Source organism: Balaenoptera musculus, chromosome 19 (genome assembly GCF_009873245.2).
Source record: "Balaenoptera musculus isolate JJ_BM4_2016_0621 chromosome 19, mBalMus1.pri.v3, whole genome shotgun sequence".
Classification (NCBI taxonomy): domain Eukaryota; kingdom Metazoa; phylum Chordata; class Mammalia; order Artiodactyla; family Balaenopteridae; genus Balaenoptera; species Balaenoptera musculus.
The window spans coordinates 10,512,092-11,071,249 of record NC_045803.1 but is presented as its reverse complement, the minus strand read 5'-3'; the positions used below and the strand labels follow the sequence as shown (position 1 = coordinate 11,071,249).

General features: G+C 52.0%; 23 protein-coding genes, 2 long non-coding RNA genes, 2 other non-coding genes and 1 pseudogene across 55 annotated transcripts in view; 20 read left to right on the top strand and 8 right to left on the bottom strand.

Moving 5' to 3' along the window:
• The window catches only part of ZNF180 (zinc finger protein 180), a 25,848-nt gene extending 11,323 nt beyond the window's left edge, over positions 1–14,525 (bottom strand). For 2 of the 3 annotated variants that reach the window (XM_036834252.1, XM_036834254.1), the window contains exons 1-2: positions 14,292–14,525; positions 11,272–11,361 (exon numbers count right to left, since the gene is read on the bottom strand). In XM_036834252.1, the coding sequence (XP_036690147.1) occupies positions 11,272–11,322 (51 nt within the window). In that variant the 5' untranslated portion in view covers positions 11,323–11,361; positions 14,292–14,525. Of the gene's footprint in view, positions 1–11,271; positions 11,362–13,381; positions 13,483–14,291 lie in introns of those variants that run through there. The other variant, XM_036834253.1, reaches the window with a different exon arrangement.
• LOC118885547 lies at positions 1,089–2,846 on the top strand (annotated as a pseudogene).
• On the bottom strand, positions 14,441–36,421 carry CEACAM20 (CEA cell adhesion molecule 20). Its single transcript, XM_036834078.1, is given in 9 exon segments — positions 14,441–14,937; positions 23,130–23,215; positions 23,424–23,538; positions 25,748–26,026; positions 29,327–29,605; positions 31,045–31,338; positions 32,132–32,406; positions 32,950–33,097; positions 36,370–36,421. Coding segments are annotated over 9 exon segments (2,025 nt in total).
• Positions 36,422–134,961: 98,540 nt separating this feature from the next.
• On the bottom strand, positions 134,962–151,728 carry LOC118884557. Its single transcript, XR_005017333.1, has 4 exons — positions 151,656–151,728; positions 151,268–151,510; positions 150,885–151,015; positions 134,962–135,537 (listed from the first exon to the last, which is right to left on the bottom strand). It is a non-coding gene; the product is annotated as an uncharacterized LOC118884557 (long non-coding RNA).
• IGSF23 (immunoglobulin superfamily member 23) lies at positions 147,704–157,052 on the top strand. 4 transcript variants are annotated; one of them, XM_036832200.1, is made up of 4 exons: positions 147,704–147,807; positions 152,119–152,389; positions 154,437–154,518; positions 156,977–157,052. In XM_036832200.1, the coding sequence occupies exons 1-4, from the start codon at positions 147,733–147,735 to the stop codon at positions 156,984–156,986; spliced, it is 438 nt and encodes a 145-aa protein (XP_036688095.1). In that variant the 5' UTR covers positions 147,704–147,732; the 3' UTR covers positions 156,987–157,052. The 4 variants fall into 4 exon arrangements, with proteins under 4 accessions (XP_036688095.1, XP_036688094.1, XP_036688093.1 ...); XM_036832199.1 differs by having other exon boundaries at positions 154,395–154,518; XM_036832198.1 differs by having other exon boundaries at positions 154,374–154,518.
• An 8,889-nt stretch (positions 157,053–165,941) lies between these two features.
• PVR (PVR cell adhesion molecule) lies at positions 165,942–180,588 on the top strand. Of its 4 annotated transcripts, XM_036834267.1 has the most exons (10): positions 165,949–166,271; positions 167,329–167,414; positions 167,917–167,970; positions 169,067–169,426; positions 171,073–171,378; positions 172,809–172,926; positions 175,963–176,111; positions 177,380–177,505; positions 179,263–179,294; positions 179,913–180,588. In XM_036834267.1, exons 2-10 carry the CDS (start codon positions 167,387–167,389, stop codon positions 179,982–179,984), a joined length of 1,245 nt encoding a protein of 414 aa, XP_036690162.1. In that variant the 5' UTR covers positions 165,949–166,271; positions 167,329–167,386; the 3' UTR covers positions 179,985–180,588. The 4 variants fall into 4 exon arrangements, with proteins under 4 accessions (XP_036690164.1, XP_036690162.1, XP_036690165.1 ...); XM_036834270.1 differs by lacking the exon at positions 167,917–167,970; XM_036834269.1 differs by lacking the exons at positions 167,329–167,414; positions 167,917–167,970 and having other exon boundaries at positions 165,942–166,271.
• A 25,017-nt stretch (positions 180,589–205,605) lies between these two features.
• CEACAM16 (CEA cell adhesion molecule 16, tectorial membrane component) lies at positions 205,606–214,522 on the top strand. The gene is made up of 8 exons (XM_036834077.1): positions 205,606–205,645; positions 206,308–206,445; positions 207,287–207,382; positions 207,697–208,041; positions 208,368–208,643; positions 209,586–209,864; positions 211,938–212,264; positions 214,117–214,522. Exons 1-8 carry the CDS (start codon positions 205,606–205,608, stop codon positions 214,179–214,181), a joined length of 1,566 nt encoding a protein of 521 aa, XP_036689972.1. The 3' UTR covers positions 214,182–214,522.
• Positions 214,523–235,426: 20,904 nt separating this feature from the next.
• LOC118885748 (putative RNA-binding protein 15B) lies at positions 235,427–238,411 on the top strand. Its single transcript, XM_036834693.1, has 3 exons — positions 235,427–235,481; positions 236,511–236,568; positions 238,095–238,411. Exons 1-3 carry the CDS (start codon positions 235,465–235,467, stop codon positions 238,320–238,322), a joined length of 303 nt encoding a protein of 100 aa, XP_036690588.1. The 5' UTR covers positions 235,427–235,464; the 3' UTR covers positions 238,323–238,411.
• Positions 238,412–239,263: 852 nt separating this feature from the next.
• BCL3 (BCL3 transcription coactivator) lies at positions 239,264–249,044 on the top strand. The gene is made up of 9 exons (XM_036834691.1): positions 239,264–239,778; positions 241,499–241,652; positions 245,983–246,091; positions 246,330–246,534; positions 246,642–246,730; positions 246,941–247,018; positions 247,631–247,798; positions 248,164–248,281; positions 248,419–249,044. Exons 1-9 carry the CDS (start codon positions 239,523–239,525, stop codon positions 248,604–248,606), a joined length of 1,365 nt encoding a protein of 454 aa, XP_036690586.1. The 5' UTR covers positions 239,264–239,522; the 3' UTR covers positions 248,607–249,044.
• A 9,143-nt stretch (positions 249,045–258,187) lies between these two features.
• Positions 258,188–271,751, top strand: CBLC (Cbl proto-oncogene C). Of its 3 annotated transcripts, none has more exons than XM_036834114.1 (12): positions 258,188–258,563; positions 261,160–261,273; positions 261,499–261,655; positions 261,933–262,054; positions 263,170–263,307; positions 265,912–265,999; positions 266,688–266,819; positions 268,082–268,228; positions 268,553–268,633; positions 271,260–271,375; positions 271,497–271,562; positions 271,668–271,751. In XM_036834114.1, exons 1-11 carry the CDS (start codon positions 258,214–258,216, stop codon positions 271,504–271,506), a joined length of 1,455 nt encoding a protein of 484 aa, XP_036690009.1. In that variant the 5' UTR covers positions 258,188–258,213; the 3' UTR covers positions 271,507–271,562; positions 271,668–271,751. The 3 variants fall into 3 exon arrangements, with proteins under 3 accessions (XP_036690009.1, XP_036690008.1, XP_036690010.1); XM_036834113.1 differs by having other exon boundaries at positions 261,127–261,273; XM_036834115.1 differs by lacking the exon at positions 261,160–261,273.
• Positions 271,752–277,338: 5,587 nt separating this feature from the next.
• Positions 277,339–286,917, top strand: BCAM (basal cell adhesion molecule (Lutheran blood group)). Its single transcript, XM_036834479.1, has 15 exons — positions 277,339–277,494; positions 279,395–279,516; positions 280,091–280,319; positions 280,417–280,487; positions 280,717–280,813; positions 280,914–281,096; positions 281,596–281,732; positions 282,001–282,157; positions 284,128–284,243; positions 284,345–284,486; positions 284,658–284,794; positions 284,974–285,118; positions 285,209–285,353; positions 286,253–286,370; positions 286,464–286,917. Exons 1-15 carry the CDS (start codon positions 277,413–277,415, stop codon positions 286,467–286,469), a joined length of 1,887 nt encoding a protein of 628 aa, XP_036690374.1. The 5' UTR covers positions 277,339–277,412; the 3' UTR covers positions 286,470–286,917.
• Positions 286,918–295,010: 8,093 nt separating this feature from the next.
• NECTIN2 (nectin cell adhesion molecule 2) lies at positions 295,011–324,321 on the top strand. 3 transcript variants are annotated; one of them, XM_036834553.1, is made up of 9 exons: positions 295,011–295,317; positions 307,460–307,855; positions 310,974–311,270; positions 312,541–312,658; positions 313,691–313,839; positions 320,208–320,361; positions 322,256–322,319; positions 322,467–322,553; positions 323,216–324,321. In XM_036834553.1, the coding sequence occupies exons 1-9, from the start codon at positions 295,227–295,229 to the stop codon at positions 323,477–323,479; spliced, it is 1,620 nt and encodes a 539-aa protein (XP_036690448.1). In that variant the 5' UTR covers positions 295,011–295,226; the 3' UTR covers positions 323,480–324,321. The 3 variants fall into 3 exon arrangements, with proteins under 3 accessions (XP_036690448.1, XP_036690450.1, XP_036690449.1); XM_036834555.1 differs by lacking the exon at positions 322,256–322,319 and having other exon boundaries at positions 295,012–295,317; positions 323,216–323,435; XM_036834554.1 differs by lacking the exons at positions 320,208–320,361; positions 322,256–322,319; positions 322,467–322,553; positions 323,216–324,321 and adding an exon at positions 317,498–318,193 and having other exon boundaries at positions 295,014–295,317.
• A 1,765-nt stretch (positions 324,322–326,086) lies between these two features.
• TOMM40 (translocase of outer mitochondrial membrane 40) lies at positions 326,087–337,785 on the top strand. The gene is made up of 10 exons (XM_036834198.1): positions 326,087–326,166; positions 326,262–326,541; positions 327,260–327,327; positions 327,799–327,891; positions 328,766–328,867; positions 329,489–329,594; positions 334,916–335,038; positions 335,189–335,265; positions 335,387–335,489; positions 337,122–337,785. The coding sequence occupies exons 2-10, from the start codon at positions 326,268–326,270 to the stop codon at positions 337,259–337,261; spliced, it is 1,086 nt and encodes a 361-aa protein (XP_036690093.1). The 5' UTR covers positions 326,087–326,166; positions 326,262–326,267; the 3' UTR covers positions 337,262–337,785.
• A 1,914-nt stretch (positions 337,786–339,699) lies between these two features.
• APOE (apolipoprotein E) lies at positions 339,700–342,484 on the top strand. The gene is made up of 4 exons (XM_036834197.1): positions 339,700–339,804; positions 340,606–340,671; positions 341,153–341,342; positions 341,637–342,484. The coding sequence occupies exons 2-4, from the start codon at positions 340,629–340,631 to the stop codon at positions 342,352–342,354; spliced, it is 951 nt and encodes a 316-aa protein (XP_036690092.1). The 5' UTR covers positions 339,700–339,804; positions 340,606–340,628; the 3' UTR covers positions 342,355–342,484.
• Positions 342,485–353,674: 11,190 nt separating this feature from the next.
• TRNAR-UCU lies at positions 353,675–353,747 on the top strand. Its single transcript has one exon. It is a non-coding gene; the product is annotated as a tRNA-Arg (tRNA).
• A 1,157-nt stretch (positions 353,748–354,904) lies between these two features.
• Positions 354,905–356,685, top strand: APOC4 (apolipoprotein C4). Its single transcript, XM_036833850.1, has 3 exons — positions 354,905–355,023; positions 356,104–356,245; positions 356,480–356,685. Exons 1-3 carry the CDS (start codon positions 354,948–354,950, stop codon positions 356,637–356,639), a joined length of 378 nt encoding a protein of 125 aa, XP_036689745.1. The 5' UTR covers positions 354,905–354,947; the 3' UTR covers positions 356,640–356,685.
• Positions 356,686–357,186: 501 nt separating this feature from the next.
• On the top strand, positions 357,187–358,700 carry APOC2 (apolipoprotein C2). The gene is made up of 4 exons (XM_036833849.1): positions 357,187–357,314; positions 357,732–357,807; positions 357,980–358,139; positions 358,458–358,700. Exons 2-4 carry the CDS (start codon positions 357,753–357,755, stop codon positions 358,546–358,548), a joined length of 306 nt encoding a protein of 101 aa, XP_036689744.1. The 5' UTR covers positions 357,187–357,314; positions 357,732–357,752; the 3' UTR covers positions 358,549–358,700.
• Positions 358,701–363,075: 4,375 nt separating this feature from the next.
• Positions 363,076–393,651, top strand: CLPTM1 (CLPTM1 regulator of GABA type A receptor forward trafficking). Its single transcript, XM_036833848.1, has 14 exons — positions 363,076–363,172; positions 368,647–368,759; positions 377,797–377,920; positions 378,792–378,950; positions 381,337–381,454; positions 385,753–385,838; positions 386,659–386,779; positions 387,369–387,613; positions 388,727–388,820; positions 390,976–391,166; positions 391,434–391,529; positions 391,836–391,971; positions 392,636–392,803; positions 393,010–393,651. The coding sequence occupies exons 1-14, from the start codon at positions 363,101–363,103 to the stop codon at positions 393,267–393,269; spliced, it is 1,983 nt and encodes a 660-aa protein (XP_036689743.1). The 5' UTR covers positions 363,076–363,100; the 3' UTR covers positions 393,270–393,651.
• Positions 393,652–398,368: 4,717 nt separating this feature from the next.
• On the top strand, positions 398,369–427,478 carry RELB (RELB proto-oncogene, NF-kB subunit). The gene is made up of 12 exons (XM_036834076.1): positions 398,369–398,675; positions 399,679–399,726; positions 403,157–403,165; positions 404,668–405,014; positions 413,980–414,137; positions 415,484–415,575; positions 415,757–415,888; positions 417,444–417,548; positions 422,235–422,450; positions 423,267–423,335; positions 423,474–423,551; positions 426,669–427,478. The coding sequence occupies exons 1-12, from the start codon at positions 398,369–398,371 to the stop codon at positions 427,052–427,054; spliced, it is 1,947 nt and encodes a 648-aa protein (XP_036689971.1). The 3' UTR covers positions 427,055–427,478.
• A 212-nt stretch (positions 427,479–427,690) lies between these two features.
• Positions 427,691–450,252, top strand: LOC118885310 (CLK4 associating serine/arginine rich protein). 4 transcript variants are annotated; one of them, XM_036833931.1, is made up of 21 exons: positions 427,691–427,952; positions 428,748–428,875; positions 435,952–436,049; positions 436,620–436,721; positions 436,950–437,029; positions 439,197–439,281; positions 440,455–440,603; positions 441,407–441,503; positions 442,441–442,519; positions 442,604–442,677; positions 444,259–444,300; positions 445,211–445,426; positions 445,542–445,829; positions 447,258–447,521; positions 447,842–447,881; positions 448,180–448,240; positions 448,491–448,549; positions 448,644–448,690; positions 449,340–449,422; positions 449,799–449,823; positions 450,107–450,252. In XM_036833931.1, exons 2-21 carry the CDS (start codon positions 428,777–428,779, stop codon positions 450,147–450,149), a joined length of 2,031 nt encoding a protein of 676 aa, XP_036689826.1. In that variant the 5' UTR covers positions 427,691–427,952; positions 428,748–428,776; the 3' UTR covers positions 450,150–450,252. The 4 variants fall into 4 exon arrangements, 2 of the variants coding, with proteins under 2 accessions (XP_036689826.1, XP_036689827.1); XM_036833932.1 differs by lacking the exons at positions 427,691–427,952; positions 428,748–428,875 and adding an exon at positions 434,785–434,803; XR_005017484.1 differs by lacking the exons at positions 449,799–449,823; positions 450,107–450,252 and having other exon boundaries at positions 447,842–447,885; positions 449,340–449,417.
• Positions 450,253–450,779: 527 nt separating this feature from the next.
• Positions 450,780–454,559, bottom strand: ZNF296 (zinc finger protein 296). The gene is made up of 3 exons (XM_036834609.1): positions 454,228–454,559; positions 453,835–453,984; positions 450,780–451,841 (listed from the first exon to the last, which is right to left on the bottom strand). Exons 1-3 carry the CDS (start codon positions 454,523–454,525, stop codon positions 450,865–450,867), a joined length of 1,425 nt encoding a protein of 474 aa, XP_036690504.1. The 5' UTR covers positions 454,526–454,559; the 3' UTR covers positions 450,780–450,864.
• GEMIN7 (gem nuclear organelle associated protein 7) lies at positions 453,845–465,582 on the top strand. Of its 5 annotated transcripts, none has more exons than XM_036834618.1 (2): positions 453,845–453,944; positions 464,820–465,582. In XM_036834618.1, exon 2 carries the CDS (start codon positions 464,828–464,830, stop codon positions 465,212–465,214), a length of 387 nt encoding a protein of 128 aa, XP_036690513.1. In that variant the 5' UTR covers positions 453,845–453,944; positions 464,820–464,827; the 3' UTR covers positions 465,215–465,582. The 5 variants fall into 5 exon arrangements, with proteins under 5 accessions (XP_036690513.1, XP_036690509.1, XP_036690510.1 ...); XM_036834614.1 differs by lacking the exon at positions 453,845–453,944 and adding an exon at positions 454,470–454,594; XM_036834615.1 differs by lacking the exon at positions 453,845–453,944 and adding an exon at positions 456,744–456,835.
• A 1,731-nt stretch (positions 465,583–467,313) lies between these two features.
• Positions 467,314–509,744, top strand: PPP1R37 (protein phosphatase 1 regulatory subunit 37). Its single transcript, XM_036834598.1, has 13 exons — positions 467,314–467,818; positions 502,286–502,383; positions 503,195–503,240; positions 503,483–503,583; positions 504,282–504,401; positions 504,866–505,016; positions 505,108–505,263; positions 506,438–506,550; positions 507,215–507,356; positions 507,455–507,621; positions 507,739–508,480; positions 508,817–508,907; positions 509,001–509,744. Exons 1-12 carry the CDS (start codon positions 467,617–467,619, stop codon positions 508,897–508,899), a joined length of 2,121 nt encoding a protein of 706 aa, XP_036690493.1. The 5' UTR covers positions 467,314–467,616; the 3' UTR covers positions 508,900–508,907; positions 509,001–509,744.
• Positions 493,367–498,738, bottom strand: LOC118885707. The gene is made up of 3 exons (XR_005017533.1): positions 498,611–498,738; positions 495,725–495,915; positions 493,367–493,664 (listed from the first exon to the last, which is right to left on the bottom strand). It is a non-coding gene; the product is annotated as an uncharacterized LOC118885707 (long non-coding RNA).
• Positions 509,745–513,433: 3,689 nt separating the features above from the next.
• NKPD1 (NTPase KAP family P-loop domain containing 1) lies at positions 513,434–523,451 on the bottom strand. 9 transcript variants are annotated; one of them, XM_036834603.1, is made up of 5 exons: positions 523,330–523,451; positions 522,409–522,468; positions 519,607–519,723; positions 516,818–516,949; positions 513,434–515,533 (listed from the first exon to the last, which is right to left on the bottom strand). In XM_036834603.1, the coding sequence occupies exons 3-5, from the start codon at positions 519,704–519,706 to the stop codon at positions 513,744–513,746; spliced, it is 2,022 nt and encodes a 673-aa protein (XP_036690498.1). In that variant the 5' UTR covers positions 519,707–519,723; positions 522,409–522,468; positions 523,330–523,451; the 3' UTR covers positions 513,434–513,743. The 9 variants fall into 9 exon arrangements, with proteins under 9 accessions (XP_036690498.1, XP_036690496.1, XP_036690500.1 ...); XM_036834601.1 differs by lacking the exons at positions 522,409–522,468; positions 523,330–523,451 and adding an exon at positions 520,500–521,299; XM_036834605.1 differs by lacking the exons at positions 519,607–519,723; positions 522,409–522,468; positions 523,330–523,451 and adding exons at positions 517,112–517,220; positions 517,452–518,182.
• Positions 523,026–532,994, bottom strand: TRAPPC6A (trafficking protein particle complex 6A). Its single transcript, XM_036834610.1, has 6 exons — positions 532,581–532,994; positions 525,390–525,457; positions 525,091–525,208; positions 524,404–524,487; positions 524,163–524,256; positions 523,026–523,329 (listed from the first exon to the last, which is right to left on the bottom strand). Exons 1-6 carry the CDS (start codon positions 532,941–532,943, stop codon positions 523,298–523,300), a joined length of 759 nt encoding a protein of 252 aa, XP_036690505.1. The 5' UTR covers positions 532,944–532,994; the 3' UTR covers positions 523,026–523,297.
• Positions 532,995–533,060: 66 nt separating this feature from the next.
• Positions 533,061–535,561, top strand: BLOC1S3 (biogenesis of lysosomal organelles complex 1 subunit 3). 2 transcript variants are annotated; one of them, XM_036834613.1, is made up of 2 exons: positions 533,061–533,190; positions 533,728–535,561. In XM_036834613.1, the coding sequence occupies exon 2, from the start codon at positions 533,736–533,738 to the stop codon at positions 534,336–534,338; it is 603 nt and encodes a 200-aa protein (XP_036690508.1). In that variant the 5' UTR covers positions 533,061–533,190; positions 533,728–533,735; the 3' UTR covers positions 534,339–535,561. The 2 variants fall into 2 exon arrangements, with proteins under 2 accessions (XP_036690508.1, XP_036690507.1); XM_036834612.1 differs by having other exon boundaries at positions 533,061–533,251.
• Positions 535,562–556,734: 21,173 nt separating this feature from the next.
• Positions 556,735–556,838, bottom strand: LOC118885999. Its single transcript, XR_005017631.1, has one exon. It is a non-coding gene; the product is annotated as a U6 spliceosomal RNA (small nuclear RNA).
• Between the last annotated feature and the right edge of the window lie 2,320 nt (positions 556,839–559,158).

Here is a 559,158-nt window from a genome sequence, read left to right as displayed (position 1 = left end):
AAGAAATCTCATTAAAGAGTTACATTATCATAGCAAAAATGGGGGGGGGGGTGGATTAAGTGTCCATCAGTAAGTGCCTGGTTAAATAAATTATGCTTCATCCAGATAACTGAATATTATTTAGCAGCCAAGAGAAGAAAAGATAGATTTGCATGGATTGATGCATATAAAGGACAGAAAGATGTCTATAATATATTGTGAAGTGAAAAAATTAAGAACTGTATATAGACCATGAATACATTTTTATAAATTATAAACATGCCCAGAAAAGTCCGGAAGGGCAGTCTCAAAAGCATTAAAAGCAGTTATATTTTGGAAAAGCAGAATTGAGGTGCAGGTTCACAGTCTGTGTTTCAACATGGTATCCATTTTTTAATGACATTTCTTTTCCTTAATTCAATATTTACCAAACAGCAAAAAATGTTTCCTTCTTGAAAAAATCACTCTGAAACAAGACAATTCCTTTGTGGCTTCCTGAAGTTTTTACTACCGAGTACAATGACTCATCCTGTCAAATGACACTCTGTTCAAGGACAGGCATACCTCTTTTTTTTTTTTTTTTTTTTTTGGCCTCACCACGGCTTGCAGGACCTTAGTTCCCCAACCAGGGATTGAACCCACACCCTCAGCAGTGAAGGTACAGTCCTAAACACTGGACTGCCAGGGAATTCCCCCAGCATACCTCATTTTATTGCACTTTACTGCGCTTCACAGATACGCATTTTACAAATTGAACGTTTGTGGCAACCCTACATCAAGCAAGTCTATTGGTGCCATGTTCCCAATAGCATTTGCCCACTTCATGTCTATGTGTCACAGTTTGCTAATTCTCAAAATATTTCAAACTTCTGCATTATTATTGTATTTGTCATGGTGATCTGTGATCAGTGATCTTTGATGTTACTATTGTAATTGTTTTGAGGTGTCACAAACTGTGTTCAAATAAGAGGGCAAATTTAACCCATAAATGTTGTGTATATTCTGACTGCTCCACTGACCGGCCCTTCCTCCGTCTCTCTCCCTCTCCTCAGGACTCCTTATTCCCTGAGACACAACAATATTTAATTAGGCCAGTTAATAACCCTACAATGGCCTCTAAGTGGTCAAGTGAAAGGAAGAGTCATACATCTCTCACTTTAAATCAAAAGCTAGAAAGGATTAAGCTTAGTGAGGAAGGCATGTCGAAAGCTGAGATAGGCTGAAAGCTAGGCCTCTTGCGTCAAACAGTCAGCCAAGGTGTGAATGCAAAGGAGAAGTTCTTGAAGGAAATGAAAGGTGCTACTCCAGTGAACACTCGAATGACAAGAAACAGAAACATTTCTATTGCTGATATGGATAAAGTGTGAGTGAACTGGACAGAAGATCAAACCAACCACAACATTCCCTTAAGCCAAAGCCTCCACCAGAGCAAGGTCCTAACCCTTCAATTCTGTGAAGGCTGAGAGAGGTGAGGAAGCTGCAGAAGAGAATTCTGAAGCCAGAAGAGGTTGGTTCATGAGGTTTAAGGAAAGAAGCTGCCTCCGTAACATAAAAGTGCAAAGTGAAGCATCAAGTGCTGATGGAGAAGATGCAGCAAGTTACCCAGAAGATCTAGCTAAGTAATGAATGAAGGAGGCTACACTAAACAAGAAATTTTCATTGTAGACAAAACAGCCTTAGGTTGGAAGAAGATGCCATTGAGGACTTTCATAGCTAGAGAGGAGAAGTCAACGCCTGGCTTCAAAGCTTCAAAGGACAGGCTGACTCTCTGGTTAGGGGCTAATGCAGCTGGTGACTAAGTTAAAGCCAATGCTCATTTACCATTCTGGAAATCGTAGGGCCCTTAAGAATTATGTTAAATCTACTCTACTTGTGCTCTATAAATGGAAAAACAAAGCTTGGATGACAGCACATCTCTTTACAACATGGTTTACCAAATATTTTAAGCCTGCTGTTGAGACCTATTGCTCAGAAGAAAAGATTCTTTTCAAAATATTACTGCTCTGATATTAGAGCTCTAAAATATTAGAGCTCTGATGGAGAGGTACAATGAGATTAATGTTTTGATGCCTGCTGGCACAACATCCATTCTGCAGCCCATGAAGCAAGGAATCATTTCAACTGTCAAGTCTTATTATTTGAGAAATGCATTGCATAAGGTTATAGCTGCCATAGATAGTGATTCCTCTGGTGGATCTGGAGAAAGTCAATTGAAAACCTCCTGGGAAGGATTCACCATTCCAGATGCCATTAAGAACATTTGTGATTCATGGGAAGAGGTCAAAATACCAACATTAACAGGAGTTTGGATGAAGCTGATTCCAACCCTCATGGATGACTTTGAGGGGTTCAAGATTTCAGTGGAAGAAGTAACCGCAGATGAAGTGAAAACAGCAAGAGAACTAGAATTAGAAGTGGAGCCGGAAGACGTGACTGCATTGCTGCAATCTCATGGAAAAACTTTAATGAATGAGGAGTTGTTTCTTATGGATGAGCAGAGGAAGTGGTTTCCTGAGTTGGAATCTATTCCCGGTGAAGATGCTGAGAAGATTGTTGAAATGACAACAAAGGATTTAGAATATGACATAAACGTAGCTGATAAAGCAGCAGCAGGGTTTGAGAGGATTGACTCCAATTTTGAAGGAAGTTCTACTGTGGGTGAATGCTACAAAACAGCACTCCATGCTACGGAAATATTGTTCGAGAAAGAAAGTGTCAATGGATGAGGCAAACTTCATCGTTGTCTTATTTTTTAAAAATTGCCACAGCTCCCCAAACCTTCAGCATCCACCACCCTGATCAGTCAGCAGCCACCAGCGGTGAGGCAGGACCCTCCAGCAGCAACAGGACTATGACTTGCTGAAGGCTCAGATGATGGTTAGCATTTTTTTAGCAGTAGGTATTTTTAAATTAAGGTATGTACACTTTTTAGACATAATGCTCTGGCACACTTAAGAGACAACAGTATAGTGTAAACATAACTTTTATATGCACTGAGAAACCAAAAAATTCACATGACTCGCTTTATTTCGATATTCACTTTACTGTGGTGGTCTGGAACTGAACCCGAAGTATCTCCAGCGTATGCCTGTGTACTTTGTTCCTTCTTAAATCTTCAAACACTGAGAAATAAGTACAGTTGACCCATGAACAACATGGGTTTGAACTGCCCGGGTCCACTTACATGTGAATTTCTTTCAATAAGTACGAACAGTACTACACAACCCTTGGTTGGTTGAATCCATGAACGTGTAACCACAGATGTGGAGGGCCAACTACGGGACTTGAGCATCCGAGGATGTTGGTATACATGGGGACTCCTGGAACCAATCCCTCTCGGATACCGAGGGATGATTGATTCTTACTTGACTGAATCAATCAATACTGTTGATTCTTGATTATAACTCAGTTATCATTCAGTCTCAATCATAAACTAAAAGGAGATAAACTAATGTACTTTTCACAGGTGTGCCAACTTCCCTCCCTTATCAACCTAGATAAAATTTCACCATTGCATTGGGAAGGGTCATGAAAAGTGGCTAGCTTAAAGTCAGAAAAGGATTTCTCCAAGCCTAAAAACACCTCTCTATAATTCCTGGGCAGGTACTGAGGGTAAGGCTGAGTATTTAATGAACTGGAGTTGTCGCAATGTAAAGGTGGCCCAATGTGAAAGCTTAACCGCTAGTTGCCTGCATTACTGTTGAGTACAAATGCCAGGATGGTTAAACTGCCTTAACATGGCTGCCTGGGCATTACAGAATAGCTCCAAGGCCAAGGAACAAAAACATACAAATCTGGGGCTTCCCTGGTGGCACAGTGGTTGAGAATCTGCCTGCCAATGCAGGGGACACGGGTTCGAGCCCTGGTCTGGGAAGATCCCACATGCCGCAGAGCAGCTGGGCCCGTGAGCCACAACTACTGAGCCTGCGCGTCTGGAGCCTGTGCTGCGCAACAAGAGAGGCCGCGATAGTGAGAGGCCCGCGCACTGCAATGAAGAGTGGCCCCCGCTTGCCACAACTAGAGAAAGCCCTCGCACAGAAACGAAGACCCAACACAGACAAAAATAAATTAATTAATTAATTAATTAAAAAAAAAAACCCACATACAAATCTAACTCACAAGGCTAAAATAACAACAACCAAACTACAGATAGCCCCAAGGAGCCACAAGTTTTGACCCCAAACTGCTAATGGACTCAAATATCATGGAAACTCGGCTACTAAGAGAAATCGCATTCTTAATGTGTGACAACACCAAAGGTGTCTTTTCTTGCTACAAAAGTGGCAGACGTTGAATTCTAACAACTTAAGGGCCAGAAGTTAACTCATCCTATAATCTAAAACTACCTGGGAAATGAGAAGTTTCTCAAGAAAGGAAAACCTAGAAACACTGGACTGTATTTTAAGTTATTACATAATCTTTCACTCTTTTTTGCTTGTTTTTAACATTTAAGACCAGTTAAGAAACAATGCCAAGAACTGAAAAACTTCATGTTTCTATCTAACTCAGCAGGTACTAGGAAAGACAAAACCCCAAAATGCTCCGTATCTGCCACAACTGCTAAAACAGTTTTACTTGGGGAATATGGATGCACCTTCTCTTTAATCAAAACTGTTTTCAACATCTTTTGATTTAAAAGTTTTCACAAGGAAAACAGAAGGGAGATCACTTCTGCTCACGGTCATCTCTGCACCAAATGTCCTTCCCTGCCACCAGCCCAGCAGTCAATTCCGCCCCTTTGCTTTCATTTCTTTGCATCACACGTATATTTATACCTTTTTTAAAAAATCCAACTTCCACTAGAGTGGGTTCCATAAGAGCTGAGCTCTCCTCTCTCCTATTTACCACGGTTTCACTGTGCTTCAATCAGTACAGTCATCACTCAGTGTCCTCGGGGGGGGTGGTTCCAGGACCCCCACTGATACCAAAATCCACTGATGTTCAAGTCCCTTGTATAAAAATGGCGCAGTACTTGCATATAACCGACATACAACCTCCCGTCTACTTTAAATCATCTCTAGACTACTTGTAATACCCCATTCAATGTCAGTGCCATGTAAGTGCCATGCAAATGTGATGGAAGGAGTTGCCAGGCAAGCAGCAAATTCAAGTTTTGTTTTTTGGAACTTTTTGGAATTAAAAAAAAATTTTTTTTGATCCCGGGTTGGTTGAATCTGCAGAACCCTAGGATACGGAGGACCAACTGTACTGACACACAGCAGGCACTTCATAAACGTGTGTTGACAGTAAAACAACCACACGGAATGTGCTACCTGAGCCTTCACATTGTCCTTTGGTCCCCAAAGGCACCAAGTCTTTGCTGAGTTCAAGTCCCTCCTCTGGTTAGAAGAAACCTCTGTTGGGCGCCCTTTCTTCTCAGAAAATTCAAAGCATCAGCCTCCAGAACCTACCCCCAACTTCCTCTCTCAAACTAAATGCTCAAAAACCATGTTGTCGGGACTTCGTTGGCAGCCCAGTGGCTAAGACTCCAACGCTCCCAATGCAGGAGGCCTGGGTTCGATCCCTGGTCGGGGAACTAGGATCCTGCGTGCTGCACAGCGCGGCCAAAGAAACAAAACAAAACAACCGTGTTGTCACAAAAGTATGTGAACACATACACACACACACACACACACACACACACACACACACCCCTACACCCACCCACTCCTTCTATCCACTTCGGATTACCAACCATTTTAGGAATGTATCCTGTATTTACATCTTAACTCCAGCGGCTTCCTTAAGATAATACCTATCATTTGCTAGTGTGTTTAACAACACACAGAGTACTTCAACACAGACTATCTCACACAATTATCTAAACTCTTTTGAAGAAGGGAGTGACATGTCAATTTTACCCACACAGAAATAAATGGTAATAAAGTTTCGTAAACTCATTGAAGTCCACGGAGTTCACCAGAGATGGTCCAAACACTGATTGCCTGATGTGAACTCCTCCCTTTTCCATGGCCCCATCGCTCAAAGTCTGATCATTCAAGCTCCGGAGCAAATGCCACCTCTTCCTTGAAGCGTTCCCAGATAGCACAAAGTCTTGTCTTTTCTTCCCTTAGTTTCTTAGCTGTTTTTATTGGACCCTAACTGTACCAGTAAAATCATTCTCCTCGAATTACTTCCATGTCTATATATCTGGGTCATGAACCCTAAACTGTAAAGAACTGTATATTTTTCACCTTTGTATTCTCCTCAGTACTGACCAGGAGCACAATGTGAGTTGTCTGAATGTGACAAGGCTAGAGATAAGTGCACAGTTTTGGATATATAACTGGAATGAAAAGCCTTTACCCCCACTTCTGTGTGCTCTGGAGCATTTTTATTTTTATTCTTTTTCACTATTTACAATTTATTTTATTCTACAACTTTATTGAGGTATACTTGACAAATAAAAATTGTACAAAGTTACGATTTTTTTCATATGGTCAGAACACTTTAAGATCAACTCTCAGCAAATTTCGAGGACACAATACAATATTGTTAACTTTAGTCACCATGCTGTAAATTAGATTCCCCAGGACTTACCCATCCCACATAACTGACCCTTTGCAACATCTAACCAACATCTTCCCATTTCCCCCACTCCCTGGCAACCACCCCTGTACTCTCTGCTTTTACGAGTTGGACTCTTTTAGGTTCCACACATAAGTGAGATCATGCAGTATTTGCCTTTCTGTGCCTGGCTTATTTCACTTAGTGTAATGTCCTTCTGGAGCATTTTTAAAAGTATCCCTTTTGTTCAAAAATCACCTCTCCATATAATGAAGGAACGGTTGCCTTTTTCTTTGTGTACTTTACAGAATTGGAATAGGAATTAGACTGTTGACTTCCACGTGGAGAAGAGTTACAGGCAAAAGATAATAACTGTTCTCTCTGAGACATGAATGGAACCATGTGTGACCCAGGGCCGAGGAAGAGAGACAAGCAGAGCCCTCATGGAGTGGCCTGTCCCCTTCACAGTGAACCCTTGCTCAAATCAGTCCTAGGACTATTTGCTACTTGCTCTCCTGTAAACAGAGTTGACCAAACATACCTAACTCAGGGGGCGGGGGGTGGTTCTTGGGGGAAAAAAACAAAGCTTCCGGTCAAATCACAGAATGATAACTGAACTCAATTCTCCAAGCTTTGTATTTGAGAAACTCCTCCATCTGTGAGGAGGTCCAGGATATTAACTCTAATAGGCATGCAGGAGGAGAATTTCCCTCCTTGGTGTGTTAATTTCTCTTATCGCCCAGAGGAGATGTAGGGCAGAGTTCACATTTCAGCTCAAGGGAAGTGATGTACAGGGTCCATTTGGAGGGCACAGAGTTTCTTAATTACTAATTTGAGAGGGAGGAAAAGCAACCCCTACTCAAACCAAAAGCTGAAGGCTCCCCTGCCTGATTTTCTCAGAGATCCTCCTGACCAGAGGGTCTCGCTAGTTCTCATGCACAAGAAAATTCTCTCTCCCATCCCACACCATTATCTATGAAAACTTCTCAACTTTCCTCAAATGGACAGAACAGACCCTCCAGCACGGGGTCACCAACTCATCAACAACCTGCCCAGCTCTGATGTTGAAACTGACAGGGAACAGGCGAGGCTCCACCACCACCTTGGCAGGATGTTTTGGTCTCACTCCCTGAAGGCAGGCAGGGTTTAGAGTCGCCTCAAGGCCGAGTTACTTCCAGGTATGTAAGTCACTGAAACCTCTCAGGTGATGTCCCAATACAGTCTCTTCTTGAGTGTCCCTCATTCAAAGCCAAGACTTGGGCTCCCTGGTTGTCTCTCCCTGCCAGGGCTCTGCTTACCATCTCCAGGCCCAAAGCACCCGTGCATCTTCTGATAACGATTAAAATGAACTACAGACCATTCAGAGTTGAGAAGTGTGGAAACCAGCCTCCAAGGTGGCCCCCAGGGACCCCCGCGCCTCCTGGTATTCACACCCTTATGTAGTCCTTGCCCACCTGGTACCAGGGTGGGTCTGTGCGACCAACAGACTACAGAGGAAGTGATGGTGTGTCATTCTGAGATCAAATGATAAAAGACACAGTGGCTTCCATCTTGGTTGTGTGCAATTAAGCAAGCAAGCTCCCGCTCCCCCTCCGTCCCTTCCTCTCTCTCTCTCTAATGTCTCTCAGATCATTTGCTCTGGGAGAAACCAGCTGCTGTGTTGTGAGCAGCCCTGGGGAGAGGTCTACGTGGTGTGGGACTGAAGCCTCTCACCAACAGCCACATGAGTGAGTTTGCAAGTGGATCCCCTACCCAGGCAAGCCTTCCAAAGGCAGCAGCCCCAGCCAACAACTTACTGCAGCCTCATCAGGGACCCCAAGTGCCAGAAACATCCCGATAAGCTGCTCCCAGATTCCTGAGCCTCAGATACTGTGTGAGATACAAAACGTTGGTTGCTTTAAGCTGCTGAGTTTGAGAGATGTAGCCAGAGATAACTAATACAAGAAGGAAAATGTTTTTGCTTTTTCTATCTACGTAGCCTTTCTGTCTGTGAGAACTAAGTCATCTTTCTCCCCAGCACCTCACACAGGGCCTTACATTGGTTAGTCCATCAATAAATATTTGATGAAAGTAAAAATCATAATGAGTAGATTGCTAATTCAGTTGTATAGCATAGGAGAAGATGGTGAAAGGACCATTAGGATTCCCAGAAAACACCTGAAGTTACTAGCTTAAAGTACAATACCAATGGTCACATCAAAACTCATTTTACCTGTACTTTTGATAAAGATGTGAATGCAAATGTATGTAAATTTGTATTTGCATAACTTCTCTCTCTGAAACTCTTGTGTACGTGTACAAGGAATCATTTATATAATCAAAAACATTTATAGCAGTGCTGTCTATAACAGCAAAAAACTGAACACTAAATATCCATCAACAGTAAACTCATAAAACCTGTGGCATATTTAGAAGTTGAGATCTGGACACCAGGGGTGCACACTGGTATCAGAATGTCACTGCTCTCAGCCCCTCACAGCGGACAGAGACAGGGAAAATATATGTGTATATTTGTGTGTACACACACACACACACACACACACACACACAGAGGCACACAACATCTGTATGTATTTCTACATCTACATATACTGAAGACCAGGAGCCACACCAGTACCTCCAATTCCACTGATCACCACCAAGTTCATTCCAAAGTCCTCTCTTTCCACAGCTGACGGCGAGAACCCTGCCTCCCATTGATTGATAGGGACAGAGTAAAGGGACAAAGTAGGTAATTAAATAGTTAATGCCACTAGGGGATTGTAAGTAAAGAAAGAAGTATGGGAGACTCCTGTAAGTTAATGATCACTCAAGAAAACAGGTCTGCTTAACCACAAAACCAAGCGGGCTTGCTCAGCAACAAAGCCATGTGACAGAAGCGTGAGACACGCCCCCAAACAATAAAACAATGGTGGCATGAGACCCACATCCTGCCCAGTGAGCTCAGTGAGTTAATGATGCCTAGCACATGCTCCTCTGTGTGCACTGAAAACAAAAATATGAGGAAAAGGTGGCATTATACTAAAACCTGAGATGATTTACCATTTTTTTAGCAAACGTTACCGCCTTTTTGCTCATTTCCACTGCGCCATGACAGTCCCAGCTTGACCATGTAGGGACAAGAAAACTCCCCTGCCCGACATGGAGGAAGAACTGATGATGGAAGCGTGAGGTCTACTTAAGAATGAGGAAGAAGGTGGTCTTTTCCCCCCTCCCCACTTTTCCTTTGACTATAAAACTGTAGCCCACTAAATTTGGGGGGCACGGCACCCTCTTGCCTGCCCACCTGTAAGCCTCACAAGCGTCCTGTTCTAATAAATCACTCATCTCTTACTTGGCCTCATGCTGAATTCTTTCTGCGCTGAGACATAAAGAACTGGAGCTCCAAGAAGCCCCCGCGAAACGCCACCTAGTGGTTTCACCATGACCCTTGTTTGATTTGTTTATCTGACTGACCCCCCTGTAAGTAACTAATCTCCCATTTCCACCGCCACTGCCTCTCCTACACGGTTCTCCTCGGCCCACCCGGGCTCTGCTGCCCCACATGGGGCCGGCCTCTGCCAAGGGGCCCTCGTCACCCTGCCTGGGCTCTGACTCTGCAGGCCAGGTGGCCTCTTCTCAGGGACTCACTCTCGAGTCACTTGGCCTTGGACTCCGTGTGGATGCCCTCAACACCCTGCCTGAGCTGATACTCCACGTCGAGTCACCCTCACGTGTAGATGCCCTCAACCTGCTCAGGCTGTGATACGCCACACCAGGATGCACCCCACCTCCAACACGGGTGCCTGTCTCACCCGGCTCTGGCTCGGACACCCTAAGCTGAACCACCCCTTGCGTGGACACCCTCACTGCACTTGGGCTGCCCACACCGGGGCATCCCCTCTCTGGGTGCTCTTCTCACCTGCTCTGACCGTGTCACCCCAAACCAGAACTCCTCCTCCATGTGGACACTTACCTCACCCCGATGGGTCACTGATGCCCTCACACATGGATGCCCTTGTCACCCTGACCAGGCTGTGCCACCCCACAGCAGGCAGCCCTCCCTCAACTGCAGACGTCTACCTAGCTCTGCCCCACCTAATAGCTTCAGGATTGAACTGTCCAGGAAGGGAAAGGTGAAATTCTAATTTAACATCTTTAAGAAATGAAATGTTCTCAAAGAAAATGCTTTAAATCATTAATTTCCTAACCTTAAAATGCGTTGTACAGGAGTACAAAAGTATAGATAAGTAAATAAAAACATTAAGTCACTGGGAACATAACTTACAGATAATCTTTGTTAACTGATATATTATAACGTATTTTCTATGCACACGCAAACTACGTCCTTTTTTTAATCATTTCAAAATGCTATTTACTTAACGTAGATCACAAATATCTTTTTATCCTATCAATGGCTACAGTGAATTCCATTTCATGGTCTTACTAGAACTCAATTAACTCTCCTCTTGCATTGCACGTTCTCAAACATTCTTTCCAACTGCTTATTCTTAAGCAAAGCTGTGAGTCGCTGGCCAAGGGGTAAACAGTACCCTAAGGGCTTTGGATACAGGATGCCAAATTCCTTCCAGAAAGAGTTATTTGGGTTAAGAGGGTGAGGAAATGCAGGGAGCCCCATAAAACGTATAGTGTGTAAGTGTTAGAAGCCTGCTTATCGGGAGGGACCAGAAGCCCCCAAAACACTGCAAAGGGAGCTGGATAGTGTCCCAAACCCAGGGGATCAGGCTGTGGGGCATGGGTGGGGACAAGCTCTGGGTCTCCCAAGGGAAGGGAAGCTCCGCTCACCTGCGCGCTGGCCTTCAGGGGTCCCGGGGGCTTCTCATCCCGCTCTTCCATGCTCTCCTCCAGGCACGGGCAGGGGCCTGAGGTCCTGAGCTGCAAGGGGAGAAGCCCTGAGTACAGCATCTTCGTGCAGGTCCCCTGTGGTTCCCCCCTCCCTGGATTAGTCTCTGCTTCCAGGATGCAGTACCCATGGCAACTGTGCTTCTAGAGGCTCCTGCCCAGATAGATTCCTGCCTGAATAGCTGTGCTTGCACCTAGAGTCCCTCAGTCCCTCTCCCAGGCCAAGGCTCTGCAGCTCTAGCCTGTAGCTCCTCCACTGTCTGGGGCCTCTGGACCACCTACCTGGAAGCCCACCACATGGCCAAGTGCGGCCTTCCGTCCATCACCAAAACCTGCAGCACGAATCAGTCCCTCTCTATCCCACCGGATCCTGGGACCCCTACAAACACCCAGCACATCAAGGACCCCTGGTGTGCACCCGCTACCCCCAACCTGAATCTGCAGCCCCAAATCAGCACCTCTTCCTAAGGCAAACAGTAGGGCTCTGGGCTTGATGGTTCAAACTCCGTGCGTGACTAACTGCAGGAAGTTCATGACGTAGCCCCGCCCCTCTCAGGATCCACTGACAAGCCTGACCCTCCAGCACCTGTCGGGTGGATTGCCTCTCACCTCCTGCTCAAACAGCCAAGTGTAAAGCACAGAGCTCAGCTGCACCCAGAACCTGGTCCCTCAACCATTCTAGGGTGGGCGGGCTCCTACCAGAAGAGCGCCAGTCCAGATTCTCCCCCACCCCAAATCTTCCTGGGCCCCGAATCTGTAATTCTGACCTGGCCCCTCCACCAACTTGGGTGTCCTCAGGCCTGAGTCGGAAACAAAGCCGGCATGGGACCAGGGGCTGCCCGACAAACACCAGCACCTGCCAGCCCCTCCTAGGCCCCGAATGTGGACCTCAGTTGTCTTTGTACCAACTCGATGTTTCTGGGTCAGAGACTAGAACAGCCCCTGGCAAATCCCCCCCTCCGCACGCCATCCCTACCCCATCTCTCCCTCTTACCCACCCCTCAGCCCCACTGGATTCTCACTCAAACAGTATAGGGTGAGTTCACAATGCAGCTGTACCCTGAACCTGCACCCAAACTGCTTCCCCTACCAACCTCCCCAGGCCCCTACTTGAGTCGCACCTGCCCAGATTCCTCCCAAACATCTTCCTGGGCACCTGCAGCTCAGGGAGATCCTGTCTCTCCACCAACCTGGGCATCATCAGGCTGTGAGCGGGGCGCCAGGGGCACAAAGACCTCAGCGCCCTCTAATACCCACCTCCAGCTCCTCTTTTCTCACCCAAGTACCTACGCATGTGCACAGAGGGCACCTGGCACAGCCCTACCCCTCTGCAGCCCAGAATCTGCAGCTGCTCCCTCCACCCACCTGGACATCCTCAGGCAGTACCAGGGTCCTAGGACTGCCTATGCGCCCATTCTGCCCAAATGCCAGTGCATGTGCAGAGCGCGGCCTTGGCCCTCCCAAGTTCAGAACCCAAAGCTCCAAACTGGGGCCCTCAGGCCTCTACTCCAGCAGCCACCGCATAGGGGCCACCCATCGAGGTTCCCTCCTCCTGCTGGCACACCCACGCACGCAGAGCAGGCTCACACCCAGAATCTGCATCCAGGACCTGAGCCCTCGGCCAGCCTGGGGCACTGTGCAAGTTCCCGCTCCTGAGACGAGAAGCTGCATTTCCCAAGCTGTTCCTCAACCTCCCTGGGATACCTCAAGTACCCACCAGCCCCTGTGAGGGTTCTCAGGTCCCCAGCCTCACTGCCTGCTTACCGCCATAACTTCAGAACACCCAAACAGTAACTGGAGCAGAGAATTCCAGAATCAGGCCTAGGACCTGGGCACTCACCAGCCTGGGGGTTCTCAAGCTCACGACAGAGCAGCTCCCATGGGAACCGGGGCCTTTTGCTTCCTCCAACCCAACCGTCAACCCCTGGGTGCCACCTAGCATACAGCCCCTTCCAGGTCCTAATCTGCAGCCCAGACTCTGTTCCTCTACCACCTGGAGCATTCTCACGCCTGCAAGCTAGGCAGCCCGAGCAAAGGTCCTGGGAACACCTACTTCATAATCGTGCTGGCAGCATCCTGCTTCCTGCCCAAACAGCTGTCAATCTGATGGCGGCTGTTGCAGCTTGTCACTCCTGGGCTCCGATTCTGTACCTGCCACCCAGTGTCTTCACGAAACTTGAATGTCCTAGGACTCTGCACTATCCTACGTGGGTCCCAGGATCACTGGTCCAAGTTCCTGCTTCCCATTCAGACATTTCCAACATGTGTAGTAAGCCCTCTGCTTAGAACCTGCTTCTAGGCTCTGGTCTCTCCGTCAACCTAGGAGTCTGCAGTCCATCAGCCAATCTCACGGCGGGGGGAGGGGGGGAGGGTTGGGGGGGGCGGTCGCTGAAGTAGCGCTGCCTCTCCTAAAACAAGAAACTGCAACTCCCGCTTAGTCTGTCCACTACCCAGGGCGCCCCCAGGTCTGCAAAGAGTGGTGTCTGCTCCAGGGTCCTAGAGTCAACTACCCAGAATCTCACCTCCCATCTAGTGTTTCCTGCTCAAACACCTGCTCAAGAGTACAGGAATAATGACAGAGCCCCTCTCCTCCGAGAACCAGAATCTGCAACTGGGCACTTCATCAACCCAGTCGTTCTCAGCTCCTCCAGCCTTGGATGAGGGGGAGGCGGGGTTCTCAGGATCTTCCCCCACACCCATGCATATAGCCTGTCTTCCACCAACCTGGGCATCCCCAGAGCATCCTAAGAGCAACACCCGACCAGGTACCCGCGCACGTGCGCAGAGCACAGTCCCGTGATCTGCAGCTGCCCTAGTATCACCACCAACTGCTGTGACCCGAGGCTGAAGCACCGCCCACGCAGGTTCCCAGATCGCCCACCCACACACGCCGTCCCAGCGGACCGCCTAGACCCTGCGCATGCGCGCACGGGACACCCGGAGCTGCCCCGCCCCTCACCAACCTGGGCGTCCACCGGGTCGACGGCCAGGCAGGGCCTGTCCCAGCCTTAGTACCCAGCACGGCTCTGCGGCAAGACGAGCTCGGTTAAGCAACTCTCTGCCCCGATTCTGCACACGACAGACTCGGGTTAAGCTACTTCTGTCCCCTCCCCTAGTCGGCATCCGCAGGGCCACTCGACTTAACCTCCGAAGGACCGAGGTGCACGGAGACAAAAACGTCCGCGCGCGGGACAATGGCTGCGCTTCTGGCCGAACCCGGAAGTACGTTTGGGCTCGGCGAGCCTGGACTACAATTCCCAGAAGGCTCGGCGGCGCGGGCGGTGATTGGGCGGGGTTCCAGCTCCTGAGGGAAGGTGGACACCCGGACGCGGCAACACAGGAAGAGAGCGCTAGGGTTGGGGTTCCCGCTGGGGGCTGAGAGTGTGCGTGTCCGAGTTTTTGCGGGGCGCCGAGACGAGGAGCCAGATCGGAGGCCGAGGCCAAGACACCGATGCGTGGGGAGTGGCTGGCTTGGGAAAGGCCGGCCCTGGGCTCGGCTTGACGTCCAGGAGTGACAGTGAAAACGGGATCCGGAGGGGAACGGCGGGGACCCCTCCTGGGCGCCTGCTGCCTTTGTCAGGCGCTTTGCGCTCAGCATCTCCTTTGGTCCTCGTGGGCAAAGATAGTTGCTACAAACCCGTTATACAGTCCAGGGAGCTCCTGTCAAGCCCTTCAGGAGTCTGAAATGTTTTTGTAGTCAAAATAGTAAGAATCCTTTTTTTTTTTTTGAGGGTTTTTTTCCCCCTACCTATAAGGACTTAAGGATCTGTTCCCCACCCCTCCTCTTTTCTCTTTGCCTTCATCTCCTGAGCGCTTTCCTGGCTCAGTTCCAGACACGCTGGCCTTTACACTTTCTCCAACAACTCCAGCAGGCTCCCACTTCAGGACCTTAGCCTGTGCTGTTCATGCTGCCTGGCAGGCTCTTCCTCTGAGGATTCCCTCACCGTCTGGTCGTTAGGCGAATGTCACCTTCTCTTGAGGCATTTCCCCCACCAACCATTGTAATCTTGCAAACCCACTCTTCACTCCCCACGTACTCCTTCCTCCCCCCACCGTTATTTTTTTCCCTAAAGAACTTTTCACTAACGTAGAATATATTTTAGGTGTATTTTTGTTGTTGTTTTTGGTTTTGTTTTGTTTTTGGTCTATTGTCTATCTGCCTTCACCACGAGACCGTGCGCTCCGTAAGGGAAAGGATTTATATCTATTTTGATCGCTGCTGTACCCCCAGCACCTAAGGTATCTGGCACATAATAGCTGCTCAACAAATATTTTGTTTTGAAAAAAGGTTCCTGGCCCTCCGTTAAACACTTTAACATCTTATCATCGCGTTAACCAGCACAATCACCCTGTGAGGAAATTGTGATGGTTATTTCCACCCCATCAGGGAGGAGGCTAAAAACTGGAGCCCTGCTATATGAAAATAAGGTATTTTTAAGCTTTTTCTTTTAATGCTGTCAAAGAACTCCTGTAGTTTTCCTCACGTGAATCTGACTTTTAACAACAAAAAATTATTGCTGTTTGAAATGTAATCTCTACCCCCAAAGCTCCTTATAATTGGTTATTGTGGTTGATTTTTTTTAAAAAAATATTTATTTTGTATCTGGTTAACCTACTGAAATGTTGTGAATTCTTATAGTATTCCATTTGATTCTCCTGGCTTCTTTAGTGAGACAGTCATCTACAGATAATACTTTCATCTCTTCCTTAACAGTATTTTAAACCAGATATTCCCTTTTACAGAAGATGAAACTGAAGCCCAATAATATTAAGTACCTTACCTTAGATTGTATGGTAAGGGCAGAGCTGGTATTTGAGTTCAGGAAGTCTGACTCTGGAGTCCATGCTCTTAACTTTTACATTATTTTGCCCCTTGCCTACACATCAATATCTTTCCTCTACACAAGCAATGCTAAGTTTGCAAACAAGACAGAGAAAGGTTCACATTTATTCATAACAGAAGCAAAAAAAAAGTCTTACAAATAAATTTAGTAAGGTGTATAGAGACATTAGAAGAAACCTTCAGAACCCTACTGAGAGAGATAAAAGATGTGCAAATGCCACATTACAATGGTTGTGTTGTAAAGGTGTCAAATTTTGCAGAATGATCTACAGATTCAGTACAAATAGGACAAAATCACGATGGGGTGCTTTGAGTGTTAGCTCATCTTCCTTCTTTCCTGTTCACTTGTTTGTGTGTGTGTGTTTACTTCAAGATATTCAGACATTAAAGCATTAGTAATATATAACTTAAAACTGACTTTGTCTTTTGTGTGGTCATTTTTTTATTCTTTCAAAATGAACAAATGGTAATGTTTACTTCCAGGAGCACCCAAATCCCTGACCTAACCTGAATATTATAGGGACTTTGGAACAGCCACTACTGTGGAACAGGAACTCCTTCTACAAAGATGCCCAACTAACACAGAGATTTCTCTCTCCTTTGTTTGGGGATTGGCTGAGACCCAAGTTTCATACTGAGGTTCTACTGGCAAGGAGTTGGATGAGGACTCAACATCTACTGAAGAGCAAGGGGGTTGTAAATTCATTTGCTTTAAAGATAAAGATAAGGGAGAGGGAGAGTGTGACCTGTCCTTAGGATATTCGGGAGGAAAGCTGGGAAGAAGTTCTCGGCAGGTAAAAAAAAAAAAGGACAGTCCTTTTCCTTTGCTTGATCCTCTACCTCAAACTATAAATGTTGGAGGCACCAGTGCTTAGTTTGTCAGCCCCTACTCTTCTCTGTGTTATCTAGTCTCTTTGGGATCTGTAGGGGGAAGGGTTAACTCAGCCGGCCTGAGTTGCTCAAACCCTGCACATTCCCCCAAAAAGGCCTATTTCAAAGCACTAGTTCTTGGTCAGCTTCTGGGAACTGAGCTTTTATAATGTTCTATCTGGTAGAAGTGTATTTGCATGCCCGTACCAGTTTGTCCAGATAGTTATACAATGTGATCTATAGTGAACACACCTACTTTCCTTCTGGGGGTCGGAAGCTTCAGTGACTGACCCTCTGTAAAAACCGTGGACATTTAAATTCAGGGTGAGCCTTCCTGGTTGGCAACACTTCACATGTGTTGTCACATATCGTGGGAATCCCCATGTGACTCCACAGAGAAAGGACCCTTGGAAGCTTATGCATGGTTTCCTCCAGACTCCACTTCATTTGTACCTTTTCCCTTTGCTGATTTTACCCTCTGTCCTTTTGCTGTAATAAGCCATAACAACGAGTATGACAACTTCTAGGTCCTCTGAATCCTTTTAGCAAATCATTGAGCCTGAGGGTGGTCCTGGGGACCCCCGACACAAGATCTCATCTAGCCCCATAACTTCAAATCCCAGTGACAAGCCCTGCTCTATCTAGACTTTTATGAACGTTTACCTGCTTGATTCGCCAACTGATCCTTGACATGTCAAATTCTTGATTTCCCCTCTCTATCCCAAATTTGCTCCTCCCCCATTGTTGCTTCAGAAAGTGGTCTGCCAGCCATCCAGTTGCTCTGGCCAGAAACCTGGGGATCATCCTTGACTCCTCTTTACCTTTAGCAAATCTCATTCTCACATCTCCATCCTTGAGCCCCTCAGGATTCTAAGCATCTCACGTCTACGCCTCCCCAGGTGCCTCATTCCCATGCTTCATTCTATGTTTTCTCTTGTCATCTCTTAATAGCTCCTTGTTCCTTATCCTCTACCACGATTTGAAAAGACACTGCTCGTCTGACCCGTGCATACATCCCATGCTCTACTCTGGCTGACTCAGACTCACACTTCTCCCTTGGTTGCTGTGTCCATCAATAGTCTTTGCCCATGTTTGGGATGCAGCGAATACTATGGCATCCCCTGCTTCTGGGTATCAGAACTTGGCCCTCTAATTCTAGGCCGCTTTTGCCTTGTTTCTATTGCTTTTAAAGAAACATGAGCCAAAAGCTTAAGATTTGGTGGGAGCTAAGGTCCAGAGCCTGAAAAACACATTGAAATAGAATGTCACAAGGTTTACAAAGAGAATGGCTGGAATATAATATGTATGCAATAAATGTCGTTGAATGTATGATTAAGCATGGCTTCTCTAGGATTTCTGGAGAAAAGATCTCTGCTTCTGTTAGATGAAGGGGTTGATTTGGCAGTACATGTTGTGTTCTGGATTCACAAGCACCTATTACACAAAGAGAAAAGGTAAGTTCCATTTCTAGGTGGGCTTTCCTGGGCTACTTGCTGTAGGAACCCAAACTTTCTGGCATTCTCCTTCCCCATCCTTGAAAATTCTGAAGGTCTTCCTCCTTTCTCATTGTATTTCAGTCACGCTGGCACCTCTCCATTCCTGGAATGGCCCATGCTTCCCCACTGTGGAGGACAGACTCTAAGGTGACCCCCATTATACTCACCTTCTGGTATTCATGCCCTTATGTAATCTTCCCCTTGAAGGCAAGACCTGTGACTTGCATCTAACCATTGGAATACGGCAAAGGTGACAGGATGTACATGCTTACATGTATGTGATTCTGTTCTATAAGAGCATGACATCTGTCGTGGCTTTGAAGAAGCAAGATGCAATGTTGTGAGCTGCCTATGGAGAGGGCTACATGGCAAAGTGCAGCCTCCAGCTGACAGCCAGTAAGAAACTGAGGCCCTCTTTATGACAACCTGCAAGGAACTGAATGCTTCCAATAACCATATGAGCTTGGACGTGGATCCTTCCCCAGTCAAGCCTCAGATGAGACCTGAAACTTGGCCAACACCTTTATTGCAGCCTTGCAGAAGACCCATCTAAGCAGTGCCTAGACTCCTGACCCAGGAAACTGTGAGATAATAAATGCGTGTTATTTTAAGCCACTAAGTCTGTGGTAATCTGTTATACAGCAACAGATAACAAAGACATTCTCTTCAGGGCCTTTTCACTTGATGCCCGTCAACTCAGAATGTTCTACTCCAGACGCTTTGCATTGTTTGCTCCTTCTCATCCCTTCAGAATGTAGCAGACACTGAGGGGGCTGACCTGACACTCTTCCCCATATCTTCTCCCTTGCCTGCTTCTATTGAAGAGACTGGGAAGGATAACATCTCATTTTCTCAGCCTTCCTTGCAAGAAGAAATACCATGTGACAGCATTCTGACCCAAGGAGATACAAGAGGAAGTGCACTGGGTGAGATTTCCAGGAAGAGCTTTTGTTCTACTGATAAAAGGAAACAAATGCGACTCCTTTCCCCAGACCCTGATGAAGAGAGGGACCTAGAAGGCTATGTTTGTACCAGTTCACAGCTAATTGGAGAGCTGACAAATGTCAGCACAATCCATACAATGGCTGGAGTAAGTGTGCTTCTCCTCTGAAGAATCTGAACCTAGAAACCTTTAAATAGTAGTAGAGGATGTTGTCATACGTAATCTGAAATTATAGAGGAGTAGTGACCAGGAAGCTTGCATAGGAATTAAATCTGGACCAAAGAGAATGGAACAAATTCATTGATCAGCAAAAATGAGCAAACATAAGAGAGAGAAACTTCCTGATTCCAGTCCCCATGAGGCCCCCAAGTAATTTCTGACATTGAGTTATCTGAGATTCCCCACTGTTCTCTCAATTAATCCACACTTTAATTAATCCGAACTACTTTCAAGGGGTTTGTCTTTCTTATTTAAAAAAACCCTAAGATATATAGACATTCACATCTTTTGAGAATGGTTCATCTGACAGGTAATAGAGCAGAATGGAATGTGATACAACAGAGTGAGATGGATTAAAGAGGAATGAACAAGAAATAGAAGGGTGGGGGGGGGTGGATTGGGAGTTTGGGATTAGCAGATGCAAACTATTATATATATGTATAACTGAATCACTTTGCTGTACACCAGAAACTAACACAACATTGTAAATCAACTATACTTCAGTAATAGAATTTTTTCTAAAAAGTAGAAATAGAAGGGAAGAGAGTGCAATGACAGGAAATAGAAAACAATGAAACAGAATTGAATGGAAAGGGAAGGGATGAGGAAGGGGAAATGAAGAGAAAAGAAAGAAGGAAATGGAAAGACAATGAAGTGAATGGAAAAGAAATATACAGAATGAGAAGAAATGGAAGGTGGTGGGATGAAACAAAAGCCAATCACATGGAAATGCATATAAGTAGGGTACTGACTAGAAAGGAGTGGAATAGTAGGAAATAGAATGAATGGAGTGGATTAAATATGTGGCTGGAAAGAACAGGAATGAAATGGGATGGGAAGGAAAAGAATGGAAATGAAATAAAGTGATGGTATGGAAATGGAAAGTGATAGGAATAAAATAGACAGTAATGGAATGTGGAAGAAATGAATGGGGTGGGAATAAAAGGAAAAAATAGAAATGAATAAAATGTAATAGGGAGGAGTGGGAAAGAATGGAAAGGAATGAAAGAAGCAAGAGATGAACAGAACACAGTGAGATAAAGCAGAGTGGAGTGGGATGGAATGCAAAGGAATGGCATTGAGTGGGGTGGGTGGGAAGTGATGACAAGGAATGGAATGGGAAGAAATAAGAGGAATAAAAGAAATGAAAAGGAAGTAAGAGGAATTTTATGGAAAGACGGGGAGGAGTGGAGTGGAATGGAATGGAAAAATAAAACTAACTGGAATGGAGAGGAAATAGCTGGAATTAAGTGAGAAGGAAATGAAGTTAAATGGATAGAAAGGAAATGCATGGAGTGAAAATAAATATGATGGAACTGTGGGATGGAGTAAAATGGAGTGGATTGGAAGGGAATGGAATGAAATGAACCAGAAAGTGATAGGATGGAAATGGGTGGAATGGGATTGAAAAGATTTTTGAAAGGAAATCTCTTGATAGTTTATCCTACAGATTCTTTAGCAAGGAGGAAAAAGCAGATTAGTGGCAGCTCTCCATCTGTCCAGAGACTCAGTGTGGCATAAAAGTACCTCATATTTTGACTCTGTGTTTTCTTTTGGTAGAGTTGGGACCAAGGGATGCAACGCAAGATTGGGCGATGGCTTCCTGGGGCCACGAGAATAGTCCCCATGGATTGTGGAAGGTGATTCCTTCTTGAAGTGAACAAAGAGATCAGTTAGGGACCACAGGCACAGTTTGCCTTAGAATCACAGCAACTGGAAAGTGCCAACTTTCACCCTTCAGAGATCCAGAGACAAAGAGATTTGACCCGGTTCTTACAAAGGATCAGAAGGAGAAATAGGTTTAGGACCCAGGGCCCTACCCCTGGCCCAGAACTCTTCCTTCTCACCTGGCAACCTCTGCAATCTCTACTCCAAAACTTCCTTTGCACCCATCACTTGTTAGGCCAGTGCCACTTCATTTGCAATCCAATTCCAAGCACTGGAAACGGAAGCAGCACAGTATAGGAGCCAGAGTCCTAGAATCTGACCCAGCTTCCTGTGAGGCTCTGAGCCACTTTCGCCTCATTCCTGGCCCTGCAACGCTCAATGAAGGATCTAGACAAGATGACTTCTCAGGCTTGTCAAATATAACATTCTCAGATTGTATTCGCTTGCAGCTTCTTTAATAAAATCAAGCTGGGCCAACCTACCTCATAGAACTGCTCTGGAGGGTCTAGTGTCCGCATCTGGGGGAAAAGAAAGTAGTGAAGAGGTCGTGGGGCTTGGGATAAAGGCCACCCCTGGAAGTTCTTGGAAATAGCTTAGGCCTCAGAGGCAGTTACATCCCTTCTGATTCCCAGAGCGGGTCCAGGTTAGGCATTGTCATGTTGAAGAGAAAGAAGACAAGGAGAAGAGATGAAAAAGCCATGGAAGGTCTTAAGATCCCCAGAGAAAGCAGAGGAGGAGATGCAGAGAGACCCAAGCTGTCACTGGGCATCCTCAAGGGCATATGCCTGAACCCCACCCAACCCCAAGAGGTAGGACTGTAACAGCCCTCCTGGGCTGGGAAAGGGCCCGACAGTTTGGGGAACAGAGAGGGCCCCTCTGGAGCATTACCCACCTTTATGACTTGGATCTGTCCTTGAGTGTCGGGTACATTGGCATACATAGGCATGCACCAGTCTAGAGAAAGTGAATGCCAGCCCAGGGCTGGAGTTAGGAAGAGATAGGAGGGAAGGGGCAATTTGCCCAGGTCACTTCTATCCCCAGGAAGGATGTGGCAGAAACCTTCCTTCCTTTCTCCCCAGGACCCCCCATCACATCTCCAGTGATCTTAACCCGGGAATGTCCTGGAAATCAAGTTCTGGGTTAGTTAAGGCTGTTTGATGACACAGATGAGGACAGAAGTCTAAGACTTAGCCCCAGTTGTACCAGGGTCCTCTATAGCCTGGGTTTATCGTATATCCTCCCTGGCCTTGGTTTTCTTCTCTGTAAAACTGAGCTGAATTGGAGAGTCTCCAGGGGACATCCACTTCATGAGCCCATCATACCAGAATCGTAGGCCAGACATGACAAAGATGTTTCATTTTGCCTTTGGTCAATTCCCATCCATTAGTAGAGGGTGACAGAGGCATTGTGTTGACATGGACTTTGAGACTGGTTTTGAGTTTAGCAGGGAGGAGTGTTGTGATTGATTCTCTCTGTTTATAGCAGTCAATTAACAAAGTGTTCTGAGAGTGGGGAAGAAAAGAATGGCAGCACGTTGCCCTATTTGTGTTATGGCTGTTGGAACGGGCAGAACTCCTCAGAGCTCTTACCTCCAATCTCATCCATTTTCCAGATGGGGACCCGGAGACTCTGAGAGTACAGGGCTTGCCCATGATGTCAGAGTGACTTGGGGGTAAGCTGGGGGCAGAGGCCTGGGCTCTCTGCACCAGCCTCTTCTCCAGACCTCACTGCTGCCCTGGGCATCAGCTATGGAGTCACTTACTGCGACCGAGCTCTGCAAGGTGACCCTCTTCAGAGGTGGGTGTCGTGGCCTCATAGATGGGTTCCTCTGTCGTTCTCCTTGAGGGCCTGAAAACCCAAGACCCTCGTTCTTCTGTGCCTCTAGACCTTGCCCATCTGCACAGGCTCCGCCTATATCCCATGTACATTTTGGGCAATGTGCCAAACCCTCTCAATTCCCCACGTGCCATGGATACCGCTCAGCACCAAGGTCAGCAACACTCCTGCCAGTCACGTCCCCTGTGGGCCACACCCCCTTTCCCGTTCCCAGGTTTACCCTTTGGCATTTCTGATGTAGAGGAAACAGCCCAGCCCTGTGGCCAGAGCAGTGACGGCCAGGATCCCGATGATAATGCCAGCGATGGCCCCTTCAGAGAGAGATGACCCGGGACCTGGGCAAGGAGAGAGAATCAGGACCTGGGCCTGACACCTGGGTTGGGAATCCCTGTCCCCAGCCCCATTCCCAAGTCTGTGGCTTTATCTCCACTTGATAATTTGATGAGCACTTGTCTTCCAGCCATTGGGAAGCTGAAGTTTGTGGTAGTAATAGAATCATTTCTGGAGTCAAACAGCCTAAGTTCACATCTCAGCTGTGTGACCTTGGCCATGCCATGCTACTTAACCACTCTGTAGGTCCATTGGCTCTTCTGTAAAGAGAGATAATATGAAGCCTACTCTATACGGTTGCTGAAAAGATTAAACATATACGTATTCATGTTCAGCATATGCAATGTTCAGTATGTTCAATGTAGGTGAAGTATTTAGACCTACAGTGATCAGTCAATGTTGCTGCGACGATGTTACTAATTAGGATGATGGATCAAACATGGCCTTCAGAGAGAGAAAAGGGCTTTGGCAACCAGAAACCTGGCTTTCCCCCGAGTGAGTCACCTTTGACTCTCTGGGGCCCTGTGGACACAGACAAAAGTAACTACTCTTCCTGAGTCTCATTTCCTCATCTGCAAAGTGGGGGAAATGGTACCCACTGCGTAAGGATGTTGCAAAGATGAAATGAGATCACGAGTGTTCATGCCTGGCACCCAGTGACTGATTAATAAATGGCAGTTGTTATCATGAGCATTGGCCTACTGTTTACCCATCCCACTTTTGCCCAGAACCTTTCTCAAAGGGGTGAAGTCCAGCCCCAGGAATTAAGAAGGCAGCCACACGAGGGTCAGGGGTATGAGGAAAAGATTCTGCTTTGGAGGGGCAGGAGGGGGCTTCCTAGATGCCTGAAGAGTTCTTGGTTTTATTCTCTGAGTATCCATTTCTTTAAATGTTAAACAAGCATAGTAGTCTGTAACCCTACAGGCTTTTGAGAAGATTAAATGAGATCACATGTAAAAGGACCAGCACAGTGCCCGACACTTAGGAGGTGCTTTATAAGAGGCAAAGATGATGACGATGATGATGATGATGATGACAGAAGCTGCCATCTACCAAGCTCTAAGCTCCAAGAGCCCTTCACACATGATCCAATTCAAACCCTACAACATCCCTGTGAGCATCAAGCAAACTCACTGCTTCCTCCTTTGAGCCTGTTTCTCATCCATCAAATGGTCTTAACAAGACCAGAGCGCTGTTCTGAAGACTGAATGAGGTAATTTGGAAAGCTGTATGGGGTCCTCTACTTTGCAGACAACTAAGAACACTGCTCTTGTGGGAATTCCCGGGTGGTCCAGTGGTTAGGACTCCTCGCTTCCACTGCAGGGGGCCCGGGTTCGATCCCTGGTCGGGGAACTAAGATCCTGCGGCCAAACAACAACAACAATAACACTGCTCTTGAGATGGCCAGCCGGTTTTTTAAACCCTAGTGATGGGGCTTTAGTCTCTAAGTCTCAATCTCTCCTGAACGGTGGAAATACCAACAGGCCTGCCTCATAGCTGACTGGCAAAGAGTACCCAAGAAATGTTTGCTGATAATATATATGGAAAGGCTTGCTTCAGGGTGTGACACAGGCGCGATAAAGAATAGTTTTATTTAGCAAACACAATATGCCAGGCACTGCCATAAGAACTTTACAAATGTTAATTAATCTTCAACAACGCTTTGATGTAAACACAATTATTATGTTTGTTTTACAGACAAGGAATCAGAGGCCCAGAGAGGTTAAGTAGCATGCCCAAGGTCACACAGCATTGGAGCCAGGATGTGAACAGCGACTGGCAAACAGCGACACTATGTTGTCCTCTCAAGAACTCAAGGCAGAAATACAGGGGCTCTCTGCCAGTCACACCCAGGTTGTTATTAATATAATTCCTGACCCCACCTATCAGCTCATTCCTTCTCTCATTGGTGATCTCCCTGACTCACTGTGCTTCTAAACAATTCTGAAAGGTAGGCATCATAAGCCCCATTTACAGATAGGAAAACTGAGGCTCACAGCAGCCTGGAGAGTTTACCAGGGCACATAGGTAGGAAGTAGAGGTTCTAGAGCCTGAGTGTTAGCAGTTGGGATTCAACAGCTCCGGATTAGGAACCTGCCCTTGCAGACAGTCATTGCCACACCCCAGCCCATGGTAAGGGAAGATCAGATTGCTGAGGCCAGCATCAGGAAAAGTCACCTGGACCCAAGGAGAAGGTGTACCTGAAAGACTTACCTATCACTCTGACCAGGACTGAGGCAGAGCGGGCCAGTTGGGTGAGAGAGTTAAAAGCTGTGCAGCTGTAAATCCCTTGGTGTTCCCAAGTCAGGGCCTCGATGACCAGCTGTTCCCCTGTACAGACACTCGTGGAGGGTTCAAGGGTCCAGTGAAACTCAGCATCCGGCTGGGATTCAGCCCAACACTGCAGGGTCAGGCTGGAGTTGAGCTCCGCCCTGATGGTGCTGACCACCTCGGACGTCGACCCCCTGGTGATGTCCACTCTATCAGGGCCATCTGTGTGCAGATCCAAATGTTATGCACCCATCCTCCACTGGCGAGATGTCCTATTTCATCCCATTCAATTCCACATTGGAAGTTCTGCCTTTTTTTTTTTTTCCTTCTCAATTCCAACTAAGGGAATTCCAGGCTGTAGCCTGGAAAACAAGGGCTCTTCAACTGCTGTTGAAAGGAATCCCAGCAAGAGAAGAAAGAGAAAATGCTCCCCTTTCCTCCTTAGCTGCCGAGCAAACAGATTGTAGTCCACAACATGGAGGGGGGAAAAATTCAAAACAAAACAAAATTAAAATCAAAAACAAAAACCTCTGCCATTGCAAAAGTGAATTCTAACAAAGGAGCCTTATAAGACATCCAGGCTTCAGAAATTGTTGCTGTGTCCTGTGAATGTAGCCCCTAACTTCCAAAATGTTTACAATTCTGATGGAATCTCTTAATAACAAACAGCCCGGTGACAATATCTAAATTTACATCTCTATGTATTCACAAAGGTAGAGATGCTTGTGGATTTTCTTTGTTAAGCCAGAAGGGGACCAATGGTACTTGGCTCTCCTCCCATAGACATGAAGGAAACAAAGGAAATGGCTGTTGGATTTCTCATGCAAACCAAGAGTTTGAGTCTTGTCTCATTGAAATTAATGTGAACTACTAAAAAGAAGGATGCAAAGAGGTTCTAGTTGGGACATTCCAGGAGATGAGGGAAATCTTGCCCTTGTCCCTAAATATCCTTTGAATCTGTTCATTTCTCTCCATCCTAACCCCATGGCCATCAGGATCCCTCATTTGCCCCCATCCTGGTCTCCCCGTCCTGCTCTCAAATCCTGCCCACAGCAGCTAGAAGTGTCTTCCTAAGTACAAACTTGACACTGTCCCTCCCCTGCTCAGAACCTTCCACGGCTCCCTAGGGTCCTTGGGACAAAGCCCAAGGCTGATGAACTCATTCACAGGGTCCCTGTAGACCCCTCCAGTCCCACCACTCACCTCTCCACACCTCCCACTTTCAATCCTGGAATAAGATCCTACTTGGATAGGGAGGGTGGGAGGGAGGGAGACGCAAGAGGGAGGAGATACGGGGATATATGTATATGTATAGCTGATCCACTTTGTTATAAAGCAGAAACTAACTCACCATTGTAAAGCAATTATACTCCAAGAAAGATGTTTTCAAAAAAAAAAAAAAAGATCCTACTTGGAGATTCCATTGCCTCAGTCATCGCATACTCTCTTCCTTCTCTGGAACGCTATTCTCCTGAGTCTGCTCTACCTAGCTAACTTACGTGTCCTTCGGGTCTTGCGGTAGACACCGCCTCTCACGGTGAGCCTTCCCACACCCCCCAGACTGGGTGGGGGCTCCCTTTGGGTTCCCCAAATCTCTGGTCCCATGGCAGGACCTATCACACCGTATTTTCTTTGCCTGATTATTGATCTCCCAACCCTGAGTAGGCTGTGAGCTCTGAAAGTCACGGCTATCATCAAGTGCCTTACTTGTTGCTCAGCATACAGAGAGAACAAAATAGACATTTTTGGTTTCATGACCAGAGTTGGAAGGACAGAGGAGAGAGCAAGAAAGGAAGGGAGGGGACTTCCCTGGTGGTCCCGTGGGAAAGAATCCGCCTTGCAATGCCGGTTCCATCCCTGATCGGGGAACTAGGATCCCACATGCCGCGGGGCAGCTGGGCCCACGCACCACAACTACCGAGCTCACGTGCCTCAACTAGAGAGCCCGCATGCTGCAACTTCAGAGCCCACGCGCCCTGGAGCCTGCGTGCAACACACCACAACTAGAGAGAGAAAACCCGCACAACACAACTAGAGAGAGGCCCGCGAGCCACAAGGAAAGATCCCACATGCTGCAACTAAGACCCAACATGGCCCCCCCCCAAAAAAAAAGGAAGGAAGGAGAAGCAATGTATTTAAGCCATGTCTCTCTATCCCCCTGCTGTTTAGTGTGCACATGTAAAGTGGACTCCTACTTTCTCTCCCTGCAGAGACCTCTTCTCCCCCAGTCTTCCCGAGCTCAGGTCATGGCTTCTTCATCCTTTGAGTAGCTCAGGCAAAAAAACCCTTGGAGTCATTCTTGACTCCTCCCTTCCTCTCTTGCTTCAGGTCAATGAGCAGCAAATCCTGTGAGTTTGATATTTAAAATATATTCATGGCTGACCACTTCTCATCACCCACAGTTGCCACTGGCTCAGCCCCATCATCTCTTGATGGATGACTGTGGCCAACACGAGAGGGTGCCTCACAGACCTCCAATGGTAAGAGTGTGATTGACCAAGAGCCCAGCTGCTGTACCCCCAGATTCACTCCCAGGCCTTTCCTGGGCTGCACCCTGCCAGTACCTGAGTGTGCTGGGGGAACTAAGGCAGACCCCTTCCTGGGAGACATGGGCTCCCCGAGAGTCTTGACGATGTTCCTTAGACTACATGGCAGTCCACACACTCCCATCCAACCCTCTCTCCCTTTCTTCCTCACTCGGAGTCACACTTAGATCTCAGTCTGATGGCCCTCCCAGCCTTTTGAGGTGCCCTCCCTGCCTTTTGAGGTGCCCTCCCTACTTTTTCTGCACAGGAGCATTCCCTTAATAAAATCCTTGCACGTATAATCTCATTTTGAGATCTGTCTCCATGGACCCAGACAAACACAACTCTTTCTACCCTTTCTATCACCTCGTCCCTCTCCCCTGCTTCCAGCCCCTAGACAAGGGCCAGAGAGACCCTGTGCAAACCCAAGTCTAATCCTCTCTCTCCTCTGCTCAGAGCCTTCTGTGGCTCCTAGTGTCCTCACCATGGCCCACAGGACCCTGTGCGGTCTACCCCACTCTCCCAGCTTCTTCTGTTCCCATAGTTGACCTCTCTGGTCACCTGGGCCTCCTTGCATTCCTCTGACATGCCAAGCACAGCCCCATCTCACGTGCTGTTCCCTTGCCTGGAACTCACTTCCCCTGGCTAGCTGTACGGCTCACTCCCGGCCTCCTCCTGCAGAAACACCCCCTCCTCTGGGAAGCCTCCCCTGACCACCCCAACTAGGACTGCAACACCTCCCCAGTGTCCCAGCCTCGCCTGTCTTTCGTGCCGCCTCTTGTGCCATCTGACACACCAGGAATCTCCCTTGCTTAGCTGTTTATGGTCTGTCTACCCCACTAGAACGTAAGCTCCATGAGGGTTGTCTTGTCCGGTGCCCAGACATGCCTGGCACAGAGCAGGTATTCAATAATTATGGAATGAGTGGCTGGAAGGAAGAACTGAAGCAGGGGAGGGAGAAGGGAGGGGGAGAAGGTCCCGGCTCGGGGCGACTCACAGCTGATGTTCAGCTTGAGGGGGTCACTCCGCACCCGGCTGCTCCAGTTCCAGACCTCACACTCATAGGGCCCTGTGTCATTGCGCTGAAGGCCATGGATGGCCAGGGTCCTGTTGTCAGCGGACAGCACCAGGTGCTTGCTGGGCAGAAGGAGCTGGCCCCGCAGGAACCACTGGGCTGCAGCTCTCTCATGGGCGGTCCGGCAGGTCAGGCCCACCAGGCTGGCGTTCTCTACGAGAGTCTGGTTCGGGGGCATGACGCAAGGCTTGGTCAGCCTTTCTGGAAACACACAGAGAGACAGGATGGGGTCCAGGGTCCCTCTGTCAGTCTCCTACCCATATGGGGCCCGCAGAATTTTCCAGGGCTGTGTGTGTATGTTGTGGGTGGTGTGTGTGTGTATATGTGTCTTGCATATGACTGTATTGTGTGGGTGGTACATCTAAGTCTTTTGTGTATGAGTGTGTGTTGTGTGACAATTATGTGAATGCGTTACGGGTTTTGTGTGTATGGAGAGTGTGTGGTATGTGGATGTGTTCTGTGTGTGAGTGTGTGCTTTGTGTCTATTTATATGTGTGTGTTGTGTGTATATGTTTTGTGACTGTGAGGTATGGTGGTGTATATATAGGTACTTTGTGTGCAAGTGAGTGTGTATTGTGTGTGTATATATTTTCTGTGCATGAGTATATGTTATGTGTCTGTGGTAGTGTATGTGGTATGTGTATATATTGTACTGTGTGCATATATGCTTTGTGTATCACTAAATTGTGTGTGTAGTACAGTTATGCATTGTGTGTGTGTTCTGTGTCATTGTGCATGTGTTGACGGTGTTGAATGTATGGTATGTGGGGTGTTTTCTGTGTTGTACATGAGGATGTTGAGTGTCTATGATGTGTGTGTGTGTCTATTGTGTGCATATTACATTTTGTGTGTATGTGTTTTACGGGAGAATATGTTGTGTGCCTGTGGTATTGTTTGCTCCATATGTGAGATATGTGCCTGTGTTTTGTGTGTGAGTATTGTGTATGTGCTGTGCATATGTGTGAGTGCGTGGCATGTACATGTTGTGGGTTTGTGTGTATGGTATGTGTATGTGTTGTGTGTCTGTGATGCGTTATGTACTGTGTGTTTCATGTATTGTGTATATCTGTTGGGTACGTGTTATATGTATCTTGTGTGAGTGTGTGTATTCTGTGCTTTTGTATGTTGTGTATGTGTTGTGTGTGAGTTGTATGTGTCTGTGGTGCACATGTGTGAGTGTGCTATGCATGTGTGATTGGTTTTTTTTTTGGCTGCACTGTGCAGCATGCGGGACCTTTGTTCCCTGACCAGGGATCGAACCTGTGCCCCCTACAGTGGAAGCGTGGAGTATTGACCATGGGACTGCCAGAGAAGTCCCCTGCATGTGTGATTGTTATTTGTGTGTGTGTCCCTATGTGTGTATGGGGTGTGTGAGTGTTGTGTCAGTGTTTGTATGTATAGAGAATCGCCTCCCCCACTTGCAGAGAATCAAGTGACAGACGCCCCACAGAAAGCCTACAAGGCCTTGGAGAGGATGTGTCAAGCCAGGACCCAGGTCCTTGCCTGTGGCCAGAGCCACGATCTGCCACCAGCCACATGGGAAGTCCCACTCCACTGGGTCCTCCTCAAACTCTAGGATATTGGTGTAGCTCTGATTCTCAGAGAAACAAAGGGGAGGAATATAGGGGAAAGAGACTCACCAAGGACGTGGAAGTTAAGAGTAGCCAGGTGGGACAGCTGGGTGGCACTGTTGGACACCAAGCAGCTGTACATGCCCTCGTGTTCCCTGGATACGGCATAGATGGTAAATGTGCTTGCGGTGAGAAACGAGCTCGTGATGGGCTTGGAGTCATTGGGGAAAACCCATAAATAGGCAGCGGGTGGGTGAGACTGAGTTTCCACCGAGAAGGTCACGTTGCTGCCCTCTATCACCTCAACTGCCTCCCCGTTGGGTACCCCGGGCTCCACCTTGATTCTGACAGGGTCAGGACCATCTGGGAGGAAGAGAACAATTGTAGTAGTAATAATAGCGTCAGTGACAGTTCTCTTAGGGGAACCTAGACAGTCAATAAACATTAATTTTTCTCTTCTCCCCACTCAAGCTCTGGAAACATTACAAAGGAGATGCAAGAGTCTGACAGTGATGACATGTCAGCTTCATCCCTGGATAAAGCGGGATTGGAAGAAATATCTAAAGCATGCCAGCAAATGCTCTTTCCTCACCACTACCTAGGCAATATTTTGGATCAAACATCCGAAAGTTAAGGAGCTCAGTTTTAGGTATGTCAAGCTGGACATTCCCAGGAGAATCCAAGTAGAGACATCAAACAGTTATACGTCTGGAGTTAAAGCGTGGACAAGTCCGCATTCGGATGGTATTTAAAGCTATGAGACTGGGGACTCCCCTGGTGGCACAGTGGTTGGGAATCCGCCTGCCAATGAGGGAGACACGGATTCCAGTCCTGGTCCGGGAAGATTCCATATGCTGCGGAGCAGCTAAGCCCGTGTGCCACAACTACTGAGCCCGCGCGCTGCAACTGCTAAAGCCCGCACGCCTAGAGCCCATGCTCTGCAACAGGAGAAGCCACCGCAATGAGAAGCCTGCGCACCGCAACAAAGAGTAGCCCCCGCTCACCGCAACTAGAGAAAGCCCGCACGCAGCAACGAAGACCCAACGCAGCCATAAATTATTTAAATAAAGAAATAAACAATAAAGCTGCGAGACTGAACGAGATCACCAAGGAAGTGGGTGCTGGGGAGGGGCTGGGAGAATGGAAAGGGACTCACAGTTCACAACCAGGAAGGTGGGGTCGCTGCTCATGACCTGGAGGACACCCCAAACTTCACATTGGTAAGTCCCGGTGTCTTCCCGCTGGACAGGGAAGATGGTGAGGGTCTTGCCATCTGTGGACAGCTGCATGCGCTCATGCAACACCAGGGGTTGATTGTTGGAGACCCAGTAGATGGTAATGTTGACATCTTTGGTGCCACAGTAGAAGGTCACATTTTCCTTGTGCTCTATGGCTGTGCCCTGGCTGACTGAAATGGTGGGCTTGGCCAGCAGTTCTACAGAGGGAGAAACAGAGAGAGGGAAACAAGAGGCAGAGACACAGATAAAGGAAGACCAAGCAAGATATAGTCACAGAGGGACCCAGAGAAACAGGGGTGGATTGGAATTGCATGCAGACACCCTGGAGCTCCATGAATGGGCTCAAATGCTGGATCTACTTCCCATTCTAGGTGTGATCTTGGGCCACTCACTTCCCCTCTCCAAGGCCCATTAAATGGGATGGTACAAATAAAATGGAGGGTATGGGATATGACAATGGGTCATGCAAAGAAGTCAAGCTTGTAACATGGATGACAGACAGGTCCCCCTAACCCACTTCTTAGCCAACCTTCCCCACCCACAGCCCTGATAGCCACAGCCCACATCTTTACCACGTCCCCCCACCCCCGCCAGCTTCGACACAAATGATCGGACCAGCTGTTGCCCAACCCTGAGTGAGCCAATCAGGTTTGTCATGTTGGGACTTTGGGCATGGAACCCTGATGGGCGCTTGAGGTGTGGAGACGGAGATCAGAATGACAGCCTTGTTTTCTGTGCCCTGAATCTACCATGAGTCTAGGGTGACCAAGGGGCCCCAAATATAGACGGAACAACATCCTTCTCACTTCGGGTGACTTTAAGCAGGTTGGCATCAGGGGTGAGCTGGGCTGCAGCTGGCAGGCTCCACATGGTCAAAAGTGAGGCTGGAGGGGAAAGAGGAGGCATTCAGGGAGGAAGAGGTGTGTTGGGGGTGCCCAGTTATGGTCTTCCTAAGTGGAGGGAGACCTGAGGTCACGGATGGGGCCCTCCACCCCTAGAGGCTTGACTTCTACCCATTACTTATTGGCTGTGTGACTTGAGGCATGTTTTTATCTTCTCTGAGCCTCAATGTCCCCAGCTGTAAAATAGGAATAATATCATCTGCCTCCTAGGATTGTTGTGGGTGGTAATGAACACTGTCAAGCTTTAACTGGGTCTCCTGAGGGTTACTGTGCTCTCTCCAACGATGCCCACTCCGTGGGAGATGCATGGTCAGCTTCCCCCTTCCACAGGGAGGTAAACGAATGCTCAGGTTGGTGAAGTCACTTTCCAAGACCAGATAGTAAGTGTCAAAAGCTAACTGGAACCTGGCCTGCCAGCCCTTAAAGACTGCGCTCTCAACACCGTGCAATTCCTCTGGTCCAGGGATGGGCACAGAGCCAACCCCTGATAAAGGGGAACTTCTTTTATTATCTTTGATGGGAGAAATTAACCTTTCGTACTTCCTCATACTTGCCCTCAGGCAGAGATTTCCCTTGCACAGGGGAAGAAAAGGGAACAAGGTAGTAGGAGTTTCCAGTTTTCCATTTGGCCATTTTGCACACGGTTTTGTGGCAACTTAAAGACTGTGGGCATAGATGGGGAGCCTCAACCCCAGCAGCCATGCCCATGTGCAGCTGACCTTGACATTCCCCCCTTGCCCTAACCATCAGCCCAATTAACAGAGGCTGGCAGCTATGCCCTTCTCTACCCCTCAAATGACCCCAGTTTAGCCCAAGCACTGCCCCATCCCCTGCTCAGTCAGGTTAAGGGCATGGGCTCTTAGTATATTTGGGAGCAAATATGGACTCTGCTGCTTACTTTCTCTATTATCATGGGCAAAGGGCTTTCTCTTTGTGAGCCTCAGCTTCTTCAACTGCAAAATGGGGAGAATAGTAGAACTTAGTTTATCAGGTTATTGTGAGGTCTGATATCAGATAATGACAGTTCATAGTAAGTGTCAGTCACTATTATTAGTACTACTGTTTGTTTGTTTTTTGGCTGCACTGTACAGCATGCAGGATCTTAGTTTCCCAACCAGGGATCAAACCCAAGCCCCCTGCAGTGGAGGTGCAGAGTCTTAACCACTGGACCACCAGGGAAGTCCCATAGTATTATACTATTGTTATTATCACTATTATCATCATTATTATTTCCTGTGCTTGTACTTCTCTATCTTCATTGCTATTAGAGGTAAAGCCCATAGGCTCAGAGCCTGACTCCCTGGGTTTTGAATCCCACCTTTGCTGTTTATTTGGGCAAGTGATGTCCTCTGTCTGAGTCTCAGTTTCCCCATTTGTAAAACAAGGGTAATAATAGTTCCCGCCTCATAACTGTCATAGGATAAATGAAAGAATGTGAGTGAAAGCATCAACAGTGGGCCTCATCATATCCATCTGAAAGAGGAAACTTCTCTCTCTGCAAATCCTCCACCTGGACCCTTTCCCCCTGCCCCCTCCCCAGAGGGCCCTGCCTTCTGTCTCTCCAGGAGGAGGCAAATTTCAAAGAAAAACCCACAGATGATGGGGCTGATAAATGTCAGACCCCCGTCCCCAGGAGGACTGCAAAGCCCCTGCAGCCTGCCGGGCTCAGCCAGGAAGCTCCGACCGGAGGGGAGAGCCGGTCTCAGGGCCACACAGCAAAGCCGGGCTGAGCCCTCACCTCTGCACGCCACACACTGCAAAATCACGTCTTTGCCTCCAAGACGCTTTTATAAAAGTTGAAGGATAGTTGATTTACAGTGTTGTGCTACTGTCTGGTGTACAGCAAAGTGATTCATACACACACACACATGCATATACATATTTATGTATAACATATATACACACGCATATACATATATGTATAATATATACACACGCATATACATATATATGTATTATATATATACACACGCATACACATATATATGTATAATATATACACATGCATATACATATTTATGTATAATATATATACACACGCATATACATATATGTATAATATATACACATGCATACACATATATATGTATAATATATATACACACGCATACACATATATATGTATAATATATATACACACGCATACACATATATATGTATAATATATATACACACGCATACACATATATATGTATAATATATATACACACGCATACACATATATATGTATAATATATATACACACGCATACACATATATATTTATAATATATATACACACGCATACACATATATATGTATAATATATATACACACGCATACACATATATATGTATAATATATATACACACGCATATACATATATATTATATATACACACGCATATACATATATATGTATAATATATATATACACACGCATATACATATATATGTATAATATATATATACACACGCATATACATATATATGTATAATATATATATACACACACATATCATACATATGTATTATACATTCTTTTTCAGATTCTTTTCCATTATAGGTTATTCCAAGATATTGAATATAGTTCCCTGTGCTGTACAGTAGGACCTTGTTGTTTTTCTCTTTTATACATAATAGTGTGCATCTGTTAATCCCAAGCTCCTAATTTATCCCTCTCCCCCTGCTTTCCCCTTTGGTAACCATAAATTTGTTTTCTACATCTGTGAATCTGTTTCTGTTTTTTAATCGAAATATTCTAGTTTCTCCCTTTTGCCTTAGATGCCCTTTAAGCAAAAATTTCACGTCCATCCCCCGTCCTGATGCGTGCCCTGGCCTCTCAGGGCTGGCACATCTTCTCTCTGCCTGTCTCACTCCTGTCTCTCTGTTATGCTCCGTTTCTGGGTCTGTGTCTCTGTCTCTCTCCACCTTGACTCTTCCTGAATCTATTTCTCTCTGTGTGTCTTTGAAGAGTTTTCTTGCTCTTTTTCCTTTGTCTCCCCCTCTCCTCTCTGCCTCTGTGTTTCCCTCTGGTGCAGTTTCTAGTGTTATTTTCACTCTATTTCTGTCTTTCTCTCTGATTCTCTCTGGTTCTGTGGTTCTGATTCCATCTCTCTGTACATACGTCATTGTCTCTGCCTCTGTCTCCCTTTGTCAATGTCTTTTGTATTTGTGTTTATTTCTGTCTCTATTTCTGTGTCTCTCTCTGTGTCTCTTTCGTGCACATGTACACACACACCCGCCGCGCCCCACCTGAAGGGAGCAGCGCACTCACCCGAGAGCAGGAGTTCTGCCCAGCGGTGGCCCCGTAGGTCAGCGGACCCCATGGGCTCACTTCACGGCACCAAGCTGACTGTCTCCCCGGCTTGTGCACGCAGATGCCGTCCTCACTCCAGCTGCGGCCCCTCCAGCTCCCCTCTCTTCCCCTCTGCCCTGCTGCAAACTCAAACTCAAAGGCACTTGGATGACAGTGGCTCCCCGGACAGACTTGGGCTCCGCCTCCGCCCTCCACCCAAGGGCTCACTTTCCTCCTCCCAGCACGGAGAGAACAGAAGCCCCGGGAAGCCTGGGGTTTCCCCCAAGGTGGGGGAGGAGAAAGAAAGCCCCGCCCTCTGGCCCTGGATCCCCTTGAGAATGATGCCCCTTGCCACCCCCAGCCCCCCTCCTCGCTGTTTTTGCCAGGATGAGGGAGCAGCCAGGGGGAGGTGGTGCCAGGGTGGGACAATTCAAGAATGTTAAAGGGACCAGGAACTAAGATTATCATTGTCAACAGCTCTAACAATAAAATCAATAATGGTGGTTCCTGGCTGTCAAGAGCTTAACAAAACAGTGCCAAGCTCACTATGAGCAGACTGGAAATATTAAATGAGCTGAAGTGATGCTTGTGAAATGGAATCCTGGTCATAAACAAAGGCTCTGGAGTCAGAAGGGCAGGATGGCACAGAGCAAGCTGGGCGGGGAGAGCCCCAAGGGGTGCCTGACTCAGCCTGTGGGGAGGGGGCAGGGAAGGCTTCCTGGAGGAGGAGGCATCTGAGATGAGACTTGGAGGACATAAAAAAGGCTCAGTATATGACAGTTAATTCTTCTTTTTTAGAAAAAAAAAAAAATCCCTTTGGGCCAGACAAGCTGTTGGGAGCATTAAAAAAACCAAGATTGAACGTAATCAACCAGGTCAGGGAACTACCTTTAATCCATGTTTTCTTTACCTTCATTCATTCATTCATTCATTCATATAACAGATATTCCCCGAACTCTTCCTCTGGGCTGATTCCTGTGCCTAGTAGTGTTGGGACACAGCAGTGACCAAGAAATCCCCAGCCCTGCCCTCACAAACTCAAGGTCCAGCAGGGGAGACAGACCTGTCCCCAGTCAGCGATGACTCAGAGTGGGCAGGGCTGGGGTGGGGGAAACCAGAGTGGGTGCCTGCCCCAGCCTGAGGATCAGAGATGGCTTTCCGGAGGAGGGGGCATCAGAGCTGAGACCTGGAGGATGCAGGGATGAGCCAGGGGGTAACTCTGGTAGGCAGAGGGAGCGGCATATGAGAAGGTGCTGAGTTGAAGGCACAGAAGGAAATTCAAGTGGCTCCAGAAGAAAGGAAGTCAGAGGGTAGGTGGTTCAAGATAAGGCTGAGAAAACTCTACAGTGATTACACAGGGCATGAGGGGCAGCTTGGCATGGAGGAAAAGAGATCTCGGCTTGCCCACCTGCCTTGAATTGCTGCCCCTGTTTGGATCTCATTCATGTCGCAGGCAGTCACCAAGTATCTGCTCCAACGAAGCACGAGGCTGAGCAAACCAGCTCTGGAGCCAAACTTCAGGGTTTGGAATCCTGGCTCCTCCACCTGCAAACCGTGTAGCCTTGGGTACCTCAGTTCCCCTGTCTGGTGGCCACTTTCCTCAGCTATAAGATGGAGATGGTAATGGTTTTGCCTCTTCGAAAGCTGTGGCCTGAGTTCTCCGTGCCCCAGCTGTGGTTTGTTTAGAAAGTTATGTCACCCCGTGTATGTCAATGTTCTCATCTGCAGACTGGACATAAACAACAATCTCCCCTCACAAGAAACTTGTGAGGATCAAAGGAGTTAACGCTGGGAAAGTACCGGGAACAGCGCCTGGCACAGAGTAAGCGCTCAGTACATGCGAATCCCCTCTAGGTGTTCTGACTGTTGCGTGGTGTAATACTCACAGCGGCCCCTGTGAGGAAGGTATACACTCAGGCATTCAGCACACACTTCCTGAGCACCAACGGCACCTGCTCTAGGCTCTGGGGAGAACGCAGGGGACAAAACAGACAGAAAATACTGCTCTAGTGGGTAAAGAGACAATAAACAATAAACATAACAAGTACGTAAATTATGTGGGATATTAGAATTTGATACATGCTGTGGAAAAATGAAAAGTAGAGTAGGGTAAGCGATAATATTATTCCATCTCATTTAAGAACACTGAAGCTTACAGAGTTGTGATCACTTGCCTGATTCAGGCCAGGGATTCTGCTCTACCTGCCTCTTAACCTCCGTGAGCACCGCCTTCCAAGGTCCCAATGTGGCTTCTGGAGACCTCCAGTCTCATCTCCTCTGTACACCCAGATCCATCAACACCTGTGACCACATTACCCCAGCACACTCCCAAACTCCATGGCTCCTGGGCTGAGGGCACCTGGTGTAGACAAGTCAGCATTCAAGGTCTCCACCATCCATCCTGTTCTTCCCGAAAAATCTGAGTCTTCTAATCACCCACCCACTCCTCAGCCAGGCTTCTCTCCTGACTACCTCTGCTCTGTCCCACCCGCCCTGGGGCCCCCTCTCCTCCTCCCCTCCGCCCCACCCAAGAGGACACAGCTGCCATTGGAGTGGGCTTCTCAAATCTGCCCCTTCATAAGGAACAAGGTTTTCTCTCCCTAAATCCCCACCTACCCACACCCCTCCCCATGGCAGGTTCTGTCTTTTCCTGCCCCTACAAGAAAGAAGGACTTTCTGTTTCCTTCCTGTAGCCCAACTTCCACTTTCTTTCTAACAGGTGAAAATAAACCCAGGTCTTTCCCGCCTCCACACCCTGACCTAACAGTCTCAGCCGGGCAGGCTGGCTCACAGCTGTGTCTTCCCATGCGTGGCTTCTGCTGACCTTCCAACCCATATTGCCGCCCTAGGGCTGCCCCCCACCATTCACTCAGCAAAGATTTATTTGTCTCTACTAGTGCCAGACACTATTTTAGGTGCTTACTGGGAGCTCAGCTCGGTGCTCTGTGATGACCTAGATGGGTGGGATGGCAGGGGAGGTTAGGAGAGAGGTCCAAGAGGGAGGTGATATATGTATACATATAGCTGATCACTTCGTTGTATAGCAGAAACTAACAACATTGTAAAGCAACTATACCCCAATAAAAAAATCATAAAAATAGATACAAATACTGTATCAAGTTCCCTGTTTCAGTATCACAATGTTTTAAAACCGATCCTTCACTAGGAAAAAAACAAGCCAATATTGGTTAAATTGAATAGAATGTGGGAACCTGCCAATTCTGAATAGCCACTCCGTGAAAACAGGTTAACACACGGTATTAGAAAGGGGAGGGATATTTACCGGTACAGCATTCTGCAATCTCTCAGTTTTGATTACAAAAGCAGGCCTTACAATACTGATTTCATATAATATGCATCATTTGCCCAATTTTAAGTTTGTCCTAATTAGATGATAACATGTACTGCTTTTAGCAATGAAATATAGACCTCAGCTTTTAAAGAAATTACATTTTATGCAAGGATGGGGAGGGATGGAGGGAGACAAACAATAAGCAAGATACATAATAAATAACTGAATTATCTATGATGTTAGAAAGTGATGGGGATCAGGGCAAGGGAGTCAGAGTGCTGGGGTGGGCATGCCGGATGCAGGACTAAATCGGGTGGTCTGAGTCTCGATACAGTATCCAGAACAACTTGAAGGAGGTGAAAGGGTGAAACACACAGACATCTAGAGGTTCCTGGGAATTAATTAACTTCTGAAAAAATGGAGGCAGGGTCCCAAGGAGCCACCCCCTGCTTCCTGCATTTAAATAACCATATGAGTTTCTTACTGCTGAGGTAACAAATGATTACAAACTTCGTGGCTGGAAACAACACAAATTCATGATCTCACAGTTTTGAAGGTCAGAAGTCCAGGTTGGCACAGCTGGTTTCTCAGCTGAAATCAAGCCGTCGCCGGCTGGTCTCTTTTGCAGAGGCTGTGGGAAGAATCTGCTCCCAAACTCACTCAGGTTGTTGGCAGAATCCAACTCCTTGGAGTTGAGAGACCAAGGTCCCCATTTCGCCAGCTGTGGGCCACTCTTAGCCCCTGAGGCTTTTCCCCTGTCCTTGCACATGAAGCCTGCGTCTCAGAGCCAGCAACACGCAACAAATCTCTCCCACGCTTGGAATCTCTCCACTTCCCTTTCTGCCACACCTCTCCACTGTTTTCAGCTAGAGAAAATTCTCTGCTTTGAAGGGCTCGTGTCATTCAACTGGGCCCACCTGGGTAATCCAGGCTACTCTTCTCCCTAACTTGAAGTCTGTAACCTCAATTACATCAGCAAAGTCCCTTTTGCTATGTAACAGGTTCATAACATATTCACAGACTGGGGCATGGGCATCTCTTCTGCCTACCACAATGATGTGGTGTGAGGGCAGGATATCTACAGTTGAGGCAGCCATATTGAGACCATGAGGTAGCAAGCTGGGGAGGATATTCAACAAACTGAGGATGGAGGGATGAATGGAAGGATTTCACTGAGGCCTGGGACACCTTGTAAAGTAACAGTTATGGGTTTTGCCACTGTGAGCCAGGTTATCTTTTGTTTGCAGTGGAATGCATCCTAACTGGTACCCTGTCCAGTCACCATTGGAAATGTTTATTGGAATTGCTTACCTTGTGATGAAAACCCTGATCATTTAGAAGCCTAGAGTTTATGGGGCTTGTGCCCTTTGTCCTAGAGGATAATAAAACTTGTAAAACTTACTGTGAGAAGAAGCCTACTCAAAATGATTACTCCGTTTAAAAAGAGATTCCTGTCTAGCTCTCATCTATTCTATATGAAGAAACTGAGGCCCAGAGGGGAGAGTGAAGTTTTTCTCCAGGGTCATATAGCTGAGTCTTCTTGGAGCACCTGGGAAATTCAGTTTTGTACCACTGACTTTTTGTGCCCACTGTGTAGGAAAAGCAGGAGCAGTATAAATGAGAAAAGGAAGGATGCAGTATAAAAGGACCCAGGGGATATACAAGAATTCATCCAAGGTGACAAAAGCCCAGAAATGGTGGAGCAGGGACTTGAACCCAGGTCTCTCTGCATGTGCGGCAGCTTGGCATATGAGGTCAAGTGCAGATCCTGGGTGACCCTGGGCAAGTCTCTGATTCTGTGAGCCTCCATTTCAACTGGAAAAAATAATATGCACAGCTTCTTCCTAAAGCTGTTGGAAGGCTTTCATGAGTAAACCCAGAACTATGACTGGTGCAGTTAGCTCTTTGTAATTTAGCAATATTAGTGATTAACAATGATGTAATATAATATTATAATAGCTAGAAGTTAGTGGGCACTATATAAGTGTTAGTTATAATTTGACATTTACTTTAACAATGTTATTAAAAATAATAGATTTCATGACCATTTACCAAATGCAGACACTGGCTAAGCCCCAGTGTTGCTAGTGAACTGTCAAGACAATCCTATGGATACATTTATCCCCATTTCACAGGTTAGGAAACTGAGGCAGGAGGAGTTGGGTCACTTTTCCAAGATCACCACTGCCAGAAGGCGATGTCAGAGGATTTGAGCTCACTTCTGCTAACTGGGGAGCCCAAGATCTAATCACTACACTAAACTTGGGACAAGTGAGAAGTGTCCCACCCCCAGCCCCAGTCCTGGTCTCCAGGTCCTGGGGCACACTCCTCCCCTGCAGACCAGCCCCAGTCGATACCTCAGCTCCCTGCCCACACGGCTCCCAGAACTGCAGCCCCCTCTGAACTCCCCAGACACTCAGTCCCAGCTCTGTGACCACTGAAGAGCCCAGAGCTGATACCTGGGACCTCAAGACCCCGATGAAGTAGCCGGCCGTCCCTGTGAGTGCCACGCCGATCAGGACACCCAATGTGATCCCCGCGATGCCCCCACCAGGAATGGCGGTCCTGAGCAAGGCCGGCTGCAGGTCATTCTCTGGAGCCTCTGCAGGAGAGAGAAACAGAGAGAGATAGAGAAAGACAGACAGAGAGACACACATAGAGAGAGAGACAGAGAGAAAGAGAGAGAGGGAGAGAGATTGAGAGATAGCAGGTACAAGGGTGAGTTTCAGGTCCTCTGAGCTGGTCATGCCCTTTGTGTGCCCTTTCCCCCCCCCGCCCCCATTTTACAGACTGGAAAACTGAGGCCCAGAGAAGGACCAGATAACAGTTATAATAGTCATGGCTAACAGTGATAATGACCAGTAAACTATATGATCTCATTTATTGCTCAACATAACTCTGTAAGATAGGCTTTGTTAATATCCCCATTTTTCAGAGGGAGAAACTGAGGCACATAGAGGTTAAACTACCTAAGCAAGATCGCACATGTGGTAGAGTTATAACTTGAAACATACTGATGCCAGAACCCATACTCTGAACCCCTCCAGTATTCAGCTTCTGGGGATTGTATTTATCTATTCCTCAATCAACAGACATTTATTAAGCACCTACTGTGTGCAAGGTACTTTTTTAGGTACTGGAGATATAGCAGGGAACAGAGCAGACAGAAGTCCCTGCCGTCCTGGAGCTTACACTTTAGGAGGGAAATGAGACAGAAAACACACAACGGGGCAAATAAGTATCATTAAACTCATGCCACTGTGATAAATGAGCAGAATGGGATGCTCTGTGAGGCTCTTACAGGAGGAGAGATCTAACCTGGGGTAATCAGGGAATGCTTCCTGGAGGTAATGACATTTAAGCTGAGATCCAAATGTCGAATCCAAGATCGGTTGGTCAAAGGGTGAGTCTCCTGGGCAGAGTGACTGGCATTCATTCATTCATTCATTCAGCAAACTGTTCTAGTCGCTGAGGACACAGCAGGCAACAAGACAAACATGGTCTTTGCCCTCATGGATCTGACCATCTAACAGGGAGACTGATGATAAAAAATATCAGTCTGACTGAGTGAAGTCAGAAAGAGGACAAATATCGTATGATACCGCTTATATGTGGAATCTTAAAAAATGGTACAAAAGGGGCTTCCCTGGTGGCACAGCGGTTAAGAATCCGCCTGCCAATGCAGGGGACACAGGTTCGAGCCCTGGTCTGGGAAGATCCCACATGCCGCAGAGCAACTAAGTCCGTGCGCCACAGCTACTGAGCCGGCGCTCTAGAGCCCATGAGTCACAACTACTGAAGCCGCGCACCTAGAGCCTGTGCTCCACAGCAAGAGAAGCCCACGCGCAGCAACGAAGACCCAATGCAGCCAAAAATAAAAATAAATAAATAAATTTATTTTAAAAAATGGTACAAATGAACTGAGTTACAAAACAGAAGTAGAGTTAAAGATGTAAAAACCAATCTTATGGTTACCAGGGGGGAGGGGAAGAGGGATAAATGGGAGATTGAGATCGACATATACATACTACTATATATAAAATAGATAAATAATAAGGATCTACTATATCGAGTTCCCTGTATAGCACAGGGAACTCTACTCAATACTCTGTAATGACCTATATGGGAAAAGAATCTAAAAAAGAGTGGATACATGTATGTGTATAACAGGTTCACTTTGCTGTACAGCAGAAACTAACACAACATTGTAAATCAACTATACGTCAATATAAATTTTTTTTAAAGAGTAAAATACTGAGAAAAAAATCAGTATGATAATTAAGTAAACCATCTATTGTGTTAGAAGGAGAGAAGAGCAGGGGTCAGGAAAAGGAACCACAGAGCAGAAGAGACAAGGAGGAGCAGGAGAGTGGGCTAGTTTAGAATCTGAAATAGGTTAGTGAAGGTAGACGCCACTAAAAAAGAACATCTGAGCAAAGACCTGAACACAGAGAGGGAACCATGCTGATGTCACCTAGGGGAAGAGAAATCCTGAGGCAAGAGTACGTCAGGCGTGTCTGAGGAACCACAAAGTGGCTGGTGTGGTTGAGAGCAAGTGAGAGGAGAGTCACAAGAGTTGAGTTTAGAGGTGTGAAGGGCAAACTATAGGAGGCGAGAGTGGAAACTGGGGGAACAATGAGGAGGTGACTGCCATGGGCCACGCAGCAGATGGTGGTGGCTTGACCAGGGTGGAGGCCACAGAGGAGGTGAGAAATGGTTCTGGATACATTTTCAAGGCAGAGCCAGTGGGATTGGACATGGGGAGGGAGAGAAGTTGGAGTCCATATATGACCTGAACATCTGCAAGGATGGAGTTTCCATCCGATGAGATGGAGAAGAAGTGGGTAGAGTGGGTTTTGAGGAGTGTGAGGGGTGCAGATTGGGCTGCGCTGAATTGGAGATTCCTATCAGACCTCCAAGTGGAGGCGTCAAGCAGACAACTGGAGATATGAGCCAGGAGTTCACCGAGAGGAACAGGCTGGATATATACATGGAGGACTCACTGGCATATGGGTGGTGTTTAAAGCCGTGAGCCTGGACCGGATCTATCAGCAGGGGAGCAATAGAGATGAGAAGTGACGTGATGAGGCAAGAGGAGAACACAGCGGGCTCCAACCAGAGGAGTTCGAGAGCAGAGGCCTGAGTGGAGTCACAGGCTGCCAAGGCCTGCAGAACCAGACCACATCAGGCTCTGGTGGTCACCTGAGTGTTCTGAATGTGTCCTAAGAGCAATGGGAACACATGTAAGGGCTCTAAGCAGGAGAGCAAGGCCACCGACTTGCACTTTCAAAAGCTCACTCTGTATAGGTGATTCACTTTGCTGTATAGCAGAAACTAGCGTAACACTGTAAAGCAACTACACTCCAATAAAAATTAATTTAAAAAAAGAAATTGAGAGAGAATTAAAGTTAAATAAAAATCAATTATTACCTAGAAAATAAAATAAAATAAAAAAATAAGAGCCCACTCTGGCTGCAGAGTTGATGTTGGGCAGGGCAGGACGATGGCACCATGGAAAAGGGAGACCAGTGAGGAAGAGGCTATTGTAGGTGTCCAGGTGACACATGTGACCTGTGTAGCTTGGACTGAGGTGGCCGCTGTGGGAAGGAGTGATGAGCATGGCTTCCCAAGAGCATGAAAGATAGAGTCTAGAGCCAGAATTCCAATCCCAGCCTCACCATTCATGGGCTCAGTGGCCTTGGCAGGTCACTTCACCTCTGTGAAGTCAGCTTTCTCCATCTGTAAAGTGGAGGTAACGATGGTACCCCCCTGACGGAGTGGTGAGGAGGAGTAAATGAGCTCATATGTACAAGGCATTTAGGAGGGAGCCTGGGACCTTTGTGCTTTTGTGATTCTTGTATGGATGACCAGGGCCAGGATGAATCTGGGGGATGTTAGAACAGTAGATACATCAAGAACAGAGAAGGAATACGTTGGGGAGAAGACCGGTTTGTACCACGTTGGTCTCATGGATGCCTGTGAGATGTCTTAGCAATGAGCGAACAGCCATTATCTTTGAATGACCTGGAGCTAATGACGTCTGGTGCAGGAAGCAGCAGCTTCCTTGAGGCAGGCTGGGGTGCAATCCCAGCTCCTCTGCTTCCCAGGGGCATCCTGTAAGACCAACACACCGTGCAGTCATTGTTCCCAGGACGGCCCTCTGGTGGGTTATGTGCAAAGGTGTCCCGATTAGGCTCTTCCCTGAATACATGCCCTTTGCAATGTGACTTTTCAGCTCCTCCTACCTCTTGAATGAGCTGGTCATGTGATTTACTTTGACCAATAGAATGGGAAGAAGGGATGTTATGCAAATTCTGAGCATAGACCTCAAAACTGGCAGCTTCTGCTTTCACCTTAGATTAGTATTATTCTCCTCCTCCTCCTCCTCCTTCTTTTCCCTCTTCCCTCCCTCCCCTCCTTCTTCTCCCTGCCCCTCCTTTTTCTTCTCCTTCTCCTTCTCCTCCACCTCCTCCTCCCTCCCTCCCCTTCTCCCTCCCTCCCTCCATACACCCCCACGCCCCGTCTCTCTGTCTGTCTCTCTCTCTCTCTTTCTCTCTCCAACCCCTGCCTATGCATGAGAATAAGCCCAGGCTAGCCTGCTGGAGGATGAGATACCAAGAGCCTAGGCCATCCTACACCAGCCAGCCCCCAAACATGTGAAAGAGCCCAGCCAAGATCAGCAGAGCCACCTACCCAACCCACGGCTGACCACAGATGCATGAGTGATCCAGTCAAGTCCAGGAGAATCACCCACAGGTTTGTGAGTCATAATCAATGTTTACTGTCTTGAGCCACTGAGTTTTAGGGGAGGGGTTATACAGCTTTATTGAGATAGTGTATGGCTGACACAAACCCCAACACCACCTGTATAAGGGCAAGAGAGCCTGAGCCATTGTCACCATGACATCTCCACACCCACCTGAGATCCGGATCTTTCCACTGGCTGAGCTGCAAAGGTGAGTGATGCTGTTGGAGGCTTCACAGGTATACCTGCCCTCCTGGTCCAGGGAGACCTCAGGGATGACCAGGTGCTGAGTGGCAGGGCCTGACTTCCCATCGACCTCCCAACGGTACTGGGCAGGGGGCTTTGAGTCAGCAAAGCAGGACAGGGTGAGGGCTGGCCAACCCTGTCCTCTGGGTCTGGAGGGTTGACCATGGGAGGGTCTGGGCCATCTGCAGAGAATTGAGAGGGTCAGGCCACCGGGAAGAGGAAGGTCTGTCTCATCAGAGCCTGTGGGGCCACTGACCCCCAGGACACTTTTTCATCCCCATCCAGTGGACAGCAGCATTTGAGACTTGATCGTCCCTCTTCTGCCTGCTTTCCTCTTGCTTTTCTGCACTCTATTCTCCCCCAAGCAGCCAGAGGGACCCTGTTCAGTCCCTACCCGGACCTAAGTCACATGTCATCCCTCCTCTGCACAAAGCCCTTCCTTGTCTCCCATCTCACACAGAGTAAAAGCCAAAGCCTTCACCAACGGCCCACAGGCCCTGTGCTATCTGCCCCTATTACCTCTTTTGTGGGAAGGCAGACCTCGTCTCTTTCACTCTCCCCCTTCACTCTACTTCATTCACCCTTGACCCCCTTGCTGCTCCTCAAACGGCACCAAGCACACGCCTACCTCCAGGCCTTGGAATTTGCAATCTCCTCTCCCCCAAAATATCCACGTGGCATGCTCCCTCATTTCCTCCGGGTCTTCTCTTCAAAAGACTTTTCTGACCACTCTCTGCCACTCTCTCTGCTCTCACTTTGGTTCGTCCTTGCACCAATCACCACCCGACATTGTATTTTTATTTGCTTATTTGTTTACTGTCTTCCTCCTCCCACTAGCATGTCAGTGCCATGGAGCATGGACTTCTGTCTGTTGTGGTCACTGCTGTGTCCCCAGCACCTAGCACAGTGCCTGCCACACTGTAGGTGCTCAACACATGTTGGTTAAATAACTCTCAAGCCCACCCCCTTGGCTGCTCAGATACTACTCTCCACTCCCTGCCCCTGACCACCCCCTGTCAATCCCTCTGTGGGCTCCTCTTCCTCCGCTGGAGCCCTGAGTCTGGTGGACCCCGGGACTCACTCCTTGGCTTTCTACCCTTCTCATTTTATACACCCCCGCTCAAGACAATCTCATGCACTCCTAAGGCTTAAATCACCACCCCCAGTGTGTTGAGTCCCAAACTGACTTCTCCAGTCAACTCCTCTTTCTAAGCTCCACACTCATCTACCTGCTGGATGCTGGATGTCTCCGTAACACCCCAAGCTCACCGGGTCCAACGCTGAACTTGGTGTCCGTATTAACCATGTCTTTTATTTGTTATATTCTGATGCTTTGACATCTTGGAGCTTGTGGGGGGTGGGGGAGGACTTGAATCCTGGGAGGACTGCCCCTCCCAGGGCTAGCCAATTCCTAGAGATATTAAATAACTTACTCACGAGCAAGTTTTGCAAATGCAAACCAACCAAACCAGAGCCCACACCTGAATCACCTCCTTTATCATCTGTCACACTCCAGGCTACTATCTATGTGCCCTAACCACCCTGGGGCAGGTCCCAGACAACGAGGGACAGCCTCTATGCCCCCAGAACCCACTGAGATTACTCAAACTAGCCAATCCTAAACCTGCTTACTCTGTCTCCCCCATTTCTTCCTACAGAAACCGCAATAAAGAATCTTGCTCACAGTTTCCTCTGCCTCCTGGCTGACCCTGGTGCTTCCCCATGTAGCCCTCGTGGTGTAGTGCGCCCCCTCCTCTTGTGAACTGTAACAAACTATCTTTTCAATGGCAATTGTCTCCAGATCTGTTGGCCTTACTGAACCTCAAATTTCCAAATGAACATACTATATTTTAAAACAGTGTCTTCCCTCAAAAGCTGCTTCTCCTTCTGGCTTCCCATCTCAGAAGGTGGCACCGCCCTCTATCCCATCACTAAGGCCAGAGATGGAGAAGTCTCATCAGTCCTCCCTCCCTTGTGCCTCAGGATGCATCCCCTCCATCCCCTCCCTGTGGTCCTCCCCCTGGTTCATTCTTTATCATCTATCCTCCTAATTGTTACTGAGCCTCCGGAATGGCCTTTTCATTTCCCCCAATCCGTCTTCAGCATGACAGGCTAGAGAATATTTAAATGCAAATATTAAAATGCAAATCTGACCATGTCACTCCTCTATTTAAAACCCTTCCAAAGCTCTCCGGTGCCTTTAGGGGTAAAGAACAAATCATTGGCAAGGACTTCAAGACCTTGCATGATACAACCCTGAGTCTCCAGACTCATCTTTCACTCTATTCACCTCTACTCCTATTTTTCTGCATTTCCATGATCTCTCTTGCTACTTTGTGCCTCTGGACCTTTGCACAAGCTGCTCTCTCCACCTAGAACATTATTATGCCTAACCTTGTCACCTGGTTCTTCCAGATTCATCTTTCAGGTCTTCTTTTCCAGGAAGCCTTCCTTGACCCCCAGGCTTGGTCAAGCACCCCTGCTGGGTTTCCTCCAGCCTCCTAGATTCCCCCATATCAGCCCTGCCCACTCTGGGCTGCCACTGTCTTGGGACAGGTCTGTCTCCTCCACTGGACTAGAAACCCCAGGAGGACAGGACCAGGGATCTGCTTTGTTTCCTGTTGCACACCCCAGACCTAACACAGTGCTTTGGTGCACAGTCAGCCTCTAAATATTTTCAATGTATTGAATAATTAAGAGTCAATCAAACATCATGCATTAATTAGCAATGACAACAGCTATCATTTACCATGCTCCTACAATGTGCCAGATACATTTTCAGGTACTGTAAATGCTTTCATTCATTTGACTCTCCACCAAATCCTACAGCGTAGGTTTTATCATTCCCATTTTAACAATGGGGAAACTGAGGCTCGGAGTACAAAAACCACTTCCCCAAGGCCACACGCTCATTAATTCATACATTTAACACATATTTACTGAGGACCTACTTGGGTGCTGAAAAGAGATCCATGAGTTAATCTCCCACCCAGTGGAGTTTGTTTATTGCTGGTGGAGCTAGGGTTTCACGTCCTTGCACATGGGGTTTGCAAGCTTTCCTAAATGCCCAGCTGGATCCGCTGCTGGGAAGTCGGTAACATGTCTCATAATGGGACAGGGTACCTCTGGCCTGGGGAGACTTAAACAGGACCCCCAACCAATATGAGGTCTTTATGCAAATAATAAAAGTCCCCTGCCTTAGGGCAGACACCACCAACTTGGCCACCAGAACCAGCTGGACTTCAGCCCCTGCTTCACTGCTCAGCCACAGCTCTGGGGTACCCCCACCCATTCTTTAGCAAGGCCCTCAACTCACAAACGACTCTGACGAGAATGGGGTTGCTGATATTGCTGGTGGCTCAGTTCCAGCTCTCACACTGGCAGAGCCCCATGCTGTTCCCCGTGATGTTCTGTAGAGTCGGTGTCCTATGGTCTGAGGACAGCTCCCTGCAGCCTCCAGGGAAGAGATTCTGGCCACTGACTTAGCACTGGAGGGCCACGGTGCTCCCCGGGGGGAAGCAGTGCAGGCTGCTGGATTCCACATGCTCCGCTGGGGCTAAGTTACTGGCTGTGACACTGGGCTGGGGAAGTGTCTCTGCAGGAAAATTAGGAAGAGGTAGAAATGTTGAGTCCTGACAGATCATGGGCTAATCTGTCCACCCAATCACCTGTCCATACACCTGTCCATAAATTCATCTATTTACCCGCCAGCTCAGCCATTCATACATCTATCCACCCAGTGGTTCACCCTCCCTTCCTCCCTCCCTCCCTTCCTTCCTTCCTTTCCTTCCTTCCTTCCTTCCTTCCTCCCTTCCTTCCTTCCTTCCTTCCTCCCTCCCTCCCTCCCTCCCTTCCATCCTACCCACAAATCCACCGTCCCACTGAGGCAAGAAAGATACGACTTGAAACCATGTACAAGCCCCACTGTCCTTGTCCTTTGAAGTAAAAGGCTGACTCAAGAGTTAATGATTGGGGGGACTTCCCTGGTGGCGCAGGGGTTAAGAATCTGCCTGCCAATGCAGGGGACACGGGTTCGATCCCTGGTCCGGGAAGATCCCACATGCCGTGGAGCAACTAAGCCCATGTGCAACAACTACGAAGGCTGCGCTATAGAGCCCGCAAGCCACAGCTACTGAGCCCATGCACCTCAACTACTGAAGCCCACGCGCCTAGAGCCCGTGCTCGGCTACAAGAGAAGCCACCGCAATGAGAAGCCCGCACACCACAACGAAGAGTAGCCCCCGCTCACCGCAACTAGAGAAAGCCCCATCAACGAAGACCCAACGCAGCTAAAAAAAAAAAAAAAAGTTAATGATTGAGAAATGTGAAGATGCAGAAACAAAGAATAGCTGTTGGCTGGGGAACTGGTAACAAATTAGACTCTAAACCAACCACACTGCAGAATCACCAAACTCCCAGTTCCCTGAAAGATAGAGATAAAGGCCTGACACATTCCTACGTTGTTGTTACAGGAAGCAGACCCCACCAGCTGAAAACTGCCGGCCACAGGCCCGTAGACCCCAGACTGGCTGAAACCAGAAGGTTGATGATGCTTGAAACTTCTCCTCGATGCCAACCAATCGGAGAATTGTCCACGAGCTGATCATGCCCTGCTCCTTGAACACTAGAAAACTCCTCACTACTGTTGCCGAAATCCCGGCTTCTCTGTGCATTGATGCCGGAAGTACGGAGACAGAGATTTTGGAGGAAGAAAGAGATGGCTTTATCTTTCTGCCAGGCAGAAGGGAAGACACAGCAGGCTAGCGCCTCAAGAACTGTGCCCCCCCCCCAACTCTGGGAATCGGAGAAGATTTTATACGGGGGGCTTGAAGTCAGGGGTGTATGATAAGGATCAAAGTAGTGAAGGTCTTGCATTCTTCTTCTTCTTGCATTATTTCAAAACAGTCACAGCTGGTGTCAGGCAGCCCGGTAACTGGGTCCGTTTGTCTCTGTGTTATAGGTCTGCGACCTTTTTTCTGAAATGCAAATGCTACAAGGGGTGATTTGCTACAAGGGAGTGCAGGATGTAATTCACATAGTGTTAAAGAGTAATAGGTTAGCTTTGTGAAGTACAAATCTAGTTGCAGACACTACAGATTAGTAACAGTTTAAAAAAACAACAACAAACTAGGAGTGATTAACTCTCTCAGGCCCGGTTATGTTTCTTCTCTAGCCTGTTCACTGTTCCCTTTATTTTCCTTGTTCTCAGGGGAGGGGAAACTTCATTTCTATTTTTGCTGCAACACTACCTCCTCCAGGGTGGGACACACAGTTTTGAGGGCATTAGCCTACTGTGGCCCCCTTTGCCTGGCAAAGCAATACAGCTACTCTTTTCTACTTCACCCAAAACTCTTGTCTCCTCATTTCTGTTCGGCACCAGTGAACAGGGCCAGGTTTTGGCAACAGGCTGGGCCCAAGGAGAGTCTCCTCATGTATAGGCATTAGACAAAAAAACCAAAAGCACCTACTTGTTTTGCACTGAACAAGATCATGAAGCATGGAGGGGATGGCGTCAGCAACAAGAACATAAATTAGACTTTGATTAAACTTTGTGACACCTGAATAGGGAACCCTGACCATAAAAACCTGCAGAGCATGGCCGAGCATGCGCAATAAAAATGCACAGGCTGCAAATGACCACTCTACAGCCTTCCACGTGCGGCGCTTGACTAGGAAGGAAAAATTTAAGGGTAAATGGCTCTTAGAGCTCACGTGCAGTGGCTTCAGGAGCCAGACCCGCAATAGTGGAAGCTGATGTAACCAGGTGCAATCAAGATCCCACCCCATCCTCCCAACAATGAATACCCCACCCCTAACTGAAAACACCTCCACCCATTCAAGGAACTAAAATGAAATTAAAAGGGGGGTCAGAAAGCCCCTCGGGTGCTCCCCACAAGCGAGGACGCCGGCATTCTTCTCTGAGTGCGTGCTTTCCTTTCCTAAGTAACTGCTTCTTTGTTTCTCTCTATGCCTCAGCCTCTAGGTGTTTTTCCTTTGTGCTCCTCAGCCAAATTCTTCTGGAAGAGTAGAACAAAAGCCTGGACATTTAATTCAGCCTGCCCAGCATCACCATCTATCTACCTGCTCAGCGATCCATACATGCTCCTATCCATCTGTTGCCAGAGTTGCCACCAGACCCTTGCTCAAAACCCACCTACCCCTCCCTTGAACAGGAACTAACATAATATCTTTAAGTCACTGGATCTGGACACAAAGAAAGGAAGTTATAGGAAGAGAAAACCAAAAACCAGATAGAACCAAATAAATTCATCTAAGCGATGTTATTATTTGCAAAGCAGAAATAAAGTGACAGATGTAGACAACAAACTTATGGTGACCAAGTGGGGAGGGGTTGGGATGAAGTGGGAGATTGGGATTGACGTATATACACTACTATGTATAAAATAGATAACTCATGAGAACCTACTTATAGCACAGGGAACTCTACTCAATGCTCTGGGGTGACCTAAATGGGAAGGAAATCTAAAAATGAGTGGATATATGTATATGTATAACTGATTGACTTTGCTGTATGGCAGAAACTAACACAGCACTGTAAAGCAACTATAATAAAAATTAAAAAAAACAAAAACAAAAACACAGAACCAGATGAAAGTAAGATGGTGAGGAGTCTGACCTCCAACAGACCCGAGCCTCATTCTATGCTGATTTTACTACATTAGCAAACTAAATGACACACCTACCCCAACGGCCATGACCAGAAGGCAGAGATCAAAAAGGGACAGTAAAGGGGTAACACCCCCGTTCCAGGAAAGCCCTGCCTCTTTCCCAGAAAACTACTGCCTATGCCTCCCCATCATTCGTCTCACTCCTCCCCGCCTTGTCCTTACTCCTTAAAAGCAAATTTACAAGCAGCTCATGCAGCTCAATAACAAAAAAACAAACAACCCAATCCAAAAATGGGCAGAAGACCTAAACAGACATTTCTCCAAAGAAGATATACAGATTGCCAACAAACACATGAAAGAATGCTCAACATCATTAATCATTAGAGAAATGCAAATCAAAACTACAATGAGATATCATCTCACACCAGTCAGAATGGCCATCATCAAAAAATCTAGAAACAATAAATGTTGGAGAGGGTGTGGAGAAAAGGGAACCCTCTTGCACTGTTGGTGGGAATGTAAATTGATACAGCCACTATGGAGAACAGTATGGAGGTTCCTTAAAAAACTAAAAATAGAACTACCATACGACCCAGCAATCCCACTACTGGGCATATACCCTGAGAAAACCATAATTCAAAAAGAGTCATGTACCACAATGTTCATTGCAGCTCTATTTACAACAGCCAGGACATGGAAGCAACCTAAGTGTCCATCATCGGAGGAATGGATAAAGAAGATGTGGCACATATATACAATGAAATATTACTCAGCCATAAAAAGAAACGAAATTGAGTTATTTGTAGTGAGGTGGATGGACCTAGAGTCTGTCATACAGAGTGAAGTAAGTCAGAAAGAGAAAAACAAATACAGTATGCTAACACATATATATGGAATCTAAGGGGAAAAAAAAAAGTCATGAAGAACCTAGTGGCAGGACGGGAATAAAGACACAGACCTACTAGAGAATGGATTTGAGGATATGGGGAGGGGGAAGGGTAAGCTGTGACAAAGTGAGAGAGTGGCATGGACATATATACACTACCAAATGTAAAATAGATAGCTAGTAGGAAGCAGCCGCATAGCACAGGGAGATCAGCTCTGTGCTTTGTGACCACCTAGAGGGGTGGGATAGGGAGGGTGGGAGGGAGGGAGATGCAAGAGGGAAGAGATATGGGAACATATGTATATGTATAACCGATTCACTTTGTTATAAAGCAGAAACTAACACTCCACTGTAAAGCAATTATACTCCAATAAAGATGTTAAAAAAATAAAATAAAATTCATTAAAAAAAAAAAAAAAGGCTAATCCCTCTCACCGTTAAGGTTAAGAAGTTGATTTGTGAACTAAGTTCTGGCTTCTCCAGTCTCTGGCTGTTGGATGAAGCTTGTGCTGCTTCAATCTCAGCTTCGGTTTCCTTTTTTGGCTGTGTAAACCCAAATGGAAAAAGAATCTTCCCCGCTGAGGCGGGGGTCTCAGCCTGGTTAGAGCCCAAGTGGGGGTCCATATGACCTTGTACAGTAACACATCTATTCATTCATTCATTTATTCATTCACCCACCAATCCATCCATTGATCATCCCTTCTATATACTTACTTAATAAATAAACACTTCTGGAATACCAGATATACCCCAGGCTCAGTGCTAAGTGCTTTACAGATATAATCTGATTTAATCCTCACACCTATACTTCAGGCGGGATGGGTTTTAACCCCATTTTACAGGTGATAAAACTGAGCAAGCAATAAGAAGACCTTTCATATATAGAGTAGATACTTTGTACTAAATACTTTATACGTGTGACCTTGTTTGACCCTCGTAACAACCCTATGAGATCAGGGCTATTAAAATCGCCTTTTCATTAATGAGGAAACTGAGGCTCAGAGATGCCCCTTTCCTTCCTCCGTGATCCACATCACGCCCAGGATGACTTTCCACACAGCTGAGATGCATCCTCTGTGTCTTCTCTGAACCACACGGATGCTGAGATGCGTTCTGAAATGACATCCTTTGACACTCCTAAGTCACAACCACGACATACAAATAAATGAAGGCTCTCAGAAGGTGAAAGTGCAACAAGTGAGAAAAAAAATTATTCATCCCCAAATGACTCTGATACCAACGTTTGTTTAAAATCTGGAAATAAGATAAATCTGCTCCTGGTAAATTCTGGTCTTCTCATGTGGTACAATGGTCAACCTCACCCCCAAAAGAAGGTGGAGGACAGATAACCTGATGTGATGCCTTCTTGATTTTATATAAATTTTATTTATTTAATTAATTTATTTTTGGCTGTGTTGGGTCTTCGTTTCTGTGCTAGGGCTTTCTCTAGTTGCGGCAAGCGGGGGCCACTCTTCATCGCGGTGTGCGGGCCTCTCACTTTCACGGCCTCTCCTGTTGCGGAGCACAGGCTCCAGACGTGCAGGCTCAGTAGTTGTGGCTCACGGGCCTAGTTGCTCTGCGGCATGTGGGATCTTCCCAGACCAGGGCTCGAACCCGTGTCCCCTGCATTGGCAGGCGGATTCCCAACCGCTGCGCCACCAGGGACGCCCATAAATATATTTTTAAGAGATCAGAGTGTGCTCTCTCAGAGATGAAACATTTCTGGAAATTTAAAAACACTGAATAAACATGAAATTGGAGGTTAAGTAGAGCAGCCTTGAACCTTAGGGCTGGAATGGCCCTTTCAGACTCTAGAGTTAGATGATTTTGTCGCACAAATGGGAAAAGAAAGACCAGACAGATCCCACAAGGGTGGCCTGCCTGGTCCATCGCTGGATGCTGCCCGAGCTGGTTGCCCCCTACCCATTACGAAAATACACATAGTATATAAAAGCTGCACTGTACATCATTATGTATTGTTCTAAAGCAACAATTGTTCTAAAGCAGCATTCATGAAATTTTGTTAAACTAAAAAAGCTGGTTGCAAAACAGTATGCATAGTACACTCTCCTTTTGTAGCAGAAAATACACGTGTCTTTATTAATTTATAGGAATAGGAACAGGGGAAGAATCTGTCAGATGATATACCAAAGTACCAGCAGTGGTCACCTCTGGAATAGTAGGGTTTTCCTCCATTTTCATTTCCTTTAAAAAAGTATCCCCATTGTCTAATTTTTTTTGCACTGAATATACAGTATGTGTTCAATAAAGAAACAGTCCAGAGAATTTCCTGGTGGTCCAGTGGTTAGGACTCCAAGCTTTCACTGCTGAGGACCCGGGTTCAATCCCTGGTTGGGGAACTAAGATCCCACAAGCTGCACAGTGTGGGCAAAAATAAAATAAAAGAAAGAGTTCAAATGTAGGATGTAATGTGGCTCTATATTAATTAACATAGATGGATATTGAAGATTAGAAGATTAAAGTTTAAAAACAAATTAAAATGGTAAGTAGAGTATGATACTATTTTTGTTTAAAACTACATATATTTGAGTGTAGATATGACAATAGGGGGATTATAGGAGCTATGTAGTTGTCTCTGGGAAGCTCCACTGCCTACTTTACCTTTTCTACAATTACTGTGCAATTTACTCGAAATATGAAAAGGTGGCATATGATATTTTAAAAAAGCAGCCCTGACCAATTACAAGTCGCTTTGTTGGATTAAGAATGTAAAAACGTATTTTGGGGCTTCCCTGGTGGCGCAGCGGTTAAGAATCCGCCTGCCAATGCAGGCGACATGGGTTCGAGCCCTGGTCCGGGAAGATCCCACATGCCACGGAGCAACTAAGCCCACGCGCCACAACCGCTGAGCCTGCGCTCTAGAGCCTGCGAGCCACAACTACTGAAGCTCGCACGCCTACAGCCCGAGCTCCGCAACAAGAGAAGCCACTGCAAGGAGAAGCCTGCGTACCGCAATGAAGAGTAGCCCCCGCTCGCCGCAACTACAGAAAGCCGCACGCAGCAACAAAGACCCAATACAGCCAAAAATAAATAATAAATAAATTTATAAAAATCAAAAAAAAACGTATTTTGTATAACATGGGTTAGAGAAATCTTGCTGAACATATTGATAAGTGGAACACCAAGAAAAGAATCCTAAAAACAAAAACAAAACAAACAAACAAACAAACACAAAACTCTATTAACAAAGTCCTGGGGCAAGGAATGACTTCTCTCTTGATTTCTTTTTCTTTTTTTAGTTTTGGAGATTTCACCTTTAACTAATAACCCTCAACCCTGGCTTCATACCTTAGTCCATTTGTGCTGTTATAACAAAAACTGGGTGGCTTATAAACAACAGAAATTTATATCTCACGGTTCCGGAGGCTGGAAGTCCAATATCAGAGGCCAACATGGTCAGGTTCCAGTGAAGACCTTCTCCCTGGTTCTCACTGGGTCCTCACATGGTGGAAGGGACTAGGGAGCTCTCTGGAGCCTCTTTTATAAATGCTCTAATCCCACTCATGAGGGTCCATCCTCACGACCTAATCACCTCCCAAAGGTCCCACCTCCTAATACCATCACCTTGTGGGTTAGGATTTCAACATAGGAAATATTTTTTGAGGTGTGGGACAGACATTCAGACCATAGCAATACCTGCGACAGTGATGTTGGTGTCCACACTGCAGTGCAAGCTGGACTTAGAGTCTGAAGCCTTGCAGGTACAGATGCCCGAGCATGCCCTGGAGAGACTGGAAATGAAAAGGGTCTGGCCCTCAGCCCTGGGGACCCCACTGACACTCCAAGTGTATTGTGCAGGGGCCTGGGAGATGGCCAGGCAGATCAGGGTGGGGTTAGAACCGGTCACAAAATCTGAGTCTGGAGAGGTCATGGTGGGGGTGGCAGGGCCATCTGTACCAAGAGAAAAGTGTCCTAATTGGGACACTTAGCTCAGAGCTGGAAGCCCCGCACGTTGAGGAGGGCACGCAGTGATACAACATAAAGGTTTGCCCAGTGAATGAATGAATGAATGAACGAACAAACTATTGCACTAGTCTCATCACTGTTGTGTCTTGTGTCTCTCATTGCCCCTTGTAGAATGTCAGCTCCATGAGGACAGGGATGCTTGTCTGTTCACCGCTTGGACTCAAATAACATTCAGCATACATGGCACACAGTAGGAGCTCGTAATATAGTTTTCAAGAGAAGGGGAGGGGAAAGAGAGAGAGAGAGGGAACTGGATTCAAGTTCCCATCTTTACTCCTGACACTATGAGATCTCGGGCAAGATCCTCCCCTTTCTTTTTTTTTGTTTTGTTTTGTTATTCACTACCCTTTCTTATCCTTGGTTTCCTTGTTTGTAAAATGAAGACTCTCTGAAAATTCTTTCAGTTCTGCAAATATTTATGGTTTGGGGTCTGGAATTTCTGGGAGATTGGAGTCCTGTGACCTCCACCTGACTTTGGACTTGAGATAGGGCTAGTCTGAAAGTCCCTAAATGGGTACATGGTAAAGGCTCGATAAACACCTGTTAAATACATAAATGATGAATGAACTTGTAGAATGTTAATAATAAGCACCTCATGAGCACTTAGGTGCCAGGCACTGTTCTAAGTTCTTAATATGAACTAACTCATTTAATCCTCACAATGACCCAAAGAGATAGATACTATTGTGATTCCCACTTTGCAGATGAGGAAACTGAGGCACACAGAGAGGTGAAGTAACTTGCCCAAAGTCACCCAGCTGAGAAATAGCAGAGCCAGGATTTGAACCCAGGCAGTCTGTAGAGCCCCTGCTCTAAGCTATTAACAGTGGATGAACCAGTGGACGGTTGAGCGGGAGGTACTGTGTGGGTCAGAGGTGGGTCTGTTATGGGGCAGGGAAACCCAGACTCAGGCCACGTCAACCATGAGGGTTTCACTGAGCCTGGATCCCAGGTGGTTCCTGGCCTCGCAGTGCTGGGTGCCAGAGTTATTTCGTGTGACTGTGGGGATGGTGAGGGCCCTGCCATCCCTGGAGATTGCTGGTCCATCTCCTTCCCGAATCACCTCGAGGTTTTGAAACCACCAGACTGTCACATCGTTGTTTGGGGAAACGCACGTCAAATTCAAGGAGTCCACATGCTCCACTGGGGCCAGGTTCTGGGCTGCCATCCAGGGCTGCTGCAGCTTCTCTGGGGAGGAGAAAAGAGAAACAGAGGGTGACAAGTCAGGAGGGGATCTGAAGCTCCAGGAATTATCAGGAGCAGAAAATACCCTGGGGCCTTGGAAACACCCCACTGCTGGCTTTGCTGGTCCCAAGATAAACATGCCGGGTGCCAGCCTCTAATGGAAGCACACACACACTCATAGACACATGACAAGGACTCACCCACTCCACTGCAGTGGTTCTTAAATGTCTGGGGATCCCAATCCTCTCCCCAGAAAACACGTGCACATGTATTTGCATCTAATTTCAGGTGTTGTGGGTCACCCTGAAGACCTGCTTCGGAGGTGAAGACTCTTAATACCTAGATTATAAATGAGTAAAAACCTCTCTCTGGCAATACAGATCAAAAACTTTAAAACATATGTACCTTTTGACCTGGTGGTTCCACTTTTGAAATGAAAACGTGTGCAAAGAATTAGCTATAAAGATATCCTGGGCAGCACTGTTTGTAAAAGGGAAAACTAAAAAGAGTCCATTTCCAATGAGGACTGGATTTTTAAAACGAGCCACTTCTATAATATCTATAAGAAACTCATTTCAAATATAATCAAATATAATCCTTTTGAAAATAAAAAGATGGGAAAAGATATAACATGAAAATGTTATTCAAAAGAAAGTAGGAGTAAGGTACAAACTTCCAATGGTAAAATAAGTAAGTGCTAGGGATGTAATGTACAACATGATAAATATAATTAACACTGTTGTATGTTACACATGAAAGTAGTAAAGAGAGTAAATCCTAAGAGCTCTCATCACAAGGGGGAAAAAAAGAAAGGAAGATTGGCTATATTAATATCAAATAAAGTTGACTTCAGAGTTAAGAACATTACCAGGGACAGAGAGGGACATCACAAAATAATAAAAGAGTTGACCCACCAAGAAGACATAGAAACTGTAACTGTGTACACACTAAACAGCAGAGCTGCAAAATATGTGAAGAAAAAGTTGATAGAATTGAAATGAGAAGTAGATAAATCCACAATTATAATTTGATATTTTAGCACCACTCCCAACAACTGACAGGACACCTAGACAGAAAAATCAGCAAGAATATGGAAGAACTCAATACCATAAGGATCGATATTTGCATATATTGTGAAATGATCACCACAATAGTTCCAAAGCTTTTTTTTTCTGGTGATGAGAACTTTTTTTTTTTAAGACTTTTTTTCTTTCTTTCTTTTTTTTTTAAATTTTATTTATTTATTTATTTATTTATGGCTGTGTTGGGTCTTCGTTTCTATGCGAGGGCTTTCTCTAGTTGTGGCAAGCGGGGGCCACTCTTCATCGCGGTGCGCGGGCCTCTCACTATCGCGGCCTCTCTTGTTGCGGAGCACAGGCTCCAGATGCGCAGGCTCAGTAATTGTGGCTCATGGGCCCAGCTGTTCTACCGCATGTGGGATCTTCCCAGACCAGGGCTCGAACCCGTGTTCCCTGCATTAGCAGGCAGATTCTCAACCACTGCGCCACGAGGGAAGCCCCAATGAGAACTTTTAAGATCTACTTTCTTAGCAACTTTCAAATATGCAATGCAGTATTATTAACTACAGTCATCATGCTGTACATTACATCCCCATGCCTTATTTATTTTTGGTTGGAAGTTTACACCTTTTGACCACCTTCACCCATTTCGCCCACCCCAAGCCTCACCTCTGGCAACCACCAGTCTGTTCTCTATATCTGTAGCTCAGCTTGAAAAAAATTTTTTTAGATTCTGTGGAGCCCTACATCAAGGACACCCTACATCAAGGACACCCTACATCAAGGACACCCTACATCAAGGACACAGGACAAAAACTCCGGAATTAACCAAGCCCCCATAGCAACTGTTGCCATGGGCTCTCCTAATCTAAACGGGACAGCCCCCGACTCCATAGTAGGTAAAATATTCACCATGTAGCAACCTTGTAGCATCCTGACCAACCACCTAATGCCATCCTGCCAGCAGGAATTGTCTTTGTCTTGAGGCTATAAAAGTTGGCTACTAGGCCCTGGTCTATCAGGAAGTTGGCCCGCTGTATTTGCAGCACCCCTCAGTAACTCTGTTCTTTGTTCTCAATAAACTCACTCTTTTCTAAAATACTTCGTGTTTGGAAATTCTTTTCCAACCCGCGCTCGGACCACAACAGATTCTACATATAGATGAGATCATATGGTATTTGTCTTTCTCTGTCTGATTTATTTCACTTAGCATAATGCCCTCAAGGTCTATCCACATTGTCACAAACGGCAAGATTTCCTTCTTTTTTATGGCTGAATAATATTCCATATATATCACATTTTCTTTACTCATTCATCCATCGATGGACACAGGTTGTTTCCATATCTCGGCTATTGTAAATAATGCTGCAATGAACATGGGGGTGCATATATCTTTTTGAGTTAGTGTTTTTGTTTTCTTTGGATAAATACCCAGAAGTGGAATTACTGGATCATATGGTAGTTCTATTTTTAATTTTTTTAGGCAACTCCATATTATTTTCCATAGCGGCTACACCAATTCACATTCCCACCAACAGTGCACAAGGGCTCCTTTTCTCCACATCCTCACCAATGCTTGTTATTTTGCATTAACTTTTCAAACCAGCAATCCTACTCCTAGGAGGTTAGCCTGAAGAAACACTTGCAACAATGTGAAAACACATGTGCAGAAGGTTATTTGTTACAACATTATCATTGCAAAATGTTGGAAACTACCTAAATGCCCAAGCATAGGACAGCAGTTGAATAAATTATGGTACCTCTACACAAGGGAGTACTATGCAGCTATTTAAAAAATGAGAAAAAAAAAATGAGGAAGAGCTCTATGAACTGACATGGGGTAATTTCCCAGAAATTCTGTAAAGTGAAAAAAAGCAAAATACAAAGAACATTTATAATACAAAGAACATTTATAGTATACTATCTGCTGTTTAAGAAAAATGAGACAATAAGAAACATACACATATCTGCTTATTTTTACAAAAAAAAAAATAGGAAAGATAAACCAGAAGACAATGAAGTTGGTTACCCATAAAGGTGGAAAAGGTTTGGGAGGGAGGGACAGTTCTCTGGGTACATCTTTATGTGTAGTGTTGACCTCTGGAATCATGTTACTATTCTATATATTCAAGATACTAAATCCATAAGAATTGGAAGAGGGAGAAATAAAACTGAAAAGCAAACTAAAACAAATAAACTTAGCTGTATTTCAAATGAATATCAAAATCATACTGAGGAGAAAGAAAGGGAGGAAGTGGGGGGAGAGACCACCCAAGTAATTTGTGAATATATTATTTGACTATATACACACACTTTTTGGCAGGAGAACTGCAAATAAATTCAGAACTCTTTTTAGTAGGACTTTTTTGTAGTGGTATAGGTGAAGCAATTCAAAAATATTTTAGATGTATTATAATGAGAAAATTATTATATTGAGCAAATAAGAAAATGTGTTAATATTGTTGGGAGCCAGCATTCTCACTGTGGAAGAAGAAACATACAAATATGGAATGGGGGAAGGTAAGAAGGAACCTGGAACTTGAGGTATTGTTGTAAACTCATGATTTTGAAAATATGCATAATTTTGTGTATATGTATGCATAAGTGCACTTGTATATAATGTATGCGTATAGGTGTGTATATGTGTATGTATGTGTGTGTACATGCATATATTTCCTAGCTCTGTTCTCCAAAATGTCCTAGAAAGAAAGACATCCCAGTAGTAATGAGTACACCCTGATGCCATTCTCCACTAAAAGGAACCAGGGCTCCTCCCCGCAAAACTGCTGATCCAGGACTGAAGCAGGATATGGACATGAGCCTGAAATATCTTATGCCAGAAACGAAAGAGGTGCTAAAACGGGTGGGGGGGTGGAGGGGGGCATGACACAAGAAATATTAAAGAGGCTCCTACTGGCCAAATCTAGAATATTTTAAGCACCAAAATATTAAATACAGTGATGAGTTATAAACTATTAAAAATAGAAATTCATGAGTCCATACTGATGATAGATAGAGATGATAGTAATAGAGAGAGATTAGACGGATGGATGGATAGATAGATAAAGATAGATGGATAGATAGATAGAATGGATAGATAGATAGATAGATAGATAGGATGGATAGATAGGTAGATAGATACATAGATAGATAGATGGATAGTTAGATAGATAGGATGGAAAGACAGGTAGATAGATAGATAGATAGATAGATAGATAGATAGATAGATAGATAGATAGATAGATAGATAGGATGGATAGATAGATAGCTACATAGATAGATGATAGATACATAGATAGGATGCATAGATAGATAGAATGGAGATAGATAGATAGATAGATAGATAGATAGATAGATAGATAGATAGATAGATAGATAGATAGATAGATAGGATGGATAGATACATAGATAGATGATAGATAGATAGGATGCATAGATAGGTAGGATGGAGACAGATAGATACAGAGAGATAGATAAGATAGATGGACAGATAGATTTAGATTGATGATACAAAGGTAGGTAGACACACAGATAGATGAGTAGGTAGGAAGGTAGGTAGATGTAAGATAAGGAGAGAGAGAGAAAGAGAGAGAGAGAGAGAGATGATAGATGATAGATAGGAAAGAGGGGGAGAGGGCTCTTGCTTACAGAAGAATTCCAAGTGCTGACTGGTCAATGTGGAGAGAGTGCTGGACTTAGAAAACCATCTTTGCAACCCTCCTAGTAAACACCTCCAAAGCAAGAATCATCAGTGGGGGCTTCCCTGGTGGTGCAGTGGTTGAGAATCTGCCTGCCAATGCAGGGGACACGGGTTCGAGCCCTGGTGTGGGAGGATCCCACATGCCGCGGAGCAACTAGGTCCGTGAGCCACAACTACTGAGCCTGCGCGTCTGGAGCCTGTGCTCCGCAACGAGAGAGGCCGCGATAGTGAGAGGCCCGCACACCGCGATGAAGAGTGGTCCCCGCTCGCCGCAACTAGAGAAAGCCCTTGAACGGAAACGAAGACCCAACACAGCCAAAAATAAATAAATTAATTAATTAATTAAAAAAAAAAAAAGAATCATCAGTGGATGATAAATCCTGGAGGGAATTTTGATTAGGGAGAGGATATGGTCTTAAAGTGTCTTTCCACAGAATGCTTTTTTGTGGCAAGGGAGGAAAAAGAAAACAATACTCATACAGTGGTGTAAGTGGGCAAAACCTTGACTGGGTGATCAAAATTACATCAACAATGATGGACAGATGGACATGCCCTGAGAAGAGCACAGAATCACTCATGCAGTATTCAAGATCAAGAATGCTCTGCCGCAATCTAATCACGAGGAAACACTGGACACACACAAAATGAGAAATTTTCTATTTTGTAAAGGGGGAGGTATGTTCTTCAAAAATGTCAATTAAAGATGAAGAGAGGCTGTGGGGCAGAAGACCTAAATAGAAATTTCTCCAAAGAAGACATACAGATGGCCAACAGGCACATGAAAAGATGCTCAACATCGCTAATTATTAGAGAAATGCTAATCAAAACTACAATGAGGTACCACCTCACACCAGTCAGAATGACCATCATTAAAAAGTGTACAAATAATAAATGCTGGAGAGGTGTGGAGAAAAGGGAACCCTGTAGCTTCTTGTTGTTCTCTCCCCGAGGAACCAGGGCACTGTCACTCTTCTGATAATGATGTGTGGAAATGTAAGCTGGTGCAGCCACTATGGAAAACAGTATGGAGGTTCCTCAAAACACTAAAAATAGAATTACCGTATGATCTAGCAATCCCACTCCTGGGCATATATCCAGACAAAACTATAATTCAAAAAGATACACGCACCCCTATGTTCAAAGCAGCACTATTCACAATGACCAAGACATGGAAACAACCTAAAAGTCCATCGACCTATGAATGGATAAAGAAGATGTAGTACATATATACAATGGAATATTACTCAGCCATAAAAAAAGAACAAATAATGCCATTTGCAGCAATATGGATGGAACTAGAGATTATCATACTAAATGCAGTAAGTCAGAAAGAGAAAGATAAATACCATAGGATATCACTTATACATAGAAGCTAAAATATGACACAAATGAACTTATGTACGAAAAAGAAACAGACTCACAGACATAGAGAATAGACTGTGGTTGTCAAGGGAGAGGGGGGTGGGGAAGGGATGGATTGGGAGTTTAGGGTTAGCAGATGCAAACTATTATATATAGAATGGACAAACAACAACGTCCTACTGTATAGCACAGGAAACTATATGCAATATCCTGTGATAAACAATAACGGAAAAGAATATGAAAAAGAATATATATATATACACACTTTGAATCACCTTGCTGTACAGCAGAAATTAACACAACATTGTAAATCACCTATACTTCAATTTTAAAATAAAGAGAGGCTGTGGAAAAGTTCCAGATTAACGGAGGCTAAAGAGAGGAGACACAAAATGCAGTACCTGACTGTAGACTGGGTCCTGTACTCCTGTACTGGATGGGGTGAAATATGCTAAAAAGGACTTTATTGTGTCAATGGACAAAGTTGGAATATGGATGGACTATTAGGTAAAAGTATTGCATCCCGGTAAAGTTATGAAGTCCATAAGTGTGCTTATGTAAGAGAATATCCCTGTTCTTAGGGAATACACACTGAAGTATTTAGAGGTGAAGGGTCATGATGTTTGTAACTTACTTTTAGATGGAGTCTGGGGAAGGGGAGAGACGGAGACAGAGAGACAGAGAGCACAAATGATAGAGTAAATGGGGGTAAGTATTAACAATAGGTGAGTCTAGGTGAAGGATATATGGACACTCTTTGTATTCTTTTTAATTTTTGCAATTTTTATAAGTTCCCCTACACCCTCATCAACCATGCCTGGGAGTGCTCACTTCCCACGCCCCTGACAACATTGATTGGTATCACACTTAAAATTTTTTTAAAATTGTATTTGAAGTATAGTTGATTTACAATGGTGTGCCAATCTCTGCTGTACAGCAAAGTGACTCAGTTATACATATATATACATTATTTTAAAATATTTTTTCCATTATGGTTTATCACAGGATCTTGAGTATAGTTCCCTGTGCTACACATTAGGACCTTGTTGTTTATCCATTCTAAATGTAATATTTTGCATCTACAAACCCCAAACTCCCAGTCCATCCCTCTCCCTCCCCCCACCCCTTGGCCTCTATGTCTATGAGTCTATTTCCACACCTTAAAATTTTTTAACAGCCCTTATTATCAAAAAGAAAAGAGATAAAAAGTGTCAGGGAGAGTGTGGATAAAAGGGGACCCGTGCACACTGTTGGTGAGAATGTAAATTGGTTCAACCATTATAGAAAATAGTATGGAGTCTCCCCAAAACATTTAAAATAGAACCACCATATGATCCAGCAATCCCACTTCTGGGTATCTAGCCAAAGAAAATGAAATCACAATCTTGAAGAGTTATCTGTGCCCATGTTCATTGCAGCATTATTCACAATAGCCTAGGTATGGAAAGGGATGGATGGATAAATAAAATGTGGGGTGTGTGTGTATATATATATATACATATATATATATATACACACACACACACACTGGGATATTCAACCATAAAAAGAAGGAAATCCTCACATTTGTGACAACATATATGAACCTGGGGGACATTATGTCAAGTGGAATAAGCCAGACACAGAAAGACAAATACTGTATGATCTCACTTATATGTGGAATTTAAAATAGACAAACTCATAGAACCAGGGAATAGCATGGTGGTTGTCAAGGGCTGAGGAAGTGGGGGAAATAGGGAGATGCTGGTCAAAGGGTACAAACTTTCAGTTTTAGGACGAATAATTTCCTGGGATTGAATTGCAGCATAGGGAATATAGTTAATAATATTGTATTGTATACTTGAAATTTGCTGAGAGAATAGATCTTAAATGTTTCATCACATACACACACACACACACAAGGCATCTATGTGTTAATGTGTTGTGATATGGATATGTTAATTAACTTGATTGTGGTAATCATCTCACAATGCCTCTGTCATATTGTCATATATGTCAATTATACCTCAATAAAGCTGGAAAAAAATTTTAACAGCCTTGTGGGTGAGGAATTGTATCTTGCTTTATTTTGTATTTCCTTTATTATTAGTGAAATTGAGCATCATTTCATAGCATCATTGACCATTTATATTTCTTCCTCTACAGACCATTTATCCAAATCTTACACTTCCTTTTTCTATTGAAGCGTTTTCCCTTTTGTTTACTTGTGGGAACTCTTTATATATTGTATATAAAGGATTTTATGTGATAATTATGTAAAATTAAGTATTAGTACAGGGAATGATACAAAATAATTCCTCAGAAAAAGAACATGTTAAGAGTGTGTTACCTTAATAAAGGAGAGGGTGTAATATTATATTACTTATGTGTAATAACACTTTGAGGCAGTACTCAAAAACACGGGCTTTAGGGTTAAGCAGAGACTGGGTTCAAATCCCAGCTCCACAGGTGCCACTGGCCATGTTGTTAAGCATCCTTGAACCTCAATTTCCCTGTTCATAATCTAGTCTAAAAGTTGTAGTGAGGGGCCATGACCTCCTACTTCCAGAGGGTATAGAATAGCATCAGGTACACAGAAAGCGCTTAATAAATGCTTACAATTGCCAGTTGTGCCACCAGAGAGCATTCCCACCCCCACTGCCACCGCCAGGAATGCCCTTACTAGAGACAAGTAGCATAGCATAATGGCCACTGGTCCCATCCACAGAGATGAGCTGCAGGGTGTAGATTCCGTCATCTGACACTCGCACATCAGTGATGGTCAGGGAACCACCAGCACTGCCCGTCTCCCGGCTGGTGTGGGCTGGTCCTGGAGTGTGGCCATGGTTGGTGAATTTAAAATTAAGGATCCGGGTATCCTGGGAAGTGGTTGCTCCTCAGAACCAGTTGTAGGAGATGTGATTCAAAGGGCGCCCCTGGACAGATAGGGTGATATTGTTCCTTTCCATGGCTTGGGGAGGGATGGAGGTGATGGTCATCTGGGCAGACATCTGCTTGCAGCAGGAGCTCAGAACGAAGGCTGAGAGAGGAGGGAGACTCTTAGCCACATTCAACACTAGAATCAGCCCCTCTTAGATTCTCACTCATAGGAGTTTGACATTTAGAGAGGGGAAAGCATGCGCCAGGGCCCCAAGGCAGAGTAAGATTGCTGTTTTGAGGGCACAGCAGAAAGATTAGTGGGCCTGGAACTGAGTGAAAGAGAAAGAGGGAAGTAGATAAGGTCAGAGGACGCTATTGGCATGTTTGGCAAGACAGTCATTCATCATGTAGGACTGTCCTGTGCATTGCGAGTAGTTCAGCACCTCTGACCCTCCCTCCAAGGCACTGAGACAACCAAAGAACATCCCCACACATTGCCAAATACCCACCAGTGGGGCGGTATTAGCTCTGGTTGGGAACAATTCATTTAGGCACTTGTAGACCATTTTAAGAATTGTGTTCCAAGAGAGTTAGGAAACCACTGGAGACTTTTGAGCTAAGGGGTAACATGATGTGCCTTCTGTTCTGAAATGATCCTTCTGGCTGCAGAGTGAATTGATCTTGGAGTCTGAGGGTAGAGTTGCTACATTACTCAGCTCCACAGAGTGAACTGCCATTCACATTACAGTTAACGCAAACAGTGCTGCCAGCACTTGTGCAGTGCACAACTCGTGCAGCTATATGTGGCAACTCCAGGCAAGGCAGAAGCAGGGGAGACCAGTTAGGAAGTATCTGCAACAATCCAGGCAAGAGACATCAGTGATTTGGACCACAGTGGTTGCAACAATAAAACTGTGAAATGGTGAGATTGGGAATCTGAAGCCGATAGGATTTGCTGGCAGATAGGATGTGGGGTGTGAGTGTGAGACTGAAGTCAGAGATGGCTCTGAGGTTTGGGGCACGAGCACCTGAAAGGATGGAGGTGCCGTACCCGAGGCATGAAGATGCAGGGGGACTTAGGAGCTTGGGGAAGAGAATCAGGAATTATGGTCTTGTAGATGTTACCTGTGAGACAGAGACATTTCCAAAGCCCACCACCTCTGCAGGGACCCTCCCAGGGGCCAGCCATGTTTTCCTGATGCCTCGATGGTCTAATGGCCTCATGATGTCCTTCTGTCTCTTCGGTCAAAGAGTCCAGGCCTAGAAGAAAAGCCAGAGTGTCTGAGAAGCCCCTCTCCCCTGCAGGGTCCTTGGTTTTCCCTCATCCCCAAAGAGAGCTCATCAGTCCTGCTCCCCGAGTTCCAGCCCTGTTCACCCCAGATCTCCCAGTAAGAGTTAGAAGTACCCCCAGGGCCTTGGGGGTTTGGGAACCTGGAAAGGGCAAGGCAGGGTCCACTTGCAACAGGCTGGGGTCTCATCAATTCTGCAGATTCCTCTAGGCTCTGCGACACCCCAGCTACCTAGGTCCAGCACTGCCGAGGTCAGAAAGAGCAGCTTGGCACTGCATTTGCTGACAAGGCATGTGGCCTTGTGCCCCCAGGGCAGGCGGGGTAGCCTCTGTTGTCCCAGAGGTCCTCTGTGTCCCAGAGGTACCACTGGTGTGGCTGGCAATGTCGTGTTGGCCCCGCATGGCGTTGTAGCGCTGTTGGCACAAGCCTGGTCTCAGGGTTAATTTTTCTTAGGCGCCTGCAGCCTGGTATAGAGGTGCTGACATTGGACAGCCTTGAAGGCCGTGCACAGGAGCTTACCAGAACAAGTGATAACAAGATAAAGGTAAAGGTGGCCTCTTCGCCTCAGATTCTGCCTGGCAGCAGTTTCCAGGTTCAAAGGCCTAGAGATGACAAGGGAAGCAACTTGCTTTCAAACTGGGACTTCCCTGGTGGTCCAGTGGATAAGGCTCCCCGCTCCCAATGCAGGGGTCAAAAGTTTGATCCCTGGTCAGGGAACTAGATCCCGCATGCATGCCGCAACTAAGAAGCCCACATGCTGCAACTAAAGATCCCATGTGCCGCAGCTAAGACCAGGCACAGCCAAAATAAATTAAAAACAAACACACAAACAAACAAAAAAACTTACTTTCAAATCACCTTGACCCTGGGTTTTCCAAGTATGCAGGCTGCTTGGGAAGCAAGGTGAAGCTGCAGAGAGGGTTGGCAAATATTATTACCTGATCAGTAGGGGAAAAAACAAAGGAAAAAATAAGTTTGAAAACCACTGATCTAGAATTTTTAAATGATAGTATCCAGTACTGGCAAGAATAAGGAGCGTGTACGTTGGGGCAAGCTTTCTGGAGAGCAATTAGGCAAGGTGTGTCCAAAGACAGGAAAATGTGCACACTCTTTGAACTCACAACGCCTCTTATAGTTATCTTAAGACGATCATTCAAGATATATGAAAATAGTTACTTCTGGGCTAATCATAAAAGTATTGTTTACATCAAGAAAAAAGTATGGAAACTACCTAAATAGGGTATTTGTGAAAATATACTGTGGTAAACCCATTCAATGGAATATTTTGCAAATCTGAGGAGTAAAATTAGAGCGGAACATTTATTTACGTTAAAATATGTTCACATATCAAAAAAACAAACAAGTCAATCCAAAAATGGGCAGAAGACCTAAATAGACATTTCTCCAAGGAAGATATACAGATTGCCAACAAACACATGAAAGAATGCTCAACATCACTAATCATTAGAGAAATGCAAATCAAAACTACACTGAGGTATCACCTCACACCAGTCAGAATGGCCATCATCAAAAAATCTACAAACCATAAATGCTGGAGAGGGTGTGGAGAAAAGGGAACTCTCTTGCACTGTTGGTGGGAATGTAAATTGATACAGCCACTATGGAGAACAGTATGGAGGTTCCTTAAAAAACTAAAAATAAAACTACCATATGACCTAGCAATCCCACTACTGGGCATATACCCTGAGAAAACCATAATTCAAAAAGAGTCACGTACCACAATGTTCACTGCAGCTCTATTTACAATAGCCAGGACATGGAAGCAACCTAAGTGTCCATCAACAGATGAATGGATAAAGAAGATGTGGCACATATATACAATGGCATATTACTCAGCCATAAAAAGAAATGAAATTGAGTTATTTGTAGTGAGGTGGATGGACCTAGAGACTGTCATACAGAGTGAAGTAAGTCAGAAAGAGAAAAACAAATACCGTATGCTAATACATATATATGGAATCTAAAAAAAAAAAATGGTCATGAAGAACCTAGGGGCAAGACAGGAATAAAGACGCAGACATAGAGAATGGACTTGAGGACACGGGAAGGGGGAAGGGTAAGCTGGGATGAAGTGAGAGAGTGGCATGGATTTATATATACCACCAAATGTAAAACAGATTGCTAGTCGGAAGCATAGCACAGGGAGATCAGCTCAGTGCTTTGTGACCACCTAGAGGCGTGGGATAGGGAGGGTGGGAGGGAGAAGCAAGAGGGAGGAGATATGGGGATATATGTATGTGTATAGCTGATTCACTTTGTTATAAAGCAGAAACTAACACACCGTTGTAAAGCAATTATACTCCAATAAAGATGTTAAAATAAATAAATAAATAAATAAATAAAAGATGTTCACAAGTGTGATTAAAGATGAGTAATAAAACAGACATGATAATAAATAAAAGAAAAAAAACCTGACATGGTACCTTTATCTATGTCATTAAGCATTGTTCAATAACTTCATTTTATGGCTTCAGAGTATGTTATTATATAGATGCAAAATAATTTATATAACCAACTTTAATGTTAGACTATTGGATGTTTTTGTTAGCTCTGATTATTTTTATATTAAGAAATAAAGATATACTATAGTTGACAATACTGTATTTTATATTTGGAAGTTGCTAAGAGACTAGATCTTCAAAGTTCATATCACAAGAAAAATATTGTAGTGTATATATGTCCATGCCACTCTCTCACTCTGTCCTAGCTTACCCTTCCTCCTCCCTGTATCCTCAAGTCCATTCTCTAGTAGGTCTGCGTCTTTATTCCCGTCTTGCCCCTAGGTTCTTCATCACCATTTTTTTTTTTTTAGATTCCATATATATGTGTTAGCATACGGTATTTGTTTTTCTCTTCTCTCTTACTCTGTATGACAGACTCTAGGTCCATCCACCTCACTACAAATAACTCAATTTCATTTCTTTTTATGGCTGAGTAATATTCCATTGTATATATGTTAGTGGGAAGCAGCCGCATAGCACAGGGACATCAGCTCGGTGCTTTGTGACCACCTAGAGGGGTGGGATAGGGAGGGCGGGAGGGAGGGAGACGCAAGAGGGAAGAGATATGGGGACATATGTATATGTATATCTGATTCACTTTGTTATAAAGCAGAAGCTAACACCACTGTAAAGCAATTATACTCCAATAAAGATGTTAAAAAATAAAAATAAAAAAATTTTTTTAATTAAAAAAAAAGAAAAATATTGTAACTCTTGAGGTGATGGATGTTAGCTAAACTTACTGCAAATTCACCCTGCAATATATACGTATATCAAATCTTTATGTTGTACACCGAAAACGAATACAATGTTATACGCCAATTATATCTCAATTTAGAAAAAAGAAATAAGGCTATGATGTCCACCCTTGTAGCTCTAGCTTTGTACACGTCTATGATTGGAAAATATTCCCGGAAGTAGAATGAACGGGTCACAGTGAATGTAAATTTCAAGGCGTTTTGATACACACGGCCAAGTTGCCTTCTATCAAGTTTACAACTCAGTGTTTGAAATGACGTCATACTCAACCACCCTGGGTATGATCTTTAAAAACAACAACAAGCAATGTTAACAGCTTAATAGGTGAAAAATGGGGACCTGTTTTTGTTCGTTTGTTTTTTAAATTGCTTTACTGAAGTACAATTGACATAACAAATTGCATGTCAAGTGTCTATGTTGATAGGTTGTGATGTATCTAAATACCAGTGAAACCATCATGACAATCAAGATGGTAAACATACCCATCACCCCAAAGCATGTCCTCATGCTCTGCGGTAATCCCTCCTTCCTGCCCTTCCCCACAGCCCCACCCCAGCCAACAACTGACCTGCTTTCTGTCCCTATAGATCCGTTTGCTCTTTTAGGGTTTTAGCTGAATGGAATCACACAGTATGTACTCTTTTATCTGGCTTCTTTTACTCAGCATAGTTATTTTGAGATTCACACATGTTATTGCACGTATCAGTAAATCATCCCTTTTCATTGCTTAGAAGTTTTCAACTGTATGGCTATAAGCACAGTTTTTTTAACCATGCATCTGCTGATGGATATTTGATTTATTTCCAGGTTTTGGCTGTTAACCCGTAAAGCTGCTATGAACATGCTTTATATGTCTTTTGTATGGAAACGTGATTTCATCTCTCCTGGGTAAATACCTAGGAGGGTAAAGAGGCTGCAAAACTCTTTTTCAAAGTGGTTGTAACATTTTACATTCCTACCAGCAGTGAAAAAGATTTCCAGTTGTTCCATAACCTCGCCAACACTTGGTATGGTTGGTCCTTTTAATTTTAGCCAGTGACATTCTAATAGGTGCTAGTGGGTATCCATTGTGGCTTTAATTTGCATTTCCCTAATGACTAATGATTGACGATCTTTTCATGTGCTTATTTGTCATCTGTATATCATCTTTAGTGAAGTAGCTGTTCAGATCTTTTGCCCATTTGTTAATTGGGAACCCCATGGTTTTTTGTGGTTTTTTAAAAAACTATTCATTGGTCCATATGAGTTTAATCCCCAGAGAGCCTAAAACATAATTTTCATTCAACAAATATTGGGTTCTTACTATGTTAGGGGGTCCACAGTGAGCGAACCCAGCACACACCTGGGGAGCTTGTAATCTGGCAGGACAAAATCAAGGATGTAATGACAAGGTGACAATGGCTCACTACCACAGATATGAGTCTGTGGGATACTAATGGTAGGGCCCCTAACTCAGCCCTGAGGGATCTGGGAGACTCCCAGAGGAAGTAATGTGTCTGATCCCAAACAGAATAGACACAAATCAGAAGGGGGTATCTCTTGATATCAGCACCACTGTTCTTGTTGTTTGCCAAGTGTCCTATGAGATCAATCACATTTCATCCTCAAGGAAGCTCTGTAGAGTTGGGGGATTTATACCCATTTTACAGGAAAGGAAACCAAGACTCAGTGAGGTGAGGCCCTGTTTCACCCCAGTCACTCCGTCCAAGCATGGTTGACACCTGTTAGGCAGGTGAGTGCCCTGGGTGGCCCTTTGATCAGAGGCTGTCTGATAGCCTCTCGGGAATGCCAGGTTACGCACACGTGTTGGCCTCCTGCCTGGAAGCCAAGTACAGGCCGGTGGGGACAGGCCAGGGCTCTGAGATAACTGTTGCCATAGCGATCAGTGATGTTGTGTTCATCGTCTGCAGGGGCCTTCTCTTCTCCTCCACAATCCAGTCGGTCCCCGATGGCGAGATCCTTAACAAACTGACTGTAACCTTGAGTAGCATCACCTGTTTCCTCAGCAGCTAATTAGCCTCATGGGTCTGTTGAAGTTCATAACGATAATATTTAGGAAATGCTTACCAAAGGCCAGATGCTGTCCTGTGACATGGTGAACACATTTCATCTTTATCACAGTCCTAGGAAGGAGATACTATTATCACCATCTCCATTTGACAGATGGGGAAATTGAGGCACAGAGAGCCACTGGCCCAAAGTTAAGAGGCAGAGCCAGGATTTGAACCCTCCCAGGCTGGCTCTCCTCCCCGCTGCACTATTCTACCTCTCAAGCTGGCAAAGAACATTCTCCCTGCCAGTTGGTCAGCACTTACTATTGCCAGATATGTACACCATGTATTATTTCATTTAATTCTCAATGTCCCCATTGTATAGATGGCAAAACTGAGGCTTGGCAAAGGAAAGTCATTTGCCCAAGTTATGCAAGTAGTAAGTGGCATAGCCAGGTGTGGAATGCAAGCCACTCTGGGGCCAGGGGTAAGTGGTATGAAAGAAAGGTACATGATCCAATGAGAGCGCATGGTCTAGGCATCAGAGTTGTTCTCCTGAGGAACTGATGTTTGATCTGGGATCAAAAAGGTGGGTCAGAATTATTCAGGCAAAGAGAGTAACAGGAGTGTAACAGCTGGAGCTCCAGCAGTCATTTTGAACAATGAGGAAACTTACAGAAGGAAGTTATGCATGGTACAACAGAGCAGGAACATAGAAGGAGCTTGGATCTCTGGTGACCATGAAGCCACAAGATCAGACTGGGATATGTTTATCAGTTAGCTATTGCTGTGTAACAAACATTCCCAAAGCTTAGTGGCTTCAAGAGAGAGACAGAGGAAGTGCACAAGTCCTCTTGAGGCCTGGGCTCAGAGCTGCCACTTTGTTATTTCTACTTCCTTCTTTTGGTCAAAGCAAGTCATGAGACCAGCCAAGATTCAAGGGGGCAGGAAAATAGACTCCACCTGTTGAGGGGAGAAGTTGTAAAGTCACATTACAAGGGGCATGGATATACGGAATGGAGAATTGGGGTCATTGTTGCAATCAAACTACCATAATTTATTTCACATAAGAGAGAACTACACTGCTATATTAATAAAACCAATGCTATTTTGAGTGTCTGTTTTATGCAGCTGAACCAAATCCTTCCTTACATAACAAGTGTTACAGACAGAGAGAAGAGTATAAGCAAAGGCCCTGTGTTGGAAGGTGTACAAAAAGTTCCAATAACTAAAATAAGTGAGGCTGGGTGTGCCAGGGATGAGAGGATCAGGTCAGGGAGCCACTGCCCACCAGCACAGGATTCCCAGTCCTCCTGTGAGAGACCACACATTTGATGATAGTCACACACTCCTGGGGGAAGGTTCTGGGTCAGCCTGCATTTATTAAGCCTGTGCTGGGTGCTGGATCTGATTCTGTAGGACTTAGGGATGAAGGCAGGGTCTTGATCTTTGAGAGTTTCCATCTACTCTCACCCTTTGAAAGCCACAAGGGCTGAGAGTAGGAATTGGGGGCATGGAGGATTTAAGAACCTGTGGCTTTTTAAAAAGTTGGGTCTTGGACTTCCCTAGTGGCACAGTGGTTAAGAATCTGCCTGCCAATGCAGGGACATGGGTTCGAGCCCTGGTCCGGGAAGATCCCACATGCCACAGAGCAACAAAGCCCGCGCACCACAACTACTGAGCCTGCGCTCTAGAGCCCGTGAGCCACAAATACTGAGCCCACGTGCTGCAACTACTGAAGCCCGCGCACCTAGAGCCCGTGCTCCACAACAAGAGAAGCCACTGCAATGAGAAGCCCGCACACCACAACGAAGAGTAGCCCCCACTTTCTGCAACTAGAGAAAGCCTGCGTGTAGCAACAAAGACCCAACGCAGCCAAAAAAAAAAAAAGTATGACAATGTTAATATACTAAGTACATTATAGAACATACAAAAATAAAAAAATAAAAAGTTGGATCTCAGGAAAAGAGGCCCAACTTACTCAGTCTTCTGTTTATGGCACATTGTCATCATCATATTTATATATTTATTTCAGTTTATCTCTTTTCCCAAATCCATTTTCTCTTCCCCTATAGCCAACCATTCTACTGGATTTAAAGTGTATATTCCTTCCACCTGCCAATGCAGGGGACGTGGGTTCAAGCCCTGCTCCAGGAAGATCCCACATGCCACGGAGCAGCTAGGCCCATGCGCCACAACTACTGAGCCTGCGCTCTAGAGCCTGTGCGCCACAACTACTGAGCCCACGTGCCTCAACCACTGAAACCAACGCATCTCAACCACTGAAACCCATGCACCTAGAGCCTGTGCCCTGCAACAAGACAAGCCACCACAATGAGAAGCCCGCGCACTGCAACGAAGAGTAGCCCCCGCTCGCCACAACTAGAGAAGGCCCGCGCGCAGCAACGAAGACCCAATGCAGCCATAAATTAATTAATTAATTAATTTAATTAAATTTATAAATAAATAAATAAATAAATAAAGTGTATATTCTTGTTTATTTGTGTTCTTTAAAAATGGGTATTGCTCTTTGGGGTTCATATATTTAAAATTTGTGACTATGGTATTGTGTCAAAATTTTCATCCTGTTTCTTACTGTGAGAGAGATGGTCAAGGACCACCAGTACTGTGTTCCCATTTTCCTCCTGGACTCACAGCTGGACTACATTTCCCAGCCTCCCTTGCAGTTAGGTGTGGCCATGTGACCAAGTTTTGCCCAGTGGAATCTGATGTGATGGAAGTGATGGGAGTTGCTTTCAGGCCTGACCCATAAAGTCCTCCCATCCTCCACCTCCATCCACTGGTTGACTGGAGAAGGCTCTAGAGGGGAATGAGGCCCCAAGATGCACAAAGCCTGGGGCACCAAAATGACTTGTGCAGCAGAGTGCCCCACCCACCCAAATTGAACTATTATTTTGTTAAGCCACTGAGATTTGGGGGCCTAACTGTTACAATAGATGATTCCATTATTTTATATGCTCAAAATTTAAATATAGTTTTTAATTTAAAATTTCAAACTAGAAAAATTTTAATTTAAAACAATTAAAAACTCACAAGAAATTGTAAAAATAATGTTCCCATGTACCCTTCATGCAGCTCTTCCTAACCTTAGGTGTTATCAAAACCAAGAAATTGACATTGGTACAATCTATTAACTAAACTACAGGTCTAATTCATATTTTGCCAGCTTTGACATGCACTTGTGTATGTGTGTGTTTGTGTGTGTATGTACTATGAAATTTTATCACATGTAGAGATTCATGTATTCACCACAACAGTCAGGATACAGAACTGTTCAATCAACACAAAGAAGATAACTCGGGGCTTCCCTGGTGGCACAGTGGTTAAGAATCTGCCTGCCAATGCAGGGGACACAGGTTCGAGCCCTGGTCCGGGAAGATCCCACATGCCACGGAGCAACTAAGCCCGTGCGCCACAACTACTGAGCCTGCACTCTAGAGCCCGTGCTCCGCAACAAGAGAAGCCACCACAATGAGAAGCCACCGCAATGAGAAGCCTGCGCACCGCAACGAAGAGTAGCCCCCGCTCTCCACAACTAGAGAAAGCCCGTGCACAGCAACGAAGACCCAATGCAGCCAAAAATAAATAAAATAAATAAATTTAAAAAAAAAAGAAGATACCTCAACAGCAGCTAGCTTTACTTACTCTAATGAATATACACTACTTTTTCCAGTCACCATCGTGTTTTTAGGATCCATCTGTGTGGCTACATGAACAAACAGTGCTTCTAATTGCTGCAAACACTCTCCAGTGTGAATCTACCATTTTGCCTGCCAACTCCCCCAGCCGTGGACATCCACAATGCACACCTTTTTCTACATTCCTTTGGACTGTGAGAACAATCCTTTGGGGTATTGTGTCCAGGAGGACAATTGCTGGGTCCTAGGCAGCTGCACATGCTTGATTTGCCCAAGTCTTGCCAGGTTGTCCTACAGAATCACCGTCCCCACCCATATTCCCACCAGCAGTGTCTGAGGTTCCTGTGACCCTATGTCCCCATGAACACCTGTCACCACCCAGCTTTCTCAGATTTCCAGGTTACCATGTGTATAATTATATCCTGTTGTTTCAATTAGCACTTCCGAGTTGGAGCATCTCTTCACATGTTGCTTGCGTTTGGGGTGCCGCCTTCTTTTCTTTGACAGGAGAAAAGTCCAAGTGGTGAATATCGGGGTGGTATCTGGCCTTCTGGACCATGACTCCACGTTGAATTGTCTGGATCTGCAAAGTACAAAAGCAGGATCAATGAGGGCTAAAGCTCAGCCACGTGTGGAGATGAAGGTAACCCCTCCCCGCATCGTAACCTTCACTGACTGAACCCAGGAAGCCCAAGGACTAGAGGAGGGAACAGCCACAGAGAGGTCTGGGAGAACTCTGCCTGATAGAGGCCCTTGATTTTAGATGGTGACGCATCTACTCAATCCAGTGCTTTTGCTTTGAAAGTCTGTGCACTGGTCCTCGCAGAATTTGCAGTCCCAGAAATTATCTATTCACTCACTCAGTCAGTCAACAAATATATACTGGGCACCTACTGTGTGCCAGGCACTATTCCAGGTACTGTGGGCACAACAGCGAACAAAACAGACAAGGCCCTGTCCCATGGAGCTGACATTCCAATGGAATCATGTTCACATTGTCCATGATGTGCATTCTGAGCTGGGAATGCCAGGACTGGGACCGGCTGAGAAGGAGCTGCCTCAACTTCTCTTGACTTCCTGCAATCACTCCCCACCCTTTCAAGCTCTCACTCTTCATACATCTTTTGAGGGTAATAAAGGGAAGGGGGGTTGGGGTAAACAGGAGTCCTTAGACCAGTCAGTGGGCCCCTCCTCATCCCCCCCAGAGGCCAAGAAGGTGCACATGGTTTATCTACAGAGGTATTTTAACAGCTTCCAAGCTCTTCACTCCCCCTCACCCCCCATACTCACTCCCACCGCCCCCAGCCCTGGTTCCAACGTATCTGGTGACCCCCTGTCAGCAATAATGACCTGACTTACAGGTGAGAAAACACAGCTGCCCTGATCTGGAGGGGAAGACAAAGGAGAGAGGATTTAGGTTCTGCCCCAGGGCTGGGGGTGGGGAAGGGGGGCGCAGTATAAGGGGCGTAGTTGTTCACTGCCTCCCCGGGACAAGGAATGAAATCCTTTGGTCTAGTGTTGGAGGCCCCCACGATACAACCCCTGCCAGCCTTCCCACCATGAGTGCACATCACCACCCCTCTCCCTCCACACTCCCCACCACACACACACACACACACACACACACGGGCACATGCACACACATGCACAGGGAACTCCATTCTCTCGTCCCTCACTCAACACCTTACCATCTCCACGCCCCAGGCCTACCTCAAGGGAGGGATGCTGAACATTTGCCTGAAGATGGCACTCACTAACTCCCCATGGGAGAAGTCAAGTCCTCAGCTTGGAGTTCAAGGTCTCTGCAAAGAGTCCCATGCCTCCCTTTTCACCATTAGCTTCCATACCTAGAAAGGAGCGCTCATCTCTTGCTCCCCACTCACTACCCTTGCACCCTCTCCTAGCCAGCCGTCCCACCAGGCCCAGAGGAGTGGAGGGGTGTCTCACGTGCAAGGAGCACTCTTTGACTCCCCAGGTCCAACAGGGTAAAGTCTGAGGCCTTCAGCTTGGCATTCAAGGCCTCTACAATCTGGGCTCTGCCAACTTGTCCACCATTAATTTCCATCAAAGCAGAAGGAAAACTCAGGAATCTGGTTCATCTCTCTCTATCCTCATCCTATCCAGGACTCCTGTTTACCTCAAGCTCCCTTCATAGACAGGTACCCAACCCTCCTTTAGGGAAAAGAGAATCACGGCTACCTGGTCCCTCATGAAGCCCAGGAAATAGGCCACAGTGGCCGTCAGAGCAATACCAACCACCATTCCAAGCACGATGTCAGTGATGCCCCCTCCAGGGATGTGTGGTCCATAGAATGCTGGGCCCTGGTCATTCTCAGATGTGGCATCTATGGAGCAGAAGAGAAGCAGAGTGGGGGAAGCTGTGGTAGGTGCCCAAAGATCTCCAGTTCCTAATCCCTGGAATCTGTGACTGTTCCCTTACATGGTAAAAAAGAGACCTTCCAGATGTGATGAAGTTAAAGATCTTGAAATAGGGATATTAGCCTGGATTATCCAGGTGGGTCCTTAAATACAGTTACAAGTTTCCTTATAAGAGGGAGGCAGAGGGAGATTTGACACAGAATAAAGAAGGCCACGTGACAGAAGCAGAAAGAAGTAGACAGAAGCAGACAGAAGCAGAGTAAAGAGAGAAGATGCTGTGATGCTGGCTTTAAAGATGAAGGAAGGGGCCATGAGCCACGGAATGCAAGGGATGCAGTTCTAGAAGCTGGAAAAGACAAGGAAATGGATTCTCCCCTAGAGCCTCCCAAGGAGCACAGCCCTGCCTACACCTTGACTTTGGTCCCATGAGACTGATTTTGGACTTCTGACCTCCAGAAGCAGAGGAGAATACATTTGTGTGTCGTTGTAAGCCACCAAGAGTGGAATCGTTACAGTGGCCATGTGGAACCAATACAGAGGCCCGACGCCACCGTGAACCACCCACCCACCCTGGATTTCAACTGCCCTCTCAGCTGAGCATCTTTAATCTACAGCCCTCCCAGTCATAAGACCCGAAGAGGGAGCTCCTTGATTCCAGTGTCTATTTTCACAAATGGAGAGGTTGGGGCTCAGAGAGGAGAATACTGGATTCCCCCAAGGCCCAAGACCCAAGAGTCCTGCCCCCACCCACTCTTCTTTCCCCGACACAGTACTTTACTAACGTCATTCACTTTCTCCCTTCACAATATTTTCCCCGCTTACATTATTGCCTTAATATGTTTCTTTATATCGACTCACAATTCTAATTAAATAAATTTAAGTAGAAAAAAATTAACTTCTAAAAGAAGTTCCATATAAACAAAGCGATGCCACTCAGTTCTAGCAAGATGCAGCAACGGACTCTTGCTCTCTCCTTGTTAGGCCAAGAAATTAGCAAGCGCTAAGGAGAGAGTTAAAGATAACTAGCTCAAATCAAGACTTTCTCTCAATGTAATCAGAAAGACTGAACTAAATTAAGAGGGACTGTCTTTCTATGTCATGATACCTCACACCATTTCCAGGTACCACCTGAGGACATTTCATCTATCACTTAAACTCATCCTGGGTTCTGGGGGAACCATGCTCACACTACGTTCCTGTCTCCCTGTGGCCTAACCCCATTCTAGGCACACGGTAGGTGCTTCATAAATGCTGTATTTTCTCAGTTGAAGATGTTGCCCATCACCCATTGCATCATTGTTTTAATGGTGGCTGTGGGTATGCTAATAACAAAGTGAAAAGGGGGGGGGGCGCATGGAATTTGAGTCTTATACTCAAGACACATGCAATCTGTTGAATAAGTGAATGCACGCAGGTGTAATTTGCTGAGTTTCCTTTCTAGGTTTCCATCCTGGCTTCCAACTAGACTGTAGACTGTATATTCCCTGAGGGCAAGAACCATGCCCACCCCATCTTCCTTCACCCCCAGGCCAAGCCAAGACCAGAAGATGCCTGATGCTGTTTGTGCCCCTAAATTGATCTTTAAGCCCCAAGGAAGTGGACACGGGGAGGGAAGGCACCTGTTCTATGGAAGCAGTTTCATCGTGAGACCTCGAAGTCTTTATGATAAGGGCTCTTCTATTTCTCAGAGAACCCAGGTGAACCAAACCCAGGCCTTCAAACTCTCCTTGCTCCATCCCATCACAGGGCCTTTGCACTCACTGTTTCCTCCGCCTGGAAGTCTCTGACCCTCCCTGCCCATACTGAGTTGACTATCTGGGTGGATGGATAGGTCGGTGGGTGAATGTTTATGTGAATGGGTGGCTGGGTGAGTATGTGGGTAGTTGGAAGGATGGGTGGAGGGATGGATGAGGGGTGGGTACGTGGATGGATAAGCAAGTGAATGGGTGGGTAGATAGGCTGGTATGTGTGTTGATGGAGGAACAGGTGGGTGGGTGGGTGGGTGGATAAGAAGAGGAGGCCCCTCACCTTTGACGTGGGCCGCCAGCTGGGCCATGCTCTGAAGGCCTGTGTCTGCACTGACAGCGTGGCAGCTGTACAGCCCTGAGCTGTGCAGCGTGATATCCAGGATGGAGGGGAGCTGCCCTGCTGCCCCTGGACTCCCATCCGCCCTCCATGCGTACTCAGCAGGGGGGCTGGAGTTGGCAAAGCAGGAGAGGGTGAGGTTGAAGCCAACCACAAAGGTAGAGTCCATGGGGTTTATCACCGGGACATCAGGACAATCTGGGGAAGACAGAACAGACATTTCAAAGGGAGGAGAACGCGCTATACTTTCTCTGCTTCTAGCCCAGGCCCACGGAGCCACAGTTCTGCCCGACTTCTATCACACTTCTGCCACAAATGGGACCGTGACCCACCCACCCCCAACCATGTTAGAGAGAGGAAGGGAAGGAGAGAGAAGGAAGAAGGTGGAGGGACCGCTGTTCCTTCTAAGTTATATTCCTTACACACCCATGAGAGGAGGTGCTATAGCACGAGGATTAAGAGTCCAGGTTCTGGAGTCTGACGGGCAGAAGTCCGATCCTAGCAATCGCATGTATTAGTGCTGAGCCTCGGTTTCCTCATTTGTGAAAATCAGGGAAGAGAGTGGCCACCTCACTGGATTGTGTGGACTCACTGGGACATGTGTCTGCTTGGCCTGTGGTCAGTACTAGACATGTGCCCGTAAGTGACTAATTAATCTGATTTATTAACATTAATATTTAATTCCTCTTAAGAGAAGAAGCTTGAATACAGAGAGCATGAAGCCTGATTGTCAACCAAAACACCCACCGATCCCCATGCCAGTGGCGAGAGGAAAGGAAGGTAGTGGCACAGGGTAAGCACTGCGCTAGGAATCCCAGCATTAAGCTGAGAGCAACCCCATAGGTGTAGGGGTGGTGCTGCCCCAGCCCATGACCCTTATCTAAAAAGAGAGACTGAACCCCACTCCTGCCCCAGGGTGGACCCAGCTGAGGGCCATATGCAGATTTTGCCTGACCAGCATCCAAACTCCTCAGCCCAGTAGTGAAGTCCTTTAGGGAACTATCCCTCCTCCAGCCTCAGTCTGCCTGTTCTGGTTCCACTGGGGTGGGTCCTCCTGCTTGCCCCTCATAGGCTGTGGGCAGACACATGACCCCTGACTGTCCAATGAGAGCACAGTATCTCCCTCCACAGTGATTGGTTCGTGGGGTGGGGGGGGGAACATGACCGAAAATGGGCCAATGAGAGTCAGCCTCGGGACTTTAGCTGGAACTGCAAAGGATTGAGGCACTTTCTTTCTCCTGTGGTGGCTAACGGGGTGGGTTGTGGGTGTGGACCTGCTGGGGCTGTCATTCAACCCCTGAGAATGAAAGCCCCACAGAAAAAAGAGAAGTCCAGAATTCCTTGGATTCCACACGGCACCTCTGTGATCTTCTTGTACATTCTCCTGTTTCTTTCAGCTTCGTGTGGTTTCTGTTCCTCTTAACCAAACAATTCCTACCTATCTTGGGTAACCTCTCCCTCTCTCTGTACCTCAGTTTTTCCAGTCATAAGAAAGGGACATTTGATGAGATGGCCTCTAAGTCTCATGGTTCAGGAAGCAAGGAGGAGACAATTTAGCAAGACAGCTAAGTGCGGGGCTCTGGAGCCAGATGTTGTGTTCAAATCTGACTACCACATATAAACTTCGGGAAACTGAATTAACCTCTCTAAGGGGCTTCCCTGGTGGCGCAGTGGTTGGGAGTCTGCCTGCTAATGAAGGGAACGCGAGTTCGAGCCCTGGTCTGGGAAGATCCCACATGCCACGGAGCAGCTGGGCCCATGAGCCACAACTGCTGAGCCTGCGCGTCTGGTGCCTGTGCCCCGCAACGGGAGGGGCCGCGATAGTGAAAGGCCCGCACACCGCGATGAAGAGCGGTCCCCGCACCGCGATGAGGAGTGGCCCCCGCTTGCCGCAACTAGAGAAAGCCCTCGCACGAACCGAAGACCCAACACAGCCAAAAATGAATAAATAAATAAATAAAGTAGCTATAAAACAATCGAATTCATGCTCTGCAATTCAGTTTAAAAAAAAAAAAAACCTCTCTAAGCCTTGATTTCCTCATCTGTGAAATGGGAATAATCATAGTATCTGCTTCACAGTTTGTGGGTGAGGATTAAAATAGTTCCAACATGAACAGTGCCTGGCACATGGTATGTGCTCAACAAATACTGGTAACTATTATTATTATTTGAACTTGCTCCATTCCCTCCGCAGGGTGCCCCCAAGGCATAAGGCAAAAGAGACTCACAATTCACATTTACAGGGAGGGGGTTGCTGAGGCTGGAAGTGGCAGAACTGCTGGCCTCACACTGGTAGAGCCCGGTGTCATTCCGTGTAACGTTCCGGAGGCTGAGGAGCCTGTGGTCTGGGGACAGCTCCCCTCGGCCCCCACCGGAAAAGACATCACTGTTTCTGAACCACCTGATAGCTATGACTCTCTTTGGGGAGGGACACACATCAGGGTGACAGAGCCCGCGTTCTCCACGGGGGCGACACTGTCAGCCACGATGCTGGGCTGAGGCATGTATTCTGTTCAGGGACACAGAGCACAGAGGGAACGGCAGTGAGATAAGGGGGATCCTCTTCACAGTTAATTTGATGACCTCTGCAATCCTTAACCTCCTCCCCTTAGACCTCTGTGCATCTCACCCCCTTTCCTGAAACCATCTCCTCCCAGGGCCTGGAAATTCACACACCCTCCTACGCAGTCTAGTTAGTATAATCTAGTCTAGGTCTGCACTGTCCAGTACGACGGCTGCCAGCCACGTGTGGTTATTGAGGACCTGAAAGGCGGCTGCTCCAAATTAAGATGTGCTATGAGCATAAAATAAACAATGGATTTCCAAAATGGGAAAAAAAAAAAAGAATGTAAGCTATCAACAAATTTTCTATTGATTGCATGTTGAAATGATATTTTGGATATATTGGGTTAACAAAATTATTAAAATTGATTTCACCTGTTATGCTTTACTCTTTTATTGTGGCTGCTAGAAAATTTTAAATCCTATATGTGCCTTGCATTATATTTCTGTTGGACAGCGTTACTCTAGTTGGATTTGTATACAGGATCTGGCATCAGACTGAGTTCACTAGCTGATGAGTTACCATGAAACCATGCCTCAGTGTCCTTCCAGTCAAATGATAATTGCACTGCCCCTCATAAAGATTAAAAGAGATAATATATACACAAATACTGTGATACATTTACAGTTTCCTAACTGTCCTTCTAATCTCCTGCCTTTGTCCAATCTGCTGCCCATGTGGCAGCAAAAAGATCTTTTCCTAAGATAAAGATTGGGGACTTTCCTGGTTCTCCCAATGCACAGGGCCCGGGTTCGATCCCTGGTCAGGGAACTAGATGCCGCACGCATGCTGCAACTAAGAGCCTCCATGCCGCAATTAAAAAAAAAAAAAGACCCTGGGACTTCCCTGGTGGCTCAGCGGTTAAGAATCCGTCTGCCAATGCGGGGAACACAGGTTTGAGCCCTGGTCCGGGAAGATCCCACATGCTGCAGAGCAGCTAAGCCCATGCGCCACAACTACTAAGCCTGCGCTCTAGAGCCTGCAAGCCACAACTACTGAAGCCCATGCGCCTAGAGCCCGTGCTCCTGCAACAAGAGAAGGCACCGCAATGAGAAGCCCGCGCACCGCAAGGAAAAGTAGCCCCCGCTCGCCGCAACTAGAGAAAGCCTGTGCACAGCAATGAAGATCCAACACAGCCAAAAATAAAATAAATTAATTAATTTTAAAAAAAAGACCCTGCATGCTGCAACGAAGATCCCGTACACAGCGATGAAGATCCCGTGTGCCACAACTAAGACCCAGCACAGCCAAATAAATAAATATTTAAATTTTTTTTTTTTAAAAAAGATTGGATTGTGTTTCTCTCCTGATTAAGGGCCATCCTTGGCTCCTGGTTCCTTAGGACAAAGGCTCTAAATGATCATTCCTTGCTAACTGTTCCAGCCCCACCCCCTACTACTCTTCTCCTTGTTTAATATGCCCCAGGCTAGTATTCTTTCTGTTCCTTCCACACACCAAAGTTCTTCTTGCCACAGGGCCCTTGCACATGCCAGTCCCTCTCCCACTCCCATTTACTCTTCAATAATTCACCTCCTGCTCGTCCTTCAGGTCTCCATTTAAATGCCACCACTTCTGAGAAGCCTCCTGTGGTAGACTAAATCATTGGCTGCAATTCTTTACCTCACTCCTCCCTACACTCTTCCCAGTATTCACACTCTTTACCAAGTAACTTTGCAGTCCTTTCCACAAAAGGCAGAATATGTTCCTTGCCTTTTTTTTTTTTTTTAAGATTTTCTTGATGTGGACCATTTTTCATATCTTTATTGAATTTGTTACAATACTGCTTCTGGTTTTTTATGTTTTAGTTTTTTGGCCACGAGGCATGTGGGATCTTAGCTCCCCGACCAGGTATCGAATCTGCACCCCCTGCACTGGAAGGTGAAGTCTTAACCACTGGACCACCAGGGAAGTCCCTGTCCCTGGCCTTTGACTGTAGGATGTTGGCAGACATGATGCAAGCAGGTGTTTGAAATGTGCTTGTGTCCTTGGGTGTGCCCCCTTGCACCTCTGCCATAATCATGAAGAAGAGTTCCCTCTTGGAAAGGTGCCATTGCTTTAACCTAAGCCTCAGAATGAACACAGGCGGAGCAGACCTGAGTCCAACCCAGAGTGAGGAGTCCAGCCCAGCCAGGCCCAGTCTGGAGAAGCAGACCTCCCAACCAAGCTGCATGTGTGTGAGTGAGCCCAGCTGAGAACAGCAGAGCAGTCCCAGGTGACCTGCAGACATGTGATAATTGTTTGTTATCATAGATAGATAGGCCACCTAGATTCTTGTGACTGTTTGTTATGCAGCAATGGCTAACTGATACACCTCCCCAATGACTCTATGTAAATCTGAACCCCCATTACCCCATTAGCCTCTCATTATATCTTCTGTTCCTTCAGAGCACTTAACACATTTTTCAATTATGTATTTATTTGTGTGACAATCTTTTAATGGCCTATCTCTCCTTTTAGACCTTAAGCTGCAGGAGGTCAGGGACCACATCTCTCTTTGCTTATCACTCTATCCCTGATGCCGAGAACAGTATTTGGAACATATTAGTTGCTTAATAAATATGTGAATGAATAAGTTAATAAGGCATTGATCAGGAGGTGATTTTAATCACCTCTGGGCTGCTGCTAAAACCTTAAAGGAACAGAAACTCAAGGGCCAGAGATTCTCAGAGATTCAGGGCATTTTCCTAAGACTACAATGATGAATTTCAGAAACTCAAGGGCTTAGGATAAAGCTCTGTGGTCTCATCCAATAACTTCCTCTGTGACCGTGAGAATTCCTGAATACCCTCCCACCAAATTTCTTCCTTCTCTGTGGAAGGGCGGCGATTGGCGTGGGTGGTCTCCCAGGGCTCCTCAAGCTCCATTTGGTCAACCAGAGTCCCCTCCAGACTCACCCACTCACCAGGGATGATAATCAGGGTGTCTGTGGCACCGCGGCTGCCTGACGCAGGGTTGGTGGCCTCACAGGTGTAGACTCCAACTGTGCCCAGGTGAACGGGAAGAGCTGCTGGCCAGAGGGCCCTGGGTTCCCAGTGATCGTCCACGAGTACTGGGCTGGAGGGTTGCACATGGTGGAGCAGGAGAGGGTGAGGTCGAACCCGACTATGAAGCTGAGGTCAGTGGCGGTTACTGGGGGCATGTTTGGACCATCTGTAGCAGCCAAAATAAATTCCCAGAGAGAGTCATAGCCGGGAACCTGGGGTCTCTGCCTGCTCCGGCCTTTTCCTCTCAACCTGGTCCCTTCCCTGGGCTCCCACTTGCTGTGTGACCCTGGGCAGCTCACCTCCCCTCTCTGAGTCAGTGGGCTCCGCACTGGTCTGTATACTCTTTGAGGGAAGGGGCTATGTCTGTGTCAGTGTCAGGCACATGTTCGATGCTCAGTAATTATATGTTGAGTGGACAAATGAACCAACGTTAACCAGGGCTTATTGTGTACGAGGATCTGGATGAGTTCTGCTGGGGCCACAGAGCTGTTTCCAGCACCGTCTCTACCCGTGAGAGAGGCAGACACATGTCTCACTGAGAGGGAGCATTTATCCATCTTTTCAATAAGTGTTTTTTGATCTCTTGCTTTGTGCCAGGCACTGTCCTGGGTTTGGGGACACACCAGAGGCTGAGACAGGCCTAGCCCTGCCCTCACAGGGCTCCCAGTCCAGTTGGGGAGACACACTTGTTCCTGACAGCAATGATCTAGAGTGAGCTGAGCAAGGATGGAGGAGCCCAGAGAGGGTGGCTGACCCAGGCTGGGGCGTCAGGGAAGGCTTCCTGGAGGAAAGGACACCTGAGCTGAAACCTGGAAGATGAGGAGGAATTATTCAGGCAAAGGATGAGAGCAGTGGTGGGAAGGGAGGCACCAAAAAAATGGCACAGTGTGTGGGGCTGGGGCTCAGCCAGACCGTGGTGTGTAAGGAGTACTGAGAAACGAGGTTTTGAGGGTCAACAGAGACTTGTGGCCTTGTAGCCCAGGCTAAGTGGGCTGGACTTCCTCCTGGGGGGCACTAGGGAGCCATGGAAGAGATGTGAGGATGGGAGGAACAGAGTCCAATTTATGCTTTAGAAAGACATGGGCAGGACTTCCCTGGTGGCACAGTTGTTAAGAATCCGCCTGCCAATGCAGGGGACACGGGTTTGATCCCTAGTCCGGGAAGATCCCACATGCCGCGGAGCAATGAAGTGCATGCGCCACAACTACAGAGCCTGCGATCTAGAGCCCATGTGCCACAAGTACTGAAGCCCATATGCTAGAGGGCCCGAGTGCCGCAACCACTGAGCCCGCATGCTGCAACTCCTGAAGTCTGCACACCTAGAGCCTGTGCTCCGCAACAAGAGAAGACACCGCAAATGAGAAGCCCGTGCACCACAACGAAGAGTAGACCCTGCTCACCGCAACTAGAGAAAGCCCATGCGCAGCCAAAAAATTTTTTTAATAAATAAATTAATTATTTTTTTAAAAAGGAAAGACATGGGCACCTGCAGCCGATCCTGCCTTTATAACCCTTCCATGTGCCCCGGGGTCCCGCCCCCCGCAGCCCAACCTGCCAGGCAAGGTAGGTTTCAGGGAGGTGACCCTAAAGGAGGCAGGGGGTGTGGGATGGGCACTCACAGGTGACGCAGAGGAGCAGGGGCTCACTGAGCCTGGTGATGGCAGGGTTCTTGACCTCACACTGGTAAGGTCCTGAACCATTCCGGGTCACCTGCTGGATAGTCGGTCTCTGCTGGTCCAGGGCAGCTCCAGCTGCCCGCTGCCCACCACAGCCTCCTTGCCAGTGTACCACTGGAAGGTGGCATCACTGCTTGGGGACTGGCAGCTCAGGGTCACAGAGTCCCGCAGCTCCAGGGCCGCCAAGGTGGAGGCTGTGATGGTGGGTGGGGCCAGCTTCTCTGTGAAGGGGGGATGGAGAGAGAAGGAGACTTGAACCCCAGCAAAACCACTGCCCATCTCAGTGAACGCGGCCACACTGACCTTCCCCCCCTCTGAGCCTCAGTCTCCTCCAAACATAGGCACCAGCCTCATGGGGCTGTTGTGAAGACGACATGAACTAACGTACGTGACACCCTTGGCCTGGGATCCTGCAGATAGTAACTGCCTAGCGTTGTACCCTTGGTCCCTGCCCTCGGACTAGGGATGGGGGAGGGCAAGGAGATATTGTATAGATGACCCCAGTAGACTAAGTCGTTTCAGATACATATGTGTGGCCTTTTTGCCGAATCTAGGCAGAGGCAGTGATGCTAGAAAATACCAAATGTTATGCAAAGTATTAGTCAATGTATAATGTTGATTATTCATTTAATCTTTCACCTAACAAACACTTACTGGGCATCTGTTCTGAGCCACATTCTGTGCTGGGCAGTGTTGGGGTCACAGTAGTGATCAAGTCAGTCCTAGCCCTGCCCTCCTGGGGCTTCCCAGTTCTAAAGGGCGTAGTAAGCACTCAAAATATGAGCTATTTTTAGAAAACGTTATCTAGGGGAAAGATGTCACTGGGAGCATAGAACAAGGAGATTTAGTGTAATCTGCTGCATCAGGGAACCACCATTAATTGATCCTTCCATCCATCCATCCATTCATTCAACCATTTGCTACTTCATTTAACTAGTGTTTTCTGTACAGCAGGGATCAAGCCATTCCAGTCTGTGCCCTCATGGGACTCATGGTCCAGTGAGGGAGACAGACTCAGCCCCACACAGTGATGGGTCCTAGTGGGAGGAGCTGGGATGTGGAATTCCAGGGGATTTCGATAAACCAGAGGGGACACCTTACCCAGTTAGAGGGTCAGAAAGGACTTCGGGAAGACGATGATAGTTACATGAAAAGCTCCATAGCTGGACAGGACCACTTCCAGGAGGGACTTGCCCCATGAATCAGCAGATGGCCTCCAGCTGTCATCTCCTCCAAGGTCATGTCCTTCCCAGGGTGGCCTATATCTGGAGATTGAGCAAGTCTTGGCCATTTCATCCTGATACAGAACAACCCTGAATGGGGCAATACTCTCTCCTGAGCTCCCGGCTAAATCAGCTGAAGTTTTGTCAGGCCTGCATCACTGATCAATTTCTCTCTCTCTGCCCAGTCTTGCCTCCCCCTCCTTCCTCCCACAGGTATTGATTTCTAATAAACATCCTGCACTTGTGTCAGTTAACTAGGGCTGCCATGACATAGTACCACAAACCGGGTGGCTTAAAACAACAGAAATTTATTGTCTCACAGTTCTGGGGGCCAGAAGTCCAAAATCAAGGTATGGGCAGAGCCGTGCTCGCTCAGAAACCTGTAGGGGAATTGTTTCTTGCCTCTTCCAACTTCTGGTGCTCTGCTAGCAACCTCTGGCGTTCCTTGCCTTGTCGGAGTGTCATTCCAGTCCTCTGTCTTCATATGGCTGTCTTCTCATAAGGACACCAAGCATGTTGGAGCAAGGGGCCCACTCTATTCCACTATGACCTCATCGTTTTTTAAAAATTTTTACTGGAGTTTGGCTGCTTTACAAGGTTGTGTTAGCCTCCACTGCACAACAAAACGAATCAGCCATATACATACGGATATCCCGTCCCTTCTGGACCTCCCTCCCATTTAGGTCACCACAGTGCATTAGGTAGAGGTCCCTGTGCTATACGGTACGTTCCCATCAGTTGTCTATTTTATACATAGTATCAGTAATATGTATGTGTCAATCAGGGTCTCCCAATTCCTCCCACCCCACCCCTTTCCCTTTGGTATCCGTACCTCTGTTCTCTACGTCTGCGCAGTATGACCTCATCTTAATTAATTACATCTGCAACAACTTTATTTCCAAATAAAGTCATATTCTGAGGTTCTAGGGGCTAGACCTTCAACATATCTTTTTTGGGGGGAAGGGCACTATTCGACTCATAACACCTCCCCCAACTCCATTTCAGAGTCTGCTTCTGAAAAACCCAACCTGTGACAATGACTTAGGACAGGTGGCTTCACTGAGCCTCTGAGCCTCTGTTTTCTTAAAATAGAAGCAACACTGCCTTGAGGGTTCATGAGGATAGACACGTAAAATGCCCAGGACAGAGTGAGAAACACAGCAGTTAAATAAATGGGAGCTTTCAACTGTTATTCAATCAACAGTCATACCACAAACATTTGATGAGCACCTACCATGTGCCAGGACCACAGCTGGGCAATGGGATAAGATAATGAACTGTAAAATCAAAACCCTACCCTCATGGAGCCTGTGGATGGTCCAATGGAAAAAATGGACATTAACAATCCATCCATCCATCCAAATAAATGTAAATTTACATACCGCATTATTAATGAAGAGGTGCAGGGTGCAATGGCAACATGAAGGTGTAAAGTTTAGACTGAGATCTGAAGAAGGAGTCATACAGATTGAGAAAAAAAAAATTGTAAGATGGGGGAAAGGCCATCCAGGCAGAGGGAACAGTATGTGCAAAGACTCAGAGGAGGGAAGGAGCACAGACTGTCTGAGGAAATAAAAGAAGCCTGCATGGCCAGTGAATAGTGAGGAATGCAGTTGTGTTTAGAAGATGATTTCCAATGATAAGAATGATGGTGCGGTGGTTTGAATGATGGTCCCCCAAAAGATACGTCCACCCGGAAACTATGGATGTGATTGTATTTGGAACAGGGTCTTTGCAGATGTAATTAAATTAAAGCTCTCAAGATGAGATCATCCTGCATTATCTGGGTGGGCCCTAAATCCAGTGACAAGTGTCCTTATAAGAGACAAAAGAGGAGAAGACATAGACACACAAAGGAGGAGGCCATGTGAAGATGGAGACAGAGATAAGAGTGATGCAGCCACAGGCCAAGGAACACCTGGAGCCACCAAAAGTTGGAAGAGGCAAGGAAGTCTCCTCCCCTGGAATCTTTAGAGGGAGTGCAGCCCTGCCAATACCTTGATTTCAACTTCTGCCCTCCAGAATTGTGAGAGATAAAATTCTGTTGTTTTAAGCCACCAAGTTTGTAGTGATTTGTTATGACAGCCCTAGGAAACTAATACAGATAGTAACAGAAAAGTGTCAGAGGAACCAGATAATGTAACAGGCTGTTCAGGAGGCAAGGTAGTGATTTCCCTGTCACTGAAGGGGAAAAGGATGGGGACCTCCTCAGGAGGTCTTGTTTTCCAACTGGGATTTCCCCCCCATCAGAAGCATCTCAAAACTAAAAGCCACTTGGTGTCATGTACTTGAACCTCTGTCCAGGTGTCAAACCCATGAACTGATCTCTCTCCCTCCTACCTTCCATCCTTCCCACCTGGCATCCATCCTACAAATCCCTCCAGGTCCCTCATCCTCAAACACCACTGTCCCCAGGACTTCAATGGAAATATTCTCCCCTTGGAAACTTTTAATGGCATAAAATCACCAAAACTTCTTAAAGCAATAATACCCAATGTGGGCAAAGATGTTCAGAAATGGGCACTCTCATACACACTTTGTGGCAGGCTACATTGACATAGTTATTTTGAAGGGCAATTTTACGTCATGTATCAAGGATTAAAATGTGACCCAACTATTCTACTTTCAGGAATTCAGCCTAAGAAAATAATCTGTGACATGCAAAACAGATTTATACATGCAGCTCTTCATGACATATTTCTTGTTCTCCTCCCTAGCTCCATCTCTTCATCTTTTGCTGATCACTCACTTGGGTTTCATATACCAGCCAGATTAAACCCACATCATGGGAATGTGTGTGCTTTTTCTTTTTTCCTTCCACTGGGCTTCTTTCTTTCTCTTTTCTTTTTTTTTTTCTTTTCTTGAGGGCGATGAGGGTTGGATTGGGGAGATACTATCCTCCCCTTGCCTGGTGAACTCCTGCTCATCCTTCAAGGATGAATTTAGACATCACCTCCACCAGTTTCCTGACCTCCTGGGAGCATGTTGGGTGCCTCCTCATGGTCTCCAAGTACCTCCCTTAGGGCTTGAAAAGCAACTACAAGTGATGAACAGGGAAGATGCTAGAGCCAGTCTCTGATTCTAGCACCCACTTCACATGGCTGTATGACTCCGGGCAAGTTACCCACACCTCTGGCAGTTTTCTTTCGAACATTTATTAAGGATGTGCTGTGTACCAGGGATTTTCTGTATACTTTACAAGTAGCAACCCACAGAATCTCAAAGCAACCTTATGAGGCAGGGATTATTACTACCCATTTTCCAGGTGAGGAGACCGAGGCACTGAAAGCTTAAATGGCTTGTTGAAGCTCACGCAGTGTATCTTGCAGAGCTGGGTCTGAATCCATGACGTCAGCAACTATGCTGTGCTGCTTCTAGGCCTCAGTCTCTTCATCTGGAAAATGGGGCTAATAGTAACAGTGCTCCCTCATAGAGGGACTGTGAGGACCAGATGAGCTGCTTATGAACACACCTGGGGCAGTAGTGTTTGGCCCATCTTCAGTACCTGGTGAGGATCAGAGAGTTGTTTTTTTTTTTAAACTTTTGGGTTTATTTATTTATTTATTTATGGCTCTGTTGGGTCTTCGTTTCTGTGTGAGGGCTTTCTCCAGTTGCGGCAAGCGGGGACCACTCTTCATCGTGGTGCGCGGGCCTCTCACTGTCGCAGCCTCTCTTGTTGTGGAGCACAGGCTCCAGACGCGCAGGCTCAGTAACTGTGGCTCACGGGCCTAGTTGCTCCGCGGCATGTGGGATCTTCCCAGACCAGGGCTCGAACCCGTGTCCCCTGCATTGGCAGGCAGACTCTTGACCACTGCGCCACCAGGGAAGCCCGATCGGAGAGTATCATCACTTACCGGACTGTAATCCTAGTCCCTGCCTTTTATCTTTTCATCATTCTCATTAATCACAGCCTAAAGCCCCCTGCCTACTATTTTCCAGGCACTCAAAACAGTGTTCATTTGGTCTTCACAGCGGCCCTAAGGGGGAGTCCAATCATTGCCCATTTCCCAAATAAGGAAATTGAGCGGATCAGAGAGGTTGAGTGACTTACCTCAGGTCACAGAGGTGACAGAGCTAAAGCAAGACATTAACTTGGCTGGTCCCACACAAAGCCACCCTGCCCCACAGCCTCCCTTTTAGACATGATCACTGAACAGAGAGAAACTCCGTCCCTGGATCTAGCACGATGAATATATGTCAAGTACATGGGCTATGGGGAGTCAAAAGTGGGACCAGCCAGGCCTTGAAGGCTGGCCAGACCCCTGAGAAACGCCCTCCCCCACCGCAGCCCTCAGTCACTCCTCACCTATGAGCAGGGTCCCCACCCAGGGCTCACCCCGGCCATGGGACACATCCAGATGCGGAGCCATGGGCCGTCAAAGTCCCCCGGAGTGCTTCCTCCTGAAGGGACCTTGGTCTGCAGAGAACATCCCGTGAAATCGCCAGGGCCTCTGGAGGCAGCCAAGTGGTGGATCCAGCCCAGAACCTCAGCTCTGAGGGGAGATGGCTTGGACTTCCATGCGCCTGACAAGGGCCGTGTGCAAGTGCTCTGGCAGCCAGCCCAGGGGGAGGCTGGCAGAGCCCCTCCTCAGTTTACTACTGTTCAACGTCCCATTATCTCCTCATCTTTGACCAGGTCCCCGGCCCAGAACTCATGCCCTTTGCTCGCCCTGGTTGCTCTCCTGGTAGGCAAACGTAGGCAGGGCCTGCTGGAAGTTCCCTGTCCTGCTGTAAAACTGGGGAAACAGAGGCCCAGAGAGAGCAAGCGACTTCCCTGGATGGCCCAGGGACTCTGAAGTCTGGCCCTGGCTGGGTTCCCACGTGTCCGGGCCAGTCTGAGGTCCCATGTGGAAACGGGAAGTGAAAACCTTCTTTGGGAGCCTTAGGTGGGCTGGTCAAAAAGGAAAGGAAACCCATATTTACTGGGAAACCAGCTTTGCCAATGCAACAGCAGAGTCTGTGGTTCAGCTTTCACGTCTCTCCAGAATCTGACTACTTCTTACCAGCTCCAGCAGCACTATCAACATCTCCCACTTGGACCACTGCGGTTGCCTGCCCACTGGGCTCCCTGCGCCTGCCCTCACCTTCCACCGTCTGTTCCCACACGACAGCCAGCCGGAGGGATCCTATGAGCACCTAAGTTGGTATTGTCCCTTCCCTGGTCAAAAGCTTCCTCCCATCTCACCCAGCAAAAATGCTAAAGTCCCTAGAGTGGCCCACAAGGCGCCACGAGATGTGGACCCATCACTGTTCTCACATCCTGCTTCTCCCCATCACTCCCGCCACTCCAGCCACTCAGTCTCTCCACTGCTTTGTAAACAGAGCGCAGTCCTGCCTCAGGGCCTTTGCACTTGTTTTTCTTTCTGCCCCAAACACTCTTCCCTAGATATCCACAGGCTTCCTCCCTCACCTCATTCAGGGTCTTGTTCAGATGTCACCTCTTCAGAGAGACCTTCCCTTGTAACCAAGCAGGACCCTATGGGGCCTTCCCAGGACAAACCCCCACCCCCGCATCCTCTTGCTTGTAGAAATGCTTTAGTCTTCCAGGCCTCCCCTCAAGTCTCAAAAGGCTGGCTCAAGAGTTAGAAAATGTGAGGATGTAGAAACAAAGAATCGCAGTTGGGTGGGGAAACTGGTAACAATTTGACTCTAAATCAGCCACAGAGCAGTCACCAAGCTCCCTGTTCCCTGAAAGCTACAGATAAAGGCCTGACACACATTCCTACGCTGTTGTTACAGGAAGCAGACCCCACCAGATGAAAGCTGCCGGCTGCAAGCACGTAGACCCCAGACTGGTTGAAACGAGATAGGTGATGCTCAAAACTGTATCTTGATGCCAAACAATCCGAGAATTGTACACAAGCTGATCATAAACCCTGCCACGCCCTCCCTAACTCGGCCTTTAAAACCAATGTCTCCGGGACTTCCCTGGTGGCACGGTGGTTAAGAATAAGCCTGCCAGGCTTCCCTGGTTGGCGCAGTGGTTGAGAGGCTGCCTGCTAGTGCAGGGGACGCGGGTTCGAGCCCTGGTCTGGGAAGATCCTACATGCTGTGGAGCAACTAGGCCCGTGAGCCACAACTACTGAGCCTGCGCGTCTGGAGCCTGTGCTCCGCAACAAGAGAGGCCGCAACAAGAGAGGCCGCGACAGTGAGAGGCCCGCGCACCGCGATGAAGAGTGGCCCCCACTTGCCGCAACTAGAGAAAGCCCTCGCACAGAAACGAAGACCCAACACAGCCAAAAATAAATAAATAAATAAATTTATTAAAAAAAAAAAAAAGAATAAGCCTGCCAGTGCAGCGGACATGGGTTCAAGCCCTGGTTGGGGAAGATCCCACATGCCGCAGAGCAACTAAGCCCATGCACCACAACTACTGAGCCTGCGCTCTAGAGCCCGCGAGCCACAACTACTGAGCCCACGTGCCTCAACTACTGAAGCCCACGTGCCTAGAGCCCATGCTCCGCAACAAGAGAACCTCCGCAATGAGAAGCCTGCGCACCACAAAGAAGAGTAGCCCCCGCTCGCCGCAACTAGAGAAAGCCTGTGCGCAGCAATGAAGACCCAACACAGCCAAAAAAAGGAAAAAAAAAAAAAAACCTTTGTCTCCTAACCGGCAACTTGGAGATGGTCTTAGGACATTAGTCCATCATTTTCCCAGATTGCTAGCCTCCTGAATAAAGCAACTTTTCCTTTTCCACCAACACTTGTCTCTTGAGTATTGGCCTTTCAAGCAGGGAGCTGCCGAACTTCGGTTTGGTACAAGTCTCGTCCCGTTACACCCTGACCACTCTGTGCACACCCCAGCTCTCTCTGTGTCCCGCCTCTCTGGTTGATTTCTCTCCGAAGCACTCATCACTGTCTGATACCCTCTCTCTGCCTTGTGTTTTTTTTGTGGATTATCTGCCTCCCCCTAAATCAGCTCCATGAGGCCAGAATTTCTGTCTGTTTTGTCATCCACCCGAAGTTAGGACAGTGCCTGGCATATAATAGGTGCTCAATACATATTTCATGACTGAATGTGTGAGATCCTGCCACCCAGCAGTTTATTTAATCCAAATTAAGTGAGGGTTTTCATTCCCATGGCACACAGACAGGAATGGACGCTCAGAGGCCAGGTCACTTTCCAGTCACACAAAGCTCAAAAGGGGACACTTTCCAGTCACACAAAGCTCAAAAGGGGAAGAGTTGGGAGTAGGATCCACATCTGTCTGATGCCAAAGCCCACATTCTTTTTTTTTTCTAATTTTATTATAGTTGATTTACAATGTTGTGTTTAATTTCTGCTGTACAGCAAAGTGATTCAGTTATATATATATATTATATATACACATATATATAAAAGGATATTCTTTTTCATACTTTTTCATTATGATTTATCACAGGATATTGAATATAGTTCCTTGTGCTATACAGTAGGACCTTGTTGTTTATCCATCCTATCTATAATAGCTTGCATCTGCTAACCCCAAGCTCCCAATCCTTCCCTCCCCCCACCACCCAAAGCCCATATTCTTAACTACCATTCTATACTGCCCCTAGACATGGGGGTGGTATTGCCAAGGCCCAGAGAAAATGCCAGTGGCTGTCCCCCTTGATATCCCCTTAGTTAACCAGGAAATCTCTCAAAGATAAGAAGCAAAGGATATAAGGAGTCAGAGCAAGCCCTTCCGCAAGGAGATCCCTTGAATATCCCTCCCAATGCCAAAAGGCAGTCTTTCATACCTGGCTGAGGGAAGCTCCGACCCCTGGTGGCCATTCACGGGCCCTGCCCCATTAGTGTCCCAGGACGTGAATGTTGACAAGGGTAACACTTAGAAAAGGCAAATGCTTAAAATCCCTGATATACAAAAAGCTCCTAAATAGCAATAGGAAAAAGAAAAACAGCACAATTTTTTAAATGGGTAAAATATGCACCTAGGCAATTCACAAAGCTTATCATCTTCAAAAGACCAACGCGCTTTGGAAAAGAGATGCAGCTTCACTAGTGAAAGAAATGCAATTTAAAACAATATTGAGGAATGAATGTTCACACAAAGATGGGCAATAAAATGTGAACTATTAATTATATCCAGGACTGGGAAAAGAGACCCTTCCAAACACTGTTAGAGAAAGTAAATTGATAAAATCTTTGGGATGTCAGTATCTATTAAAATGTATAATACGTGTACCCTTTTCATCCAGAAATTCCACTTCTGAGAGTCTTTCCTACAGAAATAGTCACACATGTGGACAAAGGTATAGGAACCAGGTTGTTCACTGAGGCTTTGTTCTTAATTGCAAAGGATTAGAAACAAGCTGAATGTTGATTGATAACAGAGTGATTAAATAAATGCTAGTAAATTTCTACTATGAGATATTAAAAAGTCATTACAAATAATGAGGTAAGTCTACTGATATGGAAAGATCCCCCCCAAAATACTATTAATTGGAAAGAAACCTACAAATAACAAAAAAAACAACCACCACGGGATTATGTACACATTTTTTGAGAGCTCTAGAAAGATCTACACCAAACTAATAAGCGATATGGTGTATATCTGCTGGAATTTTTAGCTGTCTGGCACCCCTTCCTGTGTTTGGAAAAACGCCGACCACGTGGGTCTTGGGAATAGGCTGAGCACATCCTTCCCAACTGAAGCCTCAAAGTTCAGATGTTTGTTTTCCCAGCCTCCCTTGAGATAGGAAACAGACACATGACCAGGAGTCAGGCAACCTGACCTGCCCTCCTTGGACTTTGAATTGAGAGCTAGTGACATAAAGAAGCAGGACAAGGGGGTTCCCTGGTGGTCTAGTGGTTAGGATTTGACACTTTCACTGCCGTGGCCCAGGTTCAGTCCCTGTTGGGGAACTGAGATCCCACAAGCCGCGAGGTGCGGCCAAAAGAAAAAAAAAATTTTAAAGCAGGACAATTAATTCTTCACACGGGGAGCAGAGACACAGGTAGCATGCTGGTTCCAGCCCCGGGACATAAGCTGTGGATGCCTGAGCTGAGGGTGCCCCGGGGCTGTGCTCTTGAATGCCGACCCACTTGATTACTGCAGCAGGCAGAGTTCTCGGTTGCAGACAACAGAGTCCATTCTAGTGAGTCCAAGCAGGGCTGGATTTATTCTGGGTTTTGAGCAGCTTATTGACAACTGGAAAGTTTGGGGGAACTGGCTGCAAGGTGGGCTTCCAGTTGAAGATCATAGGGGGCCCCGAACCGGGTCGCCTTTGTCATAAAATAATAGTGGGGTCCAGTTTGGGGGAGATGAGTCTGGTGGAGGGATGGTTTTGATCACCCCAAAGGTGAGTATGAAAGGCAGGAGGTTGCCCAGACCCCCCATCTTGTGGGCTCAGGGTAGGAACGAGGGAGGGAACCATTGGGAGACACATGATTACACTCGACTGAGCCGAGAGGGCTCAGAAGCCACGTCGAGGGTCTACATTTAATAAGCACAGTCCTGGAGCTTACTCTTTTCCCCTTACTCTACACCAATTTTTTTTTTTACATCGTGCATGATTTCCCTAACTTTTTAATGCTGCATGGTGTTCCACTGTAAGACTATATCATAGCTTATATAGCCAGGCCCCTATGTAGGGACATTTGTGTGGTTCCCAAGCTCATACCTGTGCAAGAGTATCTGTGGAATAAATGCCCAGAAACTGAGTCAACTGGTGAATGTATTGTAGTTACAGTTAAAACTTAGAGGGCAAGGTGACCCCAGCAAACTGGAGGCCTCGGGGATGGCCAGACAGGTGTGTCCTAAACACCTCGGACTGTGTTGTGTGCTGGTCTTGCCTATCGACAAGCAATGCTGTGGCCGGACTGGCCCTTGTGCTTCTTATGATGATTGCAAGATACCCTTCAGCAATATCCTTCAGGAAACTTAGGGGGAAAAGTTTTATTACAGGTCCTGGAAATTACACAGCACACCTGGGGTCACACAGTGAGGTCATGGGCAGAGAAAGAGAGAGGGAACCAGCACAGGCCTGGGGTTCTGCTTTCATTGGGGTCAAGGGTGGAGGCCTAAGGTTTTGTGGGTTCACTATTGGTGAATTTAGAGCGTAAGAGTGGGAATTTAAAGCATGGGAAGAGAAAAAACAAGTGGCCGGAATGGTCAGTTATGGAAACCAACCAAGATCTCTAAGACAAAGGAGCCTGGGGCAGGAGGTGGGGTGAGAGTGGTCGGGTGTGGAAGTAGTCTGGCTCTTTATCTACTGGGTTGACCAAAACATTCTGGACAACCCAATAGTTATGTGGCTGGTAACATTTTTAGTCCAGATAGCCAACTTTGAAGTGGATGCCTCAGCAATCAAAGCTTAAATCAGGCACTTGCGTTACAAAAAAGAGAAAACCCAACTGTCAGGCCTTAAGCTACAGACTCTCTGTCCCTCCCTGTCTCCAGTGCCCACAGCCTTGGTAGCCACCTCTCTCCACAACTTTGCATCCACCAGAACTAACTCTGACCTTCATTCCAATTTCTGGTAGTCACCACAAGGGGTTCCAGAAGCCTAGATCACCCTTCATCTTCTACACTTTAATCCCCTTATGACTCAGCAAGTTCTACTTTCCATCCCCAACTTTCCCACCTCTCATCACAACTCCTGAAACCTTTCCACTGAGCTCCCAGAAAGTCAGGTTCTGTACCAACCAGGTCAGAGAAGGCAACCTCTTCTGCCTTCTCTTTGCTCCAAGGGAAACCTGCTCTCCCCCGGGGAACATCTCTTCCCCGTAGCCTTCTCTAGGGGTGGTTATTTTCTTCTCTCCCACAGCTCTTTGCCAACGAGATTAGAGGCAGGTGGGCGGCCCTTTTGCTCCTCACTGCTGCTTCCAGACCACAAAAGTCCTCATGGAAGTTTCTCTGACCTGACAATTCAGCTCACTTATTCATCTTTAGCTGCCTGCATTCTATGATGCCCACGTATTGAGCTTTTCATTTCAGCTGTTATACCTTTCACAACGAATGCCTCTGGTTGCGTCGTCTCTATAATGTGCTCCTCTGGCTTCCCACTTCCAATACTCTTTCATCTACCAGAGGATATCAAGCTTATTTTCACTTCTTGTTCTGTCTGCTCCAGTTATTCTGCTGTCTGGAATAGTGATTCATCTTCTCTTTATTATATGACGTTAGCTCTCTTAAGTCTTAAGTGTTAGTTTTCCTAAAACACACGTGGAATTGAGGTTCGTCTGTCTGAACTGACATCAAAATCATGTGTGACCAGCACCTGGCCAGCTCCACTTAGGAGGGAAGGAATAAAGGAAGCGAGAGAGGAGAAGAACGAATTGGGAGCTTGGGGTTATCAGATGCAAACTATTATATATAGAATGGATAAACAACAAGGTCCTACTGTACAGCACAGGGAACTATATTCAATACCCTGTGACAAACCATAATGGAAAAGAACATGAAAAAGAATATATATATGTGTGTGTGTGTATAACTGAATCACTTTGCTCTACAGCAGAAATTAATACAACATTGTAAATCAACTACACTTCAATAAAATAAATTTTAAAAAAAGTGAGTGAGAGGTGTCAACATCCTGGCTTCCAGAAGCAAAGGGCTCTGAACACATTGATTTAGAAAGCAAATTGGAAATGCTTCCAAGTATGGGCTCTGGGTTTGAATTCTGACTCACTGCTTTCCAGCTGAGTGATCTTGGGCAAATTACTAGACCTCTCTGAGCCTCCATTTCCTCATCTGATAAATAGAGGTTACTATATACTTTTTTTTTTTTTTTTGGCTGCATCAGGTCTTTCTCTAGTTGCGGCGAGCGGGGGCTACTCTTCATTGCGGTGCGCGGGTTTCTCATTGCGGTGGCTTCTCTTTGTTGCGGAGCACCGGCTCTAGGCACGCGGGCTTCAGTAGTTGTGGCTCGCAGGCTCAGTAGTTGTGGCTCGCAGCCTCTAGAGCGTAGGCTCAGTGGTTGTGGCGCACGGGCTTAGTTGCTTCACGGCATGTGGGATCTTCCCGGACCAGGGCTCGAACCAGTGTCCCCTGCATTGGCAGGCGGATTTGTAACCACTGTGCCACCAGGGAAGTCCCGATATACATTTATCATGAGGTTGTTAAGATATTAAAATGGCTGCAAATTCTTTGTCACTCCTCCCACGAAGAGGTGGGGACCACAACCCCTCCCCTGGAATCTGGGCCAGCTTGGGACTTTTTCAACCAGTAGTGTAAGACAGAAGTGATGCTGCATGACTTTCCTGGTGAGGTCATAAAAGGCCATGGAGCTTCCATCTAGTTCTCTTGGTATATTAGCTTCCTGTGGCTGCTATAACAAACTGCCACAAGCATAGCGGTTTAAGAAAACATCAATGTATTATTTCACCGTTCTGGAAGTCAGAAATTTACGATGGCTTGGCAGTGCTGCATTCCTTTGGGTGCTAGGGCGGAATCCATTTCCTTGCCTTTCCCCTATTCTAGAGGCCATCTGCACTCCTTGGATTAGCTCATGGCTCCTTCCCCGCATCACTCCGACCTCTGTTTCCACCATCATGCCTCCTTCTCTGACTCAGATCCTCTGCTTCCCTCTTATAAGGACTCTTGTGATTACACTGGGTCCATCTACATAAGCCAGGATGATCTCTCCATCTCAAGATCACTAGCCTAATTACATCTGCAAAGTCCCTTTTGCCACGTGAAGTAACATATTCACAGGTTCAAGAGACTAAGACGTGGACATCTTTAGGGGACCATTACTCAGCCGACCACAGCTGGATAGACGTCTCCTCTCTGTGCCTCAGTTTCCTCATCCTTAAAATGGGGGTAACAACAGTACCCACCTCTGAGGTTGTGGTGAAGATTAAATGAAATCATAAGTGCTTGGAACCAGACCTGGCACCAAAAAGGGCTCAAAAGTATTAGCTATTGTCTTAGTTTAGAATCTCCCAGAAGATGACCCTGAAACTTCCTAGTTAGTCTGGGGAGTGCAGTGAACAGTGGTGGGAGGTGATACAGGGAAGGGAAATTAAATAATAAAGGGTGGCCACTAAGCCAGCTGCCACTTCAGGTAACCAGAGATCAAGCCAATAGGGAGAGTCTGGGAAGAGGGACAGAGTGCACACCTGAGGGGCGAGGGCACTGTTTTTGCTCCCGTTTCCCTCAGTTGTCACCTGACGGCTGCTCCCCCAGGGTGTTAATTTCCTGGCACTCCCAGTCTGGCCCATGCTGGCAGAGTGGCCTTCTGTGGTTCCAGAAAATAGCTCACAGGTACCAAGATGCACACTGGAAGTCCACTAGAGTGCCACGGAACATATGAGGGATGTGGGCAAGGCTCTGAGAGCATCTGCTGCAACTGTTGTTGTTTTTTTTTAATGTTGTATTTTTAATAATATACCACATTTTGAGATAAATAGCTTTTATGAGCATAAGTATATAAAGGAAAACCTTGAAATTATATTCAAACTATACCTTGTTAAATACACTATGATCTTCAAAATTTCCTATATCAAAGTTTGTAGTTCGCATTTTTACTCAAAGGATGGCAGCATATTTAAAATTATGTAAAATATGATTCCATGAGTCTGAGTAAAACATTACAGCATATACATGTGTATAAGATTGTGGGTGATTAGATCACATTTAACTCTAAGAATTAGCTGAATTGTTAGGGAATGCTTCCCATCAAAGATACATATAAATCAACTTTAAATCCTCTCTAAAAATAGTATTTTAAAAGAATTTTAAAAGAATAGCTCACATTTGCAATGTCATTTTCCTTATGAGCTAAGCCTTCCCTTGCTTTTTAAATTCTATCATTAGCCTGTGTTATTTGAGTGTTCAATTTACACTACTGAAAGCTGTATGGAGATATATTAGATATATCTTACATCTTAAATTTTACATTTAATTAAGTGATAAACACATGTTAAACCCCCATCGTTTTTAATATTATACCCAGCTAAATGGGATAAGAATTCATGCAAGGGCTTCCCTGGTGGCACAGTGGTTGAGAATCTGCCTGCCAATGCAGGGGACACGGGTTCGAGCCCGGGTCTGGGAAGATCCTACATGCCGCAGAGCAACTGGGCCCGTGAGCCACAATTACTGAGCCTGCGCGTCTGGAGCCTGTGCTCCGCAACAAGAGAAGCCACCACAATGAGAAGCCCGCACGCTCGCAGCAACTGGAGAAAGCCCGCATGCAGCAATGAAGACCCAACACAGCCAAAAAATAAATAAATAAATAAAATTTTTTAAAAAAAGAGTGGCCCCCGCTTGCCACAACTAGAGAAAGCCCTCGCACAGAAACGAAGACCCAACACAGCCATAAATAAATAAATTTTTAAAAACCAACAACTTGACCTTAAAAAAAAAAAAAGAATTCATGCAAGCTGTGTGAATTGATCCTGAAACTGAGTCCCCCTAAAACCGAGTCCCTCTGCCCAGTTTATAATTAACCTGTCTATCCACAACTTTATTCCCTTTCTTGTCCTGAACCTGCTTCCCATCAAGATTGAGGAGTATCAGAGAAAGGGGGGTTTTCACCAAGCAGGACCCCATGGGGCCTTCCTGGGACAGACAACCCCCCCCCCAAGTCCTCCGCCTGCCTCTTGTTTATAGAAAAGATTTAGCCTCCTAGGCCTTCCCCAAGTTTCAAAGAGCAATTTAATCAGAGAAGTGAGAAAAATGCAGAAACAAAGGAAAACAGTCAAACAAGACAAAACAACAATAGTTTAGCCATCAAACAAAGTCAAGGACCGTTAGTTCCTCCTCAAGGACTATAGATAATATCCTGAGCCATATCCTTGAAGAAGCTAACTGTATGCTGACCACAAGCACAGAGATTCCAAACTAGTTGGAACCAGAAGGCTGATGATATTGACTCCCAATTACCTCACCACCGACCAAGCAGAAGAATGTCCACAAGCTGATCACGCACCCCACAACACTCTCCCTCACCCTGTCTTTACAAACCTTTCCCTGAAAGCCACTGGAGAGTTTGGGTCTTTTGAGCATTAGATGCCCATACTCCTTGCTTGGTGCCCTGCAATAAACACCACACTTTCCTTCACCACAACCCAGTGTCAGGAGATTGGCTTTACGGCAAGCTGGTGAGCAGACCCAAGTTTGGTTCAGTGACAATCCTGAGGCTGTGGAAGAGAATGGTCACATCCAGCTGGGGTTGCTAAAGGCACAGCCCTCCAGCTCTTAGTGCCTGCCGAGGCTCCTTGAGCCTTCTGAGGGAAGGGACCCCCAAAGAAAGCTGTGAGCTTTTGTGTCGTGGGTCACCCCCACCTCATCCCCTTGGTCATGAGACATGAACTAGGTATCAATGGGCAGTGGACAAAGGAGGCCACACAAGAGGAAGGCAAACCACTCCCAAGAGGCTCAGCAGGAAACTGCCCCACTAGATGGACACCATATGCAATGAAGCAAACCACCCCCAAGAAGGGCACTCAAAGCAAGTCAGGGTTTGGGGCCCCTGAGGAGGCCCATGCACTGCCAACACACTGCTGGCCTCAAAGGGCAGGAAATCCCAACGTGAAATCATTCAAGTGTGAAGAGGTTTTTATCAAGAGATCAAAGGCTGCCTACAAATCAAAGACAGGATGGGGCTGGGTCTCATGGACCTGAGCATCCAGGGCCCCCGCACCCTCAGAGCAGCTTCTCTCCATTTCCCTGAACTCAGACGGAACAGGTTCAAATCCCACTTCATGCCCCACAAGCTGTGTGATCTCCAGTTGCGTGACCCCTCTGACCCTCAGTGTCCTCATCTTGTTCTCATGCACAAGAGGGAAAATATTAACTTTCCTTCCTGTGGGAACACTGCCTGGCCCACAGCGTGGCTTTGGGTTTGTTATCATATATGTATATATATTATGTGTGACTATAACATATAATTATATACATTACATATAATGTGCATTATTATTCTTAATATGAATTATCCTCTCGGGGACTTCCTTGGTGGTGCAGTGGTGAAGAATCCACCTGTAAATGCAGGGGACATGGGTTTGAGCCTTGGTCCAGGAAGATCCCACATGCCGCAGAGCAGCTAAGCCCGTGAGCCACAACTACTGAGCCTGCGCTCTAGAGCCCACAAGCCACAACTACTGAGCCTGCGAGCCACAACTACTGAAGCCCATGTACCTAGAGCCTGTGCTCCGCAACAAGAGAAGCCACTGCGATGAGAAGCCCACGCACCGCAACGAAGAGCAGCCCCCGCTCGCCGCAACTAGAGAAAGCCCACGCGCAGCAACGAAGACCCAACGCAGCCAACAAAAAATAAATAATTACAAAAAAAAAAAATCCTCTCACTGACAAGCTCTCTCCACCAAGGGGAGAAAGTGGCTGCAGCCGACCCCGACTTTGTCTCTGAAAGTCAGCCACCAGGGGGCGCATGACTCCCTGGTTTTAAGTCCCAGACACCACTTCTCCCTGAAGCCTGCTGGTGCCAGTCTCGGACATTCTGAGGCCTCTTTTCTAGACAGTTCGTGGAAATGGAATCAGGTGTCATGTGGTCTTTCGTGTCCAACCTCTTTTGCTCAGCATCACGCATCTGAGACACATCCAAGTTGTGTGGATCGAGAGCTCATTCCGTTTTATGTAAGTTGGTGCAGCCACTATGGAAAACAGTACGGAAGTTCCTCAAAACACTAAAAATACAGTTGCCATATGATCCAGCAATCCCACTCCTGGGCATATATCCAGACAAAACTATAATTCGAAAAGATACATGCACCCGTATGTTCATAGCAGCACTATTCGCAATAGCCAAGATGTGGAAGCAAACTAAATGTCCATTGACAGATGAATGGATAAAGAAGATGTGGTACATATATGCAATGGAATACTACTCAGCCATAAAAAAGAATGAAATAATGCCATTTGCAGCAACATGGATGGATCTAGAGATTATCAAGTGAAGTAAGCCAGACAAAGATAAATACCATATGATATCACTTATATGTGGAATGTAAAATATGACACAAATGAACTTATTTATGAAACAGAAACAGACTCACAGACATAGAGAACAGACTTGTGGTTTCCAAGGGCAGGGGGGTGGGGGAGGGAAGAATTGGGAGTTTGGGGTTAGCGGATGCAAACTATTATACATAGGATGGATAAACAACAAGGTCCTACTGTATAGCACAGGGAACTATATTCAATATCCTATAATAAACCATAATGGAAAAGAATATGAAAAAGAATATATATATATATATAACTGAATCACTTTGCTCTACAGCAGAAATTAACACAACACTGTAAATCAACTATACTTCAATAAAATAAAATTTTTTTTAAAAAGAGCTCATTCTGTTTTATTGCCAAGTGGTCTTCCACTGTATGGATGGTCCACAATTTGTTCCTCTGTTCTTCTGGTGATGGACATTTGGATTATTTCCAGTTGGGGCTGTTATGAATAATGCATGAACATACAGATAGTACTCTGGACATTCATGCCCAAGTCTTCGTGTGGAGGCTCTATCTCAGCTTTGAACTGCATTTATGCTATTTGGGGAATGGCCCCCTCAGTGATTGAACTTGGTGGGGCCACTGGAGCCTAGACATTTCTGCCACGTGCAGGACCTCTCCAAGGGGCCGTCATGGCTCCAGAGCTCCCCCCTGGGTGGCTGGGACTTTGTCAGGTCGGCACATGATCTGTGTCCCCCTCTCCTCTCCTGTCACAGGTGTGCCTTTCTAGCAAACCTCTTGCACCACTAACTCGGTCTCGGTGTCTGCTTTCCAGAGAACCCAGCCTGAGACACACTTGTAAAGCGCTCGGAAGAGTACCCGGCACACCGCTCATCATTGTGATCATCATGCAGAGGAAGTCACACGGATTCCGGTGCTGGATGCTGGGGTTCAGCTCCAACCCACAAAAGCCACCGCTGAGGGGAGAACAGCAGTGCCAGGGTCTGCCCCACCTGGGCCCACCCATGGAGAGCTTTCCAGGAGCCTCCACGGCTCAGCCCAAAAGAGGGAGAGGGTGAGGAGGGAGGGGGTCAGAATCCCAAGCAGAGAAAATAGAGGAGAATTTCCCACCCTCTTTGCTCTGTCCTCAGCTTCCCAGCCTGAAGCCGCCTTCACTGGAGGAAGCAAGAATCTCTGTAACATTCTGAATTTTCAAGATGAAGTGGTGTTGCACACTTTTATTACTGAACCGAGACAGCTCTTGGGACAAAAAGTGGCTTCAGGATCTCTTATAACTGAAGAGGATCTGATACATATGCGTCCTGCCTGATGTTGTATCCAAAGGGCATGGGAGGATTGGCCCTCATAGCAATCTACACGGACGGGGAAGGAAAGAAACAGATATGAGGTCGGCTTGTGCCCCTGGAATCCTGATACCTCCACTTGGGAGACGTGGTGATTCCACCATGGTGATTCCCTGCCCCTCCCTGAAGACTCTGGGGCAAAAACCATTAGGTGGGGCATCCAGTAGGCAGGGGTTGAGGGGGAGCTGTCTGGCCCAGAGCAGGGAGTCAGAGCCTGCCCGGGGTGAAGCGGACGTCTACACGTGGGGGCAGGGAGCAGGCATGGGAGAAGGTTACACATAACACTAAGAGGGTCCGTCAAGTAAGCAAATGAATTCACGATAACAGGAGCTGGGTATCTCAGTGTCAGAGGGGGGAGGCCCAAAAACAGGAAGGGAGAAAGCTAGCATGGCACTGTGGCAGTGGGTTGGAATTGAAGGCATCAGTGTGTACTTGAGGTTTTCCCCAGGTAGTCAGAGATACAGGTAGACATAAATGTGTGTGTGAACTAAATGGTACCGAGTACGCAGATTTTGGCTTCTAAGTACCATAAACCGCTAACAGGAACCAGGGCTCTTTGAAGATAGGGCTCATTCTGAGGACAGGGCAGCAAAAGTTCAAGGTGAGGCTGGCACATCTTGTTGTGCCAGAAAGTAAAGACATGCACAAGGAAGGATGGGGCCATGTTGGCAGGATGCAGAAGCCACCTGACATGTGATGGCCAAAAGAGGGATAATTGGGGCATCAAAATAAAAAATGATAACGTGTTTGTTTTCTACGGCTGAGGTAACCAAGTGCCACAGAGTGGCTCAAACAACAGAAATTGATTGTCTCACAGTCCTGGAGTCCAAGATCAAGGTGTCGGCAGGGTTGGTTCCTTCTGAGGTCTGTGAGGGTGCATTGTCTGTCCCCCTGCCTCTCTCTCAGCTTCTGATGGTTTGCAAGCAAACTTTGCTTTCCTTGGCTTGTAGAAGCATCACCCCGATCTCCACTTTCATTTTCACATGGCAGTCTCCCCATGAATCTGTGACTAAATCTCCCCTCTTTATAAGGACACCAATCATTTTGGAGTAGGGACCCAACCTACTTCAGTATGACCTCATCTTAAATAATTACATCTGCGATGACACTATTTCCAAATAACGTCACATTCTGAGGCCCTAGGGAGTTAGGACTTCAATAGATTTTGAATTTTGAGAGGGACACAACTCAACCCACGATACACAATAACATTATAATGCAATGAATAAATAGGAAGCCACGTGTCCATACTGACATATAAATACTGATTTATATAAATTAATTCATTCACAAAGTAAATGTATGATAAGGAACATGATATTTACATATTCTCAAAGTACCTCCCCACTAGTTAGTTATTCATTACAAAGGGGGAAAGAAGAACCTTTAAAGAGGCCCCATCTCCAAACACAGTCACATGGGGGTTAAGGACTTCAACCTATGAATTTCAGGGGCAGGGGACAAGATTTGGTCCACAACAACTGCCCTGCCCCCGAGGAGGGGAACGCTGAGGGGATGTTGTACAGTGATCCCCAGAGGTCCCCGGCAGTAACCTCCTCATCAATACCCCCAGGGTTGCCTCCTTCTCCTCCCACTTCCCCAGCCCTTATGGGTGCTTCCTGGGATCGTGCAACCAACCCAACCAACACATCCTTGAATCCTGGTCACAGGAGCTGCTTCTGGGGACCCTGACCTCACCCGGTGGCCCTACCTCCAGCCTTGGACCAGATGCCCAGCCTGGCAGTAGGGGAGGGGGGCGGCCAGATACCAGCGTCCCTTGGGGCAGGGGCGAGCACATCTCGTGCAACTTCAGAATCCCAGTCTGGACACCAGACTAGCGCTGGCTGACAAGAGTCTCTTTCCCAGGGAATGTGGGACCAAGACCAAGAGATTCTGGCTCAGCCTCTTAAAGGAAGGACGTGAAAACGGGAGCGGGAGGCAGCCTCCTTTCTCCATGCTGGGCACTGAGAGGCAGGGGAAGCAGAGCTGCAGGAGAGGAGAAGAAGGATGGACAGAGACACATAGAGGTGAGGTAGTGTGGGGCTTGGATGAGGCTGTGAGGCTGTCCACTTCTGCTTCCTTTCTCTTCTGAGACCCGGCTGAGCCCTCTCACAACATATGCTGTGTCCTAGGATACGCTCCTTCCTGTTTTAAGGTGTCCTGGGTTAGTGCTCCAGTTACTATTGCTGCAGAACAAATTACCCCAACATCAAGCAGCTTGAAACAACCACGTTATTGTCTCTCCCAACTTCTATGAGTCAGGAATGCAGGAAGGGCTCTGTGGGGTGGTGCTGGCTTGGGACCCCTCAGGCAGGTGCAATCAGCCACGCCACTCCTACAAGCAGTGAGACAATTCCTTCTTATTTAAGCCACTACGTTTGGGGATAATTTGTTTACACAGCAACTGATAACGAATACACCTAGAAAGTGGCAGAGCTGAGGCTTGGGCTGAGATCCGAGTCTAAGATTGGCGTTTTCCGCCTTAGAAAATATTGAAGCTCCAAGCCCAGGCAGGGCTGGGAAGACTTTTGGGGGACTGCAGGTGGTGATGATTGGGGAAGGGGGCAGATTTAATGATCTCCTGAAAGGGAAGGATAGAAGTTTTGTGAAAGAACCCTGAAACGAGACAGACAGACACACACAAGGGTATAGAAGGTAGTCTGACTCCTGCCTGTTTCTTTGGGAAATCTTTTCAGTTTTAGTTTCAGTGTAGTACGTGTTTGTTTCTTTGTGATTCTACCCAACTTTTTATGAGGAAAAATTTCAAGCCTACTCACAGGTAAGAGCAGTACAATGAACATCTATATCTCTTTGCGTAGATTTCACAAATCGTTAACATTTTGCCACATCCGTTTTACCACACTCCAAAATTTTTCTCCTGCACTTAGAGGACAAATATGCAGGACCTAAAGAGACAGCTCAAATTCTCACAAAGCTGACACCCACGTAAGCATGAGCTAGAGCCTGCCAGGGACAGAGGCTGCCCTTGTGTCTCACTCCAACTCACCACCTCCACCCTCCTCCCCAAAGGCACACCACATCATTGGGGCAGGCTTGAAATGAGATTGTTCATCTTCTGCGGAGGGTTAAAGATTCCTAGGAAAATCAGCAGAAAGCTCTCCAGGCCTCTCTCCGAGCTGAAAAGGCAGATACGCACAACAGTTGCCACTCAATTTGAAGAGATTTCCCAGCCCTGAAGTTCACCCGGGCATGAACTTCCTTCGGGGAAAGGGCGGAAGCAGGTACCTACAGCTGGCTCCAGGGGGCCCCTGGGAGACTCTGGGCTCAGGCAGCTCTGCAAGGACCAACAAGAGTTCTGGCCTTCCTCTTCCTCCCACAGGAATCTAGCTGCTCCCCCAGCTTCCCTCTGCAAGCGACCAGAGGACGCACTTCTGCACGGATGCTGGCTTTGTCAATGCGGGGCATCAGGGAGCAGATGTGAACAAGCAGATCCTGGGCCGGAGGGAAAATCGGAGCTCACCCAAAAGGAGTCAGGGCTGAACCGATGGGTTTGTGAGCACAGGTGGGACATTTTAAAATGTAGATGTTAATTTTATTCAGGCATGGTGAGGTCAAGAGGTCAGGAGACGACTGCCACTAGAAAGATAGTTTATGACTCACAGGTCCCAAGATGGGGGGGATAATCCAAGCATGAAGGGTCCCATGAGAGAACAGTGAGGTTGGTCTCAGGCCTGGGTGGGGAGGGGGGTAAGTGGGAGAGAGCCTTTATTGTGGTTTTTACAGGAAGGAACTGGGGGGAATAGGGTTAAGCACGTTTAAAATTGGCTACTTTGAATCATTTCAGTGGGCTCTGGGGCATAAGGGGCTGTCCCTAGTGGATTGATGCCTGGCCCTCGGGTAATTAGGACAGGGAGATAGTGGCCCAAAACTGGAAAGTCCCGGAAAAAGAAAGTAGCTGGGGTAGTGAGCTCTGGCTTGGTTAGTTTGCATGTGAAAGGCCCGCTGGCAGGCAAGTCATTTGCTATCTCTAGGAATCAGCCAACCCTGTAGCCCATCCAGGGTCAGCAAGGCCTCGGGTGCATCATAATACAGAAAACTTTTAAATGCAGTTAAAACAATCCATGAGCCAAGAAATCTGCTAAGCACTTTCTCCGCGTTAGCTCTTTTAGCCCTCACAGCAAAATATAAGGCATGATCAAGTTTATCTGAGGGACTTCCCTGTTGTTCTGGTGGTAAACAATCAGCCTTCCAATGCAGAGGACAAGGCTTCCATCCCTGGTCGGGAAACTAAGACCCCCCCCATGCCTCGGGGCAAGTAAGCCTGCATGCCACAACTACTGAGCTCACAGGCCTCAACTAGAGCCCACGTGCCACAACTAGAGAAAACCCACACGCCACAACTAGAGAAGCCCATGCGCCACAACTAGAGAAGCCCATGCACCGCAACGAAGACCCCGCGCACTGCAACTAAGACCCGATGCAGCCAAAAATAAAATAAAATAAATAAATAATAAATAAATCTTTTTTAAAAAATTTATCTTATAAAGACACTGGGAACATTTCCTGCAGTTTGACAGCTCAGATTTATTCATGCTGCAGCAAAGGAGTTCGAATCCCCATGGGCTGTCTCCCCAAACAGAAGACCCAGTGTTATATGAGACGTGGGGAAGGGGTAGTGTGTAGGTGAAATTTAAATGACACGGGGCTTTTTTTGTTTGTTTTGCCTCGCCCCAGTCTTGTGGGATCTTAGTTCCCCGACCAGAGATTGAACGCACGCCCTCAGCAGTGAAAGCACAGAGTCCTTACCACTGGACCACCAGGGAATTTCTGACAGTGTGTTGACTGACACAAAGAAGAGCAGGGCTGTGAGCAAGAGGGTTAATAAGGCCTGGCCTGTGAAGAGAACTCAGGGCCCCATTTCCTTGGAAGCTGCTAAATTAGACTAAATATGTAATACTGAGTCTGGAAATCCCTTATCTGAAGCTGTGAACCTGGCTTGGGAATGGAGGCTGTGTCTCCAGATCAGAGCTATTTAGATCCCCCAGGCAAGAGTGGGATGTCCCATTCTCATTAATTTGATTTCAAATAGTCAAGTCTCTGACAATTGATTTTAGAGAATGATGTTTCTCTGCCTTTTGTCCTTGGAAGTTGATTAACAGAAGCAATTTTACAGATTCACAGATAAGTACTATTCAATACCCATTTCACAGATGAGGAAACTGAGGCTCAGCAATATGGGTCACTTGCTCTAAGTCATGATTGAATCAGCAGCAAACCACACCTACTTGGCTCCAGAGCCTGGGGTCTAATACTTCCTAGACTGTAGTGTGGGCACTAAGAGGGGGGCACTCAGAATCCCCTCCCTCCCCGACCCCAAGGCTTCTAATCCATCCAAGTGGAAGGTGTTAGGCATAAATTTCTTAAATGAGTCTTGAGCGTGTGTCAAAGTCGATTTCTCGCCAGCAGGGGCAACCAGCAGACAGAGTGAGCCTGGTGGGCAGCAGGGCAGCCAGGCACAGTCTTGTTTATTTCCTGAGGATGTCAAAGCGCCACATTCTCATCAGTGGTAGTGTTAGATTTGGGAGGACATCTTTAGGCAGGAGACATTAATCAGAAATAATAAGCCACTTCTGAGAAACAAACCATAAGCCAATCAACCTGAGGCAATGGAGTTGATTCCCTAGCAGAAGCCAATTAGCACCCAGGCACCAACAGTCCATCTCCAGCAGGGTCAGGTGGGGGTCTGTCGGGCAAAGGGGCTCCGCTAGCAGTGATCTATACATTTCTCTAGTGGGCAGAGATACAGAACACACAGTGGGCTTCAGTCTCAGTTTGGGGACAAAATGTTTTCTTTCTCAGAAGCAAGTGAGGGTGGGATGGTGTTTTGTTTGGGGCAAATTGTGCTTAGAGCCTGAGATGGTCTTTACCAATATTTTATCTAACACAGGTTCACTGTGGGAATTATAATAATTTCACAAGGCAGTAGCATATAGGATAACGTCTCTTAAGAAGCCAATAAAGAAAGAACCTTCCCCAAATCAATGATAGATGAACTACACTATTGTTCCAGGCAAGGGGAGATGAAAGAAATAAAGTCCAAATTTAGTTGAGCTGTACCTTTATACAAGTTGGTTCTCGGGAGAGGCAACTTGACCATGAGCTGAGGTCCAGCTACCCACCAGTGAAAACGGAAGTCCCTCACTGCCAGAGCACGTTGCTAGGGAACAAAGGAGGCGTTGGCAGGCAGGACGATCTTCCTCCAGGCTGCTGATGGCTTTTTGCCCCTGTGGGGAAAAGAGTTGCCTTTACCATGGCAGGAGCTAATGACCCAAGGTCTTCAGAGAGCTATTTCTTTCTTTTTTTAAAATTTGTACTGGAATACAGTTGATTTACAATGTTGTGTTAGTTTCAGGTGTACAGCAAAGTGAATCAGTTATACATATACATATATCCACACTTTTTTCTTTTTCTTGATTCTTTTCCCATATAGGCCATTACAGAGTATTGAGTAGAGTTCCCTGTGCTATATAGCAGGTTCTTATTAGTTATCTATTTTATATATAGTAGGGTGTATATGTCAATCCCAATCTCCCAATTTATCCCTCCCCCCACCCTTATCCCCTGGTAACCATAAGTTTGTTTTCTACATCCGTGACTCTACTTCCACTCTGTAAATAAGTTCATTTGTACCCTTTCTTTTTTTTTTAAGATTCCACAGAGAGCTATTTAGATCAGCAAAGGGTAACTTTGCCCAGACTGGACACTCTTGGATGGTCCTCACAAACTCTGCTTATTCATACTCTAAACACCCCCTCCCCATAGTTGCTTTTTCACATATTCTTACTGACAAGCCCCCCAGCGGGGTCCTCGAGCAGCTGAGCTACTGAGGGCTTATCAGCAACCACAGATGTAGATGATGACATCCTGATACACGATTTCACTTTTACATCAAAACAATAACTTCATTCTTGAAAACAACTTCACTCTTAAAAACAACTTCATTTTTGTCATAAACAAATGGATCTGAAATCGTATCAAACCGCTACACGGCAGACAGACTGGCTGGCCCCAGGAATCTGGCAGTTCACAATCAAGCACTGCATCCATTTGGTGCTTTACACTTGGGTCTAGCAGCCGGCAGCTGCTGGGGAATTTACCTCAAACTGGCACCCAGAAGACGGTTTCCTCAAGATCCAACCCACTCTGCGTAGTTTACCTACAATTCGCCCCCTCTTGAAAGGGGTTTTTCATTCTTTCGTTTTTGTTTTTCTAAGTACTTTAAAGGCTTTTTAAAAAACAATGTGATACTGAATTAATAGCACTGTCTCAACATCAGTTTTCTGATTTTTGACAAGGTGCTATTGTTATATAAAATATGAGCATCGGTGGAAAGCTGGGTGTGATACAATAAAAACTAAACATTTGGTCTTTGACCTCAGTTCCTGACACACAGCTCCTGAAACCCTTGGAATCTCCAAAGTGAGAGTGTCTTGTGTATGCTAATGAGGTGGATGGTCACCAGGAGCCCCTAGATAGCTTCAGGATTGGGGCTGGTCACCAGAAAGACCAAGGCGTGATTAGAGGGTTGGAACTTTCAGCCTCATACCACCCTGGACCACTGGGGAGGAGAGTGGGACTGGAGGTTGAATTAATCACCAAGGGCCAATGATGTAATCAATCATGCCTGTGTAATGAAACTTCCATAAAGACCCTAAACGGCAGGGTTCAGAGAGCTTCCGGGTTGGGGAAGACATCAAGGTTCTAGGAGGGTGGTGCTCCGGAGAGGGTGTGGCAGTTCTGCGCGCGCGCACGCACGCGCACACACACACACACACACACACACACACACACACACACACACACACACACACACACACACACACACACACACACACACACACACACACACACACACACACACACACACACACACACACACACACACACACACACACACACACACACACACACACCCCCTAGCCTTGTGCATCTCTTCTATTTGGCTGTTCCTGAGTTGCATCCTTTATAATAAGCCAGAGGGACTTCCCTGGCTGTCCAGGTTAAGACTCCGAGCTTCCACTGCAGGGGGCGCGAGTTCGATCCCTGGTCGGGGAGCTAGGATCCTGCATGCCATGTGGCGTGGCCAAAAAATAAAAAATAAAAAAAAATAAACCACAAAATGCAAGTTAAGTGGCTCCCTGAGTTTTGTAAGCTGTTCTGGCACATGATTGAACCTGAAAGGGAGGGGGGTTGTAGAAACCCCCAACTTTGTAGCCAAGTCCAACAGAAGTTCTGGTAACTTGGGGACCCAGTGATTTGCTAGTGGCCTCTGAAGTGAGGGCCGACTTGTGGGACTGAGCCCTTAACCTATGGAGTCTGACACTGACTCTGGGCAGCTAGTGTCAAACTGAATTGCAGGACACACTGGTTAGTGTTAGAGAATCAGAGACAGTATAAGAAAAGCAAACCACACATTTGGTATTAGTGCTGTGAGTAAAAACACCACAGTAAGTGAAAGGTGTACACAGGGACTCTCGCTCCTATTTCTGCAAATTCTTTTGAGTCAAACTGTTTCAAAATGGAAAGTTATAATTAAAAAACAATGTGAAGGGCACTTGGATTTAATTTTGTATTTACAGTAAACTTTTTTCAAATTTGCAGCCTCTTGCAAAGGACTGGATTATTTTACACACCTGTGCCTCTAGTTTATCGACCTTGGTAAGACTTTGTGGACTTCTGAAGCAATTTGCCTAAGCACCTTTCCTTTCTAAAACAAAATTTAAATTTAGCCTTCATTGTCCATTAAATGTAATGTGAAATTTTACAACACTCTGACAGATGCAAATACATTGCAGAGGGGTTGGATTTAAGGTAAGCTAGTCATTCGGAGAAGTCACCAGAGACTTAGAAGCAGAAGATCAGGACCCAGAAGCCTGCCTCCTTTGGGTGTATGGAAGTGTTGTCTGCAGACCAGCTCAACCTAAACCTGGAAAATGCAAGTGAACATGTATTGAGTGCTTACTGCATGCTGGGCTTAGAGCTTTATTGGATTAACTCAACCCTCACATTAACCCTAGGAAGAAGGTATTAGTAATTTTACACGATCACACAGCCAACAAGTGGCAAGACTGAAATTTGAACCCTGGCCATCCAGTACGAGGTCTTCACCATACTTCTACAGAAGCAGGACATGGCACAGGCCTGGCTCCAGGTGGTGGTCACAATGTGTGGCCCCTTCAGAATCCATCATCAGCCTTCACTGTGAGCAAAGCTGATTCAGGGAGTTTCTGTGTCCCTGTGTTTGCCCCGGGGTCTCTGGAAACAGATTCTGAGACAGGAAGTTGCACGCGAGAGGTTTGCCTGGAGAGTATTCTCAGATCCAGCCTTGTGAGGTGGTGAGGAAGGCAGAGCTAGATGGAGAGATAAGCTGATCTACTGACAGATGGAAAGTGAGGCCTCGGTCCACTCTGAGACCCCATGGGGAGCTCTGAGATTGGGCTGGCCCAAAGTGAAACGAAAAGGTTATTGTGGGTTGACTTGTGTTCCCACAAAGAAGTTGAAGTTCCAGATTCCCAGGACCTGTGAATGTGACCTTATTTGGAAATAGGGTCTTTGCGTTCATCAAGCTAAGATGAGGTCATTAGGGTGGGCTCTCATCCAATAGGACTGTGTCCTTATAAAAGGGGAAATTTAGACACAGTGACAGACACCCGAAGAGGGAAGATGAAGTGAAAACACAGGGAGATCCCCATCTACGGCGCAGGGAACTCCTGAGGCTACCAGACGCTGGGAGAGGTGCCTAGAACCGATTCTCCCTCCCAGCCGTCAGAAGGAACCAACCCTGCCAACACACTGACTTCAGACCTCTAGACTCCAGAACTAGGAGCATATAAATGTCTGCTGCTTAAGCCACCCAGTTGGTGGTACTTCATTACGGCAGCCCCAGGAAATTAATACAAGGCTTGGCTTTGGCATCCCTGTATTGACCTGTGGATGCTGACCACCTGAGAGGGGCATGAGCTTGGGCGAGGCAGTTCCCTTCAGAGGGGGTAATTCCTAGGGAGGGGAGGGAGCAGGAGCCTTCAGCAGCTGGCATCCCTGGCAGCTGGGATGCTGTGCCAGCCCTGAAAGAGTGGTTCTGGGGAAAGCAGCCTAGCACCCACTACACAGGCACAAAATGAGTGGAAACTATGTGTGGTTGTGTTTTTGTCAAAGGTGAACCTCTAAGCACCCAGATTCATTTCTTTGGGTCCACATTGGCCCCTCTTCTCCACTGACACACTGGCACATCTGGGGCTATGAAGATGGCTAAGATCTAGCCCCACCCTCAGGACTCTCAAAGTCTAGTGGGTCCATGGTAAGAAAACTTGCCACCCAGAACACGCTCGTGAGAGCTGGGACAGGCATGAAAACAGAGGACGTGGCATCAGAGCGGATGCCCCAACCCACCTGGGGCGGAAGCCAAGCTTCGAGGTAGAAGTCACATTCAGGGGAGACCTGAAGGATGGCTGTGAACGGGGCCCAGTGGCAGGAAAGAATGGAGCATGTTTGAGAAAATGCCAGAAGCTCAGTCTGTCTGGTGCATGTGCCAGGATCGTATAGGATCTCAGGAGCCATGTGGGGACAGATGGACCTGATTCTGATTCAGTGGCAAAGATGAAGCCACTGAAGGGTTTCAAGCAGAAGAACAGGACGAGTTCTGTTTCGGCAGTGATAGAACTCATGGAGATCCATCTGATGCTGTCCGTTCACATAAGGCTCCACCCGCTCTGCCAGTGACACTTCCCCCCTCAGCTCCCTCCACCAAGATGCCTGTCCCTCCCATTCTCCACCTCCACCCCCTCCTGCCACTGGAAATTCAGCTGACACTTCAGGGCTGAATGGTGAATGAATGGATGGATGGATGAACGAATTAATGAAAGATTGAAGACCCACCTTTCTGCACCAAACAGGAGGCAACCCCCACCCCACCGCCCCAGGACTCCCAGAACACTGTTTTCCCCTCCCTTGTGGCCCGGAGAGCAACGGGAAGGCAGCTTTATAGTTTGCTTTTTTAGTGTGAAAATATGCTTTAATGAGAGTATTAACGAAACAACGTGGAACGCAGAGGAGGGAGCAGCTAGGTGCCCGGGAGCGCTTTTAGGAGAGGTGGCTGGAGCTGGGTGGTGATGGGAGAGGCGGCATCACCAGGAGAAGAGAGAGTGGACTGTCTTTGGGGAAGGCAAGGAAGATCTGGGTGGGGTTTCAGACTACTCAGAAGAACTGGGATGCCAGTAGGCCTATCCGCTTCCAGCTACCAACTGAGCAGCTACTATGTGCCAGGCACTGTGCTAGGTGCTGGGGCTGCAGCCGTGAACAAGGCAAAGTCCCTGCCCTTGGGGAGGTGACATGGGGGGGAGGGAGGCAGCCAATGAACACTGCAAATAAGTAAATGATAGGGTAGGTGAGTCGGTGATCACTGCGTGGAGAAAAGAAAGCAGAGAAGGGAGATGAGAAGTGTTGGGAGTGCTGGGAGTTCGGGAGGGGGGGGGGGCCCTCCCAGGAGGAGATGCTGGAGCAGGAACCCAATGGAAGCGAGAGGAGGAGCTGCATGCAGGTCTGGGGGAGGAGCATCCAGACGGAGGGAGCAGCCCAGGCAGAGGATAGGGGTCCACCCTGAGTTGGAGCATGGCAGGGCATGGTGAAGGAACAAACAGCCAGGAGAGGGGGCAGCCGGAGGACAATGGGTGGGGCAGCGGGGCAGGGAGAGTGCGAGATGAGGGCAGAAAGCCAACAGTGAACGGTGGAGTGAATATGTGAGTGAGTTGAGGACTTTGGCTTCTACTCTGCTTGAGACAGAGTAGAGCAAAGACACGATTTCTGTTTTAATGGAATCCCCATGGCTACGTGTGGGGGAAAGACGGCAGGGGCAGGGAGACCAGGGAGACTGCAATGACCCAGGCCACAGGGGACAGGGCTCAGACCAGGGTATTCCTCGTTTCTTGAAACTGGAATGACCCAGGGGTCCATCAGCAGGGGAGTGGATAAAACAAATGATGGGAAATCTATACAACGGACTACTACGCAGCCATGAACAGGAATAAGCTGTTGATAACCCAACAACATGGATAAATCTCCAAATAGTTATGCTGAGAAAAAAAAAAAGCCAGGTGGAAACAAAGAGTACCCGGTATGTGATTCCATTTACCTAAAAGATGAGAAAATGTAAACTAACCTATAGTGACAGAAAGCTGACCAGTGGATGGCTGGGGAAGAGGGTGGTGCACAGGGAAAGCAATGGGAGATTCGGGAGATATTCTGCAGGTAGAGTGAACAGGATTTGATGACCGATTGGATGGGGGGGTGTGATACAGGAGCTGGGGATGACTGCAAGGTGTGGGAGGGCTGAGGGTAACCACGGAGGTGCTGGGGGCAGGGCAGAGTGGAGGTGACAACGTCGAGTTCCCACATGGGGCTTGAGGGGCCAATGGGTCTGTACACGGCAACTTTCAGGAGACAGCTGAATGGACTGTTCTGGGTCTCAGCAAGGAGGTGGGCAAGAGAAGGATTTTGGGGAAACATGGAGCAGGGGGCAATGGTGTGTGCTAGTAAACTAGTTCTCTGAAAAAAAAGGTAAAAGCCCTGATTTGTCCTGCTTGTCAATTTCCATGGTGTGCATATTCCCACCATGGCCAGTTTCAAGCTACTAATGGCTGAACAACGAGCTGGCATTCCTGAATATTTAACAGCTCAACGAAGCTGGTGGGAGCAGGCTCCAGCAGCCACTGGAAGCGGTGGAGACAATAACAACCCTGATAATTAACATCTGGCAAGCACTGACCCTTGTCCCAACTGCATCGCACCCTGTCTCGTTCAATCCTGACAATGCACTCTGTGGAGACACAGAGAGGGGCTTTACTCAAAGCCCCAGCCACCAACCAGCAAGTGGAAAGACTGGGATTCGAACCCAGCAGACAGATGCGATGCTGCGTATGTGTTGTGTTGTGTTTTGTTGAGTATAGTTGATTTACAATGTTGTGTTAGTTTCTGCTGTACAGCAAAGTGAACCAGTTATACGCATTCATATAGCCACACTTTTTTAGATTCTTTTCCCATATATATCATTACAGAGTAGAGTTCCCTGTGCTACACAGTAGGTCCTTATTAGTTACCTATTTTATATATAGTAGTGTGTATACGTCAATCCCAATCTCCCAGTTTAACCCTCCCCCCTTCCCCCTTGGTAACCATAAGTTTGTTTTTTTACATCCGTGACTCTATTTCTGTTTTGTAAATAAGTTCATTTGTACCCTTTTTTTAGATTCCACATATAAACGATATCATATGATATTTGTCTTTCTCTGACTTACTTCACTCAGTATGACAATCTCTAGGTCCATCCATGTTGCTGCAAATGGCATTATTTCGTTCTTTTTTATGGCTGAGTAGTATTCCATTGTATATATGTACCACATTTTCTTTATCCATTCCTTTGTTGATGAACATTTAGGTTGCTTCCATGTCCTGGCTATTGTAAATAGTGCTGCAATGAACATTGGGGTGCATGTATCTTTTCGAATTAGAGTTTTTGTCTTTTTCAGCCCAGGAGTGGGATTGCTGGATCATAAGGTAGCTCTATTTTTAATTTTTTAAGGAACCTTCATACTGTTCTCCATAATGGCTGTACTAATTTACATTCCCACCAACAGTGTAGGAGGGTTCCCTTTTCTCCACACCCTCTCTCCAGCACTTGTTGTTTGTAGATTTTTTGATGATGGCCATTCTGACTGGTGTGAGGTGATACCTCATTGTAGTTTTGATTTGCATTTCTCTAATAATTAGTGATGTTGATCATCTTTTCATGTGCCTCTTGGCCATCTGTATGTCTTCTTTGGAGAAATGTCTATTTGGATCTTCCACCCATTTTTTGATGGGGTTGTTTGTTTTCTCGATATTGAGTTGCATGAGCTGTTTGTATATTTTGGAGATCAATCCCTTGTCAGTCAATTCGTTTGCAAATATTTTCTCCCGTTCTGTGAGTTGTCTTTTCGTTTTGTTTATGGTTTCCTTTGCTGTGCAAAAGCTTTTAAGTTTAATTAGGTCCCATTTATTTTTGTTTTTACTTTCATTACTCTAGGAGGTGGATCCAAAAAGATCTTGCTGCGATTTATGTCAGAGAGTGTTCTGCCTGTGTTTTCTTCTAAGAGTTTTATAGTATCCAACCTTACATTTAGATCTTTGATCCATTTTGAGTTTATTTTTGTGTATGGTGTTAGGCTGCATAAGTGTTGAGACTTTAATTGCTGTGCCCCAGAAGCTTCCCAAACTGAGCCACTCACCACCCAGCAGGCACTGTCCTTGAACTGTTATTCCTAACAACGCTACAAGGCAGATTCTATTATTATTCCCATTGTAGATAGGGAAGCTGTGGGTAGAATGAACAATAGCTTGCCTGATGGCTCACGGCTGGCTAGTGGTGAAGGCAGGACTGGTACCCAGGAAGGCTGGCTCCGAAGCTGTGCCCTCAACCTCTGGGCTATGCCACCCACAGGTTTTATCCTCCACCCTTAATTCAATTCAGATCATTGAATCCTATTGAGAAGCTGAGCTCAGGGGTTTCAGGAATAAGCAATTTTAACATGCTTTTATTCCAGTCCATATTATGTCACCAACATTTCCTCCCATCGCTCAATCTGTCTAGCAACCCCAGATTTTAGTGGCTGCGTGATTGTTCCAGTTGGCACAATCAGGACAACGGACATCAGTAAAAAGGAATGGGGGGGTGGGGGTGGGAAGACAGATACTGGAGGTGGAAGTGGGCATGGCTTGGTAGGCTGCGATGTGGGGAAGCTCAGACCCTCCCAGTGGTCCGTGCCTTCAGGTCAGCACACCACTGGCCCTGCTGAAACGAGGGGCTGCATCTGTGCCCACTCTGGATTCACAGCCAGGGGAGCTTGAGAGAATTTGTCTCCCTCTGGGCAGCCAAAAATGCAAGAGAGCTTACAGCTATGAGCAGCTATGTTCTTGCCTCCATGGAGAAAGCCAGCCTGTAAGAAGAGAGAAGAATGAATCCAGGGTACAGAGGGAGGCAGACATGAAAGAGAGAGAAAAAAAATCCCTGCAGGGGTTTGAGCCTCTGGTTCTGGGTGTCCTATCTTGGAGTTCCCTTACAACAAATTTCCCTTTTTCCTTAAACTACTTCCAGTTGGGTTCCTGCCATGGGGACCCAAAAGAATTTCAAGAGATACACCTGCCTTGACAGGATGTACCCTGAATTTCTCCTCCATGAGAGAGTATTTTGTCAACACTAGGTTCAGCTGCAAGTAACAGAAAAACCTAAAATCATATGACATAAACAAGTTGGAAGTTTAATTAACTTTTACATAAACAGAGTCTGGAGGTAGGGCATCCAGGGCTAATGTGGAAGCTTCATAATCATGAGGACCCAGCCTCCTTTCATATTATTGCTCTGTCATCTTCAGTATATAACTTGTGATCCAAGATGGCTGCTGGCGCTCCAGCCATGACATCCACATTCCAGTCAGTAATGCCAAGGAAGAAAGGGCTAGAAACATTCTCTTTGAGGCCAGTCCCTAGAAGTTCCACACAACACTTCTATACTTGTATCTACTGGCCAAAATGTAGTCACCTGGCCACACTTAGGTGAGGGGAACATAGACAATGTAATTTTTGCTGGTCTAATGTATCCATTTAAAAATCAAGGTTTGTATTACTAAGGGAGAAAGGGTCATGGATATCAGGGGAATCTCTTCCAAAATCTTATCCTTCCACAGAGATGGAGGGCAACCTGCATCTTCAGTCCAAGGCCCTCTAAACTGAGAAATTTCCTGACAGGCCTTTGGAGAACTGATTCCACCAAAAAGAAACTATCAACAGTGGGCCAGTGGATGTAGCTCACCGGGGGCAGGTGGCGGCCCAGGAAGCAGGCACAAGGCCAAGGGGCTGTTGATCTCCTGTTAGAACCCAGCTCTGTCCTTTCTTATCAAGAGAGGAAACCATCCTCCTCCACCCAGGGCAAGGTCCCTGCCTGCCAAGCTGGGAGCTGACACTAATCAATAATCCAGTCTTCCCATGAGGCAACCACAGCGAGGGCTTACCTGTGACTCCCAAGAGCTGTAAATGGGGGGGGGGGGGACCCTGGTCTCCTGCAACCCCCAGAGATAGAAGACCCAGCCCCCCACCACTGTCTGGACAAACACCCATCCTACCACTGTCATTCAAAATACACACCTCTACCACCAGGAGGCGCCATTCACAAGGAGTACATCCAACGGAATTATGCAAGGCAGTGGCACCTTGGTCCACATCCTCATGGGGTGGGAAGAGGGGGTAGAAGAACTAGATTGAGGGGGTATATTCCCCGCCCTCCCCCCCGTATCAGCTTCCAGAGAACAGCACGGTAAGGTGGAGCGGGATGGAGTGGCATAATAACAGTTCCTGTTACAGCCCAAATGACAGGGTCACAGCCAAGCAACAGGAAGAATTTGGTAGCAAGTGGATGACGGACTGGAGCTGAGGGGATAGGCAGACCAGTTGGAGGGGCCTCGGAGCCTCCAGGAGAAGAGCAGAGGGTGCCCTAACCCAGACAGCACATCCTAAACTCTCAGAACTAACCAGTCCCTTGGCCATACTTGTTAGGGTTCTGACCAGCTCTCTGGGGAGGAGGAATTGTGGGCTGAGAGCAGAAACCACTAGGCATCCTTTGGATACTTGGAGAAAATGGGAAGGGTGTTCCAGACAAAGGGAACAGCAGGGGCAAAGACATGGGTGTAGCCTTCTCACTGGTATCCCCAAACCACAAGGCAGGTACACGGCTGGGAGAGTTACCTTTTGGAAGGCACAGGCTTGATCCCATCACCCATCCCTGCCTTTCTCACACTCAATAGTTGAAGACGTCAGGATCATATTTAGGAGACCATAAATTTATAGGATTGTGGGTTTATAGATTAAAAGCCCCAAGCTCAGAGCAAGATTTCTCAACCTTGTTCATCCATTAGAAACACCGGAGGAGACTTTCAAATACTGATGGGTGTATAAGAGAACTGTGGTACATCCACACAATGGAATACGGTTGCCCCTCGAACAACGTGGGGATTAGGGGCACGGACCCCCTGTGCAGTCGAAAACCCACGTATAAGTTTTGGCTCCCCAAAAACTTAACTACTAATAGCCTACCACTGACCAGAAGACTTACTGATAACATAGACAGTTGATAAACACATATTCTATATGTTATATGTATTATATTAATATACTGTATTCTTACAATAAACTAAGCTAGAGAAAAGAAAATATTAAGAAAATCATAAGGAAGAGAAAATACATTTACAATACTGTACTATATTTATCGATAACACTGTCTGTTTACAAGATGAACCACCTGTCAGTACCTATATCAATACAGGATACAAAACACTGTAGATGTTATATGTATTACTGACACAACATCAAAAACGAAGATAGGAGACCGGGAGAAGATGGCGGAAAAGTAAGACGCAGAGATCACCTTCCTCCCCACAGATACATCAGAAATACATCTACACGTGGAACTGCTGCTATAGAACAACCACTGAACGCTGGCAGAAGACGTCAGACCTCCCAAAAGTGGCTACCAGAAAACTTGAAAAATAAAAAAATAAAAAAACAAACAAGTAAAAAAAAAACGAAAAGATAATGTGAAAAAGACATTCATATTTACTTACAGGCATAACAAATCATGCATTGATAATGAAGCAGCAGCAATATGATTGCTTTATGGTAGCCTAGCCTAACTGATATGGTTGCTTCCTGGTAGGCAAGTCAATAAATTTTTATGGCATACAAATATTACAGTCATATTCATAATACAGTCTTGGAAACATTGTCACATTTTTTAAAAAATCACTTACCTGACACACAGTTTCCCAACTATGAGGGGGAGGGAGGGACGGAGGGAGAAGGGCATACTGTGATGTAACTCTTTGAAAATCATAAAAACAGTACGAAAACACATTAATTTTATAATATATAAAATATATTTTATATTAAATATATAAATATATTCACCTTATGCCTATGTAAACAAGTCAAAACAAGTCTTGCACAGGATGTTCTACACATATATTCGTGTATATTTATTGAAAAAAATCTGCATATAAGTGGACCCATGCAGTTCAAACCCATGTTATTCAAGGGTCAACTGTACTCAGCAATAAAAAGGAATGAAATACTGGGACAGGCAACCACATAGTTGAATTTCAAAAACATTATGCTGAGTGAAATGACTGCTCAGAATGTACTCGATTCCACTGATAAGAAATGCTAAGAGAGGGGCTTCCCTGGTGGCGCAGTGGTTGAGAATCTGCCTGCCAGTGCAGGGGACACGGGTTCAAGCCCTGGTCTGGGAAGATCCCACATGCCGCGGAGCAGCTGGGCCCGTGAGCCACAATTACTGAGCCTGCACGTCTGGAGCCTGTGCTCCGCAACAAGAGAGGCCGCGATAGTGAGAGGCCCGCGCACCGCGATGAAGAGTGGCCCCCACTTGCCACAACTAGAGAAAGCCCTAGCACAGAAACGAAGACCCAACACAGCCAAAAATAAATAAATAAATAAAAATTAAAAAAAAAAATTGAGGTATAGTTGATTTACAATGTTGTGTTAGTTTCAGGTGTACAGCAAAGTGATTCAGATATATATATATATATATACACATATATGTGTGTATATATATATATTTATATATATTATTTTTCAGATTCTTCTCCCTTATAGATTATTACAAGATATTGAGTATAGTTCCCTGTGCTATATAGCAAGTCCTTGTTGGTTATCTATTTTATATATAGTAATGTGTATATGTTAATCTCAAACTTCTAATTTATCCCTGTCCCCACAAAGTTACACTTTAAATAGGTGCATCTTAATGGATGTAAGTTATACCTCAATAAAGTAGATTTTTAAAAGTAAATCGATATTCTGGTCCCCCTTTAGAGATTAGGTTGATCTGGGGTGCAGCCTGGGCACTGGAATTTTGATAAGCTCCCCAAACGATTCCAAAGTGTCTGGGAGCAGTGGTCCTCCAGGTGTGCCCTGCAGATGTGCATTGGAAACACAGGGAGTTGGTTAACGCAGATCCCTGGCTTCCACCTCTGGAGGTTCTGATGCTGTACATCTGGGGTGGGGCTGGGATCCTCATTTTAACAATTTTAACAAGCTCCCCAGGTGATTCTCCAATGCTCTAGAATTCCCTAGAACTTGAGAGCAATTGGCTTAGAGTGTGCTGTGGGTTGGGCCCCACTCCCAGGGAAAACCAGGGGCTGAGAAGAATGTTGAGCTGGGCCCTGCTGTGTGCCCTTGAGCTAGACTCCAAACCTCTCTGATCCTGCTTTATGGTGCATACTTCAGAACCCAGGGCTGTCCACTACCAGCTGTCCACATGTGGCTAGTGAGCACTTGAAACGCAGGTGGTCTGCTTTGAGATGCACTATAAGTGTAAAATACACACTGGATTTGGAAGACTTTGTATGAAGAAAAGAATGTAAAGCATCTCATTAGTAATTTATTATATTGAATACATGTTGAAATGACAACATTCTGGATATATTGGGTTAAATAAAATATACTATTAAAATTAATTTTACCTGCTTCTTTTTGCTTTTTTTTTTTAACACCTAAATTCATTTAACCATGGAACCATTCCTTTTTATCAAAGAGGAATTTGTTTTCTGTGGAATTCTACTCAAAGGCAAGGGATAAATATGTATTTTTAGTTCTAAAATTTTATGATTCTTTAATTGATAAATTTCTCAAGAAAGGTTTCAGAGAAATATTTTTTTATGGATGAGGGCTTCCTCATCCTTTTTCATAAACAAGTTACCCTCTTTCTGAAAACGTGCTGCCATGACAAGATTCAGCAATGCACCATCTCTAAGACTGTCAGCCTCTGTTGACTGCTGGAGTCTGCACAGATTTTCAAAGTCCCCCGCGATCTGGCCCTACCACGCTCATCCACAGTTAGCAGGTATCACTCTCACACAAACCATCTATTCAAAAATCTGGTCTCCTTACTGTCATCTTGACTTTCATGTCTGTCCTTTTGTCTTTTATTTTTAATTGACCTGGTATATCTTTCCCCAAAACTTCAAAGTTTGGTGCATGCCCCATCCTCCACAAACTTTCCCTGGCAGTTCTAGTCTATATTGACCTATCTCTTTACAAACTCCATTGTTCGCACATTAGAATCTGTGTGGAGCTTCTGCCCCAGATGCACAAACCCAGACCCACCCCTGTGAGATACTGACTTAGTGGCTCCGGTATGGAGCCCAGGGACCTGTATGTTCACAAAGCTCTGCTGATGATTCTGATAACACACAGGAGTGAAAAGTACCTCCCTGACATAGAGTGTGCACGCTGTACCAATCAATTGAACACATGTTCAGTGCTGCCTACGGGCCATTGCCTGGGGATACACAGAACACAGCAGTATCCTTACGCTCAGACAGCACAGAGTGTAGCTGCGGAGTTCCCTCAACTAAACGTGATGGGCACTATGAAGGAGGTATGAGTCCAGTGCTTTGGGAGCACAGAGAGTGGTGAACGGTTACCAAAGAGACCGTGGAGGAAGCTGAGGTGGCCCCTGAAGAAGAGTTGGATATTGCAGTAACCTAGGTGGACCTAGAGATGATCATACTAAGTGAAGTAAGTCAGAAAGAGAAAGACAAATACCATATGATATCACTTATACGTGGAATCTAAAATACCACACAAATGAACTTATCTACGAAACAGAAGCAGACTCACAGACACAGAGAACAGACTTGTGGTTGCCAAGGGGGAGGGGGCTGGGGGAGCGAAGTCGCAGGAGTTTGGGATTAGCAGATGCAAACTATTATATACAGAATGGATAAACAACAAGGTCCTACTGTATAGCACAGGGAACTATATTCAATATCCCGTGATCAACCCTAATGGAAAAGAATATGAAGGGCTTCCCTGGTGGCGCAGTGGTTGAGAATCTGCCTGCCAATGCAGGGGACACGGGTTCGAGCCCTGGTCTGGGAAGATCCCACATGCCGCGGAGCGACTAAGCCCGTGAGCCACAATTGCTGAGCCTGCGCGTCTGGAGCCTGTGCTCCGCAACGGGAGAGGCCACGATAGTGAGAGGCCTGCGCACCGCGATGAAGAGTGGCCCCCACTTGCCGCAACTAGAGAAAGCCCTCGCACAGAGATGAAGACCCAACACAGCCATAAATAAATAAATAAATAAATAAAATTTAAAAAAAAAAAAAAAAAAAGAAAAGAATATGAAAAAGAATGTATATATGTATAACTGAATCACTTTGCTGTACAGCAGAAATGAACACAACATTGTAAATCAGCTATACTTCAATAAAATAATTTTTTTAAAAAAAGAGCTGGATTTTACCAACTCTCAAATAATTGGGCTATTTTAGCTGTAGCCATATATGGAGTATACGCCTCCAGACGCTCTGGCAGAGAGTATATGGAGGGAATGGTAGGGAGTCAGAATGGAAATGTTGGTAGAGGTCAGAATATGAAGGACTTCAAATACCATGCTAAGAATGTCACTGTTTTCCTCTGGACAATAGAAAATAATTTAAGGAAGAAGCATCCAACTTTGTTGTTGTTACTGTTTTCTAGCATTGATTCACATGATAGAAATCTCTATGAGTATGGTGCCCATTCACTTTTATTAATGTGTCAAGACAACCCATTTTTTGTAAGAAACACTAAATCAGCAACTCTCTAAATGTATAAGAATACCATATTCTCATCTAGTTTTTCTTTAGCTGATAATTCATAATACCCAAGTTTCAAGTTATAATTTTCCATGGTTCTTAAAGCTTATATTAACCACATCTAGTTTCAGTTACAATTACTGATAAATTCAAATCCACCAGAATGACGACAACCTGAAACCAATTTTATGTAGGTAGTGGCAAACAGGTGAAAATAATTATCCTGTCTTTCTGCTTTTTTAATGTAACGCCTAGAAATTTTCAAAATACATCTGTGGCTTGCATTGTATTTCCATTGTTCAGTGCTGCTTCAGACTGTAATGATACCCACTTCCCAAGGACTGGTACGTGGCTCAGTTCAGCCTAACGTTACATGTAAAAGAGATAGGTTTGAAACCATTGGGGGGAAGTTTGATAAACTGCAGTAAAAATAAAAATAGTAATAGGTAGCCTTTAAACTGAGGCCAAGCACATGTGCTTAGATACTACTTCGTTGAATCCTATGAATCCACCTGGTGTCCCTGTGAAGGAGTGTATCTATTGCTGTGTAACAAATTACTCCAAAAATTCATGGCTTAAAAAAAACAACAACAACAGTTATTAAGCGCACAGTTTCTGTGCGTCAGGAATTCGGGAGCGGCTTACCTGGGTAGTTCTGGCTCAGAGTCTCTCGTGAGGTTTCGGTCAAGATGAGGGTCGAAGCTGCAGTGAACTAGAGGTTAGAAGATCCGCTTTCTAGATGGCTCATTCCCATGGCTGTTGGCTGGAAGCCTCAGATCCCCGCCAGGTGGACCTCTCTAGAGCGCTGCCTTTAAGTGTGAGGAAACGCAGAGAGAAAAGCCTGAGGCTGGAACTGGGGGAAGGGAGGGCTGTAAACTGGGCTTGGAGAGGAGGATGCCCGCCTCAAATGTAGCAGGTGTGGGAGACTGGTGGAGGCTGGTGGGGTACCTCCCCGTAGCATCCATTCCTCCCTGTGTTCCTTGCTGGAAGAGCCCCAGAGCTGAAAAAGGGCCACCTTCCTCCCTGCCCTCGGCGGTGAATTAAGGACAGGAGCCCGCCAGAAAAGGCAAGTCCTGATTGGTCAAAAGCTGAGCCAATCACGATGCTCCTACTCCCAGCAATAGACATGTGACCTGGTTCTGGCCAATACCAAATGAGAGGCTGTCTCCTGGGGGCTGATGGGAAAGATTTTATTGTATCTTAAAGAGAACTAGCAACAGGTGATCTTTTTTTCTGCCTTTGGAAGCTGTTGTTGGCCCAGGTGGTATCCATCTTGGACTGTGAAGGGATTCTGCCTGAGAGTTCAACCTGCTGAGGGCGGGGAAGGGAGATAAAGAACCTGGGTCTTTGGTGTTATCACCGAGCCACTGTGTTAACCAACCTAGAACTGCCCTCGTTGGAATTCCTGCTACACAGGATAATACATGTCGGATTTTCATATCATTTTGAGTTGGGTTATCCATTTTTTGCAACCAAAAGCATCTAAACTTATATTTTGGAGGCTGATTTTCTCACCTCATCATAGTCCCGGCTCAATTAACCATGAGATGGGGTGAGGAGCGGCAAGAAGGAATGTCTATTAAAAGGTTTTAAAATGTGAGATGAACATTAAGGGGAAGAGCCCCACCCACGACCCAAGTAAGACTTGAAGACTGGAATTGTCACCATTGTGGACTTCTTAAGTTTGCAAGAAGACAAGAGACTTTTCAAATGCAACTCTGAGAAGTGAGGCGATTGTGCTTTTTTCCCCAGGATTTGGGATAGTGGAATGTCACCATTAACATCCAAATGGGTTACAGCTTAAAGTGACAGGTTATTGAGTCCAGAAGATTGGCCTGGGTTCACAGCCATCCTGGAACGGCTCAAACTAAAAATTTTACTTTTCTCTCCTACTTCGTTTCTTCATTTTGATGGATGCAAAACGTTGCATGCCTCGCGTTTTATTTGTTAATAATCATATTTTTCCCATTTCCTTTTACATTGTAAGTTTTGACCATGTTGAAGCTGTTTCTTTGTTCTCTTAACACTAAAAAAAAAAAAAAAAAACCGGGGTGGGGGAGGGGCATTGCAAGACTGCCTTGAAACTCTAGGCTGTTCTAACTGGTAACAAAAATCTCAGCAACAAGGAGAAAATATTCCCTCTTCTGCAGCTTATGGAAAGCAGAGACTTTTTGCCTCGTGAAATTCTCCTTGTAAATGTATTTTGAATAAAGGAGTCTTATAAGAAACCCAGACTTCAAAAATTGATGTTTGCTGCATCCTTTGAAAGCCCTCATTAACCTGCTGTATTAGTTTGCTAGGGCTGCCTTAATAAACTACTACAGGCTAGGTGGCTTAAACAACGGAAAATTTTTTACTCGTTGTTCTGGTAGTCCAAAGTCAGGTGTTAGCAGAGTTGGCTTCTCCTGAGGCCTCTCTTTTTGGTTTGCAGATGGGTGACATCTTGCTGTGTCCTCAGATGACCTTTTCCCTGTGTGCACTCGCATCCCTGGCGTCTTTTCCTCTTCTTATGAGATCACTGGGCCTGTTGGATTAGGGCTCCGCCGTTATAACCTCATTAAGCTTAATTACCTCTTTAAAGAACTGTCTCCAATACAGTTACTTGGGGGTTTAGGACTTCAACATATGAATCTGGGGGGATACAATTTAGTTGCTAATACCTCCCAAATCTGGACTGGTTGTCTTAATAATAATCTGTTGCCCCTGGTAATAATATCTACATTGATACTCCCTTTTCCTGAAAAGTGCAAAGACCGGTTTTCATTGTCACTTCTCTCTTTTTCCACCCTCATGGAGCTAAAAAGAACACCCATAACTCTGCTAGGTCCTTTTATTTAAACAAATAGTGTTGTGTCATTTAAATTAATGTTTTACCTCCTATTGCTATATGGGCTGTGACTGAAAACAGCAAGGTAAGAAAAATTGCTTTCACTTAGGAGATGCTATTTCACTTGGGTTTTATATATGTTGGGAGGATAGATCTGGTGCTGTGACATTCTTGTGCATATGATTTGACTTAAGATTGGATTAATTTAAATTGGCTGAAAGGGACAGACCCATGCCAGAGAAAGACAGCTGGGTGCCCTCTGATGGAAAAGGTAAAGGAAGCTGATTCCATCTGACCCCACAACTGCGGAACTGAAACTGCAGAACTGACCCACCAAGGGAGCTGCTGCCTCCACCATCACAGAAAGGTGGGGAATCAAAAAGCTGTTACTACAGGCATACAGATATTACAGGTTCAGTTCCAGACCATTGCAATAAAGGGAATATCACACTAAAGCAAGTCACAGGAATTTCTTGGTTTCCCAGTGCATATAGAAGTTATGTTTACACTATATTGGAGTCTAGTAAGTGTGCAATAGCATTATGTCTAAAAAAAATGCACATACCTTAATTTAAAAATACATTATTGCTAAAAAATGCTAACCATCATCTGTGCCTTCAGCCAGTTGTAGTAGCAACATCAAAGATCACCGATCACAGATCTCCATAACAAATATAATAATGAGAAAGTTTGAGATATTGTGAGAATTACCAAAATGTGACACAAGAGACACGAAGTGTGCAAATACTGTTGGAAAATGGCGCCAATAGACTTGCTCAACACAGGGTTGTCAACCTTCAATTTGTGAAAAACGTAATATCTATGAAGCGCAGTAAAACGAGTAGGCCTGTACTGGAATTGTCAGCTCCAGAACCACATCACATTTGCTGGATTCACAGAGATGAGAGCCTCTCAAAACGCACAAAGCCAGTCACTTGTGGTACCTCAGAAAAAAACAGCAGCCTGTCCGTGACTGTGCTTGCCAAAATTCATGGCAGAAGCAACATTAGCAGAACCTCCATTTCAGTTTCACTTTCACTTTCCAAATCTCATGCAAGTACGTCAGATTGACAGAAATATGGCTTCAAGGGGAGTGAGGAAGTGTAGTTTTAGCTGTGGTACTGGAAGGCACATCAGAAGGGGGAAGGCTCCCATGGTGAGCAAACGAATCCACAATCTAAAACCCCTGGGACATTTTCTCTTCAGCTTCCTATATCCAGGGGGAAATCCACTTCTGGCCTTTCCCCTGCGTAGGTAGGGCCTGCTTTGCAGAAGAAGGTCCAGATGACTTCTGGTTTCTTCGCACCTATTTTTCTACCAGCAACCGGGTGGAGATTTAAGATCTCAGTAAATATCACCCCTTGTCCTCGTCTGCAGGCAGAAACAATTGAGAGAGAGAAAGAGATGCAGGAGTAAGCAAGAGAGAGGATAACATGATGGATTTATTACCTGAACGATAAGCAATAGCAGGGAACATGGCTGAGTCCTGAGACCCAGTGGGTTTGCCATCACCTCCCCCTCCTTTCTGCTGCTCCCAAACTGAACAGCTTAAAATTTAGCTGCGTGTGACAGATTCAAAATAACAATAGCTTAAATTACACAGAGATGTATTTCTCTCTCTTGCAACAGCCCAAGCTGGTGTGCAGCTCTGCTCTGTGAAGGTGCCAAGGAACCTGGGCTCTTCTATCCTGTTGCACTTGTCCCCTTGGCCCAGGATGCCAACGCACTATGTCCCCACTCTAGCCAGAAGAAAGGGAAAACGAGAAAGGGAGGCCCTCTTCCTTTAAGGGCATGACCTAAAAAGTGCACCTCTGCTCACATCTCATTGACCAGAATCTGGTCACATGGCCACACTTGCTGCAGGGGAAGCTGGGAAATGTAGTCCTTATTCCAAGCAATTAAGGGTCCAGCTAAAATTTCTTTAACTGAAATGAAATGAAAGAGGAGGCTAATAGATCAGCTGTGGGGGCACCACTAGTTTCTCTTCCTTATAAACTTACCTCCAATAGGCTCTTTATCACCTGGCAGGAGGCAACAGACCAAAATATGCAGATCCAAAAACAGAGAGGGACACAAAACAGGACAAAAAACAGAGAGCCACGCAAGCTTAGTTTCCTCTCCCAGACTCATCAATTTCATAACAGGAAGGTGGGGACAAAAGCCGGGAGCCTTACTCTAACTCCACCTTTCTAACTGGTGTGCTGTTGGCTTTTTAGGTGAGACAAGTCTCTGTTGTATGGGACAGTTCCACCTATTACTGCAGGATCTTTACCCCAATAAATGTCAGTACTGTTTCAACCTCAGGCATGTGACGACCAAAATGTAAGCAGATATTTCCAAAACCCCTGGAAGTGGCTGTGGATGCCTCTGACAGATGACAGGACATCCTTCCATGGAAATGTGAAACATGTGGGATAAGGCTTTCCCCACCCAAACTTAGCCCCTGGTGGGACAGGGAGTTCTTTTGGCTTTCAAGCTGCTTTTTTACAATTCTGTCCAGGACTGCCCAGCATTGGCTATTTGTCATGTTATTAATAAAATGATGCTTTACTGCTCCCCTCCAACACACCATCACACACACACATATTCACACGCACACACAGCACGAGAAATAAATGATGCTACAAGGACTCAAGGAGCCAAGGAAACAGGATCTGACCTTGTGCCTCATTGTCTTGAGGATGGGAGGAAGGAAGTGAGGCTGGCTTGGGGTGAATGTGACTTACATCTGTGTGACCTTGAACAATTTATTTAACCTCAACCATGTATCTCTGTTTGCTCATATGAAAAGATGAAAACAATAATAAGGATGTTAGAAGGCCCAAGTGACCTTATTTTAAAAAATTTTATTGGAGTATAGTTGATTTACAATGTGTTAGTTTCCCAAATGACTTTATTTCTTTTAACATTTATTTGTTTGTTTGTTTATTATTTATTTTTGGTTGCGTAGGGTCTTAGTTGTGGCACACAGGATCTTTCCTTGCGACACACAGGCTCTCTAGTTGTGGTACACAGGTTTAGTTGCCCCACAGCATGTGGGGTCTTAGTTCCCCGACCAGGGATCGAACCCTAGTCCCCTGCATTGGAAGGCAGATTCTTAGCCACTGGACCATCAGGGAAGTCCCCGCAGATGACTTTAAAAGATTGTTGTATATAATGTTTAAGATCACAGACTCCAGAATCTGACACCTGGATCTACCCAGCCATCCACCAGCTGCATAGCCTCGGGTAAGACACTTACCCTCTCTGTGCCTCAGTTTCTTCCTTTGTAGTAGGAGAATGGCAGCACCCGCCTCAGAGGGCTGTTGAAAGGATGAATGAACTAATAGACGTAAAGTGTTTAGAGCAGTGCCCAACTCAGAGTTGAGTTCTCTGTAAATGTTAGCAATTGTCATGCCACAGTTATTTCCTCCAAGTGGGACTCGTGTATTTTTTTAATTAAACTCTCGACTTTATTCTAATGTCACCAATATTTCTACTAACATCCTTCTTCTGTTCCAGGATGCAATCAAGATACCATATCACATGTCGTTTTCATGACTCCTGAGTCTCCTTTGTGACAGTTTCTTAGTCTTACCTTGTTTTTCATGGCTGTCATAGTTTTGAGGAATACTGGTCAGATATTTTGTAGAATGCCCCTCAGTTTGGGTTTGTCTGAGTTTTTCTCATACTTAGACAGGAGTTATGGGTTTGTTGGTGGGGGGGAAGGGTGGCAAGAAATACCGTAGAGGTGAAGTGCCCTTCTTATCACATCATATTAGGAGCTACATAGTACTCACATGACATCACTAGTGACGGTAGACTAAGCTATTTGACCCTAATGAAAGAGAAGTGACTTATTAGATATTACATCTGCCATTTGCATTCTTTCTTCCCACTTAAGCAGTCAGTCCCTTCCCCAAGTTAACTATGGACTTGATGATGGTTTGTTATGATTTCTACATAATTTAGCTATTTCTTGGAATATAAGCAAGGGTTTATTTTAGACTGTAAAGGCAAGCTATGTACATGACTGTTCCTGGTCTTCTTCTATTTTTTAAAAAAACAATTTTAAAAAATTTAATTGTGATTTTAAAAAACCCTCATGATACAAAATTTACCATCTTAACCATTCTTAAGGTACAGTTCAGTAGTGTTAAGTATCTTCACATCGTTATGCAACAAACGGGCTCGTGTTCTTTTTGTGACACACCAAAAATTTACACAGTTATGTGGACACATCTTTTATTTTCATCATTATGTTTTTATTTTCATCTGCATTAATGTACTTGGCATATAAGTATAAAATTTTGTGAATGTTACTGTTTAAAAACTGAGTTGAGCTTATTTTAGTTGAGTTGTTTTAAAGAAAAATATTGAGTAAATAAATTAAAATGTACGTGGGTGTGCATATGGAAGGAATTATGATGTGGTAGGAGAAAGACTGAGGTTTGTGAAACACTGACCTGCTAAATCCTCCTCCTCGCCCAGGGTCAGTTTAGCCATCTCCTCCACAGGGGGCTTCCCCTACCCATCCTCAGGCTCTGCTAGATCCCAAATCATATGTTCTCAAAACTTTATTTTTCACTTTTTCTTTCAATCAAAGTTCTTTTGGAGACAAGTAACTGAACCCCAAATCAAACTGTTCTCAGAAGATCAATGGGAATATATAGACTCACATAACACAAAATGTGAAGCATTATTACCAACTTCAGGCACAGCTGGATCTAGGTGTTTAAATGGTATCACCAGAAATTTCTGTCCATTCTGGCTATGCTTTCCTATATGTTGACCTCATTCTCTTACAGCCTCTCTACTCGTGGTAGAAAGAGGGCCCCCAGCAGCTCCACACTTAGATCCCTTCAGTTTAGCAAGCCCAGGAGAAAGAAGTGCTGTATTCCCCAGAATTCCAATAAAAGTCCTCATTTTGCTCCTCCTTGGCCTGCTTTGGGTCACATGCCCAAGTCTCAAGAAATCACTGAGGCATGGGGTTGAAATGCTCTGATTGGCCAGGCTTGGGTCACATGTCCAGCCCTCACCCAATCACTGTGGTTGAAGAGTGAAGTGCTCTGATTAGCCAGGCCTGGGCCCCTCAGCTCCCTGGAACCGGGAGGAAGTTGGTTTCTCAAAACAAGCTCCAGGTGCTGTTACCCGGATGAAAGAGAGTGAGTACTGGTGGAGCAGAAACCACAGGGTCCTCATCCATAGATGGTTATTAATCATGTTGCAAATACTTGTTTATTACCCATCAGTGGTCCCCTGGCCTGGCTAGTTGGTCTAGCAGAGGCCTTCAGAAAAATCATAAAAGAGGCAGTATGGCTAATACCAATAAAGACATAACCACATCACTTGATAATGACTACTTTTAGAGACTCACGGGGGAGACTTTGCCCCAGGGTGAGGTAGAACCTGGACATCTCTGGGAGAGAAAAGCATGAACTTCTGAGTCAGATCTGAATTCAAATTCCAACACTCTCATTATACTCACTCACTTACTGATTTTTTCATGCATTCGCTAAAGGAAATTAATTGGGCACCCATGATGTGCCAGGTACTGTTCTAGACCCTGGGGAAAACAGTCATGAGCCAAACAAAATCCTTACCCTCCTGGATCTGACATTCTAGCTAGGGAGGTGGATGTGAGGGATAAGAGACAAATAATAAACAAGTGGACAAAGAAATAAGTAATTTCAGATAGTAGTAAATATTGTAAAGAGAAGAAAGCAGTGTGTCTTGCTAGCAAGAAGCTAGGGGCCTGACTTGCAGTAGGCATTAGGGAAGGCCTTTGTGGAGAGTTGATATTTGATTTGAGACTGGAATAATGAGATGCAGTCAGCCATGAGATGATCTGTGAAAGCCTCCAAGAGGGAGTAGCAGTGCTAAGGCCCTGAGGTGGCTCGCTCCAAGAACTGACAAAAGTCATTGTGAATAGCTCTGTGACATTAGGTGAATTACTTAGCCTCTGTGCAGTGCTGGAAAATAAGGATGATCATACCAACCCCTCAAGGTTACAATGAGGATTCAATCAGACAACAATTGTAAAACGCAATAGCTAGGGCTGGCACACAACAGGTGTTCAGTAAACATCAACTATTATTTGGACAATACCATTATTAACTTAAGAAGGAAAGAATGGGCCTGGAGGGTAAAAAGGATGAGAGAAAGCTTTTGTGGCTTATCCTTCCAGAATCCAAAATTCAGGATACGGTATGAGCAAGGCTCTGAGAAGGGGCTTCTGATCATGACTCCAGGACATCCTAGATACCAGTATTAATAATAATTAGCATTATTGTAATAGCTACGGCCATTTATTGAGCACCTACGATATGCCAGGCACTCTGCTGGGCACCTGATGTCCATGGGCCCCTCTGCCCCTGGGATAGGCACTGTTATTAACACCTCCATTTTACAGAGGCTCAGAGCCAATAGTCACAAAGTCTGGAGAAAAGCCAGGAGGCCAGCATGAGGCCCAGCCACCGCCAACCTGATGACCTTTGGCCGGTCGTTGCCTCTGATGTGGGGTTACAGGGGCAGGACACTTCTGCCCCACTCTCCATCTTCACCATTCTCCCAGCCTGGAGGGGCTGGGAGGGGGAGGCAGAGAGGAGAGCCCCTTCTCCAGGGACCCTGCCCCAGCCTAGTCCCCACCCACACTGCCACCAACCCAGTGCTAGAGAAGAGTCACTGCACACCTGGCGGTGACTTCCCAGCCCACAGCTGGAGCCCGAGACTTGGGGAGGCGGAGGTGGGGCCGGGAATGGGCGGGGCCAGTGCGGGGGCGGGGCCAGGCTGCATACTTGACTGTGCGCTCTAGGGGACCCCACTCCCGACAGGGCGACTTCCCCTGAGCCGCCGCAGGACGGAAAGCGGCATGAGGTGTCCTCTGGGCGCCGCCGGCTCCGGCCACAGCCCCGCCTGGAGAAGGATGCTTCTAACAGGTGCGTGGGGGTTGCACCCACGGGTTGGAGACAAAGAGGGGACATCCCTGGGGAGAGCCTTTATTCAAATCAGAGACGCCCCCACTCTGAGCTCTGACTCTGGTCAGTTTAAAGCCCATGCAGCACGGGCGCCCGACGCACAGGAGCTCTTGAAATCCCCAAGAGGCCGTGCAATTGACCCCCTTCTACAAAGGAGGAAAGTGAGGCTCAAATAGGGGTGGGGTCATTCGCTCAAGAGCACGTGACTGGCAAAGGCAAAATCGGAATTCAGGACCCCATCCCAGTCCCTTTCCACCAGAGCACCGTCTCACCCTAGCTATCCCCATCTAATAATAATTTTAAAATAATAAGAACAACAATAATAAAATAACAATCATAATATAAAGAGGTCATTGTGACTGAGTACTGCTACATGTCAGCCTGTTCTAAGTGGCTTTCTTACAGTAAGATTTAATTCTTAACCCCATGAGGCAAGAGCTATCTGATCCCCATTTCATAGAGTGAAACTGAGACACAGAGAGGTTATGGGTCCTCCCCAGGCCACACAGCTTGAAAGTAACAGAAGGAGGACTTGAACCCAGATGGTCTGGCCACCAAGACCACACTTTCCAGAGACCACCCACATCTGCCTCTCAGAGAGTAAATGAATTGCCTCTTTTTCCAGGTCTTAAGAAGTCCAGTTCTGTGTAATTTCAAAACCCCACCCACAGTTTAAGGCTTCACCTCCTCCCCAGCTCTGGCCTGGGTCAGACAGCAGTGGAGACATGGTGGCACGTGGTGGGCCTCGTTCCTGTTTCTCTCTGTGCGCCCTTTCTCCCCACCCAGAGCTGAGGTCTGTGCCCAGCCCGCCCCCCAAGGCCATGCGCAGAGGAGAGGAAGGGCAAGGAAGGGGCCGGAAAGTTTCAACTTGGCTGCTGTAGTTGTAAGGTGGGGACATGGCCTTCTGTGTGGCTGAGGCATGATGGTTAGATCCTTCTGGGTGGGGAACCCACCCGGCAGGTCGTCTCCCACGGGGCTCTTTGCCAGGACAGGCTCCAGCCGGCTCCCTTCAGGGGCATCCACACTGGCTCAAGGAAAACTCGTGAACATCTTCGTTGTCCCACCAAACGCTGGAGGCGTGGGCCATTTCCACCCAGCCCACTCCCCCTCCATCCCTCACCTGGAGACTTAGAGGTCTAAGTTCCCACAGACTTGGGAGCACACATCTCCAGCTCTCCAAGAGGTTTCCTTGGGGCCTCCCTGACTTGGCAGGAGGTGGAGGAAAGCCCCAGCCCCCAGCCCCAGGGGGGACCCCCACTTCAGCCTCAGCTCTGCCCCAGGAAGCCTCACTCTGTGCCAACCCCTCCTCTCCATGAGCTCTCAGCCTCCCTTCCCAAGGCCTGGCGGGGGTAGGGCAGCTGGTGCTGGCAGAACTGGTGACGGGTAACCCCTGTTAGCTAGACCTTAGTTGGGAATGGGGAGCTCTTAGCATCTGTTAGTTTGTTCTCAGCCTCTGGAACCTCTGGGGAGATTTTGAGACAATGGGAGAGTCAAGTTTGACATTGTGGTGTATTTATATTTATATTTATATTTATATTTATATTTATATTTATATTTATATTTATATTTATATTTATACATAGTGATTCAGGGAGTGTCCTGGGCTCAAACAGGGAAAAATTGAATAGAGACTTTTTCTCATCTGATTGAAGATTAGAGATGAAATAAAATAACCATGCTCCTGGCAAGTAAGAGTTCTGGAACCATCTCTACGGTTCCAGCTCTGAAATTCCATATATATATATTTATATATACATATATATAGTATAGGTATTATATATAAGGTATTATTATGGTATATATTGTATATATAGTATATAGCATATAGTATAGTATTTATAGGTATATATATGGTATTATTATAGTATATATATATATTTTATAGGTATTATATATATAAGGTATTATTATAGTATATAAATCTTATATATAAGGTATATATAAGATATTTAGGTACTATATATATTTAATACCTAAGTTAGACTGTCCTGAGCCCTGAAAATTCATAATCTCATTGAATCTCAGGCACTCAGTTGGTTACTATCAACCACCCTCCTTGATGAGTGGGAAAACTGAGGCTCAGGGCCCTGAATAATGATCAGCCGAGTCAGGGTTATGAACCCAGGTCCAGCGGCCTCAGAGTCTATGAATGAAACCATGATTCTACATCAGCTGGAGTAAGGATTGCTAAAATGTGGGGTTTTCTTCTTAAGATGCCTTGAGGACACTCCCTGAATCACCAGGCACCTGCAGCTGTGTCAGAGTCAGAACTTGATAGCAGAACACGGACTGCGTGACCTGGGATCTTCCCCTTCCATCACGTATTCAACAAACACCCCTGGCGCCTACTCTGTGCCCAGCCTGTGCTGGGTGGTGCTGGGGACACAGCAGTGACCAAGACAGCCCCAGCCCTGCCCTCCTGGGGCTCACAGTACAGAGAGAAGACAGACCCATCCCCAGACAGTGATGACCCAGAATGGGTGGGGCAGGAATGGGTTGGGGGAGGGAGACCCAGAGGAAAGGGCTCAGGTCTGAAGCTGGGAAGGTGGTGGTCAGGGGAGGACCTTTCAAAGCTGTCAAAATCGAAATAGGACCTCAGAAAGATAAGATGTCAGCTATGCAAATTGCATCCCTGTGCTCTTTGTTTCATAAAAGCGTTAAGACAACAAACTTTTCTATCAAGATAGAAAAGCAAAACCTTGAGCAGGTTCTTGGGTATAACACTTTATTCCCGTCGCTTTGACAAGAACTTCCATTGCCCCATCAAGTCAATTAAGGTCCCTGCCCAAACACTGTATAATAGTTATCTATTACCAAGCACACCTGAGGGTCAGGGAAGATTTCAGTAGGCGGGATGCCTGAGCCAAAACTTGAATCACAGCTTGATAAAGAGTTGGTGCGGAACAGCATTCTAGGTAGGGAGAACAGCACGGGCAGGGGCCTGGAGGCTAGAGCAACTGCACGGCGTTCAGTCGGACTGATGCAGAGAATGAGGGAAGAGTGGAAAGAGGAGCGCAGAGATGTAGCAAGAGTGACAGGTGAAGGAGTCTGCACTATGTCCTGAGGGCACTGGGGAGCCATGGAAGGTTTATGAGCAAGGTCACACCAGCTGCCGACTCAGAGAGAAAAATCAGTGGAGGTGGGAGGTGGGCAGTGAGCCTGCCAGAAGACCCTGTGGTGAGATGACTCCTAACTCTCCACTTATGACCTTGGCTCTGAGACTCATGCTTGCTGTGCCTCAGTTTCCCTGCCTGGAAAATAGACTAGCGCCAACTTCTGAGTTGTTGAGAGGGATCAGTGGGATAACGGTTGGGAGAGTTTGGCGCAGTCCTCGGCACTAAGTCAGCATGCGGTGTCAGCTGATCACTGGAAGCTGCCTTCTAGGACCACACACACACACACACACACACACACACACACGCACACCCTCCCTGGGCACAGCACGTTTGTAGCTGATGATGCCGCCTGCCCTGGAAGATGTTCTCTCTGGCCATGGCTTGTCCTTCATTTACCCAGAAGACAGCTGAGGTTTTAACATTTGGTCTGTAAGTGGGTATTTCTGATCCTTAAGATGTAACAACTTATTATGTGTTTTTTATCTTAAAAGGCACATTTACGGTACACCCAGTACTTGCAAGTGTGGAGGCAAGGATGATAATAATGTTGATAATTATAATTAATGTCCAGCATTTATCTGGCAGTCACTTTGTTACTGCACTAGTCTAAGCACTTCACAAGCACTAGATCAGGGCTTCTGAACATCGGCACTACTGACATTTTGGACCCGATGATGCCTCGTTGTGCGGGCCCGTCCTGTACACTGTAGGATGTTTAGCAGTGTCTGTGGCCTCTACCCACCAGATGCCAACAGCACACCCTCCCAAGTCGTGACAACCAAAAAGATTTCCAGACATTGTCAATGTCCCCTGGCGGGGGGGTGGACTGGGGTTGGGGGGGGATCATCCCTACTGAGAATCATTAGAGACATTATTATTCTCATTTTATAGATAAGGAAACTGAGGCTCAGAGAGGTTAAGTAACTTTCCCAAAGTCACCAGAGCTAGTTAAGTTTTGGGACATGCATGCTGGCAATTCAGTTCTGCAGCCTGCAATCTGGGGTGTGTGCGTTTGTGTGTGCAAAACAATGAAGAACCTAGTTTATACGCTCTTATTTCATTTATTCAGATTTTTACTTAATTTTTGAATGGGTTATACATTCCCATGGTTCTAGTCTCAATGATATATAAAAAGGCCTTGAGTGAAGTCTCTGTCCTCCCCCACCCACCCAGTTCCCCACGTGCGCTCCCTCCCCACCTCCCGCATACAGATAACCACTATTTTTATATATCCTTCCAGAGATTCTTCATGTTTACAAAAAATGCAAATACATATTTATTTTTCTCCCATTTTTACACCGAAGATAGCACACCATATAAACTGTTCAGCAGCTTGCATTTGTATCTTAACTACTTACCTTGGTGATCTTTCTCTGAGTTCTTCCTCATCCTTTAGTAGAGCTGTATTGTTCCATTGTGTGAATGGACCATAATTTACTTAATCAGTTCCTTATGGATGGGCAGTTGGGTATTTTCAATCTTTTGCCATTATAAGCAAAGTGTGGCAAATAACCCTGTACCTTAGTCATTTCATACTGGGAAAGTGTATCTATAGAATACATTCCCTGATGTTTAATTACAGGGTCAATGGTTATGGGGATTTTTTCATCTCGAAAGACTTTGCCAGACTGCCCTCCACATGGGGTTGCACCAGCCCTGTGTTTCCTTTTGCCCTCAGCCTCAACACACATCATGAAACTTTTGGATTTCTGCCAACCTGACAGATGAAAAGTTTTATCTTGGTTTGTTTAATTTGCATTTCTCTTACTATGAGTACAACTGAACATTTTCCCTATGTCAAGAGACATTTGAATTTTCTTTTCTAAGAACCTCCAACCTATATCTTTTGTACATTTTTCTGTTAGGTTGCCCATACTTTTCTTCTTGATACCTAGGAGCTCTATATATAGTAGTGAAATGGGCTCTTCATCTGTGATATCAGTTGCAGATTATTTTTCGTAGTATGTCATTGTCCTTTTGACTTTGTGGGTGGTGGGTTGTTGTTTTTTTTAACTTTGCAAAAGTTTCTTTTAATCATTATGTCAAAATTTTCAGTCTTTTATGACTGGAGTTGATGTTCTTACTGCAATAGTCACCATTCTAGTGAGAGGCAGAAGAATGTGTTGGGCAAGTGCCTAAGGTCTGGAGCAAGACTCCAAGGGTTTGACCCATGCTTTATGCAATATGGAAAATTAGGGGAAATGAGAGAAACAGGGATGGGGGATACACTGGACAGTATCGTTTAGTGGCTAAGAATTTCAGCTGCCTGGGCGTGGATCACAACTCAAATGTTTATCACTTATGAAATTCTGGAAAAACATCTTAAATTCTCTGTACCTCCATTTCCTCATCTCTGATAGGGGTATAATAGCTGTATCAGTCAGAGTTGAGGCAAGACACAGATGGTCCACTCAAAAGGAGTAATGAGGAGAGTTTAATAGGGGGACTAGGCAGGGTATAGGTAAACTGACATGGGATTTTGAAGCACCCAGGGGCTAGCAACAGCAGGAAGCTGTAACCTCCCCTGGGCTAGAAGCTGTAAAAGGAAGAGCAGACCCCAAAACCCCAAAAGAGTGGTATATGGAGAGGGTCACCCAATAGGATCTCTAATAGAGGGACCTATTGAACCAATGCTGATGCAGCAGGGAGGGAGCTGTGGGACCAGTTACCTCAAGGTCACTCCCTTCTCCCCTCCTGTCTTCCACCAATGCTCCCATTGGCAGAAGCCAACCAGAAACAAAAGGCGAGGGATCCCCAGGGATGCAGCTCAGAGAAGTCAGCCTTTTGGGGAGCAGAGCAGAGCAAGATGGAGGGCGAATCTGCGTGGCACCCAGCATAATAAGTGCCTTGTGGGGCTGATGTAGGAATAAGTAAGATAATATCTGTTCAACACTTTAGACAGTGTCTGGCTTGTAGGAGGTTCTTAAGGAATGTTCCTTTTTATTTCTTTATTATTATTATCACCGTTGCCATCATCAGCTCTCGACGGCACTCATTCTCACCAGCACAGGAAGGGTTACTTGCGGGGCCAGCATCCTGCCTTTGATCCCATTGCTCCCCTGCTCTCTCTTCTCCCTCCCACCCGCTCCAAGGCAGCCTGCTCGCATTCTTCACCTGCTCTGCCTCCTCGGAGTTGCCCTCCTCTGCCTCTCTGGACCCCTTGACAGAAGGAGCCGATGCCCACCTGCCAGTCCCCAGAAGCCTCGATGGGGTTCTCTCCACTTCTTGGTTCCGAGGGCACGAGGCCCAGGCAGAAGCCATGAGCTCCTCCCCTGAGGGCCTCCCAGGGCCCGGCCACACTGGCCGGGAGACGCTGGATACCCAAGGTTAATACCCAGTTAATATTTATGTATTAACTAATTTTCATTTTAATTAATTTTAATAAGAGAAAAGTATCTTTCCACGACTAGGACTATCTCCCAAGGAAATAATAAGAAATTCAATGTAGAAAAAAATAAGAAACAGCCTGGTCATCAGAAATGTGACAACTCAAGATGCAGGCAGCTACACCGTGGTGCTGGAAACCAGCAGGGGACGCAGGAGTGCGACGGAGCAGATACAGGTCAACGGTGAGCGGGGCCCCGTGGCGGGAGGGATCCGGTTCTCAGTCAGCAGGGCCCATCGGGACCCGTCCTCCCTAGCAAACCACCGCAGAACTTAAAATAGCAACCGTATTTTTAGCTCAGGATTCTGCTGAACACTTCTTTTGGTCTCAGCTAATTTTAGTCGGGCTCACTCATGTTTCTGCAGCCAGCTGGGGAGGGAGTGCCTAGGCACTGGTCCAGGATGGCCTCCTTCCCATGTCTGGCAGTGGCCTGGCTGGCAGCTGGGGCAGTGGGGGTAATTGGGCCACGAGGCTTCTCATCCTCCAGCAGGAGAGAGAGCCTGGGCTTGTTCGCTCAGCAAAGGATGAGAAACAAGAGCAGAAGCTTCCCGAGGCCCAGGCTCAGAACGCGCAAGCCATCGCTTCTGCCATGTTTTATTGGCCAAAGCGAGTCACATGACCGGCTTTGCTCCAACGGGAGGGAAATAGGCTCCGCCTCTTGGTGAGAAAAGTTGCAAAGTCTCCTGGCTATTTTTTTGTCATCTATCACACTTTCCAACAGATATTCATTAAATATTTGTTCATTATCACTTGGGGAAGGACAAGGGTCTCTGGTGGTAGCCTTCAGAACTCACCTCTGTTTTTATGAGCTATTCAGCTCTGGACTTGCACTTTCACACCTGAACCAGAAAAACCAAGCCCTTAGGTTAACCAGACCCATCGTCCTTAGAAGGTAGTTTAGAGACGTATTAATCTACTAGGGCTGCCACACCAAAATACCACATGCTGGGAGGCTTAAAAAACAGAAATTTAGGGGCTTCCCTGGTGGCGCAGTGGTTAAGAATCTGCCTGCCAATGCAGGGGACACAGGTTCGAGCCCTGGTCTGGGAAGATCCCACATGCCGCGGAGCAACTAAGCCCGTGGGCCACAACTACACTGAGCCCGAGTGCCACAACCACTGAAGCCCGCGCGCCTAGAGCCCGTGCTCTGCAACAAGAGAAGCCACGCAATGAGAAGCCCGTGCACCGCAACGAAGAGTAGCCCCTGCTCGCCGCAACTAGAGAAAGCCCGTGCGCAGCAACAAAGACCCAACGCAGCCAAAAATAAAAATAACTAAATAAATTTATTAAAAAACCAGAAATTTATTTCTCACAGTTCTGGAGGCTGGAAGTCCAAGATCAAGGTGTGGGCGGGTGTGGTTTCTTCTGAGGCCTCTCTCCTTGGCTTCTAGATGGCTGCCTTCTCACTATGTCCTCACATGACACCCCTGGTGTCTCCCTGTGTGTCCTAGTCTCTCTTCTTATAAGGACGTCAGTCAGATTGTATTAGGGCCCACCCTCACTGCCCCATTAAAGGCCCTATCACCAAATACAGTCACATTCTGAGGTACTGGGCGTTAGCACTTCAACATATGAATTTGGAGTGGGGGTGCGGGGAGGGGAGGAACACAATTCAGTCCATAACAGAGACTACAATAGTTAAGATTCAGATTCTGGTGTGCTAATAAAGACCCAAAATAGGGCTTCCCTGGTGGTGCAGTGGTTGAGAATCCGCCTGCCGATGCAGGGGACACGGGTTCGAGCCCTGGTCTGGGAAGATCCCACATGCCGCGGAGCAACTAGGCCCGTGAGCCACAACTACTGAGCCTGCGCGTCTGGAGCCTGTGCTCCGCAACAAGAGAGGCCACGACAGTGAGAGGCCGGCGCACCGCGATGAAGAGTGGCCCCCGCTCGCCGCAACTAGAGAAAGCCCTCGCACAGAAACGAAGACCCAACACAGCCAAAAATAAATTAATTAATTAATTTAAATTTTTAAAAAAGCTCACCTTTAAAAAAAAAAAAGACCCAAAATAACAGTGTCTTAAATAAGATAGAAATTTCTCTCTCACATAGTAGTCTGGCAGGAACGGTGTAGGGATGATGTGGTGGCTTCAGGGTGGCAGGACCCAGGCTCCTTCTAATTGTTCTGTCCTCACGAGGTTCTGTCCTGCCTGTGGGACCCAAGACAGCTCCCATCACATCTGCATTCCAACCAATATAACAGGAGAGGCGAAGGGGAGTGAGGATGCCTGCCTTTTACGGCCCAACACAGAGGTTGCTCACATCCCATTGGCTGGGAACTAGTCACATGGTCATACTTAGCTATAAGAGAAGCTGAAAATGTAGTCTTTATCCTGGGCAACCATATACCTAGATAAAAATGTAGGATTCTGTGACTAAAGGAAGAAGGGCAGAAAAGATGGAGGGAGATCCCAGAGGCGGGGATATCTGAGCTGGGACCTGAAGCCTGAGCAGGGGTGTGCCAGGTGAAGAGTTGGGGCAAGCGCTCCTGCAGAGAGACCAGCCAGCGTAAACACGGGAAGCAAGAGTGAGTGGCTCCAAGTTACTGAGCCCTCACTATGGACCAAACACTGGGGGATTTCACAACAGCCTGAGAAACAAGATGCTCTAAGCACCACGCCCCTTGCACAAGTGGGGAGACTGAGGCTTGGAGAGGTGACGTCAACAGCCTGTGGTCACATAGAAGCAAAGGGCCAAGCTAGGATTCGCACCACTCTCTGTGATCCTGGAGCTTATCTCCTTCCACGCTGCCTCTCTAGCCCTGCAACATCTCTAAGGTACAAGCAAAGGTGGAGAGAGGCGGCTAGGAACTCCACTTCTGCACCGGGGTTTTTTTTACCTCCACCAGGACATGTAAGGGCTGCTGAGGTCCATCAGTCTACATATCTGTGATGTGAAGGCCAGTTCTTCTTCGAAAAGCCCACCTCCACACCTTTGCCTGTGCCGTTCTCTGCCTGGAGCTTGTGCAGGCTCTGAAACCAGAACCGCCTGCATTCAAATCCCTGCTCCTTCACTTACTAGCCATGTGCCTCTGCAAAGTGACTTCCCATTTGTGTGTTTCAGCGTCCTCCTCTGTAAATGGAGTCACTGTAGACCCTCCCTCGTAGGAGTGCTGTGAGGGGCAAATGAGTTAATCCACGCCAAGCGCCTAGAACAGTGCCTGGCACAGAGTAAGCAAATGCTCGCTATGAGTTTTTCGGGGGACTTGACCTCTTTGAGCTTTCGTTTTCCCATTAAAAGGGGGATAACAATAAGACCTACCTCATAGGGTTGTTGTGAGGATTAAATGAGTAAATCCAGTGGCTTCTGAGGTTTTAAAATCATGACCCACAGTAAGAATTGCATTTCATATCATGACCCAGTATGTCCGTATATCCACACACCACCAGTCACTGAAAGACAAGTGTCATAAAATAACAATTATTGCTATGAGTAATGCATTCTGATATTTTCTATTATATTTCATTTCATGTTTTAAATGCTGGTTACACCCTACTAAACGATTTCACCCAAGCATGGGTCTCATTCGCAATATAACAAGCCAGTAAGATAACAAGCTGTAGTTAACATGTGTTTAGAATGGTGCTTGGCTCATAGTAAGAGCCCAGTCTAGGTGGCTGTTACATTGATTCTTGTTTCCACACCTGGTGGGCTCTTTCTCCTCCCGCAAGGCTTAGCTCAGGCACCACCTCCTCCAGGAAGCCTTCTGTGAGCTCTCTGGTTGGACTGAAGTTTTTTTCACTTTTCATGTTGCACGGAAATTGGAAATCAGCTCCGTGTGGTGGTCCCCAGCACTCACCACGACATCACATTCAAATCCCAGCTATGCCTCTCTCTCTGACCATGAGGCCTGGCCCTAAGCACCCCCAGACCTCAGAGTCTTTCACCTGAATAAAAAAGAAAAAAAAACAACACGAAAAGAGAACTATGGTGAGGATTATATATGTTCTCTGTAAGGAGCCCTGCCAGCAGCCAGTAGCTGAGGCCCCACGCCTTGGAGGTCCCCTTGACCCCCCTCTCTCTCCCACCCACATCCAATCCATCGGCAAGTCCTATGGGCTCTGCCTGCAAAATGATCCAGAATCCAACTGCTCCTCCTAGCTCCTTGGCTTTTATCCTGGCCCAGCTGAGGGCAGGGGAGCTGGGGTATTTATATACCAGCCCGCGTCAGTCACTGTGGAAGGCTGCCCCCCCCCCAGTGTGCCCACCCTCCAGCACTCTGGCCTGTTGCCTCCATGGTCAGAGCAGGCTCTGGCAGCCAGCAAAAGCCCTGAAGCAACAGATGCAGTGTTGGCAGTTGGAAGGGCTGAGGGTGAGGGCACCAACAGCTCTGCTACATCCAGCGTCTGGGCACAGACCAGGCACTCCAAACACATTCGTTGGTGAATGAATGAGTGGATGAATTAATGAATGAATGCCTCTGTGGTGAACAGAAGAAGTGCTCAGCCTCTCTGAGTGGTCTCCACCCATGTGACCTTGCTCCCTGTTTGCACAGCCAACTCTGATGGGGTGCTGGCTGCTGACATTCCCAGAAAACACACAAGGTATCCTCCGGAGTGAACTCAACTACTCAGCGATCCTGCAGTGGGTGGCTTCCATCGAACCTGAACCTGCGCTACGATGGACCTTCAACGGGCATCCTCGCGGGATCGGGGAGAGGCTGATTATCCAGAGGTTGTCCTTGGAGGATCTGGGCATCTATGTATGCTTGGCCGAGAATAGCCAGGGAATGTATTTCTCCCAGCCTGTGACTATCATGCTGCCACGTGAGTACCCCACCGTCACCCTGGACCCTGTACCCTTGCTGGTCAGTGGCCAGCTTTCCTGATTCCACTGAGCTACATTCTATGCTCAGTCCCCTCTGATACCCTTTATAGCCAAGACGGTATCTCATTCTTTCATCCTCCTGGCAGAGTGGGGATTATTAGCCCATTTTACAGATGAGAGGCTGCAGGCCAAAGACATAAACTCTAATGAAAGCTCAGGGCAGGATCTGGAGCCAGCTGCCTGGGTCCTGGCTCCAACCATTTGCTGGCTGTGTGAATTTGGGAAGCCTCTTCACCTCTGAGTCTCAGCATATGCCGGAGAAAAAATTAAGGTGATAATATAATGAGTGGTTCCAAGCACGGGCTTTGGAATTTGAATTTTGGCTCCACCACTTCCTGGCTGTGTGACTTTGGACCAGTGCCTTGACTTCTCTGTCCCTCAGTTTCCTCATCTATAAAATTGGGGAAATAATTGTGCCCACCCCAAAGTGTAGCTGTGAGCATTCGATGAGATAAGCAGGTGAACAGCTTAAAATAAGAGTGCCTAGCACTACGGAACACTAGTGAGTGCTCAATAAACATGAACTAGTATCACTGTTATGATTAGTATTATCCATATTATTATTAATTTTGTGCCTGTTACTGTATGCAATAGTATGTACGAAGGCTCAGGCGGCAGTAAAAAGAACAGCCAGTTACTGGGATAAGAAAAGTGGTTTGGGAGCCCGTCAAAATGGGGCTCAATTCCTGTCCCTGTGCCTTCTTGGCTGGGTGACTTAGGGCAAGTGACGTCCCTTCTCTGAGCCTCAGTTTCCTCCTGTGTATAATCAGAGTGATCGTGTAGACCTCTGCAAGATTGCTATAAGGAACTGAAATGGTATGTGTGTGAGGCTAGCCGACACCAGTTAGCAGATGCTTTAAAAATAGCAGCGGTTATCATGCATATTATTTTTAGTATTTCTGTTCATGGCGTGAGCTGGAAAGATACAGAGAAGCTGCCAGTGGAGAAGCAGGGAGGCATGTAGGCAGCGGGGATCACATGAGCAAAGGTCCAGGGCATGGAAAGGGCAGGGATAATGGAAAGCCTGGCTTGGCTACGTTCCTGAGATCTGCCTCTCTCCCCAGCCAGGGTTCAGTGGGAGCTTCAGGATTTGGTTTTGAGGTGATTTCCTGGGAGAAAAAAAAGGTAAAAAATGTAAATCTTGGAGCACCTGTTGACCCTGACACATTCATTGAGAATGACAATACTTTCAAGACCCCCTTTCCTCACTCATCAACTGTTCAGGAAATGTTTATTGAGCACCTATTATGTGACTGGTCCATGCTGGGCAGTGCTGAGGGCATCTGGTGACAGAGACAGTCCTGGCCCTGCCCTCACAGGACTCCCATTCCAGTAAGGGACAGACCTTTCCACAAACAGTAATGACCAGAGTGGGCAGGGCTGGGGTGGGGGAGCTCAGAGGGCTGTGAGACCCAAGGAGGTGCCTGACCCAGCAAGGGGATCAGGGCGGGCTTCCTGGAAGAGGGGACATCTGAGCTGGTACTAGGATACATAGGAATTGTCCAGGCCAAGGGAGAGAAAATGGCATAAATGGCATTCCAGGGGCACAGACAAAGGCCTGGAAGTAGGAGACAGATGGGAGTGAGCTTAGAAAATTAAGTAGACTCCAACAGGGCTTGGTTATAAAGGTAGAGGGTGGAGAGAGAAGAGACTGGCCAGGTGGCAGGGCCTCGAAGGCCAAGGTGAAGTCCTGGGTAGCCACGGCAAGGTTCTGAGCAGGGGAGGAACAGGGTCAAGTGTGACCTTTAAAAAGACCCCTCTGGCTTCTGTGTGGTGGGAAGATGGGTCGGGGAGCGACTGGGACAGGAGAGCGGGGATGAGGCTGGGGTGGAGACCCGGAGGATGGGGAGGAGGTGGAATGGTGGGAGTGGGGGGTGTGGAGGGAGGGTGTCTCCTCCAGTCTCTCCCCTTCTTGGTTCCCAGAAGACATCGTGGATCCCACAGACCCTGTGCCCATCAAGCCGAACCCTACCCTCTCCCTGTCCGGAAACTCTGCCTTTGCCCTCATTGTGGCCGCACCTGTGGTACTGGTTGGAAGCACGGTCTTCACCATAATCTGGAAGCTAAGGTACCTGCCTTCCCTCCTTCCCATCCACTCAGCCCCCACAAGGCGCAGAGCTCACTCTGCAGCAAGACTGAAGTCAAACCAACTGCCTCATCCCAAGGAGCTTAAAGCTCATTTGGAGAGGATGACATTGACCCCTGATGTGCCCATCCAACTCGTCAGTTCCCAAAGTGGCCCCAGGGGAACAGAGAGACAGGAGAGGGCTCTGGAGCTGGGTTCAAATCCCAGCTCCGTCACTTACCCACAGTGAGGCCATGGCAAGTCACTTCCCCTCTCTGTGCCTCAGTTTGCCCATCTGCAAAATGGGGGTGGTATTAATAGCACCTGCCTCACAGGGCTGTCATTTGGATTAAACGAGGTAATATTTCTAAAGCCTTTTGGGAATTCCCTGGTGGTCTAGTGGTTAGGGCTCCATGCTTCCACTGCAGCTGGCCTGGGTTCAATCCCTGGTCAGGGAACTAAGAGCCCACAAGACGCACAGTGTGGCCAAAAAAAAAAAAACCCTTTAAAGCAGGGCCTGGGATATGGTCAGTGTTATATTCATCCCTTCCACACATAACTGTTGAGTACCTACTATGTGCCAGGCACTGATACCGTGGGAATAAACAGCGGAAAGTCCTTGCCCTCATGAACTTGCATCCTAGTCAGAGATACAATACACATGATGACCAAGTAAAACATAGATAGTATGTTGATAGATAGTACATACATAGATAGTATGAGAGCTAAGGAGAGGAGTAAGGCCAGGAAAGGGCACAGGGAGTGTGGGGATGGGGCACCTTTAACTAAGTTAGCGAACGCCTCCCTGAGAAAGTGACATCTGAGCAAAGACATAAAGCAAAGGAAAGGAGGGAGGGAGCCAGTGGATCTGGGGGAAGGGCATAGCTGGCAGAAGGAACAGCAAATGCAAAGGCCCTGAGGTGGGACTTGCCTGGCATGTTCAAGGAATAGCAAGGAGGCCAGTGTGGCTAGAGTGGCGTGAAAAATGGGGAGAGAAGTAGGACGTGGGATCAGAGAAGGAAGCAGGGGTCATTGGGGGAGGGGGGCACCAGACAGCTTAAGGTCTTGCGGGCCATGCAAGGACTTGGCTTTTGTTCTGAGTGAGATGGGAGCCATGGAGGATTTGGGGCAGAGGAGGGATGGGATCTGTCTTACATCTGACTTACATTTTCATCCTAGATGTGTTATCTATTATTATAATACTATAATATCTTACCATGGATGTGCTTGCTAAACATTATTCTATTTCATCTCCACAAGAGCTTGGCGGGGGTGGGGAATGGGGTAGGGATGAAGAGCTCGTTTTTGTCGAAGACGAAACTAAGGCTGAGAGAGAAGAGACCGGCCCCAGACCGCACAGTTGAAGAGGGATTCGAACCCAGAACACTGCCTCACTCTTAGTTCTAGCCCCTAACCTACACTGCCTCTTTTCCATCATTAACGATACAAGCCTTCGTAGCTGACGTACTGAGGAAGAGAAATCTGAATGCTGAAATGGTTTGGAAAGGCCCTGTGGACCAGCTGGGAGGGACTGGGGCCAGGTCTCCTGTCCATGAGTGCCGTGTGGAACCTTCTAGGGGTGGGGGAGGGCCAGGCTGCTGCTGAATCACCCACATCGTCTTCGTCCCTGTGGCTCCAATTTCCTGGGCCCTCAGTAAGTGCCAGGAGCCCTCAAGTCACGGCTCTCAGGATGGGTGCTGTTCTTGCCCTCATTTTCCACATGAGTAGAACTAAATCTCAGAGAAATCCATCAACTTTCCCAAAGGACATGCCACTGACAAAGAGCTGACCCTGAATCAAACCCAGGTCTAACTCCAAAGTCATGTTCTTAGAGGGGAAAGGTGAGAAATCAGGCTGGTGTGAAAAATCCTCACCCAGACCACGTGGAATCCCTCCCTCCATGAGGGGCAGGAGGGGTCACTTCTTCTCCTCCCCGCCATCTTGGCCAAGACCTATTATGGCAGACCAATGCTGACATCATCCAGAAGGAACCAGCCTTGTCCAATCAGCTGTGACCTTGGAGATGAGGTCATGGGGACAAGCATGGCTGTGTTGACTCTCCCGGTGGAGAGGGGCAATCTTCAGAAAAAAGGGGTCTGGGTTGGGAGGCACCCTACATACACATCTACGATACCCATCAAGGGCCAAGAGAGATCCCCGTGGTTTGCAGTGAAGGCCATGGACCCTGAAGCCAGGTCCCTTTGGTTCATCCCAGCTCTGCCATAGGCTAGCCTGTGGGACTTTGGGTGACTTGTTTAACTGCTCTGTGGCCCATCGGTAAAACAAGGATAACGGTAACATAATACCTGCCTCAAAGGGTAGGTGTGTGGATTACGTAAGATGGTGGGAGTAAAGAACTGTAAATAATGCCTGGCACACGGTGAGCCTTCAATGAATGTCAGCCACATGTATTATTATTATTGTTTTTGTTATTATTAATATTTCTCTCTCTTCACTGTAGGTGTGGCTGACAAAGAAGAAATGGGTGAACCACTTTGGGTTTTTTTTGTCAGTTTAAATAAATTGAATAAAAATTTAAAAAACAAATAAATGAATCTAGACAAAAGGAGATATTACAAGCAGATCTTAATCATGAATTTTTATGTGGTGCTCAAAAATACTAACAGCTATTTTACAATGTCCAGTTTCAAAGTATACATTTTGTGGAACACGTGTATATTTCTGTTCAGTATATAATTAGTAGTGGAACTTCACAGTTATAGAATATGTATATCTTCAGCTTTTATCACTGCTCCCAAATTGTTTTCCAGTCAAATTCATTGTATTTTCATACACTGGGTTCCACAGTGAAATACTACATAGTAATGGAACAAATTTAGATAAATCACAAAAACATGAAATCTCGTGAACACAGCTACAAGAGAGGGCAGAAGTTATAGTACCATTTTTAATAATACAAGCATTACCAGGAACTCACTGGCGGTCCAGTGGTTAGTACTCTGTGCTCTCACTGCTGAGGGCCCAGGTTGGATCCCTGGTTGGGGAACTAAGATCACACAAGCTTCATGGCATGGCCAAAAATAAACCCAAAAAAACCCTACTCTTTGCTATTAGAAGACAGGATATGTGGGGTGGCAAAGGAAAAAAAGGAGTACAAATGTGCATCTGAAGTGTGGGCATCTATCAGCCCAACAGGTGATACCAAGAAGGAGTGTGGGGAGGGGAGAATCCTGGGACTAGGGACAAGATGAAGGCCCTGGGAGCTCCATTTGAGACCTCCTCCCTCCAGGTTTTCTGGTCATTTTTCTGTGGGATGTTCCCATCTTGTTGAGAGCCCCAGGGACTGCTTTTGTCTCCTCTTGCCAGCTGCCATCCATCTCCCCATCTCACCAAATCCCTTGGAGCACATAATCAGTCTAGATTTCTTAAAACTCTTGTGCTGCAACCAAAAGAAGCTCACTGAAGTAGCTCAAGAAAAAACACAAGGAAGATTTAATATAAGGATCCAGGAAGAGTTCCAGGAATCCAAGGGTGTATCAGTTAGCACTTGCTATGTAACAAACTACCCGCCAAAACTTAGTGGCTTGAAACAACAGCGATTTATTTAGCATACAATTCTATGGGTTATTGATGTGGGTTGGGCACAGCTGGGCAGCTCTTCTGGTCTCTGCTGGGCTCACTTATGCATCTACGGTTGGTTGGCAGGTTGCCTAGGGGCTGTCTGGACTAGGATAGCCTCAGCTGTGGTAACTGGCCATGTAACTGACTCTTCCACGTCATCTCTCATTCTCTAGCAAGCAGACACAAGCATGCTCATGACAGAGGCAGGATTCCAAGAGTGAGGGCAGAAGATGCAATGCCTCTTAGGGCCAAGGTTAAGAACTGGCAAATTATCACTTCTGTCACATTCTATTGCCCAAAGCAAGTCACACGACCAGCTCAGATTCAATAGGTGGGGACATGACCTCACCTTTTGATGGGAGGGGAAGAATCTGTGGCCGTTCTTGCAATCTACCACAAATGGCAGGAGAGCATGGTCAGAAAGCAGGAAAGCTACTGGAACCAGGGTAGTTGCTTGCTGCCTCTCCCAGCCTCCGACCCCTCAGCCCTTGTAATCCTTTTCTCCAGGAACATGGAATTCACAGTTCTCTGTCTCGCTCTGCAGATGGACAGTCGATGCTTCTCCATCCATGTGGAGAAAGGCACCATCCCATAGCTTGTAAATCCCCAACACCCCTGTTCAAAGGAACTGCCCAACTTAGCCAGTATCCCTTTGCCTTATCTCTGACACCTCTGGAAAAGGTATCTGATTACCTTACTTGGGACAGTTGTCAATCTTGGTCCCATCACTGTGGCTGCGGTGCGGAGCAGAGGTGTTTTGTACAATCAGAGGTCCAGGGGCTCAGCCCCGTTTGTGAGGACTCAGTGCTCAGTAAAAAGCAGGGAGGTTTTGCCTTGTAAGCTGGGCAGACACCCCAAAATATGTCTTCTACACATGCAGCTTATTTTTGCTCCTTTTCAAAGAGAAAAAAAACCTTCCAAATGCAGAGAAGTGGGGGGACAGAAATCCATGGTACATTTGTAAATGAGATCAAACACTTTCTTTCACTGGAGAATCCTGACAGATGGCAGGCAAAGGGTGCTCACTGACCCTACGCAAGTCACTTACCCGCTCTGAGACTCACCTGCTTGAAACGAGTATGAATGAAACTCCTGTGCAGATATGTCTAACATTTGAGGAACATTCAGTGCTTCTGCGACACACTACCGTGTCAACAGAAAGGCACCTACCATATCATTACGATTAGCAATAATAGTAGCAGACCTGAGTTCAAATCTTGTCTGTTGAGGGCTGTCCACGTGCCAGCCACTGCACTCGATTCCTTATGTGATTCGTATGTTATATCATCCTCACTGCACCCACTGAGGAAAGGAGAACTACCCCCACTTTACAGACAAAGAAGGTGAGTCTCAGAGAGGCTAAGTGACTTGTCCCAGGGTCATACCATGGTGGGGCTGGTCTCCAAGCCAGACTCCCTGGCTCTGAAATCCCTGTTTCCAGTCATTCCACTGCCCCGTTGCTCCCTCCCTAGAGCTGGAGCCCCACTCCCATTCTCTCATGGGCCCCCTCATGTCCTATGCCAGGGAGGTGTCTTTGTGCTCATGTACATAAGATAAAAGTGAGGCAAAGAGAGGGCAAGTGACTTGCCCAAGGTCACACAGCCACATGTGATGCCAACTCAAGTCTGCCCAGTTCCAAAGCCTGTGCCTTAGACCAGCGCTGTCCAAGAGAACTCTCTATGGTGATGGAATTGTCTATATCTGCAATGTCCACTACAATATTATTCAACAAAAGTGGCTATTGAGCCCTTGAAATGGAGATAGTGTAACTGAGGAACTGAATTTTTATTTTATTTACTTTTAATCAATTTTAATTTTAATTTATACACCCACCTGTGGCTAGTGGCTATTATACCGGACAGTGCAACTCAAACTCCTAATTGTTAAAAAAAAAAAAAATAACAAATCCCCCAGCATCCATATGTGTACATTACTGACTCTGTGGTAGTTCTGGGGTCCTTGCCCTGGTCTATCCGAGGGTCCAGATTTGCTCAGAAGCCCCTTATATGGAACCAGCTCCTTTCCCACCTGAGACATCCTGCCCTACCACCTCCCTCCTCCCATTTCCCTCCACTGTAAAGAAGAGGTTAGTCGTTTCCTGCCTGGGTGGTGATGGAGGGAGCTGGTTCCTGCAGCTCCTAGTCTATCGGGGTCTCAGAGATGACACTGTAGCCACCACTTGGCCACCAGCTAGAGTCCAGCTGTCCTTTGGTCAAGGCTGCAGCAATACCCCTTGCCCTTTGGAATAGCTGAGAATCATTATGACGTTCCTCCCCCACTAAAAATAAACTGCGCAAATTTTCTCAAAGAGATCTCCTGACCACCCCGGTTATAAATTCAGTCCCCTGGTTGAATTTGCCCGTAGCACTGTTCTGCTTTATAGTACTTAGCACGTTGTGTCATTAAATATTTATTGGTGTGATTATTTAACATTTATCTCATCTATTAGACTGTCAGCTCCGTGGTAGCCAGACCTGTATCTGTTACACATTATGTACTCAATAAGTGTTTGTTGAATGAATGAATGAATGAATCAGAGGCTAAAACCACACCACTAGGAAAACTCAAAGGCTCAGAAATGAAAGCATCGATTGAGTCCCAAACACTCCCCCAAGTTGGAGTTTAACAGGAATAACCTGACTCACACACCTCTCATTCTCTCTGTGTGTCAGAAAAACAGGGTCGGGCATCCTGAGGCCCCTTCCCTAACCCGACATGGAGGGTAAATAATCATCTGGCTGCAGCAGAATAGCCCAATCTCGTCGGCAACTATGGTAGAGATTACCCTCAGAGACCCACACTCTCCTCCCTCCATAATAACGGAATCCTCAATTTTAACTGGGCACACGATGTCCAAGGGGAAAGAAAAACTACATGGGCAGTAAAATGTGAGAAGTGTTACGTGTGACTTGCAGAACATGTCCTGAAGGTGAGGGAGCATCCTTTCCTATTGTGAGGAATGGGAATGTGATGGCTGGAACCAAGCAGACATATTGGATCATGAGGCAACCGTCTTATGTGGAGGAGAACAGGTGGCAAGTGAGGGGTGTGCTGAACCCAGCTTGTGCCAGCTCACGAGAGCTCATTGTGTACATCTCTTCCTAACTCCACATTCAATGACGACACACTGGTAGCCTGAAATCAATTGTGGTAGTGGTATTTACACCGAGGAAATAGGAAAATACTACAAGTTGGATTTGTTTTTTTTTTCAGAGAGCTGATTTACCAACACACCACTGAAAAATGGATGCCTGGAGATTCTGTGAAGCCATCCAGCTAGCCCTGTCTTAAATACCTCTGGAATTCCTATTACATGAAAGAAGAAACAAATGTCTGTTTGCTGAAGCCACTCTTGTTTTAGTTCTATTGTTCCTTACAACCCAGTTGACTCCTAATGGATATACCTAACCCTGAAATTTAAGCCGTAAAGTCAAAGATCTAAACGCCACTTGGCAAAACAAAGGTTGAATGGCCAGGAGGGAGCCTGTGACCACATACAGTCTTGAATGAATTGGGCCACAGTGAAAGCGTGAGTAACAAGGAAAATAATATGCCAACATCCCACGGTGGGGGCAGCGGGGTAGGGACGCAGCTATCAGAAACATGAAAGAACTGAAAATCCCACAGCTGTTCTGGTTATTCTGTGACTATGTAGACATCACATGTTTTGTATCCAGATAAAAGAAAAACCGGAACTTTCCTTCTCTGTGCAGGCATTCTCTCCCTCCCAGGCACCCATATCTGCCATGATGTGCTTACTGACCACAGGCAGAAGCAAAGAAGGAAGAATAGTCCTGATGTGGGGTGGAAGGAGAGGGCAGAGAGAAAGCTGAACTGTCTTCAGATTAGGGGAGACTCAGGGAGGAGAGGATGCTGATGAGACAAGATGATCTCCAAGATGTGTCCCAAACTCAAAGCGCATCCTCTCAACCTGGTCCTCTCCCAGGTATTCCCCCATCTCAATGGAATATAAGCTTGGCAGGGACCCAAAATCACAGAGGCTTAAACAAGATAGAAGTTGGTTTCTCTCTTATGTAACAGTCTCAGTGGAAGCAGTCCAGGAACGGTACAGACGTTGCGCTTGGTGTGGTCATCTAGGGACCCAGGCTTCTCTACCCTGTGGTCTTGCCATCCTTAGAGCTTTACACGATCAAGATGGCGCACCACCAAGTCCCCATTCCAGCCAGCAGGGAGTAGCAATGAGGCCCTGCATGGTTTATTACCTGCTCACATCTCTAGTCTCACCTTACTCCATGCTCCCCCTCTCCAGCTGCACTGACTTTAGTCAGGGTTGGCTAACTGCTGTAAAAAATATCTCCAAAATGTCAGTGGTTTGACCCAGTAAAAGTGTATTACTCACTCATGTCGAAGTCCAGTGCAGGTCACTGGGGAGATTCCTCCCCATGCAGTCATGCAAGGACCCACGCTCCCTCTAGCCTGTGTCTTGGCCCTGCTCTGGGTCATGTGACCACATGTAATATGAGAGATTCTGAGAAATGTAATTTCACTGAGTTCCTAGAAATAAGAGGAAATGCGTTTAGGGAACAGCTAGCCAGTCTCCCTCACTCTTTTGTACTTAATGCAGTTGTCTCCTGCCCCAGGTCATTTGCACATGCTGTTTCCTCTGCCTGGAATACTTTACTCTCCTCTCGTTACCCAGTTAATTCCTAGTCATTTAAAAATCCCAACTCAGTCACCACCTGCCTGGATTTCACCCCCCCACCCTAGCTGCACACACCCAGGAAACCTCTCCTCAATAGTCATCAAAAGTTGCCAGGGCTTCCCTGGTGGCGCAGGGGTTGAGAATCTGCCTGCCAATGCAGGGGACACGGGTTCCAGCCCAGTCCGGGAAGATAAAACACAAGTGTGATCACATTAGCTCAAAACCCTCCAAGGTCTTCCCACCTCCGTAAAATATCAACATCTTACCATGGCCCACTAAGTCTAATAACATCTGACCTCTTCCTACCTCTCTGAACTGTTCCTCATACTTCCCATTACTCTTCCCACTCCAGCCACACTGGCCCCTTTGTCAAGTCAGCAAGCAGGTTTGTGCCTCAGGGCCTTTGCACTTGCTTCTTCCTGTGCCTGAAATACTTTATCCCCAGGGAATCATGGAGCTGACTTCATTTAGGTTTCAACATCCCATCTCAGAGATGATTTTTCTATCAGTCAGCTTTCACTGGATTTTGCTGCAATAACAAACAACCCCCAAATCTTGATGATTTGCTCATCAATTTCTGACTCATGTTACACATTGACAGCAGGTCAGCTGTGGCTCTTCTTCACACATCTTCTTTGTCCTGGGACCATGGCTGAAGGAGCAGCCCCATCTGGGACAGGCAGTTATGGGAACCAAAGAAGAAGAACTATGGATGAGCCAGGCCATAACTTTAAAACATCTGCTCAGAACTGGCTTGTGTTGTCCCCTCCAAATGCAAGTCAATTGGTGACACCTAGTTCACAGGCTTGTACCTGCTGAAAGAAACACTAAAGCTGTGAGGGTTTTTTGGTTTGTTTGTTTGTTTCTGCCTTGGGAAGGAGGGACACGCAGGGGAAGCTGGAGGGAGGAGAGTCAAAAGTGTTGGGCAGCCACAGAGGAGGAATATTGAAGAACTTCTTCCTTGTCTCCTTACCGCATCTTATTTTTCTTCATAGCTTTTACCATCCCCTGGTATATATAGTACCGTCTATTTTTTTATTATCTTTCTCTTCCCAACTCCCATCCAGCATGGTACCTCCTGGAAGACAGGAACTTTGTCTCTTGCTCACTACTGTATCTTCAGCACTTAGGACAGGGCCGAGCACATAGTAGGTGTTCAATAAATATGTATTCATTGAATGGATACAAAGAGCAAAGGGCCATGGTGGCAGAGCCCAGGGAGCTGTGGGAACCAGAGGAGGGTGGTTTCAGTGAGACCCCAGACCACCCCTCAGGGCTCAGAGGTGGAAAGGAGCCAGCAGAGGGGCTGTCAGGGGAACCAGACAACTCCTTAACTCAACCCACCCATTCCAGCTGGCACCCATCTCCCTCCATCACGTCCTCACCCAGCCTCATCCAGACCTGCAACAAGACTTTTTATTTAATTCAGCAATTTTGACAGCCTGGACCTTTTGGCCTTCCCAAGTATTTACTGACTCAAAGGGTTTTTTCCCAGGAATACCAGTCACCAAAGGCCCTCCCCCTCCTACTGACACTCACCACCTCTTAACCCTATCCCTGAGAATCTCCCTTTTCTTAACCCCAACTTTGAGTTCATCCCTAACCTTCACCCCATCCCTGACCCTCAGCCCTGCCTTGACCCCAATTTTGAGCTTCAGTAACGGAGCCTGTATCATCTGCATTGCATGGAATTGTTCAGGACCAAGGCTCTAATGATTTGATTTCAGACAGAGGCCCCACTCCTGTCACCGAGAGGTCAGATGTCCAGTGGGGAAGAGGCAGAATATGGGGTGAGGTGGGCCCCAAATCTGAAGTCCAAACATTGGCAGGGGGGGAAAGAGGGAAGCCTCTGACCACCCAGAGTCAGAGAGCAGGCTGCTGCAACCACAGTAAGCGTAGCCAGGAGCCCTGGGAGGAGGGGGAACCCCAGAGGTGACATCATGGCCCAGGGGAGAAACAGAGCAGCGGCCACAAGTTCCCGATTTGGAAATAACTCAGAGGCCCAGAACAAGAGTGCCAGAAAATTCAGAGATTTCCTAGAGACCAGCTCCCACATTTCCATTCAGAAATTCACCTACATACATGCAGAGTGAGAGACACCATGCATCAGAGCCACCCACCCACAGCTGGCTGCCAGGAGTGGGCTCTGGGGCCAAGTCAGAGAGGGCAGCAGGGAACGGAACCCTCCAAACTGGCCAAAGCCCAAAGGGGGAATTTTCTAGAAAGATATGGGGATGTCACAGAACAAGGGTCAGAGCTGCTAGTGGGCCAGGTGGGGATCACGGCTAGGATGAACAGGGCTGGGGACCAGGAAGTCTCCCAAGCTCCACATCTGAGCACAGAGCTCTCTGGGTCTCTCTGTCGCCTCTCGATTCTCTCCCACCTCACTATCTGTCTTGTGTCTCCATCTTTGTGTCTTTTCTCTCTTTCTCTCTCCCAATCTCCCAGTGGCCATCTCTGAGTGTTTATCTCCATTCCTCTCTCATTCCTCTGTCTCTATCTTGGTCTCTCTCATCTCTCTCCCTTCTATATGTTGCTCCCTAACCATCATCACCTCTAGACATGATGCTATTCTGTGGATTGATCTGTTAATGGTCTGTTTCCCTCTGATAGAAGGGGGGCTCCACGAAGGCAGGGATTTTTGTCTGTTTTATTTTCTGTTGCATCCCCTGTGCCTGGAATGCTGCCTGGTTCAATAAAATATCTATGGAATGAAAAATGAATGAGCCATCATTCTCACCAGCATTATTATTTGATGATAACTGTAAAGCAACAGTCGTTGTCATTGTGAGAGCTGTTTATTGAGTACAAACGACATACCAGGAATTGGGCTAAGCAGTTGCTTAAGTCTTACAAACCCTCCCGTGAGGTGAGCGCTGTTATCCTGTCCATTTTTCAGATGAGAAAACTGAGGCCTCAGGAGGAGAAGCAACTTGCCCAATATGAACCCAGGGGGTTTAAGCTCTTGAGCTTAGGAACTCAGGACCTGTCCCGATTATAGACTCGAATCTCTGCTCTGTCCCTCGCCAATCTTGAACTTTGGAAAGTCGCTGAACCTCTCTGCGTGCCTCAGTTTCCTCGCCTGTCACATGGGGACCCTTATATCGAAGCTTCCTCGCATCAGAACCCGCCTCCTAGTGATGTTGCCCTAGTGACGAGTGTCAGCGCAGGCGCGGAGGGAGGGGCAGTACCGGAGCCTCGGCGGGAACCCCGGGAGCGGGCGGGCACCCGGGAGCCCAGTTCTACTTCTTCTCTACTTCTTCCCCGCTGCAAGTCTGAGGAGGGAAGGAGTAGAACTTCCCCCTTCCCTCCCCTAGGCTTCGGCGGCTGAGTGACGCCAGGATTCCTGGCCAGGACCCGCGGCGGCCGCGCAACTGGCCGAGCGAGCGGAGGACTGGCCGAGCGAGCGGAGGAGGCGGCGGCGCGCCCAGCATGGCCGGAGCCACTCTCTTAGCTTGGCCGCTGCTGCTGCTGTCCCCGCTGTCGCTGTTCTGGGCGTCCTCGGGAGCCGGTGAGTGACCCCGCGCGGTCGGGCGGCCCCTGCTCCCCCTCTCCCTCCCCACCCGCCTGGGCCCGGCCCCCTGGGTTCCCCGAGGCAGAGCTCACCGCCCTTCGCGTTGGGCTCCCCTCCGCCCCCGGGATGGAGAAACGCCGGGCTGGGGCGAACTCTCCTGACAGCTTCCTTGAAAGCCGCGGGACCTCGGGAGATTTCTGAAGGGCAGGGCGGGCCAGCCTCCGGGAAAAAATAAGGTGGAAGGCGACTCACGCCCGGGCACCACACCTCTCGACCCCGCTCGCTAGAAGCGGACCGTTCTCCCCAGCCCCCAATAGCCCGCTGACAACGACAGAGGATGCTTGATGCGGGGGGGGGGGGGGGGGTGGAGCAGCGGCACATAACCCCGTTCCCGTTCGACCCCACATGTCTGACTCTAAGGACACGGCCATTCATTCATGCATGCGTTCATCCCACACACGTTTATTATAGAGTTCCTACTATGGGCAGCCTTCCAAGTTACTGGGGATACAGCACTGATGTCAGACGGCGGTGCGCTCAAAATAGCTTTTGGCGTTTAACACATGTGTGAGCTCAGGAAAGTGACCTAAGCTCTCTGTTTCCATAAAATGTGTGTGGGGGATGGGACAGGGGGTGGAACTCTACCTACCTAGTAAGACCGTGTCTTGGGAAGATGCTGAGCTAGGTCAGATGCACTGGAGAAGAACAATAATGATAACGATAATTCACGTCAACAATAACAACACTGAACGCAGGCTCGGGGAAACCAGAGTCTGGCCATGTCCCAAAAGGTCTCAACCCAGGCTCTGCCCCTCACCTGCTGGTTAGCTTAGGCAAGTAGCTTGAGCCCGCAAGGCTCACCTGCCCCCTCTGACCAATGGGGATGAAAATACTGGTGCTCCCAGTGTGGATCTCATGGGCCCTTGGAGAGGGTTGGAGGAGGCGTCACCTAAGGGAGCTGCCCAGTGCCTGGCACACAGTGGAGCTTGGGCCTGGCTATTACTCAGAGTACGAGGCCAGAGAAAGGCCACTTCATCCAGTTTCATCCTCATAGCGGTCTTGCCATCAAGAGAAGGAGAAGGAAACTCACTTGCCCAGAGCGGTCTTGCCTCATGGAGGGAGAAAAACCAAAGAAAAGAGGTGAGCCACATCAGGATGTCATTGCTAGAGCCAGGATTTTGGACCCAGCGCATGGAGGAAGCAGACAGAAGGCAGAGTGGAAGGCTTTCTGGAAGGGTGACATGTCATTCTCAGAGAGACAATTTGCCGAAAGCCTGGGTGTTTCCTTTTCACCCATGAAGCCTAAGTCGGCAGCTCATAAACAAGGGAGTTCCCAGGAGACTCATCAGAGAAGGAGACTCACTTGCCCAGAGCTGCACAGCACGTCCATGGTGGAGCTGGCATTCGAAGCCAGACTAGCACGCTCACCACTCCACAATCCCCTTGTGTCCAGACCGTGCCCTCCCTCGACACAGCACGCTCCCAGCACCCCAGTCCACTACCTCCCAGCCTCCTCTTCCTCATAACAATAATTATAATATTCACCTGTATAGGGTGCTTGGCATATCTAATCCCTTTACATAAATTTCCTCATTTAGTCCTCCCAACACCCTCTTAAGTTATAACCACCCCCATTTTACAGATGAGGAGACTGAGGCTCAGAGGAGTGAAACCAGCAGCACAAAGGCCACAGCTAGTGAGTAGCAGGACTGAGAGTCAAAGCACTTAACTCCTTCTCACCTTGTCCCTCATCCTTATTATTATTAATAAGGACGCATAGCATTGTGTTTCTTGATATCGATAAAAGCCAACACATATTGAGGACCTACTATGTGCAGGGTGCCCTGGGCAGAAAGATTTTCATCTGGAGCCTGGTGGCTGAGAGATCAGGAGTCTTAACTGTAGATGGCCCGGGTTCAAATCCACCTCTGCCACTTGTGCTCTGTGTGACCTGGAGCACAAGACTCTGCGCCTTGCTTTCCCTCTCTATAAAGTGGGGCTGACGGTAGTGCTTACCTCAAGGAGCTGTTTAAGGCCTGAATGCTGGGAGATGTGTAAAGTGCTCAGAACAGCCCCTGATCTTTGTAAGCAACCCGTGAATGTTAACTGTTCTCAGTCCCATTTTACAAACTAGGAAAAAGAATCAGAGAGGTTAAGGAAACTGCCTGAAGCCTCACAGCAGAGATCTGAGGGGATCCAAAACACTGGGGCCATGATCACCTCCCTTCTTGTGCTAGGATCCCCTACAAACATTTTCCCAACCCGAGTCCACATAGAGTAATAGCAGTAAGATTTTATTTCATGGATTCTAAGATCTAGAGTTTCTTCCCTTTCCACACCTCTAAATCCAGGATGCTCTAACCACTGAAGACGGGTCGTGCTGTAAATGACATCTTAAAATTGATGACTCAGGGGTGATGAAAAAGTTTGTGGTGGTTGCACAACACCGTGAATGTACTTACTGCCACTGAACTGTACATTTTAAAATGGTTTAAGTGGCAATTTTAATTTTTTAACCACAATATTGACCACAATTTTAAAAACTGATGATGCTGAGATAGAGGAAATACGGTAACAACAGTCCGACTGAAAGGGCGCGACCCGGTTGCAGACCCAATCCAGCCCCCCTCACCCTCACCCCTGGATCCGGACTGACCCTCCCCACCTCCGTCCCCCCTCCCCACACACTCCCAACTAAGGGGCTCCAAGGCCCAGGTGAGCGACCTCCCAGGCGCCTCTCCCCATCCAGATCAGGGACACCCGGGTGTGACCCACCCCGCGTTTCCCCGCAGGGATCAAGACAATCGGAGTGCTGGCCCCAGCCCAGGTGCGCGGCTTTCTGGGCGACACCACGGAGCTGCCGTGCAAACTGCAGCCGCTGGAGCACAATGTGACGGTGACGCAGGTGACCTGGACTCGGCAGAAGCTGGCGGAGGCCGCCCGCAGCGTGGCGGTCTTCCACCCCACCCAGGGCCCCAGCTTCCCGGAGCCCGGCCGGTTGGAGTTCGTGGCCGCCAGGCCAGGCGAGGAGCTGCGAGACGCATCGCTGGCCGTGCGGGGGTTGCGCGCCGAAGATGAAGGCAATTACACCTGCCAGTTCGCCACGTTCCCCAACGGCGACAGGAGCGCCCGAACCTGGCTCCGGGTGCTCGGTGAGCCGGGAGGAGGGGGGCCGAAAGGGAGGGGTGTGGGGTGGCGTAGGGAGGTAAGCAAAGAGAGGGAAGGGCCCGGGAGGGAGGGAGATTCCCTCCCGAGCAGAGATTCCGCGGGGACAAAAGAAGGAGGTCGGGCAATGATGGGGCGGGGATGCAGAAGGGGAGATTCGAGGGGGGAGGGGCTGGAGCACCAAAAGAGAGTACTAGAGATGCTGGGAAGTAAGATCTTGGAGATTGAGGGCCGAGGGGATGGAGGCGCTGGGGGTGCTGGGGAGGGGGGAGGGGGGGAGTGGCTGGTGCGAGAAGGCGGTGGGGACAGGAAAGGTCCTGGAAAGCGGAAAAGCCGCTACCAGCTTGGGAACCTCCTTTCCTCATCTGCAAAATAGGCTTAGTAACAACAGTGCTGCCTTCAGAAAGCTGTCCTGAGGGTCCCGGGAGTTTATCCAGGCGAACTGCTTAGAGCAGAGGCCTCTGTGAGCTGGTAATAGGGGGTCAGTTATTGTTACGCCCTTTGGTGAGGAAGGGAGAGTTGAAATAGACAGACTCGGAGGAGGGGATTCTGATACCCAGTAAGGTGGGGGGGGGGGTAGGGGGGACACCCTTGGCATTGTCATGGAACCATGTGTTCATTTTTATGAGCACCAGGGAAAATATGACAGGCCCTCCTCTTGGCAGCTGAGTACAAAGTCTCTGTGCCTCGTTTCCTCATCTGTGAAATGGAAACCCGCTATGAGGATGAATAAGAGCTGACGTTTCTTTTCTGCTTATGTGCCAGGAACTGTCCCGGGCCTTGCATGAATGACTCAGGAAAGATTAAGTGCTTGGAACAGTGCCTGGCACACAGTACCCAACCAAAGGCAACTGTCGTCATTTCAGAAAACTTGGGACTTCAGGTCTTATGATTTAGGATGAGGGTAAAACAGAACCAATGAGTCAAATTAAAGAGAAATCTTCAGTAACAAGAACACAGGTACTGAGGAGAAAGGAAGCAAGTGAAACCCCAGGTCATGGAATCACCAGAATGATTAAGAAATGGTCAAGGTAGTTTTGGAGTCAGACAGACCTTGTGGGGAGGTCCAGCTCTGTCGCTGACAACCGTGTAACCTTGAGCCAGTCACTCTCCCTCAGACCCTCCAGGGCACGGCTCATCCCTCCCTCTCCTCCATGAAGCCCTCTGTAACGCTCCCCCCACAGATTCAGGCACCCTTCTGGGCTCCCCCATCCCAGCCTTGCCCACTCTGAGTCATCACTGCCTGGGAAAGTCTGTCTTCCCCTTGGACAGTCCACCCCGTGAAGGCAGGGGTGGGGTTGTCTCGGTCGTTGCTGGGTCCTCAACACTGCCCATCACAGAGCCGGGCAATGTGTTCAATTACCAATAATAATAACATACATTGAGCACTTATTATACGCCAAGTACCATTTTAAGAGCTTTACCTGCAAATTCTCATCGCTGGTGATCCTCTCATTATACCCAGTTGACAGACAAGGAAACTGAGGCACGGACTTGCCCAAGGCCACCCTACTGCTCAGGGGCAGAGCTGGGATTTGAACCTGGCCACATCCCATCCCCTCAATGAGCCGCCCTCCTCTGCTGCTGAGATGTTTGTTGAATGACTGCAGGTGCTTTTGCTTCTTTCCCCCAGCCCAGCCCCAGAACAAGGCTGAGACCCAGGAGATCCCGCTCAGCCAGCTCAGCCTGGAGCCTGTGCCCGTGGCCCACTGCATCTCCAGGGGGGGTCGCCCGCCCGCCCGCATCTCCTGGTCCCCGCCCCTGGACAAGATGGCGAATACAAGCCAGGAGCCAGGGCCCCTGCCCGGCACTGTCACCGTCATCAGTCTCTTAACCTTGATGCCCTCCAGCCATGTGGATGGCAAGAATGTCACTTGCAGAGTGGAGCACGAGAGCTTCGAGGAGCCGGTGGCGCTGCCCATGACCCTCACCGTGCCCTGTGAGTGGACCCAAGTGTGAGCAAGGGCAGGAGGGGCTGCCAGACTGTCTCCACCCTCCCCCACCATTGTCTACACTGACCCCCCCCCACCCAGGCCACTCCCAACATCACCCCCATCATCCTCACTGGCTTCCCTGATTACTGCCTACCCCCGTCCGCACATCATCTACACCGGCTCCCCTGGGCCACAAACGGCACTGTCCTTCATTGTCTATACCAGCTTATTTTTTTTCTTTTGGCTGCACCACGTGGCATGCGGGATCTTAGTTCCCCAACCAGGGATTGAACCCGTGCCCCCTACAGTGGAGTCTTAACCACTGGACCGCCAGGAAAGGCCTATACCAGCTTCTTAGGCCACAGTCCACACTGCTCCCCGATTGTCTGCCCTGGCCACCGCCTACACTGACGTCCCGTATGGGCTCCTTTGAGCCCAATCTATACACAGTGCCTACACCTGCTTCCCTGGGCAGCCGTCCACACTGACCTTGTGCACACTGCTACACCACTTCCCCACCATCTACACCAACTCCTTTGTCCGTTTTCTACCCTGCCTTACCAACCATCTACACTGGCTCCTCTGGGCCCCATACAGCGCTGCCCTCACTGTCTACACCAGTCATGTAGGCCACCAGCTGTGGCGAGTTGGCACTGTTCCCTGTGTTGTCTAGAGAGGTGCCCGTGACCACTGCTGCACTGAAAACCTGAATTTTCTACACGGGTTCTCCCGGGCGCTCTCTCACACCGACCCACAACACTGTCTACACTGGATCCCCTGGAGAGAGGTCTACACTGGCTCCAGTGTAGTCTGCACTTCTCTCTAGCCCACTGTTGTCTACACTGGCTCGCCTGCAGGCTGTGTCCTCCCATCATTGTCTATACCGAATACTCCCTCCCCAGTAGGTGCTGTACTGATTCCCTCAGCACCCCCCACCTCACACACACAAAAACACCCTGTCTCATTGGCCTTCCCTCTGGGGACTTTGAAAACCTCCCGTCGATCGCATTTGAGTTGCATAAGCAGCAGGCTGAAACAGGCTCATCCAGGATTCTTTCCTGCCGGACTTACCAGAGCCTTGAATATGCTCCTGTGTATTATGAGCGCCCAGGAGGCCTCTTCTCACAGGACAGCCCAGGCACACCAGGATCTGGCTTTACCCAGGAAAACCAGTAGAGAGAAGCAGGTCCTGAGAAGCCCTCTCTGTGCCCCACCTCCTGGCACCCTGCTGAGGACTCCCAGACTTCCATTCTCAGAGCCGGGGTGGGGGGGGCGGGTAGAACCCATCGCCCCAGACCCCTCGGAGGCCTCTCTACCCTGAGCTTTTCCCCAAAACCCACCAAGGCCCTTTTCCTGTTGTGACATGAATCCCAATTATCTTTAGGCCCCTCTGAAGGCTCTCTTGTCTCTGAGCCTGTGTGTCTGTTTCCCCCAGACCCCCCCGAGGTCTCCATATCTGGCTATGATGGCAACTGGTACGTCGGCCGTAGCGAGGCCTCCCTGAACTGTGACGTCCGCAGCAAACCGGAGCCCACAGGTTATAACTGGAACACGTGAGTTCCTGGGTCAGAGGGAGGAGGGGCTGGGAACCCAGCTACCTGGGTCCTGAGAGATGAGGGGGTTGGGGACCTCGATTCCTGGCTCTGAGGGAGGAAGGGTGTAGGCAGGAAAGTAAAAAGAGAGCAAGCAGTCAACTGCAGGCCCCCAGGAAAATGTCTGTCTTGCGTGCGCACAATTTATGCGGTGGTTTAGTCCAGGTGTGCTGACACACCTGCTCTTTATGGTGTGCCTGCTGTACTTAGCTTGAACCCACAGGATCCCCACACTCCAGGCACAGTCTGCACTATGGCCAGGCCTGGATTAAAGATTAGCTGGGCCGCAGGAGCTGCCGTCATCTGCCCGGGCACACAGCCATGGGGCACAGAGGTGACCCTCCCATCGGCGTCTCGCTCCAAACCTGATCCCCTTAACCTCTGGGCTGTGCCACCTCCCCAGCCATCACGTGTTACCTGCTCAGTCACCTCTCACAGAGCAAATACTGTCCCGTCCCCGTTCTCTTGACTGAGGGGCAGAGCAATGAGAAAATCTCCTCAAATCCATACCGAGGCCGGGGTTACAAGTGGGGGAAGATAAAGGCAAAGGGGTAAATTGTTTTATGTAATTTTTAAAAATTTATTTATTTGCTTGCTCCAGGTCTTAGTTGTGGCACGCGGGCTCCTTAGTTGCGGCATGCGAACTCTTAGTTGCGGCATGTGGGATCTAGTACCCTGACCAGGGATCGAAACCGGGCTCCCTGCACTGGGAGTGCAGAGTCTTATCCAATGCAGCACCAAGGAAGTCCCATGTTTTATGTAATTTTTATTGGGCCTTTTTTTCTTATTTCAAAAATAACTTAGCATTGTAGGAACTTTAGACAATATGGTCATGAGTAAAAAGAAGAAAATAGCACCTGTAGTCAGGTACCCGGTCACCTCCAGAACACCTCCACTGTTACCCTTTGTTATACATCCTTCCCGTCTTTTCTTCCAATATTTCTAAACAAAAACTGTGCTGTATGTACAATTTTAAAATTTTTCCTCTATCTCATGAACACCTCTCCATGTCAAGGCACATAGATCTATTTTCCCCCAACACTTTATGAGGAAAATTTTCACACATACAGAAAAGCTGTAAGAATTTTCCAGTGAACACTCAAAAACCCCACCACGTGGATTCTCCCTCTGATATTTTCACGTACTTCTTTATCACATTCCTGCCCATCAGTCCATTCCTGTCTCCATCTAGCCAACAGTCCTTATCTTTTATGCTTTTCAAAATACCCACAGCCCCCTTCTTCATGGTGCTGCGATTCCATCATAGATGAGCCCTTCAGTGATTTAACCCATCCCAAATGGGGATACGGAGGTGCTCTCCTGTTTTCAACTCTGCAAATGCCATGGTGGTGAACATCCCCGTCTGTCCATCTCTGTGGACAGCCACAGTCGTGTCTCAGTGGTTGGCCGGAGGAACTGCCGGTCGAAGGTTTTCAACTAGTATTGATGGCTGGCCGTTACCTTCCTGCCCCAAAGCGCCACGATTCAGGCTCACGAGCCACACAGCCGGGTTTCCATGCCAGCTCTGCCGCCCAAATCCATGCCTGTGTCTCCTCCATCCATTAAACCAGTGCTTCTTGACTGCTTACTGTGTGCCAGATGCTGTTGACCCACAAACCTTGATAAATAAAACAGACCAAATTCCCTCCCCTCTCAGAGCTCCCATTCTGATGGGGGAGAGAAACAATTAAACAAGATAACATGGGAATTCCCTGGTGGTCTAGTGGTTTGGATTCTGCGCTTTCACTGCAGGGGCCCGGGGTTCAATCCCTGGTCGGGGAACTAAGATCCCACAAGCTGCAGGGCGTGGCCAAAATAAAATATTTTTTAAAAAATTTAAAAAGTAAACAAGATAACGTTGTCAAGAACAGAGTGTGTCAGGTGGTGATAAATGCCATGGAAAAGATAAAGCAGAGGAGGAGGGTGAGAAGGGGGTCACTGCAGTTGAAAGAGGGTGGCCAAGGAAGGCGTCACAAAGGTGACATCTGAACAGAGGCCTGAAGGAGGTGAGGGTGGGCGGTATGGGTACCGATGGGAAGGGCATTCCAGGCATAGGGAACAGCATATGTGAAGACCCTGAGGTGGGAACATAGCTGGAGTGTTCGAGGATCAACACATCGGCCACCATGGATATAGAGGCGAGAGCAAAGGGGTCAGTGGCATCAGGGAGCCAGCTTGTGTGGGACCTGTGCCCGTGCTAAGGACTTTTCCTTTACTGGAGGGCTCTGGACAGAGGAGGGACTTGGGCTGACTTAGTCCTTTTTTTATATATATAATTTTTTTTAATTTTATTTATTTTATTTATTTTTGGCTGCACTGGGTCTTCGTTGGTGCGCGCAGGCTTTCTCTAGTTGCGGCGAGCGGGGGCTGCTCTTAGTTGCGGTGCTCGGGCTTCTTTGAACCCGTGTCCCTTGCACTGGCAGGTGGATTCTTAACCACTGCGCCACCAGGGAAGTCCCCGAGCTGACTTAGTTCTAACAAGGTCTCTCAGATGCTGAGTGGGGGACAGAGCAGGGTGGGAGCGGGGGTGGAAATAGGGAGCCCAGTGAGAAGGTTCCCCCAGGAGTAGGGGGAACAGACCAGGGTGGTGGCCGTGGTCCTTTGCTCTCGCCTCTATATCCACAGTGGCCTCCTTGTAGATCCTCAAACACTACAGTTATGCCATCACCTCAGGGTCTTCGCATATGCTGTTCCCTATGCCTGGAATGCTCTTCCCATCGGTACCCACACGGCTCACCCTCACCTCCTTCAGGCCTCTGCTCAGGCCCTGAGGAGTCGTCAGACTCAGGCTAGATTTTGAAGGTGGGGCAGACAGGATCTGCCAATCGGCTGGATGGGAGTGTGAGAGGCAGAGCTGGGGGAACTCCAGGCTTGCTCTCAACTTGTACTGCAGATGGCGTGAGGGTTTCTGTATTCCTGGCATACAGTGAGTGCCCCATCACCTGTTATTCTAGGCCTCCAGCCGAGGCCACTTCCTCACCTATCTGTCTCTCCTAGGACCATGGGACCCTTGCCACCCTCTGCTGTGGCCCAGGGCGCCCGGCTCCTGATCCATACCGTGGACGAGTCCATCAACACGACTTTCATCTGCCTTGTCACCAACGCCCTAGGGACTGGCCAGGCAGAAGTGACCGTCCTGGTCACAGGTAAGAAGCCCCCTGGGTGGGGAGAACAGAAAGATCAAAAGAGGAAATCACAGTAGGCTTCCCTCTGAAGGAGGAGTTTAGAGGTGGTCCCTGGTTAAACGAGTCCCTCAGCCACAAGAATGCTCTCTAGCTCCCATCCTTCCCCTAAGCCCCCCTCATGGAAGGTTTACTCTCTGTTAACTCAACATCTGTACCATTGGAACCATTGTACAGCCACCTGGACACAACCCCTCTGGAAACCCAGGCTGGGGTAGTTGCGTGATGCCTTTTCCCAGTAGACTCAGGAAGGCCTTTCCAAGTGTATTAGACAGAACTCTATCCTTTGCAGTTGATAGAAGCACAACTCAAAATAGTCCAAGCAAAAATGGGACTTTATTGGAAAGGTACCTTCAGGTATGGTTAGATCCAGGTGCTCCAACTATGTAACCCAGGAACTTTTCTTGACCCCTCTTGTCTCTGCTTTTCTTGACCTCTCTTGTCTCTGCTTTTCTCTATGCTGGCTTTATTCCCTGGCAGGCTTTCCCCTCAGGAAGGTAAGATGGTCCTCAGCAGCTATAGGCTCACAGCCCACCAGTTTAGAAATCCCAAGGGAAAGAATACACCACTTTCAATAATCTAGCCAAAATCCCAGGGCTGGCTCTCATTGGCTCAACTTAAGTTACAGACCACCCCCAGCCCCATGAACCAATCACAGTAGCCAGGGAGAATGGAATGCTCTGATTGGCCAGGCCCAGGTCAAAGTCCCATCCTAGGAACCAGAGGGTGGGGTCAAGTCCACCTAAACCATATAGACTGAGGGAAGCAGAGTGGTAGCTTCCTTAAAAAACGAAGGGTAGGGCTTCCCTGGTGGCGCAGTGGTTGGGGGTCTGCCTGCCAATGCAGGGGACACGGGTTCAAGCCCTGGTCTGGGATGATCCCACATGCCGCGGAGCGGCTGGGCCCATGAGCCACAATTACTGAGCCTGCGCATCTGGAGCCTGTGCTCCGCAACAGGAGAGGCCGCGGCGGTGAGAGGCCCGCGCACCGCGATGAAGTGTGGCCCCCGCTCGCCGCAACTGGAGAAAGCCCTCGCGCAGAAACGAAGACCCAGCACAGCCATAAATAAATAAATAAAATATAAAGAAAAAAAAATACATTCAGAAAATCAATGTAAGGCATACTGTTTCACAAAAAACAAAAAACAAAAAAAACGAAGGGTAATATTTTGGGGGCAGGTAAAAAGCCCGAAGTCTCTCATCTTAAATCTCTACTTCCTTCTCTTCCTGCAGGACTTCCCAGAGAGCCGTCACATTCGGGCTTGTCCTCTAAGATCATTATCATCCTGACTTTCACTATCATGACGGTTGGTCTACTCCTGGGGCTCCTGATTTATTTCTGGAAATCCAGAAACTCCTGTGAGTCCCCTCTTTTTTGCGACATCCCCCGCCTGTCTGCCATAAATGAACATCACCACAGCCCACATAACTGAGCACCTACTATGTGCCAGGCTCTGCACTAAGCCTTCCACGTGGCAGCCTCTCACTGAATCCTCACCCCAATACCATGAGGTTCCCTCATTTGACAGACGAGGACACTGAGACCAGGCAGTTTTATTCATTGGATCATTGATTCATTTTACAAAGTGGGAGCAGCTCCTGTAGGTCCTCGAAGGCCACAGTAAGGATTTGGCTTTTAATCCAGGTGACACAGGAGCTCCTGCCGGATGGATGGAGGGTGGAATAACATTTAACCCCCACCCCAGCTTTCTTCCATCTGTCTTGCTAACGACTGGCTCCCTCCCTGCTCTCACGGAAAGGACGGGGGTGGCAGGAACTGGTGGCCTGATCCCGAGCTCTAAAAGGATCTGACATTCTCTCACCTCAAGGGCTTTGCAAGCCTGTTCTCCTGCCTGGAGCAGCCTCCCCACACCTCCCTCTGGCAAAGCCCTGCGGCTAATTCTGTAATCAAAAGAGCTACATTTTGCTGAGCACTTTCTCCATGCCAGGCACTTTCTGCGCACAGCCCCCTTGAATGCTCACAACCACCCTGCAAAGAGAGTCCTGCTATGAGCCCATTTTACAGATGAGGAAATGTTTGCTCAGAGAGGTGATGTCACCAGCCAGCTGGCACACAGCTGGAAAGTCAAGAGTAGAAGGCAGTTCTGATGGCTACAAAGCTTTGTTCCTTCAACCACTAAACAAAATGGCCTCCTCACATCCCAGTGGGAGGCCCCCTCCTCCAGGAAGCCCTCCCTGATCTTTCCTGAAATGAGCCAAGCACCTGCTTTGGGCTCCCCCACCCCAACCTTGCCCACTCAGGGACATCACTGTGTGGGGACTTGTCTGTCTCTCCAGTGGACTGGGAGCCCCAGGAGGGCAGAGCTAGAAGTGTCATGGTCATGGTTGTGTCCTCAGCACCACCTACCACAGGGTCGGGCACAAAAGAGGCATTTGAGTACGTGTTTGCTGAATGCATGACGTCCAGAGCCAGACTGCCTGTATCTGAGTCCACACTCCACCGCTTTATTGCATCACTATGGGAAAATACCTTACTCTCTATGACTCAGTTTCCTCCTCTGTGAAATGGGAGTGACTGTACCTTATAATATAGGTACAGTACTTAGTGCAGCATTTGGCACACTGTAAACCACACACTGGGTGTATATATAAGCTATGATTATTATCACTATTACTAATATGCCTGTTGTTATTAACATAGGCACCATGAGAAGAGGGATTTTTGTCTGTTTTGCTCACCACATCCATATCCCCGGCACCTAGAATGCACCTGGCACAAAGTAGACATTTTCTATTTGCTGAATAAATCCCTGTTTGATGGTTGAGGAAACTGAGGCACAGAGAGGTTAAGTCAATTACCCATGGTCACACAGCTGCTAAAGGACAGAGCTGGGATTTGAACCCTTCCATCTGGTTCCAGAGCCTGCGCTCAGTAAATATTTATGTATACTTAATAACTGAATGAATAACTAGATGAAGCCCATACCCCAGTTGTGTTTTATAAATGTAGAAACCATTTTGGGAAGTGATTCCCCCACATCAATAGCAGAGCCAGGCCTTAGAACTCAGGGGGCCTGGCCACCCACACGCGCCTTCTTCCCACACTTTCCAGCGTTGTCATTCACTTCTGACCACTTCTCCTCCTGTCTCCTCAGGTTGGAACCAGCACAGTTCGTCTGCTAATGGGGTAAGTGTGGTGATGGAGCTGAGGAGGGTATGGGGGAATTCTGCACCAACCACAGATTAATCACTGTGGGCTTTCCCAAGGAGGGGCCAGGCCTCTCTGGGCACCTGCAGCACTTAACCAAAAGCCAGCACAGCCTCAGGAGTCAGGTCCTGGATCTTTTCTTCAAAAGCCTCGAGCATCAGTTCCCAAACCCTTCCTGCTGGGCAGAATCCCCTGTAAGGTTTGCTGAAACACAGGTTCCGGGAACTCCCTGGCGGTCCAGTGGTTAGGACTCCGCGCTCTCATTGCCGAGGGCCCGGGTTCAATCCCTGGTCAGGGAACTAAGATCCCACAGGCCACACGGTGTGGCCTAAATAAATAAATATAAACTGTAGGTTCCTGGGTCCCACCCCCTGAGAGTGGTCTGTCTGGTGGGTCTGTGCTGGCGCCTGGGGACCTGAATTTTCATAGGCACCCTGTCCCTCCCCTCCCTACTCATGACCACACCTGGAGAAGTGCTGCCCTGGCTTCCAGGGGCGGGGACAGAAGCAGGCCTGCAGCTCTTTGCATGCTGGGCTTCAGCAGGAAGAATTGTTTTGGAAAGGCCTGAGGCTAAAGTTTGTGTATTCCCCCTTCCAGAATGTCATCTATTCAGCTGTTGGCTGCAATGCCAGCTCTCCCCGGGATCCACCGACAGAGGGCACCAGGTGACAGCATCGGGAATGAACAGAGAGAGTCGTCACTGGGGCTGGTGAGGAAGCGGGCCTCGCAGCTGGACAGCCACCCCACCTCAATGGATGACGTCTCCCTCCAAAGAGACTGGCCACCCTTCCCTTGCCAGACCTCAAGAATGTCCCCTCTGCCTCACAACACAGTGGGCGGGTGCAAGCTCAGGGGTCCTCAAGACCAACCCTCAGGTTGAGTCATTCACCATAAGGAGTCACAGAACTCAGGAAAGCTGTTTACACACGGTTACGGTTTACTACACTGCAAGTGGGACAGACAGAACTGTCTGTTGGAGAAAATACCTTAGGGAGATAGAGACCCTGGGCCAGAATGCAGGGCATGAGCCACTCTGCAAGAGAAAGTGAGAAGGATCTGGGCTTCTCTCTAGGCAGATGGGAGAATGCAGAACAGAGAAGGACGGGAAAGAGATGCGACCCAGCAGCACGGGAGTGGTAAGGGGGTGACAAGGCCAGTGGGGCTCCACAGTGTCAGGGACACAAAGGGAGATCAGTTGCCTTGCTGCCACATAAACCCCTTGTCCGTCCCCAGCCCCCAAACACCTCATTAAAGTTTATTTATTACACCTCGAGTGGCTGTGTGCAAGGGGATCTTTTGTGGGAATTGAGGAGGGACAGAGTTTTGCATGGACCATCACCATGTGAGACAGAACCAAAGGCATGGAGGGAAGACCTTGAATCAAGAGGGTCACAAGGACACGAATCCCCAGGATTCTCAGACACCAGGGGGAGAGCATGTCTTACTTCTCTCTCTCTCTCTCTCTTTTCAATTCTTTTAACTACAAAATACAGGCATACCTCGGAGATATCGCGGGGTCAGTTCCAGACTATCGCAATAAAGCAAGTCTTGCGGATTTTTTGGTTTCCCAGTGCATATAAAAGTTATGATGGGGCTTCCCTGGTGGCGCAGTGATTGAGAATCTGCCTGCCAATGCGGGGGACGCGGGTTCGAGCCCTGGTCTGGGAAGATCCTACATGCCGCGGAGCAACTGGGCCCGTGAGCCACAATTACTGAGCCTGCGCGTCTGGAGCCTGTGCTCGGCAACGAGAGGCCGCGATAGTGAGAGGCCCGCGCACCGCGATGAAGAGTGGCCCCCACTTGCCACAACTAGAGAAAGCCCTCGCACAGAAATGAAGACCCAACACAGCCATACATACATACATACATACATAAATAAAAAGAATGTAAGCAGACAAGAATAGCATTTAAAAAAAAAAAAAAAAGTTATGATGGGAATTCCCTGATGGTCTAGCGGTTAGGATTCAGCGCTTTCACCGCCATGGCCCGGGTTCAATCCCTGGTCAGGGAACTGAGATCCCACAAGCCATGCGGCACAGCTAAACAGAAAAAAAAAAAAAAAGTTATGTTTATACTGTAGTCTATTAAGTGTGCAATAGCATCATGTCTAAAAACAATGTACACACCTTAGTTTTAAAATGCTTTATGGCTAAAAAATGCTAACCATCATCTGAGCCTGCAATAAGTCGTAATCTTTTTGTAACAGTAACACCAAAGATCACTGATCACCATAACAGATATAATAATGAAAAAGTTTGAAATATTGTGAGAATTACCAAAATATGACACAGACACAAAGTGAGCAAATGCTATTGGAAAAATGGCACAGAGAGACTTGCTCGACACGGGGTTGGCACAAACCTTCAATCTGTAAAAAATGCACTATCTGCAAAGTGCAATAAGGCAAAGAGCAATAAAATGAAGTGGGCCTGTACATAAAATCCCCAAATCACAAGTTATAAAAAGATATCAGGGGACTTCCCAGCTGGCGCAGTGGATAAGACTCCACACCCCCAATGCAGAGGGCCTGGGTTCAATCCCTGGTCAGGGAACTAGATCCCACATGCATACTTCAACTAAGAGTTCGCATGCCACAACTAAGGAGCCTGTGAGACGCAACTAAGGAGCCCACCTGCCGCAGCTAAGACCCAGTGCAACCAAATAAATAAATAAATATTTTTTTTTTAAAAAAGATATCAGGGGTCCACTTTGAGTTAATTTGCACATAAGGTATAAAGTAAGGGTCCAGCTTCATTCTTTTGCATGTGGATCTTCAGTTTTGCGCATTTGAATGTAATTAATGCCACTCAACTGTACACTTCAAAATGGTTAAAATGGCAAATTTTTGTCATCTCTATGTTACCCCAACTTTTAAAAATTAATAACGTAATATATCCAAAAACCATTGAACTGTACCCTTTAGGCAGGGGAATTGTATTACCACAAACTTGGTGGCTTGAAAAAACACAAAATTATTTGTTTACAGTTCTGGAGGCCAGAATTCTGAAGTGAGTCTCAGGGGGCTAAGATCAAGGTGTCGGCAGGGCTGGTTCCTTCTGGAGGCTCCAGGGGAGAGGCCCTTTCCTTGCCTTTCCAGCTTCTAGAAGCGGCCGGCATTCCCTGGCTTACGGCCCTGCATCACATCACCATTTCTCTCCCTGCTACCCCATCACATTGCCCTCTTCCTTCTTTGACCTTCCTGCCTCCCTCTTTCCCCTATGAGGACCCTTGTGATGACATTTAGGGCCCACCTGGACAATCCAAGATTAACTCCCCATCTCAAGGTCCCTAACTTAATCACATCTGCAGAGTACCTTTTGCCATGTAAGGGGACATATTCACAGGTTCCAGGGATTAGGACCTGGATATCTCTGGGGACTCATTATTCTATCTGCCACTTCTACCCTGGGCCCCTGCTCCATCTCAGATAACCATGGAACTACTTCCTGGTAAGTTTATTGATGCACAAACATATACATATATATTCTCTTCCCCACGACAGGTAACATCTCGTACACACTGCTCTGACCTTGCTTTTATTACTGAAGTTTTCTGGAAATACAGAGAGAGCATCTGTAGCTTTTCTATAGCCACACAGCCCTCCTCCACAGGGGAACGTCCAGGACATTTTCAACCAGGCCCCTATGGGTGGATATTTGTGTTGTTTCCACCCTTTTACTATTAGTACCATGCTGCAGTGCATGACCTTGCATGTGTATTGGGACACACCCTGGAGGTGGAATTGCTGGATCAAAGAGCAGAGCCCCTGTCGTTGTGACAGACACTGACAAATGGTCCCCCACAGAAGTCATGGGTCTCTGTTCCTACCAGTGATGGACATGACTGTCTGGGGGTAAAGATGTGTGGATTTCACAGAGCCAAGAGTCAAGAGTGGACCCAGAATTTTGGTATGGATGTTGTGTAAACTTCACATTAGACTGAGAAAACCACACTTACCCACATTGGAGAATGGGGAGGAAAGGGTCTGATGAAGATCGTGGAGAGGCTTAAAGAGCCCCAAACCCTCCCCATCCCCAGCTGCTTCTGCACAGAGTAAGTGGAGCGGGGGCTCAAACCAATACCATCCTGCTTTGAGTTACTGCGAGATCCCCAGAAACCTCTGGACTGCAGATTTCTCAGGGTGAGAATGCCTGTGCTACTGAAATCTAACTTATTAAAAAATGATGAAATGACCCAGGAATTCCACTCCCAGGCAGATACCCAAAAGAACTGAAAACAGGTACTTAAATAAATATGTGTACACGAATGCTCATTGCAGCACTGTTCACAATAGCCAATAGTGGAGACAACGAAAATGTCCATCAATAGATGAACGGATAAACAAAATCTGGTCTATCCATGCAATCGAATATTATCCAGCCATGAAAAGGAATGGAGTACTGATCCACACTACAAACTTGGAAACATGATGCTAAATGAAAGAAGCCAGACACAAATGGTTACGTCTTGCATGATTCAGTTTATATGAAATATCCAATATAGGCAAATCCATAGAGACAGAAAAGAGATTAGTGTTTGCCAGGGCCTGGGACAATGGGGAGTGACTGCTTAACGGGTTCAAAGTTTCCTTTAGCACGATAAAAATGTTCTGGAAACAGATAGCGGCGATGATTGCACAACATCGTGAACGCACTAAATGTCGCTGAGTTGTACACTTTAAAACGGTAAACTGTATGTGGGTTTTATCACGATAAAAAAATAATTTAAAATTTTGATAGAAAAATTTTTTTTTCATTTCCCAGCGCTTGCTGGCAGAATTTTTAGGAACCAATTAAATTCACGAAGGATAGGTGAATCGTTAAAGAAAAAAATAATATTCTAACTGTTAAAGAAAAAAATTACTTAATGACACCAGTTAAAGCATAAGGCAGACTTTATTCAAGGGGAAGGGGTCATCGCCATAGGTGTAGGGAGCACCTGCCATAGGGAAAAGAGATTGAACCCAACTCTAAATACAGCATGTGCACGTGGGGATTTATAGCCAAGGAGCAGGCTGGGAGTCAGTGCATGGAAAACAACTAAGAGGTAGTGATACAGAGCAGGACCCTGCGGGGCTCCTAGACACAGGAGCCTTTCTGTGCCCCCCTGTTTCTTGATTACAGGAAATCGGCTTCATTCAGCCTCCATGACCTTCCCTGAGTTCCAACAGCAGGTTCAAACAGTAGCTGATAAGGCAAGGGAGGGGGTGCAGAGAAGAGGAAGGAACAGTCTAAAGAAACAATAGTGCAGCCTTGGGGCAGGGTCCTGGTTCCGCGTCAAGGGATACACATAACAAGATCTTTGAGCTGTTTTGCAGATACTGAAGCCCCCACCAGGTGGGAGAAGTTAACAGTATGCTGCCCACAAGCACGGAGACTCCAGACTGGCTGGAACCAGAAGGTTGATGATGCTGACTCCCAATTACCTCACCACCAACCGATCAGAAGAATGGCCGTGAACTGATCACGCCCTCTTTGAACCACTACTATAAAACTCCTCACAGCCCCCTCCAGGTTGGGACACACAGTTTTGAGGGCATTAGCCCACCGTGGCCCCCTTTGCCTGGCAAAGCAATAAAGCTATTCTTTTCTACTTCACCCAAAACTCTGTCTCCAAGATTTAATTCGGTGTCAGGGTACAGAGGCTGGATTCAGCTTCAGTAGCCTTAAGGGTAAGAAGGATTCTGGCTACACTGACCTAACGGGATTCTTGCTGGATGAGATGTCACCTGAGGGGCGGGGGGGGGGGGGACCCAAACAGATATCAAAGGTGATCAGATATCAAGGGTGGGCAGTTCCAGTTAAACTAACTTAGAAGGATTCTTGCTAAAACTGGACAAGGCAGAGATGAACATAGAAGTCAAAAGTCAACCCCAGTTGGAAAAAAGTTCAGGAGAGTCTGAGCAGAGTTCAGTCAATGAGAGAATCTCTGTCAGTATTTGAAAATGCAACAGTGTGGGTGCTTCAGGCGCCAACAGCAGAGAGGCCCCTTCCTCCCCCTGCCCCGGACTCCCCAGGCTGGGATTAAAAGCAAACAACTGGATTGTCTAGTTGGACTCCAGGTACTACATGTGGGGATCAGCTCTGCTTCTCTGCTGTTTACTCTGTTTTCCTCCACATATTGGCTGTCATGCTCAAGCTGGTGCCAAGATGGCTGCTGCATTCTGAGCATGGCAGCCAAACACCTAGCTGGAGAAGAAGCCCACCCCATTCTGGGGGAGTGTCCCCAGGAGCCTCCCCTCAGCTCTGATTGGCCAGCACTACCCACCGCTCAACCAATCCCTGGCCAGAAGAATGCGGGAGGCTTGGACCAACCGGGACCTGCTTGCTGGGGCTGGGGAGAAACCAGGACGAAGGCTGCAGGACACAGGATGGAATTAACATCTGGTATTAACAGTGGCTCTCTCTGGGCAGTTGGAAGATGGCTGAATTTTACTCTCTTCCTTTTGAGTTCATTCTGTCTAAATTTTCTATAATAAACTTTGACTTTTCTTTTAGTTATTTTAAGAGGAATCAAACTCATTATGTGAGAGGAAGGTGGGAAGGAAGGAGGGAGGGAGGGAGGAGAGAGAGAGAGAGAGAGAGAAGTTCAGGAACTAGAAACTCTAGAATAACTGGCTTTGCTTTATGCCCTGCCTCTCGATGCTCACAGAACCTTTGCTCCTGAGGTTTAACAGTGAAAATTCATCAGAATCCCTTTGGCCCCTAAACTCCACTTCTGCTGCACACCAAATTCCTACCAGAATAAGGCCGGTTTGGGCAATCTGGTTGCGGCCCAACACTGGGGCGGCTACACTTGAAAATAACAGCAGGGTTTTGCAACGACCCGTCTGAAGCAGACAGAAGGGAAATCTCGAAACTGCAGCAAAAAGAACTGAGGGTAGATCCTGGAAGGATTCTGACCCCAGGAACACCACCTCAAAACCTTCCAGGGACTTCCCTGGTGGCGCAGTGGTTAAGAATCCGCCTGCCAATGCAAGGGATGGGGGTTCGAGCCTGGTCGGGGAAGATCCCACATGCCGCGGAGCAACTAAGCCTGTGTGCCACAACTACTGAGCCTGTGCTCTAGAGCCCGCGAGCCACAACTACTGAGCCTGCGTGCCACAACTACTGAAGCCCACGCGCCTAGAGCCCGTGCTCCACAACAAGAGAAGCCACCGCAATGAGAAGCCCGCGCACCTCAATGAAGAGTAGCCCCCATTCGCCGCAACTAGAGAAAGCCCGCTCACAGGGACGAAGACCCAATGCAGCCAAAAAATAAATAAATGTTTAAAACAAGAAAAAAATTTTTTTAAATTGCTTATAAAGGGTAGCACGTCTTAAAAAACAATACAAATCAACTTGTTTACAAAACAGAAACAGACTTACAGACACAGAAAACAAACTATGGTTACCAAAGGGGAAAGGCAGGGGGAGAGATAAATTAGTATAGGATACACACCACTATACGTAAAACAGATAAACATCAAGGATTTACTGCATAGCACAAGGAACTATATTCAATATCTTGTAATAACTTATAAAAGAATCTGAAGCCGTACACCTGAAACTAACCCAATATTGTAAATCAATTATAGTTAAATTTTTTTAAAAACTATAAAAAATAAATTAAAAAAAAGAAAGAAAAGGTAAGGCGTGCTCACGGGACCTCCACGAGGCTGGGGACCAGGAACAAGGTATAAATGACTTGGTGGAACGGCTCCTGGGGCAGAGTAACCATTGTCCACAACATCAGCCTTGGCCCCAGAACCCCTGCCTGAGGGGCCCTGGAAGGCTGCATTCATTCATGCACCCATTCAACAAACATCTATTGAGCACCTACTGTGTGCCAGGCACGGAGTTTACAGACGGAAAGTACAAAGATCGCTGCCCTTGTGGAGTTTATATGTTGGTGGACGTGCCGGCTCTGTCCTCACCATCAAAGGCTCTATGTGGTGCCTGCATCTCTGGCTTCTGCATCCAAGCCTCACATGGTTACATCTGATCAGGGAGCCTGGGTCACATGACAGTGCCAACAGAAAAGGAGCTTAAGAAAGCAAGTCTCTGGCAGGACTCCTGGGGTGGATGATTCGCAGAAACATAACAAAAGGCACAGGACGTGTAGGTACTACGGCGGTCCCCAGTTTACAGATGACAACACCAAGGCTCAGAGAGGGCAAGTCAGTTGCCCAAGGTCACACAGCCCGAAAGGAGCAGAAACTGGGCTCAAAAGCACAGAGGGGAGTCACAGTCATTTAAATCTGGCCTCTGTTGTTCCATAAATCTAGTCATGAGGATTTGGGGCCTTCGAGCAACCCCTGCACAGGCTCCTCAAAGCCTCTGGGCGCTCTGACACCCGTGGCTGTTAACTGCAGAGACTGACTCCCCCAGATGACCATGTGCAGAGCGTTTCTCACACATTTATCCTCTGTGCCCTCCCAGCCATGGCGTGATGATCCCCATCATACAGATGGGAAAAGTGAGACACAGCTTAAGTAACTTGTCCAGGTCACCCATGCAGGGAGCAGCAGATGCAGGGCTGGAACCCAGGCCGGTTGGCCCCAGAGTCCACACTCCTACCTAGGACTTGGTTCTGCCTCAGCGTTAACAGCCACCAGCAAAAACTAACTATATGATGCCAAGGGTTTAGTATCAATACTTACCAGCAATGCTGTTACTGAATTAGACGCAAGGCCCGCCCTTGGAACCCTGGCTGAACCGACGCCCCCTGTGGCTCCGTCAGGGAGCTCTTTCCCGCTCAGGCTCAGGTTCTAGCTGCCAATAATAAAACTGAATTTGGTGCAAGCAAAACAGGCTTGAGAGTGGCTAGACAATGGAGAAGGGGAAAGCACCTTCTCCCCGAAGGGAGGAGAGTAAGGCGATTTTAAGGGTTAGGAAGCAGACAGATCACCAGGGCTCTACGAAAGGGGCGGAGATTTTAGGGCAGCCGTGGGCATGCGCAGTCATCCACGCTCCTTTCCGCGCAGTCACGCACGCTCCTTTCCACGCAGCTTGAATTGTGCCGAGCGAAGTATAAATGCCCTCTTTGCGCAGAGATCTTAGCGTGGTGATGAAGCAGGTGTAACTCTGGGACCCCTCCAGGTGTCATCTGCGGAGGCACATTCCTGTGGTCAAGTCAGATCCCGTATGGGGCGGGTGACCATTGTGCATCTCTTGAAGCACAGCTGCAAAGCATCTCTGTCAAATACTAAGTGCTCTTAAAACAAACACAGAGATAAATCGGGGCAAGTGTCCTTCAGCTCTCAGGGGCTAGTATGGAAACAGAGATAAATCAAGGCAAGGAAAGCCGGCCATCTTGGATCTAGCCGGTTCAGTCTGGTTTTGTCTTGGGCATTTGTGGCATCCTATTGATAAAACACAACTAGCCTGTACGGTTAAAAAACAAAAACAAAAAACAGTTTCTGCAACTGAGACCTGGGCTGCATAGCATGGGTGACAATACGACCTTTAGTCAAATGGCCAAACCTCTCAGAGCCTCTATTTTTATATCTGTAAAATGGGGGCAATGACACCACCACCCACAACAGGATCCTTTGGAGGACTGGCTTGGCAAATCCATGTAAAGCTGCTGCCTTTGAAGCTGTGGAAATAAACAAAGAACAACCAAAGGAGAAAAGCAAAGGCTATTAATTCAGAGCTTGCTATAGCAAGGGAATCTGCCACTATCACTTGCATTTTGGCAGAGACTTAAAGGCAGGCAGAGAGGTGTGAAAGCTTTATAATGGAAAACAGGAAAGGCTACAAGTGTGCCCTTGCTGGAGGCCGTTGGCACAGAAAAGCAGAAGTCGGGCTAATTAGAAGCAGGACATCCTAGGTGATTGATTAGGGTGCGTATTTGGCTTTCTCTGGCTGGTCCTAACTTAGAAGAAGGGACAAAAATTAGGGAGGCTGTTAGTTGTTAATCAAGTCCTGGCCATTCGGAACTGATTGTTACAGAAGTTATTGTTTAGCTTCCTGCATTGTCACTAGAGATAGTAATCTGGCTTCCTGTAAATCCGAATTAAGGCAAGCTGGCTTCCTGGGCTGTTTTTAAGAGGGTTGGTTTCCTAGGCAGCTTGCTGCACCTTGTGAGTCAGAATTCTATTTTTATAGATGGTCTGACAATTTTCAGTTTGTATACTGGTCTCTCAAAGCACTTTTTAGATGTGATTGTATCTAATCAAAGATCAACATGGGGGACTTCCCTGGTGGTCCAGTGGTTGAGAATCCATCTTGCAATGCAGGGGACGCTGGTTTGATCCCTGGTCGGGGAACTAAGATCCCACATGCCACAGGGCAACTAAGCCTGCGTGCCACAACTACTGAGCCCGCACACTCTAGAGCCTGCACGTCACAACTAGAGAGAAGCCCACGCACCACAACGAAGATCCTGCGTGCAGCAACTGAGACCCGATGCAGCCAATAAATAAATAAATATTTAAAAAAATATATATATATATATATCAGCATGGATAAATCTGCTCCACGGAAGACCCATATGATTCTTTGTTAGTAGAACTGAAAATAGATGGTCCCAGAGACCAGTAAAGGGAAAAGCCAAAAGAAAATTTTCAGTCCTGGAAGAAGAAACTGAATGCAGGGCTCTGTTTCAGTTACTTCTTGATGTGGAACAAACTCAGTGGTATAAAACAACAACCATTTTATTATGTTCACGATTTCTGGGATCAGGAATACACACAGCTCCGTGATATCAAGCCTCAGATGAAAAGATTCAAAAGGCTGAGCTTGCCTCAAATGCTGGAGGCTAGAATCACCCAGAGGTGTCTTCACTCACTCACTGTCAGCTGGGAGCTCAGCTGGGGTTATCAACCAGACCACCCAGATCATCATCACATGTCCTCGCCAGTGTGACTGCTTGGGCTTCCTCACAGCATGGTGGCCGGGTTCTGGGTTCATGGAGGGAAAGCATGTGGAGAGCAAGTGTTCCAAAAGACCAAGGCAGAAACTCTATGGCTTATTCTGACCTAGCCTTGGAAGTCACACATTGTCACGTACACTGCATTCTTTTGATTACAAGTGAACCACTGAGGTTGGTCCAGATTCAAGGGAGGGGGATTAGACCTTCTGCTGGATAGGAAAATGGCAAAATCCTATCACAGAAGAGCATTCAGCTGTAATCAACTTTGGAAAATACAGTGACTCACAGGCTCCCTCTTTACAAGTTCACGGTCTACGATAAAAAGCAGAAAATATAACAAGCTGCGAAAATCACGTGAATCAGGCAAGGTTTCTGCTGCAGCAACAGAAACTGCTTCTGGCTGATTTAAGCAGAAAAGGAACAAATTAAAGGATCCTGAGCTGTTCAAAGAGTCTCCAGGATGGCAGGGAACCAGGCTTGGGAGGTCGTTGTATGTTGAATTATGTCCCCTCAAAAAGAGATGCTGAGTCCTAACCCCCAGTACTTCAGAATGGGACCTTATTTGGAAATAGCATCTTTACCGAGGTAGTTAAGTTAAAATGAGGTCACTAGGGTGGGCCCTAATACAATATGACTGGTGTCCCTATCAAATGGGGAAATTTGGAGACAGAATTTTGTATGTGAAATTGCCCCGGGTTTGAACATCACAGCAATATCGCATCTTGTTTGGTCAATACAGTGCTTTAAGGCATGTTCCAATGAGCTGTGCAAGGGGAGGCTGCAATGGAGGCTGGAAAATGTCTTTATCTTGGGCAGGCTTCTGCCCAGCTAACGTTCAGGATTCTTTCCAAGGAAGAAGGAGACATGGATAGTGCCTTCATGGTACCAAAGGACTCCAGTCTTCATGTTCACAACTCCTCGAGAGAAAGAGCAAGGCCAGGCTGTGTCTGCTGACTCAGGGAGCCTCCTTGATTGGTTGCTTCCAGAACAAGGGATCTCTTGTTGCATAACTCTGAACCACCGTCCTTCACGTCACTCTGATTGGACCAATCTGAACCAATCCCTAAGGCCAAAGGAATGTGGCCCTCTGATTGGTTTAGGTCTGGATGGCTGCCCATCCCTGATCCAATCACGGTGACAAGGGGTGGGACTATACAATGGGAATAGCTAATGAGAAGCCCACCCAGAGCTGGGAGTGGGCTCAGTCCCGCCTAAACCCCTGGAGGCCTCCCACTGGCGGAGCAGTGGCAGGCGCTGGGGAGACACCCACATGTCCACTCTACCAACATTAATCAACTAATCACATAATTAAGTTAGTAAGCTATGAAGAAGTGTATCAGGAGTCTCCTTGGCCTGGGGTTGTCAGAGAAGGCTTCCAGAAGGAGCTGGGAACAGAAAAATGAGCCAGAGCAATAGCATGGGGACAAGAGCATGCCAGGCAGGGAGCCGTGGGTGATGAGACTGGGTGGTTATATGGGGCAGCAGCGGACACAGCAAGCAGATTCGGGGAGAAGGGGCTCCGGATGTTGCAAGAAGCCTGGGCAATTGGGGGGAAGGGGCAGACAGGGACTGAGAGGCTCCCTGAATCCACAGACGCAGCCTCCGCCTTGCCCCTCCTCCTGAGTCACTCACAGAAGCCACTGAATTTCCACTTGCTCTTGTGGGCATTCAATAAAGCAGAAGGTGCAGAAGTTGCTAGCACAGTGTCTGGAAGAGGGACAGCCTTCTATCCTCTGCCCAAATGCAGCCTCTCTTGGCCTCGGTTTGCACCTCTGCAAAATGGGCCTAATTTAGCCACCTCCCTGGGCTGTGGAGACAACTATCAAATATGGCCAAATATCAGATAAGTCTGAATATAGGCTATCCCCTTCCTCCTAGCGACAAGATTAAATTTCAAAATGGGCTTTGGACACTTTGAACAGGAAAACTTTTAGGGAGATGGGTGAAATAGGCAAAGGTCGACTTAAAATATTTATTAATGTGATTACACTATTATTTATATATATATAGAGAGAGAGAGAGAGAGAGACTGTAGTCCATTTAGAAATAACAGTCTTCACTACTCACACAGAGCCTGAAATAGCTCATTCCCACCATTCAAGGGCTCTCAGGACACAGGCACCTCTTTCAAAATCCACGTGCAGTGGTCATTAGGCTCTCCCCCTATGGTGTGACAAGATAGCTCCCAGTGGCTCCAGGCTTATATTCCACCAGCTCAGCCACCCCAGAGGAAAAATAGTACCTTGTTCCTGATAGTTCCAACAAAAGCCCCAGGGCTGCCTCTCATTGGCTTAACTTAAATCACGTGTTCTTACATGAACCAATCACCATGGCCAAGTGTTAGAATGCTCTGATGGGCCAAACTTGGGCTATTTGTGTAGCCTTGGAGCCAGAGACAGACCCAGCTCCACATGATCAAATGGATTGAGAGTGGGGAGGGGTTCCCCAAGGGAAAACCAGATGTAATTGCTAAAGAATGGGAGTGGATGGTGGGCAGGCAAAGGCATCAGATGGTACCTACCTTTGGGGGAGGGGGGTAGGCGGGAAGGAAAGGGGGAGGGGGCCTGTTTGCCCAGGGGACAGTCTATTCGTGAAAAATTCCTTCCTCATGAGATCAGTCTCTTCAGAACTTTGTCTCCTGACCTTGATTCTGAGCTGGTTGCAGGTAAGATGTCTAAATGAAAGCAACAATCTTGTCTCCTCCCTCAACTCTTCCTTATGTGTTAGTTTTTTGACCTTCATGATTCTATTTGTCTTTCTCCGAATACATTCTAATTTGGGGGGGTGGGGGGGCGACAGACAGCTTTCACCTCCCAGCCCAATTCCGATCAGTAAATCGACACATATATGTTGAGGGCCCACTATGGGCCAGGCACTGTTCTAGGCACTAGAGAGTTTGGTGGGAGAGGAGGTGGGGGACACATCTAAGTTCAGTGGGAAAGGATGCTGTGATTGATTAACAATGTCTGCCACAGTCATATCAAAGGTAGTGGAGGCACATAAGCCATCCCTGCTAGACATCCTTCTTAGCTCAAAGGTGATTCAAAAGGAGGTGATGGGACAGATTTGGCCCACAGGCCACAGTTTGCCATAGTCTCTAGAGCAAACTAAGCCTTAGAGGCTGCAAAATGGCATAGAACTGGGCTGTGAATGGCAAAAAGTTCCCACGATAGAATCCTACCTGAATATCTTGTAATCTCCAGAACCAAAACTAGACACCACGTATCCTGACCCTCTGACCAGCTTTCTTTCCAACAGAGCCAATGATTCTCTATAAGTCTGAAATATTTCCAAATTAAAAAATTGTTAATTTTGATGATTCTTTAAAGTTATAATATTTTTAAAGATTTTTTTTTCTTTTTTATTTATTTATTTTTGGCTGCATTGGGTCTTCGTTGCTGCGTGCAGGCTTTTCTCTAGTTGGGGTGAACGGGGGCTACTCTTCATTGTGGTTCAGGGGCTTCTCACTATGGTGTCTTCTCTTGTGTGGAGCACGGGCTTTAGGCACGAGGGCTTCAGTAGTTGTAGCACGTGGGTTCAGTAGTTGTGGCTCGCGGGCTCTAGAGCACAGGCTCAGTAGTTGTTGCGCACGGGCTCAGTTGCTCCGCGGCATGTGGGATCTTCCTGGACCAGGGCTTGAACCCGTGTCCCCTGCATTGGCAGGTGGGTTCTTAACCACTGTGCCACCAGGGAAGCCCTAAAGATTTTTTTAATTGATGTGGACCATTTTTAAAGTCTTTTATTGAATTTGTTACAATATTGCTTCTGTTTTATGTTTTTTGGTTCTTTGGGGCACAAGGCATGTGGGATCTTAGCTCCGTGACCGGGGATCGAACCTGCATCCCCTGCATTGGAAGGTGAAGTCTTAACCACTGGATAACCAGGGAAGTCCCTAAAGTTATGATATTTTTAAAGGCTTTGAATCACATGGTGAAAAGAATTCCTTTTTCTACTCTTTTTGCATGATTCTGATAGCGGCAAATGAAAGTCTGGATCAGGTTCTAGTCAGCCTTTAATGCCTTTCTAATACTTGCTAGCTTTTACAAAGAGAAAATCAGCAACCATATGGAGCTACAAGTCTAAACCACTGTTTCACTTTATTTTCCCACTTTCAACTTACCTTGGGCTGTACAGTTTTCTTTTCATTCACAATGTAACAGCTTCCGCCTGGTCTCTCTGCTTCCACTTCTGCCGCCATGGTCTGTTTCCCATTCAGCAGCCAGAGAGATCCTGTTAAAATCAGTCAACCCTCACTTCCAAGATGTCAATACTTTCAAGAGTAAGCTCTCTGAGCCTGACTGCATGCCTTCTAGCTCACTTGATACCAGCTTTGTTATACAATAAATTGTGTGCCCCCCAAATTCATGTTAAAGCCCTAACCCCCAATGTGACTCTATTTGGAGGTAGAGCCTTTAAAGAGGTAATTAAATTTAAATGAGGTCATAGGGTGGGAACCTAATCCAGTATGACTAGTGGCCTTACAGAAGAGGAGGAGGGAATTCCCTGGTGGTCCAGTGGTTAGGACTCAGTGCTATCACTACAGGGGACCCGGGTTTGATCTCTGGTCAGGGAACTAAAATCCCACAAGCCACATGGCGCAGCCAAAATAAATAAATAAATAAATAAATAAAAATACCATTAAAAGAAAAAAGAAGAGGACGAGGAGACACATGGGATGCATATGCATGGAGAAAAAAACAGGTGAAGTCATAACAAGGAGGCAGTCCTTTGCAAGCCGAGGAGAGAGACCTCAGGAGAAACCAAGCATGCTAACACCTTGATCTTGGACTGTCAGACTCCAGAACTGTGAGAAAATAACTGTTGTTTAAGCCATCAAGTCTGTGGTATTTTGTCATGGCCATTCTAGCAGACTAATATAGGATCTTACTACAGCCTAGGAAATGGCTACCATTCTTTCTTCCTTCACCACGACAAAACCAGATTTAAATATAATGATAATAACAATAGCTACAGTGAAGAGAGCCTGGCCTTTATGCCTCTCCATGTCTGAATTTCTTAAGTTCTCAGAATAGCTTTGGGAGGTGGGACTATTATATTCCCATTTTGCAGATGGAGAAATCGAGATTCAGAGAGGTGAAGTGACTGCCTCAAGATCACACACCAAGTATAGGAAGGGCCAGTGTTGCAGTCAGGATGAGCTGGGTTATGCTGCAGTAACAAGCAACCCCACACTCTCCATGGCTTAGAACATCAAAAGGTTCATTCCCTGCTCATGCTACGTGTTCATGTCAGGTAAGCAGGCGTGACAAAGGTCAGGAGAGCTCTGTGTCACATCTCCCTATTCAGGAACCAGGCTGACAGAGGGACTGTCCCCACTATGCAGGGAACGGGAGGGAACCTGGCAAAGCATGCACTGGTTTTTAAAGGCTTCCACCCAGAAGTGACACTCCTACTCGCATTTCATTGGCCAAAGCAAGTCACATGGCACAATCTAATGTCGAGAGGGCTGGGCAGGTGCAATTCAGCCACGTTCCCAGAATAGGGAGAACCAAAATTTGTATGAACAGCCCAGTCAATACACCATCAGGATTCACACCAGAGCCCACACTCAACCACTATGCTTTCCTGAGAGAAATTTCCAGGCAGGCCTGCTCTCCCCCATCTATTCCTTCAATGACTCATTCATTCATTCAGCAAGTGCTGGACCAGAGTGGTGAGGTTGGCTGGGGAAGAAGTGCACAGAGCTGAAAGACATTTAGAATGAAACATTGATAGAATTTTGTCCTGGATTAGATGTGTGGGGTGAGGGAGAAGGGTGTTGTCAATAATGTGTTCCTTCATCAGTTCAATATTTATTGACCACCTGCTGTGTGCAGCTGTTCTAGGCTCTGAGGAGATAGCCGTGAACAACACACACAGAGATCCCTACCCCCAGAGAGCTGACAACAAACAGCATCGAACGTAAGGTCCAGGGGGGAATGATGTTATGAGGAAGAATGGAACAGGTGCTGAGGAAGCCGGGGTACTAGAGCAGAGGAACCCCCAGGTGCCTGGTTTGCCAATGAGGGGTAGGAGACAGTGGTGGCGTTCAAACTGCAAGAGGACCGGGTTTGCAAGAAATGAAGACATACGTCCACACAAAAACTTGTTCACAGATGTTCATAGAAGCATTATTCATAATAGCTGAAAATTGGAAACAACCCAACTGTCCATCAGCAGATGAATGGATAAGCAAAAGTGGTCTATCCATACTGTGAAATATTACTCAGCCATAAAAAGGAATGAAATACTGATCCATGCTACAACATGGATGAACCTCGAGAATATTACGCTAAGTGAAAGAAGCCAGCACAAAAAACCACGTAGTGTATGATTCCACTCCTATGAAATGTCCAAAATAGGCAAATCCATTGAAACAGAAAGCCGATTCATGTTTGCCAGGGCCTGGGAGGGAGGGGGCATGGGGAGTGACTGCTAACGGGGACAAGGTTTCTTTTGGGGGTGATGGAAACGTTCTAAGATTGTGGTGATGGTTGCACAACCCTAGGAACATACTAAAAACATTGAGTTGTGCACCTGAAATGGGTGAATTGTATGGTATGTGAATTACATCTCAATAACACTGTTTTAAAAAAAAAGAAAAGAAAGAAAGAAAGAAAAGGGAAGGGTTTGGGAGGACAGTCTTGAATTCAGTTCAGTGTGTCAGCAGGGGAAGGCAGCTGGAGACCTGGGGTGTAGGACTGGGGACAGTGAACGTGAGTGTACCCTGAAGCATGGTCGCCCAGGAAATGTCTTCTTTTGTCACTGGTTGGGTTTGGGCTTTACTGGATCCGTCCTGGTTGCCAGACTTGCAGGCAAGACGCGACTCAAGGCGGAGCCAGCAGGGGGCAGCAGAGAGCCACGCAGACCCACGGACCAGGGCCTGGCCGCGTGGTGTCCCACATCCACCTGCCTCCAGCCTCTGCCCCTTTCTTTACCCTTCGGGGCTCCCAGAGAGTCCACACAGCTGCCCAGGCCCCGAAACATGGGCGCCTCCCTCCCTCGGTCTCACTGGGGCAGGCACCGGACCCTGCCCCCTAGTCGCCTGAGCTGGACCTTCCCCCCTCCTCTCTACAGCCCAGCCCTGGGCCAGGCTGCCGTTTTTTCTCCCTTTGCCTCCCCAGCCTCCTACCTGGTCTCCTGCCCTCTCCAATCCTCCCAACACAAGGCAGCCCGAGGGATCTTTCTAAAGCCCAAACTCGACACTGCTCCTCTCTGCTCAGAACCATCCATGGCTCCCCAGTGCCCTTAAAGTCCAGGATCCTCACCACAGCCTTCAACTGACTGCCAGGTCTGGCTCCTGGGGGGCCTCTCAGCCTTACCTCTCAGACCCCTGTCCCTCACCTCCACCCTGTGGTCTGTGATCTGAGGGACTGAAGTTCTTGGAGAATCTTGCATATTCCCTTCCATGCCCGAAGCCACATCACTTCACTCTACCTGCCCCATCCGTATTCATCCTCCAGTCTCCGCTCAGATGCCTCTTCCTCCAGGAAGTCCGCCCTGACTCCCAAGCTGGGTCAGATCCCCACCTCTGAGTTTATATCCACCCCAGCCCTGCCCACTCTGGGTCGTCACTGTCTGGAGATGGGCTTATCTCCCTGCTGGACTATGAGCCCCCAGAGGGGTCTGCCTCGGTCACCCAATGGGTCCCAGCACCACCCAGCACAGGGCAGGGGCTCCAGGAATGCGTGTGGAATAAGTGAACATGTGTGGATTCTCATTACCTATATCCTTCCCTTCCTGTGCCCAGCATCTCCATTCATTCATTGGCAAATGTTTATTGAGCAACTACTATACACCAAGCTCTGTCAAATGAACTCAACTGAGCACCAGACCAGGCCCCACTCTCAGGGAGCTCAGAGTCTAGTGGGGGAGGCAATATGGAAGCCAATGTAATAATAATTAATAATAAACATTTCTTGAGCATTTACCAAACGCCATGCACTGCGTTAAGTGCTTTACTTACTTATTTTATCCTCAAAACAGTTTCATGAGGCAAGTACCATGATTATCCCTATTTTACAGATGCAGAAACTGAGGCTAAGAAAGGTCAGGTAAGGGACTTACCTGGCGGTCCAGTGCTAAGGACTCTGCACTTCCACCGCAGGGGGCACGGGTTCGATCCCTGGTCCGGGAATTAAGGTCCCACATGCCACACGCAGCCGGGGGAAAAAAAAAAAAAAAAAGTCAGGTCACAGAGGCTGTCAAGGGACAAACCGGGAATGGAACCAAAGTCTTGCTAACATCCAAGCTTTATCCTGTGCACGTTTCCAGTCTGAAAGGAAGAGGGACCAAGATGTAACCCACACCCACGAAAATGTTGGGATCTGTGTGGCCAAGCAAAGGGCACCAAGGAGAGGGCAATGCTTAACCCAAAGGAGGTATCGCTGATGGTGGGTTCAGTGTTTGGCCCAATAAGGAAGAGACCAATGTCCTTGGCTGGGACTGGGAGCTTCCAGGCTCCTTGTCTCTCTCCGCCCCATCTCTACCCACCAGGGGTCACTGCCCACCACTACCTACTTCCCATGAGTCCACCGGCACGTCTAGATTCTCAGGGCCGTGGCTCCTTGTTTTACAAACGAGGAAGTGGCTGCGTGGGGAAGGAAGTGGGCTGGGCCATGACCAAGAGTGATTATGATTCATGGGGAAAACCCTTCTCTCCCAAATTCAACCCCTTTGTGTGCAAAAGGACATTGCACTCTGAAAGAGTCTGCCGGGGTCAGATGGTGTGGGTAGCTTGGCTTCAGAGGTGTAAACGCCCCCTCACCACCCTCCACACCTTTGATGAGAGTGCAGGCTTGTCTCTGTACCTGGGGGAGTGGGCTGTGTTGAGACCGAGGTATTTTTATCTGCTGGACACACTGGGGCTCCAAGGAAGATTTCGCTTGAGGAAAGCGTTCCACGGATGAAGCAAACATTTCAAAATATTGAACCATTTTTGGATTTCGGCACCAGGAAACCCTTGCGGGTGATGAAAGGGTTCTAAAACTAGATTTGGGGAATGGCTGCACAAGGTGAATATTATGGGATGAAAAGTATGCCTCAATGAAGCTGGTAAAGAGATTATGACATTTAGGAGATGACTGGAAATTTGGTCACTGGCTGGGTATTGAAGATACTAAGGAATTGTTCATTGTTGATTTTGTTTTCACATTTTAGGTGAAATAATGACATTGTGAGGGTTGGTTTTTGTTTTGTTTTTTGTGAGTCCTTACCTTTTAGAGATACAGGCTGAAGTATCTATGAATAAAAGGATACCATGAAAAAAAAAAAAAAAAAAAGGATACCATGGCTGGAATTTGCTTTCAAATAAATGAGAAAGGAGCATGGGTAGGGGAGAGGAAATAAGATCGGCTCAAGCTGGGTGATGGATGTGGGGAGAAGGACATTGTTCTGCCCTCTGCTTTTGATGAGTGTGTAAACTTTGGAAGTTTTCCAGAATAAAAAATGGCTTTTAAATTGCTTTTAACCATAACTCTAAACCCAAGTCTAACCCATCCCATATTCTTGATGGGAAAAATGAGGCCCAGAGAGGAAGGATACCTAGCCAGGTCACCCCTCCCAGGTCCTTCTGGCCCTCTTGGGGTCCCCAGAGAACCCTGGCACTCTCTCTGCTCCCCTCCACCTCCCTAATTCTGCCCTTCACTTCCTGCCCTCGACCGTCTTCCTGAAAAGCCCAGCCCCTCACATGTACCAACCTGCCCCCCTGCAGCCCCTCACCCCACACTTAGACCCTTCCCTTCTGTCCCTCACTGGCTCTCATACCACAAGCTGGACCTTACCATCACCTGACTCATCTATAATGGGCCACCTTGCGGCATCCAAAGCGCCCTGTTCTGGGTTCCCTGCTCCTTCTATAACCAGCTCCTCCCACTGTCCCCCTCCCTCACTCAGCTCCAGCCACACCCGCCTCTTGCCACCCTCACACTCATCCAAGACCTTCCTGCCCCAGGGCCTTTGCACTTGCCGAGACTTCTGCCAAAAACACTCTTCCCCCAGATCGTCACGGTCCCCCTCAGTCACCTCCTTCAGGTCTCAGCTCAAACATCTCCTCCTCAGAAAGACCCTCCCTGACCCCTCCCTACCGAAAGAGCAACCCCTGCCACTCCCGATCCTCTTGCCCTATTTCATATTTTTATAGCACTCATCTCCACCTGACATGATACGCTCTATCAGTTTCTTGATTATGGCCATCTCCCTCCAATAGGATTTAGCCCCACAAGGAAAGGGATGTTGCCTGTCTGCCCAACACAGCCTGGCAGATAGTCAGTGTTCAATAAATATTTGTTAAACGATCGAATGACTTGGAAAAACCCAGGTGAATGAGGTGAGACGGGGACAAGGAGTGGGGGAGGGGGGAAGGGACGGGTATCCCGCTAAAAGGAACAGCCCGTGCGAAGGTCTGAGACTTGCCCCTCCAATCCCCTGTTCCCTCTGGCACAGTAGCCTGGGTGTTCTTTCGAGGGTGAGGAATTGAGGGGACATAACAGCCTCCCCAGGACCAAGGCCAGACCTTGCCAGGCCGGCACAGGAAGCCACACCCTGAAGTCAGATCCACGAGTAAATATTACATCTCCCTCAGCCTCGCTCTGAAGAGATAAGGGGAACAGAAAAGGGGGGTCCAGAAACCCGCTTCAGCTTCGCCCGGGAGGACAGGACAAAGGTCCTGCCACGGGAGCCCAGGCCATCTTACAAAAATTAAGTCAGTAGTGGGGGGGGTCTCAGCAGGGAGACAGAATGAGGAGGTCCCAGGTCACCTCCGGCTCCCTAGGGCATTAATGATGTGGCTGGTAAGAAAAGAGAGCAGGGGTTGGGGGGAGAGAGCTGACAAAACAAGGTCAGAGAAACTTGTCCCCAGCTGCGGAGAAGATAACGACTTACCCACTCTAACCTCCTGAAGCTAAGGCCTGAGCCTCAGTTTCCTTGTCTGCAAAATGGGTTCTCAGGGAGGGAGGGTGATGCTGGCTAACAGGGAAAGCCAACAATGTCCACATGGATAATGTGTCATTAGTAAGATATATCAACAATCTGGTTACTTCTCCTCTCTCTGGTCCACCACCTCCTGCCTGGTCCCGGGCCGTGCAGTAGATACGTTGTGAGCCACATATACACTTTAAGATGTCCTAGTATCACATGGAGAAAAGTAAAAAGAAACAGGTGAAATGAATTTATTCTACCCAACCTAGGCAAAATGTTATCATTTCAACATGGACTCAATATAAAAAGTGAACAATCTATTTTGCATTCTTTGTGTGTGTGTGTCTGCAATAAATCTTCAGTATTTGGTGGTTTGTTTTTTTTTTTTTTCACCTTCAGAATCTTTTTTTTCTTCCAGTTTTATTAAGAAAAAATTGACATAGGGAGTTCCCTGGCAGTCGAGTGGTTAGGACTCCTTGCTCTCACTGCGGAGGACCCGGTTTCAATCCCTGGTCGGGGAACTAAGATCCCAGAAGCCACACTGCATGGCCAAAAGGAAAAAAGAAAGAAAAAATTGACGTATATCACTGTATAAGTTTAAAGTGTACAGCATGATGATTTGATTTACATATATTATGAAATGATTATCACAGTAGGCTTAGTTAAATCTATCATCTCCTATAGATACAATAAAAAGAAGAGAAAAAATCTTTTAATCTGTAGATGTTATGAGATGACGTTTTAATACCTCCACCTCTCCTCTCATCCTCTCCCCAAAATTTTATCATACTTTTAATTATATCAATAATTAGCATTTGCACCATTATAACGATGTAAATATTGTTCACTGCAGAACCTATTAGGATACTGTGATTACGTGTCCTTTCTCTTCTTTTAGTTGAAGTGAAATTGACCTACAACACTATGTTAGTTCCAGGTGCACAACATAGTGATTCAATACTCCTGTACATTACAAAATATTCACCACTTTGGTATGTTCTCTTCACTCACAGCTCATCTAAACTCGGATAAGCTAATGGTAGTGGCTATCATACTGGACAGCACGGCTAGACTATTGCAGTCACCTCACTGCCTCCCAGCATCTGCCCTCACCTCCCACAGTCTGTTCCCCACACGCAGCCCAAAGAGCCTATTGACACCTAAGTCAGCTCCTATCCTTCTGCTAACATCCCTCCCAGGGCTCCCATCTCAGAGTAAAAACCAAAGTCCTCCTGCGGCCCACAGAGCCCTGCAGGATCCGCCCCTGTTCCCTCTCTGCCCTCACTCACTCTGCTCCAGCCACACCAGCCTCACAATCACCAAAACACTCCTGCCTCAGGGCCTTTGCACTTGCTGTTCCCTCCGCCTGGAATTCTTTTCCCCCAGATTCAGCACAGCTCCCTCATTGAGACTCTACTCCAGTGTCGCCTCCTAAAACATCTTCTCTTGGCCCTACATGAAACAGTGTCTTAGACACCTCCATCCCCTCCCCTGCTTTCTTCTTCTCCATAGCATTATCTCCACCTGATATATTATACCTGTTTGTGTTTATTTGTCAGTTGAGTATCTCCCCAAACAAAAGGTCAGCGCTATGGGGCAGGGATTTTTGTCTGTCCTATTTGTGGCTATAACCCAGCGCCTAGCACAGTGCCCGGCACCTGGTAGATGCTCAGTAAAAGTTTGTTAAAAGGTGAATGAACGGGCTTCCCTGGTGGTGCAGTGGTTGAGAATCCGCCTGCCAATGCAGGGGACACGGGTTCGAGCCTTGGTCTGGGAAGATCCCACATGCCGCGGAGCAACTGGGCCCGTGAGCCACGGCTACTGAGCCTGCGCGTCTGGAGCCTGTGCTCCGCAACAAGAGAGGCCGCAATAGTGAGAGGCCCGCGCACCGCGATGAAGAGTGGCCCCCGCTTGCCGCAACTAGAGAAAGCCCTCGCACAGAAACGAAGACCCAACACAGCCAAAAATAAATAAATTAATTAATTAATTAAAAAAAAAAAAAACACACAAGTATCCCTTGAGCCAAAATTTAAAAAAAAAAAAAAAGACTAAGGGGAAAAACAGTGCCTGAATAAAGCTTTTTTCTTTTGTTTCTCTTGCTTGAAATCTAAAAAAAAAAAAAAAAGGTGAATGAACAATGGCCCCCAGTGCCCACTGTGGGGCAGGCACAGCATTGAGCCTGCCACGCGCCTGCTGTCCCTCACCCTCAGAGGAATCCCAGGGAGGTCAGTGTCATGATCACCCACCACCCACCTCCCAGACAGGCAAAGGCCCCTGCCCAGGGTAGCCAGGTTTACTTTCTGCCCTCTGGGCCTGGCACATAGTAGGTGTTCAAGAAACTGCAGGGCTCAAATGGACCAAAAATCTGGGCTCGTGTCCGGGAGCACCTGAGGAAGGGCTGGGGAGGTGAAGGCTGGGAGCGGACCGGGAAGGGCAAGGACAGCAGAGAAGGGTCGGTGTGATGCTGTGGGTGGTATGGAAACATGGCGGCGTCTGGACAAAAGCCGGGATCTGCCCCTAAGTCTCTAATAGTCGCAACTCTTCCCGCTCCTCAGCCAGACGGCAAATCACCAGAAATCTGGACCTCCCTGGAGACTCCTCTCTCTGTGTCATCTACCCCTGGTGTCCAGTTCCACAAACACTCTCTCAGCCTCTGCTCTGTATCCGATCCTGTGCTGGGCAGTGCTGGGGACACGGTGGTGACCACAACAGCCCTGGTCTTGCCCTCCCACGACCCACAGTCCATTTGAAGAAACACCCCCTGACAGTAAGGACCCAGGGTGGTCAGGGCTGGGACTGAGGATGAGGGTTGCACCTAACCCAGTCTGAGAGTCAAGGAGGGCTTCCTGGAGGAGGAGGAGGAGTTGTTGCATAGGCAATGAAATAGAGCAGAGGGAAGCAGGGATGTGCTGGGTAGAGAGAGCACAAGTGAGGCAGAATAACTGGAGCAGAGAGTTCCCAAAAGGAAGGGATGTTCCATGAGGCTGGTCAAGCCGGCAGGGGCCAGGCCATGCAGGGCCACAGTGAGGAGCTGGGCTTTCTCCTGAGGGCACTGGGGAGCCATAGCAGGTTCTGGGCACCAAGAGGGGGCCAAACCAGGGCCAGAGACCAGGGAGGAGTTGGGGAGGGGAAGCCAGACAAGGTTGGGGGTGGGGAGACCTGGACCAGGGCAGGGGCTATGGGAAGGGAGACAAAGGCATCCAGGGCATTTAAGAGGCAGGCATGATAGGATGTGGTATGCGGTGGGGAGAGGGGGATTGGACTTCAGGGACAAGGCCCAGTCTCTCTGTCCCAGTGACGGTGGATGGTGGCGCCAATCCCTGATAAGAGGACAGGGAAAAGGAGCAGGTCTGGGGGAAGATGTTGTCGAGGTCAGTTTGGGACAGGGTGAGGGAGAGGTGCCCAGGGACATCGGGGGAGGGGGGCACGCATCCTGAATGACACTTAGGACGAGGTCCCGGTCCCGGGCTCAGGGGAGAGGGCTGGGCCAGGACAGAGAAGGGTGAGGTGAGGTCACAGGAGGGGTGGAGGGAACAGGAGGCGCCAGGTCACCCACAACTCACCTGGCCACACCCACCCTTCTCACCTCACACTACCCCCACATCAGAGCCCCGCCCTGCCAGGGCAGCTCAGGACGAGGTGCTGGAGGAGCAAACCAGGACAGGTGAGCCACAGGTATGGCCCCCTGCCCAGAAGCAGGATGCTCGGGCCTTGGAGAAACCAGGACCCAGAAGCCATTAAGATACCGAGAATAACACATTTGTCGAGAACGCTTTTCCCCCAGATCCCTCCATGGCCTCTGCCCACATCATCTTCCCAGAGACATCCTCCCTGACCCCCCCACTCTGCCCCCAACTCCAAAATCACCAGCCCCTTCCTGGCTTTTTTTTCTTTTTCTTTTTTGGCCGCACTGAGTGGCATGCGAGATCTTAGTTCCCTCACCAGGGATTGAACCCGGGTCCCCTGCATTGGGAGCACGGAGTCTTGACCACTGGACCACCAGGTAAGTCCCTTCCTGGCTTTATATTTCCCCCCCGAAGCACTTATCTCCATCCAGTGTGAAATAGACTTTGTTTATTTGTTTACCCTGCAAATGTCAGCCCCATGAGGGCAGGGATTTTACCTACCAGCCTCTAGGACAGTGCCTGGCAGACAATCTATGCTCACTCAATATTTGTAGGATAAATGAATGAGTGATTTCTTGAGCCTTGCTCCGTGCCAGGCATCGTGGTAAGTACTTCACACAAGTTCACTCATTTCATTTTTTACAACAGTCCATGAGGAGTGTACTATCATGACTCCCATTTTACAGATGAGGAAACTGAGGCCCAGTGGGCTCCATAACTTGCCCAGGGTCATGGAAGCTGGGAAGAGTGGAACTAGGTCCAGTAACGTCAACCACACCTCATGTTTGGGATCCGACTCTGCCAGGTGCTGGCTAACTTCCTGACATGTAGCATCTGCTCTCAACAACCCTGAGTAGGGGCCACACCATCCCTCTTTTTCAGAGCAGTCAATGGAGACTCAGGAAGGGGTTGCTCCCAGCCCCACTTCCAGTAAGTGCAGAGCCAAGGTCAAAACTGGACTCTCTGTAGCCCCAAAGTCTCCGCATACACCCATTTGACATATAGAAACAACAAGGCCTCAGGAGGAGAAGAGAGAGAATGTGGATTTCTCAGCCCCACGCAGGAGGCCAAGAAGCAGAGCCCCAAAGGAAGTGTGCAGCCGCCAGCCTTCCCTTCTGTGTGGCTTTGGAAACAGAGCCACACAGGCCTCCCCCACCTGCAGGAACTTGGGTAAGTCAGAGCCCTTACCTGGTGCCTCAGTTTCCCCATCTGCCAGTGGGGGTTCTGACAGTGCTCACAGCACAGGGCAGCCACTGAGATGACACCTAAAGGTCACCCACAGCTTTGGGGCTGGGAAAACGGCAGTCACAACAGATGGGTTTTATCCCTTGGTGACCCCCAAGTTCACCAGGGAGACCAGGGCCTGGGCCGTGGGTAAGAACTGCCCTAAAATCTTCCCCTGCCCCTCCTTCCTCCTCCCCGATGACCTGGTTCTTCTCCTGGTACCAAACCTGGGTCCTCGGCACAAAGAAGTTTAGGCAGCGCCCCAGGAGGCCTGGCCAGGTCGTGGCCCCTGGCCCGTGCCTGCCACACCTGCTCTGGTACCCAAACGGGGCCCCAGATCCTCGGTGACTCGATCCCTCCAAATTCAGGTGATCTCCCCCGGCTCCAAATCACCGAACCCTCCCAGGTCCGGCGCCAGACGCAGCCAAACCCCAACCAGGAAGGGTCTCGGAGCATCGGGCCGCCAACGCCGCTGTCTCCAAGAGCTGGGTTTGGGGTGAAAGATGGTGCTGACCAGATGCAGCTGGCTCCTCCTCAGTGGTGAGCGAGAATGGCGCCCCCAGAACCTCAGCCCCCACGGCCTCGGGGAAGGGAGGGGATCCTCGGCCTGGGGAGGGAAGGTGTCAGCCGGAAATCCAGCACGTCCGGAGGATAGCTCTGCTTCACACGGGCACAATTTGCTCCACTAAGAGTCACCAGTGTGGGGCAGGCTGGGGACCGTCACCCAGAGAGGTTTTCAGGGTGGACTTTGGAGATTTCTAAGAGCGGGGTGTAGGCTAGGGCAAGGGAACCACTGCTATGCCTTCATTCATGTGGCAAACTCTTACTGAGCTCTGGAAGTCTTAACAAGAGCAAGTTGTAACCAGCCGCTCTGCCCCTCCCTCAGGCTATGGTTTGGGCAGTTGCCATCCTCTTCTCAGCCTCAGTTTCCTCATCTATGAAATGGGCCTAACTCCTGGGGTCGTTTGAAGGTCATTCCAAGCAGCATTTACTAGTGCTTACTGGATGCTATTCTAAATGCTTTCCACGTATTCATAACCACCCTATGAAGAAGGCCCATCCATGACCCCCCACTCCATAGACCAGAAGCCTGAGGCTCAGAGAGGTCAAGGCACCGGTCAGGGTCACACAGCCAGAAAGCGGCAGGGCTGAGCGCTAGACCCAGAGGCCTCGCTCATAGTCAGCCTTTATCAGCACGGAAAGTACCAGAAACCAAGCCAAGCATGTAAGCACTTCTTACGTGAGAACCGCCGCGTCTTCCCAATCCAGGCAACCACACACAATTCAAACCCAGGCAGCCCCAACCAGCTAGTCAGGTTTGGGGCTTATCTGTTGGGTTGAGAACAGAAGGGGTGGAGTGTATTAATCACGGCCCTACTTTCTGCCTCTGGAGAGGCAGAGGAAGGGCGCCGGACCGGGAGTCGGGGCCCAGGGGCTGCACTCGTAAGTGGAGGCCTAGTGACTCTCACAGCGGGAGGGGGGAACCCTCTGGGTGGTATCCAAGGTCCTGCAGGCTGAGCATGTGCTGTGAGCTTGCTGTGCGCAAAGACTTAGGCTAGATCCTTAGCATAGCCCATCAAATCCAACCCTCAGATCACAGCCCCCTCCCCAGGACTGAGATTCCACACCTGGCTGACAGCTTCTGCGCACTTACTTGTGGGAGGAACACGTGTGCCAGGAGCCACGTCTCCCCCTCCATCAAACGTGGGGAGAGATCAAGTCCACCTCATCCCGCCCCTCTGGCTCCTTTTCCTCAGCCGCTTTCCTGAGCGCGGGGGCCGAGATCACTATCACCCCCGAGCCTGCCCAGCCAGCCGAGGGCGACAACGTCACACTGGCTGTCCAAGGGCTTTCAGGGGAGCTGCTTGCCTACAACTGGTATGCGGGGCCCACGCTCAGTCTGTCTTACCTGGTGGCCAGCTACATCGTAAGCACAGGCGATGAGACCCCTGGCCCGGCCCACACGGGGCGGGAGGCTGTGCGCCCCGACGGCGGCCTGGACATCCAGGGCGCCCTGCCCGGGCACTCGGGCACCTACATCCTGCAGACTCTCAACAGGCAATTTCAGACGGAGGTGGGCTACGGACGCTTGCAGGTCTATGGTGAGACACCCCCCAGAGCCCCCTCTTCCCCAGCTGGGCTTTCCCATCTCCTTCCCAATCCTTCTTTAAAAAACAAAAACAAAAAAAAACTCTAAAAAATATTAAAACCATCAAAAAAAAAAAACCTGACCTAAAATAACATTAAAATGCACACCTCCTCCCAGATGGCTTCTGGGATTAAACCTGCCTCTCAACCTGTTCTTTGCCCCTCTGGCTGGGGGTTCAAGGGCACCACCGGGATCCAGCCATGTCCTCTGCCTGGGGAGGGGGAGGCCCTGGAAGCAGGCAGTGCCCGGCCCCCTCCCCCTCTGTCTCTTGCCCCACAGAGATCCTGGCCCAGCCTGTGGTCATGACCAACGGCACGGCGTTGGTGGAGCGCCGGGACACCCTGCGCCTGACATGCAGCAGCCCCAGCCCCGCCGAGGTCCGCTGGTTCTTCAACGGCGACACCCTGCCCATCGCCGTCCGCCTCGGCCTGTCCCCTGACGGCCGGGTGCTGACCCGGCACGGCATCCGCAGGGAGGAGGCCGGAGCCTACCAGTGTGAGGTCTGGAACCCGGTCAGTGTCAGCCGCAGCGAGCCCATCAACCTGACCGTGTACTGTGAGTCCTCCTGGCCCAGCCCCTGCAGAGATACCCAGTGCCCCAACCTCATAGATGGGGAAACTGAGGCCAGGAGAGAGTGCCCAAGGGCATGCAGTGAGTCAGTAGGCCAGCTGGGGTTAGAAAGCAGGGATTCCTCATAAAATGCACTTGACCCATCTCCTAAGGACGAAAGACCACCTTTGAAATTGAATAATCCTTCCCTTTGAATCAATACCTCCAGGACTGGTCGGTTTTGAAAGGGAGGGGGGATGGCGTGAGTGGTGGAATGGGAGGGGAAGTAAAATTAAAAACATAACCAAAGCATGGAGTCATTCCCAGGGGCAGCAGATATGCAGTGTGGCATCCAGAGAAAGGAAATCACTCAGGTACACGAGGGCCGGCAATGTAGAAAAACTTAGAACCTAGAATCCTACAACCAGGGCATTCTGGATTTAAGAAGCACTGGATTCTAGACTCTGAGAATCCTAGAAACTCTAGAAGCAGAAATTCTTAGAATCTTAGAATCTAATTCTAAAATCTTAGAGCCACCCAACCCTAGAATCTTAGAAACATAGATTTCTAGAATCTTAGAATCCTAGAACATAGAAACATCTGCTCTTGGAACGCTAGAATTCTAGACTCTTAGAATGGCTTATCAGAAACCATTTAGACTTTTTTTTTTTTAATGGAACCATAGATTTCAAAAATATCTTGAAATGTTGTCTGGCCCAACACCCTCTTTTTACAGAAGAGAAAACTGAGATTCCCCTGAGAGGGAAGGTGATTGTCAAGATCTCAGAGCAAGTTAGAGATCCATGTGGGATTCGAAAAGGCCAGAGCTCTTTTTCCCTCCAGATATTCCCAGGGGCCCATCCTGGTGGAAAGAAAGCCAGGGGTGTGCCCACCTCGACCACCCTCTCCCTCCACTGCCCCGTTTCTCTCCCTCCCACCCCCCCACAGTTGGCCCAGAACGCGTGGCCATCCTCCAGGATTCCACCACCCGCACGGGCTGCACCATCAAAGTCGATTTCAACACATCTCTCACGCTGTGGTGCGTGTCCCGGTCCTGCCCGGAGCCTGAGTACATGTGGGTCTTCAACGGGCGGGCCTTAAAGAATGGCCAAGACCACCTCAACATCAGTAGCATGACGGCAGCCCAGGAGGGCACGTACACGTGTATTGCTAAGAACCCCAAGACCCTGCTGTCTGGATCTGCCTCAGTGGTGGTCAAACTCTCTGGTGAGTCGTCCCCGGCCTGACCAACCCCCCCCCTTCATGGAGGCCCAGCTGGACTCAAGCTTTGGTTGCTCTACCCGCCATTAGGCCACCATTTGCCCAAGAGATGATTGGAGAGTGAGAGATTCTCAACCCATTCGTTGGCCAAGTGACAAAGTGGCATATCAGGTGGACCCTCTTCATCCAGGTGACAAAAAGAGGCAGTCTGTGCCTTGTCACCCAGAAAACAACTGACAAATCAGGCTCTCTTCCTTGAGGGTTGGCAAAGTGAGAAATGGGCCACATGTCCCAAACCGTGCAGCTGCAGAGTGGGAGAACATTCGGATGTCCCTTCATATGGGTGCCCATGTTCTAAATTCAGTCTGTCACAGCTGCTCCAGGCTGGACCCACTCCCTGCCAAACAGACAGCTGAACCTCAGCGCATCCAACTAGATAACCCAGTTATCTGGCCCAGATGCCGGTGTGCGCACGCGCACACACGCGTACACACATACACTCCTGGAAAATCACAGCCAGTCGTTGGCAAATGGAAAAACACAGCGAGAGAGGCACTGTCTTGCCTCTGTCCTGAAACAACCTGGCGGTGGGGGTAGTGCAGACACAGCTGGTGTTCTCAGAGCCATCAGGATCCTCAGGGGACATTTTCTCATCCCCCTGGGGATGGTGGCTTTGAACATTAGGGCCTCATTCATTCCGCCTTGGTTCCTTCCCAAGTGGCCACCATCTCCCAGGGACAGTGGGAACGGTCCTTCCCTCCCTCCTCCCTCCCTCTTACTAACAGGCTGGGCCTCATCCAAAGGGTGGATACTCTTTCACCCAAAGCAGAAATGGCATTCCCAGAGGTAAGTGTACCTCCTGCCCCACCCTACTGGGGCCTTAGCAGCTGGTCTTGGCAGGAGACAGGGGGGTGGACCGGATGACCTCAGGCGCTGTCCAGAGCCCTGTCTGTGCAGGTCAAGATGGGGGGGGTGTCCAAGGTGTGCAGGTATGTGCAGGGAGTGGGTAGAGCGCCCCCAACGGCCTCCTAAACCGTCAGCACCTCTGTGGCAGGTGCCAGGGGAGAGACAGAGGAAAGGGAGACGTCACCCTTCTTCCACCTGGGCGAGACTCTGATCTGACGGAGGAGACATGGTCTCTGCCCTTGCAGAGATGGCCTTGAAACAGGGAAGCATAGCCTCCCTATTCAAGAGCTGCCAGTCAGGGAGAAGAGGCAATGCCTCACACTCCATTCCAGCAGTGATGAAGGAGACATGACAGACACCCTCAGTGAGCTTCCAATCAGATGGAGGAGACACAGGAGACACTTGAGGAGATTTTGTATTCTGATGGGGAAGACATGGTCTTGAGGAGACATGGCTTTTTTTTTTTTTTTTTAAGAATTCCTAGTCTGATGGGGGAGACACAGTTCCCACCTTTGGGGTACTCCCAATCTGATGGGGGAGTACAAGCCCCCCACTTTCTAGGAATTTCCAGTCTGATGGGATAGACATGCCCCCATTCAAGTTCTGGGGTCCCCAGCCTGACTGGAAAGACCCAGCCTGATAATAATCTGGAATTTCCAATCTGATGGAGGAGACATGGCCTCCCACCCTCTGGAATCTTTCAATCTGATGGGGAACTATAGCCCCCATATTCTGAGGTCTCTTGAGCTGACAGAAGAGACGACACCTGGAGTACACAGCTCCCAACTATCCGATGGGGGAGACACGGCCCCCATATTCTGAGAATTTCCAATCTGATGGAGGAGACATGACTCAGCCCTCTAAGGTCTTCCAGTTTAATGGGAGAGATATTCCCCCAAAGGCTGGAAATTCCTAGTCTAATGGGGGAAGAGACAGCCCCCATTGGGGTTTCTCAATCTGACGGGTGAAGACAGCTCCCTGGCAGGCAGGCATTGCTGAGACACAAAATCCACCTCCATACCACACAAGTCACCTCCTTCCTCTGTCTCCCTCCCACCAACCCGCATGGAGAGTGCCAGCTGGGGGAGGCATATGTGAGCTGGCCGGGGGTGGGCGGGGGACGCTCTGCCCCGCGAAGGCGCAGCTGACCCAGCCCCCTCGCTCTCTCCCCAGCGGCCGCGGTCGCCATGACAATCGTGCCGATGCCGACCAGGCCGATGGAGGGCCAGGACGTGACACTGACCGTACAGGGCTACCCCAAGGATCTGCTGGTCTATGCCTGGTACCGCGGGCCTGCCTCCGAGCCCAATCGGCTGCTCAGCCAACTGCCGTCGGGGAACTGGATCGCAGGCCCCGCGCACACAGGCCGGGAGGTGGGCTTCGCCAACTGCTCGCTGCTGGTGCAGAAGCTGAACCTCACCGACGCCGGCCGCTACACACTCAAGACCGTCACGCTGCAGGGCAAGACTGAGACGCTGGAAGTGGAGCTGCAGGTGGCCCGTGAGTGTGCGGGAGGGGACGGGGAGAGGGGGGCCTCTTTTCAGACAAGGGCTCCCAGAAGAGGAGCTCCGCTTTCTCCATCTGACTTGGGACTCCCCAAATGGAGCTCGTGCCTCTTCTGTCAAACTGATGACCTAGACCAGGGGTAGATAGGCTTCCTCCATCAGACTGGGGACACTAAACGGGGCTTCCATGCCTTCTCTCTTCTGTAAGAGGCACACCAGACCAAAGGTTTTAAAATACAGTGTGTAGTCTGAGGGTAAGGCATCCTTTTTCCTGGACCATAAAACACAGGAGGTGCTGCCTCTACCACCATACTGGGGGAATAGGCTAATGATGGGCGTGTAGCTCTCCCATCAGACTAGAGGTACAGAGGGCGGATCCTGCCTCCCTCTTCAGACTGTCATCCTCGGCAGTGGGGATCATGTTTCATGCTTTGCGTTACAAAAAGAGTGAGAACAGAATTCCTACTCTCAGAAGGTAAATTAATCTCTCAAACTGAAATAGGGACGATCTCCTCCATCAGGATGGAGATTTCTAGGTGGTGGGAATTGTGTTTCCTCTTCAGACTGGAAATTCCCTATGTTCAGGAACAATGTCTCTTCCATCAGAATGGGAATTTCTAGATGATGGGGACCATGACTCCCAGTCAGACTGGGAGCTCCCAGAAGTCAGGAACAGTGTCTCCTCCATCAGACTGGGAGCTCCCAGATGTTGGGGACCGTGTCTCCCCATCAGACTGGGAGCTCCCAGAAGTCAGGAACAATGTCTCCTCCATCAGACTGGGAGCTCCCAGATGTTGGGGACCGTGTCTCCCCCCTCAGACTGGGAGGTCCCAGAAGTCAGGAACAATGTCTCCTCCATCAGACTGGGAGCTCCCAGAAGTCAGGAACAATGTCTCCCCCATCAGACTGGGAGCTCCCAGAAGTCAGGAACAATGTCTCCCCCATCAGACTGGGAGCTCCCAGAAGTCAGGAACAATGTCTCCTCCATCAGACTGGGAGCTCCCAGACGTTGGGGACCGTGTCTCCCCATCAGACTGGGAGCTCCCAGAAGTCAGGAACAATGTCTCCCCCATCAGACTGGGAGCTCCCAGAAGTCAGGAACAATGTCTCCCCCATCAGACTGGGAGCTCCCAGAAGTCAGGAACAATGTCTCCCCCATCAGACTGGGAGCTCCCAGAAGTCAGGAACAATGTCTCCCCCCTCAGACTGGGAGCTCCCAGATGTTGGGGACCCTGTCTCCCCATCAGACTGGGAGCTCCCAGAAGTCAGGAACAATGTCTCCTCCATCAGACTGGGAGCTCCCAGATGTTGGGGACCGTGTCTCCCCATCAGACTGGGAGCTCCCAGAAGTCAGGAACAATGTCTCCCCCATCAGACTGGGAGCTCCCAGAAGTCAGGAACAATGTCTCCTCCATCAGACTGGGAGCTCCCAGAAGTCAGGAACAATGTCTCCTCCATCAGACTGGGAGCTCCCAGAAGTCAGGAACAATGTCTCCCCCATCAGACTGGGAGCTCCCAGATGTTGGGGACCGTGTCTCCCCCCCAGACTGAGCATCCCCAGAGGTCTGAGGTGTCATGTCCCTGGAGCCTTGCCTCCCCCATCAGAGCAGGCAGTCTCAGAAGCCATGTCCCTGAGTTAAGGACAGTGACCCCCCCTCCCTCAGACTTGAACCTTTCAGGATCAGGGACCCAATCACTGCCAGACACCCTAGCACCCTCCTTCACCCATTCACTCATCAAACCCTAGTTTTCTGGGTCAGTGTTGGGGGGGAGAAGGCTGGTCAATGAAGCAGGCCACCCCCGATGAAGCCTCGGAATTCCTTTTCACTCTGTCTCTCTTCTCACAGTCAACCTCCCTTCCTCGCACAAGGACCAACGCCACCTTCCTGAACCTGAACCTGGCACAGGCTGAGCATGGGGCGGGTGGGGCCGCTGGGAGGCCAGGGTTGGGCAGGGGAGAAGAAGGAATGGGGGCACTGGGGACCTGGTCCCCTACCTCCCTGACGGCCTCCTCCACCCCTGTGCCCCATCCTCCCCCACAGCCCTGGAGTAGCACCATGGCCCTGGAGACCTCCAGAGAGACCAGCTCTTCGTGCCACCCTCCTTGTTTCCTCCCCCTGAGTGGAGGACCACTTGCTTCCAGCAAGGATGCAGGACCATGGTTCACGGTTCTCCTGCTTCCACCCTAGAGTTAGAGCCAACAGGGCCCTGCTCCTTCACTGAGCTGTCGGAGAGCCACAGAGGCTATAAACATCCTGGTTAACACACGCCTGTGTCAGCCTCTCCTTCCACCACTCCCAACCCTGCCATTCCTGGTCACCACCCTTGCTTCTTTTCCCACCCAAGATTATTCTCAGTCTGGCTGCATGCATGCGCAGGGGTGCCCAAAGCACAGGGCTCCAAGCCCCCACTGCTTGATGTCAGGGCCTTAGGCCCTTCCCACATCTCCCCAGGTTATATCTGAGGGTCCTGCTTCCCAGTGGCCCAAAGAGTGCCCCTCCCGTGGCACCAAACAGCTGCCCTGTTTGAACACGGCCCTCCCCTACACTGCGCCTCACTCCATAACCCAGGGACTGATATGTGCACAGGACAAAGAATGACCAAATTTCTCAAGAAGAGTTCCAGCATCTTCTGGCCCTCATCCATTTAACCAAAGATGCCCTTTTGTGTCCTCCATTGTCCTGGGATTCCCCCACCCCCACCCCATGTATCTCAAACATCACTTGCACAGTCCTAAAAATATCTCCCTCCTCCTCTAAACACACAAAAAAGCCCCTATGAATAAATGAATGCAAATGGGGCAGGGGTGGGGTTGAGGGGTGGAGAGCAGGGCAGTGGGAACCGGAAGGAGTGTGTCTTCTAACTCCTCTCACTAGTAGGGTATGAGCCGCAAGCCTAACCCAGCCAAGATGACCCACTATAGGGAGACTCTTGGTGTTAGTCAGAAGTGGTAATAGCAGACTCCAGGCTTGGGGTAGAAAGAGAGATTTGGGCAAGGATGGAAAGGCCTAGTAGAGAGATTTCCCAGAAACTTTCAAGACAGATCCTTTCTGGGGATGGCCATGTTGAGCTGAGATGGTGAGTGGTGAAAGGCACCCAGAATGAGGGTTATAAAATCTGGGTTAGAATCCTGCATTTGCTATGGATTCACTAGACTCTCAATTTGTCCATCAGTAAAAATGTGTGGACTTAGGATAGACTAGAGTTTTCCAAACCATTTTATTAGCCTCAGAGCCCTTTCCTCAAATGCAAACTTACATGGTAGGTCAATATATTATTTAAAATAGCAATGAAATAAAAGTAGATACCAATTCAAAAGCTATAGTCCTCCCCCTCACCAAATTTCTACACATTTTTGAAAAATATCCTTAAATTTAAATAATACTTGGATTACAGAGGCAATTAAAATGCAAAATACCAACCAGAATCAATTGCCAGTGAAAACATAATATCTATATCTATATCTATATCTATATATATATAGAGAGAGAGAGAGAGAGAAACTGTGGGATATGACCAAAGCTGCACTTGGTGGGGGAATGATAGCCTTAAAGGCTTAAAGGCATTGAGAGTACTAAAAAGAAAAGATTTTGAAATTGAGCAAAATAAGGTTGCCACTCAAGAAACTAGAAAAAGTCCATGAAATAAACCAAAGTAAAAAGGTAAGGAATTGGGCTTCCCTGGTGGCGCAGTGGTTGAGAATCTGCCTGCCAATGCAGGGGACACGGGTTCGAGCCCTGGTCTGGGAAGATCCCACATGCCACGGAGCAACTGGGCCCGTGAGCCACAATTACTGAGCCCGTGAGCCACAATTACTGAGCCTGCGCGTCTGGAGCCTGTGCTCCGCAACAAGAGAGGCCGCGATGGTGAGAGGCCTGCGCACCGCGATGAAGAGAGAGTGGTCCCCACTTGCCGCAACTAGAGAAAGCCCTCACACAGAAACGAAGACTCAACACAGTCATAAATAAATAAATAAATAAATAAATAAATAAATAAATAAATAAATAAATAAAATCAATTACTTTAAAAAAAAAAAAAAAGGTAAGGAATTAAGAAAAGTAAAAGAAGACATGGATGAAGTATAAAATAAAACAAAGAGTTAGTCAATAAGGCCTAAAGCTGGTTCTTTGAAAATACCAATGAAATAGACAAACTTTTTGCAAGTATGACAAGAGACAGAGGAGACTAATATATAAAATAAAAGAGAAACTGTTCTGATTGAAGTAGAGCAGGTTAGATGCTCAATAAATATATATACTGAGGGAAGAGAATAGTTCCCCAACAGCCACTCCCCTCTCCTCTTTCATGATGGCAGGCACTGCCTCCCATAAAAGAAGCTGAAAACGTCAGGCACTCACTTTCCCCGACTGCTTTGCAGCTCTTGGTCGCCATGTGACCAATTCTGGCCAACGAAGGAAGGAGAGAGCTAAAAGTTCTGTCCACTGACTCTGCCCCACCTGAGTGGGCACTAAGGGAGCTCCATGGAGTTTGAAAGTTATTAGCTAAATCAATGTTCTCCAATATGAGGGTTCCAGGCAATGGCACAGCTAGGAAGTGAGGATAGATTTAAGCCCATACCCTTAACCCCAACAACAGGAACAGCCCCAAAATGGGAAATAGCGTCCATATTCTCCCCACCCCTCCATATTCACATAAGAGTCAGTAACATATATATCAGCTAGAATTTTTCTTCAGTGGCTACTAAGAGAGACTGGAAATAACACAAACAACAAAGAGAGAGGACATTAATATATAAGATAAAAGAGAAACTGGTACATGTAAGAGTAGCTTACATGGATAGAAGATTATTTCTCTCTCACATAAAAGGTAATCATAAGCAGATTGTCCACAGCGTCATTAGGGACACAGCTCTTTCTGTCTTTCTGCTCTATCATTCTTAGCTTGGGGCTTCCATTCTCTTGATCACCTCATGGTCCAAGATGGCTGCTGGAGTCACAGCTGCCTCATTCATGTTCCACTCAGGAAGCAATAAGAGGGAGACAAAGGGTAAAAGAAGCCCCATGCCCGATTATGGACTGTGCCCCTTTTGAGGAACTTTCCCCACCCTACAACTTCCACTTACATCTGATTGACCAGCTCTTAGTCATGTGGCCACCCTAGCTGCAAGGGCGGCTGCGACAGGTAGTCTTTTCCCTGGGTATATTGCTGCTCCAAAGAACTTCAGGGTCCTGCTCTCAAGGAAGACAGGAAGGATGGATCCCAGGTGGGCAGCTGGTAGGCTCTGCCATGACACACCTTGGAACTCCTACCTTCCAAGCTGAACAAAATGGCCTTTCTCACCTAAGCCCAAAGCGAAAGAGCCCCAGGCACAGTAGCCAGGATTTGGGAAAGACTGGGGTTGTGTTCCAGCGGGGCTTGCTTTGTGCAAGGCAGAATGAGGCCAGCGGGAGGGGCCAAAGGAGGGGAGGGGGTAGCAGCTCAGTTTTCTAGGTCAAGCCAGATCCCATATCTTCAGGGTGTGGAGGCTCAGATGTCTCCAGGACCAAGTCTCCTGTCCCGCTGGGCCTCTCTGGGCTTCTGAACTGAATCCTCCAGGCAGTCCAATCCCCCTCTTTAACAGTCCAGGGAAGAATAACAGCAACAAACACACAATAATAATAGCTCCTATATCTCCAGCATTGATTTGGTCCTTTTGTATCTCTATCTCAGTGAATTCCTACAAGAACCCTCATGAGTATTACTGGCAGTTCCTCCATTTTACAGGTGAGGAAACTGAGGCCCAGAGAGCCAAAACCTCACTCCATGTCCCATAGTTCCCACAGCTGCTGGGAGGAGGCTAGCTGAGGAGTCCCCATCATCCCTCAGCAGGGCCGGCCAGGCAGGCGTGCAGGCTCAGAGCCCAGATGGAGCTGAGGTGGCCACTTGAGCTGAGGGACTCCAGGCAACGTGGCTTTTCCTCACTTGTAAAACAGAGATAGTAATAGTACCCACCTCCTAGGACTGTCGAAAAAATTAAATGAGTCAATACGAGGAAAGAATCTAGTTACATAAATGCTTGATAAACGCTTTTTAACTCACTCAGGTGTTAGGTTTGGGCAACAGGCTGATGGAAAAGCCAAATATAACCCTTTTTCTATAATGCCTTCTTCCTGGGGGACTTAATTAACCCTACGGCACAGGTTTCCCTCATTTTATGGAATACAGGATGGAAATACAATTTATGGAAAATTGTAATCACCTGAAAACGGCTTACAAGAAAAATAATATCCACGTATAAGCTTTTAGAATCCTGATGCTGAAAATTTTTTTTAATTTAAAAATAAAAAATAATGAGGAATTTCCTGGTGGTCCAGTGGTTAGGACTCAGCGCTTTCACTGCCCGGGGTGGGGTTCCATCCCTGATCAGGGAATTAAGATCCTGAAAGCCACGTGGTGCAGCCAAAAAAAAAAAAAGAAAGAAAGAGAAGTAAAAAAGAACAAACAAAAAAAGAAAAAAAATTTTTTTAAAAAAGAAAAAATCCCAACGCTGATCCTCACAGGTGCCGGAGGAAATGTGCCCTCAACACAGATTCCCTGACTTGCTTCTCACAGCCTCCCTTCGAAATGGGGCCCCATTTCCCCGGTCTGCTAGCTGTTTATTAAAAATACACCTCCCAGGTCTCTGCCTGGGCCCAGGTAATCTGTGTCTCCAGGGAAGGGACCTGGAAACTGGATTTTTTAAATAAATAGCCTGGGTGATTTTTGTCAGCTGGCAAGTTGGGGGACCCAGATGCGGGGACTGTTTGACAATAAAAGGAAAGTAAGGCACAAAGAGAGGGAGGCAACTTACCCAAAGTCACTCAGCCAGGAAGGGGCAGGGCCAGGGTTTGGCCCAGGATCACACAGCAGGTTTTCAGCCTGAAGGCTGAGACTGGGACTCTCTTCTGCCCCAGGGGGCTCATACCGGCTCCCCATCTCCCTCCCCCACAAAGCCCGGAGGGTGCTTGGGGTCCTCTTGGGCCCTCAGATTCCACTAGCCATGGGTGTGAGCCAGGCCAGACCTCCAGAGCAGTCTCTGCCGCTCTCTCCCCCATCCCTCCCCCTCACCCAAGGTGCCTTTTCTCAAGTAACCTTTCTGCAATGGGGAGGGCAGGGGTGGGGTTTAGGGTTGACCTTGAGGCCAAAACACACAATGGCCCAGTCAGTCTCTGGAGCCCCGCCAGGGAGAGGAAGGAAGCCTGCCCTGTTTTTCTCCCCTGGGCTGGAATGTTGATTCAGGATGGAGAGAGAGAGGGAGGAGGGTGAGAAAGAGGAAGAAAGAGGGATGAGGGTAGAATAGGAAGGAGGAGGTGAGGGAGGAGGAGGGAAGAGGGGGTGCCTGGCACCAGGGTGCCAAGGCTGGACTTTGGGAACCAAGCAGGGAGTCTGGTCAACTCCAGCCCATCCTGACACACACTGCAGAGTCCAGAGAGGTCATCCCAGCCCCTCGAGGTTGCACAGGACCAGGGCAGCCAAAGAGCCTCACCCGTTCCACTAACCACAGGCAGAAGCTCCCTGAGTTCCCACAGTGGCCTTCAGAAGCGGGTGTCGGGTGCCCCCAGAGGTAAGATCACCTTTCTGGAATCATCTCCCCTATGGATCACAGTCCTTCCCCTCCTCCTCTCCTTTCCTCTCACTCCACTCTGGCCACACTGGCCTCCTGGCTATTGTTTGAAGAAACCACGCAACTCCTGCCTCAGGGCCTTTGCACTGGCCTTTCCCTCTGCTAGCAGTGTTCTCACTGTGGATGCCTGAATCACTCCATTAAGGTCTATGCTCAAACCCCCCCAACACCCAACATTGTCTAGCTTTGTTCTTCAGATCATTTATGGCACACACACGTTCCACTTCATATTATATATTTCTTTTCTTTTCTTTCTTTTTGGCCATGCGCATGGCTTGTGGGATCTCAGTTCCCTGACCAGGGATTGAACCCAAGCCTCTACAGTGAAAGTGCCAAATCCTAACCACTAGACCATCAGGGAACTGCATATTGTATATTTCTTTCTTCACTTGTTCATTACCTGTCTTTTCCACCAGACTATGAGCTCCATGAGGCAGGAATTTTCCTTCTTTTGTCTATCACCTTAAATCAGTGCTTGGCACACAATATGTGCTCAATAAATAGCAGTAATAATGATAAGGAGACTTGCCCTACCAGATAACAAAACACACTGTAGAGCTATTATTGTATCAGCTATCTACTACTGCATAACAAATTACCCCAACACTCAGCACCTTTATTATCTCAAAGTTTCTGTGAGTCAAGAATCTGAGAGTGGCTTGGCTGGATAGTTTGTTTTTGTTTTTTTTTTGGCCGTGCCTTGTGGCATGTGGGATCTTAGTTCCCCAACGAGGGATCAAACTCGTGCCTCCTGCAGTGTAAGCGCAGAGTCTTAACCACTGGACCGCCAGGGAAGTCCCTTGGCTGGATAGTTCTTACTCAAGGTCTCTGGTGAGGGTACAGTTAAGAGGTTGGCAGGGTTATAGTCATCTGAAGACTTGGCTGGGACTGGAGCTTCCTGGCTCGTTCACATGGCTGTTGGCAGGAGGCCTCAGTTCCTTGCCACATGGATCTCTCCATAGAAGTCTCATGACAAGGCAGCTGGATTCTCCCAGAATGAGTTGCCCCATGGGCGAACAAGGAGGAAGCCACAGTGCCTTCATGACTTGGTCTCAGAAGCCACACACCATCACCTCCGCCATATTCTACCGACTAGAAGCAAGTCACTACATCCAGCCACATTCAAGAGGAGGGGGATTCGTCTCCACCTTTCGATGGAATATTTTTAAACCACCGTAGTCGTAATAAGTAAAGCAGTGTGGAATGAGGAAAAAAACCAATGGAGAGACAATAAATGCTGAAGGGTATCTGAGTCAGCTCAGGCTGCGGTAACAAAATACCACAGACAGGGTGGCTTAAACAACAAACATTTATTTCTCACAGTTCAAGAGGCTGGGAAGTCCAAGATCAAGGTGCCAGCAAGGTAGGTTTTAGTGTGAGGCCTCTTCTTGTTTCTTGCAGGTGGGTCCATCTCACCATGTGCTCTCATGTCCTCTTCGTGGGCTCATGGGAACAGGGAGAGGGCAAGCTCTCTGGGGTCTCCTCTTATAAGGACACTACTCCTATCAGCTCAAGACCCCATCCTTAATTACTTCCTTATAGGCTCCACTCCCAAATACAGGCACAGTGGGGATTAGGGCTTCCACATATGAATTTGGGAGGGGACACAAACATTCAGTTCATAATAAGGAGCGACACAAGGGCAGAATCACTGTCTGCATCCCCCACTTCCAAGAACAGTGCCAGGCAAACACTTGGTACTCAATAAATACTTGATAAGTATAAGAGATGGATGAATGGATGAATCTGACCAATATCTGTTGAGTGTGTACCCTCAGCAGGTCCCGTGCATGGTCACGGGAGCACATACTGACCAAGACAGGTGGGACCCTGGCCTCACACAGAGTTCATAGCCCAGAGTGGGGGACAGGTGTTAAAAGGTCATTACAAAGGGTCAGGATGCTCTGATGGAAAAGGGTGAATTCTGAGAGAGAAACACCAGGGCATGTAATTTAGGTGGAGACTCCAAAGCAGCCTCCCTGGGATGATATTTAAAGTGTGTATCAGTTTCCTGCGGCTGCTGTAACAAATTGTCACAGACTTAGTGGCTTAAAACAGCAGAAATGTATCCTCTTACAGTTCTGGAGGTCAGAAGTCCGAAAGCAGTCTTACAGGGCTCACATCAAGGTGTCCACAGGGCTGGATCCTTCTGGAGCCTCCAGGAAAACTCCGTTCCTTGCCTCTTCCAGCTTCTAGTGGCTGCCAGCATTCCTCGGCTGTGGTTGCATCACTCCCATCTCTGCTCTTCTTGTCATATCACCATCTCTTCTGCAGTCAAGTCTCTCTCTGCCTCCTTCTTAAAAGACACTTGTGATTACATTGAGGGCCCACCCAGATAATGCAGGATAATCTCTCCACCTCACGATCCTGAACTTCATCGCCTCTACCCAGTCCCTTTTGTCATCTATTTGCAGGTCACATTCGCAGGTTCCAGGGATTCAGACCTGGATCTCTTTGGGGGGCATTATTCAGCCTATCACAAGGTGAGACCTGCAAGGTCAGAGGAGCCGGGTGGAAAGTTGGCAGGGAAAGCATTTCAAACCAAGGGCACAGGATGGGCAAAGGCCAGGAGGCAGGAAAGCAGAGTCAAGCCAGTGTGGCAGGAGTGGAGTAAATGTGGGGAAAGTGGAGGAGGTGAGGGCAGAGGGGAACAGGGATTGTGCAGGGCCTTGCAGGCTGCGGTGAGGACCTTGGCCGTCACCTCGAGTGAGGTGGGAGCCCCAGGAGGGCTCCGAGGAGAGGCTGGATGGGCTCTGACTCAGGTCCTAATAGGATCCCTCTGGCCGCCTCTTGGAAGAGACTGTTGGAAGCAGACAAGAGCAGGGAACCCAGTGAGGAGGCAACAGCAGTGGTGACAGAAGGTGGTGGCAGCTGGACCAGGATGGTGGCCGTGGAGGTGGGGATAGATTTTGCAGGTGGAGCCAACTGCATTCGCCGATGGGCTGCACTTGGTGGGAGGGAAAAGAGGAGTCGAAGGGATCTCTAAGCTTTTCCCTGAGCAGACACAGGATGGGGCTGCCACGCGTGAGGCTGGAAGGCTGCAGGCAGAGTGGGATCTGAGGTTGGAAGGAAGACGTGTGACATTTCAGAGACCAGTGATCAGACAGACGGCCTGGACCCCAAGGCACACAGGCTCCGGGAGGGAAGTTGGCACAAGTTGTGGACTGTGGTTTTCACCCACCTCCTGGGGCCCCTTATCCTCTCCCCCAACTTCCCCTCACACCCGGGTGGAGCCAGCCTTGTTTGTTTCCCTCCCATCATCCGTTCTATGATGGGGAAGGCTGGTTTTCCCCTAACCCAGCAGACACCTCTTCCCTCTGCCTGTCCCTGACCCTCCTGCCTTGGGAAGCCCCGCGCCGGCCTCCTAAAATGTCCCGGCAGGATGGGGCCCCTGCCACCCATTCATCCAGCCAGATGGGCCCCAAAAGGGGAAGCGGGTCACCCACGGTCACCCGGCACGCGGTCAGCTCAGGACCCAGGGTCTCGTCTTCTCAATGTCCCACCACAGCCCTGGGAGGCTGGGGGAGGAACCGACCATTCTTTTCACATTTCTCACGAGAAAACTGGGGCTCCAGGAGAGGCCCACACTCACCCGAGACTCTCCACGAACGGGGAAGTCGGGGTTGAAACCCAGGTCCTGACCGAAGGATGCCTCTGTTGTAAGCTCCGAGGAGAAGGCGGTGGGTGAACAGAGTCCAGTCCCGTCCTCCCAGGACCCAGTAGGGGAGACAGACCTGTCACAGACAGTGACAACCCAGCATTGGTCAGGGCTGAGATGGGGGAGCCCAGGAGTCTGGGTTGGGGGATGCCTGACCCAGCCGGGGTGTCAGGGAGGACCTCCTGGAGGAGGGGATGGCTCACTGATAGAGGATGAAAGGGAGGTAATAAATGCAAATGTTCCAGGCAGACTGAACAGCATATGCAAAGGCCCAGGATTAAGAGGGAACCTGGGGCTTCCCTGGTGGCGCAGTGGTTGAGAATCTGCCTGCCAATGCAGGGGACACGGGTTCGAGTCCTGGTCTGGGAAGACCCCACATGCCGCGGAGCAACTAGGCCCGTGAGCCACAACTACTGAGCCTGCGCGTCTGGAGCCTGTGCTCCGCAACAAGAGAGGCCGCGATAGTGAGAGGCCCGCGCACCGCGATGAAGAGTGGCCCCCGCTTGCCACAACTAGAGAGAGCCCTCGCACAGAAACGAAGACCCAACACAGCCATAAATAAATTAATTAATTAATTAAAAAAAAAAAAAAAGAGAGGGAACCTGGGGACTTCTAAGTCTGACCTTGTCCCTCCACTGATTAAACTCTCCTGTGGCTGCTCTGGCAAACTCTTTAGCCTGGCATTCATTCATTCATTCACTCACTCACTCATTCAAACAAACCTTTTTTGGAGTTTGTAGCTAGTGTCAAGCCCTGTGGGGACATAGCCCTCCCCATGGGACTGTGACCCTGACCTGGGGGGTCAGGGAGGGGCTCCTGGAGGAGGAGGCCTCTCCTCCAAGACCTGAAGGAGGAGAATAAGAGATGCTGGGAAAGAGGCAGGGAAGGGTGTTCCAGGCAGAGGGAACAGCCTGTGCGAAGGCCTGAAGGTGAGTTCTGAGTAGGACATGCTCCCAAAACTACTCATGTTCAGCTGAAGCACAGGGTGCTTTGGGAGAGGCTAGAGAGGCCAGCCTCACAGCCCTTGTGTGGGCTTCCTTCCAAGGCACTGGGGAGCCACGGAAAAGTTGTGAGCAGAGGAGAGACAGGAATAAGCTTATAAGTCAGAAAGACACTGCCCCCCAGCCACCTGGAGGATGAACACGATGAAGTCTCAGAATCACAGACGGGTTTCTTTTTTCTGGGGGTGTGGAGGAGGTCTGAAGGAGGGAGTCCTGACCTTCTGGGGGCTCTCCTCCAGCTCTGAATGGGAAGCCTGGTCCGAAGCAACCACTAGGTGGCGCCAGGATCCCACCAGCCAGATCTGAGCTCACATAGGGGGGGTCAGGCCCAGAGCCCAGCAGAACTGCCTCTGGGTCCGAGAAGCAAATCCTACATGCCCTTTGCCTCTGTGTCCCTTGGTCCTGGCCCCCTCCAGAGCTGGGGCTTGCTAATGGTGGCATTTCAAGCATTCAGGTGCTGCTTGGAATCCAGGGACTCAGGAAAGAGCTGGCTGAGCTGCAGCAGACATTCTTTATGTCTCGTCATGTTGGAAGCTCAGACTGGAGCCTCTTGTTTCCCGCTTCGGGGTCATGGAGGGGTGGGGGGATTCTTACCGCCCCCATCAGACTGGGGCTACCTGTCTCCTCCCTCAGATTAGAAACTCATCATCTCACACATCACAATGGGCCCTCCTTACCTTCCCCCAGCAGACTAGAAAACCAGACTAGACACCTGTTCTCCATCCAGGGAAATGGGACTTATCTTCTCTATCTTATTTGGGAAATCCTGTCTTTCTCATCAGACTTGATGGGAGTGCTTTATCGTCCCCAGCAGGCTGGAGCTCCTTGTCTTCCGCATCAGACTTGGGAAACTTTGGCTCCCAGTTAGACCAGAGGGGAAGATTCCTCTGTTGTTGCAGGTCCTTCTTCCGTCCATCGAAGGAGCCATGCCCATTTTACCGAGAGGTAAACTGAGGCACAGAGCAGCAAGGCAGCACAGCCCAGTCGAGCTGCAGACGCTGGCCTTCCTCCTTTACCCCCTTCTCCACGCCTACCCTTTGCCCTCCGCACCCTAGGTAACTCCCCTGGCACTGGGAGTAGGGGAATTTTGCCCGCAGGCCCCTGCACTGCTTGCCCGCCTTTTATTGGCGCGGGCAGACGGCTGGGGATAAAGTCCAGAGCTGGGCTTGGGGCTCAGGCTGCGGAGGGAGGGAGAGGTGGCGGCTTAACCCCGCCAGAGGACGCCCCTGGAGGGCAGCAGGGTGGGTGGGGGATGGGCAGGGCCTCATCCTGGCCTCGTGGAGGGAAAGAGTGTGGGTCCAATTCTCCCCACCCTTTCCCGACTGTGTGGCCTTGGACTGGGAACTTTGCAGCCTCTCCAAGCCTGTTTCCCCAGCTGTGAAAAGAGGATGCTTCTGTGGGTGGTTGTGAAGACTCGCTGAGTTCGTACGTGAGAAACCCCTGGGACAGTGGCATGGTGACCCCGGAAGTCAGCATGGACCCCACCATCTGCCTTCCCCAGGAGGTTGCCTCCTAAATCTCTGGAATTGATCCTCTCCACTCCTCCTTCACATACCCTCCCAACCCAAGCCACCTGCTGTCTTGAGGCACAGCTGGTCCCCCTGCACAGCCAGAGGGGTCTTTCCAAAACTGAATCCTTGGGAATTCCCTTGTGGTCCAGTGGTTAGTGTTCCACGCTTCCACTGCAAGGGGCACAGATTCAATCCCGGGTCGGGGAAATGAGATCCCACCAGCCACTCGAAGTTTGGCCAAAAAAAAACCATACAACAAAACAAAATTCAACCCTGACCCCTGCTTAGAACCTGCTATGGCTCCCCAGTACTCTCAGGAGAAAGCCCAAAGGCTGCACCTCAGCTCCAGGCCTACTGGGCACTGTGTGACCTGACCACTGCTTGTCTCCACCCTCCTTTCTATTTTTCTAAAAGATCCTGGTGTTCTCCTCTTTCAAGCACTTCCCCAGCTGCTTTAGGTCTCAGGTGAAACATCAAGGCCCCAAGGATGTCTTCCCCAATCTCCACAAACCAGGCCTGGTCCTCTCATTTCTCCCTCTCCTGGTTCCCTGTTCCTCTCCACACAGCCCCTATCACAGGTAAAAAATAAGATGTATTAGGGTGTCCACCTTCAAAATAGCCTCTGAATTCATTCACTTCTCCCCATCACCACTGCCTGCATCCTGGCCCAGCCACCATCACATCGCCTATGGCCTGGACCATTGCAGTCTTCTCCTCACTGGACTCCCTGCCTCTGTCCTTGCCCCCCGCCCGCACGCAGCCAGAGGGACCTCGTTAAATCCTCAGTCAGATCACGTCCATCCCCTGCTCAGGGCCCTCCCATGGCTCCCAGGTCCCTCTGAGTAAAAGCCAAAGTCCCTGTAGTGAACCACAAGACCCAAATGATCTGTTCAACCCTCCCTCCTGCCCTCATCTCCCCAGTCTCACTTCTACTCTCCCCCACTGCTCACTGGACTCCAGCCACACTGGCCTCAAACAGCCAGCACAATCCACCTCAGGGCCTTTGCACTTTCTGTTCCCTCACCCTGGAACATTCTTCCCCCAGATGCCCATATGGCTCTTTCTCTCCCCTCCCAAATGTCACTCCTTATATGGGCCTCTGGATTTAAAAAACACTTCAAACCACTGCCCATCTCTCCCCCGCCAACCCAGTCCCTTGACAGCTATTTTTCTCCACAGCAAATACTTGACATTGTCTATATTTTCCTTGTCTTACTGACAATCTGTCTTGAGAACTAGACTCTGACTCCCCAAGCACCAGACCTTATTTGTTCACCAGTAGAGCAAGGCCTGAAATACCTGTTGGTGGAGTAAGTGGATTGCATGCATCTATTTTGAACCTGTAAGACATTCACAAGTTTCAAAATCCAAAAAGCACAAAATGGAAGTGAGAAGTGGCCTATCCACCATGACTCCTGCCCCGCCCCTCCCCAGTGCTGTTCCCACCTCCCAGTTTCTTGTGTTTTATCCCAGAGATAGTCTACGTACAGACAAGAAAATATGTAGACATATGTCCTCCCCCTCCCCTCTTTCCACAAATGGCACACACTCTTATCCTGTTCTGCACTTTCCTCGCAGCAATACATCAAGGGGATCACACCGCATCAGTCCAGAATCGCTTCCTCATTCTTTTTTTCTTTTTAAGCAACTGCATGCGTGGTGACCAAGGGGGAAAGAGCTTTTGTCGCAATCATTGTTTTCCAGGAGCGGTGTGGCTTGGTGGCCAAGAGCTCAGATCGTCTCAGAGCCGGACTCACATCGTGGTTCTGCAATCAGATCTCTCACGCCCTGCTGGTGGGCATGCAAACCAGAGTAGCCCCTTTGGAAGACAGTTTGCCAATCTCCCCAGAGGTTAAGTATACACTTCTCATATGACCCAGCAATTTCATTCCTGGGTACTTACCCAAGAGAAATAAAAACCTCTGGACACAAAAAAAACCTATACGCGCATGTTTCTAGCAGCTCTCTTCAGAATCGCCAACAGCTGGAAACAGCCCAGAAGTTCTTCAGCTGGTAGATGGAGAAGCAAACTGTGATCTATCCACACGTGGCAATAAAATGCAACACGCTTCTGATATGCCAACCTGAATGAATCGGAGATGCATTAAGCTGAGCCAAAGAAGGGAGACTCAGAAGTCTCTATTATTTCATTTACAAGACATTCTGAAAAAGGCCACTCGATAGTGACAGAAAGCAGATCTACGGTTGTGAGGGTTGGGTGGGGGAAGGGTGTGACCACAGAGGGCCAGCAGGAGGGGATTTTGGGGGTAATGGAAACCATCTGCATTTTGATTCTGGCGGTAACTACTGCATGCGTGTCACAAAGCTTATAGAACAGTACAGAGAAAAGAGTGAATTTTACTGTATGCAAATTCTTTCATGAGTTTTTCTAAAAGGGTACATAATGTATGATCCCATTTATATGACATTCTGGAAAAGCAAAACTATAGGAATAAAAAAACAGACCAGTGGCTGCCAGGGTTTGGGGATGAAGGGAGGGTTTGACTGCAAAGGGGAACAGGGGTAGTTTTGGGGCGATGGAACTGTCCTATATCTTGCTTGTGATGCGATAATACGACTATAAACTTTTATCAGAACTCGTCCCTGGTACACACTTAAAATGAGTGCATTCTATTGTATCTATTGTATTGTAAATTACACCTCAATAAGGTTTGGTTTTTTTGTTTTTTTGTTTTTTAATTTATTTATTTATTTAGTTTTGGCTGCATTGGGTCTTCGTTGCTGTGCGTGGGCTTTCTCTAGTTGTGGAGAGTGGGGGCTACTCTTTGTTGCAGTGCGCTGGCTTCTCATTGAAGTGGCTTCTCTTGTTGTGGAGCACAGGCTCCAGGCATGCAGGCTTCAGTAGTTGTGGCACGTGGGCTCAGTAGTTGTGGCTCGCAGGCTCTAGAGCGCAGGCTCAGTAGTTGTGGCGCACGGGATTAGTTGCTCCGCGGCATGTGGCATCTTCCCGGACCAGGGCTCGAATCCGTGTCCCCTGCATTGGCAGGCGGATTCTTAACCACTGCGCCACCAGGGAAGTCCCCTCAATAAGGTTTTCAAAATCCTATCTCCCGCTGCCCTTCCCTGGCTGTGGGACCTTAGGCAAAGCCCTTAACCTCTCTGTGCCTCCGGTGAAGGAGGAGGGATTTGGGGACGAGGTGGGTGCTGAGGTCTCCGGTCTCACCGTGGGTACACAGGTACACAAGTACACGCAGGAAATGTTTACAAACAAAACAGAAGGGCTTTATAAGGCTTTAGGGTGAAACTGGGGTCAGACAGCTGAGCCGCTGACAACAGCTGCTGTGTCTCAGGAGGGCAGGTCCCGGGCTGAGCACTGTCAGGCCTTACCTGAGTCCCTTTGAACCACTGGGCACTCCTTGTTGACCTAGAAAAGCGAGGAGAGCCATCCCTGGGTCCCAGAGGGATGGCATCAGGGGTGCACAATTCAGAGCATTGTAAGAAGGTCTTTTTCAATAGTCAGATGGAGCTGACAGATCAGTTCCCTTCAGTCTCAGCTGTTCGGGAAAGAGTTTCGGTATGTACAGCCCCTGGCCTGCCCTCACAGGCTCACACGTAGGGCAGATTGATCTGCCCCGAGACAGTGACATCCCGGAATGGCTGGGACTTGGGCTGTGGAATCCAGAGGGGGGCACGACCCAGCCTACGGAGAGAAATCAGGGAGGGCTTCCTGGAGGACAGGCTGCCAGAGCTGAGCCCTGATATGTTGATTGAACACCTGCTGTGTGCCCTGGTTTGGATCTCAGTGCAAGAGACAGGATTTTTGAGGCTGAAGTGAAAGGGGCGTGTGTGGGCAGGAGGGTGAGCGGAAAGGCCGCTGCTGAAAGCTGGGGTGTGGGTGAGGGCGGAGCAGTGGGAGATAAGGCAGGAGGGAGGCGGTGCCTGGTTCAGGGCCTCTGGGGCAGGAGCCTGGACTTTCTCCCACTCACGCCCCAGGCGGGAATAGCTTTCTCAAGATCCATCCATGTGTGCAGGGCGGACGAGGCGGGAAGAGGCCGGAAGGGTGAGTGGAAGCGATGGGAATCAGGTGGCTGTCAGAGCCACATGGAGAAGCAGGTACAAGTAGGGTGAGAAGGCAGAGGCCTTGTCTTTTAGGTCCCACCTGAGACCCCTCCAAGAGCTAGGAGGCCTCTGCCAATGGAGCTTCCTCGTTTCTAAAGCATTGAAACAGTGAGTCTTAGGTTTGCCAAAGATGCTTTTTGATCATTCTTTAGTTCCTAAGACTCTCTGACCTGATCATTCTTCATTTCTTAAATTCTGTTCGTCTTTGCTCCTAAAGTTCCACAATGGCAACTTATCTTTGATCCTTGGAGTCTCAGATTCATTCATTCAGTAAATATTTATTGAGCCTCTATCCTGTGTGAGGTGACAAACACAGAAAAGAACAAAATGGATGAAATTCCTGCCTTAGGGGAAACCACTTCCTGAGTGTTCACTCTGCACTTTAATCCTGTCCCCAACCTTACGAGTTAAAGACATGAGCAATCCCCATTACTCAAACGAGGAAACTGAGGCACAGGATTCTGGAATGCCTTGTTCCTAAAAGTCTGGGACTCTAGAATTCTTTGCCCCTAAGATTCTAAGGTCCCAGAGCTGTTGTTGTTTGTTTTTAGTTGAAGTATAGTTGATTTCCAATGTTGTGTTAATTTCTGCTGTACAGCAAAGTGACTCAGTTATACATATATATATATGCTTTTCCAGATTCTTTTCCATTATGGTTTATCTAAGGAGCTAGAGTTTTTTTGTCCTAAAGATTCTGTGTGCTTGGATTCAAGTGGACAGTGGACTCAACCTCATTAAAGAGCGAGGAATTGCAAATTATAACCACGATGAGATTCACACACAGGCACGAATACCGGGATGACTCGTATTTGCAAAGTCTGGCCAGATCCAGTGCTGACGAGGATGTGGGGCAAGGAGAACTCACAGCAGACATTGGAGATGGGAGTGAAAATTGGTGCAAAACTGTCTGACTGTATCTTCCACAGCTAGACATCTGTACACCCTATGCCCCAACAATTCCACTCTTGGATTCTGGGGGAAAATGCGTGTACTCATGGGTGCCAGGAGAGGCACACAGCATTGTCAAAAGAGGCAGAATCTGGAGACCACTCATAAACCCATCAACAGGAAAATGGATTCACAAACTGTGGTTTTCCATGCAAGAGAGTGATACACTGTCATGGAAATGAAGGCAATCCAACAGACGTAAGAATATGAGTGAACCTCACAGACATAATAAGATTGAGTACAAGAAGCCAGACCTAAGGTTCAAAACTGTGGGGATGGGGGTAGGGGTGGGATAAATCAGGAGTTTGGGATTAACGTATACACACTACTATATATAAAATAGATAACCGACAAGGACCTAGTGTATAGCACAGCGAACTATACTCAATATTTTGTAATAACCAATAAGGGAAAAGAATCTGAAAAAGAAATATATATATATATATATCTGAATCACTTTGCTGTACACCTGAAACTAAGACAACATTGTAAATCAACTCTACTCCAATATAAAATAAAAATTTTTTTTAAATTAAAAATATTTTAAATAATAAAAAAATAAATTAAAGAAAAGAAATACAGTTGATGTTTGTAAATTGACCTAATATTCTAAGACTTGCTGAATTATTATGGTGGCTTTTCATAGATATGGGATTTTCTATGTACACAACCATGTCTTATGTGAATAAAGACAGTTTCAGTCCTGCAAAATAAATAAATAAATAAATTCAAAACTGTATTGGTCAAGTGTGTATTCACAGGTAGTAAAAGGAAAACAATAAAAGCATAAAAGAATGAGTTACCTTGGGCTTCCCCGGTGGCGCAGTGGTTAAGAATCCACCTGCCAATGCAGGGGACACAGGTTCGAGCCCTGGTCCGGGAAGATCCCACATGCCACAGAGCAACTAAGCCCGTGCGCCACAACTACTGAGCCCGCGAACCACAACTACTGAAGTCCATGCACCTAGAGCCCCTGCTCGCCGCAACTAGAGAAAACCTGAGCACCTCAACAAAGACCCAATGCAGCCAAAAATAAATAAGTAAAATTTTAAAAATCTAAAAAAAAAAAAAAAAGAATGAGTTACCTTGAGAGGAGGGAGAGGAGAGAGAGTTCTGATTTGGAAGAGGCCTGAAGAGGCTTCTGAGGGACTGGCAGAACCATTTCTGAGCCTAACTGTTCACAAAATGGGACAGTCTATGTCATGCAATTCTCCACATTATGGTCCATAATTTTAAAATATATATTCTTTTTCATCCCACGATTCCACACCTCTCCGTTCCTCAGATGTCTCGATTCTCCAGGGGGCAAAATTCCTGAGGCTGGGGCAGGAGGGTGCGGTGAGAAGCCACAAGAAGAGAATTTAGGATCTTAAACACACGATACAATTTGATTTTCCCAGAAGTGAACAAATGTCCTGTGACCGTGTGACCACAGGAGGCCAAAGTGACAAGTTCAGAAGTGGGTAATGTCCAAAGGAGATGCCACAGGCCAACCCTCACTCCCACCTCCCGCAGAACCAGACAGTAAGAGGTCCCGTGTACCCCAGCTGTCACCAGCCAGCCCAGAGCCAGGGCTTCAGGTGACCAGCCCCAGGCTTTCAGGTGTAGAAACCAGGCCTGCCCAGGGTTAAGCAGCTGGGAAGCTTCAGTGCAGTGATTTGCTCGCTCCCAGCCTGTGACCTGATTCCACGGGGCAGGAGGGGTAGTGGAGACACGCCCGCCCGGTCCTCACTCTTGTGGGAAAGTGCTGCAGGGCAGGGGTGGCCCCGACTGGGACAGCGGTTGGGACCGGGGAAGGTGAGTCCACTGGGGCCCCTGCTCAAATGAGGAAGGGCCTGGCGTGACCTGCTTTCCCAGGAGCCTGGGGAACTTTCGCATCTGTGTTTTTAAGCTGTGGTGGCTGCAGGGGAGGTTATGGCCTCGGGCTGGGGAGGCACCGACTTCCAGGGAAAAGGCCAGCTTTTCAGGGAAGGTGCCATCCCTTCCTCAGAGATGGGCTCTGTGCTCTGCCCTGGGAAGGTGGGCTTGGGCAGGAGGGGGTTCATCCGGGGAGGGTCATCTGTCTCAGGGAGTGGCTAGGCTGATGGGTGACGCAGGTACCGGCTTCTTCCTGGGTAATTCATAGCTTGCCCTTTAATACCGGGGACAAGACTTAATCTCATTAAGTGCTCCTAGTAAGATGGCCCATTCAAGCTACACCACTCAGTGAGCTGGTCTGATGGAAGAGGCAGGACCCAGAGGGCCAGACCAGGCTCAGAGGGCAAAGCACTTGGCAAGGGCCACAGGGCTGGAAACTGGCAGAGTGGAAGGTAGACCCAGATTCGATTCGTCTCACTCCTTACAGATGAGGATGACGGAGACAGCAGTGCTGAAGGCGCTATTGCTAACTCACTGGATCCCCTCAGACATCATGTTTTCATCCCCATGGCTCAGAGGGGGAAACTGAGGCCCAGAGCGATCAGACGCCACTCCAAAGCCACTCAGGCAGAGCTGATACTCACACTCAGGTTGCCTGACTCCAAAGCCCATTGTTGTGGATGGTGTCCCCCAGAAAGCAGACGCTTACAATTAGGAAGGCAAAATGTTTATGAGAAAAGGGGGTGGGGGAAGCAGAACTGGGGAGGGGGACCACCAGGCCATGATGCCAGCCCCAGGGGGAGCCCCTGAAGCAAAGACTGCCCATGAGAGGAATCCCACAGTGGGTGGAAACGGCCAGACCCTCCGACCCTGCCTGGCTCTGTCAATGGCCAGAGGCTGCCCAGGAGACCATGTCCCCAGTTGGCAAGCTGAGGCAGACCAAGTTGAAGGAGCCAACTGTTAGCCATCTGCACACCTTGGCAGCTGGGCCACAAGTCCTTTCTTTTTTTTTTTTTTTTTTAAATATATTCACTTATAGGAGTTAGAGTTTCTCTATTCTTTCCCGGATTTTTTTTTTTTAAACTAAATATTTCAGCTTACTTTTTTTTTTTTTAAACTTTGGGTTTATTTATTTTATTTATTTATTTATTTATGGCTGTGTTGGGTCTTCGCCTCTGTGCGAGGGCTTTCCCCAGCTGCGGCAAGTGGGGGCCACTCCTCATCGCGGTGCGCGGGCCTCTCACCATCGCGGCCTCTCCTGTTGCGGAGCACAGGCTCCAGACGCGCAGGCTCAGGAATTGTGGCTCACGGGCCCAGCCGCTCCGCGGCATGTGGGATCCTCCCAGACCAGGGCTCGAACCCGTGTCCCCTGCACTGGCAGGCAGACTCTCAACCACTGCGCCACCAGGGAAGCCCCAAAAGTCCTTTCTTAAAAGAGGATCCAAGCAGCATGCCTCTGTGGCAGCCCTCCCATACCCTATATTAATAACAGCAATCATTTGAAAATAACAGCTTCCATTTACTGACAACTTACTCCACGCCAGCCTGTGCCAACGTGTGTTAATTCGTTTGACCCTCACACCAATCCTGTGAGACGTGCACTGGTTTTACCCCATTTTATAGATGAGGAAACTGAGGCTCAGAGAGGGTAAGTCACTTGCCGAGGGTCACACAGCTGCTAAGTGGCAGAGCTGGGGTTTGAACCCACACAATTAAAGAGTGAGCCCCATTTACAGATGAGGACGCTGAGGCTCAGCATTATACCTCCTGACTGTCCACCATCAGCACACTGGGACCCCTCTGCCCTACACCTGACCTTCCCAGAACACCACCCCCCCTACCCCCGCCCAGGGCAGAGGCTGATATCCGCAAACCTCTCCCACCACATTGCCCCTGTCTGATCAAAGCAGTGAATGCCGGGGAGGGTGTCCAGTCTCAAAGCCCGCCTGGAGAGGATGTTGCAATCCTCTGACTCAGCGGAGTGCGTGCAGACCCAGCAAGAGGGAGAAAGGGGAAGATTAAGTCTTGGCCCAAGCCCCAGATGGGCTGATCCTGCCTAGTGCCAGGGATTCCAGTAGCCTCCAAGGCCCCAGGGTGGGGAGGAACCAGAAGGTGCAGGGCATGCTCCAGGAAGCTGGCCTGCATTCACCCCTGGGGGTGGGGTGGAGCCTCGGAGAACAGAGCCGTCTGCCAGCCCAGGGTGGACTTGCAGCCCAGAGCCCAGACGGGAGGCTGTGTGACCTTGGGCAAGTCCCTTCCCATCCTGCTCACCGTCTCTGTTTTCCTCTGTCTGCAAAATTCACTTGCTCTCCCCAAGCCTCTCTTAAAACTAACTTGATTCCCTCCTGCTGCAATGTGACCTTCTCTCCGTTGGCTCAACCCTCCCTGGCCTGCAGAAGAGCACTGTAGAAAGACTGTAGACCCTAGGGCACGTGACCTTGCCTCTCCCGTGCCTGAGTTTCCCCATCTAAACCATTTCTTCCCAGGAAGTGTCTAGAATTAGAGCCGAGAGGGAAGGCCTGTGGTCTCTGGGACTAATGACCACCCCTCCCAGGTAAGTGGTGCAGCAACCGGGATGCTGGGGTCACAGAGACCTGGCTTAAAAACATGACTCCCCCTGTCTCTCACATTTCCCTAGGCAGTGACTTCACTCCTTTGTGCCTGTTTCTTTCTCTGTAAAATAGGGATTTTCGTTGACTTTTCCTCCCAAGGTGTCAAGAGAATGAAGTGGGTCAATTCCTAGTGGGAGCTCAGCCAGACTGAATATGTCCATCTTGTCTCATCTCTGGGTGGAAAACGGTGACAAGAAAGACCTGGCCTGGTGGGTGAAGGCAGGCTACGTGGAGACGAGAACAGATATCATTCATTCATTCAGCCATTCATTCTGCACACCTGCTCTCAAACTGCTCAGCAGTCCTGGGAGGCAGAAGCTGTTATCATCCCCAACCGTAAAGTCATGACAAAGGCACAGAGAGGGAAAGCTACCTATCCAAGGTCACACAGCCAGCACATGGCAGAGCCAGGGCTCAAACTCATGTCTCTAAGCCCAGCATGTTGAATCCTAATTTCCTCAATGAAATGGGTCCTGCGGTTGAAAATTTGGGTTAATTGATTATAATAATTGTTATTATTCCTATGCCAAGTTATAACAGGAAGAATGGTTATAACAGGAAGAATAACAATAGCCGCTACATTGTATTGAGCACTTTATAATTCAGGACCTACAGAATGGAAGCGTATTTTCTTGATTGAGTCTGTTTTATCAATGAGGAAGCTGAGACTCCATAACGTTAAATAACTGCTGCGAGTCACAAAGCTAATGAAAGCCTGAGACAGGACTTATACCCAGGCCTCAGACAGAAGCAAAGAGGACAAGGCCCAGGAATGAAGCCAATAGGAACTTAGGGTCTGACCAGCCCAATCTTCTCCTCTTAGGAGAAACTGAGCTCTCACCGCGCCCCCCCCCCCCCCCCCCCGCCAACCAAGAGCAAGAAAGCTGTTCCAGGATCACAGCCTTCTAGCTAGGACTTCATTTCCCTCTTGGGACCTTGAACAGGTATAATCGTGGCCCTTCCTCCCCCAGGGACGTCTGGGGAAGGACAAGGGGAGAAGAAGCAGTAGGAGGCAGGAGATCTGAACAGGTACAAAGGGTGGCCTGTGTGAGGGAAAGTGGTTAGACACCAGGCAGGACTTCCGGGCCTTCTCTGGGAAGTTTCTGGGACTCATCCAGGGGCCGCCCCTGCCGGTGGGGGACCTCCAGAGCTCCAGGCCCAGAGAGGGGAGACCCTGGTCCTTCCCAGCGAGGGCGCAGGGAGCAAGGGGAGAAAGGAGGGGCGAGAGCCATCCTGGTCCCTCATCACTCCGTTCCCGACACTGGAGGGAGGCGGCTGTGGGAGCTGGGACTTTCCTGAGCAGCAGAAGATTCTGGGAAATCAGAGACAGCTGCGGGGCGGGGCTGACTCCAGGCCTCCCCTCTCCTCCCTCCCCTCAGTCCCTGCTGGTTCCCCAAGCACGCCCCTCTTCCCTCCGCCCCGAGGGGGCCCTCCTCAAACTGCCCCTCCTCCCTCAGAATTTGCCTCCACCCTCAGACCCTCTTCAAGCCTCCTCTTCCCTCAGATCCTTCACCCTCCAACGCCGCCCCCCACTCTCTCCTCCTCCCTCGGAACCACTGTCCTCACTTGGTCCTTCTCAGACCTCCTCAGACCTTCTCCCTCTCCCTCAGACCCTCTCCCCTCCCTTAGACAACCTACTTCTCTCTCAGACCTGTCTTCCTCCTTCAGACCCTCCTCCCTCAGACTCTTTTATCCCTCCTCCATCCTCAGACTCAGAACCCCCAGCGCCCTCTCTCTCAGCCCCTCCAAGCCCCCGTGGGCCGAGCGCAGACACCCCCTTCCCCCTATCTGGGCCCAGAGCCATTTCTCCACCGGCCGCAAGGCAGCCGGGGAGTGGGAGGGCCTCGGGCCGCCGTCCAGCGCTACTTCCTAGGGTCATCACCCTGACAAGCCCCGCTGCTCCGAGGCTCAGCTGCCCTCTGTACAGCAGGGTCGTGTTCTACATCCCAGCCCGTCCCCGTGTTTGAGAGTCCCGGGAGGGGAGGGCTGGGTAGGCGGGGACCCCAGACTTTCCACCCTAATTCCCTCACCTCTTCCCTTGTCGCCACAACTCTGCGGGCAGGGGGTGACAGCAGCCCCATTTTCCAGAAGAACAAACTGAGTCTCAAGAGGAATGACCTGTCTAAGGTCCACTGTCAACAAGGGGTGGAAGTGGGACTTGAACCCCGGTCTTGCCCCCAGATGCTCTCCCATTACAGGGGGCCGAGGAGGAGATCCAGAGAGGCAGAAAGGAGAGAAGGGGGAAAAGGGCGAGGCTTCTGTCAGCCCACAGATGCCCCTCACATCCCGGTAACGATCCACCGGGGTGGGGCCCCAGTCTTGGGCAAAGTCCCTTTCTGAGAACCGGGGGCCCACACCCATTTTCGGGGTCCCAGGAAGGGGAGACGAGACGCAGCCAGAGATCGGGAGACAAAAATATGGGACGGGGCTGGAGACAGAGAGAGGGAGGCTAGGGATGGAGATGCAGAGACATGGGGAGACACACAGAACCGGGGAGACCTTGCGAGCCGCCTGGACAGAGCCGGGGTGCAGCACCCATTCCCTCGTCCCCTTAGGTCCCCAAGGCCTTCCGCTCCGCCTCCCGTAACTCCGTGACCGGCACTCAACCCCAGCGACGGCCCCGCCTCCAGGGAAATCCGGGAAAGCCCCGCGCGACTGGGGCCCCTCCCCGGGGCGGGGAGAAGGGCGGCCGGGGAGGGGACACGGGAGAAGCCCGCCTCTGCCCTTCCCTCCCCCCGTTACCCAGCCCCGCCCAGCCGCCCGCAGCTCCTGCCGGCCTCTGAGTCATGCCCCCAACCAGCCTGGCCTGTTCCCCACCCACCAACCCCGCCCGGGATGGGAGGGGGACGTGGGGCAGAAGGGGAGCCAGACGGCCCCCGCCTCCTGGGCCCGGGCTTTGGTCGCTGTGACTCTGGTCTTGCGGCCCTGCGGCTCTTGCTATGTCCCCGTGTCCCTCCTCCTTAGTCTCTCACGACCTCCATGCCCCTTTCGCCACGTCTCTTTCTTTCTCTGTGCATCGAGGATTCCCGGAGCACCCACCCTGTGCCCAGCGGCTCCGGCTGGGTGCAGGGACCCCGCCGGGAAGAGACACGTTCACTGTTTCCCTGCGCACTCCCCACCGAACACCACCCCCAGCGAAGTTCAGACCCAAAGCTGAGGAGGCACAGGGAGGAGGCAGAGGTGGGGGCAGGGCAGGCAGAGGGGTAGTGCCTGGGCGCCTGCGGAGCGTAGTCCCTGCTCCGGGTGCGTCTTTTCGCTCCCACAAAGGAGGAAACGGCTCACAGAAGGGAAGTGCCTGGTCAAGGTCACCCAGCGAGGAAGTAGGAGGCGGGAATCGAACCCGCGTCTTAGCGACCCCAGGACCTCAGGGAATTGCCTCCCTGGGGGAGAGGCTGAGAAGCAGACAGCACTCGAGTGACAGAGAGATAGATGGTGAGGGAAGCAAAGAGACGATAGAGACAGAGACACTGAGAACAGAGACGCAGAGATAGAGAGACATCTATCCAGACCCGAAAGTCAGAGAGAGAGAGTTACAGACTGAGAGATACAGAGGCCTATAGCCAGAAAGACAAAAACGCGGAGACAGAGCCTGACGCCCGCAGCCGCAGGGGTGGGGACCCCGCAACCCGCGACCCCGCCTTCTTCCCACCCACCCCCCCGCCCCCCGCCAAGGCCCGGCCGCTCCGGGCGCCGCGGGGCTGGAAGGGGGCGGGCGCGGGGCGCGGCGCGGGCGGGGCGCTCTGCAGGCTGCACCGCGGGACGGCGGGAGCGGCGGCGGGTCCAGGAAACCCCTGGGGCGGACGGGTGGCCCCGGGGGGGCCGGGGGCGGGGAGGCGGGCGGTCTGCACCGCCCGGGCCGACAAAAGTCCCTTCAGTTCAGCCGGCGGCAGGGGAAGTCCCGGCGCTCGGCGCAGCCACCCTCCCGTGCCGCCGAGCCCAGCCGCACTCCGGCCGCCCGCTCGGCCGCCGTCCCCGGCGGCCCCATGCCCCGATGCCCCGCGGGGACCATGGACGAGGGGCCCGTGGACCTGCGTACCCGGCCCAAGGCCGCCGGACCCCCAGGCGCCGCGCTGCCGCTCCGCAAGCGCCCTCTGCGCGCGCCCTCCCCGGAGCCCGCCGCCCCCCGCGGCGCTGCGGGCCCCGTCGTCCCCCCGGATCCCCTCCGCGGTGGCTCAGACACGCCAGCGGCGCCTGCGCCCCCCCACGGCCTGGCCCGGCCAGAAGCAATTTACTACCAGGGTGAGTGGCTTCCGCGGGTCATGGCCGGGTGGGGGCCAGGCAGTGCAGAGGGTCACTACCGGAGCCAGGGGCAGAGCTCCGACGTAATATACGGGGCCTCGGTCAGCTGAGGGACAGAAGCCAAGGTCCCAAGGGCACAGATATGGGGTTCCTGGGGAGCTGGGCGCACAGCCTGAGGTCCCAGGGGTGCAGATATGGGAGCTTCAGGGAGCAGTGCCTTGGGACACAGATATCGGGGTTGTAGGAAGGCTGGGTGTCAGGGGGCCCTGAGGGGTAGAGCCCAGGGTCCGAGTGCCACATATAGGGAGCTAGGAGACAGTGCCCAGCAGTACAGAAACGGGCTCTCAGGGAATCAAGCCCCAGGTACACAGAATTATAAACTCTTCAGAACCCAGATATCTAGGGTTATAAGGAATCAGTACTTGGACCCAAGAAACTGAGGTTCTTGGCATCCCGAACTATATGTGGGGTCAAAGGAAGTCAGGGGAACAGAGATTGGGGTTCTAAGGAGACAGATATTAAGGATCCCCGGATGTCAAAATCTCGGGAACCAAGATATCGGGAGACGATGGGAATGAGGAGAACAGCGTTGGAGTTCTGAGCACCCCGATATCTGGGATCACAAGGACCCAAGGAAACCGATCCAGATACCAGGGTTCTTTAAGGAGCCAGCAGGACAGAGATCTGGGGTTCTGAGCACCCAGTTCTGCTTGCAAGTGATCAGTGTCTTCGCTGGGGTCACAAGGTCAGGTGGCCTTAGGGGGCTTGGGCTCAGTCTAAGAACTGGGGGCAGGACTGGGGAGTTCTGGGACTCAAGGATTTAGAGCCAGGAAGAAGGATTCAGGGGTCTCTGGGCAGAAGGCCTCAGGGTGTCAAGGCCTGGTATTGGACATGCAAGAACCAGGAAACTTGGGGGTTCAGGAATGGGAGCCCCCAAGGACCAGGAGATGACAGAGAAGGCCAAAATCCATTTTCCCGATCCTGTCTCCATCCTTGACCTCCAGGAGGGGGTGGCCCCTCCCACAGCTGTGCCCACCTCACGATCTCAGAGTGACCCCCAGAGCTGCAGAGACCCCATGTCTAGTGCCTCCAGACCTTTGCCCAGTTTCTGCACCTTCCACCCCCTCAGAGTACAGCTTCAAGCTGTGCATCAGGAGGCCTGTCACAGCCTTCTCCTTTTTCCTATTCCCCTGATGAGAACCTGGGCCTCAGTTTTCCCCATCTGTGTGATGGGTGGATATGGATTTGCCTGCTACCATGGTCCCTTCCAACAGTTTGATCTGAACACGTTTCTGGCACCACTCTCTCTCCCCAAACTCTGTACACATTCACCCCACACCCTACATCCAGTGCTTCATCCATCCTTACCTCCCTCAGCCACAGATTCACTCAGCAAACAGGCCCTGAGGTCCCCCTGCTGAGTGATGATGGGGGTTCAGTCCTTAAGGGACTCTCTGCCTAGTGGGAGATGGGGCATCAGACACAAGTAAAGATAAGTGATAGTGAGAGTGTCCAGGGCTGGGGGGGTTGGGGGGGAAGCTGTGGGAGCCCAGAGGAGGGATGCGGTAGAGGAGTTTGTCTTGCGCCTTGAGGACTCAGTAGGAGATGCAAAAGGGACCTGGGAAAAAGGGCAGGTGACACGCAGGAGCGAAGGCCGGGAGGCAGGGGGTGGGTTGAGGATCTGTGGGCTTGGTCTCACGCATGTCCTTTCTCTTCCCAGGACCTTTACTGTCCCTGTACCCAACCCCGACAATGGGCTCCCCCTTTCCTCTGCTGAACCTGCCTACACCCCTGTACCCCATGGTGTGCTCCATGGAACACCCCCTGTCGGCTGACATCGCCATGGCCACCCATGCGGATGAGGACGGAGACACGTGAGTGACAGTCCCCCATTCATGGAGGGTAGTAGGGAGTGGGGAGACCAACCTTCCACCCACCTCACCCACCCACCACAGCACAGGGGCACTCAGCGTGGACTTTCAAGTTACCTGCACCTGAGTTAGAACCCTGTCTCCACCGCTGTCTGTGTGACTCTGAGCAAGCCCCTTTCCCTCTCTGGGCCTCAGTTTCCTCTTCTGAAAAATTGGGCACCCTGAGAGCACTTAGCTCCCAGGACTGTTTTTGGAGCAATGGGCTTCAAATGTTTTATCAAAATCCCAAAATGAGGAAGACATCTCACTGACCGATTTATTATACGAACTATACATGTTAAGCCCCTAGCACTGAGCCTCGCAGATTGACTGTTCAATATGTATTAATTACTGGTATTATTATCATTATTGCTTTTTACTAAGCCCAGCACAGACACGCACATATAAACTTGAAATAAAAATTGCACAGAACAAAACAACGCTTACCCTTACGACTTGGGATCTACTTTGGGATTTTCTATTCTAGTCTTATGTCATTGTTTCCTGGTCATAGCCCACTAAATTAATTTGACGAGCCCTTAAGTTGACTTCCCAAATCTCATGGTTTTATTATCTGCCGTTTGAGGGACATGCTTCTGAGTAGCATGAAGCTGCTGAGAAATCCTGCATGGGAGGGCCTAGCACATAGTAAGCACTCCATATACTTGACCACCATGGTTATTGTTATTCTGTCGACCTCGGTTTGAATCTCAGCCGGCCACTTTCCCACCCCTCTCTACCTCAGTTTCCCCCTGTAATAACAGGAAGCATAAGATGAGGGTCTCTGTGAGGCAGAAATGAAATGATTTCTATAAAGCGATTATCTGGGAATGGGTTTGGGGACTGGAAACCACAGGTGGAGATGGGATGGACAAGCCTATTTCTACAAGGAAAGGGGGGCCTCCACCACTGGCTCCTGGGTGACTTCACATCCTCGAGCCTCAGTTTCCCTATCTGGAAATCCGGGCTCATAATCACAATTAGGATTCAGTGCAGTGATGTACATATATACAGTGCATAGAATTGGGGCGGGGGGCACACAGTAGGTGCTCAGTACATGGGAGTGGCTTTTGATTGGTTGAACAGAGCTCCCAGGGTTGTCATGGACTTATCCTTGTGAACCCAAGCAGGAGAAAGTGCCTGAGATATACATATACAGGGCTCGGTAAAGCTAGTTCCCGCCCACTCTGGGTACGTCTGGGGTCATCAGTGAAATAGATTTAATTTGTATCTGTCCCCAGGGGTGATTTGTTTGCAGCCTGTGAAAGCAGGGTGCGGAGGCGACCTGGCACACCAGTCTCCAGCCCCACGCCCCCGCCGCCCCCCCCCCCCCCCCCCCCCCCCCCCCAAGCAAACACTTCTGCCTCAGCTGCCTGTTGGGGGAAATCCCTTCCCGCAGAACCTGACCGCAGCCCAGCTGCTCTGCCTCCCCCACGTCAGCACCCGTCACTCACTCGCAGCCTCCCCCTCCTGGCGCTCCCTCTAACCTTAACCCCTTCCGCTGGGGCCGAGACTTTACCGGAATGGGCAGCAGGCGCAGGCCAGGCGGGGGAGGGGGAGGGGGGACACGCTAGGTCTGGGTCCCCAGAGCAGCAAAGCTATGGTTGGGAGGCTGGACTTCTAGGGATTCAAGGGAGTAAGATCTCAGGGCATTCGGACAACCTCCCTCCGCCCCCCCCCCCCCCCCCCCCCCCCCCCCCCCCCAAGAAGTCAGGAGGCACTGGGGAGATGGAAGTCTGGGTCTCCAAGAGAGGGGGGAACGCATTCTGAGTCCCAGAGAGCAGAGGTTGGGGTACTGCATTCCGTGACCCCTGAGCGGGTAAGAAGCAGGGGGCAGGGCAGCTTGGGGATCTAGAACTCGGAGGGAAGGGGAAAGTCCGTTTCCGCAAAGAGTTAGGGCACCGTATTCCCGGGTCCCAAGAGATCTTGGGGATGGATGCCAGGATGTGGTGGGGGTTAGGGAGCCAGCTGGAGTCGGAGCCCTGGAGGGTGGAGTTCCAGAGGGGTCCCCTGGCTGGAGAAGTTGGGGCCCTTACCCCCAGGGTAACTAGATCGCTTTGGATTAGGCTCCCCTCTCCGCCCTATTCGAGGATGGAAGTTGGGGTGTCTGGGTGGCCGGGGTAGATCCCCGACGGGACAGGCTTCCCTCCCCCGGGAGCAGGAAGCCGAGCCCCGCCCAGCAGACCTGTTACTGGAAGTCCGAGGGCTGGGCCGCCCCTCCCGTCCCCACTTCCTCCAGCCCCGCCCCACCCCCTGCGGCCCGCGCGTTTATGGGAACTCAGGCCTGGACGGTTTCTCTGAAATAATTTTCTCCCTCTGCCCTCACTTAACCCCGCCCGCCCCGAAGGGGACCCAGGCCGGGCGTCCTGGGAGATGCAGGGAGGGGAGGGAGCCCTTCCCAAGGGGGGCCCTGGCCCAGGTCCGACCCCTCCCCCAAGATTTCTTTTTAAATTTGGCTTTCTCGGCTCAGAATCCAGGTTCAGCGTTACACCTGCATAATCTCCTCCTGGGAGATGGGCGTTCTTGTAGGCTATACTTTACGGAGGAGAAACCCGAGGCTGTAAAGGGCCACCTAGCCGCACAGCTAGAGAGACTTGTAACGCAATTTGCAACCCTGGCCTACTCAGCCCCGGCAAAGCCCCCAGGGCTGCAGGATTTCTCTACCTCCAGTACCTAGGGAGCTGGATTCTGGATGCAGATTCCACAATTGGGAGAACCGCTGTTCACCCCTCTTAGCCACGCCCTGGTCTGTCAGCAAGCAGTGGTGGGTGAGAAAGAAGTTGCTCTAGAAAATGGCCTTTAAAGAAAGGTTGTAGGGACTGTGTACCTCCAGTCAGCCTTGTGCCCTCAGCGCCAATGTCCCCCACCCCATACAGTCGTCCCAGATTGCTCTCAGCTCTAAATGGCTCTTCCAGGTTGGGGGCCCTGGGAAGTGGGCAGGAAGTTTATTGAAAAGTGTTATCCAGATCAATGCCTACAGAGATGGAGGAAGCAGGACTGGGCAGAGGGAGAATTTGAGCTGCTACGTAGTAGTTTCATCAGGGCCTCAGTTATCCCACAGGGACTGTTGCAGCTGGAGTGGCCCTCAGAGTTGGGGCCAGAAGCCCAGGCCTTCGACGCCCACACGGAGCAGTCACTGGATGCCATTGGGTGGCATCTACCCACCTCACCCCCATGACCTGGGCAAGCAGCTCTTTTCAGCGGAGGGTAATTCCCAGAGAGAGCCGAGAGCTGACAACCTTCCCAGAAGTTGAGGGAATGAGTCCTTCAGTCCAGAAGGGGGGGGGACCTGGGTTGCGCAGTCCAGCTTCCCAAACAGTGACTAGTTTGTCCCACCTCCCTTCTGGGCAAAACTTCCTCCACATACATACTCTTGGGATGGAGGCTGACCGTGATCTCCAGTCACCACTGATGGAGACCTTGATGGTATCGTGTTCATCCCCACCCATTCCACAGATGAGAAAACTGTGGCCTGGAGTGGGGTGGGAATGTGGTTATCAGCTTCAAGGATGGCCAGGGATCGTTGAGGGGGACTCATCTATTCAGAGCGTGTTTGTGGAGCACCTGCTCAGCACCAGCCACTGTCCTAGGCACTGGGCAGTGATGGAAGCACACCAAACGCTCTACCCTGGTGGAGTTGACATTCTATCGGGGGAGATTCAGACAGGAAACAAGTAAAGTGTACCACGTCAGGTGATGAACTGGAGGAAAATAAAGCCGGGGGAGGGGGAGGGAGCCGCTGCTGTACCATTTTAGCAGAGGCCCAAATGAGGGGAGCTAGCCCTGCAGGTATGGGGGGAAGACTCTTCCCAGCAGAGGGAACAGCCAGTGCAAAGGCCTAGGAGGCAAGCATGCTTGGTATGTTTGAGGAACACCAAGGAGGCTAGTGGCCAGAGTGGGCTCAGGAGAGTGGACAGAGATGATATCAAAAGGAATTGAAGAGCGGGAGGCAAGATGACACAGGGCCTGGGGGCCATGGTGAGGACTTTACTCTGAGGATTCTGTGCAGAAAAGGGGCATGACCTGACTTAGGTTCTAAAAGGGTCCCTCTAGCTGCTATGTGAGGGACAGACAGTAGAGCAGGATGGAAGCAGGGAGGCCAGCGAGGAGGGGACGGTCCAGGAGGGGAGCCGGTGGTGGTGCCTGAACCAGGATGGAGGGAGTGGGGGTGGGGAGCAGTGGTTGGATTCTAGAGACACTTCTAAAGTATCCTGCACATTTTGGAGTTAGCACTGCTAAGAGTATGGGGGTGAGAGGTGACCAGCCTCTAACGCCTGTGATCCTCCACCCCCAGGCCACTCCACATTGCGGTGGTGCAGGGCAATCTGCCAGCTGTGCATCGGCTAGTCAACCTCTTCCAGCATGGCGGCCGGGAGCTGGATATCTACAACAACCTCCGGCAGGTGAGGCTGGGGGCCTGGGGACCTGGATCTAATGGAAGAGGGGCCTGGGAACGTGGACTCCTGTTTCCTAGGGGAAGAAGAGCTGGGGGCCCTGACTCTTGAGTCGGAGGGAGGAGGTGCTCCAGATTTCTGTTTCCTGCCCAAGACTACAGCTGGGAATCAGGACTCGGGAATTCTGAGGGAGGCAGGACTGGGACGCAGGGCAGGGGACGGGTCCTTCACAGTCTCTGTTCCCCAGACACCGCTACACCTGGCTGTGATCACCACTTTGCCGTCTGTGGTCCGGCTCCTGGTGATGGCCGGTGCCAGCCCCATGGCACTGGACCGCCACGGCCAGACGGCAGCCCACCTAGCTTGCGAGCACCGCAGCCCGGCCTGCCTGCGGGCCCTGCTGGACAGCGCGGCCGGGGGCACCATGGACCTGGAGGCCCGCAATTACGACGGTGGGCATCTACCCCGGCGCGGGGTGGGGCTGTCCAGCAGCACCTGGAGTCCTTCTGAGGCTGCAAAGCCCCAGGCCCAGGTTTAACTGAGTCTCCCTCTCCTTCAGGGCTCACCGCCCTGCACGTGGCCGTGAACACCGAGTGCCAAGAAGCGGTGCTGCTCTTGCTGGAGCACGGCGCGGACATCGACGCGGTGGTGAGCGCGATTGGGCCGGGGGAGGGGCCAAGAGGAGCAGAGGGGGCGGGGCCAACGGGGCGGGGCTTGGGTGGGAGAGAGCCCGAATGGGTGGGGTGGGGCTTGAAGAATCTAAGGGGATTGAGATGCTGGACCAAGCGGTTAGGATGCGGGCCGCCGGCTGTTTGGGCAGTGCTAGGAGACGCTTAAAACCTTCCCTCCCTGCCGCAGGACATTAAGAGTGGCCGCTCCCCACTCATCCACGCCGTGGAAAACAACAGCCTTAGCATGGTGCAGCTGCTGCTACAGGTGGGTAAGGCCCCTGCCCGTGGCCTCTCGCCCACCCTTTCCTCTGACACCAACCGGCTGTCGCCCCATCCCTGCCACCGACGCCGCCTTCCAGTTCTGGCTCTTGCTCTTGCTGCGCTTCCAGCCCCGACCTTTCCTTCTAGGCCTCGTTCTGTCAACCCTAGGACTTCACCCCTCCAGGCTACGAACTAGTCCCGGGTCTTCTCCCATCCCTCCTCCGGCCCCAAAACTTCCCAGGCCCCAACCAGCTAGAGTCTTGCTGACCCTGTCTTCCGGCTTTGGCCCTGTCCCCGCGCCGTCCTTCCGCCCCGACTCCGTCCACGATCAGGCCCAGACTCTGGACCCTTCCCTTCTCTGACTCCGCCCCTGCTTTAGCCGGGGCTGCTGAGTCCAGCTCCGGTTGATTCGGCGCCGCCCCTCCAATCCCGCTCTGTCCCGCCTTTGTTTCCAACTTCTACCCTTCTATCACCCAACCCCGATCTGGCCCCGCCCCAGGTTGTGATTCCCACCCCCACACCCGGCCCCGCCCCTCACTGTGGCCCCGCCCCCTGGGTTCCGCCCCCCTGCACCGGGACCTGGCGGTGGTCCTGACCCGCGCCTCCCCGCCCGCAGCACGGCGCCAACGTGAACGCGCAGATGTACTCGGGCAGCTCGGCGCTGCACTCGGCGTCAGGCCGCGGGCTCCTCCCGCTCGTGCGCACGCTGGTCCGCAGCGGCGCCGACAGCGGCCTCAAGAACTGCCACAACGACACGCCGCTCATGGTGGCGCGCAGCCGCCGGGTGAGTGTGCGCGCTGGTGGCGGCGGGGGTTACAGGGGTTGCAGGGGTGTCTGTGCCCGAGCGCCGGTCCGCGCGGATGTGACAGGTGAGTGGGCACGTGTGTGCAGGGGATGCGGCGTGTGGGCGTGTGCGCGTCTGTGCCAGGGCGTGGAGGCAAGCCGGTGAGCCTGAGGGCGTGGGTGTGAGTTCTAGACAAAGGAGTGACTGAGGCACAAAGAAAGGAAGTGACTTGTCCCCCTGCACGTACTGAGAAAGAGGCGGTGCTCCCTGAGCTGGGGGACCCCGTGGGCTAGGAGAGATGGAGAGAGGCAGGGCTGTGTGGGCAGGGGTGGCCTGGTGATGACCGCCCCTCCACCGCTCCACAGGTCATCGACATCCTGAGAGGGAAGGCCACACGGCCTGCTCCTGCATGCCAGCCAGAGCCCTCCCCTGACCGGAGTGCCACCACCTCCCCTGAGAGCAGCAGCCGCCTCAGCTCCAATGGTGAGAAACCGGCTCCCAACTTCCAGCAGCCCAGCCCCGCCCTCCCTCAGAACCCAGGAGTGGGGGTCCCCAGCCCCCTTCCCCCTGGATCCAGCCTCTTGCTGCCCTCACCCCTTGTCTCTCTTCTCTTCCCACAGGTCTTCTGTCCACATCACCACCCTCCTCGCCCTCCCAGTCTCCCCCCAAGGACCCCCCTGGATTCCCCATGGTTCCCCCCAGTTTTTTCCTTCCTGCCTCATCTCCACCGACCTTCCTGCCCTATGCTGGGGTCCTCCGAGCCCCTGGCCGGCCGGTGCCCCCCTCCCCAGCTCCAGGAGGTAGCTGAGAGGGATGGGGGGGCAGATCTCGGACTCATGAGGAGGGACCTCACTGCCCTACGGGGTCAGCCCTCCTGGAAACTGTGAAGATCTCACTCTGCCCCCCCCCCAATCTTCTGGACCAGGATTTGCACAGAGGCACATATATTTACCCATAACCGCCCCCCTCTTCTCAGCACGGATATTCCCCCATCTCGTCCCCACCCCCAGCCCGGGACTCTTACCCTATTATTCTCAGGCACCAGTCTCCCATGTGGAACTTCACCCAATCGTTCATTTCCTTCTCCTCTCCCAGAGCTGGTGGAACCAAGGAACGGCCCTCCCCTCTGGCCTTTACCCAGTTCAGTAAGGAGGGAGAGATGGGCTGTAGCCACGCACTGATATCAATGTAAATTATTAGGCTCTTTGGTTGGATTTCTTTTGTAATAAACTATTTTTGTACCATATCCCTGGCTTTGCTAGGCCTCTTTCATGAGGAGGTCTGGAGGAAGTGTGTTTCTGTGTGTGCCCACCTGGGTGCCGTATCCAGCTGACTCCATGTGAGTCTCAGACTGACAGTGACATGTGTGGGCGACTCTAGGACTTCCGGTGTGTTGTAAATGTTCTGTCATTGTGTCACTGTGCCATTGTTTCTGGGGATGACGTGAAGTGTGACATCTTTCCAGAGGACCCTGTTGGATTCCATAGTGACCTTAGGTGTGTGCATGTGTGTGTGTGTGTGTGTGTGTGTGTGCGCTTCTGAAGGATTCTGTGGTTTCTGGGTCCCTGTGGTACCACAGCTGACTGTTGCGTACCAGTGGTAAACTGCTGATGCCAGTTGCCTCTGGGTCTCTGTGCGTGTAGCATTTGTGCGTGTTCCTAACATTGAGACCTGCGGTCATCGTGTGATTGTTTCTATGTGACTGCCTCGCTTGGTGTGTCACATTTTATTCGGTGGCTCCAGGGGCCCGCTGACATACATATATATTTTTGACTGTCTGGACGCGTCTCTTACGTATCAGTCAGGGTTTGCATTCATTTCCTGTTACCACGGTAACAAAGCACCACAAATTCAGCAGCTTAAAACAACACAGATTCATCCTCTTATAGTTCTGGAGGTCAGAAGTCCAAAATCAACTTCACTGGACCAAAGTCAAAGTGTCAGCAGAGCTGGTTCCTTCTGGAAGCTCTAGAGGAGAATCTGGTCCCTTGCACTATCCAGCTCCCAGAGGCCACCTGCATTCCTTGGCTCATGGCTCATTCCTTGGCTCATGGCCCTTTCCTTGTATCACAGCACCTTCTTGCTTCTATCTGTACATCTACTCTGATCTCCTGTTTCCCTCTTAGGAGGACCCTGTGATTCCCCCAGTTCCCCCCAGATAATCCAGGATAATCTCCCCACCTCAAGATCCTTAACTTCCTCACATCTGCCAAATCCCTTTTGCCATATGAAGTAACATTCACAGAGTTCCAGGGGTTAGGATGTAAATATCATCGGGAGTCTTTATTCGATCAGAGAAGCAACATCACAGTGGGTATATGGATAAGTGATTTGTTACAGGGATTTGCCCGTTGGGAAGGGAAGATGGATGTACAATGGGGCGGGGCAAGGACAAGCTGGAACCCCCAAGAAAGGGCTGGACCCCATGTCAGCCCCCAGTGCCTCCAGCCTTGGAGAAAGGGGTGTCCTTTGGGAGAAGCTGGCAACCTTGGTCCCATTCTATTGGTCTTCTTGAGTGACTGTGTGTTTGTGTTTCTGAGTGATGCTGAGTGTGGGTTTTTCAGTCTGGGGGGCCCTCCTTGGGCCTCTGGGTCTTTGTATGTCTTGGTGATTGTGAACATTTCAGCTGTGGTGACTCCACAACATGCTGTATCTGTGGGGCCCACTGCCTTAACGTCTTCCTAGGAGACACTGTTGGGTCTAGGCTAGGGGTGTGTGTGTGTGTGTACACACACGCACACACATCCATGCACACGCACTTCTGGGGCAGCTCTGACTGGGTGGCCCATGTTCACGTGGCCCTCCTGACTTAGGTGGCCATGCGTCTTTGTGTGTGTGTTTGTGACCATGTGCCAGTGCTTTTGATGCTGCCTCTGGGCTATGGTGTCCCTAGAGCTGCCTGATTTGGAAGACATGTTGGTTTCCTAGGGCTGCTGTAACAAATGGCCACAAACTAGATGGCTTAAAATGAATTTATTCTCTCACAGTTCTGGAAGGCAGAAGTTCAAAATCAAGGTGTCAGCAGGGCCACACTCCCTCCAAAGGCTCTAGGGGAGGATCCTTCCCTGCCTCTTCCGGCTTCTGGTGGCTGCTGGCATTCCTTGGCTTGTGGCTGCATCTCTCCAATCTCTGCCTCCATCTTCACATGGTTTCCTCTGCTGTGTGTCTGTGTCTTCTCTTCTGGCTCTTACAAGGACAATTGTCATTGGGTTTAGCCCTAAACCCACCCAGGTAATCCAGGATGATCTCATCTTGAGATCCTAACCTTAAGTGCATCTGCAAAGACCCTTTTTCCAAATAAGGTCACATTTAAATGTTCTGGGGGGTTAGCATGGGGACATATCTTTGTGGGAGGCCACCGCTCAACCCACTACAGAGGGTGACTGTTGGGCCCTGCAAGCAGCTGTGTGTGAGAACTTCCCACGTGATAATCCCACCACATGAGCAAGGTCATGTGCAATGACTGTCTCTCCAGCAGACTGTGAGCCCTGGGAGGACAGTTTCCTCCTGCTGCCCTACCCACAGCAGCCAGCACACTGCCTGGCACGGAGCAGACCCCTGAGAAGTGATGGTAGAATGAGTGAGCCTCACCCACTCCCCATTGCATTATGGTGTCTGCAATTCTTTGTGGCTGTGTCTGGTCCCCTGTCACACTGTGTGACCAATTTGGGAGCAAATATCAGCAGCCATGTATTGACCATGATGGCACCCATATTCCAGATGGGAAAACTGAGACTCAGAGAGAGCAAGTTGCCCGTCCAAGGCCAGGTCTCCTGCCTCCTAAACCCACGCTCATAGTCGCTGGGCCCTCTTGACTCACAGGAAGGTTGTGTGTGGTTGTGCCTATTATTCTAAGTGTGTGCACATGCATGTGTGTGTGGAAAGGGTGCAAGATAACAGGTGGTGTGTCGTTGAGAGCACAGGCCCCGGAGTTAGAACTGAGTTCGAATCCAGCCCTTCCATTCCCTAGCCATGTGACCTTCATCAGGTGACTTCAGGCCCCGAGCCTCCGTTTCCGCATCTGTAAAATGGGAATAATGCCCACGTCTGAGGGCTGATGGGTTGATGAGGATTTGATGAGAGTGTAGGTGCCAGCCCCATCACCAGCCTGGAGTGTGTGTCAAGATCTCCTTGTATCTGTGGGTCCAGACTGTGGGTGATGTGCCTCTTTGTGTGTGAGAAACTATCCCCGGGTTCAAAAGCTGAACCCGGCACTGACCTTGGTAACTTACTTCTCTAAAACAAAGGATCTGGCTTCTCCACACATGGAAACCCCCTCTCAGCTTCCTGACCTTGGGACTGGGCACGTGTCCTTCCACACCCAGCCCCCTTCCCCTGAAGAAAGACTCCAAGGAGAGGGGAGAAGGGCTATATAGAGGGTCCCAATCCCCCCCAGCCCTCCCAGAATTAAACACCCCCCTTAACCACCACCACCAAGAACTGTTCTCATCTGTGAAAGTCCTTGCATTCTAGAGGCAGAAGTCATACTTTCAATGCATTTCTCCGGGGGCCCAGCCCCTGTTGCAAAGTTTCACTTGTTATCACCACCCTGAGTAAACCCAGATTCTCAGTCAGAGAATATCTCTTCCAAGTGCTTGCATGAAATCTGCCAAATCTTAAATGTGGGTGCTGTCCCCCCAAAACGCTTTTACAAGCATAAGAACTAAACAGAACACATCTGCTGGTTCGGTGTGTGAGCAGACCCTCAAGTCAGCCACACCTCCATTTTACAGAAAGGGAAACTGAGGCCCAGAAAGGGGAGACACTGACCTGGTGAGTCGGTGAGTCCGAGATTCCACAATTCACCTTCACCAAGTGAAGGAATTCATCACCAAGAATGGGACGACCAACATCGTGTACCTTCTGATACCATGCACTGAGAAGGACACAGCATCACTTTTATAATATTCCTGCCACCAGAATCTGATCACAAGGAAATGTCAGACAAACCCAAATCTAGACATCTTACCAAAGAGCTAAGAAGTGGCTTGTGATTTATTGAAAACGTCAACTTCATGAAACACAAAGATAGGCTGAGCGGTTGTACCAGACTGAAGGACAATATAAAGACATCAAAACTAAATGCAGGACTTCCCTTGTGGCGCAGTGGCTAAGAATCTGCCTGCCAATGCAGGGAACACGGGTTTGAGCCCTGGTCCGGGAAGATCCCACATGCCACGGAGCAACTAAGCCCGTGTGCCACAACTACTGAGCCCACGTTCTAGAGCCCGAGAGCCACAACTGCTGAAGCCCACGCACCTAGAGCCCGTGCTCCGCAACAAGAGAAGCTACCACAAAGAGAAGCCCGCGCTCAACAACGAAGACCCAACGCAGCCAAAAATAAATAAACTAAATTAAAACAAACAAACAAACAAACAAAAACCTAAATGCAACACATGATCTCAGATTGGATCCTGGACTGGAAAAAATGGTTTGCTATGAAGGATAATTTGGGGACAACTGGCGATTTGAATATAGGCTGCAGTGTTACATGCTAGTATTGTATCACTGTTAATTGTCCTGCTTTTGATAACCATACTGTGACTGTGTAAGAGAATGTTCTTAGATGTGGAGATACACATCGGAGTGTTTAGAAGCAAAGAGGTAAAATGTCTGAAACACTCTCAAATGGTTCGAGGGAGGGGGAGAGCAAATAATAAAGGAAATTGACAAATTGTTAACGATTGATGAGTCTGGGCAAAGGGTATACAAGAAACCTTTGTCCTATTCTTGCAACTTTTCTATAAGTTTAAAATGATTTCAAAAAAGAAAAGAACGCTTGCAAATTAAAAGTCATGGTTTTAAGGCTCTGTGTTTCTAAGAGGATTTAAGTCTGTGCATGCATCTGTGCTCCTAGCTTGGGGAGTTGGGAGTGTGAATTTGCTGCTTCAGACTCTGCTTTGGGGTGTGACTTGGGCTTTAGGGTGTGTTAAGGTCTCGGGGTGTGGCCAGGGTCTTGGGGGTGTGGGCAAAGTTTCAGAGGCGTGGCCTGGATGAAGGGCAGGCCATATCCTGGGGTGTGGTCAGAACCGTGGGGCGTGGCCAGATTCTCGGAGGTGTGGCCAGGGTCTGCGGGCAGGGCCTGAGAAACTCAGTTCCCAAGGGAGGAGGTAAATCTGTGCTTAGTGCGCCCTCTTGTGGCTACCCTGGGGTCCGGCCTCCACTTTTTAAAAACAGTTTTATTAAATATAATGTATATAGCCTACAATTCAACTATTTAAAGTGTACAACTCAGTGGTTCTAGTGAATTCAGAGAGTTGTAAAATCATCACCACAATCAATTTTAAAACATTTCTTCATCCCCAAAAGAAACCCCCTGCCCATTAGTAGTCACTCCCTATTTCCCCCTAACCCCCTTCCTTCAGCCCTAGGCAATCCCTAATATTCTTTCTGTCTCTATAGATTTGCCTATTCTGGACATTTTATATAAATTGAGTCGTACAATATGTGGTCTTTTGTGACTGGCTTCTTTTACTTTAGCGTAATGCTTTTGAGGTTCATCCACGTTGTAGCCTGTATCAATATTTCACTCCTTTTAATGGCCAAATAATATTCCATTATATGGGAATACTGCGTTTAATTTACCCATTTATCCATTGTCATTTGACAGGCATTTAAGTTGTTTCCACAAATCTTTGTGTGGATATATGTTTTTAATTCTCTGTGATATATATACATAGGCATGGAATTCCAGGATCATACAATGACTCTATGTTTAACATTTTGAAGAGCTACCAAACCGTTGTCCAAAGCAGCTGCACCACTTTACATCCCCACCAGCACTGTCCGAGGGTTCCAGTTTCTCCACAGCCTCTCCAATACTTTTTATTGTCTGTCTTTTTGATTATAGCCTTCCCGGCAGGTGTGAAGTGGGATGTCCTTCTGGTTTGGATTTTCATTTCCCTAACTGATAATGATTTTTCAGTATCTTTTCTTACCATCCACTGATTTTTTTAAATAAATTTATTTATTTTATTTATTTATTTTTGGCTGTGTTGGGTCTCCGTTGCTGCGGGCAGGCTTTCTCTAGTTGCAGCGAGCGCGGGCTACTCTTCTTTGCAGTGCGTGGGCTTCTCATCGCGGTGGCTTCTCTTCTTGCAGAGCATGGGCTCTGGAGCGCAGGCTCAGTAGTTGTGACGCACGGGCTTAGTTGCTCCGCGGCATGTGGGATCTTCCCGAACCAGGGCTCGAACCCATGTCCCCTGCATTGGCAGGCGGATTCTTAACCACTGCGCCTCCAGGGAAGCCCTCATCCACTGGTTTTGTATCCACTTTGCAACTATATGAACTCTTAACCAGTTTGCCATATTTGACCCAGTTTTTTTAAATTAAAGCGTTAACGATATCGTAGTCCCATTGTATCCTCAGAGTCCATCTTTTTCCTTCGACATGTCCTGCATTTAATGCTCCACATTACCACTCATGGTTTCATACTATTATCACATACGATGCATCCCCCAATAATATAGAGCCTTGGTTTTGCAGGTTTTCTTTTCTTTTCTTTATTTTTTGGCCACGCCGTGCAGCTTGTGGGAGCTTAGTTCCCTGACCAGGGATTGAACCCGGGTCCTCGGCAGTGAGAGCACGGAGTCCTAACCACTGGACCGCTAGGGAATTCTCTTTGCAGCTTTTCTTACCTGGTATAAACAACATTGTGTTGTACTAATCCTTCTGTACTTGCTTTTTTTTTTAAACTCATTGTATTAATTTCCTGTTGCTGCTGTAACAAAGGACCACAAACTCAGTGGCTTAAAACAACAAATTTATTCTCTCAAAATTCTGGGGACTAGGAGCCCCAAACCAGTGTGCTGGCAGGGCTATGCTCTCTCTGAAGGCTCTAGGGGAGGGTCCTTCCTTGCCTCTTCCTGGCTTCTGATGTTTCCCAGCAATCCTTTGCTTATAAATGCATCATTCCAATCTCTGCCTCCGTCGTCACATGGCTTTCTCCCTGTGGGTATACCTGTGTCTGTGTCCAAATTTCCAGTCATATTGGATTTAGGGCCCACCCTAATTCAGTGTGACCTCATCTTAACTCGGTTACACCTACAAAAACGCTATTTCTGGGCTTCCCTGGTGGCGCAGTGGTTAAGAATCCTCCTGTCAATGTAGGGGACACGGGTTCGAGGCCTGGTCGGGGAAGATCCCACATGCTGCGGAGCAACAAATCCCGTGCACCACAACTACTGAGCCCACGTGCCACAACTACTGAAGCCCGCGCGCCTAGAGCCGGTGCTCCGCAACAAGAGAAGCCACAGCAGTGAAAAGCCTGCGCACCTCAAGGAAGAGTAGCCCCGCTCGCCGCAGCTAGAGAAAGCCCGCTCACAGCAACGAAGACCCAATACAGCCAAAAATAAATAAAATTAATTAATTTTTAAAAAATTTTTTAAAAAACCCTATTTCTAAATAAGGTCACATTCATAGGTTCCAGTGGACACAAAGGGTGGAGGGGCACTATTCAACACAGTACACTCATCATTACGTTTTTACGACTCAGGCTATTGGAATGTGTGTCCAGTTTATTCACTTGAACTGCTCTGTGGGAGTCCTTTGTGAACGGATACCACAATGTATTCATTGCTTCTGATGATGGACACTTGCCCTGTTTCCAGTTTTCTCCATTTCCGACAAGGCTGCAATTAACATCCCTGAACACGTCTCTTGGAGTTTCTTAGGGCAGTATTTTACAACCTGCCCAACAAGATCCATTAGTGGGTTGTGAAATCAATTTCGTGGGTTGCAAACACAATTTTCCCTTTGATGAAATTAAATTAAATTGAATAGAAGATACGAGAGCTCATGCACATAGTCGGGGTAAGGATTGCCCTGTGAAACTGTTTGTTTCAGGTGTATAACGTCCCAATGTGAGCAAAAGTGTTTACAAGCCACGGCTCTGAAGGAGGTAGCTGGCAGTGGACTTGCCCTGCCAAGGCTTTCATGGATCCTGTCAAGTTATTCTTCAACCTAATTTGTCCGTTTACACTTCCATCAGCTCCTGGTCAACACCTGGTATAATCAAAACTTTGAATTTTTGCCAGGCCAGTGGGTTTTCATCCTGTTTCGCGGAGGTGGAAACAGGTTCAGAGGGCGCAGGAACGGAAGGAGCTGGGAGGCGGACCCCTCCATCCTGACGGCAAAGCCCGGGTCTTCGCTTAGTCTGAGATGTAAATTCGAAGATTCCACAAGTTAAGGATTCTCGGGTTCTGAGAGATGGGGGATGTGGGCTGAAGAGGAGAGTGGGGTGCGATGGGAGCCTTATCTCTCATCCTCATCTCTCTCCCCCTCCTACCTCAAAGAGTTTTTGAGAATTCAGTGAGAAAATGTAAAGCCTGACACACAAGGACCGAAAGAGAGTAAATGTTTAATAAATGTTAGCTATTACTATTATTCTCTGATTGGAAATTCTCTAGGTATGTGCATTATTTGTAATCAGAACTTGGCCAGTCTCCTGGCCGGGGCGTGGCCAGGACGCCCAGGGGCGTGGCCTGGATGCCTTGGGGGCAGAGGGACGGTCCGGCCCACAACGCCCCCGCGCCTTGGCCGCCCAGCGCACAGCCCTGGCTGGGGAGATGCTACAGGTGGCGCAGGTTGGGGAGAGAACCACGTCTCTCCAGCCCTGCGCTGAGCAGCCGCGCCTGGGCCTCAGCATTCATGAACCCCATCTTCCCGCCTCATCCCCTGAGGACCCACAAGCCCCCACCTCCTTTGGAAATCTGGGTGTCTCAACTCCAGCCCGATTTCTCGCAGGCCCCTGCTGTGGGGACCCAGGAATTACGTCACCAAATTCCTGCTCCCTCGGACACCCTTCTCCCACCTCCTGCTCTTAGGGGACCCACGGGCCTGGGCCCGCTGTGTTCCTTCTCAGGGACAGAGGGATCACACTATTCCCCTAACATTTCCTCCTAGAAAGTTCAGCTCTCTGACCTTTAATCCCATGCCACGACCCATGACCCAAACTTTGAGCCACGACCCAGGAAAGCCACGTTCCAACCCCATCCCCTTCAGGGTCTGGGTTAGCTAAACTCCCAGCCCCACTCTCGCCCCCAGCAAAAGTCCTAGGTTTCCCCCAACCCCTCCTCCACTGCTATCTTGGGACCCAGTCCTCAGCCCTTCCCAGAAGGGGCCCAGGCACCTTACCTGCGATTCCCACCCATTCAGGAAGTCCTATCGCCACCCACCAAAGCCACCCCATCCGGCTTTTCTTTGGGGATCAGACGTTTGAACCCCATCTCTAAGGAACCCAGTTGCCAGAGTCCCCAGCCCCCGCCCCCTTTGGACACACAGGTACCGGCAGTCCCCTCCCGGCTTCTCCAGGGCCCGCCCTCACCTGGCCAGCCCCGTCCCGCCCCCACCTCGGGCTGGGCGGGGCCGCGCCTCTCCCGGCCGCTCGCTCACCTCCTCCGGCATCGGACGGACCCATGGCTGCGGCGGCCCTGCGGGGACGGCAGTGGAGAGAATCCCACGCGTTCGGTCGGGCGGTGAGGCTGCTGCAGCGCCTGGAAGAGCAATGCGAGGACCTCCGGCTCGCCTCGAGTCCCCCCTCGCTGCGGGACCTGCTGCCCCGCACCGCGCAGCTGCTGCGCGAGGTGGCGCACGCCCGGCGGGCGGGCGGCGGAGGCGGCCCCGAGGGTCCCGGTGGTGCGGAGGACTTTCTCGTGGTCTATCTCGCTAACCTGGAGGCCAAGACCAGGCAGGTGGCGGCACTGCTGCCACCCCGGGGCCGGAAGACTGCCAACGACGAGCTCTTCCGGGAGGGCTCCAGACTCAGGTGAGCCCTAGCGCCAGGACAAAGGTGAGCTCGCGAGTGGGTCCAAGGTCATGCTCCCAGCTCCCTCCTCCCTCGGACCCAGGGGTCCCGGTCCCAAGCCCTTCTCCCTGAAGGAACATGGAAAACTGGGCCACCTAGGTTTTTCCTTCCTTGGGCACCTGGGCACTGAGCTCCCCATTTCCCCCTCTTTCTTGGTTAAGAAGCAGGCTGCTCTCCCAGAGGATTTAGACACACAGCCTGGAATGTGGAGACCCCAGGGAGCTTCCTGCATGAGGGTCGCTAGACAAAGTGCTCTTTAAGCCGCCATCACCGCCCCCGCCTGGGGGACTCCCGGAGCCTCTTCAGTTCCTGAGGAAGAGCTAGCTCGGGACCTGGCGCTTGTCTGCAGGTTGCCGGCTCCGGTTCTGAATCCCGGGGAAAGGGCTGCTGAGCGACAGGGGCAGAGGTTTGAGGCCTAGAGCCCAGAACAAGGTTTGGAACAGCGGCTCTCAATCCCAACAGGCCCCCAGGCCCCTTCTTTAGAGAAAATATTTTATAGTGTTTCTTTAAATCCATCCTGAAATGAAATACATAAGGTAAATAACCTACCTATTCATAATTCTTTTAAAAAAACCACTATAATGCCCAAAATGTATTATAAGGAAGAGATAAAAGGAATGTTCTTCATAATAAAATTATCTATATTTCAAATGAAAATGCCAAGGCATAGTTACAATTATTCTGGAAGGTAGAATTGACTAGTCAGACACTTGCACTTGGAGGGAAAAATCACTCTGTTGCTGAATCAGACAGACTTCCCTGGATACATAGGACAGTGAATTTCTGTAAAATTCAGAATCAATTTTCAAAGTGCAAAAAATGCTTATGTAGGGAATACCCTGGCGGTCCAAGTGGTTAAGACTCCATGCTTTCACTGCCGAGAGGCCAGGTTCAATCCCTGGTCCAAGAACTAAGATCCCACAAGCTGTGGGGCATGGCCATAAAAAATGCTTATGTGAAACTGAACTGGGTTCTAAGCTCAGATCATTATAAACGGATTTTCCACCTTCACGAATGTCTGATGGGACATTGGAAAATTGAGTGGGGTGTGGGTAAATCTAACTGGAGGGGATTGTCCCCACAATCCAGCCTCAAGTAAATTTCTAGAAGCTCCTTAGAATGGTGGTATAACTCCACTGAGAACCACTGTTCTAGATGCAGTAGGTTCTAGAAAGTAGGAAGCTTAGGGGTTCAGTGAGTATCTCAGTGGATTTTCTAGAGTTGGGGGTCCTAGCAACTCTTTGACAGAGATTCTAGACCAGGACTTTCCACTAAAATCTAATACAAGCCACATATGTAATTTTTCATTTTCTAGTAGACATATTACAAAAAGTTTTTTTAGACAGGTGAAATAAATTTTAGTAACATTTTCTTTAACTCACTATATCCAATATATCTCAACTTATGATCAATATAAGGTGATGATTAATGAGATAGTTCACATTCGTTTTTTTTCCTTTTGCACTAAGTTTCTGAAATGTAGTGTGTATTTCACATTTAGAGTACATCTCAACTTGGACCAGTCACATGTGAATAGTGACTATATTACAGACTCTGGGAAGGGAGGATGCTTAGAAACTGTCAAGGCTGGCCCTATAAAAGGCATCAGGGGGACTTCCCTGGTGGTCCAGTGGTTAAGAATCCACCTTCCAGTGCAGGGGACACGGGTTCGATCCCTGGTCAGGGAACTAGGATCCCACATGCCACGTTGCAACTAAGCCCGCATGCTCTGGAGCTCGCGCGCCACAGCTAGAGAGAAGCCTGCGCGCTGCAGTGAAGATCCCGCGTGCCGCAACTAAGACCCGATGCAGCCAAAAAAAAAAAGGCATCAGGAATCCTACAGACCTGGAGGCTATTAATATAAAGAATAAGGACAGTAATAGTAATTAACATGCCCTGAGTGCCGACTGTATACCAGGTCGTGCTTGGCATTTTAGGTGCTCGTAAGATGGGTAAGAATCCTCATCGCTCCCCCTGTGAAGCAGAGGCTGTACTTATCCTGTATTTATGCCCATTTCACAGTTGAGGAAACTGAGGCTTAGCTGGGGGAAAAAGGAACTTGCCAAAAATCACACAACTAAGTGTCAGAGCTACCCTCTACTGCTCGCCACGTCCTGAACGGCCCCTCAAGGAGGCAGCCAGCAGGAGGAAGCACAGGGGTCCACCACCCAGTGCTGGTAAAAACAACAGGGAGTCTCCAAACTCAGACCGCCCTAAATGGCCCCAGCCCTAGTGGTCCCCACGTCCAGCTAGGCAAGGCTTCAGGCAGAGGCTGGGATTTATTTGCCGGAGGATGCCTTGGATATTAGGCGGTACCTCCCTTTCCTTCACAGACGGGGACCTAAGGTTCTGAGTGGGGAGGCATCAGGACTGCAACAGGCGGTCTTGGAATCTACTTTTATCCTGCACTGACACCTTAGACAGATTCTGGGGGCCTCACCCCTGTGGGTGTTCTGGCCAGAGGGTGGAGGTGTCAGTGGGGGCCCCAAGGTCAAGTCCAGGTCCTCAGAGCCCAACCTCGCAGGCGACAGCTGGCCAAGCTGACCCTCATCTTCAGCCACATGTGCACGGAGCTGGGCGCACTCTTCCCTGGGGGCAAATACTGTGGAAACACGTACCAGCTCACCAAGGTCCTGGCCCACACTTTCTGGAGAGAGCAGTGCGGAGCCCGGTGAGTGAGCACCTACCACTGGGACCCCATCCTGCCCCTGCCCACGGACCCAGGAGTCCAGGCCCCCATCCCCTCCTCCCTCAGACCCAGGGGTCCAGGCCCCCGGCCTCTCCTCCCTCAGACCCAGGATCCAGGCCCCTCTTGCCTCCTTCCCAGAAGTGCTCCCATTCTAGCCTCCCAGAGGCTTCACTTGCAATCCCCTCCCCCCCACGCCCCTGCACCTAGGTGTGTGCTGCCCTGGGCTGAGTTTGAGGTGCTTTTGTGCATCTGCCACCCCATGGAGCCTGGTTCCACGGCCCTGGCCTTGCGCTCCACTATCGACCTCACCTGCAGCGGCCATGTGTCCATCTTCGAGTTTGACATCTTCACCAGGCTCTTCCAGGTCAGGCAAGGCCAATGCCTGAAGCCCAGACTCTTGGGTCCTGGGGGAGGAGGGGCTGGGGGCCTGGGCTTGTGGGTCTGAGGGAGGAGGGGGATGGGGGCCGGATTCCTGGGTTCTGGAGAAGGAAGGGTCTGGAATCTTCTGTGTCAAAGATATTCCTGAGGGAATATCTTTGGGAGTGAGGGAGGTGTCTGGGTTCTTGGACTCTGGGAGGCACTAGGGGTGTGGGCTGCTTCCTCAGCAGCCCCTCCCTGACCCAAGCACTGCCCCACCTTAGCCATGGCCAACACTCCTCAAGAACTGGCAGCTCCTGGCAGTCAACCACCCAGGCTACATGGCCCTCCTCACTTACGATGAGGTCCAAGCACGTCTGCAGACCTACAGAGACAAGCCAGGCAGGTAAAAGGGCCGGGACTCAAGAGGAGAAGGCTGCCAAGGGTGCAGGGGTCTGGGTCCTAGGCTGGGGTGTCTGGATGGCCTAGACATCCTGCAGAAAGTAAGAACCAAAGGGCCGCAGTACACGGGACCCCAGAGAGTCGAGAACTCAGAGGTAGGATGCTGAGTGCCCCCTACAACCTAGGTTCTCCCGGGACCACCTAGACCTGCCCACGATCCAGCAGCTAAAGGGATGATACCTGGTTTGGCAAGGGGGCCTGAAGACCCTGCCCCAGGATAAGATTTGTTTCTGATAGGTTAGAGCCCATGCAGTACCATCTGTTAAATATTTTAAATATGACCTCCCACCTTCTGGGAAACCAGATACCTGAGTCCTTAAAGTATTTCAGGCCAGGAGTTCTGAGCTGTTGGATCCCTCTAGAGGGCTAAAAATTGAGGGACTGAGCTCCCTGGAAGTTAAGGGAATAGGATGTCAGATTCCTAAGTCTTTGCAGGGCTGAGGTGCAGGACCCCCAAGATGGTATGTATTAGCACTCTTCCAGTTGTCCTTCAAACTGGTGTAAAGGGAAAGAAAAAGAAATGAACTAATGCCCATAATTGAAAAGACCAGGTTTGGGTTTCAGGCACAGCTGGATCCAGGTGCTCAAGTGCTATTGTCAGAAATCAGTTCCTGTTCTTCCCCTGCTTTCCTCTTTGTTAGCCTCATTCTCAACCACAGTCTTTCCTCATGGTGGCAAACGGTTTCTAGAAGCCCCAGCTTTACACCCTACCAGCTTAGCAACCCCTATAGAAATGGAGTGCCTTACTCCTAATACTTCCAGCAAAAGTCCCAAGGCTGATTCCCATCACTATGGTCAGGGTCCTGAAATGGACTGGTTGGCCAAGCCAGAATCAGCTTTGCCTAAACCCCAGTGAAGGTGGAGGAGGAGCCAAGCAGGTGAACACAGCAGACATTCCCTATAATGGCAGACAGGGATCTAGCGCCTCGTTGCCTAGAAGTTTATAAGGGAGCAAGGACTTAGAGACCTGGATCCACGACAGGGTGAAGGGCCGGGAAGTTCCAGAAGGGACAGCAGTGACCACTCCCTCACCCCATCCCTTCCTACCTCCTCCTCCAGCTACATCTTCCGGCCCAGCTGCACTCACCCGGGGCAGTGGGCCATCGGATTCGTGAGCTCAGGTGGCAGCATACTGCAGACCATCCCTCTCAACAAACCTCTGTTCCAGGCACTCCTGGAAGGACAAAAGGAAGGCTTGTGAGTCACCATCCTAGCAGGGGGAGGGTGTCAACAGAATGCGCTTCGAAAGGTCATGCATATTGAGCACTGCCCGAGATCACCCCGCCTGAGGGCACAGGGTTCACAGAGTCGACCACATAAACTTGCAGTACTACCATGTTCCAGCAGGTGGCAGACAAGGGTCCAGAGGAAAGGGCACCTTTTCTAGTTCCCACTAAGCTGCCCTGTTGGGCTAGTAGCAGCTCTCGGAGGAGTGTGTGGGAGTTGGGCACAACCCCGGCGGTCCCCTTCCTTGGATTTGCACTCAAGGGCTTTTGCTTCTAGATATCCATATCCTATTCTAGAATTTAGACTGTTAGAGCAGAAGGAGAACTGGGCAAAAAGCTAGACTGGGGTTTTCAATCTGTAATCTTGGCTGCCCCCGGGCCCCTCTTTCGGAATCTGCCTTGGGTAGGACGGGAGGGGAAAAAATGGTAGGTGAGGTTCCCAAGTCTCACCCTGGACATTTAACCAGAGCCTCCTTAGCTAGCGGTCATATCTATATGATACACTATGAGATCGATGATGGATAGATACATGGATGACGATAGATAGATAGATAGGTAGATAGAGAGAGAGAGAGAATGGATGGATACATAGATTAGCTAGGTAGCTAGGTAGCTAGGTAGATGGATGGATGGACGGACGGACAGACAGACAGACAGATATGCAGTTGATTCTCGTTATTTCTCATTATTTGTGGTAGTTCTGTTCTACAAAATCACAGCCAACACTGAATTAGTGAATCCTGAGCCATTGCTCCTAGGGGAAATACAGCTGTAGGGTCCTACAAGATTCTGGTCACATTTTTTGTCAACCAGTCACTACATAATAACCTTTATGTGTATTTCTGTTTAAAGACACCTAATTTAATACATTGATATATCATCGATACGTTCACATTGAACTCACGGCCCGCAGCACAGTAACTGACACCTGAACAAAGCTCATCTCCCACACGTATTTTCTCCATAAGGTACATCGCGGCCTTCCTGTGCTTAGGACATGAGACAGCACTTCAGCACTCTACTTGGAGGGCATTTAAGCCAGCCAAGTCACCAAGAAAAAGCATTAAAATGCGGAAAATGGGGCACCAAATAGACTGTAAAAAGGACACATTTACAGTATGAGAACTGAAAGGAAAAGGCCAAATGCTGCCTTGTTCATCCTCAGCTGGGAGCCGGCCTGGCCATGAATGACTGTGAAAGTGCCACAGGGAGTACTGATTGTGAGGTTCCAAATACATTTTAGCAAGTAGGCAAGTCTGCAAATTGCAGAGTCTGCAAGTAATGAAAATCTATTGTGTGTGTGTGTATACATATATATATGTATACACATACCCAGACATATACTATCATATCTCTATCTGATAACTGAGGACACTGTGGCACAGAGAGACAGAGACACTTGTCCAGGTCACACAGCTCCTGAGCTAATGAACTGGGATTTGAAGCCAGGCAGCCAGGCTCAGAATTCAGGCCTGACGAATAAAGTACTGAGTTCCAGGTCAGATTGCAGTGGAGGATTCCCAGAGTTAAAATAAGTGTGAATACCATCCGTCTGGTTTAACCCCCCTGCCCTATGTATACACACACACACACACACACACACACAATTTTAGAGATGGGAAAATCAAGAGCAGGGGGAGGGGACCCCAAGCTCTAGCAGTTCCCTTCTCACCGGGTACTTACGTGTGGGGGCAAGCCCTGCTTGTTTTCTGAGCACTGTCTTACTTAATCCTCACCACCCATCTTTGCCTTAGGCACAATTATGTCCATTTTACAGAAGAGAAAACTGAGGCCAGAGAGGTAGAGTTGCTCAGCTCAGGTCACACAGTGTGTTTGTGGGAAGCCGCACCAGGGCCCAGGGCGGGGTGCCTGCACTGCTCTACCTGGCTGGCCAGGCAGAGCCACCGGCCTTGGGGGACCTGTGGCCCCGAGTTGATCTGGAGGTGCAGTTATGACCTGGACGGGAGACCCAGGGTGTGCAGAACCTTCTTGTGGGCTGACCTGGAGCCAGGCTCTCAGACCTGGCCCACAGCCCTGGTTCTGCATCCCTCCAGGCCTCACCCTGTGGCCTCGGGCATCGCCTGTCCCACGCTGAGCCCCGGTCACCCTCTGTGAAGTGAGAATAGTGTAGACGGACTAGGGGGGTCCTTCCAGCCCTGTGAGCCTAAGACTCTAGGATCTGGTCACTCCCGCAATCTGTGACTAAGATGCTATTACGCTGGGGCCTGAAGACTCTAGGATGGGTAAAGTTCTGGGAGGTCTGGGCCTGAGGTTTGATGTTTCCCGGTTCTCATGCATCTGGTGCTTCCAGAGCTGGAGTCACTTAGTCTGTCCTTCTATGGGGGTCTGAGGGGACACAGCCCTTCCTGAGGGGACACAGCCCTTCCTGAGGAGTCTGAGGGGACACAGCCCTACCCTGGGGGCCTGAGAGGACACAGCTTGCCCTAGAAAATCCCAATTTCAGGAGAAGGGAGGGAAAATATCCCCAGGCCAGCTATGTATTTGGGGCAGATGCTCCAGGGCGGGGTGAGGGGTGCCGGAGGGCCCCTCGGTACCCCCTCTTCCCTTCCCCCAGCTACCTCTACCCAGATGGGAAGAACCACAACCCGGACCTGACCGAACTCTGCCAGATGGAGCCCCATCAGCGCATACACGTGTCGGAGGTGAGGCCCAAGCCCGGCCTCCCTCCCCGGCTCACCGCCCACCGCCCGCATCCACTGCACCATGGCTCAGGGATCCCCTCCCATGAGTCAGGCCCTGGACTCCCAGAGGGCTTGGGGTTTTGCGCTGGCTTGGTGGCCACGTGAGCTGGGGTAAATCGCTTGGCCTCTCTGAGCCTATCTGTTCCTCCTCTGTAAAATACAGCTCCGCCTGCCTCTTACCCAGGGGTTTTCATGGGAATAAAACCAGGAAATGATACCGCTGAGCTCATCAGAGCAGCTAATGCACTTTGTGCACTCACTAGAGACAGCCCCTGTGTCAGCTTTTAGTCTTCCAGCCATCCCATGGGTGAGAGACATGACAAACAAAATTTTGAGTGTAAGTATATCCCGTGCAATATTCGGGACACACTTAGACCTCAAAATGTATTCATTGTTTATCTGAAAATCAGATTTAACAGGGCATCCTGTATGTTTATTGGCTGAATCTGGCAACCCTGAGTGCAGACCACCCCCAGAGAACAAGTCCCATAACAAAAGCGCGTGTAGGAGGCATTGGGACCCACGGCCTTGAACTTAGGGAAGGCTTCAGGGCTGGTGCAGAGGTTTGGGACTTATTTCCCGTGGCCCGACTTGCATCTCCATGGCTGATATCACCACTCCTCCTCGTCATCCCCATCTCGCCTGCCAGGAGCAGCTGCAGCTGTACTGGGCCATGGACTCCACGTTTGAGCTTTGCAAGATCTGTGCCGAGAGCAACAAGGACGTGAAGGTGGAGCCGTGCGGTCACCTGCTCTGTAGCCGCTGCCTGGCTACCTGGCAGGTGGGTCCGACCCTGCCCTGCCTTCCCGCCCGGTCCCCCCCGTCCCTACAGTAAAAGCCCCTAGAGGATCGCCCACATGCCTCGTCGATCACATGGGGAAACTGAGGCCCAGGGAGAGCAGAAACTTGCTCCATTTATGCCTCTGTCGCTCTCGCTCTGCATCTGTCACCTCTGCTTCTCCTCCTCCAGCTACATTATTAGTGGAAGATGCTACATTGGCCCGGTGTGGGAGGGGCGTGTCTGTGGGGCTGGCCGCAGTAAACATGGCCAGGCGTTCCTAGCCCGTAGCATTCCCTCGCTGGGTGATCTGGGGCCAGTGGCTTTACCTCTCTGAGCCTTAGCTGCCTTCTCAGGGGAATGGGGCTGATGGTAGTGACCTTCCAAGGGAGGATCCAGGCCTCTGGGTAAAGGGATCCCCTATGGAGTATGGGTGCCTAATACTAAGTTTTCCATTGTGATGTAAGTGTTAGACCTTAAGCTTTTGATTGCGGAGCTTATCATAACAAAGACATCCACCTCCCGGACACAGCAACTAGCAAAACAACTAGATAAGGAAGTAGCCACCCCGACCCTTGAAGTTTCCCTTTAGAAAGCGCTAAGTAACTGAGCATTGGAGTGGTCCTGCTTCTCTCTTCCCGTACCCTGATCCTTGCTCTTCTGCTTTAAATTTGCCAACAAATAATGAACCCCAGAAACCCTAGGCACCCCATTCGGCCCCTAATAAAAGCAGAGCTCCAGGTCCGCCTCCCTCCCTGCCTCTCTCCCTTCCCTCTACCTGCAACCTCCCGTACCTTCCAGGACCTGTGAGTAATAAATCTTGTTCTTCAAAGTTCCCTGATGGTTGATGCTGAGATGCGCCCTGCAGTCATAATAAGAACCAAAGGGCTGGCCCAGCCATAACGTTGGCCCCAGTGGTGGTGGCAGGGGGGTGTCTGTGGGGCTCCCCGCAGTGAATACATACGGCCCCGCTGAGTGTCTCAGGCGTTCCTAGCACATAGCATCAGTACTGTGGGGCTGAGACCTGCACAGCACCCTGGCTCTCCCGGGCTCCTCCTGACCTCGGGCTCTGGTCCAGCCCCTCCTTTCTGCCCTGCATGTCTCTCTCCATCTTTCTCTCTTCATAATTACTCCTCTCTCTCTCCATTTCCCTCCCTCTGTCTGTCCTCCCCACATCACTCTGTTGGGGATAAAGGCCCCTGTAGTCCCAGGGGACCTGCTGGGAAACAGGGAGACCCTGATCCTTTCCCTCCCCACTCCCCCAGCACTCAGACAGCCAGACCTGTCCCTTCTGCCGCTGCAAGATCAAGGGCCAAGAGGCTGTGAGTATCTATCAGTTCCAAGCCAGCGCCCCTGCTGAGGACTCAGAGGACAGCAGTGACAAGGAAGCCGAGGAAGAGGAACTGGAGCGGGTAAGTAGGGCCAGGCAGGAGCTGGAACTGGCATCCCTAGGGTCTGAGGGAGGAGGGGCTAGAGGGCTAGACTCTGGGTCTGAGGGAGGAGGGGGCTGGTGACAGGATTCTGGGGTCCCAGGGGCATAGACTTTTGCATCCCTTAGGGTCTGGGGCTATGGCTTTCTCTAGTATAACCCTCTTGAGGGTAGACCTTTGTCTCACTCTCCATTCTACCTCCAAAGCCTAGAAAGTGCCTGAATGCTGGGCCTCCAGGCAGGGGGACATGTAGGTGAGAAGAAAACGGTAGCTCATAACCCCCTCCCCACCCTCTGTCTCCCTTAGGTGACCCCCTCAACTCCTCCCCTGCCGCCTCGGCTGGATCTGCCCCCAAAGAGTCCGAGAAGCAAATGCCAGCTGAAGGTGGTGAGTCAGGCACTGGTCTGAGGTGGGCAGCTTGGGTCCCATTCATCCCTGGGGTCCCCAGTCTGGCCAGGTGCTCAGGGGTGCAGGCCCGGCACTTGTCCTTTGCACGCATTTACGAGGTGCCATCTGGCATGCACACCTCTATGGCTTCTGATCTCCCTTACTCATCCCCCCTCATTGGCTTTCTGGCTCTCCTTCCAGCACCCCAGGTGCGCCCTACCCCAGGGTCTTTGCACGAGCTGTTCTCTCTGCCTATATCTCTTTTCCGCAGGCTCACTTTCTCATCTCATCCTCTCAGGGAGGCCTTCACTGACCACCCTATTGAAAACAGTGCCCCTGTCCCTCCAAGCCCCTGCCCAGCTGCATTCTCTCAGTCCTTTGCACTGGCTGGCAGAGTGTATGGTCTATTGTTTTCTGTCACCGTTAGCAGGTTGTCACCTTCCTGAGGGTTAGGACTTTGCCTTATTCTCTGTTATATGAATCGTGCCTGACGCATAGTAGGTGCTCAATAAATAGGCGTTGAATGAATCAATGGAATGAGTCTTCCCAACAACCCTATGAAGTCAAAAATGTTCCACTCCTCATTTTCCAGAAGAAAAAAGCTCAGAGAGGTGACTGCACCTGCCCAAACACACAGCCTGAAAGAGGAGAAACCTTAAAAACCCCCAAAATCATCTGCTTATTTTCTAAGTGAGCCCTGGCCTTGCTTTTTTTCTTCCCCCCCACCCCCCTGGCTTCCGAGCCCCTGGCTTCCTGGGGTGCAGGGAACGGGGAGGGGAGGTAGGGGGAGGTCTCTGTTAGCATCTCAGGCTGAGTACACATCAGATCCAATCAATTCTGGGCAGTCTTCAAACAAACAGCTCAGGAAGTCTGGGAACATTATTCGACCACAGCAAACAAGAGAGCCAGCTGGGAGGAGGGGCAGGGGCGGTGACACCAGCCAGGGAAGCTAAAAACAGATCCCGACCTGCAGCCAAAAACAAATGGAAACGTTCAGAGGCACTCAGCCTCTGAGGACAATGAAGGGGGACAGAGGATGACAGGCACCTCTGGCCAGATGGTCACACCTATGCCGAGGCTATGCCCTCTGCCTGGCAGGCCTTTTCCTCTTTTTCCCAAACCCTGCCTGATTCAAATTCCAGTCAACTCTTATTCCTTCATTGTTCAAAACATGCTGCAGAAGAGAGCCTCGGGTGTGCTACTTCCCAGCAAGGTGACTGTCATAATGAGAATAGCTAACGTGCGTGTGTAACTCCTGCTATACGCCTGGTGCTGCTTTTTAACGCAGTTATTTAGTTGCCATGACAACCTGATAAGGTAGATGCTATTATGATCCCTATTATACAGAGGGGTACACTGAGGCTCCAAGATCTGAAGGTCACCCAGCTCAAAGGCGAGAGAGTCAGGACTGGAACCCAGGTCCCTGGCTCCAGACTCCAGAGTTTATCCTTGATTTCCTTGTCTGTGAAATGGGCATGATGCCAGTCCCTGCCATGAGGGGATTCATCCATTCATCACTGGATGAATCCCCCGGCTAGACATGCTTCCTCACAGTGCTGTTCTCCAGCAGAGAAATCCCCTTCTAGGGGTTGACACCATCGTTCAAAGGGACCCAGGCACCTCGCTGTGGCCACGGGGGACCTCTCCCATCCTCAGTGTCTCCATGTGGAGAATAGGGACAAGCGTGGCACGGGCCCCAGGGGTTGTGATAAAGTCAGCAAGATTGGGCATTTGTAACCTGAATCAGATCCCCTCCCTCACCTCTTAGAAGCCCCCAAGACCCCAGGACTCCAAGAATTAAAGCCAACATCCTCTCCATCAGCCCATAAGGCCTGGGGATCTGACCCCCTCCCCACCTCTCTGACCTCCTACCACCCCTTCAACTCCTTTCCAGCAACAATGGACCCCCTGCTGTTCTTCTAACAAGCCAGCAAGCCCACCACCCACTGCAGCGCTTCTGCCCACATCCTTCTTGCACTGAGGCTTCTGTTCAATTTTCCCCTCCTCCAAGAGGCCTTCCCCAGCCACCCTCATGTCTGATCACCCCCCACTCTCCCCCTCCACTATTTCAATTCTCGGAAGGACACCTAACACTCTGGGATATTTCCTTGTTCATGCACTGATGACTCATGTTAAGCCTCTCGCTTAGTAGACTGTTGGCTCCATGAGGACAGAGATTTTTGTCTATCTGGTTCCTGACTGTCTCTTCAGAGCCCAGAACAGTGCCGGACACACTGTAGCTGCTCAGGAAATTTGTGGGAGGAATGAATGAATGAATGAATGAATGGGTGGATGGATGGATGGATGGATGGATGGACAGACAGACAGATGGATGGATGGGGAGATAGAAGGGGGAATGAATGGGTGGATGGATGGGTAGATGGATGGATGGTCGAATGGTTGGTCCGATGGGTGGACAAATGGGTGGATGGATGGATGGATGAATGGATGGATGGACAAACAAACGTTTTTTCTAAGTAAGCCAGAGGTGTTAGGGGGAAAAAACAGCATGGACTAGGGGCAAAACCCCGCCATACTGCCCACCCCCCATCGCCGCCATCACTGGGTTATCCCTGTCTGGGCCTGAGAGCTGCAGCTCATCTGCGAAAATTCTCCTCCCCTCCAGGCGCCTCTGGCGCTCCCCAGACTTCGAGCTCCTCTAGCCTTCCCAAGATTTTGGACTGAGCCCTCAGCATCATTGGAAATCACCTCCAGCCCCAAGGCCAGAGAGGGCGCCAGAGGGTAAGTGGAGAGGGCAGCTGGGGTCCAGGACTCCTGGGTCTGAGGGAGGAGGAGGTGGGGGAGGAAGGGAAACACTGGTCCTAGGAAATTGACATTCCCCCTTAAATTCTCCCTATTGCAGAAACTCCTAAAGGGAAAGTCTCCCCTCCACCTGCCCCTGAGGGACCCACGAAGGCCTGGATGCCAGGTGAGGGCCCCGCACCGTCCAGGTTCCCTCCCTCAGCCTGGCCCTGCCTGCCCCACCCCACCTGGATGTGATACTATCTAAACCACCTCTCTTTCCACCTCACAGGGCACCAAGATGTGCTGCGAAAGGGAGCCCCAGGGGCTGGAAGGGGTTTGGGAAGCGGAAATAAACTGCCAAGCCGGGTCTGTCCTCTGGTTTGTGGAGAAGGAGTGTAGTGGCCACCAGGGGGCAGCTTGGGGTCGGGAACGGCAGTCCCCGGAGGCCTGGTCCCCACCTGCTTAACCCTAGTGTCTGGGGTTCCAAGAGCTGAGAGTGGGAGACCCAGCTCCTCCGGATCCAGGAGTCTAGACTCCCAGACCCCTCCCCTCTCAGACCCAGGAGTCCCGCCCTCAGGACTTAGGAGTCCAGAGTCCAAGTTCTCAGAGAATCAGGCGTTCAACTCCCTTTCCCCAGCATGGAAAAAAAAAAAATTCCTGGACCCAAACCCAGATCTCCAAGGCAAAAAGACCCCACATTTCCTTGAGAGTTATTTATACACCCAGTCTTCCCACAATCCATTCTCATCCCTCTCTCTTTCCTCCGTGCCTCTTGGGAAACTTCTTCCAGAGGAGCAGTAGAAGTGTCTCCCGAAGGGACCCAAGCCTCCCTCTGCCTAAGTTTAAACCAACTGGCATCCCCTGAGCCCCTGCCCTGTGCCCAGTCCCAGGCCACGCAATGCTGGGCATGTGGCAGTAATCACTGCCCTCCTGGGGCTCACAGTCCGGTGGGGGAGACAGAACTGTCCCCAGACCGTGGTGACACAGAGTGGGCAAAGCTGGGATGAGGGCAGCCCAGGGGGCTGCAGACCCCGCTGACCCAGCCTGGGAGGTCAGGGAGGGCTTCCAGGAGGAGGGAATGTCTAAGCTGAGTCTGAAAAGATGAGAAAAAGGTATTTCAGTGTAAACAGAGCATGGACGCATGCATCATGGATTTAGCTCCAAGCAACAGAAACCTCCCCTGGGGCAGGAAGGGAATTGATTGAGAGGACTCGGGATCACTCAGATTCCCAGGAGTGATTAGAGAACCAGGATTGGAAAGTGATCAAGAACACCACGAGCAGCTGGCCTCCAACCAGAGCCCAGCCACGATCACACCACAGAACCCGTCTGATGAGGATACACTGGTGCCCCAGTGACCACTGGACCTTGGTCATCTCTCTGCCTCTGCTGCCCCAGAAACGGGCTGTGTCTGCTAGCTGTTACGTGGAACAAATCACGCTGAAACTTATTGGTGAACAACAGTAATCATGGTTGCAGTGGGCCAGGATTGGGGGAAGGGCTCAGGATCTTGGGTGATTCTGGCTCAGGGTGCGATCAAGTGGCGCTTGCAGCAGGGCAGCTGGGGGCTGGACAGACATCCCTCTGCAGTCTCAGACCTCTCTCCACGTGGCCTCCACGCTTGCTAGTTTGCGCTTCCCCACAGCATGCCGGCCTCAGGGTAGTCAGACTGCTTACATGGTGGCTGAAGCCTTCGCAGAAAGTATTCCAGTGACGCAGGCAGAAGCTACATGGCTTTTTCTACCTAACCTTGGGAGTCATGGAGCGTCACTTTGTGCCGCATTCTAATGGTTACATGCGAGTCACAAAACTGCACAGGTTTAAGAGGAGGGGATATAGACCCCCATCTCTCAGTGGAAGGAGTGTCAAGATCAGGTTGTACACAAGTGTGTGGGGGGCGTCCCTGGTGGCGCAGAGGTTGGGAATCCACCTGCCAATGCAGGGGACACGGGTTCAAGCCCTGGTCCGGGAAGATCCCACATGCCGCGGAGCAACTAAGCCCGTGCGCCACAACTACTGAGCCTGAGCTCTAGAGCCCGCGAGCCACAGCTACTGAGCCTGCGTGCCACAACTACTGAAGCCTGCGCGCCTAGAGCCCGTGCTCTGCGACAAAGAGAAGCCACCGCAGTGAGAAGCCCGCTCCCCACAGCTAGAGAAAAGCCCGCGCGCAGCAACGAAGACCCAACACAGCCAAAAATAAAAATAATTAATTAATTATTTATTTAAAAAAGGAGTGTGTGGGATGAGAGCTATTGTCACAGCCATCTTTGGAAAGTAGAATCTGTCCCAGCTGCCACAGCAGGAATAGATTAGCCAGGCTCTGTTTATTTGGCATTGCTAGCACCTGATTCCAAAGTATAGCGGGATTCGCCAAGCTTAGGTCACCTGAGCTACAACGGAAGCAGGAAAGAAACATTTGTCCTTACTGGTTTCAACAGAGGGTAACAGGCTTTCGGATGGCAGGGATTCTTTTTAATGTGGGAAGGGGATGCACATGTTAGTCAACCCTCCCTCCAAAAAGCCCATGACCGTCCACCCCTTTGAACACTCAACATCAGTATGTATCCTTTGCTCTACACTTACATTTTCTTCCCCCAAAAGTTCTTTTTTTTTAAATTTTTTTTTATTTTTGGCTGCGTTGGGTCTTCGCTGCTGCACGCGGGCTTTCTCTAGTTGCGGTGAGCGGGGGCTACTCTTCGTTGCGGTGCGTGGGCTTTTCACTGTGGTGGCTTCTCTTGTTATGGAGCACAGGCTCTAGGCACGCGGGCTTCAGTAGTTGTGTCTCCCGAGCTCTAGAGCACAGGCTCAGTAGTTGTGGCGCACGGACTTAGTTGCTCTGCAGCATGTGGGATCTTCCTGGACCAGGGCTCGAACCCGCGTCCCCTGCATTGGCAGGAGGATTCTTAACCACTGCGCCACGAGCGAAGCCCCTGCCAAAAGTTCTTATCTAAGCTCTCCCTGCACAACTGACTCTTGTACAACCAAAAATGCATCAATCACACTGCTGCCCTAGACAACAAAAAGTTTCTCTTTTTTTCTTTTCCTTTTCAACCTGATGAGGGGAATTTATTCTTAGTTTTTCTCATCAATATTTTGTTATGTTCAATGTACAGATATTTACATAAATATATTTAATCATCACTATCATTTCTTTTTTTTTGACAATGCTGCGTGGCTTGTGGGATCTTAGTTCCCCAGCCAAGGATTGAACCTGGGCCCTCAGCAGTGAAACCTTGGAGTCCTAACCACTGGACCACCAGAGAATTCCCTCATTTCATATTTTTGATGCTCTAACAAACCCGGAAACTTTCTGGGACCCAGAACTTTCCTGGGAACAAGATATGTATATTTTTATCAACACAAACTTTCAGTAGTTACATTTTCCAATGCAAGTCTGGAATCCTTGGGGAATAGACATTCCCCCTCCAAATGTGTCATGATTCCTATATTCCACAAGCTGTGAACCAGTTTTAGAGTTAACCATCCCACGCTACAGTGTAAGATAATGGGATAAACATAGAGAAAAGATAGGATTTGTTAATTAAAATGTATAAGTATCTACACATGGGACAGCATGGATGGAATTGGAAAATTCATTGATTCCACAAATACTTTCTCAGCTTCTCCTCACGCCAAGCACTGTTCTAGGCACTGGAGATATAGTGGTGAACAAAACCAAGTTCCTGTTCTCTTGGAGCTTCTGTGCAAGACAACAAAAAATAAATATGTGGTGGTGATAAGTGCTACAAAGGAAAAATGTAGTGAGATAAAGGGCTGGGATAGCAGGAGTTGCTAAATGAGATAGGATGGTCAAGGGAAGCTTTGTGATAAGGTGATAGAGTAGAGATTTGAAGCAAGTCAGGGAAGGAGCTATGGCAGGAAAGAATGTCCCAGGAGAGGGAAGAGCAAGTGCAAAGGCCTTGAGGCTGGAACACGCCTGGCGTTGGAGGAACAGCATGGAAGCAAAGAGACCACTGTGGCAGGAACGGAGCTAGCGAGGGGGAAGAGAGGGGCAGATGGAGTCACGGAAGTAGAGGACCAGATCTAGGACCTTGTGCGCCATGGAGAGCACTTCAGCTTTTACTCTGAGTGAGAGGAGCCGTGGAAGGGTGCTGACCAGAAGAGTAACAGCAGCTCACTCACATTTTAATGGGATCCCTCCGGCTGTTTTGTGGAAATAAATTGTAGGGGACAAAGGCAGATGATATTTCAGTACTAGTTTCTGCAAGTCTGCGAGGAACCGTGCTGGTATTTATGACTTCCCTCCTTCATACACACTCCATAGAATCCTCACCTACAATCTCAGCTGGTTGGACTCTTGAGGAAGGTGGAAGGGAGAGTGCTGATGAGAGGGCACCTAGCATCCCAAGCAGTAGGTACATGAGCCAGGGCCAGAGCAGCAGGGGAGTGGGTGCCTGGGGTCACCGTGTGTAAGCTTGTCCCAGGGACCACTTTTGTCCACGCGCGAGTTTACATGTGCGTCCTGCGATGATCCGGTCCCGGTGGGGTTTGCACGTGAGCCTGTGTGCTTCTGTGTTTGAGCCTTGCAAACCTTCCCTGAGTGCCTGCTCCGAGTCCAGCCTTTGCAGGGCAGTGTTGGGGACACAACAGTGACCGAAACAGCCCTGGCTCTCCCCTAACCGGCTCCCGGTCCAGTGCGGGAGACAGACTTGTCCCCAGACAGAGATGACCCAGAATGGGCAGGGCTGGGGTGGGGGAGCCCAGAGGAGGCACCTGACTCAGCCTAGGGGAGCAGAAAGGGCTTCCTGAAGGAGGGGATGGTGCGGCTAATACTAAAATGTCACCTCTCCCAGTATAACAATTGCTCTCCTGTATGGACAAAGTAGCCTTGACCAGTCTAACCAATAACTCCGAGGCTGACCTGTAATCTAAGACTTCCCTGGTGTCTGACCAGTGACCACCCCACCCCCATCTGATCAGAGGCCCGGGGAACCTCTCCCAGCATGACCAGCTGCCCCCTATTCTGACCAGTGTTGAGGGCTAGCTTCTCCCAGGTAACCAGTGAAATCTCACCCCCATCCCCCAGCCAGCGTCTAGGGATTTTGTCCCAGTCAGGCCTGGCTTGTGAGGAGCCGTGCACAGTCTGATCTGTGATCCCAAGTCTGACCTGTGACCCTTCCTTCTGACCCATGGCAGGGGCTCCTCCTCCCTTCCCTCAGGTGCCCTGGCCTCCCCCCACCCCCACTCACCTGCTACTGCCAGCCTGATTCTCTTCCCCTCCCCCCAAAGTTGGGAGGGAGTGAAGGGAAGAGAAAGAGAGGAAGGGGGGGTGGCATTCCTGGGATTCCCTGGATGGGGGGAAGAGAGGGAGGGCCCTACAGAGGAGAGCAGAGGAAAGCGCACCCCACGGCCCCAGTATCTATCACAGAGGCCTGGGCAGACCTGGGATTTGAAGACCATTAGATACAAGAGATTGAACTGGTGGGTTCCAGGCCACTGGTCAGACAGGAAAGCAGCCTGGTGCACTGGCCACTGGGGAGGCTTCACAGGGCATACTGGGAGAAGCTGTTCTAGGCCTCTGGTCAGGCTGGGGACTGCTGGTTGGACTGGGGAGGCCAGTGCAGGCCACTCGTTGGACCGGGGCCAGCTGTTTTAAAACGATGAGGCGAGCCCAGGCCACCTGCCATGGGGGGAACGAGTCCCCCGGTCAGATTGAGGGGGAGAGAGAGGGTCCGCGGTTGTCCAGTGAGGTCCCCGCTCGGGACACCGGCTGGACTGGTCAGTCAGGCCACCCGCCGCGGGCGCTGGTCAGCCTGAGCCTGACACCCCGCGGGCTGGGGGCGGAGGGAGCCCCGCTCCCGGCTGAGCGCCGGGAGGTCGGCTCCGGGCAGTGGGAGGTCCTGGCCCGGCGCCCGGGTTTGGGGGGATCGAGGGGGGCCGGGCGGGGCGGGGCGGGGCTACCTGGGGCGGGGCCTCCTCGCTCCAGCCCTGCGTCCGCCGAGCCCCAGCCCAGGCCCAGTTGTTTCCTCCACTGCCGCCGCGCCCGCCGCCGCCGCCGCCCGCCACCTTGAACATGGAGCCCCCGGACGCCCGGGCCGGGGCGCGCGGGGCCCCGTGGCTGCTGGTGTTCGCGCTCCTGCTGGGGGCGCACCCAGGTATGGCTCGGGCTGAGAGCAGGGGGCGGCCCCTGGGGGCCCCCGGGAAGGGAAGAGGGGAGGGGCTTTCACCGACCCAGGAAGCCTAACCTGGGGACCCCAGGGAGGAGGGATATGGGAGCATGGGGTGCCCCTCCCAGTGAGAGACCTGGGGACAGCCAGGCAGAGGGGCTGGGGATCCACTGCAGTGGGTTAGAGGCGACCTGAGAAGTCGCGGGACCCAGGAGCGCGGGCTCTCCGCTCCCTCCCCTACTCAGACCCTGGGATCTGCCCCCAGAGGTCCAGGCTTTCAGTGGCTGGAGCTTTCCCCGGCACAGAAGAGACCAAAACAGATCTCCCCGCTCAAAAGTTGTCAAGTTTTGAGAGGGTCAGGGACGCTGTGGCTAGAAACCAACAAGTCACATGCATTTGAGGGTTCTCCCCCATGTAGATTCAGAGCCCAGACTCAAAAGGACCCGCCTGCCCCGCCTCCACCTCCATGGGAAAGGGCTGGGGCACCAGCCGTGACAGCGGAACCAAGTGTTTCCAAATGACAGTGCCCCCTTCCCGGAGGCCCCAGATGATAAATCCACACACCTGCATGGTGGTGGGAGGAGGGGAGAAGGCCCTGAGAGGCTGGCAACAGAGGGACAGAGAGATGAGAGAACTGGCGGAGAGAGAGAGCTCTTCGTCTGCCCTTGCTGTCTGCCGCTCAGCCCCAGCCCAGGGCACCAGCTTGCTCCCACCTCCCTCCCAGGGGGCAGGCCTGAGCCACAGGTGGGTGCCTGGGAATCCAGGCCCCTGGCACAAGCATGGCAAATAGTGGGTCCCCAGGGGCAGAGCTGGGCCAGGCTGGGCGGGGAAGGGAACGGAGGTTCTAAGAACTGAGAGCTCAGGCCAGGATGCCAGCCCAGAGAGCGAAAGAGCTTGCTTTCCCGATGCGAGCAGCTCTATCTGCCAGGATCCTGGGACAGGAGTGCCGGCCCTCAGCTCCCTTCTCCCTGGGGACCCAGGATCCGGGGCCTCAACCCTATACTGTTGTGAGGTGACACACTGCTCTATCAAAGAGTCAGAGGGGCCAAGGAGCGGGTAGGGGGCTCGGGCAGGTCTGAGCCAGCCGGTCCCTCCCACATTCCTGAAACCTGCCCAGCCCTGTCCCCCTCACCGCGCCCACACACCCACCCTGCCTCGGCTCCGGCCCAGCCCCAGCCTCCCACCCCTGAGGGAGAGGGCCAGGGGCAGGGCCGGGCCACATGGAGACTGAGAGAGACACAGAGACCGGGAAACAAAGAGATGGAGACCCAGGGTGAGGGACACACATGCAGAGGCGGAGGCTAAGATGAGAGAGAGATGGTTATCCCACATCACTGTGCCAAGCCCTATGCAAAGTGCTGGAGGCAAAGGAATGAGCCCACCCAGCCCTGCCCTTGAGGGGCGTTTGGTCTAGTGAGAAAAGCAAGGACAGACACGATTTGAGCCCAAGAGGATTGAATGGAGGCCACTGGGGCCCTGGGTGGCCCAGGGGAGGAGCGCTTAGTTCTGCAGGTGAAGGGCGAGATGGAGAGAAATGCTGATGGGATCTGAAGCTCAGAGGCGCAGAGATGAGAGATGAAGGGAGAGAGGAGCTGGGTCCTGGGGGAGGAGGGGCTGGGGGCTTGGATCCTGGGGCTGAGGGAGGAGGGGACAGGGGCCTGGATCCTGGGGCTGAGGGAGGAGGGGTTGGGGACCTGGACTCCTGGGTCTGAGGGAGGAGGGGCCAGGGGCCTGGACTCCTGGGTCTGAGGGAGGAGGGGCCGGGGGCCTGGATCCTGGGGCTGAGGGAGGAGGGGTTGGGGGCCTGGACTCCTGGGTCCTGGGGGAGGAGTGTCTGGAAGACTGCCAACTGGTGGTGGTGGGAGAGAGCTCAGTCGCCCTCCCGCAGGTGCCAAGGCTGAGGTGCGCCTGTCTGTGCCCCCTCTGGTGGAGGTGATGAGGGGGGAGCCTGTCACTCTGGACTGCACCCCTTTGGGGGCCCATGACCATTTCGTGCTGGAATGGTTCCTGGTGAGTGCTGCTGGCTGGGGGCCAGGGGATGCCAGAGGGGGGCCTGAGGGTCAGGGCGCAGTGGGGCCGCAGACGTTCATTCCCTCATCAGAGCCCAAAGGCCCCTAGAAGCTCCACCAAGCTGCCTTTCCATTTTACAGGTGGGGAAATGGAGGCCCAGCAAGGGGAAGGCCCTCTCCAGGGTCCCCTGGTGTGCGGGCACAGCCGAGGCTAGAATGAAGAAGTCCCCCTTCAGAGCGCTGGCTCTTGAGAGAGGACATTTAGAGGCAGACACCCAGAAAGCAAGAGCCTGGGGGGTGGAACTAAAGAGAAAAAGAAAAGAATGGGGAGAGACAGGGAGGGAGAGGGAGACAGGTGGGAACAGAGTGAGATGGAGAAAGAGGGAACCAGAGAGAGGAAAATGTGACAACAGACAGGGAGCTGGGGGGGGGGGGGTGGAGAGAGGGACAGAGGGACCAGAGAGAGAGAGAGAACGTGAGGCAGAGGCGCATGGAGCAGCAGAAAGAAAGGGACATCGAGGAGGGAGGGCCCGGCTGGCAGGCGGCCCCCAGCTGAGGCGCTCCCCCGCCCACAGGCCGACCGCTCTGGGGTCCGCCACCGCCTGGCCTCGGCCGAGCTGCATGGCACTGAGCTCCAGGACAAGGTGCACGACTCCCGGGGCCGCAGCCCCCCATACCAGCTGGACTCCCGGGGGCGTCTGGTGCTGGCCGAGGCCCAGGTGGGCGACGAGCGGGACTACGTGTGCTTGGTGAGGGCGGGGGCAGCGGGCACTGCCGAGGCCACCGCGAGGCTCAATGTGTTCGGTGAGTGTCTGGGGCGCCCCCTGCGAGCCGCCCTGGGAAGGGGCAGGCCGGTGAGAACCCCGGGAAGGGGCTCCTGACGGTAACATCTCTCCTGTAGCGAAACCAGAGGCCACCGAGGTCTCCCCCAACAGAGGGACACTGTCTGTGATGGAGGATTTCGCCCAGGAGGTACCTCGGGCCACACCTTGATTCTAGGGTTCTGGGGGCGGAGGCGGCTGGGGACCTGGACTCCTGCATCCTAAGGTCAGGAGGGGCTGGAGGCTTGGGCTTCCACGTCTGAGGAGTAGGGTGCTGGGAGCTGGACTCCTGCGTCTGGCTGGGGAGAAACCCTAAGGGAGGCGGACCCAGACTTCAGGGTCCTGGCTCCGAGCCCAGTGCCGGCCTGTGTCTGCCCCAGATAGCCACCTGCAACAGTCGCAATGGGAACCCGGCCCCGCAGATCACGTGGTACCGGAACGGGCAGCGCCTGGAGGTGCCCATGGAGGTGAACTCCGGTGAGCACGCGGGAGCCCAGCTAGACTCCCCGGGGGGCTGCGGCTGCGGCGGGGGCCGGGGCCGGGCTGGCTGACCGCCTCGTCCTTCCCGCTCTCCCAGAGGGCTATATGACCAGCCGCACCGTCCGGGAGGCCTCGGGCCTGCTGTCTCTCACCAGCACCCTCTACCTGCGGCTGCACAAGGCCGACCGGGACGCCAGCTTCCACTGCTCCGTGCACTACCGGCTGCCCACGGGCCGGCACGGCCGCCTGGACAGCCCTTCCTTCCGCCTCACCCTGCACTGTGAGTCCCCGCCGGCCTCCGACCGCCCTGACCTTGGTTGGACTCTACACATCCCTGTGGCCTGACCCTCCAGGCTGACCCACAACCTGCCACTCCCCTCTGGCCTTCCACTCCCTTCGCTCGCGCTGCAGTTTGTACTGGCTTCTGGCCTTTGATCTCTGAGCTCAAATGGTAGCACGAGCCCCACCCTGACTTCTGACGCCACCCCCCCATAGCACCCTGAACCCCACGGAGTTTCATGACTAAACGTTGTGCCCCGTCCTTTCACACCACATTGGGTCCCCTGCATCTCACACTGACCTGTCACTCACACCAACCTCTGACCCTTGACCTGTTCTCTCAGCCTATCTCAACCTCTGACCTCGGGTCCCTGATCTCAGAGTAAGTGTGAACCTGAGCCTTGAAAGATAGAACCTCTAACCTTTCACTGACCTCTTTCCCTTAATCCAGCCCTGCCTTTTGCCGTTGACCCTGATCGTGAGTCTGCCCTTTGCCTTAGATCCCACAGAGCACGTGCAGTTCTGGTCGGGCAGCCCGTCCACTACTGCAGGCTGGGTTCGCGAGGGTGACTCTGTCCAGCTGTTCTGCCGGGGGGATGGCAGCCCCAACCCGGAGTACACGTTTTTCCGCCTTCAGGTAACTCACCCCATCATTCCCTTGGAGCCGCCAACCTCTGACCCCTGCACCATATTCACCTGCACCAACTTCCGACCTTTCACCTTGGTGGTCCCTGGCTTAGCAAGGCACCTGACCGGTGTGACCCAGGAGCTATCAGGACCTCCGACCTCTGATTTGAGAGAGTCCTGACTCACCGTGATGCCTGACTTGGATGACCCCTGACCTAGCATGACCCTGCCAGCCTAAGGCATCTCCTGAACCAGGTTCCTCATTCCTGGTCCCCCAGGACAAGCAGGAGGATGTGCTGAAAACAAATCTCGAGGGGAACTTGACCCTGGAAGGGGTGCAGCGGAGCCAGAGCGGGACCTACGGCTGCAGGGTAGAGGACTACGACGCTGCCGAGGACGCGGAGCTCTCCAAAACCCTGGAGCTGCACGTGGCCTGTGAGAGTCCCGGGAGAGCAGGGAGGGGGGTGCCTGGCACCAGCCGCCTCCTCACCCTCACCGCCCCGCAGCCTGCCTCCAACCCTTTCTATGGTCCCTGCCCTGGTCCAGATGCCCCAGGCCCCTCCAGTCTCCCACACAAGGCAGCCAGAGAGCCCTTTCCAAAGCACAAAAACCTGACCTTCCTCTGCTTGGAACCTGCCATGGCTCCCCAGTGCTCTCGGGAGAAAAATCCACGTGCCTCGCCATGGCCTTCAAGGCCCACCTGGCTGGCCTCACCTTCGGCGGACCCTTCTCCCGGCCAAGGCATTCTCCCCATCACACCACAAGCTCCTCTCCTCTTTCCTGCGATAACTCCCCATCCTCTCTACCATCCATTCCTGATCAATCTCATGGGTCCCAGTCTTCTAAGAAGCCTTCTCTGTCCACCTGCACCCAAGCCCTGTGTGAAGGCTCTGTCCCTCCTCGACGCTCCTTCCACCTCCCTTCCTGGGGCTAGACCCTGTGCCAGATGTTGGGGACACCTCTGTGAACAAGACAGCCCAGTTCCTGCCACCACAGAGCTCCAGGTCCGGTAGGGGAGACAGATGGTAAACGCTGAACAAGACACTTTGAGTAGCGATCCTGCATCTACTGGGACTAACACAGAGGGACGGGATAAGGAATTGCCTGGCGAGCAGGGATTATTTTACATTGGGGGTGTTGGAGGCTGCATCCCTAGGAAGCAGATCCTGACTGCAGGCAGGAAATTTATGGGGAGTGCCTTGGGATCCACACCTATTGGGGGGTGGGGAGGGGAAGGAAGCAGGATTGGGCAGGGGGGGAAGTTGGGCTTCAGTCTAAGGAAGACCTCGGTCGGCCCCACAGGGCACTTGGAGGCTGGGATATCCCCAGTTAGGGCGTGGGGGCCGGGCCTTTATACGCCCCCACATCAACCCATTATTGGCTGTGGGCTGCCTGGGGGAGGAGGGGACATGACCTTGAACGAGGGGCTCTCTGAGGCTCAGGCAGTTTCCAGAGACGGCTGACAGCTGAGGGCTGACAGCTGACATCTTTGTCAACAGCTGGGGGAACAAATCCTTCAGTGCCAAAGGGGAAGCCTGAGTGTCCACAATAGAGGGTCAGAGAGGCCTCTCTGAGAAGGGGGAATTTGAGTAGGAAACCAAAGAATGGAATCAGAAATACAAAGAGCCAGAAAAAGAGCATTCCAAGCCAAGCAAACAGCACATGCAAAGGCCCTGAGGCAGGACCCAACTTGGCATACTGTAGAACAACAGGGAGAGAATAGGGTAGCTGGAGCTCCTGGGATAAGGGGGGGAGGGTGGGAGATGAGGTTGAAGCAGTGGGCAGGGTCGACCAGGCAGAGTCTTTTGGCTTCATCAAGAAATGTGGCCTTGATGCCCACGGTACTGGGGAACCACCGCAGGATTTTAAGCAGAGGCAAGGGCTGACCAGTGTGTGTTTTGAAAGGACCCCTCTGGCTGCTCAGCAGAGGATGGACCAGAGAGGATAAGAGTCTTGCCCAGTAGGGAGACCAGTGAGGCGGTGACTGCAGCCATCATGGCAGTTGGACCCTGGGGTCAGAGATGGAAAGAAGTGAGAAGACCCATCTGGGGGGGCAGAGCAGAGAAATACTTGATAAAAGGATGGGTAGTACAGAGGAGAAGGCCGGGGTGTGGGTGGTAAGTCAGAGAAGGAGCACCTCACACCTCCAAGGTTATCCATTAACCTTGGGCCCAGACATCAGGTCTGGAGGCAAGTGGTCGAGGTGGGCATGTATTTTGGAGTTAGACTCCTAGATCTGGGCTCGAGGGCCCGGCTGGGAGAGTGGAGAGTTCATGGCGCTGGGGAGAACTTGGCATTCTCTGCTGACGGTTGTCCATTCACGTCTGCACCCCCAACAGCCCTGGAGAGTCCCTAACCGAGTGGGTGAGGGTCCGGGGAAGGTGACAGTCTGTACCCCCCTCCAGACCTGGACCCCCTGGAGCTCAGCACCGGGGAGGAGCTTTCCTTACCCCTGGGCAACAGCACAACCGTGAACTGCTCCGTGCGAGGCCTGCCCACCCCAGCCCTACGCTGGACCAAGGTGAGAGGGAAAGACGTCCCCCCAGCACAAGACCCCCCGCTTCCATCGACCCCTCCCTTCTCTCACGGCCGGCCTGGCCTGCTCTTTCTCTCCCCACCCAGGACTCGGTACCCCTGGGGGACAACCCCACACTCTCCCTCCGCTCCATCACCTTCGATTCCGCCGGCACCTACACGTGTGAGGCCTCCATGCCCACGGTCCCCATCCTTAGTCGCACCCGGAGCTTCAAGTTGCTGGTCCAAGGTTTGGGGGCGGGAGCAGGCTTGAACAGGGGTAGTGTGGGAGAGTGGGGGGCCAGGACCAAACAAGACAGGGGTCCACGGCTGGTCCTTCTCTCTCTCCTCGTTCTCTCTCCCTCTGTCCCCTTCCCCGGGGTGCCTCCCGCTCACCTCCTTCCCACCCCACCACCCCCAGGGCCACCAGAGTTAAGGGCAGAGGAGACTCAGCCCAAGGCAGAGGGCAGCTGGAGGGAAGGAGATGAAGTCAGGCTGATCTGCTACGCACGCGGCTACCCAGAGCCCAAACTCAGCTGGAGCCAGTTGGGCGGCAGCGTAAGGGACCCTCCTCCGCACCCTGAACCCTCTGGGACCCTTCCCAAGTCCCTGCCCCCTCAACGGCCCAAGCACTGTGTCACCCACCCCACGCCCCTCCGCCGACCACTTCCTCTTCACCTCTGCCCTCACCCGAGCCCTTGACCCCGTGAGCCCAGGCCTGACACGAGCCTCCACAGCTAGCAGAGCCAGCCCCCGGAGGCCAGGGCTGGCTGAGCAGCTCCCTGACCCTGAAGGTGACCAGTGCCCTGAGCCGAGATGGCATCTCCTGTGAGGCCTCCAACCCCTACGGGAACGACCGGCACGTCTTCCACTTCGGCACTGGTGAGTAACCACAGTGGTGGGACAGGAGCCGGGTGCGGGGCAGACAGAGCGCTGCTGGCTGACCACCTCCCGCTCCGTCCTGCCCTGCAGTGGCCCCGCAGACCTCCCAGGCTGGAGTTGCGGTCATGGCCGTGGCCGTCAGCGTGGGCGTGCTGCTGTTCGTCGTGGCCGCCTTCTACTGCATGAGACGCAAGGGGCAACCCGGCTGCTGCCGGCGGGGGGAGAAGGGATCTCCGTGAGTGGCCTGCCACCTTGAAATTGACCTCTCGAACCCAACTCTGACCTCACCCCCAACCTCTACCCCAAACCAACCACATCCCCAACTCCAGCGCCGTCGCCAGTAAGGTGCCGTCCCATCTCCAACCTCAGACCTGATCCATGACCATCCCCTCCCCCCTCCTCATCCCCAGCTACAACCCCACCCAACCCATAAGCACCTCCCGACCCACCCCAAGCCCACCTTAACCCCAGTCCCATCCCCAGTCTCATCCCCACCTCTGATCCCAACCCCAACCCATAACTATGCCCAAACCCACCCCAACCCCAGTTTAACCCCATCTGTACCCCAGCCTCCTCTGCCCCAACTCCAACCCCATCTCCAGTCCCAACCCCAAACCCAGCCCATAACCATCACCAAACCCATCCCCGTCTAACCTCCTCCCCAACCCCAGCCATGTCCCTAACCTCACCCCAAACTCCAGCTTCCTCTCCATCCCCAACCCCTCCCCCAGCCGCATCCTCAACTCCAGCCGGTACCCAGCACCAAACGCAGCTTCAGCCACATCCGCATCCCCAAGGCCCCCCTGCAAACCCCATCCCATTCCCATTCCTAACTCCAAACCCATCCCCATCTGACCTCATCTCCAAGCGCAGCCACACGGCCACCCTCAGCTCCAGTCCACAGCCATCCCCACACCCATCCTCCAAACCGACCCCAGCGACATCACCAGCTCCAACTCCAACAGCATCTTCGACCGTGGCCTCAGCCTATCCCCAGCCCCAGTTCCACTACCACCTCCTACCCCGTCCCAACCCGTTCCCACCCATCCCCAAGTCCATCCCCATCCAACACACGCCGTGCCCAGCTCCTTCCCCGGCCGTGACCACCTCCGCCATGCTGCCTCCTCCCGCTAGGCCACCTGGGGAACCTGAGCTGAGCCACTCGGGGTCAGAGCGGCCGGAGCAGACGGGCCTTCTCGTGGGGAGTGCCTCTGGAGGAGCCAGGCATGGGAGCAGGGGCTTTGGAGATGAGGTGCGTGAGGGCCTGGGCACCCTGGTGAGAGGGGACTGCCGGGGGTGGAACAGCCTCTATGGGCCCAGGCTGACCCCTCCATCTTCTCCCCAGTGCTGAGCCCGAGGACCTCCCAGAGGCAGTCACTGAACCCGACCTGGAGTTGGCAGGCACCAGAAAACCAGCCCTGCTCACGCCTCCGCCTGCCCCCGCCTTCCCGGCCTTCCCTCATACCTCTCGGGCCCTCCCTTCCTTCCTTTGTAGGCTGGGCAGGGACCACAGCAGCCCTACCGCTGCTGGGAGGGAGGAGACCTTCCTCCAGGGAGTATGACTCTCCCAGGCCCCAGAATAGCTCCTGGACCCAAGCCCAAGGCCTGGCCTGGGACGAGACTCGAGGGTCGGCTGGCCGGGGCTATTTTTACCTCCTGCCTCCACTGCTGGTCCCCCCACCTGACGTCCTGCTGCAGAGTCTGACACTGGATCCCCACCTCACCCCCTGCCCTGCCCTCGCCCCCTCATCTGTGGACACTGGAGTCTGGAATAAATGCTGTCTGTCACGTGGACACCATCCTGTGGCCAGAGCCTCCTCTGGGGATGAAAGGGGAAAGAGGCGCAGGTGATTCTCCCCTCCCCCCTGGCCCTCCCGCCCCCTTGCTGGACCTCGGGGGAATCTGATGTCATGGAGAAAGAAATGAGAGAGAGAGAGAGAGAGAGAGAGAGAGAGAGAGAAAGAGGTGACTCAGCTGGATGAGGGTGGAAGAGAGAGGTGCTGGGGGTCCATCCAGAGGGAGCTGAGCCTGACCCCTGAGGACCAGTGCCTATTTGCGGGGCGGGGTGCTGCCCCCTTAAGTAAAAGTTCCCAGTCTCTCTTGCCGGAGACCCAGGGGAATTGAAGCTTCCAGAGGAAAAGCTCTCTGAGCCGTAGAGTGGATGGAATTAGGGATTTAGCTGTCTATTCTGAGGGTGGCCTGGTGCCTGCAGCTGAGGACTCCCTGGGGGAGGAGGGGTGACTTGGAGGAACCCCAGTGAAGGGGCCTGGGGCAGGGAGAAGAGAGGGTAGAAACGGCAAGGCCAGCTAGAGAGACTTACTGAGGCAGAGGAAGAGGGATTTGAAAGGAGGATGGAGAGGCTTAAGGGGAGGTAGAGGGATGGACTGGGGCAGCTCAGAGAAGAGAGAGAGCCATTGAGTCAGACAGACAGAGATTTGGGGAGAGAGGCAAAGACAGACAAATACAGGCATACCTTGGACCTATTTCCAGTGCAGTTCCAGACCACGGCAATAAAGCGAATATCACAACAAAGCAAGTCACATGAATTTTTTGGTTTTCCAGTGCATGTAAATTATGTTTGCATTATACTGTAGCCTAGGAAGTGTGCAATAGTGTTATGCCGAAAAAAACAACGTGGGACTTCCCTGGTGACGCAGTGGTTAAGAATCCACCTGCCAATGCAGGGGACACGGGTTCGAGCCCTGGTCAGGGAAGATACCACATGCCGCGGAGCAACTAAATCCGCGAGCCACAACTACTGAGCCTGAGCTCTAGAGCCTGCGAGCCACAACTACTGAGCCCGTGTGCCACAACTACTGAAGCCCGTGTGCCTAGAGCCCCTGCTCTGCAACAAGAGAAGCGACCGCAATGAGAAGCCCACGCACCACAACGAAGAGCAGCCCCAGCTCACCGCAACTAGAGAAAGCCCGCGTGCAGCAACGAAGACCCAATGCAGCCAAAATAAATAAATTTATTTAAAAAACCAAAAAAAAAAAAAAAATGTACATACCTTAACTAAAAAACACATTCTTGTTAAAAACGCTAATCATCATCCGAGGCTTCAGTGAGTCATAGCGGTCACATCAAAGATCACTGATCACAGATCATCATAACAAATAGAATAACAAGGAGAAAGTTTGAAATATGGCAAGAATTATCAACAGAGACACAAAGCGAGCAAAGGCTGTTGGAAAAATGGCACCAATAGACTCCCTCGACACAGGGTCGCCACGAACCTGCAGTTTGTAAAAAATGCAGTATCTGGGAAGCGCAATAAAGCAAAGTGCCATAAAGAGAGGTAGGCCTGTAGAGACAAAGACAGAAACACAGAAAGAACTGGGATTCAGAGAGATCGTTCCAGTTAGAAAGGAAGAGAAAAAATGTTTGAAAGGAGCAGCTCTGAAGCAGTGGGAGGGGGCTGGGGAGGGCGGACATGTGTGACTTTGGGCAAGTGACTTCACCTCCCTGAGTCCATCAGATGGAGATAAATCACACTTGGGCCGTGGATGGCCACGGTGAGGAGTGGGAACAGCCATCCCTGTGCAATGCATGCTGGGAGGTCTCTGCAGGTGACCCCACCCCCTGTCATCAGTTTACTCAGCCACAAAATGGACCAAGTGAGATCTGTGGTCGTGCGAAGTTGGAGCCATGCGAAGTTGATGCTATGGGAGCCTCCTTGTAGGGAACTGAGCAGATGCCCAGAGGCCCCAGGGTAGAAGAGCTCACAGTGGCCGAATAAAGGTGCTCAAATCCCATGGTTTATTGAATCAGATTAAAACAAACCTGAGAAGCAAGAGAGTTGGGGTGCAAGCAATCAAAGGGCCCCCTACCTGACCTCTGGTGTCCATGTGGCTCTCTTGTCCTTTCACTGTGGTGTGGTCTCCATGCCCAGAGTCGAGGAGGAGCCAGGAGGTTCTGCACCCAGAAAATGCCAGGGCCACATGGGGGCAAATGCGCTCGGCCACCCCTGCAGCTGGAGGAGAATGTGCTTGGTGGCCACGGCTTTTACCTGCATGATATACGAGGGCACAGGACTCACCAAGCAGAGCGAGAGTCACCAGCAAGAAATACCTTAAGGACTCGCAGATACTTGGGGCTTACTCCATCTTTCCATCCTTCCCCTCTACGTTCAGCTCACTTTTTTTTTTAATCGAAGTATAGTTGATTTACAATGTTGTGTTAGTTTCTGATGTACAGCAAAGTGATTCAGTTATACATATATATACATTCTGTTTCATATTCTTTTCCACTATGGTTTATCACAGGATACTGAATAGAGTTCCCTTGGACTTTGTTGTTTATCCATTCTATATGCAATAGTTTGCGTCTGCTAATCCCAAACTCCCAATCCATCCCTTCCTCCCCAACTGAATATTCTTTAAAAAAAAAAAAAATACAGCAGGGCTTCCCTGGTGGCGCAGTGGTTAAGAATCCGCCCGCCAATGCGGGGGACACGGGTTCGAGCCCTGGTCTGGGACGATCCCACATGCCACGGAGCAACTAAGCCTGTGTGCCACAACTACTGAGCCTGCGCTCTAGAGCCCACAAGCCACAACTACTGAGCGCACGTGCTGCAACTACTGAAGCCCGTGTGCCCAGAGCCCATGCTCCGCAACAAGAGAAGCCACCACAACGAGAAGCCCGTGCACCGCAACGAAGAGTAGCCCCCGCTCACTGCAACTAGAGAAAGCCCTCCTGTAGCAACGAAGACCCAATGCAGCCAAAAATAAATAAATAAAATAAGTAAATAAAAAAAAAAAATACAGCAGACACACATAAAAATCATAGGGTGGTTGGGAGAATTCGATAACTGTGGAAAGTGTTTGGTACAAAGCCTTGCACAGAGCATGTGTTCAGTATGTGTTTATTATTATTATTGTTATTATTATTATCATCATCATCATTCATGGAAAATGGAGGGACAGAAAGAAAAGCAAGGAAGGGACCAGGTGGAGAGAGGTACCACTCTAAGGGCAGATATTGGTGAAGGGGGATTTGGGGAGCTGGAGGGGGAGTGAACAGACGGCTGGGGGAGGGGAGAGAGGGGACCCCAGGGAGGAAGGGGTGCTCCACCCAGCACCTGGTCCCCGAGTTAATGAGGGGAGGGTCCTGGCCTGCCTCCCAGTAGGGCATACATTGCATAAGATCCCTCATCTGCATGGCATCCCAGGCAATTTGCATACAGATGGTAGCCTGCGCCCTCCTCAGTCTGACTCCTCCTCCCACCTTGGCCAAGGGTCTGGGGGAAGGGGAAGGGGGGAGGAATGAACCACCAGGATCTGGGGCTCCAGGAAGTAAAGGCAAATTTGGAGTAGACGCCCCTTGCTCCTCAACTTTCTGTGGCTCCCTATTGCTTTCCGGAGCATAAGCCACCCTTCACCTGGTGTTCAGGACCTGCTAAGATGTTGCCCCTCACACACCCACTGCTCCCTCTCTCACACCTTGTGCCTTTGTGACTTTACTATTCCTCCCACCTGGAACGTCCTTCCTCGTTTTCTCCAGCTGTAACAAGGCTTGCCTGTCCTTCAAAGCCAGAACATCTTGAAGAATTCTGACAAGTTTTCACTCCCCGTTCCTTGTCCTTGGAACTTTACTGGAATTTGTGCCACCTCTGGACTCGTACAGATTTTATTAGTAAAGATATGCTTCGTTGCAAATGACAAATAACTGAAGCCAAAAAGTTGTGTAAGTGAAAAGGGAAAATTATTCACTCATATAACCAGGAAGATCAAAGGCAAAGGCTGGCTACCTTCAGGCATAGCTGGATCCAGGGGCTCAAATAGTCTCATCAGAATACTGTCCTTTTCTTTTTTTTTATAAAGGAGTTTTATCCTTTTTTTTTTTTTTTTAATTTATTTTTGTCTGCGTTGGGTCTTCGTTGCTGCAAACAGGGGCTCCTCTTCGTGGTGGTGCGCGGGCTTCTCATTGCCGTGGCTTCTCTTGTTGTGGAGCACGGGATCTAGGCCCGTGGGCTTCAGTAGTTGTGGCACAGGGGCTCAGTAGCTGTGGCACACGGGCTTGGTTGCTCCACGGCATGTGGGATCTTCCCGGAACAGGGCTCAAACCCGTGTCCCCTGCATTGGCAGGTGGATTCTTAACCACTGCGCCCCCAGGGAAGCCCAGAAAGCTGTCGTTTTCCATTTCTCAGCTCTGCTGTCCTCCATGCACCGGCAGAGTCTTTTGTCTCTGGAGGCACCCATAGTACCAGATTTCTACCCTACAAGTTTAGCAACCCCCATCAAAAGAGGGTGTCCCTTTCCTATTAGTTCAAGCAGAAGTCTCAGGGCTAATTCTTATTGGTCAGGAATGGGCCCCACCCCCAACCCTGAACCAATCCTTGTGGCCAGGGGATAGAATGCTCTGATTGGCCAGGACTGGCCAGGTTCGCTCTGAACCGTAAGGGCTTAGTATGGAAGAGGTTACTGGGCAGGTAAAACACTTGGCATCAACTCTCCAGCTCCATCAGGAAGCCTTTGGCCCTGTGCCCCTACCTCCTGGTGGTTATGGCTCTTCAGTGAACTGTCACCTCTGAGACTCCTTGACACTGGAAATCAACTCCCAAGGTATGAGACCCACCCAGTCATTTGTCAGCAAACACACACGGCAGTGCTCAACCTTATCCATGTCCCCTTAATCATGTGACTGGGGGCATGAAACTCTAGCCTACCACCCTCCTGGGCCTTCCCTCCCGGGCTCATCCCAGCTCACAAAGAATAGCCAGGAGACAGCTGAGCACGCTCCTTGACAGACCAGGAGAAGAATAGGTGCTAAGGGGGGCTTCCTGGAAGAAGTCTCCCTGGGGACTGGTTATTTTATTCAAGGGAGAAATGGGGGAGGAGAGAGAATTTTACAAAGCAAGTTAGTAGCAAAGATGGCACTAACCCGAGAGATCCTGGCCTTAGTCTGGCCTCAGATTGGGGAGAGGACAGAGAGTTCTAGAGAGAATTTATTATGTACCTACAGTAGTTCTCCCCTATTTGTGGAGGGTATGTTCCAAGACCCCCAGTGGAAACGTAGATTGTACTGAACCCTACATATACAATGTTTTTTCCTATACATACATCCCTATGACAAACTTTAATTTATAAATGAGGCACAGTAAGAGAATATCTGAATTACCAGCATCTTTTTTTTTTTTTTTTTTTGGTCATGCCGTGTGGCATGAGAAATCTTATTTCTCCCACCAGGGATCAAACCCGTGCCCTCTGCAGTGGAAGCATGGAGTCTTAACCACTGGACCACCAGGGAAGTCCCCAGCATTGCTATTCTTGTGTTTTGGGGCCATTATTAAGTAAAATAGGGTTACTTGGACATAAGCACTGTGATACCGCCGCAGTCGATCTGATAGATCTGATAACAGAGACGGCTACTAAGTGACTCACAGGCAGGTAGTGTATAAGTGAGGATATGCTGGACAAAGGGATGATTTACGTCTAGGGCTCGAGACTTCATCACACTACAGAATGATTTAAAACCGATGAAGTGGGCTTCCCTGGTGGCGCAGCGGTTAAGAATCTGCCTGCCAGTGCAGGGGACACAGGTTCGAGCCCTGGTCCGGGAAGGTTCCATATGCCGCGGAGCAACTAAGCCCGTGCGCCACAACTACTGAGCCTGCGCTCCAGAGCCCGTGCTCCGCAACAAGAGAAGACACGGCAATGAAGAGTAGCCCCCGCTCTCTGCAACTAGAGAAAGCCCGCCTGCAGCAATAAAGACCCAACGCAGCCAAAAATAAATAAAAATAAAATAAATAAATGTTAAAAACAAAACAAACAAAAACCGATGAAGTTTTATTTCTGGAATTTTCCATTTGATATTTTCAGACTGGTTGACTGTGGGGTAATTGAAACCGCAGATAAGAGGGGACTACTGTATTTGTCCAGCTGGCTTCACACCAGGCTAGTGTCGAGTCTGAGAAACACCTTATGGGGAGCTCCCAGCCTGCTACTTCCTTGCTGGGTAGCGTGGGGCAAATGATCACTCTGTGTTCTGTGTACTTTTCACTGAAATGGGGATCATAAGTGTCCCCTTCACGGGATCCTTGTGCGGAATTAACTGACAAGTAGCAAACCCTTTGACTTTGGGTCCAGTCACTTCATCTCTCTTTGTGCCTCAGTTTCCTCATCACACAGGGTGCTGTGGGGGTTATTTGAGATAATACTTGTAGCACACTTGGATCAGTGCCTGGCACATAGTAAGTGCTAAATACATTTATTAATAGTATTTTTACCAAGACGTGAATGCCAGTCAGTAAGATTCTCCACCATGTAAGATCTTGCCCTTCTGGAGAGAAAAACTCAGGTGCATGTCAGGTGGGAAGGGAGGACAAGTCTATGGGGGTCCTCTTGGTAGGGCAAGAAGCTCCCAAACATCTGCCCCAGCTGATCAGCTCCTTTTCAGAGGAACTGGAACGGAGGGATTTCAGGCGCTCGGTGGCATCCCCTCCCTCGGCCTCCTGTTTCCCGCCCTCGTCCCTACACGCTGGGCGGCCTCACCAGCTCCCCCGGGCAGTTCAAGGAATGTGAAGAGGTAGGTGGGGGTGGGGAGGAGCGGGAGCCGCCGGGGAGAGACAAAGGGGCCGAGTCAGAGCCAGAGACACAAAGACGCGAGGAGGCTGGGAAGATAGAAGTAGGACAAGGACACGGGGAGGGACCAGCGGAGTCTGGAGGCCCGATCCTAGCCCAGCCCCGCAGGGCCAGCGGAGCGCCGGGGGTGGTCTGTGCTGCCCCCTGGCGGAAGGCTGCGGTAAGGAGACGGTGCGGACCAGATGCAGGAGAGGACTGGGGAATGCAGGGAGGGAGAGAGAGAGGTCAAGAGAGACGCAGAGAGAAACAAGAGATACCGAAAGAGACACAGAAACCCACAGAGAGACAGAGGGACAGAGAAAGACAGAGATAGAAACATACAGAGAGACACAGACGCAGAGAGAGACACAGATGCAGGGAGCGAGAGAGACAGAAACACAGACCGAGAACAAAGTCAAAGGGATGGAAAGAGACAAGGAACCAAGTGACACAAACACAGTGAGTGATAGAAAAAGACACCAGGAAGAAAGAGACCAGAAACACTAAGAGACACGGAAACGTGAAGACTGAAAGACCCAGAGATAAACACAGGGACGGAAAAAGAGAGGCAAAGATAGACACAAAAACAGAGACACTAAAAGAGACAGAGAGAAATCTAAAAAGAAACGACTCCCAGAGTCGCAGGCAGAGATTGAAAAAGATGAAGATAGGCTGAGATGCGCACGGACCTGAGAGACAGTGGCCCCGGGGCGAGAACTGGGGAAATCTCGAGGCGGGGAAGGGGGTGGGGTCTCCGCGTGGGGGCGGGGCTCCAGAGGGGCGGACCTATGAGAACCCACGTGCCTCACGCGGGTGTGACGAGACGGGCAGGACTAATACTGAAGGGGGCGGGGTGGGGTTAGGACTTTGGGCGGGACCGAGGCCACGGTAAACTTAGCTCCTGGGAAGGGGCGGGGCAGACTACCTGGAGAACGAATGGGAGAGGTCGTGCTGGGGGGCGGGGCTTCACGGAGGCGGGACGTTCGGAAGCCCCTAAGCGTGCCCCGTTAGACAGGGGGCGGGGCGCGAGGGCAACCTCTGGTGTAAAGGGGCTTGGCTAGAACACTAAGGGGCGGGGTTTGAACGCTAAGCGAAGGCAAAGATAGAATTTTGGGACAGGGGGGCGGTGATCAAAGAATCCTGGGAGGGGCGGACAGAGAATCCTGGGGAGTAGCGGGTGTAGGTAGAATCCTAGGACAGGGAGGGAGAGGAAGGCTGGGGGGCGGGGCGGGCGTGGAATCCCAGGAGGGGGCGGGGTCAGACCAGCATGAGGGGGCGTGGCCCGAGCCTAAGAGCGGCTCGGCGCCCGGGGGAAGAAGGGGGTGGGTCCTGTGACGTCAGCGAGTCCGAAGCCAGAAAGAAGCTGGGGGCCGGGGGGCGCTGAGCCGGGAGAACCGGACCGCGAGAGCAGAGCCGGGAGAGCAGAGCGCGGCGGGAACCAGCCGGGAGCCGAAGCCACTCAGGCACCTGCGCGTCTGCCCAGCCGATTGGCGCACGCAGAGTGGCCCGCAGGCCCCCGCCCGGGCCCAGTCCCTCCCGGGCCCCCCATGGCCCGGGACGCAGCCCTCCCGCCGTCGAAATTGTCGCCGCCGAAGCTGCCGCTACTGCTATTGCTGCTGCTACTGCTCCGGGAAACCGGTGAGAGACCGCAGGCGCCTCCCCGCCGCGCGCGAACCCATCCCCTTCCCTACCCCCAGCAGGAGGGTCGCGATGATGAGGCGAGACCACCCCCCTTTCCTTCTCCCAGAGTTGGGAGTCTGAGGCCCGGGGAGAATTGAGGGCAGGGAGCCAGATGCCGAGGTCCTCGAGAGGGGCGGGGAGCTCGGACTTTGGGTCCCCTAGAGGGCCAAGAGTGATAATTCGGGCGACCTGGGGAAGGGCCTGCGAGCTCCAACCCCGAGCCCGAGAGGGCTAAAGGCTCTGACTCCCGGGCCCCAGAAAAATTAGGGGCTGAGGGCTCTATCTCTTGGGTCCCAGGAAGAATGAAGGCTAAGGGCTCTGTCTACCGGGGTCCTGGTAGAATTGGGGGCAGGAAGGGCTCAAACTTGTGGGTTCCAGATTGTGAGCAGGGGGCTCTGTCTCCTGGGTCCCAGACAGAATTGGGGGGAGGGGAGGGCAAAAGGCCCTGTCTCCTGGGCTCCAGATTTAATTGTGGGCATTGGAATGTCTCCTGAGATTCAGACATAAATGTGGGCAGAAACCCTGACTCTTGGGTTATAGATATAATTAAGGGCCGGAGGCCCTGTCTGGAAGCTGGAGGCTCGGTCGGCTGTGTCCCAGGTAGACTAAGGAGGCCGAGTCCCGCCGGCTGGGACACTTCCCTTTCCTTGCGAGCCGTCGGCGGGGCATCCCTGGGGAAGTTTTCCGGGTTTCACTTTCGCCGAGCCAGGGCAAGGCGGGGGCGGGCGCTCTCCTGACTCCCGGTCCCGGACTCCCGGTTTCGGGACCTTATCTTTCCTCTAGTCGCGCCTTTGTCCTAGGAGCCGCAGCGGGAGGTGGACGCGAAGAGACGCCGCCCTAATCCGCTGTCTTTCCCTCTGCTCGGCCCACTCCCCACCTCCCGTTCCCCCCACCTCCCCTAGGGGAGGGGTGCAGCCCCGGGAGAGGGAGGGGATGGGAGGAAACAGGTGAAGGAGGCTCTGGCCCCGCCCCTTTGCAGGTGACCTGGCTGTTTATTCCCAGCTAGAAACTCAGGATAGTGGAGTTTCCCAAAGGTTTGCCAGAAACTACGGAGGGAGCTTGCGGGACCCCTGGTCTTTTTTTCCCAGCATGTGTCTGAATTGTCTCCCAGCTTTGACCCAGAAGTGTGTACTGACTCTTCCATCGCCTGCCTCTCCCTCTGTGTCAGAGATAGGGAGATAAAGTCAGAACCTGCCACCTCTGTGAGAATGCTCAGAATCCACCCGACCTTGTGCCAGACATTGACTTGGTGCATGACCTCATGGAAGGCTCTTGATCACCCTGGGAGACAGGTCCAGTTCCTGTTCCCATTTTGCAGATGAGGAAACAGAGGCTTAGAAAGGGCAAGCCACTTTCCCAGGGTCCACAGACAGTCTGCAGACTTCAGAGCCTTTCTTGGCTCTGCCCCACCTGGTGGGCTCCAGAGAGTGCCTCTGAGCCTCCATTTCCTCCTTTGGAAAACTGAGATAATTCCTTCCCTGCGGGGCCATTGGAGGGATTTAGAGGTCCCACTGGTCCCCGGGGGGAAGCTCTTAGCACCTGAGGAGGAGGTCTTCCCCTTTCCTGACCCTCCATCCTTGTGCCTTTGCTCTCTGCTCTCCTCTCTGCATCTCTCCTTCCCACCCTCCCTCCCTTTCTCCCTCCCTCTCTTTCTCTCTCTCCCTCCCCTCCTTCCCTCACTTTCTCTCCCCGCTTCCTCTCTCCATTTCTCACCCTCTCCCTCTGCTCCTCTGGCTCTCTAATCTCTCTCCAAGCTTTTTCTCTCCTCCTTTCTTGGCCTCTCTCTCTCCTTTCCATCCATCTCTGTTCCCCTGTCCCTGGCTCCTCTGCCTTCCCCCTCCTTGGCCTCCACGGAATGAGGGTGCACCACCTGGGCTTCCTGCTGTGGCTCCCCTCCCCAGTCCTCCCAGCTTTCACTGCTCATCCATGTCAGCCAGGCAGCTCCACGGTAGCGGAGGGGGATGGGAGGAGAGGGGCCTGCCGGCCTGCTGTCTCTTCTTGTTAGGGAAGGGGGACTGGACAGGGGAGAAGTAAGGGTGGGTCTGCTCACATCCTAGGGGGAGGAGAGGGGAGAGAGGGATACAGGGAATGGCTGGAGATACAGGGATGGGGACAGAAGCCAATAGAGGGAGGGCATCAGAAACAAATTTAGGGATGGGGTCAGAGACACATACAGGAATGGAACCGAGGGATGGGGGAATGAAATACAGCCACAGGGATGGGGCAGTGTGGGAGGGGGAGCGGGTGGGGGGGAAGGAGCTGGAAGGACGTCTGGATAAAGGCAGGAACAGCATAAAGAGAGAGACAGAGGTTTGGTGAGAGGCAAGGGGCCCAAAAGACCCCAGCCAGTCAGTGACAGCGATGCCATGACCCAGGGAGGTCGGGGCACAGGCGAGCCTCAAGGCCAGCAGTGTGTGGGGGCCACGGGGAGTGGTGGACACGGGAGGGACAGGGAGTTGGGCACTCTGGCCAGCTCCCCCGCTTCTGCCAGGGATGCTGTTACATTTTTAATGTCCCGGTGATGCTGAGAAAGGGAGCAGGAGGGGGAGGAGAAGAGGGGACCCAGTAAGATGGCCCAGCAAAGAGAAAGTATGTCAGAGGTGTGGAGAGACATGCAGAGATGGGGAGACCCAGGAGGCAGAGAGAGCTGAGGGTCAGAGACACCGAGAAATCGTGGCCCTGAGAGATGGAGACCAGAAACCTGGAGAGATTAGGGACCCCAGGAATCGGTGCAGGGAGCCAGATTCCAGAGACTAGGAGACCCAGACCCAGAAAGACCCAGACCTCAGATGTTGGAGATACAGAAGAAAAAGAATATGAGAACAGCTAGGATTTTTTTGTCCTGGTGAAAATGATCTGAAATTGATTGTGGTAATGGAGGCACAAATCTATGAATTTACTAAGAGCCATTGAGCTGGACACTTTATTTTTATTTATTTATTTATTCATTTTTGGCTGCGTTGGGTCTTCGTTGCTGCATGCGGGCTTTCTCTAGTTGTGGTGAGCAGGGGCTACTCTTTGTTGAGGCGTACAGGCTTCTCATTGCAGTGGCTTCTCTTGTTGCAGAGCACGGGCTCTAGGCATGCGGGCTTCAGTAGTTGTGGCACTCGGGCTCGGTCGTTGTGGCTTGCGAGCTCTAGAGCGCAGGCTCAGTAGTTGTGGTGCCCGGGTTTAGTTGCTCCGCGGCATGTGGGATCTTCCTGGACCTGGGCTCGAACCCGTGTCCCCAGCATTGGCAGGCGGATTCTTTTTTTTTTTTTTTTTTTTTATGGCTATGTTGGGTCTTCGTTTCTGTGCAAGGACTTTCTCTAGTTGTGGCAAGCGGGGGCCACACTTCATCGCGATGCGCGGGCCTCTCACCATCGCGGCCTCTCTTGTGGCGGAGCACAAGCTCCAGACGCGCAGGCTCAGCAATTGTGGCTCACGGGCCCAGTTGCTCCGCGGCATGTGGGATCTTCCCAGACCAGGACTCGAACCCGTGTCCTCTGCATTGGCAGGCAGATTCTCAACCACTGCGCCACCAGGGAAGTCCCAAGCTGGTCACTTTAAATGGGGGAATCGTATGGTATGGGAATTGTATCCCAATAAAGCAGTTAGAGAGAAAGACAGACAGATAGACACAGAGAGCAGAGACCAGGGACTCCTGGGAGACACAGGGGGGGCAGACTCGGAACCCTAAGAATCAGAGACAGAGACACAAGAGATCAAAGAGACAGGACCTGCAGGAGGAGGAGGCCAGAGTCTCAGAGACAGAAATGTTTTGGTGTAAACTCTACACTGGGCAGATCGGTGGGAGTGGGGTTCTGTCTGAGGGGCTTGACCAGGAAGAGATTCACCCCCAGAAGTATCAGACCCCACAGGGGAAACCTTCAGGGGGGTCAAGCCCCTGCAGAAAGGCAGGGAAATCTCAGACCAGGGAGGGAAGGGGTGCCCCGAGCTGAGTGATGACCACGATCAGAGAGGTGGGCTGGGGGAGGGAGGTGCCGACATGCGGGCCCAGGCAGACAGCCCCATATCCTGGCTACCGCAGCTGCTCACCCCCTCCTCAGACCGGCTCCTGGATGTCGGCTGTGAGGGTGGGCACTGTGATTAATGCAGTTAATTAATTGACAAGGTAGCTGAGGCAGCAGCTGAGGCCAGCGCTCCAAGCATGCTGGCCTTCAAGGGTCTGCTGGAGTCTGCTGCACCCCGTGGTGAGAGGGCAGGTCATGATGCGTTATTGGTCTGGAGGGCGTGAGCCAAGCCTGGAGGAGCCAGCCAGGCAGGGACCCAGGAGTCCGGGCCCCCAGCCCCTTCCTCTCTGCCTTGATTACCCTTCCCCAGATCTCAGGGTCTCAGGCTATAAGTCTCTGCACCCCGTCCCCCCCAGATGTTTCCCCTGGGCTCACACAATGCCCTGGGCAGCCCCGACTCTGCCACCACAGGAAGCCTGCATCCCAGGGCCCAGGCAGAGGAAGCGTGTCTGGGGACCCAGCTGACACTTCATGAAGCTGTCACCAGCCTGGCTGGCCAAGGGAAGCTGAGGGAGGGCGGTGTTCCCATGGCCACACTCTCCCCCGCCGTGGTGCTGGTCACGTCCTGGCCAAGGTCAGGGCACAATCACCTGCCCAGCAGCGTGCTGGACACTAGGGTCCGAACTCCAGGCCAGCCTTCCTCCTGGCATCATTTCTCCTGCCTCTGCCTGAAACGCAAAACATCTGGGCATTAGCCCACACTAACCCCGTCCCCCTCACCCCCACAGCCAGTCAGCCTCCGTGTCCCAACCGTTCCAACTTCTGAATGTGCTTGCAATCTGGTTCATCCTCCATCCCCACAACCCTGACTCCTGAAGCCCGACCCACTCCATTCTGAGGGATTTTTCTAAAGCACAAACCTAACCCTGTCCCTCCCCCTGCCTATAACTCTCTGTGGCTCCCCAGTGCCCCCAAGAAAAAGCCCAAACTCTAACTCAGCCTCAGCCTGTATGATCTAGTGCACTGCTGATTCCCCGTCTTCACCTTTATCGAGCTCTTACAGTGTGCCAGGCACTGTTCTAGGCTCTGGGGATACAGCAGTGACCAAGACAGACGAAGATCCCTGCCCCCGGCACTGATGTTCTAGTGGGGAAGAGACATCAGCTGCTATGAGGAAATCGAAGCAGGGCCAATGGAGTTTCTGTTCTCATCATTAAGGTGGTCAGGGAATGCCCCAGAGCAAAGATCCGAAGGGAGGGAGGGAAGGGGAAGTGTTCCAGGATGAGAGAATAGCAAGTGCAAAGGCCCGGAGGTGGGACTTGCCTGGCATGTCTGAGGAACAGTGAGGAGGATGGTGTGGCTGGAGCAGGGTGAGCCAAGGGGAGAGGGTGAGAGATGAGGTCAGAAAGAGGATGGGCACAGGTCACGCAGGGCCTTGTGGGCCGCTGTAAAGACTTGAGCTTTTTTCTGAGTGAGGAGAGAGCCACAGCAGGGACCTGATCTGCTGTAGCTTCTCTGGCTGGGTGTGGGAACAGACTTCAGGGGCAACGGCAACCCTCCCTGGGAGGATGACCCAGGGGAGAGACGCCACTGGCTTAGACCAGGCTACAGGCAATGCAGGGATCAGACCTGGTCCGCTTTGAAGATATATTTTGAAGATGGAGTTGACAGGATTTCCTGATGGATTGCATGGGTGGCGTGGAGGGGGGCGGTGGTGAGAGAAAGAGAGGAGTCAGGGATGACTCCAAAGCTTCCATCCTGAACCTTTTACTGAGGTGGAAATACCTAATAAATGGGCCATTAAGCCCACAAGGGCTGAACCGTCCTATTCATTCATTCAGAATGAGACACTTAGAATGGGGATTGTAGAGCCATGGGATTTTTTTTTTTTTTTTTTTTTTTTTTTTTGGCTGCGCTGGGTCTTTGTTGCAGCATGCAGGATCTTAGTCTTGGGGCATGCATGCAGGATCTAGTTCCCCAACCAGGGATCGAACCCCAGCCCCCTGCATTGGCGCTGAGTCTTACCCACTGGACCACCAGGGAAGTCCAAGCCATGGGATTTTAGAACCTCATTCATTCTGCAAATGTTGAGCGTCTACTAGGAGCCGGTCTCTGTTGCAGATGCTGAGGGTGAGCAAAACCAGGCAAAGAATTCCTGCTCTCAGAGAGCCAAGAAGGTCATGAAAATCTGCTGTGTGAGATGGGGAGAAAGTGAGGTGCAGGGTGAGGGAACGAGGGCCAGCTAGTTGGAGAGAGGAGGGCTGTGTGGCCATCGGGGACAGATTATTGGTGATGAAAGAACTTGCTGAGAACCTTGCCCCACAAGAAGCTAAAAGTGGGTTTTTTAAATTTAATTTTTATTTATTTATTTATTTTTGGCTGCGCCACGTGGCTTGCCAACCAGAGACTGAACCTGCGCCCTCCGCAGTGAAAGCACAGAGTCCTAGACACTGGACCGCCAGGGAATTCCTAAAAGTGGGTTTTTTTTTTTGTTTGTTTTTTTTTTAAATTTATTTATTTTTATTTATTATTTATTTTGGGCTGTGTTGGGTCTTCGTTTCTGTGAGAGGGCTTTCTCTAGTTGCAGCAAGCGGGGGCCACTCTTCATCGCGGTGCGCGGGCCTCTCATTATCGCGGCCTCTCTTGTTGCGGAGCACAGGCTCCAGACGCGCAGGCTCAGTAGTTGTGGCTCACGGGCCTAGTTGCTCCGCGGCATGTGGGATCTTCCCAGACCAGGGCTCGAACCCGTGACCCCTGAATTGGCAGGCAGATTCTCAACCACTGCGCCACCAGGGAAGCCCAAGTGGGGTTTTTTTTAATCCTCTGAAGCAACCAGGGCCACTCTAGATGCAGGAGGGCAGTCTCCCTCAGAAGAGAGGATTGAACCCAGGTCACAGCAGTAAAAGCGCCGAGTCCTAACCACTGGACCGCCAGAGAACTCCCCAGAAATGGAGAGGTATCTTGCAGCCACAATGACTTCCTTAGGACAGGAAATCTGAGTCCCAGCAGGGACCCAGCGACCCAAAGAGGGGTGTGGGGCTCTGTGGGCTGTAGCTTGGCTTCCCTTGGAAAGGGTCTCCTCCTCCAGGAAGCTCTCCTGCCCCTCCCCTCGGCTGGGTCAGGCCCCTGCTCTAGGTCCAGCCCCACCCCTTCAGTCTTTCCAATGAAGTGCTTGGTGATCACTATCTGTACAATATCTGTCTCGCCTCCTGAATGTCAGCTCCTAGAGGACAAGCACATGATTTGTCCCGTCACATCTGTGGTACCTGCCCCCAGAACAGAGCTTGATATTTATTCAACAGGTTTTTTTTTTTTTAACAGTATTGATTGAGCACCTACTATAACCAGGCCCTGGGTAGGCTCCGGGGATACAGTAGGAAACAAGACAGGCAAATCCCTGTCCTCAGGGGCTGACCCTCTAGCACCCAGGGCCTGCGGGTTGAGTCACTGTTTTTTGCTCACTGGTTGGCATAGTCTGGGAAAGAATAACTGGCGGGAAGGTTCCTACCATTCATGCCCTTGAAGTTCTAAATCTTCGCTTTAGCCAAGTCCTTCTCCAAGTGAAGAACCCTCAATGGCTCCCACTTACCTCAAGAAGAAAACTTAAGCCCTTGGCCCTGCCCTACTTTGCTTCTGCAGCTCACACTGGCCTGGGTTTTTCCCTGACGGAGTGCCCTTCCCTCCTCACCCAGCTAGAAAGGGGCATAGCCTTTGGGGACCCTTGTCCCATACTCAGTGCCTTTGGGGCCCATGTGGGTAATGGTTCCTGGCACCTTGAGGGAAGGGGGTGGCCCTTCCTCAGCTCCACCTAACTGTTGCCCCCAGAGCCTCATATCCTGATTTTTGTCTGGATTCGACCTTTAATCTCCAGACCCTTCTGTGCTGCTTGTCCGCTTCTGGAACGATGTTATGTGGGCCAAAAGTAACTATGTGGGAGAGCCGGATTTGGCCTGCAGCGGATGGCTGGCCGCCTCTGCTTGACTCCCCTGCCCTGCCAGCCCTGTGAGGAGCTTACGGGAGAAAATCATTTTTTTTTAAATTAATTTATTTAATTATTTTTGGCTGTGTTGGGTCTTCGTTTCTGTGCGAGGGCTTTCTCCAGTTGCGGCAAGCGGGGGCCACTCTTCATCGCGGTGTGTGGGCCTCTCACTATCGCGGCCTCTCTTGTTGCGGAGCACAGGCTCCAGACGCGCAGGCTCAGTAGTTGTGGCTCACGGGCCTAGTTGCTCTGCGGCATGTGGGATCTTCCCAGACCAGGGCTCGAACCCGTGTCCCCTGCATTAGCAGGCAGACTCTCAACCACTGCGCCACCAGGGAAGCCCAGGAGAAAATCATTTTAATGGAATTGTCACAAGGGACCCCGCAGGGCTGCTTAAACATCCCCATTTCACAGATGGAGGAAATTAGGCTCGAAACAAGGTCCCCACCTGGAAAGGGACAGAGCCAGCAGGAAGCCCCCAGCCAGCTGCTCCGGGGGCCCACACATGACACTCTGCAGTTCGGTCCCGCCGCAGAGGAGGAGCCCATCTTCCAAGGTGGCACCCTTGGGTTTGAGTTGCAAGATATATGTGGGGCTTCCACGAGATGATGTCTGCATAACACAATGGCCTTCACTGGTGACTTGTTTTGAGAAGTGCCTGGGACGGGTCCTGCCCAAGGGGCTGCCTTCTGCTGGGGACCCTCTCACTAGGGTCCCCTGTTAATTTTCCCTGGATTCCTGTGTGAGGCCAGCGGCGGCACACGCTCCTTCCCTCACATCTCGGTCGGAGACAGCTGGGCATGGGCCTTGCCTTGAGGCTGGGTGTCGAGGGCTACTTGTAATTACACTTACCTGGCTATGTTTATTTACCAAGCACTGATCTTCTGTTTCCGGGGGCCCTGTGTGCCAAGTACTCTACAAACATCCTTTAATCCTTAAACGGCAATCCCTAGGAGATGGACACCATTATTACCCCCCTTTTACAGCCGAGGAAACTGAGGCACAGAGAGGTTAAATGACTTGCCCAACGTCACACAGCCAGTAAGTTGCCGAGCCAGGATTCAAACCCAGGCACTCAATCACCATGCTGTACTGCCTTACACAGCAGAGAAACATTCATCTTTATTCTGGTTTTTATTTTTTTTAATTTTTTATTATTATTTTAAAAATTTATTTATTTTATTTATTTATTTTTGCCTGCGTTGGGTCTTCGTTGCTGCACCGGGCTTTCTCTAGTTGCGGTGAGCGGGGGCTACTCTTTGTTGCGGTGCACGGGCTTCTCATTGTGTCGGCTTCTCTTGTTGCGGAGCACGGGCTCCAGGTACACGGGCTTCAGTAGTTGTGGCTCGCGGGCTCCAGAGCGCAGGCTCAGTAGTTGTGGCGCACGGGCTTAGTTGCTCCGCGGCATGTGGGATCTTCCCGGACCAGGGCTCGAACCCGTGTCCCCTGAATTGGCAGGCGGATTCCCAACCACTGCGCCACCAAGGAAGCCCCCGATTTTATTTATTTATTTATTTTTTTTTTTTTTTTGGTCACACCGCGCGGCATGCGGAATCTTAGTTCCCTGACCAGGAATCGAACCCGTACCCCCTGCAGTGGAGGCACAGAGTCTTAACCACTGGACTACCAGGGAAGTCCCCTTTATTCCAGTTTTTATTAACAATCAGAAAACAAAAGATAAGCTGAGAAATAAAAGCCATACGTTCAGACATAAACTGGTACGCAAATGCTCACAGCAGCTTTATTCATAATTGCCAAAAGGTGAAAAAACTCAAATGTCCATCAACTGATGAACGGATAAACACAATGTGGTCAATCCACACAATGGAATATTACTGAGCCATAAAAAGGAACAAGGCACTGACCCATGTTACAGCGTGGGTACACCTTGAAGACATTATGCCAAGTGAGAGAAACCAGACACAAAAAGCCACATGTTGTATGATTTGATTTATGCGAAATGTCCAGAAGAGGAGAATCTATAGAGACAGAAAATAGACTAGTGATTGCTAGGGGGTGGGAGGAGGGGAAATGAGAGTGACTGTTTAATGGGTACAGGGATTTCTTTGGGGGATTATAAAAATGTCCTAAACTGGATTATGGCGATGGTTGCACAACTCTTGTGAATATATGAAAAGCCATTGAATCATACTTTATTTATTTATTAGTCTAACTTTTAAAAAAATATACATAAGACATAGACATTTATTTATTTACATACTTATTTTGGTTGCGCCAGGTCTTAGCTGCGGCACGCGGACTTCTTAGTTGCAGCATGCGAACTCTTAGTTGCGGCATGCATGCGGGATCTAGTTCCCTGACCAGGGATCAAACCCAGGCCCCCTGCATTAGGAGCACGGAGTCTTACCCACTGGACCACCAGGGAAGTCCCTGAATTGTACATTTTTAATGGGTGAGTGGGAATTATATCTCAGCAAGGCTATTTTAAAAAAAATAGGCACAGCAACTACTGAGCCCGCGTGCTGCAACTACTGAAGCCTGCGCGCCTAGAGCCCATGCTCTGCAACAAGAGAAGCCACAGCAATGAGAAGCCCGCGCGCAGCAGTGAAGACCAAATGCAGCCAAAAACTAAATAAAAATTTAAAAAAAAAAAGGCACGGAGGGCTGTAGGTTTTATAGAAAGGTGAGAGAAAGTATTATTACTGTGTAGGAAAAAAAATGAAAACTATCCTCACACTTTGAATTTTTTTACAATTTCTTTTGGGATAGATTTAGGTTTTTGTTATTTTTGGAGGATTCTTTATTCCCTCCAAACATTTGATAATGAAAAATTTCAAACATACACGTGTAAGCTGGAAGAATGGCCCAGCAGCCTCCCTCATCCTCTGCCCCTAGACTTGACAAAGGGTCACATTTTGCCACGTTTGCTTCGTCACTTTATCGTTTTTGTTGTTGTTGTTTTTGATGAACCATTTGAGAGTACATCGCAGATATGACATTTCCACCCCTTATCATCTCCTTCTTCTTCCTCTTCTTCTCCTTCTCCTTCTCCTTCTTCTTCTCCGCACAGCTTGTGGGATCTTAGTTCCCCGACTAGGGACTGAACCCAGGCCCTCGGCAGTGAGATCGCAGAGTCCTAACCACTAGACCGCCAGGGAAGTCCCATCCGCCATTTATCTTCTTTTTTTTTTTTTTTTTAAATAAATTTATTTATTTATTTATTTTTGGCTGCATTGGGTCTTCATTGCTGCATGCAGGCTTTAGTTGAGTCAAGTGGGGGATACTCTTTGTTGCGGTACGTGGCCTTCTCATTGTGGTGGCTTCTCTTGTTGTGGAGCATGGGCTCTAGGCACGCGGGTTTCAGTAGTTGTGGCACACGGGCTCAGTAGTTGTGGCACGCGGGCTCTAGAATGCAGGCTCAGTAGTTGTGGCGCACAGGCTTAGTTGCTCCGCGGCATGTGGGATCTTCCCAGACCAGGGCTCGAACCCATGTCCCCTGCATTGGCAGGCGGATTCTTAACCACTGTGCCACCAGGGAAGCCCCGCCATTTATCTTCTAAGAAAAAGGAATACTACATAAAATAGATAACCAGCAAGGACCTATTGTATAGCACAGGGAACTATACTCGATATTTTGTAAAACCTATAAAGGAAAATAATCTGAAAAAGAATATACAATACACATATATGTATTGAGATATATATATAAACTGAATCACTGTGCTGTACACCTGAAACTAACACATTGTAAGTCAACTATACTTCAATAAAATAAAAATAAAATAGGGAATTCCCTGGCAGTCCAGTGGTTAGGACTCCAGGCTTTCACTGCCATGGCCTGGGTTCAATCCCTGGTGGGGGAACTAAGATCCCGCAAGCTATGCGGCATGGCATAAAATAAAATAAAATTTTAAAAAAATGTTTTAAATTTAAAGGAATACTACATAACCACAATTTAATCATCACACCTAAGATCATGAATGGTAATTCCATAATCATATGTCATCTAGCCTGGACACAAATGTCCCTAGTTTTCCTCAAACTGTCTTTCTGGCTGGCCTTTTGGGACTTGGGATTTCATAAAGATTCCTGCATTGCATTGCGGGTCTGCATTTCAGGGGGGGCAGCCTCTCAGTGATGGCCCGGCCTGGCCCGGAGGTGTCTGGGTCCTTCACTGACCCGACCTCTCTCTCTCCTCTCTCCGCAGGAGCCCAGGATGTGCGAGTTCGGGCCGCAGCCGAGGTGCGGGGCCACCTGGGGGACACCGTAGAGTTGCCGTGCCACCTGCTGCCCCCAGCGCCTGAAATCCGAGTGTCACAGGTGACGTGGCTGCGCCTGGACGCTCCTGAGGGTAATCAGAACGTGGCCATCTTCCACCCCCTGTATGGTCCCAGCTTCCCCAGCCCGAAGCCTGGCAAGGAGCGGCTGTCCTTCGTCAATGCCGGGCAGAGCACCGGGGCCGGGCAAGGCACAGAGCTGGAGGTGCGGGACGCCACGCTGGCCCTCCGGGGGCTGACAGTGGAGGACGAGGGCAACTACACCTGCGAGTTTGCCACCTTCCCCCGGGGCACCAGTCGGGGAGTGACCTGGCTCAGAGTCATAGGTGAGCAGGGGTGGGGGCAGGGCTGCAACGAAGTGGGAGGGTCCGGGGGTGCAATGCGCGAGAGCCCCTCACCGGCCTGTTTCTCCTCTTTAGCTGTGATATCAACCTTGTCCGTGATCTTCAGCCAATGGGCAGCTATTCATTAAGCACCTACTGTTTGCCACACGCTGTTCTGCAAGTTGGAGAGACAGCCGGCAACAAGCATTCAGCAAATTGAGTACCTACTCTGTGCCAGGCACTATGCTAGGCTCTAGGGATAAAGCAGTGAGGAAGACAGCACTCCCTGCCCTCCTGGAGCTTAGACTCCAAACAAAGGAGTAGATAACATAAATAAGAAAAATAAGAGTGAGTCAGGTGGTTATAGGTGCTTCAGAAGTTGGAGGGGAGCAGGTTACAATTGTAAGCGAGGGTGGTCTGGTGCTAACCCAAACTAGGAGGTGAGGGAGCCCTGCAGGTCTAGGGAAGAGAGTTTCAGGCAGTGGGAATAGCAAGTGCAAAGGCCCTGAGGCAGGGCACACCTGGAATGTCTGAGGAAGAGCGAGGAAGTCAGTGTGGCTGGAGATGCATGAATGGAGGAAAGTAGAAGGAGGCGAGGTTGAGGAGGTGATGGGAGAGCACAGATCACAGCCTCATGGACCACGTGAAGATTTTGGCTTTTGCCTTGAGAAAACAAGAGCTACAGGAAGTTCTGAACAGAAGAGGGATGTGATCTGGCTTGGGTTTTCACAGGCTCCTTCTGGCTATGTGGTGGGTGAGGGTGGAGGCTGGGAGACCACAAAGGAGGTGACGGCATAAGTCCAGGTGGGAGGTGATGGCAACTAGACCAAGATGGAGGCAGTGGGGGTGATGGGAAGAGATTGGATTCTGGAAATATTTTAGAGGTTAAGCCAGAGAATAATCAATTTGGCAAAGAAAGGAAACACCAGGATGTTGCAATACTCAGAGTGAGGGCCCCAGTGGACTCATTTAGATAGAACGGTCAGCAAAATCCCCTTCGTCGAGTCCCAAAGTGTAAGCAGGAGCCACCCTCGGGGACACGTCCACGGGCAGAGGAATGAATGCCCAAGCAGAGGGAACAGCCTATGCATACGCTGGGACATGAGAGCCAGCTTGGCATGTTCTAGAAAGGAGGCTGGTGGGGCTGGTGGCAAGGGCTTGAGTGACCCTCAACAAGGCAAGAAAACCGACAGGGTCATGACGATTGCATGGGCCTCATAGACAGAGGCCAGGTGGCTCGACTTCATCTGAATTTTTTTTTTTTTTTTTTTTTGCTATGCCGCTCAGCTTCCAGGATCTTAGTTCCCCGACCAGGGATTGAACCCATACCTTTGGCAGTGAAAGCTTGGAGTCCTAACCACTGGACCACCAGGGAATCCCCTTTATCTGAAATATTATTTGGAGCCATCAGAGGATTTCAAACCATAAGAGCACCTTGACCAGGCTCTTGAAATTGCTTTAAAAAGATGACTGGCTGCTGTGTGTGGGCCCATCAGAGGGGTAGACAAAGGTAGAGGGAAGCAAGGAGACCAGGTGAGAGGAGGCACTGGCTTGGAAGGGGGAAGAAGCAGGAGGGGAGGGGAGTGGAATAAAGAGAGAAGTGGAATAAAGTGAAATAATCACACTTTTAAGAGATAGAAGGTGCTTGTCTGTGAATTAAGGGAGGAGGAGGATCAAGAACTCCCAGCCTTCTGGTCCAGCAGGAAGGTGACCCGCACAACCACTTGGCGAAATGGGGAAGACTTAGGGAAGGCGTCTTTTTGAAGATGCTATTTCTTGCTAAATCTTGGCAATCCCCTGGGATCCCATCTTCCCCCAGCAACTCCACAGAAGCCACGTCACTCTGGACACTTTATCTCCCCCACTCTCAGCCCCAGAGAGTTGGGGAAGTGTACCCTGTACTGTCCCTCAGAACACACTTCCCTTTCCAAGGAGCCCCAAAACCACAGTTGTTTTGCATAAGGCACAGCTCTTCTCCCCACTCATCCCTCACAAAGGTCTCTCTTCTGCAATCATTTGTTCTATTCAAGAGATGCGTAGAGAGCACCTGCCGTGCACCAGGTGCCCACAAACGTGCAGAACAGAACAGTGAAGCCTCCGCTTTCTTGGGGAGTCAGATGTCAGGGAAGTTTCCTTGAGGAAGTGAGGCTGGGATCTGGAGGAGGAGGAAGGTAAGACAAGGAGAAGGGATGCCAGAGCACTCCAGGCAGTGCAAGTCGCTAAGACCCTGCAGTGGGTGGGAGTGGGGATGGGGTGGGTGTGCCTGGAGCTGTCATAAGACTGATGGGAGGGTAATCAGGGAGGATGTGGGGAGGCCCGTCAGAGACTTTGGTGGTCAGGAGAGAATGCAGGAAGGATAGGAAAGGAGAGGAAGGCAGTGCCACGTTGAGAAGCTCAGGAGATATCCAGGTGGAGAGATCCAGGAGGCAGCTAGAGACGCCTCCTGGATCTCTCCACCTGGTGGAGAACTCAGGTGTCAGAACTCAGGTGTCTGGTTATGGGCACACATTAGTAACTGTGGGTTGTCATTATTATTCCTCGTGGAGGTTTACCCTGCCTAATATTTTTCCATGTTTTCCAGGAGGATGAGTGAAAAGGGCAAAAAATTTCCAGCTTTGGGAAGCTCCATTGCCTTTATCCCACTTCTGGCACCACAATCTAATGGTGATTAAAGGGAAAGAAGTTAGAGGGCTTTTCAGCTGGACCTTTGAACCTCATTATTCTGCTTTGGCTTTTCTTTTAAAATCTCGGCCTCTTCCAGACTTGTGAGCATTGTCTGTTTTTCTAGCAGAGCAGAACAGAAAATATAATGGCTAATACTTAGATAACACAGTGAGTGTCAAGTACCGTCCAAAGTGCTTTACATATCAATTTATTTAATCTGTACAACAATCCTATGTGGTGGGTACTATGATTATCCCCACTTTACAAAAGAGGAAACTGAGGTACAGAGTTGGGAAATGACTTGCCCAAAGCCATGCAGCTGCAAAGCAGCAAAGCAGCAAAGCTGGGAATTAAACCCAGGCAGTTGGGGCTTAACTGCTCAGCTCCACTGCTGGGGTGTTTGTTGAATGACTGTAGGTGTGGAGTGACCCACGCTGCCCTCTGTTCCTTTCCCTAGCCCAGCCCCAGAACCATGCCGAAACACAAGAAGTCACACTCAGTCTGGATCCTGTACCCGTGGCCCGCTGTGTCTCCACGGGTGGCCGGCCACCTGCCCGAGTCTCCTGGCTCTCATCCTTGGATGGAGAGGCCAGAGAGAGCCAGGTGTCAGGACCCCTGCCTGGTACAGTCACCGTCACCAGCCGCTTCACCTTGGTACCCTTGGGCCAAGCAGATGGTGTCAAGGTCACCTGCAAAGTGGAGCACGAGAGCTTTGAGGAGCCAGTTCTGCTGCCTGTGACCCTCTCTGTGCGCTGTGAGTGCATCAGAATGTGACCACACCCCCAATACTGTCTACACCGGCTTCTCTAGGGCACCGTATACACTATCCCTGAGTGTTGTCTACATTGGCATTCTGGGTCAAATTCTGCACTGCCTTCCTGCCCATTGTCTACACTGGCTTCCCGGGACAACATCTGCACACTGCCCCCTCATTGTCTATACTGGCTTCCCTAGGCTCTCACCTTGCTGCCACAATCAATGGTAAATGAGAATGGGTTTGCAAGGGTCGGTATTATACATTTCTTCCCAATTCCACATCCAGTGAAGTCTTACCGGTAGCTTCAATCAGCCGTGTGGAGTATTTACACCAAGGAAATTGGCAGACACCTCAGATCAGGGCTATTCTATTTTTTTTTCCCCTCCGTTTTCAGAGAGCCAGTTTACCAGCACACAACTGCACCCAGCAATCTTTTCTGGCTCTCGTGGACCCCAGTTGACACTGCTCGCTCACTGTCTATATCCACTACTCTGTCTACACTACCCAACCCAATATTGTCTACATACACACCCCCATTCATACTGTCTAAATTGGCTCCCTGGACACTGTCTATACTGACTCTCCTGGGGCCTCTACACCTACTTCTGCCCCCCAGCGTAATCACATTGGCCCCCCTGGACCCTATCAACATAATATGTGTTTTGTTGTTGTTGTTTTTTTTTGGCCACTCTGTGGATTAAACCCGGGGCCACGGCAGTGAAAGAGCCGAGTCCTAACCACTGGACCGCCAAGGAATTCCCCGCTGTACACTGTCAGTATCAACCCCTTCTGATATGTTCTGTGCTAGCCCTTCCCCAAACTGCTTACACCAACACTGCCTAATATTACCCAGAGAGGCTCCCGCTGGCACTCTTCCCACAGACCCTGCCAAACAGTTACTTTAGCAGCTTTTCCAGCCACTGTCCGATCATACCCCATACCCCACCTCAGCATTTTCTATACTAGTTCCCCAGACAATGCCTTCAGTTAAACTAACTCCCTTATCTACTCTGGGCATGTCAGAAATGACACACATTATCTCGAGTGGCTCCCTCGGGCGCTGCCGCAACGAACAGTAACTTCCTCAGAATGACCCTCAGCCGCGTCCCTGGACAGTGTCTGTACAGCCCGGATTGATTTGCCCCACGCATTCGCCATGGGTCCGCCTCCTGCCAGCCCATTTCTTTAGGATTCTTATCTATCTGCTCACCCATCACCCCTTTTGGGATTCTCCCTGTCACTGAGCCAGTCCCCCCATTTCCTCCAGACCCCCCCGAGGTCTCCATATCCGGCTATGATGACAACTGGTATGTCGGCCGTAGTGAGGCCTCCCTGAACTGTGACGTCCGCAGCAAACCGGAGCCCACAGGCTACGACTGGAGCACGTGAGTGCTGTTTGGACCCAGATCCTGGGTCTGAGGGGGGAGGGGCCGGGGGCCTGGATCCTGGGGCTGAGGGGGGAGGGGCCGGGGGCCTGGATCCTGGGTCTGAGGGAGGAGGGGCCGGGGGCCTGGATCCTGGGTCTGAGGTGGGAGGGGCCGGGGGTCTGGATCCTGGGTCTGAGGGAGGAGGGGCCGGGGGTCTGGATCCTGGGTCTGAGGGGGGAGGGGCCAGGGGTCTGGATCCTGGGTCTGAGGGAGGAGGGGCCGGGGGTCTGGATCCTGGGTCTGAGGGGGGAGGGGCCGGGGGTCGGGATCCTGGGTCTGAGGGGGGAGGGGCCGGGGGTCTGGATCCTGGGTCTGAGGGGGGAGGGGCCGGGGGTCTGGATCCTGGGTCTGAGGGGGGAGGGGCCGGGGGTCTGGATCCTGGGTCTGAGGGGGGAGGGGCCGGGGCCTGGATCCTGGGTCTGAGGGAGGAGGGGCCGGGGGTCTGGATCCTGGGTCTGAGGGGGGAGGGGCCGGGGGCCTGGATCCTGGGTCTGAGGGGGGAGGGGCCGGGGGTCTGGATCCTGGGTCTGAGGGAGGAGGGGCCGGGGGTCTGGATCCTGGGTCTGAGGGGGGAGGGGCCGGGGGTCTGGATCCTGGGTCTGAGGGGGGAGGGGCCGGGGGTCTGGATCTTGGGTCTGAGGGGGGAGGGGCCGGGGCCTGGATCCTGGGGCTGAGGGAGGAGGGGCCGGGGACCTGGATCCTGGGTCTGAGGGAGGAGGGGCCAGGGGTCTGGATCCTGGGTCTGAGGGAGGAGGAGCTGGGGGCCTGGATCCTGGGGCTGAGGGAGGAGGGGCAGGGGGCCCAGACTACTGTGTCGTGAGAGGAGCACCGGCGACCCAAAACCGTGAGTCCTCCAGAAGGAGGGAGCTCGCAGTTTGGGGTGTTAAGGAGTAAGTTTCAGGTCCGTAGAGCCTGGCTCCTGAGCGCTGTCAGACCTGTACTCCCCATGGACCATGCTGTCCTTCTCATGTGACCCCCCTAACCCCCCAGGACTTCAGGCGTCTTCCCAGCCTCAGCAGTAGCCCAGGGCCCCAAGCTGATCGTCCACTCGGTGGACCGGCTCTTCAACACCACCTTCATCTGCACCGTCACCAACGCCGTGGGCACGGGCCACGCCGAGCAGGTGGTCCTAGTTCGAGGTAAGCGGGTCTTGGGGATGGTGTGTACGACTGGGTCTGCTCCCCAAGTGTTCCTCCCTTCTGGGTTCTGGGGCTGCACTGGAGGAGGCTGCGCCGCCGACCTGGGGAGAATTCAGACCCGCCTCAATGATGGGAGGGGGCCGGTGTGGCTTGCCCCCAGGTGGGATCTGATTGGGGTGACAGGGTAGGCGCTGACAGAGGAGTTAGGACGTTGAGACCTGTGCTGGAGTCTTCCTAGAAAGCAGAGGCCTGGGAAGGGTCTTCAGGGAGAGATCCAGGGACATTGGCCTGGCCTCCAGCCAGTGAGACACGCCCACAGAATTGCACAACAAACAGTCACGTGAGGGCAGCTAGACAAACACTCGGAAACAATGGACTTCTTACAGTGAGGGCTGGTCAGTATGACCCAGAAACCAGTTTGAGTGTGTGTTGGGATGTTTGTGTTTCTAGAGATGGTATTTTGGATTTGTTTTGCTTTGCTTTGTTTTTTGTTTTTTTATGGCCTACCACTCGGCTTGCGGGATCTTAGTTCCCCGACCAGGGATCGAACCCACCACGGCAATGAAAGTGTGGAGTCCTAACCACTGGACTGCCAGGGAATTCCCTGGAGGTGGTATTTTGGAAATGGTGGCTGATGTGTCTGTGGGTCAGAAGTTCTCTGAGTCTCCACGATGGGAACTCAAAAACACAGATAGGACCCAAGACACGTAGCTGGAGAGGAAAAAAATAAAGCCAAGAATAAAGCCCAGGTTCGGGCTGATGGAAGTGGGGTCGCAATCACAGCTGTAGCCCGGGAGGCTTAGAGGGAGGCAGGGGGCCTCAGGGGGTGGGAGGAGAGCCCCCTCAGAAACACAACCAAAGACAAACTCATAGACATCAGTGTGAAGACAGACACACCCACACCTGGAGACAGACGGAAGCAGGCCCCCGTACTGAGATGATCATAACACATACACACACACCTGGAAAGACACCCAAATGAAAACGGATCCCTCTTGAGGAATTCAGACACTTGCCGGGGAGATATGATGTAGCTACTCAGAAACAGTGTCACAGACCACACACCCAGAGAGACTGTTGGCCCGCCTTCAGCGCATCTGACACGCTCAGGTGCACAAACACACACACCTGGAGGCAGACACCATCACACAGACATGCTAGAAGCAAAAAGAACCGCGGGCAGCAACAATTCCACGCGCGGAAATATCATCGCTCACACACAGATGCTGAGAAGGTAACTCGAAGACGTTCTCAAGTGCACACCCTCGGAAACTCCAAAAACCCCATTGTGGAGATTCTCTTTCAACAAACCGTCATCTGACAAGTATTTGCTGAGGTTTCCTCTTGGCCAGGCATTCTCCTCAATGTGGGGAATACAATGGTGACCCAGTCTCAGTCCCTGCCCTCAAAGGAACAGCCGGACGAGGGTCAGCTCCACCCACCCAGCGAGGTGCCCAACTGGAAATACACCCCCTGAACCTCTATCCCAGATACTCACCGGAGAAACTGGTCTCCCCACCAGCACTGGGTCAGTAGGCACCTCTGTGGGGTGGAGCCTGCAGAACACAGGCGGGATCACACTTGAGGGCCATCGGAGGAAGACAGAGCCACGAGAGCATGGACACCCCCCCCCCGAAACACCCAGAAACCCCAGGGATATCCACCACTGGAAACCCCAAAGCGAACACACTGGGTTCAGATTTCAGCCTTGGGTGATATTCACCAAGTGAAACACACATACTCAGAGCCCCATCAGGAACCTGGGCGCTTGGGGGCTGCGGGTAATGCACACAGAATCACACCCCCAGAGACTCTCCCAGTGGTAACCACAGACCCGCAGACAGTCAAAAGCTTCATTGCAAAGACATGCACCTACGGATGGACGCCAACAAACGTGGGGACACCCTCTGAGCACCCTAGAAATCATCACGGGCAGTGAGTGTGCCAACAGGTGGCCTTGCCCGGAGAGGAGATTCACTTACGGCTCTTGGCAGGGTCACGTCAGAGGGTCTCAGAGACACCTCACGTTCCCATGCGCACACAGACCAGCACACGCTCTCACGCTCGGTTTGGGGTTCACGCCAGCGAAAACACAGGCAAGGCCACAGGCTAGACATTGCTTCAGAGAATTTCTGAACCACAGACAGGAACACGTTCACCCACCATCTCCAAATTATCATCTCCAGTAACACAGACACACGTTCCGACACATGCGAAAACTGGTCTCCAGACTTCACTGAAAGAAATCTTTCCCATCTCCAGGGTACAGGTATAGGAATATATTCCCCCTAAAAAGTGTCACAAAATACTACTTACCCTTCATACTTGAGGTAAACTTTTTCTGTTCTATTTTGTTTTACTGCTGCTTGTGAGTCACCAGACTGATCTGACAGCCCGCTAGGTCGTGACCCCCCACTTTTGGAAAACATTCAGAAACAGATGCCTGGGTCGCAGCCCCTCTGGTGTGCAGAGGCGCGGGGAGGGGAGGGTCAGGTGTAAGTGGACCCTTCCCATCCCCCCCCACCCTGGTCTCTCCCAATCACACCCTGCATGCAGGGGTGGGGGAAGCGGGGGGGTCTGATAAGATGCCAGTTGCATCCATGTCTATCCCTGTTGTGGGGCCCGGACGCCCCCTCCCTCATCCTCACTCCTCCCCGCTTAGGGCTCCCTGGCTTCCTTCTCCGCCCGACCCCAGCCCCCATCCTCCCCCAGACCCCTCCCCTCCCGCAAGCTCAGCCCCTGCTAGGAGAGGAAACCGGGACTGTGGGCTTCAGGAGCCCCACTTGCCACAATGGGGACACGTGCTCCCAGCTGCTCCTGCTCCCGGGGGAGGAATTACCAGGAGGCCCCTCGCCCTTCTCAATCCCCTTTCTCTCAAGTGCAAAGAGCTTTGGAATCAGACAGTCTCACGCTCAAATCTAGGCTGCCTCTTCCCGGCTGGATCAGCCCCAACATTCCGTGACGCTGACCTCAGAGCTTCTGGGAGGGGGTCTCAAACTCAGGTGCCTACAGGGTCCTGGCGAGTGACCGGGGTGGCCAGGTGTGGAACTCTGTCCCCTTCAGAGTCACCAGCCTGACTCAGCCACAGCCCATCACCAGGTGGAGAAGATGAAAGTTTAGTGTTGCCAGATCTGATTTTTTTTTTTTTTTTAATTTTTTGGCCGTGCCTTATGGCATGCAGTATCTTAGTTCCCCCACCAGGGATTGAAGCCACGCCCCCTGCAGTGGAAGCGCGGTGTCTTAACCACTGGACCGCCAGGGAAGTCCCTGGGATCTGATTTGTTTTTTCCCTCTAAAAGAAATCTGGAATTTGCGGTGAAATGGCCTAGTGCTTTAAATGTTTAATTTTGGTTTTTTGTCGGTTGGTTGGTTGGTTTTCTATTTTGTTAGCAAGTTTAATCTGGGGGAGACGCTGTGCAGGTGTAAGGAGATCCATCTGGGGGCCACCCATTGGCAACCCCTCCACATACAAAGCGCCCAGCCTGTAGCGAAGAGGGAACGGGCTCTCCCTTCCCTCCACCTTCTGCCCAAGTTGAGTCACCTCCCTAGTTCCCATCACTGCCCTGCTGTGTCCTGGGTCCCCCCCTCCCCACTCCCAGATGTATCCTCTTGACCTCGTGTCTCCCTTTCTCTCTCACCCCTTCTTCTCTCTCCTCAGACACCCCCCGGGCCTCGCCCCGAGACGTGGGTCCAGTGGTATGGGGGGCTGGTGGGGGGATACTGCTGGTGCTGCTGCTTCTGGCTGGGGGGTCCTTGGCCTTCATCCTGCTGAGGGTGAGGAGAAGGAGGAAGAGTCCAGGAGGAGGAGGAGACGGCAGCGGAGGAGGGTCCTACGATCCGAAAACTCAGGTGTTTGGGAATGGGGGTCCCGTCTTCTGGACGCCAACTGCCCCTGGTCCCCTGCAGCCAGAGGGCAAAGACGAGGAGGACGAGGAGGAAGAGGAGGACAAGGCAGAGAAAGACCTCATGTTGCCTCGGCCCCCGGCACTCGAGGACGACATGGAGTCCCAGCTGGACGGCTCCCTCATCTCCCGGCGGGCAGTTTATGTGTGACCCCAAGACAGGCAGACAGCCAAGGGTCCCAGACTGGTTGAACTTGTTTGTCCGGATGACACTGGAGTTCAAAGCTACCTCCCACTTCCTTTCCTGGGATGTGGAGGGAGGTGGAATGTCACACACTGGACTTCTGTCTCCAGGGCTGCATGGGGCAGGGGGGCCCCCCACCCCGGGGAGCTCGGGAATGGGGACCCACAGCACCCTCCCTCCCAGAGACTCGATTTGGGCTCCAGCCTGCTCTGGCCCCATGACACTCAGGAGTTAATAAACACCTTGGAGGAAAACATTGGGGGTGTCTTGTAATACATCGGACCCCCTCCTTGGGGGTGGGACAGGGACTGCCTGGTCCCAGGGGTGGGCCCTGGAGACTGGGAGCCTGGTGGAGGCTAGACTTGGTGAGGCTGGGGTTGGGGGCCGGCGGGGGTGGGCTCTGGTCACTTGGGTCCTTGAAGGACACACTGGATGCCCGAGACACCTAAGGCCAGTGGGACTAGGAACTGGGCTTAGAGGCTGGTGCTTGGACTCGGGAGTTCCAGGACAGAGGCTGCCTTCCTGGGTGGAGTGGCCAGACTGGCGGGAGAACTGAGCTCCCCGGGAGAGCGGGGCTGGGATCCTGGACTTATGGGCCCTTGAAGGTGGGGAGGTGCTGTGATCAGACCCGACCTCCCAGAGCTTGCTGAGGATACTGGGAGGGAGGACTGCCCCTTCATTCTCGGGGCCCTGAGGGGATGGGGCAGGTGGGGTTGCTGAGAAACCAGGAAAGTCCCACCTCTGGAAGACACGGCCGTGGCCTTTCGTACCTCCTTTGTGTTCCCTTGTCCCCAGGCTGTGCCCAAGGGGATTTTCAGTGATTCAGAGGGAGGGGCTGCAGCTCTGTATCCTTCTCACTCCCCCCAACCATTAGAAAATCTCCCAAACCCTGGCTGGGGACTGCGGTGGAGGCATGGAGAGGGGCTTGGTGAGCCCATTTCTTCCACCTGCATTGCCTTCCACTCACGGTGTGGGGACACCGCGGTGACTCGGGCAGAGCTTGCCCTGCCCTCCCGGATGTGCAGTCAACAACGGGAATAGCAGCAATTTTAGGGTGAGCGTGTGTAGACCGAGCAGCATTTACTCTGATATTCCCCCACGCTCTGAAGCCCTCCAGAGGATGCCAGGCTATGTAACAGGAAGTTGTGGAAATCGGATAGTCCCGGGATCCAGGCAGCATTCCCACCGGCAGCTTTCTCTCTGCATCTGTGTAGTGGGGTTGATGGAAGGGGGAAGCCTGTGGATGGGGCTTTGGCACACATGTTATTTCCCTTAGTTGTTTACTGTCTGTACCACCCTGTCGAGGGCCCCCCCCCGCCCCCACCTCCTCCCACAATGGGAGGGTAGTGCCAGGAGGGCAGGGGCGGGAAATTGGCTGATCTGGCAGACAGTAGGTCCCTGAGTGTCCCTGCTGGGCCCCTCCTTACATGTCTAGAAAAACACCAACTGTGTGCCAGACCCCACCCCTTGGAGCGTGCAGTGTGGAAATTGGCAAGTAAACAGGTAATTGCTCCAAAAACGATTCAGGAAGTGGGAAGTGTTACAAAGGAGAGGCCCAGGGGGTCATGGGCTTCTCTCCACCCCTTTTCCTGTTAGGTTACAGGAGCTATGATCCTCTGCCTAGGATGACTCCATTCTATGTAAGGAATGAAGGGGTCTGATCCCAAATCCAGAATCACACCCCGCCCCCCAATTTTTTGCCTTTTCGCTCCATTCCTCATCACCTCCCTTCCCTTAGCTGCACACTCTCGCATCATCATTCTGCTCTGGCCACGTGGCCTCCTTGCTGTCTTTAAAAACAACTTGAGGCTTCCTCCCCAGGACCTTTGTGCTGGCTGTTCGCTCTGCCTGGAATGCTCTCATATTCTCATGGTTCACCCCCTACAGCTCCTTCAGGTCTTTGCTCAAATGTCACCTCACAGTAAGGCTCTCTCTGACTGCCCTTGAGGGCCCCTGCTCTGTCACTTATCACCTACCCTACTATACACTATTATCCTCTATCACTTACTATCACCTGGCATATTAGCTATTGTGTATATTTCTCTACTGGTGTCCTCCCTGCCCAACAAAACATTAGTCCAATGTGACTGGGACTTTTGTATGTTTTGTTCACCACTCTATCACACAACAAATGATCGGTAAGGATTAAGTGAATAAAAAGAATGTCCTCTGCCCTTGGGAAAAGAGGTAGGCAGGTGGGCGGTGACTTGGGAGGTGGGGCTGGGAATAAGGCGCTGTGGCTTCCTCCTGGAGACTCCCTCACGCTGTCCCTCTTCTTGCAGAGACACCCAACACAGCAGGCGCAGGGGCCACAGGTGGCATCATTGGCGGCATCATCGCTGCCATCATTGCGACTGCTGTGGCCGCCACAGGCATCCTCATCTGCCGACAGCAGCGGAAGGAGCAGAGGCTGCAGGGGGCAGAGGAGGAGGAGGAGTGAGTGATGGGCCCTAAGAAGTGGATGAGGGAGGGGTCCCAGAACTGGGCACACAGAGTTGGGGAGGAGGCTGGGAGAAAGTCATCAGCAATGGCTGAGTGACCCAAAATGACCGTGACTTAAATGGGGTGGAGAGGAGAGTTTATCTCTGTCTCCTAGAAATCATGGCTATGACAGTTCTGCTCTGTGACGTCATCAGAGCCCAGGCTCCTGCTATCTTTTTGCTCCACCTTCCCTAGCGTGTGACCTTCATTCACATTCCAAGATGGCTCCCCCCTCTTTTATTGTTGTCTATGGACATGACAACCAGACATGGCCATCCTGGCCTCAATGACCCCATTCCTGTCAGTGGGAAAGGGAAATGGAAATAGAGGGCAGTCGGCAGCCCTGTAAGGGAACCCATCACTTCTTCTCATTTCCCATTTCCCAGTGGCCTAGTCACATGGCTACCTCAGCTGCAAAGGAAGCTGGGAAACGTAGTCTTTATTCTGGTGGCCACGTACCCAGCCAAAATCTCTATTACTATGAGAAAAGAGGAGCCTAGATATTGGGGGAAACTAGCCCCACTTCTCTTTGTAGAACACTTATGTGCCAGGCTTGACGAGATGTATGTTACATGTGTGATCTCAATGAAGCCTCACATCCATCCATTCATTCATTCGTTCAATAGGTATTCAGAAAGTACCCACTTGGGGCAAGACCCTGAAAGCTAGGAACACAACCATGAGACAAACACTTAAAAGATGTCCAAAAAAATAAAATAAATTTAAAAAATAAATAAAAGACGTCCACACACATAAACATATAATATCATGGAAACCTAAATTTTCAGATGGAGCTAAGGGTACCCATTTTCTCAAAGAGGAAACAGGTTCAGAGAGCTGAAATCACTTGCTGAAATTCATCCAGCAAGAAAGCATTTTGGGGGCAAAATGGTTCTGAAATAATATGACCCAGTGTGTTTGAGGGGGAACACTTGTTAAAAATGCACCTTCCTGGGCTTACACCAAACCTATTGAATCAGAACTTTTACAAGAAGGGCTTGGCATCTGTATTTATAACAAACTCCCTAAGATGCACAAGAAAGTTTGTGAACCACTGTCTTAATCACCTAGTCAATGCAAACCAACAACTTGCTGTTGATCTCTTCTTCTAAGCCCATGAGACCCAGTGGTGTCTGAGATGGCCCTGGCCCTGGCCTCCCAGGGTTCACAGTCTCAAGGAGACAGACCTGTTCCCAGACAGTGACAGTCCAGCATGGCCAGGGATGGGCTAAGGAAGCTGAGGGAGCTGGGAGAGGTTAGAGGGGGCACCTGACTCAGCCTGAAAGATCAGGGAGGGCTTCCTGGAGGCAGGGACATCTGAGCTGGGGATTGAAGGCATAGTAAGCCTCCATCATTATTATATATATAGGATGCTCTGGTCTGAGGGTGTGTAGAATGAGGGAATTTAACATAGTTTGGGGGGCAGGAAAGCATTTCATTCATTTTTTTCATTCCCTCTTCTAACAAATATTTCCTGATATTCCTCATAGTGTGTTCTGGGAACACCATGTTGACAACACAGATCTCATTTTTTTTCCCTCACGTTGCTCACAGTGGGGTACAGTCGTTGAATGAGATCAGAAATAATATTTCAAATACAAACTCAGTAAGTGCCCTGTGAGGGATGTATAGGTAGATATGATCATATAACAGGAGTTCTGGATCCTCCTGGAGAGTCAGGAGGGCTTGCTGGAAGAAGAGAAATTCATGGGATGAGTAGGAGTCAGCTGGGTAAGGGGAGGTGGGTGATGGAAAGAGAGATCAGACAGAGGAAAGAACTGTGCAGTGGCCCTGGGGTAGAGGGCTTCTCAGGGCTTAGCCTTCACCTGACCTACCTCCTACCCCACAGCCTAGAGGGGCCTCCCTCATACAAGCCGCCGACTCCAAAGGCAAAGCTGGAGGAGCCGGAGATGGTGAGCACTTCCCCTGGAGCCCAGGCTGCCCCCACATCCCCACACCACTTTTGCCACTGAGGCCGGGGCTGGGAGGGGGGACTGGTGGGGAGAGGCTGTCTGGGAGGGGGGGGTGGTCCTGACCTGTCCCTCTCTGTCGCATCGCAGCCCTCCCAGCTCTTCACCCTGGGGGCCTCGGAGCACAGCCCACTCAAGACCCCCTACTTTGATGCTAGTGTCTCGTGCGCTGAGCAGGTAGGAGCTCGGGAGAGGACAAGGGTGGGTTTGGGATCTGAGTTTAAGGGCCTCCTTACATAAGAGGTCAAGGACTAAAGGTTACAACTCAAGTTCAGAGCTGTATCTCTGGTCAGACCTTAGAGCTCTGAGATACATTTAGGATTCAGTGGGGGAGGTCATGGTTGTAAAAGTCCAAGGACATGGGGTGAGAGTTTTAAGTCATCCCATCAAAGAAGACTGGTTGAGTATCTCCATTTGCCAGACACTGTACCTGGAGCTGGGACAAGACAGACAGTCACTGCCCTCAGTGGCCTCCTGGAGATCAGAGGTTGGATGTTGAGTTTGAGACAAGTCAGTTTTCAAGGGGCTATTTAGAGCTTAAGCTTAGGTCAAGATTGAAGTCAAAGGCTCATGGGGAAAGACTTGGGGTCAGTGATCAAAAGAAAAGGAGAGGCTCAGGATTAACAGGGTAGAGTCCATGCTCTGGGCTTTGAGTTAGGGACCAGCTGTATGATTGTCCCAGTTCAATATCAACCCAGGTGACAAGGGGTGACATAGGGTGAGGTCAGGTCTGGTTGGCATGGGGAGATGGTGATCAGGATTTGAGGGTCAAGGAGCAGAGTGGGATTCTGTGTCATGTTCAAGAGGTGACCTTGGGTTCATTCCCTCCCCATCCCCAGGAAATGCCTCGATACCATGAGCTTCCCACCTTGGAAGAACGGTCAGGGCCCCTGCTCCTGGGGGCCACGAACCTGGGGTCCCCCATGCTGGTGCCTCCAGGGCCGCCTGCTCTGGAGAGGGTTTCCCTGGATCTAGAGGACGATGAGGAGGAGGAAGACTATCTGGACAAGATCAACCCCATCTACGATTCCCTGTCCTACTCCAGCCCCTCTGAGTCCTACCAGGGCAAAGGCTTTGTCATGTCTCGGGCCATGTATGTGTAAGCCGCCATGGTCCTGGCCTCTCACCTCTCATTTTTTGATCCCTCAACTTTCTGCCAGGGATCTAGGGCCCCCTGATCTCTCGCTTGGCCACTGTCAGTTAACACACATGCATCTCATCTGTGACTTCTATCTTGGTGGCTCCACTGTGACGTCTAATCCATGATCTCTGACTCAGAGAAATGGGCCATGACAATGGAAAACTGATAACCTTATCTTAGGAGGGGCTGGAGAAGGTAGGTTTCTGCACAACCTCTTACCCAAGGGGTCCTCAGACTGTGACCTTAGATTATACCTCTCATGTCCCACCATCTCCAGACTCCCCCCAAATCCCAAAGAAGACCCCAGACCTCTGAGTGGACCTCAGGCCGTCACTCCTAACAGCTCTGCTTGGGTGGGTGTTGGGGGCATCCTGTTGCTCAGACCTGAGCCCTCCAGGTGGCAGAGCCCCACTCGCCCAGTCCCCACCCTGTCCCCCAGTGGTGGGAGGGAGGGGATTCCCCAGCCCAAAGCAGAACTTGCCCATCTCCTCCCTCCTGCAGGCAGGAGTCTCAGGGTACAGACCCTTCCCTGAGCTCCCACTACCCCAATTCCTGTGTACAGAGAATTATGCCCCAACTCAGGGCTACATGGGGTGAGCTTCATGCAGAGTGGGCCTTGCTGACCCCAGCCTTCAGAGAATTTGCTGTTGCTTTGAAGACTACTGAGTCCTTTTACTCCTGCCCAGTGGGGTTGGACGCACCCACCTGGGTGGGGGGTGGAGAGTGGATCACCTGGGTCAGGGGTAGGGGATGTGATATTGTTTTGTAATACAGCATTTCCTACAAAATGAGTTTGTACTTTGACCAGGTCTCAACTCGTGTTTACTGTGGGCTGTGAAGGGGATGGGGGTGGAACAAAATGGGTAATGAATAGGGGGTCCAGGGCTTGAGGGAATCAGTAGACTAGAAGTCAAGATGGGTTACAGACATTAAGAAAAGGGCCAAAGATGTGAAAAAGATAATTGAGGGGATAATGAGCAAAAATGCATAGCCAAAAACATAGTGATGGGTAATGGAAGGAGTGGGGAGGAGTCCAGGGCATTGTGATTAACGAAAAGGAATCTGCAACAGCAGTCTAATGGGTAATGGACCGAAATAAACGGAACAAAGTAGAAATAGCAGTAATTAAGTATGAGGGGCTCGGGCGTAATGAATAAATGGCAATAAGAATAGGCCAAAGGCAAAATTATGAATAATGCTGTAATAGGAGCTCAGGGCGTGATGGGTAATAGGTCTGAAAGAATGAGCCAGGGGCAGAGGGATGAATAATGGAGAAATAGGGGCCGCAGGCATGATGGGCAATGGACCCAAAACCTTATGGTCAATTAAGAATTAGCTAAAAGGGCTTCCCTGGTGGCGCGGTGGTTGAGAATCTGCCTGCCAATGCAGGGGACACGGGTTCGAGCCCTGGTCTGGGAAGATCCCACATGCCGCGGAGCAACTAAGCCCGTGAGCCACAATTACTGAGCCTGCGTGTCTGGAGCCTGTGCTCCGCAACAAGAGAGGCCGCGACAGTGAGAGGCCCGCGCACCGCGATGAAGAGTGGCCCCCGCTTGCCGCAACTGGAGAAAGCCCTCGCACAGAAACGAAGACCCAACACAGCCATAAATAAATAAATAAAATTTAAAAAAAAAAGAAATTGAAAATTGTATTAAAAAAAAGAATTAGCTAAAAGAATTAGGGAAATGAACGGGCATAAATGGGCTAAAGGTAGTACAGGCAACCAAGGTGAAATGAATGGAGCAGAAGGCATGCTGGGTAATGGGACAGGAATGAATGGGCCAAAGATGGAAGACACAGTGACTGGGGCAAGGGTTGGGGGGAGAGAGAGCCAAAAGGCATGATGGGTAACGAAAGGGGTGGGTCTACGGCAACCGTCCAGTTAAATGGGTAAGGGGCATTGTGGGTAACAAGAAGCAGGACAGCGTTCACATAACGGGTTAGAATTCTCCCGTGGCACTGTGGGAAGGGCTAGCACTTCCGGCTTTCAGTGTGCGACTCCGGACTAGGAGGCCGCCCCTTTGCCGCGGTGCCTGGTGGGACGCGAGGCCTGACCTTGCTGCCTAGCAGCCTCTGCCGCGCAACCCACCTTTATCCGTGTCCCTTGACCCTGGCACATTAGCCAATGAACACACAACGTTGATTACGTCACCAGGGTCCGACCCCTGTACATGCTGGAGCCAATCAGGATGCTTCAAGGGCAAAGGCCGACCAATTATCATGGCAACTTCGCCGCGGGGCGGAGTCGAAAGAGGGGCGCCTCCTGGAATGGGGCGGAGGCGATACGCCAATGGGCGTTGCGAAGTGCGCAGCACAGACCAATGGCGGGCGAGCACCGGAACCCGCGGCATCTAGAGCCAATCGGTGTGGGCTCCCCAAGCCAATGGGAAGGGCGGGGAGGTATGCTTTGACCTGTCTGCGAGTGGGAACCAACAGAAAAGGGCGTTCCAAAGAGGTGGGTGGGACTTTCATCCATGACTCCAATAGTAAGGCCAGACCCTGAAGCTGGTGGGCGGACCCCAGGGCCCGGTAAACCAATGGGCTAGGTGGGGCGGGGCGATGGTGGTGGCGGCGGCGGCGGCAGCGGGTTCGGTTGCGCGTGGCGCACGGGGTGGGAGCGGAGCACACCGGGAGGAGGCGCTGCCGCGCGTGAAAACGGGGCTCCGAGCAGAGGGGTGTTCGCTGGCGACTGGGCCTGGAGCCTGCGGGCCTTGACCTCTGCCCTCTGACCTTTCCCTTTGCAGGCGACCATGGGGAACGTGTTGGCCGCTAGCTCTCCGCCCGCAGGGCCGCCGCCGCCGCCTGCGCCTCCCCTCGTGGGACTGCCACCGCCTCCGCCTTCTCCTCCGGGCTTCACGCTGCCGCCGATCGGGGGCGGCCTGGGTGCTGGAGCTGGCGCCGGTCGAGGTTCCGAACGGATCCCGGGGACTGCGGCCGCCAGCGCTGGAGGGACCGGGGATGATAGGGCCTGCGGCTGCCTGCCCAACCCGGGCACGTTCGAGGAGTGCCACCGGAAGTGCAAGGGTGAGGGGCTAGGGGCCCGGCGGGCTTGTGATGGCCCGGATATCGGGGGAAGGAGGAGCACACTGAGGACCTTGGGAATTGGCACGGACCGTTGGAATCATTTAACAGAGCGTTAGGAGTTGACGTTGGGATCGAATGGTGGCACATTGAACTTGGGGCTTAGAACGATGGGATCAAATGGTGGAACCTCAGGATAGAATGCCAGAGCAGTGGAGAAAGCCTTAGGGACCTCAGGAGCCCCATGAATCAGCCAGGCCAGCCTCTTGTGATTGGGAGGGAAACTGAGGCCCAAGGTCACAGTGTCAGCAAAGGGCCAGTGGAGGTGGAACCCAAAGCTTCTGGATCCTGGCTTGGAGTAATTGTGATAGCAAAAGTGGTGTCAGCAGCTTATTGAGGACCGTCCTGGCATTCAGTATGTGTTAACTCATTAAATCCTTGCAATATTTCTACGTGGTGAGCATCTTCAACTTACAGATGATAAGTTTGACATAGATAAGGTGACTTGCCTAAGGTCACACAGGTAGTAGGTGGTGGCCCTGGAATTTGGATGCAGGCAAAGGCCTTGGTCCTGGGCCCATCCACTAGGCTATTTACTGGTTGGGATCCCTGGAGAAGGGAGAGCCGGGACGTTATGGAAGGAAGGGATGAGAAATGGATGTGTGTGTGTGTGTGTGTGTGCGCGCGTGTTGGAGTGTGACAGCACTTCTCTCTCATTTAGAGCTGTTTCCTATTCAGATGGAAGGTGTCAAGCTCACAGTCAACAAAGGGTTGAGTAATCATTTCCAGGTGAGCCTTCCTGGTCCCATTATCCTCCAGAGGTCATCCCAGCCATCCCCCTGCATCTGCAGGTACAACCCTTTTACTCCTCCCTAAAGGTCTGGGCTCCTTGGTACTTGGAAAGACTCAGAGACACAGTGCCGGGCTGATCACACAATGGCGGCCAGTGGTAGGGTTTAGGGACCCAGAATCCAGAGATACACCATCCCCCCATAGCCAGCATCCAGGCAGGAATGAAGTACCAGGTGTGTAGCCCCAGCCCCAGCCCCAGCACATCCCTTCTCTGAGTCTCTAATCCAGTCAGGCCACACCTCCCAGTCTTTATCCCCTGCCCAGCCTAGAGATGCCCTGATGGAGAAGCCAGATGGGCAAGTATCTCCCATCCCAGGTAGGATAGGAGCTGCCCTGGGAGTGGGCTCGGCTGGGTTCCTTAGGGGGTGGCCCACAGACTCGTCACCACAGCCCTCCCTCTTCTCCCAGGTGAACCACACAGTAGCCCTCAGCACAATCGGGGAGTCCAACTACCACTTCGGGGTCACGTACGTGGGGACAAAGCAGCTGAGTCCAACAGAGGTGAGATTCCTTTTGCCATTCATTTACTGTATCTTCTAACAATGTAACCAGTCAGGCAAAGAAGGCCTTGTCAGTAGGAGGCCAGGACTGCTGAGAGTGTTGGGAGGTGGAGACTGTGTCTCCAAGGTGCATCGGAACCTGGGTCATTCCTTCATCCTGACGCCCACGTCTCTGCCCAGCCCTGTGCTGGTTGAGTCTGGGTACACCAAGGTCACCAGACAGTAATGACCCAGAGTGGGCAGGGCTGAGCTGTAGATCTTGCAGGGCTTTGAAGGCCAAGCTAGGCATTTGAACTTTCGCTAGGGGGCGCAGGAGAGCCACAGAAAGATTTAAGTGAGGGAAAGACGTGGTCAGATGAATGCTCTGGAGATAGATAGCATTTCTCAGGCTGTCTGCCAAGGCTAGGTTAGGGGAGTGAAGGCAAAACTGGAGACCCGAAAGGAGGCTTGGGCAGGACACAGAGTTGCGGGACTAAATTAGGTCTTTGATTATGTTAATGATTTCCATGCAATAAATTCATTTATTCAACAAACCTTCATTGTAACCCCCATTCTGTGCCCAGCCCTGTGCTGGGTGGTGCTGGGGACATAGCAGTGACTGAAACAGCCATGGCGCTCACAGCCTGCTGGAGAAAGGGAACAGCCTGTCCCCAGAGAGTAACAGTCCAGGGAGAGTAGGACCGAAATGGGGGAACCCAAAGGTTGTGTGAGCCCAGAGGGGAACCTAACTCAGCCAAGGTGGTCTTGGAGGGCTTCCTGGAGGAGAGAACCTCATTCTGAGGCTTTCTAATCCTAGGCTTCTCACCGAGGGCCATCACGCATATACTTTTATGATGCTAGACCTCTAACCTCTAACCCTGCCCTCTGCCCCACAGGCCTTTCCAGTGCTGGTGGGTGACATGGACAATAGTGGCAGCCTCAATGCTCAGGTCATTCACCAGCTGGGCCCTGGCCTCAGGTCCAAGATGGCCATCCAGGTGAGTGGGGGTCGAGTCGGCTGCTCCCCCAGCCACTGAGCACCAGGCTGCCCTTGGCATTGAATCCAAGAACCCAACGCACAGTGAGGCCAAACAGACCAAAGCATCAGAGTTTGGAGCAGAGAAAGGTTTATTGTAAGGACCAAGCAAGGGATACAGGTGGCTTATGCTCTGAAGACCCAAACTCCCCCATAGTTTTCACGGAAGAGTTTCTAAAGACAAATTTGGGGGGGGGGCTGCAGGACGTGTGACTTTGTTCCAGTTGGTAGATGGTGAGGTAACAGGGTGGAGTGCCAGGAATCTTTTGCTCAGCCTGAAGTTACCATCCTCCACCTGGGTGGGGGGCCTTTTATATCCTTGAGAAAGAGCTAGGATTCCTCCTTATCATGGCACTATTGTTTGACTATTATTTGACTGCTTTTCCTTTGTTTCTGCTTTCCCTCACTTCCCTGATTAGAAAAGCTTTGGATTTGCCCTAGGGGAAGGTCTAGGAGGCTGAAGCCTTTTCCCTACAAACAAGAAAGGGGGGTTGGGTATGGGGACTAAAAGGCTTTTTGTACCTGGGAGGGCCCCGTGGGGTCCTCCTCGGTTTCACCCTCACGCTTGCCCCTCCCCCCACAGACCCAGCAGTCAAAGTTCGTGAACTGGCAGGTGGACGGGGAGTACCGGGGTTCCGACTTCACCGCGGCCGTCACCCTGGGGAACCCAGACGTCCTGGTGGGTTCAGGTAAGAGGCACGGGGCTTGGAGGGGGGTCAGACCCCAGCCCCAGCTTTGCCAGCAAATCCATTTCTTTCGCTGGCCCTCTTCCACCATCCAAGAAACGGTCACGGGCAGGTGTGACTTCAGAACACAGAGCATCAAGCCCGTAGCATTGTGGGGGAGAAAGCAGGTTCAAGCCCCAGTTCTGCCACTAGCTTAACTGCGATTGTGGGAGCTTCCATCACCCTCGTGGGCTTCAGTTTCCTCATCTGTAAAATTGGGTTGCCTCACAGGGTTGCGGAGTGGGTCATGTGTGGAGAGCTTCGAATGGGGTCAGGCATCTGATGGGTCCCGAGGAAATGAGCTGTTTTTCTTACTACTCATGGGGCTCTGGGGTTGCTCGGGGGCACAGAGCAGATCCCAAGGCAGGCAGAGTCCGCGTGCAGCTGAGGGGAGGCAAGTAAGTCTGAGATGGAGGTGGAGGAGGAACATTCCTGTTTAGGTTGGCTGGGGGCAGGGACCAGCTGACTAATGTCTGTACTTCTGATCTCTTCAGTTTGCTTCCCCCTTTTTTATTTTTGTCTCTGAGTGTCTGCTTTTGATTTCTCTATATTCGTTTAGTGAGTTTTATCTATCACGTACTCTATGTCTTCCGCGTCCAGAGGATACGGTGGTGAACAAAGGAAAATTAGGTCTGTCCTCTGGGAGCTTCCATTCTAGTGACCTAAGTAAAGCAGATGGGTGATGGAGCTGTGTGGGAAAATTACGGCCTCGGGAGGGGTGGGCGGCATCTTGAGAGAAGGCCTCATTATATAGGTGATAACTGAAAATGAAGACTGAAGGATGTGAGGGAAGGTGCCAAGCAAATATATGGGAAAAGAGCTTTTCAGCCGGAAGGAACAGCAAGTGCAAAGGCCCTGAGGTAGGACCCTTCACTGGAACATCAAGGAGGATTGGGGCTATAATGAATGAGGAAGGAGGGCAAATGGTAGAAGAAGTCAGAGGATAACAGGGCCAAATCACTTAAGGCTTTGTAGAACTTTGGCCTTCACTCAGATTGAGTCTGGGGCCACTGGAGAGGGATAGGATCTGACTTAGCTTCTAACAGGACCACTTGTGCTGACATGTGGAGAACAGACTACGAGGGGTTCCAGCCTGCTGGCAGCAGAGGGGGTGAGAAGTAGTCGGGGATCTGGATGTACTTTGAAGGTGGAGCGATGGGATTTGCTGCTGGGCTGGGTGTGGGAGATAAGAGGGAGGTCAGAGATGAGAGGTCAGCCTTTTTTGTCTTGAACAACTAAAAGGGCGGAGGTGGTGATTCCGGATTCTTGTGTCTGCTGTTGGCTCTGTCAGGAAGAGCAGGCTCTTGGGCCGTGAGTGCTGAGCAAAGGCATGTGAAGGTGGGAAGCCAGGATACCTGTATGCCCAGCACCTGGAACCGTGCTGGGAACAGAGTAGGCGCTCAGAAAATACTGAGCAAAGGAGTGAGCGGTGGTCACAGCAGGTCTCGTTTTTCACCTCCTGCCTTTTGTCAGGTCCTAAGCATACTGTGTATACCCGGTCCTTCATTCAGTCCCTCGAGGCACTAGGGATGGAGCAGTGAGCAAAGGGTTCGTGGAATCCTCTCAACAGCCTTGTGGGGTAGTGCTGCCGTCATCCCTGTCTGATTGAGGCCCAGAGAGGGCAAGTACCTTCCCAAGGAGACACAGCGAGGCTGCCTCCAGAGTCCATGCTCCTCGCTAGGGCACAGGGCCCCCTGCCCCCTCAAACACTCACCGGCATCGGCCTTTTGTGTTCCTCAACACTGGCCTCTAGGTCCCTCCTCCCTGGAGCCCAAGGCCACCAGTGACACTCTCGTCTCTTAGTTCCTACAGGTGTCCCTTCCTCCCTTCAGGGACTGATCAAAACTTCTGGTCCCAGGTCAGTGCTGAGCACATGAGTAACCGACCACTGACAGCTGGGCGCTCCACCCCCTCTGAGCCTCAGTTTCCTCATCCGTCTCATGGGCACAATTGCAGGGAGCTCACCTTGCTGAAGGAGTCAGTGGGAGAAGCTGTCAGCCCCAAGTCTGGGGCCAGACACGCCTCGTTAGGGTTCGCTCTGGGTTGGGTCTCCATGCCGCCCCACATGGGCAGGGGGATCAGGGTTCTCACAGATGAGGAAAGCAAGGCCTAGGGCGGAATCAGTCCCCCAGGATCACAGCTAGGAAGCAGAGGAGCTGGAGTTTGAATCATGGCCTAGGCCTCACTGAGGAGCCACTGGTCTTACGTGGTCCCCTCCTGTGGCCTCGTCTCGGGGGACACACACACACACCCCTTCCCTGCCCTCACAGGGCTCTTAGGCCGGTAGGGGAGACGTGTTTGCCTCTAAACAAATAATCACACAGTGACTGCATTACTGTTGGGGGAAATCCTACACTGGGAAGGTCCAGGTTGCCGTGAGAGCTTGTAACAGAGGTCCCATCTCTCCTGGAGTGACAGGGGCAGTGTCTAGACCGAGGCAGGTGAAGAGGAGGGCACCGCTCCCAGAAAAGGGCTCTGCATGGACAAAGCCCCAAGGAGCGCGGTGTGGGGAGGAAGCCGTTCTTTTGGGCCGGGGCCAAGAACCACCTTCCCTTCGGTGCTTGCCTCCCCGCCCCCAAGCATCTGCCCTGGGTGCCTGCCCTTCCTGCCCGAGGTGACTTTCCCCAGGTATCCAGATGTGGCCCCAGCCCTGCAGGTTTCGGGAAACCATGCTCCTTTCCCAGGTCTGCGTTCTGCCCCTTGCCCAAGGCCTCTTCTTTGCTCACAGACCTCTGATTCACTTTCTTTCCTTCTCATGGGGTTTTGAACTCAACAGGTTCTTCATGGCCACTCCAGACATTGCAGAATGGCCCCTGGTTGAGAGCCACTGGCTTTCACAAAGCCCCTGCCTTGGGGAGCTCCCGGGGGAGCTGGGTGTGGACACAAGTGGGAGGAAAAAACAGAGCAGCTTAAGGAGAGAGATGCAGGAAGGGCTGGGATGTTCAAGAAATAGGCCTGTGTGGAAATAAGCGCTGGGCAGTGAGTTGTGAAGCTCTCGAAGGAAGCCTGTTTCGAAGCTGGGGACGAGCCACATGGGGCCTTGCACCTGTGCCCTGAGGAGCTGGGGTCTCCTTGGCACTGGGGAGCCATAGCGGGTTCTGGAGCGGGGAAGGGGGGAGCAGGGTCAGGTGTGTGCTTTAACAAGATCCCTCTGTCTGCTGCATGCGAAGTTGCTTGGAGAGGGTGAGACTGGGGCAAGAGACCAGGGAGAAGGGCGGGGCCTGGGGAGCAGAGGGCGAGGCAGGCCCGGGAGATGGGGCGTGGGAGAGAAGTTCCGGGGCCTCGAGGCCCTCAGTTCCAATCACGGCCAGAGACTCTTGAGTTGAAGTCCCTGTGTGACCTCTGGATGGTCACTTTTCCCTCTGTGGGCCTGAGGTTCCCCTTCTACTGCAGGAGTGGCTGCTCCTGGCCAGAGGTGTGCTGGTAATGGCTTAACAGCCGGCTCGAGGGGAAGGGGCCAGGAGGTGGGTCTGTGTCGTCTACTCACGGGGAGGAGCCAGCTCCAGCCCGCCCTGACCACAGCCTCCCCAAGGCACCTCCAGAGCCCTGGCCAGCAGCCCTCGGCCTCGCTCAGCCCCCCTGGTGGCAACCCTCACCCAGGTGTGCCTGAAGATATGAGCAGCCCGGTCCTGTCGTCCCGTCCTGCCCTGCTCCCTCAAGCCGGTCCCCAGTCTGTGCCTCTGCTCTTTGTCTGGGAAGCGTCTTCACGTCTCCGGTTCACACCTCGTGCTCCTGTCGCCGAGGCTTCGTCCCACTCCCACTCCCGGCTCCGGGCTTTCCCTGTCCCTACCTCCCCTTCTGCTCTGGTCTCCCTCGTTCTGGCGGGGGTCCATCTCTAAGCTCATGTCGCCTGTCCTCACCTGCTCTGTCTTGTCAGGTTGGGAATCTTCAGTCCCTCCCCTCCTCCCCATTTCTTCTCTTTTCTTTCTTTCTTTTTTTTTTTTTTTTAGTATTTATTTATTTATTTGGCTGCTTTGGGTCTTAGTGGCTGTGCACGGGATCTTTCGTTGCGGCACACAGGCTTCTCTCTAGTTGCGGCTTATGACGCGCGGGCTCCAGAGTGCACGGGCTTAGTTGCCCCGCAGCATGTGGGATGTTATTTCCCTGACCAAGGATCGAACTGGCGTCCTCTGCATTGGAAGGCGGATTCTTAAGCACTGGACCACAGGGAAGGCCCCATCTGTCTGTTTCTGATTGTTTCCCTGTCTCTACAGAGGTGTCTCTTGTTTTCTTTTTCTCTGTCACCACTCCCTCTGCATCCCCCACTCACTCTCTCTTCCTCCCTGGCTTTTCCTCTCCACAGAGATCACATCTGTGGCGTCTCCTCTCCTGGGCTTTCAAAGACAGACACGAATGAGTCCTTGGGCTCAAGGAATTCAGCCCAGTGGTGGAGTCATGGGTTAGCAAACACTCAGGCGGCCTCAGTCAGAGCCATCCCTCCTGCCGAGGGGCAGAGGTAGCAGGGCCCGTCCTCCTGATTGCCGGGCGCTGGCTGTCTGCCAGGCACGCCCCGTGCACCGCACCTGCGTCCAGCCCTCTACTCCTCCTCACAGCCTCACGGGGTGTCCCGTTCACAGCAAAGCGAGGCCAGTGGCCCACGGTTACTCTACCAGCAAGTGGTAAGGCTGGGATTTGAACTCAGGCTGTCTGGCCCCCCGAGGTGTGCTCTTACCAGCCCTATCCTCCTATTGCTCATGGCGGCATAGTGTCTCAGAGCCTGGGCTCAGGGCCTGGGGACGCCTGGATTCTGCCCCTGATGCATCTTGTGACCACGCGGAAGTGACTTACCCCCTCAGCCTCTGTGGCTTCCTCTGTAAATGGAGACAAATCAGCGCAGAGTAGATGAGGTCCCAGGGGGCCTGGGAGGCTGACCTCAGAGCCCTGCGAACTGCTTGAGCAAGGAGCCCAAGTTGGGGCTTCCCCGCTGGCGCAGTGGTTAAGAATCCGCCTGCCAATGCAGGGGACACGGGTTCGATCCCTGGTCCGGGAAGATCCCACATGCCGCGGAGCAACTAAGCCCGTGTGCCACAACTACTGAGCCTGCACTCTAGAGCCCATGCATGGAAGCCCATGCACTGCAATGAAGAGTAGCCCCCACTTGCTGCAACTAGAGAAAGCTCGTGTGCAGCAACAAAGACCCAATGCAGCCAAAAATAAATAAATTAGTTAATTAATTAATTAATTTTAAAAAAGAGCCCGAGTGGGAGGCCCGAGGGAGCGGGAGTCCAGCTGGGCGGAAACTAACCGCCGAGCCCAGAAGTAATACCTTCCCATCTCACCTGCAGGAATCCTCGTGGCCCACTACCTCCAGAGCGTCACGCCGTGTCTGGCCCTGGGCGGAGAGCTGGTCTACCACCGGCGGCCTGGGGAGGAGGGCACTGTTATGTCACTAGCTGGGAAATACACATGTGAGCCTGGGGACCCTGGACTCCTGGGTCTGAGGGAGGAGGAGCCTGGGGCCCTGGACTCCTGGCTCTGAGGGAGATGGGGGAAAACCTGGGTTCCCAGATGCCGAGCCCCCTTGGTAACCTGCCCCGCCCCACCCTGCTCTCTTACAGTGAACAACTGGTTGGCGACAGTCACGTTGGGTCAGGCGGGCATGCATGCAACATACTACCACAAAGCCAGTGAGCAGGTGAGCTGGTCCAGGGACTGGCCGTGCAGGCACACGTGCGGGCTGTGGGGTGCCCGGGGCTGGCACGCCTGAGTGTTGAGCCTGGGAGGCTGACCCGCGTGTGTCGCCCTGGCCCCTCCAGCTGCAGGTGGGTGTGGAGTTCGAGGCCAGCACAAGGATGCAGGACACAAGTGTCTCCTTCGGGTACCAGCTGGATCTGCCCAAGGCCAACCTCCTCTTCAAAGGTACAGGCCTCCATTTCCCTGTGTGGGAAACAGGCAAGAGGTGACTCTGAGTGGGTATACCGGCCAGGGGAGATGGTAGAGGGCAGCGTGCTGGGCCCCCAGATTGCCCAAGAACGCTAGTTGAGAGGGTGGATGGGCGCCTGGGCCCTGAGCTTTGCACCTGCCACCCCCCGCCCCACCCCACCAGTGGCCCTCTCCCAGTCTGCGCACACGGCCCTTGCTTTTCTTTTCTTCATGAGTGGAAGGCAACTTGGAGCACAGCCGGCCAACCCCACAGTCTCATGTTAGGGAGGGTGCCCAGTCACAGCCAGATCCGGAACCTTCCCCGAGGCCGACCGACTCTAGCCTTAAGTTTCTTCTTGGGCCTCAGTGGCTCAGGTTTGGGGTGTGTGGAGACCGCCCTGGAAAGGCCGCTTCAGTGGGCCTGGGTCAGGGGGGGCTTCCGAAGGCAGCCAGGAGGGCCAGGGACTGGGCTTGGGGGGTTTTATTGTTGTTGTTTTTTTTTTTTTTACTTCTGAAGCCTGCCTTCCCCGCCCACCTCTCGAGCCCTTGCTCTGCAGGCAGCGGGGTCAGAGGCTGGGTTTGGGCTGCAGCACTTCAGCTTCTCTGCTCCTGTTCAGTGAGTTCTCAGGCTCCACCATGTGGGCACCGCACCAGGTACTTGCACACCTGTCAGGTCCTGGGGCACAGGCCCTGGAGGAGATTTCAGTCTTTCTTACTTTTTTTTTTGTTTTAAATATACATACTTCGTGGGGTTTTTTTGTTTTTTTTTTAAAGGCGTAGGCTTATTTATTTATTTATTTTTGGTTGTGTTGGGTCTTCGTTTCTGTGCGAGGGCTTTCTCTAGTTGCGGCAAGCGGGGGCCCCTCTTCATCGTGGTGCGCGGGCCTCTCACTATCGCGGCCTCTCTTGTTGCGGAGCACAGGCTCCAGACGCGCAGGCTCAGTAGTTGTGGCTCACGGGCCTAGTTGCTCCGCGGTATGTGGGATCTTCTCAAACCAGGGCTTGAACCCATGTTCCCTGCATTGGCAGGCAGACTCTCAACCACTGCGCCACCAGGGAAGCCCTTTCTTACTTTTTTTAAAAAAACTTTTATTGGAGTATAGTTGAGTTGCAATGTTGTGTTTCTGCTGTACAGCAAAGTCAATCAGCCGTATGTATACATATCTCCACTTTTTTTTCTTTAGATTTTTTTCCCATATAGGCCATTACAGAGTATTGAGTAGAGTTAGAGATTTCAGTCTTTCATTCAGCAGATGCTCAGCACCTGCTCTGTGCCCGGCCTTGTGCCAAGGACGCTGGGGACACAGCAGTGACCAGGCCCCTTCTCCCGCCTCCACCCCCCACCCTCCGGGGCTCACAGTGGGAGGGACAGACGCATCCCCAGAGAGCGGCGACCTGGTGTGGACAGGACTGGGATGAGGGGGTCCATGGAGTGGCGGAGGGCTTCCCGGAGGGGAGGGGTCACCGAGCTCAGAGCTGAAGTACTTGGAGGGCGTGAAGAGGTTTCGGGTGGCGGGAACGGCACGGTCAGTGGTCTGGCCGGTGGCATCTGAGGTGGGCCGGAGGGCAGCTCGCGGGGATGGGGCGAGAAGCCAGCACGAGGCTTTCAGCACGGTTGTTCACCCAAAGGTTCCGTGGATAGCAACTGGATCGTGGGCGCCACGCTGGAGAAGAAGCTCCCACCCCTGCCCCTGACGCTGGCCCTCGGGGCCTTCCTGAATCACCGAAAGAACAAGTTCCAGTGCGGCTTTGGCCTCACCATTGGCTGAGCCCCTTCTGGCCCCTGCCTTCCACGCCCTTTCTCCTTCAGATCCCACCTCCCCCTCCCCCTGCCACGGAGGGGAGACCTGAGCCCCCCTCCCCCTCCCTTCCCTCCTCCTTGGGGGTCAGGGGGGCAGCGGAAAGGAGGGGACCCATCACCCCAGCAGCTGGCAGGGGGGATCCTGGAACCACAGGCGCGTCAGGATTCGGAGTACCAGGGGCGGCGTGCCCGGTGGGCCTGGGGTCCAGGAAGGGATTCTGGAATCTAGGGGCGCACGGGCTTCTGAGCACCAGGGGCAGAGGCGCCAGACAACCTCAGGGAGGTGTTGGGGTGTCCCGGTGCCCCAGAGGGCCCTGGGCCCAGCCCCGAGGGGGCAGCAAGAAGAGGAGCTTCCCCGTCCCCAGTCACTCCACCCCTGCCCGCTTTCCCATTCACCCTTCGGTATAAATCATGTTTATAAGTTATGGAAGAACTGGGACATTTTACAAAAAAAAAAAAAAAAACCTACAAAAAATATACATGGAAAAAAAAGAAATGGGAGGCGTCCGTTTTCCTCCACGTGTCTGTGGTCCATTTGGCCTGTTCCATTTGGTCTGACCTCCCACGGTGACTCGCAGGGGGCAAGGGAATCAAGCCGAGTCCCTGGCCAGAGCCCAGACCAGAGAGGGGAGGGGCCTGGCCAGGGATCACACAGCCTCCCTGTGACCTTCCCTACAGGGACATCACAGGCCTTCCCTCCCCAGGAGGGCATGGTCTTATGGTCACTCAGCTTGGCCTGGCCAGCATGGCTGCAGAGGACTTTGTCCCTGTGAACTGAAGCAACGGGTGACGCTGTCTCTGGGTGCAGGGGTGGGGGCAGCGAGCTGGGACTCGGGGTCTTTCCAGGTTCCAAAAGGGGCAGGGGACGAAGGTGTGAGGACTTTCTGATAGGAAGGTCAGAGCTTCCAAGAAGCTTCAGGAAGCATTCAAGCACCTGGATGGAGAGCTCAGAATCGGTCACTCCAGCTCCAGGCCCTTGGTTGGGGGCAGTGAGGCGGCTGGAGTCTGATTCAGGGGCAGTGATAGCGGGGTGTGGGCTATCGGTGACACAGGGGTGTCACCTGTGTCTCAGGCATCTGAAGCAGGGGAGGTGGTGTCCTGCCCACCTAGGGCTCAGGCAGACCGACACCCCTGACCCCTCGCCAGACAGAGGAGCTGAAACCCCGTCTCACACACAGTGGGGAGGGAGGCCGCTGACCTGACCAGTGATGGCCCGTCATGGCTCAGAGACCACCCCACCCGCGCCCTGCCAGTGCCTGCTGAGGCCAAAGCAAACAGGCCCGGGCCTGGCTGGCACTGGGCCTCCCTGGAACCGGGCATCCAGCCTCCCCTGACCCCATGGCGTCCAATGCTCCCTCCCCCTCAAAGGACCAGGAGTGAATCCAGCTCCTCCGGTTCGTCCATCCACCTCAATTCTGAATCTCGTCTCAATTCTGCTTCCCATCTGTGTAACAGCTGGGCTTCATGTAACAGAGGTGCTAAGGAGGGAGGAGACAGTAAGCGCCCACTGTGGCCCATCACAGAAGTTAACTCCAACTCAGGGCCTGCTGTTTGCCAGGAGCTGCTCTCAGTACTTCCTACATATAGTAGCCTGTTGCTTCGCCGAACGATGGTGTTAGGTGCAACTGTTTTCCTGGTTTTGTGGACCAAGAAACTGGATGTTCAGAGAGGCTAGGTCATTTGCTCAAGGTCACACAGATGGCAACCGGCAGAGCCTGGATTCAGACCCGGACAGTTTGGTTCCGGAGTCCACAGTCCTAACCAGGCAACACGAATGCTTCAAGCCCTGCGGAAGGTACAACATGCAGGCGATTCCTGGAATCCACCATGCTTGTGTTGGGGAGAAATACTGGATTTTCAAGTCACAAATGGGGAAGGGGACACAGAGAGGCATTCACCTGTGCCCAAGGTCATAGCCCAAGAGGGAGCTAGGGTTAAAACCCAGGTTTCACTCTCAAACCCTGGGCTTTTAGCAGATGCCTTACACCGTCCCCAGAACTCTCATCCCATTTCTGTCTGGGCCTCCAGCTCCGTTCTCCCCCAACCCAGAAATCCCAGACCTCAGCCCCGCTCCTTCCTCTGACCCAGGATTTTGGGCCCCCAGCCCTTTCCTCAAATTCTATTCACCCATCCGCTGGAAAAGAGAGGGACAGGGAATGGGCTTTCTGGGCAGCTGCCTGCTCCTTCCCCTTCCATGCCCAGCACCCCGCCCCCAACTCACCCACCCACCAGAATGGAGGCAGGCGCCTGAGTTACTGGGTGAGATGTCATCTCCTTTCACGGAGGCTGGGAGTGGGAGCTGCTAGCCTCCAAGCCCCACCTCCCTCCGCCTCCCTGCTGTGTGGGAAGGGGGAGGACAGCCCACCTCGTGACCTGACAGGGGCTGGCCCAGCTTGCCCTAGATCTGGAGGAGTGGGCGGAGCAGGGAGAGCCCTATAACTGGACGAACCTGGGATCCCTGACTCCTACTCAGCCCCGGAGGAAGTGAAGGACCCCGTTCCCCAGGAGCGGGTGAGAAGCAGAGCTGGGGACACAAAGTCCAGCTCAGGGCTTCTGTGGGGGACGGGCTGGGGGTGCAGGGCGGGGAGGAGGAGGTGGCGGTCCTACGCCTGGGCCAGGACAGAAGCAGGAGCAGGGGATGAGGCCAGAGGCAGGGGACTGGACCTAGAGGAAGGGTGGGCAGCAGGGACATCCCGTCTGGGCTGGAAGGTGGGGTCAGGGGAGCAGCTGGACCTGTAGGAAAACCAGACGAGCCATAGCAAGAGCCTGCCAATTGTCACTGTCGTTTATTGAGCACCTACTGGGTGCCCCCATCATCCTAAGATCTCCGTTAATGGGAGGCGGAGGGGTGGCGGCGACCAGGGGTGGTGGCAGGGTAGCTAGAGCGTCGGTTGAAGGACTTTTAAATGAGGGTTAAATTAGCGAATATGTGGAAGATACCGTTTAGATGTGAAGTTGGAGCTTAGAATGTGAAGGTACAATGAGGACTGCGAGGTTGGAACTTAGAAAGTCCAGTTGGGGCTCACAGGGAACTCCGGGGTGGAGGGGAGGGTGGGGTGAGTGGAATCTGAACCCTGGGAGAGAGGGATAGAATTTTTGGCGGAGACCGACCTGAGGATGGGGAGATAGGAGAAGACAATGAGGGAATTAAATAGACAATGAAGGGGCCGGGCCGCTTGGTAACTATTTGTGATTGGATTAGGCTGATGCAGATATGGGGTGCAAGGCTTTGAAGGCCGAGACCTGATGGGGCGGGGCTCTGAGTGGGAGAAATCCCCACTGCTGTTGAGTGACAATGTCTCCCTCCCCCAGGTTGGCCAATCGCAAGCCAGAAAATGAAGGTTCTGTGGGTCGCCTTGGTGATCACGCTCCTGGCAGGTATGGGGGCGGGGTTTGCTTAGGTTCCTTGCCCCTCCCCCTCCCATCCTCAGCTGTACCCCTTGCCCTCTTCCCGTCCCTGGGTCCCCTCTTTTGCTGGTCTATCTCCCCAGGTCTGAGGTCTCTCTGACATTCATTCGTTCTGAGCAGCTGTTTTATTCGCTCTGAGCCTCAGTTTCCCCATCCTTAAAAATGAGAGTTGTAACAGTTTCTAATCCATTGCTGTCAGGCAGGTAGTGAGCAGTAGTTAAGTGTCAGCTGTGATTAGTTTTATTCTCCATCACCCCAGCATGGCGGTGCATGGAACACACAATCAATGCTTGCCAAGTGATTAAAACAAGCTGGGCGTCCCTCCACCCCCTCCCTGCCCACCAGAGCTCTGATGAAGCCAGCCTTTGTGGAGCACCTACTCTGTACCAGGTACTGTGTGCCTGGAGGGGACAGAGGAGGACCCTGACTGCTGTGAACTTGCTCCGTGCAGGATGCCAGGCAGAAGTGGAGCCAGAGCCGGAGCCCGAGGTGCAGCTGGGGCGGGAGTGGCCCGGGTGGCAGGGCAGCCAGCCCTGGGAGCAGGCGTTGGGCCGCTTCTGGGATTACCTGCGCTGGGTGCAGACATTGTCTGACCAGGTGCAGGAGGAACTGCTCAGCACCCAGGTCATTCAGGAACTGACGTGAGTGCCCCTGCCCTGGCCCCTGGCCCTCCTGGTGGGCAGTGCGTTCTGGACCCTCAGCCTCCAGTGGTCTGGGTTTCTTTCTGTCCCCGTCACCAACTCTTGGGGGTCTGGATCTCTCTTCACTTCTTGCTTTCTTTCCCTTTCTAGCTCCTGGCTTTACCTCTCTGTGATTCTGTTTTTCGACCCTTCCTGTCTCTGGCATGTTCCTCTCCATCTCTCGCTCCATCACTCTAGCTCAGGATCCCTATTTCTCTCTCTTCACGCCCATGCTCCCTCCTTCTCGCCCCGCAGCGTGCTGATGGATGAGACCATGAAGGAGGTGAAGGCCTATAGGGAGGAGCTGGAGGAGCAGCTGGGCCCCATCGCCCAGGAGACGCAGGCCCGTGTGTCCAAGGAGCTGCAGGCAGCGCAGGCCCGGCTGGCCTCTGACATGGAGGACGTGCGCAGCCGCCTGGCGCAGTACCGCAGCGAGGTGCAGGCCGTGATGGGCCAGACCACTGACGAGCTGCGTGGCCGCCTGGCCTCCCACCTGCGCAAGCTGCGCAAACGGCTGCTCCGCGACGCCGAGGACCTGCAGAAGCGCCTGGCCGTGTACCGCGCAGGGGCGCTCGAGGGCTCAGAGCGCAGCGTGAGCGCCATCCGCGAGCGCCTCGGGCCCCTGATGGAGCAGGGCCGAGCGCGGGCCGCCACCGTGGGAACCCTGGCCAGCCAGACGCTGAGGGAGCGCGCCGAGGCCTGGCACCAGAAACTGCGCGGGCGGGTGGAGGAGATGGGCACCCAGGCCCGGGACCACCTGGAGGAGATGCGCGAGCAGCTGGAGGAGGTGCGCGCCAAGGTGGAGGAGCAGGGCAGCCAGATACGCCTGCAGGCGGAGGCCTTCCAGGCCCGCCTCAAGAGCTGGTTCGAGCCCCTGGTGGAAGACATGCAGCGCCAGTGGGCTGGGCTGGTGGAGAAGGTGCAGTTGGCTATGGCCACCAGCTCCACCTCTGCGCCCAGCGAGAATCACTGAGTGCCCGCGCATCCCCCTGGGAGGCCCCACTCCTGCCCACGTCCCCCCAGCCTACAGGAGGCCCTGTCCCTGCCCCAGCTGTCCTCCTGGTGGGCCCTAGCTTAATAAAGTTTTATCAAGCTTCACGGCAGCTGCTGGGCGTCCGTGTGTGATTTCTCACAGCTCAAGCCTCAGTTTCTCGTTCCTTCCCCACGCCGGCCACGCAGCGCTCCGTCCTGCCCCCTCTGCCTGTGTGTGTCTGTTTCTTTGTCTCTTCGAAGTCTGTCTTTGCTTCCTTCTGCCCCTTTCTGAGTCTCCCTTTTTCTTCCATCTCTGCTCACAACTGCTCACTCCCTTCCCTGCCTCTCTTACCCTTCTGTCTCTGAGACGTGGTTCTGGAACCAATCCACCGGTGGGTTAAACTCTACCGTTGCCCCTGACTACTGTGGGCAAAAAAGCAACGTCTCTGAGGGATTTCCCTGGCGGTCCGGTGGTTAAGGGGATGCGGGTTCGATCCCTGGTCGGGGAACAAAGATCCCACATGCCCGCGGGGCAACTGAGCCCCGCGCTCCACAGTGGGGTCTCCCACGTGCGGCAACGAAGACCCGCCAAAAATAAAATAAATTAATTAATATTTTAAAAATAAAAAAGCAACCTCTCTGAGCCTCCAGTGGCCCAGCTTCACAATACCTGCTTCATAGCCTTGTGACTCAAAAGACCTAAGATCGCTGTCATTAATTGTGCGCCATTTTCACCTTTTTTTTTCCACTCTCATTCTCCCTCCTGTCTAATCTAATTCGGCTTTCTTCCACTCTCCTGGGCTTTGTCTCCGTCCTGCTGTCCCCGGGAGGCTTCGTTTTTCTGGCTTCCTCTTTTCCTCCACCTCTATCTTTTATCTCTCCCTCCTCCAGTTTCTCTTGCCCCTGGCCCTGCTTATTTCTTTCTTCCCTTCTTCATCCGGGTTTGTCCTCGCCACCATTTTGTTGCATGTGGACCCTCTGTCTTCCTCCCCTCATTCTTGTTCCTTCTCTCCTCCGGCTGGTTGGTTAGCCTCTGGTCTACCCTGACAAGCCTACTGGGTGCCGGATTCAGGGTGCCGAGAGAGGCACACTCTGCGAGGGTCTGCAGCAGGCCCCTTGGCGTTTAGGGCTGGACAATCCGGTTGGAAATTGACACACAGAGAAGCGTGGCTGGAGCCTGGAGATGCCGGGCGCTCTCCCCTCTCACGTCCTCAGTTCTCCGAGGAGCAGAACAAGGTTCCCATCACAGGGAGGGGCCAGGACTTGTATCTCCCAGGCCGACCTCTGCCTGCTTTGGCTCCAACAAACTGCACTCCGAGCTTCGCCCAAGCTGCCTCGCTTGCCCTTGTGGAATCAGGCTCCTCCCCGCCACCAGATATTCACCCTTAGGGCCGAGTAAGGAGGGGAGGTTATCTGTGGGCTCAGAGCCAGGGGGCCTAGTCCCACCCAAGTTTCTGCTGACTCACTGTGTGCCCAGGACCTGGGGCCAAGTCCCCTGAACCTGTTTCCCAGATGTCAGTGAAGGCGGGGCGTCAGCCATATCGCCCACTTGAGGACCTGAATCTTGAATTCGGTATGAAGCCAGCTAAGCAGAGAGGGTGTCCCGCCTCACTGCAGCAGCCCCCACCCCGGTTAGTTCTGTGAAAGGAGGCTGGAACGGGGTGCTGTGGGGTGGAGGCTGACCCCAGCAGGGATCCAGAGAGACAGCCTGAAGTCCAGGAAGGGGAGGGAGAAGATGACGGACAAAGAAGGGGAGGACCCTTAGAGCCTCTCACTGAGCCGTTGAATGTTCTTGGCTACCTCTCAGTTGCCCCATCTGTAAACAGAAACTCCTATAGCTGACATGAGGATGAGACTGGCAAACTGAAGTTGGCGTTCTGTTTTCGTGGGGTGGGGTGAGGAGGAGAGGGGACATTTGGGGGATGTGTGGGGAGCACTGGGGGCTCACAGAGGAAGCGAGATGTCTGGGAAGGCTGCTGAGGGGCCAACAGGGATTGGCAGCATGGAGCTGGCCGGAGGGCTGTTGCAATCCCACCAGGGTGGTGTCTGTGCTTCCCTTTCACAACCATCCCCCTCACCCCAAGGCTGATACGTGGGTGTGGGGACACGAGGCCAGCCAACCTGGAGTCTGGGGCCAGGGCCACCCTCCCCCAGCGGCTAGGGTTCATTAGCAGTCAAAGGCAGCTGGGATGGGACTTCCTTGGTGGCGCAGTGGTTAAGTAATCCGCCTGCCAATGCAGGGAACACGGGTTCGAGCCCTGGTCCAGGAAGATCCCACATGCTGCCGAGCAACTAAGCCCGTGAGCCACAACTACTGAGCCTGTGTGCCACAGCTACTGAAGCCCGCGCGCCACAACAAGAGAAGCCACTGCAATGAGAAGCCCGCGCACCGCAAAAAAGAGTAGCCCCCGCTCGCCACAGCTAGAGAAAGCCTGTGTGCAGCAACAAAGACCCGATGCAGCCAAAAAAAAAAGGCAGCTGGGAGGAAGGGGGACGGCAGCCCTGAGGGATTGATGTTGTGGAAGGAAACGGCGGTAGTGCTTGGTGTGCGGAGTGGCCAGAGAGGGTGCACAAGAGCAGACGGAGCGTTTACAGGGGCCCTGGAGGCTTGGACAGTGGGGAAGCAGAGAGAAGGGAGTTTCTGGTGGAGCGGTTGGAGGGGCACACGTCGGGAGCCTGGCAGCTGAGGTTTTGCACTTTTGACAGGTTGAAAAGACCTCTCAGGCTTCCCTCGTGGCTCAGTGGTTAAGAATCCGCCTGCCAGTGCAGGGGCCATGGGTTCGAGCCCTGGTCCGGGAAGATCCCACATGCTGCAGAGCAACTAAGCCCGTGAGCCACAGCTACCGAGCCTGCGCTCTAGGCCCGCGAGCCACAACTACTGAGCCCACGAGCCACATCTACTGAGCCCGCACACCACAACTACTGAAGTCCACGCGCCTAGAGCCATGCTGCACAACAAGAGAAACCACTGCAGTGAGAAGCCCGCGCACCACAACAAAGAGTAGACCCCACTAGCTGCAACTAGAGAAAGCCTGCGCGCAGCAACGAAGACCCAAGGCAGCCAAAAATAAATAAATTAATTAAATTTAAAAAAAAAAGACTTCTGTCCAAAAGGGAGATTGGGGGGCTGTGAAATTAAGACCCCAGAGAGCATCCAGGGAGGTTTGGGAGTCTCCCAGAGGCAGAAAGGTGGAGGAATAGAAGAGCTAGTCTGAGAGTGACGTTGGAGGTGGCATGGGGTGGGCAGGAGTCGGGAGGCAGACTGTGTGACCCCAGATTCCTCTGAGCTGAAGAGGCCTGCTAAGAAGGGGGAGGGGACGGTAGAGGTGGCCTGGGGACACAGTGTGAATTGAGTTAGTGAGTTATTGAGAGTTACCGAGAGACACCCCCTGAGGCTGGGAGAAAGGTATGAAGCAGGCAAGACCCATAAGGGAGGAGGGTCACAGGGAGAGGGGAAGGCTGTCCCCTGAGTGGGGAAGGGACTCTGGCAGCTTGAGGTCCCCAACAGTCAGGGAAAGTTGGAGGTGCAGGTGCTGAAGAGCAAGACGCTTTGGGCCTAAGGCGTCAGCCCTGTGCCCCACCTGGTCCCCACCACCACGAGGGAGGGGTGAAGGAGGAGAGGTGGGTGGGCACAGGGAGGCAGGTGGCCAGGTGAGGCTTAGGGTGAGGGAAATTAACTTGACCACCCCCCCTACCCACCCACCCCCGCCCTGCCTCAAAAAGGTCCCGGGCCAGGCCACCCAAGCCGGCCTCAGTGCCCAGGAAGGAACATTCGGAGTGCCTCTCTGGCCCCACCCCACCACAAGGCTCATTCTGTCCCTCCTGGTCCTGATGGTGGCTCTCTTTGTGGTTTTGGGAGGTGAAAGTGGGATGGGACACTGAGAGTTTGAGATTTGGAAGAGTGAAGCTATCATGGGCCTGGGGCACAGGCTTAGAGGACCCTTGAGAACTCTGGGGCCCCTTCTGTGCCCTGGTTCCCATATCATCCCCCAATTGCCCCCATCTCTACCCTCCCAGGTGGGTCTCAGCGTTCTCTAAAGGCTAGTCCAGTGGGTGGCAATCTGCCCAGGGGAGCCCTAGCAACCGATGACGTCTTCAGTCTTGCTCCTCCGGGATTGGCTGTCTTGCTTTTACAGCCTTGAAAGGGCGGGGGACCAGTCCAGTGCTGAGAGCAAGGCAATTCTCAGCATCTTGAGCCTGATCTGGCGGTTCTGGTACCCCCCGCCGCATTCTAACACCATGACCCCCAGAAACACATTCAAGGATCTCCTTTCCCATCCCTGGAATCTCATCCTAAAGGGCTTCCATTTTGGAAATTTTTGCACTTGCCCCTCTTCTGGGCACTCCCAGCCCCAGCCCAGGCGGCCCCAGGCCTCATCAGATTCCTTTCCATCATCAGAGGAGTAACGTGGTTGAGTCAAGTCGTGAAGACAACGCAGCGAGTTGCGCTGAGATATTTAACGCAACGAAATTGAGATATTCAAAAAAGAAAACAAAAAACAACAGCAACAAATTGAGATTCACATACCATAATCGTCACCCTTTGAAGGTGTACAATTCAATGATTGTTGGTATATTTGCAAAGTTTGCAACCATCACCACTATCTAATTCCAGAACATTTCATCACCCCAAGAGGAAACCCCACACCCTTTAACCTTCACTCCCATCCCCTTCTCCCCAAGGCAGGGCAACCACTAATCTGCTTTCTGTCTCTATAGATTTCCCAGTTCTGGACATTACATATGAATGGAATCATATAACATGTGGTCTTGGGGCTTCCCTGGTGGCGCAGTGGTTAAGAATCCTCCTGCCAGTGCAGGGGACACAGGTTCGATCCCTGGTCCGGGAAGATCCCACATGCCGCGGAGCAACTAAGCACGTGTGCCACAACTACTGAAGCCCACGCACCTAGAACCCGTGCTCCACAACAAGAGAAGCCACAGCAATGAGAAGCCCATGCACTGCAACGAAGAGTAGCCCCCGCTCACCGCAACTAGAGAAAGCCTGCGTGCAGCAACGAAGACCCAACACAGCAAAAAATAAATAAATAAATTAATTAATTTAAAAAAAATTAGGTGGAACAAGTATGCTAATCAGAAACAAAACAAAACAAAACAAAACCTAAACTAAATATGGCATTTCCACAAAACCCCACTGAGACAGATACTGTCACTGTTCCTATTTTACAGAGGAAGAAACTGAGGCACAGAAGACTAAAGTCACTTGTGAGACATCACAAAGCCCAAAGTGATTAGAGACGGGATTTGAACCCAGGTGGGGATCCTGGGGCCACATCCTGACTGATTTCCTCCCCTGCCGAATCACCCTGCCCATCATATGGGCTACAGCTGTGCACACACACCCGGCCCCAGGCCTCACTGGCATTACATCCAGCATATTAAAATGCACCCATGTCCCTTATTATATATAATTCCTATGAGGAGTCACACTGCTGTTGGCTAGTTAGTATGTGGGTATGTTCTGTAGCAATTTCATTAAAAAAATACTAACTTTTGGACTTCCCTGAAGGTTCAGTGGTTAAGGCTGGACCTTCCACCTCAGGGGGCGCAGGTTCGATCCCTGGTCGGGGACTGTAAGATCCCGCATATCAAGCGGTGCAGCCAAAAAAAAAAGTTCAAAATTACTAACTTTTAACTTGGTCAATTTTTTTTTTTTCACTTTGGAAGCATTTTTCACTTTCCCAAGCATTTTCCTAAATCCCAAAAAATCGCTCAGGTTAAAGACTCAAAAGACACACAGGGACAGAGAAGATGGACGGGCAGCTCTTGGAGTATGCACTCCACTTTTGAAGAGAAGCTCAAACTCAGGAGCAATGAGATGAAAACAACCAAAAGACCCCAGGCAGCTCCCAGTCACATGGTGGAAGCAGAGGAGCAGAGAACACCAGGTGTGTCTGAGGATGTGGACACCTGGGGAGCTGCACACATCCCGCAGGAGTGGGCACTGGGCCACTGTTATAGATGCAACCTGGCAGTTTCTGTTGACGTTAAGTATTTGTGTGCCCTGTGTCCCAGCGGTCCTGAATCTACAAGGTGCAGGGGCCAGAGAAATATACAGAAAGATGGAGGAACATGTTCATTGCAGTGTTACTTACCCCACCCCCCAATTATGCTCCCCCCATATCCATCTTCTATCTTTCTCCTAGTTCCTTATCGCCTTTATGTTCAGCATTAATTACCCCCGATATATCATATGTCTATTCACTTACTTGTTTACTGTCTGTTTCCCACTGTTAGGAAGTTCCCAGAGGCTGTCTTGGTCCCTGCAGTGCTCCCCAAGCACCCAGGACAGTGCCAAGCATACAGTGGGAGCTCAATCGATCCTTCCTGAATCAATGAGTGAACATTTCCATTCCATGAAACAGCTGACATATAGGGGCTTGATTACCTTTTTTTTTTTTTTTTTGTCATGCTGAGGCATGCAGGATTTTAGTTCCCTGACTAAGGGTCAAACCTGTGCCCCCTGCAGTGGGAGCACAGAGTCTTAATCACTGGACTGCCAGGGAAGTCCCTTGATTACCATTCTTAACCATTCATGAATTCATCCCTTCTGATTTTGCAATTTTCCTTTCACACTTTATATTTTAGAGCCCATATATTTGTTCTTCTCAGGTTTACAAACATAGCTTCAAGCCACCAGAGAGCAAATAGCCCCGGTCACACCAAGAAAGATCACCCCTGGAGAGTTCCAGACAGGTATATAGAAATGTTCACCCCTGAGGGTGAAGGCAGCACGTATAGACAGCTCCCACCCATGGCCATACCACACAGAGGGCAGGGCAGGGGTGGGGACCCCAGCGGGCACCTGGCTCAGCCTAAGGCATCATGGAGGAGGAGACTTGGAGGAGGAGACATTGCACTTGAAACCTGAAAGACAATTCAGAATTCATCCAAGAGAATTGGGGGAAGAGTGTAATAAACAATATTGCTCTTTTTCCGCACGAATGTTTATCACACAAACACATGAATTAAAAACCAAGTACATAACTGAATCACTTTGCTGTATACCTGAAACTAACAAAACATTGTAAATCAACTATACTTCAATTTAAAAAAAAATTGTTTTTTAAACTGAGTATGAAAATAGACAAATGGAGCCACTTTGAAAAACAGTTTAGCGGTTCCTCAAAAAGTTAAATGGATATTGTATATCAAGTATACTTCAATTAAAAAAAAAAGAGGAAAAAAAAAAAAGAGGGACTTGCCTGGTGGCGCAGTGGTTAAGATTCCGCCTGCCAATGCAGGGCACATGGGTTCGATCCCTGGTCCGGGAAGATCCCACATGCCGCGGAGCAACCAGGCCCATGCGCCATAACTACTGAGCCTGCGCTCTAGAGCCCGTGCTCTGCAACAAGAGAAGCCACTGCAGTGAGAAGCCCACACACCACGATGAAGAGTAGCCCCCGCTCGCCACAACTAGAGAAAGCCTGCGTGCAGCAACCGAGACCCAACGCAGCCAAAAATAAATAAATTAATTAATTAATATTTTTAAAAAAAGAATCACCTTGGGAGTTTTTTTTTTTTATTTTTTTTAATTTATGGCTGTGTTGGGTCTTCGTTTCTGTGCGAGGGCTTTCTCTAGTTGTGGCAAGTGGGGGCCACTCTTTTTTTTTTTTTTTTTTTTTTAATCTATTTTCAATTTTTTTTTTTTTTTAAATTTATTTATTTATTTATTTATTTTTGGCTGTGTTGTGTCTTCGTTTCTGTGCGAGGGCTTTCTCTAGTTGCGGCAAGCGGGGACCACTCTTCATCGCGTTGCGCGGGCCTCTCACTATCGCGGCCTCCCTTGTTGCGGAGCCCAGGCTCCAGATGCGCAGGCTCAGTAATTGTGGCTCACGGGCCTAGTTGCTCCGTGGCATGTGGGATCTTCCCAGACCAGGGCTCGAACCCGTGTCCCCTGCATTAGCAGGCAGATTCTCAACCGCTGCGCCACCAGGGAAGCCCGGGGGCCACTCTTCATCGCGGTGCGCGGGCCTCTCATTATCGCGGCCTCTCTTGTTGCGGAGCACAGGCTCCAGACGCGCAGGCTCAGTAATTGTGGCTCACGGGCCCAGTTGCTCCGCGGCATGTGGGATCTTCCCAGACCAGGGCTCGAACCCGTGTCCCCTGCATTGGCAGGCAGACTCTCAACCACTGTGCCACCAGGGAAGCCCCCACCTTGGGAGTTTTTTAAATTAAAAAAAAAACTGCTGTGTGTTATATGAAAGTTATTATGAGAGTAAATCCTAAGGGTTCTCATCACAAAAAATTTTTTTGTATTTCTTTAATTTTGTATCTATATGAAATGATGGATGTTTAATAAACTTGTGATAATCATTTCATGATGTATGTAAGTCAAATCCTTATGCTGTACACCTAAAACTTGTACAGTGCTGTATATCAATTTTAACTCAATAAAATCGGAAGAGAAAAAAAGTTAAACAGAGTTACCACATGACCCAGCAATTGCATTCCTAGGTCTCTATCCAAAAGAACTGCAAACACATTCACAACAAAAACTTGTACACAACTCTTCACAGCACTATTACTCATAATAGCCAAAAAGTGGAAAATAGCCAAAAAATACCCATCAACTGATGAATGAATAAATAAATCCATACAGTGTATGTATATCCACTGTATATCTGTATAGGTACAGATACAGTGTATACAGTGGAATATTATTCAGCCATAAAAAGGAACAAAGCACTGGGAATTCCCTGGTGGTCCAGTGGTTAGGACTCCGAGCTCTCACTGCCAAGGGCCCAGGTTTGATCCCTGGTCTGGGAACTAAAATCCCGTAAGCCCTGTGGCGAGGCCAAAAAAAAAAAAGAGAGAGAAAAAACAAAAAGGGGGATCAGAGCACTGACACATGCTACAACACGGATGAACCATGAAAACTTAATGCTAAGTGAAAGAAGCCAGTCACAAAAGACCACTTTTTTTTTTAATTTTTATTTATTTTTAATTTTTATTTTTGGCTGCATTGGGTCTTTGTTGTTGTGTGAGGGCTTTCTCTGGTTGTGTCGAGCGGGGGCTACTCTTCATTGCGGTGTGCGGGCTTCTCATTGCAGTGGCTTCTCTTGTTGTGGAGCACGGGCTCTAAGAGCGCAGGCTCAGTAGTTGTGGCGCACGGGCTTAGTTGCTCCACGGCATGTGGGATCTTCCCGGGCCAGGGCTCGAACCCGTGTCCCCTGCATTGGCAGGTGGATTCTTAACCACTGCACCACCAGGGAAGCCCCAAGACCACATGTTATATGATTCTATTCATATGTAATGTCCAGAATTGGGTAATCTATAGAGACAGAAAGCAGATTAGTGGTTGCCCTGCCTTGGGGAGAAGGGGATGGGAGTGAGGGTTAAAGGGTGTGGGGTTTCCTTTCCGGGTGATGAAATGTTCTGGAATTAGATAGTGGTGATGGTTGCAAACTTTGCAAATATACCAACAATCATTGAATTGTACACCTTCAAAGGGTAACAATTATGGTATGTGAACATCTCAATTTTTTGTTGTTGTTTTTTGTTTTCTCTTTCGAATATCTCAATTTTAAAAAAATGAATGGAGATCTTCCAGACAAAGGCAGAAAGTAGAGATAAAGGAGGGGACATAGCAACCTCTCTTCCACCCCCCGACTTCCCTGCCACAACCCAGAGCAGCCAGGGAGGTGAGTGGTGAGGGATGCTAGAAGGGAGGTGGCTGCAGGGATTCAGGGGACAGGGGATGGGGTCCAGACTGAGGCAGGGACCCTGGCGTGGAGAGAGTGATTCGGGAGTCTGGTGGTGGGACTGATGATCTTGTGGACACAGAGGTGCAGGCTCAGAGATGCCACCTGTCCCCAGACACACATGCTGGGGTCTCAGGGCCCACCGCTCCCAACCCCCAGTCCCTCCTTGTGACCTCTCTGCCCCCACCTCCCAACTGCTGTTGTTTTTGAGCTGCCTCTGAGGTCCACCCTGAACGACCTTCAGCCCATTTCTGCCCTGGATAACAGATGGGCAAACACTGCAAGCAGCAAACAGCTCATGCTGACCTTGGAGCCAGGGCAGGGTCAGAGACCTTTTCCCCCCTCCCCCGGGCCCACCCAACCCTGGCCCTGCTTCAACCTCTTTCTTGCCCTCTAGAATTGGGGTGGGGAGGTGAGGGCAGAGGTCGTTTCTGGCTTAGCTAGCCAGAAACGGCTAGCTAAGTATGAAAGGGCTGGGTTCAGATTCACCATTTGTTGGCTGGGGAGCCCCACCCCCACAGCCTCAGTTTCCTTATCTGTAAAATGGGAATGAAAACGCTGCCCACTTCATAAGGTCCGACGTTAATTCAGTGAGTTAATGCGCTGAAGCCTTGCGGTGGCACCTGATGCGTAGTGAGCGCTCAGGAAGCACAAGCTTAATAAACAGCAGCTGGCGTTGACAGCACGGCTTTGCTGCAGGTCTCTTGTTGCTTGAGGCACTTTAGGTAAACGACTTGCTTCACTCTCCTGTGTAGGAACTGTAGTCCATGACTCTGGTTCCTGGACGGAGAAACAGGCCCAGAGACATTAAGCAACAATCACCGGGTCACACAGCAGGAAGGAGGGGGAGCCAGACTGTGAACCCAACACCACGCTGCTTCTCCTAACACCATGCAAGGTGGGTGTTTCCTTTTTCTTTTGTTATTATGGTAAAATACATAACATCAAGTTTACCATTTTAACCATTTTTAGGTGTACGGTTCAGTGGCATTGAGTACATTCACAATCTTGTGCAACCATTACCACTATCCATTTCCAGAATGTTTTCATCATCCCAAACAGAAACTCCAGGAGATTTTATTTTGCTGATTAGTGTCAGTGAGGAACTCCAGGGAACATTCGTTGAGCAACTACTGTGTGCTAGAGCCCACGCTGGGGCCATTGGAATGGACAGCATTCTTCTGGAAGCCTCTGGATTTGTCCTGTACAGTCATCCAGGTTGTGGCCAAAGTGGGGTTGTCAGATTCACCACATAAAAATACGGGACGTGGGACTTCCCTGGTAGTCTAGTGGTTAAGAATCTGCCTTCCAATGCAGAGGATGCGGGTTCGATCCCTGGTGGGGGAACTAAGATCCCACATGCTGCAGGGCAACTAAGCCCGCACGCCGCCATGAAAGATCCCGACTAAGACCCAAGGGGTCTTAGTTGGGCCGCAACTAAGACCCAAGGCAGCCAAAAATAAATAAATAAATATTGAAAAAAGTATATAGGATGTCTAGTTAGATTTCAATTTCAGATACACAACAAATAAATAATAGTATAATTCCCAAATATTGCATGGGACATACTTACACTAAGAAAAGATTCATGGGACTTCCCTGGTGGTCCAATGGTTAGGACTCTGTGCTTCTACTGCAGAGGGCACGGGTTCAATCCCTGGTTGGGGAACTAAGATGCCGCATGCCGTGCATGGCGCCCCCCCCCAATTTTTAAAAATAAATCAATTAATTAAAAAAGATTCATTATTTATCTGAAATTCAAATGTCACAGGGCGTCCTGTATTTTATCTGGCAACCTTAGAGCAAGGAATCCAGCCCATGGTTCCCTGGCTAAACTGTGCACCCTGGCTCATGGCTGGGTCCTCCGGGACAAAAAGGCTCATTTTCTTTCTGTCTGGTGTTTGGCCCAAGCCTGATGTTGACAACCTCTCACTAAGCTCTCCCTCACAGGGCCTCACCCAGCCTTCATGTGGACTCTGTGAGGCAGGCACTTACTACCATTCCCATTTTACAGATGAAAACACTGAGCCCAGAGAAGGGAATTTATTTGCCCTGGTCACGCAGTGAAGGTGTGTCTGGCCCCGTAGTCCAGTGGCCAACGGATCTCAGAGACAAAAGAAATAATAATAAACAGGTCTGATCTGTGAGCACCTATGTTGCCAGACTCCACGTTAAGAATCTCCCTTGGGGACTTCCCTGGTGGCTCAGTGGTTAAGAATCCGCCTGCCAATGCAGGGGACAAGGGTTCAAGCCCTGGTCCGGGAAGATCCCACATGCTGCAGAGCAACTAAGCCCGTGTGCCACAACTACTGAGCCTGTGCTCTAGAGCCCACGAGTCACAACTACTGAGCCCGCATGCTACAACTACTGAAGCCTGTGCACCTAGAGCCCGTGCTCTGCAACAAGAGAAGTGACCACAATGAGAAGCCCGTGCACCACAACGAAGAGTAGCCCCCGCTTGCCACAACTAGAGAAAAAAAAAAAAAAAAAGAATTTCCCTTGTTATCTCATCATTTAATTAATGTCCTAAAGTATGGATTGTGGGCCCATTTTACGGAGGAGAAAACTGAGGCCCAAAAGAGGGGCTGTCACACAAGGTGGAGCCAGAATTTGAACCCAGTTCAGCACAGGAGGCTAATCTTCCCCTGTCAGTTTAGGGTGGTGGGAGGGTAGGAAGGAGAAAGGAAGGAGGCCAGCAGGGGCGGGCATGGCCTTGGATCATCACTGTCACCTGGGCCCCTCTCTCTCTGAAGTCCCTGCCAAGGGGCGTGGGGAGGCGGCCAGGGGAGGGCTCTGCTCAGCGCAGCCTCCCCCTCCCCCAGCTCAGAGAGCTGAGCACAGAGGGACAGAGGGACAGAGGCCCCCAGAAATGCTGTTCCCTGGATGCAGGTTCCGGGCCCTGTCCTCCCTCTGCTTCTGCGTCCTGGTCCTGGCCTGCGTCGTAGGTGAGGAGGAGTGGGTGGGCGGGTGTGGGGACCCCGATGCAGCATGGGGTGTGAGTGTGACCGGCTGTGAGGCGTGCAGATGTGCGTGCATGTCTGGGAGTATGTGTCAGGGGCGGCCGTGTGTGAACAGTGTACATGGGGTTGGTACAGATGACAGTGATCATGAATATGCATTTGTGCGTGTGTCAGCAGACGAGTATGCAGTCATGGTAAACGTGTAAGTCTGTGAACATGCATTTGTATGCTTGTGTGCACGTGTGTGTCTTTAGGGGGTATTTATGCAAAAGATTTGACAGTCTGGGCATGTGGAAGGGTGTCAGTGTGTACTGGTGTGTGAGTATGTCTGGGTTCTGCACATGTATTTTAATTGTATATATATATATATATGCAGTGCATCCGATGTGCAGGAAACCGGTCCAAGTGCCTTCTACATGTTAACCCCTAACTCTCACAATAACCCTATAAGCTGGGACCTGTCATTATCACATTCTACAGAAGGGGAAACTGAGTCTTGAAGAGGTTAACTCATCGGCCAAGGGCACACCACAGGTCACATGGGTGCCTCTGTATACGCGTGTACACGTGTACCCATGTGATGGCTGGTCTCTGTAGGTGAGGCTTTGCCCAGGTGCATGGGTGCTGGACAGACAGGTGTGTGTGATTCCTGGCAGAACCCCTGGCCCACCAGCCCGACACATGGCCTTGCCAACCTCCATCCCCGGGGGCATCCTTCACTGCCTGCGGAGGTTGTTCAGACCGTTTGGGAGTCACAGGAGAACGGAGGGGGCGGCAAGATCAGGTAGCGAGGGAGGCATCAGGAGAGGGGCAGGGGGCAGAGAGGCGGCGTTACAGACTGTAGGAGGAAACCCCAGGCAGACGCAGGGGTGATGGGGCTCCCGGGCACAGAGGGTGAAAGGAGATGACCGCTGGCTGAAGGGGGGCGAGGGGTTAGAGGGACATAGAAGGCGATGAGAGGCAAGGGGCCACCAGGAGCCACAGTGACGGTGAGCATGGAGGGAAAGGGAGATGGAAGGGTTCTGGGGTCCCAGCCGTCCCAAGTTGCCCTCTGATCCCATCTAGCATGTCAGCAAGAAGGGCCTGGGGGAACCTCGAGCCCCCCGCCAGAGTCGGCCAGTAGTTCCTGGAGCCTGGTTCCGGGCAAGGTGAAGGAGTGGATGGAGTCGCTGGTGACCAGGACAAGAGAGAGTTGGCAGTGGTTCTGGTGCGCGTGCGCAGAACGGGGCTGCGGGCCTGAGTCTGAGGGAGGAGGGGCAGGGCCGGAACTCGTGGGTTCCCAGGGAGCAGGACAGGGCGGGGGCAGGGCTGTGACCCCTGGGTCCCAGAGGGGTATAGAGGGTAAGAGGTGAGAGCAGGGACTCCTGGGTCAGAGGGAGGAAGGGGTCAACGGGGCAGAAGTCTCGGGGGGTAGCTGGGGTCTCCACTGTGATGTCCACAGGGGCCCCAGGGCCTTCCAGGGCTTTGTGAAGACCTACTATGATGACCACCTGAGGGACCTGGGTTCCCACACCCAGGCCTGGCTCCAAAGCTCCAAGGACAGCCTCCTGAACAAGGCCTACAACCTGTGTCCCCAGCTGCTCTGCGGGGACAGCTACTGACATTAAAGTGTTCACAGCCTCCGCGATAAAGGAGTTCTCCTCTGTGGCCCCGTCCCAGTCCCTCCCGGATGCTGCTAGAGATAACCCCACCCCATCCGCTCCCCCCCCGGAGGTTAAGGAGTAGAGGAAGTGACAACACGAAGTGACACGTGGCAGGGGAGCGACAGTGGGGGTGGGGGCCGGTGGGGGGGGGATACGACCCTGCTGCCCCAGTGCTGAGACCCACCACTGCAGGCTTGTGGGCGGCGCGGAAGACTTCAGGCTTCTCAGTTTGGGGTGGAGGGTGAAGGCTGGAGACCAGGCAGGGTTAACAAGACCCCCCCACCCCCGGCGGCCCCTCCTTCAGCCCTCTGCGTTCACCTCCCACGGGATGGAGACCCCAGGCCTCATGCCTGGCGGGCACCCAGAGCCCCCATCACCTCCACAGCTCCCCACCCAGCCTGTCTCTCTCAGCGGTGAATCTTCAGAGTGGAGGCTCCCTGTGGCTTGACCTCAGGGATGTCACTGCCCTCTCGGCCCACACCCCCCCCCCCCCCCGCCCCGAGCAGTTCTGTTGGCCAGGACTTTGGCCTAGGCGTTGAGGTCGGGGTGGTGGCTGTGACGGGGTGGATCGCGAGACCTATAAAGCCTTTCTCTGCCTGTTTGGAGCTGGTGAGGACAGCCTGCCAGAGTCCGGTAAGAGAGGGACATGGCGGGTGGGGGACAGCAGGAGGTGGCCAAGATAGTTAAAGCAGAAACTGCCAGAGTCAAGATATTAGATTCCAGCGATAGAATCATGGAATTTAGAGTATTCCCTGCCAGTCCAGTGGTTAGGACTCGGCGCTTTCACTTCTGCAGCCGGGTTTCAATTCCTGGTCGGGGAACTAAGATCCTGCAAGAGCACAGGTCTGCCAAAAAAAAAAAAATTACAATGTTACAATCAGCAATCGGGAGTAGCATCATAGAATGTTAGGAAGTGAGGCCCAAGTCAAGCCATTAGGGGTTTGACTCAGGTGGGGGGAGAGGGGGAGGGGGTTCCCAGGCTGGTATCCCTGAGCGCAGGGGACCCTAGGATTAGACACCTCCCGTGGCCCCATCCCACACCCTCCTCAGCGTTCCAGGTCTCCTGACACCATGGGCACCCGATACTTCCTGGCTCTGTTTCTCATCTTCCTGGTGTTGGGATTCGGTGAGTGTGGTCAGTAGGAGAGGAGGGGCTATGAGGAAGGGGATGAGCCCCAAGCATCTTCCCAGCCCAATTCTTGTCTGGCCCCGCCCCTGCCCACTCCTCTCCTTCCCCGCCTCATTCCCCCCCCCCGCTGCAGGCCCCTCAGCTCCCCTAACTCACTCTCCTCCTGCAGAGGTCCAGGGCGTCCACGTGCCCCAGGAAGAAGAGACTGCCAGGCCTGCCCTGCTCACCAAGGTGCAGGAATCACTCTTAGGTTATTGGAATGTAGCCAAGGCAGCTGCCCAGAACCTGTACAAGAAGACATACTTGCCCGCCATGGATGAGAAAATCAGGTATCACCCACCTCCCACCCCCACCCCAGGAACAGGGACTCCCGGCCCCCAGTCCCTTCTCCCTCAGACTCAGGAGTCCAGGTTCAAACCTGGACCTGGTATCTCAAGGCCCAGGTATCTCAGCTCCCAGCCCCCAGTCCCAGTAGAACCCAGAATTCTGAGATGCCAGCCCTGTCCTACTTAGGGATCCAGGAGTTTGGGTTCTAGCCACATTTTCCCACGGGACACATGATTCTGGGCCCCAGCCCCTCCTCCCTCAGACCCAGGAGTTCCAGCCCCCAGCCCCTCCTCCTCAGCCCTTCTGTCCTTTCTCCCCAGGGACATATACAGCAAAAGCACGGCAGCTATGACCACCTATGCAGGGATTTTTACTGACCAGGTCATTTCTCTGCTGAAGGGAGACCATTAACAGCTGGGCCCCCAATCTCGGGGGGAGTCCAGACCCCAGCAACCCCTTGGGTCCCCTGATCTATACCCCACCCCCACTGCCTAGCACCTCTCAGCATCCTGCTCCCAACTCTAGCCTGACTTCTTATCAATAAAAAAAAAAAAAAAAGCCAAGTTTATTCTTTTGGATGTGGTTGCTTTTCTGAGACCTCAAGGGCCAAGATGGAGGAGCTGATGTTGTCCAGCCAACATTTATTGAGCGTCTATTCTATGTATATCGCCCTCACCTGGTCAATGGGAATAAAGAGGTGAATAATAATAATGAATAATCATAACAACAATAATTGGAGACTGACCTTCACCAAGGTCTGGCTTTCCCTTCTTTTTTTTTTTGGCCACACTATGTGGCATGCGTGCAGGATCTTAGTTCCCTGACCAGGGATCGAACCCGTGCCCCCTGCAGTGGAAGCACAGAGTCTTAACCACTGGACTGCCAGGGAACTCCCGGCTTTCTCATTTGTAAAATGATAAATGGACATAGCTAATCTGCAGTGGACTCTGGCCATGTCCAGGTCGTGGGCTGACACTTTGAATATGCCATCGCAGTGAGGTGTCCAGTGGCCCTGGGGTAGAGGGGAGAGCGGTGCCCATGAGTCATTGCTGAGCGTGGCAAGGCAGCGCCCAGGTTGGCTGGGACCCGAGAGGACAGAACTGTAAACGCTGTGCTCTGTGCCAATTCCTATACGTTTGTCCCACATGTATTTATTGAGACACAACCAGGTGCTGGAGACACAGCAGGGAAAAGACAGACAGTCCTGTCCTCACGTGGCCCCCGCAAAAATGTACTGATTGGGTCCTGACCCAGTTTCACACGTTTTTTGTTTGTTTGTTTGTTTTAATTAATTTACTTTTGCCTGCGTTGGGTCTTCGTTGTGCGCGGGCTTTCTCTAGTTGTGGTGAGCGGGGGCTACTCTTCACTGCGGAGCACAGGCTCTAGGTGTGCAGGCTTCAGTAGTTGTGGCACGCAGGCTCAGTAGTTGTGGCTTGTGGGCTCTAGAGCGCAGGGTCAGCAGCTGTGGCGCACGGGCTTAGCTGCTCCGCAGCATGTGGGATCTTCCTGGACCAGGGCTTGAATCCGTGTCCCCTGCATTGGCAGGCGGATTCCCAACCACTGCGCCACCAGGGAAGTCCGTCACATGGTTTTATTGATTACCGTTTTGTGGTATGCTTTTTAGCTGTTCTCTTCTTATTAACAATAGTAATAACACTTCCTGAGCTCCTACTCAGGGCCAGGAGCTCTGGTCTATCCTGAGCCACAAATAGAGAGGCTGAGGGGGTGGAAGGCAGAGGATGGACAAGAGGACCCCATGGAGAAGATAACTTCAGACAGCAACATGGGCAATGAAGAAAAGGAGAGGAAGTGAGGAGTTCAAGGTCTGGGGGCGGCCACCTTGGGTTGGGGCGCGGGGAGAGCCCTCTAGAGGACCCAGCTGGGCTGGTCACAGGGCATGCGTTACAATGCAGTGTGGTAAGGACTACTGTTGATGGAAAGTACGGGGAGGGGAGTACTCTCTTGGCTCCCAGGTCTGAGCCGATGGAAGAGGGTATCTGGGCAGTGGGGGATTACAGGCCAAAAGCACAGGGTGTAAAATAAGAGCAGAGGCCCTGCAGTCTGAGAGAGGACAGTGCTGGGGCACATGGGTAGAGGGGCTAAGGGCCTGTACTCCTGCATCTGGAGGGAGTAGAGAGTGGTTCTGGGCTGCCAAGTCCTATGGGTGGGGCTATTGGCCTCTGAGGATGCAGGGCCTGTATTCTCCTAATAGACTTGGCATTAACTTCCAGCCAGCCTTTTCAGCACTCTTGGGGCAGTTTTCCCAGGTCCTGGGGCTGGGCAGCTGTGAGTCTAGCAGAAAACAGGGGCCTTGGGGAAGGGTTGTGGGAAATGCCCCCAAGTCCCCAGGGCCTGGGAAGAGCTGAGGCTGCCAAGCCCAATGGGCGATGGGGAGGGGGGAACCCTGGAGGAACAATCCCTGCTCTGTCCACTTGTTTCCCACAGACTCAAGCCAAACCAAACCACTGCCCAGGCCAGTTCTGCTTCCAACCAATCCTGGTGTACCTCCCAGACTCCGCCTTCCTTTCTCAGGCTCCCACCCCAGTCCCACTCCCTTCAGGACCCCAGGAGTCCAGGCCCCCAGACTTCTCCTCCCCCAGAACTCAGGACCCCCAATCCATTCTCCTCAAGACCCAGAAGTTCAGGTCCCCAGCCCCCTTAGAACCTGAAATCCCAGCCTCTGGTTGGTGTTGGGCGTCCCCTAGTGGAGCGCAGTGTGGGTCTGGCCTGTGATTCACTTAACAGTTAGTAGGAATGGAAGAATTTACTTGGTCACTCAGCAGACATGGGGGAGGGCTTTACAAGGGCCCCGTCTGAGGTCACAGTCTAGCTAAGAGCCTCTTGTGTTCCAACAGATCAGGACTCTGCGGTATATGAGAGAGGACGTTGGGGGACCTAGAGCTGAGAGCAGAAATGGGGTAACAATGAAACCGGAGATGAGGCTTCAAAGCCCCTCACCTGCCTGGGCTTTCTGTGGTTCTCTATTTATATGTGTACATGTAATTTTGTACTTTTAAAAAAGAAGCCCACAAAAATCTCAATCTGCCCATCTTCCGGGGGACTTCATCAGTATGTTCATTTCATCCCTAGACTTGAAGACTGGGTGTACAATTTCACAGAATCGTTATTACTATCATTGTTGTAAGAGAAGGGGACCGGGCAAGAAGTTTTCTTTTTTTTTTAAAATTAATTAATTTATTTATTTGGCTGCGTTGGGTCTTCGTTGTGGTGCGCAGGCTTCTCACTGCGGTGGCTTCTCTTGCTACAGAGCACCGGCTCTAGGTGCGCGGGCTTCAGTAGTTGTAGTTCGCGGGTTCTAGAGCACAGGCTCAGTAGTTGCGGCACGCGGGCTTAGTTGCTCCGCAGCACTTGGGATCCTGCTGGACCAGGGCTCGAACCTGTATCCCCTGCACTGGCAGGCGGATTCTTAACCACTGCGCCACCAGGGAACTCCCAATAAGTTTTCCAAGGTTTCTTCTTGTCCTTGTGTTGGTTCACAGAGGTAATTCATTCACCTTCCCCACTCAAAAGTTTCATCCTTTCACTCGGCAATCGTGCCCTGGGACAGTGCTGGAGACACACCTATCTCTGTCAGTGATGACACAAAGTGGGCAGGGAGGGGGTGGGGAGTCCAGGGATCTAGGAGGACTGGGAGGCGGTGCCCCGCCCAGTCTGGGGGCCAGGGAGGAGGGATAATACTATTGAGCTGAGACCGCGAGGAAAGTGGAGGATTATCAATAGACAGTAAAATGATAAATAAATAATTAAAATATCTCTATGCAAAGCCTGCTCTCCTTTTCAGATAATATGTAAAGTTCATAATAACAGTGCGTGATACTGATCACTTACTAAGCCCCACACTGAGGACCCGGGCCAGGTGCTTTATATTCCTGATTTCACTGGGTCTTCCCAATAACCCAGCGGGGCAAAGGCGGAGAGGAATAGCGGGTACCATTATAATGCCTAGTTTATAAAAGAGGAAGGAAATGAAGCCCAAAGAGATAGGTCACTTGTCCGGGATCACTTAGTCGGTCAGTAGCACAAGCAGGGTCTGAACCCAGGTCAGACTTCCACCCAACTCATTGGTGAAGGTTTAAAAGCCGCTGAGTCTTCTGTCCTCTCTGGGCCTCTATAATTCCTTCTCCGGGCCAAGGGTCTCTCAACACGTGTCCAAGCCCGGAGCTGTAGGAAGATAGCTAATGAAAAAGTACGGAGTTCTTAGAGTCCTTGAAGCCGAGTCCGTAGCTGCGAGGTTTACTAGAAAGCAGACCGCTAAGGGAACGCGCATGCGCATTAAACTAGGCGGCGCGAAAGCTTAGGGAGGGGCTGACAAGGTCCGATTTGGAAGTGTGGTGGCGTAAGAACACTGAAATAGTAACTAAATGCACAGAACTATAACCTAGGGAGACTTGTCGGAGGAAAGGGCTGCGTTAGGAAGAGGGGTCTGAAAGCGAGGCCACCGACCAAAGACCCTGCCCTCTAGAATCTTGGGTGCGGAGGCCAGGAAGGTTCCTTTAACGCAGGAGGGGCGTGGTTCAAGTGGAGCGCCTCGAAGCATTACGGTGGCCGGGAAAGCTCGAGAACTTGGAACTTAAAGAACAGGCGGGGCAAAGTGGACAGGATGACCCAGGAGGCTCATATAACTGGAAAAACGGGTTATTCGTGGGGGCAAAAAGAACGGAGGCTGTGGGAAGCGTACATGTTGGCCAAGAAAGCCCTGGGAGTTCGGGGCATGCAGTGTGTCTACTAGGTGAAAACAAACAGGCTGCGACGGGACGGAGAGTACGGTGGCCTGCTTGGTCCTTTCATAGACTGAAGCGGCTCCTGAGAGGCGTGGCTGAGGCGCTCTTGCGGGTTACGGTGGCCGGCAGGTCGGGCAAAGCTTGAAATCTCGCGCGATTGCGCTGGAGCCGTCGGGGACGGGGCGGGGCTGGCGGCGGGGGCGGGGACCCGGAGCGGGAAGATGGCGGCCGCGCAGGAGGCGGACGGGGCCGGCAGCGCCGTAGTGGCGGCCGGGGGAGGCAGCTCCGGTCAGGTACGGAGGCCGAGAGGGGCCTGAGGGGCTCTTCCCCACCCGGGGGGCCTCCCACGGGGCGTGTCCTGCCTCTTTTCACGGAATCCTGTGCATTGGGGGCTCCTTGCCCATAGGGACCTTGAATACCGGGCCCAGGTGGGGCCGGGCAGCCCGGGAGGCTGGACAGTGCGGGGAGCGGGGCCCTGTTGCGCGCCGGGTCCCCTGCATGCTCGCGCCGGGCGGCCACCAGGCTCGTTGCTCGAGCTGAGGACACAGTGGCGCGGAGGGGCGCAGACTTGTACCCAGGCGCCCTGGGTTCTCGACTCCGCGATTCCAGGCTCCAGGACAGTTCCTAGAATGGGCTGACGTTCACGGGGTGCTCTGGGTGTGGGCAATGATTGATTAATTGGGAGTTTTCTAACTCTGGGGAAGTCAAGTAATCATCGTGGATAAGGGCACGCGCTGTGGAGGCTGACAGACCCATTTTATAGTCAGGAATCCAAGGAACAGACAAAGGCGCTTACAGAAGGTCACCCAGGTTAGATCTGGGATCCATTCCCTGTAGAACTTACCAGCCATTGCTGAAGCAAGGTGGTCGGGACTGAGATGGGTTTATTTTCAGCATAAACTAGTCCTATGCGGGAATTCGTCCTGGTACTGATAACTTCTGACCCATTGCCACTTGAACTAAACTGAGGCTGCAGAACATACTAGTTCAGGCAGCCACCCTTCAGACGTTTAGGGAATCGATGGAGTGACAGCGAGGTGCTGTCGACCCACCCACTGGGATGTCACTGACACGTGGGAGGCAGCACAGGGGAGAAGAGTGCAGGTTGGGAGGGGGAAACGAAGCTGAAGCTGACTGTCTGTGACCTTGGAAAGTTCCTTTCCCCCTTCATTTCTCCAGTGGTAAATGGAGGGATTGGACAGGAGGGCCAGCCCTGTGATGGGCCATGAAGATGGCTCCAGCGATGTCCCTTCATCAGTGGAGTGAGAGAGAAGACTGGTGTGTAAACAAAGAATTATAATCCTGGATGACAAGGATGGTGACAAAAAGTCCGTGTCAGAAACTGAGGGAGCCCAGAGGAGGAGCAAATAATATCACCTGGGGAGGACACTAGGGTGAGATTTGTGTGACAGAGCCAGCATCGCTGGTCTGGATCTTTTCAGCATCTTCAACCAGGGCCTGGCCCCGGGGGCAGCCCTAGGAAATGTTTGTCTCTATCTTTAGGGGCTTCCCAGTCTCGCTGAAAGAAGGTCTTTCCCCCTCTGCGTTTCTGTTGATTATTGGGCGGGGGGTGATCAGGGAGACTAGGGCTCAGGGTGCCCTGATTGCCCTGAGCTTACAGAGGACCCCTTCCCCCCAGGATCTCCTCTTGTCCCACTTCTGCTTAAAATCTTTCAAGACGTATTCCTTTGCTTTCAGGATTAAGTACAAATTCTTTGGTAGATCAAGGCTTTGCATGATCTGCCCTTTTTCCTCAGACTAGGCTAGGATTTCTCAACCTCAGCACTACTGACATTTGGGGTTGGATAATTCTTCGTGGTAGGGGGCCGTCCTGTGCATTGTAGGATGTTTAGCAGCGTCCCTGGCCATGCTAGGTATCAGTAGCACACACATCCTTCCCCAGTTGTGACAACTAAAAGTGTCTCCAGATGTTGCTAAATGTCCCCTGGGGGGCGGAATTGTCCCTGCTTGAGTCACTGGACAAGACGAGCATCAGCCACTGTGAAGCTCTTGTATTTCCAGGAGTGCGCCTCGCGCTCTCTCTTCACCTCGTAGCCTTTGCACATGTTTCTCTTTACCTGCCTCATCCTTATTAGTCCTGTACGTCTCAGGTGTCCTCTCCCCTAGGAAGCCTCTTGGACCCTCTCAGACTGGGTCAGGGCTCCAGCAGTCCCTGGGCTCCTCTGTCCCAGCCCTGCTCACCGTGGGTTGTCACTGTCTGTCTCCTCCAGTGGACTGGGCGCCCCTGGAGGGCAGAGCAGGAACTGTCTTGGTCACCACTGTGTGCGCAGCGCTTCCCAGCTCAGGACCAGGCACAGAGCAAGCCCTCAGCGTTTGTGGAATGAACGGGTCTTGAGGCAGAGGCTGGGCTGAGGTGGAATTCCCATGGTGGATCCAGGCAGTCAGGGAGGATGCCCTGACTTCCTCCCAGCTCCGGCCCAGTCTCGTGGCCTCAGCTGCTTCCTGGGCCCCTTAGCGGGTGTTCCGGGGATTGTGTGTGAGAGTGGGCTCATGGGTGCAAGAGCAGGAACTGCTTCTTAGTCACTGCTGTGTCCACAGCCACCGCGGCCCTCTCCTGGCTCATGCGCAGACCCTCAGCAGTCTCCTGCTCCAGCCAGCCTGCTCCTGCTTCAGGCAGGGACTCAGACAGCAGGCCCGCAGCTCTGGTAATCACTGCTTCAGCTAACGTGGGCTGAGTCCCCACTACGTGCTAGTGCCCATGCTGATGCTGGGACACGGCTATGGACAAAACAGAGGCCCTGCCCTCTTGGAGCCCATGTATTTGTTGAGGGCTGGGAGTGGGCTGTGCGGTGGGGTTGGGGACAGGGGCAGTGAACAAGGTAAATAAGAAAAATGTACAGCGGCTCGGATGGTGCTAAGTGCCATGGGCAGAGCTAAAGCTGGGGAGGAGCATAGGAAGTGAGGGGTGGCTAGGAGGTTGCCATTTAAATACAGTGGTCTGGGAAGGGCTTTCTGAGGAGGTGACATTTGAACAAAGACCTAAAGGAGATGAGGGAGGGAGTCACCCATATGATGGGGGAAAGCCTTTCAGGTAAAGGGAACAGCCAGTGCAAAGGCCCTGAGGTGGAACAGGTGTGATGAGGGAGCGGCAGGGAGGCTGATGTGGCTGGAACTGGTGACTGAGGGGAGAGGGGTGAGAGCAGATGGGCACAGAGGATCATGCCAGGCCTCAGAGGCCATGGTGACAACTTTGCCTGTACTCTGAGGGAAGTGGAGCCACAGGAGAGTTACCTTTTTATTGAAGTGTAATTTAGATACCGTAACATTCACCTGTTGTCAGTGTAGAGTTCAGTGGCTTTCAGTACATTTATGCAGTTGTGCAGTACGGTCACCACCACCGTGTGGTCTGAGAACACTCCTATCCCTGCAAAACGCTCCCTTGTTCCTTTTTGCACTTTCTCTGCCCCCAGCAGTGTCCCTTTTTATTGCTCAGTAGTATTCCATCGTGCAGATCCATCACCGGTCCTTCATCGAAAGACTTTTGGGTTGTTTCTGGCTTTACAAGTAACACTGCTATGAACATTTGCGTATAAGCTTTTGTGTGGACGCAGAGTTCTCGTTTCTCGGAGGCAGAGACCTCGGAGTGGGATTGCTGGTTCGGATGGCAGGGGTACATTTAGCTTTTTAAGTATCTGCGTATTTTTCAAAGCAGCAGCTCCATTTCTCCCACCAGCAGTGTACAGCTCTTTCAGTTTCTCCACATCCTCGCCAGCACTTGTGATTGTCCATCGTTTTGATTACGGGCATCCTGGTGAAGTGGCACCTTTGCATTTGGCTTTCCTTTGCATTTCCCTGGGAGGGTTTCCAGCCAGCTTGTCCACCATCACAGGTAAGAGAACAGACCTGGGAGCCAGCCAGACATGGGTTCAAATCCTCTCCCGGCTTCAAGCTTCCTTTTCTTGATCCAGAATCAGCTCAGACCTGCTGCAGACCCTTGCTTGGCCCCCCCAGTGCTCCCAGGAGCGAGGCCAGCCCTGAACAAGGGGGCCCCGTGCCTATTCGACCTCGCCCGCCCCTCGGCCAAACCTTTGCCCGCACCTTTTCTCTCCCTTAGACACCCTTCACCCAAATGTCAAAGACAGCTCCTTGGGAGCCCTCCCTAACCACCCGGTAACCCCCTCTGCTTGTTTCCCCTGGAACACCTTCCTGTTTACCTTTGTTAATTATCCTGTTTATTGTTCTGCTGGTGCCTTTCCCTCTAGACCCTGAGCTCTGGGAGGGCAGACCCCAGAGCTGTGTGCCCACCACCGATCCTGCTGCCCAGCACTGGGCCTGGCGCACAGTAGGTACTCGGGAATTACTTTTATCGACACACAAAGGAAATCTTCTCTGCCCTAAACGTACTGGTATGATCACACCCTGGTCCTTGGGTCAGAGAGGTGAAGAGCCAGAGAGGGAATTGACACACCCAAGATCTCACAGCCAGGAACCACGGGACCGGTCCGCAGCCCAGGTCTGTCGGACCCCAGAGCCCCACCTTTTACCACAGTGCTCTTCTGCACTTGGGAGATGAAATGGAAGAGCTCTTGCTGGTGAAGGGGACAGGAATTGACAAGTGACGCCTTTAACAAATGCTGGCCTCAGCTTCGTGGCAGCCTCATCTGGCTTTGGGAGCCTCTGTCCCTACTCTCGGGGGCATTTGAAGCCGACAGAAGACGTTGCAGAGGAGCGGGCTTGGGGCAGGAGTCGGGGGACTGGGGAGGCCCAGGAATGGGTGGATTGGTGGCCTGAGTGTTCAGGGCAAGCCCTTCAGGGAGCATTTGTTGATTCCCCGGGTGTTTATTGAGCCCCTGCTCTCTGCCAGCCCTGGGCTGGGCAATGCTCCCACCTAACAGCCATCACGACAGTCCTGGTCCTGTCTCTTAAAAGCTGGTGGGTGAGGGGACAGCTGGCGGGAGGGAAGAGGGCAGGACAGGGGAGCCAGCAGGTGCAAAGAGAGGGGCAGGAAGAATTTTCCCATCTCGGGCCCTTCCAACCTGACATCCTGAAATTCTCCGCTTCTGAGCTTCTGTTTCTGAATGAAGATTGTTTCTTTGGGAAGCCCTGCCTGACTCCCTGGCCTGCCCACACTCCTGTCATCGTGCTGCCATCATCCTTCCTGAGTGACCCAGACAAGTGGCTTAGGCTCCCTGAGCCCCCGTTTGCTCGGCTGCCAAATGCCGGTGTTCCTAGTTCTGGCCTCACGGGGTGGTCTGAGCTGTGTGCATCTCACACACCCCTGTGTGGCTCGTGGTGGTGTCGCTCACGCTCTGATGGTGTTTTTCTGTGTCTGTCTCACCTGCTAGATCCAGAGCCCCTGGAGGGATGGGCCCCCCACAGGGCTGGCCACAGAGGAGGCGTCAAGAATTGTTTGCCCGCGGAAGGACCTTTCAGATAAACCGAAGCCTTGCAGAATCTGACACCTGCCGCCTAACCCCTTCTACATTGTCCCCAGTAGCCACCTCCTTGCATCCTGGGCTCCAGCCCCAGGGAGCATTGGCCCATCCTCGGAGTCAGACTGTCTCTCTCACCTTCTTGTCTGCACCTGCTGCTTCCCTCATTGTCTCCTCTGCGCCAGCCAACTGATTATGATTTAGGGCTCAGCTCCGACGTCTCCTCCTCCAGGACCCCTCCCTGACCCCCAGGATGGGCCAGGCGCCCTCTCTGTGCTCAGCCCTTACTGGGCCTTGGCACATGGTGGTGCCTACGACAGCCTTGGCGCCTCAGGATGCATCCTACCTCCTCACCCTGGCCTCTGTCCCTGCAGGTGACTAGCAATGGCAGCATCGGGAGGGACCCGCCGGCGGAGACCCAGCCCCAGAACCCACCACCCCAGCCAGCACCCAATGCCTGGCAGGTCATCAAAGGCGTGCTGTTCAGGTGAGCAGATGTAGCTTTTTTTAATTTATTTTTGGCTGCGTTGGGTCTTCATTGCTGCGCGTGGGCTTTCTCTGGTTGCGGTGAGCGGGGGCTGCCCTTCCTTGCGGTGCGTGGGCTTCTCATTGCGGTGGCTTCTCTTGTTGCAGAGCACGGGCTCTAGGGCGCGGGCTCAGTAGTTGTGGCACACGGGCTTAGTTGCTCCGCGGCATGTGGGATCTTCCCGGACCAGGGCTCGAACCCGTGTCCCCTGCGTTAGCAGGCGGATTCTTAAGCACTGAGCCACCAGGGAAGTCCCCAGATGTAGCTTTGGTTTTGTTCATTGAAAAAAGTTCAAGTAAGAAAAACATAAAGAGGAAGGGAGGGAATTCTCTGGCAGTCCAGTGGTTAGGACTCCGTGCTTCAACTGCAGGGGGCACGGGTTCGATCCCTAGTCGGGGAACTAAGATCCCACAAGCCATGTGGCGCAGCCAAACAAACAAACAAATTTTTTAAAAAAAGAGGAAAGGAAAGAATCACTGAGGATTACCATCATTACTGTACTGCTGGAGATCCTTTTTACTTTCTCATAATTCTGGGGGCTGGAAGTCTGAGATTAAGGTGTCAGGATGTCTGGTTTCCTCTGAGGCCTCTCTCCTTGGCTTGTAGCTGGCCGTCTTCCTGTCTTCACATGGTCTTTCTTCTGTGTTGTCTGTGTCCTAATCGCCCCTTCCTATATGGGCAGCAGTCAGACTGGATTAGGGCCCACCCTAAATAATGACCTCACTTAGCCTTAGTCACCTCTTTAAAAGCCCTATCTGCACATGCAGTCACTGAGATACTGAGGGTTAGAACTGCAACACATGAATTTGGAGGGGGGCGGGACACAATTCAGCCACAACATCTGCATTACATAAAATTTAGCATTTTAACTATCTTTAAGTGCACCACTCAGTGGCATTAAGTATATTGACATTGTTGTGCAACCGTCAAACCATCCATCTCCAGAACTTCTTCATCTTCCCCAGACTGAAACTCTGTACCCATTAAACACTAACTCCTCGATTCTCCCTCCTCCCCCCAGCCCCTGGCCACCACCATTCTGCCTTCCGTTTCTGTGAATTTGACTGCTCTGGGTACCTCCTGTAAGTGAAGTCATACAGGCTGTGCCTTTGAGACTGGCTGGTGGTGATCCTTTTACGCGTGGATGCATATGACTGTTTCCAGGCACCGGGAGCACAGGGCCTGCCTTCTGGAAGCCTGGCCTCTGAGTGAGGCCCTGGGGAGCTGCTGGGAGGGCGCAGGGGGATCTCTCTGGGACTGGGTTTCTTCATCCGTGGAGCCCCTCCTTTCTCTTCACCATGCCACTCCCTCCCCTCCCCCCACCTCCGTGTCCAATAAGGACTTAGAATTTTCTTATGTACAGTTTCTTCTTTTCATGCTTCAAGCAGCTAGGAATAAAGATTATTTTTATCTTTCCCTTCATTTTTACATAAGAGGTAGCCTATTTTACACAGTTCTACACCTTGGTTTATTTTCATTAACACTATATGTTAGAAATCTTTCCACATCAGTACATAAGGGAGCTTTCTTCAGATAGATGTTTTTAATACAACCACAGTGCAAGCTAATTTCCGTCCTTAGGACCAGGCGCCACCAAGAATCAGTCCCAGTGCGTGCTGGAAGACCGTCTCCGTCTGGAGTTCTTAGATGGGATTCAAGGTTTGTTTTCAGGGGCCTGTGAACTCTCTGAAGCATCAAGCAGATTGCATGAGAATGGCCTTTTTTGAGACTAGAGGGTAGAGCCCATGGTTTTCAGCACATCCTCCAACTGTACCAGTGGTTACCTGGAGTGGGGGCGGGGTGGGAGGGAGAGTTGTCGTATGTCTTTTCATACACTTAAATTTTCCCCGTGAATGTAGAATGCCTACTTGGGGTGGGAGGGAGGATACGAAGTTGAAAAGCATTAGGTGAGGGCCAGCCCTGGTGTCCTAGGTCAGGGCTTCCTGGTCTGGGATGCGGGGGTGGAGGGCCCACGGTGAGCAGATGTTCTTCACGAAACTGGGGGTCTAGAATCCTACAGAAAGTCCGGTCCAGTCGGCCTTGTCTCCTCTACACACGGAGACCCAGGAGCCCGCAGTGCGTGGGCCCCCTGCAGGCCACACGCTAAGCCGGGGCAGAGCTGCCTGTGGGTGTCCTTGCTCGCGCACTCTCCCTTGGCATATTTACTAAAATGGGAGCCTCCCTTGGAAATGGAGGTGTCCGCAGGAATCGCCAGTTCCAGACCTTCCCCAGCCGTGTGCATCAGGGACCTCCTGGGGCGGGGGGAGGCAGCAGATAGCTCAGCTGGGCCGTGGCCCCTGAGACCCCGGACCCGGGCTCCGTGGCTTGTGCCAGCAGAGGCAAGTCCCTGTGCCTGATGCTGCCCATTGGCGTGGTTTGGGGCTCAGCAGGAAGGCACCCACCCACGCTAGAGTTCTCGTGTGGTGTTCTTCCACTCTGAAGGTTTTGTATGCCTTCTTCCTATGAGGAAAATAACAATAATAGCTGACACTTCTAAAACACTTACTGTATGTACCATTCTAGATGATGTGTGTGTGTGTGTGTATATCAATGCATTTAATGCTTGTAGACAACCCTACAAGGTAAGAAGTGTTGTTATCCTTATTTTTTTTCTTTCATTTATTTATTTTTGGCTGCTTTGGTTCTTTGTTGCTGTGTGTGGCTTTCTCTAGTTGCGGCGAGCGGGGACTACTCTTCGTTGCGGTGCGCGGGCTTCTCATGGCTGTGGTTTCTCTTGTTGTGGAGTGCAGGCTCCAGACGCGCGGGCTTCAGTAGTTGTGGCTCGTGGGCTCAGTAGTTGTGGCTCGTGGGCTCAGTAGTTGTGGCTCACGGGCTCTAGAGCACGGGCTCAGTAGTTGTGGCTCACGGGCTCTAGAGCACGGGCTCAGTAGTTGTGGCTCACGGGCTCTAGAGCACGGGCTCAGTAGTTATGGCACACGGGCTTAGTTGCTCTGCGGCCTGTGAGATCTTCCCAGACCAGGGCTCGAACCCGTGTCCCCTGCATTGCCAGGCGGATTCTTAGCCACTGCGGCACCAGGGAAGCCCTGTTATCCCTATTTTAACTGTTGAGGAAATGGAGGCCTAGAGAGGTTAAGAGTCTTGCCTGAGGTCACCCAGTCGGGAAGTAGGAGAGCTGGGCCTCAGATCCAGATATTGCAACTTAGAGGCTGAGCACTTAACTTCTCTGCTATACAGTTGATCCTTGAACAACATGGGGATGGGGGGGTGGCCGACCCTGTGTATCCACGTATCACTTACAGTTGGCCCTCTGTACTAACGATTCCTCCATATCTCTGGTTCCACATCCACAGATTCAACCATCCATGGATCGTGTAGCACTGTAGTATTTACTGTTGAAAAAGATTCGTATAAGTGGACCCACGCACTTCAAATCTTTGTTCTTCAAGGGTCAACTGTATTGCTTTTCACACCTGCAATCAATAAGTACTTGTCTCATTTAATAATTACAGAGCTGCATGTATCTGAGAGACCCGAATTAACACAATAGAAGTTTCCCTCTCTCATGTACTATTCTGGACCTAGGCAGACCAGGATTCTGCGGTCTTCTGCATCCCAGATTCCTTCCTGCTCTTTGTTCCACCATTGCTAGGTTTTGCCCTTTATCCTCATGGCCTAATATGGGTGCTGAGGATGAGACCATCACGTCCACATTCCAGGAGGGAAGAAGAAATAAAGGAGGGATGCTCTTTCTCTTTAAGACACTTCCCCAAAGTCCAGTAAACACACTGCTTTTACATTTTATTGGCCAGAACTTCACCATGTGTCCACACCTGGCTGTAAGGCTGGATTTTGTAGTCTTTATTCCAGGTAACCAAGGGATCCAGTTAAAATTTAAGAGTCTTCTTTCTGAGTGAAAAGGGAAAGATGAATATTGGGAAACAACTAGCAGTCTGCTACAGTTTTTTTTTTTTTTTTTTTTTTACTTTATTTATTTATTTATTATTTTATTTTTTTGACTGTGTTGGGTCTTCGGTTCGTGCGAGGGCTTTCTCTAGTTGCGGCAAGTGGGGGCCCCTCTTCATCGCGGTGCGCGGGCCTTTCACTATCGCGGCCCCTCCCGTTGCGGGGCACAGGCTCCAGACGCGCAGGCTCAGCAGTTGTGGCTCACGGGCCTAGTTGCTCCGCGGCATGTGGGATCTTCCCAGACCAGGGCTCGAACCCGTGTCTCCTGCATTAGCAGGCAGATTCTCAACCACTGCGCCACCAGGGAAGCCCCTGCTACAGTTTTATTGTGGGGCTTTTTTTTTTTTTTTAAAGTTTATTTATTTATTTATTTTTGGCTGTGTTGGGTCTTTGTTGCTGTGCGCAGGCTTTCTCTAGTTGCAGCGAGTGGGGGCTACTCTGTTGCGGTGCGCGGGCTTCTCATTGCGGTGGCTTCTCTTGTTGCGGAGCACGGGCTCTAGGCACACAAGCTTCAGTAGTTGTGGCTCGTGGGCTCTAGAGCACAGGCTCAGTAGTTGTGGCGCACGGGCTTAGTTGCTCGGCAGCGTGTGGGATCTTCCCAGGCCAGGGCTCGAACCCGTGTCCCCTGCATTGGCAGGTGGATTCTTAACCACTGCGCCACCAGGGAAGTCCGGGGCTTTTATTTTTGCTCATTAAAAAGTATTCAAAAAGAAAAGCATAAAGAAGAAAATAAAAAATCACCTGAAGGTAACCATCATTCATCATTACTGTATTGGTGGTGATCCTTTCCCATGTTGATTCATGTGCATGCTGCTTTTATTGCTCATAATTTTTTTTAAGATAGTATTGTGTTTTGAGGCATTTGGGGTTTTTTTGCTTACCCCTAGGCCTTCCTTATTCCCCCAAACCAAGGGAATCCATTTTAAAGTCTGATGTGTATTTTATACCTTTCTCTACTTTTATGTTGACGTAAAGGTGCATTACAAATTGTTGGGTTTTTTTTTTTAATTATTGTGACAAAATATGTATAACAAAATCTACCATTTTTTAAAAAAATTATTTATTTATTTATTTATTTATGGCTGTGTTGGGTCTTCGTTTCTGTGCGAGGGCTTTCTCCAGTTGCGGCGAGCGGGGACCACTCTTCATCGCGGTGCGCGGGCCTCTCACTATCGCGGCCTCTCTTGTTGCGGAGCACAGGCTCCAGACGCGCAGGCTCAGTAGTTGTGGCGCACGGGCTTAGTTGCTCCGCGGCACGTGGGATCTTCCCAGACCAGGGCTCGAACCCGTGTCCCTTGCATTGGCAGGCGGATTCTTAACCACTGCGCCACCAGGGAAGTCCGGGGCTTTTATTTTTGCTCATTAAAAAGTATTCAAAAAGAAAAGCATAAAGAAGAAAATAAAAAATCACCTGAAGGTAACCATCATTCATCATTACTGTATTGGTGGTGATCCTTTCCCATGTTGATTCATGTGCATGCTGCTTTTATTGCTCATAATTTTTTTTAAGATAGTATTGTGTTTTGAGGCATTTGGGGTTTTTTTGCTTACCCCTAGGCCTTCCTTATTCCCCCAAACCAAGGGAATCCATTTTAAAGTCTGATGTGTATTTTATACCTTTCTCTACTTTTATGTTGACGTAAAGGTGCATTACAAATTGTTGGGTTTTTTTTTTAATTATTGTGACAAAATATGTATAACAAAATCTACCATTTTTTAAAAAAATTATTTATTTATTTATTTATTTATGGCTGTGTTGGGTCTTCGTTTCTGTGCGAGGGCTTTCTCCAGTTGCGGCGAGCGGGGACCACTCTTCATCGCGGTGCGCGGGCCTCTCACTATCGCGGCCTCTCTTGTTGCGGAGCACAGGCTCCAGACGCGCAGGCTCAGTAGTTGTGGCGCACGGGCTTAGTTGCTCCGCGGCACGTGGGATCTTCCCAGACCAGGACTCGAACCCGTGTCCCTTGCATTGGCAGGCGGATTCTTAACCACTGCACCACCAGGGAAGCCCCAAAATCTACCATTTTAACCATGTTTAAGTGTATAATTCTGTGGCATTAAGTACATCCACATTAGTGTGCAGCCATCACTGCCATCCATCTCCAGAACTTTTTCATCTTCCTCAACTGAAACTGTCCCCATTAAACACTAACTCCCACTTCTCTTTCCCGCAGCCCAGGTTTTTGCTTTTGTTTAACCTTGTATGTTACACAAAATGGATGGCTACTCTGTGCACTTTCCTTCGTCTTCCTTTCTCTTTAAACAGTGCATCCTGTAAATATCTCCGCTTCATTTACAACTCAAAGACTGTGTATTATGTCTATTCAATTTTGTAAATTGAGAAAATGACTCTTAATATATTTGTTTTAACTAAGTGTCGTTTTGTTTCTACTTTGATTTTTTTCCATCATGTTATTCAGGGTGGATACTTGTGAAGCGCGCTCTCAATGTACATTTTCAGGGTTTTGTAACATTCTGAAACCTCCAGTCCTGAGCATCTCAAATTTTGGTTTCTTTTTTTATCTTTTTTTTTTTTAATTTTTATTGGAAAATGGTTGCTTTACAATGTTGTGTTAGCTTCCACTGCACAACAGAATGAACCAGCTACACACATACAGATATCCCCTCCCTTCTGGACTTCCCTCCCGTTTAGGTTACCACAGTGCCATTGGGTAGATTGGTTTTTGTTTCTGCTGGTTCTCACTCATAGAGTCTTGTTTCCTTGTGCTCCTGGCTTGTCTTTGGCTGTGTGTTGATCATCATACTTGGAAAATTGTTTATAGGAGTCATTTCGGGCCTAGGATGAACCTGTTTTCCTACAGAGAGGATTTGCTTTGCCTCTGCTGGCTGCCTGGGGCATTGTCATTCGGGGTCTCCTTGTACCAGGTTCAAGGCTCTGGCTGTGCCCACCTGGTGTGCGACTCTGAGGAGGGCTAGGCCACACCTGCTTCCCCTTGTCCTTGGCGGGGAGCCCTGTGGAGTCTTAGCTTCTCATAGAGTAGGTCTCTGGTTACTTTGTGTGGGCCCTGGGCTGGCGTTTTTGTTCACCCATCAAAACACCTAGCAGATGTCCTCAAACACAAAAAAGAAGCTTCCAAAAAAAAAGGAAAAACAACAAGGACTTACTGTATAGCACAGGGAACTATATTCAGTATCTCATAATAACATATAATGGAAAAGAATCCTAAAAAGAATATATATACACATTATATCATATATTATCAATAATATATATATATATAAATATGTGTATATATAACTGAATCATGTTGCTGTATACCTGAAACTGAATCTAACACAACATTGTAAATCAACCATACTTAAGTTAAAAAAAGAAGAAGCTGGGCTTCCCTGGTGGCGCAGCGGTTGAGAATCTGCCTGCCAATGCAGGGGACACGGGTTCGAGCCCTGATCTGGGAAGATCCCACATGCCACGGAGCAACTGGGCCCGTGAGCCACACTTACTGAGCCTGCGCGTCTGGAGCCTGTGCTCCACAGCAAGAGAGGCCACGACAGTGAGAGGCCCGCGCACCGCGATGAAGAGAGGCCCCCGCTTGCCACAGCTAGAGAAAGCCCTCGCACAGAAACGAAGATCCAACACAGCAAAAATAAATAAATTAATTAATTAATTAAAAAAAAAAAAAAAGAAGAAGCTTCCAGGGTTCCTTTACTTTTTTTTTTTAATTAATTAATTAATTAATTTGGGGGCTGCGTTGGGTCTTTGTTGCTGCACGTGGGCTTTCTCTAGTTGCGCCGAGCAGGGGCTACTCTTCGTTGTGGTGTGCAGGCTTCTCAATTGCGGTGGCTTCTCTTGTTGCAGAGCATGGGCTCTAGGCACGCGGGCTTCAGTAGTTGTGGCACAAGGGCTTAGTAGTTGTGGCTCGGGGGCTGTAGAGTGCAGACTCAGTAGTTGTGGCGCATGGGCTTAGTTGCTCCGCGGCATGTGGGATCTTCCCGGACCAGGGCTCGAACCCGTGTCCCCTGCATTAGCAGGTGGATTCTTAACCACTGTGCCATCAGGGAAGCCCCGTAAACATATATTCTTAAAAGCACTGAAGAATGGACAAGACTGCAGACTTACCTGGCAAAAACTGAAAGGAAGATGGGAACCAAAGAAGTAAAGAAGGACTTCCCTGGTGGCGCAGTGGTTAAGAATCCACCTGCCAATGCAGGGGACACGGGTTTGAGCCCTGGTCTGGGAAGATCCCACATGCCGCAGGGCAGCTAAGCCCGTGTGCCACACTACTGAAGCCCAGGTACCTAGAGCCTGTGCTCGGCAACAAGAGAAGCCACCGCAATGAGAAACCTGCGCACCACAGCGAGGAGTAGCCCCTGCTTGCTGCAACTAGAGAAAGCCCACGCACAGCAACGAAGACACAACACAGCCAAAAATAACTAAATTAAATAATTAATTAATTACAAAAAGAATATATGTTTACATGTATTATATATATAAACTTGATTAAAAATATATAAGAAAATAGAAGAACATATAGAATATGTTGCTATATCAAGATATATAATTGTAAGTGTAAAACTGGTGTTAGTATATTCTTACTATATTAATTTTTATCAAGCCTTTTCAAGTTGTTTCCAACAGGAAAGTTGGTCTGAATAACCTAGCCCAGTGTTACTAAAAATAGGGACTCACCCATTACTTACTGTTTGCTTCTGCAGTTTTCAGTTGATTTGAAGTTCTGAAATGTTGCTCTCCCTAATGTCTGTGTCTCTAAAATGCTGGGATTCCAGATTCTAGGGTTCTCACACTTTGGGATTCCAGGGGACTGGGACGTTAGGTTTCCTAGTTCTGAGGTTTCGAGGGTCGAAGCGCCTGCAGCCCTGTGGCCACCAGACTCCAGGGAGTCAGTGCCAGGCGTCTGGGGTCTGTCCCCGGACATGGCCTTTGGGGGCATCTCGTCTTCTCAGCAGCCCTGCACCTGCCTTCTCAGGGACCCTCCCTGCTTGATCAGCCCCCGGGTCAGGCCCCGGCAGGTGCTGAGTCGGAAGGTCAGGCAGATCCACGTTGGAAAGAAAAGGCATGGGGACTCACCGCCTGCCCTGCTTGCCTCCTCAGGATCTTCATCATCTGGGCCATCAGCAGCTGGTTCCGCCGAGGGCCGGCCCCTCAGGACCAGGCAGGCCCCGGAGGAGCCCCACGTGTCGCCAGCCGCAACCTGTTCCCCAAAGACACTTTAATGGTAACCACCAGCTGGGAGGCCAGACCCGGGAGAGGAGTGGGTGGGGGAAGGTGTGGGGGAGTGACATGGGCTGTCGGGACAGACGCGGTCCCTGGTCACTGTCAGGTCTGTGAACGGGTCCAGGGTTGAGAGACTCCAGGTGCATCTTCAGCCCATGAAATCTGAGTCACTCAAGTGACACTTATAAGGAACAAGTAATTCTTTTGGGTTTGTGATGGTATTCTTTCCGGGTAGAAGGACTTTGTTCAGGAGCATCTGCAACAGGTGTTCTAACCTCAGTAATCTCGACCTCTCCCACCTTTGCGGTTCTCTGCAGCTCTGGGATTCCTGATTTCATGGAATTCTGGCCAGCAGGGTGACCACCACTCAGCTGTTCTTTATCAGTGGGCCTTCTGGGCTCTGGACAGAGATGGCCACGGGGACTTGGGAAAGGAGGGAGTTCTGAGGCCAGCTCCCCAGTTCCCCTCGGTTCTCAGTAGCCGGCTGACACTCTTGCACATCTTGACTGTGCTTTATCCATAAGCCTGCGGAGCTCTGACCAAGAAGCCCATGAGAGGCTGAGAGGGAAGATGATTCAGGGAGGTCCGGATCCTTTCTAACCCCAAATTCTAATTGGCAGGCTGACCATTGTTTAATTGTTTTTGCTCTTAGACGTCACAGACTCAGACCAGGACAGACGTGGTGGGGGTGTGAGGAAAGAGAAAGGTTATTCTACTAGCTGCTGCTCTTCTCTCCACTAACCACCCCCCCGCAAATTGTTCATGTTAGTGTGCTGTTAGTGCCGCAGCTCTTCCTCGCTCTTTATCTGTCAGCCTTCAGAGGGTCCTATAAGCAGCCCTGACTAAGCTCCGCCCACTTCCCCTCCCAACAGAACCTGCACGTGTACATCTCAGAGCACGAGCACTTTACAGACTTTAATGCCACATCAGCGCTCTTCTGGGAGCAGCATGACCTTGTGTATGGCGACTGGACTAGTGGCGAGAACTCAGACGGCTGCTACGAGCACTTTGCTGAGCTCGACATTCCACAGGTGGGACGGCTTCTGGTTCCTGGCCCCAGGGCTGCGCGGCTAGCACTGAGGGCATTTCCTTGAACCAACTCCCAGTCCTGCAATCGGGAGTCCAGGTTCCAAGCCTGGCTCTCCTCTTAGTTCACATGCTTTGTGACCACAGGCGGGTCCCTGAGGTCTCTGGGCCTTGTCTTCCCCACCTCTCCATGTGGATGGAGTTGGAAATGGCCTAGGATCCTCCCAGCTACTTTCAGGGTTGTGTAAATCTGTGGTATGAACTGGTGAAAGATTAGTAATCATCCCTGGGGGTGGCCAGTCAGCCAGCCTGGTTTGAAAATAATAGTTAATGTTGATTAAGTGCTTACTACGTACAGGGCACCAGCCTAGGCTGACTGGTGGAAACCTCCCAGCAACCCTAGGAGGTGGGAACTATTATTTCCATTTGACTGATGAGGAAACTGAGGTACAGAGAGGCCCCACCCGAGGTCACACAGCCGGTGTGAACTGAACTGAACTCAGGCTGTCTGGCTCCGGACTCTGACAGCCCCAGTTCAAATCCTGCCTCCTCCAGGGAGCTCTCCCTGACACTCAGGCTCAGCCAGCACCCTCTCTGGGCTCCCCAACCCAAGCCGTGCCAGCTCTGGGGGGTTGTCACTACCTGAATATGGATCTGTTTTCCCCACGGGACCATCTTGGTCACAGCTCTGTCCCCAGCTCTGCCCAGCAGAGGACTGGGTGCAGAATCAGCGGCTGTTGAACAATCAGTGAATTTGATGAATCTGTGAATGTTGACATCTCTTGGGGGCTGCTCTCTCCTTCCTTTCTCCCCATCAAGTCTTCTCCTCAGTCTCCTGGGAAGGAGGGAGCATCTCTGCTCTGTCCGGCTCTGTCTGGGTCTGTTTGGGTAGCTGGAAGCAGTGGTGGATGCGTTCTTTCTGAGGCAGACAGGACAGCCCGTGCTGAGAGGTGGCTCCCGCCGAGACCTCACGCCCGGCCCCCAGACCCCAACCCCAGATCCGAGGAGGACAGAGGGGCACTAAGCCAGGCAGTGAGAGCTGCTTGCAGGGACTTGGTGCTCACCCTCCTTCCCAGCTCTGTGGCGGGAGAGTGTCTAAGTTGTACTTGATTTTAATTTGTGGAGGTGACTGAGCCGCGACACAGGCCAATGCCATCGGAAGAAGAATTTACTACTTACATTTCCCGAGAGGAGGGGGCCCACCACACTACGCAGGGCCACATGGGGAAGCACCAGGTTTGGACAGGAGCAGAAGGGGCAAGGGGAGGCCTAGGCCGAAGCCTTTATTGAGGTTTCCGCAGGAAAGGCAGGGCAGGTGGGGAAACACCTTAGGACTGGCCTGCTTGGTTGACGTGCGGGCTCTGGGCTAGAGGGGTGGTCTGTAGTTGTCTGGTACCTGCCCTGAGTGATTCAGTGCGGCCTGGTGTGTGAGAGATCAAGGGGGTGGTTGGGGTGTGGACTTGGGTTTGTTGGCTTGCATTTTAAAGGTATGTTCAGAGGCAGGCGAGTTGTTTATTATTTCCAGGAATCAGCTGGCCCTGGGAGGGGCGGTCTCTCCCCTGCCAGATGTGAAAACAGCATGAAATATAAAAACGTGGTTGACACAGAGGTGGACTTAAAAGGCAGGGCAGTGAGGACACAGCGTGGCCAGGTGAATCCCAGCTCACCACGAAGGTCAGACAGAGAGGCTGCAGTGCGGCCTCGGCCACCCGCCCTGCGCCTCAGGCAGGTGGCCACCCCACTTCAGTTTCCTCATCTGGGTGGGTGTGGCAGGGGGTTGAGAATAGTAGGTGAAAGGCCCGGGCAGAGAGGTAGGACACAGGCGGTGAGAGGCAGGGCCACGGGAGAGCCCACGGACGGGGTTCGGATCCAATTACTCGCTGCCCGTAGCCTCTCTGTGTGAGCCCCAGTCACCGCATCTGGAAAACGGGGTAATAACATGACCCAGCGCGCAAGGTTTACATGAGTTATGCAGATGTGAACTCACTGGACTGGGCAGTTACCATTTGAAGTGCCAGAGTGGTATCCGGCCTTCATTGTTTTACCGTTTAATGAATTAAGGCTGCTGACGTTTATTGAGCTCCTATTCTGTGCTTGAGTGACCGCGCTCAGCGCTCTCAGATAATCCTTACAGCCCTGCCGTGCCCTCAGTGCTGAGGATCTGCGTCCTGCAGGTGGGCCCTGAGGCTCAGCGAGGCGAAGCCTGAGGCCACACAGCCATTGTGTGCTAGAGCCTGGTTTTGAATTTGAGCCTAACTCCAGTGTCTGGCCCCTAACCACTTAACTACACTGCCCACCCTGAACACTCAGTAGACGGGGGTGGGGAAGCCGTGGGGGGCGGGCGTCATGAGGGGCTTCACTGTTCCTTGTCCCCGTCGGACCGCCTTGCAGAGCGTCCAGCAGAACGGCTCCATCTATATCCACGTCTACTTCACCAAGACCGGCTTCCACCCAGACCCCCGGCAGAAGGCGCTGTACCGCCGGCTCGCCACGGTGCACACGTCTCGGAGTAAGTCCCTCTCCGTCCTGGGGCCCCCGTGGTTCCGCGGGCCTGGACTCCCAGGTCCACGAGGGCAGGCAGGAACCCTGTGCTCAGGGAGGCTGGGGTTGGTGGCCGGGCTCGAACCCTGCGTACCCTCCATGCCTCTGGACACCTGTGGGCAGGCAGGAGAGGAATCGGCTTAGGAAGAGCAGGTGGAGAAAGGGACTTCCGAGAAGAGGAAGGGCGAGGCCGGCGTGTGCACAGTACCGGGCCTGGTAGAGCAGACACTCCAGAATGGTCTGTGAGAGAACCATGGCTAGATTAAATGAGCAGAGGGAGACTGGAGGCCCTTTGCCATTAGTTGCATCCGGTGTGCTCTCCGTGATTGCATCTGTGTCGGCCGCTTCTGGAATGGGTGCTGCACAGTGGCCTCCCTGGGGGCTCCTGCGGGGCCGTGCGAGGCTCCCAGGCTGCGGGTGTGAATGCATCCTGCATGGCTGCGCTGTGAGCCTCCGCCCGCGCACGCGCACCTCTGAGTAGGGCCTGCCTTGACGAGGCAAGCTGGTGAGGGCCACGTCACCGGACAGGCCCCGTTCTCACCTCGCTGGCCACCCTCCTGGTGCCCCCCTGAGAATCCTGATTGTGTGAGCAAACCGCAGGACTACCGGTGGCCCCAAGAAGCCCTGGGTCAGAACTGTGGCCATTTGGGACTTCTGACACGGCCTCATTTTGAAACTGAGATTCTCTCTGCCCAGGGCATCTTCTTTAAAAAAAAATTTTTTTAATCTCTTGTTATAAGTACATGGTTTAAAATTCAAGTAATTTAACCAGACAGCGACACTCATCTGTCTCCTGCTCTCCCCCTCTTGTGTTCCCCCAGTTTCCACTCCCCACAGGCAACTGCTTTAGCTGTTTCTGCTACTTGATCTCCAAGGCTCCCAATAATAAGATGATAATGCAATTTCTTGGTTTTTCAGTTTTGACATTATGTCTTGACTTCCTACTCTGGAAGAGGAAATCTCAACTCAGGAACATAATTTGATTAGATTCATATTCAGCATTCAAATGGTTTTGAGTGTGTGACTCTTCTTCCCATCTGAACCACACGGTGTGTGTAGTTTATTTTTCCTTTCCTGTCCAACATCTCCTTTTCCAGGAGGTTAATAATTGTTGGCATTTTTTTGCCTGCCCTTTGTGTCTTTTGTCCTTGAGTCCACTGTCTCCTGATCGGCAGTTGTGGGACTCTCTCGCTGCACTTCAGTTTCAGCAGATCTAGAGGACAGACAGCCCCCCACACCCCCCTCCCGAAAGCCCCCCGTTCCCTTCATGTGAATTTTGCGTGCCCCACCTCACTTTGATTCTGCTGCGCCTGTGGACTTGGTTAAGATCCCTCTGGCTGTTTTTTGTGGCGCAGCGACAGATGTACTTTAATTTGCATGGGTTAGGTCTTTTCCTACCTCTTTTGGTATAAAAATAACCCAAAGGATGAGAATTTTTTTTGTGACCATCTACACTGGATGAAACAAAACTCTAGTGACCGTATGTCAGTACCCAAAGCTGATTTGGAAAAGTCCCCCAGGTGTGCTAAGCGCTGTTCTAAGCAAGTATGTCTGCGGACCGTGCTCTGTAGGGCGCTCCGCCCGGCTGGCTGGCTGGCTGGCTTCCATGGAGCGCAGCTGCGAAGATGCCGGCAGAGGCGGGCTGAGGGGGTGTGGCCTGCAGGGGCCATTCCCACGGAGGTGTCCCCGAAAGTCTGGGTTACATGTGCCTGGTGCTTCAGCGGTTGCTTTGAATGTGACCCAGGTGGGCGGCTGCTGGCTTGCGTGCCAGTTACACCCATCAGCCACGCTCAGTGCCAGCATCTGTTGTGGTTTCGTCTCTGGTGAATGTGATCGTGTCACTGTGTGGTGAGGTCGTGTTCATGGTCAGTGTGACAGATGTTGGTGTGGTCTGCAAAATAGAATCTGCAGCCTGTGGACCTGAGAAGCCAGCGGGATCCCCCAGGCTTGCCTCACACCTGGGCCCCCTTCGGGCAGGGGCTTGAAGGGACACGGAGCTGGCCACCGGCCCACTCCAGGGCACAGAGCGACAGTGTGGGATCGGAAAAGCCCCCTCCTCTCTTCCCCAAAGGGCCAGTGGTCAGCACTCTAGCACGGTACTGTCCCAGAGGGATACAGTGCCCGCCACAGAAGGCATTGTAAGTTTTCTAAGTGGCCACGTTAAAAAAAAAAAAAAGACCATAAAATGAATGTTAGTAATTTATTGAGGTCAACGTGTTGTCATTTCAACATGTAATCCGTATAAAAAATTAATGAGGTATTCTCCACTATTCTTCTTCCTGCACTAGGTTTCAAATTTCAGTGTGTGTTTTGCACTCACAGCACATTTCAGTCTCAACCAGCCACATTGTCAGTACTCAGGGTATAGTTTAACTCCAAGAAAAGGGGGCTTCTTCCTCCCTACGGAAGCCAGGTCCATCTCATATCATAACCCCATCTGCATGCCACCAAGTTGCAGAATGTTCTCCACCTGAGCCAAAGTCTGTCTCCTCTGGGGCTGGCCGGGCACGGTCCCTCCCTTCCCTGGACAGCCTCTCATGGGTGTGGAAGACAGCGGAGCATGTACCCCGGGGAATTTATTCTCCAGGATGCCCACCCTTGGGTGTTTACTGCTTTCCCCTGACGTGGGAGCAAGGTCTCAAATGCGTTAATTGTGATAGAAGTGATGAGATGATATTCACGGGAACCATAAGAGCAGCTGGCCCCCGGGCTGAAACCCTGAGTCAATTCCCAGAAGTGGTTTTGAACTTGAGCTCGTCCATAGAATCCAGAAGCCCCTGGTTCTGAGCGGGTGGGAGGGATCTGGGCCCTGTGGCGTGTGTCAGTGTGACATGCAGGGGTGCTCTGCTGGCTGGGCTCCGTAGAGCAGAGAGCCACTTCCCAGTGGTCCTGCCCAGAAGAGGCGAGGCTTTAATCCCCATTCTCCGGAGGGGGTACTGAGGCCCAGGGAGGTGATGTAGCTCACCAACGTCCCTCAGTTCATGGGAGACAGAGCCAGGATGTGACCCCAGGGCCCCCGCTCTTGGCCAGCTCCCTCTTTCATTTCCCCATCTCTCCCTAGCACCTGGGGGCAGGATGGAGAAATCACAGGAGGGATAGGCCATGTGTTGTCCCAGGCATAAGGAGGAGCGGAAAAGTTACCCAGACCAGGGTGGAGGCGGGGAGATGGAGCGTGAACGAACGCCAGCCCTGTCCTCCTGGCATGTCTTGGCAGGGTTTGGGGCAGGGTGGCAGGGAGCCCGTGGCTGACCTGGCCTCTGCAAGAGGAAGTGAGGTCCACTCCTGCCCGGGGATTCACAGCGCCAAAGTACTTCTCACATTGGCGGCTCTCGGCCTTCTCCGGCCCTGTCTCGGCCCACCTGTTTATATTTATCAATCCTGCTGTTTGTCACTGTGGGGGGATACGGCAGGGCCCAAAACGGGCCCAGCCCCACCTGGGGCTTGCAGACTGGTTGAGGGGACAGACAGCAAACAAGTAAACCAGTGGGCAGGTGAACCAGTGGGTCGTGATGAACTGTTGTGAAGGAAACAGAAATGGCAAGGAGCACGCCCGGGCAGCCGCCTTCAGTGGAGTGGGCGGAAGGGACATTTAACCAGGGGCAGGAAGGGGGAGAAGGAGCCAACCAGGAAGATTCCAGCCATGCTGGATCCCTGCCAGGGAGGCGCAGCAGCACGTCTGCAGGCCCAAGGTCGGCGCATTTGAGGAGGAAGGAGTGGGGTGCGCAAGGATGAGAGGTGGCGAGGGCTGAGGTTGGTGGGGCCGTGGTGAGCACCTCAGGGGCCCTGCGCGGGGCAGCGGGAGCTGTCTAGGATTCTGAGGCAGTAGGATGACTCGATCAGATACTTGGGTCTTAGGGGCAAGAGTGGCCACTGGGAGGCCAGTGAGGAGGTGACTGCGGTCATCCAGGAGGGGGCGCCGTGGCCGGCCTGGGGTGGGGCTCTGGAGGTGGGAGGCTGTGCTGGGATCTGAGGCATGTGCCGGAGGGGACATTCACCGGGGATGGGCTGATGGAACAGATGCAGCAAATCCTGGAGGAGGAGACTCCTGGGACAATTTGGTGGATGCTGGTGTCGCTGTACAGATGGGGAGCCTGGGGCTGGGGTGAGATTTGAGAAGGCAGTGCAGGCTTTCTGGTTGTCGTTACTGCCGGTTGGCAGGTGGAAGAGTGGGAGCCGGGAACCGGGTGGGCAGAGGTCTGGGGCCTGGGTCCCGCGAGTGCCAGCAGGTCTCACATCCACCCCCTTTCCCTGCCTCCTCGCCCTCAGTGATCAACAAATACAAGCGCCGGCGGTTTCAGAAAACCAAGAACCTGTTGACGGGAGAGACGGAAGCTGACCCAGAAATGATCAAGGTTAGCACGAGCAGAGCCGTCGAGTTCTGGGGGTGCCGTCCGGCCCATTCCCAGCCCAGCAGCCGGACCACGGGGGTTGTCTTCTGACACCACCACTGAGCCGCTGGCAGCCGGGGGCTTTCACCTCTCTGAGCCTCAGTTTCCCTCCCTGGAAACTGGGTTAGAACGTAGAGCTAGCTCTCAGGGAGTGGGGGTGTTGCCGGCGAGGTTACAGCTGACCTCCAGCAGTGGCAGGGCGGGTGCTCTGTGCTCCGGACACGCACCCACCTGGAAGCCTCGCGCCAGCCCTGTTGGGTGGGTCCCGTCACAAGGAAGGAGACTTACACGAAGTATCACAGCCAGGAAGTGGCAGGGCTGGGATTCACACCCAAGCAGCTGGACCCTGAGCCCGGGCTTGGCCCGGCACAGACGAGGTACCCGCTAACGTGGCTCTAGAAGGAATACTCCCGGTTAATCCGGGGACGTTAGCCCGTGGTGGCACCGAGAGTCTTCCTCTCTCCACGAGGTGGTCCCGGGCGGGAGGGCGGCCCCTGAGTATGGAGGCTGCACGCGGGTCCCACACTTGTGCGGTCACGAGGCTGCACTTTGCAGCCTGGTGCGCCGTCCCGTCCAGATGGGCAGGCTTGGGTTTTCTGCTCCGTCAGGTGGCTGGGGGGAGCCAGGGCAGCGGGGTCTAGAGGCTGGCGCGGGGACTGGCCAGGGTGAGCCCTCGGCCAGCAGTCGCTGCGGTGGTTGCTCTTCTGTCGCGACTGTCACGGGAGTCCTCAGGAGGAAGCGAGCAGGTGCCTCTGAGACCCACCACCCCCCCGTCTCCCCTCAGAGGGCCGAGGATTACGGGCCTGTGGAGGTGATCTCCCACTGGCACCCCAACATCACCATCAACATTGTGGACGACCACACGCCGTGGGTGAAGGGCAGCGTGCCTCCTCCCCTGGACCAGTGTGAGCTCCCGGCTGCCCACTCGGGCTCCTGACCAGGCCATTTTCTTGTCTCCTGGCCCCACCCCCAGCCCGAGATCTCTGACTAGGTCTCCACCCTCCCAAGCTTCCTGCCCCGCCCCTCTAGACACTCCCCTTTCTCTCCCTCCCACACCACCTGGTGACCCCAGCCCTGACCACCTTGTGCCCAAAATGGTCTCATCCAGCCATGAGCTTTTTTCGGAAAAGATGCATCTGTTGCCAGCCTTGGAAATTGGGGCAGCATCACTTAGGAACCCAGGTTTCTGACTTCTTTTACAAAAGCCTGACGCGTGGAGAGCCTCGGGGCAGCCGCAGTCTGGAGCTGAGCTGCAGCTGTCCCCTCAACCAGGGCCTGCCCAACCCTCCCTAGCCTGCCCTCTCCCTGACTCCTTGGCACAGCCCAGGAAGGTTCCCTGTGCCCCAGTCTCTGTCCCGGGGGCCCCACTGGGTCCCTGCAAACATCCGAATTTGACACCTTTGTCCCCAGAGGCTGAGGGGTCTCCCCACCCCCGTGGGTGCCTGTGGCCTCTGGTCCAGGCTGAGCGGTAACCCCTGCCCTGCGTGCCTGCAGATGTGAAGTTTGATGCCGTGAGCGGTGACTACTACCCCATCATCTACTTCAACGACTACTGGAACCTGCAGAAGGACTACTACCCCATCAACGAGAGTCTGGCCAGCCTGCCCCTCCGCGTCTCCTTCTGCCCGCTCTCGCTCTGGCGCTGGCAGCTCTACGCCGCCCAGAGCACCAAGTCGCCCTGGAACTTCCTGGGCGACGAGCTGTACGAGCAGTCAGATGAGGAGCAGGACTCGGTGAAGGTGGGTAGGTGGGGGGAGGGGGGGCGGGAGCTTCCCAGCCCCTTCCTGGGTGGCAGGAGGGGAAGGGGAAGTGGGCCAGGCTGCCGGCCTGGGGACTGCTAGCTGATGCTCCCCTGCCCACAGTTTCACAACCTCCCAGCCACCCTCCCTGCAGTGGGCAGGAAACAGGCACTCGGCCCTCTGGCTCTGGCTGACTCTGGGGGTCCTGCCTCTGAGGCTTCCATGGTCCTCCTCCTTTTTTTTAAAATTTATTTACTTATTTTTGGCTGCGTTGGGTCTTCATTGCTGCTCACGGGCTTTCTCTAGTTGCAGCGACCGGGGGCTACTCTTCGTTGCGGTGCGTGGGCTTCTCATTGTGGTGGCTTCTCTTGTTGCGGAGCACGGGCTCAGTAGTTGTGGCTCACGGGCTCTAGAGCGCAGGCTCAGTAGTTGTGTTGCACGGGCTTAGTTGCTCCTCGGCATGTGGGATCTTTCCGGACCAGGGCTCGAACCCGTGTCCCCTGCATTGGCAGGCGGATTCTTAAGCACTGCGCCCCCAGGGAAGTCCCCATGGTCCTCCTTGTCACGGTTTTTATGTTTGCAGGGCCCGGCCCTCTGGGTCTGGATCTGCCCCTCCCTGCTTCTTCGGCCCCATGTTCTGCCTCCCTGACTTTGGGCTCTGACTCCATGTGTCTGCTCCCTCTCACTGTGTCCTTGAATATCATTCTTCTCTGCCTGTGTCTGTCTTGTTGAACCTGGTCTGTGCTTGCCTGGGGCTGTCTTTGGTGTTGGGTTTCTGTCCCTGGCTCTGACAGTCCCTTCATCTCTCAGTTATTTCTCTCCCTACCCCCATCACTGTCTCCCCATCTCTCCTCTGTCTCCATCTTTCTCCCTCCCTCTCCGTGCATCCCTCGCCCGCCTCTCTGTGCCCATCTGCCCATCTCTGACCTGCTCTCCTCCCGGCCAGCACCACACCCCGCTGGGAAGCCCCGGGGTCAGGTCTGGGGAATATCAGCAGGTTCTTCTGGGGCCCAGAGCAAGGAGAGATGGGTCGGCTAATGAAGGCACTGCAACGGTCAGCCCCCGGCCAGGGCACGGCAGCGCTCACAGCCATCTTCCCCACCCCAACCCCAGGTTGCCCTCCTGGAGACCAACCCCTACCTGCTGGCGCTCACCATCATCGTGTCCATTGTCCACAGTGTCTTTGAGTTCCTGGCCTTCAAGAACGGTAAGGGTGGGACCCCGGGCCCTGTGAGAGGCCATGGGGGACTGGGGACAAGGGGGTGTGTGGTGGGAGGACAGGGCCTGCTCCCTCCCTCTTCCTCTCGGGCCCTCCCCCTGCCTGGGGCCTGTCAGCCCCACTCTCCAGAGGCCTGGTGAGCAGCCGCCAACTCCCGCCCAGACACTCCCATCTACCGGGCGTGGTGCTGGCGGAGGGGCTGGGCCTGGTGTCGTGGCGAAGGCCAGGCCGGGGCCGCCAGGAAGCTGGGCCGGGGAACTCCAAGGCCGGGAGCAGGGAAGCCCCAGAGCTGCTTCTGCCGCCCTGCCCGGCAGGCCGCCTGTTGGGGAAGATCCCTCGGGTTGAGTGGACAGGGCCCACCTGAGTGGGAAAGTGACAGCCCTGTCCCAGAGGGCCCCGAGGTTCCAAAGGCCAACAGTGGTGATGGCCAGCGTTTGAGGGGGACCGGCCACATGCCAGGCATGGTTGGAGCGCCCTCCAGTGAGCGCATTGAGGCCCTGCAGCCACAGCCCCGTGAGGAAGCGTCGTTAGCCCCACGATCATAGCAAGGACCCGGAGGCTTGGGGAGGTTGGTTACTTGCCCACAGTCACACAGCTCCCAAGTGGCAAGGCCAGGATTTAGATCCAGGCGTCCTGCTCCAGCTCCCACCTCATACTCCAGGCCCTGCTGGCCACTTCTTCCTTCCCTAGAGAACCCCGGTCTGAAGGAGGCCTGCTGCTCTGCAGCTTCTGGAAGTGGCAGTAGTAATGGGTATTATTATTATCATCATCATTCTTATTAAGAGGACATTACCATGATTGAGTTACCTTCTGGAAAATTATGGCATCAAAACCGAACAGTAAGTGGTGCTGGCCCAGTAGGGAGGAGGCTCTTAGCCGTGGTGCGTGGAGCCCTGGCTGTGCCGGGGTGGCGCGTGCTTGCAAACGCTCCTGCTGACTGCAGGCCGGCTCCCCTAGGGTCCCTTTTTTCCTAATGTCGAATGAAGGCACAGAGGGGGTGGTTACTTGCTCAGGGTCACAGAGCAAGGGCATGGGCCCTGGGTGAGCCCGGCCTTACACCCCGTGCTTGCTGCCTCTCTGGTCTGAGGCAGAACTCGGATCCACCCACCCCCACCAGAACCCTGTCTTCAGACGCATTCTTCCCAGTTAGGACTGGGGGGGTCCTGTGAGTGTCCCCTTCATATCTCCTCAGGGTCTGATGGTCTGACGGGAGAGGTGTAAGCTTGCCAGGTGTGCTGGAGCTCTGGAATCAGTCAGAGCCGGGTGGGTGGCCAGCACCCGGGTCTTGCCCCTGTGTGACCTCGGGCACGGCTTCTCGCCTGGAAGACAGGCATCGTGCTGGGTCGGCCTGCTGTGGCAGCAGGTGTTGGACACACAGTCTGGGCAGAGTCCAGTGGTGCCGTTTTCCTCGTCTGGCCGATGGGAAGACCAGGGCTGGGAGAGGGGCTGAGCTGGGCCCTGCGGGGGGTGGCGGGGGCCCGGGAGAGTAGTGCTGGAAGGAGCTTTGGTTGGCGAGCAGAGGCCATGGCCCCTGTGCATGTCCTGAGCGTGTCTGTGGGCCGGTTCCTTTTTTTTTTTTTTTTTTTTGGCCACACCTCGTGGCATACGGGATATTAGTGCCCTGACTGGGGATTAAACCCACGCCCACTGCAGTGGAAGTGTGGAGTCTTAACCACTGGACCGCCAGGGAATGTGGGCTGGTTCCTTCATAGGTTCGGGGTGGTGGGCTGGAAGAGGTGGTGGGCTGGAAGTGCACGTCCCAGACCTTCCCACCCAGCGGAGGCACCACGGCGCCACGGTGGACAGGTCAGGCTGTGTGGCCTTAGGGATGTGGCACTTAGTGATTGGGGAGCACCGGAACATGGCAGCAGTCACCGCCACCATCACTGCCAGTCAAGGGACCCGCCGCACCCTGGGGGGCAGGGTGTGTCCAGTGTGAGACTGCAGAGATCCTGCCTGCCTGGGGCTCCGGCTGGCGCCTGTGGAGCAGACTGTCACCGGAAGGGACAGTAGTGTGCACCCTTCTCCCGCGGCAGACCCAGCGCCGCCCCGGGGGTCTGAGGAGGACGGGGCTTGAGGGAGCTGCGGGAGGGACTCGGAGGCCCCTCACCCTCCTGGCTTCCTCCCCAACTCCTGTGCACAGATATCCAGTTCTGGAACAGCCGGCAGTCCCTGGAGGGCCTGTCCGTGCGCTCCGTCTTCTTTGGCGTCTTCCAGTCTTTCGTGGTCCTCCTCTATATCCTGGACAACGAGACCAACTTCGTGGTCCAGGTCAGCGTCTTCATCGGGGTCCTCATCGACCTCTGGAAGATCACCAAGGTCATGGATGTCCGGGTAAGGCCAGGCTGCCATGCTGTTTCAGAAGCTGCCAGGGGTTGGGAGCGGGGTCGTGTGGCCCGGCCAGACCCTGGAGCTGGCCCCTAGGGGATTCCCAACGCCTGCTGCACTCCCAAGACCAAGGGGATTTTCGCACCAGGGGATTTTTCGGGTCACACGTGGGGCAGGGGAACTAGGAACGGTGGGGAAGGGCAGGAGCTGGAACTGGCCTGGGGGACAGGAGCCAGCGTGGCAGCTGACTGCAGCCTCCTTCCCTGTCCGCAGCTGGACCGGGAGCGCAAGGTGGCAGGGCTGTTCCCCCGCCCAACCTTCAAAGACAAGTCAACATACGTTGAGTCCTCGACCAAAGTGTATGACGACGTGAGTGTCCCCCACAGTGGGCCCCAGGGAGGGTCTCCAGGTACCCACACGCTCCTGGGGACCCAGGGCACGGGCTATGATGTCTGCCTGTCGGCTGACAGGCCCATGCTTCATGGCTTGCGTCATACCCTCTAGTGTCCCCTGCCTGCCACATATACTTCCTGGCCGAGTCCAGAGTTCCCAGGGCCACCTGGAAATTCCCCCGGGCTGGCCTGCCAGACCAGGTGTGGGTGTGTGAGGGCGGGGAGCAGGGGTGCCAGGTGGGGCCCAGGGAGCTGGGTCCCAGCCCCACCCTGTGCCCCACAGATGGCGTTCCGGTACCTGTCTTGGATCCTCTTCCCACTCCTGGGCTGCTATGCCGTCTACAGCCTCCTGTACCTGGAGCACAAGGGCTGGTACTCCTGGGTGCTCAGCATGCTCTATGGCTTCCTGCTGACCTTCGGTGAGCGGGCCCTCACCGTACGCGGCCCCCGCAGTCAGGGCAGGCGTCCAGCAGCTGTCCTCAGCCCCGTGCTGGGCTGTGCTGGGGCCTCGGCAGTGAGCGAGTCAGCCTGGCCCCGCCCTCCTAACACTTGGGGTCCAGTGCGGGAGACAGACCTGTCTCCGGTCAGGGACACTTCAGGGGGAGCAGGGGTGGCACGTGGACAGCCTCAAAGAGCTGCCCGGTCCACTCTAGGGGTCAGGGAGGGCTTCCGGGAAGCCTTGGACAGTGCGTTTCAGTCCTCGTCCTCAGGCATCGGACAGAGTAAACAAGCAGACAAGTGAGTTACAGCATGTGATGAGTGCCCTGAAGGGGCCAGAGTGAGAGGGCCATGGAGGCTGGTCAGGTGTCCCTGAGCTCCATCGTCACCTCTCCGAGGAGATGATATGTAAACTGAGGCCTGAAAGGTGCCAAGGAAGGAGCTGTGCAAAGATCTGGTGTCAGAAGGCAGAGCAAGTCCAAAGGCCCTGAGGTAGGATGTGCCTGGGGTGTTGGAAGCAGCACGGGGGCCAGTGTGGCTGGAACAGAGTGAGTGAAGGGACAGAGGCCAGAAATGCAGTCAAAGAGGTGGAGGGTCAAGATGCCCCTTCCTCTGCTCATGGATGTCCCTTCCTCACCACCGCAGGCTTCATCACCATGACACCCCAGCTCTTCATCAACTACAAGCTCAAGTCTGTGGCCCACCTGCCCTGGCGCATGCTCACCTACAAGGCCCTCAACACCTTCATTGATGACCTGTTCGCCTTTGTCATCAAGATGCCTGTTATGTACCGGATCGGCTGCCTGCGGGACGGTGAGGCCTGGTGGGCAGGTGGGTGGGCTGGCCGGCAGGCTCCCACCAGAGCTGGGCACGGGCAGGGCCCTGGTCTGAGGGAGGAGCGCCGGCCTCGGCGTAGGGGCTCAGCCCACTCTTTGCAGGACCCCCCCGCCCCAAGCCTGACAGTGAGCCGGGTGGGCCCTGCCCCTTCCCCTCACGCTGCCCCTTCACCCCACCCCCAGATGTGGTCTTCTTCATCTACCTCTACCAACGGTGGATCTACCGCGTCGACCCTACGCGGGTGAACGAGTTTGGCATGAGTGGCGAGGCCCCAACAGCAGCAGGGGCCCTCCCGCCGGCCCCCGCCCCCGCCACGACCACCGCCACCGCCAGGGAGGAGGCCTCCACACCCCCGCCCGCCAGGCCCACCCAGGGGGCCAGCTCTGACAGCGAGCCCCAGGAAGCCCCTCCAAAGCCGGCAGAGGACAAAAAAAGGGATTAGCCGTTCCTGGTGACCCCCACCCCCGCCGCCCCGGCCCCCTCGCCTCCCCTCCCGGTCGCCCCTTCCCTGGACAGATCGGGCCGGGGCCGGTGTGTGGTGTGGGGGCCAGGGTGCGTCGTTTGTGGAGGCGCCGTCTGTCTGTCTGTCCCTCCGTGTTTCCAGCCATCTCGCCCCGCCAGCCCAACACCATCGGGAATCATGGTGAAGCTGACATGGCACTGCTGAGGGGGTGGGCCAGGCGGGGCAGGGGCCGGGCCCCTCTGTGGGACACCCACGGCCGTCCATCATCTTGTCCCTCGATCCCCCACCACTCCCTCCTCCCAGACCGCCGCCCTTTAACACAGTCTGGATTTAATAAATTCATATGGGTGTTTAACTTAAACTCAACAGAGCCCCCCATCTTGTGCCTTCCTTCCCCTGCCACCTTGGAGAGCAGGTGGGGGTGGCTCTCCTGAGTCTGGCAGGGAGACCCGCAGGACGCGGGACATGCTAAACTGGGGACAGTGACCCTCTGGGCCAGGCCCCTTTCTCCTCCTTCTCCCCCTCCCAGGAGCCCTCTGAGGGGGCTTCCGTAACCATCCCCATTTCACAGATGGGGAAGCTGCTCGCCACGACCTCACCACACCAGTGCTCTTAACCACGAGGCCCGCCGAGGCGTGGAGCCTCACCTGTGCCGCTGGTTATCTCCTGGCTTCACACAGCCCGGCAGGGCAGGAGCGCCTACCCACCACTGATACAGTCCCATTAGCCTGCCTTGTTCAGCAATCCTGGGACCCTGGCTGCCTGACCTTGCTTCTCTGGGCTTATGAGCTCGTCTCCAGGGGACCCTGCGAGTGAATCCTGGCTCAGAGTGGTGCCCAGCTGTAGCGGCCATAGCTGTTGGGGTGCCATCAGCACCCTCCGGGTTGCCTGTGCCAAGGACCCAGCCAGACTCTTGGTGTGTGGCGCGTGTGCCTTCCCAACAAGCTGGGTACCAGAACTGTTCACCCACTTTATGGATGAGGAGACTGAGGCCCCTGGGTGTCCCTGCACTCTGAGGGGTTGGGACCCCACATTCCCAGGTTTATTTTTTGGGGGGGAGGGGGTGTGGTCTCATCAACACTTCTGGGAGAGGAGCCCCGGGGCTGAGAACCAAGCCAGGTTCCCCTGGGCTCCAACACCACAGTGCCCTGCAGAGCCAGGCAGGGAATCCACGAGGTCCCAGGAGAGTTGTGTGCAGACACCTGTGTATGCATACACACACACACACACACTCTGCAGGCTCCATCCCTGAGGTAGCCACAGCCACAGACCTGCTCCACTCCCTCCCCTGCTGTGCATCAGTACCTGCTGAGCTCATAGAACCAAGCGGGGTGTGGGCTCTCAGGCCACCTAAACTCACTGGCCTACCCCCTGCCCAAATCCTCATCCCACAGTCTTTGGCAGGGCCTGTCAGCTGTACCCCACAATTGTTTGGCATTCTCACCTCTTCACTTGCACTGAGACCACCCGGTCCAGGCTCCTCCTCATACCCTGGGATCCCAACTCAGCCTCCTCCCTGGTCCCCTGCCCCTCCCATTCACTTTTCATCCAGCACGGGCCACGTGCTGGATCTTAGTTCCTGGACCAGGAACTAAGTGGAAGTTAGTGCTTCCTGCAGTGGAAGCACGGAGTCTGTTTTTTTTAATTTACCATCTTAACCATTTTTTTAAAATTTACTTTTGATTTATTTTTGGCTGAGTTGGGTCTTTGTTGCTGTGCGCAGGCCTTCTCTAGTTGCGGCGAGCTTTGTTGCAGTGTGCGGGCTTCTCAGTGTGGTGGCTTCCCTTGTTGCGGAACATGGGCTCTAGGCGCACAGGCTTCAGTAGCTGTGGTGCACAGGCTTAGTTGCTCCGCGGCATGTGGGATCTTCCCGGACCAGGGATCGAACCCATGTCCCCTGCACTGGCAGGAGGATTCTTAACCACTGACCAACCAGGGAAGTCCCCAGCAGCCAGAATTTTCTGAAGCACAAACCTGACCCTGGCCGTTCTTTGTTCAGAACCTACCATGGCTCCCCAGTACCCTTGGGAGAAGAGCCCAGGCTGCTAACTGGTGAACGATACCTTGGGGGGGAGGGGACTTCTTAACTCCCACAGCCTCATCTCCCTTGCTCTAACTAGCTGTGACCGCTTACCTCCTGGCGCCCTTCCCTAAACTGAGACATGCCTCCAGGCATGCAACTCTTCACCTTACCCTATGCATCCTCCAGGTTGTAGCTCCATGGCTCCTCCTCCAGGACACCCTTCCTGACCACCTCCTCTGGGACACTGCCCCCCACCCACCAGCTCCCTGGGTCCCCACATCCCAGCCCTGCCCGCTGTGGGTCATCACTAGCTGGAGACAGGTCTTTCTCCACTGGACTGAGCCCTGTGAGGACAGAGCCAGAGCTGTCTTGGTCACTGCTGTGTCCACAGCACAAGAGGAGTCGCTCTGGGAACGTTTGCTGAGTGCACGTTTGCACAATCCCGACTTTCACAGACACAGGCACACAGCCAGAAGTGTGGACCTTGAGGCCTGCATTAAGACATCGGTGGAGAGACTGACATACAGTCAGTCAACAAATGTTCCCTGAGCCCCTCCCCTGGACATTGCTTTGAGCTGGGGGTTCTGTGTACACAGCAGGGATCAAGACAGCCCCAGGCCTGCCCTCATGGGGTTCAGAGCCCCACAGAAATCCTGAACACAGGATTTCTGATGTGTCCTTTCAGCCATTGACCTAACAAACAGTTGTGAGGCCTGACATTTCAAGGGGCAGAGGGGAATCAGGTAGGCTTCTACTCCTACACGTAGGAGCCACTGTTCAACACTTCTTATCATGAGCCAAGCTCTAGTCTTAAGTGCTGCATGTGGTTCGCTTCCTAAATTTAATATTACCCATCCCCACTACTTCCCCAGCTGTCACTCCACTCCAGCCTCCTTGCTGTTTGTTCCTTCAACATGCCATGCATGTTCCCACCTCAGGGCCTTTGCACTTGCTGTTCCCTGTGACTTGAACACTCTTCCCTAGATATCCACATGGATCCTTCACTGTCTCAGCAGTCTGCTCAGATGTCACCTTAGACCCTCCCTAAACTTCCTAACCCAAATATTACCCTTCAAACTCAAGCCATGTATCCTGCTTTAATCTTCTGTAGGACTGCTATCACCATCAGACATATATTTGCTTATCTCTTTTCCATCTGTCTCCCCCACTTGGATTTCAGTTCCATGATGGCAGGGGCTTTTGTCTATTGTGTTGTGTGCTGTGTCCCCAGCTTTTGGAGCAGTGCCTGGTACTGTTACCCTGTGTGCAATGACTCTAAGTCAGATGTTCACGACAGCAGATGAGAAAACTGAAACCCAGAGAAATTAAGTAATGTGTCCAAAGTCTCACAAAGTAATGTGACATAAAGTGCTAGAACAGCGCCTAGCATATGGAAGAGGTCTATACAAGTGTCAACTATTATTAGTATTTAATCCTCACAACCATCCTACTATTAGACCCATTTTACAGATGAGGAAACAGGGGCTTAAAAAGATGAAGTCAGTTTCCTGAGGTCTCCTAGTAAGTGGCAGACCTAGGATTTGAACTTAGGCAGCCTGATTCTGAACCTTCAAATCATAGCGTTTCAGGCAATGCCCTTGTCATATGCAGACTACAGCCTGCAGGCCAAAACCAGCATTTTCCAGTTTTTCTGTAATTTTTACATGTTTTAAGTGGTTGGAAAAAATCTCAAGAAGGATATTTTGTTTCACATGAAAGTTATACAAAATTCAAATTTCTGTGTCCATAAAATAATGTTTTATTGGAGCACAGTCATGCTCATTGTTTCTGTATGGTCTTTGGCAGCTTTTGTGTTATGGCAGAGTTGAGTTTTGAGACTGTCTGGCCCTCAAAGCCTAAAGCAGAACATATTTGCTATCTGGCCCTTTGCAGAACAAGTCTGCTCCATATTTTGCATTATAGCAGTCGTTCTCCAACTTGAGCTTGCATCATATCACCTGAAGGGCTGGGCCACAACCTCGAGAACTACTGTAGACTAGTCTGCCTCCTACGAGCAGGTGCCAGGGCTGGCTTGGTGAGTGCTGTGCCATCATACCCAGTGCAGGACACAGCAGGTGCTCAATAAATGTATGTCGACTGCATCAGTGAGTCCATGTAGGCCATGAAGAGTAGAGGTGGAACACTCAAAATTTTCACGGGGAGACAAAGGACGTCAAACCTTGGCTCTGTGGTCTGAGGGTGCCCGGCATCCAAGTTGGGACCTAATGTCATCCCGTCTTTCTTAGGAATAGGCCTAGAAATGTGATCTAACCAAATGGCTGCCCCTCTTTGAGCCTCAGTCTCCTCCTCTCTGCAATAATTCCAATTCTAGCACCTTCCTCTGATGCTGGTGCAAGGTGTGAGGTATCTGTGAAGCCCCCAGGTAAGCCCAGGGGTCAGGCACTCAGCTAAATATGTATCCTGGGGGCTACGCTGTTACCATTCCGGGACTAAGTTACTGAGCCTTTGAGCTGAAAGTGCTACGGGCTATTAGGAAACTTGGAGGAGCTGTGGGGAGGAATAAAACATCCATCCATTCATTTAGTAAAAACTTATTGGGCACCTACTGTTTTTCAGGTGCTGTTCTGGGTGCTGGGGATACAGCAAGGAACAAAACAGACAAGTCCTACAGCTGAAATCCTGACATCCTAGCTTTAAACTTTTACGTATGATCACTCCCGATTTACTCAGGTTAAGGAACTGAGGTGTAGACAGACCGTGGAGGTTTCGAAAAGATTATCATCATTGGCAGCTACGGAGCCCTGGTAACCTCCTGATCCCAAAGCTTCCCTTCGAGCCAGAGAAACAACAGGTCAAGTCCGGTTGGCAGACCTGGGGTGGGCAGGCCTCAGTCTTCTTACTTGCTCCATGGGTAGCTTGTGAGTGGCCCCAAGCAGGACTCAGTGGTCTCAACCAGAGCAATGGGCATCGTCGCGGGCCGGGCCCCTCCTGTGTCCCCGGCCTCCTCTTCCCGGCCGGCCCCGCCCCCGAGGCCACGTGACGCGTGGGGGTTTTCCCGTTTCCCTGGCGTGACGTAACGACAGGGTGCAGGCCAATGAGCGCGCAGGCCGGCGGCGCCGGGGAATTCCGCCGCCCCGCCCCCGCCCGCCGCCCGCCCGGCCCGGCCCGGCGCCCCCCGCAGCCCCGGGCGCCGCGCGTCCAGCCCGGCCTGCGGCCCCAGCCCCTGCGCCGCTCTCCCGACCCGCGATCGTCCGCCGGACCGTGCCACCTGGCCGCTCGGCCTGCCCGCGTGTGTGTGTTTTGGTCTGGGCTGGCCTCTGGGCCGTCAGTCCCCACTGGTTGGGCCATGCCGAGTCGCCGCGTCGCCAGATCGTCCGCTGCGCCGGAGCTGGGGGCCTTGGGTAAGCGGGGCCGGGGTTCAGGAGAGGAGTCTGGGGCGGGACTGGAGGTGCGGGAGGCCTGGGGTCCTGGAGTGGTCTGGGGGTTCCTACAGGAGTCTTAGGGGTTTTGCGGGGAGAGTGTGAGGGTTCCGGGGACACTATATCAAAGGGAAGGAAGGAGGCAGAGGATGGTGACCGGGTCCGGTACAAGGTAAGAGAGAGACGTCCCACTAGAGAGTGAGAAGGGGGCGGGGCCTGACCCTGAGGCAAAGAAGGGGGCGGGTCCCGACTACGAGAGGGGAGGGGCAGAGCCTGACTCGGAGAAGGAGGAGCGGGAGCTGCTCCTGAGGGACTGGGCGTGGCCAGACACAGAGAGGGAGAAAAAGGAGAGGCCTGGCCCACAGAAGGGGGCGGGGCCTGACCATGAGTGCGAGAAGAGGGCGGGACCTAACTCAAAGAAGGAAGCAAGGTCTCACCTACTCAGAGTAAGGGGCGGGGCTTAAGGGAGATAAGGGGGCGGGGCCGTACTCGGAGAGGGAGAAGAGGCGGGGCCGACTCTGGCAGAGAGAAGGAGGAGGGCCTGCTCTGAAAAAAAGAGGGCGGGGTCTGACTCAGAGAAGAAAGAGGAGGTGGGGCTTGCCTCTGGAGAGAAGTGGCAGGGTCTGAGGGAGAAGGGGACGGGCCTGACACTGGAAAAGTGAAGAGGTAGGGTCTGACCCTGAAATAAGGAAGAGGGTGGGGGCTTTCCTAACTGAGGCTGAGAAGAGCTCCTCCAGGTCCTTCTCAGCCTTCTTAAGGGAGAGAAGGAGCAGGGCCTGAGTGCGATGAAGGGTGGGGTGACTGACAGAAACTAGGGAACCTGTCCATGAGTTAAGGAAGGAAGGCCGGACCATGCGGGCAATAAGGGTGAGGGGCATGATCCAAAGGGGCGGGGCCAGGAGAGGAACGGGGTGGGGCTTGGGAGATTGTCTGGTTCTCCCGCCGTATTTCCATCACCTCCTGAGACATGCCTCCCTCCCTGCAGGGGCCGCGGACCTCTCCTCGCTCTCGCTCGCCGTTTCTAGGACCACGGGTGAGCAGCCCTCCACAGTTCCTGCCCACGTGCACGCTCAGGATGGGGCAGGGGGAATCCTGTGGAGGCGGCGTTGTGTACGCCTCTGTCTGGGGGTTTTGCGGAGGTCTACCTCAGCTTTCCTCAGCCTGTATCCCTCCCTGCCCGTTGAGATGGGGTCCCCAGATGCCCCTACCTCCCGGTGATGAGGAGCTGGGCAAGTAAAACTAACCACCTATTCACTTTCTAAGAGAGTCCTCTTTAGAGATTCACTATGGTAGTGCAGAGCGTAATAATTACATACTGGTGCCACCACCCCTTCACTGCAAGTCACTTCCCTTCTCTGGGTCTCAGTTTTTCTCATCTGTAGGATGGGCATAATATCAATGCCTCAGAGGGACCGAGAGGATTCAATGAGCTGATACAGCTAAACAGTATCAGTATTAAAGCAATAACAGTATTAAAGCAGTGTCTGGCACACAGTTAAGGGTCACCCAGAGAGCTGTTAAAACAGATTTTTGGGCCCCATCTCCAGAGTTTCTGATTCAGTAGCTCCAGGATGGGCTCTAAGAGTTTGCATTTCTAGCAACTTCCCAAGAGATGCTGAGAACCACTAGTCTATAAGCCCCCTCATCCTGTGCCATCCAAAATTCAGTGCTGCCCAAGGAAATGCAGAAGCATGGCCAAAGGATGACATCATCTCTCATAAATGTGCTGGAATTTGGAGGGCAGGGATTGAGTCCTGCCACCAGGAAAACCCAGTGGCCCCAGTGGGCTGGGTCTGAACCTCTCTCTGGAGGTAAAATCTTGGGTTGGACCCCAGAAGTGCTGGCGTGGCTGTGGAGGAGGCCCTGCGGGTTCTCTAGGAGGTTTGTGAGTTTGGGAGGTAGTGAAAGGTGGGAGATGGCATTGGGAACAGGTCCTGCCAAGCACTGGTTCTGGGCAAGAACAAGGTTGAGACTTTTCTGACCCAAGACCTAGATCTTTGGTTTCTTTCAATTGAGAGTAATTTCTGACGTTATCCATTCAACAGATATTTATTGAGTTCCAATTGCATACCTGGCCCTGTGCTGGGCAGTGCTGAGCACTCAGCAGTGACCAAGACAGCCGTGGCTCCGCCCTCATAGGGTTCCCTACCTAGATGTGGAAGCAGATATGTACACAATGAATTAAATGTAGGATTATAAAATGTGATAAAGGGCCTAAACAAATCTTGGGATCAGTGACACCTAAATAGCATGGTGGGGATGGGAGAACAACTGAGACAGAGTGGGAGGGAAATTTTCCCTCATTTTGATGGGCCAAACACATACTGGGCCCTGGGTATACAGTGGGGATGGGGCAGATGTGTTTCCTACTCTCTGGTGTTCACAGTCTACAGGAGACAGATATGAATCACTCTAATATAAGGTCATGTCAAATCCTAGCCAGTGCCCTGAAAATGATAAAACCAAGGCACCTAACTGTGAGTGACTGGAGTGGGGGTTCTGGGGGCTATCTTGGAAAAAGTAGTCAGGGAAGACCCATCTAAGAGGTGACATTTGACCAGGGACCTGAAAGTGGAGGAGGAGGCATGCAAAGATCTGAAGGAAGAGCATTCTGGTAGAGACTAGCCTGTGCAAAGGCCCTGAGGCATGAAAGACAGCTGCTCAAGTGTGGCCCATCCTGGCTGGCCCTGAATGGTGGCAGGTTTGTGTGGGAGTTTGGGAGGGGGACAGGTTGTTATTTGAGCTGAGCCCTGAATAAAGAGAAGAAGTCCCTAACATTTCCTGGCTGAAAGAGGATTTTAGATAATAATAATAATGGCTAAGTTTTATGGAGGGCCTGAAGTGGTCGGACCCTGTGCTAAGCAATTTCCCAGTGTGCTTCTAAATCCTCATGTTAATGCCTGAGATATATCAGAACTTTTTATAGAGAAGGAGGCTCAGAGAGGTTAGGCACCTTTCCCAAGGCAACACAGCCAGAAGTGACAGCCGGGATTCAAACTAACATCTGTGTGACTCCACACCCCATGCTCTGAAACCATGTCTTCCAACCTCCCCATTTTATAGACAGACAATCTGAGGCCTAGAGAGGGGAAGCAATTTACCCACATCCATAAAATAATGTCTCCCAACACCTTACCCAACAGCAGCCAGCATTTATGTATCGTCTACTATTACGGCAGTTCTAAGTGCTTCCTGTATATTAAACAGCCCAACCAGACAAGCATTATTATTGTGTCCATTTTATAGATGAAGAAACCAAGGCACAAAAAGAGTTTAAGTAATGGGCTCAAAGCCACATGGCTAGCAAGGAACAGAGCCAGGATTTGAACTGAGGCAGTACAAAGCTTCAGCCACAGCTGCCCGGGCCTCAGTTTCCCCTCGCAGCCTGGGAGCTCCTTGAGGGCTCAGACAAAGTCTAACTCATCTTTGGATCCCCAGGTCATCCAGCACGGATGCCTGAGAAGGTGTTTCCAAGTTGAAGTGACTTGAAGTTGGCCCAGCCAGTGATCTGTAGCGTGTCCCTTCCTCTCTCCCAGCCTCGGTGTCCCCATCTACCAAGTGGGGATGTCTTCCCCACCCCGGTGACTTCACAGATCACATGAGATAAGCGGGGCAGGAAGACTGCTTTCCAAGGAGCAAAGGTCTGGCTGCTGGGAGCCACTCCCCGAGAGCGGAGGAGGAGGACAGGTCTGGCAGCAGGGCAGGTTGGCAACGATTCGGTGGCCAGCGGCCAGCGCAGGCAACCCTGGATGGGGCATCTGGCCCCGGTCTGCCCTCCCGTGCTGTGTGACCCCACAGGCTTGCTTGCTCCCTCTGGGCTCCCCTTGTTCTGTCTGTGGAATGATGGGAGGTTGGTTTCCATCCTCCACGGTCCCTTCCAGGGCTGAGCTTTCCTGAGGAGGTGATAAGGGGCTTGCCCAGCATTGCTGTCATTCCCCCCTCAGGAAGTAGGGGCAAATCCCGGATACCGGCTGGGTACTGCTGGGGACTGGCATGGGATGCAGAGGGAGGTGGTTGCCTAGAAGTGAAGGATCAGCCTTCCTGGATCTTCAGACACCAGGAAGTGATCTCCCGGGGTCTAGGGTGGGCTTTAGGGAGGGGTCCACCCCCACATTTTGTTTAGAATCTTGGGCATCCATTTTTTTTCCCTGGTGATGAGACCCTTGGCTTTTCCTTAGATTTCAACACTGCTTCATAATCCCTGGTCTAAAGGTTTTTGGGGGGAGGCATTTGAGGGTAGCCTGACCCTGGGACCCCAACATTGGGAGCTGAAGGGAGGGTAGGCCAGGAGGGAGAGATGGGGGTTAGGGTTTAACATCCCAGGGAGTCAGAGCCCAGGATTTCCCAGGATGGAGGAAGGGGGAAGGGTTCTGGGAGGGGATGGGGTTGGGGAATCTGTCTTAAAAGATGAAAGTCTTGACCACTTCCTGGACCTCACCTTTCTCTTTCTCTTCCTTCCACAGATGAATTGGGTGAGTATCACAGGGCAGTTCTGGGGGGAGGCTGGGAAATCCAAGTGCTCACAGAGAGGGATCTTGGCCTTCCTTGTTGGGGAGGAGGTCACAGTGTGACTTCTGGGACTGCTGGGGGATTTTAACAAAGTCATGTGCTCCCAGGGTACTTAGCAGTGCTTGACACTTAGTGAAGATTCAGCATATGCCAGCCGTCCTTAGCATTAGTTACTGTTACTACAACTATTGTTCATTCCTTCGATGAGTTGTATTGAGCACCTGCTGCATGCATGCCAGGCACTGTTCTAGGCACCGGGGATTCAGCCACAAACCAAAGTCCCTGCTCTCTTGGAACTGACACTCTAGTGGCAGAGACAGGAGGAAAAGGAATAAAGAACAAAATAATGTTAGATTGGGCTAAGGAAATAAACAGGAAGGGGCCTGGGGCAAACACATTAGATTGGGCCTTTCTGAAGAGGTGGGCTGAGACCGGAAGGATGAGCAAGAGCCAGCATGGGTTGAATGCGGGGAAGCGTGGAACAGGCAGATGGAGGAGCCAGTCCAATGCTCCGAAGAGGGCCAGGCTTGGTGGGTGCAAGCAACAGAAAAGAGACCAGAGCGTGATGAGAGGGGGCAGCGGGAGGCAAGAAGCCCAGGACAGAGGGGGCCCGTCCACAGAAGGCTCTGTGGCCAAGGTCGGGGGTGTGGGTTTTGTCTTTGTCCCGTTTTCCTGAGATGAGTGGAGTTTGGGGAGAGTTTTATATGGGGAAGGTGTTGACTTTGACTCTTAGGGAGATGGGAGCCACTGGAGGCTTCTGTTGAGACGGGCACAGGGTCTGACATCAGATCCCTCTGGCTGTGTTTGGCAGATAGACTGGAAGAGGCAAGGTGGGGAACAGGGGCAGTGGTTCAGATGGAAAGTGATGGAGGGTGGCCCAGGGAGGAGGCAGTGGGAGTAGGGAGAGGTGGTGGGAACGTAAATGTATATTTGAGGTAGAGGCAGGAGAAGTTCATGGATTGGACATAGTAGATGTGGGATCGTGAGCAGCTGATAAAGATGTGTGTCCTTCCAGCTTGAGCACCGTGGATGGTGGTGCTGCTTTCTGAGATGGGAGCGGCTTGGGCAGAGCACCTGTTATTCTTGTTGTCATTAAATGGGGCAAGATGGAGGCAGGGGTACCTGTGACTTGGTTCTACCTTGATCCAGGTGAGAGGTGATGGAGGCATGGGTTCAGGAGCTGTTTCGGAGGTGGGTGCACAGAAGGGTGCAGGAGAAGGAGAAACCAGGCCGACCCCTGGGGTTTCGGGCTTCTAGAACTGGGGGACGCTACGCGTCTGTTTCCAAGAAGGAGGGCAGGGGCTTTTCTGTGTTCGGAGCTGACGCCCCTGCCCTTGGCCCACAAGAAATATGTCTTGAAGAAATGAACGGACGGGAAAAAGGCGAGGGCAGCACAAGTCTGGGGGTAAAAAAAAGCCTTTTCTTTGACAATCAGCGTCATCCCTAGGTTTTGCTTCTCCCGCAGAGATCATCGACGAGTACATCAAGGAGAATGGCTTCGGCCTGGAGGGGGCGCAGCCGGGCCCGGGCGAGGGGCTGCCGCGCCTGGTGTCTCGCGGGGCGGCCTCCCTGAGCACGGTCACCCTGGGCCCCGCGGCGCCCCCGCCCCCGGCCACGCCGCCGCCCTGGGGCTGCCCCCTGGGCCGGCTGGTGCCCCCGGCTCCGGGCCCCGGGCCGCGGCCGCACCTGGTCATCACCGAGCAGCCCAAGCAGCGCGGCATGCGCTTCCGCTACGAGTGCGAGGGCCGCTCGGCCGGCAGCATCCTCGGGGAGAGCAGCACAGAGGCCAGCAAGACGCTGCCCGCCATCGAGGTGGGCACCAGGGGCGGGGGCGGCACCGGGGGCGGTGGGACTCGCGTGTCCCCCGCCCCGAAGAGTCATACGCATGTATTTCTTTATTCATGTATTTTATGGTGGTTATTATTATTGCTGTTGCTATTTTTGGAGCGGATGATACCGCTGTCACTTGGCCTTAAATTTAAAGGGCATTCAGAGAAAGGCCTTCTTCCCGGCAATTTGACAGTATTGGTCAAAATTATCATTGGTAGCCTCCTGGTTCACCAGTGAGGCCTTAAGAATCAGAATATCTGGATTCGAATCCAGGTACTGCCTTGGACAGGTTACTCGATCCCTCTGTGCCTCCTCCTCTACAAAATGGGATAATACGGACTTCCCTGGCGGTCCAGTGGTTGGGACTCCACGCTTTCACTGCTGGGGGCCCGGGTTCGATCCCTGGTTGGGGAACTAGGATCCTGCAGGCCCCCTGGCGCGGCCAAAAAAAAAAATTTAAAAACTGAAGAATAATAATAACCAAGCACCTGGGGTTGTTGGGAGGAGTAAATGAGTTACTTATTCACACCAAGTACCTCGAACATGGTGAGTGATCAACTGAGATAGCTTCTAGTATTACTAGTATAATTATTATTATCATTATTACTCTTAGGCCAGGCCATTCCACTTCTAGGAACTTATCATGTAGATATGCCTGCATCTGGGTGAAAGAGGGACATACAAGGTTCTCCCTTGCAGCCTTGTTTGTATAGAGAAGAATTGGAAGTTTCCGTGTTAATCATCAGGGGACTGGTGAAATAATCAATACATCTACCGATTGCAGTCCTATGCAGCAGGGACAAATATATCTGTGTAAGTGTGCAAATAAATATAAATACATACAGTTAATACAGAAAACATTTTAAATGAAGCCATCCCTTAGGTACTGATGTGGAAGTATCTATCTCCAAGATATATTAATTTTGTTTAAATTGAGGTGCAGAATTTTGTGGGTATTATACAGTTGACCCTTGAACAACATGGGTTTGAACTGGGTGGGTCCGCTTAAACGGGGATCTTTTTCAACAGTAAATACGATCCCCAGTTGTTGGAACCCCCCCAGGCGGAACTGCAGAAACACGGATACTGAGGACCAGCTATAAGTTATAGGTGGATTTCCCACTGCGGGCAGGGTCGGTGCCTCAGTGCTCCCTCCCCCACTCCCCACATTGTTCAAGGTAAACTGTACTACCCTGTGTGTCAAAAAGAGGGGAAAATAAGATTTTCAATTTGTACTTGCTAGTATTTGCATACAGAAACTCTGGAAAGGAAAACAAATACAGGTGAATTCTTTTTTGGAGGCAGTGCTGAATGGATAAGGTACAGACAAGATTTTCAACTATAACCATCTTTATTTTATTTTTATTTTATTTTTGGCTGTGTTGGGTCTTCGTTGCTGCGCGGGCTTTCTCTAGTTGCAGCGAGCGGGGGCTGCTCTTCATTGCAGTGCGTGGGCTTCTCGTTGCGGTGGCTTCTCTTGTTGCGGAGCCCGGGCTCCAGTAGTTGTGGCGCTCGGGCTTAGGTGCTCCGCGGCATGTGGGATCTTCCCCGACCAGGGCTCGAACCCGTGTCCCCTGCATTGGCAGGCGGATTCTTAACCACTGTGCCACCAGGGAAGCCCTTTAGTTTGTTTTAGTTTTGAATCATATGACATGGATCAAAACGTTCAAAAATATGAAGAGTCATGTTAAATTAACATAATTTAAATTAAATTAAAATGAACAAAAGTCCCCCACTCCTGCCTCCAGGTTCCCCCCCCCAAACCAGAGGTAACCATTGTTATCAATATCTCATGGAGCCTTTCAGGAGTATTTTATGATTAATGATTATACAGGCAAATATATATATACGTATATACTATCCCCCTTTTGTACATAAAGGGGAGCGTGCATGCGCTCGTGTATATAAAATGTGTGGGGTTTTTTGTTTTTTGGCCGTGCCACGCAGCTTGCGGGATCTTATTTCCCCAACCAGGGATCGAACCCAGCCCAGTGGAAACATGGAGTCCTAACCACTGGACCACCAGATTCCCTTCCAGAAGTTATTTGAGTGACACACGTGAAGGAAATAATAGATGAACCGAGTCGTTCTCTACAGCCCTGCTTGTAATAGCGGGAAACAGAAAACAACCAAAATGTCCACCAATAGGAGACTTGCACAATATATTATCCTATATCCACACGGCAGGATGAGATGGTAAAGAGAATAAGGCAGCTTCAGTCATGCTGATATGCACTCAGCTCCAAGATATATTCCTAAGTTATAAAAAAACACATTTTAGGGGGCTTCCCTGGCGGCGCAGTGGTTGAGAATCTGCCTGCCAATGCGGGGAACACGGGTTCGAGCCCTGGTCCGGGAGGATCCCACATGCCGCGGAGCAACTGGGCCCGTGAGCCACAACTACTGAGCCTGCGCGTCTGGAGCCTGTGCTCCGCAACAAGAGAGGCCGCGATAGTGAGAGGCCCGCGCACCGCGATGAAGAGTGGCCCCCGCTGGCCACAACTAGAGAAAGCCCTCGCACAGAAACGAAGACCCAACACAGCCAAAAATAAATAAATAAAAAATAAATAAAATAAAGAATTAAAAAAAAAAAAAAAGAAAGATCTCTTTAAAAAAAAAACACATTTTAGGACTTCCCTGACGGTCCAGTGGTTAAGACTCCACGCTTCCACTGCAGGGGGCATGGGTTCGATTCCTGGTGGGGGAACTAAGATCCTGCAAGCTGTGTGGCGTGGCCAAAAAAAAAAACGTTAAAAAAAAACAACAACTTCTGGAAGTGGGATTGCCCGTCAAAGATAATTTGACGGCTGTTGCCAAATTGCCCTGCCCGGGGGGTTGCATGCATGACTGTCTCTCCCAGTGATTTCTGAGAGGCCTGGTTCCTGTGCCTTTCCAATACGGAGACTTCATGTGTTTCTGGATCTTTGCCCAAGTGTCCATGGACCCTGAATTATGTCCTCACCATCCCACCAGCCCTGGATCCCGGGCTCATCTGCTCCCTGACCTCCAGCTTTCTCCCTGGTGACCAGCTCTCAGTCTCCTCCAGATTTCCAAGACCGCCAGAGGGGTGCTGTTAAATTACACATCTGCTCGTCTCCCCTGTTCAGAATCCTCCTTTGGCTCCCTAGCACCCTCAGGAGGAAACCCAAGATCCTCCCTGGGCCTCTAAGACCTTTCATGTCCTAGCTCCTGCTGCCCATTCCCATCCAGCCCTCCTCACTCACCACCATCCAGCTACCAGCCCTTTGCCTGTGCCATTCCTCCTGTCTGGAGTGCTTTCCACCTGCAGCCTGGTCACCTTCTATTCACCCATGAGGCCTCAACCCACCTCAGGGACGCCATCCCTGACCCCGGCCCCAGGTCCCAGCTCCCTCGTGTGAGATCTGTTTCCCTCTCCTCTTCCTCAGTGGGATTTGTACTCAGAGCTTTACTTGGGGGATTAGCAGAGCAACCATGTCCTACCCCAACAAGTTTGGATTTTAGGGTCAGAAAGACTTGGGCTTTGGTCCTGGCTCTGCCATTTACCAGCTGTGTGGATTAGGGCAAGTCCAGTGCTTCCCTTGGCCTCAGTTTCCTCATCTGTAAAATGGGGATGAAGCTCCTGCCCCCTCCCCACAGGACACTGTGAGGAAACCAGGGAGATGGCCCAGCACTGGTGTGCAGGACCCCTTACTCAGACAGGTGGTTGTAGTTGTTGTTATTGGATTTGGCTCCAGGCGTCGTGGCCAGAAGTAGCATGTTAGCGGGACATTCTGGTGAAAAGAACGGTTTACTTTGAAACGTATATTCCATCACTGGCTTTTCAGGAATGGGCCACTGTGGTACGTTGAGGGGCAATTTTGTAGCCCCTCATTTATCTTTAAGCATTTTGTCTGTTTTTCCAATTTGATAAGGGATATTTTTTCAACTTTATGTCTCAACTTTTTTGGAAAAATTTTAAACCTACACAAAATAGACAAGGATAGCACAATGAACACCCGTATCCTTTTGCCACATTTGCTTTATGCCTCTCTCTTGGTTTATTTTTTTGGCCATGCTGCGAGGCTTGTGGGATCCTAGTTCCTGGACCAGGGAATGAACCCGGGCCCTCGGCAGTGAAAACACAGAGTCCTAACCACTGGACCGCCAGGGAATTCCCAATGTCTCTCTCTTTATATAGACATTTACGGAGGAAGATTTGAAAGTGAGTCAGAGATATGACATTTCACCCAAAATGTTTCAGCCTGTATCTCTCAAGAGCCATGACTTTTTTCTACGATGTAGGACCTGTCTAATCACAATGCTGTTATCACGTTCTAGAAACGTAATATTCATGCAAGAATATTATCTAAGATTAAGTCCATAGTCTAATGATCTCAGCTGACCCCAGATATCCTTTATACCTGTTTTTTTTTCTTGTCTGCTTGTTTAAAATCCAGCGCGGGATCACGTGCTGCCTTTAGTTGTCAGGTGTTGCTATGGTCTGAATGTTTGTGTCCCCCCCCCCTCCAATTCATATATTGAAACCCTAACCGGGAAGGTGATGGGGAAGGTCCCTTCCACCATGTGAGGACACAGTGACACAGTCTGCACCCAAAAGAGGCCCTCACCAGAACCCAATCGTGCTGTCGCCCTGATCTCGGGCTTCCAGCCTCCAGAACTGTCGAGAAATAAATATCTGTTGTGTATACGCCACCCAGTTCTTGGTATTTTGTCACAGCAGCCCACACAGAGGAAGACAGGTGTCTTTGGTATCTTTTGACTTGAGTTCATTCCTCGGTCTGTCTTTGCGTTTCAAGACAGGGACATTTGTGGAGGACAGGAAAGGCGTTTTGTAGAATGTCCCACATTCCGGGTTTATTGGCTGTTTCCAGATTAGATCAGGTTCTTCATTTTGGTGGGACTACCCCAGCGGTGATGCTGGGGCCCTCTAGGAGTCTCACATCATGGCCATGGGGTGGCAGTTTAATATCTGATGCTGAGTCGGAGCCCGTGGTGAAGGTGGTGTATTAGTCAGCGCTGGCTGCCATAACAAAATACCACAGACTGCGTGCCTTGAACCACAGGAATTTATTGTCCCACAGTTCTGGAGGCTGGAAGTCCAAAACCGAGCTATCGGCAGGGCTGGTTTCCTCTGAGGCCTCTCTCCTGGGCTTGCAGACGGCTGCCTTCTCGCTGTGTCCTCACTTGGTCTTTCCTCTGTGTCAGCACTGGCGTCTCTTTGTGTGTCCAAATTACCTCTTCTTATAAGGCCATGAGGAGACTGGATTAGGACCCACCCTAAGGCCTCATTAATTTACTCACCTCTTTAAAGGCTCTATCTCCAAATACAGTCACATTCTGAGGTACTGGGAGCTGGGGCTACAACATATGAATTTTGGGGGCGTGCAGTTTAGCCCATAACAGGGAGTGACCACCATTGAAAAGGTATAGCTTTCCCTTTGTAATTAGTACATTACCTGTGGGGTGATACTTTGAGGCTGTGTTTTCCCCAACTTTTTATTTCTAAGTCTTTCCAGGCAGTTATTCTAGCTTTGTGATGGTTTTGATTTCAAAGAGTCAGAACAGTAAATGTCCAACAATAGGGGGTGACCTGACTCCGAATTTCGATTTAGTATTTTCATCCCCATCTTTTAGAGGAGGAAACTGAGGCTCAGAGAGTGTAAGTTACTTGCTCAAGGGTACACAGCAAATTCATTGTAGTAATTACTGCCATTTACTAAGTGCTCTTGTGTGCCAGGTACTTAGTACCTATTTTACGGATAAGGACGGTAAGACCAGAGAGGTTTATCACGCAGACGGCCAGTGGTAGAGCCTGGTTTGGTACCAGGTCTGACTGACTTCAAGGCCTAATGTCTATCCACAATCTCGCATGACATCTCAAAGATGAAAAGCTTTCGTGACTTCCCTGGCGGTCCAGTGGTTAAGACTCCGAGCTTCCACTGCAGGAGCCGCGGGTTCGATTCTTGGTCAGGGAGCTAAGATCCCACATGCCGCATGGTGCAGCCAAAAAAAAAGGGATGAAAAGCTTTCAGCCTTGCAGTCTTCATGACTCCTGAGGCTGTTGACTCTGAGCTTTTCAGAATCTCCTAATGTTACATCAGGGAGCTGGTTAAACTAATGGTTTTAACCCATCTGACTCACTGAAATTTGTCTACTCAATATAAATTGTCTACTCATAATCATCCCTGAAATCCATAATGCCCCAACTTTAGTATGAAGGAGAAATAAAAGGAAAATTATACAGCCTATACAAGCACATTTATTTCAGTATGTAAATGCTTGGGCACAGCCTCAGGGAAATGAAAACAAAGTAGCAGTTGCTTTGGATCTCATTAATACAGCAGCATGAATGCAGCCCGACCCAGCGTGGTGGACTTGGCTACTTAAATGCCACACATCCAGCGTGGCCATAGGTGACAGGATTTCCCAAAATGATGAACAATTGGGAATTCCCTGGCGGTCCAGTGGCGCAGCAAAAAAAAAAAAAAAAAAAGGCCACCAAAGTGGTGAACAATTCTCAGTTCAAATGAAACCAGTCTCCTCTCAATTAACATGGTGATTGCAGTCCTTGAAAATTCAGTGTATTTGAAAGTTATGGGAAAAAATACCGTACATGTAAAACGGAAGGAGGTTCTGGGTTCCGACCATTTAAAACAGGTTTGTCACTGATGTGAATGTTGGCGGGACATTCAGAAGTCTTGCAGGACTTGTGTGGGACTGTCCTGGTGTTGCAGGCTGTGTAGCACCTGCGGCCCTGTACTGCCTGCTGTGGGTCCCGATCCCAGTGTCAACCAGAATGGTCCTCAGTATCCCAGACGCCCCCTAGAGGGCAGTACTCCCTCACTGAGACGCACCTGTTCATTGTATTTTATAGGCACCGGCTTTACACATTCGGAGCAGGCTTTAGTGGTTCTTTCATGCCAGTTAGGGCCCTGTGAGTGACCCAGGAAAGCCAAGCGGCCACGTGGGTCTGGGCCCTGTCTCAAGGGGCTAGTTTCTGTCTGCTGCCCCACGTGGCTGCTGAGTAGAAGTCCAGCCCCAGTTGCCATAACTTCCCTTTTAAAAAAGAGAATCTGGAAATCTGGAATAACGTGATGTCTCATACTTTTAAAATGTAAGCTCCAGATCTTCCCCAACTTTTTTTTTTTTTTTAATTTTTATTTATGTATTTATTTTTGACTGTGTTGGGTCTTCGTTTCTGTGCGAGGGCTTTCTCTAGTTGTGGCAAGTGGGGGCCACTCTTCATGGCGGTGCGCGGGCCTCTCACTGTCACGGCCTCTCTTGTTGCGGAGCACAGTCTCCAGACGCGCAGGCTCAGTAATTGTGGCTCACGGGCCCAGTTGCTCCGCGGCATGTGGGATCTTCCCAGACCAGGGCTCGAACCCGTGTCCCCTGCATTGGCAGGCAGATTCTCAACCACTGCGCCACCAGGGAAGCCCATTCCCCAACTTTTTAAAAAAATTATTTTATTGAAGTATAGTTGATTTACAATGTTGTGTTAAGCTCTGCTGTACAGCAAAGTGATTCAGTTATACATATATATATACATTCTTTTTCATGTTCTTTTCCATTATGGTTTATCACAGGGTATTGAATAGAGTTCTCTGATATACAGTGGGACCTTGTTGTTTATCCATCCTATATAAGAGATTGCATCTGCTAACCCCAGACTCCCAATCCTTCCCTCCCCTACCCCGCCCCAACTTTTTATTCTAAAAAAAAAAATCCTTTAAATCTTCTTTTTTCTAGGTTTTTTGTTTGTTTGTTTCATTGAGGTATAACTGATATACAAACAATGCATGTATTTAATGTACACATTTTGATGAGTTTAGATGAAAAATATTGTAATCTCCAGAAAAATTAAAAGAAGAGTACAATACGTACCTGTGTACCCTTCACCTATATGTATCAGTTGACATTTTGCCCCATTTGCTATATCTGTCACACTCTCTCCATACACACAACACACACATACACGCATGCACAGCGCTCACACACACACACAAATACACGTGTTTTTTGCGGACCCATTTGCAGATGAGTTGTAAATATCATGTTATTTCACCTCTACATACTTCAATGGGCATCTCCTAAAAATAAGCTCCTGCATGTCTAGGACACTCATTACCATCCCTAGGAAAATTAATAATATTCTATAATATCATCTAATATACAGTCCATACTTAAATTTCCCAATTGTCCCCCAAATGTGTGTTTTATAATTGTTCCCCCCCCCAATCCAGGATCCAATCGAGGATCCTATGTTGCATTTGGTTATCGTGTCTCTGTAGCCTCTCTCCTCTTTTTTTATGTTTTTTTTGAAATTTAGTTATATTTGATCAAATCTTAAGTGCATAGCTCTAGGAATTTTGACATATATATATATATATATACACTGTGTAACTACCAGCCAGGTCAAAATACATTTTTTGTTCTCTTTTAACCCAAAATATGACACCCGTCTCTTTATTGTCTTTCATGACACTAATATGTCTGACCAGATGACCACAATTTGGGCTCTTCTGATGTTTCCTCCTGATTAGATTCCCGTGATGCACTTCTGAAGGGGCTGTCATAGAAGTGACGTGTTCTTCCCAGTACATCCCATCAGGGGATGCCTGTGTTACTTTGGCCCCATAGTGGTGACGCTGATCTTGATCACATGGCTAAGGTGGTGTCTACCAGGTCTCTCCACAATTAGTATGTTATCTGTGGGCTGTACTTGGAGACCTTGCGTGCATGCAGTTTTTTTAAAGTTGAGTGGCGAAAGAAAGCACATCTGTGGGGCAGCTCTCATGTTATGAGGCCCCCAGGTTGGAAGCCTCCAGTTTAGGATCCCGGAGGCATCTTCAGCAAACATTCCTCCATCGTCGGGGGACAGGGGAGGGGCGGGGAGCTACCAAAGGAGGCTCGGATGGGTGCAGGTGTCTGCAAAGGGACCCCAAGAGCACCTGTCTTCCTGCAGCTCCGGGATTGTGGAGGGCTGCGGGAGGTGGAGGTGACCGCGTGCCTGGTGTGGAAGGACTGGCCTCACCGCGTTCACCCTCACAGCCTCGTGGGGAAAGACTGCACGGACGGCGTCTGCAGGGTGCGGCTCCGGCCTCATGTCAGCCCCCGGCACAGGTACCTGAGCCCTGACCCCTCACCCTTGGTCACGGAGATTTTGAGGGGCTGAGGATCACCCCGGAAAACCTTAAGAGCAGGGACAGCTTAGCCAGACTCTCCCCACTGCATCTCCTAGATGGGGAAACCGAGGCCTGGGGGCCGTGGGGGGTCTTACCTAGGCCTGGAACCCTGCCGCACACGCATTCACACGCATTATATTTATCCCCATTTTGTAGAGGAGGAAACTGAGGCTCAGAGAGGCGAAGGAGCCCAGATAGCCAATGGCAGAGCTGGAATTTGACTGCAGACCTGACTTAGCTGCAAGTCCCATTCTTTCTTTCGCTTTATAATTTATATGTTTTTAATTTAAAAATTTAAAGGTTCAGAAAGGGTGTGCAATGAAAAATAAATTTCCTTCCATCTTTGGTCCTCTGGCCACCAGTGCCCCTTTCTGGAGGCAGCTAAAGATATGCTATGCATATATATTTTTTTCCTTCCCTTATGAATGGTAGCAGACATTTGCACCTTGTTTTTATGTTCCAGTACATCTTAGAGATAATTCCTGTCAGTACATTTAGAGCTGTCCTATCCTTTTTATTGACTGCATAGTATTCCAATGTATGGATGCACACAATTAATTAAGTCCCTATCAGTGGGCACCCACAATGGTTCCAATCTCTTGTTGCTCTATAACTAACTGTGCTTCAGTGAACAGCTTCACATACATACTCTTTCTTCTGCAGGATGAATTCCTAAAAATGAAATTGCTGGCCCCAAGTCTGTGCATTTATACTTTTAGTGATTTATAAACTTAGTGAAAATGTCAGCTCCATGAAAGCAAGGATTTTATCTCTTTTGTTCCCTGCTGTATCCCCCAGTGCCTAGCACAGTCCCTGGCACACAGTAGGTGCTCAGGAAATATTGGTAGAATGAATGAATACTGCCATGTTGTCCTCCAATATGTGATTGCTGGGGCAATTTACAGTCCCACCAGCAATGGATGAGAGTGCCTGATTCTCCACAATATCACCAGCAGAGGGTATTGTCAGACGTTTTGATCTCTGCTGTTTTGATGAGTTTTTAAAAAAATTGGCATCACATTGCTGTTTAATTTGCAGTTTTCTTATTATAAGTGAGGTCAACAGGTGCTTTCCTGTGGTAAAGATAAGTTCTCTCAAGAATTCTCCACACCCCTGAAGGGTTTGAACCCCAGTCCCCTCCCAATGCTGGGACCCCTGGGCCTGGGGGGCTTTAGCCTCTGAGACTGTGAGCCCCGAGACAGCATCTACCAGAGCCGTCCTGTGGGTTAGGGCTACACCTGCCCCCTCAGGATTACCTCCCTTCCCCCCTTCCCCCCGACTCAGCTTTAACAACCTGGGCATCCAGTGTGTGAGGAAGAAGGAGATCGAGGCCGCCATTGAGCGGAAGATTCAGCTGGGCATCGACCCCTACAATGGTGAGTCCCCACGCCTAGCCTCAGCATTCCGTCCTCCCAGACCCCTCGCCCCCTCTGCCACCCCTGTCCCCTCGCCTTCTCCAGTATCCCCCATCGCCACAGCCCCATCCCTTCCCTGTCCCCTGTCCCCCAACCAGGGTCTCCACCCCCCACACTCAGCCTTCCCATATCTCTCCCACAGCTGGGTCCCTGAAGAACCATCAGGAGGTGGACATGAATGTCGTGAGGATTTGCTTCCAGGCCTCATACAGGGACCAGCAAGGACAGATGCGCCGGATGGACCCTGTGCTCTCTGAGCCCGTCTACGACAAGAGTGAGTCGAGGGTGCTGTTCCATTTGGATTGTCTTTGGCTGCGGGTACCAGAAAGCCCCACATACAATGGCATGAACAAACAGGGAGTTCTTTTTTTTTTCTCAGTTATTAAGGCTGTTCCTATTGCTTCAGCTGCTCAGCTATATCTGGGTGCTGGTTCAGCAGCTCTGTGATTCTCTTGGGCTTTCCCTCATGGTCATGAACTGGCTGCCATAGCTCCAGACATCATGTCTGTGTTCAAGGCATGATGGGCAGTGACACCCTGTGTGGTGTGCAGGTTGTACACTGCCCAATTCTAGGGGTCAGCATTTACTAGGTAGCCTCTGGGAATGGGGCTTTCTGGTGTTGCAGAATGCACAACCAGTACAACTATACTAGGCAGCCCTTGAGAAGAGGCAGCATGAGTAATAATCTCTCTCTCTTTCATAGAGAAAATAATATATTCCTCAGAATCACCCTGGTAGACATTTCCTTATGTCTCATTGGCCAGAACTTGGTCCCACGGCCACCCTTAGTTGCAAGGGAATCTGAGAAAGCAAGTACTTAGGTTTTTCATCCTCTATAGAGGGGTACAGGTATGGAAGAGGAGATTGGGAATGGCTGTTAGATTTTAGCCAGCCTACAGTGACTGCCACAAGCATGAAAATGGGCAGGGATATTAATTCAATCAGGACTTTTATGGGTGCAAGAGATAGAATCCCAACTCAAATAAGGAAAAAAAGAAGAATTTGTTCCATTAACTAAAAATATCCAGAGGTAGCACAGTGCTTCAGGTCTGGCTGCATCCAGGTTCTCAGTGATGTCATTAGGGATCTCTTTCCATCTCTCAGCCATGCTTCCTTTATGTTAAGAGTCACTGTTGGCAGGGCCCTCCCATGCAGGGGCAAAATAACTGTACACAGCTCTAGTCTTACATCCTACCAGCATGACACTTCTCCCCTGCTCCCAAAGAGAGATTCTCTTACTCAGTATTTTTGCTCAGAGTCCCAGGGCTGTCTCTCATTGGCCTAGTTTTAGTCATGTCCTCCTCTCTGACTAATCAGCTGCAGCCAGAAGGAGGCGATGCTCTGACTGGCCAGGTCTAGGGCAAATGATCACTGCTGAGCTGGGAGTGGGCTCCGCCCTACCCGATCCCCATGACTGAGGTGGGGGGTGGTTCCTTAAAGGAAAACTGGGGAGGCTGTTAACAGAAGAAGGGCCAGGACTGCTAGACTGGCAAAACAACATGTGTCCACTACAAGTTTCAGGCCATTAGCCCTCATCTAAGGCTCATCCCTGACTCCTGACCCCACCAGCCCTGAGGTCTGAGGGTCTCCCTTTTGGGCAGACACTCACCGGACCTCAGCACGGAGGACTCATGATCGTCCATTAACCCCTTCTGCCTGGGCATCTTCTTTTTCCACCTGGACCACAGGTTCCAGAAGGGTCAGGCACCCTGGCTTCTCCATTTCCCACCTCTCCACACCCCAGGGTGGGCACCCATGGGGTACCTAGTAAGGGTTTGATGACTGAATTCTCGTTTTTTCTGTGTGCCTCTTCCTCTCCTCTTTCCCAGAGTCCACAAACACGTCAGAGCTGCGGATTTGCCGAATCAACAAGGAGAGCGGGCCGTGCACGGGTGGCGAGGAGCTCTACCTGCTGTGCGACAAGGTGCAGAAAGGTGAGGGGCCTGGGGCAGTGAGTGGGCGGAGTGGGGTCTGCCGGCTTGCAGGGGCAGCTGGGGAGCCCGGAGGATGAGAGGGTGAAGAAGAGCCAGTTAACCAGGGGAGCCGAGTAGAAGGGTCCAGAGCTTTGGTTTTGGAGTCAGAGAGAAACAGCCAATTGATTCATTCACTCACTGAGTCAGTCACTCACCTGCTCACTCATTCATGAACAAAGAAGGAGGCACAAACAAACAAACAGTGCTGGCCTGCGCTGGGTACCTGGCAGGCCTTGCCATCATGAGCTCCGGGGACTCTGGTATTAAAATCGTGGAGTTGCATGAATAAATGCTTTATGACAGTTGGATCAGGGCTACGAATGGAGAAAATGGACGGTGTTTCCACAGGATTCACATCTGTTCAAATGTCAAAACCCTTTTTCAAATAGGGTTTTTGGGTGTTTTGTTGGTTTTTAAAAAAATTTTTTGGCCCGCGCCCCCTGCATTGGAAGGGCGGAGTCTTAACCATTGGACCAATTAAAAATAGGGTTTTTTGAAAAGAAAAAACAACCCAGGATTGCCTGGGGGGAGAGCTTTCTCTTTTTTCTTTTTTTTAGTATTTATTTATTTATTTGGCTGCGCTGGGTCTTAGTTGCGGCACGTGGGATCTTCGTTGCTGCATGCGGGATCTTTTTTTTTTTTTTTTTTAATTGCACATTTTTTTTTAAATTTTATTTATTTTTGGCTGCCTTGGGTCTCCATTGCTGCGCGTGGGCTTTCTCTAGTTGCGGCGAGCGGGGGCTACTCTTCATTGCGGTGCCCACGGGCTTCTCATTGCGGTGGCTTCTCTTGTTGTAGAGCACAAGCTCTAGGCACGCAGGCTTCCGTAGTTGCAGCACGTGGGCTCAGTAGTTGTGTCTCGCGGGCTCTAGAGCCCAGGCTCAGTAGTTGTGGCGCATGGGCTTAGTTGCTCCGCGGCATGTGGGATCTTCCCGGACCAGGGCTCGAACCCGTGTCCCCTGTGTTGGCAGGCGGATCCTCAACCACGGCGCCACCAGGGAAGCCTATCTTGCTCTTATTAAGTGCCAAACTCTGTCCTAAGCACTTTGTATGTGTCATTTATTCAATCATCTAATTGCCTAACAGTTCTATGAGGTAGATTCTCTTATTCCCCTTTTACAGATGAGGAAAACGAGGCACAGGAAGATTTAGTAACTTGCTCAAGGTCACAGAGGTAGTCAGGTAGAGACGGGATTTGAATCCAGCTGGTCTGTGCTTCTGGGAGGAAAAGTTAAAAAATAAAGAAAGGGAGTTGAAAAAAAAACCAGGAAGACGGTGCAAAAGTAGTATCTGGAGGTAGATAATGCTGAGGAAGGGGATAGAGAGAGACGGCTGGAGGTGTTGTGGGGCACAGTTTGACTTAGTGGGGCCAGGGAGGACCGCTCTCAGGAGACGACACTGGAGCCACGAAGAATCTGTGTGGCCATGTGAGGAAGAGTGTTCCAGCAGAGGGAACAGCAAGTGCAAAGGCCCTGAGGTAGGACCAGGCCTAGTTGTTGGAGGAACAGTGAAGCCAATGGGGCAGGAGGGCAGTGAGAGGGGAGGAGGATAGGAGAACATGCTACAGCCTCAGGAATCCCCCGCACAATCCTTTCTCAGGTTGTATGGTTATATAGTTAACGTCTATCTCCACCCCCACCCTCCCGCCCCTGGGTTGTCTGGGCAGGACCTGGGAGGATCCTGGTGAGCAGCTGTGTCCCCAGAACCACCCAGTCCAAGGCCAAGCACACATGAGGTTCTCAGGGAAAAAAAAAAAAACTTTTTTTTTTTTTTTCCTGATTCTCTCTCTCTCTCTTTTTTTTTTTCTGCAAGGTTTACTCTTTTTTTTTTTTTTTTTTAATGGTTCTCAAACCTAGATGATCTTCAGAGTCACTTTTATTTTTATTTATTTATTTTTTTAATTAATTAATTTTTTTTTTTTTGGTTGTGTTGGGTCTTCATTTCTGTGCGAGGGCTTTCTCTAGTTGCGGCAAGCGGGGGCCACTCCTCATCGCGGTGCGCGGGCCTCTCACCATCGTGGCCTCTCTTGTTGAGGAGCACAGGCTCCAGACGCGCAGGCTCAGTAGTTGTGGCGCCCGGGCTTAGTTGCTCCGCGGCATGTGGGATCTTCCCAGACCAGGGCTCGAACCCGCGTCCCCTGCATTAGCAGGCAGATTCCCAACCACTGCACCACCAGGGAAGCCCCCTGCAAGGTTTACTCTTAAAACAAAACATTTTAACCATTTTAAAGTGTATACTTCATTGACATTTAGTACATTCCCAAGGTTGTGCCACCACCACTCTCTGGTTCCGGAACATTTTCATCACCCCAGAAAGAAACCCAGTACCCATTAGGCAGTGACTCCCTATTCCCCTCTCTTCCAGCCTCTGACATCCACCAGTCTATTTTCTGTCTCTATGGATTTACCTATTATGGACATTTTATATAACAGAATCATACAATATGTGGCCTTTTATGTCTGGATCCTTTTACTTAGCGTAATGTTATGAAGGTTCATCCATGCTGGAGCAGGTATCAGTGCTTTGTTCCTTTTTATGGCTAATATTCCATAGATGGATATATCCCATTTTGTGTATCCATTCATCAGTTAATGGGCATTTGGGTTATTTTCACCTCTTGGTTATTATGAATAGTGTTGTTTTAGACATTTGTGTATCAGTTTTTGTTTGAACACCTGTCTTCAGTTCTTTTGGATATGTACCCAGGAGTGGGAGGTTCTTATAAGATTTTGAATGAATGGGCAAATGGTTATTGGGTGGCTCCTCTGTGCTGGGTTCTGTGCTAGGCAGTGGTGGGACACAGCAGTGACAGAGACAGGCCCAGCCTCTGCCCTCACAGGGCTCTCAGTTCAGAGGGACGTAGGGAAAGAAAGACAAATTACAAATGTGAGTAATGCTGAGAGGGAAGAAGACAAAGTGCTGAGATTGAACAACAGGAAGTCCAGACATGGTCCGGGCATCTGGGAAGGCTTCCCAGAGGAGGTGATATTTGAGCTGAAATCTGAGGAATGCCAAGGAGGCTGTTAGGGGCCTGGGAATTGGGGTCAGGGCAGGCAAACTGTTCCTGCCCTGGGTGAATGATTCGAGGTACATGTGAGTCCTGTTCCATTATTCACTCACTGACTGATCTCGGGCAGGTGACTTCACCACCCTGAGCCTGTTTCCTCATCCCTAAAATGAGCTGGTGTTAGGATGAGATGGGATCCCACGTACCTAAAAACTACACTGCAGAGAGTTAGCATTTACTGAGGATTTCCTGAGTGCCAGACCTGGAGCTAGTATTTTGCATAATACTAATAAAAACTATCAGACTTAACATGGACTTAGGAGCACCTATTATGTTAAGCCCTTTTCTAAGCCCTTTTCTTGGAGTGACTCATTTAATCTTCCTAACAACTCCTGTGAGGTGAGTACTATGACTTTCCCTCTTGAAGGTGAGAAAACTAGGCCCAGAGATATCAGTAACTTCCTCAAGCTGTAAGAGCTGGTGGTGAAGAGCTCTAGCCTGCCTGGATTCCCATCTTGGCTCCACCACTTGCTGACTGTGACCTTGGACAAGTGACTTAACCTCCCTGTGCCTTTGCTTTCCCCTCAATATAATGGACTTCCTAAAGGTAGTTTTTTCATAGGATTGTTATGTGTCTTAGAGGAAAACCATGTCTGTCCAACACATATAAAGCCTCAGTATATGGAGTTAGTGTGATGAGAGGCAATGCAATAAGACAAGAAAAAGAAATAGTAGGCAGAGTAGCATACTGAATCCCGACTATTCTGCTACCAGCTGTATGACCTGGGGTTAGTCTCTTAAACCCTCCAAGCCTCGGTTTCCCCATCTATGAAGTGTGTGTCTAGAAAAGAGTTAACATAGCAGGTCTGAGACTGTTAGCCTTTGGAAGCCCAGCTTACAAGGTTGACCCTTGGCTGGCTTTTGGGAACTTTGAGAGGGCTCCTACCATTCCCTGACTGTTAAGGGTGGCTCACTGTACCTAAACCGTACAGACAATATGGTTTGTGTGGATCATTTGCTTTCCTTCTGGGAGTCTGGAATTTTGATATGTGCCAGTTAGAGGGAGCCTACTTGACCAACTCCCAGTAAAAACCCTGGGCAGTAAGTCTCTAATGTGCTTCCTCGGTAGAAGCATTTCATGTGTGTTGCCACTGGGGGCAGCAGTGTGCGGTGTGCATGTTCTGTGTGACTCCCCCTGGGGAGAACTCTTGGAAGCTGGCACCTGGTTTCCTCTGGACTTCGCTCCAGGCACCTTTCCTCTTTACTGCGTGTGCATCTATCTTTTCCTGTGATAAATCGTAGCCATGAGTACAACTATATGTTGAGTCCTGTGAGTCCCCTTAGTGAATCACTGAATCTGATGGTGGTCTTGGGGCCCCCTGATAAGGTGGAAATATTAATTCTACCTGCCTTTTGGATTGTTAAAGGATTAGATGAGTGTGTGTGTGTGTGTGTGTGTATATGTCAGTGACTGGCACACGGTAGGTGCTCAACAGAAAGTTAGCTGCCACTATGATTAGTTTTATTATGATTAGTTTTATGCTTAGAAATATTGGTGTTGATTTTGGGGGAGGCTGAGTGAGTTGGGTCTCTGGTGGACCAGTGTCCTGGCTCAGCTGACGCCCACACTTTCCTGCCAGAGGATATATCAGTGGTGTTCAGCAGAGCCTCCTGGGAAGGCCGGGCTGACTTCTCCCAGGCCGACGTGCACCGCCAGATTGCCATTGTGTTCAAGACACCACCCTACGAGGACCTGGAGATTGTTGAACCTGTGACAGTGAACGTCTTCCTGCAGCGGCTTACTGATGGGGTCTGCAGTGAGCCTCTGCCCTTCACATACCTGCCTCGGGACCATGGTAACCACAGCCACCCAGGGTGACCCATCACCTCAGAGACTAGGTCTTTGGTCTTGCTTGGGGTGACCCAAAGGGAAAAGGGGAAGAGGCAGAAGTAGAATGCAGGCTCAGAGTTGCACAGACTGGGGTTCAAATCCCGGTCTGCTGCTTACTGGCTGTGCGATCTTGGCTTCTCCTAGCCTCAGACTCCTCCTGTGCAAAATGGAAATAATAATAGTACCCATTTTATGACATTTTGGGACTATTTAATCATTCCTCCCCTCAGCACGCCTGCTCATGCCTGGCCCTTGCTGGGTAGTGCTGAGAACATAGCGGTGACTGAGACAGCCCCAGCCCTACCCTATGAGGCTCATAGTCTTATGGGGAGAGGGGGGACAGATCCATTCCCATACAGTGACAACCAGAGTGGGCAGGGCTGGGATTGGAATTGCTTACGGAACTCGGATTGCCCAGAGTGGGGCACCTGACCCAGCCTTAGGGTTCAGGGAGAGCTCCCTAAAGGAGGGGACGGCTGACCTGAGGATGGGAGGATGACTAAGCAATTCTCCAGGGAAGTGGTACGAGTTGAGGAAGAGTGTTTGAAGCAGCGGGAACAGCAAGTGCAAAGGCCCTGAGGCAGGATTGTGTCTGGGACGTCCCAGTGTAGCTAGAAGTGGATTTGGGTTTTATTCTGATTAAGATGTGGACATCTATTTGCATTGGTTGGGCAAAAACCAGAACAGCACAACAACTTCCCAAATGGTCTCTATAATTAATTCTTAATTAATTCTTATTTTTAACGGATTATTTTGTATGCCTCTGGTATCTCCTAAACAGACAGCTACGGTGTGGACAAGAAGCGGAAACGGGGGCTGCCCGACGTCCTTGGGGAGCTGAATAGCTCTGGTGTGTTCCCTCTGCCCCTTTTCGCATCCCTCTACAGGTTACTGGGAGGGGATGACTGACCCTACCGCCCTGGCCCACCCCAGGTTGGGGAGGAGGGGCTGTTGGGATCCAGGGGTCCTCATCTCTGCCTTCCCTCAGACCCCCATGGCATCGAAAGCAAACGGCGGAGGAAAAAGCCGGCCTTCCTGGATCACTTCCTGCCCAGCCACAGCTCAGGTGGGTCCTGGCTCAGTGCAAGCCCCTGCCCACAAGGTGGGCTGAGGGTGAGCTGCAGCCCTGCTTTTCTGGCCTTTTCAGGCCCCCCAGGAGCTCCTACTAGGGCAGTGCCTCACCACTTAGCCAGCAACATAAAGTGGAAAGAATAGTGGTTCTGGACACAGTCTGGAGGCTCTGATCTCCACTGGGCCATTTAACTGCTGTGTGACCTTCACCAAGTTGCTCTACTTCTCAGAGCCTCAGGGCTCCTCTGAAAAGTCTCACCACATACCTACCTCACTGACCTTTTAAAATTTAATGTATTTATTTTTACAGACACTATATAATGATCACATAACTGCTTTGTGTGTGCTTACTCACTTAATCTGGGTAATCACCCTGGCGGGGGGTGGGTGCTGTCATCTCCCCCCATGCCCCACCCCCATTTTACTGGTGAAAAACTTGAGGCCCAAAGAGGCGATGTCTCTTGCCCAAGGTCACACAGCCAGTCTGAGGTGGAGCGGGGAGCTGCACCTGGGCATAGGTTTAGATTAGTGATGACATGTGAAACCAGTAGTAGGGAGTAGACGGTGGATAAACGGGGGTGGTGTCAGAGCCAGCCAGCCTTGAATTCAGCTACCCTCTGGCCTCTTCTACTGCAGCCTTCGTCTCAACTCACATGCCAGCCTCCAGTTCCCATGAATTCTAACCCTGTCTGGCTGCCATCCAAAGCCTCCCCACTCGCTGACCACTAGCTCTAAGAATGCTGTCCCCAACACCCCAGCAACCCCACGGCGCCCAGCTGCCAGCCAGCTGCCAACCACTCAGAGTCTGCTGAGCCTGGACCACTCCAGCCAGTCCCACCCTGAAGGTTTCAATTATCACCTGTTGTCCCCCCAACCCACTGTAACCAATGCCCGACAGCTCTGCCCCTAGAAACCCCCAATCCTAGTCCATTTCATCAACCTTCGATTCCCAATCCCCAAAGCCTCTCCTCATCAGCCACCTGTCATTCATCCACTTGTTCTGTCGCCCCGATTTCCCAGTGTCTAAAGTTCCCCTCTCTCATCCTTGTGGCAAAGCTGCCCTGGCACTAGAGTGTGATGGTTAGGAGCATGGCCTCTGGAATCAGACTGGGTTTGAATTTGAGGACACAATTTAGCCACTGTATGACCTCTTTGGGCCTCAGTTTACTTAACTTGCAGATGGAGACCCTCCCTCTTAGGGTTCCTTCCAGAATTTAGTGAGGTCACATCACACAGTTATTTAGCACAGTGGCTGACATAGAGTTGGTGCCCAGGAGATGTTAGGAACTTGCCAGAAAGCAGGAATGCCACCTGCATTTGTTTAACTGCATTTGATCATGTTTAACTGCATTCATAGCAAAACCCCAAATAACAGGAGCTTCAATAGGATAGAATATTATTTCTCCTCTCACATAAACACAGTCCAGAGGTAGGTGGTCCATGGATGGTTTGGTGGCTGCATGATCATCAGAGACCCAAGCTCCTGCCATTTTCAGCTCACAGTGTCCACCTCATGGTCCAAGGTGGCTGTTGCAGCTGCAGCCATCACGCCCACATTTCAGCCAGCAGCATTTAGTCACATCAAGCTACAAGGGAGGCTGGGAAATAGGAGTTCAAGCAGCGCAGTGTCTCTTTCTGAGACAAGTGTAGTCAACCTTTGCTGGTGAGGTTTGTCTTGTCTCAAAAAGAGACTCTCCCACAGTGACACCATTTTACTATACAATTTTGGGACTTGTGACTTCTCCCTTGGGTCTCCCATGGTGTGGATATTTCACTTTTCGGGTTGTCTTTATTTTGGGGGGTGCTTTGGAGCCTCCTCTTCTTCCTCATTCTTGGGGAAAACTCCCTAGCACTACAGGAGCATGATTTCAACCCTGCTTCTGCAACTCACCTGTGGACTGCAAGTTATTTTGCCTGTTTGCTTATTAAATGAGAATGATCCTATTTTTAGTTTTTTGAGGAACCTCCAAACTGCTTTCCACAGTGGCTGTACCAATTTACACTCCCACCAACAGTGTAGGAGGGTTCCCTTTTCTCTACATTCTTGCCAACATTTGTTATTCATGTCTTTTTGATGATAGCCATCCTGCAGGTGTGAGGTGATATCTCATTGTGGTTTTAATTTGCATTTCTCTGATGATTAATGATGTTGAGCATCTTTTCATGTGCCTTTTGGCCAACTGTATGTCTTCTTTGGAAAAATGTCTGTTCACGTCTTCTGCCCATTTTTTAATCGGGGTGTTTTTGATGTTGAGTTGTATGAACTTTATATTTTGGATATTAACCCCTTATCAGTCATATCATTTGCAAATACCATATGACCCAGCAATTTCACTCCAGGTATATATTTTTAAAAAAATGAAAACACTAATTTGAAAAGATACATGCACCCCAGTGTTCATAGCAGCATTATTTACATTAGCCAAGAAATGGAAACAACCTAAGTGTCCATCAATAAATAAATGGATAAAGAAGATGTGGTACATATACACAATGAAATACTACTCAGCCATAAAAAAAAAAAAGAAAATTTGCCACTTGCAGCAACATGGATGGACTTGGAGGACATAAGCTTAGTGACAGAGAAAGACAAATACTGTATGATATCACTTACATGTGGAATCTTAAAAAAGAAAAAAGCTAGTGAATATAACAAAAAAGAAACAGACTCACAGATACAGAGAACAAACTAGTGGTTACCGTAGGGAGAGGAAAGGGAGGAGGGACAAGATAGGGGCAGGGGATTAAGAGGTACAAACTACTATGTATAAAATAAATAAGCTATGAGGACATATTGTACAGCACAGGGAATATAGCCTATATTTTATAATAACTATAAGTGGAGTATAACCTTAAAAAATCGTGAATTACTATGTTGTACACCTGGACCATATTGTACATCAACTATACCTCAAAAAAATTATTTTAACAACAACAACAAAAAAAGGGAGATAAAGAACGGTGATAGTCCCTACTCAGAGTTTCTTCTTGGCATTATAGGAGGCCACACTGATAAAGCATTTAGCAACAGAGGGGGCATTTGAGTTAGGGCCTGGCCGGAGGTCGACCGTAAAAGCCCACCATACTTTCTTCTTTCTTCACATCCCTGCAGGCCCGTTCCTCCCGCCATCAGCGCTGTTGCCAGACACAGACTTCTTCCCGGGCACCGTATCCCTCCCAGGCCTGGAGCCCCCCTGCGAGCCGGACCTCCTGGACGACGGCTTTGCCTACGACCCCGCTGCCCCCACGCTTTTCACCATGCTGGACATGCTGCCCCCAGCGCCACCACTCATCAGCGCTGTCGCGGGCAATGGGGGTGCAGGGGCCGCGGTCGGGGAGCCCCCCGGCCCCGAGCCGCTGACTCTGGACTCGTACCAGTCCCCGGGCCCTGGGGACGGAGGCACTGCCAGCCTCGTGGGCAGCAACATGTTCCCCAATCAGTACCGCGAGGCGGGCTTTGGGGGCGGCCTCCTGTCCCCGGGGCCTGAGGCCACGTAGCCCCCGCGGCGCTGGAGGAGAGGCGCTGGGTGGGGAGGGAGGTGGAAGGGGCCGTGCGAACCCAACCAGGATATCCAGCACCCCCATACCCTTGGGCGGCCCTTGGTCAGTCTTCCGACGTTCTCATCCTTCTGAATCGGACATCTTCAGCGCTGGCGAGAAACTCCGTAGCATCGGTTTCCCCTGAGCCCATTTTACAAGTGAGAAAACTGAGTCTGGAGAGGAAAAGGGGCTTGCTTGGCTCTCAAGCGCTAGCTTGTTGAAGCTGCTGCCTCAGCCCTCACGAGAGGGGGCACCTTCTCCAGGCGGATTCTGTTGTGTACATATGGGAGGAGGGTGCAGATCCCCCGCCCTCCGTCCCCAGGCTTGAAGGTGGGGGGTAGGTTGTTTGTTCTGAGTCTTCCCAATAAAGATGAGATTTTGAGCCTTGGGGGTCTCTTCTCTTCTCCGCTTGAGAAACACCCGCGGCCCTCACGTACAAAATCTCCAGGATCTCCTGACACACCGCTATCTCCTCCAAGCCCCGCCCCTCCCTCCTCGCCCGAGTATAGGCCCCGCCCCTCGCGTTAGCGGAAGCACCCTGCGCCAGGCCCCGCCCCTACCCCTTCACTCAGCCTCCCACTTCCGCTTCCGGTGCGGGCCGCGCGCGAGCACAGCGGTGGGAGGCGGCGGCGAGTTGCTGAGTGCAGGGTGCTGGCCGTGACCTCCTGGCTTCGGGCGGACGTCAGCCCAGCTTCGTCCTTGCCTCGACCTCTCTCCGGTCTGTTGTGAGCCTCCGCTCGGCCCCGGCCTCGAGGGCCGACCGCTCCGCACCCCCTCGGCCTGCCGGGCCTCAGGCCGCGCCCTGCCCCCGCCATCGGGCCGAACTCGCCGCGTCGGACCCCGCCGCTTGCCACAGGTCCCTTCCTCTTGTCAAAAACCTTATCCCGAACCCTCAGGCCCAGACCCGGTGCTCGAGCCCTGTCCACACCATCGGGCTCTGCCTCTGTCCTCCAGCCTCGTCCCGAAGCTCAGCCCACCCCCTCCTGTCTGCCCGTTCCGCTTCCCTCGGTCTCTACCCTACCCCCCCACCCCGCGCCCGCAATTTAGATTCCGTCTTTAGACCTCAGCCGCGCTCTGGTCTCTCCTTAACAGCACTCTCCCATGCTCCCCCTCCCCCAAGGGTCACCGTCTTCCGTCCACGCCCTTCACCTGCCCTCGACCCCTACCTCTAAACCACTACTCTGTTCCCATAAAATCGTTCTCCTCTTCGTCCACTTGCCTTCATCTCCGGACCCCTGCTACCCATACGCACACCCACAGATGCCCCCTGGTGGGAGCCCTTTCAGCTCTTCCCCCTCCCTTGAGCTCCAGCCCCAGCTGTTCAAGGTCTGTCTCCAGACCTTGCTTCCAGCACTCACTCCTTCCATTCCCGAACCTTTCATCCTTGATTCTGGCTCCTTGAACACAGGATACCGCTTTCCCAGGGATGCTCACTCCAGAATCACCCGAGGGGGCGGTTTCAGAATGCCCAGGGTCCTGGATCAGAGTTGTGTGGGATACACCTGAGCATCTGGAGCACAGTTCCACAGCCTCACTTCCCCTCCCTGAAGCTGCTGTTCAGGATCAACTCTGTCACCAACTTGTTAGATGACATAGATTCTGCCTATATGGTTTTTAAAGCCCATCTGACACCCCTCTCCTTATCGCTCAGGTTGAGGCCCCAGGCCTGGCCTCACCACGATGTGGCACGAGGCTCGGAAGCATGAGCGGAAGCTTCGAGGTATGATGGTCGACTACAAAAAGAGGGCAGAGCGGCGGCGGGAGTACTATGAAAAGATCGTGAGTAACGTTGAATCCAGGCTGGGAGCTCTGCTGGAGGGTGGGGCCGTGGTCCTCCTGGAACGATTTGGGCTTGGAAATACGCTAACGCCAGAGCCCAATTTCCTCAAGAGAATGTCCATTTTTTGAGCGTCATCATTGGTAAAAACTTGAGGTATTCTGTTTATTGTAGTATACTGTGCTGTTTGGTGTGGACTCAGTACAGAGCTGGGGTTAGTAGGAAGGAGGAAAGTCTTTGTAACACTCAGAGCAGTCCAGACATAAGATTGGCCACCTCCGGAATGTTGTCTGTCCTGCTTATTGCTGTATTCGCAGTGCCCAGAAGAGCTCAGCATTCTTGAGGTTTAATTTGGCACCCCGAAGGAGTGCCATCATTGTTCACTAAGTGAAGTCTGACCATTTCCCTCCCCTGTTTGATGCTTTGATGCTTCAGTTGCTTTTGGAGAGAAGAGCGCACTGCATCTTGTGATATAAAAGGCCCTTGTGGTCTGGCTTCTCAGCTTCATCCTTAGGTAGCTCCATTGGCCTTTTTTCCGTCTCTGCCACCACAGGGATTGAACCTGTAATGCCTCCTCTCACCTGTTTAACTGTTACTTGCTCTTGAGACCCCAGCTTGAAATGGCATTTGCGTACTAGGTTCCATTCTCCCGTTAGATGGTGTTTATTATAGACGTTTTCATTTACCATTGCATCACTGTCCCAGCCTCCTCCCTGGTCTCCTGGCCTCCAGTCCTGCCGCCTCTAATCCACCCTCCTCAGAGGGGCCAGAGAGGTCTTTCTAAAGCACAAAGCTGACCCTGTCCCTCCCTTGCTCAGAACTTCTCTGTGACCCCCTAGTGCCAGGCTCCTCAACACAGCCTTTAAGACCCTGCATGTTCTGGCTTTTACCACCCCCTCCAGACTCTTGTCACTCTGCTTTCTGCCTTGTTCCTTTGCTCACGCCATCTCGCCTCCTCAATACCTAGGCTACTTTTTCTAACAACAAAAAAAGATGTATAAAGAGTTACCAGTTTACCTCACCAAATTATATAGCCCTCTCCAGCCACAGGGCCTTTGCATGAGCTTTTCCTATACTCGATTAACTCCTGCTCATCTGTCAGATCTCAACCCTCAGGGAAGTCTTTCCTCATCCTCCATACTCAGCCATCATAGCTCCCTGTCCTTCCCCTTTGTGGAATTTAATACACCTATCCAGCTCTGTACGATTGGGGACTAGGTGTATTTGGGTCATGTTTGCATTCCAAGCTTGAGCCCAACGTGGTTTAAAAGAACAGATGAATAAAACATAGCAGTTACCATTTTAATTGGTCCCTCGCAGGCACCAGGCTCTGAAAAGAGCTTTGGATGCATGATTTCTTTGAATCCCCACAGTCACCCATGAGACAGAGGCTGCTATTACCCTAGGAGAGGAATCTTTGAGAGCGCCTCAGTTGCCTTCTGTCACCCAGGAGGGAACCACTGGGCTGTAGAGAGAGCCCCTCTCCAGTGGTGTCAGAATAACTATAACATGACCACAAGGGCAGGGGTTGGGTCTGTGTTGCTTATTGTTGAGGCCCCAGCAGTGGACCAAGAACACAATCAGTGCTCAGGAATGAATAGCTGCCATTTATTAAGGGTTCATGGTGTGCCAGACCCCGTGCCTGCTACTTCGGCACATTCTTTCTAGTCCTTTCAGCAGGCCTGAGAGATTGGTATTGATCCCTGTGTTAAAGGTGATGCTGATAATAATGGCTAATGCTGTTGAGCATTTATGTGTTAACCACTGTGCTGAGCACTTGACATGGGTCTCCACTTCATCAAATTGTCACCCCAAGCCTGGGAGGTGGTTTGCTTTTTATTGTTTCCATTTCACAGTTGAGCAAACTGAGGGTCAGAGAGTCATGGCGTAGATCATATAGCGAGAGGGCAGAGCTGGCGTTCTAACCCAGACTGTCTGACCCTGGACCTCTCTTAGCTCTTCACTTGGGCTTTCTACTGCAGAAATAGAAGTTCAGAAAGGTGCAGCAGCTTGTCCAAGGTGACACAGCCGGGAGGCAAAATACCAAACCATACCAGGTCCTTAAGAGTTTGGAGTCACAGGGCTCTGGGTTCCAATTCCAGCTATTCCACTTACATACCACGTGGCTCGGGCAAGTGACTGTATACCTGAGCCTGGTTTCCTCTTCTGCATGTGAAATGATGTATCCTGTAAAATCAGGTTTGGCTGTGAATAACGGAGACCTGAAGCATCGATGGCTTAGACAAGATAGAATTTTATTTCCTTTTCACATAAAAGCCCAGAGGTGGCCATTTCTGCTCAGGGACCGTTTTGTTGTTCAGCCGTGCGTGGCTTCTCTTCCCAGTGTTGTCTTTAGGTCTAAGAGGGCTGCTCAAGCTCTAGACATCATGTTTTCATTACATCCAGCGGGGAAGAAGAAGGGAGGGAAAAGAGGCCAGGGGGCTCACGCCAGTTAAGAAAGTCTCTAGATGTTTGCACATGATATGTCCACTCATATCCCCCTGGCCAGAAAGTAGCTCCATGGTCACATACAGCTGCCAGGAAGGCTAAGAGGCGTAGACTGTATTCTGGGTGGCCTGGTGCCAGTTATGTTAGGAGTCTTATTACTATTGAAGAAGGGGCGGTGGATGTTGGTTGCCAACTCATGGTCTGCCACAAATGGTGGGGACAAGAGCACCTCTCTCCCAGGCTGTTGGAGTATAGTGAGATTGGGCACAGAGACCACCGAGGGCAGGCCTGCCCAGGGTAACTTGCTCAGTAAATGCCGGCTCTTGTTGGTTCTGAGGTTGTTGTTATTACCAAGTAGAGCTGGAATAGCATCTAGGTTGATGGATGGTGTGGAGGAAAAAAGGCTGGAATTGGGCCACTTAGAAGGCCTGGGACTCCATGCTCTTGTTCTTGTTAGCTGGGGAGCTCCCTGAGCTTTGTTTTCCCCCTTGGGACAGTGGTGATGACAGGGTGACAGGGAAGAGCTTCAAGAATACAACAGTGTCTGTGGGGTGCTTTGTGGTGCAGGCCTGTACAAGCAGCCATTGTCCCCGTACGGGAACGTGATCAGCGTTCAGATCACAGCCACCAAGCTGTGGATGATGGCTGCTTTGAGGAGGGGATGGGGCTGTCACACGGGTCTCTCATCTTGCTCTTGGGCCTGGAGAGGCGGCTGAGGCGAGTGTGGAAGAAGCCGAGGTCAGCTGTGGTGGGCCGGGCGGGTGTGTCTAGGCAGCCGGTTTCTCTGCTGATCTGTCCTTACTGCCTGCTTTCTCTCCCTAGCTGACCCTAGTTCTATCATTTCTCCTGTCCTTGTCAGCTTTCTTCTGATCAGCGGTTTGGATAAAGAAACAATTCCCTGTTGATGTGAAAGTGGGAAATAAAACAGATCTCAGCTCCGGCATCTCCTTCTCCAGGAGGGCCCAGGCTAAATGACGCATCCCCTGGCTCCCCTATCCCAGCGCTGCCCACTCTAGGTTGTCACTGTGGGGGATGGGTCTGTCCCCCACACTGGACTGTGAGCCCTGAGGGCCGGGCTGGCGTCTCAGTCACTGCCATGGCCCTAGCACAACGCCTGCACCTGGAGTCGGTGCCTGCTTAACAGTTGAATGAGTGAGTGAAAGACTCCATGAACTCCTCTGACCCCCTCTGATCCTGGAGATGTAATGATCCAACAATGGTTAAGAATAGATTTTGGGTCTTGAAGAAATATTTGTACATGTTCGTTGGAGTGTGATTCACCATAGCCAAGATGTGGAAACAACCTAATGTCCATCAGCTGATGAATGGGTAAAGAAGAGTGGTCCCTACATACAGTGGAATATTATTCAGCCTTAGAAAGAAATGAAATCTTGTCACATGCTACTGCGTGGAGGCACCTTGAGGACATTATGTCTAGTGGAATCAGCCAGTCACAAAAAGACAAACACCGCAAAATTCCACGTGTATGAGGTCTTAGAAGCAGTCAAGACCTTAGAAACAGAAAATGGTTGTTGCCAGGAGCTGCGGGAGGGGAAAACGGGAGTAGTTGTTCATTGGGTATAGAGTTTCGGTTTTGTAAGCTGGAAAAGTTCTAGAGATCCGGTGCAGAGCAAGGTGCATATAATTAACGCTACTGTACCTTTCACTTTAAAAAAAAAAAAAAAGGAGTGGATTTTGGAGTCAGGACCATTTAGGCTCAGATCCTAGTTTGTTTATGGCTGGTGTGATCAGGAGCAAGTGAGCCTCCGCACTCTGCGCTCCAGTTCCCTCGTGGGACATGGGGGTGCGAGTAGCACCTTTCTCCCATGATGGAGAAGTTTGAGATGTACATAAAGCACTTAGTTCAGCGCCTGGCTTTTATTTTTATTATTATTATTATTATTATTTTAATATTTATTTATTTGGCTGCACCGGCTCTTTAGTTGCGGCACACGGGATCTTAGTTGTGGCATGCATGCGGGATCTAGCTCCCCGACCAGGGATCGAACCCGGGCCCCCTGCATTGGGAGCACGGAATCCCAACCGCTGGACCACCAGGGAAGTCCCCAGCTCCTGGCTTTACGTCCGGTTCCTTGACTTTTCCAGACTCTCCCAACAGAGCCAGTCCATGGACCCTGGTTTTTACTCCCCGCCCAATGCTTTTTTCCTTGTTGTGGTGCTGGCACTGCCAGTGGCTTCACGCTACAGGCCAAAGTCCATCCTGCAAACAGTGTCCCACGTGAGTCTTGGCTGTGGGAGCTGGGCATTTGGCCTGGTGCAGCCTCAGAACGCGAGGGGCTCTTGGCCTTAGACCTGGCTGGGGCGGTCACGGGCCGAGGGCGCTGTGTGGCCCGAGGTGAGGGACTGAGGGAGGCAGGTGAGGTGCGGGGTGAGGAGTGGGATTCCAGCAGCGCCACCCCGCTGGACCCCGTGGGCTCGGGTGTACCCCACCCTCAGCGTCTTCAGGCGTGAGAGGAGAGGGAGAACGGCCTGGCGCCTGGCACCTAGTGAGCGCAGGACAGGTCGCAGCCCCGTGGTAGCTGTGATCACTGGTGAGCGTCCTTCTCAGCGCCTGCTCGCCGGCCACCTGGGGGTTGGGGCGGGAGGTGGAGGCAGAGCGAGCAAGTGTGGGCTCGCGGGAGCTTGATGCTGATGGTTTTCTCCTGCAGGGGCTCGGCCTCCTCCTCTGTCCGTGAGGGTTCGTTCCCTTTCCTTCGGTCAGTGTTCCTGAGCGCCTGCTGTGGGCCGGGCCCTGCTCTAGGCGCTGGGGACGCAACAGTGAGCAAGACAGATCCTGCGTCGCGGCAGCTGCGGTCTAGTGTGGGAGACAGGTGACCCGTGGTGGGCGGTGCTCTGAAGCAGACGGTGTGGTTAAGGAGCTAGAGGCAGTCGGGTTGGGGGGTAGCTGTTCAGGCAGAGGTGATAAGGAAGGCGGCTAGAAGGAGACGGGGAATAAGTGAGGGGCAAAGCGCGCGAGAGCAGTGAGTGTGCTGTGGCCTGGAGGCCGGCCGCCTGGAGCAGAGGCGGGGGAGAGAAGTCAGAGAGGGCCAGGCCGGGGCGGCGAGGCTCTGAGCAGGCGGACGTGGCCTGATAGGTTTTAGCAGAACCCCTCAGGCTGCCTCGCGGAAAGTGGGCTGCAGAGGGCCAGGGTGGTAGCAGGGAGCGGGGAGGAGGCCAGGAGGCCACCGGGTGGTTGGGGAAGGTGGCAGGGCTGGGGGGCGGGGGAGGCGGGATGGGAAGGGGTTGGGCTCTGGGGAGGTGGTGCTGGGAGCGTGGCCGGGGTTTAGTGGGGAGCACCAGCAGCCCGGCTCGTGGCTCCTGTGGGTTCCTTTGACGTGGCAGGGGCTGCAGCTCAGCCAGGGCCCAGCGCTCGGGAAGCTCAGTGGTGGGAGCTGCTGCTGCTAGATTTTATCCTTTCCTGATGCAGTTCTGGTGACTTGGAATCGTGACACCCACAGGAGGCCTCAGGCCTGAGGCGATAAGTGAGTGTAAGGTGTGACATCAGGTGGTGGGGGGTGCTCAGGGGCCATTCTCCATCTAGGTACCGTTTTTTCTTTAAAACAGCTCTATTGAGTTATAATTCACATACTGTACAATTCAGTGGCTTTCAGTGTATTCTATGGGTTGTGCAACCATCTCCACAATGTAATTTTAGAAAATTTTCATGACCCCCAAAAGAAGCCCCATACCCATGAGCAGTCCGTTCCCCGCGCCCCTCAGCTCTGGGCAGCCACCAGTCTACTTTCTGTCTCTATGGATTCGCCTGTTTTGCACATTTCACATAAATGGAATCATACAATATGTGGCCTTTTGTGACTGACTTGTTTCACTTAGTGTAGTGTTTTCAGGGCTCATCTATGTGGTAGTGTAGATCAGTACTCCATTTTTACTTCCAAACAATATTCCATTGTCTGGATATGCCATGTTTTGTTTATCTATCTTGCATTGATGGACATTTGGATTGTTTCCACTTTTTGGCTACTGTGCATAGTGCTGCTGTGAACTTTTGTGTACAAGCATTTGAGTATCTGTTTTTAGTTTTTTCAGGTATATACCTAGGAGTGGATTGCTGGGTGTCATATGGCAGTTCTTTGTCTAACTTTTTGGAGAAGCTGATTTCTGCATATTCTTGTCAATATTACTTACTATCATCTGTCCTTTCAACTTTAGCCATCTTAGTGAGTGTGAGGTGGTGTCTTGTAGTTCTGATTGCTATGTCTCTGGTGAAGAGTGACATTGATTGTCTTTTCATGAGCTTATGCAGTCCTGGTGTCTTAGAGGCTGGTCCTTGCCAAAGTGCTCACACCTGCCTCTGAATGAGTGGCCTTGGGGTGGGGGTGGGGTGAAGAGTTGGGGGTAGTATTTTAGGGAGGTGGGTCTTGATACTGGCTGTGTGGAAGGTGGGACCAGAGCTCAGAGCCTCTTGCTACCACCTCGAGAGGAAACCCTTCCCCTGTCCCCAGAGGTTAGGTGGCCCCCGTTAGTGCTGCCAGCCTTGTGTAGGTTCTTTTACCTCTGAAGTAGGGCCTGCTTGGCATCAGAGGTGAGCCTGCTGCTAACTTGGTTGTGTGTGAGTGGCAGGGTTTGGGGCTCCGTTGGGTGGTGACCTCCATCTTGTCCTTCCCTGCAGAAGAAGGACCCAGCCCAGTTCCTGCAGGTGCATGGTCGAGCTTGCAAGGTGCACCTGGATTCTGCAGTTGCCCTGGCCGCCGAGAGCCCCGTTAACATGTAAGACTGGGTCTGGTGGTAGGGTAGTATCTGTGACTGAGGGTTGGGGGTCCAAAGGGACCTGGGGTAGGACACAGACCTTCGGAGTCTCAGGCAGGGAAGCTTTGGCCTGCGTGGGAAGGTGAAGGTCACTAGCTCAGGCTGTACGGCAGCAGTTGGGATAAAGGCCCCGTGGTGTAGTGGTTGGAGGAGGACTTAGAGGGGAATGAGTGGGGCCGGGGCCAGAGGCCCAGATGCAGCAGAGAGTAGGTTGCCGGAGGGGGTGTTTTGGGGTGACTGGGCTTATAAAGGCGGCCCCTAGGACCTGGTTCCAGTTCTCCACTCTTGCTTGGTTCTGAAAAACAGGGCCCCAGTTTCCCCAGGGCCCTATTCATGTCAGGAGCCTGAATGTAGATTTGGTGGGGGGGTTGGTGGCATAAGGGACTGAGAGGTGGGGGGTGAGGGTGGGGCTGGCACGGGGATCAGAGGGGCTGAGGCCAGACTCCCAAGCATGAGGTGGCAGGGAGCAGGCACTTTGTGTCCTGGGCAGTGGGGACCCTAGGCTCCTTGCTCCCCTGCTCCCCACTTCAGGATGCCCTGGCAGGGGGACACCAACAACATGATTGACCGCTTCGACGTCCGCGCCCACCTGGACCACATCCCTGATTACACTCCGCCTCTGCTCACCACCATGTAAGCTGCCTCCCCCAGGGGTTGCCAGGCAGGGAGTCCTACCCAGCAGCACCTCTTCTTTCCTGAGCCCTGGCCTGCCTGTCACCGTCCTGGGAAGGAAGGAGGTGTGCACGTGGGGAGGCCCCCCCGCCCGTCATACTGAGCCAGGCCCCTCATCCCCCTTCCTGCTGGCTTGGGATGGGGGTCTACCCTCTCCCTGTGGTCTCAAGACCTTGACCTCCCCCAAAGCTCCCCAGAACAGGAGTCGGACGAGCGGAAATGTAACTACGAGCGCTACCGAGGCCTGGTGCAGAACGACTTTGCTGGCAGTGAGTGACCTGGGGCGGCGGGGGAGTGGGTTTTTTTGGCGGGAGGGGCGGAGGGTGTCCCTGGAGACTGGAAGACCTCAACAAGGTTGGGAAGAAAAGTTATCCCAGTACTTTCTACTAAGGGGCCTTGGGTTTTGGTCCCAGCTCTGTCATGGACCCACTCTGTTCACATCCCTTTCTCTCTTGGGGCCCTCTGTCTCTGGAATTGGTACAGGAGATGTCTGGTGAACTAGATGGTCCTACCACAGTCACTTCCACATCCCATGCCCTCTAACTCTGTGGTCTTTTTTCCTAAAAAATTGGTGAAAATAGCAAGAATACATTATTTTCCTCTGTGTATTTCCCCCGCCTGCATGGGTCAGAATGTTAGCTCTGGAAAGGAAATTTCTCCTTGTTTTAAATGAATATTTAGACAGAGTTTGACAGTTTGCCAAGCGTTCATATATGTCCAGTGTTCTTTTCCCAAGCCATCACCGTTAACACTTCACAAATGAGAAAACAGGTTTAGAGACTTTTCCCCTCTGGGCTTGTGGCGGTTCAGACCCTGACAAACTTAGAGTTTTTCGTCTCTGTTATCTCAGTACATCTGCATAACCTCCCAGCAAGGTAAGGGTGATGCCCCCATTTTACAGATGAGGACATCAAGGCTCAGTGGTTGGGGGGGGACACCATGTCCAAGGAGTTGGGGTTCTCACCCTGCCCTTAAGCACTGCTGCCTCCTGCTGGACAGCTCTGAACTTCAGCTCGCCTTCTGAGAAGGACTTTGAGACCCCCCACTCCCAGGCCCTCCCTGTGAAATTAAGGGCCACACACTCGTCCCTTAGCCTGGCTGGTGTCAGTCTCGTCCTGGAGAAGGGTGATAAAGGTGGTTTCTGTCCCTTGGGGTGGTTGTGAGGGTTCGGTGAGGAGTGCATAAGGCCCCGCACTGCGCCTGGCAGTCAGCCCTCCCTGTGGGTTCACTGTCTGCGTATTTCTTTGTTTCTAAAATAGGTGTTTTAGCATCTCTAAAATCAGAGATTGTCAGATTTTGGCAATCACTGAGGCCTTAGAATCAGGGGGGACGCGTCATCATTGATGCTGTTGTTGTTTTTGCCGTCCCCGCAGGCTACAGAGATTCTTGGTGACGGAGCCAGGGTTTCCCTCAGTTCTGACTCCGTATTCAGTCATTCACTCCCGCAGTTCCTGAGCGCCTGTGGTGTGTCAGGCACTCTTCTGGGAGCAGGGGTCTAGTGGGGGAGCCACGTAATCACGAAAGCAGGTGGTAGTCACAAGCTAAGGCGCCGTCACGACATGTGTGCTGTTCTCAGGTGCTTGGCCGAGGCTGGCTCAGGGAAGGGTGGGCAAGATTTCCCCAGTGAGGAGAGGCCGCCGGACTCTGGGCCACGAGGACAGCCCTGTGGGGGAAGGAGGCGGGTGGCCTGGGGGGACAGAGAAGGCTGGCGTGGCTGGGGCTCACGTGAGGCAGGTCAGCGGGGCTTTGTAGACTACCAGCAGAACCGCGGAGGCTGCGGGGAGGGCTGTACTGTGGCACGCCTGGGCTCGCCCGGCCCACCCACCTCGCTTTACAGATAGCAGAGCTGAGGCCCACCGAGGCAAGGGGACTTGCCCAGGGTCCCACCGGGACTCGGGCACGTCTCACTGCAGGAAGACCCGGGGAGGCTCCAGTACGTTGCTGAGCTCCTCGAGTTGCGTGTTGTGGATGAACAAGAGCCCAGATTAACCGCGCTTAATTTAAACTGGCCCACAGAGCACAGAGTGGAGTGGCCCGTGGGGTCCAGGTGACTGACGTCCAGTGCTCAGGATAGCTTTGTCGTTCTGAGGGGTCCAGCTGAAGACCTTCCTAACAGTGGTAACAGTAGCAGCGCCGGAATACGACGCGCTCGTTCTGCCAGTGGTCCCATTTTACAGAAAAGGAAACCGAGGCACAGAGTGGCTCAGTTCCTCGATCAGGGTTGCATGGCAAGTCAGTGGTGTCACCAGGGCCCTCCTGCAGCTGCTGTGTCCTCACCACACACGGTGTGATTATATAGGAATCCGTGACTCTGCACCCGGCTGTGCTTGGGTCACACCTGCCCTCCTACGCGCCCCCCACTGCGTTCTCGTGTACCCCCTGAATTCCCAGTGTCCCCAGCCCCCTCTGACCCACGTGCCTCTTGCCTTGTCCCAGTCTCAGAGGAGCAGTGCCTGTACCAGATCTACATTGACGAGTTATACGGAGGCCTCCAGAGACCCAGTGAGGATGAGAAGAAGAAGTGAGTTGGGGTCTGGGGCAGCGTGGGCTTGAGGGAGGCAGGCGGACCGTGAGCCCCACAGGGCACAGCCTCGTCCATCCCGTCCACCTGGGGCTCCCCAGAGCCGGGGCTGCTGGTCGGCACAGGGTAGGCGCTCGATTGCTCAATGTTTAGAGGAGGAAGCAGCAGCTGGACGGGAAGGGTTTGCTGACAAACCTCTACACTGCGTTTGCAACCCGTGGGATGGTAGGAGGTGAGTTAGAGCAGGGAGTTAGAGCAGGCCCTGGGCTGGACAGGCCTGGGTTTGAATCCTGCCGGTGAGGACTTCCCTCCGAGCCTTGGCGTGCTCCCCTGTGAGGGGGCTGGCGGCAGTGCCCCCTGCCTGGACTTTCCAGGACTACCGGAGACGGAGCTTGTGAAGTGCTTGTCCTCTGCTGCCGTGCAGTCAGCTTGTGGCCAGCAGCGGCTGATGTCGCTCTGGAGGGAGACCTCTCCAGGCTGTGTCCCTTGAGGAGTGGCCCCCCTTTGCCAGGACAGCCGCTGCTCCACTTGTCCCCCAGCAGGCCTGGGGCCCTGCCTCCTTACCACCTGCTGCTGAGCAGTTCCCCCACTGCGGTCCTCAGCGCTTGCTGCTTCCCTCCACCTGAAGAGTTTTCACGGTGTGGCGGGAGCTTCTTGATGACTCTGATCCTTATCCCTGACCCCCCGTTCAGGACGAGGCTGGCACTGGGACGGCGTCAGGGAATGTTGACCAAATTCAGCAGCAGACATGCACTAGGCCCCTGCGCCGTTCTGGACCAGGCTGGGCCGTGCTGTTACCCAGGATAACTCGGGCCTGCCCTTGCAGGACTCACAGTCTGGGGCGGGGGGAGACAGATCCAGTGTGAGTGGGGCTGGGGAGCTGAGGATGGTGCTCGATCCCGCCTGAGGGAGGACTTCCTGGAGGATGGTGCATTGGGGCTGGAGGAGGAGGGAAGAGCTGGTGGGAGGTGGCCACAGAGGGTTCTAGGCTGAGGGAGAGCGTGAGTGAGGGTCTGCAGGCAAGGGCGCCGAGCTGCCCTGGAACTTGGGAGGGCGGCGTGCGGGCAGCGCGGTGTGCGGGCCCTCGAGGCTTGGCCTGGGCTGCATCCTGCCCATGGTCTCCGCCCCCGCCCCCGCCCCGCACCTCCCTGGCTCATGGCTCCCCTGTCCCAGGCTGGCAGAGAAGAAGGCTTCCATTGGCTACACCTATGAGGACAGCACGGTGGCCGAGGTGGAGAAGGCGGCAGAGAAGCCGGAGGAGGAGGAGTCACCGGCCGAGGAGGAGAGCAACTCGGACGAAGATGAGGTCATCCCCGACATCGGTGGGGTCCCCTCTCTGCCCTCCCCCCCCCACAGTCCCTGGGCGTCGTTTTCGTGTCTCGTCCCTCCCCCTCTGTGGGGTGCCCTGTGCTTACGAGCCCCGCCTCTCCCGCCCCTGCTCCAGGGCGCTGCTGTCCTCCCGTCTCACTCATGTCCTCCTGGTCCAGCCTCCCCTTCTGTGTCTCTCTCCTTCGTTTCTAGGACTCTGCTTCTGTGATATTGTCCCCACCTAGGTTCTGAGTCTGTCCTCCTTGCTTGTGTCGGCCTCTCTGTCTCTCCCTCCCCTTCTCTTTCTCTCTCTTCTGGAAAACAAGTGTTCCTCCAGTATAGAGCCTCATCCCCCGTGCTGCCGCCCACCTCCACCTAAATGCCTATCCTCCCTCCACCTCTCATCCCGTTCTCACTCAGCCCACCCGCTGTTTATTCAGACTTATTCAGACATCTGTGAAGCGTCCGTCCCACCTTCCACTGAGCCATCAAGCATCTGGCTTCTGAGCGCCTGTGACCCGAACCCCCTGCCTCCCGCCCACCTAGGTCTTCACCCGCTCTCTGTCCGTCCCCCGTTCACTCCCCCATTTACTTCCTCCACGTCACACACCCCTCCCCGCCCCCACCCACCGTTTGTTGTGCTTGCCTCTGGCCAAGCCCTGTGCCAGCCTGGGGATGCCGAGATGAGCTGACTCGTTCCCTCCCTGCAGAGGCCTGCGGTCTGGTGGGCACCCCCGCCCCCAACTCCCAGGGCACTGCCCCTTCTCCCCTTCCTCCCGCTCGGCTTTGGTCCCTGACAGCCTTTCTCTTGGTGTAGACGTGGAGGTGGACGTGGACGAACTGAACCAGGAGCAGGTGGCAGATCTCAACAAACAGGCCACGACCTATGGCATGGCCGATGGCGATTTCGTCAGGTGAGGCCGGCGGGCTGACGCCCCTCCACATCCTGTGGACCTGGCATATGTTGCTACCCCTCTTCCCGAGCATTTGTGTGCCTGGCCCTGCGCCAGGGCGTGACATACAGAGGCTCCTGAGCTCGTGGGGTGGGTACTTGTGACCGGCCTTGTCGAAGTGGAGGCTGCCCCCAGCTGTGTGACCTGAGGCCATCTGACCCCTGGAAACTCCCGGGGTTCCTGGGCCTGGTGGACAGCGCCCTCCAGTGGACAGGCTTCGCCCCCTGGATCATTCGCTCGCAGTTGCTGGTTAAGCCTCTGCCCTGTGCCACACCGGTGTGGAGCACGTAGACCGGTCCCATCTGACAGGGTATTGGGCTGGAGTCTGAGTACTCCCGAGTCTGACCACAGCGTCCTCTGCCCAGAGCCCTCCGTGACCCCCACCTCACTCAGGAGCGGCCAGCCTCCTCACCGCGGCCGCAAAGCCTCACCTGTCTGGTCTTCTACCCACGCGTTCCACCCCGGCCCAGCCTCCATGGCCTCTTTACCCCTTCGATGCCTGAGGCCCCACCTGACCTCGGGGCGCTCAGTGTGCCGTTGGCTCTGTCGGCACCTGCGCAGCTCGCTCCCCGGGTTTCTCGTCGCTGTCACTTTTCCCTGGACTCCTCCCCCCGAGGTTTACTCTCCCACCGAGGCCTTCACCGTCTAACGTACCATGTTATGTGACCCTGGTCATTGTGTCTCTTCTCCCCAGGATGGTAGCCCAAGAGGGTGGGGATCTTTGTTTGTTTTCAATAATCCCTAATACCCGAAATAGCACCTGGCATGCAGTGGGTGCTCAGCAATAGTGCTCAATGAATGCAAGACCCCCAGGATGGCTTGGGGTTCCTCACTTCCTGCAGTGACTCTGCCTGTGGCCCGGCCCCTCCTCCATCGTGCCCCTCGTGCCCCTCTGCAGGATGCTCCGCAAAGACAAGGAGGAGGCAGAGGCCATCAGACACGCCAAGGCCCTCGAGGAGGAGAAGGCCATGTACTCGGTGAGGGCTGGGCCAGGGTGCCAGGGCAGGTGTGTGTCTCCTGGAAGGCACACCCTCACCAGCCTCGTACCCACCCTGCTCCAGGGCCGTCGCTCCCGGCGCCAGCGGAGGGAGTTCCGGGAGAAGCGGCTAAGGGGCCGCAAGATCAGCCCACCCAGGTAGGATGGGTTCTGCCCCATGCCCCCACCCTGCCAGCACCAGTCTTCCAGGGCTCTGGGGGAGGAGCCGGGGCTCAGGAAGACTTTGGGGGCAAGCTTGCCGCTTGCGGGCAGTTACCTCCTAGTAGGGCAGTGAATAGGGAAGGTTTGCAGTAGGAGTGGCTGTGAGGGGCGTGTGGACACCTGCCCTGCCAGCCATTCCCCTCACCCTGCTGGACTCGGGACGCTTGCCATGCTCCCTGGGAGCCAGTGGCGAGGTGGCATGGGGTGGCTGGAAGGGTTGAGAGCAGAGCCAAGGGGCACGGGCCTGGCCCCGGACTCTGACCTGGTTCTGCTGCTTGGCCGCTTCCTCACTGTCAGAGTTTGGGCAGGTGACTTTCTCTCTCGAGCTGCAGTTTCCTTTTTGGAAAAGGGACACCATCACCTCCCAGGAGAGGGGCTGTGCCAGTGCCCACAGCGAGGTCTCGGGCAAGTTTGGATGTGGCAGTCTGATGCGGAGAGCCCAGCCCGGGGCTCCAGGCAAACCCATGCCTCTTTGACACATCTCTGTTTTTTTTGTTTTTGTTTTTTTTTAATTAATTAATTAATTTATTTTTGGCTGTGTTGTGTCTTCGTTTCTGTGCGAGGGCTTTCTCTAGTTGTGGCAAGCGGGGGCCACTCTTCATCACGGTGCGCGGGCCTCTCACTATCACGGCCTCTCTTGTTGCGGAGCACAGGCTCTAGAGCGCAGGCTCAGTAGCTGTGGCGCACGGGCTTAGTTGCTCCGCGGCATGTGGGATCTCCCCAGACCAGGGCTCGAACCCGTGTCCCCTGCATTGGCAGGCGGATTCTCAACCACTGTGCCACCAGGGAAGCCCCATCTCCTCTGTTTAATGGGAGTCATTGAGGGTTGCTGTGAAGCTTAAGGGACCTGTTGTGGGTTCAGGGTTTGATGTGCGGTCTGGAAAATATTCTTTAAAGAGTTGTAGAGGTGCAGGTCAGTGTAGTGCATAAAAGCTTGGGCTCAGGGTCACGTGGCCTGGGTTGGAATCCTGGCTCTTTCATTTATGAGCTGTGTGGCCCTGGGCAAGTGACTTCACCTCTCTGGGCCTGTTTCCTCAGCTGTGAAGTGTGAATAATCACAGTACCCATGTCAGAGAGTTGTTAGGAAGAGCGATTGAGTTCACTGAGTAAAGCACTTAGTGCCTGGCGCATAGTGTGCCTCTAAGACGTGTTGGCTCTTCTAGTTTTAACTTCATCATCATTAGTAAGCCAGGACCCAGCAGAACCAGGGACTTGGAGTGGGAGGAAGGTCGCTTCTAGTCTAGGGTCCAGAGGCCAGCCAGGTTGGAGGCTGCTGAAGTCCTTGTTGCTCAGGGTCAGGGTGGGTCTGGGACATTGTGGGTCAGGGCTGAGGCTCAGGCTTCGGACAGATGTGAGGTGAGTAGGAGGAGGGATCAGGGTCCATACCCTGGCCGGCAGCCCCCTCATCACTGTGCCCAGCGTGTGGCCTTGGGCGCCCAGCTTGGGGGTTGGCCTTACTTCTGTGCACACTAATCCCAAACCCACCCCATCTGTCCCATCCCGTTCTTCTCTTCATAGCTACGCCCGCCGAGACAGCCCCACCTATGACCCCTATAAGCGGTGAGTTCCCAAGGCCCAGCAGTCCTCCTGATGGAGGGCAGGGGTGGTGAGGAGGGGCAGGGGGCCCACCCTGTAGGCTGCCCTGAGATCACAGACTGGAGAATGTGTTCTGGGGGTCTAAATCATTTTTTGTTTTTTAGAGTGTTAGCCTGCTTTCCTGATTTCTTTTTCCTTTAAATGTGAACCTTAAAAATTTTTCTGATTTAAATGTAACGTAGTCTTGTGTGGAAAATGACCAGACGTGTCAGGAAGGTGGGACTTAGAAGTCAAGTCCCTTTAATCTGAACTCCCAGAAATAAGCATTGGGAAATAACAGGCGCAGAAGGGCCTGGTTGCACACGCGTGTCTCTTGGTTGTGGGAGTGGTTGGGACAGAGGCTTTGAGGGTGGACAGACCCCAGTCTGACCCCAGTTCCCTTTGCAGAATGGTGTGGGAGGGACCCCTCGGGGCTCCTGGGAGGATAGGTGAGATGAGGCAGGTACACCTTTTGATGAAAAGTCTGGCACAGTAAGTGCTCAATCCGTGGGCGCCATGAGGGATAAGGCATACTTTTTTTTCACAAAAATGGAATTATATCACAGTTAACGCTTTAGAACTTGCTTTCCACCTGACCTGACATCTATGCTGAGGAAATCTTTTCCTGTTACATTACAGAGGTGCTCATCCCTTTTTAATAGTACAGTTTTCTGTTCCTCCTTTTCCTGGTTGTTCTGAGAAGGTTTCCGTGGTCAGGAGTCCGATCCCTGCATAGCTGGTGTCTTTCTGCCCATTGGCTCTGCTCGTCGCGCCGCTGTCTGTTGTTGCTCGGGGCTCCGCTGTTTTCTTTTCTGTTGCTCTGTGGTGGCTTTTGTTAGCTGGTGGACAGGCTCCAGGAGCCTGGCGTTTGAGCCCCCTGCTCCCTGCTCTGTAGGTCGCCCTCGGAATCCAGCTCCGAATCCCGCTCCCGCTCCCGCTCCCCGACCCCAGGCCGCGAGGAGAAGATCACATTCATCACCAGTTTTGGGGGCAGTGATGAGGAGGCAGCCGCAGCCGCAGCTGCAGCAGCTGCGTCAGGGGCCGCCACAGGGAAGCCCCCCGCGCCCCCCCAGCCAGGCGGCCCCGCACCGGGACGCAATGCCAGCGCCCGGTCGGTAACGCTCACGCTGCCCGCCCTACGCCCCGGCCGCCGTGGGGGGGACTCGGGACGGCGGTGGGCCACGGCCCGGGCCGGCGCTGACCGGCCCTCCGTGCCCCACCTGCAGCCGCCGCTCCTCCACCTCCTCCTCCTCCTCTTCCGCCTCGAGGACCTCCAGCTCCCGCTCCCGCTCCAGCTCCAGCTCCCGCTCCCGCCGCGGCGGGGGCTACTACCGCTCTGGCCGCCATGCGCGCTCCCGCTCCCGGTCCTGGTCGCGCTCCCGCTCCCGTTCTCGGCGCTACTCGAGATCCCGGAGCCGCGGCCGGCGGCACTCAGGTGGGGGCTCCCGAGACGGACACCGCTACTCCCGTTCGCCTGCCCGGCGCGGCGGTTACGGGCCCCGGCGCAGAAGCAGGTGCGTGGGGCTGGGGTGTGGGGACTGGGCTGGGCGTGGGCCCCGTTTCCGCGAGACCAGGCTCTGGGAGGGGAGACCTGGGATTGGTGGGGGGGGAATGTGCTCACTCCAGGTGTGGTGCCGGGCTGGAGCACAGCCTCCCTTCTCAGGGACGCAGTGGGGAGGAAGACGGAGCTGCGCTTGTCACGGGGAGTCCCCAGGTGTTTGCAGCTGGCGACCCTTAGGACTGGGGCACTCCGTGGGCAGGGGCCGGAAAGTCAAGGCAGCCCTTTGAGAGAAGGTGGGGCGTGAGGCAAGCGCTGCACGTGGGGCAGGAGTAAAGTCACCTAGGGACGGGAGCGTCCCTCCGGTCCGCTTCCCCGAGGGGATCAGGGCTGCCTGTGGAGGGGCAGCATGGCCTGGCGGGTGAGAGCGTGGACTGCGGAGCAGCTGGCTGGGTGTGGATCCTGGCCCTGCTAGTGAACTCTCGGGGCCTGTTTCTGCATCTGTAGAAACAGTGTCCCCTCACTGAGTCATGAAGTTGTGCCAAGTGAATTCTACGTAAGTGTTTAGTACAGGGCCTGGCACTCGATGAGTGCTTTTATTGCCATCAGCATCATTACCCGTGGTATTGTTGTGTGGATCTCGATGTCAGCTACCTACGAGGTCTAGCAGGTAAAATAGAGGGGCCGCGTGGGCCCCGGTGAACCGGGAGCACACGTCCCATCTGCTGGGCTCGTTGGCCACTCAGTGGCAGGCGTGGTGTTGCTCAGTCTTCTGGTTTTTCAAGAGAAGTTGGGTTGGATTTTTAAAGGACAGCTCTTGTTTTCTCAATATTGCCACCAAATTTGAATTTTGTAAAAACCCAGGACAGTCCCACCAGAATCAGTGTGTGGCGTTGGTTTGGCTTCTGGGTCGTTCCCTGGAGCCTGACACAGGGCGATGTCAGGAGAAAGACTGGGGTTGGAGGGGGGTCCTGGTCACATCTCTGAGGCCAGCCTGAGGGTCCTGAGCAGATAGAGGATGGGGCTTGCACGTCCCCAGACTGGATCCTGTGGGTCTGTGCTGCAGTCTTGCGGGGTGGGGGGGGTCCGTCCCCATTGGTGGCGAGCCCCTGGACCTGGCAAGGTGAGGAGGCGGTGAGCATACAAGGGGGGGCCCCCAGCCAAGTTCTGCCCTCCCAGAGGTCACCTCTCAGGGAAGTGGGTGAATGGGTGTCTAGTGAGAAGTGAAGACCCATCTTAGGGCCGGTGTATCTAGAGGGCGGTCTCTGTTTAGAGACTGAGGGAGGCCAGGGAGGATTTCTGAGGAAAGTAGCGGGAGAGGAGTGGAGACACAAGGACCCCAGGGCCTCGGAGGAGGCTCGTAGATTCAGTGCCTGGGTGGGGCGCTGCGCACATGGGGTCCCTGGAGCCTCACGGCCTCTCTCCTGCCTCACCGCACCCCCAGGAGCCGCTCCCGCTCAGGGGACCGGTACAGGCGGGGCGGCCGGGGTCCCCGGCACCACAGCAGTAGCCACAGCCGCAGCAGCTGGTCCCTCAGCCCGTCCCGAAGTCGCAGCCTGACTCGCAGCCGCAGCCCCAGCCAGAGCCGCAGCCCCAGCCAGAGCCGCAGCCCCAGCCAGAGCCGCAGCCGCAGCCACTCGCCGTCGCCCCCAAGGGAGAAGCTGGGCAGGCCGGCAGCGTCCCCCGCCGTGGGCGAGAAGCTGAGAAAGTGAGCGGGGCGGGGCTGGGGGAAGGGGATTGTGAGCTCGGGTGAGCAGGGTGACTCCACTGTGCTCTTTCTGAAGGGAACTTGGTCCTGTCCTGGGAGGTCTGAGGGGGCCACAGCTCTGCCCTTGGGGGCTCTGAGGAGTCACGCCCTTGCCTTGGGTCGGGGGTCAGAGGGGGACATGGCCCTGTCCTGCAGGATCCAGGAGGGACCTGGTTTCTCCCTGCGGGGTGTTAGGGGACCATGGCCTTGGCTGTCTGCTCTGAGGGCAGTGCTGAGGGCGCGTGGGGTCAAAGGTGGCAGCTGGTTTTTCTTTCTCCCAGGACCGAACCTGCCGCTGGTAAAGAGACAGGAGCTGCCAAAGTCAGTAAGAATTTGGAACTCGCCCGTGTAATTCCCGCCAGCAGCAGTGCCCAAGAGCTGGGCCCGGTGGGCCTGCAGGGGGGCCCGGGTGGGCCGGGAGATCCAGCCCCGGGGATTGAGATCTGTGCCTCCCTGCCCTCCTCAGCTGTCCACTGGGGCTCCCAGACCCTCGTGGCCCGTCTCCACAGCCCGCCAGTCCTGCGCACGTGCCCCCGCAAGTCCCAGGCTCTCGGATGAGGTGGGTTGTGGAAGCTCCGGGACACCCACCCGGTCTCCTGCCTCTTCTCCCCCTCCCCAGCCCAAGCTGACGCCACAGGAGAAGCTGAAGCTGAGGATGCAGAAGGCACTGAACAGGCAGTGTACGTCCCGCCACCTGCCCCTCCAGGGCTCCCCTGCCCCTCTTCCTTCTGGCCTGACCATGGGGAGGCCCTGCCCTTTGCCAGATAGGAGGCCCTTTGGGGAGGAGTGGGTGTGCACCTGCCCTGCGGCCACCACGTTTAGGGCCTTGGCAGTCTGGTTGACCTCTCTGAGCTCAGCTTCCACATCTTGGGGGCGGGGGGCGGGGGCTTCAGGGCACCCCTCAGCCACTGTGTCTCTCCCTCCCCACAGTCAAGGCGGATAAGAAGGCAGCTCAGGAGAAGATGATCCAGCAGGAGCACGAGCGCCAGGTACAGGTTGGGGTGAGGGCATAGGGCTCACACAGGGTGCTGGCCCGGCCCTGCCCTCACTGCCATCCTGCCATCTCTGCCATCCCTGCCGTAGGAGCGGGAAGACGAGCTTCGAGCCATGGCCCGCAAGATCCGTATGAAGTAAGACCCCTTCCCTCCCACCTGCCTCTGGGTTGCCCTGCGTTCCCCACCACCTGCTCCGATCCAGAGCCCTGGCCTATCCTTCTGGGTGGATGAAAATAATCAAAGCCCTCGCCTGGCCTTCATGTTGTCCCCCAGTCTCCTTCCCATCCCCAGCTTACTTCGGGCACTGTGACCTCCTCCCAGCTCCGCCAGCCTCCAGCTTGGGTTACCTTTTCTGCTGTTCCCCAGATACCCACCCATTTCCCTCCCTTGCTGAACTCAGGGGTCCTTCCTGACCATCCTGTGTGGAGTAGCACCCCAAAACACAACATCCTCCAGCCCCACTCCGCTTTTCTTCATAGCACTAATCTGCACCTGGCATCCCAGTGTGCACTGTCTGTGTCCTTCACCCGTTCTTGTTCGTGTCCCCATTCAGAAGTCGGGTCTGGCTGCTGGGTTCCTGCTGTGTGCTTTGCCCCTAGAACACTGGTGCTCGATAAACATTTGCCGAACGGAACGGCTGAATGCAAGCCAGCCCCGCGCTGGGAGCCAGGGCCTCCCAGCACCTGCCCTGACAGGGACCCAGCCAGCCGTCGAGTTCAGTTCAGTGTTATCGCCGGCTGAATGCCCACCCCTTCCCCTGGTTTGCCTCCCCTTCCCCGTGCAGGGAACGGGAACGCCGAGAGAAGGAGAGAGAAGAATGGGAACGCCAGTACAGCCGGCAGAGCCGCTCGCCCTCCCCCCGTTACAGTGAGTGTCCTTGTGGTCGCTTGGTCTGGAGAGCCGGGCTGGAGGCTCTGTGGCATTAAAAAAAAGAAGAGATGTCAAACTGGGTTACAGAAAAACCATGGTACATTTTCCACATCAGCCTTCTATAAATTAAAACTTTTTAGTCACACACACAACACACGGTGATTGCTTCAGTCACAAGGGACTTACAGGAATTGGAAGAAAAGCTCATTCCCAGCGCATGGGTGTGGGCCAAGGGGCACACACAGGTAGCGTCCAGCAGCGGACGGGCCGGAAGCGCAGGCGCTGCCTTAGCTGGAGACACTGGAAGCCCAGCCCTGGAGCGCACTCCTGGTCCTGGGCACTTGCTTTGTTTTCACCCGTCCTTTCTTTCCAGGTCGAGAATACAGCTCTTCCCGAAGGTAATAAGCAGGCTGGCCCAGCTCCCTGGGAAATCACAGTTGCCCTTTGGCAGGAGGTCCCAGCCCTGATTGCTCCGTCCCGACCCAGCCCCCTCCAGTCCCCTCCAGTCGTAGGGCCTGGCCTCACCCCTCGGGAACATCCCTCTCTGCAGCTGACTTCCCCATCACTGAAGCCCCAGTGGTCCCAAGCATGTCGGTGTATGTGTGCACGTGCCTACACAGCAGGGCTCCCTGCTTCCTGCCCAACCCTCATGGGGCCTCTCTCTCCCCTTTCTCTCTCCAGGCGCTCAAGGTCCAGATCCCGAAGCCCCCATTACCGACATTAGGCAGAAGCGTGGGGGGGCAGAGGGATGAGGGGGTGGGGCGAGGGCTCAAGCTGTGATGCTGCTGGTTTTATCTCTAATGAAATAAAAATCACACATTATTTAATTCTCTTCACCTGGCCTCCGTGTCGTCTGTGTGGTTGGTGCAGGGCTCCCAAACCCCAGTGCCCACCAGCCAAGGCCAGCTGGGGAAGGAGCTTGGTGGGTTCAGCTGTGGCCCAGGTGGAGGTCCCGCCCACGTCTGGGCATTGAACTGGCGGCTCCTTGGTAATCAGAACTCCTGCCACTCTCAGTGAGGGCAGGGGCGCGACGCGGTGGGAAAAGGGCTGAGCATCCAGCGTGGGGAGGATGGGCCAGGACTTTGCCCAGGGACCTGTGCTGACAGGTCCAGGCCTCTCCCCGCTCTTGCCTCGGCCCCTGCCCTGGCCTCGCCCACACCCACATCAGGAACCGGGAGCACAGCTTTCGGTGCCAGTCGTGCTGTGCCCCGGGCACTGGGTGCTGGCCTTTCCCCTCACCCCCTCGTTCCAAACCGGTCTGTCCAGCTGTCCACCCCAAGGAGTGAAGCCTCCCGCCCCACCTCAGACACCCCAAGAAAGCCAGAGTCCAAACGCGTGTGTAACTGTGGGGAGGGAGGATTTACTTGCGGGGGAAGGACAGGGAGGTCACAGAAGTGGTTCACAGCAGTGCGGGGGACCGCAGGGGGCATTCCCGCGGCTCAGGCGTCCCCAACCACGTCGGGGTGCTTCTGCCGCAGGTGCTTGTCCAGGGTGGCCCGCAGGCCGAAGGGCACGCAGCAGTGGGGGCACTTGAAGCGGGGCCCGCCAGGCCCCAGGCCGTGCATGCGGCGGTGGCGGTTGAGTTTGCTGCTCTGGGCGCAGGCGTAGGAGCAGAGCTCGCAGGCGTAGGGCCGCTCGCCCGTGTGCGAGCGCCGGTGCACCGTCAGGTTGCTGCTGTTGGTGAAATGCTTCCCGCAGAACTCGCAGCTGCCCCCGGGCCCGGGACCCCGGCTCTTGCCCGCTGGCTTCAGCGTCTTCTTGGGTGACGTCTTCTGGTTCTTCTCGGGGTCAGTTCTCTGCTCCTTGGTGTCAGCTCCCCAGCTGTCCACGCCGGGGCCCGCCTGGGCCCCACCGCCAGGAGCCCCAGGTTCCTGGACCCCCGCCGTGGCGGCTGCTCCGGCCCCCTCTCCGCCGCTGCACGGGAGGATGCTGGCCGGGGCGGCGGCGTGGGCGGCCGGCTCCGGAGGGGCGGCGGAGGCCTGCTCCTGACTGGCATCGGCCACGCCGGGGCTCTGGGGCTGTAGCTGCCGATGGGTCTTCTTGTGGCGGTTGAGCTTGCTGCTCTGGGCGCAAGCATAGGGACACTGGTCGCAGGCGTAGGGCCGCTCGCCAGTGTGCGAGCGCATGTGCACCTTCAGGTTGCTGAAGGAGCTGAGGGTCTTCTTGCACACGGGGCAGGTGGGGCTCCGCCGGGCGGGACCCAGCCGGGGGCCCTTGGCCTCGGCTTCTGGCCCCGCCACCGCCGACACGGCAGCAGCCACTTCGGCCAGGCCCAGCAGCGGGGCCTCTGGGGCCTCGGGTTCCGTCTGGTAGATGGACAGTCCATGGTCCCACTGGGCGTGGCGCAGCAGTTTCCAGGCTCCCGTGAACTGTCGGCCGCAGCGGAGGCAGCTCAAGGCCTTCAGGTCCTCGCGTTCTGCAGAGAAGAGAAGGGCCAGGGGTTAGCGTGTCAGGCAAGTCAGAGCAGTTGCTGCTCACAGCTGCCGGCTGGACACCTGCTGGGGGAGAGGCTCTATTCCAGGAGCTGAGACGCAGCAGTAAGAGGCAAGACTCCCTGCCCGCAGGAAGCTGGTGTTCAGAGAGGTGGGTGGACAGACAAGAAGCAAGGAAAATCCGTGCAGTGGATGATAAGTACTTGGGGATATTCTTTGTGTTTGAAAAATCTTCAAGAAAAGGTAAAAGGTAGAGCAGAGTGATGGACGGGGGAGTGTTATTTTATACTGGGGTTAGGAAGGCCTTGCTGAGCAGGTGACCCAATTCAGTGTGCTAGGCACCTGCCAACCGCCACGCTCAGCTCCCTCTCACAACTTTCCTTCAAGACAGGATATAAGACCTCCATTTTCCAGATGGGAAAACTGAGGCAAAGAGACCTTTCCCCAAGGTCATACAGCTAGGAATGGGTGGAGCTGGGGTTTCAATCCAGAAACCCAGGGAGTGGGAGATAGAGGTTTTCAAGAAAAACGATTGGTTTAATAATCGGAACAGCTCTTGATAACTGAGTGGGTTTCTGTGCCAGAGCCCAGGCTCCTGGGTCCCATGCGTGATCCCCTTTTCCTGCCTTACAGAAGAGGGGGCCAAGGTCTAAATGGGGAGAAGGCTTAGCAGCCACCTAGAGAGGTAGGGGTGTGGACAGTGTGCTAGGTTCCCCTCCCTCTGCATGGAACCCAGATTGAGAGTCCTCCAAATCAAGATACTCCAGGTACTGTCAGTAAGGTACTTCCAGATCTATTTGCCTTTATGTCTTCGATGGGGGTGGCTTTCCTGATGCAACACCAGGGTCAAGAGCATAGGTGGGGTTGGAGAGGGTCAGCCTGGCCTGACTTTCAGCTGGCTCTCCTGCTCCCTAGCTGTGTGACCTTGGGCAAGAAATACCCCTCTCTGAGCCTCAGTTTCCTCATTTGCTAGAATATGGGGATCCTAGGGGTCTTCTCCCTTTTAGACTTGCTGTGAGCTCAGAAGCAGCTAAGAGCTGTGGTCCATCAAGTCCTCAGTAAATATTAGCTGAGGTGTCCACAATTCTCCCAAGTCCAAGCACCTAAGAGTGTATTGTTCTAATGATCCCATCACAGCCCCTCCTTTGCCCACCAGGCTCTAACTCTACAGCTGAGCCAATCATAATTCCTCCTCCCCCCCTCCCACCACAGGACCCTCTCCCTGGCCCAGCCCTGAATATAATTCCATTTCTCACAAATCCCAGGAGCACATGGCCCAGAGACTGGAAATCTAGAGCTGTGGATGAGCCCCACAATCAACGCTGACCAAAAGCTCAGCTCGCCATGAGTCTAGTACCAAGTTAAGAGTTTTAATTCCTACCCAAGGGGAGGAACCCAGGTATCGAGACACCCAGGACCTGGCTCAAAACAGGGCTTTCCCAGCATGCAAGGCTGGGAGATTCCATCAGGGAGGGAAAACCGAAGCCCCTTCCCTGGCTCTGAGCAAATGCCCAGCACCTCAATCAGAAGTGATAAAGAGGTGGAGGGGGTAACAACACCCCCCGGTCCAGCTGGCCTCAGCTCCCCTCCCCCAGGCCGCTGCCCTCCCCAGAGGTGCCCCCTGCTGCCACACTGGTCCAGCCACCTGGCCAGTTATTTCTGGCCAAGGGGAAGGAGAAGTGAAACCAGATTGGGGGTGTGTGTATGGCAAATCCCCAGACCAATCTTCTGGGGCTGGCCACACCCTGTGGGTGGCCCTGCTTCCCTGCCCAGCCCCCATCCTCACCCACCCCCCTCACCACCACTAGTCTCAGCCCTAGGACAGGGCAGGCTCTGGCCACGCCTAGGCTGCACCCGGTGGGGAGCCAGAAAGGGGAAGTAGTGCTCACTGCCCCGCCTGTCCAGGTCAGCCCCTTCTCCCACAGGAAGCTGGGCCCTTGAACTTGAGACCAGGGACTGCATTCCGGCTTTACTCACCTGAGCCGTGGCAGGGGCTGGGGCCTCTGAAGAGCTGACAGCCCAGCTTCTTGTGGTCCATGAAAGCAGTGATGGCCTCCAGCGGGAAGGTCTGCAGGCAGCGGCCGCAGGTCAACAGATCTGGGTGTTTGTCGGTCCACGGCTGGCGGTCTGCAGGGAGGAAGCGGGTGGTGAGCGTGGGGTGGGGCCAGGATGGGGCCTGGGGGTTCCGAGGGAGAGGGAAAACCCGAAGGTCAAAAGGGGGGCTGGAGGCCAGGACCCGGCGAGGAAAATAAGGCAGGGGCGGTAGTGCGGGGGTGGGGGGGCGGGGGTCGGTGCCCCGAGAAGGAGGTCCCACCCGAGAGAGAGAGAGGGGAGGGAGGTGGGCCCGGGGCAGGGGCAGGGGGTGCTCACCGTGAAGGTTCGGGGTCAACGGCGTCCACGGCGCCCACTGGTTGCGCAGGCCCAGGGCGTGGAAGAGGCCGCCAGCGGGCACGGGGCCGGGGGAGTGGCGGGGTTCGCCTTCGAACCGCCCCGGCGCGGGCATTTCCTTCGGGTTGAAGGGCCCTAGCCGCCGGGCCTGTAGGGGCCGCGGGTCCGGCTCGGGCTTCACATCGATGAAGAGGTCCGGCATCTCCATCTCGTCGTCTGAGTTGGCGGTGGGAGCAGGCTCTCTTCGGCGAGGCATGCAGCCGGCCTTGCGGCGGGACATGGGTCACGGGCAGGCGGACTGGCGGGCGGAGGACTCGCGAGCCGTGCGCGCTCACACCGAGGCGCCCAGGTGAGTGACTGCGGCGACCCGCGGCGAACTCTCACACGTGCTGGCCCGGCCCGTGGCTCCGCCCACCGAGGCGGGGCCTGACGCGAGAGGACTGCCCCACCCTCAGCCAAACTTAATCTGGACCGTGCCCCCTGCGTTTCTGTAAGTGATCAAATCTTAACCATAACGAGTTCACACAGCCACGCATAGAAACAGCTATTCCTGATCCCGTTTTCGGGCTGGTGGAAACTGAGGCACAAGGTGCCCACACACACCCCCAAGCGAGAAAATGGTAGGGGCCACGTTTCTACCTAGGCGCCTGATAGTAATCTGGTCTGTTCCATTAAACGCATTACAATAAAAGTTCCCTGGGCAAACATTGATTGAGCGCCTACTATGCACCAGGTTCTGGACCAAGTACTGGGGATGCAGCAGGGTACAAAACACAATAACCCTGGCCTCATGCAGTTTATTCGTTCAGGGAGACAGGACTCTCAACAAGATAACTATGTAAAATACAGAGTGCCTTCCGTGACACCTGTCATGGAGAAAAAAAAAAAAAATCCAGGAAGGGTTATAAAGGGACAGGATTACTGGGGTGACGGGTGGGCCTCAATTTTCTCCCCATGCCGGGCCTGTGTATTCGAGGAGTTCTGTAGTGATTAAGTTCTGTATTGATTGAGTTCTGTGAGAAAACGAGGTCAGCTCCAAGGGCGTCTTTTGACCACTTTAGAGTCTTTGGCTTTTCTGAGATGGAAGCCCTGGGAAGGTTTTGAGCAGAGGAGGGTCGTGATCATATACATTGACTCTGCTCTTAGACCTGGGATCGTCTTTAAAACCAAATAGCCAACTGTCTTGCCTCCCTCGGTTGGGGCCTCCTCCAACTTCCCTCCTCAAAGCTGCTCTCTCTGATCACTATTTGAAGTGGCATCAACACCCTGCCCCACCCTTCAACCCTGCAAGTTTTCTTTTCTTCCTGGCACCAACCACATAAGATCTAGAACTGTTTGTTTACTGTCGTCTCACCCCTTCCCCCAACACAAGCCCCCTGAGGTCAGGGCCAGGGTCAGTCTGCCCCTGCCGTGTCCCCAAGCCCAGCACTGAGGGAATTTCACATGCTAATCTCCGCTGCAGGCCTGAGGGTTCCTCATATTGTTATTCAGGTCTCAGCTCAATTGTCCTCCAGAGAGCAGAGGACCTCCCTGACCACAGGATCTAAAGGAGCCCCACCCTGCTGAAGGCCTTACAATTTACACTCCATGACCTCCATCTGTCCCCAGTTCCCTCCTGGGCCTCAGGTTTCCCATCTGTTACCTAAGGTGGCTTCTTCTTCAGCGCCACCTCCCCTGACCACCCAACCTCCCCCAACCCTGCCACCCATTATCCCATTGCCCTTATTTTATTCCTTTTACATCCTTGTCAAGCCCTGAAGGATCTTGTCGATGTATTTGTTCATGTAATAACCTGTGGTGTCCCTCTCAGCCTCCCTAGATGTAGGTTCTGAGATGGCAGGAGCCAAGTCCGTCTTGTTCACAAATAGAGCCCCTAATCGTTCATAGTTCAGTTAACAAATTGTGCATTGAGCTCCTGCCATGTGCATTCTTTCAATAGATATTTGCAGAGGGTCTGCGTACCAGGCACTGGGTCTTGGGGGTCCGCTGGGAAGCCAAGGCCCACAGGGCCCTGCCTTACTGAAACCGTGTGGAAGAAGTGAATTCTGAGCCCAGAGCAGCGCGTTTCCACCTCAGGCCATACATTTTGCCTTTCAGGACCTCAGTTTCCCCCTGTGTAAGATGGGGCTGCGGGGAGGGCTGCAGGACCAAATGACCGCCTCTGGTCTCTCCCAGCTGCTGCTCTCCAAGGCTTTTGCCTGGTGCGTGGCTGCTGAGAGCATGATCAAGTAGGGAAGGTGGGGTTCGGACTGGAGGTGCGGGGTAGGAGTGTGCACGTGTAGGGGGATGGGGGTGCCAAGTCCAATCTGCGCTTAACTCAGACGGGAGGCGCTTCAACTTCTTCTTCTGTAAAATGGGCATCCTGGACGTCCCCACCTCGCAGACTGGTGGATCAGCTCTAAGCGCTGGGCCAAGCCGCTGGCGGGGTGGCGCCCGGGTCTGTGCTGGCTTCCGAGCCCGCGAGCCCGCCCGAGACCACGTGGGGCGGTGGCGGCGCGGGCGGAACCCAGGCTCGGCGGCTCGCGGCCCGCCCGGGCCTCTGCAGCTAGGGCGCCGGCGGAAGTAAGGGCTTCAGCCGCTGCGGACCTCGGTGAGTGTGGGATTGTTGCTGGTGGGTCGCGAGCACTTTCCCGTTCCCCGGAATCGGCCCCGGGACGCCCACCCGCGTGCAAGACCGGGAGTGGCGGCAAGAGTCAAGTCCGCGCCTGCAACGCCGGCTGCTGGGACGTTCTGGTCCCCGAACGCCTGCACCCGGGACTCTGGTTCCGAACGCAGCAGCGCACACATCCCCGCGCCCGGGGTGGGGGTGGGGGCGGAATGCACCCCCTCGGGAAAACAATAACGACGACGATATTATAACAGTAATAACGGCTGCGGTCTTCAGACTCCCGCCTTTCCTGGAGTGGAATCGCTCGCCTAATCTGAGCCGGGAGGTGGGAAGAACGTCCAGCCCAGGGGGGAGTGGGGAGTGGACGCCTGAGGGCCGGGAGGACCTACTTAGTGTAAGAAAAGGAGAGCGATGCGTGGCCAGGGCGGAATTGAAAGGAAACTGACCGGCCCAGTGGGCGGAGGTTTGGGGGGTGGGATTCTGCGTTTGGGGTCCCGATCCTCACGGGGGAGGGTGTGGCCCATTTAACTAATTTGCATCCAAACGGGGCCCACCCATGAGGTGGGTGTAGGCTGGTCAGTATCTCGGTTAAGCTGGTAACTCAGCTGGTTCTCTACCTGGCAACTGAAGGGTTAGTTTGTCCACTGAACGGATCGTTCCCATTTTCTAGAAAGTGAGCACTGAGGCCCCAGGGACGGAAGTCTGTGAATCTCCTGGCCCTGCCATTGACCAAAGCGATGGGCGCTTTAGTTTTTTTAGTGGGAAAAGGGTTTGGACATTTTTTCCTGAAACCTGGGCAGGAAATCCTTGGCTTGGAGACTTGACAGGATAAAGGACTCTCAGGCTTGGTCACCAGGGAGAATGGATAATGCCTGCTTTTGCTGTGTTGGGCACACCCTATGCGAGCTTTCTCAAACCTGTTTCTTTTTTTTTTTTTTTAATTTATTTATTTATTTATTTATTTATGGCTGTGTTGGGTCTTCGCTTCCGTGCGAGGGCTTTCGCCAGTTGCGGCAAGTGGGGACCACTCTTCATCGCGGTGCGCGGGCCTCTCACTATCGCGGCCTCTCCTGTTGCGGAGCACAGGCTCCAGACGCGCAGGCTCAGTAGTTGTGGCTCACGGGCCTAGTCGCTCCGCGGCATGTGGGATCTTCCCGGACCAGGGCTCGAACCCGTGTCCCCTAGCATTAGCAGGCAGATTCTCAACCACTGCGCCACCAGGGAAGCCCCAAACCTGTTTCTTATCAGGTCACACCTTGACTCCCAAACCTCCAACGGCTCCCCTATGCTGGCTGAAAAAACTGCCCTTTTGCATAGGGCAGGGGTGATGGCCCTGACTCTGTTATCAGACCAGCCGGGGTTGGCTCCCTTTTCCTGCCAATCAAAAGCTTGCACCCAGTCAATGATCTGGCATCGTCCAGCTTCAGTTTCCTCTTCGGGAAAATGGGGCTTGTGCAGGTATGACCAAATCTTTTTTTTTTTTCCCTCCCTAATGGAGAAAATATGACTAACATGTTTAATTAGTCATGTAATTAAACATGTTTAATTTTGTTTTATCCAGGGATTGAACATAACTCTTTGGCCACTTGCGTAATTCCCATCAGTCCTTCATTAACTACTAGCCCTAGAGGGGAAGGAGAGTGTTTCTCCTGAAATACTTAAGTGTTAACCTACGTTGGGAGAAAGCCCTGGGAGCTGATGACCCTTGACTAAACTGGGAACGCAGCGGTCAGATACATTAGAAAATGTATATATCCCTTAATCTCATTCACAGCTGTAGTGATGAGATAATGAAAATGTAGCAATCCCATTAATTCCATTCACTGTGGTCTTGCCCATCAGGCACAAACCAGGGAGTCTTCCTCGGCTTTGCTCAGTCCATTAGCAAATAGTGAGGGCTCTCAACCCTCAAAAGATAGCCTAATCCAATCACTTCTCCCCACCCCCCCCACCCTGTCCCAGACGCCTGTCATCTTCCACACCGCCCACTGCAGTGGCTTCCTCACCAGGCTGTCTGCTCCTCCCTTTGCCCCTCCCAGTCCATTCTTTCTTGCAGCAGGCAGAGGGATCCCGTGATTACCGGAAATCAGACCCTGCCCCTCCTCTGCTCAGAACCAGCCCCTGGAGAGACCCAAGTCCTCAAGCCCCTGCACATTCTGCCCTTGCCCCAGCCTCCTGCATACTGGCCTCCTTGCTGTGCCTCAGTCTCCCTTCCATAGGCTTTGCATTTGCTGCTCCCTCGAACTGGAATGCTTTCCCCCCAGATCTCCACATGGCTCAATTCCTCATTTCATTCCGGTCTTTGCTCCAAAGTAACCTTATCAGAGAGATCGTTCCTGAGCCCCTTCCTGGAAACCAACTTTTACCCCCCCAGGCAGGGCCAGGTGTCTGCTCTGGCCTCCTGAGGCCCCCGGGCTCCTTCATTCCAGCCCTGCCCACTCTGGGTCGTCATTGTCTGGAGACCTAGTGTGTGTCATCCACTGGACTGTGAGCCCAGGAGGGCAGGGCTGGGCTCTTTCACTCCCAGCTGTGTCTCTAGCACCACCCAGCATGGGCCAGGCACAGAGCAGGCACTCAGATAACAGGAGGAGTGAATCCTTCCACAAATGTTCACTGAGTCCCCCCCTGGTTGCCAGGCCCTAACTGGGGCTGGGGGTGGAGTTGTGAAGTAATCAGATATGTCCCTTCTCTCGAAGGCTTATGTTCTGTGGCAGAACAGACAGCACACAGGCAAACAAGTAAATGCATATTGTCAGGAGGTGATAGTGCTGTGGAAAAAAAAGATACTGCAGGGTGAAAGGGCTATTATTTTCCTCCCTGTAAAGATGATGTTTGAGCAGCGAGCTGAATGAAGTAAGGGAGGAAGGTGAGTCATGTATCTAGAAATATATATATGTCTCCCAATTGGAAGAGGGTTCCAGGCAGTAAGAACAACATGTGCAAAGGCCCTGAGGCAGGAATGTGCTTGGCATTTTCAGGTGACCAAAGGGTAGAAGGGTGGGAGATGAGGTCAGAGAGGTGATAGGGCCTTGTAGCCATCGTGAGGACTTTTGCTTTTGCGCTGGGTGGGTTAGGAGCCATGGGAGGGCTCTGAGCAGAGGAGGGGTGTGATCAGACTTAGTTCTAACAGGAAGATCCCTCTGACGGCCGTGTGGGGAACAGACCGGGGTGAAGGTGGAGGCCAGGAGCCCAGTGGGAAGGCTACTGAAATAGTCCAGGTGGGAGGTGATGGTGGCTAGACCAAGGAAGGGGCAGAGTAGGGGTGGTGAGAAGTTCCCGGATTCTGGATGCATTTTTGAGGGTGGAGCTGACAAACTTGACTGAAGGATTGGATGTGGGTGGGAGAGAAAGCGAAGAGTCCAGGATACTGCGGATGTCCTTTTCCTGTGTGATCAGCAACCTCCCCATGAAAGATCTTCCTGACAGCCCTAGGAGGTCTTTTTTTAATGTTTCATTTCACGGATGAGGAACCGGAGCAGGTAGGCTGCTCCTAGAGTTGCAGTGATCTGCCCAGACCCCTTGTAGTGAATCTGGGAGGGCTGGGACCCACCCGCTCTCCCCCAGACCACACCCTCAGCCCCTATGCCAGGTGGTGAGCTGTGGCCTGCCACAGGTTCTTGTATGGCTCGAGAGCTAAGAGTGGGTTTTGCATTTTTAAGTGGTTGGAAAACTAAAAAAATCTTTTGTGGCACATGAAAGTATATAAAATTCAATATCAGTGTCCCAATAAGTAAGGTTTTATTGGAGCACTGCCACGTTTCCACGTGTTTCTGCATTGTCTGGCCACTTTCCTGCTACCCTGGCAGAGTTGAGTAGTTGTGACAGAGACAGAGACAAGCCCTTGAAGCCTAAAATATTTACCATTGGGCCCTTTACAAAGGAGATTTGCTGACCTTTGCTATATGTTCTGCTAATAAGATTTGGGCCAGCAGCGGGGGTGTCCTATCAGGAAGACTTGGCAGGTAGTCACACAGGGGCTGGAAAAGATCCGGGTCAGGGACAGAAAGAGGTTTGGAGAGTGCGTGACAGTAAGGTTAGGAGAGGGAGTTCAGATTCCTGAGGGAGGATCTAACATTTTTTAAATGTTTTAAACTAGAATTTTTTTAAACTAGAATTTCCTTTTTAAAGGAATTTTTAAAACTAGAATTTCCTTTTTAAAACTTTTTAAAACTAGAATTTCAAAATTCTTTTGAAAAGATTATACAGATTCAAAACGGATCCAAATTCAAACAGAATTTAAAAGGTAAAAAAAGGTAGACAGCTAAAAGTCTCCACCCCGGGCCCTCCATGGGCTGAATGACCCACGTACGTTTGCAGTTTTTTTGTCTGTTTGTTTGGTTTTAGGCCGTGCCACGCGGCTTGCAGGATCTTTGTTCCCCAACCAGGGATGGAACCCAGGCCTCCAGCAGTGGAAGCGCCGAGTCCTAACCACTGGACTGCCAGGGAGGTGCCTGTTTGCAGTTTTCACGGAGACCGTCAAGCTGTCCCTCTTTGAGTGTCCGTGAGGCTGTGAATATGTTCACGTGTTCAGCAGTCATTGTTACCCACCCTCCATCTGTTTGTCTGCATCAGTGGTTCTGAACCAGAGATGATTTTTTTTTTTTTTTGAGATCTTTTTTTTTAAAAAAAATGGCTTTATTGGGTTGTAATTCTCCTACCAAACTATTCACCAGTGGAGACATTTTTGGTTGTCGCAGCTTGGGGCAAGGGTGGGGGACGCTCCTGCATCTAGCGTGTAGAGGCCAGGGATGCTGCCGAAACCCTACACCTATGCACAGGACAGCACCTTACAACGCGACAAAGAATGGTCCAGGCCCAGCTGTCAATAGTGCCAAAGTTGAGAAGCCCTGGTCCATTGCTCTGCAGGATCCTTTCTTGCAAGGAGCTGACAGTTGAGCTCCAGAGACAGGAAGAGGCTCACAAGAAAAAGGACAATCCCAATCACCCCTGTACGGTGAGTGGCCCTGGGATGGGACGCTGGGTGACTGATACGTGTCAGTCACTTCAGTTAATCACTTTAGAGAAGAGGGGACTGAGCCACAGGGAGGGGAGGGGTGCAGCTGCCTGAAACTTAGGTCCTTCTCTCCCTCTCCTCCTGCTCACAAAGCCAGCATCTCCCTGCATGCAATCAACAGCAGTGCAGTGGCGGAGGAGGGTGAATTAAGAGTTTGGGATTAACATATCACACTACTATATGTAAAACAGATAACCAACAAGGACCTACTGTATAGCACAGGGAACTATACTCAATATTCTGTAATAACCTATAAGAGAAAAGAATCTGAAAAAGAATATATATATATACACATATATATGTATAACTGAATCGGTTTGCTGTACACCTGAAACTAACACAACATTGTAAACCAACTATACTTCAATAAAAACAAACCCCCAAAAAACAAACAAAAAAACCCCAAACCAATAACAACAAAAAACCCCAAAAAAACCCCCAAACACCTCAGTGCAGTGGCATGTAATATGTTCCAGACCAGTGCTTAACTTGCACGTTTGTTAGGTCATTTAGTCCCCGTGAAAACCCTGTCAGGTTGGTCCTCCTATCACCCCCATTTTACAGATGGGGAAACTAAGGCACAGACCGTTTAAGCAACTTACCCTAGGTCACACAGCAATACTGATACTAACACAGTCGATATTCAACTGTAACTAACTTTTATGGAGAACCTAGTACCTAATAGGCCCTGTCCTGCATGAGCCTGTTGAATCCTGATAACAAGGCGAGGTGGCTGGCCGTTGGTGCCATTCCTCCACACAATGGAAGAGGAAACTGTCTCTTGCTTGAGGTCACCCAGCTAAGCAGGCCTGGGAGCTCACTCTCCACTCCATTCATTCCAGCAGAAACAGTATTTAAGGAGCCTGGTCCCTGTGCCACTTAGTGTTCAGGAGCTGGGGGCACAGCCGTGCGAAGAAAGCAAGGTCACTGCCTGTGGGGAGGCAGCCATCTTGCAGGGAGAAGGACCGCAAGCAGAAAAGTAAATAGACAACGTCATGTGCAGCAGTGGTGTGTGCGACAAAGAATGAGGAAGCCCGTTTGGATGGAGGGGGCTGAGGGGTAGATCTTGAAGGCAGGGTGGTCAGGGAAGGGGAGAGGAGGTACAGGCAGGGGGAACCGCAAGTACCAGGGCCCACCAAGGGGCCGCGCCAGGCGTGCCTGAGGCCCAGCGAGGAGGCCAGTGTGGCCAGGTGGAGAGGGTAAGCGCCGTGCTCGGCGGGCGAGGGTGCTGGCGGGATCCGGAGCACTCGGGGCCTTGAGGGCTGTGGTGAGGACTTTGGCTTTGACTCTGAGCAAGACAGAAGCCAGGGGGAGGGCTCTGAGCAGAGGAGGGACGCGATCTGACTCAGGTGTTAACAGGGTCCCTCTGGCCGTGTGTGCGGACAAACTGGCAGGGGGTGAAGGTGGAATTGGGAGTCCCACGAGGAGTTGACTTCAGTAGTCCAGGCAGGAAGTGACGGTGGCTGGACCGAGATGTTGGCAGTGGACAGAGTGAGAACTATCAGGTTGTGAATACATATACACATATTTTTTAAATTAAAAAAAATATATTTTCCCCCTGAGTATTTTTTTTTTTTTTTTTTTGGCTGCCTCAGTTCCCCGACCAGGGATTGAACCCCGGCCACTGTAGTGAAAGTGCCAGATCCTAACCACTAGACCACCAGGGAACTTACACCCCCCACTCCCCCCCCCAAGTATTTCTTTCTTTGTCTTTTATGATCTTGATATTTTTGAAGAACAGGATAATTTTTTTGTGTGTGTGTAGAATGTCCCTCAATTTGAGTTGCCTCATGATTAGATTCAGGTCATCCGTTTTTTTTTTTGTTGTTGTTGTTTTGTTTTTGCTTTTTTTTTAATAAATTTATTTATTTTATTTATATATTTTTGGCTGTATTGGGTCTCCGTTGCTGCGCACGGGCTTTTTCTAGTTGTGGCGAGAGGGGGCTACTCTTCGTTGTGGTGCGCGGGCTTCTCATTGCGGTGGCTTCTCTCGTTGTGGAGCACGGGCTCTAGGCACACGAGCTTCAGTAGTTGTGGCACGCGGGCTCAGTAGTTGTGGCTCGTGGGCTGTAGAGCACAGTCTCAGGAGTTGTGGCGCACGGGCTTAGTTGCTCCGCGGCATGTGGGATCTTCCCGGACCAGGGCTTGAACCCATGTCCCCTGCATTGGCAGGCGGATTCTTAACCACTGCGCCACCAGGGAAGCCCAGGTCATCCGTTTTTGGCAGGAATACCACAGAAGTGGTGCCCTGTCCTCAGTGTATCACATCAGGATGCACATGGTGTTTGTCCTATTACTGCACGTGTTGGCTTTCATGCCTAAGTTAGGGTGGTGTCCACCAGGTTTCTCCACCATAAAGTTACTCTTTAGTCTTTACAAGGAATATCTTGTGAGGAGGTACTTTAAGACTTTGTAGATATCCTGGACCTTCTCAAACGTTCACTGACAAGTTTTAGCATCCATTGACAATTTTAGCTGCCGTTGTACGATGCGGATTTTTCCCTCTCCCCCTTTATGTATTTCTTCATTTATCTATTTACAGTAAGTATGGACTCATGGATTTGGCCCTTTCAAGCTGACTCCTATGTGACTGGGAATTTGTTTGGAAGATTGCTTTTCATGACGGATTGGACGGGCTGTGTGTGAGAGAAGAGAGGAGGCCAGGACTTGTTCTTTCAGCAAATATATTTATTGCCAGGGACTGGGGATAAAGCTGTGATAAAAGCAGTGCAAAGGCCCTGCTCTCGTGGACCTCCTGAATGGTGGTGCCAGTTCCTGGGAAGAGGGGGGCTGGCTGAGCAATGGCACAGGTTTTAGGAGGGGGACTCAGGAATTGGGTTTTGGTCAGGTTAAGTGGAGACGGGGTAGACAGGCCTCCGCTCCCAGGCCTCCCTCTTCCTGTAGCCCCACACTCCCCATAATGGCTCCCTGCTCTTCTTCTTCACCCAACAGCCAGGATAATGCAGACTCCACTGACCATTCCTGTGCCTGTGCTCCGGCTCCCCCGGGGCCCTGATGGCTTGAGCCGAGGCTTTGCCCCCGACGGACGCAGAGCCCCCCTGAAACCGGAGGTTCCTGAAATCCCGGAGTCTCAAGAATCTCGGGAATCCCAGGAACAGCGGGCCCGAGCCGCCCTTCGGGAGCGCTACCTCCGCAGCCTGCTGGCCATGGTGGGGCGCCAGGTGAGCTTCACGTTGCACGAGGGTGTGCATGTGACCGCCCACTTCGGAGCCACTGACCTGGACGTGGCCAACTTCTACGTGTCGCAGCTGCAGACTCCGATAGGCGTGCAGGCTGAGGCGCTGCTCCGGTGTAGTGACATTATCTCATACACCTTCAAACCATAAAGATGTTATCGTGTTCATCTTTCTGCCTTGGGCGTAGCCACAGTCTCCCAGGCCTCCATATGCTCCTGAGCTTGGACCTGTGGGCCCCAGAGAGTTCGGAACACCCTTGGAATTTTGAGCCAAGCTTCAAGCAACTCTGGCTTCTTGGGACAGTAAAATTCTGCGGCCCCAGGAGTTCTAGATCCTGTTGAAAGGAAGGCTCTACCTCACAGAACTCTAAACTGTACAGATACACGGGCCTCATGCCTGTTCCTGAAGATTCCGGGTGGAGAGAGGGAATAAAGGAAGGCAAATTGTCTAGTGGGAAATTGTCTGTTGAAGAGGCTGCAAAGTTCAGCCACCCTGGAAATACTCCCCTCCTGCCAAAGTACCAATTATCCCAGGAAAATTTGCCTCCTTTTTTTTTTTTTTTTTTTTTAATGTACCCTATAGGGATTGAGCCAGATTTAGGGAGTAGAAGCGTGGCTATCCACGGGCTGAATCCCGTGGAGCTGGGCCAGGAAGGGGAGGACACGTCAAGGGAGTGGGAGGAACTCTGATAAAGGTGTGGTGATTGGACCTCCCCCTAGTCTCTGGGAACGCTGGAGCGACCTGGATGCTAGACTTGGGAGATTTGTACTTGATTTCTTTTTCGGGTGGTCTAGGATGTCCATAGCGAGTTGCGCGGCTCGCTTTGGGTCACATGGTCATGCGCAAGGGCTCCTCCTATTGCCTGTCCTCTGGGTGGGCAGATTCGCTTCCCCGCCCATACGGGGACTGGTTGGGACCTGTCTAACCCTGTGTGGTGGCACCACTGGGAAAAGGCAGAGGATTAAGGGTTAGGGTGAAACTTTGCCCTTTCTCCATTTCACCCCAGCTGTGTAGCGGCCGTCCGTATCACTCGCTTTACTTAGCCCCATTAGTAGTAGTCTTTCAGCAGATTTGTATTTATTTATTTATTTATTTGGCCGCCTCGGGCGGCATGCGGGATCTTAGATTCCGGACCAGGGATCAAACCCTTGCCCCCTGCAGTGGAAGCGCAGAGTCCTAACCACTGGATCACCAGGGAATTCCCTCAGCAGATTTACTTTTAAAAAGTAATTTCTGCCCCCTTTGTAGTCCCATCTATTTAAGAAGGTAAGTGAAGATCCCATTAAATATAGATGAGATTTGCTTTGTTCCTCCCCAGTCGTCAAAGTGCGGTGGCCAATGAAGTTGAATGAAGCATGTGGAGAGCCTCAGCTCCCATATGTCCATTCACGGAGCTACCTTTGGCGACTCCTGGGCCTAGCTTTCGAGTTGCCTAAGCAACGACGTCGCCTGCTCCTCCCCATGTGTCCTTTTTTGGTTTTAGCTCCACCTTCCCCGAGTTGCTTGTTGGGCTGGGATAGCGTGGAGAAAGTGCGGATGCGAATACTAAGCTACTGAATCGAGCCCTTGTGGGGGCGTGGCTTGAGTTCGTGCTAGTTCGTTACTGGCTCCGTGATCTACCTGGTCCATCGCCCAGTATTTTGGTGGGCAGATTGGTCCCTTGTTTTTGGCATTTCTTCCTTCGTTCAGTTTTAAAAAAAACTTAAATCAGGGCTATAATATTCCTTATGGGCTCCTATTTCAATTTTTAAATTTAAATTGTATTTTATACAACGCTATCCAAATACAGAGAGTTATTGATGAAGCTGCAGTCTGCAAATGGAAGGCTAGAGACTAACCAGCAAGTGGGGACTGGCTTCGTCTGCAGGCGGATGATCCCTCTGTCCGCATCCATCACCTGTACTCATATGAATACACAGCTTCTGTCGCCTTCCCTTTCAAGTTCTCCATCTCTTTACTTCTCTCCTTACCAGTTGGCCTAGCCCCACCAAGCAGATATTTTTACTTCTATCAACTCCATACCCTTCTCCGTGCCTGAGCTCGTGACGAATGTGTGAGAGCATAAACATTAGTTATCTAGATTAAAGCGGGGAGGCGGGGTGGGGGCGGCTCAGGTTCGCGCTTGCGCGCTGCTCTGGGAGACGGCGTCCACCTCGCCCCGCCCCTCATATTCTGCAGTTCCGGCTCTGCAGATTCACTGCTCACGTTTCTTTTCCCTGTGGCTCTTTCTGCCTTTTGTTTCCTCCCTTTAACAACGCAGGAGATAACTCTACCTGCAAATAACTTAAATTGATTTTCTGCTTTTCTGGATACTCGGCGGTCTCACCGGCCATTAACGAAAGTGCGGCTGCGAATGAGCAGGCGCGCACGGGGCTCGGGGGAGGCGCGCTCGAGCTCCCGGCGGCGACGACTACGACGACCAGGAGAGCGGACGGAGGCGGCGCCTGGAGCAGTGGCTGAGCCCATGCCCCGGGACGGCGGGAGGGCCCGGAGAGACAAGTCCGGGGCCCGGGGCATGTCCCCAGGGCCCCCGTGAGGAGGCGGCGGCGGCGATGGAGGTCCCGCCGCAGGAGGCGCCGCCCGGGCCGGGCGCGGACGGCGAAGCCGAGGAGGCCCCCGCCGAGGCCCCGTCTCCCAGTCCCGCATCGCCCCCGGCCGACGGGCGCCTCAAGGCTGCGGCCAAGCGCGTCACGTTCCCCTCCGACGAAGATATCGTGTCCGGAGCTGTGGAACCCAAAGACCCCTGGAGACACGGTAGCTACGGCTGGAGCGTGGAGGCGGGCTGGTGGGGGACCAGGGAGTCAGTGCAGAGCCCAGCACAGAGGTGGAGCTCAATAAGTTGCACCTAATGATGATTTAAGGAGACAGTCGTCAGTTTAGAGCTGGAGAGTGTTAGAGAGGAGGTGGTCGTTGGGTTGGGAAGGTGAAAAGTAGCTGGTTTATGCTACTCCCCCCCTCACCCCCCCCTCCCAAGGGACGCTGAAGGTGATCTTTTTAGGAATTGAAACGGTGAGCAATCAAAGAAAGTTTGGTGGCTTGGGAGATTAGGAGGGCGGTAGCCTTTGAGTTTATAGTTTCCCCGGAGAAGGATAGAGCAGTCAGGGGAGGAAGAGTGGGTCAACATCGGCGCTGAAAGGGCAGTTGGAGGAGTTTGATGGGCCCATGGGGACAGAAAGGTTAACTTGCTGGTCTGCAAGCCTCGGGGCAAGGGATGGTCATGTGGTTCACTTCCTTGGGTGAAAGAAGGAAGAGGAATAAACCTGGACTATGCCGCTAGACCAGTCAGTAGATCCTGGGGTTGGGAAAAGGGAGTCAAAGTAAACAAACTTGCCAGAAAAGTAGCAGAGTTGGTGGTCAGTTTGGGGGTGGGTAAGATAGAGGAGATATTCAGTCTTGGCATTAAGAAGAAGAAAAGTCACTGCGTGCCTCCTTTTCCTCTCCCTCCCCCCCCCCCCAAAAAAAAAAGGGAAGCAGAGCATTGTCAGTCATTCAGGAGCAGAGAAACTTTGGAGCCTGGCTCTAGGAGGGGTTTTTTTTTTTTTTTAATTCCCCTGAGGAAGCATCGGGGAATTGGAGTTGCCAGTCAGTTGAAGGTGAGAGCATTGAAGAAGTTTGGTGGCTTGAGGTGTGGGGAGAGAGAGCAAGTCCATGGGCTGTATGTCCTCTGGAGAAGGTCGGCTCAGTGTTGAAACTGAAACGGCAGTTGGAAGAGTGTGTTTTATCCGTAGGGCTGGGAAGGTGGAAAGTTGCTTCAGGGGTGGATTGGCAGGGTTGAGTCCTGGCCAGGTCTGGCAGTCTTGCTGGGATGGAGCCCGCGAAGAGAGGGATCAGCCTGGCCCCGGCTCTACAGACGTTGGTCTGTTGGCCCTGGGGAGAGAGGAGGAACTGTTGCTAGTCTGTGGGCAGTGGAGGAATTGGTGGCTTTGATGTGAGAGTGGGAGACGTGGGAACTGGAAGCTGAACACACGGGGAACCACCATAAATGCCATCTTGGCCATTTATTGTTAAAGAGACGGTGGTTAATTTAAAATTCTTGGCCTTGGGAGCCAGCCCAGTCCCTGGGCTCTTGGCCCCGGGCACAGGCGGGCACTTTTGGGTTGGAGGGCTTGGGGGACTGGGGCTGAGGAAGGGAAGAGTTGGAATGGGCCTCGGCTACAGCGTGATATCCAGTCCAGGGAGCTCAGCAGGACGCGGGAAGGACCTGGAGAGGCAGAGCAGGATGGTGACGAGCTGGTGCTCCAGTTCAGTCCTGACTCCCGTTTACCCAGAGCATGACCTCAGGCTGGGTACCTAACGCCTCGGAGCCTCAGTTCCCCGTCTGTAAGTGGGTGAGAATACTCACGTCACAGGGTTTCAGAGGGGACTGAATAAGATTGTGTGTGGAAAGTGATTGGCCAGGATGAGCCTTCATAAAGTTGCAGTCATTGTTGGTCATTTTAGGGGAGATGTTAGGTGCCACCGGTCATTTTCGGGGCCAGCCTAGAGGAGTTGGTTCACGGAGCTGGGGCCTGGATGTCTCCACTCACGGGCTTCCAGGAGAGGGCCAGAATGGTGGTCCGCTTGTGGGCTCGGGGCAAGGCGAGGGGAAGATGTTCCGTCTGTGGGCTTTAGCGTAGTTGGAGATTCTGGCGCGGGGAGGGGTTGCGAGTGGGGGAAAGTTTCTGGTCTGCAGGTTCCCAGAAGGGCAACAGCTGTGTGTTACCAGCTCTTGGGCTTTGGGGAAGCCATTTTTCCTCTCTGAGCCTCCTGTTTCTTTCTCTGCAAATGGAGGTGCTAATTTCTACTGTGGAGTAGTTGTGAGGATTAAATAAGATAGTCCTTGTAAGTTCCTGCCACATAAATAGCAGCTGCTGTTATCCAGGCAGATTCAGTCCGGTTCTGTTTTTGTTGTTGTTGTTTGTTTTCCTCTTGCGGGCAGTTGTGGAGATGCAGTGAAGGAGTTTCGGGGGGGGGCCCCCGGGGGGGGCGGGAAGAATGTCGAGAAAGAGGGTCAGTTGGCGTCTGGCTGGGAGGGGTTGAGAGGATGGTCGCTGACTGGTCTGCTCCCCGGTGAGGGGTGGAGGTGGTGATAGCTCACGGGCTGGGGGAGTCTCCCATTCCTGGAAGTTTAGGGAGGGACGGCAAGGACTGCTGTGGGCTCACGCTCTGGAGGAGTCGGTGGGTCTGAGGTGGAGAGGTGATGACATGGAGAAATGGATCGATTTTTTCGTCCGTCTGGGCCGGGGAGAGGGGTTGCAATTGACCTGACAGGGAAGGAGTTGGGTGATCTTGGGCCCAGGCAGAGGAGGGGGCGTTGGTGGAGTTGGTGAGTTTGGATGATGGGATTTGGCGGGCCTGGCAGTGCTGAGGGGCTGGTGGCTCACCTCCGTGCCTGAGGAGGACGGTGCAGGGGTTGGCTGGCCTGGGACTGAGAGAGGTGGAGGCTCGCCCCCCAGGCTGTGGAAGGTCAGGCCAAGGGACTGCCTCGTTGAGAGAGCCAAGGATCTTGGCTGGGGGCTTCAGGGAGGAGCCGGCCAGACTTGGAGGAGGGGCAGGAGATTCGTTGGAGTTGGTCTGTAAACTGTGGGAAAGCACAGGGGGTGTCATTTGAGCTGTGGCCCTAGTGGGAAGCGTGGAGAAGGAGTCATTCTGGGGCCTGCTGTGGTGACACGACCCCAAGGCCAAGGGTGAGGGAGGAGCTGGCAGATCTGAATTGGAAGAGAGGTCCTTCAGAAGCTGTTCTCCATCGCCGAGTTGGAGAAGTTGCCTGGGCCAGGAGGTGCAGGAGCTGGGAGCTGGGAGCTGGGAGCTGGGAGCTGGGAGCGAGCAGCCATTAGAGGAATTGGGGCCCCAGCACAGGGCGCCCGTTCAGCAGAGCCTTGCCCTGGGAGGAGAGCTCAGCGAGGCCCTGACACAGCCTCTGACTGGGGTGGAGGAGGGCTGGGACTGAGGCTAGGTGGTGGCCCAGCTGGGTGGGAGCCTCTGGGGGTGTCTGCCTAAGGCGAGAGCCCCATCAGGCCCTGTCAGAGGTCACGTGTTGGGGGGTTCCTGGAGACCAGACATCTGAAGGAGGGAGATGGTGCAGGAGGGTCTCAGGCCTACAGAGGCTCAACCCGGCCCAGCACTCAGAAGGGCCTTCCCTGGCTCCCATGTCACATGGTGTCCCCGCCTGCCCCCAGTGCCAGGGGCCTGCTTATTTTCTCACTGCACTAAAGGCCATCTGCTGTTACCATACGTGTTTATTTCGTTTTGGTGGTCTCTTTCCCCCGCCGGAATGGGGGAATAGACACTGTCTGTCCTCGTTTCTACTCAGCCCCTCGAAAGACACAACAGTTATCATGGTTGAATGAGCGCCAGGGCCATGTGTGCAACCGTTTTGGAAGGGGTGAGGCCAGGCCATCCTTGGGGTCCACCTAGCCAGGGTGCGCTTCCGGGCCGGCCCTGGCCGCAGCGTGCTGTCGCTCCAGCAAGGCACTTATTCCTGCTGAGCTTGTTTGCTTCCTCGTCTGTGAAGTTGTGATCCCTGCCCTGCTGACCACCCAGGATATCTGAATGGAGGGCGTGGACCTGGTGGGGCAGGGTCTCTGCGGCAAGCCGGTTGCGAGTGGACGGGACGTGAAGCTGGGGAGGAGGCTGCCTCAGTACCGCCAGGCTGGGCACGGGTGCGCTCCACTCTCCCTGGGGGGGTGGAAGCGGATGCCAGCGGAGGAGGGGCTGGCCTGGTGCACGCCCCCGCCCCCCAGTCCCGTGGCGGCAGGCCCTGTGTTCCCAGCTCCTCTGAGGACCAGGGCCGGTTGTGTACCAGGAACTCTTCAGACCAAACTGCAAGAGTGACCTGAGGCTCAGCTGTCTCCCCAGTCCCAGCTGAACGCCATGTGGGGAGGAGACATGGGGTTTGCAAGGCAGGCATGGGAGAGCACATGACACCGGCCGTGGTCTGGGAGGCTGTCTCCCCCTCCCTCCAGCCCTGCCCATGACTCATTCCCCACTCCCTGACCTCCAGCCTGCGGAGTCTGTCCTGGAGTGGCGGTAGGGGAGTTGTGCCCACCTGGAAGCTCCTCATGTGAAGTGGAGGTGTCTGCAAGGTGCAGGGGGCCGGAACGTGCCCACCTCTAGCCACCCAAGCTTCGAGGCTGGGGTGGGGTGGGGGGAGGCGTGGTGGGGACAGTGGCCATGATATTTTTTTTTTTTTAACATCTTTATTGGCGTATAATTGCTTTACAGTGGTGTGTTAGTTTCTGCTTTATAACAAAGTGAACCAGCTGTACGTACACAGGCCATGATGTTCTTAAATGACGATCAGAGAGGATGGAAATAAATGCCTTACTGTTTGTTCTCATTGAAACCCGTGCTGCAAATGTAGTCCTTGAAACTGGTTGGACTGGTGAGAAGGTACCTGTCAGTGGTGGGAAGAGGCTCTCTTACTAGTTAATGGCTCATTTTAGCCTAAGTGGTGGGTGGTCTTGCTGGGGAGTAGGGAGTGGGGTCGTGGGGGGCGGCTTTGATGCTTTCGCCCAGATTTCCATGTGGGCCCAACCTCACCTCCTACTGCCGGTGTTGGCACGTAGACTCTGCCGTGTGACTTTGGGCAATTGTTCTCTCTGTCTGTGATTCTTCTGTCTATAAAATACAGCTGACATTAGTACCTCTTCAGGGTGGTGAGGATTAAGTGAGAAAACAGCGTCCACAGCAAGCACTCGGTGGGTGTCCCCCTCGTTATTCCATCGTTGCCAGCCTTCCACCCCCGCCCTCAGTGCGGTGCTGTCTCCCCCAGCGTTTCCCTCGTCAGAACCCTGCTGTCTGTCCCTCAGAGGCCTACTCCTCCGAGACGAGTGCCCCGACATCCCTAACAGGGTGATCCTGTCCGTTCCAAGCTGGGTGACTCTGGGCAAGTTGCCCAGTCTCTCTGAGCTGAAACTCAATCAGCCTGTCTCGGCCCTCCCCCAGCCTGAGAGGCAGCAAGGGCACCAAGAGTTGAGACTCAAAGCATTAGCTGCAGCCTCTCAGACGCTGGCCATGACTGTCGACAAGTTACGGCTGCCCCCGAGCCTTGGTCCCCTCCGTAGAATGGCCCAGCTCCCCGGCCCTCTGCCCCGTGGGGACCCGACTGTGTGGACGGGCCTGTGTGGGGAGCGCCTGCTCCACCAGGCCGGGCCCTCTGCGCCCTGGGGCTCAGGTGGGCCGACCTCCTTCCTTCCACCCCCTGCACTTTATTTGTGTTCTCATCGTGTTTCCCTCTTCAAGGGCGAAGACCACGAGAGTCACCTCTGTGACCTCTGTCTGGCGCCCAGGAGGGCTTGGGGCACCAGACGGGGCGATGGGTGGCAGGAGAGTGAGGCTTTCCATCAGACCTCATGTGCCGCCGTGGCATTTGGGAGAAAGCTTCTGGGAGGACTTGATTGGCCTGTGCCCGGACGGGGCTCTCCCTCAGCGCCCCGAGGAGGAGCTCTCGGGCCCCACGGGGTCCCCTCACCGCGGGCGCTCGGCACACGGTCATCCGGGGGGTCGTCGGCGGTGTGAGCGCATGTTTCTGGGAGCCAGGCGTCTCCTGTCTCTCACAGGCGTTTGGCTGCAAAAGTATTAAGAAGCGTGGAGCCAGACGCCCCGGGCTGGACTGGCCGTGACTGCGGCAGCTTCTGGGAATGGAGGCCAGGAGTCTGTGTTTCTAGAAAGCTCCCCAGACGGCCAGGTTTGGCTGTCCTTCTGCTGAGGGCCCCTGATTCAGCTCAGCCACTCAGCACTCAGTCCCAGGGCTGCCTTCCAGACCTCAGTTCGGGGGTTGGCCGGGGTTCTCCTCATAGACTTGTTTTAGAGTGAATTGAAGTGTCGGACTTGCGGGAACTGCAGAAATGTGGTTTGGGCGGGCAGCCTGCTGCGGTCGAGCATAGAGGGGCCCAGGCCGAAGTCCCTGCTCTGCGGGTGACCCTAGCAGTCACCGCTCACTGCTCCCACGTGCCCACTGCTGGGCTGAGTGTGTATCTCTGTTACATCTCCCAGCCGCCCGGGAGGTAGGTGCTATTCCTTCCGGTTTGTAGGTGAGGAAATAGAAGCTCAGAGAGGCGAGGTCACTTGCCTGAGGTCGCCACAAAGCCAGGCAGCGGGGAGCTGGGATTCAAACCCAGGCAGTCTGGCTGTGGGGCCTGCGCTCTTGGTCCCTGTGTCCCGGCTGTGTGAGCTTTGGCAAGTTGCTGCATCCAGTTCTGCATGCTGTGTAGTTTCTCCATCTTGAACCCATAACCCTTTGTAAGACGGAGACGACGATTCCGGCCTCGCCGGGTAGTGGAGGGATGAGAAGCAGACTGAGTGAAGGGCCCAGCTGGCTGGCACTCAGGAGGGGCTCGCCGTGGTTCTTGGACAGCTCCGGAGTGCTGGGAGGTTCGCGCAGCTTCTCTGTCCTCTGCATCGGGTCCTTACTCTGACCCTTGGCCCACGTTCCTCCTGTGCTACACAGTGTCGGTACGTGGTAGGTACATCCCGGCCGAATGCGTGAGCAGCCTCTCATTTAGCGAATGCCAGTGTTAGGGGTCCGGGTGGAAGACAGGCCCGGCCCCGCCTCCATGGAGGTCACAGCTGAGTGAGGGAGACACACAGTAAACAGTTCTAATCAAACCGGGGTGCCCAGGACCCTGACGGGGAAGAGCTGAGGGCTGACGGGCAGGGCAAAGGTGGCTTCTTGGAGGAAGGGCCATCTCAGGCCTAAAGAAATCACGGGAGTTAGCCAGCTGAGGAGCAGTGGGAGTGTGTGCGAAGGGCTGGAGGCAGAGGGAGCCAGCGAGGAGCATCTGGGAAGAGAAAACAGCCGATCTCACTGGAGTCGGAGGTCTGGAGGTGGCGGCAGGAGGGTCGGAGGTGAGACTGGAGAAGGCTGGGGGGGACCACCCAGGTGGGGCCTTGTAGGCTGTGTTAGCCTGAGGGTGGCGGGGAGCCAGCAGAAGGGGCATGCCTACTGTTTTTAACAGAACCTTCTGGGAGTGTGGCGTGAGGAGGGTGAGACCGAGGCTGGGGACCAGGGAGGTAGCCATGGGCCACGAGCCTGTAGGCTCTTGGCTCCACGTGGCCCTGCACTGGCCAGTAGCTGACTTTTTTTTTTTTTTTTTAATAGATTTATTTAATTTATTTATTTATTTTTGGCTGCGTTGGGTCTTCGTTGCTGTGCGCGGGCTTTCTCTAGTTGCGGTGCACGGGCTTCTCATTGCGGTGGTTTCTCTTGTTGCGGAGCACGGGCTCTAGGCGCGCGGGCTTCAGTAGTTGCGGCACACGGACTCAGTAGTTGTGTCTCGCGGGCTCTAGAGCGCAGGCTCAGTAGTTGTGGTGCACGGGCTTAGTTGCTCCGCAGCATGTGGGGTCTTCCCGGACCGGGGCTTGAACCCGTGACCCCTGCATTGGCAGGTGGATTCTTAACCACTGCGCCACCAGGGAAACCCCTAGTAGCTGACATTTGACTTCTTGATTTACTCACCAGATTTATCTGAACCTCCCCCTCCCCCAGAAGGTTTTGCCATTGTAGTGTTCTCCCTAACACTTCCAAGGTGACAGTTTCCCCCATCCGTTCTCTCCTTGGGTCTCTGAGCTCTAGCGCTCCCCCCCTCCACCCGTTAGTTCCTGCTGCCCTTGGGTGAGGTGGTGGGCAGTGGGGCGCTGTGCACTTGGCTGCTCGCACTACCTCCCCCGTGTGACCTCAGCAACTGGCTTCACCTGTAAAATCCCCTTAGGTCCCACACTTCCCGGATCCAGAAAGCTCTGAAATCTGACCCAGGCCCTGCTGGGGGTCTTAAATAATATTTCAATAGTAGGTATCCTATCACCTTTCTGAAAGCCAGGAAATTCTGAATTCTGGAATATGTGGCCCTAGAGTTTCCAGTAGGAGACCATGGAGCCCCAGTGGACCTCTTTCCCGTATCAGTGAAACGGTAGTAACAGGAGAGGCAGCCTAGGGCTCGGGCTTTGGAGCGTGCCGGTGCCAGTCCGGCTCTGCCCTGAGGTGGTCGCCCAGCTTCTCTGCCTCAGTATCCCCATTTGTATGGGGATTGAGGATTAGATTATTCGGAACTTGGGAAGCGACTGGACCAGTAACCAGCTACTGCAGGCACTCAGTAAGGGCTTGTTAGAGTTGAATGGGGTCGTGTCCCTCGTGAGCCTGCCCGGGCTCCCTCCTCTCTGAGAGCAGGCTGACCGTCCCGTGACCCTCGGCTGGATGGGATAGGCGAGCACTCTGCCTGGTGTGAATGCAGCTGCAGGAATTCAGGCATGTCCCAAAACCTCCCTGTGTCACAATTTGCTCATTCGTGAAGCTATTTTGGCAGACGAGGAGTCTATTTCAAAGGTTTCTGGCTCTCTGGGAGGAGCCAGGCCCGGGCCCTTCGCAGCCAGGAGCACACTCCAACTCCAGCAGATCTGGTGAGAATGCCCTGGGTCCTGGACGTCACCGCTTCCCGGCTGCCACCGTCACCGCCCACCCTGGCCCCGGTGCTGCTCGTGTTAGGGCAGCTCCCTCTGCGGGGGGCTTTCCAGGCTAGAGCTGCAACAGGAGGCTGGGGTCTGGCGTTTTCAGTTGGTGTGGGAGAGGTGGAGGGGGACCCGTGTTCCAGGAAGGGGGTTCCGAGGCCACGTGGCCACAGGAATGATCGACAGCTGTCATGCTTTGGTTGTTTCCCCCCCTGTTGGGGAGGCAGTTCCACGAAGGCAGAGCCCATCTTGGTTTGGCTCCCCTCTGGGTCCCCAGGACTTCTCGTGGTGCCTGGCGCTCCGCAGGCTCTCATGTCGATGGATTGGTGGTGGATGGAGGTACACAGTGGGCACTCTGTAAAGTTATCCTCACCCCCTGCCTTACTTTCTGCAACTGCTGTGGAGCCGTTGCCTCAAGGTGGGGGTGGCAGCTTGGAAGTGTCTGCTGGCAGCCGCTCGGCTCATGTCACTTGCCTGACACCCTCTCCCTTTCCAGCGGAAGCCTGGGGTGGGAGCCCTGTGGTCTGATTCTGCGGAGGCCTTGTTGGATCCCAGCTGGGATGTCCTCCCTGGTCGGGTGGGCGGGCCCCTCTTGGAACCCACTGGGGTCGGACTCGTGAGCCACCTTCACGCCCACCCCTCCGTCTCTCCACAGCCTTAGTCTCCTGCCAGCTGCCGTCAGCAGTGTAGTGGGAGAGCCGCTCGTGTTCTGGGCAGCCCTCCCCTGTGAGCAAAGCAAAGCACCTTCCCAGCTGAACTCACTGGGTTCCTCAGAGCAGCAGGGCTGGTGGGAGGGAGGAAGGGTGGGACTGCCGGAAGATGAAAGCAAACGCCAGGGAAGTGACCCTGCGGAGGGTCATGCTTTGGGATGGCGATGATGATGGTGGTGATCTAAGCTCTTCACAGCAGCCAGAAGGGAAAGCTGAGGCTCACGGGTGCCAAGGCCACACAGATAGTGAGGGGAGGAGCCGGGTTTGAACCAGAAGGCACGGGGCTCATCCTCTGTTCCCGAAAAGCCTCCACGGGCTCCTTCGTCACCACAGGGTAGAGGCCACGCCCCTGCGCCTGGTGGGAGCCCTTCCCCAGCTGGTGTCTGTCCTCCTCGGTCCCGGTTCCCTGTGCTCCGCCTTCCTGCGCTGGCGCACAGGTCGTCCCCACACAGCGTGCTGCTCTGCTCTTCCAGGTTCCCATGACACCTCCTCACGCTGTGGTTATTTGTTTGGGTCCGTCTCCCCCCACTGGACCTAGCAGCGCCGTGAGGGACGACATCTTGTCCGTCGGGCTCCCTGGAGGAGGCAAACCACTGAACACACCAGGCGCCACAGGGACGCTGAGCAAAGCGGGTCTGCCAGCGAGTGCCCCAGGCCAGCGCCTCGGGGCCCGAAGGAGAGCAGGGGCCAGGGAGGGTGCTCGTTGGATCACTTGTCCATGCTTCCATCCATCCATCCATCCATCCATTCCTCGCCTGCACCTCGCTCTGCTGTGAGCCAGGTGGAGGAGCCCTGACTGCTCTCCCTGCCCTCTCGTGCCCCTTCTCCGTTCCTGAAGAAGCGGACCTTGTCACTCCCCAGCTTCCAGTCACACTTACGGCCCACTTCCCCCCACTGCCTTTCACACCCCACGCAGAATCCCTAAAACAGCTTAGGAGGCCGGTCCCCGCCACCGTCCCTGACCACGACTGGGCTCTCCCTTCCCCGTGTCCTCTCTGGGTTCAAGCGCGGTGGCTTCTTTTCAGTTCCTACATGCGAGGAGCTCCCCACATCCTGTCCTGGAATGCCTGCCTTGCTGTCACGGCTCTAGCTTGTCCTTCAGGTACCAGCAAACCCTTCTTTCCTGGCGCACTAAATAGGTTCCCGCCATGAGGTGTCAACGATCTGTTTATCTGCAGGCCTGCGGATATTCTCTCTTGCCCGCTTGACGGTAAGCATCATGAGGGCAGGGGTGGGTTTGGTTTGGTGCCACTGTATCCCCTGGTGCCCACAGCATGTGGCACTGAGCCTGGCTCTGAGCAGGAGCTTGTATGGTAGGCGGAGAAGGAAGCGCAGTGGGATGCTGGGCCTCAGGTACTAGATGGGCCCCGCGCTCACGTAGCCCAGGGCCAGAAAAGGAAGTATGAAGAGAGGAGGAGGGCACGGAGCGCCCCTGCCGGATCTGCCAGACCCCCAGCTGGCCAGCCCAGTGGAGTGCGGGGGTGCAGGCCTGGGGTGCTGTGGGCTTGCTGTGGGTTGTAGGCCAGGACACTGCCCTGTCTGTGCAGCAAGGTGGTGTGTGAGGTCTCTTCCCGCTGTGTGTGTTTCCCTGTCTCTGTCCATGGGTCACCCCCACCGTTTAGGGAACTGAGTGCCAGGACCTCCTCCTCATCGTGGCGGGGTAGGGCAAGAGAGCCCAGGTTTTGGTAACTTGGTGTGCCTTTCTACCTTTGTGGCAGGTGACCTGATTCCCTGCCCCACCAGCAACAAGGTGTGTCACAGGAGGAGGTGGAGGATGTCCGTGGTGTCCAGCCTCCAGCCCCCCAGCTCAGGCCTCCATCCTCTCTCCTTTTCCTCCATCTCCCTCCTTGTCCTGTGATCCCCTTTGTTCCTTGGGGTCTTTGCTTCCTGACCCAGCTCTCCCTGCTTTGATCACAGTGACCAGAAAGTGCTGCATTCCTCGGGGGTGGGGGTGGGGCTCGGGGGGTCTTCTTCCTGCTGGGCCTGGGCTCAGCCCTCGGGATCTGCAGTGCTGAGCTTCCCTAGGCTTCCCTGCCCTACCTCTGTCTTCCCACTGGACTTTGAGCCCCAGGAGGGCAGGGCTGGGCTGTCCTGGTCACTGCTGTGTCCCCAGCGCAGCTCCAGGCGCAGAGCAGGTGCTCAGTGAGTGTCGTTCCATTAGGATAGAGTTGGGGCGTGGGTACTGGCAGAGCCCAGAGACAGAGCCCTCTGTGGAGCCCTGCTTACAGCTCCCACGCCTGACAGCAGCCTGACCCTGTCTGGTCCTGGGGGGAGACCTCCCAGGCCGGTGAGCTCAGTGGGGGAGGCAGGGCCATCTGGCTTACTGTGCCGCCACCAGCTGTTGGGTCGAAACGCCTGTGCTCACTGACCACCCAGCTGTGAGAATCCCGGGCTGGCACAGGCCCCTTCCCTGTTCCCAGCATCCAGGTTATCAGGTGTGGAGGGATAACCTCCTTGTATTGTAAGTGAGGCAGCAGGCTGGAGAGGGATGGCCTGGCATTCAGGGTGGTTTCTGCCGCTCTCGGCCACCTCTGTACCTTTGAGGGGCAGAGTGACACGTCCTAGGGGTGGGCAAGTGAAGAGACCTGCCTTGTTGTGAACCTGGGTTCCCCGCCCCGACTTGCTGTGTGACGTTATTATTAATAGAAAGGGTTTGGGCTCTGGGGAAATGGAGATTCCATCTCCAGCCCACTGTGCAGCTGAGCAAGCTTGTGCTGCGTGTGGCTCAGTTTTCTCCTCGCCCCCTTCCTGGAGCTGGTGAGGGCAGCTGGGGGAGAAGGGCATGCAGTCACCCTGGAAGCTCATACTACTTTGATTCTTTTCTGGCTTTAAAAGTAAGGTATGTTCACTGTTAAAAAAAAAAAAAAAAAGATGGAAAGTCTAAAGAAGAAAATGAAAATCACTTTTTAATCTTACCATCTGGAATTTTTAAAAAAGCTCTGTTGAGATGTAATTCACGTACATTTCACCAGTGTAAAGGGAACAGTTCAGTTTTTCACAGAATTGTACATCTGTCATCACAGTCAATTTTAGAACATTTTCATTGCCCCCGGAAGAAACCCTGTACCCCTTAGCCGGCAACGCCAGCGCCCCTCCCCCACCCCCTCAGGCCACCGCTGATCTGCTTTCTGTCTCGTTAGCTTCTGGACATTTCCTATAAACGCAGTCATGCAGTACATGGCCTTTTGTGTCTGTCTTCTTTCACTGAGCATAGTGTTTGCAGAGTTCACCCACGTTGTGCGTGTGTCTGTAGTTCATTCCTTGTTACTGCAGAAGAATGTTCTGTTGTATGGATATACCGCTCTCTTCATCCGTCGATGTCCATTTGGGTTGTTTCCACTTTCTGGCTGTCATGAATAATGCTGCTGTGGATATTCACGTTCAGGTTTTTGCGTGGCCGCACACTTTCATGTTTCTAGGAGTGAAATTGCCCGGGCATCTGGTGACTCTAACCATTTGAGCAACTGCCAGACCGTTTTCCCAACCACCTGCCCCGCTGGTCCTTCCCCTCCATTGAATGAGGGTTCCGCTCCCTCCACGCCACGTCCTTGCTGTTACCGTCTGTCCTTTTGATTCCAGCCACCCCAGAGGGTATGGAGTGATGTCTCATTGTGGTTTTGATCTGCATTTCCCTGACAGCCGATGATGTTGAACATCTTTTCACGCGCTTCTTGGGCACTTGTATATCTCCTTGAGAGAAATGTCTATTCAGATCCTTTGCCCGTTTTAAAATTGGATCATTTGTCTTCTGGTTGAGCTGTAAGAGTTCTATATATATTCTAGATGCAAGACTCTTATCGGAAACGACATGCACCACATGTGCATGAATGTCGTCAGCGTGAAATGCCAGAGCACTTCCTTCCCATCTCTTTTCTTTGGCTCCATACACTGCCACAGATGCATAAAAATAAAACTGGGCGGAGCCTGTGTATACGGTTGAATGTCCTGCATTTTTGCTTCATTTTTCCATTTTTTACAAAGCGCGATTAAAGTCCATTGTCATCGTCAGGCCGTTGTCATTTGTTCCAGCCATTTCCGCGTTGCTGAGCATTTAGGTCCTTTCCAGTTTTCAGCTGCATGAATAATGCAGTGACGTTCAGCCTTGTCCATAAATCTTTCTGTTCCTCACAGGTAGCTTTCTCGGAAGAAATTCTTAGAAGGTGGTTTTAGCAGGTCAGAGGGTAGGAACCTTTGAAGTCTCACATACTGTCTGTGCCCACACAGGACTGGAAACCTTGAGGGACTTGGTTGTATCTCTTGATTTTTTTTTTTTTTTTTGAAAGAATGAATAAATGAATAATACTTGCATTTGGGTGTCTTGATGCCAAGATGGTATTTTGTTTTAATGAGCATTCCTTTTTAAAAAATTAATTAATTAATTAATTAATTAATTAATTAGTTTTTGGCTGCGTTGGGTCTTCGTTGCTGTGTGCAGGCTTTCTCTAGTTGCGGCGAGCGAGGGCTACTCTTCGTTGCGGTGCGCAGGCTTCTCATCGTGGTGGCTTCTCTTGTTGCGGAGCACGGGCTCTAGGCGCAACGGCTTCAGTAGTTGTGGCACACGGGCTTAGTTGCTCTGCGGCATGTGGGATCTTCCCAGACCAGGGCTTGAACCCGTGTCCCCGGCATTGGCAGGCGGATTTTAACCATTGCGGCACCAGGGAAGCCCTTAATGAGCATGCCTTAACTAGTAGTTAACCTGTTTATTGTTACCATGTTAGTTACATACTTCCCGGAGTTGCTTCTTCATGCCCTGTGCCCATTTTTGTTTTGGGACTTCTTGAAAGCACTCTGTGTCTATTTCAGATGTTGAGTGTTTGGAATTTCATTATGCAGATACATTTTTCCTCATTTATCATTTGCCTTGCTGGAAAGGTGGAGGCGGGGGAGCCTCCTTAAAAAGAATCACTTTCCCCTTTGCTCTTTCGCTGGCTCTCCACAACAGAGGGCGCAGAGGAGGGGGAAGCAGCCCGGGCCCTGGGGGCAGTGCAGTGTCGGGGGAGGGCGTGTTAGTGGGCGCCAGGCCCAGGCGAAGGGACAGCAGGTTCCGGAGAGGTTCTCCTGTAAACGCAACTGCAGCCACTGTTTGCTGAGCACCGGGCCAAGCAACCTGGTGAAGCTGGTGGGGCCCCTCATTTTGTGACTTGGTACCATCAGTCACTTGCTGAGGTCACGCTCCTTCGCGGAAGGTGGCAGAAGCCAGGGCAGCCCGGGCCCTGGGCACATCCAGTCTGCCTCCGCTGCAGTCTTAACGAGTCCCCGGGAACCTATACCCCAGCTCCTCCAGCATGCACATGCCAGGGCTCTGCGCTGGCCCTTGCCTCTGCCTGGGAGACTCTCCGCGACTTTCGTGTGGTTGCTGTCTGTCTCCTTGCATCTGCTGACTGTCTTATGCCTGCCTCCCCCAGCGTAAGCCACTTGGAGGGGACGTTCAAGCGCTGTGGTCACTGCCGCAGCCCCGGCATCTAGAACAGCGCCCGGCACAGAATAGGCACTCGAAAAATATTGGAAGGAATGAATGGGTTTCTGAGTCTTACTAGTCTTTTAGGTCTCAGCCTAAATGTTCCTCTCTCTTACGGGTCTCGCCCAATTACTCCCTCCAATCTAAATGATCATCATCTCTGTTCTATAAGAGTGTTTTCTTTCTTATAATTTGTCATTTTTATCTGTGTGATTATTTGCCTTCCTAGTAATTACTCCCCAAGGGCAGGGATCCAGATCTGTTTTGCTCTCTGTTGTCTGCCCAGCCCAGATCATTTGGTAAAGAATGAATGATACGTCCTTTAGTTCCCAAACAGACCTCGTGAGGGTAAGTGGTGTTACTCACCTTTCATAGAGGAGGAAAGTCAGGTTGGGCAATGAGAAGTTCCAGGCACCCAGTGTCCATCCCTGGAGCCTTTGCTGGACCAGTAAACAGCTCACAGTTACTTGATTTTAAAATTCCAAACTAAAACCCCCCAGTGCCTCCGGGTCCGGCTGGCCATCTGGTGCTCCTGCCCGGAAGCCTGGGGCGGGCAGCCTAAAATAGCCCGCCTGGTTCTGGCAGGGCTGGTTGTCTGCTGACGGGCACTGGCTTTCTCAGAGGTCCCCTTCCCCGAGCTTGGCCTGTCGAGCTTGGTACCTAGGACTTCAGTGGGTGGCAGTGATGGGAAGCAGGGAGCCACTGAGTGTCTTGCAGACCCTTTTCAAGCACCTCGATGCCCCCAGCCCTATGCTGGGTCCCTTGCCCGTTTGCCTTATTTGACCCTGACAGCGACCTTCCGTTCCCCAGAGGCGCCTCAGTTCTCTTTCCTCTGAGCCTTTGCGTGTGCTGTTCCCTCTGCTGCAACACTCTTCTCCCTCCTTATGCTTTTTTTTTGGCCATGCCAGGTAGCTTGCGGGATCTTAGTTCCCCCAATCAGGGATCGAACCCATGCCCCCTGCACTGGAAGCACGGCGTCCTAACCATTGGACAGCCAGGGAAGTCCCTCCCTCTCTCTGCTTTTAAAATTATTGTTATTATATGAAATTTCTAAAAATCATATTTGTATTTGTATGGAAATATGTATGGAAATATGTTAATATAAATGTTTCAGACATTAAAAAAAATTATTGTTATTCTTTTCTTGGCATATGAACTACATATGTAACATACGCGTAAGTTCAAGTGTAGTGTAATGAACGCCTCTGAGCCTCCCAGTTTATGGCTGAGAGCATTGCCGTTAACTTACCTCTATCTCTGGGTGGGTGGGTGGAGCACAGAGCCCTGTGACTACTACGGTGCATATTGTGAATGTCATGCCTCTTTTTTTTTTTTTTTTTTTTTTAAGTTTTATCACCTTTGCATGTATGCTGAAAAGTATGGTGTTTGGTTTAGCTTGTTTTTGAGTGTTATAAAAATGGCATTGTGTCGTGAGTGGACTCCTGGGGCTTGCCTTTCCTCTCAAAGTTAGTGTCCCAGTTCCATCCGTGTAGATGCTCTGGAGTTTTCCATTGTGTGACTGTGTCTTAGATTGCCTGTTGTGCCGTTGGTGGACCTTTGGGCTGTTTCTGGCTTTCAGTATTACAAACTGGTACAGCTGTGAACTTTCGTGTACACATCACCTGGGGTGTGAGCAAGAATTTCTCCAGGGTGCAGACCTTGGAGTGGAATTGCCGGTTGTAGCTGGAGCTGTGCAGCGTTACGTGATCGTGCCCAACGCTCTCAATTGGATATTCCCTCCTTTACCTGGCTAACTCCTACTCATCCTCCCTGGGTCTCCTTCCCCCCTTTCCTTCCTTCAGCAGATGCCCATGGAGCACCTGCCCTGTACCAGGTGCAGCTATGTTCCAGGGCGCAATGGTGAATGAGACTCACAGACCCTGTGCTCACATGACCAGCGTTGTTAGGTAGCCCCTCCTCCAGGAAGCCCTCCCTGACCCCCGGACCAGGTTAGGTGCTCTTCTGGGCTCTCCTACCCTAGCCCTGCCCCCTCGGGGTCATCACTGTCTGGGAACGGGTCTGTCTCCCCCACTGGACCTGGGAGCCCCGTGTAGACAGGGATCAGAGCTGTTTTGGATACCGTTTTCACAGTATCACCGCCTGGGGTGGGGCACAGAGCAGCTGTTCAGTGAAGGATCTGTTTAGTTACTGCTGAGACACTGACCCTTGAGGCAGGTGGGATTAAGAGAGAGAAATGGAGTCCAGTATCCAGTACTTGTTGGAGTTAGACTCGGGCCCCAGGCCCATCTGGCCCAAAGTCCAGCACCTCCGCAGATGGCTGAGCACACAAGATGCCTGGACCCGTGCTTGGCCCCGTGGCAGAAGGAGGGACCGTGGCCTCTGCCCTCGGCAGCTGAGAGACGAGCCGCTGCCCAGCTGCTCCCTCCTCGGACAGTGGGTAGGGCTGGGCAGCAGTGCCTCGCTGAGGAGCGGGAGGCCTGCCCAGCCCTCTGGGAGTTAGAGTTGGTGTGGGGGTTCTTTTGAAGAGGGCAGGACTGGGAGGTGTGCAAAGCCTTACAAAAGGTGGACGAGGCAGGAGTGGAGGAGTCCCGGAGGAGCAGTCGGGGCTGCGAGGGGCCGTCTCGGGCCTGTAGGTCAGTAACAGCAGGGATGGTGGCGGCCGCTCTTCTCAGAGCGCCCGCTGTGTACCGGGCGCTGCGCTGAGCGCTCTCCGTGTGCCAGCTGGTCCTGTCCGCACCCCGTCCCACGGGGTAGGTGGAATTGTCGCCCCATTTCACAGATGAGGGATAGGTGGAATTGTCGCCCCATTTCACAGATGAGGGATAGGTGGAATTGTCGCCCCATTTCACAGATGAGGGGGGACCGTGAGTCGCAGAGGGTGGAGTCCAGCTCACCCGGCTCGTCCCCCAGGAGTCTGCCGCCTTCAACCCCGTGCGGCGCAGTGGCAGCAAGCGGGCCTGCCTGCAGCGCTGGGCAGAGAGCTTTCCCTCCCGCGCGCCTGATTCTTCACGGCCCGCTGGAAGACGGGGAGCAGCGTCCCCCGCTGCAGGTGGGATGACTAAGGAGCAGAGCTGCGTGGCCCCCGGCGCCACACCCGAGAGGCCCGGCCTGCTCCCTGGAGGCCTCTGTTCTGCCGCTGCTCTCCTTGGTCCTCATTTGTCCCCAGGGCTTCACTTCTGCGCCCTTGGGTGCCCAGCCCTGGGTAAATATTTGTCTTCGGGCAAGCAGGAGCGGTGCGACCAGTGTTTCCGAGCCAGGAGGCGGGGGACAGGTGGAGGCAGCTGGTTTGCAGCCAGATGCTTGGGGAACCTCCGGGTGGAGCCGAGCCCTTTGTTTGCCCTGTTCTCGTCCTGCGTCCACTCTCGGTGGTGCTGCCGAGGCGCCCGGCTGTGGGCCACAGCTGATGGTGACTACAGGTTAACTGCGCACCAGCCTCATGCCAGACGCTTCACACGAGTGATCTCAGTGGCTGCTTCTAGAAGCCTGTGTGTGTGTGTGTGTGTGTGTGTGTGTGTCTGTTTCATTGGCTTCATTTTCCAGAAGAGGAGACTCGACCATAAAGGGATTAGGGCCTTCTCCTGCAGCGGTTAGGATCTGTTTAAGTTGTCAGGGCCAGAATCATCCACTTGGGGCCACGTGAGGTAAACGAGAGTGTTCATTGGAAGGGCACAGGGACCTCTGCCAGTTCCCGGGGCCGCGGGGAGGGGGTGGGTGCCTGAAAGCCGATGGGAACCAGAACTGGTTCCAGCTCTTTGGGCCACAGGCACTGCTGATGTGTTCCTCTTTCTATCTGCTCACGAGCCAAACAAGCTCGGCCGTCCTGGTGGTCAGGACAGGACTGCTCAGTCCAAGTCCCTGGCCCAGGAGGTGCATGCAGGCTTAGCAAAGATCCCATATCCTTCCTGTCAAATGGGGCCTGAGAGGGCCAGGCTCACCCTCGTGGGGGCTTGGGGGCAGCTCTCAGAGCAGGGGGCCTGGGCTCTGCAGACGCCCCGAGCAGGCACCGCCGAACGCAGTCTGCCTCCAGAGGCCACGCCCTCCAGCACCGGCCGCACTGTTCTGTGTTGAGAAGGCAGGTTCGTGCCACGAGGCAGAAAGCCACCAGTGTCCTCAGATGTACACGTCTCTTTGGGAAGCCCCTTCCAGCTGGAGGCTCATGGAGGCCGCAGAGGACCTCCCGACACACACACACACACACACACACACACACACACCCTCCCGACACACACACACACACACACACACACACCCAGAAGAAAGCCCTCAGTCAGAGGGACAGTCTTGGACACTTGTGTTGGGTGGCTGTCGGTAGGCTCCACCCACCCAGGGTTGGACGTGCTTCCTTGGTGGTTCAGGTGTCAGCCAGCATTGAGCTCTGTGCCGGGGATGCAGCACGGCCAAGGGAGACGTGGCCCCTCCTCATGGGCTCGCGGTCCAGAAGGGGAGTCGAGAGAGACAAATCAGCCAAGCTGCCAGCACAGACCCACACAAGGGGGTGGGAGGACACGAGCCCAGGGCCGGGATAGAGAAGAACGTGGCGGGGCCAGTGGGCCAGTACGTGGCTTAGGTAAGAACATCAAACACCTCGGACTGTCCCACCCCCTCCCCGAACCTGATGAGTTGGACTCCAGAGCCAGGCCTGCCTTTGCGCTCGTCTCTGTCCGGGCTGTTTGTCCTTGGCAAGTCCTCCACCTCCCTGGGCCTTGGTTTCCTCTTCTGGAAAGGGTGGGGGAGGGATATCGTACCCCAAACAGTGGCTGTGGACAGAAAGGTGGTCGGGTTTGGTTAAGAGCAAAGACTGTAGAGCCAGACTGCTTAGGCCTGAATCCCAGCTCCTCCCTCACTGGCTCTGTGACCTTGGGCAGGCTCCTTAACTTCTCCTGCTTCAGGTGTATTTTTCACATGGGGAGTAAATCCTACCTCATTGGGTTGTTAAAAGCAGTAAGCATGGACTTCCCTGGTGGTTCAGTGGTTATGAATCTGCCTGCCAGTGCAGGGAACACGGGTTCGAGCCCTGGTCCGGGAAGATCCCACATGCCGCGGAGCAACTAAGCCTGTGTGCCACAACTACTGAGCCTGCGCTCTAGAGCCCGCGTGCCACAACTACTGAGCCCGCGTGCCACAACTACTGAAGCCCGCGCGCCTAGAGCCCGTGCTCCGCAGCGAGAGAAGCCACCGCAATGAGAAGCCGGCGCACCACAACAAAGAGTAGCCCCTGCTCGGCACAACTAGAGAAAGTCCGGTGCAGCAACAAAGACCCAACACAGCCAAAAAAAAAAAAAAAAAAATTAAATAAATTTTTTTAAAAAGCAGTAAGTGAAATAATACACTAGCAAAGTGCTATGTGTTTGCAATTGTTAGTAGTAATACTTTAGAACTAAAAGTTGCCTGTCACACAGCTGGCACTTGGGTCCTTAGTGCGCCCTGTGCGACTGGGGACCCAGGGATTGAGGCCTTGACGTCCCCCCTCACCCTCGAGCGCTGTTGGCTTTATCAAGCTCCTGCTGAGTGTGAGGCTCCCTGGTGGGCCCAGGTAAGTCATATGTGACTTGGAAAGCTGCAGGCTCCTTCTGACTGCGTGTGTTTCGGTAACAGGATCTTCAGCTGGGCCAGGCAGCTTGGAAGGTCCGGATGGAGGTGTGAGGGTGCAGGCCGGTGGAGTAGGCAGGTCCTCCCTCTTCCCGGCTGGGGGCCCGGCTCCTGGCTGCTTGTGTAAGCCCAGCCCGACCCCTGCAGCTGGCCATCCTGCAGCACTTGGCGGTGGCACTGACTCCCCAAGTCATGATGCCTCCCTCCCAGGAGGGGGCAGGGAAGACCACGCTTGTCACCCAGGAAGCTGTGGGCATCACGGCCCCTTAGCAGGCCCGGGGAGGGACCCCCGGCCTGAGAGGAAAGGACTGGCCATCCCAGCCTCTCCAGAGGGGCCTCCTGTCCAGGGCACAGTGTGCTTTCCTGCCTCTGTCACGTGCTTCTCTGGGGAGAAGGGAAGGGAGGCTTTGTTCCGTTCACAGAGCAAGTCATCTCATTCATTCACTGCAGTGATGTCCCTAGACTCAGGGAGCCCTTGGTCTAGGACAGAGAGTGAGCAAGCAAACAGGTACAGATTGGGGTGTGTCCCATGAGGACTCAGAGGGAGGTAGTGGAGAATGATGGGTGTGGGGGAATGCTGCTTTAGAAGGGGGCCAGAGAAGGCTTCTCGGAGGAGGTGACCTCTGAGCTGAGACCCGAATAACAGGTTAGGGAGAGCTGGGGGAGGGGGAGCTCTCTGAGCCACGGGAATGGCAGTCGCGGACCTAGAGGCAGGAGCAGACAAGGTTAGGGCTCGGGGGGCGGTGACCGGGGAGGATGGGGTGAGCCCATTGCAGGGCTGAGTCAGGGGGCCTCATCCCGGGGCAGGAATTGGCCGTTTCAGTCCCAGTGCAGGGACAGACAGTGGAGACAAAAAGTGCCAGAGCCCAGCCTGTTCCTTGCCATGGTCCCCATAAGCTCAGTACGTGCCCGCCTGTCTGAAGGGCGGGGACTGCGAGGTGGTGGGCTCCCCTTTCCTGGGGGATCTGCCTGGAGTGTCCCTGCGCTTCCTCACCAGGTTTCCTGGGCGTGTGGTTCTGAAGGTGCAAACGCGAACACACCCCCTGGGGATCACCTCAGCCCCCCTCGGCCCGGGCAGGGACAGGCAGAGGGGCCGCCCAAGCGAAGGCCCAGCCTCGTAGACCAGGCTGGCCGGAGTGAGGCGGGTGGCAGCCCCTTCCCTTCCAGAGGAGCTAGTCCTAGAGCGGCCCCCGGCGTTGGTGTGGCTCCGGGACAGATCGAGCTTGACATCACCGTTGGCAACATCGTCTCTGCTGGGTGGGCACGCGCTGCTGGGAAAGTTACTGCTTCCACCCTCGACGTGCGCTCCCTCGGACCCTCTGAGTTGCTGCAAGGCTGGTGGGGGTGGGGAAGCCTCAGTGATTCGTCGTTCGGAAGAAGAACTCATGAACGGTGTCCCTTCACTTTTCCCGAGGAGTCACAGGCAGAGGTTTCTCCGAACAGGCTGAGCTGCTAGAAATGCCCACTGGTAGAAATCCTGCTGACTGCTCCGCTCCCCTCCTCTGGGCCCCGTCACTGCCCTCATTCTGTGTCCAGGCCTCCTGGCACCCAGCCGCTGTCCCCCAGAGCACCCTAAGGGAACAGGTGGTGTACTGATCTCGGCCGGGTCCTGGGGGAGCCCCCCGCCTGGCAGGGGACAGGTCCTCTAGGGGCAGTGGGCTCGGAAGCCAAGCCTGAGGGGTTGTAACTGCTGTGGACGGGGGCATCCGAGGACGCCTCTTCCTGGCGGGTGAGTAGCCGTGGAGCTGACTTTGGCCAACTGTGAAGGCCGTACTGGCCCAGCAGTGAAAGAGGCGGGCCCGTGGAGTGCGGGGCCTGCGTGGTCACTCACGTGTCGCCACCTCTCGGAACCTCCTTTTCTTTGTCTTAGGTTGGAGGACGGTGAGGCTTCAGCTCGGGCACGTGCAGGGGCTGCTCGAGGTGACAGCACAGTAAATGTCACTGTCAGTGGGCTCCCTGCAGAGCTCATGGATGCCGCCATCACCAGGCTTGCGCTGGAGCCCTTGGTCCCCCTCCCTCCCCCTCACTGTGTGCCTCAAATTCCCCCGACAGCCCTCCATCTAGCTGTCCTGTCCCTCACAGTGCGGCTCTAGGCCCGGGTTTGCGTTCCTTCCTTCCTCCAGGCCATATTCCCTGAGTACCTGCTGGGCCAGGCCCCAGGGAGCCACCCAGGGTGACCACCACCAACGCCAGGCCCGGCTTTGTAATTAAGGTTGTTGTGAAAGGCTGGCCTTGGCCTAACCCAAGCTTCCAGCCCCAGGCGTGAACCACCCGACTTTCCTCCCATCCCAAATGCTGCCTCGGCCCCGTGTGGGCCACCAGCTCTGAGCAGCTGCTCCCCCCACCGCCCTTTAACTTTATTACGGAGATTTCCAGACATATGCAACAGTAGGAGTATAATGACCCAGATGAACCCACTTCCCAGCTTCAGTAATGACCAGTATGTGACCGACCTTTATCCTCCGTGCTGCCCCACCCCCGTTATTTTGCAGCAGATATCCTAGATATCGATCATCTCACCTGTACATTTTTCTGAGTTGCTTCGGAAGCTGTGGGGACACTCCGCCCCTAGCCAGCTACCTCTGTCCTCTGCTGTCCTCTCCCCCCGGGCCAGGATGAGACCATGCTCTCTTGTGGCCCTCTGCACACGGTGGGTGGCTGTATGTGGCGCTCGGGGACGAGCACAGCCCCCCCCTGCTGAAGGAGGCGCCCACCCCAGGACGTGGCTTTGGGGGCTGCCAGGAAGCCCAGTGAAGCGACCGGGAGCCTGCCTGCTCTGATTCCTGAGTGGCTTCGCTCGCTGCTCCGTCTCTGTGTTAGTCTGCGCGCTAACAGTGAGCGCGGGTTTTTATTTTCTTCCTTTATTTCATAAAAGGTGGCGTTCACCAGCAGTGTTCTGCACTGTGCTTTTCTTTTTTTCATTTTTCATTTTATTTTTGTCTGTGTCGGGTCCTAGTTGCGGCACACGGGATCTTGTTGTTGCGGCACGTGGGCTCTTTGTTGTGCTGCGCGGGCTTCTCTAGTTGTGGCGTGTGGGCTCAGTAGTTGTGGCGCGCGGGGTTAGTTGCCCCGTGGCATGTGGGATCTTAGTTCCCCGACCAGGGATTGAACCGGCGTCCCCTGCATTGCAAGACAGGTTCTTAACCGCTGGACCACCAGCGAAGTCCCTGCACTGTGCTTTTTCACTTGATGTGGCTTGGATGTTGTTCCCTATTGGCTCAGAGAGAGCGGCCGCATTCTTTGTGGCCGCAGAGAGTTCCTGTGCGCGGGTGGACCAGGGTGTGTTGACTGCTCCCCTACTGATAGGTACTGGTGTCAGTTCAGGTCTCTGTTTGCAAACAGTGCTGCCGTGAGTAACCTTATAGGTATATAAGTTTGCACCTTCGCAAAGGTATCTGTAGGATGACTCTCCAGGAGTGGAGTGGCTGAAGCAAAGGGTACATGCACTTGTATTTTGGAGTTTTGACTGGTGTAGCCAAATTGCTTTCCAAAGGGGTTGTACTGGTTGCTGGGGACACCGCTGCTCGAGGGCGCGCCTGCTTCCCACGGTCCCCAGCGTGTGCTGTCCACCTCGTGGGTGTTGGCCTCTCTGGTAGGTGAAAAATCTGTCAGCATGCTTACGTTTCATTTGAATTTCTCTTTATTCTGAGAATCACTGAGTGTGTAAGAATCCTGCACCTCAGTTTCCATCTTTGGGGAATGGGCTGGCAGAGGCCTTCTTGGAGGGGCAGAGTGGGGAATTCAATGAGCTCCCACAGCGAAGGGCCCCTCCCCAGTCGAGGAGCCAGCAGCCCAGCGGTAGGGAATGCAGGAGGACGGCAGATGGGACCAGCTCCTGCCTCCGCTTCCAGCTGGGAAAGTGTCCTTGGGCAGGTCACTTGCCATTTGCAGGCCTCATCTGGAAGGCAGCGGGGGATAAGCCCTACTTCTCAGGGCTGTTAGGAGGCGTAAATGAGATCAGGTTCGTAAATCCCTTAGTCTGTCTGGGGGTAGGTGCAAAACGATGGCTCTGCCAAGCACCAGAGAGGCCCCTGCACATGGCGTGTTCCCTCCCCTCCTTCTCTGCTGTGCGCCGCAGAGGATTCTGGGCGTGGAGGGGGGTGGGGAGGAGCGGCGTTTGGAAATGCAGGGCATTGGCTCGAGGGATGGGGTCAGAAGCACGGACCTGGATTTAAATGTCCCCCCCCGCCCCGGGCTGAGGAACTTTCCTCCTCGGGGCCCCTGTCTCCCCGTGTGTCAGGCATGTGTTCTCGGTTGCAGGCCCAGAAACGGATCCCTGAAGGACTCATAGCAGAGGGGTGTATGGGGGGAGGATGCCACCAGGCAGGTGGAGAACCAGGCCTAGGAGGGGTGGGAGTGGGCAGCTGGACACCTGAGGCAGGGAGTTCCTCAAATACAGGGAAGGGGCTGGGAGTGCCTCCCGCACCCTGGAAAAATGAGCAGTGCCACAGTGAAGACTGACAGCCGCATCCCAGGGTTCTCACGGCAAGGACCTTGGAGGCGGCCACGGGCAGAGGTGAACAGGTGGTGTGATGCCTGGTCTCCTGGGGTCTCTGGATGTTCACAGTTGGGTGCTGGCTGCTCCGTGGCATCCTTCTGTGGCTGCCCACCGGTCCTCGAGTACCCGTGGCCTGGCCGAGGGACGCACTCCCATGAGAAATGCCCGGTCTTGAGAAGCCTCTGAGGGCCCCGCGCACTCTGATTCTGTGCCTAGGGCAGCACGGGTCAGGGAATGAGGAAGAGCGGCACGTGGGCAGCATAAGACACGTGGCTCTGCAGAGACAGGGGCCGCAGAGCCTCATGTCTGCAGTGGCGGTGGGACCCCCGCCGAAAGCTACGTGGGTGCTCCCTGCCTCCTCCCTACTTCGGGCCCCAGGAACCCTTGCGTTGCTCTGCCTCTCTCCTGCCCCCGCCCCACCTTTGGGGCGGCCCAGGCCGTGGGAGGGATGTGTGTGGCATTGCGGGAGTGCAGGAAGCATCCGGGCCCCTGAAGGGGATGTCTGGAAGTGCCTACTCTGGGCTAAGCACGCCCATCCGTGACCTCATCACGCGCCCACCCTCACTGCCTGAGTAGGGGTCGCCGAGAGAGAAGGAATCTTCCCTGAGTTCACCCAGCTGGCCTGGGCAGAGCTGGGGACTCAGCTGCCTGTCCTTCTGACTTCAGGGACCCACTGCCTGCCCCAGCCTCTGCATTCATTTGCTCTGTCAACAAATATTAAGCACCTGCTGTGCACCCAGTATGTACCCTTCTGGGGATGCTTCAGTGAACAAAAGCAGTAAAATCCTTGCCCTCCTTGCAGCATAAGCACACACATAGATCCTAAAGCTTTATGTTGGGTCGTGAGAAGTGCCACACAGAGAATGAAGCCGGGTACAGGGATGGACAAGGACAAAGGGGGATTGTTTCCTATAGGGTGGTCGGGGAAGGCCTCCGAGGAGGCGATGTTGGAGCAGAGACCTGCAGGCAGGGAGGGAGAGAGGAAACCATGAGGATATAAGGTAGAAGAGTGCTCTGAGCAGAGGCGCAGCAGGTGCAAAGGCCCTGAGGCCTTATATCCAGGTGGCTGTGTCACTGGTGAAGATCGGGTGGGGACCTTGACTACTGTAGCCCCTGAGCCAGGTCTGCCCTCGCACCTCACCTGCGTGTAGGCTCTGCCAGCAGCACCTCTGGGAAGACACCCCCCGTCCATGCTCAGCGGCTGAGGCCTCCATGGGTGGCCTCCCCCAGCCTCCTTGCCGACCCCCTCCTCTCACATACCCTGGACCCTCCCAGTCCTGCAGCTCACCGCCCAGACGCACAGTGCAGTCTCTACTTCTGTGCTTTGTCCACAGAGTTCCCTCTGCCCAGGATGCCTTTCCCCCTTTGCTGTCTCACTCTTCAAGACCTTCTCTGGGAGGCTTTTCCAGATGCTCTCTTCCCAGCAGATCCCAGCCGGCCTGTCCTCCACGCCTCCGTGATCCCCCCTCACTCTCTCTCACGGCTGGTGATGCTGCCTTGCGACTGCTTCTGGGTTTGTCTCCTCGTCCACGCGGGGGCTCCGGGGTAGGGCCAGCATGTGGGTGGACTGGTGACTGCTTACTAGGGGACTGTGGGGGAGGGGACAAGGCTGTCCCACACCTGCACTTCTCACCCGCAGCCGCCGGTACCTGTGGATGTCCTGTGGAGACCCGGTCTCAGCAGGCGCTGTGAGGAAACCCCGGAGGGCGGCCCTGCTCAGGGCAGGGCTGGCTCTCCAGGCCCCAGAAACCACAAAGAGAAAGACTGATCCCTCTGGCAACCTCCCTGTCCTGCTCTTAGAGAAGGCTGCGTTTCTGCCGCCCGCCAGACCCCTGTGTCCAGCCTGAAGCTGAGGGGCCTGAGGACCGCAGGGCAGCAGCGGCAGACGGGAGCAGTCCTGGCTTTGACACCCCTCCCCGTCCCAGCTGCATGACCCTAGGGGACCAGTGAGCGTCCCCAGAGGTTTCCTCCTCTGTGCAGTGTGATAGGTCGTGGGCTCGGGGTTTCTCTGCTCTGCGGGTCTGTGATGAGGATTAAAGATTCAGCCACAGGGTGCCTGGCAGGATGCCCGGTGGGGAATCGGGGTGAAATAAAGAGCACCTTGCACCTTTCTATGCAGGGAGCACTCTGATTTTGAGAGCATGCCTCACAACGTGAGTAGTTTCTGGCCGGGTCTGGGCCTTGGCGTGCCTCTCGCCTTTCTCCAGGCTTCCTTGGTCTTCTACACGTGGAGCAGGCCCCCACGCCCACCCCCAGCCCTGCAATGTCAGGAGGGCTCAGTCTGCCTTCAAGTCCAGGACACTGGCCCGACGTGAACTCCTCCGTCTGTCTGTCACTCCTTCGCCCTATTTTGGTGCCCTCCCTGTGCCTGGCCCTGTTCCGGGCAATGTTGGGGATATGCATGGACCACAGCCCTGGGGCTCCCAGTCCAGTGCGGGGAGACAGACTGGCCCCTTAGACAGTGACAGTTCAGTGTGGGCAGGGCTGAGATGGGGGAGCCCAGAGGAGGGAGCCTGGCCAGCTGGGGGGGTCACGGAGGGCCCCCTAGAGAAGGGGACCCTGGAGCTGAGGGCTGAAAGGAGAGCGTAATGCATAAGAGGAGGGAGAGAATGAGGTGTGATGAAGCACTGGGCCTGCATTGGGAGGAAAGGGAAGAGTCTGGGGTGAGGCTAGAGCACAGTGCCCGGTGGCGGGGGGAGGGTCCCGTTCATGGGCAAGGCTTAAAAGGGGCCTCTGAGGCCTGGCTGCCTCCCGCCGGCCTTGTCCCAGCTCGGTCCAGAGCACTCACGGCGCCCTCCGAGGGCCTCCCTGGATCCCCTCTCCCCAGGTGAGAAGCCCTGACGGGCAGGGCACCCGGTCAGAGCCCTCCCTGTCCTCCTAGCGCCAGCGCAGAGCTTGGCATGCAGTCGGCCTCGGGCGATATTTACTGATGAATAGCAAGATGGTATCTAAGTTGGCATTCTGGATTAGAAGCCTAACTCCAAGGGGCTGAAGCCGAAAGGGGGAATTTATTGGCTTACGGATCTGAGGAGCCTTGAATAGTTTGACTTCAGGCCTCGCTGAATCCAGGGTCTCGGACAACGTCGTCGGGACTCTTGTCTCTCTTCACCTCTGAGGTCACCTTTCCTGTGAGTCGGCTTTGTTCTCAGGAGGTTCTCTCCTCTTGGTGGATGCCAGCAGCTCCAGAAATGGGAGGCAACCTCAGCGACCCCTGTGGGACGAGAGCTCTTATTTCCTGATAGTTCCAGCACAGGCCCTGGGACGGGCTATGGCTGGTCCTACACGGGTCAGCCTCCTGTCCTCGACCAGTCACTGTGACGGGGGCTTTGGGAGGACAGTGGGGAGTGGAGGTAGCATGGACGTCCCCCCTGGGGTCCTGGGATGGCGTCAGGAGGGAGGTGGTGGGACCAGTGCCCATCTACCCAGGGAAGCGGGCCGCTTGGTGCTTTCACAGGCCAAGGCAGCCTCACCGCAGGGGCACTGGGGGACTGCTGGGGGTGTAGGCTTTAGCTCCCAGCTTCCATGTGCCCTTTCGGCACTGGCCTGGTCCCCTCTGAAGGTGTGAGCCCAAGCGGCCTGGGTGGATGCGGAGGATGGTGTTCCACAGACGGCGAGTCGTGGGAGCACAAGAGCCTGGGGGTCCTGCAGGAAAGAGCCTCGAGAGCCGGGGTCCTGGGGCCCGCAAGGGCCTGGTCACCCGCTTGCCACGGGACTCTCAGTTTCCACTCTGTCAGGTGGGGTGACGGTGATGGTGCCCTTCCGTCTTGGGGTAGGAAGGGTGTGACGGGTAGCCTCCCAGGGTAGGCTCTGCTGATGCAGTGGCCAGGCCCTGGGGAGCGAAGGCCACTTGCGGTTAGCTAATGGAGGGGGTTAGAACCCAGGCCTGGCTCTGGGCCGCCCAGTAGCTTTGGCCTCGCTGGTCACCTCTGGTGTGCCCAGTCCTGGCAGCCTCCCTGTTAGGGGACCCAGTGGGCTCCCCCCTCCCCAAGCCTGGTCTCCTACAGATTCAATCCTCCCTAGACCTCACGTGCTTCCTGACGCCGCTCTGCACCAGCCCCGGTGGCCCCTGTCTTGCGCTGAGAGCAAAGTCCTTCCTGAGGCCGTGTCCCCGTCGCCTCCCGCCTCCGCCTCCTGCGCGCTGGCCTCCTGGTGCCTGGGATCCTGCCAAGCCTGTTCCCACCCTGTCACACCTCCCCTCCCAGGGACCATTGCCCACCGCTGTATTTGTATCTGTCTCATGCGTGTCTCCGACTAGCTGTTGAAGCCCCAGCAGTGAGAGTTGGCCCCCTACCCCCTTGTCCCCAGTCCGTCCCCACCCCCCACTGTTGCTTCCTGGTTTTTGACTCCCACTTGGATGAGTACCAGCTCCAGCCTGGCAGGGGTGGCCTGAGCCATCGCCCCCTGGTGCCCAGCCTGTCCTTGCATCTTGTGGGTGCCGTTGCACCTGTGTGCAAAGGAGAGACAGACTTTTCTCCCTGTCACCTGATGCCTGGCCTTGGGTTTCCTTCTGTCTGTCCCTCTGTGAGGGCGGGTGGGAGGGGGAGCAGTCTCAGCTTGCCCCACAGCCTCTTCCTGGGAGACCGGCGCCCGCTGCACACAGCAGCGTCCCTCCCCAGGGCTCAAACCTTCCTCTTGGCCCCGGCCCCTGCCTCCTGCTCAGGCCTGCCAAGGTAATGTGAGAATGAAGCTGTGTTCCAGTTACAGAGCAAGACAGGTCTGGGTGTGCATTCCAGTGCTGCCGCTGCTGGCTCCGTGACCTTGGACAGACAGCTTGCCCTCTCTGAGCTTGCTTCCCCTTATTACGAAATGGAGATATAACTGCCAGTTTCATAGGATCCCGCAGCTGGCTGAATGAAACTGTGCGTAGAAAGTGCTCAGAGTGGTGTCTTAACACGGAGTAAGTGCCCGACACCTGGAAGTGGTGACCACGGCCACCACCATCGTCATCTTTTTCTCCCGCTCTGTCTCCTGTTGAGTCAGGCCCCGCACTGGGCAGCTACTTGGCGGGTGCCCTCACATCCCTTATCTCCTGAGACCCTACAGATGTCCCTTTCAGAGAGGGAAAGAGGTTGTTGAGAATGTTTATCACAGCCTCACCAGGACAAGGATTGGAACGCAGGTCCTCTTATTCAAAGCCGTGACCTCTGCACATCCCATCCCCGGCACATGGGGCTGGGCGCCCCTCACGTCACCGCCCCTCCTCTCTGACAGCCGCTTAAACCAGCCCCTGCGTAAGTCGGACCTTCGGAGCCGTGGCCTTGGGAGCTGAGGGAACACACACTCATGTACGTGTCCCCCTTGCACACCCACGTGTCCTCCTGGTCTCGCCAACCATTCCGTCTCTGGACAGGTGCTTTGGCAAGTCTGTTCTGGGTCCCTGCCTTCCAGTGGGGGACACAGCACGACAGTGATGGCCGGCCTTTGGTGAGCACTTATGGGCGTGTGCTAAGCCTTGGTCTGAGGGATGGACTTGTGCTAACTCAGTCACCACACTTACCCTGGGAGGACTCACACTCAGCCCCGTTTTCGGGGTGAGGTGATTGAGGCACAGAGGTCAAATTGCTTTGCTCGGAGTCACAGAGTTTAAGCTGGGAGCCAGGATTCGGCCCCAGGCGCTCTGGCTTCGGAGCCCGTGCTCTCAACCATGCTGCGAGATGCCCCGTCTCCGGTGGGCAGCGTGAGATGCTGCCCGGGGAGGGCCTTCCCGAGGTCGAGCTCGCGGAGTACGGGAGGGAGGAGCCAGGACCCAAGCCCCCTGACTTCGGGCTGGAGCGGGGCCCTCACCACTTTGCAACCCCGCCCTCCGGAACCTGGCCCCAGAGCTCCGACTCGGGCCTGTCAGCCCGGCCCACCCCTAGCGTCCAGCCAGCGCACCGCGTGAGCGGCCCTCCTCCTCCCCAGCTCACCGCCCGCCCGCTGAGTCCTCGGGGTAGACCGGGCACACATGCATGTCTGTGGGTGCCGAGCTGCAGCCTGGAGGCCCGGGCCCCATGCTTCGGAGCCGCCGCGGCCTGGGAGAGCGGCCCGTTGACTCGCCGCAGCCTGTGTGGTTCGGTTAAGGCTGGACAAGTGGAGGGCGGATGACCCGAGGTAGAGGTCTTGATGATTTCGTCACAACATCACAAATGAACAAGTGTGTGGCGGCCGGGGCTGAGCCAGCCGGCCTGGGCCAGCCCTGCCAGCTTATAAAGTGCTTGGGTGGCGCCTGGCACAGCGGAAGTGCTGTCTCAATGCTCCATGTTATTTCTCCGAACCACCTGTACTGCCGTTTCCTTACTATTTTTTTTTTTTTAATTGGTTCGTTTAAAAAATTTGAATATGTTTCATCTCATTCATTTTCAAGTGATAGTGTATGCAAATTGCTGGTTTTGATGTGATAGTTCTTTTTTCTTAGTATATGAATGAAACACACATACGTAATGATTACTACGAGGTTCTTCCCGACCCACCTGACACTCGCGTGTGCCCACTGGTGACGGGCCAGGCCTGGGGACGTGCTCGTGATGCTGTTGGGGAAATCGAGACAGGGTTGGGGTGCCTGCAGGCTGCCGAGCCCACGCCACAGTGCACGGACTGAACCCCCGCTTCTGTTTCTTTAGTGTCTTTCCCCAGTGCTGTCCCCAGCTTGAACATGTGTCTCAGCATCAGAGGAAAGTGACAAGATGCACTTGTCATTCTTGTCTCCAGGTGCTCTGGGCCCTGGACCCCCATGTCTCTGAGTATGTCCATCTTTCCTACCCCCTGCTCTCAGCTTCCCCTGCTGTACGTGAGTGGACAGATGCAGCCTCCCCGAGCCCTGGCTGTGACCTTGTGTGAGGCTGTGCCTGCATCCAAACCCCATGGGCGCCTGGCTGAAGGGGTGGCTGGATGGTACCTGTGGCTGGTGTGGAGGTGGCAAGGTCAGAGACCCTGGGCCTTGAACTCAGCAGGAGGCTCATCAGAACAAAGACCGACCCACTGAGCAGGATCCCAGGGGACTTCAGGAGCTGAAAGTCCTAGGCGGTCAGGGAGGGCTTCCTGGAGGAAGGGATGTCAGAGCTAAACATCTAAAGGACCAACTGCAGTTTGAGAGATTGCTTAGGGCTCTTATTCCCTGTAGACTGTCTAGGACAGCAGTCCCCAACCTTTTTGGCACCAGGGACTGGTTTCATGGAAGACAGTTTTTCCACGAACCGGAGGTGGAGCGGGTGGGGGTTATGGTTCAGGCGGTAATGCGGGTGATGGGGAGCAGCAGATGAAGCTTCACTCGCTCGCCCGCCACTCACCTCCTGTTATGCGGCCCAGTTCCTAAACAGGCCGCGGAACGGTACCGTTCCGCGGCCCGGGAGTTGGGGACCCCTGGTCTAGGACACCGAGAACTCCTAGTGATGACCCCACGTGTAGCCAGTCCCTACTTCATCCCCATCTGACATGAGCAGGCCAACCCCACCTTGGCCTGGGGGCCTTTATTGAAGGGAGCGTGTCTAGGGGAGCAGTTTTTGCCCTTTGGCCATCTGATAAAACCAGTGTACCCTTTCTTGGAGTAATGCTTTTTAAAGGCAAAAAGTAGGATTACAAAGGATACCAGTTAAAATACAGTTTATTAAATATTTAAAAAATCATGATCTAGTAATTACGCCCTTCCTCGTTGACACACATGAAATAACAGGATATAGCAGCAGCTCGAATGACGAACGAAGTAGTGATGAGCATTCAGAATCCGCAATAACTGTTACGTGATGTGAAAACATCTGCCATTTCTATTGAGGACAGAGTCTTAGGGTCTGCTAAACAATATTTCTTTTTTCTCTCTTTTTTGTGCTATGTTACTAAGAAGGAAATGCTGACTTTCATTTCAGTTCAGTTAGTGCAAATAAAAAGGCAGTTTTTCCCCACTCAAGTTCATGGACCCCCTGGGGGTCAGTGGCCCCTGCTTGGCTGGATTCCCTGAGGCCAGCTCCTGTTCCCCCCCCCCCTCCCCGCCCCCAAGGGCTGGGAGCCGCCAGGCACATGACTGCACGTCAGAGAGCTCCCTTGCTAGGCCTGCAGGGGGGCAGCTGGCACTGGGGAAGGCTGTCGATCACCTCTAGCTTCACCCAGGCTCCACCCCGACCCCGCCTGCTTCCAGCCAAGGAGGAAGAGAGGGGCAGAGGACCGGGCCTGACCTCTGGGAAGCCTGGGGCCGCTGTCGGCTGCTCTCTTCCAGCAACCCCACCCAACGCGGTGGAGAGAGTTCTGGAGCAAATATTTGACTCTGCCTTGTACCAGCTGCCTGACCCCAGGGAGGCAGCTTTCCTTCCCTGGACCTTGGTTTCCTCGCCGAGAAGACAGGGTGCTGCTTGATGAGGTCGGGGCGTACGGCCCCCGGCCAGAGCAGTGGCCGGGGAACCCAGCCCCTCAGAGATGCTTGCCCAGAAGCTCAGGAGGGGCTCCCGCTGGCCCATCCCCTGCCCGCCCTGCCACTCCTGTGCCCTCTCCATTCTGCTGGCCCTGAGAGCTTTCTATTCCCAGGCCTTATTACCCTGTCCCTTCCCTGCTCAGAGCCTTTTCTTCCTGCTCTCCTGGTTGCCCCAGCACAAAATCCAAGCTCTGATAGCCAAAAACTGAAAGGAATACAAATATCTTTTCACCTGGCGAATGGATAAACAAAATGCATACATCCGACAGTTACTACATAGCGCTACAAAGGGACCGAAACTCAAAATTGTTATGTTCCAGAAAGAAGCTGGCCACCAAAGGTCACATACTGTTTACCACCATTTTTGTGAAATGTCCAGAAAAGGCAAATCTGTGCAGACAAAGGCCAGCCTTACCTTCCACGTGGCGACAGGCCCTGAGCTTCCCGAGGACAGGGCTGTGCAGTTGTTGGGTTTGGGCTGCATCCCCGTGTTCATTTTGGGAGCCACTGCCTGTAACCATGGGGCACCAGGGCCGTGTCAGGGACTCTGACCACTGCCGTATCCCTGGGACAGGAAGCCCCGTCCTGAGTACCGTCCAGGAATATTTCGCTGTTGAGGGAGCGGGGAGTTTGAGAAGCCACGTGGCATCTCAGTTAAGAGCTGAGTTCCGGCTCCACCACTTAGCAGCTGTGTGGCCTTGGGCAAGGTGCTTCGCTTTTCTGACCTCCACTTCCTTATAAGGTCAAAGTTGTGGATTCATTCTCTCGTTCAAAAAAAAAAACCACAAATCAAAACACCTGCTCTGGGCCTGGCCCTCTGCTGGATGGTGTTGGGGACACAGTGGTGACCAAGACAGCCCCAGCCCTGCCCTTCTGGGACTCGCAGTCTAGAGGGGGAGACAGCTGACAAGTAGAAACATGGCGTGATAGTAGTTGTGTAATGTTCACGTGAAGGTGTTGGGGAGCCTTGGGGAGGTGGGGAGGGTGGCGCTGACTTGGTTTGGGGGCGTCCGGGGACACCTCCCCAGAGCAGCAGTCACAGCGAGGCACCTCAGCGGCAGGACTGAGCTCGGTGGGTCGTTGGAAGGAAGGTTTATCATGGAGGTTGAGGGGGAAGGGGCGATGGCACAGGCCAGTGGGCGGGAGTGGGGGAAAGAGGCCCAGGGTGTGGAAAGTCACAGGCCCGGGTCCTCTCTGCCTGCAGCCCAGAATGTGACCGTGGATGAGGTCCTTGGTGCCTACAAGCAGGCCTGCCAGAAGCTAAACTGCAGGCAGATCCCCAAGCTCCTCAGGCAGCTCCAGGTATGCCGCGTGCTGGGGGCGTGTGGGGTACTGGGGGGCAGTCCCTGGGGTGAAGCTGCCCTCACCCCGCCCCTCAGCACCCTCCGGGCCTGTGGTGTCCGCCCCGAGCAAGAGAGGGTGTACAGAGCACTCCCCTCCCCAGCCTGGCCGGCCAGCCAGGGGACTGTAAATATGTCTCTGGAAAACTTCTTTCCAACTGTAAAAGTAATCGGGCTCTTCCTGAATATTTAAGCAGTACAGAATTATGTGAAGTAGGAAATTACTTGTCAAGAATCTTTCACTCCCCAAAGCAATTCTCTTCCCCAGGGGAAAAGCCACGTATACAAAATTTAAAAGTCTGAATGACAAAAGTAATGTATATTCTCTGACTTTAAAAAAAGTTAAAATACTACAGATACAAAAAGCAAAACCTGTTTCTCACTTCTTGCCCAAGTCCCATTCCCCAGGAGTCCCCGCTGGTGACAGCTTGGGGTTTTCGTCCCCTGGACTTTCTGTGCTTTTATAAATAGAGAACGAGTCACTCTCTAGAGGTACACAGACGCAAGGGCAGTTTCCGTTTTTATATGACTAGGGTGTTACTGTACGTCTGGCCTGCTCGCCCCCAGCCGTCTCACAGGTGCCTTTCCTGCCACCTGTCCAGCCTGGTCGTGCTGGTCAAGCACTGCCTCAGTGCCTTCCCTCTGGATGGGTCATTCCAGAATGTTCCAGGGTTGCTTGTTTCAGAGCCCCGGCTGCCCCACTCTCAGGGAGGTCCAGCCTGGCGCCTGCAGGTGTCCTCCTGCCTTAACCACCGTCCACTCTGCTTTCCCAGGAGTTCACGGACCTCGGGCACCGTATTGACTGTCTGGACCTGAAAGGTGTGTGTCTGGACGGGGCCAGGGGGCCCTTGGCTAGCGGGCAGGGAGGTGTGGGCGCCCTTCCTGAGGTGAGGCAGGTGCTGCGAGCCGTGGGGAGGTGCGGGAGGAGGGGCAAGAGGACCTTTCCTCCCCTGCTTGGCCCGGAGCCCGCGTTTCCACCCAGCCCCTCACCCCACACGCAAGTGTGCACGCACAAGGGGACACGTAGATGTGCACGCACACGGCGCTCCGTATCGTCCCAGGTGAGAAGCTCGACTACAAGACCTGCGAGGCCCTGGAAGAGGTCTTCAAGAGGCTGCAGTTCAAGGTCTTGGATCTGGAGCAGACGAACCTGGACGAAGATGTGAGCAGCCTGCCACTGCCCATAGCCACTCCCTGAGCTCCCTGCCTCTTAGAGGTTTGGGGGGAGGGCATGGCAGCGGGAGGGAACCCCCTTGGACCAAGGCTGGGCGGGGCCTCTTGAGAGACAAGACTGGGGAGATGTCCACTGTGGCCAGAGTGAGCGGGGGATGTTGGACTGTGTGTGAGGCCCAGAGAAGGGTCTCACAGACCCACCCCAAAGGCAGGGGCTTTGTAAGCAAGGGAGAGACTTGGGGAGCCAAGCCGGAGGGAGGTGTATGACCACCAGGAAGGAGCCTTTCCGGGAACGCGTGCCCCCCACCCCTCCCCGCCCGCTGAGAATCACAGTGCCTGCAGGGGAGTTTAAGAAACATTCTGAAAGCAGCCTCCCTGTTTATGCCCAGGTGTCCTCACCTCCCCAGGTCCGGAGGCCACCAGGACCCCGGGGGAGGGCTCCTGGAGACCTGAGGCCCAGGGACGGCAGAGGCCTGTCCTGGTCACGCAGCACATCACTTAGACCGCTCTGGGGGGCGAGTAAGAGGAAGCAGACCGGCTGCAGCAGGACAGGGGAAGGGTTGGTTGCCGGAACCCAGAGGTGCCAGAGCAGCATCAGGGCTCTCCCGTCCCCAGTCGCTCAGCCCCTACCTCCTGGCTTCCCCGGGCAGCTGCACCCTGAGGCTGAGCCCCGCTGTCTCTGCCCAGGGTGCCTCAGCCCTCTTCGACATGATCGAGTACTATGAGTCGGCCACCCACCTCAACATCTCCTTCAACAAGCACATCGGCACCCGGGGCTGGCAGGCCGCTGCCCACATGATGCGCAAGGTGGGTGCCCCCCACCCATTCCCTCTCCAGGGCCCCCAACCTGTAGGGCCTGGGTCCACGAGCCGTCAGAGGGTGCTGGGCCCCAGCTTCCAGGCCAGTGAGAAAGCAGTGCCAAGAGGCACCCTGCTGCAGGCCCACCCCGGCCCCTTCTCTCCCTTCTGGCATTTCCCCTCCTCCTCCACTTGCCCGTAACGTGTCCCTTGGAGGCGGCTGTGGTCACCATTCCCGTTTCACTCACATACGGGGCGTCTCTGCCACACAGGAGTCAGCGAGCTCAGCTGTCACCAGCACTGCCTCGCTCACCCCCACGGCCCCAGGCTGGGCCTTCCCTCACCAGCCAGTGTCCCCAGCCATAAAACCAGCTGGCCCTGCTGCCCACGGGGATACTGGGACGTGGGGCGGGAGGTCCCCCGGAGCGGGGAGGGCCGGGGCCAGCCTGACCCAGCCCCGCACCCGCCACGCAGACAAGCTGCCTGCAGTACCTGGACGCCCGCAACACGCCCCTGCTGGACCACGCGGCGCCCTTCGTGGCGCGCGCCCTGCGCATCCGCAGCAGCCTGGCGGTGCTACACCTGGAGAGTGCCAGCCTGTCAGGGCGGCCCCTCATGCTGCTCGGTGAGCCCCAGGGCGGTGTGCTGGTGGGCTCGGGCTGTTGGCCGGGTCCCCTGGGCCTGGCCAGTCACAGCACCCTCCCCTTTTCCCCCAGCCACGGCCCTGAAGATGAACATGACTCTGCGGGAGCTGTACCTGGCCGACAACAAGCTCAACGGCCTGCAGGACTCGGCCCAGCTGGGCAACCTGCTCAAGTTCAACTGCTCCCTGCAGATCCTGGACCTCCGTAACAACCACGTTCTGGACTCAGGTGTGTGCGAGGTCCGCGCGCCCCCACCCAACTCCAGTTGCCCAGCACCCACTGTGTGCCCAGCCGGGTGCTCGTGGTGCTAGAAGCACAGCAGTGGCCGAGGCAGTCCCGGCCCCGCCCTCGTGGTGACGCCTCAGACCGGGCTGGGCTGTGGGAGCCCAGGGCAGGTGTCTGACCCGGTCTGGGGATCAGGGAGGAATCCTGGAGGAGAGAACAGCTCAGCTCTGCCTTCAGGATGAGGTGGGGTATTGAGCAGATAATTGAAATAATTCAGTCTGGGGAAAGTGCCCTGGAGGAAACAAGGATGTCGGGATAAAGGGTCAAGCTGTTTAAGGTGTGCAGGAAGGGGCCTCTGGGCAGTAATGAGGAGGCTGGGGTGGAACCAGCCGTTTTAAAAGCCTAGGCAGAGAATCCAGGCGGAGGGAATAGCAAGTGCAAAGGCCCTGAGGTGGGAAAGAGCTTAGATATTAGATATCTGGGGGGAAGAGCCCTGGTGAGCCAGGAGGTGAGTGAGAAGTGAAGAGGGAGTAGTCAGCAAGGCCTCGTCAGCGGGAGGAATTTGATTTCATCCCTGTTCACTGTCGAGCAGCGTCCCCTGGCCTCAGTGTGAAGACAGGGTTGCGGGAGGGGGTGCAGAGTGGGCCAGTGGGGCCAGTGCCCTCCTCCGGGGCAGCTGGGCCCGGACCCACGTGTACTGAGCACCTCCCACGCTTGGGGCCTGTCGGCTCTGGGTTCACAGCCGTGAGTGCGGCAGGGGTCTCTGCCCTCAGGAGAGACAAAGCCAAGATACGTTAATGGAATGCTGAGTCTGTCGGATGGTGAAATGTGCTCTGGAGAAAAATAAAGCAGTGATGGCGGGCTGAGCTGTCTGCTGAGGTTCGGCTGGCCGGGATTGTCCCATGAGAGGGGGAGATTTGAGCAGAGATCTGAAACAGATGGCGGAGGCCTTCATCAGGGTGTCCAGAGGAGGAACGTTCCCGGCCCAGGGGTCGGGGAGCCGTGTGTGCCAGGCCCAAGGCAGGGGGGCAGTAGCAGGAGGTGTCAGGGCCAGAGCCTGTGGGGCCGGGCAGGCTGGGGCAGGGGCTTCTGAGCGCTTGGCGGGGTGGCTCCCGGGCCAGTGTCCCCCGGGGAGATCCCCCGACCACAGACAGGACTTGCCCACGGGCCTCCCCAGGTCTGGCCTACATCTGCGAGGGCCTCAAGGAGCAGAGGAAGGGGCTGGCGACGCTGGTGCTGTGGAACAACCAGCTCACGCACACGGGCATGGCCTTTCTGGGCATGACGCTGGTGAGTCGGCTGGAGAGGGGCGGGGGGGCAGCGCGGTCCGGTCCGGCACCTCTCCCACCCCCGGCTCTCATCACCTTCCGGCTGTCGTGGCTCCCAGTGTCGCTCACCCTGCCAGTTCAGGAACCTGCTCTCTTCCTCCAGCCCTGTTTGGTCTTTGCTTCAGCTTCTGCACCCTCTTTCCCTTGAGGAAAGTAGCCCTTCTTTCATTGTCTCTCTGCATCCAGCACCATAGCCCAGTACAACGCTTTGTACGAGGTGAAAATGTTTTGCATAGAAAGTTAGCATTTCTGGAAGCCATCAGTAAGTCTCAAATCTTTTCATCATGTGGTATTTAAAGCCAGCCCACAGGGTACAAAGACTCAGACCCAGGTTAAGAATTATCCTCGGTGAGGCCTGTGCCCAGAGTCCTCGGGATGCCGGCGAGGGCGGAGGCTGGGCCCGGGGCTGTGGGGACAGGGGCCTGGCTGGACGCTCGGAGGGCTGAGGAGTGGACAGGGCAGCTGGCTCTTGGGAGACTTCTGAGTACAGGAGGGATTCGGCCCGAAGCAGGAACGTGCCGGCGTTCGGACTAGGGGGGCGCTGCCGAGGAGAGGGCGTGTGCGTTTGCCTCGTTCCTGACTGGCCTCCTGGGTCTTTCCTGGCTCTCGTGCGCCGCTCCCTCCAGCCGCACACACACAGCCTGGAGACGCTGAACCTGGGCCACAACCCCATCGGGAACGAGGGCGTGCGGAACCTCAAGAACGGCCTCATCGGCAACCGCAGCGTGCTGCGCCTCGGCCTGGCCTCCACCAAGCTCACGTGCGAGGGTAGGGCGCGGGGCCGGGTGCGGGAGGCGGGGCGGCCAGGCTGGGGGGCGGCCAGCCGGGTGTGGGCCCGTGGCCAGCCCCTGCGGTCCCCCTCCCAGGCGCGGTGGCGGTGGCGGAGTTCATCGCCGAGAGCCCCCGCCTCCTGAGACTGGACCTTCGGGAGAACGAGATCAAGACGGGCGGGCTCATGGCACTGTCGTTGGCCCTCAAGGTGAACCACTCTCTGCTGCGCCTGGACCTTGACCGCGAGCCCAAGAAGGAGGCGGTGAGTGCGCTCTTCCCTGCGGGCAGGTGTGGGGGGGCGGCTGGCTGGCCCGGGCGGCCCCAGGACCCGCTGGGGGCGGGCCACCCAGAGCCCGAGCCAGGCCCGCTCTGCCCGCAGGTGAAGAGCTTCATCGAGACGCAGAAGGCACTGCTTGCTGAGATCCAGAACGGCTGCAAGCGCAACTTCGTGCTGGCGCGGGAGCGGGAGGAGAAGGAGCAGCGCCTGCAGCTGTCGGCCTCCATGCCCGAGATCACCGTCACCGAGCCCCAGCCAGACGACCCCGGGCCCGGGGAGGGGCCCGCCAGCGGGGCGCAGGAGAACGGGGCCCCCGGCCCCGGCGCCGGGCCGGACTCAGACTCAGACTCAGACTCCGAGGGGGACGAGGGGGAGGAGGAGGATGGGGAGAGGGCTGAGGCCCCCTGCCCCGCCCTGGTGCCCCCCACGGACTCCCTGGGCCCTGGGGACAGGAGCCCCCCAGGCTGCCCCTCCTCCCCCACTGAGCAGCGCATTTCCGTGTCCAGCCCGGGCCGGGGCCACAAAGTGTTTGTGGTGACCCGGGTGGAGAGTCCACCCGAGAGGGCAGAGCCTCCCGTGCCACCCGCCTCTCCTTCCCCACCTGCCCCTCCTTGTCCCCCATCCCCACCTGCCTTGTCCTTCCTGCCCACCTCACCTGCCCGGACGCCAGCCGAGGCCGTCAACGCTCGGGACCCAGGATCGTCTGAGCCTCAGCCACAGCCGGAGCCGCCCCAGTCAGGGCCACCGCTGCCCAACGGCCTGAAGCCCGAGTTCGCTCTCGCACTGCCCCCGGAGCCGCCCCCAGGGCCCGAGGCCAAGGTGGGCAGCTGTGGCCTGGAACACGGTGAGAGGACCTCTGGGGCCAGGTGACTGGGGCCCCTGTGTGCTGCGTGTGACCCCGGCCAAGCACCTGCTTGTTGGTGTGCCTCAGCTTCCCCCTCTTTAAAATGGCCCTTGAAGGGGCAGGGACGAGTGGGACTTGACCCTCAGTCCCCGCCTTACTTCCCTTGCATCTCTGGGAGCTCCTTGGGGGCGGGGCACGCAAGATCTGTTGACTCTTGAGTCTGATGGTCTCATCGGTACCTGGGCCTGTGCTACCCTGCGGGTCTAGCTCAGGCAGGGCTGGTACCCCCCGACCCACCCGCCTGACTGGAGGCCGCCCACCCTTCTTCCCGCGCAGAGCTGAGCTGCCCCAAGAACGAGAAGGAGCTCGAGGAGCTGCTTCTGGAAGCCAGTCAGGAATCTGGGCAGGAGACACTGTGACACTTTAGGTGCGGTGAGGGCCTGGGGCCCAGGGAGCTGGGGAGCCGGCGATGGAGCTCCTGGCTCTGACAGGTGCCCCCCTGCGATCTCTTCTCCCTAAGTTCCCTTCTTCCGGTCCGTCTTTGAAGAGCTGAGGCCAGAGCCATGAGAATCTGCTCACCCTCACCCCCAGCCTTCCTGAGGCCTGGGACCCCAGGGGGTGGGGGGCCTTCCTGGGGACCCCTGCCCCCCACAGCAACACTACACGGGGTGCAGGAGCTACAGGGAGTGGCCCTCCCCGCCCTGACTTAAGCACTTCTATTTATGTGTCGACACTCAGAAGACTGGGCTGGGGGTGGATGGGAGGAGGACGGGGCGGAGGAGTTGATCCCGGCCACAGGGCCGGGCACCTTTCCCCAGGGCTCCATTTGGCCAGGCTTGCCCCCTCCAGGGCAGGAGTCCTAGGTGGTGGCGGGATGGTCCCCTTGTGGCCCCGGGCACAGGACCAGGCAGGAGGCATGGCTTGGGAGGGGCGGTGAGTGATGGTGGTGGTTGGAATTTGTAGAGCAGCCCCAGGCAGGGTGAGGGCCTGGGCTGGGGTGGGTGGGGGAGATCAGAGGATCAGAGCTTTCTTTTTCTTAAGTGCAATAAATCTATCAGGGAGCTGGGGTGGGGAGCAGCCAGGGCTTGGAGACCCTGCTGTCCGGGCCACTCGAGGCGGCGCCCTGAGAGGCACTACAGCCCAGGGTGGGGGAGGCGCGGGTGTGGGGTGAGGGTGGGCGGGGGGTGGGTGGGGGGGGGGAGGGCTGCTCCTGTCGGTGCAAGTCTGCTCACACCTTTTCTAATAAACCAGAGCTGGGTTCCCCACTGGCCTGCTCTCTGCTTGTGCTGATCCTGGGCTCCCCCTGCGGGAGTTCTGGCACAGAGACGGGGAGGGCAGGGCCCAGGCGGGAACATCTGCTGGGGCGTGTGTGGATGGGCCCCAGAGGAGGGGCGGGACAGGCAGACCCCTTCTTGGCGCGCGCGCCCGTGCTCCTCTGTCTGCCACAGCTGGCCATCTCGTGTATGATCCCACTTCCCCTTCCCTCTCTTCAGAGGAAGCAGCCCCCAAATACCTTCCAGCTTCAGGTCCAGCTTCTCAGGGTGGTGGACCTGGCACGCGGGTCCAGAGGTCATTCCTCTGCCCGGTCGCCTGTGGCCCAAGGAGAACAGACACGAGCCCGTCGCCGGCAGCCCTAGATGTTCAGGCGGGAGGGCACTCTGGCCCGGAGCCTGGCCGGTCGCCTGCAGGCGCCGAGGTGCGGCCAGAGGGCTCTTGGGCATTTCTGGGAAATCTGAGTTTCACCCTTCAGAAGAGGCAAGAACCACTTAAGGGGAAGGCCTTTGTGCCTACTCCTCTCCTGCATGGGAGGCCGGCCCGGGGTGGGTAGAGACGCGGTGGAAAGGTTATGAGGATCACAGCGCTGCCGATTGGGAGCCCGTTTGGTTCCAGCACAAACCCAGGAGTCTTCTGCCGCAGCTGCCTGGGTGTCTGGGATGAACACCTTTCCTGTTTAGGCCACTGTCTGTTTGCTCTTCAGTCACCGACAGCTCCGGTGTCCTGAGCGCTCCTTAAGGCAGCCACATTTGGGGCTCCCTCTCATCTGGGCTAGGGGCTGGGGGGAGCCATGCACGTCAGCCAGTGGCACCCGCCCCGCTGGCAGCCCGGGAGACACCCGCAAAGTGTCATCCTCCGGCTGGCGCAGCTGTGCCCGGGTGTGAGGTGGGTGTGGAATGAGCCCCTCCGGGGTGCCCTGCCTCCTGCCCAAGTCTTCTTGGGGAGACTGGGAATGCGAGGTTTGCTTCAAGATGCTGAGAAACCGCAGTCCTTTGCCAGGTTGGGGTCTGTCAGTACAGCCCCCTAAAAATCTCAGTAGGCCTTTGGTCACGTTTAGCCATTGCTCAGGAATCTACCCCAGCGGGGGCTTTTGGCCCTTACAGCGGTGTTGGGTGCTCGCCCATCCCCCTTGCTCTCTGCCTCCACCTGCAGGCCAGGTGATCAACAGATGGCTGAAGGGGGGGTGGGCGGGGAGGGTGCCTCCCCATCCTGTGGTGCCTGGGAGGGGCTGGGGTCCTGTTCCCAGCCTTGTCCCTGCCCTTCAGTTTAGCTTGTGGTGAGGAATTGGGCCTTTTCAACTGTTCCTTCAGGGTTGAATTGTGCCCACCTCCCCACCTGCCAAAGATATGTGAAGTCCTAATCCCCAGTACCGCAGAATGGGACTTTCTTTGGAAATAGTGTCTTTATCGAGGTAATCCAGTTAAAAATGAGGTTATAGAGTGGGCCCCAATCCAATATGAAACGGGGAAATTTGGAGACAGTGACAGAACAGACATGCTCAAAGGAAAGATGTGAGGACACAGAAGACCTTGTGAGGATGGAGGGCTTATGATGCAACCCCAAGCCAAGGACGCCAAAGATGCCAGCAAAGCACCAGCAGCTGGAAGAGGCAAGAAAGGGTTCCCTTATAGGTTTCCGCGGGCGTGTGGCCCTGGCAACTCCTTGATTTTGGACTTCCAGACCTGTGAGAAAATAAATTTCTGTTGTTCCAAGCTACCCAGTTTGTGGAACTTTGTTACAGCAGCCCCAGGAGACTAATAGACCAATTCTGCAATGCTCTGATTTTCTGACTTTTTAGGGGTCTTGGATCATGGAGTTAGATCCCTTTGGCCGAGTATTTTCTTTCCTTTGCCTTCAGCCATCCAAGTTATCGCCCAAGCTAGACGCTGTACCACATCTTAGATCTCGATGCCCTAACATGGGAGATGTGTGTTTTCCTGCATGTGGGTGTTCGGGGTGACAGGCAGTTTCTCTCCACGAAGTGACTCCTGAAGCCAGGCCCCCGCGCCCTCTGGTGGCTCTGCCATCCCTTAGGGCCTCAGGAGACCCTGCATCCAGCAGGCAGGTGGGGGAGGAGAGTGGAGAAGGCAAACCTGCCTCTGAACTCGTTGCTGCGATGGGAAAGGGACACACGTCACTTGCACTCCCTTCTAGGTCCAAGTCCCCAGCAAAAGCCCCACACTGTAGAGGCCCATGAATGCCGGGGAACAGGAGCCGTCTTGGCCACACCCAGCCCGTCTGACATACTGTTCTGGTTTTGTTTTTTTGTTTCTTTGTCTCCCAAAGCTCTAGCTTTGGCAGGCACACGGTCAGAATCTAAGATAAACTGGGCACCAGTTTGACCACTGCTCGACATCATGTAACGGGGAGCAGCTTCCTCCTGGGGCCCGGGGGTGTCCTCAGTCCTGCTCCTGACCTCCAGCCAAATCTAAGGGTTAGTCCTGCCTCCCCAGCAGCCCACACTGCTGGGGCCAGTTTGTTTCCAGCCTGGACCCTGGGTGGTAAGAAACGGAAGCCCAAGTCAAGTTGGCTGAGGGAGCTGCGGGAAGGGATGTACGTTGTCTCCGGTAGCACGTCTGCAGAGACGTCTGTCTAACAGCGTCACGAGGACCCGTGCATCTCTCTCTCTGGTGGCTTCATTCTTGGGCAGCCTCTCCCTCTGCTGTTGGAAAACATCTCTCAGCATGTCCAGGGTGGTGCCACTAGCTCAGCCATGCCAGGACTGCCAGTGCTTCAGTCCTGGAAGCTCCTGTAAGTCACAGGCTGGTACTCTGCCCCATGTCCACTTTGAAGCGGTAATTGGCAAGGGATGTTGGAGTGCTGTGGCCAGCCTTGGAGCTAAGGCGTGTGAGGTCAGTACCCCACTAGGCTGCAGGGCCTGAGGTTGGGCGTCTTTGCAGAGCTCTTGGGACTGTCCCCTTGGCTCTCAGGGCCCTGGCTCAGAAGTCACACCCCCTCCCCCACTGGATTGGGCCAGGCACACCACAGGCCTGAGTGTGTGGCTGTCTGACTAGTGAGGACTGGGAGGCTGCCCTGAGGAGTGGCGCCCCCGTCCTAGGTCTCTGTCCGCCCAGTGGAAAGGAAGGCGGTGAGCCACGGTGATGGTGGGGTCCGCCCTAGTCCACCCCGGCCTACATGTGCCCCATCTGTGCTCCTCAACTTCCCTGTCCTCATCGAGGGGCTCCTTGGGTGGCCCTGGAGTGACCCGTAAGGCAGGTACCCCCTGGACAATTACTCGTCTGGTGGAGGCGGCGCTGCCGGCCCCAGCTGACCGGGGTGCTGTTGAGGCCTAATTAACCCATTATGCTAGGGAAGGAGCCACCCCAAGAGTGGAGCAGCCTGCTGAGGTCACTGGGGACACCACCCTTGGAAATGCCAGCTCCTGCCCCGCCCACAGAGGGGCAAGCTCGGGTGTGGGGACAAGGACCTGGATCCCCTGAGGCCTGGGTGCGCTCCACTGAGTCAGCTGGGCGCATGCCTCTGTCCTTCATCTCCCCTGCCCCCGCAGCCGCTCCCGCTGCCCCCGCAGCCGCTCCCGCCTCTGGGGTGCCAGGGAGCAGGCTGCCAGCTGAGGCTGCCCGACTCCCTGGGGATGAAGTGGGCTTGGCAGAACAGGGCAGGCCTGGTGGCCTGTCCTCACTGAGCTGGGGAGACTGGGGCACGAAGACCAATCTGGGGTTTTCACATCTTCATTTATTGCACTTGAACCCCGAGTTCCTCATGGGTCCTTCTGCCTGGGCTCTCAGATGCTGTCACTGATACACTGCCCCACTCCTGGTAGCTACTGCCAACAGCTCTCTCTGGCTCACAGATTCACCTGGGGTATGTGGCCACCACAGGCCTCATTCTGGACACTGGACCCTGGGCCTTGGGCCCAGTTAGGCCCGCTACGCTCTTATCTGGGCAGAAGGAAGTGTTGCCCTCTGCTGCGCCCAAGGTCTTCCATTCAAGGCCCACCTGGGCTAGACTGACCCCAAGTGAAGGGCACTCAGGCCATGGGTCTGGACTTGCCCCCGTCCGGGGGTTGGTGGGCTTCGCAGGCATGCGCAGGAGCCTGGCCTGCCCAGGCCGCCCCGGGGGCGTGGTTGGCTCCGCTGGCGGTGTGCGGGGCTTTGCGGGCAGGGGACTTGGGCGGGCCGGGCGACTTGAGCGTGCTGACGGCCCGGATGAGGCCCATGCGGCGGCGGATGGAGTGGTCCAGGTTGACGGTGCAGCGCAGGAGCCTCTGCGCCTCGGACACGGTGAAGGGGAAGTCAGCGCCCAGGAAGCGCTGGAAAAGCTCGGGGTCGCCGTCCAGGTCGAGCACCTTCTGCAGCGTCTCGGTCATGGTGTGCAGCTCGAGGCTGTGGTCGCAGAACACGTCCCAGAGGCGCGCGCAGGCTTCGGGCGCGCCCCCGGCCTGCTGCCGGTCCTCCAGGCACTGCAGAACCCAGCTGAGACGGCACGGCCACTGGTTGGCGAGCACGACCCAAGCCACGGCCTGGCGCGGCGAGAGGCCCCCGAAGTCCCCCTGCTGCTGTTGCAGCAGGCGCACGGTGATGGGCACGGTGTTGACGATGCGCCGCATGGACACCACGTTGTCGGGCACGTACTCGAAGAGGCAGTCGCCCTCGTCGTGCAGGCAGCAGAGCGCCTCCTGGATGCTGAGAGCCGCCTGGACTTCCAGGACGCTTTGCGCGCTCTCGGCCCGGGCCTGCTCCTCCATCTCCAGGAGCGGCTCGACGTCCCCGCCCCCGTCCCCGTCCCCGCCCCCGTCCCCGCCCCGCGACCTCACGTTGCGCGTCATCTCGAGGTAGAGCAGGTCGTCGCGGCTTCGCACCGCATCGTGCAGGAACTGCAGTTTGGTGCGATGGCCCATGATGGGCACGGAGAAGGGTAGCGTGATGGTGCGGTTGAGGAAGACGTAACCGTTGTCGGCCGTGCCCTTCATGGAGCAGGCGCTCTCGAGGCACGAGGCCAGGATGCTGGGGTCCACCACCAGGATGAAAATGAAGGGCGCGTGGCTGTCGGACAGCAGCGTGTTGATGGCGTTTAGCACGCCCACCACGCGCTCCGGGTAGCACGTGTCCAGCCCTGTGATCTCGAGCACGACGCGCAGCCGGCGCCGCTGGTAGATCTCCAGGAAGCACAGGAAGTCGGTGAGCAGCCTCACCTCCTTCTTCACCTCGCACATGAAGCCCAGATGGCTGCCGAACTTCTCGCGCAACACCAGCCGCTCAATTCTCTTGCGCTGGCTCACGAACAGGTGCTTGCCCACCGAGTACACGGCCATGAGCAGCCCGGAGCTCGAAAGCGTGGTGGCCGCGCCGCCGAATGCCCGGAACAGGTTGCCGTGGCTCAGCGCGTGGGAGCCCATCGACAGGTAGAGCAGGCTCATGCCCAGGCTGAGCGCCGCCAGCAGTGCCAGCAGTGTCAGGCACAGTTGGCGCCGGCAGTGCCACTCGCGCTGGCGGCAGCCCGGCCTCGTGGCCGCCTTCTTGCCCAGCACCGAGTACAAGCTGAAGGGCAGTGCGCCGTATTGTTGGCGGATGCCCTCGCACAGCGTGGTCACCAGGCCGGCCCACAGCTTGTCAGTGCCCGCGTACTGCCAGGCGCTGAAGCGGATGAAGAGGAACTTGACGTTCTTGCGCCGCAGATGCACCTCGGTGATGATGGGCTGCAGGAACACCAGGTACCACAGCAGCTTCGAGAAGCCCCAGCCCTGCACGGGCCGCGGCTGCCACTGCACATGCTGCAGCTCCTTGGCCTCACACTGGGTCGCCTCCTGCTGCATCAGCACTGCCGGGACCGAGGGCGCAGGGGAAGGTGTGAGCGTCTAGACCCGGCTCAGGCTAGGATAGGGCCTGGATGTTAGACTGGGAGCCAGGGCCCGTCCCCAAGTGCTGGGCAGGTGCAGAAGTGCGGAAGGAGAGGCCTGGAGCCAGGCTTGAACAGGAAAGGGTCTGAGGGGGAATTGGGGGGTCAGGGGAGGGCAGAAGTAGAGCCCCCAGAGGAGAGAGGACCGGTGGGGGCAGGGAGGGCTCTAAGAAATCAAAGAATGCATGCCAGGTGCTGAGGAAGAGAAATGCTGGGCAGCAAGTGTACAGCCTTGGTCCAGTTTTCCTGGCTTACTGCCTCTCCTCCAGCTCTCAGCTCAGCTATCACTTCTTCCAGGAAGCCTTCCCTGATCCCCAAGCTGGGTCAGGTGACCCTGGGCTCCCCCACTGCAGTCCTGCCCACTTTGGGTCATTCCTGTCTGGGGACAGGTCTGTCTCTCGCGCTGGTCTGTGAGCCCAGGAAGGGCAGGGCCCTGGTTGTTTTGGCCACCCTGTGTCCCTTGGGTGCTGAGGAAGTGCTGGGGGGAATGTCTGGAGGATGGATCATGAGAGATTGGGGGCATGATCTGCATGCTGTGAGGGTAGTAAGTGAGCCAGTGGGAATGAATCGGAGTCTCTCAGCACAGAATAGAAGTTCTGTTTCCTTTTACCTTAGAGCCGAATCTTTTCTCCTTCCAGGACCCTGTTTGTTGCTCTGTGACAACATAGGAGCAGGACGTGGGCTTGTTTGATAGGTGCTCACCAGGGCTGGGCACACGGAGGTGAGTCACCTCCGGCTTCTCTGGCCATGATTGGGGCTGGGGTCTGAGCTCCAGCAGCGTTTGAACCAGGCTAAGTTTCAGCTCATGTTTTCAATTAACATTATCTGTCAAGGGTCTTGTGGGCGCCAGGCCCTCGGCCAGGGCTGAGGAGAAGAGATAGGTCCGAGGAGCACAGAGGCCTGGAGGGACTTGGCAGGAGCCAAGCGAGGAACCTGGGCTTTCTCCCTAGGGCGCTGGGGAGCCATGGAAGGCTTTTGAGCAGGGGAAGGACAGGGCTAGATGTGTATTTTAGAAAGACTCCTTGCAGTGGATTTGGCGGGGGAGGGGGGCAAAGGCATAGGGAGGGACCTGGTTAATGCTGATTTCTGGGCATCTGGCAGACTGGCCTCAGGGGTGAGCAGGTCTTAGGGAAGCCTGGGGCTGGGCAGGGACCAAAGGTTCCGTTTCCCTTAATCCCTCCTTCCCCAGCACACGCAGATCCTCACCCATGATCTTGTCCAGCATCATGTGCAGACGGCAGCCAAAGGGGGCATAGAAACCCACGGTCACAGGGACAGGCACGTGGCAGAGAGTCTTGGCCAGGCAGCTGCAGTAGACGTCATCCTCTGTCAGGATATCTGGGGCCCGGGGGTGGGGAGGGGGTGGAGGTGGGGAAACTGAGTCAATGACGCTGGCCAGGCACCACCCTGCTCCCCGTCTACCCTCCGTAGTGCTCGCCCTCAGCCCCTCCCAGCACCGGCACCGCGCTCCCTGACTCCCAGCCATGACTCAGGTCAAACCTTCCGACAGAGGGTTTCTGTGGCCGCAGGCAGCCCCCTCCTTCAGGACCAGATGTGCCCTTCTGGGTCCCCGCTCAGCTGTGCTCTCCTTTCAAACCAGACCTGGAAACTGCCACCTCCCTGGTCAGGTTGCCGGCACCTCTCGCCTGGACTCCTGCTTCCCACCCTACCTCCTACAGTCAACTCTCAGGTCACATCCCGAGTCAGCTCTGGGCCCGCGTGGCTCCCACCTCCCCAGGGGGAGAAGGCTGAGCCTTCACCGCGTCCACGAGGCCACCTTCCACCCTCTCGGACCCCGTCTGACCCTCCTCCTCACCTCCCCTGATCTAGCCACATGTACCTCCTTGTTGTCCCTTGAACAGGCCACCTCAGAGTCTGCATTTGCTGCTGCTGCTGCTATTTACTCGAGAGAACTGCCCCATCTTTGCTTAAATGCAGACTTGTTGGGGCCTCGCCTGATGACCTTGTTTAATTTGCAAACCCCATTTCCTCTCCCTGCTTTATTCTTCCCCCAACATGGTTATCACCCGGTGACACGCTTTTGAACTTTCCTATTTATCTTGTTTCCTGTACCCGCCTCCCCCCACCGCCTATAGAACGTGAGCTCCATGAGGGCAGAGATCTCTGTCTGCCCTGCTTCCTGTGACACCCCCAGAACAGAGCCTGGCACCCCCTGTAGGCGACCAGTACCTGGTCACAGAGTGAGTGAATGAATGAATGAGTGGGTGGGTGGGTGGATCCCCCCTGGCTGCGTTGCTCTCTCCATCCCTCAGGCCACCCCCTGCCTCTTGCTGCAGCTGTGCTCCCCAACACCAGAGCAAGCTGGTGCTCATCCCCCGCTGCCCCAAGTCAGGAGGGCTGGGAAGAGAGGAAGCAGAGCAAGGGTGTCAAAAGCTGGAGCCCGGGCCCCTGGCCAGCCCGGGATGGAGGCACCATGGACAGGCCTGGCCTGGAAGCCTTGGATCCCAACAGGTGAAGGAGCAGCGGCTGCCCGGAGGCCCAGTGTCAGGGACGAGCGCCCTCCCAGACAGGAACCAGAGTGAGGGGTGAGGAGGGCAGGCCCCAGGCCTAGGTGGGAGGCGAAGTGGCAGGGACAGAGCCCCGGGAAGGGAAGGCTGGGTGAGCTCCGGACCTGTAGGAGGTGAAGGAGCTACGGGTTACGGGGGCAGGCAGGGGCCAGGTGTCCGTGGGCCTCCTGGGCTCCGGGAGGGTGCTGGCTGCAGAGGGCAGGGCTGGGCCTCTGCCGGCTGTGGTGCGTGCCGCCCGCGGCGGGTGAGGGCGTGCGTGCGGGGGCCGGCTGGGGGTTGCTGGCCAGTTGCATGGGGGCGGTAGTGGTTGCAGGCGGCCCCTTCTGGGCGCCGTGAGCGGGGCAGAGCCGCTGCCACGGGGGGCTGGGAAGTGCGGGCTGGGACCACCGCTGCAGAACGGGGCGCTGGAGGCCCCGGCGACAGCCATCGCCACCCCATGGTGGCCTGGCATGCCTGGGGTCTGGCCGACAGGGCCTGTAGGCTTGAGGTGCCGCTGGGTCATGGTACCACTGGTGACAGCATCCCGGAAGGGAGGAAGTGGGGGGCGACTGGGCCTGGGTCCCTGACCCCTGAGGGGCGCTGGTGGGAACCAGGTCAGGTCTTCGGGCAGAGGCTGGGGCTCATCACTCAGCTGAGGCCCAGGAGAAGTCAGAGAGAAGACGAGGAGGGGCTGTGGGCCAAGGAGGGGCCGTGCCCTGCGCTCTCCCACGGCTGGGGCGGGGGGTGGGGGGTGGGAAGAGGTGCAGGGGCCTGGGCTTTAGCCAGGTGAGGGGCTAGAGGGGGGATGATGCCCCAGAGTTTCTGCTACCCCAAGTTCCTCGGTCCCTGGGGTGTCCCCCAGTTGGGGGGCGGAGAGGACTCCACTGGGAGCTGGCCTGGCTGGTCCACAGGAGGCCAGAGTGATGAGAGGTGACTGTGGAGGGGGAACAGGGTGGGGACTGGGAAGGGGGGTGGGCCTCACAGCTGGGCTCAGACCAGGCCGGCGGGAAGGGGGCTGCCCTGGGAGGCCCCAGGGAGGCTGAATCAGCCCTGATGGGAGTAACTGCCCCGTCCTCGCCCTGAGCAGCAGCACCTGCGGTCACCGTGGGCGGCTGGACCCCCGGCTCGTTCATACGCACTCAGTGGGGGTTGGGGGCTTGCCCTCCGACCCCTCCCGCCCACCGCACTGCTCCCCCCAGGTTGTGGGGCAGTCCCCACAGGCCTGGCGATTTGGGGAGGGAATTCTGTCCACGCTGGGGGGAGGGGCAGGCCAGGTGGGCCCCCCCTGCTGGCATCCCCAGCCCAGGCTCCCACCTCCGGCCTCCCAGGGCCTACGGCCCCCACGGCCCCCTGTGCAGATGCCTCCATGGTGAGTGCCGGTGGCTCTTCCCTCCGGGGGCCTGAGGTTCTTCTGCTTGGCCATCCGCTCAGCAGCCCCCGACTCACAGGTCTCTCTTGTGACCAGGACTGCCCAGACTTAACCCCTACCTTTTTGGTGCCCCAATTCCCTGTCCAAGAAGTAGTGCTTGGCGGGGTTCCGGGGTGGCAGGGCACCCTTGGCGAAGTGGATGGTGTAGTGCTGGCTCATGGCGGCCGGGGTGCCTGCTGGGGGGGCGGCGAGGAGAGGCCGGGCTCAGTACCCAGCCCCCTCGGGCGCCAGCAGCAAGTACCCACCCGCGGGACAGCCCTGAGACCTGCGGTAGATGAGACCTCATCCCTGATGTTGGGGTCCTGGGCTACCCAGGTGGCATGGGGGTGCTCTTCAGAGTAACAGGGAGAGAGGTCAGGATGGGGGGACGGGACAGCCAGGCGCGGGAGGATGAGAACGCTTGGGGGGTGTTGGGGGGTAATTTGGGGTGGGTGAGATTTCCAAGGCCTGGGTGTTCGGGAGCTGCTGGGAGTCTCCAAGAGGCTGGGACAGTGTGCTGAGCCGACGTGGGCTGGGAGCCAGGGGATGGCTGAGTAAGATTAGGGGGGAGCTAGGTACTGGGGCGTGTGCTGTGGGCGGTGGAGGCTGGCACCCTTTGAAGGGACTTGAAACCAGTGCGGTGAGAGGCGGGGAGCAGTGAGCCACTGAGCCCGCGAGCGGCTGAAATGTCAGGCTGGGACATTTGGGACCTGATGAGGGGTTGAGGGAGGGGGACTCTAGGGGAGCAGATGAAGTCGGCGTGGTCCAGCCTGGGGAGAGGCTGAGCAAACTGGGGTTGAGGTGGGGCGCCCAAAGCGGAAGCGAGGGAAGGAGGCTGTTTAGAGGCAGGCACGGGAGAACCCGAGGGGCAGAGGCAACGAGGGTGAGAGCTGGAGTTGGTGAGGGTTGGGGGCCTGGCGCGTGGCCCCTGCCCCCTGCCCACCTCATCCCCCCGGCCTGGGGTCCCCTGTACCTGATGGCAGCCTCGCAGCCCCAGCTCCCTGCTCCGCCGCCGCCGCCAGCCGAGCTGCTGTGCCAGCCCCACCGTCTGGCAGCACCAGCGCAGCCCCGACTGGTGAGAGGCCCGCGAGCTGGGAGCCAGGAGCCCAGTGGCCCGACCGGTTTGCCCACCTTGTCCCCGCCCCTTCCCAGCAAGCCTACCCAGTCCCTGTCTGGTGCGCTCAGCTCTCAAGGACTGGGGGCTGCCGCCGCCTCCCCCCCCCGCCCCGCGGTACCCCAGTAAGGGATGGAGATGGCAGGCCACGCTGCTGCCCGGGGCGGGACCCGCCAGAGGTTCTGCTGGTCTGGGCACTTATGCTGTGGGAGGGAAGGAAGCTGGGACACGGATTGGGAGTCCAGGCCCAGAGAAGATGCAGTCCCAGGTTCAGGTGCCAGCTCCTCCAGGGTCCAGCTGTGCGAGCTTGGGCAGGTGACTTCACCTCTCTGAGCCTCGGCTTCCTCATTGCTGAGCGGGCCGGCGTCCGTGCCTGCCTCTCGCGGTTGTCAGGAGGAGTCCCCTGAGCCCAGAGCCTGGTGCTCGGCAACAATGGCGCCAACTGGCCCATTTGCCAGCTGCTCCAGACGCTTCACATAAAATGACGACGACACGCGCATTCCAGGCTCACCAGGAGCCCCGCTCAGCGTACATGCTTTTCTTTTTTTGGCTCCAACACGCGGATTGCGGGATCTTAGTTCCCCAACCAGGGATTAAACCCAGCCCGGGCAGCGAACGGGCGGAGTCCTAACCACTGGACTGCCAGGGAAGTCCCAACATGCTTTTCTATCTACAGTAACGTCTTTCCTCCTTGCCACGCTCAGTGGGGTGGGGGTGATGCCCCCTTCACAGATGAGGAAACAGAGGCCCGGACTGATGGAGTCCCTTGCCCCGGGTCTTGGAGGCAGAGCCAGGCTTTGCAGGCAGTGGTTTGTGCTGGGTAGGTGGAGGCGCCTTACAGACGTTCTTCGAGAGGTGAGAGCGGGGTTGGGGGTGGGGATGGCTGGGCAGGGGGTGCCTTAGGCACAGAGTGTGTGGGGGGCCCCTCTGCTCTCCAGGGTCCTGTCTCCCTGTGCCTGCTGCTGGCGTGATGGGTCGAACAGAGGTTCCCCCGGGAGATGGGGGAGGCAACCACAGAGCAGTGCCCAGTGACCAGACACTGCCCCCTGTAGCCCAGCTATGCCCCTTCCCTCCCCTGGGCTACTTCTCTCCCCTCACCAGGCTTTCAAGCAACTTCCTCCTCCCTGTCCTCTGCCAATTTAGGACTCTGCCCCCCTCCCAGCACCCCTGCCCCATCAGGGAGGCCAGGCTGGTGTGTCCGAGTGGGGGCGTGGTGAGTCTGGGGGGGAACCTCCAGGACAGCCCTGAGCTTCTTGAGCGCAGGGCTGGGCCGATCCCCCACTCCCCCCGCCTGTCCGCGCACACACAGTTCAGCTGAATGACGGCGATTCATTTGGGAAACATCTGCAGGCTCTGTGCTGGACAGTGCCAGCACCCAGCTGAGGGACCCAGAGGGGCCCAAGGGGAAGCGCGGCGGGACATAAACAAGTAAACGCGGCGGCAGGGCAGGACAAGGCTGTCTAGGAGCCCCCCCAGGGCTGCAGGCGCCGGGCGAGTGAGCATCTGCTCCAAGGGATGTGGTGGGCAGCCGAGGCTGGTGGCTGCTGGACACCGGAGAGGGAGCAGGAGTTTGGGGAGTGGGCCAGGCAGGGAATGGCATGTGCAAAGGCACAGAGGCAGGCCAGGGACCGTGGTGCTCAGCTGTGTGTGCTGGGGAGGGGCTGGATGGGGTGTCTGCAGAGGAGCCCCACCCACTGAGGAGACCCTTCCTCCTCCCATTTGGGTCTGTCGCAGCCTCGGTGTACAGCTCTGAGGTGGAGGTACTTACCCACATCAGGCAGCAAGTGGCAGAGCCTGGCAGAGTCCAGATGGGTGATGCCCCCGGATGCTATGAATGTAAACATTGGAGGTGGCGGCAGGGGGTGGGGCGCAGGCATGGAGGCCGAGCTGCCCAGGGGCTGGTCAGCTGGGCCATTGTTCTTTTCTTGGTATGACTCGCATCCTCCAGGCACATGAACTGTGTATTCCTCTGTGTGTGTGTGTGTTTTGGGGGAGCCGAGGGTGTCTGGCCCACCTCACCTGCATCCATCCTTGGTCCTGGCAGCCCCAGCCCAGCCCACCCCTGCCAGCACCCTGGGGGCCCTTGGCCCTGCTCCTAGGGAGAGGTCCATTCTGTGGGCCCGGCTGGGAAGACAGCAGCCCCAGACTTGATGCTGGCAAGGGTGCCAGCGCCAGGGGCCACCCTCCCCTGCCAGGTGTGCAGGGCAGGAGGCGGCAAGCTCCAGGGCTGAGGCTGGGGAGGAGGGGGCCCAGGAGAGGAGGAAATGCGGGATGGGGAGCCACACAGGGTAGCCTGCTTCCCCCGCAGGACCTGTGACACAAACAGTCCCTTTGCAGATGACCCTGCCCCCAGCACTCTGCGTGACCCCCACCTTCCACTTGGAATCTGGTCCCACGTACAGAACCTTTATTGAGCACCTGCCGTGCGGAGGGACGTGTCCGATGCGGGCTCCCTCCACGCCAGCCCCGACTGGGGCGGGGCCCACCTTGCCCCTGAGACACCCCCACCTCCCTATGACACCCATTTGTTGAGCGCTTGTGAGGCCCTGAAGCAGTGGGACCCCGTCTCTCCAGCACCAGCCACCAGCACGGGCAGCAGCCGGGTCCTCGGGATGGGGTGGCGTGAGGCTCGGCTGGGGGTGGGGCCTGGGGCTCCCTCAGGATCTCTGGATCACCACCTGGAACTTACCTGGAAGAGAAGGGCTGGCTTTAGCCTGAGGCTGGGACCGGAGAGGAGAGGCAGCACCCCAGTAGCTCAGAGATGTTCATCCCTGCCCTGCGCCAACAGCCTGGGTGGCCTCAGCTGGGCCTCAAGTTTCCTCACCGGTCTAGGGTGGTGATGCTTCCTGCCCACCTGGCCTGCATCCCAGGGCTGTGTGGGTGACTGGGGGCATGAAGGCCAAGCATGTCAGTTGCTGGGGAGGGTGCTGGCACGGGCTTCTGGGGCATGTATTGCTCAGATCCTGCCTACTCGGGTCCCAGGTCCCCGGTGATGAGTGGGCCTGGGCACTGGCAGAGGGGAAGACACCTGGAGGGAAGGGGACTGGAGTGTTGGCTGCAGGCTGCCCCCAGGTAAGGGTGGGGCCTCGGCCTGTCTGATGGAGGGCACTGTGGGCCAGCGGGGACCCGGGGGTCAGGAGGACAGCCCATCACACCAGCTGCAGGTTCCACGGGGCCTGGCTGCCTGTGGAGCCCCTCAGCACAGCACCAACCCAGGTGGCTTCCATTATGTCCACCTGGGTTCCCGCACCGGGAAGAGTGTTCGAAACCACTAGACCAGCTCATCGTCAAGGGTTGTCTCCTCCAGGCTGGCATGCCCCAGGGGAAGCAGGCTGCGGGGGACATCCAGGGGCAGGGGCGTGGATGCGCTGCACCAGCTGTGTGGCCTGGGCCTGTGACTTAAACACTCTGGGCCCAAGACTCCCCATCTGTGAAATGGGGCCGGCCCCACCTCCTCGGCCCCCCGGGAGCAGGGGGACCCCTGCCTCACTCGGGGGACGGGAGCCCCCCACCCCAACTCACAGGCGGGCAGGGCTGCCACGGAGGCGGTGACCAGGCTCTTGATGCCCAGGGTGCTGAGGGTGCCACGTAGGAGGCCGCAGGTGAAGGCCAGGAACTGGGGGGGGACACAGGTCACTGTGGGCAGAGGGGGGAGGCCAACACCCAGGACCAGGGGGGCCACGCTGGGACCCTCCCTCTCCCGGGGTCCTGGGCTCGGGGAGAGGCCTGCCTGGGGCTGGAGTCCCAGCACCACCCCCCATACCTTGGGCGCTTCCTCCAGGTACTGCAGACCCGAGGCCATCCGGATGAGAAGGGGAAAGCTGTTGTCCTGCAGGACGTAGGTCCCCTGGGGACAGAGGAGGGGCCCACGGGGGCTGGGGTGGCGCCTGTACCTTTGTTGGGGGGGAGGGGAAGCAAGGACCCAGGGCCCAGCCCCACTGGGCTGAGGTCTGGAAGGACCCTTCCCTCAAAACCGCGGTGGCCAGTAACGGGCCTGTCCTTCAGAGCTGCACGAGGACCCACGGGCCTTCCGCCCCGGGCCTGGTGTCCTGCCCCGCTGGGTGCATGACCTTCCAGGGTGGTGGTGAGAAGCTGCAGCCCAGGCCCGTGGAGTGGCCCGCGGGGCCCCAGCACAGCACAGGCTCCTAATGGGAACTAGGACCGGGTCCGGACAAGCAGCATCAGGCCGAGGCGAGGTGCCGCCCGCCGCAAGGGGCCTTCTGCCGGCTCCGGGGCCCAGCCGGCGAGGCCTGCAGGGAGGCTGGAAGCAGCTGCCACGCCCCACGGCAGCCTCCTGGCTTCCCCTGGAGCATGGGACAGAGGCCCCGAGGGGGCCCGTGCCTGCCTCCCAGCTTGGGCAGGTCCCCACGGCCGGGCTGGGCGTGCTGCAGCCGCCCCGGGCGGGGATTCCCTTCCCCGGCTCTTTCGGGCACCGGGCGTGGGCACGCACCTGGTGATTGGTGCGCAGGCTGTCCATCTGCTTCTGGAACACGGCCGCCCACACGTCTTTGCATAGGAACTTGAGGACGTCCAGCTCCTCCCTGAAGGCTAGCGTCTCCCGGGGCAGCCTGGGGTGGGGGGCCAGCGGCAGACACTGTGGGGCCAGGCCAGGCCGGGGGCGGGGGTGGGGCAGCCCCGGGATGAGGAAGAGGGAGGAGACCAGGCTGGGTTCCTGTGTGGAGCAAGGTACCCTCCGCGCCCGGCTGTGCCCAGGAAGGGACCCCACCTCAGCTCCTGCCCACCTCTCACCTCTCGCCCAGGGCCTGGCCCACGCGGAAGCCCATGCCCTCCAGGACCGACAGGCTCACCTTCTGTCCCTAGAAGGCCAGGGAAGAGAGGCGCAGGGGCCCTGGGTCACCTGAGGGAGCCGGGAGCCACCGGGTGTGGCCGCTGCGAGGGGACTTGCCCGTCCCTGCCCGTGCAGGGCGAGGAGGCCCAGAGGGGAGGGCCTTGCTACACAGGCTGGCAGGCCAGGCCGGCTTTGTCCCTCCACCCCGTCACACGCCTCCAGAAACCCCATCAGCCCTCAGGACCTGCTCCCCTTCATTCCAGGAAAAACGGGTTTTCCCCAGGCTCAGCTTCACCCTGCTGGTGAAGTCTTTCCTGATAACACCCATCACTTCCTATATGCGCTTTCAGTGTCTGTCCTTAAAACACCCTGTGGAGTAGCACTCCCATTACCCCCGAAACTCAAGGTGACCTGCCCTGGGGCTCATGTGGCGAGTAAGGGGGCCACAAGGCATGGGCCCTGGCCCCTGGCCAGCAGGGGGGCTGAAAAGTCAACTGTGATCATTAGGCCTTAACGTATTAGCCGAGAATCCTGGGAGGGACGCACAGGGGCACAGGGGAGGGAACTGTTCCCTCGGGTGCCCGGTGAAGGTAGTGGTGGCAACACGGCCTTCTGGAGGGCAGGCCAGGGTCCCACGGTGGAGGGGCTGAGGCACGGGGACAGGGGTGGCAGGAGGGCTGCACCTCGTGTCTGTCCACGTGCCCGGGAGGGCGGACGGCGTGGCTGGAGGAGAGCTGACCTGTGTGTGTTTTTGATCTGTGTGACCTGGAGAGAGCTGAGCACGTGAGGGAGGCTGGCCCAGACTGGGGGCGTCAGAAATACCAGGACGGCCTCTGGTGACCAACACGGGGCCAGGCACACCGGAGGAGGTGCGTTAGAAACAGATGCTGAATGAACCAAGTGAGGAACTGGGACTCGAGCACACACTGTGCCGGGTGCCCTGTACAGACCCCCTTGTTTAATTTTAACAACCCCATAAGGTAGGTTGTATTTCATACCTGGAGACCAGGCACAGAGGGGTTAGGTCACACCTCCCAGAGGCACCCTCAGCCACGGGGCTGTCCTTCGGACCTGAGCAGGTCTGACTCCTGCAGGCAGGTGGCAGATGGGTGGGCGGCCAGGGCAACACCCCCAGCTGTCCCTGCCCCAGGGAAGTGGCAAGGGCTGAGGCCCGCTGGGGGGATGCGCCAGGCGTAGGGAGGTCGGAGCAGAGGTGGCCTTCGTGCTGGCCCTCTGCTCTGCTGGGCTACATGATAGGCAGGCCCTGTCCCGCCACTCTGTGCTCTTCCTGCGGGAACCGGGCCTGGGGAAGGACACAGCTTCCTGCTGGTGGCACTGGCACGTGCTCTCTGGTTTCTTCAAGCACAGCAGGGCCAGCCTTGCGGGGAGGGCTTGAAGACTCATGATGTGCGGGATCTGAGCTTGGGGCATGAGAGGCAGAGAGGGGGACGTGTGCCTGGTGGCTGGTTCCGGGGTCTGGGGCCAGATCAGCCCCTGACCCCTACCAGCTGCCCCGTGCCTCAGTTTCCTCACGTGTAAGATGAGGACCTTCCCAAGGTCCTCATGAGGATTAAGGGAGTGGGTAAGTGCAAGCCAAGTGCTCTGAGTCAGGCTCAGGAAGCGTTACTATCATTGTCATTTGCGGCCTCTGCATCTGTCAGCCTGCATGACGACGAGCTGATGGGGAAAGGGAAGGAAAGCCCCACGAAGGAGGGTCTGTGCTGTGGGCTGACGGATCTCAGCACCTGGATCACTGCCCCGCCCTCGATAAGCCTTCTCTGCCACCCCTGCGTCACCTCCCTCCTAGAGGTGAGCTCCCCGAGGGGGCGTGGCTGGGCTCTGCTCTAAGTGCATCTGTGTCCCGAGGACTCCCTGAGGGACAGGGAAGACCCCAGGACTCCCTTGTTCATCCCACAGACATTTCCTGACTGGCCTCCAGGAGCTCGCCTGGCAAGCCTAGTGGGGATGACGGGCACCCAGGGGATGACAAGCTGGTGAGAGGGCGGAGCGGGGCCCGACCTCACAGGGGTGGTGTGACCGGCAGCTCGCTCTACAGCAGCTGTTGCTATTGGCTCCATGGTCCCCAGCCCTTGAAAGGGGCCAGTTAAATATCTGCTGCACTGCAGAGACTGGGGGTGGTGGGGAGCGGGGAATAATGCGAGCAGGGAGGAGGAGAGGCAGGAGGGAGGGAAGGGCGGAGGGTGAGCGGGTGACTCGGGAGAGAGGGTGGAGGAGGGCGGCAGAACCCCACCTGCTCTCTGGCAGCCGCCTCCCAGGACTCAGCGGTGTTCAAGCCCCAATCCCTACAAAAGCTCTCCAGGCACTAGGGGTTCATCATTCCTGAGGAGGGAGGACAAGGCGGGACACTCCCATCCCACTGGAAGCCTGCGGAGCCCAGCCCAGAGCCAGTGCATTTCTGGGCTCCCCACGCCTGCCTCAGCCGGGTTGACACAACAGCCCACGGAGAGGAACCGAGATAATGGGAGAAACAGGGGGGACCCCTCGGAGGAGGCGTGTCGGTGTGGGCACGAGGGGCGTCCATGCAGCAGCTCGGGCACTTGGAGGAAGGGACAGTCGGACAAGGGAACGCCCTTAGAAATGAAATGGTAGCCAAAAGAAACGTTTGTTCACAAGGGAGCTGAAAAAGAGACAAATCTGGAAGGAAGGTAAAACCTCACAGATTGTTAAGAAAAAAAGAAAACCACGAGGTAGGAAAAAAAATGAGAGGAAAGTTGACATGCGGAAAGAGATCTGGGAAGTCTAGGATTCCTCTGACTGCGAGAGATGGAACAATGCGGGAGAAGAAATAATGAAAGGAGCGTAAGAGGAACATGTGCTCTGCTAAAGGCAGATTCAAGCGTCCAGACCGAAAAGGGCCACAGAGCTCCGAGTAGGATGAATGGAAAACAAGTAAACCAAACTGCGTCCCCCCGGTCCCGTCCTGGACTGAAACTCGATGGAGCTGGGTGGGGGGCTGCGTGCCTGGCCTGCCTTGCCCCTTAGTTATTAGTTATTTGTGAGGTTCAAGCCCCACCCGCGGAGCCACTCTGTGCTGGCCCAGGGCAGGGCATCCCAGGAAGGAGCAGCGCTGGTTCCTGCCTTAAGGAAAGCACAGGGAGGACTTCCCTGGTGGCGCAGTGGTTAAGAATCCGCCTGCCAATACAGGGGACACGGGTTCGAGCCCTGGTCCGGAAAGATCCCACATGCCGCGGAGCAACTAAGCCCGAGCGCCACAACTACTGAGCCTGCGCTCTGGAGCCCGCGAGCCACAACTGCTGAGCCTACGTGCCAGAACTACTGACGACCGCGTGCCTAGAGCTCGCGCTCCGCAACAAGCCACCGCAATGAGAAGCCCGCGCACCGCAACAAAGAGTAGCCCCCGCTCGCCGCAACTAGAGGAAGCCCGTGTGCAGCAACGAAGACCCATTGCAGCCAAAAATAAATAAATTTATACATATTAAAAGCACAGGGAGAAGGGATGACTTCCGGCTTCCCCAAGGAGAATGGCCCCAGAAGACCCAAAAGAACTATGCTGAGTGACCAGGTGAGTGACAGGGTGAGAGCACACCTCCCACCCTGTCGCCCTGTCCTCGTGCACCCAGGTGGTGCCCAGACAACCCCGAATCCCACCTTCTCCCCTGACACTCTCCGAGCTCACCCAGCCCCCCTCCGCCTGCCCTCCGTCTACCCCTCACCTCTGCTCGGGCTCCTGCAGCAGCGCCCTTCTCCACCCAATCTCCATCCAGTCTCATCCACGTGGCCAGGGAGGACTTCCGGAAAAGTCAATCTGAGCCTGGCACACCTCAGTTTAAACCTTCTATGGCCCCCACCGCCCTCAGGACAGAGCCCCAGTTCCCGCACGGAGACCCCACTGCTGGCTCTGTGGCCTCGGATGCACTGCGCCCCCTCCAGGGCTCTGCCCCCTGCTATCACTGTGCCAGGAACTGGTTGGTTTTCCAGGCTCTTGCCTGAGGACAAGGACCGTATCTAATGGCTGCTACGCCCACCACAGGCCCTCCTGAGAGAAGGGGCTGGCCTGGGCACTCACTGGGCCTCGGTGGGCCAGGGCCTGCCCAGCAGGGCCGTTCCCAGGCCAGAGGCCAGTGGATGACAGCTCATCACACACACAGGGGTTCACTCCTTTGCCCACAGGCTCCCCTTATCTTCAAAGCTCCTGAGGTGGACAAACCACAGCCTCCTCCTCCGACTCCTGGAACTTTTCCTGCTTTGATAACAAAGGCCCTTCGACCTCCCAGTTCCTCTGGCCAGTCTTCCATTCAACCCGTAACCGTCCAGGAGAATCCATTCAACAGCCACAAATAACCAGGCAGGACGTGGAGATCAAAAAGCCCTAAACAATGACTGTGGCTCCTGGGCGCCTGTGCTGTGGGGACAGAGATGAACCAGCCACCATCGCTTTCCTCAAGGGGCTCTGGGGCAGGTGGGCGGGGCAGGCCTAATGCCACAGACAAGCTCTGGCACGGATGCCCGAGTCCTGATTTTGCCTTTGATCCTGGCTGTGCAGCGTCGGGGAAGCCCTCCCTCTCTGGTGCCTCAGTCCCTCCCCTGTAAAATGGGATGATGCCGTCAACCTCAGAGTGCTGTTCTGAGGACGAAATCAGATAAAATCCTGTGCTGGAGACACGATAAGTACCCAAGAAACAGAAGGCCTGCGTGTCGTTCAGACAGGACACTTGCTGGACCAAAGAGAAGGAGCAGAGAGGGGAGGGGCCGGGAGCAAAAGAGAAAAGACTGCGCGAAACAGGGCAGCTGCCCACGATGTGCTAAGAAACGGGGCTCCCCAGCTTGAAAGAATATGGGGAGACGGCGGTCCTTCCCCTGGCTGCACACAGGAACCACCCAGAAGCTCTGAGGCCTGACGCCCAGGCCACTTCCTGGCCCAGCTCCACCGGAATCTCTGGTGTGGGACCCCAGCATCAGAACTGCAGAGGCAGCTGGCCAGAGAGCCACGCCCAAGGGTCACAGGCGCGTTCGTGCTGTAAAAGCCCTGTGCTGAGCAAAGCTGAGTAACCGCGTGTCCCCCCCCCCCAACTTGCTTGGCCACAGGAACCCATTAAAATCCTCCCAGAGTGTCAGAGAAGACACTGAGAAAGACAGGCGAGAGTTTATAGCACAGGCTTTGGAAATGGGAGGCCTAGTTACATTCCTGACTCTGCCACTTGACAGTGAAGACTCCATCTATAAAAGCCTCTGTTTCCTCATCTACAAAGTGGGGAGGATCATGCTGACCTTTGTGGGTTGTTAGGTGGATCAAATGAAATCAGGAATGTGAAGCCCACCAGGGCACATGATGGGTGCTATTATTGGCCACGATACTAAGTGAATGCCAGTCCCCGCCCACACCCTCCATGGCACAGGGGCTGCACTCACTTCAACAAATCCATGCTGAGGACCTACTATGGGGTGATCAACACAGACCCGGTCCCCACCCACACCACACAGCAGGCAGCCTGGCAGAGGAGAGGCTGTGAATCAAAGGATCATATGGATACATAATTCAGATACATGCTTATCGTGATACAAGGATACCCCACTTCCACTGGGGCCTCAGGGAGGGCTTCCCCGAGGAAGGGACATTTGAGCCAAGATCTGAAGGATTAATAGGTGTCAAGGCAGTGACGATGTGACAGGTGAAATGAGCTGGAAGATGAGGGAGGAGGCTGGTACAGGGCAGAGAGGAGGGAAGCCAGACTAAAGCAGGGAGGGGCCAGATGGGAACCATATTTAGACAGCACAACAGGAAGGGCCTGGCTGATGGCTGGAGGTGAGGGAGTAAAGGCAGATGTCAGGGACTCCCGGGTTTCTGGTTTGAAAGCCAGGATGGATGGGGTGCTGAGACACTGCAGCCCCCTCCCCAAAACACAGGCCAATGCACACTCCCTCTCCCATGTGCTAACGTTCTCATAGCATTTTCCCAGGGTACAATATATACTCGTTTATCTTATTTGTCCGTCTACCCCACTATGACGTAAGCTCCAGGAGGGCAAGGGTTTTGGCATGGTTCGCTGAATAATCCCCAGAGCCTACAGCAGGGCTTGGCACCTTTCAGGTTTTAGTGACAGTCTGTTGAATGAATGAACTTGAAAAAAGTATGTTGAGATGATAACAAGCAACACCCTTGTCCTCCTGAATTGGGAAGAAAACACAGACCAATAAAAATGTCTTGCATATTGATTATGATCATAGAAAGAATAATAATGAAAAAAGTGAGCACAGCCCCACTTATTAAGCACCTACTCTCTCCGTCACCCTTTCTTCTTGGTAACAGACTTTAAAACAAGAGCTCCGTGTTTTGAGGGCTGATTAGGTGCTAGACATCGTACTAAGTGCTTTAAAGTCTGAGCATTTATTTTTCATAAGGGCCAACTTCCAAGATGCCAAGCACGCTCCTTCCGCAGGGCTTCACAGAAGGCTTCCCCCTCCCTGGAATGCTCTTCCCCCCACTTATCCCCGGGGCTTGCTTCCTCCCTTCTCTTCCTCAGAAAGGCTTTCCTCCACCATCCACCACTCTACCTCTCTTCTTTCCCCAACTCTCCTGAAGTTGTCTTTATAAAACTTCTCACTAGCTGGTGGCACATTCTATTTTTATTTATTGTTTGTTTTGACTCCCCTACTAAAACGTAAGCTTCACGAGGACAGGGAAACAGTGCCCTGAATACAGTAGGCGCTCAGTAAGTTTGTTGAATGAATCAATGTCTCGCTCGGAGTCTTAGGTGCTGTTATGATCTCATTTTACAAGGGAGGAAACTGAGGCACACAGAGATCGGATCACTGGCTCTCACACCCTGTATGAGTGGTGCAGGCGGGATTCAACCCAGGCTCAATATATAACTTCTCAATATATACCCAGTAATCGTAATTACTGTAATTGCTACCCGCTTACTCTGTGCCAGGCTTTGAGCTAAGAGCCTGACCCCGAACTCTCTCGCTCAGTTCTAGCTGCGACCCTCGAGGCCGGCCCTGCTGCGACCCCGCTTTGCAGAGGCGGAAGCTGGCGCCTGAGGTCGCCCAGCGAGGCAAGGGCGGGGGTTCGACCCGGGCCGCTGCCGCGCCCTCTGCTCCTCCCGGGGCCTCGACTCGGCCTTCCCGCCGCGGCCCGTGCCTCCTTCCCCCCGGGGCCCGGCGCTCACCCCGGGACCGGGGTCCGGATCTTGCGCCCACAGCTCCGCTACCATTTCCGTGTGCAGAAACTCGAACAGTACCACGTCAGCCATGCGCCGGCCTCCCGTGCCTAACAACCGTTCAGCGCCTAGTGTTCTCATTGGCCCGGCTGGGCAAGCCCCGCCTCCTATACCTAAGCGAGAGCCCGCCCACTCTCGCTTCCATTGGTGTTTCGGGCTAGCCCCGCCTTCCTTTTCTGGGCTCTCGTGGCACGCGCCTGAACCTGGGAGATTAGGGGGAGGGCCTGCTTTGTCTATATTGGCAGCACGTGACAAGTATCTCCGCCCTTCCCTCTGCTTCTTCCCCGTTTCCGGGTCCTCGAGCATTTCCATTGGCCGAGTCGCTGTTACACGTGACTTAGAGTACCCGTTTGTCTGCACGCCTCGCAGCACAACCCGGAAGCGCCAGCCCAACAGCTTTCCTATTGGCCGTGCCCATATTCACGTGGCTCTTCACCCCCCCCCCCCAAAGCTGGTCCTGAGGGCTTGCTTCCTGGTTGGTAGCCGAGCGGCCCAGGTGATTGGCCGACACCCTCCCAACCTGCTCCCCTGTTGGTTGGGGCTGCCGCCTTCTCTCTCGGTAAAGATTCTGCACTTCGGCTAAGTAGCGGATCCCGTCGGCTGGGCGCTCCGGTGACTCGGTACGGTCTGCGGTGATAGCGCTCCCTACCCCGCCCTTAGTGCACCCTTCCCAGAGTCCAGTTGGGCTGTTACCCTTTCTGTGACCCAGGCACTGGTACCTGAACGGCTCAGGAGCCCGTGTGCTTCCGAATCTGACAAGGCTTGGAGGACGGTGTGGGGTGTGGCCTCTGCTAGGAAGCAAAATCGGAAAGAGCTTAGTTTGGGACTCCGGGTACTCGTGCCTCAGCCTTGATCGAGCTGGTGGTCCTCAGTTTTCCCATCAGTACACTGAGGAGGCTGGGGTCCAGTAGCCCCCGTCATCATCATCATCAGGGATGATGATGCAGAAAAGGAAACTGAGGCCCAGGCAGGGGAAGCAGATGGCCCCAAATTGCTAAGGTAGTCAGTGGAGGGGCTGAGAATCCAGAACTTGCGCCTTTTAACCACGGCAGGGCGCCCGCCTCTCATAGCATCCCTTCGCGCGTCTTCTCCCTAGCTCGCGCCATGGCGTCCCAGAGTCGTCGGCGGAGGCCGCTGCGGAGGCCTGAGACGGTGGTTCCGGGGGAGGCGGCCGAGACGGACTCGGAGCTCTCTGCGTCCTCGTCGGAGGAGGAGGAGCTGTACCTGGGCCCATCGGGCCCGACGCGCGGCCGCCCCACGGGACTGCGGGTGGCCGGGGAGGCCGCGGAGACCGACTCGGACTCGGAGCCGGAGCCGAAGGCCGCTCCGAGGGATCTGCCTCCGCTCGTGGTGCAGCGGGAGACTGCCGGGGAGGCCTGGGGAGAGGAGGAGGCCCCGGCGCCCGCCCCCGCGCGTTCGCTGCTGCAGCTCCGGCTGGCTGAGAGCCAGGCGCGGCTGGACCACGACGTAGCGGCCGCGGTGAGCGGCGTGTACCGCCGCGCGGGCCGTGATGTGGCCGCCCTGGCCGGTAGGCTGGCGGCTGCCCAGGCGGCGGGATTGGCAGCGGCCCACAGCGTGCGCCTGGCGCGGGGGGACCTCTGCGCGCTGGCCGAGCGCCTGGACATCGTGGCCGGCTGCCGCCTGCTGCCCGACATCCGCGGCGTGCCGGGCACCGAGCCCGAACAAGACCCGGGACCGCGAGCCTAGCCGTGACCCCCTCTCCCGCCTGACTGAGCCCTGGGGGTAGGCCTTGCGGCCTCTGGGACCTGGCTCTGTGCCCTGTTTAGCCACCCACCCATCTTGCTGTCACCCTCAGGGATAACCCCGCCCCCTGGATAATGCTCTGTGTGTGTGTGTGTGTGGAGGGGGGGAGGATGGGGGGGTTAATGCTGTGCAGCCCTGCCAGGCCCTAGCATCTGGTTCCTCCCCCTGGTCCTGGCCCTTGCTTCCTGGTTCAGAGCTTGTGTGTGTCTGAAGCTTGGCTCAAACTCCTGGGTAACTAGCTACTCCTTAACCTGTCTCCATCTTAGCGGTTCACAGAGCCTAACCTTTCCTGTCTGCCTGCCTTCCTCAGTTTGTTTTCTGTTCACAGGGGCTGGTCCTGCTTCTGGCGGAGATTCCCTGATGTCTCTGGTCCTAGTCCCACTTCTGGAATTTTGCCCTCTAATCTGGACCCTTTTTCTGCTCCCCAGGCTTGGCTCTGATTCCATCTCCTCCTTCTAGGCCTTGCTCTTCCACCTCCTGGCTCCTTCTCCTTGGGCTTAGCTCCACCCCCTTGGCCTGATCTTGTTTCCTGGGTCCAGCTGTACCCTTAGTTTTGGTTCTGCTTCTTTTTGCTTCTCCCATCCTGTTTAAACTACCTACTTAATTATGGGCTCCAGGGACCCCCTATGGTTTTCTTCATCAGGCCCAAGATGAGACCCCCTCCTGACCCGAGGAGGTCCCCCTCCCAGCTCCCCAGGCCCGAGGTGGCATCTCCTCCAGGCCCAAGTTGGTGTGTCCTTCCCACCTTCCAGGCCAAGATCACGCCTTCTGCCCAAGTTCCAGGTACAGGATGGGCCTCCTCCTGACTCTCCAGGCTGAGAGTGCCCCCAGCAGGCACTTAGGGCCCAATACAGACCTGCCCTGGAACTTTGGGCACAATATGACACCACTTTGCCGATAAGGACGACATGTATTTTGTTTGGTCACCGTGTTGTTCCCTGGATGCTAAAAGGGCTTGGCTGTCTGGCTTGTCTCAGGGCCTGGGCTTAGCTCCTTCTTTCTGCGCCTCACCTGGTCCTTCTTCTCCCAGCCCCAGTCCCTCAGTCGCATTCACATTTATTCCCCTCCCCCGCTCTTACTCCAACCTGAGCTGAGATCTGCGCCCCCAGGATGGAGAAGTGGGGAAGAACGCTCTATGGCAGACTCATTAAAACTCAAAACATTTATTGATATGGTCAGTTCCTCTTATATCCCCATCTAAGCTGGGGGCGGGTAGGTTGGTGATTTTGCTGAGAATGTGGGTCCCAAGAAAGGGATCCTTCACGCCTGGCCTATTGAAGGTGAGCCTGTGGCCGGGCAATCAGGGCTCCTAGTTTTTTGCCCTGGTTCTGCACTTATTTGTACTTTGTTAATTCACCACACGTTTATTGAGCTCCTGTTCTTTGCCTGTCCTGAGCTGGGCACTGGGGGTGCCCCACAGGCTGGGCCCTTGCAGAGCTCACAGTCCAATGGGGGAGACAGCCATGAAAATATTCTCGCAAATAAGTGCATAGTTTTCATAATTGTAATTTATACTTCAACTATAGTTTTTCTGGCATTGTGATTAGTGCCGTAAAGAAATATAGGAGCTTTGTGAAGGTGTAACTGAGGTCTGTCTGACCTTGTTTGGGGGGAGGTCAGGTGGCTTCCCTGAGGAAGTGATGAGTGAGTTTGAGCCAAGCCCTGAAGGTGTAAAAAAGGTGAAACAGGTCGGGTAGGAAAGAGTTGCAATCAGCAAGAATAGCATATGCAAAGGCCCTGAGTCAGAAGGGGGCAGGGCCTAGTTAATAACAGAAGAGGGTGATCTCTTCTATTCTCCACCTAGAGTGGAGAGAGCAGGGGAGATGGGGGTGGTGAGGGTGGTGAGTGCTGTGCTAGCAGGGGCCAGACGAAGCTGAGCTTTTAAACCAGGTAAAGATTCTTGGTCTTTATTGAACAGCCAGTAAACAGAGAATGATGCCAGCTGATGAATGTGTTTTGTGAAGGAGACTCTCAGGCTGGTGCTTCTGCAGTGTGGTTGCCTCTGATAAACACCCAGAAATACTGGTTTAAAAAAATCAAACTTCCTTTTAAAGGTACAGCTGAGCTCAGAGAGAACATGAGAAATCTCCTGGGCCCAAGTTCATTTCTGCTGCACAGCAAAGGGATTTAGTTCTACTCATGTGTATATATATATAGTCTCTTTCATATTCTTCTTCATTATGGTTTGTCACAGGCTATTGAATATAGTTCCCTGTGCTATCCAGTAGGACCTTGTTGCTTATACATTTTGTATATAATAGTTTGCATCTGCTAATCCCAAACTCCCAATCCTTCCTTCCCCTCCTCCTTGGCAACCACAAGTCTGTTCTCTATGTCTGTGAGTCTATTTCTGTTCTGTAAATAAGTTCATTTGTGTCGTATTTTAGATTCCACATATAAGTGATATCATATGATTTTGTCTTTCTCTGAGTTACTTCACTTAGTATGCTAGTCTCTAGGTCCATCCATGTTGCTGCACATGGCATTATTTCATTCTTTTTTATGGCTGAGTAATATTCCATTGTGTATGTATACCACATCTTCTTTATCCATTCATCTGTTGATGGATATTTAGGTTGCTTCCATGTCTTGGCTATTGCAAATAGTGCTGCTATGAACATACGGGTGCATGTATCTTTTCGAATTATAGTTTTGTCTGAATATATGCCCAGGAGTGGGATTGCTGGATCATATAAAGCCTTGGATTTTAACAGCTGCTGGACCTTGGGCCAAGCTCTTATTAGAGAAGCAGAGGCCCTGGCATAAAACTTAGTCCCTTGAAGGGCTATATCTTGAATGAAAGAATGTGGTAGAAAAAAATCTGATTGATACCATTGAGGCATACCTAGGAAACTTGTCCATTTTGGCTTAGGCTCTGGGTGGAGGGAATTTTTCCTCAGGGAATTCATAACCACAGGCTTTTCTTCAGGCCTGATTGGGGTTTGGGTATACCCTTACGGAGCAGTTCAGGAAACCCCAAGCATAGAAATAAACTGAAAGTAGGCTCTGGCCAAAGCCAGGGAAAACACCCTCAACCAGCCTCACGCAGAATTACAGCAGACTAATATAGACCAAACCTAAGTTCCTAGTTGAAAACTGCAAAGTGGGACTTCCCTGGTGGTGCAGTGGTTGAGAATCCACCTGCCAATGCAAGGGACACTGGTTTGAGCCCTGGTCCGGGAAGATCCCACATGCTGTGGAGCAACTAACCCGTGCGCCACAACTACTGAGCCTGCTCTCTAGAGCCTGTGAGCCACAACTACTGAGCCCATGCGCCGCAACTACTGAAGCCTGTGCACTCTAGGGCCCACGTGCCGCAACTACTAAGCCCGCATGTTGCAACTACTGAAGCCCACGTGCCTAGAGCCCGGGCCCAGCAACAAGAGAAGCCACTGCAATGAGAAGCCCGTGCACTGCAATGAAGTGTAGCCCCTGCTCACCACAACTAGAGAAAGCCCACATGCGGCAACAAAGACCCAACACAGCCAAAATAAAGTAAATTAATTAATTAAAAAAAAAAGAAAACTGCAAAACATACCAGATGATAAAGTGATGAACCAGTATGGGCTGCTGGTTCCCTTCCCCAAATTTAACCTTGGAGAAACTGGAAAAAAGAAAGAAATCTGGATCCGAGGAATAACAAAATGTTGAGAAGTCCTCAGGGACAAAGAGGTGATCTGACATAGTATTCTGCTGCTTATTTCTTTGTAACAAATGACCAGAAATTTAGTGGCTTGCAACAGTTGTTTTATTATGCCCACAGATTCTGTGGATCAGGAATTCCAGCAAGGCTCAGCTGGAAGATTCTTTGGTTCCTTGTAGTAATGACTGAGGTCACTCAGGTATTCAGCTGGCAAGTGGGTTGGCACAGAGGGTCCCAGTGACTTCACTCAGGTGGCTGGACTACAATGACTCAGAGATTAGAATTGCCGACTGGAGTGTCCATATATGGCCTTGAACTTCCTTCTAACATGGCAGCCCCAAAGTAATCAGATTCCTTACATGGTAGCTCAGCACTCCAAATATATTTCAGTAGACAAAGTAGAAGCCCTTGGGTGTCATGCATGATCACTTCTGCTGTGTTCTATCAGTTATTAGCAAGTCACTAAGTCCAGCCAAGATTCAAAGGAGGGGGTGGAGGGGAAGGAGACATAGACCTTGGATGAACGAGAGTATCAGAATTTGTGGATCTATTCTGAAACCACTGCAGTTAGATGGGGCAGTGGGTTGTGGAAGAGTCGTTGACTTTTTTGGTCCCTCTCTTTCAGTGTCGCCTTGGGTAAATGATTGCCTGAGACATAAGACCATCAGCCACTCAGACCCTCTGAGGAGGGTGAGGTCACATCAGGGGTGCTCCAGATTCCTATTTTATTTAATGGGTTATAACATATTACTCGCATTATTTTGATGCTCAAATTGTGTCCAGTGTGGCCAGCAGGACCCCTTTCGAGCTGGCTTCTGTGTCCTATTGACATTTCTTCACCATTCTTTGAATACTTTCTTGCTCTCAGGCACAAAATGATCTAGGCACATCTTGTTTTTTTCTCTGCCTCAGCCTTGAAACCATCCATCTCTGCAAGGGTCCCTGGTTCCTTTTTAATGGGAAATGGTGTTTAGAAGCCAAGATGTGGGTGCTGGGTGTGCTCATTGCTAATGAGGTGTTGCTACTCCCAGGCCCTCTCAATGCACAGACCTAGAAGAAAAACACAAGGCAAAAAACAAAATAACTATCTAATCCCTATACCACACACACATTTTAAAATAGACTTTATTTTTAGAGTAGTTCACAGCAAAAGTGAGTAGAAAGTACGGAGAAGTCCCATATGCCCCCAACCCTAACCCTCACAGCCTCCCCCGCTATCAATATCCCACACATCTATTGTACATTTGTTACAATCGATAAACCTACATCTGCATCATTACCACCCAAAGTCTGTAGATTATATTAGAGTTCACTCTTGTACATTCTTTAGGTTTGGACAAATGTATAAATGACATGTATCTACCAGTAGAGTGTCTATACAGAATAGTTTCCCCGCCCTAAAAATCCTCTGCACTCTGCCTATTCATCCCTCCCTTCCCCCAACCCCTGGCAGCCAATGATTTTTTTAATGTCTCTACAATTTTGCCTTTTCCAGAATATCATATAGTTGGAATCATACAGTAGGTAGCCTTTTCAGGTTGGCTTCTTTTGCTTAGCAATATGCATTTACGTTTCCTCCATGTCTTTTCACGGCTTAATAGCTCATATCTTTTTAGCACTGAATAATAACCGATTGTCTGGATGTACCGCAGTTTATTTATCCGTTCACCTGCTGAAGGACATCTTGGCTGCCTCCGAGTTTTGGCCATTATGAATTTAAAGCTGCTCTGAACATCTGTGTGCAGGTTTTTGTGTCGATACACGTTTTCAGCTCCTTTGGATAAATACCAAGAAGCATGATTGTTGGCACACACTTTTTATCTTTCTTTCTATTCCAATCCAACATCGCTGGTTGGTTCTCGTTTTCTCTAAGAGGGACTTTTAGAGGGCAAAATCCTACAGATTTTGAAAGAACGGAAGAAGATGCAACAGCAAGAATGCTTGGAAAGATGAAAAGCGCCCAGATGAGTGAAAAGATCTTAGCAGTCCTGAGAAAAATAACCTAGAAGAGAACAACAGCTGAGAACCAACCTTAAGCAGCAAAATTCCCTCAAATTGTCGGAGTTGTTTGAAACAGCTACAGTGTAAGTGGGAAGGCAAAAGTAAGACGAGTTGATTGATAGTCTGTTTAAGAAGCGGCCAGATGCCTGTTAGCCTCTCCTAACTGCAGATGAGGCAGCCACACCTCCTGTGTTCTGGAAAAAGCCTGGGGATTCATCCTGCGTGGGGGCCGGCTGGAGGGGAAGTAAGAGGATATTTGGCCTGGAGTGGGGTATGGGGGAGATCAGTGCATTCTGAAAACAGGCAGACTGAGAGAATGTACACTCTTTCTCTACCTGACGTAAAACAGAAAAACTAAGGTATAGACATGTAAACTTCCTATTAGAGTTGGCCGATGCCCTGCCTTGAGCTGGGCCAATTTACACACCTCCCCCCGCCAAACTTCCCTGTGGAAGTGCCCGCTTCCTTCCAATGGCAAATAGCGTCAGCAACGGATTTTATCTTTGCCAATCTGATAGGTGAAAAATGGTACTCGGTAGTTTTAAATGGCAGGAAATGAAATTAAAACCATAGTGAGACAGGCATTTTCATGCCTATCAGATTGGCAACATTTTAAAAGTCTAACAATACCGATTGTTGGTGTGGAGGTGAAACAACAGAACATTCACACCCTGTGGGTGAGAACGGACATTGACATGACCGCCTGGGGAGACAGCTTATCCGATAGCTGCTGATGTACCCACTGCACACCCCAGTGCATGCTCTTTGTTGACAGAAACACTGGTAACTAAGTGCCCATTAGCAGAAGAATAAAGATGTAAGTTTTGGTATATTGATAGAGTGGAAAGCTATACAGCAATGAAACTGAATTAACTAAAGATATAAGTATAAACATGGATGAATCCCCCCAGCATAACATCAGCAGACCACAGCAAGCTGCAGAAGAATACATTCAGGATGTTATCCTTCATCTAAAGTTAAAAAATAAGCAAATGACTGGTATGGATTGCTGGGTTTGTAAACACGTGCCCTATAAGTTTAAAGGAATGTGGGAGCAATAAAAGATGCCCCAATTGCGATATTGGTTGCTTCTGGTGGGCGAGGAGAAGGCTGTTATCCAGAAGGAGTAATTAGCAGGTTTCACCTAAATTGATGACATTTTGCCCTTGAACTGGATGGTCAAGACAGGGGTGTTCATCGTTCCTTGTAACATTAGCACGTTGTAAATATTTCATCAGGCAAATGAGAAATGACGGTAGGTGTCCCAGGCAGAGGGAACAGCAGAGATGAAGGTCCTGAGGCAGGAGGCTGGGATGCTAAGAGCAAAAAGCCAGGTGCACAGGGAGTGAAATGTGACGAAACAGCCAGCAGGGGCCGGACCAGGCTGGGGCCCCCTTAAGAACTGTGTTCCTCTCTCCTGAGAACAACAGGGAATCATGGAAAGAATTTAAGCATGTAAGTTACACGATCAGATTTGCACTTTGAAATGACTGTATCAGCTACTGGATGAAAAGCAGAGGGAAGCAAGAGTGGGAGCAGTAAGCCCAGTCAGGAGTGGTGACAAATTGAAATTATAACAGAGTGACCCCAGTTCAGGTGTTCAAAAACGAAGTCAAGCGGCCGTTGAGCATCTGGTCTCAGACACCTCTCTGCACCACTGAGAACTTGAACTTTCTTTGAACTGTGCCAGATCCGAGGACACCACCAGCTGTAGTCAGAACAATACCTGCCAGCTGCAGCCTTTTCCTCTCAAGTTCTCTCCCTGTAACTGTGCAACCATTTCGGACCCCAACCAATCCTTACTTAACAAGCACCCTTACTGCTTGCCAGCTCTAATTATAATTCTTGAGAAACAACTCATGTAACTAACTGTAACTTTGCAAGTTTGCTTTTATAAGCCTCCCCTATTTTGTAATCCAGCGGAAAACAATTCAAGTGCTTCTTGAATCTGTGTCTCCTGGGCTGCAGTCCAGACAAACCCACAATAAACATCTTTTTATTTCAATCAGGTCTTTGTTTCTGAAATTTTGACTAACAGGAGGTTGGTGTAAGGATCCAGGTGAGGCACAATGGTGGCTTAGATTACCTTCCAAACCTGCAAGTACAAGGGATCTGGAGACAAGTGGTTGGAGTCAAGAACTGTCTAGGAGGTGAAATCTACAGACCTGCTTAAGGGTGATGGAGGGGAGGAGGAGGTCAAGGATGACTCCTAGCTTTCTGGCTTGAGCCCCGGAATGGATGGAGGTATAGAAAATATGGTTTCCTATTGTCACCGTATCAAATTACCACAAATTTAGTGGCTTAAAGCAACATAGAAGGCTTCCCTGGTGGCGCAGTGGTTGGGAGTCTGCCTGCCAATGCAGGGGACACGGGTTTGAGCCCTGGTCCAGGAAGATCCCACACGCCACGGAGCAACTAAACCCGTGTGCCACAACTACTGAGCCTGTGCTCTAGGGCTCGCGAGCCACAACTACTGAGCCCGAGCCACAACTACTGAAGCCCACGCACCTAGAACCGTGCTCTGCAACAAGAGAAGCCACCGCAATGGGAAGCCCGCGCACCACAACGAAGAGTAGCCCCCACTCGCCGCAACTAGAGAAAGACCGTGCGCAGTAACGAAGACCCAACGCAGCCAAAAATTAAAAAAATAAAAAATTTTAAAAAGCTTTAAAACAAAAAACAACATAGATTTGGGGACTTCCCTGGTGGTCCAGTGGGTAAGACTCTGTGCTCCCAAAGCAGGGGACCAAGGTTCGATCCCTGGTCCAGGAACTAGATCCCACGCGCCTGCCGCAACTAAGACCCGGCGCAGCCAAAATAAATAAATAAATAAATAAAATTTTAACAACCCGATGTAGATTTATTATCTTACAGTCCTGGAGGTCAGAAGTCCTAAAATCAGCGTATCAAGAGGACTTCATTCCTCCTGGAGCTCTAGGGGAGAATCCATCCCCTTGCCTTTTCCAGCTTCAGGGGGCTGCCTGCTTTCCTTGGCTCGTGGCCACTTCCTCCACCTTCAAAGAACCACAGCATCTTCAGATCTGTCTCTCTCCATCTGCTGAGGTTGTCACATTGCCCTCTCTCTTCAGTCAAATCTCCCTTTGCCTCCCTCTTATAAGGATACTTGTGATTATATTTTGAGCGCATCTGGATAATCAGGATAATCCCCACCTCAAGATCCTTAATTTAATCACAGCTTCAAAAGTCCCTTTTGCCATGGAAGGTAACTCTCACAGGTTCCAGGGCTCAAGACCTGGAGATCACTGGAGGGCATTATTCAGCCTACCATACCCCCCTGAACCAAGGAGCTCAGTCGAGGGCACAAGCCATGCTGGGGGGGTGAGTGCCCTGTCCTTGTCAGAAGGCCTCAGGGCATCTGAACTGGCCCCAGATCTCTGCTTTGCTCTTGCTCTGGCTAAGTCCTTCCCCTGTTCTAGCCCGAGGGAAGAATGAGGGCTGGCTGAGCCAATTCACTTCCTGCTTCATGAGGTGGTGGAGCTCAGTGGTGAAAAGTGTGGCCTCTAGAGCCAGCCTGCCTGGATTCATGTCTGATCTTTGCCACCTCTGAGCTGTGTGACTTTGGAAAAATTGCTTAATTTCCCTGGGCATTTCCTTATTAGTATTATGGACTGACTTGTGTCTTCTCAAAATTCATGTATTGAAACCCTAATGCCCAGTACCTCAGAGCATGACCATATTTGGAGATAGAGCTTTTAAAGAGGTGATTAGGTTAAATGAGGCCATTAGGGTGGGTCCTAATCCAATCCAGCTGATGTCCACTAAGAAGAGGAAATTTGGACACAGAACAAGGAGAAACACCAGGCACACGCAGAGGAGAGACCATGTGAGGTCACCTCGAGAAGGTGGCTGTCTGCAAGCCAGGAAGAGAGGCCTCAGAGGAAACCAAACCTGCTGACACCTTGATCTTGGACTTCCAGCCTCTGGAATTGTGAGAAAACAAATTTCTCATGCCTAAGCAACCCAGTTGGTAGAATTTTGTTATGGCAGCCCTAGAAAACTAATAACATCTATTAAGTCAGGATAAGACCATTATCCATCTCCTAGGGTTGTTATAAATGTGTCAGGTCCTGAGCTTACAGATAGGGCTGTCATTTATTGTGTTCAACGTGCTAGATGTTGGGAAAGCAGCAGTGAATAAGGAAGACTGTTTGGATCATCTATTGCTACACGACATAGCACCCTGAAACTTAGTGGCTTAATACAACAGCACTCACTTATGAGCTGTCCTGGGTTTACTGGGCTCAGCTGGGTGGTTCTGCTCCATGTGGTGACAGCTGGGGCTGCAGTCATCTGGATACTTAACTAGACTTTATTTATTTTATTTTTGGCTGTGTTGGGTCTTTGTTGCTGCACGTGGGTTTTCTCTAGTTGCGGCAAGCGGGGGCTACTCTTCGTTGTGGTGCCCGGGCTTCTCACTGCGGTGGCTTCTCTTGTTGTGGAGCATGGGCTCTAGGTGCACAGGCTTCAGTAGTTGTGGCACGCGGGCTCAGTAGTTGTGGCTCACAGGCTCTAGAACGCAGGCTCAGTAGTTGTGAGCACAGGCTTAGTTGCTCCGCGGCATGTGGGATCTTCCCGGACCAGGGCTCGAACCCGTGTCTCCTGCATTGGCAGGCAGATTCTTAACCACTGTGCCATCAAGGAAGTCCCTTAACTAGCCTTTAAATGCCCAAAGCGGCTCACTCACATGGCTCTTGGCTGGAAGTTCAGCTGGGGCCCACCTCAGTCTCCTCCTTGGGGCTCCTCCAGGTGGCACCTGGGTTTCAGGTTTCCAAGTGCATGGAAAGCAGATGATGTAGATAGTTTAAGGCCAGCCTAGGAAATTACAGTCATTTCCATCTCGTGCTAGTGGTCAAATCACGGCCAAGGCCAGATTCTAATGGGAAGGCCTCCACAGGGGCTGAGTCCCGGGGAAGGGTTCATTGACGGCTTTCTGTGGAAAGTGGCTGCCACACCAGTAAAGATCGTTGCGTCACATCACATTCTAGCTCAGGGCTGTTTGATTGAAAGTTGGGCTGGGAGTTCCCTGGTGGTCTAGTGGTTAGGATTTGGTGCTTTCGCTGCTAAAAAAAAAAACAAAAAAGTCGGGCTGCCAGGGGTGCTCCTGGTATCCCGTGGAAGCAGGCAGGGTTCCGGGAGCTTTTCTCAAGTGTCCCACAACTTAGTATTTTCCTCTCCCACTCCTCATAGAGGTGCCTTTTTAGGTGAAGGAAATTAGCGCTTATTTCATGAGGCAGTCTTTAAACTTTTTTGGGGGAAATTATTATGGGAAAATTGCAAAAATTGTACTGAGATACCCATATAACCCTTTACCCAGCTTCCCCTAATATTAGCATCTCACATAACTAGAGTCCAATTATCAAAAGCAGGAAATTAACATTGGTACAAAACCAGTAACTCAATGACAGACCTTATTTGAATTTTAGCAGTTTTCCCTTTAATGTCCTTTTTTCTGTTCCAGAAACCAATCCAGGATCCAACATTGCATTTAGTGGTTCTTCCTCCTGAGTGTCCCCCAATCCTTATCTTCCATGGCCTTGCCACTTTTTTTTTTTTGATGTGGACCATTTTTAAAGTCTTGATTGAATTTGTTACAATATTGCTTCTGCTTTATGTTTTGGTTTTTTTGACCGCGAGGCATGTGGGATCTTAGCTCCCCAACCAGGGGTTGAACCCACACCCCCTGCATTGGAAGGCAAAGTCCTAACCACTGGACCACCAGGGAAGTCCCAACCTTGGCACTTTTAAATGATATCGATCAGTTATTTTGTAGAACATCCCTCAGTTTGGGTTTGTCTGAGGTTCCTTCATGATTATATTGACAATGTGCATTTTTGTCAAGAATAACCCAAGAGTGATGTTTTGCTCCTTGGTGTGTTATATTGAGGGTGCATGATGTAGCTATGTCTTATTATAGGTGATATTAATTTTTTTTAAAATTATTATTATTATTATTTATGGCTGTGTTGGGTCTTCGTTTCTGTGCAAGGGCTTTCTCTAGTTGTGGAAAGTGGGGGCCACTCTTCATCGCGGTGTGCGGGCCTCTCACTATCGCGGCCTCTCTTGTTGCGGAGCACAGGCTCCAGACGCTCAGGCTCAGTAATTGTGGCTCATGGGCCTAGTTGCTCTGCGGCATGTGGGATCTTCCCAGACCAGGGCTCGAACCCGTGTCCCCTGCATTGGCAGGCAGATTCTTAACCACTGCGCCACCAGGGAAGCCTGGTGATAGTAATCTCGATTACTTGGTTAAGGTGGTGTCTGCTGGGTTTCTTCAGTTTGAGATTACTATTTTTCCATTGTAATTGACAAATGTCTTGGGGGAGATACTTTGAGACTATGCAAATATCCTGTTTCTCCTCAAACTTTTGCCCACTAATTTTAGCATCCATCAGTAGATCTTGCCTGCAACAATTTTGATCAGGCAGTCTTTTAAATCTCTCTTTTTTTTTTTGTGGCATAAATTATGTGTGTGTTGGGGAGGTTGGGGAATCTGACACTACTGTAGCGGAGGAGGGACTTCCTTCTACCCTCTTAGGTTCAGTGGCCGGGTCTGTGAACTAAACTGACAACAGGCAGATTAACAAGAGAAAAGTCATACAGATTTATTAATTTTCAATTTTATGTGCACAGGGGTATCATACAAAAAAAGAAGTGAGTACCCCCCCCAAAACAGTGAAATCTGAGAGTTTACATACCATCTTAATAGGGGAAAGGGAAGGGAAGAGACGTCACATATGGGAGAGAAAGTGATTTTTACAGAAGATAAATGGGCCCTTAGGAGAACAGATGGGAGAAATGAGAGTTTGTGTCAATGTTTGTCTAGATTTGGTGCCAACTTCTAGTCTCCTCTCCTGGGATAAGAGTCAATCTTCCCTGGTTGATGAAATTCCCAGAGAGGCAATTTATGACAACTCCATTTTTTTTGAAGAGGATCTAATTTTAGACAGGTATAGGAAGTTCAGAGAAAGCCTCTGCAATTGTTGATTCTCAAATGTCTTCACCTCAAAACAGTCCTTATGCAAATATGGCATATTTTGATCTCCTAAATTTCCCCCATATGAAGCTTTGTCCGAAGATTCACATATTAAATTTGAGTGGTTGGCTGTGGAGAGAAGATTCAGGTTAGCAGTTGAGTGGCAAGAGATCTGCAAAGTGAGATACAAACATAGATTAGAATGAGAATAAACAAACAGCAGAGAAGAAATCTAGGAATGCTTCCCCACATCCCAGTAAACCAGCCTCCCAATCTGGGGAATAGGTCAGTCCGATAAAATGGCTGAGACTCATTTAATTGATGGAGAGTGTTTATCTTCTTTCTTTCTTTCTTTTTTATTTTTTGGCCATGCAGTGCAACATGCGGGATCTTAGTTTCCCGACCAGAGATCAAACCCGCGCCCCCTGCAGTGGAAGCCCGGAGTCTTAACCACTGGACTGCCAAGTAAGTCCCCTATCTTTTCTCTCTTTTTTTAAAAAATTTTTATTATTATTATTATAATTGGCTGTGTCAGGTCCTTAGTTGTGGCACGTGGAATCTTCATTGCTGCATGTGGGATCTTTTGCGGCACGCGGGCTTCTCTCTAGTTGTGGCGTAAGGGTTTTCTCTCTCTAGTTGTGGCGCGCGGGCTCTGTAGTTTGCGGCACGTGGGGCTCTCTAGTTGAGGTGCGCCGGCTCAGTAGTTGTGGCGCGTGGGCTTAGATGCCCCGCAGCATGTGGGATCTTAGTTCCCCCACCAGGGATCAAACCCCTGCCCCTGCAATGGAAGCGCGGAGTCTTAACCATTGGGCCGCCAGGGAAGTCCCTTATCTTCTCTTTTAAAAGGTGTAAACTAGACACTGTTTGTCCTGTCGGATTCACATAAAGGCAGCATTTTCTGCCAACGATTTCACAAGCTCCTTCTTGCTTGCAGTCAGTGTACCCAGGGTGGGACAATTTGGGGATACAACAGAGGCTAAACTATTACCTTCTGATTGGAGCACTTGCAATGTCTGCATATGCTATGGAATTCCTGTTCTAGGACCACGGAAGATTTAGGATTGCCTTTTCCAACTCGTAAGTCCCCAAAGTTGGAAATAAGACTCTCACCACTGAAACTATCCCGGCCATACACAGGTGGATTTTCTATGTCTTGTCGTCTTTATGAACGAAGGAGCACACATCTGTAATTTGCTGGCATTTAAGGTGGACAGCCTGGTGACGGAGGGAACCCGGTATCCGAGTCACACTGTCCTGACCATTTAGTTACGAAGATACCTTATCACCACAGGAGAGAAAAAGGTCGGTGTGATTCACCAACAGGGTCAGAGTAAAACCTACAGTTCCCTAGAATCGGGGAGGTCCACAACCTTTGTCCTTTGGTCATATCACCACCTGGACACCTCCATTCTCCACGTGCTTCTGTCCACTTGCAAGAGTGTTACCAGACCAGGTTCATCTGCCCAACACACAGCAAGCCAAACGCGGAGGTGCCGAGGTTTGCAGCACAGAAGGGGTTATTCTCCTCCCAAGGCAGCCAAGCGAGCAGATGGGGAGAGCAGATCTCAAATCCGCCTCCCCAAAGGCGAGTGGCTTGGGATATTTATGGGCCAAAGAAGCAGGGCGGTCTTAGGCGGGGGGGGGGGGGGGAAAGGTGATGGGAGGGAGGGAGAGGGTGAGGTAATCGGTGTTCTGCGCAGGCGTGTCTAAGTTACGTTCTTCTTCATGGGATGCAAGAGCAAATTGGGGGGAATTTGGGGCTGTGATGTCAGAAGGTCACCCATCCAACAAGCAAGCCTGTTCTGTGCAGACTCCCATCAGCCGTGTTGGTTGCATCCGGCTTCAGCCAGTTTTGTTGTATTACAAGCAGAGGGGTTTATAACAAGCTATTCCCTTAGCTACTGTTCTGTTAGACAAGCTCTAGACTTTCTGTTAGTCACCAGTTTCTGTTATGGGCTTTTAAACCTTATGCTTCATGGTTTTAAGAGCAGGACAGGTTGCAAAATATCCGATCTGGGAGGCCAGCGGTCCAGCTTTGGCAGCTGTAAGGCTTGGCTTTGTCACCTGACCAAGTTAGTCCAGATTTGGGGTTTCCCCATAGATAACTGGTGGTGTCAGGCAGCCTGATTGTGGGAACAGCTGGGCTCCTCCGGGTCGTTCATGGGTGGCCTGTGAACCAGCGGAAACTTTTGGTGATCTCACAGTTTTTGTCACTAGAGTTAGTGCTAGAACACGTACGCCCTCTGTGAGTGGTTTGAGGACGTTGCCTCTAGAATCAAACCACAGGGTTTGGTTGCCATATTACCCTGATAGGACACCTCTGGTCCAGCATCATGCCTGTTTACACAGCAAAGGGACAAGTTCCTTTCCAATGATTTAAAAAAAATTTTTAATTTATTTTTGGTTGCATTGGGTTTTCATTGCTGCACGCGGGCTTTTCTCTAGTTGCAGCGAGCGGGGGCTATTCTTTATTGTGGTGAGTGGGCTTCTCATTGCGGTGGCTTCTCTTGTTGCAGAGCATGGGCTCTAGGCACGTGGGCTTCAGTAGTTGTGGCACACAGACTCAGCAGTTGTGGCTCGCAGGCTCTAGAGTGCAGGCTCAGTAGTTGCGGCACATGGGCTTAGTTGCTCTGTGGCATTTGGGATCTTCCCAGACCAGGGATCGAACCCGCGTCCCCTGCATTTGCAGGTGAATTCTCAACCACTGCACCACCAGGGAAGTCCCTTTCCCAATGTTTTTACCCGAGCAAGAGATAGACCTTGAGCTGCCATAGAGGGATTTCCGAGCCCAATGAACTCACCAGAGAGGGAGATGGAGGTGGGTTTTTTTGTGGTCATGGATACCATATCCTTTCGTTCATCCATCTTCCATAGTTAGTTCATCAGGTGCTCATATTGGCAGAATGAAAACTGGGTCAGGTTCCTTTTCTCGACTAGATTTTTTTTTTTTTTTTTGGCCACACTGCGCGGCATGCGGAATCTTAGTTCCCTGACCAGGATCCAACCCATGCCCCCTGCAGTGGAAGCACAAAGTCTTAACCACTGGACCACCAGGAAAGTCCCTCTTGACTAGATTATGACATAACCAGCAATCAGATTGATTCATTAACGTGACCATGATTTGGAAGATGGGTGCACGGGGCTGCTAGTTTGTCCTTGACCTATGGAAATAACAGTCGGAGTGGATAGCAGTAAGATACAGTTTGAAAGAGCCCATGGTGCATGAACAGAGACAGAATAGGACCGATCGAGGCAAGCCACTTCCCATCAGCCTTTCAATAAATGGGAGAAAAGGAGAAACTTTCATTTAAAAAAGTCAAAGGAGGGCTTCCCTGTTGGCGCAGCGGTTGAGAATCCGCCTGCCAATGCAGGGGACACGGGTTCGAGCCCTGGTCTGGGAAGATCCCACATGCCGCGGAGCAACTAAGCCCGTGAGCCACAACTACTGAGCCTGCGCGTCTGGAGCCTGTGCTCCGCAACAAGAGAGGCTGCGATAGTGAGAGGCCCGCGCACCGCGATGAAGAGGGGCCCCCGCTTGACACAACTAGAGAAAGCCCTTGCACAGAAACGAAGACCCAACACAGCCAAAAAATAAAAAATAAAATAAATAAATAAAAAAGTCAAAGGAGTTTTGTTTTGTTTTCCTGCTGTCCTGGGGGGGGTGTTCAAAGGAAGAGGAAAGAGAAACCAAAACAGTGAAGATGAAGCTCTTGATCTGTGATCTTGGCAAGTAGCTGTCTCCTTTTCGGCATCGTCAGCTGCAGGAGCCGGGGAATTGGCTCCGGAAATTTTTCGCTGGAGGTCATCATCTGTAGGGATGGACTTGCGAGTGTCCTGCGAGCGCTGACCTGGGTCTAGTTTGGCATGTTTCCTGTGAATCCAGCAGGATCTCTCTTTTATTGTGATGGCAGTGCAGGTGGTCAGCAATACTCACGAGATCCTTCCCAGCGAGGTGATAGTAGTGCTTTCTTCTAAAACCTTGACATACACTGGATCTCCTGGTCAGAAGGAGGACAAGGCATGTTGATCGGTGGCGGCCTGTCAACAACATGCTCCAAGTACACAGGTAGACCTCTTTTATTGCACTTTGCTCTACTGCACTTCACAGATGCTGCATTTTTACAAACTGAAGGTTTGTGGCAACCCTGCGTGGAGCAAGTCTGTTGGCGCCATTTTTCCAACAGCATTTGCTTGCTTCGTGTCTCTGGGTCAATAATTCTTGCAATATTTCAAACTTTTTCATTAATGCTCTATTTGCTATGATAGTCTGTGCTCAGTGATCCTTGATGTCACTGTTGTAATTGTTTTTGGGGTGCCAGGAGCAGCACCTGTATATAAGATGGCGAACTTAATTGATAAATACTGTGTGTGTTCTGACTGCTCTACCGACCGGCCCTTCCTCTGTCTCTCTCCCTCTCCTCGGGCCTCCCTGATCCCTGAGACACAACAATATCGAAATTAGGCCAATTAATAACCCTACAGGAACCTCTAAGTGTTCAAACGAAAGGAAGAGTCACGTGTCTCTCACTTAAAATCAGAAGCTAGAGGGGACTTCCCCAGCGGTCCAGTGGTTAGAACTCTGCGCTTCCTCTGCAGCGGGCAGGGGTTCAATCCCTGGTCGGGGACCTAAGATCCCACAAGCCACGTGGTGAGGCCAAAAAAAAAGAAAAAAAACAAAACTAGAAAGGATTAAGCTTAATGAAGGCATGTTGAAAGCCAAGGTAGACCAAAAGCTTGGCTTCTCTTGCCGAACAGTTTAGCCAAGTTGTGATTGCAAAGGAAAAGTTCTTGAAGGAAATGAAAAGTCCTACTCCAGTGAACACGCGAATGATAAGAAAGCCAAACAGCCTTATTGCTGATACGGAGAAAGTGTGAGTGGTCTGGAGAGAAGTTCAAACCAGCCACAACATTCCCTTCAGCCAAAGCCTCCTCCAGAGCAAGGCTCTGACTCTCTTGAATTCTGTGAAGGCTGAGAGACGTGAGGAAGCTGCAGAAGAAAAGTTTGAAGCGAGCAGAGGTTGGTTCCTGAGGTTTAAGGAAAGAAGCCGCCTCCGTAACATAAAAGTGCAAAGTGAAGCAGCAAGTGCTGATGGAGAAGATGCAGCAAGTTACCCAGAAGATCTAGCTAAGTAATTAATAAAGGAGGCTACACTTTGAATTGAAAGAAATTTTCAATGTACATACAGTTCCTAAAGCTATAGCTGCCATAGATAGTGATTCCTCTGATAGATCTGGGCAAAGTACATTTTTTAATATATATTTTTATTTATTTTTGGCTGCATTGGGTCTTCGTCGCTGCACGCAGGCTTTCTCTAGTTGTGGCGAGCAGGGGCTACTCTTCGTTGTGGTGCACGGGCTTCTCATTGTGGTGGCTTCTCTCGTTGTGGAGCACGGGCTCTAGAGCGCAGGCTCAGTAGTTGTGGTGCATGGGCTTAGTTGCTCCGCGGCATGTGGGATCTTCTCGGACCAGGAATTGAACCTATGTCCCCTGCATTGGCAGGCAGATTCTTAAGCACTGTGCCACCAGGGAAGTCCCAGCAAAGTAAATTTTGAAACCTTCTGGAAAGGACTCACCATTCTAGATGCCATTAAGAAGATTTGTGATTCATGGGAAGAGGTCAAAATACCAACATTAATAAGAGTTTGGATGAAGCTGATTCTAACCCTCATGGATGACTTTGAGGAGTTCAAGACTTTGGTGGAGGAAGTAACCACAGATGGGGTGGAAATAGCAAGAGAACTAGAATTAGAAGTGGAGTCTGAAGATGTGATTGAATTGCTGCAATCTCATGGAAAAACTTTAATGAATGAGGTGTTGTTTCTTTCTTTTCTTCTGTCTTTTTTTTTGGCTGCGTTAGGTCTTTGTTCTGTGTGCAGGCTTTCTCTAGTTGCGGTGAGCGGGGGCTACTCTTCGTTGTGGTGCACGGGCTTCCCATTGTGGTGGCTTCTCTTTTTGCACAGCACAGGCTCTAGGCGCGCGGGCTTCAGTAGTTGTGGCTCGCGGGCTCAGTAGTTGTGGCTCGCGGGCTCAGTAGTTGTGGCTCACGGGCTCTAGAACGCAGGCTTAGTAGTTGTGGCACATGGGCTTAGTTGCTCCGCGGCATGTGAGATCTTCCTGGACCAGGGTTCGAACCCGTGTCCCCTGCATTGGCAGGCAGATTCTTAACCACTGCGCCACCAGGGAAGTCCAGGAGTCGTTTCTAATGGGTGAGCAAAGAAAGTGGTTTTTTGAGTTGGCATCTATTCCTGGTGAAGATTGTTGAAACGACAACAAAGGATTTAGAATATGACATAAACGTAGTTGATAAAGCAGCAGTAGGGTTTGAGAGGATTGACTCCAATTTTGAAAGTTCTGCGGGTAAATGCTCTCAAACAACACTGCAGGCTATAGAGAAATTGTGAAAGAAAGAGTCAATCGATGCGGCAAACTTCATTGTTGTCTTATTTTAAGAAATTGCCACAGCTCCCCAACCCTTCAGCGCCCACCCCCCTGATCAGTCAGCAGCCACCAGCGGTGAGGCAGGACCCTCCAGCAGCAACAGGAGTATGACCCGTTGAAGGCTCAGATGATGGTTAGTATGTTTTTAGCAAGAAAGTATTTTTAAATTCAGGTAGGCACATTATTTTTTTAGACATCGTGCTATTGCACACTTAATAGACTATAGTGTGAACATAACTTTTATATGCACTGGGAAACCAAAACATTCTTGTGACTCGCTTTATTGCAATATTCACTTTATCACGGTGATCTGGAACCGAACTCGAAATATCTCCGAGGTCTGCCTGTACCAGTTAGTTCTTGTACATAGCGAGTCATAGCGTCAAATTGCTTACTCAGGTCCCCATAATGTTCACTCCGTGGAGGAATGGACGTTTTAGAAATGCCAGTAGAAAAACAAACAAAGAAACAAACAAGAGAAATGCCAGTAGGCCTAGGGTGCCCCAAAACTATTTCAAAAGGAGTTAACCATGTCTCCTATTGTATTTGGTGTATTTTGTATTTTTATAAGGGCCAGGGGTAATGCTTCTAGTTAATTTCTTGCCAGGTTTTTTTCCTGAAGTCCTTTTTAGGTCAAGATTTTTATGTTCCGCTTGCCCTGATGATTGAGGATGTTACAAGGTATGACATTTTAAGGAGCATCCCAGAGTCTGTGCAAAGCAAGCAGCTTGTTTCTGCTGTAAATTTATTTATGTATTTATGTATTTATTTCCGCCGTTCCTTGGTCTGATTCCAGCCACAGAGGAATACCAAACTGAGGGATAATCTCAGTTATTCACTTCTTTTCCACCGTCATAGCGTCAGCACTTCTAGTTGGATAACCTCCAGCCCCTCCAGTAAACATGCAATCAGCAAACAGCGGAAATAGCCTGAAGCCGGAGGTCAATGTATGGAACCCGTGTGGGACAGTGCAAGGGTCAGTGTGGACCTTGGAGGATTTCCTGAGATAAGCTGTTCTCCAGAGACCTGCTGAGAGTCCCAAACAGCACATCAGGAAATACTTTGATTAGAAATTTTATGGATGCTGGGGCAGAACCCATTGTCCTTTAGTTGCTTTGCTGCCGCCCATCTGCACTCAGGTCCCACCTAATGGGAGATAAGGCAGCCAGAAGGTCAAATTATAGCTCAATAAAAAAAAAAAAGAAAGGGAGGGGGCCACTGGAAGTCCATTTGGCCCAATGTATAATCCACTAGTGAATGCTTGGTTCATTTTTTTAAAAATTTAGGTGTAATTGACTTTTTTTTGGGGCTGCATCTTGGCCTGTGGGATCTTAGTTCCCCAACCAGGGATCGAACCCGGGCCCCCTGCAGGGGAAGCGTGGCGTCTTAACCACTGGGCCGCCAGGGAAGTCCCGACATACAACATTATATTAGTTTCGGGTACACAACATAGTGATTCGATATTTGTATATATTGTGAAATGAACACAATAAGTCTAGTTAACATTCGTCACCATACATAGTTAAAAAAACAATTTTTTTTCCTTGTGATAGAGTTGTAAGATCTCTCTCAGCCATTTTCAAATATGCGATGCAGTGTTATGAACTACAGTCACCATGCCCTACGTTACATCCTCAGGACATACTGTTTGGCACCCTTTTGTAGCCATTTGTCTTTTTCAGTTTGTGGGGCACTTACCTGACTAACTGGTAATGTCGGTCAGGGATAAAAGCAGGTTTAGACATTGGGTGGAGAAGGGGTGGGTAGGGCGTTTAGCAGACTTATGGCCTCTGTCCTTCCCTGGAAATGGAGTGTCAGTCTCCACGGTGTGGGCTCCACGGAGAACAGCAGTGATTTTAGCAGGGAGGTCAATTAGACCGTAATAGGGCAGCAATGATATCCCTGTTGGCAGTCGGGGTACCAGCAGAGGTTAATAAGAATCCGTGGGATTTCCACATGCGACACCAGTGCAGCAGACTCCAAAAGCATATCTGGAGTCGCTGTATGTACTGCCTGTTTGCAAGCTCTAGGAAGAGCTATGAGCTGGGCTGCTTGGGCCGATTTTATAGTGGGCAAAGCATATACCTCCAGTATTTCATGTGGGGAAATTTGGGCATGACTGGTGATTAGGTATCCCCGGGAATTTCATCTACAGGAGCCATTGCAAAATAGAAGTCCGGGTTGTCTGAGGGGGTGTCTAAGAGGTGCTCTCATGGCTTTGAGACCATTTCTCTAGTTGCAGGGCAATCGGGTGGATAGCGTGGGGCTCTCCATCACCAGGGAGGGACAGTAACGCAAATGGGTTTAAAGTGTTACAGCGACGGGAAGATGATGGTGGGGTGGGTTCCCAGGGCCACTGTGTAGAGAGGGGCCATGTCACAGGAACAGCAGGGGGAGCAGAGGGGACCGGGGAGCCCCGTGTGAGGGTGGTGGCTCAGGGGGCCGTGCCTGATGCCACAGGATCTAACTGACCTGGGAAATATGCTACAGGACTTATCTGAGAAGCCAAAAGTTGTCCTAAAATACCTACAGCAATTCCACCATCTTCGTGGCAATAGAGGTGAAAAGCTTTGTCAGAATGAGGTCAGCCAAGAGCTGGGGGTGTGGACAATGATGATTTTAAAGTTTCAGGGGACGGATGTTCATTGCAGCATTGTTTACAATAGCCAAGATATGGAAGCAACCTAAATGTCCATCAACAGAGGAATGGATAAAGAAGATGTGGTATATATATATGCAATGGAATATTACTCAGCCATAAAAAAGAACAAAATAATGCCATTTGCAGCAACATGGATGGACCTAGAGATTGTCACACTGAGTGAAGTATGTCAGAGGAAGACAAATATATGATATCACTTATATGTGGAATCTAAAAAAATAATACAAATGAACTTATATACAAAAGAGAGTGAGTGCCCTAAGGAGAACGAGAGGGTCTGTCTATCACCCTGCTCGTCTAGTTACAGAGTAAGAGATCCCCCATGTATTGAGCAAGGGTGGGGCCTGGGGTAAAGGCTACAAAGCGAAGTCAACTGTAAGGACTTGGGAAGATAATAGAGGAAGACTCACAACATCCCTGAGGTACATGAGTCCGTGTTAATCGTCTCCCTCTAAATGCAATTGCAGAGAGAAATTGTGAGTGAGGAATCAACAGCAGGGGAAAGAAAGCTGAGCAGAGGTCAATCACTGTAAACCAGGCTGCGTCAGCGGGGGTTGCTGTGAGGATAGCGGCTGGATTAGTTTCTGCTTTATAACAAAGTGAAAAAATATGGAACACTTCACAAATTTGTGTGTCATCCTTGTGTAGGGGCCATGCTAATCTCTGTATCGTTCTAATTTTAGTATATGTGCTGCCGAAGTGAGCACATAAATAAATTTTTTAAAAAAGAAATCCAATTCCAGATCCTTTTTTTAAAAAATATTCATTTATTTATTTAGGCTGCGCTGGGTTTTAGTTGCAGCACACTGGATCTTTAGTTACGGCATGCAGGCTTCTTAGTTGTGGCGTGCATGCAGGATCTAGTTCCCCAATCAGAGATCGAACCCGGGCCCCTTGCATTGGGAGCACGGAGTCTCATCCACTGGACCACCAGAGAAGTCCCCCGATTCTCTATCTTAAGTTAAATGTTGGGTGCTGGGGTGTGACTGAGGATAGACTGACCTTGTCCTTGATGGGGAATTGCCCCCAGAAGGGGGAGAACGGACCCTCTGAGGGCTCGGTGTTCTAGGATGATTGCTTTTTTTTTTTTTTTTTTTTTTGGCTGTGTTGGGTCTTCGTTGCTGTGTGCAGGCTTTCTCTAGTTGCGGCAAGCGGGGGCTACTCTTTGTCGTGGTGTGCAGGCTTCTCATTGTGGTGGCTTCTCTTGTTGTGGAGCACGGGCTCTAGGCGTGTGGGCTTCAGTAGTTGTGGCTCGCGGGCTTTAGAGCACAGGCTCAGTAGTTGTGGCCCATGGGCTTAGCCGCTCCGCGGCATGTGGGATCTTCCCGGACCAGGGCTCGAACCCGTGTCCCCTGCATTGGCAGGCAGATTCTTAACCACTGTGCCACCAGGGAAGTCCCCTGGATGATTGCTTTTTAAGCTTTCCTTTATTTGAAGTTCAGGACAACTGTTTTCCCAATGCCTGGCTTTTTACAGAATGTGCAGTTGTCTTGGGACAAAGGCAAGGACTGTTGATTTTAATTGCTTTTTTCTCCTGCTTTCCTGCAGGCTATTTTATTATATTATATTATTTATTTATTTATTTAACATCTTTACTGGAATATATTTGCTTTACAATGGTGTGTTGGTTTCTGCTTTATAACAAAGTGAATCAGTTATACATATACATATGTTCCCATATCTCTTCCCTCTTGCGTCTCCCTCCCTCCCACCCTCCCTATCCCACCCCTGTAGATGGTCACAAAGCACTGAGCTGATCTCCCTGTCTGCAGGCTATTTTAAAAGAATTGAGAAGCAGTCTCTGTAATAACATTGAGAGATTGTCCATCCCAACTGCACGATTTTGGATTTGCCTCTTTATATCAGGGAGAAGATTTCCAGCTAAAGCAGAAATCAAAAGATTTCTGTGTTCTGGGGCTTTTGGGTTTGATGCGGTGTGTCTTTGAAAAGTCTGCACAGAGATCCTTCCACAGAGATCTGGGGATGTTCGTCTTCTTTCTGAGCGCACAATTCAACCTGGAACCAGTTCACCTTTGGAGGAAAGGCCTTCAGCATCATCCCTATCAGCCTCTACCTGCATCATTTCCTGGTCATTTGCAGGAGGGCCTGGGAAGGATTGGCCACCAGTTTCTCCAGTGTGGGGAGTTTTCTCCAGGTCTTGGCGTATAACTATAGTATAATCACGGGTGGAAAGAACACCCCTTACAAGCTGCCCCTATGAGCAGGGTTATAAATGGCCACTAATCTTTCTAGCTCCTCTCGACATTTGGCAGGATCTTCTGAAAGTGGGAGTAAAAGGGCTTTGTAGTTTAAAAGATCTGCTGGTGTCCAGGGCACGTGAACTCTTTGTGTTGGGGGTCCAGGATACATTCACCAAGCCCTTTGCCTGGGAAAGCCTGAAGCTGATGGGTTTTGATTACAGAGCCCTGGGAAGTACTCCTAATTGCCAGAGATGGCAAGACAGGTCCTGAAGCCTCTGCCAGTTTTCTTCCTCAACATCAGTATTTACATAAATAACCTATATCCCCCAGGCCTGGAGAATCCTGCCAGAGTGCTTTCTGGAATTCTTGAGGGGAAAGGGAACTTAATGCTTGCAGCTGGGTGTTTGAGAGATTTTCTGGGGAGGTTGGAGGAGTTTTACGAATTTGCTGAGGAGGTGAGATTAGATTTGGGGAGGGGGATTTGGGGCAGGGACCCAGAGATCCAAAGATCTTCTGGAGGGTCAGGGACAGGGAGTTGGTTGTAAAGCGGCATATAGGAGGGTGGAAAAGGGGAATTTATGGGGGCTGTGGATTTTCATTTTTGTTCTAAGTCTGATTTCTCTTTTTTACTCTTGTTAAAGGAGTCCCTAAGGTTAGCTAGAATGCTCTTTTGCATCCTTCTATCAATTTGATCTTGGTAACAACAGGACACTTATTTAGGATGAGAGGTCTCTAAAATCTTTTTTTTTTGGCTGCTTCGGGTCTTAGTTGCGGCACGTGGGCTCTTTGTTGCGCGCGGGCTTCTCTCTGGTTGTGGCCTGCGGGT

Bases quoted from the DNA above. Each gene is read 5' to 3' on its own strand.
- IGSF23 (XM_036832198.1), top strand. From the start codon at position 147,733: ATGCAGGCAGCTACACCGTGGTGCTGGAAACCAGCAGGGGACGCAGGA. The intron at 147,808-152,118 runs GTGAGCGGGGCC...CTGTTTGCACAG, and splicing joins GGAGCAGATACAGGTCAACG to CCAACTCTGATGGGGTGCTG. The intron at 152,390-154,373 runs GTGAGTACCCCA...CTTGGTTCCCAG, and splicing joins TGTGACTATCATGCTGCCAC to AAGACATCGTGGATCCCACA.
- PVR (XM_036834267.1), top strand. From the start codon at position 167,387: ATGGAGGGAGAAAAACCAAAGAAAAGAG. The intron at 176,112-177,379 runs GTAAGAAGCCCC...CTCTTCCTGCAG, and splicing joins AGTGACCGTCCTGGTCACAG to GACTTCCCAGAGAGCCGTCA. The intron at 177,506-179,262 runs GTGAGTCCCCTC...CTGTCTCCTCAG, and splicing joins CTGGAAATCCAGAAACTCCT to GTTGGAACCAGCACAGTTCG.
- CEACAM16 (XM_036834077.1), top strand. From the start codon at position 205,606: ATGGAGACTCAGGAAGGGGTTGCTCCCAGCCCCACTTCCA. The intron at 208,644-209,585 runs GTGAGTCCTCCT...ACCCCCCCACAG, and splicing joins CATCAACCTGACCGTGTACT to TTGGCCCAGAACGCGTGGCC. The intron at 212,265-214,116 runs GTGAGTGTGCGG...CTCTTCTCACAG, and splicing joins AGTGGAGCTGCAGGTGGCCC to TCAACCTCCCTTCCTCGCAC.
- LOC118885748 (XM_036834693.1), top strand. The intron at 236,569-238,094 runs GTACAAAGGGTG...TCGTCCCCTTAG, and splicing joins GAGGCAGGAGATCTGAACAG to GTCCCCAAGGCCTTCCGCTC.
- BCL3 (XM_036834691.1), top strand. From the start codon at position 239,523: ATGCCCCGATGCCCCGCGGGGACCATGGACGAGGGGCCCGTGGACCTG. The intron at 241,653-245,982 runs GTGAGTGACAGT...CTCCACCCCCAG, and splicing joins GCGGATGAGGACGGAGACAC to GCCACTCCACATTGCGGTGG. The intron at 246,092-246,329 runs GTGAGGCTGGGG...TCTGTTCCCCAG, and splicing joins TCTACAACAACCTCCGGCAG to ACACCGCTACACCTGGCTGT.
- CBLC (XM_036834113.1), top strand. From the start codon at position 258,214: ATGGCTGCGGCGGCCCTGCGGGGACGGCAGTGGAGAGAATCCCACGCG. The intron at 258,564-261,126 runs GTGAGCCCTAGC...CCAACCTCGCAG, and splicing joins CGGGAGGGCTCCAGACTCAG to GCGACAGCTGGCCAAGCTGA. The intron at 262,055-263,169 runs GTAAAAGGGCCG...CTCCTCCTCCAG, and splicing joins TACAGAGACAAGCCAGGCAG to CTACATCTTCCGGCCCAGCT.
- BCAM (XM_036834479.1), top strand. From the start codon at position 277,413: ATGGAGCCCCCGGACGCCCGGGCCGGGGCGCGCGGGGCCCCGTGGCTG. The intron at 281,097-281,595 runs GTGAGTCCCCGC...CCTTTGCCTTAG, and splicing joins CTTCCGCCTCACCCTGCACT to ATCCCACAGAGCACGTGCAG. The intron at 285,354-286,252 runs GTGAGTGGCCTG...TCCTCCCGCTAG, and splicing joins CGGGGGGAGAAGGGATCTCC to GCCACCTGGGGAACCTGAGC.
- NECTIN2 (XM_036834553.1), top strand. From the start codon at position 295,227: ATGGCCCGGGACGCAGCCCTCCCGCCGTCGAAATTGTCGCCGCCGAAG. The intron at 307,856-310,973 runs GTGAGCAGGGGT...TCCTTTCCCTAG, and splicing joins GACCTGGCTCAGAGTCATAG to CCCAGCCCCAGAACCATGCC. The intron at 322,320-322,466 runs GTGAGCACTTCC...GTCGCATCGCAG, and splicing joins AGCTGGAGGAGCCGGAGATG to CCCTCCCAGCTCTTCACCCT.
- TOMM40 (XM_036834198.1), top strand. From the start codon at position 326,268: ATGGGGAACGTGTTGGCCGCTAGCTCTCCGCCCGCAGGGCCGCCGCCG. The intron at 326,542-327,259 runs GTGAGGGGCTAG...TCTCTCATTTAG, and splicing joins GTGCCACCGGAAGTGCAAGG to AGCTGTTTCCTATTCAGATG. The intron at 335,266-335,386 runs GTGAGCTGGTCC...TGGCCCCTCCAG, and splicing joins ACCACAAAGCCAGTGAGCAG to CTGCAGGTGGGTGTGGAGTT.
- APOE (XM_036834197.1), top strand. From the start codon at position 340,629: ATGAAGGTTCTGTGGGTCGCCTTGGTGATCACGCTCCTGGCAG. The intron at 340,672-341,152 runs GTATGGGGGCGG...TGCTCCGTGCAG, and splicing joins GGTGATCACGCTCCTGGCAG to GATGCCAGGCAGAAGTGGAG. The intron at 341,343-341,636 runs GTGAGTGCCCCT...CTCGCCCCGCAG, and splicing joins CAGGTCATTCAGGAACTGAC to CGTGCTGATGGATGAGACCA.
- APOC4 (XM_036833850.1), top strand. From the start codon at position 354,948: ATGCTGTTCCCTGGATGCAGGTTCCGGGCCCTGTCCTCCCTCTGCTTC. The intron at 355,024-356,103 runs GTGAGGAGGAGT...GATCCCATCTAG, and splicing joins GGTCCTGGCCTGCGTCGTAG to CATGTCAGCAAGAAGGGCCT. The intron at 356,246-356,479 runs GTGCGCGTGCGC...TGATGTCCACAG, and splicing joins GAGAGTTGGCAGTGGTTCTG to GGGCCCCAGGGCCTTCCAGG.
- APOC2 (XM_036833849.1), top strand. From the start codon at position 357,753: ATGGGCACCCGATACTTCCTGGCTCTGTTTCTCATCTTCCTGGTGTTG. The intron at 357,808-357,979 runs GTGAGTGTGGTC...CTCCTCCTGCAG, and splicing joins CTTCCTGGTGTTGGGATTCG to AGGTCCAGGGCGTCCACGTG. The intron at 358,140-358,457 runs GTATCACCCACC...CTTTCTCCCCAG, and splicing joins GCCATGGATGAGAAAATCAG to GGACATATACAGCAAAAGCA.
- CLPTM1 (XM_036833848.1), top strand. From the start codon at position 363,101: ATGGCGGCCGCGCAGGAGGCGGACGGGGCCGGCAGCGCCGTAGTGGCG. The intron at 363,173-368,646 runs GTACGGAGGCCG...CTGTCCCTGCAG, and splicing joins GGGGAGGCAGCTCCGGTCAG to GTGACTAGCAATGGCAGCAT. The intron at 391,167-391,433 runs GTAAGGCCAGGC...CCCTGTCCGCAG, and splicing joins CCAAGGTCATGGATGTCCGG to CTGGACCGGGAGCGCAAGGT.
- RELB (XM_036834076.1), top strand. From the start codon at position 398,369: ATGAGCGCGCAGGCCGGCGGCGCCGGGGAATTCCGCCGCCCCGCCCCC. The intron at 405,015-413,979 runs GTGGGCACCAGG...GTCTTCCTGCAG, and splicing joins AGACGCTGCCCGCCATCGAG to CTCCGGGATTGTGGAGGGCT. The intron at 423,552-426,668 runs GTGGGTCCTGGC...ACATCCCTGCAG, and splicing joins CCTGCCCAGCCACAGCTCAG to GCCCGTTCCTCCCGCCATCA.
- LOC118885310 (XM_036833931.1), top strand. From the start codon at position 428,777: ATGTGGCACGAGGCTCGGAAGCATGAGCGGAAGCTTCGAGGTATGATG. The intron at 444,301-445,210 runs GTGAGTTCCCAA...CCTGCTCTGTAG, and splicing joins ACCTATGACCCCTATAAGCG to GTCGCCCTCGGAATCCAGCT. The intron at 448,550-448,643 runs GTACAGGTTGGG...TCCCTGCCGTAG, and splicing joins AGCAGGAGCACGAGCGCCAG to GAGCGGGAAGACGAGCTTCG.
- ZNF296 (XM_036834609.1), bottom strand. From the start codon at position 454,525: ATGTCCCGCCGCAAGGCCGGCTGCATGCCTCGCCGAAGAGAGCCTGCT. The intron at 453,985-454,227 runs GTGAGCACCCCC...TCCTCCCTGCAG, and splicing joins GTTGACCCCGAACCTTCACG to ACCGCCAGCCGTGGACCGAC. The intron at 451,842-453,834 runs GTGAGTAAAGCC...TCTTCTCTGCAG, and splicing joins CAGCCCCTGCCACGGCTCAG to AACGCGAGGACCTGAAGGCC.
- GEMIN7 (XM_036834618.1), top strand. From the start codon at position 464,828: ATGCAGACTCCACTGACCATTCCTGTGCCTGTGCTCCGGCTCCCCCGG.
- PPP1R37 (XM_036834598.1), top strand. From the start codon at position 467,617: ATGGAGGTCCCGCCGCAGGAGGCGCCGCCCGGGCCGGGCGCGGACGGC. The intron at 467,819-502,285 runs GTAGCTACGGCT...CTCTGCCTGCAG, and splicing joins CAAAGACCCCTGGAGACACG to CCCAGAATGTGACCGTGGAT. The intron at 507,622-507,738 runs GTGAGTGCGCTC...CTCTGCCCGCAG, and splicing joins GCGAGCCCAAGAAGGAGGCG to GTGAAGAGCTTCATCGAGAC.
- NKPD1 (XM_036834599.1), bottom strand. From the start codon at position 517,097: ATGGCTGGGAGTCAGGGAGCGCGGTGCCGGTGCTGGGAGGGGCTGAGG. The intron at 515,534-516,817 runs GTGAGGATCTGC...CGGTCCCGGCAG, and splicing joins GATGCTGGACAAGATCATGG to TGCTGATGCAGCAGGAGGCG.
- TRAPPC6A (XM_036834610.1), bottom strand. From the start codon at position 532,943: ATGGAAATGCTCGAGGACCCGGAAACGGGGAAGAAGCAGAGGGAAGGG. The intron at 524,488-525,090 runs GTGCGTGCCCAC...CTCTGTCCCCAG, and splicing joins GCCTGCGCACCAATCACCAG to GGGACCTACGTCCTGCAGGA. The intron at 523,330-524,162 runs GTGAGTTGGGGT...CTTCTCTTCCAG, and splicing joins CGTGGCAGCCCTGCCCGCCT to GTAAGTTCCAGGTGGTGATC.
- BLOC1S3 (XM_036834613.1), top strand. From the start codon at position 533,736: ATGGCGTCCCAGAGTCGTCGGCGGAGGCCGCTGCGGAGGCCTGAGACG.